The 576,716-nt window shown below is 42.1% G+C and overlaps 6 protein-coding genes and 2 non-coding genes across 9 annotated transcripts; 2 read left to right on the top strand and 6 right to left on the bottom strand.

Moving 5' to 3' along the window:
- Positions 1-26,827: 26,827 nt before the first annotated feature.
- On the bottom strand, positions 26,828-26,934 carry LOC123939471. The gene has a single exon (XR_006817854.1). It is a non-coding gene; the product is annotated as a U6 spliceosomal RNA (small nuclear RNA).
- Positions 26,935-33,579: 6,645 nt separating this feature from the next.
- On the bottom strand, positions 33,580-33,683 carry LOC123939561. The gene has a single exon (XR_006817926.1). It is a non-coding gene; the product is annotated as a small nucleolar RNA U13 (small nucleolar RNA).
- Positions 33,684-112,637: 78,954 nt separating this feature from the next.
- Positions 112,638-137,697, top strand: TARS1 (threonyl-tRNA synthetase 1). Its single transcript, XM_046000526.1, has 19 exons — positions 112,638-112,808; positions 117,381-117,461; positions 119,204-119,394; positions 122,660-122,783; positions 124,210-124,331; positions 124,817-124,934; positions 125,519-125,583; positions 125,673-125,751; positions 126,417-126,563; positions 127,674-127,772; positions 128,840-129,006; positions 129,932-130,094; positions 130,192-130,329; positions 131,003-131,080; positions 131,295-131,395; positions 131,489-131,593; positions 133,200-133,272; positions 136,076-136,190; positions 137,168-137,697. The coding sequence occupies exons 1-19, from the start codon at positions 112,752-112,754 to the stop codon at positions 137,314-137,316; spliced, it is 2,172 nt and encodes a 723-aa protein (XP_045856482.1). The 5' UTR covers positions 112,638-112,751; the 3' UTR covers positions 137,317-137,697.
- A 28,810-nt stretch (positions 137,698-166,507) lies between these two features.
- On the bottom strand, positions 166,508-469,180 carry ADAMTS12 (ADAM metallopeptidase with thrombospondin type 1 motif 12). Its single transcript, XM_046000900.1, has 24 exons — positions 468,764-469,180; positions 460,937-461,301; positions 359,348-359,498; positions 306,703-306,899; positions 305,905-305,988; positions 289,000-289,124; positions 283,918-284,067; positions 275,861-276,004; positions 275,138-275,282; positions 261,465-261,557; positions 259,876-260,021; positions 255,097-255,266; positions 245,367-245,500; positions 238,297-238,417; positions 228,622-228,866; positions 226,724-226,862; positions 221,019-221,145; positions 213,161-213,371; positions 203,448-204,572; positions 197,098-197,250; positions 188,649-188,825; positions 185,242-185,385; positions 178,495-178,648; positions 166,508-170,131 (listed from the first exon to the last, which is right to left on the bottom strand). Exons 1-24 carry the CDS (start codon positions 468,888-468,890, stop codon positions 169,953-169,955), a joined length of 4,806 nt encoding a protein of 1,601 aa, XP_045856856.1. The 5' UTR covers positions 468,891-469,180; the 3' UTR covers positions 166,508-169,952.
- Positions 469,181-487,915: 18,735 nt separating this feature from the next.
- On the top strand, positions 487,916-489,857 carry RXFP3 (relaxin family peptide receptor 3). Its single transcript, XM_046000552.1, has one exon. It carries the CDS (start codon positions 488,474-488,476, stop codon positions 489,848-489,850), a length of 1,377 nt encoding a protein of 458 aa, XP_045856508.1. The 5' UTR covers positions 487,916-488,473; the 3' UTR covers positions 489,851-489,857.
- Positions 489,858-492,758: 2,901 nt separating this feature from the next.
- Positions 492,759-526,263, bottom strand: SLC45A2 (solute carrier family 45 member 2). The gene is made up of 7 exons (XM_046000722.1): positions 525,879-526,263; positions 523,900-524,076; positions 505,007-505,332; positions 499,573-499,716; positions 498,787-498,910; positions 493,747-493,961; positions 492,759-493,328 (listed from the first exon to the last, which is right to left on the bottom strand). Exons 1-7 carry the CDS (start codon positions 526,261-526,263, stop codon positions 493,107-493,109), a joined length of 1,593 nt encoding a protein of 530 aa, XP_045856678.1. The 3' UTR covers positions 492,759-493,106.
- A 7,022-nt stretch (positions 526,264-533,285) lies between these two features.
- Positions 533,286-550,258, bottom strand: AMACR (alpha-methylacyl-CoA racemase). The gene is made up of 5 exons (XM_046000362.1): positions 549,919-550,258; positions 547,697-547,840; positions 546,204-546,364; positions 541,757-541,943; positions 533,286-533,745 (listed from the first exon to the last, which is right to left on the bottom strand). Exons 1-5 carry the CDS (start codon positions 550,163-550,165, stop codon positions 533,336-533,338), a joined length of 1,149 nt encoding a protein of 382 aa, XP_045856318.1. The 5' UTR covers positions 550,166-550,258; the 3' UTR covers positions 533,286-533,335.
- A 2,396-nt stretch (positions 550,259-552,654) lies between these two features.
- On the bottom strand, positions 552,655-576,460 carry C1QTNF3 (C1q and TNF related 3). Of its 2 annotated transcripts, none has more exons than XM_046000215.1 (6): positions 576,332-576,460; positions 570,093-570,204; positions 566,666-566,820; positions 563,184-563,313; positions 557,916-558,015; positions 552,655-554,489 (listed from the first exon to the last, which is right to left on the bottom strand). In XM_046000215.1, exons 1-6 carry the CDS (start codon positions 576,413-576,415, stop codon positions 554,330-554,332), a joined length of 741 nt encoding a protein of 246 aa, XP_045856171.1. In that variant the 5' UTR covers positions 576,416-576,460; the 3' UTR covers positions 552,655-554,329. The 2 variants fall into 2 exon arrangements, with proteins under 2 accessions (XP_045856171.1, XP_045856170.1); XM_046000214.1 differs by having other exon boundaries at positions 576,113-576,451.
- Positions 576,461-576,716: the final 256 nt, after the last annotated feature.

Below are 576,716 nucleotides of genomic sequence, written 5' to 3'. Positions count from 1 at the left end.
AATGTCTATAATAGCCAAACTATGGAAAGAACCTAGATGTCCATCAACAGATGAATGGATAAAGAAGATGTGGTATATATACACAATGGAATACTATGCAGCCATCGAAAGAAATGAAATCATGCCATTTGCGACGACGTGGATGGAACTGGAGCGTATCATGCTTAGTGAAATAAGTCAATCGGAGAAAGACAACTATCATATGATCTCCCTGATATGAGGACATGGAGAAGCAACATGGGGGGGTAGGGGGATAGGAGAAGAATAAATGAAACAAGATGGGATTGGGAGGGAGACAAACCATAAATGACTCTTAATCTCACAAAACAAACTGGGGGTTGTTGGGGGGAGGTGGGATTGGGAGAGGGGGAGGGGGCTATGGACATTGGGGAGGGTAAGTGCTATCGTGAGTGCTGTGAAGTGTGTAAACCTGGCGATTCACAGACCTGTACCCCTGGGGATAAAAATACATTATATGTTTATTAAAAAAAAAAAAATTTGGAAGGGGAGGCAAACCATAAGAGACTATGGACTCTGAAAAACAACCTGAGGGTTTTGAAGGGTCAGGGGTGGGAGGTTGGGGGAACAGGTGGTGGGTAATGGGGAGGGCACGTTTTGCATGGAGCACTGGGTGTTGTGCAAAAAGAATGAATACTGTTACGCTGAAAAAATAAATAAAATGGGGGAAAAATTAAAAAAAAAATTAAAAAAAAAGAAAGCAAACATTGCGATCATTTTATGTAGGCAGTGAAAGACATAATCTTTCTTATATTATATCTCCATATAGATGGAGATATAACATACAAGGAAACAGGCACAGAAAGGGCAACCAGTTTTACCTAGTCAGTAGGCTAATCACTAACAGAACTAGAATGAGACCACGGTTCTTTTGATTCCTAGACTTCAGCTCTTTCCACAGCCTCACTGCTAATGAAAGAGAGTTCCCTAGGCTTCAAAGCATGTCCCCTTTTAACAGGCACCTCTCTCAACATCAAATAAGTAATTGTATTACAAAATTATTCTCCTGTTCTTACACCTGTGGGAAAAATATCCACTGATCAACTCTCTGAGAACCTATGTCTATGAAGATCCCACAGAAAAGAAGCCAGTGTAACTAAAATGAATGAGCAGACAGATCTTGTTTTCCACTTGAAAATCCCTAGAACCAGGTTCTAAAACCACCAAAAAATTTGGCTGTTATATCAGTATTATAGAATTTCCCTCTTCTAACATTTGAGAAGGTTATCTGCACTGGAGTAGTAGCATTCCTTTCCGATTTTCTTCTAGTCACTCTAGCACTGCTGCCATCAAAACCCTGGTGGAAATGGAAAAAAAACCTCGTTTGTTGTAACTCCTGACATCCTCTCCCCAGTTCACTTCCATGGAGAAGCCACTCTCCCGGAACACAGCAATAGCTTTAACAAAGTTCTCCAACAAATAAACACCTGCACTCATACACATGTATCACTACTATTTTCCCTGAGGCCAAAGATATATATATATTTTTTGAATACTAGAGCAATATTTGTTTTTTTGTAACTATTCAAACAATATAGAATTATTTAAAAAATTATTTTCTAGGTCCCTTATCCAATCCCATTCTCTTGACAAAATCAGTGTTAATAGCTTGGTATACAGATTCTTTTTATGCTTAAGTATACATAAAACACACGTATTTATACTGTTTTCTTTCTTATGTACATGAAGTTATACTGATCATTTTACTCTGATACTTGCTTTTTTAAAAATTTGTCAACATATTCTGGGTATCCTTCCACGTGGATACATATAACTTTAACTCATTTATAATAACAGAGCAAAGTAAGTCCATAATAGAGCTTTAAAAATTTTTTATCTTGGGGGGCGCCTGGGTGGCTCAGTGGGTTAAAGCCTCTGCCTTCAGCTCAGGTTGTGGTCTCGGGATCCTGGGATCGAGCCCCGCATCGGACTGTCTGCGCTGCGGGGAGCCTGCTTCCTCCTCTCTCTCTGCCTGCCTCTCTGCCTACTTGTGATCTCTCTCTGTCGAATAAATAAATAAAATCTTTCAAAAAAAAATTTTTTTATCTTGGTAAAATACATATAACATAAAATTTACCATCTTATTTACTATAAAGGTCGGTGGTATGGAATACATTCATAATGTGCAACCATCACCACCATCTATCTCTATAACTCTTTCCATCTTGTAAAACTGACACTATACCCATTAAACAATAACTCCCCATTCCCTCCCATCCCCTGGCAACCACAATTCTACTTTCCATCTCTATGGTTTGGCTATATTAAATATGTCATATAAATGGAATCATACAGTATTTGTCTTTTTGTGGCTGGCCTATTTCATTTAGCATAACATCCTCAAGGTTAATCCAAATTATAGCCTGTGTCTGAATTTCCTTCCTTTTTTAAAGCTGACTTATATTCACTTCTATGCATATACCATGTTTTGTTTATTCATTCACCTACTGATGGACACTTGGGATACTTCTATTTTTTAGCTACTATGAATAGTGTTGCTTGAACATGGTTGTACAAATATCTTTGATATCCTGATTTCAATTATTTGGGGTATATATATCTAAAAGTGGAAAAGCTAGATCACATGGTAATTCCATACTGGTCTCTACAGCAGCTACACCATTTTATACTCCCACCAACAGTGCACAGGGCTCCAGTTTCTCCAATATCTTCACCAGCATTTGTTGTTCTGTGTTTTTGATAATAGACACTCTAATGGGTATGAGGTAGTATCCCATTATAGTTTTCACTTGCATGTCCCTAATGATTAGTGGTGTTGGGAATTTTTTCATGTATTTATTGGCTATTTGTATATATTCTTTGGAAAAATGTCCATTCAAGCCCTTTGCCCATTTTCAAATTAAGTTGTTTGTTTTGTTGCTGTTGAGTTTAAGGAATTTTCTATATACTATGGATATTAGTCACTTATCAGATACATGTTTTGCAAATATTTTCTCTCATTCTGAATAACGGTTTTTTACTCTATCTTTTGGTGTACAAAAATTTAAAATTTTCATGCAGTCCAATTTGTCTATCTTCCTTTTCTTTTATTGCTGTCGTTGGTGTCATAGCCAAGAAATCATTGCCAAGTTCAACAGCATGCAACTTTTACCCTATGCTTTCTTTTAAGTTTTATGGTTTTAGGTCTTACATTTGTTTTTAATCCATTGTGGGTTAATATTTGCGTATGTTAGATAAGTGTCCAACTTCATTGTTATGCATATGAATATCCAGTTTTCCCAGCACCATTTGTTGAGAAAATTATCCTTTCTCCCAATGAATAGTCTTGGCAGCCTTGTCAAAAATCATTTGATCATATAAATGAGGATTAATTTCTGGGTTCTCTGGTCTATTCCATTGGTCATATGTCTATCTTTATGCTAATACCACACTATTTTAATTACTGTAGGTTTGTAATAAGTTTGGAAGTTTGGAAGTCAGGAGTTCTCCTGCTTTGATTTTTGTTCTTTGTTTTTTGTTTTTTTTCAAGATTGTTTTGGTTACTTAGGGTCCCTTAAAATTCCATATGAATTTTAGGATGGTTTTGCTATTTCTGCAAAAAATGTCATTGGGATTTTTTTTTTTTATTTAAATTCAGTTAGCCAACATATGGTACATCATTAGTTGTTTTTTTTTTTTAATTTATTTGACAGAGAGAGATCACAAGTAGATAGAGAGGCAGGCAGAGAGAGAGAGAGAGAGAGAGAGAGGGAAGCAGGCTCCCTGCTGAGCAGAGAGCCCGGTACATCATTAGTTTTTGATATAATGTTCAATGATTAATTAGTTGCATATAACACCCAGTGCTCATCACATCATATCACATCACATACCCTCCTAAACTGCCCATCACCAAGTTACCCCATCCCCCCACCCACCTTGGAAAACAGTATGGGGGCTCCACAAGACATTAAAAATAGAGCCACCTTAAGACCCAGCAATTGCACTACTAGGTATTTACTCCAAATATACAGATTTGTTATTGGGATTTTGGTAGAGAGATTTCACTGACTCTGTAGATCACTTTGGGTGGTATTGACATTTTAACAATATGAAGTCTTCCAACTTATGGACATAAGATACACTTCCATTTATTATGTCTTTAATGTCTTTCAGCAATGTTTTGCAAATTTCATTACATAAGACTTACCTCTCCTTGGTTAACTCCTAAATATGTTTCTGTAATTTCCTTTTCAGATTATTATTAACATATAAAAGTGCAATTTATTATTATGTATTATATAATATAACTGTTTTTAACCATAATGTATTGAGAATTTATTGTTTCTAGTTTGTTTTTTTTCCTGGTGTTCTTTTTTGGGGAGGGGGGACTATCATAAAGAACATTGTTAGAGCAATGTCACAATAGCCAAACTATGGAAAGAACCAAGATGTCCATCAACAGATGAATGGATAAAGAAGATGTGGTATATATATACAATGGAATACTAAGCAGTCATCAAAAGAAATGAAATCTTGCCATTTGCAACGATGTGGATGAAACTAGAGGGTATTATGCTGAGTGAAGTAAGTCAATCAGAGAAAGACAATTATCATATCTTCCTGATAGGAGGAATTTGAGAGACAGGGTGGGAGGTTTGGGGGGTAGGGAAGGAAAAAAATGAAACAAGATGGGATAAAAAATGAAACAAGAGGGAGACAGACCATAAGAGACTCTTAATCTCACAAAACAAACTGAGGGTTGCTGGAGGGAGGGGGGATATGGAGAGGGTGAGTGGGTGGGTTATGGACGTTGGGGAGGATATGTGATGTGGTGAGTGCTGTGAAGTGTATAAGCCTGACGATTCACAGACCTGTATACCTCTGGGGAAAATAAAAATAATTAATAAAAAAAGAACAGTGCTAGAAATATTCCCTGTATTCATCTATTTTTGTGTTCTGTTGTTCTTATTTCTATAAAATAGATTTATGCAAAGTGATGTTTCAGTTACCAGTTTTATATAATGAACCACCCCAAAACTGCTCATGAATTTAAAATTTGGGTACGACTCAGCAGAATAATTCATGCATCTTCACCTGGGTTAGCTCAAACGGGTCCAAGGGATTCATTTCCAAACAGCCATTAGCTGGCAAGTTGTGGCTGAATGTTAGCTGGGGGGATAAGATGGGACCATTAATCAAAACTTTCAATTCCTTTCTACCTGGACTCTCTGGGGCAGCTTGGGCTTCCTCACAGCATGGTGACTGGTTGTAAGAACAATTTCCTAGAGACAGGAAACAGGAAATGCTAATCTCTTAAGGCTTGATTCTGGAAGCCGGCAGTGCCCTTCGACCATATTCTATTGGTCAATCAGTCACATAGCCTACATCCAGATTCAAGGGAAGGAAACATAAACCTCACCTCTCAAATGGGAGGACTAGCAAAATAATATGCAACCAACTTTAATTTACAAGAAAGATTGGTAAGAGAAACAATATAGACATTTTTAGTATGAATAAATACAGCTGGATTCTTTTCCAAAAGGTTTTATTCATGGATTTAGCAAATATTTGAGGGATATTACTTGGCAGGAACTATGCTAGATATGGAATAAAACAGTGATCAAAGCAGACAAAAAAACTTCGCTCTGATAGAGATGAATTTTAGTGGTAGATAGACAACAGTATGTGATGAGCACTGGGTGTTATAGGCAACTAATGAATTACTGAACACTACATTGAATTTAAATTTGAAAAGATTTGAAAAAACAGTGTCAGGTGGTGATAATGTCATGAAAAAAATAAACAGAGAAAGAAACTAGGGGGTATCTGAGAAGAGAGGCAAAATTTTAAATGGGTTCATCAAGGAAGGTTTCAATCTCAATTTTTTTTTTAAAGATGTTATGTATTTGACAGAGAGAGAGAGAGAGAGAGATCACGTACACAGAGAGAGGGGGGAAGCAGGCTCCCCACTGAGCAAGGTGCCCGATGCAGAGCTTGATCCCAGCTTCTGAGATCATGACCTGAGCCGAAGACAGAGGCTTAACCCACTGAGCCACCCAGGTGCCTCTCAATCTCAATTTAATAAAAAAACAGCACATGTAACAAGGGAGAACATGCCTGCAATGTTCATAGGACAGCAACAAAAGCCAGTGTGGTCAGAGAAGAGTGAGCATGAGGGAGAAATATAAAAGCTAAGAGGTAAATGTGGGTGAGTCAGATTGTGTTATAATAGTTCATCCTGCCTACTAGAGATGCTTATTGTATATATCCTACTAGCCCATATTTATTGGGCATTTCCATGTTCGCTCTCACAACCCGCCCCTCAAGATGAAGTAAAATATCAAAACATGTATACCCTCAATGAGAATTATTTATAGGAAATTAATCAACGAGTTTTCTATGAGGATGCTGAGAGAATAAGGTTCAACGCAGGCTACTTCAAAGAAGATAGCCTGAAATATGCTGCCCAAAAGTTTAGGTTTGAAATGTTAGTGACAGGGAGATGGAAGATGGGAAGGCAGCCCTGGACATGGTACATAAAAGTAGCAGATATCCTGGAGTAAGACATAGCAGAAAGTAGAGGACACAGAACTGAATAGGGATAACAGGCCCAAAAAAGACAAACCTCAACGGCTCCCAAAATTTTTATTAGGATCAACTTTAATGAAAACTTTAATTTTGAAAGTTGGAAGTGACTGTTCTAATTAGTTTTATAATTCTGCAATAATTATTTTCCAGAGGAAGTCTTCAGAACTCCCACATGCTTCCTTTACTCACAGTAAAAATCCTGTTCTTGCTATGTTTAAAAACGTCTTTGGGTTTTATACAGCAAATCCTTTTTTGCTAAAGTCTATAACTTAGAAAACATTTACTTTGGGAAAAAGTCTACAGTAAAACGTCTTGGGTCAAAAGCTTTTGTCTAGTATTCTTCTAAACAAAATCCAATGAAAGTATATTAGTGAGTTTCACAGTTTATCTGTGGCTTGCCATCAGGTTTCAGGGAAATGGCATTCACATCTTTTAACTGGTTTCAGGATAATTTCTCGTTTGGTAATGTTTCAACATCTAACACCTTCAGACCCCTGAAGTTGAAGTTAAAATGTTTTAAATAAAATAGCATTAATTCAACTCATCGAGAGATTTTTTAAAAGCCTTTTTCTCCTAAGACAGGAATATTAGTGGTCATTTCCCAACTTCTCTCTTTAGCATATTGCAAACTGCAGCTCATAAAAGACCTGCTGGTTAAACATCTTTAAATGGACTTTTCCATCAGGCCTCTATCAGGAACTTTGAAAATTTTTGTAAATGAAAAGCTTAAGGATTCTCACACCATCTTTATTGGTCAGAAAGAAGTAAAAGATGCATCATTGTTTCCTAAAGAGAGGACCACTTCCTAGGAATATTCTAGGCATTCATATAAGCAGAATTCACTCAACCAGACCTCCCAGGATCTTTCAATAAAATACTTTTCATTCCACGTAAGCTATAAATGTGAGCCCATAAGCTTTAAAGCTGGGAAACTATGTCTTTATAAGCCCCATTCCTCACCCAGCAAGCACATACACACATATTCACTCACATACTTTTCTAGCAGAGCATTCTATATTTTGTTGAAACTCAGTAATCACTGTTTTTGTCCTTTTTACGATCTTTTATTAATAATATAGTTAGAATAGAAGACATATCCATATCTGTATCTATGGATAGAAGAGTTTGATTATAGGACCTGTACAAGATTTGGCAAACCATGATCTAAAACTAAAGTAACACTAAATATAGCTGATTATAAAAACTGTATTTACATCTAAAAAATCAATTGCAAATGCACTTTCCAGTTCTGTATGTAAGGAGCTTGGAAACTGCCATTCCATCCTAACAATGAGTAATAAGCTGAACAAACTGAAAAATCAACAACTCTTCTTGGATCTACAAGAGAGAAGAGGACAGAGAGCAAACTATTGCCCCCAAGAAAATACAGGAAAATACAGGAAGCCATAGGTTTCTGGAATGAAAAAATAGTATCAGCGTGGGAAAACCTGAACTATAATTGATGAATTGCTGGGGGCTCAAAGCAGACAACTCAGAATTAAAAACTCCATATGACATTCTAGAAAAGGCAAAACTATAAAGACAATAAAAAGATCAGAGTTGTTGGGTGGTGGGATTAGGAAGAGGAGATGAATAGGCAGAGCACGGAGGGCAGTGGAAACACTGTGACAATATCATAATCATGGATGTATGTCATCATATATTTATGCAAATTCACGGAATGTACAACATCAAGAGTGAACCCTAATGTAAACCAGGGACTTCGGGTGATTATGATGTGTTAATGCTGGTTTATCTTTGGCAAAACATGTCCCATTCTTTCTTCCTTCATTCTGGCAACTGATGTTGCTAAGGTAAGACTATACAGGTGTAGAGGCAGGAGTATATGGGAAATCTTTGTACTTCCTTCTCAATTTTACTATAAACCTAAAAATGCCCTAAGAATTAGTCTTTAAAAAGAATCAACTGCAAATGTGGAGAAGAAAGACCTTGTTTAACATAGTTTTTATGAAATGTCTATGTAGGTTTTAGTTGATAATGGAGTTCCTGAATGAAACAATATGATGCAATTACCAAAATGGGAAATAAATTCTTAGGCTTCATTAATAAGAAAGAATAGTATCCTGATCCAAGGAAGTAATTTCCTCATTTTTCCCTGATCAGAACATATTTATAGCATTTTGTCAATATAATTTTTGTGCCACATAAAAAGGATGATGAAAACAATCACCTTGTAAGTTATAGAAACATATAGATCAGAGGTTCTCAAACTTTGCTGCACAATTACAATCCCTTGCTTAGCTTTTAAAATTCCTGACACTCAAGCTGCCCCCCACATCAATTAATCTCAAGGGGTAGGCTGTAGACAACAATGTTTTTCTAAAACTCCCCAGGTGATTCCAATGTAAAGTTTGAAAATCAGGACAGTAGATACAACTCTCTGCTATCCACCAACCATCTCCCTTCCTCCCTCCCACCTTCTCTTCCTTTAGTTTCTTTCTTTCCTTCTGTGTTTCTTTCTGTCTTTCTATATTTTTTCTTTCCTTCCTTTCCTTTCTTCTTTCTTCCAACCATCCCCCTCACCCCTTTCTTTCTTAAGACTCCCCAAAGTTTTTTCTGAATTACTTTAGTAACCTAAATAGGATCCTAGATTGTAGGTTTGCTTTAGTTAAGACCACTCTCCCTTCACCTATGCCAGGGTGATATGACTAAAAAACAGACATAATCAAGTTGCCTCCCTGTTTAAAATACTTCAATGGTTACTCACAGTACTTAGTATAAAGTTCAAACTCCATTAAGCACACAAGATTCTTTATGGTCTGGGCCCTGTCTATAAATCCTTCTCTAGTCTTCTCTCCCATCATTACACCACATGCTGTATTCATTCTTACCATATTTCATTTGAAAGTGTCACATTGTTTTTGTATCTCTATGCTTTTGCTATTGTTCAGCTCAAATATTTCTCTTCCTTCAAGTCCCAATTTAGATGACATTTTAAGAAAACAAAATGTCTTTGATGCATCTGCTATGTACTCTATAGCACTTAGTATATACTTTTATTTAGTGCTAATGATGCTAAAACATCTACATTATAGTCTAAACTTTTTGAGTTTAGTGTTTCTTATCTGCCTTTGTACCTTCAATAAGAAATACAATAATCAGCACAGAATAACTTAAAAACTTTTGTGAATTGAAGGAGTGAATGAATAATGATAACCCCCAAAACTGCATTGTATAAATTGACTATGGATGTTTGCTCTGTAAGAAAGTAATCTTTGTGAGACATGGTAACCAATTTTAAATGTGTAAAAGAAAGAGTTTTTCCACTTGGTTAGGGAAGACTGTCTAGAATAAATGAGTAGAAACTACAGAAAACATATTTCTACTCAATGTATAATTAGATCTCTTACAAATGGGATGGTTCACTTTCAATAAAATGTTTACATTCAGGGCTCGTGGGTGGCTCAGTTGGTTAAGCCTCTGACTCTTGGTTTTAGCTCAAGTCATGATCTCAGGGTCCTGAGATCGAGCCCCAGCAGAATGCTTGCACTCAGCATGGAGTGTGCTTGTCCCACTCCTTCCCTCTTTGCTCCCCACCTCTAAAATATATAAGTAAGTAAAAGAGTTGAAAAATAAAATGTTCACTTTCAATATAACTGTTAAAACAGAGTTTGAATGTATTTTTCACCAAATGGAAAAAAAAAGATATTCTAAGATTGCTTCCAAATCTAAGAATTTTTTTTATTTTAAAATAAGCATTTGATAAATAAACAATGAAACATTTTTTAGTCAGAGAAACTATTGTCCAAGATGAATGAAGTCCAAAGTAGAAAAAAACCTGGCCATTAAAAAAACATCCTTCAGGGGAGATGAACCATGAGAGACTTTGGACTCTGAAAAACAACCTGAGGGTTTTGAAGGGGCGGCGGGGTGGGAAGTTGGGGAACCAGGTGGTGGGTAATAGGGAGGGCACGTATTGCATGGAGCACTGGGTGTGGTGCAAAAACAATGAATACTGTTACGCTGAAAAAAAAAAAATCCTTCATTGTATACCTAGCATTAAGATAAGAGCACCAACATACTTAGAAAAAGTTGCACTGTTATTTCAAGCTGTTACTGAAGTTCCATAAATCTAGTAAAATTCTGACAGCAAGTGGATCAGAGAAAACAAATAACCACATTTGTATCAACCTCCTACCCTAAACCCTAAAAGCTTTATTCACTGACAATGGATAATTAAGAGAATAAAATAGAAATCAAATCATTTATATTCTAACTCTTTTACTGTCCAAGAATACGCATCTCTTCTAATGAAAGAAAATCCAATAAATTACATTTAGAAAGAGCAACTCAATCACCCAAGCAGCTCCTGGCTGCCACCAAAAAAGAAACTTGGGAAAGACAGATCAGAAATCACAGCAAAGACCTTGAATATTTAAAAACTCAAATAATTTCCATCTGGTTTTAAAATCATAATAAAATCTGCCCAAACATTGAATACATGGGGAAAAAAGATAAATCATATACAAGATTAGTAAACAAGAGATGTACAAAAAAGGAAACCCTTAGAAAATGTTGATGTAGATACTGAGAAACTGAAAAGTGGGGAGTACAGAGAGCATTTCTGCTAGGGAAAATTACACAATTCACTCTTTCTGACCTATAATGTCCTTCATTTCACATAAGAATTAATGAACTTTCCTAGCAAATCAAGAAAGAAAAATGCTTTACTTCACCATAAATATTTATATGTTAACACATAATCTAAACCCCATAACAAAATATTTTAAAACAGCCAGGCCCTAAAAGAAATCTGTATTTAGCTCCTCCCTAAAACTCAAAAAGGACATCTCAAATAAGCATATTATTAAAACATCCCCAAAGGACCAGAGAACATTTGTCAGAGGCCTCTAGATGAGCCTATATCTCTCCATATAGTGGCTTTACCTTGCGTTCACTTACATGGGCTTGTTATCAAGCTCTAGACGTTCTCTTCTGGGAAAGATTCTCCAACAGTCAAAACACCCCCACCTTCTTCTGAGTAGTATTCTTGCACATTCACCAAAAGTGCCTACAGTAAAGCCTAGTACATAGTCTGTTCTCAATAAAAGCTTGTAGAATGAATGAAAAAAATCAACTGAGATAAATGGATGTAATCAGGCCTCCAGTGCCCTTTCCTTTTATGCAAATTTAAAACTTTTAGATACAAATGCTTTAGAATTTAAATTAGTATCCTCTAGCATAGTACAACTGTTAATACCATCCCTAAAATACCTCCCTTAGCACATCTTTGAAAATTACCTTTTGAAATCATTCAAAACATAAATAATTCAAATACAGAAATTCTACTATGTCTTCAAAATCATTCCCAAAACTGGGGTGCCAGTGTGGCTCAGTCAGTTAAGCATCTGCCTTCCTCTCAGATCAGGATCCCAAGGTTCTGGGATCAGCTTTTCATTGGGCTCCTTGCTCAGCATGGAGCTTGCTTCCCCCTCTACCCACCTCCGCCCCATGCTTGCTCTCTCTCAAAAAAATAAAATCTTTAAAAAAATTATTCCCAAAATGGGTTACTCAGCCTCCTAAAATTTAAGACAATGCTAGTGAACCTGTAAAATCTGCACATGCCTATTTTTTCAAGTTATTTTTCCTCCTGTAGACATGATGAATTTTCGGTAATCTATCAAAACACTTTCCCCAGTCTGGGCTCGTCTTGAAATCAATGAGTACTTTTTATCTGGCCCTTCATTAAGGTTGTTGTCATGACCATAAATGTACTTTTCCTCTAGCCGAAAGAACTAACTTTTACATAGTGTAGAATATTTTTATTGTTAACAGATTTCCAAACTCAGTTCCTCTTACAGTTGAAGCATACCATTGGATAGAATGATTCTCTTTTATGTATACTGAGTTTCCCTCTCCTATCCCAATCACACATACACCTTAATAAACTTCCATCATAACCATGGCTACAAGGAAAGATGAGTAAGAGCACATGAAATTCTTTTTAGTCTTATGGTGTGTTTTTCATTATCTCCACATAGCTTTCTTTTAGGGCTTGGCTGTTTAAAATCTTTTGTTATAGGGTTTGGAGAGTGTCTTAAAATATAAATATTTGTGGTAAAGGAAAACAAAGTCATACAGTTTTTCATTCAAAGCTCTTCCCCGGACATTAGAAGCTTATTTATTGCAAAAAGAGTTCTCCTGTGAGGAAAAAAGCAGGGGCATGAGGTGTATCATTAAAATACCTAAGAACAGACAGCCCAGTTTATATTATATTCACAGCCACTAGCATTGCTGCTCAGGGACATCTAATTCCCCACGGGCAGTGTTCTAATGATCTTCCTATCTTACTTTTTTCAAAGCTCTATAAGCCCCCAAACTATAATAAGATCCCACATTAGTTGAGGATAAGACGGAAATTATGAGAACTGAACTACAACTGAACTCCAGGGCAACAGTCCCTTTACTCTATCCCTCTTTAAGACATTCTTTAACCATTGCCTGTGGCCACTGCCAAAGCTATTAAGTTAAACTTACACCATCCAGACAACCTTGTTCCCCAAGCAACCAGTCTGGACAATTGTGTCCTGTTCTGGCTCAGCAACCTCAGCTCCCAGCCTAACTTGCTAACCATTAAATTGTTCCTCTAATATCTCTTCAGGGGCCAAGTTCAGGCTGCAAACAATGTAAAGCCAGTCTACTGGAAAAAGTTGAATACAACAGAAGGTAAACTGACTCAAGGTAAAAAGAAGAAGAAGAAGAAGAGGAAGAGGAAACAAGGGCTACAAAAGACAGTGATTACATTCATGTCATTTTTGTATTTTTTTTCAGTCACTGTTCTCAAAATTGTAAAAAAAAAAAAAAAAAAAAGTATATTTTAAAAACCTTCCAGACCATGGTTTCCTTTATTTCATTTAGCTTTCTAGCTCCACACATTCAACGACTACAACATGGTTATGAAATGCAAGGTATGTATAATGTATAAATTATATATATACACCAAACCCATTTTAAGAGATCCAGAGGCAAACAACATACTAGTAGCATTGTACATGTATGTTAAGACAGAGAAATCTCTATGATGGAGTATGTAAATTAAGTAAATTATTGACTTATCCTAAAACCAAAGCTAAACATAAGTGTAATATGCTGGAAATATCAATATCAGAGTGTTTTTCCTCTTATCAAAAAGATACAGGTACAATCCTATCCAGCAATAGCAATGAAATTCAAATTAATCAAATTCAAAATTAAGAATAGAGAGAACTAAAAACCCCAGATACCTGACAGAAACGTCTAGATTATTAACTGAATTTCTCATCCTATTCTTACCTCTCATTCATCATTTTTTGCCCCTCATCATTGAACCCTCTTCGAAGAAATTATCCTACCTGACCATCCTGTGTTTGATTCCCAGTTTATGCTATAAACTTTTCAGATGTTTTCTCTTAAAGAAGAATTGTTTTGTGAATGTGTTTATCCAACACCCCGCATCTAAGTTCAAATTAATTTTGAAAAATTTATTTTAAAAGAACTTAAGTAAGATATTAATAATGAGGGAAAATTGATGAGGAATATATGAGAACTCACTGTATTATGTTTGTAACTTTTATGTAAGTCTAAAATTATTCCAAAATAAAAAGGATATTTATAAAGAGAGAGAGTGAAAGAGAGACTTTCTCAGCCACAAATGCTGGTCCACTTTCATCACGCTGCAACAGTGGTCGATTACTTTTATTTTCTTTAACTGTTTTTATATTGTTTTGACATCAAGGAATATCAATCTCATAAAAAGAATTATGAAACACTGCCTTTTCTTTGTTATTAAACAATCTGTAATAATATATTTATTACAAGCATGACTAATAATTTTCAAAATCCAATTAAGTATTATTATATAGTAATGTAAAGTATACACTATAGTAAATTGTGTTATGAGAGTATATTTAGTGGTCTTGACTAACCTGTCTAGACCCTCATCAAGACCAGGCAACAAGCACTGACAAATAATTTTATTGTACAAAAAAACTTTGTCTCCTAATAAAGAACAATAGAATTAATATTTCTACTACAAACCATTTGTCATTCCATCCAGACAGACAGTTATCCAAACTGCAAGCATGAGAAGCTGACAGAAGGTAGGTGCTTTTTCAGATATTAAGTTGATACCACACTAATTCTCCAGACCACAGTATCTCTCTAGTTTCTTTCCCTATTAAATACAAGGATTGGGTTAGATTATCTCTAAGGTCCCCATATGCAATAACATCCTATGGCAATGCCTGTGTACCCTGGACTCTCTCTGTCACAGTCCAAGTTTGTCAGGACTCTTGGCTTCACCTATCTCATGCTCTCAGAGCTAGAGGTCATCTTAAGCAATTTCTTTTAGGGCCAGGACAAATCATCTCAGTGATTGAGGAAAAGCAACGAGGTGAGTTGGGCCACTACATGGAAGAAAATTTTCTTAATGTTAGGGAATAGCAGTTTTTCCCACTAACTTATTTTAGCTTCTATTTGGGAAGAGGGTACTCAATACCTACTTACCCTTCAAATCTTAGCTACAGCATCATTTTTTTAAATGAAGTGTTCTCAGCCCTCCATGAGTAGGTTCAATCTCCTTTACATTAAAGTTGCCAGGGTTTGGTACCTCTCCTACATACTATTTATCAGTCACAGTCACAATTTCACATTCATTTGTGTGATTATTCAATCATGTCTTTCTCTCTCTACGCTCTAAATTCCATGAAAGCAAATATTGTGACTAACTTTTTTTTTTTTTTTTTAGATTTTATTTATTTATTTGACAGAGAGATCACAAGTAGGCAGAGAGGCAGGCAGAGAGAGAGGAGGAAGCAGGCTCACCTGCGGAGCAGAGAGCCCGATGCGGGGCTCGATCCCAGGACCCTGAGATCATGACCTGAGCCGAAGGCAGCGGCTTAATCCACTGAGCCACCCAGGTGCCCCTTGTGACTATCTTTTTTAAACTATCTTATTATCAATTATAATTAAATTTAAATCTTAAAATCTTCAGTCTTTAAAATAATGTTAACTATTTCTATATTAAAGAAAACTTTATGATTTTTCTCTCAAAGCAAACAAAAAGGCACAGCTAACAGTTATGGAGTAACACACATATATATCCTTATTGAAGCTTAGTGTAAAGAAACCTAGAGAATAATTACAAACTTGGTTGGGTTCAGATTGCAGTTCCACCATTTACTAGCAGTATCTATAGGTAAGTACCGAAAAGTTTAAGGCCTTAGTGCCAGATAGAACTGGTTTTAAATCCTGACTCTGAAAAATCAGTTGAGCGACTTTGAACAAATCACTCAACCTCTTTGAGCCCCAGATTTCTTCTCTATCAAGCGGGGCAAGTAAAAATGGTAACAGTCACAATCACAGCAGGAAAGGAAGGGAACATCCAAACTGGGTAAATAAGGAGAATTTAATGAAGGGATTATTTAATAAGGTGTGAGCAAGGGAAAGGATATGAATAAGTACTGGTGGAAAATCCCAAATCTACCAAAGCAGAGAGCCATAATTGCCTCAGCCCTCTTTCTTCCTTGGCCCCAGATTGGCTGGAAGAAGGAAAAAGTTATCTGACCCCAAAGAACTATGGGTAATGTTGTAGCTCTAGCAGAGGGCTCTCAAAAGAGTAACATAGCCACGGCCAACATGTGGTCTGGCAAATAAGGAGCAAGGAGGATAAAGACGACTTCCTCTCTCACCCACTGCTCTCTGATCTCTGACCTGTGTGTTCCATTGACAAAGGAATCTAGTTAATGAGGTACACAGAGGTAAGCCTCCCAGTACACAGAAGATGAAAAAGAGTGAAAAGGAAACGTTGAGGACAAAAGGAGAAGACCTAACACAAGTCCCTGCCAATACGTCACAAAATTAAAGAGCTAATGAAAAAAAGATTATATGCATGAAGGTGTCAAGTGCAATGCCAGCCACACAGAAAACACTCAGCTAATGTGAACTCCCATTCTACCGTAGTTTTGTTGGGCCTTCAGGTCACCAAAAATCAAATGAAGAAAGAGAACTCCATGGTTCCTTCAAACTCTAATTGCTGTATCTATGCTCCAACTCCTCTTACTTTTATAAAATAGAACCCTCATTTCAGGCAAGTTCTTCTTTGTGGCTAAACAGAAGTCTTTATTTGGCTCATTTGGCTCTTCAACAATATTTGAGAAACCATCCTGCCAAGGAGCCTTCCATACCTAACAGAAAGCTTTCCTTTAAAACCAAGAGTGAAAAATGAAGATTGTGGTAGATATATAGACAATTTGGCAAAGTTATCTTAGCTAAAAGAAATTACTCACAAAATTTTTTTCCCTATTTTCATCAAAGGCTGCTCCTCCCAAAGCAACATGCTTTTTGACTTTAATGCCTTGACAGAAGCTGAGTTAACACAATGACTGAACCAGATGACTCATCCTAATTGCATGGATATGTATCTAGAATAACATGATTGGATTTATCCTATTCAAGTAATCTGAGATCAGGAAATTAAGAGGGAAAGTAAGTCCAAATGTTCTTGGGTAGAATGCAGAGGAGAAAACACAAAGAGAAAAAGAGTACGTCTTATCCTGAGCTCTGATCAGGAGAGATTTTACCCCAGTAAAAAACAGTTTTTCCCTCCTCTGTATATTTGTACTTTGTTCTGTAACAGTTTTTAACTGTCTCTTGAGACAGGATGTTTTCTCTCACAGTTTACTACGTCAAGCAAGCACACCCCTTTGCAATTGCTGTTGCCTCTAGAAAAAGTTCTCTTCAACAACCCACCCTGTCACTCCCCAAAATACCCACAAATCCAGCTCCCTCAGTTTTTCACATCTCTGTTCAAACATCACCTTATCAGATAGGTTTTTCCTGACCATCTTATCCAGATAGCAGCTCTGTCCTATCACTTTCCCTCTGACCTTAATTTTTCTCCACATTACTCCTTGCCCCAATATATATTTTGTCTGTCTCAACCTATTTAACTTCCATGAAATCAGGGATGGTGTCTGTTTTGTTCCCAGGGCCTATAACTGTCCCAGTAGATAATGAATAATCAAAAAGTATTTGTTCTGGGCTGTACAAAGGCAAAGTATACCAAGGAAAAGAGATTCTGTACTTTTCACTGCAGTATACAAAATATGACTGTAAGATACATATATTGATTTGTAACACACACACACTCACACACACCAAAACCTGCACATACAAAATATGTATGGTTCTGTTTAAGGTTTACAACCTGGGTAGCTATACATATATTTACACTAAGTTGCCATTACTTAAGATTTATCAAGAGTTTCATTTTATCACAGACATCAGATCAAATTCTTTTGAACAGTGTCAGCTGTAGCAAAAATTCATCCTCTGAAAGTGAATTTTATTTTCTTACATAATCCAAATGACTCAAAGTAAGGAATGGCAAGTGAAGTTGATAAGCAGGCTGGGTGATACTAGTTGTGGACACTAAGGATTACTTTAGGACACTAAGGATTATATTAAACATTAAGGATGACTATATGAAATAGTAAGACCTTAATTTTTCAGAAGTTGGATCTGAAGAAAATTACCCCATAAAAGGAGCTACAGGCATTTCATACAGTGGCCATATCATCATAATCAGTGCATTGTCCTTCAGAGTAAACACGCTGAGGGAAAACTGCCACTTTAATGAAAATATTCTAACTTTAATTTCAAAAATGATCTCATTGTCCCCTCCCCCACAGATGAATCTCAGATTTTCTTCCCTAAAATTAAGTGGGAGTTTAAAATAAAGAGTTTCCATGAATTTCACCCCCCTGAACTCTTAGAAGACATATATTTTTTAAAGATTTTATTTATTTATTTGACAGAGATCACAAGTAGGCAGAGAGGCAGGCATAGAGAGAGAAAGGAGGAAGCAGGCTCCCTGCTGGGCAGAGAGCCTGATGTGAGGCTCAATCCCAGGACCCTGGAATCATGACCCAAGCCGAAGGCAGAGGCTTTAACCCACTGAGCCACCCAGGTGCCCCTTAGAAGACATATTTTAAAGCATATATCCTCACACTGTGTTTCAATTTATGGGACATTATTTTCCTTCTCCCTAGAAATCTAAAGCTGTGTCAGAGGACTCATGATTAGGTCCTGCAGTGAGAACTATCAGAGAAGACTAAGTCCAATAAAATGATCTCTAGTGTTTATAGATATTCACAGTTTATTCCAGAACTTATAAAATGAACCAAAAGAAATGGTTTCTGACCCTGTGAGGTTTCTGGGAAGTATTAGCACTTAGTACAAACCAAACTAAACTAGGACACGCCAGCTAGTCACAAATATAGACCATGTTGATCACAAAGCCTTGGGTAGCCCAAAAATTTGAAAAGCCCGTAAGTTAATGGTATCCAAAATTCTTGGCTTGGTTACTAAATACAGCATGAATATCCAACTAGTTTCTAGCTAATAGACCCATGAAATTAAGTGATCACTTGGTCTTTTTTTCCTAAAACTTACTATCAAACATAAACAATTTATGGTAGGTGCAGCCCCTAAAAACATCAGGAAATGCTTTTTAAAAATAGGCCTTTTGGATTTGTAGTAAGTCAAATGCTGCCCTTCCTTCAAAGATATTAGGCTTTAATCTCTGGACCCTGTAAATGCTACTTTATAAGGATAAACTGTCTTTATAAATGTAGGACGTTGAGATGTAGAGTTTATTCTGGATTATTCTGGTAGGCCCTAAATGCAATCACATATATCATTATAAGAGAGAGGAGACACATAGAAGAGAAGGAAACAATGTGACCACAGAGGCAGAGACTGAAATGATACAACCACAAGCCAAGGAATGTGAGCAGTCACAAAAAGTTAGAAGGGGCAAAAAAAGAATTTTCTCCCAGACCTCTGGAGGGAGTACAGCCCCCGCCAACACCTTAATTTCAGCCCAGTGAAACTAAATTTTGGACTTCTAGCCTCCAAAACTGCAAGAGAATACATCTTTGTTGTTTTAAGCCACCTACTCTGTGCTAATTTGTTACAAGAGCCTTAGGAAACAGTTTTATTGAGATATAATTCACATAGTATATAATTCATCCATAAAGTGTACAAGTCAATAGTCTTTAGCATATTCACAGAATTGTGCAACCATCATCACAATCAATTTTAGAACACTGTCATCACCTCAAAGAAGAAATCCCATATCCACGAGTCACTCACCATTTCTCCACAACAAACTGGGAATCAACAAGTTTTCTTGGATCTATGGGTGAATCACGATCACACAACAAACCACTGGCCCCAAATTCTGAGAGCTAGACAGGCAGATACAGAGAATCGTAACTTACCAGAGCAAGAACCCAGGAGCAGAAATGTCCATGGAAACCAGTACCAGGTAGAAAAATCTAGACTATACTTGATCCGTTGCTGGAAACTCAGTGTGGACAAACTTGAGAGCTAAAAATTCCTGGGAGAATTTTTAAGTCTTAACAGTTGTAAGAGAAGAGAGAGCTCCTTCACTTTGGTGAGTACGCTCCCCAGGAGCCCCATGAGGTTTTCACAGAGATGATTAAAGAAAAATCCCCTTGTGCTTCCATCAGGGGGAAAAGAAAAGTATTCATTTTGAAATAAGCCCAAGCACTCTGCTCTTCTTAACAAAATAATCTATTGCACTAGAGCCTACCAGACCTGGAGGAAGGGAAATACATAACTGCAGCCTCGTTTAGGCTTCCTGTTCCACCTAAGAGTATGTGTGTGTTTGTGGAGAAAGGGTAGTGGAGAGACATGAGAAGCACTTTTGAAGGTCACAGCTCAGGGGCACGGGCTCACTAAAAATCTAAGACATATCACAGATTACAGAATGCTTCCCCTCTCCCCATACCTTACCACCACATAAATAAGGCCTATATACTAAAGTTCCTTTTAACCCATGTATTATGTCCAGCTTTCAACAAAAAAATTACAAGGTACATTAAAAGGCAAAAACCACAGTTTAAAAAGACAGGGCAAAGCATCAGAACCACATTCAGATATACCAGGGACATTGGAATTATCACCAGAGTCTGGGAATTTAAGATGACTATGGTTACTATGCTAAGGAATCAAGAAAATGAGAAGACAAGCCACAGACCTGGAGAAGAAGACTGATATACAAAATGTATAAAGAACCTTTACCCTATAACCAAGTGGGATTTATCCCTCAGACACAAGGTTGGTTTACATATGCAAATCAACCAATGTGATATAGCACATTAGCAGACTGAAAAATAAAACCACGTGATCATTTCAAAAGAAGAAAGCATTTTTCTTCTAAAGAAAAAAGCATTTGACAAAATTCAACATTCATTCATGACAACAACATTTCTCAACAAAATAGGTATAAAAAGAAATTTTCTTAACACAATAAAGGCCATTTATGAAAAGCCCACAGCTAATTATAATCAGTAGGGGGGAAAAAATGAAAGCTCTTCCTCTAAGATCCAGTATAAGGCAAAGCTGGCCACTCTCACCACTTTCATGCAACATAGTACTGAAGTACTAGCAAGAGCAATCAGACAAGAAACAGAAATAAAGTCATCCAACTTAGAAAGGAAAAAGTTAAATTATCCGTTTGCAGATGACATAATCATGAAAGAAAAAAAAACCAATGAATTTTAATATATGTTAATGTGTTCAACCTCATGTCTAATCAGACAAATACAAATCAAAACCAAAATGAGGGTCCACTGTACTCCAAACCAATTAAGAAAATTTTAAAAGTCTGAAAACACCATGTGTTCGGTGAGGAAATGGAGTAAATGGAAACTCTCAAACTGTACTGCTGGGAATACAGATTGGTACAATTACTCTGGGAAAGCAAGTGGATGGACACCCTCCACTAAAACTGAATATATACATATCTGTGATCCCCAATTCTACCCGAGTACATTCCCTAGAGAAACTCTTGCATATCTGCATTAAAATAATACACAAGAACATTGGCAGCAGTCTGTCCTTAACAATCCAAAACTGGAAATTTGGAAACAACAAGGTGTCCATCAACAGTAGAATGAATAAATTTTAGTATATATCAACAATGCAATACTACACAGCAATAAAAATGAAATAAAAACCTTAACAAGATGATTGGCTATTAAGAACAAAATACTAGGGGTGCATGGGTGGCTCAGTGGGTGAAAGCCTCTGCCTTCGGTTCAGGTCGTGATCCCAGGGTCCTGGGATGGAGCCCTGCTTCAGGCTCTCTGCTTAGCAGGGAGCCTGCTTCCTCCTTTTTCTCTCTCTGCCTGCCTCTCTGCCTACTTGTGATCTCTGTCTGTCAAATAAATAAATAAAATCTTAAAAATAAAAAAAGAACAAAACACTAAGCAAAAGAACCAGAGATGACAATAAGATAAATAAAATATGACTCTATTTTCATGAAGTTTAAAAATGTGCAATACTAAAATTATTACTATTTTTTAGCAATGTACATCATTCGCACAAACTTTTCAGACTATTTGGTTTAAGCAGATACCAAAGATTTTTTATTTTTACATTTTACACACAAGGGAAAATGACAGCTAGAGACCTACTCAAATGTTTATTTTTTCTTTGTCTGTACATTTTGTAGAAAAAGGGAGTGATTAAGTAGTCATTCAGTCTAGACAGAAAAGAAAGTCTCATTAAAGGTGGTAGAATTTTGACTGACAGTCAAAAGAGAACCAAACTGATGGGCAATTAATTTCTGAAACAAACTTTAATCTCATTTAAGTTCATTAGAAAATGGTTCAGGGGCTCTATCAGGAACACTAACCTTTGCCAAGAAAGTTGTTGTAAATTATATCACACAGGAAGGTTCTATTCCAGACCAGAGTGGAAAAGTTTTCTTTTATAGTACATAACGTACAAAACTAAAAGAAAAGCAAGGAAATCATTGCCATAAATGCAAGACAGCATTCACCTCAAGCCAGAGCAAGAGAATGTTACTTGAGAAGAGACACATGGGACATCTAGAGCACTGTTGGCTGCAGTTACATGCATAACTATTCTTTTCTTTTCTCTTCTTTCCTTTTCTTTGTTCATTAAATTGTTTTTCATCTTACTGTTATTCATTAAACTGGAGTACTTTTCTTTTTTTTTTTTTTTTTTTTTTTTTTTTTTTTTTTTTTTTTCCCCTTTTTATTTATTTATTTCTTTTTCAGCGTAACAGTATTCATTCTTTTTGCACAACACCCAGTGCTCCATGCAAAACGTGCCCTCCCCATCACCCACCACCTGTTCCCCCAACCTCCCACCCCTGACCCTTCAAAGGCTATGGACATTGGGGAGGGGAGGCGAACCATAAGAGACTATGGACTCTGAAAAACAACCTGAGGGTTTTGGAGTACTTTTCTATAAAAGTATTCTATAACTCAATTTGAAAGAAGATAATAAAATAAAATGGTAGATGAAAATCTGAGACACGGAGTGATTAAGGGATTTGCATATTTCACACCCACATGAAATGTGTTACTCGAGTACCAAACCTTATATGATAGAGTCTTAGCATAAAACGGCCTTCTCTAGTCCTTCTAAAAAGCCTTCACATTCCTTCCATCCCACAGTGATTATTTCATCATCTGTTCTCACAGAACTCATTGTTTAAACATCTCATGGGCAATTAACTATGAAGTGTCTCACAACCATTCCTATACTGCTATTTAGCCTTTCATGTTGTATGCTGTGTCTTCTAGTTTATGACTTGGCACATAGTATCCTCTTGATATACATTTATTTATAAGAAGCAATACAGAGTCTAAGTGTGAATCCCACATCAGAACAGATCATGTTAAAGCATTGTTCCAGGATTTATCATCATCGTTTCTAAAACACTTTTCTTGAATCCAGCTCTGAGTGTTGGAAATGAAGTCTTATGCCCTTCTTCCATCAGTCAGAAAACACTCTTATCCCTTCTACAAACCCAAAAGAATGGTGGTCACTAGAAAGCATTTGTTATTCAATTATGCAGCATCTCCTCTAGGGATTCATTAAGGACTTCGGGGCTTAAAAATAGCAGAGCATGCATGGAGCACTGGATGTGATGCCAAAACAATGAACACTGTTATGCTGTAAATAAACAAATAAAAAAAAAATAGCAGAGCAGTTTCTATGGAGGCGGGGGAGATAGCAATACCTTGGAGTCTGATGTAGAGTGAGGAGTGAGGACACATTACTTTATTCACACTGTCCTTATGAGGGGTGAACTTAATTCAGATCATGAACTGCTTTCCTAATATGAATTTACTTTGCAGTTTCCATTGAAAGCACAAAGCTCAATCATTCTTTCAACAAATATTTAAGTATCTACTACATGCCGGTCACCAAGCCAAGACACAATGACACGACATCCTGAATGTTCTTTTTTCTCCTTGCCAAACATATTTCCATTTATTGATGGTCATTATCAAGGGAGAAACATATTTCATAAGTTAGCAAATAGTCCTTTTCTTTGTAACATGTTATTGAAAGCAAGGCATCAAAATATAATAGCTATAACATTTCAGGGTGAAGTGCCAGACCAAGATGCAAATTTTAAGAGCTGGTATTTTTAAAAAATGATTATGAAACTCTGGAATCCCTCACTTGCATTTAGGGCATTAAAAAATGAGGGAAGAACAGGACTTGGGGAGAAAGATTTCCTCAAAGCATACCCTGCCTCTTTTCCTCCATGTGGGAGAAGTACTAGCTCCTAAAACAAAATCTAATGACAGGGGCTTCAAGGATATTTATCCCTCAGAATTTCTTAAGATTTCTGTAATGAAAACACTGGGCATTTTATGAATCCATTTTTTTCCAAGGGGGACGTGAATTCTTCATCACGAATCTCCTTCTGTTAGAGAAGAACCCAGTGATCTGGTGTCTGACTGGAAATTCTAAAGAGCAAGAGATAGGTAGGCTTGCAGCATTGGCAAAGGGAAAGCAGCTGCTGCTTATTTACTGTGTTTCCTGGGGCAAAGATGGTGGAGGGATTCCCATGACCTAGATATGGGATATATACAAGTTAATAGTCAGCAGTGTAGGTCTGGACAAAAAGAGCTATCTAGAAGAAACTGAAAACAAGCAAGCCTTCAGATTCCCAAGTAGTTTATTAATTCATTTGTCTGCTTCTGCCCTTGCCCTGGTCAGTGCCTTTTACCACAGAAGTCAATGTTTCTGTTAAAACATAAGTCAGCTCATGTCACCTCTCTGCTCAAAATCATCTAATGGCTTCTATGTCACATGAAGTAGAAGCCCAAGAGCTCACTAGATCTCCCTCTACACAATCAGACTGCGTGGCCCACACCCTTATTTCCTCCCCTGTCCTCAGCTCTCTACAAAGTAGGCACACTGGCCTCTTCCTGTTCCTCACAGTCATCAGGTCCTCTGCACTTGCCAGGCCCTCTGCCTGGAATGTTTCCATGCCTGGGAGTCCTTACCTTTTTCACAAAGCCTTTCCTGAGACCCTCATTTAAAATTTCAACCCTTCCCCTAACACTATTTCCCTTTCCCTATTTTATTTTTAACTCTCATCACTGCCTAATTTCTATGCGTGTATGTGTGTTTATATCTTATGCATACATATTTTTATATATATATATATATACTATGCATGCAGATTATGTATGTCATGCATATAGTAGGCATAGATGTATAGGTACATATTTGTATATACAGGTATAATACATATATATATTATGTATATTTAAGAAATAATACTATAGTATAATTACATTTGTGTGCATTTGTATATAAAATTATGTCCCCCACTAGAATCACAATTTCCACAAAGGCAGGGATTTTGTTTGCTTTTTTTCATTGTTATGTACCACTGTTATATACCAGAGGGCTTAGAGCAGTGTCTGGCATAAAGCAGTTGCTTGATAAGTGTATGTTGACTGAATGAATGCATTTTAATGAAATTTGGGGGAATGAAAATATTGCTAGGTGGCTGTTCCAAGAGGAGGCCAAAAGGGAAAAAATCAGAATACCCTAGAGGAGGAAGTCACCAAACCACCTACAAATTTGCTGGAAGCAGTAGGTTTGGGCCTTTTGTTCCTTCCTTTTTCACAAGCCCAGTGCACAGATTTCAGTCAGCAACGGTTATGATCTGTGATTTCCCCCTCCTGGGCTGAATGAAAACTTAAACAAGCCAGGAAATGTTTGCACAGACATGAAAGCAAAAGGAAAAGATCTAGGGCATGAACCAAGTGGGACAGTTAAATATGATAACTATCAAGATTTCTAAGTAGGCTTAAGAAAATGTGTTTTTCTTTGACTCCAAAATTTTCTAAAACGGGTTCTGACCTTTAAAAATCCTGAGTCCATGGGGTGCCTGGGTGGCTCCGTCTGTTAAGCTTCTGCCTTCAGCTTAGGTCATTATCCTGGGGTCCTAGGATGGAGCCCTGCTCTGTGGGAAATCTCCTTCTCCCTCCCCCTCTACCCGTTGCTCTCCCTGCTTGTGTTCTCTCTTTCTCTCCTTCTCTCTCTCTTTCTCTGTCAAATAAATAAATAAAATCTTAAATAAATAAATAAGTAAATAAATATTTTAAAAAAGAAAATAAAAATCCTGAGTCCAGAATTCAAGTGTTAAAAAGAGGCAAAGTTACGGGCCGCAGAGGAGTGAAGAGCAGAAAGACCGCAGCATGAACATGGCCTTCTTACCTCCCCTTCAACATGACTTCTACAGTTTCTTTCCAGATAACCAAGAAAAACTCCAAGGTTTTAAGGGAAAAGGAACAGAGTATATTAAAATTAGCTGAACGATATATAAGCAATATCTCTTCAAATAAACTGCTTAACACATAAATGCTTATGTACACACATACACATTTGTACATGCTCACAAGCACACCGACAAGCATATTCTGAGGGCCCCTCATCCTAACAGGTCACAAGGAACCACAGCTTTAAACTTCTCAGGCTCTCCCAAATGTCAAGGCCCACTTCCCACAGGAGTTCATTCACTCTGCCATGTACCCCATTTCGATCCATTTCTGCACAGAGAGGACAGGAGCAAATTGAAGTTACAAATAAATATGCTGGAGGTTTACCCAAAGCAAGAGAAAGTCTTAACTACAGTACAACAGTAATGAGAGTAGTAGTAGCAGCAGTAATAGTAATAACAATAGTAAGAGGAGGAATAGTAGCAGTAACTATCCCTCTTGAGGATTAGTGCAGATAAATGGTTCTAATGCATGTTGTCCTATGAATCCTCACATTCCCTTAAAGTAGATTAAGGGACACACATTATTTATTTCATAAGAAACCACTGTCCAGTGTAATTTTAAATCTTGAGCTGTAACAATTTAGCAAGTCAGAGATATAAAGATAAAAAGAAATTTTTTTTTTTTTAAATATGGAACACTTCACGAATTTGCGTGTCATCCTTGCGCAGGGGCCATGCTAATCTTCTCTGTATCGTTCCAATTTTAGTATATGTGCTGCCGAAGCGAGCACAAAAAGAAATATTTTTAATGCAATTACAATTTCTTATTCCCTGCACATCAATGAGAGTAAGCTGTAAGAATATACAGGGACCTCACTGCAAATAGCAGTGAATTAGGAAAAAGGCTACAATGTCCCCCACACACATTTACCTACACAGTGCAGGCCATCAGTGCATAAATGAGTGAACAAATAAGTGAGTGGATGAACAAACAAACAAACAAAAAATTGCACTCCTCTTTGACTTCTTCGTTGTCTAAAAAACATAAAACTCTTTATTCTTCTTGAGTAATTTCTCTCGCTATATCTTTCTATCTCCATACACAGCAAACTCTCCAGTTTTTTCTGGATAGTAACCGATATTCCAGAGTCCTCTGATGGTCACAACTAGCCAGTCATCCCTTCCATTCTGTTCCAAGTGCCACTCTCCTCATTCAAATTCAAATCCATATCATAAAGCCATCCACTTTCGCCCAACACTCCAATCCATCTTCCAACTTGTCCCAGATGAAGCTGCCTTTTATGTCATCCCAACTCCTCAAATGGCCCTCCACTGCCTACACAAAGGACAGCCTTTCTACTCCGACATTCAAAACTTTCAACAGTCTGACACATACCCACATCTCCTCTTTTATCTCCTGCTACCTCTCAACATATACGTTAAATTCAGTCATTCTTGACAGTCCATAATTTTGCAAAGTCTACTACATTTTCCCTCTGTTCACATCTTTGTTCGTGCCATTCCTTGTATCCATAAATATCTCCACTCAGCTTCAGCTATGAAAACTCTGTCCATTGCTCAGATTCCAGTTCTAATTTTCTCCTTCAATACGTCATCTGTGACTGACTTAGTCACAGAGACCCTCTTATCAGATAGACCCTGTTATCCCTAAAGAAAGCTTCTGAGATCAAAAAAACACATTGATTTTGCATAACTACAGCGTCTATTATTATCCAGTTCAATGCTTCATTAATTGTGCTTCAAAGTCTCTCAAAATTTTTCAAAAAAACCCAAACCAAAACAAAACATGCCAAAAAATAAGTTTCTTGTCAGGTAGCTTTGTAAAAAACTTTATATACTCTTGCCTTGGAGACTCACAGTGAATATTAGCATATCAAAGGCTCTGAGAATCCTGCCTTGAAGAAATGTGATTAACTTGGTTTAACTCCGTAGTTCCCAAGTATATTTGAGGAGATTCTCCAGTTTTCATATATATCAATAAAGCTTTCTTAGAAAGCTAGTTTTCCATGGATCACACTCTAGGAAAACACTAATCTAATACTATCTAGTACAACTCCCTCAAAGCAAGGGATGTAAAAATTAGGCTCCAGAGAAGTGAAGTAACTGAATAAAGACCATGGGTTAGTTTGTGGAAGAGTCCGTACACCCCCAAGTCTCTTGCCTTCCAAACCAATGCTCTCTCACTATATCACTATTATCAAATTATATGATAGCATGAAATTGTAAGCTTGGAATTTTTATTTTATACTTCACTAAATGTCTTAGACATTGAAATCCTTTTAGCAATAATTTGCTTTGGGAGGAATAGATTATAGGCACAAAATAAAGCCATACTTTAGCCCAATGTAGAGTCTCTATATACACAGACACAAAGAAATTAATCAGGGAAGCTAATATCTGTATAGTGTCTAGGGATTAGAATTCATATTACCTAGCTGAATTTAGAGAAATCTAAAATTCTGGGATACCCTATGGACAAGGTGGTTAGGAAAGATAAGTCTAGGGTCATATTATACCAACAGGCATAAGCATAAAATAAATAAATAAGTAAATCCTTCCCAGGGTTTCCTATACAGATTTTTCCCTTATCACAAGCCTCTGAGTAAAAACAAAAACAAAAGAAAAGCATATTTTTGTATAACGAGATCTCAGCTGGACCTATCATTTGTGAAAAATACTACTGATTGCCTACTCAACACCTTCTCCTTCCATTTCTCCTTTCTGATTTGGTCAGAGAATGTGCAACCATCTATTCAAGAAAGGTGAGCTCTTCCCCCATTTCCAAAAGATAAACCATGATTTGTCTATGCCAATCTTGATTATTCTCACTGTATTTCCCAGTGGACTGAAAAGCGAGAATATTACCAATATGCAAGGAAAGTATATTGGGGTTTCTGGAGAAGATTTTTGCCCCCTAATAAGAGAGAGGTGTTGGATTAGGACCACTTTTCATACCATCCTGTATTCTTATAACGCAGAAGTAATGTCTGAACCATTGAAACCCATCTTGACACCATAACGAATAAGCCTAACAAAGGCTAATATGCTGAGGCTGGCAGAACAGAAGGTTCTCGGAAAAAAAAGGCACTCTCCTCTCACAGTAGTCTTTTTTCTTTCTTCTCTTTCCCTTCCAATCCTCCAGACCATGCTCTCCCTACCTTGCTTCTGTTTCTGCCTTCACTTCTAGAAATGGTTAGTTTTCCAAAAGTCCCCACTGTCACTTCAATGCAAATATTTAAACACTTATGATCACAAATTTGCTATATATACCTATCTACCACTTCTCCAACCTTCCAGACTGGAGTTCTTTCTCTTCTTCCCATATGTCAGCACCTTTTGGAAAGAATATTTTAATGAAAGCGACAAAGACAAATTTACAGTTTTACTGAAAGCCATCCTGCTTCCATAAGACTCCTTGATGACAGAGTATCCTATCTCTTCTTATCCACTGAACTGCTTTAGCAGGACATTGATTAGTGCTCATAACTACTTTTTCATTAAATTACAAAAAAGTAGGCCCAATTAATTTATCCCAAGAAAAAGAAAAAAGGTCAAGAACATTTGGTTAATGTAACATTTGACTGAATGAAAGGAACTGTCTAAATAAAATGAGAAATAAGTTCTATTGATGCAAGGGTATTTCAACAATGATTTCAGAACAGACATTTTTTTTTCTTTTTTTTTATTGTTATGTTCAGTTAGCCAACATGTCAATAATACAGTGACCGTAGTTACAACATCTCCTATTTTAGTTTAGTTTAGTGCATTGTGAGTTAAAGAGAGCCTATACCTATTACCTCAACTGAGCATTTTTCATGTGATATATCATTTTTAGGTATAACAAGTTTGTACAATAACATTGTTAACAATTTGAGAGGCAGCATATGATCAGAGTTTACTTACAAACACATATTTCAATTATAAGTTGATCTGAAGCTTTGAAGAAAAAAAAAAAAAGAAAGAAAATGAAAACAAAAAATAAATTCTCCAGAATGGAGTCCATTGCATTAGGTAGGCCACATCTGGGACACTTGTGTTTATTTCTGCATGCTGTATTGTAAAAGGGACACTGTCAAAACAATGTATCAGACAAAGGTAACCAAGATGACGTCTGGAAATTATCTTAAATGAAAAATGTGAGAACTGGAAATGTTCAGCTTATTAAAGAAATGATTTCAGGGATGACATCACAGACATCTTTAAACTCAAGGGCTATCAAGTGAAAAGGTGGCAAGAGTCTTTCCCTCATGGTTCTGATAGCAGAACTAGGGTCAATGAGCAGAAGTTAAAAAGGCTAAGTGATCAACATAAGAACATAGAGGATTTCCTAAAACCCCTCTCTTCCATTGTTCTCCAATCTTCCAAGTTATTCAACACAAAGAAGAAATCTTCTAAAATCCAAAGTTGTCTAGTAACTGTCAGCAAATTAGATACCTAAGGAGCTTCTGATGCCTTTCCTCAGGAATTCTATGAGAGGAGTTTTTATATTGGCAGGTGAGCCAGATAACTAATCTCTATAAACCCTTCCAACTTGAAGACTCAAGGATTCCACGTTTTGAGAGCAGCCCAGGAACCACTGATCAAGCTCCACTCAATTTATTTGTATAATAACCAACTTATCTTTCAAAATACGAGATAACTAAATATATAATTTGCAAAAGACATGGGTAAACAACTAAAATCTAACCCATAGTAATTGGTAATGAGCATCCCCAGAACCTAGAACAATACCAGGCACAGTAGGAGCTAAATAATATGTATGATTTAATGAATGATGTAACTATCTAAGTTAGATAATTCTGACAGGTTTCCAAACATTTTCACACAAGTTAGCTCTTTAAGCTTCAGCAACAACTCTATGAGGCAGACTAAGCAGGTGAGTATGTCATTTCATACACCTTATTTTGTTGCCCTCCCCCAAGAATGCTCTTCTATTAACATTATGCTTTTAGGTTTCATCAAAGATTATTAAAAGAAAATTCATCACAAGAACATCTTACATAAAATCACGATCAAAATATCACTGTCCATCATGCCCCTCATACAAGAAACATTATAAATTCCTCCTGCAAATAATGACAAAAAAATGTGCCTTGCCATACTGCCCTCCCTTCCTTCCTCCTTTCCTTTCTAAGTAAGATCATGGGGACTCTATAAACAAACAAGGTTCCTTTTTTCCTCAGAAACTGCCAGAAAGTTCAGTGAAACTTGTGGCTCTAACTTTGACATCCCAAACTCCTAACATAAATCTCTCCAACATTATAACACATCAGGTCTTAGAAACGTTTTTTTTGGTTTTAAAGCAATGGAATTTTTGGTCTGAAAAAAAATATTACTTGGAATCTTGAGACATAAAACAGATAAAAGTACAGCTGTTGAGAACAGAGCTCAGAGCCCTCCCAACAAAGCCTCCCTCAAAAATCCTCTACACACAGGTGGCCCTAGATGCCAATGATTATCATTTGAAAACTACTGCTCTACATATTTTCAATTATTTTAGCTGCCTTGTTTTGTGCATTTTTATTATAAACCACTTGAAAATATTTCAGTATTAGGCACATGAAAAGAGTGTGTATTTCTATATATGCTTACACATGAGACAATGGAAATGTCAGACATTAAAAATAGGTGGCCAATGAATGGAGTCAAGATCATAAACCAAAACTGACTTTAGATTCAAGCAATACCTAGGTTAAAATCTCAGCTTCTCCCTGTATAAGGGTAAGAGTTATTTAACTTGTTATGCTGGATAACAAGTTAATATCTTGGCTAAATTTACATACATATAAAAATCGGTTATAATAGCATCTATCTTACAACATTGCTTTGAAGATTAAATGAAATAAAGTTTGTAAATAACTCTACACAATACTTGACACATAACAGGTACTTACTATTATCTTCATTACTTTTTGACACTTACCCTTCTGGGCTGGTCAGTATGTTATGCCAGTAAGAAATTTTTTAAAAAAGGGGGAGTGTGGCATACACTAAGTCTGGAACCTGGAAACCACAGGAACAACATACAGCACTGGAAAGTAAGTGCAGGATAAGACTGACCAAGAGAAAGAATTATCCTGGTATTCATTAATAATGCTGAGGGAAAGGTAATAATTGTCAAACTTTGCTAACAAAAGAAACTAGGTCATCAAAAAAGGCAGAAAATGAGACCAACTTAAAGAAGTACTTGATTTTGTCACTAATCCAATCACCATCAAACCCAACAGATAAGGGAAAATTTTTACTTTCCTGAGCCTTGTCCCAGACACTTTACTTTCAAGGAAACACATTAAATTGCTTGTATGTGATGAATTACAACTTCAACAGAATCACTGGGGAAAACATTGAGGAGCATTTGTTGGCCCAGGGAAGCAAAACTGTCCTCCAGCTCCTCTGTCAGACCCCGCCAACAGGAAATCTTAAAGCAATGTTTTAGCTCTACCACTGACATATACCTATAAACTAATGTGATGTTTGGCATAGAAGGCTGTTTATTTGGGTGTGTAAAGGTTCTGGCTGTTAGCTTGGAGAGAAAAGTAATGACTCTACCTCCAGTTCAGAGACCATCCAAATACTTGTTTGACAGGGTGAACACCCACTACACACAAAAGTGGGGTTGAGTCAGACTTCTACAAAACTAAGTAGGTGAACTTGTCTCTGATACTTCCTTTCCACCTCTTCTGTCTGTGAGCCCCATCTCTTACCCTCCGCGGTCCCACTACTCAATCCAGGTATCTATCTGAACTCTTTTTGCCACGACTTTGCTATTGTCTATTTGTCACCTGACACCCTTTCCCCCTTTCCCTTATCCCTTCAAGCAGATTATAGCTGATAAGTGTTCCCAGGAACATTTAAATCTTATTGGTACTTTAGAATGTCATGCTGAAAGGTCTTCAGAATTTAAAGGAATCAAATACAACTGATAGGATTTGAGGTCCATGATGTGTCTGAGGGAAATCTTTATAGGCTCGTCCAAGTTAATCACCCCATTAGTGACCATCTACTACCCTTACATTCAAGGCTGACCTGGAAAGAAACAGTCATTTCCCTAGAGACACCTAGAAGAAGGAAATTATCATACATGTGTGTGTGTGTGTGTGTGTGTGTGTGTGTGTATAACATATATTATACTATATACTTATATATAGTAAATATGTATGTATGTGTAAATACACAGTATATTTAGATTAGTATATTATACATATATAGTGTTTATATTCCTATATGTCATAGTATATACTATATATACAGTACAATAGATAGCACATATTGATAGTATATATAGTATATACACATATAAAGTATATACCCTATATAAAATATATATAATATATATGATTGATAAATTAGAGTATAAATATATAAATTTCATGCACATCCAAGACTTATAAGTTTTTTTTTCTTTTTTTTCTTCATGTCAGACATATAATGTGCCAAGGTCATAGCAAGGTTTGAAGGAGGCACATGTCACACAAAAGTGTGAACACCTTCTCATGATGCTCATGAAGTACAAATGAATCCCATCCTTGTAAGTTTTTTTTTTAATATTTGGGAAATTTATTTTGTAGGTCACACAACCTTTACAAATGTTTCCATAATCATATTTTGGCTGGCTGCCGAGTCACTCTGCATCATTAATTAAGAATGTTTCTGTACTAACAGCTCATTTCCAACATGTGTAGTTAGGCAGCAGGGTGACCTCCAGAGAGCAGTTTCTTAAATTCCCATGAATACAGTTCATAAGGCTGAGTTGCCAGAAACAGCAAGTCACAGCTTCCTTGACTCCCACCCTTCACTTTATATTGAAGAGTACAGGATACCCCACAAGGCACATACAGCAGCCCAAGTACCCGAGGGATGATTGTAACATTGGCAACAAGTTCAAGTCATTTAAATCCAGCGAAGTAGATGCACTGGTATGGAAAGATGTGGGATGATATGGACAACTGAGAAGAATTACATAAAAAAAAAATCCAGAATATGAAGAGGAAACTAAACCAGACACTTAGAAGACGGGGAGGGGGGGGGGAAGGAGGATTTCAAATACTTCATGTATAACTATTATAACAATATGACAGAGGGTATTTTTTAAAACCCTTAAAGTGGAGACTTTCAGGCCAAAACATCTGTGGAACTGAAAAAAAAGAAAAAAAAAAAAGGCAGGGGTGGAGGGGGCTTATGATTGCCAGCATCTCCATTCTGCCTCCCTCCCTCTTCAGCACCAGCAATCAGCAATACATTAAAAAGGTGTTTAGACTTTCAGTAAATGTGACTGTTTTTTTTCTACTCTGCTAAAAGCCTGCTACATGGTGGAACAAAAAGCAAATGCTTTCCTCATATCCAGGTGTGGGTGGAACGCTTACATTATTTTAACACCCATCAAGGGATAGCTTCATCTCTCCTTGGAGACAGGGAAAGCAATCTCTGTGCACAAAAAGCTTTTTGCCCTTTCCCTCCAGAACGCAAAGGAATTTTACTCAAGACAAGAAAACCTCACCGTGAAAATTTAGTGCAAGCGGTCTATCTATTTACTGGACCAAAATGGGATGAAGAAACAGGAAAGCCTGGATTATCTTGGAACTGAGCTCTGTAGGATGGGAACAAACTGGGCGGAGCTGATCAGTTCAGAGTAAATGGGGCTACACTTAGTGTTCTGTTTTTCCATCCATCAAACTGACCGTAGGAATCGCTAAGGTAGAAATGATCACTCATTACTGAACTAGGAAAAGAAAGGCAGAGCTTGGGCCACATGCCAAAACCGAGGATCTGGTGTCTTTTAATTTAGTGTGGACTGCAGATGGCAAAGTGATTACTATTAAGTAGTTATATAATTGCTTACTTAGGGTTAAAGGTCACACCTCCACCTGTTACTCTGCCAGGAATAGAACTGCCAGAAAATGCCATTTCTTACAGAAAAGACAAGAGGGCCAGATGTAATTATCATTTTATCATGTAAATTCCATATTCAGATTTTACATTACGCAACTCTGTATTATGCTCCAAATCCACTAAATAACTGATAGTTTTTGAAGGACTTAAGTTTAATATAAAAGATCTATAACTAAATCTAAGCAACAGCTCTCAAGGGCTTTTGTAAACATTATAGTGAGTATTTCTAGTACACATGGTACAATTTACGGTTATGGCAATATTTTTACTGTTGTTCTGTGTCACGTGAAGTCAATCTGCATGGGATAAAAAGTAAGGAAGGAGTTATATTGGCTTGCTATAATTTAGTTCATTACTTCACTCTTAGAAGGGAAATTGGATATAAGGAGGCTCTTACCTGGAGATTTTCTGGGATAGGCAAAATTTATGGTAGTACTACATTTTCTGTGATTGCTCTGTGTTTGGTTTTTTGTGCTTTTTTTTGTTTTTGTTTTTGTTTTTGTTTTTTTTGAGACCAAAGAACATCTGGAAAAAATTTAACTTATGGGAGGAACAAAGGCCCACAAGGCATATGTGTGCCCTCTGGTCTAAGTGATTATTAGGATTCAGGCTTATTTCCAAGATGGAATGTCTAGAATTTGTTCTATTAGAGGCTATGGTTGCTCTTCTATATTGCATATTACATAGGCAGAACTTGAGCAGGACTCCTCCTACCTCAAGATTTTTGGGAGGAGGAAGAAAAAAGAAAATTACTAACCATCAGATCTGGAACAGCTTAATCATTCAAGAAATAAAGAGTACCCAAAGGGTGAAGAAAAAAGTTTGTTTGCTCTATCTATTCTCCAGTCAATAAGAAATAGATATTTTACTATCTATGTAGCCTAAAAAGGGAGAAGCCAAGATTATTACAGCTCATATTCTGAGACTAATTGAGATTTTATTAATTCTTTTTTTTAAAGATTTTATTTATTTATTTGACAGAGTGAGAGAGATCACAAGTAGGCAGAGAGGCAGGTAGAGGGAGAGGGGGAAGCAGGCTCCCTGCTGAGCAGAGAGCCGGACATGGGGCTCGATCCCAGGACCCTGAGACCATGACCTATGCCGAAGGCAGAGGCATAACCCACTGAGCCACCCAGATGCCCCAAGATTTTATTAATTCTAACCAGCCAACATAATATTGTGTTCCCCACATGAACTTGCTAAGGCAAGAAAACACTTAAACTTTCCTCAACAAACTCAGACCAAGACAATCTCTCTTTCTTCTTAACTTCTATAATATTGACCATACCTCAGTAGCCATTTGGCACATATAAAGGCCACCGTCTCTACCCCACTCCCCTGTACAAAGATAGCAGAAGACACATCAGTGAGACTGCCACCTCCAAGGTTTCAGAAAGGGAAAATAGAGCACATGTCTCCTCTACTTTTGAATGCCTGAGAATCTCGAGAGAAGTGTTACCAGCCTCAACCCCACTGGGATGCTGAGAGCACAGCAAAGTCTACTGTGCTATGTCTAATTTTCCTCTTTCTGACTCCATTCCTCTGTCAATTCAAAGGATCTTTTACCCAGGGTGGAAACAGGCTGAAAACCTATTTATTCTGTTGGCATCTCCTTCTTGAATAGTCTCTATCTTGCTGCATATGGAACCTTTTGAAGTTAGAAGCTATAAATTTGGCATGTGCTCTTTACAACACCACAGTAATAAGTGACCAAGCTGTAACTGCCAAATGGGGTATGACTGACAGCTAAACTAGGAGGATGAAAAAGAGCCCATTATTTAAACTCCACGTTCCATCATACCACAGATGATTGTATATTCATCGTCAACTGCAATGCCTTGAACACAGTAAATGCCAGTGAAAGGCCTGTGATTCATGATTGATGAAAATATTTTGACATACTTTATATTAAAGTTCATAGTAGAGAGCTGTGATACCAATCTTCCCCAATAAAACACTGCTAACATCAGAAGTGCATGGAAAGTTTCTACAGCAAGGGGAAACAGTCCTTTAAAGACTTGTATTTTATTTGAATGATGAATACATATCCCAGTTTGACTTTTATGATAACCAGAAATATCAGCCCAAAGTAGATATTCTACAGAGTAAGCTAGCTGAGATGTCCCTATATCCTATTTCCAAGATAAAATCTCCATGTAGCCATCCCTTATGCTGAAATAAGGCCTCCTAGGGTGTGAAAGGTGAATTGTCTCTCTATTAGTGCCATATCAAGATAAACAATATCTTGGTACCTTTAGCATATCAATTTCCAAAGCTCTAATCCCATATTCCTATTCCCCATAATCTAACAGAGACACTGAACCATATGTGTAACTATTTGATCAGCTCTTCGTATGGGCAGAAAAATATTCACCAGCCCCCAAAAGATACAAATCAGTCTATCCTTTATAAATAAAAAAATGATTGGAAACAACAGTGCTTTGATGGTTAGCCAAAGGAAAATACCTATCAAAGAGCAATCTATTTCTACAGAACCTGGGTCAACCTTCTAAGTCTAAATGCAGTTCAGCAATATAAAATTTCTTGTCTGCATCCATAGAAACTGGCATTCATCACTCACCAAAAGTCAATAGATAACATGTGGTAAATGGCTGAAAGAAACCAATGATTTCTTACCAGTTACATGGTAGACACTCAAAAATACTTTTTGTAAATGGACTGTTTTAGTTTTAGCTCTTTCTCCACGAAGTGATATATGCTATAGATGATTTTTTTTTCTTTTCAGTTAAATAAGACCCATGAACCAGAAAAATAAAGATGTCTGCAGAAAGAGAAAAAAAAATTTGCTGTTAATTTGCATACATTTTCAGATATAATCATATGCAGCATGGGCTAAGGCTCAGAATTTATATGAAGCATCCAAATTTATTATGCTTTATCATCTTGGGTGATTACTTTGTTCTAGCAGGACCCTTCTTGTGGCTACAGACAAGAAGAGAAAAAAAATATTAAATGCATAGCAATCTTCGTCATTTTTACCTTTAAATCTAAAAATATTCGTAATAAATGAAGGATTTTTATGGGCAAAATACCACCAATATTCTAACTAAATGACTTAGAGTGATAAACAGGGCACATTTCTTCATTTCCTAGATAGAAAAAATTTCTCTCACATATGCATTACTACTTTTCAGATGTATTAAGATGCTGTTGTAGTTAATAAAATAATAAAATATTCACTAAAAAGCTTTACTACAGTCATGGTAACTGTTTTCCACTATGGATTTTCTTAAATAACATAGAGTAAAAGTGAAACCAATATTATGCATGTGTTTATGCATGTGTCCAGCAGGGAAGGGAGTGACATGACATTTTGACATTCAAAAATGTTCCTTGGGGTGCCTGCCTGGCTCAGTCGGTAGAGCATATGACTCTTGATCTCAGGGTTGCAAGTTCAAGCTCCACACTGGGTATAGAGATTGCTTAAAAAATAAGATCTTTTTTTAAAAAAATGGTCCTTATACTCAAAGAGATTTCAAATCATTGCTATGTGATGTGTGGCTTAACTTCTTTGGGTACAACTTCTGTTGTGTACGATGACATCATAAGCAGCATCGGCTATCTGCAACATATTAACAACTAGTACATGAATAAGACAGCCAACAGAATATGAAAAGGTGGGGTGTCTGGTGGCTCAGTCAGTTAAGTGCGTCTGTCTGCCTTTGGCTCAGGTCATGATCCCAGAATCCTGGGATCAAGCCCCGCATTGGGCTCTCTGCTCAGCAGCAAATCTGCTTCTCCCTCACTCTCTCCCTTTGCCCCTGGTCCTGCTCTCTCTCTCTCTCTCTCAGACACTCTTTCTCTAACAAGTAAATAAAATCTTTCTCTAACAAGTAAATAAAATCTTTAAAAAAGATTTTTTCTTTAAAAAAGAAAAAAACAAATATGAAAAGGCCTCAACCTGAGCAAATATCAAAGCATACATTTACATTTAGAAGAGTGCTACCTGCTTTTCTTTTTAAATAGTCCACGAATTGTAAGATTCTAGAATAGACTAGTAAAGGACACTCTGACACAATCTCTTCCCCTGGAGACTCTAAGAGATTTAGTAAGAGAACAAATGAGAGGCTATGTTAGGTGGAGCACTGGGCAGTCATGCCTGGTGATTCTGAATGTGCTAGATGGTGTTTTAAAGTCACTTACCGCCAAAGGTCAGTAAAAAACACATTAGTCATCTCTTATTCTTTTTTTTTTTTAAGATTTTATTTATTTATTTGGGAGAGAGAGAGAGGATGAGAGAGAGAGAGCATGAGAGGAGAGAGGTCAGCGGGAGAAGCAGACTCCCTGCTGAGCAGGGAGCCCGATGTGGGACTCGATCCCACTCCAGGATCCGACTCCAGGATCACGACCTGAGCCGAAGGCAGTCCTTAACCAACAGAGCCACCCAGGTGCCCAGTCATCTCTTATTCTTAATGGACTATTAGTTTCATACTGAACTCAGAAAATTTATTAAACTATATGTAAATTTCAAGTAAAGACGTTAATGAGAAACTTTGATTTCTGGAAAAAAAAAAAAAAAGAGTGTTATATTCATTCAAATAGTTCCAGAATGGAGAAAACACTGGCAAAGCAATTTCAAGGGCTTTTTGCCACTGATTATTCAAACCAAGAAGAGCCATCAGGTAACTTCTGAAGAGAAGGTTTGATTTGATGAACTAAAATTTATTTCAGGGTCATGTCATTCTCATGGGAAAGAGTCTGTAGTAGTTAAAAAGCACTAACAAAACAAAATGAAAAATGGAATTTCCTTGTTCATATCTTGTATACATACAAGGTCTACAAATGTTGGCATATGGAAAAGGTATTAGACCCAAAAGAAAATGCTCCAGGTTTTCCTACTTGAATTCATGTCTTTCACTCCATCAATCCTTTCTCATTTACAAAAGCCCCAACAAAGCCCATCATGACAAGTGCAATAGTTACTGCTACTCTCTAAACTCAGTCTCTTACTCTCATTATGGTGAGGTTTGAGCCAGCCTTCTTTGGTTAGAGGCAGAAGCCATCATGTTAAAAAAGAGATTAGTACCCACTGGTTAATTTTCTTTCCTGTAGCAATTGGGAACTACCTTTTGCTATAAACTGGGCTTAATGGAAATAACACACTGCTATAATAAAGAGATTTAAATAAAACCCTTAAAACACTTATTAAAAGGACATAAAAAGTGAAACATGAGTCATTTCTCTAGCATTGTCTAGAGAAGAGGTTACCCACGCCAGCCAACAGAATGTTTGTTATCTTCTATCAGTATAACATCAAAGTAATGGTTAACAACAATATATTCTAAATTCTTTATTCTGAGCAAGAAAAAAATATTCAGAGAAGTTGGAAGAAATAAGCCTCCCTTATGGAGGCTAGCATGATATTCCTTTGCTTAGAGAGTCATAAGAGAATAAAAGTAATCGGACAATAATAGCTAACATTTATTAACATGTAACATTTATTAAGTGCTTACTCTGCTCCACGCACTATACTAAGTGAATGATTTCATTTAATTAATTAATTAATTAATTAATATGGCATGCATTATTTCATTTAAGTCTCACACTAATAATATCACGTTGGTACCACTATTATCCAAATTTTACAGATAAAAAACTGAGATTCATAGAGAACTTGCTCAAGTTCCTACTGCAAAGAAATAGCATAGCTCTGCTTCCTTCCAAATCCAGTGCATCTAAGCATTAACTCAAAACTATTTCTATAGGATTTGCCAGGCATGCCCGTACTTCTTGTCAATGGTATTACATAAACATAAAAAGCATTCTCAGGTCCAGAGACTATAAAATGCATAGCTAAACAGCATATGTAAAATGAGGCTGAGAAAAAAACTAAGTACATAATCAACAATCTTTCTTGGGTGTTGCTTATTCCTACACGATGATAAAAAAACACACAAGTTTTTTACAGTTCTTGGCCACATGTCTTTTATAGACAGACTCTTTCAGCTACAGTCTTCGACTTCATCACTTAACAGAGTGTCTGGCATGTTGAATGAGTGAATATTCATCCATCTGCTTGCACTGAATTCAAGCCCTGTCCTAAAGATAAACTTGAAAACTATCTGAATGGTATCACTGCATATTTCCATATAGTTTTAGTGGAACGCCAGTCACCAACAAATCAACCCTTGCACCATATTCCTTCTTTTCTAGATTTCTCATCTAATATACATTACAACATGATAGGGTTCAAATCTTGAAACAGGAAGAATAATCTTTTTTTCAACTATCCAGTCGCTCTCATAATGAAAACAGGAAAAACAAAGATGAGTTGCCTTTCCAACTTTTGTTTTCACATTTCTTTGATGTGAAGTTGAGACTTAATATTCTCGGCCACCCAGGAAGTGAATATCAAGTTTGCTACTGAACTACATACAGAGTGTTCTGTGGTTTTGTTGTGTCTATGACCGGGCCATGCTGTAGTTAAACTTCTGCTAAAGCAATGGTTTAGCTTTCTGGTTGCTTATCATAACCAAGGTTTATTATTTTTGGCCTTAGTTAAAAAGAAGGAAAGGGGCGCCTGGGTGGCTCAGTGGGTTAAGCCACTGCCTTCGGCTCAGGTCATGATCTCGGGGTCCTGGGATCGAGTCCCGCATTGGGCTCTCTGCTCAGCAGGGAGCCTGCTTCCCTCTCTCTCTCTCTGCCTGCCTCTCTACTTGTGATCTCTCTCTGTCAAATAAATAAATAAAATCTTTAAAAAATAAAAAGAAGGAAAAAAATCTGAGAGCATATAATCTGCGAAGGTTCATGTTATTTGAAGACTGGAGGTCAGGACACGAGAGTAACTTGATTATGAAAAATAAAGATTAAACAACTTTATTTATTTTTGCACATGTGAACCAAAAAAATAGGGAAAAGTGCAGAAAAACCATGCACTCATTACAAAATGCCTGTGCCTGTGACAATGAGCAGGACGGAGAGGGAGTGGGGGAAATACTAAAAGTGCATGTTGCTACTAAATGCAAATAGTGTTTATGACTCTAATCATAAGCCTTTAAAGAAAGTTGTTAGCACTGGGCACCAAGTCAGGGCCTGGTAGTAGAATAACTCTAACAGTTAATAAAAAATACAGCGAGAACAGGATATTAATTAATGCTCCTGAGAGTTACTATATTCACAAATGATCATTTCAGCACAGTAATTTTTGGCTACCTTTCAGGAATGAAAATACCACAAAACTAGTCTGAAACAAGAATAAGGGCAATATAGCACCTTACAGGTAACAGACAAACATGGAGTCCTTTCTTGGGAAAGTAGAGGGACCTTGAAAAAACAGATTTTTTTTTTAAAGATTTTATTTATTTGAGATAGAATGAGAATGAGTGAGAGATCACAAGCCAAGGGTGTGTGTGGGGGGGGGGGGGGGGGGAAAGGAGAGGTTAGAAGGAGAGGGAGAAGCAGGCTCTCCACTGAGTAGAGAGCCCGAGGCAGGACTTGATCCCAGGACCTTAGGATCATGACCTGAGCTGAAGGCAGACCCTTAATGGACTGAGTCCCAGGCGCCCCAAAACAGAGTTCCTAAGAGTGCCCAAAAGCAATGTGAAAATGGAAGAGGTAAAGGAAGAAAGAAGAGAAAAACAAAACAAAACAACACAACCCTTGTAGTTTTAGGCTGTCACATAATTACATAAACCAAATAGGCCTGAAAGAACAAAATGGATGAGAAAATTTTACTCATTCATAAATGAGAAAAATCATAAACTCTTTCCTGTCTTCTTAGAGTCTCTAAAGGTGAAAGAGAGGTCAAGACCACAATTTTTTACATTTCCTTGCAATGTATTCATTTCTGTGTGGATTTTGTCAGATATAATCCTAGGAACTCCTAAAATCCAGGGATATTTACTAAAATGGTAAAAATAGCAAATGTTTCTTATACCATTTAGGATAACAAAATACAGAAATGCTACTCTCTAATGTCTTTGAAAATTCAAAGGCGATCACCTGACAAGCATCACCTAAGCCCTAAAATGTACTGCCCAGTCAACAGAAGAGCACAAATTGAATTCCGCCTTCCACCCAACACTGGGCTGAGCACCATCACTAGGGAAGCAGCTAGAAGCATTCATTGTGGTCTCCATCCTCAAAGAGTTTACAACAGGTGGAAATATACAAATAATTCATGCAAAATAATTTGATATCCAAACAAGACAGTGAATAATTAAGTGCCAAAAGAAGAGGTACAGATTAAGGATTGTGAAATTCCAGAGGAAGCTGATTAAGGCCTGGGACTAGGGGAAATTTTGTTGAAATAAAGATAAAAATGATAGTTACAATTTATTAAATAAGCGTTTATTGGATGCCAGGCCCTAATCTGCACACATTTGTATCAACTCATTTAATCCTCACAACACTCACAAGGACAGTTATCCTATTCCCTACAGGAAGAAACTGAGATACCCAGAGGCTAAGTACTGATTGCATTATTACTCTCATCATAAATCATTTAAGTGAGTCTGTTTTGGAATCCCTTCTCTTCTACTCATCTCTTTGTCCAAGCTTGTACCAGTGTCACAATGCTGTAAGTATAATAACTTTGTTCAAGTTCATATGCCTAAAAAACCTCAAAACCAAAACCAGGATTCAGGAGAAGATAGCGCCTCTCTGAATCAATTTACTATTTGGAATTTGAGGGAAAGAAAAATCTGAAAAGTAAAGGAAAAAGAGAAGGCCTTATAAGCAGACACTGTTTCTTCCGAGAAATCTTAGGACTAATCTCCCCTGCCTCCTTTCACTTCTATACTTGTAACTTCACTTGTAATTTCTGACCAATTCCTTTCTATTTTGGCCATCTGAGGAATACAAAATTGTCTGTCAGTTTTACCACTCATTTTAGTTTTCAGAATTTTTCTTAACTGCTAATAAGCACAAAATCAGGCTTTAAAACAAAACAAAGCAAAAAAAATACAAAACCTTTACTATGTCCTCTCTCCTTTCTTTTTACTTAGACCCTGAGAGAGAAAGACCAAGATATTTTAAGATCCCCTGGAGTCCATAAAAAGAAGACTAATCCGGGGCATGTGGGTGGCTCAGTTGGTTGGGTCTCTGCCTTTGGCTCAGGTCATGATTCCAGGGTCCTGGGATCGAGCCCCACATCAGGTTCTCTGCTCTGCAGGGAGCCTGCTTCCTCCCCTCTCTCTCTGCCTGCTTGTGATCTCTCTCTCTCTCTGTCAAATAAATAAATAAAATATTTTTTAAAAAAAAAGGAGAAGACTAATCCACTTACACAAAAAGGGTCCTTAAAACTTTTCTAAGAGTACTAAACGTTTGGGATTGAGGTGTGATTGGTGGATAGGGTAGGAATGTGGCCACAGCACTGGGCCTAGTGGCATCTCCTCTGAGTTTCTCACGTTACCCTTTGCAGTCATAGTCCCTGTTGCTTGCAGCTGGGCTCTGAATTAGCATGGAGGTCAGCAGAAGAGCAAAGATCTGAGATGAAGAAAGATCCTAGGAAACAGAACTGGAGAGAAAAAAGGAGGGAAAACCCTCTTCCAATGTCCTAATTCAAAACTAGAAATTTGAAAAATGTACTTCAAATTATGAGAGAAATTATTTCAAATCTAGAATTCTATAACTGAATATAAGCCTAGGATATATTTCCTCACATATTTTTTTTTCAAAATTTTACTTTGTACATACTCTCTGGGGCTACTAGAGGATGTAATTCAGCAAAACCAAAGGGAAATCAGGAGAAAAAAAAAAAAAAGGAACACATGGGATCCAAGAAATAAGAGAATCAACACAGGAAGTCCTGGGAAGACAGTTGTGCAGCGGTGCTAGAGGGCAAGCAAATCTAGATTGGAACAGGTGGATCTAGGAGGAAAAGCTCAAGAAACACAGATTCTTAATCTCTTATTGAATTTCTAAGAGTTCACAAATAAATTTGGATGATAAATGAATACATATTGGGATGAATTCAAGACAAGTACATAGAAAAATAACCAAACCCCTCCCCTGCCTAAAAAAAAGTTTTGAAGGGTCAGGGGTGGGAGGTTGGGGGAACAGGTGGTGGGTGATGGGGAGGGCACGTTTTGCATGGAGCACTGGGTGTTGTGCAAAAAGAATGAATACTGTTACGCTGAAAAAAATAAATAAAAAAAAATAAAAATAAAAATTAAAAAAAAAAAAAATAAAAAAAAATAAATAAAAAAAAAAAAAAAAAAAAAGCATGCATTAACTCTGGAAGAAATAAAAAGTTGTAAAATGAAGGAAATAGACACACTATATGATTGACAGAGAGACATATGGTTACTTTTAGGTAGCTAAAGCTCTATGCCCAATGGGGGAGCTTAAACTTATGATCCCAAGATCAAGAGTCACATGCTGTACTGCCTGAGCCAGTCAGGCACCCCTTCCTTTCTAATTCTGATCCCTTTTTTCTCCTACTTGCCTAATTGCTATAGCTAGGATTTCCATGTAATTATCTTGACTAAGAGTGGGGAGAATGGGCACCTTTGTCTTCTTGATCTTAAAGGAAAATCATTCAACCTTTTCCCCATTGAGTATGTTAGCTGTGGATTTGTCATATATGGCCTTCTGTTATGTCAAGATGCAATTTGTTAAGAGTTTTTATCATGAATAGCTATTGAATATTATCAAATTCTTTCCCTGCATCTAAGATTTGAGATGATCATATGATTATTTTCTTTCATTCTATTAAGGTGATATATCATATTAATTAATTTGCATATGTTGAACCATCTTTGCATTCCAGGGATGAATCCCATTTGATCATGGTATATGATCCTTTTAAAGTGCTGCTGGACTTGGTTTGCTAGTATTTTACTGAGAATTTTTACAACTTATTTACCAGAAACATTGACTTGCAGTGTTCTTTTCTAATAGTGCATTCTTCTTATTTTCACTTCAGAACAATGCTGGCCTCATAAAATGAGTCTGAGACTGTTCTTTACATGGTTGGTAAAATTGACCAGTGAAGTCATCTGGTCCAAGGCTTTTCTTCATTGGGAGATTTTTAAGTACTGATTCAATCTCCTTACTAGTAATTGGTATCCTCAGATTTTCTATTTCTTCTTGATTCAGTCTTGGTGAGTTGTATCTTTCCAGAATCTTTCCATTTCTTCTAGGTTGTCCAGTTTGGGGGCATATACGTGTTCATAGTAGCCTCTTATGATCATGTGAATTTCTGTGGTATCAGTTGTAATGTCTCCTTTTTCATTTTTAATCTTGTTGAGTCCTTTTTTTTCCTTGGTTAGTCTACAGTTTTTGTTTCTTTTCAGAGAACCAACTCTTAGTTTGGTTAATTTTCTATTGTTTTTCTGTTCTCTGTTTCATTTATTTCTGCTCTATTTTTTTTTTCTTTTTAAGCAAGAGAGAGAGCAAGAGCAGGGCAGGAGGGATGTGCAAAGGGAAAGGGAAAGAGAGAATCTTAAGCAATCTCCACACTCAGTGCAGAGCCAAATGCAAGGCTTGATCTCATAACCCTGAGATCATGACCTGAGCCAAAATCAAAAGTCAGATGCTTAACCAACTGAACCACCTAGGCATCCCATAATTATTTTCTTTCTTCTGCTAACTTTGGACTCAGTTTTTCTTTTTCTAGTTCTTAAGATGTAGAGTTAGATTGGTTGTTTGTGATCTTCTTTGCTTCATAACATAAGCATTTATTGTCATGATCTTCCCTCTTACAACTGCTTTTGCTTCATCCCACAACTTCTATTATCAACTTCTATTATCATTTGTCTCATAAAAAAACTATTTTTATTTCCCCTTTAATTTATTCTTTGATCCACTGGTTGTTCAGCAGAGTGTTATATAATTTCCATGTGTTCATGAATTTTCCAGGTTTCATCTTATTATTGATTCCTGGTTTCATGCCACTGAAGTCAGTGTAAGATTTCAATCTTCTTTAATTTCCTAAGAATTTTCTGAGCTTAAAATATGGTAAATTCTAGAAAAAGTTCCATGTGCAGTTGAGGAGAATGTGTATTCTGACATTGTTGGATAGAATGTTCCCTATGTGCCTGTTAAGTCATCTCATCTATATATATATCATCACTATTTCATCTATAGAGTTGTTCAAATCCACTACTGATCTTCTGTCTGGATGATCAAGCCATTATTGACAATAGGGTATTAAAGTCTCCTGCTATGATTGTATTACTGTTTATTTCTCCTTTTATCTCTACTAGTTTTTGTTTTATATATTTATGTGTTCCAATGTTGGGTACCTAAATATTTACAATTGTTACATGTACTTAAGGTGCTGACCCCTTTATCATTATACAATCACCTTCCTTGTGTCTTTTTACCATTTTAACTTAAAGTCTATTTTTTAGCTTTTTGGTTTTTTGGGTTTGTTTGTTGGTTAGTTATCATTTACTTGAAATATCTTTTTTAATCCCTGCACTCTCAGTCTGTGTGTTTTTAAGGCTTAAGAGAGTCTCTTGAAAGCAGTATTATTGTTAGATCTTGTTTTTGTTTTTGTTTTTGTATCCATTCAGCTATTCAGTGTCTTTTAATTGGAGAATTTTATCTGTTTTTGTTTAAGCAGTTATTGGTAAGAACTTCCTATTACCATTTGTTCATTGTTCCTAGTTGTTTTGTAGATCCACTGTTCCTTGTTTTATCTTTATCTTCTTTTGTGTTTTGATGTCTTTTGGTATCAATATGCTTTGACTTTATCATGTTCTTTATGTAATTTGTGTAATTACTATAGGATTTTCTCTTGTGGTTACCAAGAGGCATATATAAAATATCTTAAACGTATAACACTCTATTTTAAACTGATAACTTAGCTTCAATAGAATTTGTAAACTTTACACTTTTACTTCTCACATTTGAGGTTTATGCTGTTATAATTTCCATATTTTTATATTGTCTAATAAAGATTATTATAGTTATGGTTATTTTTACTATATTCATTTTTTAACTTTTAAACTAGAGGTTGTAAGTGAATTATATACTACTATTACCATATTTCAGAATTTAACCATGACTATATATTTATCATTATCCATGAGATTTACACTACATTTTATGCTTTTATGATGTCAATTAGTGTTCTTTTTACTTCCACTCGAAAAACTCCCCTTGCATTTCTTGTAAGGCAGGTCTGGTAGTAATGAACTCTCTTAACTTTTGTTTGTTCAGGAAAGTCTTTGTCCCTTCTTCATTTCTTTCTTTTTTTTTTTTTAAGATTTTATTTATTTATTTGACAGAGAGATAGAGAGAGCACAAGCAGGCACAGCAGCAGGCAGAGGGAGAGGGAGAAGCAGGCTCTACACTGAGCAGGGAGCCCGATGGGGAGCTCAATCCCAGGACCTTGGGATCATGACCTGAGCTGAAGGCAGATGCTTAACCCAGCCACCCAGTTTCATTGGTTATAGAATTCTTGGTTGACAGTTATTCTTTCTTTCAGTATTTTGAAAATGTCATCTCATTCTCTTCTGGCCTAAAAAGTTTCTGTTGAGAAATTTGCTTATAATCTTAAGGTGGGGGGGGGAGGGTCCCAGTATATAATGTCTCTCTTCTCTTGATGCTCTTGAAATTCTTTGTCTTTGACTTTTGACAATTTAATTATAATGTGTCTTGGCATAGCCCTATTCATGTCCAACCTAGTTGGAGTCCTTTGGGCCTCATGGATCTAGATACCTATTTCTCTCCCCAGGTTCAGAAAGTTTTCAGCCATTATTACTTTAAATATACTTTATGCCACATTCTTTCTCTTCTCTTTCTGGAATTCCCATAATGTAAATATTGGATTGTTTTTTTGTTTGTTTTTCACTGTGTCTTTCTTATAATTGCTGTTGGCTTCCTTCACTCTTTTTCATTCTTTTTTCTTTTTACTCCTCTGGGTAATTTCCAATGTCCTATCCTCCAGGTCACTTATTCTTCTGCATGGTCAAGTCTACTTTTGAAACTCTCTATTGAATATAATTCTATTGTATTTCTCAACTCTAGGATTCTAGGGTTTTCTTGTTTTTGTTTTTGATGGCTACTATTTCCTTGTCAAACTTTTTTTATTCACGCATTGTTTTGCTAATTTCATTTTGTTGTCTGGCTGTACCTTCCTGTAGTTCACTGAACTTCCTAGAAGGTTCATTCTGAATTCCTTGTCTGACAGTTCATAGATCTTAATTTCTTTAGGGTCAGTTATTGCAGCTTTACTAGATCCTTTGGTGTGTCATATTTACATGATTTTTCATGATCCCTGATTCCTTACATTGTTCTCTACACATTTGAGTAGTCAGATGCTACTTTGGCAGAGACAGTTCCCAACCAGTCACCTCAGTTTGGGTTTCTGGTATGTTTACTAGTAATGTACTTAGACAGGTGAAGCCCACTATTACGGTCTACTGTTAAGTGAAGTAACTATTCAAGCTCTGAAGACAGGGATGTGAGGATATGCCATGGCCTGAGAACAGTTGAAAAAAAAAAAAACTGCTGGCTTGGATCCCTACCTACATGAGGCTATAGGATAAGTCCCACACTTGCCTGGATTCTCTGGTCAGAATTACTAGATTATAGAGACTGACTACTATATTCAGTAGTGGGTGGGGCTGTGAATTAACTTCCCTACCCTAGCAGGGCTTCAGGATGAGACCTGGAGCCTGATAACTTGTTGATGGGGATCTGAATCAAGCCAAATGTGCACTAAATTCCCTGCTCTGGTGAGACAACTGATTTTGGTCTATAGATGGGGGAAGCCATGGGCTGTGCTGTGTATTCAAGTGCCACTGCCTGTAGGGCTGCCACTCCCCATGTGCTGTGATTAGGTTCCCTGGTCAGATAAACAGGCTGTATTCTGTGATGAGTAGGGTTACAGATTTGATTCCCTGCCTGAGTGCAGTCAGAGTAGTAGTTCTACATCTGGTAAAATTCTTTATAATCTTATCTGAAACTGATCAAACACCAAGTTCCCTGACCGAACAGGGCCACTGGCTTTGTTCTGCAAACTACTGGCTTGCTTTCCCACCTCTTGGCTCAAGTGCTGCTGGGCCACACAACTTCCAGGAGTTGTCTCCAACTCTTCTAATGAGATGGGAACAAGAGATGCTCTTCACAGTAGTGGGTCTATGTCTCAGTTCCCTTGTCTGGGAGGTAGAGAAGCTGCTCCAGGCTACTCTCAATTTCCAGAATAGGTTCTGCCATTGGAAGTAGCTAGGAGCTACCCTCAGCCTTTGCTATGAATTAGTCCGCCTCATATGTGTAGCACAAGAACACTCCATGCCTGGTAGTGGTTTTGTTCTAGGGATGACCAGCTCTTCTTGCCCACCTCTCAGCTGGAGTCTCACTGGGCCATACTGTTTCCAGTAATTGTTGTCAGTCCTTCTGGTCAGATAGGGGCAGAAGACACTTTCCACAGTGGCTGGGGCTGTGATTCAGCTCCTTTCCTGGGCATGGGCAAACCAGGCTCTAGGATAGGCAAAACTCATTTGAGGATCAGACTCAGGTAGATTTGCACCCTGCTTGGTCACGGAGCGCCCCTGGGTGGATTCTGAAGATGAGCAAACCACTGCTTGGGATTAATACTTGGGCAATGCAGGAATGAAACTGGTCTGCCAAGATCCATGTGCTGATTGTTATAACTCACCCTCTTCCATCACACTCAGATTCCCAGTAACTGAGTCCTAAAGAGTCCCCTACACTCATCATGGTGGGAGATCAGAGTAAGGGCTCCTGTAAAGCAACACATAATGCTGAGAGATGGAATGGTGGTGCCCATGGGTTCTCTTTCCCCACCGAAGGAACCAGATGCTCAACAGAGACCTCTCTGCATGATGATGCACTGGCCTAGAGGAGGAGCAGTGCAGTCAACATGTAGCTATTTCTCTTACCTTTCTAAGGCAATCTGTTGCCACCTGTCATGGTCTCTGTGGTTCAGGGGGTGCTTCAGCCTCACCCCTATGTTCTAGGATTCTCTTAATGGCATCTTGTTTTTGAACAGTTACCAGTTGTTGTTCTTGTGAGGAGTGCAAAGTCAAGAACAACCTCTGTCACCATCTTGGTGACAGCACTCTGACCAAAACCCAAATGCATTTTTTTATCTTTATTTTTTAAAATTCTAGTATAATTAACATAGAGTGTTATATTAATTTCAGGTATACAATACAGTGATTCAACAATTCTATGCATTGCTCAGTGCTCATCACAGTAAGTGTACTCTTCATCCCCTTCATCAATTTCACCCATCTCCTACCACGCCCCCTGACAAGCACCACTTTGTACTCTATATTTAAGAGTATGTGTTTTTTCAATGAATTCTGTTATGCTGAAAAGAAATTTAAAAAAAGAGTATGTGTTTTTTTGTCTCTTTTTTTTCTTTGTTCATTTGTTTCTTAAATTCCACATCTGAGTCAAATCATATGGCATTTGTCTTTCTCTGACTGACTTATTTCACTTAGCATTATACCCTCTAGAGACACATCCATGTTGCTGCAAATAGCAAGGTTTCATTCTTCTTTGTGGATAAATAATACTCCAGTGAACACATATAGATAGATAGATATACCATATCTTCTTTATTCATTTATCTATGAATAGACACTTGGGTTGCTTCCATATCTATCTGGCTATTGCAAATAATGCTGCAATAAACACAGGGGTGCATATAACTTTACAAATTTGTGTTTTTGTTTTCTAGGGGTAAATAATAGTGGAATTATTGAATCATATGGTAATTCTATTTCTAATTGTTTGAGGAACTTCCATATTGTTTTGCTCCATAGCTTTCCCAGTTTGCATTCCCACTGACAGTGCATGAGGGTTCCTTTTTCTCCATATCCTCACTTGTTTATTCTAGTCATTCTGACAGATATAAGGTGATACCTCTTTGTGGTTTTGATTTGAATTTCCCTGATGATGAGTGATGTTGAGCATCTTCTCATATGCCTGTTGCCAATCTGTATGTCTTCTTTGGAAAAATGTCTGTTCATGTCTTCTATTTCTTTTTTCTTTTCTTTTTTTTTTTTTTGGTGTTGAGTTGTAAATGTTCTTTATATATTTTGGATATGAACCCCTTAGCAGACGTATCATTTGCAAATATCTTTTCCCATTCAGTGGACTTTTTGTTTCATTGATGGTTTTCTTCAGGGTACAAAAGGTTTTTATTTTGATGCAGTCCCAAAAGCAAAACCCAAACTTTTAAAACAAGCAACTTATTACAACTCTGAATATTTAGTCCCTCTAAAAAATTTCAAATAATGATATATTAAAAAAGAACAGATTAACACAGTAACAGATGACAATAGCAAGTAAAACTTTTGTAAAATTACTAACTAGAAATCAAACTGCCCATGTTATTTCTTAGTTTACACCAGTGATTCTTAATGTTTTATGGGATGTGAATTTATTAAGGAATCTAATGAACACTCTGAACTAACCTCTACCCTCAAGAAAATACACAAACTTTTACAGGAATTTTACAGAAAACAGTAACACTGAGTTGTGAGCAATATTAAAACAAACGAATTAAGATCTCGAAGTCTACCATTAATTTGATTAAGTTTGCAACTTAAAATGGAATGCCCCATGGGAACAATTTAATAAAATGGCACTTAGAAGCCCAAGACAGGACACAATATCAATAAGTTATGTGGGTAAAATATAGTATACATAATTTTTTTAAATAATAAAGAGCAATCCCTTCTAACTGGACTCAATTGGTAATTACCTGTTGGCGTCTACTATATATGCAACTGGAGTGGGCATATCAGGTATACAAAAAAGAATTGGTCATAATTCTTTAGATAGGGATTGCTGACTATCCCCCAATATCTTTTATTCTCTTCTACCTTAGGGAAGAGCCTTCAATTGTTGCCTGGCTTTAAGACAACCAGAATAAACAGTTTCCCAACCTCCTTTGAAGCCAGGTTCTAAGTTTTGGCCAGCTGGGTGTAAGTCCAAGTGAACTTCTCTACTTTTGAGAAATGTCCTTAAAGGGAAGGAGCTTTTCCCTTCCTTGACCTACCTCCTCCTGTTGCTACAATGTGGACATCATGGATAGGGCTTTTGCCTTCATCTTAGACTGCATCGTAACCTAAAATGGAAGACTCACTTGTCAGAGAAGCAAAATAGAAGGATCCCAGGCCTCTAACATCATGGAGAATCATGCCATACCCCCATTCAATTTATTCACAAGAGAGAAATAATTTTTTTTCTTGTTCAAGCAACTATTATTTTGGGTGTTTATCACTTGCACCCAAACCTAATCTTCCTTCAAAAAGCTTATAATGGTATTGAGTATAAAAATTAATCTATGTGAAACTATGTGAGTAAAGCAGTACAGCCAGGGTCAAATTAAAAAACAGTTGAACTCCACCTGGATCAAAGTTTTCAGTTAAAATGGGATGTATTTTCCCGTAAGACTAATTTAATAAAATAATGCTTAAGAGACTTAACATAGTTCACAAAAAGCAATAGCATAATGCGGTAAAAAACTGCTTAAATTTTTTAAACAGTAAAATAAATAAATAAGTAATATATTTGAGCTTATAGAATCTATGGAAGAGTATTCAAAGAGAAACAACACAAGACTTCCCAATAAACTACAATATTAAAACCGGGAGAAAAATATTGAAAGATTATAAAATAAATATAAAAATTCATCATTAATGCTGGTGCATTTGGAATCATGTAATAAGCTTTTAAAAATAGTGATTCCTGGAACCTACCCCAGACTAAATCAGAACCTGGGGGTTAGGGGTAAGGCCCAGTATCAACAGTTTACAAAACTCCTAGTAATTCTAATAGGCAGCCATAGCTGGAAACCACTGCCAGAGAAAATTAAAAGGCCTGTGACATATCTAAGTGGTACCTTCAAGGGCTTCAGCAAGTGATGCTATAATTTTTTTTTTTAAATTTTGTCCGAGGTTTTACTGAAAAATAACTTGCCTTTAGGTGTTTTGTTATTTTGAAATTGGGTTGGTTTTTTGTTTTGTTTTGTTTTTTTGACCCAGCTATTATCACACATCACCTCTTACTCAAAATTAAGTTCATTTGGGGTTATAAATGGACTAAACACTCTCTACTCTCAGTCTGAATATAACAATTTCTCAACAATTTCCTTAACCTAGTTCTATGGCTCCTAACTCTCTCAAGATTTCTATCTCCAACTCTTTCCATGTTTTTCTCTCTACAGACTTCATGTTCTCCCCTCCTTCCAACTCCAGAAAAGATACGTCCCCTCATTCCTTCCATTGTCCAGTCTCACGGGAAGGGCAAAGTCCATAAGTTTGGGGGTAGTCAGTGAACAGGTCAAAGCCAAAGATTGAGACCCAGAGAGCAGAACAGCATCATCAACCAGCATTAGTGAGAACACAGTGGGGGTCTCCAGATACAAAGAGAGTTTGCCTGCTAAGAAAGATACGGTTAAAAAATATTTCCGAGGCAATCAGAGAAATTCGAATACTGACTGGGTGTTAAATGATAAAAGGAATTATCATTAATCTGTTATTGATGACACTGTAATTATTGAAAAAAATCCTTATCAACTGGACATACTTAATGAACTATTTATATATGTATCACATAATATCGGGAGATTTGCTTCAAAATACCCTGGCTAAAATTAAACAGGAGTGAGGAAGATAGGTGAGACAAAACTGACAAATGCTGATAATTGTTCAAGTTGGATAACTGATACGTAGATCCCATTATACTATTGTGAATGCTTTTATGTTTGAAACATTTGAAATTTCCCCTAAAAAGAAAATTGGATTGAACACATGGTTCCAACTACAGCATTCACGGGAAAAATAATGAAAAAAAAAGACTATGTAGAAAATGTTAGAAACTGCTCTCTAGATTATCTGGCACAGAGAATGTGTCAATCAGAAAATTACAGGAGACAGAGATAAGTGAAAGATTTCATTGAGGAGGTGAAACTGGAACCAAAATTTAAGAAATCGTAATTGAACACAATTAAAAACAAGGTAAGTAGCCTTTTGATTTGGAGAGGGATTTTCTTTAAGATAAGAATGACACCAAACCCCAGATTGTGACGATGTAGGAGACCAAAATTAGTTATTTTTTTGTGGAAAAATATTAATAAAGGTATTAAAAGGGGCACCTGGGTGGCTCAGTCCATTAAGTGTCTGCCTTCGGCTTGGGTCATGATCTCAGGGTCCTAAAATCAAGTCTCAAGTTGGGCTCCTTGCTTGGCAGGGAGTCTGCCTCTCTCTGTCTCTCTCTCTCTCTCTCTCTCTCTCCCTCTCTCCCTCTCCCCCAGCTCATGTACTCTATTTCTCTCTCTCAAACAAATAAAATCTTTAAAAAAAAGGGGGGGGGGCATTAAAAATAATAATAAAACTAGTGGCAATTGAGTGCTTACCACTTGCCTGGCAGTATGCAAAGCACTTTATATAAGTTTCTCATTTAAACCTCATAGCAATCCTATGACATGTAGGCTATTTTTAGATCCAACCCCTGCTCTTTTAATATTTGAAGAAACTGAGCTCGGAGAAGTCACATGCTAGTAAAGGCAGAGCTGGGACTTTAATCCTGTTCTGCTTGAATCCAAATCCCAGGTCTTTAATCATCTTGTTATTCTATTCCCTCATGTCACTGTAAATTTCTATCTATATAAGGAAATATAAGGGACATTTGGGGCTATTAGTAATTCACTATTGTTGCCTGGAGTGTTTGAGTAACAATCTAATAAAGAAATGTGGAGAATTCCTCAGGGAAAGGGTTACAACAAGGCAAGTACACCATACAAGAACAGAAGTACCATACCTCTGCCAAGTGCTCCCCTAAGAGGGAAAAAAGAGAAAAGGGAATCATACATCTCTTATACATTCAGAAATGATAAAAAAACAAAAGGACCAGCTAGAGAAAAATTGAGACGTATATATGCCAGGGTCACATCCTGCTCTTGGAATTAATTTGTACCCTAATAGCAACCCATCTATTTTTCCAATTATAGGTTCCTAGATTGTTCTGTGCTCTCCTCCATGAAACATTTCTCTCAGGCAACAAACTCCTATCCAGATATACCTATTGGGATGGAATAGGATAGCTGTCTAGCTTCCCACAGATACTTATGTTTTAAGCCTCCAGCACCCCTCATGGCAATCAAAACAATATGGAGCAGGGGGAAAGCATGTGTACTGGAAAGCCAAGGAACTATTTATTTCCTGTTCCCTGAAATGTGCATAGTATGAATGACAGATTCCTCATGTTATGGTGTTCGGAACTGAGTACAATGAAAAACAGCACCCATCTTGGAGCTGGAGGACATGCGCTTATATTTCCCACTTCGGCTACTCAAGTATGGAGTATCTCTAGCAAGTCACTTCACTTCTCTTGGCTTCAGATTCCTTATTTGTAATGAGTGGGCTATAATAAAGAATTCTGTAACTTATTTCTCGTTGCAGAATCCTTTCATCAAAAAATATCTTTCAGGCAAACTAGCAATATACGACAGACAAAATGTGAAACTACTCTGAGTGAAGGTCAAGGGGACCCTTTCCCATGCCCCATTGAAATATATCATATTAAGGTGCTTTGCATTTTAAACATTCCATGATTATAAGTAAACTCCTTGTAGCTTGAGGAGAAAGCAGCATCCCTTTGAGCAGCTGCACCAGAGAATCCTCTGGCCCCCAGATGGCTGCCCTCCTTTATCAGTGAGCCTCTTCCTAAAGCAAATAAGCAAAGAAAAAAATCCCACAGAAACAGAGTCCGACGTGAGGACTCAGGGAGCCAAAAGAATGCTCAACTCCATCCAGGCAAACTAAAACACATTCCAAGGAAGAGATAAGGTTTATGAAAAGGAAACTAACACAATCACTTAAAAGAATTTCAACATTAAACCACTCAGGCCAGGCTGCCAGGCCACACGGAGGCTACAAAACTTCCAAGGTCAGCCCTAAAAAAAAAGACTTCACAGGGACCTATGCCTTGATTTTCCTCTTTTGTTTCTCACTGCCCTGGGGTCAACTTCTTTCAGGTCCCCATGTGTGGGAAGTGGCACTACATTGTACACAGCATACATTTCTTCTGGCACTGAGTCCTACAGGAACTAAGCATTTGGGGGGAAAGGATTCTAGGAAGAGTGACTACAGATTAATAAATCTGAACTTTTACACATATCAGAACAAAGTAGTCAACTCAATAGGGTCACCTGATGAAAAACACAACACCCTGTTTTTTAATTTTAAACAGATTTCAGATAAATATGAATTTCAGATAAATAACAAACTTTTTAATATAAGTATACCCCGAATATTGAATTCTTAAAATGAAAGTATTGTTATTTACCTAAAATTCAAATTTAACTCAGCATCCCATATTTTTATTTGCTAAATCTAGCAATCTTAACTCTCAAGATGAAAACATATTCCAGCTATATTTCCAATATCCAGATCATTTTTTTAAAAATCCTATTTGGAAATGGCCTTTACAAGATGAGGAACATTCCTTCCCCAACCTTCTATGGAATTAAAGCCTCAGCCTTGGAGAGTGGACTAAATTTCTGAAAACTACCAAATGTTATTCTCAATAGTGTGACTGAATGAGGAACAATCAACGAAGGGGACTCCACTTGGGGCCAAAACATGAGATGTGATCTTATGTTAATGAAACGTGTTGTCTTATGAAACCCACTATTCTTACTAAATCTCTAATGCCTATAGAATAAATTCTCAGTTTTGCAATATTGCATTCAAGGTATCCAGCCAAATCTACCTCTCCAGCTTCTGTCTTCACCCCACAGGGCCACACAGGCTACCTGTTAACGGATCTTACCATATTACTTCACATGTTATTGCCTTTATCAAGAAAGCCCTTTCTGGACCTACCTACCTGATTGACACAGGTCTTTCAAGACTCAGCCCAAATGTTACTTTTCCAAAGACACCTTAAATCCTTTCTGAAATATATGGAAGGAAGGATGAATGGGCAGATATATAGATGAACCAAGAAAACATCTTTACAAAATTTTCTTACCTCTATTCTCAACTCTCAAGCACAAGTTAAAAACATGGGCTTTGGAGTTAGGCAGACCTGAAATCAAATCCCAATTGTGTTATTTAGTAGATAGGTGATGGGGGGGCGGTTAACATCAATAAATTACAATCACCTTACCTGTAAAACTGGGATAATACACTTCATCCCACAAAGTGTTATGCAGATAATTAAATGAGTTAGAATAAGAAAAAGCACCTGACATGGTGTTTAGCTCAGAATAAACAATTTCTAAATTGTAGTTATTTTCTTATTAGTATTACTGCTTTCTTTGTGTTCTTTCATAGAGTTTTCTATCGTAGAACTCAAACCACTTTACTGCATTTAACAATTTCCATAGCTCCGGGACAAGGATCACTTCTTCTTTTTTTTTTTTTTTTTAAAGTATCAGCTCTGACCACACAGTTCCTAGGCATGTAAAAGAACACGAGAACAAAAAGGGAGGAATCTAATATTTATTGAATGTAACTATATACATATATATATGTGTATATATGTATATGTACAAGACACTGTGCAGGACATTGTCAACATACTACTTAACCTTGGTACAAGATTTACAGAGTAGATAAAGTTATATCTGTTTAGGAGATGAAGAAACTAAATCCAAAAATTCAAAGGTAGGTAATGACAGGAGCAGGATTTGCCTCCAAGCCTATCTGACAGAATGCCTGCCTGAGCATACAACCCACACCACAGAGATCATTAGTCTCTTGACTTTCCCATTTCCTTCTTCTCAAGGTTAGAATGAGTAAAGTTTGTGGAAATCAGTGGAAAGTTTTGCTTAGTGGAGGTAAACTACGGATTATGATAAGGAGCAGCGGGAAGCACAAAGGGAAAGATTTGTCAGGCATTTATAGTAAGACAAGGGGAAGGTTATCTTGTGCCAATTATCTCAATTTCTTTATTCTTCTTTCAAAACTGTTTCATATATGATTTAATAAGTCTTTAACTCATTATTTTTCAGTTATTATCTAAGAACATCAAATAGAAATAAATCATTCCACTTTAAAACAAATCAAACATTATAGATAACAAAGTCCTCTTTGCCCACCTCTCCAATCCTGGGCCCATCCCTACTTCCTCCAAGCTAAAAGATACTGGATTAGGTATGTTCTCGTTCAGACACTGACAAATGCATTTACATACAAAAATGTGTAGCCACATAAAATATATATTGTTTCAGATTTAATTAATGAATAAGTTATTTTCACGATCTACACAAACAAACTAAAACATAAAACCCTCGTTTACCCAACTCCTTACTCTATGTAGGCATTCTCTAACTCCAAAATGGGTCTTTCCATTATTTCAGATATTTCTGATAAAGAGATGAAGTTAATTTACTATTTAGTATTGGTATGGCCTACTCAAAACCAGATTCTAAGAGAGACATTATAAAAGAAGACCAAAATAAAGATTACTCACAGAATTAAGAACTGACCTTTTTTTTTTCTTTAAGGTTTTTTGTGGGGGGGAGTTGTTTTTTTGTTTTTGTTTTTGTTTTTTACAGAGAGACAGTGGTGAGGAGTTGGTGACGAGTAGAGAAAGGAAGGAGAGGGAATCTTAGGCAGGTTCCCCTCCCAGTGCAGAGCTCAATCCCACAATCCTGAGATCGTGACCTGAGATCATGGCCTAAGCCAAAATTAAGACCCGTTAACTTAACTGAGCCAAAATCAAGAGTCATCACTTAACTGACTAAGCCACCCAGGCACCCCTGACCACATTTTTAAAGAAGTGAAATTCAAGCCAAACTTTTGCAGAGTACTTAAAGTGTCTTTATGGATGGAGCCCTGTGGAACATAGTTCAAAAACACTTAACTTGATATTCTCTAGGCCTTTCCTAGGACTGTATTTCTATGATCAATAAAATGTGTGCATATCGAAGCTAGACTCTGAAGAGGAAGGACTTGGTTCTTTGGAGGCCTACTCCAAAGGGCAGAAATCGTAGACCCATGGGCCTCAGCCAGGTCGGAGCCAGTTGTGACCTTAAAGAGTCCCTCCCTGCAATGCAAACAGTCCCATGTTGTTTCCCCTTCCTGTACCCAAAAAGAAAAAAAAAAAGAAACATAGACATATCTTTAAGTGTCAATTTCCTTGTTGAGACCATATTATAACGGAAGGGTTTTGCTGAGAACTATAAATAGTAATTTCCTTCAGTAGTGATATACTCTCTATTTCTGGTAAGAGCAAGGAAATCCAAGCTTCTTCCTGGCAACACTATACGACTTACATAAGAAAGTGAGTTACAGAAGCAGGATGGTCATATATAAGGTAAGAGAGTGGGTGAGAGCCTGGGAAATGGAAGAAGCAGGGGTGATTTTACTTTATTCTCCTGAAACTCCATCACCCCATTTCTGCATATGAGGGAAAAGTAGAAAGGTATCTCCATGGTCTCCCCCACCTTCAGAAAAAAACCCACCTAAAGCTCCCCTCTGCAGGGCAGGAAAGATTTGAGATTAAAAGAGACTTAAAAGACATATAACCAAATAAAGTGAGTGGACCCTTTTTGGGCTGTAATTGGAAGAAAAAAAAATCAAGAAAGAAATGTTAAGGCAATCAGAGAAATCTGAACATGGACTTGGTATTAAATAACAAATATTCTGGAATTATTCTTCATTTTGTTAGGTGTGACAGGGCATTGCAGTCAAAATCTGTCCTTTTTGGGGGGCGCCTGGGTGGCTCAGTGGGTTAAAGCCTCTGCCTTCAGCTCAGGTCATGATCCCACGGTCCTGGGATCGAGCCTGCATCTCTGCTCAGCAGGGAGCCTGCTTCCTTCTCTGTCTCTGCCTGCCTCTCTGCCTACTTCTGATCTCTGTCTTCCAAATAAATAAATAAAATCTTTAAAACAAAAACCTGTCCTTTTTTTTAGATGCATCCTGGAGTATTTAAGGGTGAAGTGTCATGCTGTTTACTTGTGAGGGTATGTTTGAAATTTTTCTTGATAGTTTCAAAGAAGAGAGGTAAAGAGCGTGGCATAATACTTACGGTTGTTGAAATTAGGTGATGAGTTCATGGAGTTTCACTGAACTTCTTATTTTTGTATATGTTTGGAAACTTCCATATAAAAATTTTATTTTGAAACTTCTGAAATGTGACCCACTCCTTTACCTAACCACACACCCATTGGTCTTCATCTTCTCACCCATCCACTATATTGATTTATTACTCTAATGACTGGCAGCAGAGTTTAGTTGTTAAGTTGCAGGTTCTAGAATACACTGTCTAGATCCTTGCCTGGGTCCTAGCATTGCCTACTTGGCCTTATGAAAGCTCATTAACCTCTACATCACCTAATCTGTAAAATGGGAGATGATAAAATTTGCCTTTTGGGCTGTTATGAAGATAAATGTGTTAATAAATGTATTTAGAATAGTGGCTGGTATATAATAAGCACTCAATAAATCTTAGTCATTATCAAGTAACTTCTGAAAGTTAGGAAGGGACATGACAACATCATCTAGTCTAATTCTTTGTTTAATAAAAGAAAAACTTAGGGTCAAAGTGCTTTTAAAAAAGAAAAAAAAAAAAAAAACCACCAGCCTAAGGACACAAAGCTGGATAAAGGCAAAGCAGATTAGAATTCAGCTTTCCTAGAATCCAGGTCAATGTCCTTATAATTTACTTACTCTAATACATACTTAATATTGAACTGAATCAGGATTTGCCATGCTCTCTGCTTAGTATTAAGTAAAAGATTAGATCTTTTCTTTTAATTCATGTAACATCTAGTTGGAAAATAGTAATAATACTAGATTTTATACAGTGTCTTTCACTTTTTAAAGTGCTCCTAACAAGCTCAAGGGCAGGAAAACTAATCTCTAGTGACAGAAATCAGAATAGTGGTAGCTCTGGATGGGATAAAAAAGGGGCATTAGCGAACATCCTAGGGTAATAGAAATATCTGATATCCTGATTGGAGTTTTGGTTAACAGATACATAACATTTTTAAAGCTCATCAAATGGTACACTTAAGACATATGCATTTCACTCTATGTAAACAAATTTTACCATAAGTTCTAAAAAATCTCTCACATACTTGTATTTTCCCGTCTTCTCAGCACTGTTAACTACAGCAAATCGATATTTCTTGAAAGCTGAGAAATGTGGAATCTTAAAAGGGCATGTTTAAGGACATACAGCAAAGCTAAAGCTAGAAGAAGCTCTCAATTCCTGGCCTAATATGACTTCAAATCCAAAAAGGAACTCAGACAACAAAAGGTATAAGTATAAGTGGGAAAAGAGAGGAGAGGATGAAAGAATTGCTAGCCTTGTTTGGAAAAAATATGGAGAAGACAAGGATCAACACAGGACAGATTCATTAGGGAAGGCTCTATGGGTAAAGTGGGACTTATCTGAGTCTGTCACAAATGCTCTAGTGCCGTCTGCCCCTCTGTGTCACAATGTCTCGGGCTCTTTGAGAGCAGGAATCATACTGCATGCAGTGGACTCCAGGCATGGATACTAAACCTCAGCTTATTCTCTGGGTGCTCTAACTCTCCTTTTTCATCCCCCATCATAACTCCTTTCCAATGAACTCCCAGGACACTGTTCAATCCCCTCAAGATAAACAGTGAGCCAAGTGTCTTTACTTTTCCTAATGGCAAAGCCTTAAGACCCAGAGTAGTAGAACAAAGCCCCAGACATTCTGTGGGACACAGTGAGTGTTTCATGGTTAAAATATAAGTCCATTGTCCCTTATTCTTCCCTCCAGATTTTATCAACATGGAAAATAATGCCCTTCACGCAATGGCAAAGGAAAGTACAATGTAGACTTGAATCTGTTCTTCGGTGTTTATATGTGAGCCATTTGGCACCAAATAAGCAAACAGGGGTTCACTTAAGTGGGGGGAAAGTTGTCACTTTCACGCAAGGCATCTGAGCTAAGTGGTATGATGTAACTATTGTCTTAAAGTAGAACTACCCACTAAGCAGTTCTGTTCCTGCTGTCATTGGCTTCGATAGCCTGTGGTTTAACTGCACACAGCTGAAAGACTCAGGAGTTCACTGCTGTATACAGTCCTCATGATCTACAATGCATTAGCCTTTAGAACTGGAAGCTTCCTTAAAGATCCAAGGATGTCGGTGGGAGGTGGGGTGCAGAAGGGGCAAGGATGAGGAGTGGTCCAGTTACACAGAGCTGCCAGGTCTTGTGACCTGAAACTTCTTGTGGATTTTAACTTGCAAATGATTATTCCCTAGTCCTCTTAGTCTCTAATTACTCCATCCTTGGTGGCTTTGCTTGCCTAATGACAACAAGAGTTCTAAGGGACGAGATCAGGTATGTTTAGGGTGGTATGGCTGCTACCTTCTGCTGTCCTGCCAGGTTCTGAACAGATCAGAAGAACAGTTGAAGTCTTGAGAGTTGATGTAATACAGGGCCTGGGAATTCCACTTTTAGAACAGGTGGATGATTTTTGGGAGAAGAGGACAAATTGGAGGGAGAGGTACGTTTACAGGAGCACATGGGTGAAAAATACATAACTTACAGTGTGAAAGCTCACAAAATGTGAATTTTTGAGAATTTAATCTGCCAGAACTGAAGACCTATTTTCAAAGGTCTTTGGCTTAAACAAAAACAAACCCATAATAATGGCTGGTGGCCATTCGCCATCTTTATGTCTTATGAAGCAAGATATTTGAAGCAAGAACAAAAGAAAGAAAGCAACCTTTGGCTATCTTACTCTATTTGATGAGGAAAATCTGTTAGAAGATGTCTGTTTGGTTATTGTTTACTGAGCCTTAAACCACCAACTTTATATTTAGAACCTTATTTTTTTTAAGTACTAATTAGCTTGATTACAGGGCCATAAAGCTAGATTGGAAGTTCTATATTGTACTACAGTGATAAATGCAAGAGGAGAAATAAATAATATGTCAGAGAGATACTAGTTGTCATTGTTAATAACTTTAGGTAGCAGCTGATATATTATTTTTTTAAAAAGTCAATTTATGATTCTGGGAGTAGATCTGAATGTGAAGTTCTATCAACTATTTGAGCAACTGAATTCCCGTTTTACATACTGATGAATGTTTAACATTTTATTTTCATTTAATATAAATCTCATTTACCATATATAAGAATTGAGACTAAGAAATATTTTGGTTTTATCAATCAATGTTTTTGTATACTGGTCTTTTTAAGAATAATATTTTCATCAGCAAAAACATTTCTTAAACACTAATTCCCTTTCATATTAACCAATTTGTCAGTGAAGTCCAGCTCCTTTTAGTTACATTGGACATATTTAACTCCTGAAGTTTTATCTTCTTGTACATCAAATTATTCGTTGACTTTAAATGTATGACTATATATCACATATTTTAATAGTTGTTTAATAAGGGGCAATTCCCATGTGGGAAATAAATTATTCTTTTATATAAGTTAAAAAAAAAGTTCTGAGGGAGAGACTATCATGGTGCTAGGCCTAGCAGGTAATAAGTTCATATCTTTTTCATACCATTTCATGAGCACCTACCATGTGCCAGACACTGGAATTTTAACAATGACTCTATGTGATGAGTGCTATAATCCTCACTCTACAAACAAGAAAACCAAGCTACCAAAGTAGGTAGTTATGTCTAACTTTGACGTTATGTCTAACAAGCTACCAAAGTAGGTAGTTATGTCATAACTTTGACGTTATGTCTAACTATGAACCTGATGCACTTTTCATCTATCCACACTTAAGTCACTGAATTTTCCATGATAAGAAAACTTTGTAGCTTCAACTATTTATATAACTTTAACTTCAGTGATTCCTTTCTCTTATATTGAACTTTTCAAGCTATCCTTTAGTGCTGTCTTAGAAATTCCTCTAGACAAGCAAGAGATAGAATTATCCCAAGGACCAATGGCTAGATATTTTTCATTGGTTCTGCCAGATCCATTTTCCACTCAGCTAGCTTTATGCCCTGGGAAGTAGCCCTCATGCGCTACATCATTTAGTTTCCAACTCTCTGGCTTTCAGCTAGGTTTACCCACTAGGAGCACAAAATGGAGGTTAAGAGAGAGGACAGTGTTAGTGATAATGATATTTTCCTTTTAATTCTGACATCACTGGACACAATAGAGGTCCTTCAGGTTGGATGGGTTTATCTACCACAGTCACAGTTCCTATCCTGTGGCTTTCTTCTAGACCCACACCTATTCTCTTTGGAATGAAACTTCTCTCTTCACTTGTCCATTCAGTTTAGGGGTACCAACTTCACTGTTGCTAGCCCCAAGATGCTTCATCATCCCTTGTTACTTTCCCTTAAACTTATTTCACTTAGGGGCGCCCAAGTGGCTCAGTGGGTAAAGCCTCTGCCTTCGGCTCAGGTCATGATCTCAGGGTCCTGGGATTGAGCCCCACACCGGGCTCTCTGCTTAGCAGGGAGCCTGCTTCCCCCTTTCTCTCTTTGCCTGCCTCTCTGCCTACTTGTGATCTCTCTCTCTCAAATAAATAAAAATTAAAAAATAAAAGAAAAAAACCTATTTCATTTAAAATAAATAGTTCCTAAATGAAATTTTCCTTAATTGCTCCATTTGAGCATCTCATATATTTCTGCAAGTTTTCAAACTGATACAACTTGAGATCTAGAATCTTTGTAATGCTCTGGACCACCAAACAAATACAAGGTGACTTTTCATGCATACATTTATGCATTCATTCCACAAATATTTATTGAGCACCTATTGTGTCCCAGGCACTGGATTTACAATGGTAACAAATGTGGTCACTGCTCTTCTACCTAAAATATAGTAGATAGATTAAACAGATAATCACACACAAACTAGTAGAACACTATAATTGTGCCATGTACCATGGCCCAATGAGGGCTAATGAGAGGAGTCAATCTGGTAGGGAGATCAGTAAAGTCTTTCATAAAAAAGTAAAACGTAAGCAAAAGACAAATAGCTATTTATTGGGCATAGAATAAAAGAAAGATCATTCCAGGCAGAAGCTAATGACTGATAATAGCTGGTGTCACAGGAACAGAAAAAGCAGGAGATGTCTGAGAAAAGATAAAGATGAACGGGCTTTATAGGCCATATTGAAAAATTGTCTTTTTTTTTTAAAGATTTTATTTATTTATTTGACAAAAAGAGACAGCCAGAGAGGGAACACAAGCAGAGGGAGCAGCAGAGGGAGAGGGAGAAGCAGGCTTCCCGCAAAGCAGGGAGCCCCATGTGGAGCTCGATCCCAGGACCCTGGGATCATGACCTGAGCCGAAGGCACACGCTTAACGACTGAGCCATCCAGGTGCCCCGAAAAATTGCCTTTATCTTCTAGTTACCGTGTGAAGATCAGATTAGAAGGCTAGATTGAGCATAGACCAGGTAGACAAGGTGAGAAGTAATCTAAATGGTGGTGGGGAAAATGGAGAAAATAGATTAATTTTATATGTAGGTATACAGAGAGAGATTAAAAAATAGATTTGCTCTTCCCTGGGAGATTTTGTGCTTGGTTCCTCATATACATTAATATAACTGTCTTAGGGTAATGACTGCTCAACAAACGGAAAAATTCTACCTTTTCATTGTGGAATAGGAGTCAAGAAAGATTATTGTAGGTCTAAGAAAAAGGATGAAACTCAGTAATGCAGTTATATACACAGGATCAGGTCATAAAAACTGTTCTCATTTTGACTTCCTGTCTTGACCTCCAACAACTCTCACTCCTTAGAAATTCAGTAAGAAGGAGAGCCTGATTTCTAGAGAGAGCTGAAAAGTCCAAAGAGATGAAGCTACCATCTTGGCTCTCCCACTTACTGTGTTAACTACGCAAGTTAATTTCTCTGATCTTCACATTCCTCTTTTGTAAAATGAAAATGATAAATATTTTATAAGATTGTTATGAGGATTAAATTAGGTAATGTATGTGTACACATACGCTGTTCACTAATTCAAGTTACAGAAAATTGATTTTAAAAGGATTTAAAACAAATTTACCTAATGTATTGGAAAGTCTTAGGTATAACAGATTTCAAGGTTTATTAACTCAGCAGTATAATCAATTTCTTTCTTTCTCCTCTGTCATCCTGGATGTGTTGTTGACTCTTGCACTGGCTCCCCTCATGATATAAGTTAGAAGTATCATATTTAGGGGTGCCTGGATGGCACCTGCCTTCAAAGCATCTGCCTTCACCCTACTTATGCTCATTCTCTCTCTCTCTCTCTCCCTCTCTCTCAAATAAATAAATAAATAAAATCTTGGGGGGAAAAAAAAGAAGTATCCCATTTAAAGAGAAAGACATCTAAAATAGAAAGGAATATCTTTTTCACTATTCCCTACTTGAATGTGAAAAACATTAACCCAACAACAATAGACTTATAGAACTCAAAGTAAAATACACAAAGGCAGGAATATTCTTCTGTTTTGCTTACTGATGTATCCCCAACATTCAAAAGAGTGGTTAGGCATCGAAAAAACAATTTATTGTCTGAATTTACATGCTTAATTTTAATCTAACTACTAGTAAGTGAAGTGGGATTGCCATGTACTGGCACTTTTTCTGTAAAAAGAAAAATAAAAACAATTTTAGGTTTTTGGGGCTGCATAGAACCTCTATAGCATATTCTTCTTTTATTAACCCTATAAAAATATAAAAAATATTCTTAGCTCATAGGTCTTCCAAAAACAAACCAAGGAATGGATGGCCCACGGGCCATAGTTTGCTGCCCCTTGGTTTAATCATGTAGAGTGAAATGGAGGGACAGTCAAGCACCATGACTAGTAGAATATGTACAGCATTCAGCAGAATCCACCACATGTAAAAAGCACTCAATAAATATTAACTACCATTGTTTTTGATTATGTATTGTTTTCCTTGTTCTTGTTTTTCTAGTATAGCTAGACTCCAAAGACCTCTGTTCTGTGATAGACATGCCATAGGTTGTGGATTGCCTCTGACTCCGGACTGAACCGTGGGAGCCCGTGCACAGAAAAACATACCAAACAAAAAGAAGTAAAAGTAGAGAAAACAATAAGCTCAGGGTCAAAAACCAAGATTCACAAAATTAGCAGAGGATGTGAGAAGTATTGCGATGGAGAATATGAATTCTACTTTCAAATATTAGAAAACTCAACTCCTGAATTTCTTTACTGTCTCAGAATCCTGAATAGGCTAATAGGTAATCAGTCTCAACAAGGTGTAAACCTCTGTGCTATTTTCAGTACAACAGAATTATTTCTTCAGAGACCATTGCTATGACATTTTAAAAAACACTGACTTTGGGGTGCCTGGGTGGCTCAGTGGGTTAAAGGCTCTACCTTCGGCTCAGGTCATGATCTCAAGGTCCTGGGATCGAGCCCCGCATTGGGCTCTCTGCTCAGCAGGGAGCCTGCTTCCCTTCCTCTCTCTCTCTGCCTGCCTCTCTGCCTACTTGGGATCTCTGTCAAATAAATAAAATCTTTTAAAAAAAAAAGAAAAACAAGACTGACTTTGAGGTTTATAGTTGGTATGTCATCTTCATTGTTTTATACTATCTTAAGCAGCAGCCCACTGAATCTGGTGATTAATATCATTGGTGACATTAAAAATATTTAACAACCAATATAGCTTGGGACCAATCACAGCCCTGGAATGAGGTAGGTCCTTAATGCCCCCCTGCTGAGACCCATACTAATGTTTTTGTTACTAAATCATGAGGAGGTGGGTTGGAATCTTAAAGGAGGGGGTCAGTTAGAGTAGCTATTCATCAAACAGTACAGAAGGATCTCAATATTTTAATAAAGAGCGTGGCTATACTAGTGTGTACCAGATGATTTTGAGCTCTACATGCTTTTGCCAAACATAGGAGGGAAGGGAGAAGGAAATGGCTTTTCTATAAATCAGTAAATGGCAAAGCTTGGATTCAAAATTAGTCTTCAATAATCTACATCCTCTACTATTTTTTTTCTGTTTTCCACTTTCTTTACTTGTATGTTCTCTTTTACATCCTGTGGATTATCCTAGTTAATGACTCAGATCACAGAAAAGAACATCATATTTGGAGACAGAAGACTTAGGTTTGGGTCCTACTTCTGCTAATTATTAGTTGTGAGACCTTGGGCAATTCACCTGATCCTACAAGACTGAGTTTCTTCACTGGGGAAACCACAGTAATTATGTTTGCATTGCAAGCAGCTGAAGAAAAGCTTTATAAAATATTAAGTACTGTCCAGATGTCAGCCATTCACATTATGCACAAATTGGCAGTTTTCATCTTAAAAACCTGAATGTTGGAACTGGAATTCTTTTTCCAGATGAGAAAACTCAGACTTCTGAGAGATTAAATTACTTGCCCAAGGTCACACAACTAGTGATGATAGAGCCAGGAATGATTTCAAAGCTCTTGACTCCTAATTCATGCCTTTAGCTTTTGGCAGCCCCCAAACTCACATCACAGGCTGCCTACAAAGATGGAAATGTGAATGATCCAAACTTACAGTCAGAGCTATGTTGGCAGGCCTTTGTCATCAGCTCCTTCCAAGTCTGTAGGAAGAAGGCCTATTTCTGGCCCAGCATACATCTTCTATAATTCAGGGTGCTTCTAGCCAATTGCTAGGTCACTCCGGCAGCTGTGAGACTGGAATAGTAAAATTATGGTGTTAATGACAATATTTCTGCTACAGATATGCAAGCAAATCATAGCACTGATGGGGACAGTTGCCTACCCAAGAGGGTATGACTTTCAAGCCCTCATCTGCCACAGGCCAAGGGATCATGATTCGTAGTGTAACAACTGAGAAGGAAGAGTTATTCTTAGTTTAAGAAGATTTAGCCTAGGTTGCCTCAAAAAGATAACCCTCACCACAAACATAAACCAACACAAAGTCAAACAATATGCATATCCCCAACCCCAGAACTCTAGGCAAAGTGCGTAAAGCACCGTGGTTTTGTAAAACCTGGTTTTAGAGTCAGATAATTTGGGGATTCAGAAACCAACTCTTCCACTTACTACTAGGTCCAACAGTCATTTGTGCAGCCCCCCCCAAATTTCTTGCTCTGCCTTCCAGGCCTATGGTAGGGTTACACTTCCTAGCTTGCCTGTGACTAGGTGGAGTCATATAACCAATTTTGGCAAATACAGTGTGAGAAAAAGGGATGTATGTCACTTCTAGGCCAAGCTTTTATTGCTGGAGTGACACTCTCTAGAGAGTCTTTTCCTCTGGTCCAGCAATATTTGTGAGGGTTGCTGCTCTGTAGCCTGGATACCTAACAACAACGAGGAGGGCCCTTCCGCTGATTCACTGTGAACGCATGACACAAACAAAAAAATAAACCTTTGTGGGGCGCCTGGGTGGCTCAGTGGGTTAAAGCTTCTGTGTTAGGCTCAGGTCATGATCCCAAGGTCCTGGGATAGAGCCCTGCATCAGGCTCTCTGCTTGGCAGGGAAACTCCCCCCCCCACCCCCCCGTCTGCTTCTCTGCCTACTTGTGATATCTGTCTGTCAAATAAATAAATAAAATCTTTAAAAAAAATAAACCTCTGTGTTTCAAGTCACTAAGATGTGGAGGTTATTTACTACTGCAGCATAATCTAGCCTGTCCAAATTTCATACATTAGCTATATGATTTTTAGTAAGTTACTTAGCTTCTCTGAGTGTGAGTTTCTGATGTTTAATATAAGGATGCACACCTCTTTAGGATTGTGAAGGTTACCAATAGTTTATGTAAAGCACCTCGCAACTCCTAGCACATATTCGGTCCTCAAGAAATGTTATCTATTACTATTATAAAACAGTCAGGAGGGTGCCTGGGTGGCTCAGTCATGAAGTGTCTGCCTTCAGCTCAGGTCATGATCCCAGGGTCCCCCAGGGTCCTGGTGTTGCGTCCATGTCAAAGGAACGAGACTGATAAAAAGCGAAGGTCAAGCAAAGCTTTATTTCGCATCAAGGATCAAGAATCAAACCGATCAGCCAGGGCCATCTCTTACAAAGAGGCGACCCCTCTCTGCCTTACAGACTAGCTTTTAAGGGCAAAGGCCATGTGGTTGGGCCTGGCCACACACAGGTGGCCAATGAGATTGTAACACACAGAGAAAGCTGCACATTCATGCTAGGTCACACATAAGTAACCAACTGAATTACAATTTATCCTATAGTAGATATTTGAACCAGCCTATCACCTTGGTCAGAATTGGCACCCAAAGGGGGGGGGGGGCATTCACCTTGGTAGCTACGGAGACAGTATGTGCCCCCACTGATTGGATACCTCCACCTAGCCTGACCCACCCTTGTATTCGGGCTTTGTTACCTGGGACTGGTTTCCCGGACTTGCTCTTAAGTAAGTTCCCTGAGGAGGGGGTAGGGTCAGTTTAAGTTTTACTGCATAAACAACAAAATCACTGTTTAACCAGATGGAATCACTCTGGCTAAATAGGCCCTTACACTGGGATCAAGCCCTACATAGGGCTCCAGCCCTACATGGGGCTCCCTGATTAGCAGGAAGCCTGCTTCTCCCTCTCCCACTTCCCCTGCTTATGTTCCATCTCTAGCTGTTTCCCCTCCCTCTCTCTCTGTATCAAATAAATAAATCTTTAAAAATAAATAAATAAATAAATAAAACTGTCAGGGAGAAAAGCAGGTGGAAGCAGGATATCCTTAAGCAAACCCACAGCTATTTTTTTTTATTTGTCAGAGAGAGAGAGAGATAGTGAGAGTGCCAGCGAGAACTGGCAGATGGAGGCAGAGGGAGAAGCAGGCTCCCTGCTGAGCAAGGAGCCCAATGCAGGACTCGATCCCAGGACGCCAGGATCATGACCTGAGCTAAAGGCAGCTGCCTAACCAACTGAGCCACCCAGGCATCCCAAACCCACAGCTCTTAAACTCCACTTACCCAGTCACCTAGACATAGGGCTGCAGCAGGCAGGAGGGCCTGATTGAAGGAGGCCGCTGAATGCCTCCAGTCACTTGTTCATTCTTTCATTTTGTAAACATACAGTGAGTACCCACTATGTGACAGACACCATTTAGGCACTGGAAATATAAGACAAAGTCCCAGCATTCATGGTCTTTACCTACACCACCTAATGCATTTGAATGGCTGTTTTTCGGATTACCTAATTGTACCCTCAGAGGAAACAAAGAGCATAGAATTTGATCCTTTGCATTTTAGGGATTTTTAATTCCTGTAATTGTCTATCAGTTCTCCCTGCACTTTTGCAAACAGGCAAGGACACAGGTGTATATATAGTCACAGGTGCAGAAATTAAGGCTGGGAAAAATTATTTGGTTTTTATTAGCATCAGTGGCAGTGCCAGAAGTTAAGAAGTTGAATTAACCAAATATCGATTGGCTTTGGCTTTGGAGAGTGAGTTTGTATTCACACAGATGTCATCAGAATCACCGAGGGACCCTGGGCTGCTTCGGTTGGCAAACCCATCATTCATGGCCACCTATCTGACACCTTTTCCTAAGGAGTGTGTGAAGTTCTGAGGTGCTCTCACTTCTATGTGTTAGAAACACAGACGCTCTGTGTGAACTGAACCGTGAAGGTTCAGAAACGGGGCTTGCAGCATCTCTGAGTGAAAAAACGACGACTCCTCTCCAGCAACACTACCTCCAGCTCACCAATGGGGCTTGGCTGCCACCACTTCACGTCCCATGTCCCTGGAAGCCTGTGGGGACAGGAGCTGTTGCTCTAAAGCAATTCGTTGTCACTAACCCGGCCAGATCTCCAAGATGCCAAACCTTTCCCTCAAACAGCCGCCATCTTGTTCGTCCCACGCAGGTTCCAAACCACTTGCGTCCCGCCCAGCCCAGCAAACGCCTCTCTGCCTCTCAGTCATCCAGCTCCCCTCTATGGTACGTGCCCTCTACTACGCACAGGGTAATTTCCCCTTCCTCACTGCTCCCGGGCCCTCCCCAGCTACCCTTTGCTCTCACCTGTGAGGAGAGCACCAGCCTTAACCACCCCTCATCTTGCACGTTACCTATAATAGTAATCTTCAAACTTCTTAGATTATTCACTCCCAAAGGTTGAAACTTAGGTACCGAGTCACACATTTTTACTTCCGGCCTTTAACATTTCTCATCATAAATTTAAATAATTACAAAGGGTGACATTTCCAGTGCATTGTAACATTTAAAAACAAAATTATTGCATCTCTTTATAAATCTGTCCAGTGAAATCCAAATGCCACAATGATTTGTTACCCATCCATTCGAAAATAAGTAAATGAACACTATTTTAACATCTGTTTTACACTGTACCTTTTTTTTTTTTTTTTTTTAAATGAGAGCAAGGAGGTGGTGGTGGCAGGGGCCGGGTAGAGGAGAGAAGAGTAGAGGTAGAAAGAGAATCTTAGGCAACCTCCATGCCAGACTTGGGGCTGGAACCTCAGGACCCTGAGATCATGACCTGAACAGAAACCAAGGGTGGGTGCTTAACCCACTGAGCCACCCAGGTGCCCACACTGTTGCTTTTTTCATCATCAAAGAGAATGCCCTCATGGAATTTTTCAGAGAAATATATCTCTATGCTTTATTGATCATCCTGTCATAGTTCTCTACAACAAAAATACATATGTTACTCAAATGTGTATTTATGTTTTTAATTTCCTATATCCATAATTCTCTTATGTTTATAATTTCTTCTAGATTGAGTTAGCCATTAAAATTATTACTAGAACATGACTGTTCCAAAAAACACAAATATATTATAAAATTTGATAATTATTGAATAAAAAAGTAAAATTTTACTAGACATATATTTTTAATAATATATAAACATGATATATGTTACATAATATATAGTCTACATACGTACATTACAAAATATATGTTACGTATTTTACAAAATACCTCATAGGAAATGTAGAGCTGAAGTTGCAATAGGAAGGCCATCAGAGAAATGACAGTCTTTTACGAGGTGACAAGGTGCAGAAGGCAGTGGCAACCTCCTTGATTTCTTCTACAAAGACTCTTCATTACATATGGGAGAAAGTCCCAATTCCAGCCAGGGATTTGAAAACTCCCAAATGGAGCCTAAACTTCTCTTTCTAGATTTTTTTTTTTTATTGCACTTTTCTTTACTAAATGCTCTCCTTTTCTGCCAACACATGTTTTTCTCATTTCTGTTTTTTTGCTTAATATGAGAACCTCTCCCCAGACAATGCAGCATTCAGACTCAGTAAGATTCAGAAATGAAGGGAGGTATGCATTTCTTTTGTCAAGTGGTGGAAAGGTGATTGTAAAAGTTGCGAAAGAGAAATAGAATGACATCCAACTCAGGCTAATCAATTTTAGGAAAAAGTAAATGCAGAGTTTTAGGATTTAGAAACATATTCCCTAAATCTCTCTCAACCCACTCAACCCCTCCCAGGAGTTTCTATGCACCCTAAGGGTACAAGTAATCCACTTTGTTGACAGCTGATCTACATAGAATGCAGATATTTGGATTTCAAATGGCTCAACTGATAGGCATTTCCTGGATAACAAAGTACAAAAAAACAGGCATAAAAAGAGAAATAAGCCCTTATTGAGGTCAGACTTTTGAATCAGGCACTGGGCTAGGTGCTTTCACATACACTGATTTCAATCCTTGCTTTAACTCTGACAGAAAAATGGAACGTATACGAGCTTCTAACACAACACTGACATGCTTTTAATTTTTTATTTCAAATCAGATTTGGCTTAGCCCCACCTGAGATAACTAAAAATCAGCCACCACTTAATTTCCTCTTTCCTCTCCACAGCAATCTCTGATTTTCAAACAAAAGTTCTGGATGGTGATGGACTTGTTAGAAGAGAATGCCTAACACACAAAGAAATTTAATTCCCTTAGGAATTAGGCTGCACAAAACTGAATATAAGGCATGTGGAATGTGCCAGAGAAAGGGAAAATTACTTTTTGAACCTTCCATCTTTCTATAACATTGAAACCAAACAAGATGGCAGCTAACATCTGAGTAAAACTTCTAGTGGTTTAGTTACTATTATCCGCATTTTAGAGGTGAGGTGAGAAAACTGAAATTCAAGGAGTTTAAGCAATTTGCCTAAGGCAGGCAGCCAGCAAAGGCTATTGATTTAGAATGGCCTTGCTCCAGTGTGAACTATCCTACTAATTAGATATGGGAAAGTTTGCACCCCCCCTTCCTCTGCAGCTGTCACACAGGAGTTTGGAAGGCAAGACAGGCCTTCTTAGTGGGTCTGTGTGGATACAGAACACAGAAGTGGAACACCGGAAACTTGGGAAGGTTTACTGCACAAAGATAAGACATAAATGAGATGCTTATGTGCCAAGCACCCTCCACTTTTCTTGCATATTCCATGGACATCTGTGCTTTTGGTTGGCAGTAAAGTCACTTGATCCTACTGGGGTCACTCCACTGGAAAACTCAAAGCCAAGTGACAGTCCAGTCATTTCCTTTCTGATTCTGTCAGTGTTTATACCGTACAAACAACAAATGAACTACTACCAGGTACGCAGAGTCCCCACAGTCTGGCTCTGTGGTGTTCTTTGATCAGTCTCTCCTCCTCAAACCCCTAGTGAAAGATCTCTTGCTTTTCTACTCTTCACCTGAGCTTAGAGTGGATTCCTCAGACAATAATCCAGGTTAAATGTTGAGTTAATACTGATTGTCTTCTAATCAGCCCGCTCACCATGGTCAGAGGGAAATATTCTACAGCCACAGAATTCAATCAATTTTAAGACTTTCAATACATCATCCCTGAGAGAAAATCTCATCGGTGACTTCCTTGCTACTATTTCAATTCAAATGCATTTTTAAATTATATCTATATGTTTAATGCCATAAGGTATATAAAAATAAAATGCTTGCAATAAAGCTGGGGATCTAAAATGTTTAAGAGGAAGCAACTTCAGTTTCTTACTAGCAGGGATGGAGTTTTCACTGTAATCCTGTGTGTTGGCAGAAAAGGACAGCATTTGGTAAGGGAAATTGTAATTTTAAAAAATCTAGAAAGGGAAGTTTAGGCTCAGTCTGGGAGGTTTTCAAAGCCCTGGCCAAAGAGTTAGCCCTTTCTCCTATATGTACTGAAGAGTCTTTGTAGAAAGCAGAGAGGTTGCTCCTGCCTCTGTACCTTGTGAAAAACTGTCCTAACTCTGAGGACCTTCCTAGTACAACTTCAGCTCTACATTTCCAATGAGGCATTTGGTAAAATATATAACAAGAAAACTCTACTAAGACTAGGAGTCTGATTGGGGTGTGTGTGTATGTGTGTGTGTGTGTGTGTGTGTGTGTGTGTGTGCGTGTGTCTTTACCTGGGAAGGAAGCTTTGGACTTACTGAAAAAAAATCAGAAAATCCATATGCACAAACCACACTATCTGTAAAATACATAAATAATATCTCACACATACAAGTATGACTACTTTCAAAATATAGATATAAATACTGTTGGGATTGATAAAATATAAATTAATCTAAATACATGGACTAACTTTGGAATAACTGCTGTTATATACTTCCTCAGTCTGATACAGCTAATATTATGTAAGGTTTGGTGAGTGCTTTGTTATTAAAAAGGAGTCTTCATCCTCTGGAATCTTGCTAATCACTGTGCCAAGGAAAATTCTTCAACTGGAATCTGAAAAGTCATCATTACTCCAGAATATGAAAACACACATTGTAGGGAAACAAACTCCTTTGAGATTGTCAGAGCGAGAATCTTCACAAGAAGATGTAGCCAGACCTATCAGCTGCAAATCTTGTAGCCCAGAATTCATTGTCTACTTAAGGAAGGTATGTAATTGAGTAGTATTGTAATAGCATTATATGGTGACAGATGGCAGATGACAGATGGACTTGTAATAAGCATAACATAACATGTAGAGTTGTCAGATTACTATTATGTAAACTGAAGTTAACATTGTGTGTCAACTATGCTACAAAACAAAGAAAGAACAATTTGGCAACTATTGGATAATTATTTCACTTATTAATGGGAGACAGAGAAGTAAGAGGAGCATAAGCTCCATCACTATGGCAGGTTGATTGCATTAATAGCCCTGATTTTCCACCTGTCAGACCCTTAAATGTGTGGTCATGTTATTTGTTTTGCCCAACAGTATACTGAAGACCACTTAGATGTTTTTGCTTAATGCTCTTGCCCTCCAGTATGCCACGAGATGGACATGCCTAGGCTAGAATGCTGAAAGATGAGCAAGAAGTGGAACAAAGAAAACTCCAAGTCATCCCAGCCAAGGTCATTTTCAATTAACCAATGACCAGCCAAACCCCAGGCATGTGAGCAAGCCTAGCCATGATCAACAAAGCCACACAGCCAAACCAGAGCTGGCCATAAGAGTGAGACCAGCTAAAAGAAGCTAAATCCATATTAGATTAGTGGACCCCCACAGACTCCCATGCAAAACAAAGGTTTACTATTACATGTCATTGAAGCTTTGAGGTTGTTTACTATCCAGACTTATGGTGGTGATAGATAACTGAAACTATCACTTACCAGTTCTGTAATCTTCAGCTATAAAGTGAAGGTATAAAGGTACTTCAAGGATTGGCATGAGCATTAATTGAGGCAATATGCATGAAATTCATAATACTGTGTTTGGCATATAGCCTGTACTCTAAAAGTTTAGTGGTATATTGGGAACAAGAAAGTAAAAGTGAGAATGAATGAGAGAAGGGATGTGGGAAGAAATACTGAGTTCCTGCTACCCTCACCATCCTGACCTCAGGGGGTATTACTGGGTTTTGGCACAGATGGCATAACATTGCCAAGATCAATTTTAAGCATTTAAATAAACCTTTGCTGAAGTTCTCAGATCGCAAAAGGGAATTAGAGCAAAATGAAGCAAAATAATCTGTCTTCCAGAATATCTTCAGCTGTGTCTTCCAGAATATCTTCTTTGGGAGTACTGCCTGGTGTGCACACTCTGCCTCCAGATAGAAGTAAGAATCTTTCCTCACCACTCAGTAAAGTCCCTGAACCCATCTCTAAAGCCAGACTCATTGCGGCACCTGGGTGGCTCAGCTGGTTAAGCATCTGACCTTGGTCCAAGTCATGATCTTGGGGTCCTAGGATCAAGCCCCACATCAGGCTCCCCACTCAGCTGGAGTCTGTTTCTTCCTCTTCCTGTCCTTCTCTCCTTCTCTTGCTCATATTCCCTCTCTCTCTTTCTCTCTCTCTCAAATAAATAAATAAAATCTTTAAAAACAAACAACAAAACGTCTAGACTTAGAAGGAGGTAGACTTAAAAGAAGCAGATGTTTTCTCACTAAGAGTTGTCTCCCCAAAATTAGGAGAATCAGTGTCCTATCAGAAGCATGGTTCCTTCCACAGAGGATGTACTCAGAGACACCCCCCCCCCCATAGAGGGGATCCCATTACTTAGTCACGATAGAGTAGCCTTAACAAAAAAACCATGTCAGAACACAATACAATAGTTTATATACCTATCCAAGATGTGTGAACAGGCCAGGCACATTGGGGAGATGAGATCACAGTTAAAAGACAAAGCAATGCTCACAGAGCGTTTGTCCATTACATCTTCTACCTGCAATGGCAGGTCCCCTCTCTCCCTACTATCTTCAGTGTTCCAATTTCAGCTCATGCTTCAAAGCCATCACATCTGGCATCTTCTCTGAAGTTTTTTCTGATCGTCATCCCAGTTCAAACTCCTGTAGGCATTTGTCCACAGAGCATCACATAGAAGAGGGGGAAAATATAACTCTGACGTTCAGAATCCCAGCTATGCCACTCATCGGCAGTAGAATCTTGGGCAAGTTGTTTAATCTATCTAAGCCTCAGTCTCCTTATCTAAAAATATAGAATGTAATAGCACCTGCTTTGAATAATGATAAAGTACTTAGTACAGCCTGGCATATGGTAGGTGTTCAAGAAATGTTAGATATTATTATTGTTGTTGTTGAAATAATTATTTTGCAGTATGTGATGCTACTAGCAGAATAGTTGCCACATAGCAGTGAAATACTTTATTATTATTCATTAGTGATCACTTTATATTCTATATTTTGTACTTTTCCTTAAGAGATTCTTAATTCACACTAAGAACTTCTTTTGTAGTGAGTCGCTTACCCATCTGTCCCCCTAGTGAAATTCTAAGTTCTTGAAGATACATTGTTCCAAAACATCTTATCTGTGGAGGATGGAGAAATTTGAGGTATTCAGAGTTTCAGTGATATTTGCTCTCTGGTCAGGAATTGCTAACCTCCCTACTAATGAAAGAAATACTACCCTTGAGTGCAAGTCCAGCTGTGCTGCTCTTCAGGCAAACTGTAGGGGGGATGCGTGGTCTCTTTTGCCGTTAGCAACCAAGAAGAATTAAATTAATGTATCAGATCTCCAGCATTCCCTAGGCAGCCCAGACAGATAGACAGCCTGGAGAGGGACTGTATTTAAATTAAAATGGTGACTGGAAAAACAAGCTCTTTCTGTGGTGTTAACAAGTATGGCAAACCCCAGACAGCCTGGGTGCCTAGGTCCTGATCAAAATTTTTATTTAGGATTTCTTTTTTCCCAGTGAGTCATAATTGTCATGGTCCTAACACCTGTCACCAGAAAAAGGCAAAATCAGTGTAATCACCAAAGCAGTTGCCTCAGGAATACATTCTTTTAGCAATTTGGTTGGAAGAAGTTCAAGAATGCAAGTAATGAGTTGATTTCAAATGTGAAGTGACCAGAGTTGGCCTAAGTGCTGAGCTTTCTGAATTTAAGGGAGAAAGGAAAGGAGAGACAAGTTATTTTATTAGTAACAACAGCAGGAAATCAAGTTATTCAAGACTTGTCTAATAATGGGTAAAATAATCTGATACCAACATTTCTAGTCCAGAAACTATGAAAAAAATTATTGGATTCCCCAACTAAGCAATTAGTGCTGGGGCTGGCCAGATAAAAAGATGAGAATTGACAGCCAAAAGAATAATTATCTGGCATTACACCCAAATAATTTTAAAAATAAAATAAAACCAGATGAAAAAATGACAAAGAAGGGGAAGGGTCTTTAGATGGTAGGGTAAAGGTTACAGTAGACAGCAATATATGATAATATTATTTTCCTGTTGTCCATGTTACTAAATTCCTTAAAGGTCATATAGTCCATCTAGATGAAATGAAAACCATAAACCAATGTAGTCATCTTGCTCCTAAACCATCAACTTTGAAATTCCTATTGTTGATGGTCCAATTTCTTTGAAATCATTTTAGCAAATCAAACTATAATAAAATCTGACTCCAGTTTTGATGTTTAATTTTTAACAACTTTTAAGCCTTACCTCTCCCTCTTCCCCTTGTACCCCACAACTGAGCAAGCCATAGGCCCAGATATTTTTCCCCTTGGCACAAGAAGAATATTCAAGCCATGCAAATAATGTTCAGAGGTTAACAGTTATCCTGGCCGCACCCCCAAATCCCAAAGTCACTTGCCTCTCCTGCCACACAAGCTTGAGTATCTGCCCTATTCTCCCTCAGGAAGAAAAAGAAAGAAGAAAACTTAAAACTTAAATCGTTATTTAAATATAGCACAACTTGGGGGTGCCTGGGTGGCTCAGTGGGTCAAAGCCTCTGCCTTCAGCTCAGGTCATGATCCCAGGGTCCTGGGATCTAGCCCCACATTGGGCTTTCTGCTCAGCAGGGACCCCACTTCCCCCTCTCTCTCTGCCTGCCTCTCTGCCTACTTGTGATCTCTGTCTGTCAAATAAATAAATAAAATATTTAAAAATAATAATAATAAAATAAATAAATATAGCACAACTTGGGCCACCTGGGGGCTCAGTTGTTAAGCATCTGCCTTTGGCTCTGGTCATGATCCCAGGGTCCTGGGATAGAGCCCACATAGGGCTCCCTGCTCAGTGGGGAGCTTGCTTCTCCCTCATCCACTCTCCCTGCTGTATTCCCTCTCTCCCTGTCTTTCTCTGTCAAATAAATAAAATCTTTAAATAAATAAATAAATAAAACACAACTTAAAGGAAATCCTAAGAAATCTACCTAAGAGAAACCATAACTAATATGGTTATTATGGTGAATTTAGCAAGTCTGCAGTTTATATGATCAATATTTTAAAAATCAATTGTATTTCTAACAAGTAGCAACAATTGGAAATGGAAATTTTTAAAATTATTCTTTAGGATAACACTAAACCTAACATTTTTAGGTATAAACTTAATAAATATATGCATGACCTGTACACAGAAAACTATAAAACATAGCTAAAAAATATTAAAAGACACAAATAACACTCCATAGTGTATATGGACCACATCTTCCTTATCCATTCATTCGTTGAAGGGCATCTGGTTCTTTCCACAGTTTGGCAACCATGGCCATTCCTGCTATAAACATTGGCCCTTCTTTTCACTACATCTGTATCTTTGGGGTAAATACCCAGTAGTGCAATTGCACGGTCATAGGGAAGCTCTATTTTTAATTTCATAAAGATTCTCCAAACTGTTCTCCAAAGTGGCTGCAGCAACTTGCATTCCCACCAACAGTATAAGAGGCCCTTCAACGGAAGAATGGATAAAGAAGATGTGGTCCAGGGCGCCTGGGTGGCTCAGTGGGTTAAGCCGCTGCCTTCAGCTCAGGTCATGATCTCGGGGTCCTGGGATCGAGTCCCACATCGGGCTCTCTGCTCAGCGGAGAGCCTGCTTCCCTTCCTCTCTCTCTACCTGCCTCTCTTGTGATTTCTCTCTGTCAAATAAATAAATCTTTAAAAAAAAAAAAAAAGAAGAAGATGTGGTCCATATACACGATGGAGTATTATGCTTCCATCAGAAAGGATGAATACCCAACTTTTGTAGCAACATGGACGGGACTGGAAGAGATTATGCTAAGTGAAATAAGTCAAGCAGAGAGAGAGTCAAGTATCATATGGTTTCACTTATTTGTGGAGCATAACAAATAATATGGAGGGCATGGGGAGATGGAGAGGAGAAGGGAGTTGAGGGAAATTGGAAGGGGAGATGAACCATGAGAGACTATGGACTCTGAAAAACAACCTGAGGGTTTTGAAGGGGCGGGGGGTGGAAGGTTGGGGGAACCAGGTGGTAGGTAATAGGGAGGGAACGTATTGCATGGAGCACTGGGTGTGGTGCAAATACAATGAATTCTGTTACACTGAAAAGAAATTTAAAAAAAAAAGACACAAATAAATGGAGAGATATACTATGCTTATGGATCAGAATACTCAATATTGTTAAGATGTCAGTCTCTCCAAATTAATTTATAGATTCAATGAAATTCCAATCAAAAATCCAAGAAGATACCTTTTAGAAACTGACCAGCTGATCCACAAATGTATATAGAAATACAAAGGAACTAAAACAGCCAAAATAATTTTGAAAAAAAGAATAAAGTTAATTTTAGGATATACTACAATGCTACAGTAAGCAAGAAAGAATGGTATTGGCATGAAGTTAAATATACAGATCAAAGGAACAGAATTAAAATTCTACAAATAAACCCTCATATAGGTAGCCAATTGATTTTCAACAAATGTTCCAAGGCAATTCAGTAAGGGAAAGGAAATCATTTTAACAAATGATGCTGAAATAACTGAATACCCATATGCAAAAAGGAAAACTATGTTATCTGACTTGCAAAAATTAACTTGAAATGGATTGCAGAATCAAACATAGTTTTAACAAAAGCTAAAAACTATAAAATTTCCAAAAGAGATCAAGGAGAAAATCTTAGTAACCTCTGGTTAGGCAAAGTTTTTTAAGTTGGATACAAAAAGCATAAAATATTTAAAAATAGAAAGATTGGATTTCATTAAAATGAAAAACGTTTGCCCTTCCAAAGACACTGTTAAGAAAATGAAAAGGCAAGGCACCAACTATTATATGAGCAGATATTTGCAAAACATATATCTAATGAAAGTCTTTTACTCAAATTATATTTTTAAAAATGCGTACAACTCATTAGGAAGAAAACAAGAACAAAAGGAACAAAGATTTTGCACAGACACTTTACCAAAGGTGATATATGAATGGCAAAAAATTCTCAACATCATTAGTCATCAGGGATATGCAATTAAAATAATAATTGAGGGGTGCCTGGGTGGCTCAGTCAGTTAAGCATCTGACTCTTGATTTGCGATCAAGTTATGATCTCATGAGTCCTGAGTTTCAGCCCTGCAAGGACTGGCTCTGCACTCAACGGAGAAGGTCTGCTTGAAAGATTCTATCCCTTTGCCCCTCCCTGCCCACATTCTCTCTCTCTCTCTCTCTCTGAACTCTGTCTCTGCCTCTCTCTTTAAAATGAACAAATAAGTCTTTAAAAATATAAATAAAACCATAATTGACTATACTATTCATACTCTAGAATTCCTAAAATAAAAAAGACTGATAACCTAAGGGTTGGCAAGAAGGTAGGACAACTGAAAGGCTAACAAATTCTGATTTCTTATAATGTTAAGCATACAAGTAACCCAGCACTAAGATTTTAAATATTTACTCGAGAAAAGTGAAAACATATGCTTACATGAAGACTTGTGCTCATATATTCATAGCAGCTTTACTCATAAAATCTGAAAAGTGGGAGAAAATAATCAAATGATAAATGGAATACATATTTTGGGAGGTACTCATACAATAGAATATTAGTCAAAAAGAAAATGACTACCAATAAACACACAATATGAACGAATCTCTAAAGGATTATGCTAAGTAAAAGAAGTCAGACCAAAAAAAAAAAAGAAAGAAAAGGAAGGAAGGAAGAAAACTACATATTTGCATCCTGCATGACCTCATTTACATGAAATTCTAGAAAGGGCGGAAGTATAGTGAAAGAAAGCAAGTCAGTGCTTAATGGATCCAGGGAAATGGGGAGAGGCGATGGATTCCAAGTGACACAGGGAACCTTTTTGTGGTGATAGAAAGGTCTTAAATCATGGTTATGATGGTTGTTACACAACAGATTTGTCAGATTTCATCAAATTGTACATTTCATCACATGAATTCTATTCTAAAAATCTGTTCTAAGGAGGAGTCTTTGATATGTGGAAAAAGTAAGCTAAAGAGTATTTATTGCATTTTTTTAAACAATGAAATAGTGTCCAGCTGAGAATAATGTCCAATTGCAAGAAATTTAATAAAATAAATTATGGTATATCTACAAGATAGATTGCTATGAAATTATTTAAAGATGATGGTGTTGATGATATTTAATGATGCAGAAAGATATATGGGTACTTTTAGGTAGATAAAGTAGAATGCTTATAGTCCATTTTATTATCAATTTATGTGACTGTTTCATGTATATGTGAGCATGTGAATATGTATATATAATTACTTTTAGATCTCTATATATCGTTAGAAGGTTATGTACCATCATTTTAACTGGTGGTTTCATTTTACTTATCTTTATTTCCCAAGTATCTGATAATAAACATGCATTTCTCTTTAAGTAAGAGAAAAAACAAGTTCCTATTTTAAAAAATACATATCTGCTTTTAAGAGGCTTACAGCCTAGATAAAAAAAAAAAAGAAACATGTAAATACCAAAATACCCAATAGAATGAAATAAGTACTCATGGAAGGTGAGAGAGAATTGACTGGGTCAAGTATAGTTTCATACCCAAACTGGAACCACTATACTCTCCAACATCCAGACCATGACCATGTTATTTTATCTGAGACACTGAACCCACTTTCTTTACTCATGATCATTTTCCCTCAGAAGATCCATGATCCCTGACTGCCACTTTACCCCTCATCCCAGTGTATCAGACAAGTAAGTATATTGACACTTGAACTTCAGTTGTGGATTAAATTTAATTTTCCTTCCACAACCAGTCAAAAATATACCTGGATATAGGTCAAGGACAATCTCCTGAGGTCCTCTGGAAATTTCCTTGATAGAAGACAAAATGCTGAGGGGAAAGAACACCTCTAAAAGACATTATATCCTCAGTGCCTGAGACACAAAAGATGCTTAGCAATATTTGCTAATTGTTTACTGGATATACTGAGAATAAAAGCATTAGCTCAAGCTTGTTTTGGCTAGTTAGTGCCCTAACTTAATCTGGGAGGACTTCCTGAAAGAGCTGGAATTCTCTGGTTTAAAAGCAATGTCTGCACACTGCGTCCACCCTTGTTATTCTTATATTTGGAGTAATTCCAAGACAAAAATGTTTTCTGTCAGTCACTAGGATGCTTTCCATCTCACCAGTTGGGATATTTATACATTAAACCTACTTCCAATGTTTTCTAACAAACTTTTCTGGTAGTGCTGAGGAGGGCTGAGCAAGTCAAGCAATGAGTAGTTTGGTCTAAATTCGCCAACTCTTTCTCAATATTCTGGATTTACTAAAACCCCAAACATATTCCTATCTGGCAGTTTTGTATGTTACTTTTCAAACTCAGTGGATTTTCAACAAAACTGAATCCCTGTTGCAAATCTGTTTGTGTTCTATTCCATCCAAAGTCAACTTTGCCAGAACCGTCTAGTGTTTCTAGTTAGAAGCCTCCAAAATCTTGTGTCTAAGGAAAGGATAGCAGGGAATCCTAAATTACACTTGAACAAACTAAGAGTTTAAAATCCAAGCATGAATAGAGACTGTAGTATAATAAAATCCCAATTATAAATTTTAATTTATGGCATGAAAAAGTGAATATAGACCTAGGAGTAGGATATTGAGTCCAAAATCTGCCTTTATGGCCTGTTTGATTACGGCAGGTCACTTAAACTTTCTGAGAAACCTCAGTTTCCCCCTATATTGTCTAGGAGAGCTGGTTTCTTTTATTTGGGTCTCCAAGTTCCTTTCAGCTCTAGTATTCTATGATTTTATAATGTTCCCTTACAGATGCTCAGGGGAGGCAGTCATTTGGCAAGATGCTTCCCCAGGCCTTGCCTTGTGTCATTGTTTGTCAGTGTGTGCAACAACAATAAATAACCCATTGGTTGCAAGAAAAGTATGTGTTGGATCAAGCTGATATGTCTGCCCTCTGCCTTTTGAAGAGGACAGAGGCGGCTTTGATGTTGTCAGAATGGGGCCACATTTTGACCTCAAGACCCTTCAATTTGAAGTGGCCTCCATTGCCAAATACATGAAATGACCATTTACAATTAAAGAAGCATCCTGCCACAGTTTTTTATTTTTAAAAGAAAAACAAAATATAATCCCAAAGATTAAATCTCTTACCTGGAAAAAAAAAGAAAAAGGCTGGTTGGGGGGGACCTGGAACTTTCTCTTTATATACTGTTTCTGTTCAGTGGCAGGTAAGGGACAAGGTAAGTGATGTAGCCAGTCGGCATGCTAATAGGAAGTTAATCCAGATTTCTGGTTTATAATGAAGAAAACAGACATGAAGCAGATATGTGCAATCCCACATGGTACCCCAATGTCTTGAGGCCTTTCTCTGCTCAACTCTGGTCTCCAGATCAACCTCTTCCTTGGGCTGAGATTTTATAGTGGCCCATGGGATTGGTGATGTACAAAATGCAGCACAATTCCTGTCACATGAGAATTGTTACTTCTTTCCTCTTCCCCAGTTGTGCTGTACAGATATCCAAAGGCCTGCCTTCTTCCACATTCAGTCAGTTCTTTCAGAGTAGAATAACATTTTCTGGAATGTGTCCTTTGGAACTCTAATCCTGACAAATAAAGTGACACATGTATTAAGGGGTTTGAGATGTGCTGCACAATCTTCTCTTGAGGTTTACTTGGAATATCAAAAGCTCTAAGAATTTCCACACAAAAGAAATGGTGCTTTTGTTATTGGCCAGAAATGGCAGACTACCGAGCACTTTATTTCTCTATAGATTGTCCATCTTTCCGGATCCCAAATTTCCTCTCTGGCTTATCTGCAGCCTCCCCCCACCACTCCCAGCAGTTGCAAATAATCCTCTGAACTAGATCTTCATTTGCATCTGTCACATAAACTTTTTAATTTGTCTTTTATTTTATAGATGTACATAGACATCTCTTACCTCTCCTGATTGCCTGTACACTGCTAGAGAATAGAGTCTTCATTCTTCAATCTTTATCTACCATAGAAGATCTTGTACATGTGGTCAACCTGTACATACTTGGTTGGATGGATCAATCAATCTAGGAAATAGCAGCTTCTAGGTAGTTGCACCTTCAACTGGTAAATAACAATGGAATCTATGCAAGTTCTCAAATAGTCAAAAAGTACTATACTCAAAGTTAAAGTTGGAAAAATGAAAATATTAACACTAAAGTCATAAACACCAAATGTCTCTTCTTTCTTTCTCTCTTCACTAATTCAATTACAGAAAAACTGGATATCATCACTCTTGCATTTTCAGATCTGGAAATGTGCTTCATAGTCATAGAATTTAGGTACCATAAATTGATGTCAGCGGGAAATGTTGACTTCAGGGAATTCATTACAAAAAGATTATATTATTATTTGTGAATAGCATTATGTAGGCCTAATATTCAGAGAACTATGGTGTTAAAGGCTTTGATATCACATCTTACTTGTTAGAATGGTGATTGCTCTAGTTAATTTTACATTCTAATTATTTAAAAATTATCAAATAAGAGATCCACATAAATGATCAATAACAAATCAATTTTAATTTCATAAAATGTACCTAATATTAATACCAAACTGACAGAATTAGATAAATTTTTGGAGGATGAGTATTGATCTCTAGGGGACAAATATGAATAAGATATAATCTCTACCCTTAATAGGTGTGTCATATAGTAGGGTATCTCAGCCTTGGCACTAATAACATTTTGAACCATTAACATTAACATTTTGAATCATATTATAACCATTTTGAACATTTTGAACATTTTGAAAAAAGAATAATTCTTTTTATAAGAGGCTGTTGTATATGTTGTAGAATATGTAATGGCATCTTGTGCCTCTTCCCATTAAATGCCAGCAGTACTTCTCTAATTTTGAAAATCAAAAATGTCTGGTCATTGCTACATATATCTCCTAAGAGACAAAACTGCAGCAGGGGATAACTTTGCCATGCAGGAAGGCATACTTAAAGTTGTATAGGGTTTCAGAGTCACCTCTGACCACCAATTCTCATTTTACAATCCTATTAGATAAAGACAATGTAGAAAACCTTGGGCTAGAGACCACATCCAAAACACGGCAATATTTTAGTATATGTGCTGCCGAAGCAAGCACCAAAACACGGCAATAAATGTTTGATATTAGTTCCTCTATCTATAGAAGAATAGAATAAAAATTAAAATATTTGTACTTCTGGGGGTTTGAGTGCACCACTAATCATTCATTTATTGAGTTCTTTGCATATAGCAGCTGGCTAAGGATAATGAAGATAGAAGGGTCTGATATGGTTCTATGTGCAAGATCTATTGAACAACAGAAGTAATAGAAATTAAACAAATGGCATCATAGAGATGACCTACCTATTCCTCTGTTTTTTATATGAGAAAACTAAGATCCGGAAAAGTCAGGAAGGTGATATGACTTAAGAACACCTACTTAGTAAGTGCACTTGGGCTAAAACATAAATGTCCTGATTCCAAGTAAATAACTTGGACCAATAAGAAATATTAGCTAACTGCTAAATAATGTAAGACAAATTACAAATTTGGGAGATGATCAGAGTGAAAGGAAACTGAATAAGGGCTGGAATAGTCAGAGAAGGCAACAAAGAAGAGGAGGGACTCAAGGCAAGACTTGAAGTTCACAGGTGGCTTCAGGAAAGGGGTTGGGAGGGCTATGGTAGTTTTCCCATGGCTTTGGTACCAAGTTGGGAATGACATGAGAGGAGACAGAGAGGCAGGAAAGCATCTGATATGAGCCAGGAACTGAGTTCATGTAGGGAAAGAATAAAAATGAGATTTGGGATGGTTTTCAAAATCATTCTGAGAAATCCCAGATTACCTTCTTTTCTGGATATTGTCCCCACTTTTCTTCTTCAATCTTCAAGTGCAAAATAGCCTACTGGCTCTCAGAGGGTCTTGAGAGCAGCTTTGCTAGGGGTGAAAGCTATCCCCAAGTTTTCAGACATCCTTGAAGCTGCCAGCCCCCAACCCATCATCCTTATGACTCAATTTATGAATTCAAAAAATTCTCACACATCAAAGTGCTAGGAACAAAAACAATTCTTGTGTTTCTAAAACTGAAAATTTTCTTCACTTCTTTCCCTTTAGTATTTGATCTTGAATATTAAATGGACTTGATTCCTTATGTCCTGCACAAGCTAAATTTTCTGTGTATCAAGGGATGAGTCTGGCATCGGTGAATGGATTAAGTAAATCATAAGAAAAGTAAATTTGATTGTATGGTTCAAAAAACTGAATTAAATAAATAAAAAACCCAAAACATGAAAATTTCATTAAAACCTGGAAAAACTCCACTGACAAGGCTTCTTCAGGAAAGAGCTGATGGAAGTCAGCTCACTAATATTGTGAGCTTTTTTAGAAAAATTGCCTGGGAAAAAAAAGAAAGAGAGAAGCCATACTGCATCATATCAGTCTATTAGGAAGGGAGATGATCCAATGTGTGTGTGTATACATATGTCTGGAGAGAGAGAATGACATTGTGGGATGGAGGACTGGCCTTGAATCTAGATGGAAAAAACGAAGAAAAATGTAGATGTTTTAGCTGAAGTTAAAAAAAAAATGCAGAGAGGCAAGTACAACTCTAATACAATACTTAATACCACTATCACAAAGTGATAGCCAAGGTAAATAAGACAGTATTGTCTCTCAGGCATTTCTCAGGCAAAACACACCCCTAATGCATTGAGTTTATTTTGTCTACTGTTCAAGCCTTCTGAACAGATTTGCTGAGTACCAAATATGTAATTCCTTTTCTTTCTTATAATCAGACTTCACTTGTACAAAAATGTTTAGAGATGTAGGACACCAACCGGAGGAGACAGCATGGCGTCTATTTCAGATGTTAATCCTAACCGTATCTCTGAGTCCAGTGAAGAGGGGCTGCAGGTAGAAGACAAAGGAAATGTTTACAAAGGGACTCCATGAGACATGGAGACCTGATGTTTCAGGTGACAAAGTATGGCACAAAGCTGGAAGCGGGGCCTCTCCATACCTCTGTGTGACACAACTTTTCAGAACAGTGAGAACTTTAGGAAGAGCATGAGGAACTGCATGCTTAATGGGACGACACTTACTCAGAAAGAGTACCAGCAGCGGGGACTCTGTTGGGACATATCTCTCAGGGAAGCTTTTCATGCATTGAACACCTCAATAAAAGTTGATTGAACACATCTCTGTGCCAGGCATTCTTCTAGATTCTGAGGATTCCACTGTGAGCAAGAAGTAAGGCTAGAAAAAATGTAATAAAAAATAGGACGGCACAGGAGAAACTATTTACATGCTCTTTGGGGACACTACACAGACTCCCACAAATAACTGTGGTAAAGTGGAGCTAGATGGCTGTAGTTGGAGGCTGGACCTATGCAGATGAAGACAGAATATAGTTAAATTTTGGTTAATATTCTAACTGCAATCCCACGGATATATATGCACACTGTTGTATACATGTATGTATAAGGGTTGGAGGAAAATACCAAAATGGTAACAGTGCTTATTATGAGCAATAGAATTATGAATATTTTTATATAATTTCATATAATAGTTCATATTTTCAGATGTTAAAAGGTGAGTAGATACTATTATTCCAAACAGAAAAAAATTTGATTAGGGAGGAGGTGGCATTTCTTCATCACTACTTTGCTTTGGGTAGTATGATTTTCTAGGGGAAACTGATGGTGCTGTTTATTTAGAAGAAAGGTATTTCATGATAAACTTACCAAAACAATGGATTAAAATGAAATCTGTTTCTAAACAGCATTATAGAAAGAGGAGCTAATGAATTATCTGCTAATGGTTTGTAATTAAATGTCTAATCTTAATGCATCTTTTATTCATTCCAGCAAAGTAAATTTTACCAAAAATTTTTAAAAAAAGGTGGGTAATTATCTCTCTCTAGCAACAATAATAAAAATGAGCTCTGTAACTTCCTAGGAGATCAATTCTACATCAATAGGTAGATAATTAATTGAACTCTCCAGACAGTTCAAGAATTAAAATATCACATCTTTGCCCTGATGTCTCTATAAAGAGATGCAATGGTTTACATGTGTTCTACATCCTGTTTTCATAAATGTATACTTTCTACTTCATTTGTAAGGAGTTCTCCTTGAAACATTAGTCCTCAAAAGTTTAATGTTATGTCTAATGAAACCATGCACCTTAATGTTATACATGTTAATTGTTCCTCCTAGAGAGCTATAATTCAAGCTAGTATTTGACTCAGCTGGTATTCCTTTGTAGAAAAAAAAAAAGCAACAAGAAATTTTATCTAGTATCTCCCCTTCAGACTTAATTGCAATTAAAAAAATGGAAGATTAATTTTCCTAAAAACAATGTGTTTTATGACAACATGAGCAACATGACTTTGCCAGAGTTGGAGAAATGAGTAAGATACAGAGATACATAGCAAGCCTGGAAAGGGCAGGTTTGTTGGGGCATAAAAATGAGGGATCAGCATCAGGACCACAAAATGTGGCAATTCCTGGAAGTAAGAGACTCTGGAAAGATAGATGATGGCTTTGATATAGAGTGTTGTCACCAGATGGGTCACTTATTACTGCTTGATGATGATTTAGTGGCAACTATGCACCTTGCATCACTACTCCCACAAAATAAATTATAAACACTGACTTGGTTGAATGAGACTTTTAACAGAATTCATCTAAGACCTTCAAAGAATTTCCAGGGAGGTTTACTGTCCATAAAACATTCATAACTCCATTCAATCCAAACACCAAGGCAAGCTCATGGGGCTTCAGAAGCCAGAATGGCTCCATCATAAAGGATGGTTCAGGTATCCCAGCCAGGACACACACACATGTATGTATGTGTACTTTGTCCTGAAAGTCCAGACTTTAGGGTCTGTTTGTGCTCTTCTAGACCTCATTGGTTAAGAGGTAACCTTTGAAATGAAGAAGTTCACCCTGCTTAGGTCAGGTTCATTGGGAATCTTTGATGCATTACAGACCTTCTTTTAATTTCATGTTCCCTTCAGAGGAGATAAGATCTCCTAGGAAATCTAAAAGAAGAGTTGTGAAGGGCATCACAGATCACAGTCAATCTATAGAAAATCTTGACAGCTGGTTCTTTCTACCACACTGAAGTGTGGGAACTCTCCTGTCAATACTCTACTGTTTTCTTATTTAGTCTCGGCCTGCCCTGGGAGCCAGGCAGAGCCAGTTGGAAGACAGGAGACTGGGGTAGCTCTCCCCTGCCTGATGGAAATAAACCAAGTTGGATTCTCAATATACTTCTAAGCCTCGCCAAATGAGCTGTTCTGCCTGAGTAACAATCCAACAAACTTATTGTGAAAATGCATACACTTTTCCACATTACAAATGCCGTACAGCTAAAAATGCAAGCCCTTCAGTGATTGTCAAATCACACAAGAGGATGGCATTCATGTTGAATTATAATTCACCATCTCTATGGTACTTGCCAAGTCTTTCTCATTGCTTCCATTTTTTCTTCTCTTATGGAAGAAAAACAGATAAAATATGCTTTGAGTTTTTCCCACTTAAAAAGAAAAACACAGACCTAATAGTACATCTTAATCATTCTTCTCTTGCTTTCAAGGGAGAAAAACAAGTGGAAAAAGTATTAAATACATGAGTAGAGAAGGAGAATCCCTCCCCTTGAAGCTAAAATGTGGATGAAACAAGTATAGTCGCATATCAGAAAAAAAAAAAAAAGTTTTGACCCACATTACCAAGAAAAATTCCAAGAATCATTTGAAAAACATGTTTTGAGGTAAATTAATCTGACACTATTTTTTAAAAATTATTTTTATTTTTTTATTAACATAATCTGATGCAATTTTGTGGCACTCACCAGTTGGAGTTATTAAGATTTGGGTCATATTTCCTAGTCTACACTACAGGCATCTTATGGAGACTCTCTTAGGTAGGAAGGTAAGTCTGTCTAAAGAAAAGAGTAAGTAAGGATGAGGCAGGTGGACCTGATCCCAAAACTTAGCTCTGCCCTTTACTAGCTTTGTGTCCTTGGGCAAGTGAATTAACGTCTCTGAGTTTTGGCTTCTTCACTGATGATTTAATGCCAATAACAATACCTACCTCATTTGGTGTATTACTGTACATAAAGCAGTTAACACTTGCCTGGCACAGAAGTCTGCAAGCATCCTCAAACCAGGAGTTGGCAGACTATGGCCTGCAGGCCTCCAGTTTTTGTAGATGAAGTTTGATAGAACACAGCCACACCCATTCATTTACATAGTGTCAATGGCTGCTTTCTAGCTGTAAGGATAGAGCGGTTGAGATCATGTGGTTTGTAAGCCTATAATATTTGCTACCTGGCCCTTTTCAGAACAAAAGCTCCAATCCCCGCAAAACTATAAAAAAATATTATGATACCTTGCTTTTCTTTTCTTTCTTTCTTTCTTTTTTAATGTATAAAGAAACTGACTTTCAGAGAGGTATAGCAGCTTAGTGAAAATCACCCAGCAAGGTGGTTGCAAGACTTCTCATCCCCTTTCCTACCCCACACTCCTTACTGCGCTTGTAGAACCGCAAATGAAGTCGTTAGCATCAGGTCTCATAATACATCTGCTATTTTTTCAACTGATTGTCTTTCTAATTTAAAGTTAACTTACTGAAACCAACTATTATTATTTACGGCTTTGAATGTGATTAACAGTTGTGCCTAGCTTAGTTCACCCCAAGAACCCTACCCCAAAATAGTCTGGATACGAATTTGGCTCAGATATCCCCACTGTGCTTACTATCTGGGCTCAGTTGGCTTTGAAGTTAGTTAGAGCACAAAACATCCCCAGAGGGGAAGTGTGCCTGACTAGAGCCCTCATCTCTGAAACTAAGTTTTCAACAAAATCCCCAGGGTCATCCAAGTCATCACTGAGACAGTGGGTTAAAAACTGAGAAGTACAAATTGGCAGTTAAAAATTAAGGTTTTCTAAAAGTTGGGTATTCATCCTTTCTGATGGAGGCATAATATTCCATTGTATATATGGACCATATCTTCTTTATCCATTTGTCTGTTGAAGGGCATCTTGGTTCTTTCCACAGTTTTGCAACTGTGGCCATTGCTGCTCTGAACATTGGGGTACAGATGGCCCTTCTTTTCACTACATCTGTATTGTTGTGGTAAATACCCAGTAGTACAATTGCAGGGTCATAGGGATTTTTAATTTCTTAAGGAATCTCCACACTATTTTCCAAAGTGGCTGCACCAGCTTGCGTTCCCACCAATAGTTAAGAGGGTTCCCCTTTCTCCACAACCTCTCCAACACTGCTTGTTTCTGTCTTGTTGATTTTGGCCATTCTAACTGGTGTAAGGTGGTATCTCAGTGTGGACAGGACTGGAGGAGATTATGCTGAGTGAAATAAGTCAAGCAGAAAGAGTGAATTATCATATGGTTTCACTTACTTGTGGAGCATAAGGAATAATACGGAGGACATTGGGAGAAGGAGAGAAGTGAGTTGGGGCAAATTGGAGGGGGAGACAAACCATGAGAGACTGTGGACTCTGAGAAACAAACTGAGGGTTTTGGAGGGGAGGGGGGTGGGGGGTTGGGTGAGCCTGGTGGTGGGTATTAAGGAGGGCATATATTGCACGGAACACTGGGTATGGTGCATAAACAATGAATTTTGGAACACACGCACACACCTGAATTAAATTTAAAAAAAAAAATAGTTTTACAGAAAGATGGTTCAACTGAAAAAGAATTTTACTTCCATAACATCCTGGCTCACTTATTGATAAGTTAAAAAGAGACTTTTTAAAAAAAAAATAAAGATTTTATTTATTTATTTGACAGAGAGAGAGAGAGATCACAAGTAGGCAGAGAGGCAGGCAGAGAGAGGTGGGTGTCGGGGAAACAGGCTCCCTGCTGAGCAGAGAGCCCGATGTGGGGCTGGATCCCAGGACCATGAGCTGGAATCATGACCTGAGCTGAAGACAGAGGCTTAACCCACTGAGCCACCCAGGTGCCCCAAGAGATGTTTTTATATAGTGAATTTGATGTGCAGCTCTGTTCTGTTCACTTCTACCCCCAGAAGTTCCTTGCTATAAAATAAAAGTAGAATTTGAACTAAAATTTTAAAATGGGAAAAAATATGCAAGTGATGTGAGAGAAAAGGCAATTGAAGCAGAATTTCTGTGGATTCATCCCTAAGGTTGAAGAAAGACAGCATCAGAACCCACATGAATGGTTTCTCTGGGCCTTCATGTTGTCTGCCCTTCTACTGTGTGACCTTTACAGAATGACTTTGTTAAAAACAAGGCATTTTTTAAAAATAGAATTATTTTTCTCACCCAGTGTTGACTTGGTTATTTGCAGAGATAAAATGTCCTTCTGTGATCTCAAAGTGAACTTCTGAAGTCAAAGTCAAACAGAATGAGAGAACTGACTGAATTCAAAAATTGTGCTTTAGAATTTGGAGTTAATGAAAAATAGCAACTAGATTTGAGCAATTGGAGGGGTTTGCTGTTATTTAGATTCTTCAACATTTTATTCAATGTGAGGTAATTTATTTTCATCTTTCCTAAATGGCTCTGGGATTGAGATCAAGTCTCGGACGTGAGGCAGAATTTTACAGCCAAGTTGCAAAAGCCTGACAAAGTTTATTGTGGGAATGCTGATACAACCTTAACACAACAACAGGACTGGCACCACTATAATGTAATCAAAAGATTCAGGAAATAAATTCTTTGACAGTAAAAGACAAGAGGATGTGAAATTGTCACACTGAAATAGAGCACATTTCCTGGTTACTTACTGGATTCTGACATCATAACCATTTTGCATGACATGGGGTGACTTGAGAGAATATAGGAAATTCAGTCAGCACATGCTTGAGAGAAATGGATACATGTAATGGCCAACTTGTCTTGCCTCTTCATGGAAACAACTGGAATCTTCCTACAACAAGCAACTTTCATTTCTTAAAGTATAAATTCATTAAGAGAATTTTTTTTAAAAAGGAAGAAAAAGGGGCGCCTGGGTGGCTCAGTGGGTTAAGCCGCTACCTTCGGCTCAGGTCATGATCTCAGGGTCCTGGGATCGAGTCCCGCATCGGGCTCTCTGCTCAGCAGGGAGCCTGCTTCCCTCTCTCTCTCTCTGCCTGCCTCTCTATCTACTTGTGATCTCTCTCTGTCAAATAAATAAATAAAATATTAAAAAAATAAATAAAAAGGAAGAAAAATACTGAAGTCTGACCAAAGAAAGTAGGAAAAACAGCAGATCACCCCAGCTGTCCAACCCAGGGCAGATATAAACTAAATCAAATAGCTTAAATGTGAGTCCTGGTGTGGTATTCCTTCAGGATGGAATGGAACAGAGAAAAATGAAAATACAGGCGCTGGTCCCTTAGATTTACAAAACTCCATTCCAGTTGGAGGGCCATAGTTTTACATGCGTTCATGAACAGATGGGTCATGTCTCAGTATTGGTGCAGGGTGTCCCCATTTTCCTATCCCTGGCAGAATCTCTTGATCACTTTTTATGTTTTGAAAAGTAGATCAGACCTGCTACTTCACCACCAATAGAGAAGCTAACCCATGGCCTTCCTTTCTGTTCTTCTGTCTTTTTAAATTTTGAGTTCCTCGGCTTTTCTTGGGAGGGTGTATGCATTCACTTCTCCTTACTGTCATCATCTTGATAGCTTATAATTAATTATACAGCAGTTTCCACTTTCTATACTCTTTCAAACACCCCATAGCATCCCTCTGCAATAGTATTATTATTCCCAGTTTACTCAGGAAATGAAGCCAATATTAACAGACTCATTATTTATATACATGGTCCATTTCCATCCCCATCTTGAGAAAAGGGTTTATTGTGACTTCACATTTATAAGCATTATATAAATGACTTTCCCATATAAGCAAAACTTCTTCTTTTTGGACACCAAACTTCATTTTAACCATTTTGCAGGAAATCCTTCTCTAAAGGCTTAAAGGTCACAAAGGATAGGAAAAACTGTATAGCTACATGCAAAAGAATGAAACTACCACTTTCTTACCCCATACACAAAACTAACTCAAAATGGATTTAAGACCTAAATGTGAGATCTGAAACCATAAACTTGTAGAAGAAAACATAGGCAAATATCTTTGGCATTAGCCATAGCAACATTTTTCTAGATCTGTCTCCTCTGGCAAGGGAAACAAAAGCAAAAACAAACTATTAGAACTACACCAAAATAAAAGACCTCTTGCACAGCAAAGGAAACCATCAACAAAACGAAAAGACAACCTGTTGGATGGGAGAAGATATTTGCAAATGATACATCTGATAAGGGGTTAATATTCAAAGTATATAAAGAACTGAACACTAAAAAAAAAAAAAAACAAACAAAAAAACAAACCAAACAAAACCAAACCAAAACAAAACAAAAAACAAACACTTAAAAAAGGGCAGAGGACCTGAATAGATATTTTTCCAAAGAAGACATCCAGATGACTAGCAGATGCATGAAAAGATGCTCAACAGGGGCGCCTGGGTGGCTCAGTTGGTTAAGCATCAACCTTTGGCTCTGGTCATTATCCCAAGGTCCTGGGATGGAGCCCAGCAGTGCCACTAGGCTCCCTGCTCTGCAGGGAGTCTGCTTTTCCCTCTGCTCCTCCCCCACTCCAGCTCCTTCTCTCTCACTCTCTCTCTCAAATAAATAAATGAAATCTTAAAAAAAAAAAAAGACACTCAATTTCACTAGCCATCAGGGAAATACAAATCAAAATCACAATGAGATATCACCTTTACCTGCAGAATGCTAGGAAGAAAGAGAGAGAAAAGGAAGGAAGGAAGGAAGAAAGAAAGAAAAGGAAGGAAGGAAGAAAGGAAAGAAAGAAAGAAAGAAAGGGAAGGAAGAAAAGAAAGAAGGAATAAAGAAAGAAAGAATGAACGAACAATGTTGGCAAGGGTGTGGAGAAAAAAGAACCCTCATGTACTGTTGGTGGGACTATACATTGGTGCAGCCACTGTGGAAAACATTACAGACATTCCTCAAAAATTTAAACACAGAAGTATCATATGATCTAGTAATTCCTCTACTAGATATTTACTCCCCAAAAAACTAAAACATTAATTTGAAAAAAATATATGCAACCCTGTGTTTATTACATTATTTATAATAGCCAAGATATAGAAGCAACCCAAGTGTCCATCAGTGGACGGACGGATAAAGAAGATGTGGTTTATATATAAAATGGATTATTAGTCAGCCATAAAAAATGAGATCTTGCCATGTATGACAACATGGATGAACCTAGAGGGTGTTATGCTAAGGGAAATAAGTCAGAAGGGAAAGACAAGCACCATATGATTTCACTTACATGCAGAATTTTGAAAGTGAAACAAAGTAGAAACTGACCCATAAATGCAGAGAACAAACTGGTGGTTGCCAGAGGGGAGGAGGATGGGGGAATGGGCAACATAGGTGACGGAGAGTGGAAGATACAGATTTCCAGTTAGGGAGAGTGGAAGATACAGATTTCCAGTTAGGGAATGAATAAGTCACGGCAATGAAAGGTGCAGCATAGGGAATATAGTCAGTGGTACTGTAATAGCATTACATAGTGACAGATGGTAGCTACACTTACAGGGAGCATAGCATAGCGTATAGAGTCCTCGAATCACTATTTATACACCTGAATCTAATGTAACAGTGTGTCAACTATATTTCAATTCTTTAAAAAGAGCTCATATGTCACCAAGGATAGCAGTGTAATTTAGCCTTTTCTTGAAGACCCAAGGTTGTCATTATTCAGATCTTGTCATTTTATAATGATGTATAATACACTTTTGTGGGTTTTTTCTTGGAGTCTAACAATTTGTCCCTTTACAATCAGGCTATCTGCTGTGGCTTCTTATTTTAGTGGGCCTACCTCTTACAGTTCCATTTCTGTTTCAAATCCTCCAGAGTCTTCTAAGCCAAGAATTAGATGATTGTGTTTATTAAGAATTGCATGTTTAGGTAAGGTTCAAAGGATGATAGAGAAGTTAACATTAATGGGTTTGATGCAGAGACCTTAAAAAAAACTGTTTCACTTTTCAAAGAACGCCCTTTTCAACTTACTTTCCATTCAGGGCCATGTTAAGAAAGGAAAATCTGAGGTTGCTAAAGTCTAAACTTTAGATAAGCCAGAGGTTTGTGAATTTTGATTTCCATTTTCATTCACATCTACTCAATCTCTTACATTCTCCTATGAAGTATATGCAAGCAGTTCTCAAGGCAGAGGAGTAATCTCTGAATAATGTTACCTTTTTTGGTCCAGTGTTATTGGTATAACTTTAAATCACAGATATTTGAACAGTCTACCCAAGATCCCCAAATTACTCAGGAAGTAACTTGTTCAGGAAGAAAGCGGAACAAAAAAATATTATCAAAGTTGAGAACTGATGCAAAACATCATTTCCAAGCATTATTCAGTTTAGAGAGAGGAAAGTCCACTGGACTAGACGTCAAGAAATCTGGTTTTAATGCTAACTAGCTACATGAATTTAGCTAAGTCATTTTATCTATCTAATCCAAATAGTCTGATTTGTTTTTAACTAACGGACATGATTGAACAGATAATGATTCTTAAGGTCCCACTCAGCTCCTAGATATCCTGGCATTTAAAATATGGTCTGACTAGCACAAAATCTGTGAGAGGATGACATCTAGTGGCTTCTCAGTTTATATACATCCTAACAATATGAATGAAGTCACCAATTCCTACAATCGTATACATTAAAATATTTAGAATTTTAAAACACAGAGGAATTGAGACAATAATCTAATTCAATCCACTCCCTTTGCACTCATGAGAACTGAGAACCAAAGCAGTCATATCTTTGCCTAAGGACACACAGTTAGATGTTACCCAAAGTTTACTGAGTCTAAATCTGGTGTGTGTGGTTTTTACATTTTTATGTTCCCCACAAAAGCCAAAAAAAGGCAAGATATAATATCATAAAACACCAAGGAGGATTTTATTCTTTTGTGCAAGATCATTATCTGTTCATGGTTATCATATTGTTTTGTAATGTTTGTTTACATGTTTAACTAGCCCCATTAGTCATGAGGTTCATGAGGTTAGGGAACCTCAGGTCTCACTCATTTCTGCAGCCCCAGCACTCAGTCTCAAATCTATATATCTATTATCTTTCATCAATCTACCTATCTATCATTCAAGGTTTAAGAACATACTGTCAATATATCCTTTTTAAGGATTATTCACCACAATCAAGTGGGATTTATTCCAGGACTGCAGGGTTGGTTCAACATCCACAAATCAATCAATGTGATAGAACACATTAATAAAAGAAAGAACAAGAACCATATGATACTCTCAATAGATGCTGAAAAAGCATTTGACAAAGTGCAGCATCCCTTCCTGATCAAAACTCTTCGAAGTGTAGGGATAGAGGGTACATACCTCAATATTATCAAAGCCATCTATGAAAAACCCACCGCAAGTATCATTCTCAATGGAGAAAAACTGAAAGCTTTTCCGCTAAGGTCAGGAACACGGCAGGGATGTCCATTATCACCACTGCTATTCAACATAGTACTAGAAGTCCTAGCCTCAGCAATCAAACAACAAAAAGAAATTAAAGGCATCCAAATTGGCAAAGAAGAAGTCAAACTATCACTCTTCGCAGATGATATGATACTATATGTGGAGAACCCAAAAGACTCCACTCCAAAACTGCTAGAACTTGTCCAGGAATTCAGTAAAGTGTCAGGATATAAAATCAATGCACAGAAATCAGTTGCATTTCTGTACACCAACAATAAGACAGAAGAAGGAGAAATTAAGGAGTCAATCCAATTTACAAGTGCACCCAAAACTATAAGATACCTAGGAATAAACCTAACCAAGGAGGCTAAGAATCTATACGCAGAAAATTATAAAGTACTCATGAAAGAAATTGAGGAATACACAAAGAAATGGAAAAATGTTCCATGCTCCTGGATTGGAAGAATAAATATTGTGAAAATGTCTATGCTACCTAAAGCAATCTACACATTTAATGCAAACCCTATCAAAATACCATCCATTTTTTTTCAAAGAAATGGAACAAATAATCCTAAAGTTTATATGGAACCAGAAAAGACCTCGAATAGCCAAAGGAATATTGAAAAAGAAAGCCAAAGTTGGTGGCATCACAATTCCGGACTTCAAGCTCTATTACAAAGCTGTCATCATCAAGACAGCACGGTACTGGCACAAAAACAGACACATAGATCAATGGAACAGAATAGAGAGCCCAGAAATAGACCCTCAACTCTATGGTCAACTAATCTTCGACAAAGCAGGAAAGAATGTCCAATGGAAAAAAGACAGCCTCTTCAATAAATGGTGCTGGGAAAATTGGACAGCCACATGCAGAAAAAATGAAATTGGACCACTTCCTTACACCACACACGAAAATAGACTCCAAATGGATGAAGGACCTCAATGTGAGAAAGGAATCCATCAAAATCCTTGAGGAGAATGCAGGGAGCAACCTCTTCGACCTCAGCCTCAGCAATGTCTTCCTAGGAACATCGCCAAAGGCAAGGGAAGCAAGGGCAAAAATCAATTATTGGGATTTCATCAAGATCAAAAGCTTTTGCACAGCAAAGGAAACAGTTAACAAAACCAAAAGACAACTGACAGAATGGGAGAAGATATTTGCAAACAACATATCAGATAAAGGGATAGTATCCAAAATCTATAAGGAACTTAGCAAACTCAACACCCAAAGAACAAACAATCCAATCAAGAAATGGGCAGAGGACATGAACAGACATTTCTGCAAAGAAGACATCCAGATGGCCAACAGACACATGAAAATGTGCTCCACGTCACCCAGCATCAGGGAAATACAAATCAAAACCACAATGAGATATCACCTTACACCAGTCAGAATGGCTAAAATTAACAAGTCAGGAAATGACAGATGCTGGCGAGGATGCGGAGAAAGGGGAACCCTCCTCCACTGTTGGTGGGAATGCAAGCTGGTGCAACCACTCTGGAAAACAGCATGGAGGTTCCTCAAAATGTTCAAAATAGAACTACCCTATGACCCAGCAATTGCACTACTGGGTATTTACCCTAAAGATACAAACATAGTGATCCGAAGGGGCACGTGTACCCGAATGTTTATAGCAGCAATGTCTACAATAGCCAAACTATGGAAAGAACCTAGATGTCCATCAACAGATGAATGGATGAAGAAGATGTGGTATATATACACAATGGAATACTATGCAGCCATCAAAAGAAATGAAATCTTGCCATTTGCGACGACGTGGATGGAACTAGAGGGCATCATGCTTAGTGAAATAAGTCAATTGGAGAAAGACAACTATCATATGATCTCCCTGATATGAGGACATGGAGAAGCAACATGGGGGGTTAGTGTGATAGGAGAAGAATAAATGAAACAAGATGGGATTGGGAGGGAGACAAATCATAAATGACTCTTAATCTCACAAAACAAACTGGGGGTTGCGGGGGGGAGGTGGGGTTGGGAGAGGGGGAGGGGGTTATGGACATTGGGGAGCGTATGTGCTATTGTGAGTGCTGTGAAGTGTGTAAACCTGGCAATTCACAGACCTGTACCCCTGGGGATAAAAAATACATTATATGTTTATAAAAAAAAAATTGGAAGGGGAGGCGAACCATAAGAGACTATGGACTCTAAAAAACAACCTGAGGGTTTTGAAGGGTCAGGGGTGGGAGGTTGGGGGAACAGGTGGTGGGTAATAGGGAGGGCACGTTTTGCATGGAGCACTGGGTGTTGTGCAAAAACAATGAATACTGTTATGCTGAAAAAAAAAATTAAAAAAATTTTAAAAAAATCCTTTTTAAAATTCAGTGAGGTGTGTGCAATTTTATAAAATAAGATTATAACTGTGTATATTTAATGTAACTGTGTATTTTATGTGTAGCCAAAAATAAGACATATTTATTGAACAATTTTTTCCCAACTTTCTGTTGGAAAACTACCTATCTCCATTCTGCATCACTTGGGTGGGGCCGACCTAGTCTTTCTCAGTGCCAAAAGTTCATGATGAAGGGCAGGCCTGTCCCTGTTTGTCTTCCCCTTAGCCAAAGTGACCCATTTGGGGACTTTTCTGCTGAAGGCACTGGGAAAAATGCCACCTCTTTGTCTGGAATCTTGAGTAAAGATGATATAGACTTGGAATAGCCAGTGGGCATTCTTCCAGCCACATGGAAAAAACTCTTCTAAAAATGTAGCTAGCACATGAAGGAAAGAAGAGATAGAGACAGTGGCCTGGTAGTATCAAAGGCCCTGAATCTGGCCACTGATTTTCTTTTTGCTTAAACTCTCTTGAATGGATTTCTGTCCCTTGAAGACAAGCACTGATAATACTAAGATATATGACTTTATGAACAATTTTTTGAGGACAAGCCTTTCAAATCCAGTTCCCAACTCTTTCCATGAAAAACAAGGCAACAGGATTTACTCAGTGTGAAAATAGAAAGTCATATCCTAGATATGAAATATTAATTATCTCTTACTCTTCCTCTGAATACCTATAGAATGCATTATGATTCCATAATAGAATATTTACGGAGAGTCTCTATGTTGAGATATTTTATTTCTTTAAGCATATTGTGAACTCCCAAAATGTACAAATCCAGAATATCTTAGAACAAAGAAGCACTCAGTAAATATTTCTTAAAGAGTATATAAGGTCTAAATTGTGTATAGCTATTCAGTTATATGTAATACCCTCAGAAAACATTTTATGAGAATTATTTCAAATGAAGACAAAAGAAATTCTAATCTAATTAAATAAAATTTGCAATAAGGGAGAGTCTTATTATGTAATTTGCAGAATTGTCTCCTAAGTGGCTGGTTTCATGTGGCAGTGGCTGCTAGTTTCCCACTAAAATCTGTTCATCTCAACCATAACAGAAATTAAGCTCGATACACAACTATCTAGGTAGAGACTGTATTCCCCAGCCTGCCCAGCAGCTATGCAACTAAGACTGGACCAGTAGGATATGAACAGAAGTGATGATGTGCCACTTCTGGGTCTGGGCCTTAACAAATTTTGCTTGAGGAATTTCATTTTTTTTTTTCCTTTTCTTGGCGGGGGTGGGGGGTGGTACATTGCAATACAGAAGTCCCAGTAACTCAAGTGCAACCATGAAGATGAGAACAACACTCTAAGTTTGGAGTCAGTAAACTACAGGCCACAGTCCAGCCACCTGCTTTTCTGTAAATAAGATATTATTGGAACACAGCTAGCCCATTTGTTTACGTGGTGTCTATAGCTGCTTTTGCGCTACAGTGACAGTGCTGAGTAGTTAGCTGCAATAAAGACTATATTGGCCTGCAAGCCTACAGTATTTACTATGTGGCTCTTTCAGAAAAAGTTGCCATACATAAGCTAGGGAAAGCATGGATGTACTATCAAGGTCCTTTTGGTTCTGGGAAGGATGAACCAGCAGAACGCTCTACTTAACCCTCGAAGCTGAGAAGAACTCTGCTGACTATATTCCTCAAGCTAGCTCAGTGGCTCAGATTGCAATCCCAATATCAACCTTGCCAAGTCAGTTTTTGGGAGGATAATTAAGGATTGTCCAAAAATTCAATGGGAAGATGTAATAGTTAATTTTCTATATCAACTTGACTAGGCCACAGGGTGCCCAGATACTGGTAAAACATTTTTGGGGCTATGTCTGTGAGCATGTTTCTAGGTAAGATAAACATTTGAATGAGTAGACTGAGTAAAGCAGATTACATCTCCCCAATGTGGGTGGGTCTCATCTAATCAATTGAAGGCCTGAATAGAGCGAAAATGTTGAGTTATAGGGAACTCCTCTTGCCTGATTATTTGAGCTGGGACATCAGCCTTTTCCTGCCTTCCAACTCCAACTAAAAAATCAGCTCCTCTTGGATCTCAAGCCTGCTGGCTTTCAGAGTAGAAATTACAACAGTGCTCTCCTGGATTTCCAGCTTGCTATCTGCATATGTTGGGATTTCTCAGCCTCCATAATTACATGACCAATTCCTTATAATAAATCAATCTCTCAATCCCTCTCTTCTTCTCTACATACACACCACACACACACACACACACACACACACACACATTCTATTGGCTCTGTTTCTCTGGAGAACCCTAATAGAGAGGATATTTCAAATGCATATGTTAATCACCCATATATTCCTATGCAAAACAGGAACTGAAAATATATTTTTATTCATGATCACAAGTCATCATAACTGCATCAGTAGGTAATAAATGTTAAGGGAAAATATGGATATATGAAGATGGTGTGTGTGTGTGGTGTGTGTGTGTGTGCAGATTTGTTTGAAAGAAAAATGATCTGGTCATGTAATTTGGTTAGAAAACCAGGTGGTCCTTTCCCAACAAACACTCAAAGTCTATGATTTTCAAAAGGACCTCCAAGTTACTGCCCTAATACAACATTTTCCCTTTGGATCTGATAATGCCGAAAGATTGCACTGACGGGACTTCATCATTTTAGGCCAGTGTTCTCAGTTGGGTGTGATTTGCTCCCACAAGACACTTGGCAATGCCTGGAGCACTTTGGTTAGCACAACTAGAAGAAGGGTCTTACCAGCATCTTGTCTGTTGGTGCCAGGGATACAGCTCAGCATCCCACAATGCATAAGATAGCCCCCCGCCCAACAAAGGATTATTAGGCCCAAAATGTCAATATTGCTGAAGTTGAGAAAACCCTGCCTAAGGCAAAAGATTGTGCTTTTGCAGGGAGAGAAAATATCAAAGTCAAGCAGTCATTTATTTAGTGAAAATGAATTCAGAGCCTTTCCTGGAAACTGGTTTTCATAGAGAGAACTAAGTGTAGAAGAATGTGAGGTTCCTGAGTAACGTCAGGGAATGGCAGAGGTACCCCAGAAAGAAATGAGAGGGGAGAAACACCAAAGTTAGATCGCACAAATTTACAAATTTATTACTTACTTTGGAGGAAAGCATGCCCTTTGGAAATGGGACCAGAACCTCCAAAAAGCTATTCAAATGTGTTCTTAGGAGACAAGGGTCATATGGTAACTATGTTTGTTAAGCTCTTGTCCTGGGCGTTGAGAGACGGCAAGATTTAGATGGATCTGAAGGGTAAGTAGATGATCAAGTGAGCAAAAGCCAGGACACAGAAAAACAATATGTCTGTTTTCCTGGGGTACAACTATTTCACTGGAAGCTGTGAGGGCAGAGAAGAAAGATAAACTGAGAAGTAATTAGGATCCAAGCTGTGAGGATCTTTTAATAATAGGACAAAAACCATTGTTCTAGGCAATGAAAGACCATCATCATAAAGTTCTCTGCAGAGAAGAGATAGGACAACAGCAAGTATCAGTTGAGGGGGATTTTTTGGTATAGCTTCTAATGAACCTAGAATAATCCTGAGAGGGTAATTAGCCAGAACATTCATTTCCTCAAACAGAATTAACTTTTATAGATCTTTAGAGTTTGCAAAGTACTCTCATACATCTACTTTTATTTTGCTCTCCCAACAAGTTCCAGAATCATGTGTTAAACCCATTTTACAGCTGAAGAACATAAATATATCACCCAAGATCCAAACAGGAAACAGATGGCAAACCTGAATTAGAGTAATTTGATATTTATTTACAGTGGGTTATAAAGGGATACTGGGAACCTGAGGCCAGTAATATTAGAAATCTGTAACCACTCCTAGGCCAGGAGGAGCAAGGAAAGCCAGCTGTACTGGAACCTACAAGGAAATAGTGTTGTGTAGAAAGGATTGCCATGAGATGAACAGTGACCTTTGGCAGTGACACAACAGCAGACCAAAGCAACCTCCTCTCAAGGAAATGCCAAGGGAACAAATACCATGATTTTGTTCTCTGCCTTCCCATCTCCTTTTAAGGGTCCCATTGGCTGGAGTCAACTAGAAGGTAATGGTCCAGGAGTCTATTGATGCAGGCCATACCCCCATCAACATCTTCTCAAGTCTTTCCTCCCCATGAGAAGTTCATGTCCTTAATGTAAAAGACACATGAATCCCTTAAGACTGTGTATCATCGTCAATAATATTCCCTCATGATATCTAAAGTGTTAGCTCCCTCTGGTGTTCTTCATGTGAGATGGAAGGAAAAGCTGGGGGAGGGGAGAAAAGAAAGAGGTGACATAAAACATAACTGCTACAATCCATACTTCTTCCTGATCATGGGGACTAAGTTGGCAATAACAGTACCAGGACCAACTTTGCGGGTGTACATTCCATGTGGCTACCTGGAGCCCTAAACTTAGAACCAACCTGTACTTAGCCAATACTCTCCTGTTGATATACTGAAGTTCTTGATAATATTTGAACAAGGGGCCCCACATATTTATTTTGCCCTGGGTTCTGCAAATTATGTAGCCAATCCTGCAGAGCTTCCTTTTTCGGTTGTTTATGTTGTGACCAGGAGCTGATTTTTTTCAGTAGTTTTAGTTGGGTCTTTAACCGCAGCATGCCAGGCACCTGTCCTTACAAGCAGATTTTATGGGCCTCCAAGAATGGCTGTGTCAGTTTTTCCTTGCACTGAACACTGGGCTTGGGTATTCTGTTAGGTATTGTTAAAGCAAACAAACGAACAATATTTGTTCTTTCACAGTATTTTTCAGCCAAAGTGCAGAACGACAAAGTACAAAGGTGAATAATATGCAGGGGCTATGGAGTAGTCTTTTTTTTTCAAAGATTTTATTTATTTATTTGACAGACAGAGATCACAAGCAGGCAGAGAGGCAGAGAGAGAGGAAGGGAAGCAGGCTCCCTGTGGAGACAAGAGCCCAATACAGGGCTCGACCCTGGAATCATGACCTGAGCTGAAGGCAGAGGCTTTAACCCACTGAGCCACCCAGGTGCCCCTGGAGTAGTCTTATAATAGTACTTGTACTAGTACTAGTTTTAGTACAAGATTTAGGTATCCAGAGCTAGATCAACCGCCCTAAATCCATGCCTGTTTGCATGATTCTGGAACCATATTTAAAGGTAAAGGGAAAAGACTGAAGAGATTAACATTTTTTACTTTTGTGGTTTGTCCAGAGGTTTCACAAGCCACGTGGTCTTAAGTAGGTTCTTGAGAGTTAAGAAAATTAAAAAAAAATGGTAGGTGTTATTGGAAACAACAACAAAAGAACATGGGTCTTTATTATAAAGAGAATATGCTCTTCTGGGGGACTGAAATAGAGAAAAAAATTAAATTATTGTAAACCCAGCAGTGAAGAAAGTAATTAAATTTTTAAAAAGATAAAAGAAAGCAGGCTGATTATGCTGGAGGAAGACAGAGATTCCCTTAAAAAATTACTATGTTAGAAAGAAAAAAGGAGAAATGATATCTTTAAGAAAAAGATAAGTACATATAAAATGGAGTGACTTCTTCAAAAAGGTAATAGAAAGCAGAGGTATGTTCTGCATTATTAGATCAGAACAATAACTAGAGATCCACTGAAATCAGAGGATGGAGAGCAAGGTCTCTAAATGAACTAGAATAACTCACTCATAAGAAACCAGGATTCAAATATCACAGAGAATGCCCTCTTCAAGTCATAGATAGACTTTCTATTTTGGAACGACCTACCAAACGTTGACACTCTCATTTGAAGTGCCCTAAAGACATTGGATAGATTTGAAAGGGAAACCAGAAACTTTGGTGTAAAGTACTCAAAGAATTAGCAGTTGAGTTTCAAGTTGGCAGTTATTATACCTGTGTCCTGAGTAAACACCAACTTCTAAAATTGCATCAGCATTATCTTCTCTGCTAGTATTATACAGATGTAATTTGTATGGTATGAATGTGCATGACGACTGCTATCATTTCTAATGACATTCACAATTTGAATCATGTTTTTTAGATTAATTGTAAAGAAAAATCAGAAGAAAAAAAAAATCCACATCAGCAAGGACCACATATCTAATAGCTCCAAATTTTTTTTTAATATTTTATTTAACAGAGAGAGAGGTCACAAGTAGGCAGAGAGGCAGGCAGAGAGAGAGGGAGAAACAGACTCCTCACTGAGCAGAGAGCCCCATGTGGGGCTTGATCCCAGGACCCTGAGATCATGACCTGAGCTGAAGGCAGAGGCTTAAACCACTGAGCCACCCAGGCGCCCCTAATAGCTCCAAATATTTTACACTAAAACATAAACCAAGATATTTGGAAAGCATTACATCACTCCGAGTGTGATTGGCGGATAATTTTATCATACGATATATACCTTATAAGTGTAGTGTCACATTTCCTAAAGTGCATTCTTGAAACAACTATTTCTGTTAGATACTGTCGGAAGTTTCAGCATCCCTGACTCCCCTTCCAACAGAAAGCTCCCCCCAAACCTTTTAAAATGAAATAGTACTCAAATTGTTTATAGTGAAAATATTGCCCAATGAATCACAAACACATTTTGCCTTAGAGATATTACTCATAGCATCCGTCATGCTCAGCCTCCCCTCTAAAGGGGCCCACACTCCATAATGAGGAAATCATCTGATCCCCTGCAGCATGCTGGTTACACCATATGAGGAGCCCCTCAGCCCTGCTGAGTAGGCTAGGGGAGGCACCTGACCTGAAGGGACCACCAACCAATCCATAAGCTAGCTTGTGATCTATGATTACACAGCTTGGTAATTAGACAGCCGCCTTCATTCTCCTCTTTGGAAATTTGAACAATGACATCTAAAGTAAATTGGTCGGCTGGTAATAGGAGGAGAAGCAACAGACAAGAGTAACGGAGTCATGTTAATAGTGAAGTTCTAGAGTTCAAATCACACCTTCTTGTTACTATTAAGGACCTTGGATTTTGACTAACCATCGAGGTACAGTCCCTGCAGCCTCCCATGAGGCCTAATTGCTCAGTTTTCCCTGCAGTCCCTGTGGCCTGGCTACACAGATGAGATCCCTGTTTCCAATTCTACTTCATGTAGTTTTATTTATTTTTTTTTAAGATTTATTCATTTAAGAGAGAGAGAGCATGAGAGAGACCATGAGTTGGGGGGAGGAGTAGAGGGAGAGAGTCTTCAAGCAGACTCCCCACCCAGCATGGAGCTGGAAGCAGAGCTCCCTCTCACAACCCGTGAGTTCATGACCTGAGCCGAAACCGAGAGTCGGACACTCAACTGACTGAGCCACCCAGGCTGCTCCTACTTCATGTAGTTTTAGAATAAATTCCTCATTTGTCAAAAATCATCAAACTCTCTATTTCTTGCAACAAAAAGAGCACCCCTCCCCATCCTCCCTGTAATCAGATTCATACTTACCTGGCCATGTCCTAGCTGTGTATTTTTCTGAGATGTACTAATAATATCAAAGCAGAACTTTCCATGCATATCTTCCATTGCTGTATACTCTATTTCCTTTAAAAAAAAAAAAAGTTTTTACGTGAATAAACAAAATATTACCATAAAGCTGAATCTTCTCTGAATCATATTTTTTAAAAGTTGAGTATGTGTCGTTTTCTATTATTTGCAACATTATTTGTTGTAGAGTTCATAAATAATTGTTTCACTTCCCAAGGCAGAGCTGTTGAGTTACTGTCCTAATATGTATGTAAGTTAGAGGGCAACGATGTCAATCAACAGTTTTCTTGTGAGTAAATAGACAAAAGTAGAAAAACAGCTTGTTGTCCTCTGGATCTGGGATCTGTTGGAAGCTCTCATAATCTTTGCTTAACCCTAAATGCACATATGAAGGGGGGGGGGGGAATCTCTTCCTAACACTAGAGGGCACTGTGCCTTTAAAATATCTCCGTGAGAGGTTTCCGCACTAGCCGCTGATTTTGACAGCTTCTCCTGCATTATCAGAGCACACTGAAACTTCGTAAAAGATTTTTGCTTTTTCTTTTCTGCCATCCGTAGACCAAGACTGGTTCTGAGGTTGAATGAGAATAAGGGGTTAAGAGAAGCTGCTACAGGCCAAGTTGCATAGCAGTAAAAGGAGTCTGCGATTGTTAGTCTATACTGTTCGTGTAGAAAATTCAGTGATCTCAATCTTCTGGTCCTTGTTATCCTTATTAAAAAGTAGCATACTATTCATTACGTCTATACAATGAGCATAACTAAATTTTTTTTTACTTTGGGAAATAAGACTAGATCTTGTTAACTCTCATTATAATTCAAATATAAGTCAGATTGGTCTACCTAAGTCTATTAAAATTGTATAAATCTCCTGGAACTTCTTAAGGTGACCACCCGTCAAGGAGTACCAATAATCTACTCTTACTATAAGCCTTCGAGATATAGTAATTTAGGGAGTTTGGCATCTTTCTTTGACAATACAAATTAAGAAGTAATTTTTCAAATAAGGTTTATCTCAAAACTTATTAATGCCCTCAACAATTATTGAACAACTTTGTGCCAGGTTTACATCTGCTAGATGCTGGCAAAAGATACACACTTTGCGCTTTCCTCAAGTTTTCGAAGTAGGAGACAGTAATTTTTTAAATTGTGAAATTGATGTGACAGGTGCTACTCAGAGCTTCATGAAGCTATCTGCAGATGTAACAGGGAGACTTGGTCGCTCCACTAAGAGTGGTCAAAAAATGGCTCCCCTAACGAAATGACTCTTGAGATCTGACAAATAAGTAGGGGCTCAACAGGGGAAAAGTGTGTGTAGGGGCAGACAGAGATGAGAGGACAGGGAGAACAATCTTGGCACCTACAAAAACAAAACTGTGGGAGAACACATAAGGAAAATAGTTCCAGTTCAGTGTATGGTGAAGAGGCGAGAGAATTGGGCAATCAGGGGCCTTCAAAGTCGTAACTGTATTTATTCTAAGAGTAAATGAAAGCCACTTAAAAGAGTTTTGAGCAGAATGCTGCCGTGATCACATTTGTATTTGAAAGACTATCCTGGTGCCATGTGAAAAACGAAATGCCAGGTTAGAAAGCCGTTGTTCTTTGTGGAGGGATGACTCTGAAGGTGGCGCGTTGTCGAAGGCTGATGTTTAGAAAGTAAAATCCATACAACTCAGCGATGACGTAGATACACTGTGAATGTGCTCATTGCACTTCCGATTTCAAGTTAGTAATTGTTTTTGAATTGGCTGGTAAAATAAAAATAGGCCCATTCGATTCCATACACTGAGGCTTCTGCGTGAGAACCCTGGGGTCAGAGTGTTTATTTCCTTGTCAAAGTCTCATTGTATTTTCATGGCCCTTTGGAAAATCTCTCCGGCGCATTATAGATTAGCCGAAGCACGTATTAAGGGATGTCGGAGGAAAGGCGCTCTTCCCTGGATCATCAAAGCTTGGGTCTCGGGAAACCTGAACTGCTATTAGGAGAGCTCCATTCGCCGCTACAGAGGTCCCTGCGAAGGCCCCACAACTCGGCAGTCACTACAGGTCAGGCAGGGCAGAAGCCTTGGGAAACTCTGAGCTCTATCCCCGGATTCTTCAAAGCAACAGGGACTAAGGCTTGAACGCAGTCCCTCCCATTCGCTATGGTGGCCGGAAAGGTCCTTGACTAATGGGCAGAGTATGCGTGGAAGAAGGCGCAAACGGATTGAGGACTTCTAGGTTCAAGGAAGGGTTAAAACCTGTACCCGCGGATCCCTTTCCCAGACCGCCGCTCTCTGTTTCCCTACAGGGCTGTCACCCAACAAGCTTTTCCATTGGTTTAGAGACAGAAGGACCCGCCTTCCCCTGTTGTCGACTGGCTGCCTGTTCTTCCAACGGATTGGGAGGCGGGGTTTGGACGCTTTCCGATTGCATCAGCTGGTCCTTTCCGCGCCACGTGGCGCAAGCGCAGTGTTCCCGGGTCCCCAGCCCGCCTGTGACTGGTCTCCGCTCTCTTCTCTTCCAGAGCGTCACTTTTGTGTTCCGTCCTCCCTTCGTGGCTTCTGGATGTCGGAAGAGAAGGACAAGAGCCCTTCAGGGAAGATGGGAGGCGAGGAGAAGCCGGTGAGCGAACTGAGGGGGACCCGGAGGCAGGCTGGGGCTCTGCTTGGTGTCCACCGCGCCCAACCAGGCGGGAAGGAGGAAGCGGCCCGCGCCGTGTGGGTCGGAGGGACCCGAGAGGGACAGTGGAGCTCCTGGAGGAGTCAGAGCCTCTTTCGGGGAGAGATTGTCCATTTATAAAGTAGGGCGGGGCCTTGCATGTCATCTCTAGGTCCATCCTCTTTTTGCAGATGAAGAAACTGAGGTCCTGAGTGAGGGACTAGCTTAGAGCCAGACATCTAATTAGAAGCCGAAACAGAATTAGAATCTAGGACACGGGACTCCCAGAGTAATGCTTTTTACTCACTTTAGGCGGGAAGAACACTGCGGAACCTCATTTAATCCTAAAACCCCGCAGGAGTTCCCTTCACTTTAAGAAAAGGAAAACTGAGTCTCCGAGAACTGACCCAACTTACTCAGTTTGGGTGGTTTATAATAAGTGGTAGAGGCCGGGTGTCTTAGGCTACACACTTCCCTGCCTGGTGCTGTAGACAGTCCTTACCACATTCACACCTGCTGATCATTTCAGCCTTGCACTTTCACTTTGGTCTCATCTGCTCCTTAGGAACAACTCCCAGGTCACTTTCACACCACTAGAATGAGTTGTTTTGTTTTGTTTTGTTTTGTTTTGTTTTGTTTTGTTTTTTAAGTGATCAGCAAATGTCAGGTATTCATTCTGCCAGGCACTGCTGGAAGATGAAGGTAAGCAGGTGAAAAGGACCTAGTGCGTGATATCAAAGACTTCACAGCCTGGTGTGTGAGACAGGAAAAAAAATCATTGTGCAGTGTGATCAACTGTGTGGGATTACAGAAAGAGAGAGCACCTAACTCTGCTTGGGCACATCTCGTTTGACTTCACTTAGGAAGTATGAGTCTTAAGTTCACCAGGTAAACCAGGCATGGCAATGCTTCCCAGGTAAAGGTAGCAAGGGTAGTAAAAAGGGACACCCAGGAATTGTCGTTAAGTTGCTTGCAAGGGATCAGCCTGAAGAGGGAGCCACAGTTCTTAGAAGGATTTCAGGAGATAGACACTTGAAATTGTGTTCTACAGGTGAAAGTTTTTAAATAGGAAAATGATAAGTGTGGATTGTAGTTTTAATTAAAGATCATTCAGGCATTGGGATGAAAGGTGTGTTGGAAAGAGGTGAGGCCACAAGCAGGAGGCTGTTGCAGTAGTCCAAGTGAGAAGTGGTGATGTCACAAGCTAAAACAGCCACAGCCCTAACTCTCTGGAAGGATAAATCGCATAGAAGCAACACTTTTCTCATCAGTAGAATAAAGGTGTCCTCTAACTCGGGAATAGAATGGGGGAAATGCATATTTGCACATTCTAAACTGCATAAATGAAATTTAAGGTGATAAATGGTGCCTATCCATAGAGTTTTCTCCATTTATATTTTTCACTTAAAAATGGTATCTTTATTGTTTTGTAACTTGTTTACTTTTTTTACTTAATAGTCCGTAGTCGACAACTTTCCATATCCTCAGATATTATGTTATGCCATTCTTAATTGGAGGTGATGTAGAGCTAACAAATACATGATATCTCTGCAATACCTAGTACTTACTGAGTGCTCACTGTGGGTCTGGTACTATATTATGCATTACATGCATTAACTCAGCTTTTTCAATCCTTACAATAACTATGAATTAGGTTCTGTTATCCTCATTATACAGATGAGGAAACAGGCAAAGAACAAATAAATACCTTGCTCAAACCCAATATTCAGTAACCAATACGTATAGCTCTGGTGCTGTCTTACCTCCTGTCCCCTGCTTAGTAATGAGTCAGGGACAGATACTGAATCAAACTAGTGGACTTCAGGACATACCTAAAGACCTGTCCCAGTCCCTGGAGTTGAATTTGATTACACTACACTCTGTATAGGTACTTTTCCTTCAAATGCTAAATATCCCTGAGGAGGGTAATTCTGTAGCTTCCCTTCACAGTCCCAACTGTGTTCCAACTTTTGGATTGAAATTTTAGATTGCATGTACATAAATACATGAAGCGTAAACTCAGATTTTTTTTTCTGTTTTTGTTGGGAATAGAGAATAGTTGCCCAACATCTTCCTTATTGTTGTAGTAAAGATGGACTGGAGCTCAGGGTTCTAGAGTAACCTGTTTTAAAGTCCTGGCCCTACTACTTACTAGCTGTATACAAATAAGCAAAATACTTTATTCTCCTTGGGCCCTTATTCTCATTTGTAAAGAAAGAGGCATTTAGACCACAGAAAAACCTTTCTGTTAATTTTCTCCTTTCTTTTCCAGTACTCCTATTCATTTGCCAAATATCCATATGACTAAAACCAATAACATATAATCTGAAAAGTAGAAGTATCTCATTGTTTTTCCATTTTAAACCTGCACACACCTGCAGTTCGGTTTCATCCCTCTTACTAGAGATACTTGACTAGTTGCATTATTTCTACAGTAGAGCAAAGGCATATAGAGAATCTTATAACTTTATTGGTTAGTACTTATTGATTAGAATAGGCTTAAGTTATGTTCATTATTTATCTACTGACTATAAATGAATCTGAAAAGTTTGTGAAATCCGGAATCCCAGAGCAGGAAAAGGTTTAGCTCAGCTTGAAATTAGAATTCATATTTTTAAATTTAGTTTATTTTTTAAATTATACAAGTAATACATTTCAAAATGTCCAACTGTTAAGCGGGTAAATAAATAGTGGAATATTATTTGGCAATAAAAAAAGAATGAAGTACTGATGTGTGTAACATGAGTGATCTTGAAATCATGCTGAGTGAAAGAAATCAGCCAAAAAGACCATATATTATATGCTTCCATTTATATGAAGTGCCGGGAATAGGCAAATATATAGAAACAGTGGATTAGTGGTTGCCAGGGGCTGGGGAGAAGAGAAAATGGAGTGGCTGCTAATGGGGACAGTGTTTCCTTTTGGGGTGATGAAAATGTTTTAAAACTGAACTTGGTGATAGTTGAGTGAATACATTAAAAACCATTGAGTTGTATACTTTATATAGGTGAATTGTATGGTGTAGGAAAATATCTCAATAAAACTGTCAGGAAAAAAATCAAAGACCACAGACATAGAAAACTATAATAAAGCCCCCCCCCTTCTTATTCCCAGTTCTACCCTCAAAACTCCTTCGCTGCTGATGATCATTTTCCTCCTTAGAGTGGACCGCTGTCAGCACCTGGATGGGTATCTTTCCTGTGAAAGAGATGTGTGAACCTAGAATGTGGGAACCTAGAAAAATCATCTAGCTTTTCTGGATTTAATTGTATATGTAAAATAGGAATGATAATAATGTCAATCTCACAGGGTTGCTGAGAACTAGATGCAGATTGTTTGTGGGGAAACTTTGTACATTGTAAAGCTTTGTAGTACAATTTGCTTGAGGATGTTTCTGTCTGAGCAGTGAAGTAGGGTGTTCATTTCTGTGAAGATACTTTTCACTGTATCCTATAATGCATGTCAGGGTTTCTTGACCTTGTGGACTGGATAATTCTGTGTTTGGGGAGGCTGACCTGTGCATTGTGGGATGTTTAATAACATCCCTGGCCTCTTCCCACTGTATGCCAGTTGCTCCCCCCAGTTGTGACAGCCAGTGTCAACTGACAATGCCAGGTATCCGCTAGGGGGCAAAATTTCTTCTGGTTGACAACCACCAGTATAGACCAACGCTACACTGGTTGCCTTTTTACACAGGATTTACTGCTTTAAAACTTCTATGACTTCATGTACTTCTAATTATTCCTTATGGAAACCCCATAACCCCATAACCCAAGTGTTTGCTTCTATGTAAGCCCTCGTCTGTCTTAATTGACATGATTTCCTAAAACAATCTGTTTTAGTCAGCCTGGTTTTGTCATTCTCTCTCTCTCATTTTTTTCTCATTCTCTCTTTCAACATTTCCATCAGTTTATTTCCTCCATTCTCAAAATCCAGCCTGTTAAAATCTTCATCCATTAAAGTTAGTTGTCCTAACTTACTTAACATCTAATCATAATGCTGTGGCTGTGTTCTTTCCTCCTCTGGGAGTTTCTCACATGTGTGTACCTTAGTTTCCCTGGAGAGATTAAGTTTGCACATTGTAGGGATTGGGCTTTTCTTAGGGTTTAACAAAAACCTATGAGCACAGTCTCTCAGTAGTACTTGTAGAGTGGTTGGATATATATTAGATTCAGTTTTTTTTTTCCTGCAAATACTATTACTGAATAAATTGCATGCCTTTTTGTGACCATATACTGAGTATATGTCCAGGCAAACGTGAAGTGAGAATCACAGGACAAGCAAAATAAACGAAATTTGAGGACTTGACTATTATCAAGTAACTCCTTTCTACTTTATTAAGACGTGCTTATTGCAAGTTGTTAATTTGTCTTTGTCAATGGTGAAATTTTCTAGTCTTTTGAAATCACATTACTCACCCCCCCCCTTTTTTAAATACATGCTCAAATAATATCCTCAGAACTTTTCTGGGTGCAGCATGAATGGGTGTCAGATTAGAGTAGGGTATAAAATCTTATTTCTTCTTTGCTTATGTAGGTAGGTGCCGGGGAGGAGAAGCGAAAGGATGGAGGCAAGAAGAAGAACAAAGAAGGATCTGGAGATGGAGGTCGAGCAGAGGTGAGTGTTTCAGAGCCCTGTTGTCAAAGATTGACAGGTGGCAGGTCTCACACTTAATCTGTGTAAGATTGTAAATGGTTTACAAGGCAGTAGGTGGAAAACTCTGGGAAAAGAATTAGGAAAGGAAAGTCTGAGCGGGGGAAAAAATTCGCAGCTATTTATTATTGAAAAAGGAAAAGAATATTGAAGTAGGATTGAAAGATAATCTGTGGGATAAGATATAAAAATCAGAGAAAAAAAGCTGGAAAGAAGGGGATTTGGTAATTGCTCAGTTGCCAGCTTGGATGCCAGCTGTCTGATCATTTCATTCAATAAGATACTAAGAGGTAGAGACTTGATGTTTAAGTTTACACTGAATGCAACAGATGCCAAAGAGGGCCCAATTCCTTGACCCGTCACACTGTTTCCACGAGGACTTGCCACTAGGGTTTGGTTTTGAGGCCTCGCCATTGTAAAGAAAATGCTTACAGTTCCTCGAGCTCGCACTGAGTGTAGGTGGCATTTCAAAAGTCAGCCTAGAATCAACCTGGTTTCTGGGTATTCTGCTTATGAGGCAGTTAAGCTCGTCTTCCCACTTTATTTTTGAAGTTGAACTGCTGTGAACCATGTTTCAGTTTTCGCTTTAGTCATTGCATTTTATTAGAGACTCCTTAGAAAACTACCAGGATGTAGAAGCACAAAGGAGCAGGTGTTCTAGAAGTGTTCTGTAGGACAGTAAACCGGCTTTACAGAGCTGCTCTTACTAATGCCGCGTCGCTCAAGCTGAAGGGTCAGTTGGTAGGTGATCAAGAACTAAGTGTTGCTTGCAGCCCCACCCAACCATTTCTCTTAGGTTTTGTTCATTATAGTCCGCTGTAATGGGGGAAGTTGTTGGTTGTGAATTTTTAAATTTGCAAGTAAATAGAAAAATACGTATGTTTCCTCATCTGTTTTTCATGTTTTCAGTACAGTGGTACGTGTTAATTCCGTCACAGCTTGAGAATTAGCCTGCAAAGAGGGAACAAAAGGTGCAATTAAAGGACCCTTCTGAAGAGAATATATTGAGTACAAAATGTGGCCATATGTTCCTTAAATGATCTGTCTGGAAAAAAGTTCATAGTGAGCGGTCCAAGACCTTTCCTCCTCCTCTGTGCTCCCATCACTTATATACTTGTCTTACTTCCCTTCCAGGGGCAAGGTGCAAGTGTTATCCTTCTCTTTGAATTTGGAGAAAATTTTCCTTGAATGGGAGCCCTTAAGTCAAATAAATTTATAGTTGGTTAGTTAAGAATTGTAAGTGAACTTATAGTCTGACCAGCTACACAGACCGTTCCTTGAACAAGATTGAAACAAAATGGAAAAGCCATTTTATTTCTAGTACTATTTATAACTGTATGTGTCATTTAGATAGAAAAAACCTTCAGAGGACGTCTTAAAAGGAAAAAAATCACCTTATGCAAATAGCAAATGGTAATAATTGTCCATTTAAGATACTGACAGCCCACATGTCTATTGTTACTTATATTTTTTGTTTTTTAAAAAATTCTTATAGCAAAAATTATAAGAAAACAGCTTTTAATTCCTTTTCTTACCTTAATTTTAGGACAAGATTTAGCTGTGCTTCATGATTTGGGCAATCCATTTGCCATATTGCATTAGTAATCAGAATTTTTGTATTGTCAGTTTTTATTATTTCTTTCTTTTTTCTAAAGAGGAAAGCAAGTATTTACTAATCATTTATTTCCTCATTTCTTGTCTTGCAGTTAAATCCTTGGCCTGAATATATTAACACACGTCTTGAGATGTATAATAAACTAAAAGCAGAACACGATTCCATTCTGGCTGAGAAGGCAGAAAAAGATAGCAAGCCGATTAAAGTCATTCTGCCTGATGGTAAACAGGTCAATGCAGAATCCTGGAAAACTACACCATATCAAATTGCTTGTGGAATTAGGTAAAAGTTACACCTGTCTTGACCTTCTGTTGTTTGTAACTAAACTCTTTTTTTTTTATTATCTTGTTAAGTTTTATCTTCATAATATTTTTATGTTACTGTTTGTGTTCTTAATGTTTAATTTATATTATTTGGGATTTTAAAAAATCAAAATGCTGTGGAGCTCTATACTCAGGATTCAAAGTTAAGGGGCGCCTGGGTGGCTCAGTCTGTTAAGCATCTGCCTTCGGCTCAGGTCATGATCACAGGGTCCTGGGATCGAGCCCTGCGTCTGGTCGTCCTTCTCCCTCTGCCTACCACTCCCCCTGCTTGTGTGGACCTGTGCACTCTCTCTCTTTCTCTCTCCATCAAATAAATAAAATCTTTAAAAAAAAAAAAGATTCAAAATTAATTTTTGAGAGAGTCCACTTTGGTTCTTATGTTACAAAGGATTTTATATTATTAATTCTTCTACTTCGTAAATATCACAAAACCAAGTAGAGTGTTTCACCTATTTTGACTTAAATATCTGTTTTGAAGTTAAAAATGAAAGTAGAACATCTCACATGGGGCAGTTAAGAAGCTGCTATATGACACATGAAAACAATGTACTATTTTTATAAATCCAAAGGAACATGTCTGATCTTAAAACTTGGGTTGGGAAGAAATAACAGAATTAGATGCAAACTTTGTAGTACAGTTCAAGCTTTCTAACTCTGATATGATTGGGATGAATCGTTGTTTATAGGAAATGATACAGATGGGAAAGCATGAATTGATGCACCTGTCTCATACCAGGTGTGGGCAAACTGTGATCATAGCCTACTTTTGTACAGCCCAGGAGCAAGCATGGTTCTTAAATGGTTTGAAAAAGAACAAGAAAACTAAGATGTGAGAGATACCATGTGTGGCCCAGTCTGAATATTTAGCTCTTTACAGAAAAATCTCGCCAAATTCTTTCTTGAACATTCTAATTTAAGACACATAATATATATTTATTCACTATATCCTTCACCCTATGTATGTAATTACTTCTATTTTTATTAATTCATTATATGTTGATTTCAACCACCTGCCATCACCATGTAATTGTTAAAAATGGTTGATTATCATCAGTTTCATACTGTTGAACCTAAGGCCTAAAAGAAAAGAGAAAACAGAAAGAGGTTTGGGAACCAACCTAGCCAATTAGTGGTAAGTCCGTGATCATGATGCAGCTGGTGAGTGTAGAAGCAGTTGGCCTATGAGCCATGAGTCTTTATTGTGCTATGGACACTAGTTAGTACCTCTGTTAATTTGACCATTGCTTCTACCTAAAGTACTTCTATCTTACTCCAGAGGAAGTACGAAGAAAATTGTAATATTAAGTAGATTTCCATGTGAGATCATAAATAACTGGATAGACCTCTAAATATAAGTTCAGCCTTTCATTTTAGAGGTAACTAATAGCCTGAATTACACAGCTCTTCCTCCCTTGTTGAACATTGAGATTGTAGCTGTGTAATTCAGGCTCCTATTAGTCCAGGAACTTTTTCTCTACATTCTACAATGTTGTCCTCCAGATTACATTGTAATTTTATCAAGTAACCAATTAGAAAATATTTTTTTTTTGAGAGCTGCAATATTTTACATAAGGCGAACTGATCTGCAAATGAGGGTGCGTTATGACATTTTTACAAAAGTCCAGAATAAATTCTTGGCTGTTGTGTGCAAAATTGTAGCATGAGTAACAGACTGTTGAAATGTTTGGATAATCAGTTGTGGATACAAAAGGGAAGAAAAAAGAAGGCGTGCTCCATTTGCTTCAAAAGGTTTTTCTTTGAAGTTTTGTTTGTTTTAAATCTGAAAGTTTAAATACTTTATCCTTTCTTTGGAAAATTGAAAAAGATGATCTAATATGTTCTGTGCATATCTACATTTTCAAAATAACTGCTGTTTACATCTCAATGCACTATTTTGGGCCCTGAGATAAAAGCCATTTTCTCCCAAAGAATATAGAGACTGTTAGTCACCTTTTGGTCAATTCTTTAATCTTCTGAAAACTTTTACACCGATATGATAAAATGCATTTCTCTCTGCCAGATCTATGTATGTGTTATGAAATGTGTATATTGTTTTCATTTTACTGGCTTTGTGTGATCTCAGAAAGAAAGAAAACATTGGACGTAATCTGTGGGAAATTCAGTGAATTTGAAAATGGGATAGGAATTTATAGTTTGCTTTCTCAAGGGGGGAGGTTGGATGTACTTAGTTGTACTTATACAGAGTAAGGAGGGAACCATCCAGCCCTACAAGTCTTGCCAACTGAAGCTTTCAGGTGGTGGGTTTATTTAAGACTAACAATACAAAGGCTGCAAACTTCTCCTTCACAGTGTGGAGTGTTGTCTGCTTGTGTCTAAGCTATGACAGACTGCCACTTCTCTGGCTGCCCATTCAGACCTATCATCTGATTAATCTTACTCAATTCTCTAGCCACGCAGCTTCCTGAACTTTTCTTAACCCACATCTCCCTTGTCTAGAGTGCTGTCTCCTCTCCTTTTCTTCCTGTGCAGGCCCTGATTGTTCAGCCCCTCATTACTTTATTCTCAAAGCTTGTCACACTAATCTGACTTCTGCTGCATTCCAATCCTCAGAATTCCTGTGGGTCTTCCACTTGATGTGGTCTGATTGTGTGGTCTTAATTGCTTGGTGATAGTTTATATTGTATACCCTGTGCTGTGTGTGTGTAGATGACTTTTAAAATCCATATTATAAACAAGTTTTATTAAATAGTCCTGTATTTACCTATGTACTTGTTAGAAATCATACCATCTTAGGCATTTACAGAATTTATTCCACCTCACAGAAAAGAGCTATTACAGATTTCAAGCAGGAGAAAGAGGAGATGAGTTACTTAGTAGCCCCTCTTTTTCTTTTTTGGAGTCTAAATAGCTTAGTTTTGTGGAAAACTTTATTTGGAGAGATGAAAAGATTAATCAAACCGCTGAAAATTGTTTATCACAGTTGTGTCTGCTTAAATAAGAGGCATTAAATGTAAAATAATAGTGTTCTGGATTTTGGGGATCCTCTAGTTATACTTGGGTACAGTTTAGGAGTTTGTTATTTTTTTCCATTTTATTTCAGAAAGCTATAATACATATAAATAATATATGTAGTCTTAATACAGAATATATATAGTGCTTATTTTCCTGTTCTTATTCTCACATTAATTGTTTGACTACAGAAGATTCTTTTTTACATTCTTTTGTGTATATATATATATATGCTTGTGTGTATATTTTTTTAGTCAAGGCCTGGCTGACAACACTGTGATCGCTAAAGTGAATCAAGTTGTCTGGGACCTAGACCGTCCTCTCGAGGAAGATTGTACCTTGGAGCTTCTCAAATTTGAGGATGAGGAGGCTCAAGCAGTAAGTTTTTATTTAGTAGTCACTGAATTTCAAGATAAAGATTCACATTTCCAGTCTCTTCCTGCTCCCACTGTCAGTGGGTTTAGAGTTTACTGGTATTATCATATTTGAAATCTTCATTATATCTTTCATTTAGGAAAGCAGCAAAAAAGAGCATGCCTTGTGTATTTAAGAAGTGAACTTGAGGGATGCCTGGGTGGTTCAGTTGGTTAAGCCACTGCCTTCGGCTCAGGTCATGATTCTGGGGTCCTGGGATCGAGTCCTGCATCGGGCTCCTTGCTTGGCAGGATGCCTGCTTCCTCCTCTCTCTCTGCCTGCCTCTTTGCCTGCTTGTGTGTACTCTCTCTCTCTGACAAATAAATAAAATCTTTAAAAAAAAAGAAAAAAAGTGAACTTGAATAGATTTATTTTCATTACTGGATACTTCAGTGAGGAAAATGTTCTGGGATTTTTATTAAAAATTGGCAAAGCAAATAAAAATTCCTTTACCCTTAAGCAGTATGTATAGATTTACAAATAAAATTGAACACATCTTTAAACTACTGTCCCTATTGAATAATTAATTTCCATATTTTCCTCATCTTAAAATGCAAATCTGCTTGAAAGCACTATAAAAATCAGCCTGCACTTAATGGCAAGGTTTTCTTCTTATTTCTCCGGGATGGTATACCATATAAAGGAAAATAAAATATTTTGTTTTATTATGACAGTTTACTTAAATATGTGTTGTGGTTTTCAGATGTATTCTGCATTCCTTAAGTTTTTTATGAAAATTTAAAAAAATCATTTCAGTACCTTCCAAATCTTAAAAATATAGCTTTTGATATATTCTGACTCATCGGACCACCTTAAAAACCAAGTACAAATGACCCCTAAACAATATGAGTTTGAACTGTGCAGGTCTACTAATACACAGATTGTTTTTCTATAAATAAATGTAAGTATTGTTTGATAAAATAGATGTATTTTCCATATGTTTTGCTTAATAACTTTTTTTCTTCAGCTTACTTTATTGTAACAATATGGTATATAACATGTATATACCCTGCAAAATATGTGTCAGTTGACTATGTTATCACTAAGGCTTCGGGTCAGTAGTAGGATGCTAGTAGTTAGGTTTTTGGAAAGTTATGAGTTATACTAACGGTTTTTTTTTGTTTTTTAAGATTTTATTTATTTATTTGACAGAGAGAGATCACAAGTAGGCAGAGGCAGGCACAGAGAGAGGAGGAAGCAGGCTCCCTGCTAAGCAGAGAGCCTGATGTGGGGCTCAGTCCCAGGACCCTGGGATCATGACCTGAGCTGAAGGCAGAGGCTTTAACCCACTGAGCCACTGCCCCTATATATCTCTTTTTTAAGGCAGCCATATTAATTTACAGCATATATGCTCAAACTCAGACCATCCCATTTTTCTTCACGTTTTCAGGTATATTGGCATTCAAGCGCTCACATAATGGGTGAAGCCATGGAAAGAGTCTATGGCGGATGTTTATGTTATGGCCCACCAATAGAAAATGGGTTCTATTATGACATGTACCTTGAAGAAGGGTAAGTTATGTAACTGAATAAAAAATAAGTTTGGAATTACTCAGAGTCCATACATTATTTTTAAAGAGCTCTCAGTAAGGAAGGAATATTAATTAGCTTACTGCTTAATAGTCACCAAGTGTTTCCCCTACCAAAACTTGAAGTGTTGTAACTTATGAAGTACTCGTAACTTACAAGAGCTCTGTTGTAGATCAGTGGAGGTAGAGCTCTAAGGGATGTTGGGAAATAAAATGAGGCCATTCATAGCGGTGGTGGAGGGAGGGTTCATTAGTGAGAACAGTCTCCACGATGACCAAGGTAGAAGCCACTGAAAATATAAAATACAAAAATAATAATAATACCTAGTTTAAAATTCTAATATATGACGTAAGGGTCTATTTTTTTATATTAAAACTCTTCACGTTTTCTTAAAGAACTATTCCACCAAGGTCCTAGGTGAGTAGAATAGAGTGGAAAGAGATTAATTATACTTCCTCTTCCTTCAGGGGTGTGTCCAGCAATGATTTCTCTTCTTTGGAGACTTTATGTAAAAAAATCATTAAAGAAAAGCAAGCTTTTGAAAGGCTGGAAGTAAAGAAAGAAACTTTGCTGGAAATGTTTAAGGTAAACTGAGCTGTAACATATGGCCTCCACTTCTGTATTCGTCTGTAATGTTACTTGAAGTTGTCACACTGGGGTTTAGTGTATTAAGTTGAAGCATGTTCTTTAGAAAAACGTAAGTGTTTTTAAAACATGAAGTATCGACATATTTATTTTCCTGCTTCAATAAGATGTATTTTGAGTTATAGTTCAGCTGTAGTATTTAGAGATAAAAATGAAACAAGATGGGATTGGGAGGGAGACAAACCATAAATGACTCTTAATCTCACAAAACAAACTGGGGGTTGCTGGGGGGAGGTGGGATTGGGAGAGGGGGTGCGGGCTATGGACATTGGGGAGGGGAGGCGAACCATAAGAGACTATGGACTCTGAAAAACAACCTGAGGGTTTTGAAGGGTCAGGGGTGGGAGGTTGGGGGAACAGGTGGTGGGTGATGGGGAGGGCACGTTTTGCATGGAGCACTGGGTGTTGTGCAAAAAGAATGAATACTGTTACGCTGAAAAAAAAATAAATAAATAAAAAGGGAAAAAAAAAAAAAAAAAAAAATTAAAGGAGGGTTTTTAAACAAACAATTTTCCTATTTTTAGTACAATAAGTTCAAGTGCCGGATACTGAATGAAAAAGTGACTACTCCAACTACCACAGTCTATAGGTGAGAATGTCAAATGTCATTAAATGTAACTAAAAGGTATATATGTCTTTTTAAGTCCTTTTTAAAATTTCCTTTCTTTTTATCTCTAGGTGTGGCCCTTTAATAGACCTCTGTCGGGGTCCTCATGTCAGACATACTGGCAAAATTAAGACTTTGAAAATACACAAAGTAAGCAATGTAACTTTAGAGACGGTATAAATGTACTTTTCTAGTATAGGTTATGCGTTTCAACTTCTCTTGGTTTCTCTTTCTGCCTGTTTTTCTATTGCAAACTTAGGAATGGATTTTTTCCTCATCCTATTAATTGCTCAATGTCACTAGTCTTTTTTAACTGAAAGTCTGAAATGGTGACTGACTCATCATTCATCACCGGAGCACACGGGGATGGAGCTTTAGGGAATTCCCAAAACTCACACAGTCATGGTTCTAAGAGCTCTGAAACTCACTATTAGTATGTGCTTTTGCCCTTTGTGTGAAGTAATAATTACTTTATTTGTGCTTTTTAACCAAACTAGTCCTGCCGGTTTTTGCCAGTTCATAAATATTTTACGAGTGATTATTCAGTTGCACTTTGAATTATAAAACTAAACTGGGCCATTTCAAGATTTTTTGTTGTTGTTGGTTTACTTTGCATTTTTGCTTAATCATCTTGTGGCTTGCATCTCATGTTCATGGGGTTGTGCTTTGAGTGGGTAGTTGAGAGGGAGGTCTTTTTCTTATGACGACTGCTATGAATTTGACTCATAGACCAGTATAAGAAATAACATGTAGTTCAAAGTAAGTGAGATATTAACAAATTTGAATATTGTTTCATGGTTAATCTTTGTTTTCAGAATTCCTCCACATATTGGGAAGGCAAAGCAGATATGGAGACTCTCCAGAGAATTTATGGCATTTCATTCCCAGATCCTAAAATGTTGAAAGAATGGGAGAAGTTCCAAGAGGAAGCTAAAAACCGAGATCATAGGAAAATTGGGAGGGTATGTTAAAAAAGAATAATAGCGTTTCTAGACTGAATTTTCTTTATTTTTATTTGTAACTCAGTTGTATTAAGTACTAGGAATTTCCTCTTAAAAAGATGCTGTGGCTTTCTAGTAGTTATTCTGCTATATTCTGTATAATCCATAAATTACTTACTGATTATCTTATTATTATCTTACTGTTTACTGTCCACATTACCTTTCTATGATGTACTCAGTACCACCCAGAGACTCATTTTAACTACTACTTTGAGAACAAATACGGTGACCTAGTTCACAGTAAAAGAAGCATAGCAGTGTTTCATAGAGTTGAGAGAGAGATAACCTTGGACATTCCTGGTTTCACTGACTTAAAGACATGGAAACTGATTTCCCTTAAAATTAATCTACTTGTTGCCCAAGGTGACACAGTAAGTCACCAGGGGATACCGTTGTGTCATTTTCTTTATCCTTCTACCCCTTAAAGTTTTCTAAACTAGAAATTAGTTTTGATAAAAACATGACATTTCTAAAATTGTGTTCACTGTGTGCCATCTCCTACCCTGCTTTCTTGGTGGCCTGAAATAAGTTCCAGTGGTAAGGAAGTACCAACAATTGGTGGGGCCCCTCCCGGAGAATTCTGGGTATTTGTTGGGGGAGTGATCGGCAAGAAGGCTGGAGGTTATGCTGCTTTCACCAAAACCCAGAGTCAGGCAGCTTCATCAGCATCTTCCCATTGATTATCGCTATCATTTTCCTGGTCTCCTTCCTGCTGCTCTTACTCTGAAAAAGAAACAATATTCACATCCCAGAGCTTTGGAGAATTAAAACTATGAGAGCTCCCACTATGGATAATTGAAAAGAACTAAGACCCCTGCTCCAGGTCATTCTTGGGTAAACTTGACTGGATTCAGGAATGTAGCAGGCAGAGAATGTACTTCATGCTAAGTTGTAAATCAACTGCAATTCTATACTATTGAATTGCACCAGAAATGTTACGTTTTCTTTGATTCGGGAACGGCATACATTAGAATACGAGATATCATGGTCATATTCTGAACTCAGGAACACTGACGTTTATGTTGATGTTATGTGCATATAGAAACGTTCTTTTGCTTTTCTTTTACTTAGGACCAAGAACTGTATTTCTTTCATGAACTCAGCCCTGGAAGCTGCTTTTTCCTGCCGAAGGGAGCATACATTTATAATACACTTATTGAATTCATCAGGGTAAACCATATTCATTATTTCCTCCTATAAATTTGGAATATAAGTTGATGATATTAAATAAGGTCTGCTAAAAGGAAAAGATAATTTTCTATTTGAGAAGAAACATTTAAAAGAGTGAAAATGCAATTGTGAATTTTCACAAAATGTTTTAAAAATCCTTCCTCCTGGGGCACCTGAGTGGCTATCCATTAAGCGCCTGGACTCTTGATCTAAGCTCAGGTCTTAATCCTCAGGGTCATGAATTCGAGCCCCACATCGGGCACCTACTTAAAAAACAAAACAAAACAAAAACCCAAAATTCCTTCCTCCTAATACATGACTTTGTCCTTTTACATGGGTATGTACTCAATAGAGAAGCTGGTAAACCTCGTTACATTGCTTTTTTATTCTTTATAAAACACAAAGTCTTTCAGGCTTACTCAGTTTTGTAGGGAATAATACCACTGCCATCTGCATACTCACCACCTGATTCACCACAGGTGGGCAGTGGGCTATACTTGCTTCAGATTTTTTATTTAAGTAAGGTAATACATATAGCGTAAAGGAAAAAAGCTCCCTTTTAGGACCCCTTTTATTCATTTCCCTCCTTTACTAGAAGAAACTACTATTTAAAGTTAGCATATATTCATGTTATTTTATATCTACCCCATACATACGTACCCTAAATCATTTATATGTTCCTGGAGTTCAGATTTACATACATGAAGTCTCATCGTGTATCAGTCTCCATAATGCAAAAAATCATAATATTTTTAAAATCCTGCATATTTTCACTTGTTATTCTAGTCTTTAACTACCCACACTAGGCCCGTTCCTTATTGGTGGACACTGATGTGATTTCTCATATTACTGATTATACAGTAGTAGTGTTGTTTTGATAGGCCTTCTTATGTATGTGTGCAGGAGTTTCCTCTTTGGTATGTACCTCCAAGTGGAATTTCTGGATTATAATATGTGTGCTTCTTGAATTTCCCTAGATAGTATAAAATTGCTTTTTAAATTTTACTCCCACCACAAGTATGACGTTCTCTGTTCCCTGCATGTGTATCATGTGCGTTTTCTAACAGAGTGAATATAGGAAACGAGGATTCCAGGAGGTGGTCACCCCAAACATCTACAACAGCCGACTCTGGATGACGTCAGGCCACTGGCAGCACTACAGCGACAACATGTTCTCCTTTGAGGTGGAGAAGGAGCTGTTTGCCCTGAAACCCATGAACTGCCCCGGACACTGGTATTTCGCAGCTTTGAGTTTCTAGCAGAGATTTTCCTTTACTGCAGTTGGTCCTGGATTACTCTCCCTCCTTTGAAAAAATTTTGCTTAAAAATCAGAAGAATATTTAAATGCAGCATTATTGTGATATTAAAACATCTTTCATGCACAGATAGATCCTCAGATATGTAGATATCCAAGAACAGTTGTGGGGTGATAGCAGCGAACAGGCAGAGTATAAAACAGAGAGACTGAATGTGGGTGTAGCAAATTCTCTAGATGTTTGTTTGTTTGTTTGTTTTCTTTTTCTTAAACATGTTCTTTTCAAACCTTGTAAATGAATCGACGTCGTTGGGAGGTCTACCTTGCTTTGCAGTTATTTTACTTTCTATACTTGAAAGTTAGCTGAAGAGTGACTTCAGGGGAAGACTAGGGAGAGCTGTGGCTCTGGTCGCTCGGTGTCTGCAGCTCCCAGCGGCAAGGCCTCGGAGGTGACCGAGAGGACTGTCTGTAAGGGAACTGGGTTGTAAGTCAGGGAGCCAGCTAGGTTTGTTCTTAGTTTCCCCAGATTCTCTAAAGTTGCTGAAACACCTTCAGCCAGACAAGAACTGAAGCAGTTTTGAGAGTGACAAGAAAGCAGTCTTTAGTTTCCAGTATATTAAATGATTGGTATGGAGCTGAGATTTTTTTTTAAAATATGAGCATTAAAGGCAGTCCTCAAATTAATGGAACTATTGAGCACAAGGATTTAACTCCAGACCCATGGGAATCGGTTTTTATCTTCTCTTAATTGTGGATGGTTGTATTATAATGTATTTGCTCTTTTATTCATGCAAGTACGTACATTCTGGTATGAACTCCAGAATTTGAGAAATGTTGCTTGTAAGAAAAGCAGTTTTATGCTTGTGAAATTAAGTATCAGTGGGCTTCAATTTTTTTTCTTCAGCCTTATGTTTGATCATCGGCCGAGATCCTGGCGGGAGTTGCCCCTGCGGATAGCTGATTTTGGGGTACTTCATAGGAATGAGTTGTCAGGAGCGCTTACAGGACTTACACGGGTACGAAGATTCCAGCAAGATGATGCTCACATATTCTGTGCCATGGAGCAGGTATTATGAAATTCTGTGGGATTAAAATAATTGAAAGAATTGTGAATAAAGTCAAGGAAAGTTACCACTTATCTTTTTTTTTTTTTTTAATTTAAAGATTGAGGATGAAATAAAAGGTTGTTTGGATTTTCTACGTACGGTATATAGCGTATTTGGATTTTCTTTTAAATTGAACCTGTCTACCCGTCCAGAAAAATTCCTTGGAGATGTTGAAGTATGGAATCAAGCTGAGAAAGTAAGTTTTGTTTTTCAGCGTACTTGAATACTATTTGACGGAAATGAGCTTGTTTCAAGAAACCCAAGCCTCTTTAAATGGCTAAAAGCAAGAGAAAATTGAAATGGTTCCTAGGCTTGAGCAAGCTAGTTTTTTAATATATGATTTTAGATTATAAATGGTTGATATTTTTTCAGTCATCAAGCTGTAATTTACAGAAGGGGGAATTGGGGGAAGGTGGTCCAAACATAAAAATTCCAGTCATGAGAACAGCAGGTACCAGGGACATGATATGCATCATTATGCCTGTAGTGAACACTGCTGTGTGGTCCACAGGAAGGGTGGTCAGAGAGTAAATTCTGGGAGTTCTCGTCACAGGGAGATGTGTTCTTTTTTCTTCTCTTTTCTTTTTATTGTGGCTCTATGAGAAAATGGATGTTCACTGAATCTAACATGATAATCATTGTACACTAGATGTAAATTAAACTGTCGGGTTGCACTTCTTGAACCTATACAGTGATGTGTGTCGGTTACTTCTCAGAAAAGGGGTTTTGTATGTGAGTGTGGTTCGGTGGACAAAATTCTAACACAGGGCACAGGGACTCATGAAAGTAACTACTGTAGTTTTAGATCAGGCTGGAAGAAGGGAAGTTGCAGATGAACAAAATAAAAATCATTTTTTTTTTATCCTTAGCAACTTGAAAACAGTCTGAATGAATTTGGTGAGAAGTGGGAGCTAAATCCTGGAGATGGAGCTTTTTATGGTCCAAAGGTCAGTATGAAAGTATATTTGGGTAATGTGATTTTTATTTTGGGGCGAAGACCTACTTTAAGTTAAGAAAGAAAGAAAGAAAGAAAGCAAGCAAGCAAGCGAGAAAGCGAGAAAGAAAGCCGGCCAGTCCTGTTATAACTACTGAGTTCAGTAGTTATAACTTTCGGCTTTAATATAGACAGCAACTTAAAATAACCCAATATTTACTGTTTAGATTGATATACAGATTAAAGATGCGATTGGTCGGTACCACCAGTGTGCAACAATCCAGCTGGATTTTCAGTTGCCCATCAGATTTAATCTCACTTTTGTAAGGTGAGTTTCTGGTGTCCCCTCTGAGTATTCGTCTTTAGGGGAATATAAAGGGATATGTAAAGTAAAACAATTTTTTTTTTTTTCCCTATGTAGCCATGATGGTGATGATAAGAAAAGGCCAGTGATTGTCCATAGAGCCATCTTGGGGTCAGTGGAAAGAATGATTGCAATCCTCACTGAAAACTTTGGCGGCAAATGGTAATTTTCGTCATTGTTTTTGTCCAGACAATGTAAATTGACTAGAAGAAATGTCTGATGTACAGTTTAGTTATGCAGTAAAAAAGGAGAATGATCTGATTGGTCTCTTCTAATTAATGACAAGTGTTCACTAAAGAATCATAATTTAAACCATAATTTTTGCTTTAAGAATAATTATTAGTGATTTTATTTATTCAGTACTTGATTTGTTTGAATGTTATATAATACTTCCTAATTAGGAGTTATTATACACTAAGAAGCACATTTGTTATTTTGGGATTAGTATGGTTTTGAGGTTTTTGTCTGAGTAAACAAGAGTAGGTTTCGGGCTCACCTTTTTGAGTATTGCTGATCATAATAAGCAACTATTTGGACATCCTTTAGAAGCCAATGACTATTTTAATTGAAAGTACAGACTCCAAACTGATCAATACTTTTTGTCTTGTTTCTACAACATTATGCTTTTGCTGGCAGGAAATGAGCCTGTGAGTTCCATTTTATTTTTAAGCAGTTTTGTTTGGGCGCACAATTTGTCGAGGCAGTTGAAAGCCACACAAAGTTATAAAACACCCATTTTTTAGCGTCTGCGTATTGATTATATTGATGCAAAACTTGTAAAATGTAAATCTGTTTTATCTTACATGTTATAGTCATTTCAGTTTTATTTCTGATTTGGTTAGTTCAGTCTTTAAGGAGAGTTTGTCACACTTGTCGCTGACGTGAGATCATCTCTTTTTAGTTCTGTTTCACAAAACCGAATCGAATATAGGAAACATTCTCTCCATGGTTTCTAGAGAATAGGATGATCCTCAGCTGGTTGCACTGTCAAACCTGTGATAGGTGGGAAAAAGCCTGTTGTGATAGAATTTAGTGCCTTATCCCTGCTGTAATAAAACAACTGAAACTAGAGGAGTGATGAAGAGAAACACTAGACCTAATGTCTGCAGCACAGGGAGGATTTGACACCTGAAGTACTCTACAGGTAGAATTACAAATGCTCAGTTTTTTTAAAAAAAGTAAAAACATAGGAGAACATAGGGTGATCAGACTTGCAAGACTCCCGGATGTAAACAGGGCGCTACAGGTGACCGTCTGCCTTTCCAAAAAAAAAAAAAAAAAGATGTGAAAACACTCAAATACCATCACCAGTTATTATCAGTTACAATTTCCTGAATCCTGCAGCATGGATTTTGAATGACTGAAGGCACGGTCTGGTCCAAGTGCCCCGTGAAGAGTAGTTACTAAGAGAATGTTGAACAGTGACTTATTAAATGTATTCTTTGTTAGCCCTGCTGGCCCCTGGTGCATGATGTTCTGTTTCCCTGAGAGGCTGAAATATCAGGCATAGCCCCTGTTCTCGATGTGCTTTGCCATCTGCCTAGTAAATCAAACCTTAGTTACGGATTTTCTTGCTTTAAGGTTTCCTCTCTGCCCCTCAATCTCCTCCCTTTAGTCTTTATTGGATATAAGGGGCAGGGGGAGAGTGTTTTGAATGTGGCCCTTGTATATTTCAGGAAAAGATACTGACAAGTAAACTAAGAAATGTGCCGTCCTTGTTTAGGAAAGGGTCCCAATCCACATTAAATATTTTTCATTTCTTCTGAAGGCCCTTCTGGCTGTCTCCTCGTCAGGTAATGGTAGTTCCAGTGGGACCAACATGTGATGAATATGCCCAAAAGGTAATCCTTAAATACAGCTTTTCTTTCAATTTACTGTTTGTCACTTGGCTTTTTAAATCTCATTATGATTTCATATCCTTGGTAGATCAAGCCACTTGTGGTATAAAGAAATGTTACTATTTCTGAATAGATTACATTACCTCTTTTATACTTTTCCTGCATGTTTCATGATCAGAAGATGTAATTTGGATAGTGTTTTATATACTGTTGTATATTTAGTGTTTAGTATGAGGAAATAGTGAATGCTATATATTTCATATATGCAGTATATGTAATTTCAGATGCATAATGCAATTTAAGTCGCTCTTTGACTCAAAGAATAATTTTTCTTCATATTTGTAATGTATATTTCTTCAATTATTTGTAAATTTTTTCTAGGTTAATGGTGTGCCAGACCCATGTTTTGCCTTACCCACCAAAAAACTTACCTTACTGATAGATTTGTAAATGTCCATTCATCTTAAAGACTAGAACAGTTTTTTCTGTTATAGGGACAATTCCATACCAAGGCATTTCAAATCATTAGAAGTTGTGTTATAAAGAAGCATTTATAATTTTTTTTTTTTTTGTAATTGCAAGCTAAAGGTAATAAATTGACTGGTTAAAACAGATCTAAATATCAGAGAACAATATTGTAACCTCACAACCGTCATGTTTCTGCGTCATCAGAAAAAATTACACCCAGGTCTTAACTGTCTTTAAAAAATTCATGAACATTAGACCACCTGAAAAGCAAACAATTCAGACATACTATATTTCTGTTACTGCAACAATAGTTTTAGTTATAAACAATAAAAATCAGTTATGTCCAACAATAGTTTTAGCTATAGATGATAAAAATCAGTTATGTCCCATGGTTAATTGATTATACTTTCTCTTATTTGCATTATGAAAGCTCACATGATAGGAGAAAGGTCTATAATTAAATAACTCATTTCTCAATTGTTGACAATACTGACTTCTCCCACTCCATCAGTGGTGGGGTGGCATTTGGAATTGTGCAAGCGTGGGGTTTTTGGTTATGTTGAGTGGACAGGGTTGAGGGAGCACTACTACTGTTACTTACTGACGAGAAACCAGAGGTACTGAACAGCCTGTGACTATCATCCCACTTCCCCGAGTAGTACAGCTCATGTGCGTGTGAAGGCCCATGTTAAGAAACTAAAACACTGGTGTTTTATTCTTTAAAATAGCTTACAGTCAAAAATATAGTCCTGTCTCCTGGCACTCTTAATAAACTGTGTAAGGACCCTTCTGAAATTTGTGTACTTAACAAAAATCCCTATTAGTTAATGATCATGTAGAAATAACAGCCTAGTAATGAAGTAAAAATGGTTTATTCAAATCTTGTGTCCTGTTAGTGGTAATTGGTTATCAGGTAGATGGAAACTTTAATATAGTTTAATTTAATTTACAAATAGTAAATTGTTGAGTTTCTATAGAAAGGAAAAATACTGAAAACATTGTTTACTATTTAATGTACAAAAACTGAAGATGGTTAAGTGGAACTGGTATTTTTTATAGGAGAAATAAAGGGCATGAAATAATAATCTGTAATGTAAATTGCCAACTTTAGATTCCTGGAAGTTTTTTTCAGGAAATTCCAATTTGATCTTTGCCTCTGGTTCCTTAAGACGGAATCTTAAGAAGGTTTCTTTTTGGGGCGACTGGGTGGCTCAGTCAGTTAAGCATCTGACTCTTGATTTTGGCTCAGGGCATGATCTCTGGTTCATCAGATCGAGCCCCATGTCTAAGATTCTGTCTCTCCCTTTCCCTCTGTCCCACCAGCCCCCACCCCCACTTGCACACTCTCGTAAGGAAAAAAAAAAAAAAAAAAAACTTTCTTTTAATCAAAAAGGAAGTACCTGGGGTGCCTGGTTGGCTCAGTGGGTTAAGCCTCTGCCTTCAGCTCAGGTCATGGTCCTGGGATCAAACCCCACATCAGGCTCTCTTCTCAGCAGGGAGCCTGCTTCCCCCTCTCTCTTACCTGCTTCTTTGCCTACTTGCGATCTCTCTCTCTGTGTCAAATAAATAAAATCTTAAAAGAAAAAAAAAAAGGAAGTACCTGTTCAGAAAGAAAAAAAATACTTTTTAGTATTTCTCAAACTTGTTCTCTTTTATTTTACATAAATTATTCTTGTAGAGTTCTGTTTTTTTGTTTTTTTTTTTTCTTGTAGAGTTCTTTTTAGCTTAGGTCATATATACAAGGTTATTATTAAAGAAACAGTGTTAAAAGCAATTTATATGGTGGTTTGTATTCCACTTTCTAGAAACAAAAGAAGCTATTAAGATGATTTGGGCCTATTGTTTGTGCTGTCAACAATTTCTTTTAAAATGTTGCACACACCAAGTGACAGCAGTGACTGAATTCCTCTTCCCACCTTGCTGCCTGTTTGAGAGATTAGAGACACTACATTCTGTGTTAGACTGGATATCCATCATTATGTGTTAATATGGAGACTAATAAGCAATTTATTTCTTGGCAACCATTAAGTGAATTTATGTTTGCTAAGGGATTTTTTTTTCTTTTGTAAAGAGAGCTGATTAAAGTTAGCTGATTCCCTGAGTTCTGATTTTTATGGATTTTTCTAAAACAATTACCTCTCAAGAGCAAAATATATCATTTTAATTTTTGAAAATGTAGTCCTAAGTCACAAATTAATAATATATGCTTCAATGTATCTACTAGCACTCCTTTTTAAATATTTGCGTGACTTTCCAAATCATACGTTAAATAAAATCGTTCAAGATCAAAATATAATTCTTATTTTAAATCTGAAGAGTTCTGTATCTGTTTAAATAGGTACGGCAACAATTCCATGATGCTAAATTCATGGCGGACATTGATCTGGATCCAGGCTGTACGTTAAATAAGAAGATCAGAAACGCACAGTTAGCACAATATAACTTCATCCTAGGTAAGAAAGGAAACTTACCAAAGAAAACCTGCCAAACCTTAGGAAGACACTGAAATCTTGAGACTTAAGAGAATTGTGGTTGATAGTTTAATTCCCTCTAATCCAGATTCTTACACTATGAAGTTTTTTCATTTGGTATAACAAAAGGAAATTTTGGTGTAAAGAAGAATGCTCTTTAAAAGTTTGTATAAAAATCTTCTTTCCTTTATCTCCTGTTCCTTTATATGGTAAGTTTTTATTAAGTTGGCTGGATTAAGTGACTCAGTAACTACAGTGGTTTGAAGCGTTGTAAAGTGATCTGTTTTTTTAAATGAAAAAATTCTTAAATTGGTCGCCTAGCTATACATAGTCACCTAAACATTTTATTTTATTTTTTTCTTAAATAGATTTTATTTTTTAGAACACTTTAAGTTCATAGCAAAATTAAGCAGAAAGCACAAAGTTCCTTGTGTACCTCTTGCCCAAAACCGACACAGCCCACCTCACTGCCAACATCCTGCACTAAACTGTATACATCTTACAAAGTCCACGGTTCACATAGGTGCTCGCTGTTGGTTTTGTCCATTCTATGGCTTTAGCCAAATATATAATGACGTGTCCACCATTATGGTTTCGCTGTCCCCACCAGGTCCTCTGTGCTCCACATACAAAACACTCTCTTCCTAACCACAGATGACCACTGAGGGTTTTGTTGTTGTTGTTTTGTTTGTTTGTTTTACTAATTCCATGGTTTTGCCTTTTCCAGAACATCATATGTTTGGAATCATACAGTATGTAGCCTTTCTAGACTGGCTTCTTTCAGTGAATGATAGGCATTTAAGTAAAATTCCTGCATGTCTTTTCATGACTTGATAGCTCATTTGAACGTTTTAAAAAATCAAAAGCTACATGGTGGCTTTTAGGTCCTAGGATCATTTCTGTCCAAATGTTCGAGAAGAAGCCTTCCACCTAATAAAGCTTTATGTCTTTTGTTTTAGTTATCGGGGAAAAAGAGAAAGCCAGCAGCACCGTTAATATCCGCACAAGAGATAATAAGGTCCATGGAGAGCGCACGATTGCTGAGACCATCGAGCGGCTACAGCAGCTCAAGCAGTCCCGCAGCAAACAGGCAGAAGAAGAATTTTAATGAAGAACTTGACCCAGATTGGCTCGTGGGAAAGGATGAACAATGTTTCTGAAATACTAATTTTGTACTCTAGAAAACATCAATTTATACCGAATTTGGAGTAGTTCAGTGGAGTCTGCATGGGTGGCTGCAGGATCAACCTATTTTGTGTCCTAGACAGGTGTTAGATAACGTGTATTTGAAGGAGATAATTAAAAGATATTAAATGATTTTGTTAAATAAACACTGGAACCCTGGAAATAAAACATGAGGAATGCTTTAATATAATGTGGGACAATGTTTTTTATAAGTTTAATGAGGTTGGAAAACACAAATTTTCAGATTTGATTAAAGTAAAAGACCAGAATTGGATTATGTTGTAAAAATAAAAACTTAAATTCATGCAAGTTTCAATGCTCTGTCCTTCGCATATATATACACCCGCCTGGAACAAATTGTGTGATTCAGTGTTTATCTGTAATATTTTCTAATATGTCCGTTGGGAGGGAATGCTGTTCTCAGAGTGGGGGATGGGCTGGGTGCCTGCTTCTCGGACTTAGGAGATCTAAGTCCGACATCTTTTCAGATGTCAACAGTTAGAACAAACTATGGATCTAATACAGAGTAGGTTTGCACAAGGTTTTAAGGTGAAGATGAGTTTTTAAAGAAATAAAAGGGCTGGGAGACTGCTCTGCACCATAGTGTCTGGTTATACAAATTCCCTATCCTCTCATAAGGAATAATTTTTGAATTTTCTATCAGTAAGTGATGATTGGGAGAGCGCCACAAAATAAGGAGTTCCGTGTTTGAACATGTATTAATTCCTCTTTAATACAGTCCTCTGGAAAAGGCAACAGCATGTCAGTTCTCTAATAACCCCAAAAGTTGGTTTGACAGGGTCACTTCAAAATGAAGTCACTTTGCATAGATTAATCCTCACTTTATTAAAGGAGATAAGACCTCTAATCATAGGGGTTTTTTAAAGAACTTTATAATTAAGCCTTGCTAATAAACGTCTTAAGACTTAGCTTTTGACAGGTTTGTAATGAACTTCTTTATGTATCTTGAGAAAAACTAATTATATATTTGAAACAACTTTGGTTTCCTAATTCATGACACCAAAATTTTGGATTCATTTGAAAACCATGTATTTGATTTTTGTTTCTTTATAGTTCATAGTATCTTAATTTGAATTTTTCTTCAGTTTGAAAAAATTTGTATCATAGAATCATTTTAAATGGCTTCCATAACGGTCCAAAAACCAACTTCGGTTTAACTAGATTTCTTTTGGTACTTATTTCACACAAAGCAACAAATGGGTTATATAGTGGTTTCTTGAAATGTTTAGAGAAGCTTTATAAACTTCTCAGAACTTAAGATACAAAAGTAAAATAAACTCATAGGTTAGTAGGACTGAGAATCAAAGAATCCATTTGTAACTGACAACCTTAGTCTTAGTCCTCAGTCCTCTGTTCTAGTGGAAACATTAAGGCACAACTGTCTAAGAGCTCTTGGAACTGGGGGCTTATCCCATCAAAGCTCTTAAGTCTAGTTCTTCCATTGTGTTTTGGTTTGGGGTTTTTGGGGTTTTGTTTTTGTGCAGAGACGGTTCTATTCACTGTTTTATCCACCTGTTCTATTCTGGTATTTGACTTGAAGAATTGAAAGAGCTGAATTGCTCAACTTTGATCAGACATCTCGTCTAGAATTCTGTGGTCTCGGTCATCAAATATACAGGAATAATTTTAGAGCAGTACAGCACAGTTGCAACCACCGTGTGACTAAATCTGTAAAAACCCAATTCTGTGAAGTAAAATAGGTTCCAAAACCAAAATACATTGCAAAATGTGTAAAACAGGTGCACCCCAACCAAAAGCTGCGAAGACAGGAGTCCTGAGGCAGGTTGGGGAGGTGGAGGCAAGGGTAAAGGGTAAAGGACCGAGAGTGGGGGCTGAGTTCTTAGGAACCTTCTGCTGCCCCATGAGTCACCTGGCCTCACTTCACCTTTACTACAGCGAGGGACATAAAAGGCTTACCAAGAAACCAGCCTCTTATCCTTTTGACCCTCACCTATTCCCACTACCCCAGACAACCACTTTTAGTCATGATGGTGTATGCCCTGTTCATGTTTCTAAGGTCGGCAGCTCTCTAGGTTCATCCCTTTTAGAAACCCTCTACTGATTTCTGTTTCAAAAGATGAGGATTTTAGTTCATATCCCTTCATCTTCTCACTCCCTCCTTCCAATAGCTCATCTTTTTGTTAAATCCATATTAGTTGTTATTTTTTACTATGTTTATAAATGCTATTCTAATAAGCCAAAGAGTTTTCAATGATTATTTTCTAGTGCAATTTTCTTGTTTTATTGGCATTAATTACCTCTTTCAAAATATTTTTTTAAGATTTTATTTATTTATTTGACAGAGATCACAAGTAGGCAGAGAGGCAGGCAGAGAGAGGGGGGAAGGCAGGCTCCCCGCTGAGCAGAGAGCCCGATGCGGGGCTCGCTCCCAGGATCCCGAGATCATGATCTGAGCCGAAGGCAGAGGCTCAACCCACGGAGCCACCCAGGCGCCCCCAAAATATTTTCTTCGAATATCTGACTTGACCAGCTCTATTTTATTCCTTTCACTCCAGTTTTCCCAAAAGTCAAAATTTTTTCCACTTTCTTGAGATATTATTAACATATAGGTGAGTAATAATATAAAGGTGAGTTTAATAATGCAGTGATTCGACACACATGTATGTTGCAAAACGATTATCACAATAAGGTTAGTTAACACCTTCATCCCTTCACATAATTACGATCTAAAAGTCAAACTGGACAGATAATTCACTGGTTCCATTTATCTTGTGAAACAAACCCCCTCTAGCTTCTTGTCCCCTGATCCAGTGCAGACTCCCGGCAGTCCTCCTTGTGTCAGCCCCCACCTCTCTAGCATGTTTGGTCCTCTTCCTTGGATTCCGTATTTTCCTTTTTCTGGGCTACTTTCTATTGGCGGACAGGATTTCCAGTTGCTTTTCAAAGAAAGATGCATAAGGTTTTTGATTGAAAACAAATTTTTCTCTCAGAATTGAGAAGACCTTGTCCCATTTTCTTCCGTCATTGTATGCTTCTACAAGGAATCCGTTCTTATTCTCGTTCCTTTGTATGTCTCCTGTCATTTTCTCTGAAAGGTTTAGATTTTTTTATTTAGCCTTATTGTTCTGAAATTTCATGGTGATGCTGTAGGTCTTTTGACTTCCAGTATAGTGAGCAGCCTTTACATTCTGGAGAATTGTATCCTTCCGTTCTGAGAAATGCTTTTTGTGTTGCCTTTGATGGTTTTCGCTCCTATTTTCTGTTCTTTTTTTTTTTTTTCCAAAATATTTTATTTGACAGAGAGAGATCACAAGTAGGCAGAGAGGCAGGCAGACAGAGAGAGGAGGAAGCAGGCTCCCCGCGGAGCAGAGAGCCCGATGTGGGGCTCGATCCCAGGACCCTGAGATCATGACCGGAGCCGAAGGCAGAGGCTTTAACCCACTGAGCCACCCAGGCGCCCCCTATTTTCTGTTCTTAATGGAGCCTCTATTATTTAGGGGTTTGTTTGGTTTTAGTTTTCAAGAGCTCTTTCTTGTTCTTATGTTATTCCGTATCTTACAGCATTCTATTCTTTTTTTTTTTTCAAAGATTTTATTTATTTATTTGATAGACAGAGACTGCAACTAGTCAGAGAGGCAGGCAGGGAGAGATAGGAGGAAGCAGGCGCCCTGCTGAGCAGAAAGCCCGATGTGGGGCTCGATCCCAGGACCCTGGGACCACAACCCGAGCTGAAGACAGAGGCTTTAACCCACTGAGCCAACCAGGCGCCCCACAGCATCCTATTCTTTTTCCTTGAATTCAGTTTCTTTTCTTAGGGTATTTGTTAAAATTACATACAAGTTTTGTTTAGCACACTGTATTATTATCTCCACTTTCTTCTAAGTTTATATGTTAATATTCTGGTCTCTTGTCAAATTGTAAGTATACCTAACTGCCAGAGATTCTTGTTGAACAGTGAAGCACTAAAATATATATTAAAAGTGTGTGTGTGTGTGTGTGTGTGTGTGTTACAGAAGGTGGGTATAGGCTGGAGGACTCAAGGAGTTAATATCTGGTGGGCAAATTATTTTCTCATTCTGTTCTCTTCTTAGTGGAACTTCTATTATTTAAATGATCTACTTTCTTTTTTTTAAAGATTTTATTTATTTATTTATTTATTTATTTATTTATTTGACAGAGAGAGAGAGAGAGAGAGAGAGCAAGAGAGGGAACACAAACAGGGGGAGCGGGAGAGGGAGAAGCAGGCTTCCTGCAGAGCAGGGAGCCCGATGCGGGGCTCGATCCCAGGACCCTGGGATCATGACCTGAACTGAAGGCAGACACCCAACGACTGAGCAACCCCTAAATGATCTGCTTTCTAAGAGTTCTCCTTAACCTTACTTTCCCCATTCATTCTACTGATTTTTTTAAAAAAATATTTTAATTGTCACTTTTTAAACTGTCAAAGTTCTTCTTTGTTCTTATCCTGTTTTCTCACATTATAGCATCCCGTAGGGGACATTAAGTTTCTTTAGACAATTTTCTTCCAATCTTCCTAAGAGGTAAGCCTGTGGTTTTTTTGGTGTGGCATTTGGGAAGGGGGCTAGGGAAAGGAAGTCTAACAGCTAGTATGTAGACTTTCACTTACACTCCTAAGGCCAGAATAGTACCTCATCATAGCCCTCCCCTGACTCTGCTGTCCCTTCAGTCTCTCTGGTTCTCTAAAGAACAAATCCCACAGTCTTCTGGGAGGACAGGATGGAACAATCACCTGAGTTCACAAGTAAAGAGGCAGACAGGTATCTAACTGCTCTCTATTTAGTTTCAAATAATGCTTTTAAATTTAGTTGCCCTTTTCCCCTAGTACCTGATCCTCTAATTCATGAATCCTTCTTGGTTCTTCAAGGCAAATAGCCTTGCTACTCTTACCCTTTTCTAGTACTTAAACTTGACCTTCCTTTTCCCTGCTGCATCACTTTCCAGTGCCCCATTTACTTTCCATCTCTTCAGATGTTGTGGTTTTGGTTACAGATATCTCCTCCTAGGGCAGCCTGCTAATTCCTGTCCAACTTCTTACTTTCTGAACTCAGATCTTGTTGAGGAAGTCACTGTGCCTTCCTTAAGATGCTCAGCTTCCCAGAGGTTTGTTTTGCCCCTGGGAGTATTCATGACGTAGATCTGACCAATGAGATAAGAATGGTAGTCTTGGGTGGGAATTCTTGGAAAGCCTGTTAAAGAGGACACTTTTTTTTTTTTGGCCCTTCCACTACCCTTCTTGTAAATTCTTCTTCCTCTTTCTTCTTGGAAGGCAATTTGGCAGCAGTCATGCACCCACAAGGTGACCATGAGAATGAAAGCCACATGCTTATCACGAAGAATGGAATGATCGAAGGCCCTCAGCACAATGGTAATGTTGTGGATATGCTAAACCTGCCCAGACTGTCAAACTCTGGATTTCTTCTATTAGAGAAATAAACACACATTTGATTAAATACCTATGGTCACAATACTGGTTCAGGATAGCCAAAGCAAACCCCAAGTCATACACTTCCTTTCCTCAAAAATGGACATGTGTTTTGGTCTTTGTATCAAGGTCATTATTTGAACTAACAGCATTGGAAGTCCTTTGTCTGCTTTAGGATCTCACAAGAGTCTAGTCTTCCAGTTCCTTCTATTTTCCCCCCGCCCCAGGCCACCTTTTGCTTTTCTTCCTCAATAAGTCTTGACGTCATGGCTGATCTCTTGATTCCTTTTTCACTAACACTCTCAACTTTCAAGCTCAGTTTGCTCAGTTTGCCCCATTGAACAAATACTCAACCTTTGAACAAATACTCAACATTTCTCCATTCCTACAGCCAGTGACTGGGCACTGTTAGGAAAAAGTATAGAATTGTAAGAATTGGTGCCACTCCCAGTTCATGATCTTGAGCTCAGATCCACAATAATTTATTCTCATGAGCAGTTTCTTTATCCAGTCCCACAGTAACTATCACTACTTTCTTCAACTTTGCTACATCTCTCTCAACTTAAACCTATCTAAAAGCCTATGGAAATCATGTGACTTTATGTTTTCAAATGTCACTTCACACTTCATCTACCCCCTCACTCTCAGTAGACTACTGGCTCTCCTCCTACTTCACTGAATCTAGAAAACTCGATCAGGGCTTCCCTCCTTACCTCCAGTGAATGAGATCTTCTTCCTTCTTCTTTTAAGGCTAATTATTCTACTGGAGCTCTTGGTCCTGTGGGAGAAGGTGTGGTGTAGAGGCAAAGGTATGAGCTTTGTAGCTAGACATTTGGGTAATATCCGAACTCTGGTACTTACCAGTTAGGCAAGTTCATTTAATTTCTTTGAACCTCTTTTCTTATCTATAAAATGTAGATAATTGCCATTTCATGAAATTGTTGTAGTCAGTAAGTTTTTTATGTCATGTAAGAAAATAATATTGTTCTCATTTTCTCTAGTACTTTGCTACCATAGTTATTCCTGCTCTATCACCAACTTCTCCTCTAGTTGTCTTCTGCCTCTCAACCCCAACATACCATCTTTTCTGTTCTGCTGTATTGTGTTCTTGTCTATTCTGTCTTCAATTCCCTCCACACCATTGAAGGGGTGCTTGCCAGAGACCATAGATAGTCTGTGCTGCATTTGACCACTCTCTCTGGAGATATTCATGTGTTCGGGGGAGGGGGATATAACCCATTGGGATCCAACCATGGAACTGGGGCTTCAGTAGGCAGTGATCAATGAGAAGATCCTTGTCCTCTTAGCAGGAGAGGAAGAAATCATATACTTACAGTCCTGATGTATATTGTGAAGGAGGAAGCACTGGGACAATGGAACCACCCATCATCTGCAGAGGCATGGAAGGCAGATCAAGAATGAAGGGCTAAATTTGAAAGCAGGAGTGGGGAGAATGAGAGCAAGAGACTGATGCAAAAGCTATCAGGAAGTAAGTGACCAGGCTTGGGAGGAGGATGGCGAGAGAGAAGTAGTGGGAATAGGGGGTGGGATTCCGTGGAATTGACCATTTAGACCATTTAGAATGGTCTGCTTAAAGTGACTTTTATATAATGACTTTGAAACTATTATAAAGTCCTGTGCTTTCTCTAGGCTCTTAAAATATCAATCAGAGAGACTTAAGCAAGCCAATTTCTTCATGGCATGACTTCTCAAAGTGCATTAAAAATCTCCCCGTGATGCTGGAACTCCTTTTATCAAAGGCGAATCTCCCCAAGCCACTAGTGTAAGGAGTTCACTCTGGGAAATTCTCATTTAGGAATCTGTGGTCCTGAAAAAATGAGGCTATTTTAATTCCAGGCAGCAGAGGGCAACCTTGCCCTCCTTATCCAGATTGATACAGGCTTCAGATAAGGTTCAAGTAAAATCAGCTAAAATCGCCTTAGAGCTAGTTTGAACTTCAAGGGGGAGGTTCTTCTGTTTCTTCCATGGTTACCCCCAAATTCATCTCCATTATTGTGGAAAATCAGCCATGAGAACTGTTGGAATAAGCTGTCCACTGAGGTATCAGAACAAACTCAGATGGAGACATGTTTCTGAGTGGCTCATTTACTGGACAAGAGTACTGGAACCAAACAGCATCATTTGATTACCCTTACATCTTAAAGTGGGACCTTGCTCTGGTCATTCCCAGCTGCCCCTCATTATAACCATACAAGATTGTTTCACATTTGTATGTATTTATTATAAATTAAATGTAAGCTCATTTAGAAAAACTAGAAAACATGAATAAGGAATAAAAGTCTCATGATTTCACAGCATAGATAATTACCATTATACTTTCTTGTATATCCATCCACACTTACCCATCCACACTTAGACTTATAAATAGGATTATATGTTATCAGTTTAACTACCTGATTTTCATTTTTTATTTATATCCCAAACATCATTTTCATGTCTACAGGAGGATCAATAAATGACTCTAACTCATGAATTAATACAATTCCTACACTTGACCATTTAGCCTTCCAGACTTCTAAAATCATATACAGGAATTTTGAACCAACTTCTAATGCAATCTTCTGATTCATTTTTGTTGAGGTTAAAAAAAGCTTTCTCTTTTTTTCATTATTTCCTATTCATATGCTACATTAACTATGGTTATGTTTCTCTCCATACCTCTCTCCAAGTTCATACAGTAATGGACAACCACCTATGCACTTACATAGGTTTTTTTAATAAACAAAAAAATAGAATTATATGATGTACATCTCGCTTTTCTTGCCTAACAGTATAAAGTGGCAAAACTTTCAGGTCTGTTGGTAGAGATCCAATTTGTCCCTTTAAAAATCTGTAGACAATCCTATTGTTAGACATAATCACTTACCTAACAGAGGAAGACAACTTTGCCAACCTGAAGAATAAAAAATGCTAACTCATTACTCAGCGATTTCGTTTCTCCTAGTATTAGGATCTAAACTAAACCTTTGAATGAGAGATATATATGCACTACTTCCAATTTGAAGACAAGAGATGGCAGAACCATGACTATGCCTGGAGTTCGATGAAATGTAAAATGAATTTGCCGTCAGGCAGAGTCACAGTCATAGTGATACCCACTGTGTCTGTCCTAGCTGGCTGTGGCTCCGAAGTCTTACTTCTCATCCTGCCAGCTTTGCCTCGGGCATCCCCTTCCCCATGTCCTAACATGACCAGAAAGGGAGCAATGCAGGCAAAGAGGCCTAGCGGATTTCTCAACTGTGGCCAGAAAATACGAAATGACACAAAACTTTATGATACATAGAGTTACTATCATAATAAGTTATTGGAAGGAAATACCTTTTTCTACAGCATTATTCCTCAGAGAGGGACAGTAAAGCCCTTTTGCTAAGAGACCTTGTAGGAACATTTTAACATGTTCATTTTAGTTAGATCAAGGATGTCATGGGATCAGTAGCTGAGGATTAGATACATGGGAAAGGAACTGGTGAGGGAGAGATACAAGACTATAAGGGTTTTAGGGTTTGAGAAAGAATCCCCCTTTCTCCCTCTCCTGGCTGTGAAACCAGTTGAGAAAGAGAGAGAAGGAAAGAGAGGGAAGTTCTAACAGCTGGAGAGCCCATCATTACCTCTCTCACTGATAAACTGTTCAGAGTACACAGGCCCACGTCTGCCATAGGAGGAAATCCCTCCATCCAGTCCAGGCAAAGTTGCAAAACCCTTTTCTGATAAAGCAGAGCATTTTCTGGACGAGTGGGCTCACAGCAGGAGGAAGGGGGACAGGACCCCACAGGAGGCAGCTCTTCCTTCTACTCACCCACCAGCTAACGTGCCCTCTTGGTTGGGGAGTGGGAAATAAGGAGAGGTGAAGAGAGGAACCAGGGGATGGAGCCTAAATAGAAGGAGGGAATCAATATTCTATCAAGAGCTGTGGCTCAGACTCTTACTCAGAGATGCTCCAGCCACCAAGAATGCCCAGGTAGGTTACAAAATGTCCATGCGGGTGTTTAGGCTGTGAAGGTCAAAGCCTCAGACCATGTAAGTGAGACTCTAAATTTTTTTTTTCTGTCGCCACTACTTTCAACAATACCTGCTGTTTGGAAACCTACCTGTTCACCACTGACTGCATAGGCAGAGGCCCAAGGGCTTTGTTTATGCGATCTGGAATGAATAGCAACACACCAGCAATTCTCAGCAGCTGCTCATCCTTTTACAGAAGAAACAGGGCTTCTGTGCTAAAATCTCCATCTGGGGCTGTCCTGGGTGATGTGTAAGCTGAATGTGGGCAAGTGTGGCCGCTGGAGCCAGAGGCTGGGGATCTGGGTTCCAAACTCCAGACCCGCGTAACTAGAAGGGATCGCATCCCTCCTCCCCATGGCCTTCAGTTCCATTTCCCGCACAGAAGGAGGGGTTTGAATATGGTGGCAACCCTTTCCCCTTAACACGGATCCATTTTAAATATACGAAAGGAATCCTTGTTACTAATGATGCGTTTATGTTTGAAAAAAAAAAAAAAACTTGGGAAAGTGGATGTGATGACATTTCAGATAGAGAATAAATATTTGTCGAGGACAGGATGGACAATTACTGTTCTCCACCAGGACTCTCAGCAGGAAACAACGGAACCCTCGCCAGCTTGTTCAAGTATTCAAGGATACTACTAAGCCGTACACAAAGCCTGCTCTAAGGAGGGATTCTGACCTCACGTCTCTACGAGTGAGCGAGCGCTGCCTTATGGGCATCCCTCCCCATAATCCTCCTGCTCCTCTTTGCCAGCGCACTCTCATGGTGCCGCCTCCTTCCCCGTGAAAACTTTGCTCCTTGTGCTCTGGTTTCAAGGGAGGTTCATGGAGGGCTTCCACCATGAAGGGTGGAAACTGTGCCGTGGTCATAGGAACAGAATTTTGAAAGTATTGAGTGACCAAAAACATGACAAATGCACATGTCCACTGTTGCCAGTCCGCCCCACAGGCAGAAATCCTGAGGACAGAAATGTAATGCATCATGATGCATTCTATTTGCATGTGTGTCCACACGTCAGGGAACCAGAGAACCAGCCTATACTAACTTGCCAACAGAGTTCTTATAATAAATACTTTCTTAAAAAAAAAAATCAGTTCTGGCAAGTGGAAATCATTACTGTGTTCATGGCTCTGAAAAAGGACACATCACATTAAATCTGCTTTTGATGATTAATTCAGTCCGCAGCTAGATGGAAAGGTTGAATAAGCTGTCTTAAGGTGAAATTTTTTAACCCTTTAACACATTTCAAAATCACCCAGAGTCTTTGTTAAAACCCCAGGCCGATCCCTGAATGACTAAGTCAATATCTGAGGGGAAAGTCTGGAACATATCATTTAACAAGCTCCTTTGGCAATTTCTCCCATGTGCCAAAGCTTGAGAACCTCTGCTTTGTGAGGCAAATATAGAGACCTTCGGGGAATAGTAATTAATACATTTAAAGTTAATTAATTAATAGATGCAGCCAGGCATTGTTTATATTGTATGATTTCTTCTAGTGTTTGTTGACTTGGAGTAGAGTCTGCTACTTTTAGTCCACAAGTTCTGGAGTGAAAATGTCTTACTTTTGTCAGTGCATTTGAATTTTAAATGTCCAATGTTTCCTGGCAGTCATTAGTCCACATCTTCCTAAGTCCATGGTCACAGTTAGGGCACCACTGCTTCGTGAGGCCATTGAGTGGTCGTCTTTGATAGCAGAGCTAGTAATAGCCCTCCTTTCCACACACCCCCGCCCCAGACTGGGCTCTGAGGATTCCATCACGTTTCCCACTAGCTAAACTTTTGAAGCCAGTGTTCCCCAGACTGAGGGCACATCAGAAAAATCTAGAGGGTTTGTGCTCTGGGTCGGTCCCCAGGATGTGTGTGGGGTCTGCGCGTTGAGCCTCACCCCCATGGACATGGGTGCTGGAACCGCCCTTCTAACTGCTTGGAGGGCCCCAGCTCCCCAACTGTCTTTCTCCTTCTGCCATAATAACCAGGAGGATCGATGAATTGTGTAAGAAAGCTTCTAATGGGTGTTTCTCAAGCTCATGGAGAACACAGACAAATGGGGTGGGAAGGGGATCAGGGTGTTGCACTGAGCTATTCTAGAATCCTGGAGCTGTACTCCTGCATTGGCTGCACCTGCAACAACAGTGAAGTCCTATCTCCCAGCGCCTCGCTGGTCACCATCACTTCTCACCAGCTGGCGGTGTGTGCTGAGGGCAGCAAGACCAGAACCAGAGGTGTGAACACAAGTGAGGTGAAGAGGGGTCCGTGGAGGGTGGGCGGGGGGTGATGGGAGAAAATGAAATTAGTAAATCCATGGAAGAGGATGGGAGCTGGGTTTCTCACAGTCCAAGAAGGGAGAAAACTCACAGAAGTCCTATGATACTCACTTGGAATTGGAGATATCAGCATAGATTTATGATATTCAGTAGATAGAGCTAGGTATAAAAGTAAATATCGATATAAAAGTTTGTATACACACACACACACACACACACACACACACACACTCAGATACCACCTTAAAAAAGTGATCAAAATTAACATTACTAATGACCGGACGATTTGAAATTATGAGCCAGCTGATGGGATTCAGTGAGAACATAGCTTCGCTTCTGACATATTCCTGCCCAAAAGTCTAACCTGAGTCTCATCATGAAAACAGCAGACCAGCCTGAACTCGGGGACAGTCTATAAAACACCAGGCCTGTAATCTTCAAACCCGCCAAGGCTACAAGTCAAGGAAAGAAGGAGGCGCAGTTCTGGAGAGAAGGAGAATGCGATAACTAATGCAATGTGTCATTCTGGGTTTATCCTTTTTCTATAAAGGACATTATTGGAGCAACTGGTGAAACTTGAATGGTGTCAGAGGATTGGAGGCTGGTTAGGTATCTGGGTAGATGTCTTGACTTTGATGGTAGTTATGTGGTAGGAGAATGTCCTTATTTATAGGAAATACCCTGAAGTAGTCCGGGGTCATGGGGCAGTGGGTCAACAACTGATTCTCAGATGGGTTTAGGGGAAAAAGTTCTTTGTACTATTCCTGAAATGTTTCTGTAAGCTTAAAATTATTTCCAAAAACTCTATTAAAAGATTCATGTATTTCCTTAAAATTGTTTTTGGGATTTAAGAAGTTACTAACCTTGGCCCAACCAGGTGACTCAATTGGTTAAGTGTCTGACTCTTGCTTTCAGCTCAGATCTTGACTCTGGGTCCTTGGATCAAGCTCCACATCAGGCTCTGTACTCAGTGGCGAGTCGGCTTGGGATTCTCTTTCTTTCTCTCTCTCTCTCTCCCTCTCCCTCTGCCCCTCCCTCCCCCACTCTCTCTCTGTCTAAGGAAGGAAGGAAAGCAGGAAGGAATGAATCTTAACTGTGGATAACTTCTTTTAAAACTGTTCAGGTGGAGAATGAGTCGCTCAGTGGGTTAAGCATCTGCCTTGGACTCAGGTCATGATTCCAGGGTCCTGGGATGGAGTCCTGCATCGGGATCCTTGCTCAGCGGGGAGCCTGCTTCTTGTCTGCCTGCTGCTCCCCCTGCTTGTGCTCCCTCTCACTCCGACAAGTAAATACATGAAATCTTAAAAAATAAAACTGTTCAGGAATTAGTTGGGCTTTCTGAAATGCTTTTATTTTATAGCTATGACTGTTACACTTTTCTTTCCAATATACAGATATATAGCATATAATGCTAATCTGTGTTTGGCTTTTTGAAAAGGTTAAAAATATGACAATAAAAGAGATAGGAAATAAGATCTTTCGCTGAAGACAATGCTTGCGTTTCCTTTTACCTCCCATTAAGGTCTAGGCAGAGGGACGTGCTTCTGTCAGGAAAAACCTCATTAGTCCCAAGAAGCAGCCCTGCCCACCTGTCGCACTGTCTACCCTGCTTTCATAGGCACTTTCCTCGAAGGGTCATGTTCCGCAGCCTTTGAAATACACCTACATGCTCCGTGGTGGGTCACAGCACTTAACTTCCCTTGTCCTCATGTTTGGCTAATGGGCTGGGAAGCACGGTCTCATGCTTGCTCAGACGACGGAAGACACTTGCCGCTGTGTGCTGGGGCTCTGATCTCACCAGTGCTTGGAGGGAAAGAGTCGGAAGCGGATCACTGAGCACAGGAGTCCTAGGTCTCTTTGTTCATTCTCTGCTTTCCCCTGACATCCTTGTAGCAAGATAGAAATATTCAACTTCTGTCGTAACTCAGAAAGGCAGGGAAAAGGAGACTCTTTTCTCCTGAGCCCTCTTGTGTGCGATACTAGGTGAATATCAACTACAGCTTCACTCCAATCTAAGTGGGGCTCAATTTCTTTTTTTCTTTTAAGCTTATGTTTTTTAGTAATCTCTACACCCAATGTGGGGCTCAAACTCAGGACTCTTAGATCAATTGTCGTATGTTCTCTAACTGAGCCAGCCATAAACCTCTTCGATTTCTGGGAAGAGTGCTCAGTCCAGGGGGTGCCTAGGTGGCTCAGTCTGTTAAGCATCGACAATTGGCTCAGGTCAAGATCCTGGGGTCCTGGGATTGAGCCCCATGTCAGGTTTCCTGCTCAGAGGGGGACCTGTTTCTCCTTCTCCCTCTGCTCTCTCAAATAAATAATAAAATCCTAAAAAAAAAAAAAATGTTCAGTTCCTCAAATAGCATCTCTTCCTTTGTCTCTCTCCCTAAGATTATGTCTGATATTGAAGGATATAACTTACTTGTCCTGGTGGCTTTGGGGAGAAGTTGAGGTCCTACGGGGAACTCTAGAGCCTTGGATCTCGTTTCTGGATGTTTCTTTGCCACCAAGCTATTAGGTACCTCGCTGGTCCCCTGCACCAACATCTGGGTGGTATTAACTCGGGGTCAATACTATTCTTTGTGCTATGTGCCCAGAGGTGCTTTCTAGTCGATCTGATTTCACCTCAGTTACTGCTGGCTCCAACCAAGCTGAGATATCCATGGTCTCCAGCTTCTGCTTCTTGTCCTGCAGAACTTTCTGCCAGGCTCCCTTGTCCCAGTTAAGGCAATACCTGGGCAATTTTCCCCAGGCAGACCTCCAGGTCCTGAGCAGAGTGCCTCGGGTGGACCTGGCCCATGCACCTGGAACCCGGGGTAAATTGCCGAACCTCTCTCTGCCCGCAGTTCTTCATCTATAAAATGAAACCCATGAGAGCTAATGTTGAAATAGAACATCACTACTTGTTTTCACACTGCAACATGCCGGGTGATTTCTTCAGAGCTCCTGTGTTTCTCAAACCAGGGACTACTCTCTTCCTTTAATTTCCAGTTTGCCATAGATTAGTGTTTTGCAGAATAGATAAAAACAAATTAGTGGAAAGGACATAGGAAGAAAGAGAAAAAACTATAAAACTTGTGCATGCTGTTCATTGAAAGGCTATGTAAGATTAATGTGGAAAATTATTATTACACTAGTAACTTGTTATTTCACAATTACAACTTTGCAAGCAGTTACGAGTGAAATAACAAGCCCTTACACTAAGGTTCTTTATGCATACCTTGGATAAATAATGTACACATCCATATTTAAAGTGTGTAATGTAACAAATGAGGTTTCTTTTTCCTTTTTAAACCCACTGATCCAATGAGATTTGCTTGACAAGTTTCAAAACGACTTCCACTATACTTCATATTGATCTGGTTGAAGACCAGGAACAAGAAATCTGTGGACTGTATTGCCTCATAACATATACTCTGAGTCGCATTTTGTACATGTTTCTATAGGCATGAGCCGATTTAATTTTCACAATATCTCCATGAGGACATTTTCATTATTATTAGCCAACAAGTGAAAACAACTGATAAGTGTCAGAGTTTGGGGACCCAGGTTTTGAGACTCCGAGGCCATAGCATGCTGTGGAGGAAAGGAGAGATATGCCCAGGTTTTGCTCATCTTGGAGACCCCAGGTGGAGTGAGCTACTGATCAGCAGGCTGTGGAAGGGCATGGGATGGATTTAAGGTGAGCTGGGGTGGTCTGTGTCATGGAGGAATGGGTAAAATGGATAAAATGGCTAATATCAAATGATTTTAGTGAAAAATAAATAACAGGTATGGGTAAAACCAAAGAACCTATGGTGGGGTCCCAGCCCCTAGTCCTGGGGGTGAAGGGAGGGCTGAGACCAGAAGGGCCCCTGTTGCTCAGTGTTAGATGTGTATCAGAAGATAAAGACTAAAACATGCAAAGGATCACCATTTGTTCTGTGAACCAAGTGGCTGATATGGACAGTTGATTGCAGCTAGCAGAACAGTGTCGCTAACTAGCCACATGTTGAAAGTGATGCTTAACCCAGTTCTCTGCCCTGCTGCCTATACCATTTAGAAGCAAGGCTTGGCTCCTAATGAATATTTCGAGAATGTTCTAGAAAGTTGCCCTTTTACAGTAGCATTTTCATGGAAAGGGAATAAAATGTTCCTAACATTTTATCTTATTATTTTTTAAAATGATTTTTTAAAAGATTTTTTTAATTTATTTAAGAGAGAGAGTGAGAGAGAGCATGAAAGGGGAGACGGTCAGACTCCTCATGGAGCTGGGAGCCTGATGCAGGACTCCATCCCAGGACTCTGGGATCATAACCTGAGCCGAAGACAGTCGCTTAACCAACTGAGTCACCCAGGTGCCCCATTTTATCTTATTCTTGGGACTTAAAGAAGACCTTAAGGATTTGGGAACATCTTTTCTATGATAAATCAGATAAAGAGGTGAAAGGGTATATTTCCTGAATTGTCTTACCGTAAAGGAGTCTTGTTTAGAAATGGGTGATACTATACAAGTTGTTCCTGCCAAATGCAGGGAAGTGGAAAGAAACCAAGATGAGAGTAAGGTAGAGGAGTGTGTGTGTGTGTGTGTGTGTGTGCGCACGCACATGCCTGACTTTGGATGGCAGCTCTCTGACTTCCTCAGTGATGTCCTCTCTAATCCAGCAGGGCTGCAGAGAGAGACAGAGGTGACTGTGGGCTAGCAGTAAATAATGGCACTGTCTTAGCTAAAGTGGCCTCGCAGCGCATTAGGTGTAGACTTGCAGGTGAAGTTTGAGAATTGGGCTACAGGTGTCCATTGGAAGTACTGCATCTATAATTTCTCCTCCTCTGGTCCCTGGATGGGCCTTTCTCTAGGACCTAGCACAGCACCCAGGCCTGGAGCTCCTTTTGGTGGCTTTTTGTCCCCATCCCCAACTACAGAAAAAAAGAGAATACAAGAGTTTAGCCCAAAACACAGTGTGATCGCATTATTCATTTAAAATCCCCTTTGATGACCTCCTTCTATCCTTAGACTGAAGTAGAAACTCCTTCACAAGACGGCAAGGTCCTTTCTAACCATGATGGTAGGTGGAATAATGGCCCGGCAAAGCTGTCTGTGTCCTGTGTCCCAGAACCTGTGGGGAGGTTGGGCTCATGGCACAGGGGAACTCAGACTGCAGAGGACATCAAGGCTGCTCATCCACTGACACTAACACAGGGAGAGGATCCTCGATTACCTATGTGGGTCCACCAGGATCACAAGGGTCCCTGAGAGTCAAAGAAGGAGTCCAAAAAAGAACCAGAGGGACGCCATGTGAGAAGAACCTGACCGGCTGGTGCCGGCTATGAAGACAGGAAGGGAACATGAGCCAAGGATGCTGGAGGCCTGTCGGAGCTGGAAGAGGTGAGGAAGTAGGTTCCTCAACACCTCGATTGTAACCCCATGAGCCCGCAGTTGGACTTATGACATACATAAGTGTAAGATAAGAAATGTGTGACGTTTTAAGCCATCTAGTTGGTGGTTGTTTTTTGGAGGACTCAAGCTCAGCTTCCAAGCAGGAAAGCCAGCGGCATATTTCTCTTTTCTCTTTCTCCTTGTGTAGCTCGGGCTTCAGTTTCAGCTCCGTCGTGCATGGTTACACGAGAGAGACATCCTACAGCGTGTTCTTCCTAGTACCAGCTGGGAGAATTATCCTGAGAATTACTTGACAACGTAATTCAATTACGTAAAACGATTCTTTCCAGAAGATCTCTGTCATACGCAGCAGATGCTGTAGACAAGGGGCCATTGTCCCCACTTAGATGGACTCACTATACTGTACTGCCTTAGGAATGACACGCCCTGGGTGGACGTCCTGGGTTGAAATGCCTCATGTGGACTGTGGAACCAGGGACAAACCCAAGTATGTTTTTATGTTTTGTTTTTGCTTTCTTTTTTTTTTTTTTTTTACACTCCAGAGACACAGGCTGGGTTCCTCAGGCCAGAAGAGTCTGTGGGTCTGAGGCCGTGGAAGTGCAGGCTGAGGACCTGGCATCATAGCCCAGGCCCAAGGGCAGCAGACGGAGTGTGACTGTTCCTGCTGGAAGGTGGCAAGGCCAAAGCACCTAAGGCAAGTGTTAGGGCTCGTGGGCAGAGCAGGTCCCCCAGATAACTGGGCTCTCCCCTTCCCTCCACCTGGGAGACGTGGTTTGGGTGAGTGTTTAGAACTGCCTGCAGATTTTGAGCTGGAAATCTGAGGCACCGGGGAGGGGAATCCGCATGTCCTGAGCTCCTAGGGAGCTTGGGGAGGTCAGCATCTATAGTGGACTTGGGATCAGTCCTGGATCTGGACCAGTTTCTCAGGAGACAAGACTGGCTCAGGGGTGGTTTGTGTAGCTGCTCTGTCACAAGGGAAGAGGGCCGCGGGACACTGGATGGAAAGCCAGGCTGTGCTGAGGATGTAGCTTGTTCCATCATCTTTAAGTGTGAAGACATTTGGTATGTGGGCCTCCAGCTGGCCTCTCACTCCAGGCCCCACAGATGTGAGAGGCAAGGCTAAAGCAAACACCTGTCAGGGCTCAGAAGAGGCGGGGCGGGCACCAACATTGGCCTGGTGGAAAAACCTTGGACCGCGGTGGAGAAACCTGGCACAGGCTCTCTCTGCAGCCGGGACTGCAACAGGCTGGGTCTGGGGCAGAGAGGAGGAGGGTTCAGATATGGTGAGGACCGGGAGGAAGTACCCATCCGGTCCCCTCTGAGACGGCCCAGCACACTCTTTGTCTCCTGCCACGATGGGCGAATAGGGCAGGACGCTGTCTCTGCGGCTCAGTGTCTTGGTCACCCCACTCCTTGGCTGGGCACCTGGGTGCACTCCCGCTCATGCTGTTATGCTCTCCATCCCAGATGGGCAGTTTTTATGTCACAGGGCATGACCTCCCGTGTCTTCTCGCCTCTGCCTCCTTCCTCTCCTCCAGCCCCCTTTCGTTTGCTGCCTCCTCCTGCAAATTCCAACTTCTTGACCACACATCTCTCCAACGAATCCACGAACAAAAGAAAAGATGATTTTAACAAAAGCGATTAAATTCTTCCTCTATGTCAGGCACTGTGCTGGATACGGAAATTCTTAGAACCTACTGCCTCTGTCACTTGCTGAGTGAGATCAGGGAAAGCAGAGGTTCAGACATTACCGTGGGCAGTCAGCTAGCTACTCAGGCTGAGCCTCAAAAGGTAGCATTTTGCGGGGGAATGGCTCAATGCTAGTCTAAGTTCTGACTTGCAGCTTTGCAGCTTTGGAAACTGAATTTTATCTGAGGAATTGACTTATATCAGCCAAGCTCACAGGAAACTGATGTATAAACCAGAATGTCAATTTATCATATTACTTTATCAGTGGATGGTAATAGAAGTATAGGTTGGTGAATGACTTTCCTGTTTGCAAAGTGGTAGAAAAGCACTTGAAAACTTTGTTTGCCTCCTGTAGGCACTAAAGAGCAACTGACCACTTTTCCCGTATTTTCTCCTTAACAGATCAGTTGTGTCCATTGGGCCTCAGCCGGCTTTCTCAGGCTGGTGTAACTAGACAAGATTTACAATTTCAGCTCTTACTGCTTTCACTGGGGGTGGGGGGAATGACCACACACTATGTCGATGTTCCAGGAGCTCACACCAAAAGTTAGATACTGGTGAGCCTTTCCTCAATCAGAAGTGAACAAGTGAAAGTAGGACATCTCATACATCTTCTTTCAACCACTTTTTCCTTGAGACACTGGTGCCTGCTATTCCTTCTTTGCAAGGAAAGGTTAGCAGAAGCCAAGACAAATGAATACCGAGCAAATGCATAATAACAGATGATCCTTCGTCTTCATTCAGACACACATGTGTATGATTTTTATAGCACATGTTGCAAAATATGCATGGAATTGATTAATGTTCTGAAGCCCATTAAGTAAGTATAAGTTGATGGAGGCGTGGTTTGGCTAAATCACAGCTCAAATGTTGGAATGAAGTATTAATATCTCACGATATTGCTCTAAGAGGCATCACTGCCAGTGTCTTGTCTCCCTGGTCACCTCTGATGCTGCAAAGCCAGGGGCAGCTTCTACACGTGGTGGCTCCCATTCATCTGGTGATTTAACTAACAATGGGACAAAGTCATCATCAGTGCTGCTGTGCAACCTGTTCCCTATTCCATCCACCCTAAACTAATGGCCTGCTGGAGAGAATTTGTGTTTTGTTGTTGCCAGCCCCGTTTCTCTCCTGTTCTGGCCCTCTAAGGAATGTCCTGTCATTGGCACACCTGTTCCTGGGTTACAGGCTGCCAGTTGAACAGAGTGGTTAAGTAGACTCTGGCCTACAGAAGACAGACAAGTAGGGAAGGAGTGGGGCTTCCTGATAATTGTGGGAAGAATTAGGTTTGAGAAAATGAGCCTCTCTAAATGTGGGACAACTAGAAGGGAGAAGAAAAAATTTAGAGAAATACAACTGTAGGTTTTGAATTGCATTCCTTCATGTTCTTCAGGAGAGGCTAGCAAAGTCTGGAAATACTTGCCACTTACTTTTGGTTGTTAAGACTCTATTTCTTTCAGTGAGACACTGTCCTTAGATTGGGCTACTCAGATGAAATTTCTCCCTGTTGGCCATTTTTCCAAACTCTGATGGCTGGTTATTCTGATTCCCTATGAACTAACTATTCTCCTTTGTGGTGAGTTTTGGTTTATTCACTTTTACTGTATTTTGCTTCTGAATTTTTCTTTTTTCTTTTTTTTAAAGATTTTTTTATTATTTATTTATTTGAGAGAGATGGAGAGAGCAGGGGAAGGAGCAGAGGGAGAGAATCTCAAGCATTGAGCATAGAGAGTCTCACATGGGGCTCCATTCCAGGACCCTGAGATTATGACCTGAGTTGAAATCAGGAGTGAGACACTTAAGAGACTTAGCCACCAAGATGCCCCTAAATATTTTTTTTTTAAATGTTTGGGTTGGCACTCTGCTGGAAGGCAAACTCCTTTAGGGTGGAGACTTGTCTTAATACTTCTTTGAATTGACCCTAAATTAAAGCACAGTGTTCATTGTCCAATGGGCAGTCAATAAAATCCTTAGTGAATAAGTGAATGCTGTCATAATGCTAACAGTAGGTTTCTACTCTTTTACCTACACTGCTTTTCACGGCAGGAGGACCTCTCTGATTCGTCAAAGACCCTGGATAAGATCGTGCCAAACGAAACAGGGCCCAGAGTCTTATCTGCCAAGTGACCCACTGAGAAACCCCTGAAGTTCTTCCTTTACTTGGCTAGAGTGGATATTTTTTTCTACTTCCAACCTCAGAGGGCATGTACAATAGCTCAGCAAAGGCATCTTGGAGGAAGCTGGCTTTTGGTATTGTGTCATGAAAATGTATTAGGAATACTGTTGTACAGATGAATAATCAGCAGGATTTCAGCTTGGTGAGCATCTTGAAAAAAAAAAAATCCCTACAGTGGAGCCCACAGCTGTACCACCTTCACTTCTGATCTCCCTGCTACCGGTAATCTGGCATATAATTTTAATGGACAATTTAATTTTAATCTGACAACAATTTTAATTTAATTTTAATCTGACAACATATTTAATCCCTGGGTTGTTACTCCCTAAGTAAGAAGAAGAGCAGAAATGTTTGTCAGCTTGCAACTTCCTTCCTCATCTTCTGAAGTTCAGATACTCCTTCTGATGGATTCAGATGCGCGTGTGTTCAAACACACATGAAGGAGTGTTTTCTTCATGTTTTGCCCTTTGGTAGATCATAAGGGCAATTAAGGGCAATTGGCTTCCCAGCAATATGTAACTAATCCATTCCTCAATCCACAAGGGTCAAGGAGGGCTAATTGAATCTCACGCTTTATTAGTTTATTTGTTGTCTGAAATCAAAAACAGATGCAAAGACCATCAGCCCAACACCAACTGCCATTGTGTGCAGCCGTAGATTGAAGCTGGTTCCTTGAGGCTTCGCCCATTGGACTCCATTCACAATTACTTCCACCGAGTTGGAGAAAGGTGTTCCTGTTTATTAGCTGATGGGCGCCACCACCGTCTTCCACTCTAATTTCTCCTCACAAGGGGTTTGCTTTCCTGTTGAGACTCAGCCCTGATTCTAAGTGGGATATACCAGCTTTGCGTGTTGGCCGGGTAGGTTGGCGCAGCTTTTCTCTTCCTGAAGACAGCCACCAGGGGACAGCACACGCCTGACTAAGCCCAGGTTTGTGCCAGAGGAAGTCAAGGAAGACCATGGAAATGCAGGTCTGAGAAGAGGCCAACACTGGAAGAAGTCTGGGAGAGGGAGGCTATTAGGAGGCCAGGAGAACTCCCCTTGCCTGGAGATCGCTAGAATCAGTCTCCAGAGATGCAACGTGAAGAGGCTGTGTGGGAGTAGGGATGTGAGCTCCTTAGGCTGGCTGCCGGGATGTGGGAGACTGGAGGACACCCAAGGCTGGGCTTGCTGTCCCCAAATGCCTCCTCATTATGGCTGATAATGTTTCACTCCCTGGCTTCCAGAGAGTTGTTGTTCTCGTTCCTGTGTATATTGATTGTGTCTGTGTTTAATATTTCGGGTCTGGAGGCTATAAGTACGCCTCAGCACCCTCGTAGCCAGGCCTGGTCATGCCTGGCTTCCGGTGGCCTCAGTTTACTGCAGTGGGGCTTTGCATATGTCATCATCCTTCTATGTTTCATACATGCTGTTCTAACGTTTCTCCTGACAGACCAGGACCAGGCAAAGTGACCTAATTCTAAGGAAGCCTGATGAAGGGTGAAGCATTAAATTTGTGATCAGGAGACTCTCAAGGGGCTCAGAGATCAGGCAGAACATCTGGGGAACTAGAGGTCAGAATCCAGAGAGTGTCCTGAGAAACAGGCATGACTGACCAGTAGGAGGAAAGGTGTTGGACACTGAGCAACCCTTTCCCATCCCTGTGACTCTGAGCCATGACCCTGGGTTCTGTCCCAACCAAGGCCAGACTGTGAGAGCGGGGAGATCTTTGAGAAGAATTGATTAGGCATTGGAGGTTCAAATGGAAACTGTGGAACACACGATTTGACAAGGGTGTGGCACAGACAAAGCCATTGTCCACCATCTTTCTTTTCTACGGAAATGTCAGGTGCTGCCCTTGTGATCATATTTAGCTTTCATCTCCCAATATACACCCAATCTTGTTTGGGTTCTCCCAGAGCCTGAGACAAGGACTTGGATGAGAATAGCTTATTTGGGGGAGTGAGTTCAGGAAACAGAAGAAGGGGACTGGGAAGGAGAAAGTCAACCTCAGAGTGTGCTAAAGAGTTTGCTTCTATGGGCAACAATGCCAGCACCTCCTGCGAAGCATGCAGGATCCCCACATTCATGCACCTAAAGGATAGGGTCCTTTATCCACGATGTCTACCCCCATCGGTTGAGAGTTGCTCCCAGCAGTCTTAACCCCTCTACCTTTCAGAGCTGCCTGTATAGAGGAGTCGTGTGGCACGGGCATGAAGCAAGATGACTCTGGGCTCTCAAAGAACTGCAATGGGCCTTGGGATTGTGACCACAGGTGTCTGCTATGTCAGTCAAACCAGGCTAGGTTAAAGCACTGGTTCTCAAAGTGTGATGTCTAAGACTAGCTGCTGGAAACCTACTAGAAACACAAATTCTTGGTCCTGAGTCAGAAATTCTGGGCACAGAGCCCAGCAATATTTCACATAACCCTTTCTTGTCAACCCCCCCCATCCAGCCCCTTGAGGCCACTGCTGTTCTGATTTTTTCCACTACATATTGGTTTCGCCTCTTTTCAAATTTTATTTAAAAAAAGATTACATAGTCTTCGTTTGGGTAAACCTTCTTGTACTCAGCTTATGTTCTGAGGTTCTTGCATCTTGTTGCGTGTCTCTAGAGCTCATTCTTTTTTATTGCCAAGTAATAGTCCATGATACACATACATCGTAGTTGGCTTACTGTTCTTGCTGCTGATGGACACCGGAATGGTTTCCAGTGGTTTGACTATTTTGAATAAAGCTGTATCAGCACCTCAGACGGTAGCGTAGTTCTTGCAGGGTAATGATAATTAATTAACAACTGATAGCATAAATAATGATAAAGCGTGAAAAATTGATACCCTATGATGCTTTGCCCTAACTTTCACGATCATGGAATGCCATGACCTGTGGGGGCCATTCTAACCCAATGTTCTCTCAGACTTTAGCCTGCCTGGGGCACCTGGGTGGCTCAGTGGGTTAAAGCCTCTGCCTTTGGCTCAGGTCATGATCTCAGGGTCCTGGGATCAAGCCCCACATCAGGCTCTCTGCTCCGCGGGGAGCCTGCTTCCTCCTCTCTCTCTGCCTGCCTCTCTGCCTAGTTGTGATTTCTCTCTGTCAAATAAATAAAATATTTTAAAAAAAAAGACTTTAGCCTGCCCAGCACAGCCTTCTCACACCTCAGTACCTGACAGATTTCAGCACTGTACTCAGAGGCCATTTTAAGCAGTGAAATCACCAACAAAAAGCACTAAACTGTGAAAAACCTGGCACTAAGTAGACTGTGAGAAGAACACTCATGTACTGTATGAGAGCGGAAACAAGACGGCAGAGCATGGCCTTGGTCAACCTCAGCTGGGAGCACGTGCGCGGGTGACGCCAATTTTTGGCAGCTCCGCACGTATCAGGAGAGCACTTCTCCTGGTTCGGGAGTTATGAGTACATTTTAACAAACAGGCCAATTTGCAATGATGGAACCTGTGACTGGTGGCGTTCTGTTGCGTTCAGAACTTAGACTTGGTGCATGGCGTGGTTTCTGGTCAAAGCCCTAGTGGTTTGGTTCTTGCTGCAGTGACAGAAGTGGCCCATATCCTGCCCCCTTGAATGTAGGAAGGGACCTCACTGTTGTGAGCTCAACTCCAGTTTGTGCAGAAGGGACTGGTATTTTCATGGGAGAGGGAGTGAGAGGGGAGGGGGCTCGGGCTGAGTAAGGAAACAAAAAATGACTAAAATTGGATTCGAGGGTTGATCAGTGTCAGTGTGGTTAGGTCACCTGTGACGAGGTGGGGCTTCGATCCTCCCACGGAGACTGGGAAACGGGCGCCCTACACTTCCTGAGGATTATATTTCAAAGGAATGGCTCTCAGTCCTTGAGAAAGAGACTCCTGGGGTATAGGAGGTACAAATACATCTCCAAGGGATGGAGAGAGGATTTACAGTAAGTTTTTAATAAATACTCTAAGGAAAGGGAGGATGGGGGCCTACCCTCAGAGTTGGCTGGAACAAGTGCTAAATTTTTCCACACGGTTAAGCTTTTCCAGACAGAGACTCATCTGGGGTGGGGAGAGGGGGGAGAGCGGGCTGTCCCAGAGACAAGGCCTCACACTGCTAGAATCCAAGATAATATTTGGTCAAGTCTCTTAGTGCAGGGGTTTGGATGGAGTCATTCGTGCAAGTTTTTGCAGTGCTCAGCATCCTAGAGCAGAGACATATTATCCCTCTGTGTGCCTGAGTGCTGAGCCTCTGACCCATGCATGTGTGCGCACGATAAAGTGGTGGTTGTTGCACACCACCAAGTTCGGGGGACGTTTGGGATGCAGCAATAGTAACTGGAACGTTGCAGCTCCTCTCTTCTGCCAGGAGCGGCCCCGGCCTCCTGCCTCTCCCCCAGCGTAAACGAAGCAGCCGGATCCAGTGCCTTGGATGGATTGCTCAGTCCACCCTCAGAGCCGTGGTGTGAAGAACACTCAGCAGCCCGCTGCTATGGGCTGACCCGGAAAGAGCACCATTGTTTTACTTGGCATCCTGCCCATGTAGGGTGATGGGCTGAGGGGTGGAGTAGGAAAAGCTCATCAGCTGCCATCAAAGCTTCATTGACTGCCAGGAAAATTGGACTAGTAGGTAAAGAGCCTTGGTGGTGGTGGTGATGGGGATTGTAACTGTGTAGCAGGGGACAGATGGAGGGGCGATGTCCATGAGATTTTCATGGCGGCCAGAATGTAAGAAATCATCCTGTTACAGACTGTCGGAGCAGATTTGACTCAGAGAGCACTGGATCGGGCCTTTACCTTCCCACCAAAGAGCCCCAAGGCAGAAGAGAGGCCCAGGGGCTTGACTGAAGTACCCCCACACAGGAGGAATTGCCCTTGGAGTTTCCCATTTTATTTTAAGGATTTATACTTCATATGCTACAATATGTATTTTATTTTATAAAATGCTTCCCTGTTCCCAACTTTGCATCACATCGATAGTTCAGAAGCATCATGCTTTTCCTGCAGTTTAAACAGCCCTCAGACGCCCAGACTTGGGCCAACAGCCTCGTTCTACAGGAAGAGCTAGCCACGCGACCATTCCTTCCACTTTCTCAGGCATCCTCTCCATGTCGGGCATAGCATTAAGAACTGGGGGGATAATGATGAATAAGAAGTGATTCTTGCCACCGGGAGCTGATCACACATTGGAAGACAGAAATGCAAGGGAACGATTGCCCAAGACTTGCCCAAAGTCTACAACCTGGTGGTGGAACAAAGATTTACTGTTCGCTTCCCACCACATTGCCTCCCCTTCGAACACTGGGAAGACCCCAGAAAGAGCATGGCATCAGAGGTTAGTAAAGTGGAAACACTGGGCTCCTTAGTTTCAGCCTTTGGGTCCTGTGTGAGAGGGTAGTTCACAGGACACCCAAATATGTTCCCAAATACCATTCCTAAAAATGGCTTGAACACTTCAAGTGCCTATAATTAATTGTTGATTACTAGCTATAATGATTAGTTTAGCTCTCTGTGTTGTATCTGAATGGATCACCAAGTTCAGATTCCAGAATAATCTTTCACCTCTTAGTTGCTAAAAGACTTTCATGTGTCATCCCAGCTCCTTCACTTGGCATCCACACATTTTTATTGGACACATACTATGTGCTAGACAGTGAGCTAAGTTTCAGGAACCAAAATAACAAAAATATTCTCCTTCTCTTCAAATGGTTGCATCTGAAGGAGTAGCATGTTGGCAAAAGAATTGTTAAGTAGGTCCTTGGTAGTCTGAAATTAAGAATATAATTAATGATCGTGTAAGAGTTAGTTTTCACCTGGGTCTGTTCCTACATACCTTGTAAATTCCTGATAGTTTGGGAGCAATAGGAGAATCCCTCCTGCGGACTAATTCTCCTAATGACTTTCTCCCATACCTCAGTTTTCTTATTGGCATTTAGGCAGGAGACATTTCCCCCACCCCCATTGCCATCAGCTGGCTGACGCCTGATGCCCAGCTCCAGCCAGACTGTGCTGCTGCTTTGGGAATCCCTTGATATGACCTTGACCCCAGGCACCATAGACCATCATTGCAGAGGCTGCAGGCACCACCACTGTGGACCCCTTGTCTGGGCAACGACCCACAAAGCTGGAGATGGAGGTTTTCCAGTCTGTACCAGTAAAAGGATAGAGCCTGGCCTTGTCTAGGGAAGGCATGGGCAATGTTTGGTTGGAGAATGAACACAGTCACAGGACTACTCTCTCATTAACCTCTCTCTGGTCTTGTTTTTTTATTATGCCTGCCATGTCTTATCTTTGTGATCTTTAAAAAAAGTCATATCCTCACTTATGATTTATGGAAAAGGAACATCTTTAGATAATGCCTTCTCTGTTCCCCTCACCCCCACATCTCTTACCTTCATGCTACTCTTACCTCTCTTCCTTGGAAGAGGACTCAGTGTTGGTGGTACTGGGACATCATTTTGGTACTTTTGTGATACCCTTGTCCAGAGCTCTTCCCAGTGGAAGAGGGAATGCTGCCATTGGTGAACATTTAATGGCCATGGATACTTTTAATGGGTTAATGGGTTGACTAATGCATCTCTTCCTCTCTATCTCTCTGACCCCATCCTTCTTGAGCCTGAAATTTGGAGGTGTAGAGAAGAATAGAAAAATACTTTTCTATCTGCATCCAAAGCATGCTCTCCAGGCCAGCCTCAACTTTAGTAAAGTAACTTAGTAAACTTTAAAGCAATTTTTAAAGTAAACTTTAGTAAAGTAATTCACTAGTAATTTAGTAATACTTTAGTAATTCAGTAATACTTTAGTAAAGTATTTCGATATGACTTATGTCTGTTCAGTTTGTGTAGAATACTCAGTTGGAGGAGGAGGATTATTCCATATGTAATTTTTCTATTTTATTTGCTTTTGATTTATTGTCCCTGGCTCTAGGATTGGACACCTGAGCCCCCGGGGCTGATTCAAGACTCTTCTGGAGCGATGGTTACGACCGTTTCTCTCCTGCAACATTAAGATGCTTTTTCAAGTAGATGTGCTTTGAATCCTGATAAACATGTTTTCTTCTTCGGAGGTTTCCTGACCCACCTCATCAGTCCTTTCATGAGTTCTGAATTTTAGGGCAAGCTCAGTTTCACTCAACCCAGAAACGCTGCTACTCAGTCCAGGGTGATAATTGTTTAAGTGTAGTTTTTCAACTTCAAACTATTGACATTTTGAACCAGATAATTCTCTGTTGGGGGAGGGGCTGCCACATAGAATGTTTAGCAGCAATCTTGGCCTCTCCTCACTAGATTCCTATAGCACACTCTCCCCAACCTCCCACCCCGCAAGCTGTCAAAATTAAAATATTTCCAGACATTGTCCAATGTTTCCTAGGGATAAAAATTACCCTGATTAAGAGCTATTGTTCTAGAAAAAAAAAAACAACAACAGACAAATGAGGGAGCAGAGAAGTGTCTCGGGCTTTCTGGCAGGGTTAGTGTAGGTCTTGGGGGGTGGGCAGCACTCGAGCTGAGTTTTGTAGGATAGGAGTTACCTAGTCATCACAGAAATAAGAGTTTTTAAGGTACAAACAAGGACATGTTCATGGCCCTCTGTGAGGTCTTCTTGACCAAAAAATGACTCCTACCACTCCTGTGTATGCCTCTGAACATCCTAGGAACGGCCCGCAGCTGCTGGACTCTTGGCAGGCTCATTGTTACTTGTTCCAACTGAGTAAATTGCATGTCCTCATGTCCAAATTCGACCTTTGCTGACCATACTTGCTATGCTATGTACCATTTTGTGAAAAGGATTGGATTTCCAGAGCAAGATTCTCCAGAGGTGGGTTACTTTCTCTTAAATGGTAGGCCTACAGGTTGGATAGACTGAGGAAGTAGGTTCTGCTGGGAGCTGCAAGTCTGATTACACTGAACCTGGTGCTGAGAATTCTGTGCATCAGTTCAGATCATCTTATGATGGATCGTGTCTGTTGTATAATCATTCATGAGAAGAGACCTACATTCCATCTCACCTGGGATGTGACTCATCTGGGGACATAATGAGTTCGGGGTGGAAGAGGAAGGACTCTGCATGGAGTGTGGGAGGAAGAAATTGGCATCCTCCTCCTCCAGTTGCTGAATCCCAGGGTAACAATGGTGGGTGGTTGGAGTCTTACCACAGGAGTAAATGAATCACATGGAAACATCAATGAGTTTAGCCATTTATTAATGCCACTCGATGGCAGACTATGATTACAATCAGGTTTTAAGTACTGAGGTCCCCACCAAAGGACCCCCTAAAGTGGGCCTGGCAAAGCAGCACAGCACAGAGATGCAGGGAGAACAGATGGGTTGGGCCATACACATCATACAAGCACTTTGGAGGACAGTCAGAGGGAGAACTGAGCTCTGTCAATGATGTGGGGTTTTTTTTATATGACATAATTTAAAACACTACTACTAATAACAATATTTGAATTAGCCATACAACAAAACAGGAGTAGCATCAAACATGTTGGCTAAGTTATAGCACCAGGCAGTTCATGTCATGTGGTTTCTCCCCTGAAAGTGAATTGTTGTCACTGAGCACCAGATACTGTCCCCTGGTTTCATCTGAAAGTCAGAGGGAGAAGAGCTAAGACCTGCAGTCTCTGGAGTAGCAACGTGTAGCTCTCAGAGTTTGAAAGATTTAGGCCAATTGATTGGGAAATGATGGTCTGAAACAATATAAATCTCCCAAACTGGTTTCAGAAACTTGATGAAAGTTATCCAGAACATTCGCTAAACATCTGAAAGCACCAAATTGGATCACTTGCACCAAGAAAGTCATCATACAACAAGTCATTCCCATAAGGAGGCAACTGTAGTATCCACAGAATGATTTCCCGTTCTAGAAAAGTATTCATTAGTCCCTTGAAATAAATTAACCCACAACTTTTCAGAGAACAGCGAACTCTACCAGGTGAAAGGCAGTGTAAACCGACCTGGTCTCGAGAACCTTGCTGTATCGAAGCACCAGACCCTGGGGTGGCCTCTTGGGTTCATGGCAGATGGGTGTCCAGTGTGTTTTGCTACACCTCTCACTTGCTTGTTCAAGGCAGGAAGAAGAGAGGACGTGTGTTAAGTAAACCAATGATGTTGCTTTCGTGTTGTCCCCCCACGAGCACCAAAGAAATGGTAAAGACACTATCTAGGTTCTTGTCTTCAGAGTCTCCCCTCTCTGATTACAAGCATAGGGACCTGTCTGAACCCTGATGATCCAAAGCTGAGTGACTGTCAAGCAAATGACTGTATCAGATGACTCTAACAGCAAGGCTATTTCTAGCCTGGAGTCCAGAACGACGCAGGCCACACAACGATCCCACAGGGCAGCCTCCACACAGGAAGGGAATGTGTGGGATGCATGATGAGGGGCTAATTTCTTGTCTTTGACAAACTGGAAAAAGGCCGAGAATGGAGATTCTGGGCAGAACCTCCTCACACATCTATCGTTTTTACCACGTGGGTCATAAATAACATGGCCCATTTTGTGTATTGGGAAATATGGCCTAGTTGAGTTTGCTGAGAATCACTAGGGATCCGGGTTTGTTCCTGAGTTTTGAAAGGCTGGTCATATCCAGGTCTCTGATGACATGCATACACCTCTGATAGCTACAGTACCGGGTGAAATAACTCGGGCCCGGGGCTGACACTCAGTGCCCCCTGAAAGCCCATACTCCACTCTAGAAACAGTCTTTGCAAACTGCGTCATTAGAAAAAACCAGGTTCTTCCCCACCACTCACGTCACTAACCATTTAAGTCTCTCCTCTCTAAAACCGTCGTGTCACCAGAGAATGTCATCAGCCAGCCGTGTTTGCCTTTCAAGACAGAGAATACAAGAACCTCATCATTGGGAAATAAACTCCCTCACTTCAGGTAAACATGGCTGTTTCTGTCCTGTTTCTCTTTTCTCTTAAGTTCCATCCCAACGTCAGTATTTTGTTTTCCACAGGAGTTTACCAGAATAATACATATTAATGGCTTGAAAAAAAAATAAAAAGCACATCATATTAACAGTGTTAAGCTCCTAGTGTCCAAGCAATAGAACTGGCATTGGCCGGCAATACCGTTACATGTTTGACAGACGTGGATGGACTTGTCCACTTGTACATCGTCTGTGTGTTTCTATCAGTTCTGCTCCCTTCTAGATATTAGCACCGGTTTTCAATAGCACCATTCTGCTGGACGGATAGGTAATCCACGGGAGCCAGGGAACTCTGTGCTCCACAGGGAACAGTAAGTGCAGTCTACCTGTGCATGAGCCTCAGCTAAGCTGCTCGTGACCTGAAGGCCCCATCCCTGCCCCCCATCCTCGCTCTCTGGGTTCAGTTCCTGTAAATGCCTCCCTTTACAAACCAGGAAAGTTGCCTTGCATTTGAGACCACAGCTGCCTAATTAGTGGTGAGAATATCCAGAACAAGCATTTTCACTTTCATTTCACTTTTTTGGACTCTTCTGACTTGTCTGCTCCCCCCTAAAGGACAGACCTTCAAAAGTTAACTACTGGGCATACTGGGGTCCTATTTAACCTCGCTTGGAGCTATGTTTTTTTTTTGTTGTTGTTGTTTCTTCTCAAGGCTAGAAGTTTGTATTAAGTTATTGTACTTAATACAGTTTACCTGGTTCTCTGAAATATTTTGATGTTGAGCCCCATTTTCTGTCCTGGGGTAGGCAGGAGTGTCTTGCAACCATGGACTTGACTATGGCAGCTGTTGTGTGTGAACCCCCAGCAAGAGAAAGACAGTTGGACCTCTGAGTGGATGACTGAGGCAGGGAACATGCTGGAGAGGAAAAGTCAGATGGGAAGACTCCTCTTCCTCAAAGGAAAGGTATTTGCCAGGAAAGTGGTAAGTATAAAGGTCTGTGTTTCTTTTTTTACACTGGCAAGAAATTAATTTCTGTTCATTTCCTTTTTAAGAATTTCCATAGAAATTGTCCTTGAGTCAGACTGTCTTCCCTATAATTAAGCTAAATCCCTTACCTTTATTAAAGTCTATAGTTTCTGACCATTTCCTCTTTCCTCTTCTTCTCATGTCTCCACGCAAACATGGGAGTCTTAACAGCCCAGATGATGAGTCTACGGGGACTGAGTGACACAGCCAGCACCTTCTCTCCCTGCCCCAGTTGTGTCCTGACTAAAGAAAGTCGCCCTTCGCCTGGATGAATTAAAGGAATATTCCTGAAAGCTCTCCCATGACATATTAAACAGCAGCTTCCCCAAGTAGGGAGGAAAAAAAAGGAGGATTTCACCAAGGTAAATTAACAAGACTGTTTCCTGGATGCATGTGGTTCCATTTCCAGATACTCCTGAGGCAGTCTGGGAAAAATCTGGAGTCTTTGTTTTTACTTTTAAGGGGGGAGAAGACATCAGTCACTGATTTACCTAATTTGGCACCTTTCCCAAGAACCCGTCCCAGGAGATGCCTGAACCTCCTCGATATCTCCCCGGCCTATCAGGGAGTAGCAAGCACTGTCATCCCATGCCTTCTGCAAAGGCATTCTTTGGCGAATAAAACACAGTGGATTTTGTTTTGAACCAAAGGTGAACCCGAAAAACTTCAATGAAGTGGTCCCTGGGGCTAGAACGCGGGAGATTCAGTCAGCAGGCGGCTGTGGTCTGCGGTAGGGGGTGGCTTCCTTCTGGACTTAGAATGCTTTGGGGTTTTTGAGCGACTGTGGCTTTTTCGGCCTTCGGGTGTGGAGGACATGTGTCTGCGAACATGTGAGGCAGCACTGAGCCCTCACAGTGGGCATGGAACATTTCTTCATGGTTTTCAGTGTCTGGCAGAAACTGGTTGATAAGTTGTCCTTGGTACAAAGTAAATCTGTGGAAGGAGAGAAATATAAGAAAAACAACACACACAAAAAAACAAAGATTATCCTTTGTAAGTGAATGAGCACAACTTCTATGAATGGAAGATGTTACAGGTCTACCCAGAAAGGCTTCGTAGTAATTCATAGTAGTTGACAGCCACTGAATGGTGATTATGGAACAGACAAGGTACAAAGTGTTTGTGTTAAACTGAATTATCAGTCATAGGGCTTCACTCCTGTGCAATACAGCTCCATATATGTTCCCACCCTTGCCATGGCGGCCTGGTAGGGGGTGAATACTTCACGGCTTGACTTGGGCTTCAGTCCAATACTTGCTTTGGACAATGTGGTATCAGTAGAGATGATTCCTATGGGGCCTTGAGAGGTACAATGTGATGAACCTGCCCTGATGAGTTTCTGCTGTCCCCAGGAGAAGGACTTGGTTCATGCAGCTAGTGGACCACGGAGGATGGGAGACAATGGGAGCAAACCTAGACAGAACCTCCAGCTTGCAGCCAAGGCCAACCAAGGCCAAGCTAGGTTAGCTGAAACTTAGCTGACCCATAGATGTTGAGCTAACCACCCATGATTGTAGTTTTAAGGCCCTGGGTATAGAGGTGTTTGGCTCTACAGTATTTTCATGCGATTGTTGAATGCAATGTTTCACAAGCACTGCTTTCCACAATCTCCCCAGCAGGGCTATCAGGCCAACAGGAGTCTTTCCATTATTACAAACGAGGACAGTGAGCCCTACAGAAGTTAAGGTCCTGCACAATGTTCCCCAGCTGGTAAGGGGCACAGCCAGAGCTGAACAGAGACAATGCTGACTCTAGAGCTTATGATTTTATTAATCATATCAAAGCACCAGAGGATAACCCAGCTAGCTGACTAGCCAGCAGATTCTGAGCAGAGCTCCGCAGAGCAGAAGATACAGATGTATGAAATGTGATCACTGCCCTCCAGAAATGGACCATGTAGGTGAAAGAACAAAACATACGTAGATAATTCCCACAATAAGCATCCAGTGAGCTACCTAGAGTCTACTTCTTGTTCTACTCTGACAGGTCTAAGCAAATAAGTCCCTCATTGTTTTTGCTCCCCCTTTGGCCCTGATTTCTTTATCCGGGAGGTGGGGAATTTCTCAGGGACCATCAGCACACACATTCTGGGAGCAGTACTCAGACTGGACTGGTCCATGGACTCTTGAACTGTAAGAAACTCACTAAGGCCCCGAAGAGCAGATTTTCCTTCTCTAAAGTGAAATTATTTCAAAGTTTGCCTGAGTGCCTCTCCGAGCTCTGGTTGCCTTGCTTTTTCTTTTTTTACAGAAGAGATTTGAATAGTTGAATAGAAAAACCTTTTTCACAAATTGAAGTAATGTCCTCTTTATCCAAAAACCATGGAGGTATTTTTACCTCTTTATTTATTTATTTATTTTCACAGACAGGTCATGAAGGCCAAAAAAAAAAAAGCTTTTACTCTCCTCAGAGCTCATCATTCCCTTGACACCACCTTGTTTTTCTGTGAAGAAACAAAAACATATTTGATTAGCTGTCAGTATCCTATTTTGTTTGCAGGTTCGAACAGCAGTTGGGAATTGGTAACACACAGTGTTTGTAAAACCCCAAAGGTCTTCACTGCGGATTCTTTTCTTCTTCAGGCCTCTTCTTTAAGCCTACTATAAAATCCGGTCGCTCCTAAAATTCACAGGGAAGTTTCTTAGGTGCTCTGCTTTAGAAGGCATACGTGTTTCAGCCAAGGATTCCTACCGTGACTTCTGGGCCAGGTATTGTGTGGGTTGCTGTTCAGAATGAGGTGAAAATTCCTTTCTAGGCTGCTGGCTTTGGAGCAGGACCAGCATGGGTGCCTGGTGGCACAGACCTGCTCCAATTTCTTAACCAGCATCTCCTGGAGCCCTCGTGGTTGGTGGCTAGAAGAGAGCCAGGCGGCATAGCTCTCTGCCCCACGACTCCCCTGATGTGAGTACGGGAGTGCTTTGGGGCTACTTCAGGAGAGGAAGAAGACAGAGGCAGTGTGAAAGGTCAGCCTGCCTTCCATCTCTTCATGAAGCTTCTTTTCGCCATGCTGGCCCACATGGATCTCTGCTGTTTCAGCCTCCAAACTTGCATTATTATGTAATATTTGCTCAAACATGGTACTACATTCTATCTTGAACTGTTCTATAAATGGTGGTATGAGCCTTTTCTGCTAAGGCTCTAGTGTGATCTCTTGAGGGTGTCTACCATTCTAAAAAAGGCTTCCTAGAGGTTCCCAAAGTTCTTACCTGTTGTGGGCTGAACCGCATCCTCCAAAGTTTAAGTGTCCCCCAAAGTGGCAGTGGTGTATGTGAATGTGACCTTATGTGGAAATGTTTTTCTTTTTCTTTTTCTTTTTCTTTTTAATTTTATTTATTTGACAGAAAGAGAGAGAGTGAGAGAGGGAACACAAGCAGGGGGAGTGGGAGGGGGAGAAGCGGGCTTCCCACTGACCAAGAAGTCTGATGCAGGGCTCAATCCCAGGAACCTGGGATCATGATCTGAGCTGAAGGCAGATGCTTAACGACTGAGCCACCTAGGGGCCCCACGTGGAAACAGTTCTTTGAAGGTGTAATAATGATGTAAATTAAGATGAGGTCAGAATAGCGTGAGCCCTTAATCCTTAATAATAACTAGTGTCCTTATAAGAAGAGGAGGAGAGACGGGCACACACAGTGAAGAGAAAGCCACGGGAAGACCCTGACATCAGAGGGAAGCTGGCCCTGTGCGGACAGTGAGAGACTGAAGTGACCCAGCTACACGCCAAGGAAATCCAGGGACTGTCAGCAACGAAGAGAGGCTAAGACAGAGAGCATGGTCCTATCGAGACTTTGATTTCAAGCTTCTGGCCTCCAGAAGTGTGAGAACACATTTTTGTTGCTTTCAGCTCTGTAGCTCTTGGTAGCCGGGTAGGGTAGCCCCAAGACAGTAATGCGCCTTCTCCCCATGACAATAATTGTAACTGAAATACAAGAGATCATGCACTCACCCCACAGCAGGCCGCTTACTTCCTCTGTACTATTTCATTTGATCTACCTAGAAATGTACTTATAGGTATGGCTCTTCTTTTAAAAACTGAGGTTTCTCATAAGAGAATATGGAGTCTGAAAAACAACCTGAGGGTTTTGAAGGGGTGGGGGGGGTGGGAGGTTGGGGGAACCAGATGGTGGGTAATAGGGAGGGCACGTATTGCATGGAGCACTGGGTGTTGTGCAAAAACAATGAATACTGTTACGCTGAAAAAATAAATAAAAATTAAAAAACAAAAAAACAAAACAAAAAACAAAAACAAAAAAAACCTGAGGGTTCTGAAAAGTCTTAGTAACTGGCCCCATACTGCATAGCCGGTATGGAGCTGTGACCGGGATCCGAATGTTGCTTCAGGGAAGGTTCCCAGGGTGTCACCAAGGGAATGAAGCTCTTGTACTGGTGATGGGGGTGGGGTGGGGTGGGAAGGGGGCCACATGGACAGATCTTCCTTAAACACAGCCGCTTCCTTGGCTCCATACAGGCCCCCAGCTGTCAGGTTAGATGACACCCACGGGATAGACAGAGGCTCAACCATGCCTTGTGTTCTTGCCTGATCTTGTCTGAACCATGACAGAAGGAAGCCTGCTTTTCAATGGTCCTCAGAGTCCTGGGAGCATGCTGGGTCCTGGGGTTCTCCTGCTCGAGAGTGGGGCACTCGAAGGAATAACGGATGTGGTGGCCTAAATGGGGAGCCTGTGTTCCAGGCCCATGTTGAGCAGCTCATTTAGACAATGACGTGAGCCCAACATCATGGCATGGCTTGACTGCACAGTTCTCTTTCTTATTATAAAACAATGAAGGCTTGTTGTGTTCATCAGCACACTGGATCCCAGCCGAAGCCCAGACAATGCTTGTAATTAGGGGCAACTTGGAGAGGAGATCCCAATTTGGCTCTGCCGGTTCAACAGAAACCAAGCTTGGAAATTTAAAGGGACAGTTAAAAGCTTGTTTCTTTGTTGTCAGCTGTGTCTAGGCTGAAAGGATAATATTTTGCCCACAAAAGAAAGTTGAAAAACAATTTCAATATTGCTGACAAATACAGTTTCTGTAAGAGTTTGGGTTCCTTGAGGCCAGGAGCTATATTTTACTTATTTCTGTAGCCTCAGTTTTTAAGCACTCGTCTAGGACGTATCTTGTGATCCTTTATATTTGCTGAACTAATGAAAACATGAAATCCTATTCATCTGAAAGAATATTCCAGAGTAGAAAGTGTGCTGACTCAAATGCTCATTTGTACCGACTCGGGGTCTATGTACTGTCCTTTTTACTTTCCTTATTCTTTTTCTTGCCTTCTCTACCCCTCATTCCTTAAATTTAAAACAAAACAAAAAAACAACAACCAACCTAGGAATAGTGGTGTGTGTATCAGTTTTGCTTTTGTTTTTTAATCATTATGAATGTAATGCCTAGAATATACCTGATAGTCAGTAAATATTTCTGGATAAATTAAAAAATACCTTAACCTACTTAGGGTTTTACTATGTAGTCTCTACTATGGAAATGGTAGTTCTGATTTAAAATTTAAATTATTAACAACTTAGATGGCATCTGAAGGAAATAAAATGGCCTGGAGGAAAGCAAACTTTACATGGAATTCATATCTGATCTTGTAAGAGGGACACAGGGCATATGTTTATTATGCTGGCTGGCTGGCTGATAAGATTCTAGGCACTAAATGACTTATTTTCAAAGCATTTTAGAGGACACGGGGGTAAGGGTGGGTGGTGGGTTTTTAAAATCAAGGAATTTCTTGATGCTACTCTTCATGTTGTTTCTATATAAGTAAGCATGGCTCGGCCTTCAAGAGAAGCTCGTAATTAACTTTTGTTGCCCTGATAATTGTTGATGAGTGGAATTCATTGCTATTTATATCTGTTGCCAGCCAGCTTTTAGTCGTCATCTCAGTGTGAGATTTCAAGAGAAGTCATACCAAGTATGCATTTAACCTGGTTCTGATTATTGAAGATTGCACTGTCCAGCAATTAAACAGTTAAAGACCATCTACATAGGGTTCCTGGGGGCTCAGTTGGTTGGGTGACTGCCTTCCGCTCAGGCCGTGACCTTGGAGACCCAGGATCGAGTCCCTCATCAGGCTCCCTGCTCGGCAGGGAGTCTGCTTCTCCCTCTGACCCTCCCCCTTCTCATGCTCTTTCTCATTCTCTCAAATAAATAAATAAAATCTTTTTAAAAAAAGACCATCTACGTAGAATTTAAAAATAACAGCCCCTAACACTGGACGTGGTCAACGAGGACTATACTGTGGCTTCAATTATGTAAAAATCAACACGGATGGATTCTATAACCTTAACATTTTAAAAACATGGTACAATAGAAGATTATGAGATGACATGAAAGGAAGAGGGTCTCAAATTGGCCTTCTGGCTTCTCAAACTTTCATGTGCACAAATCACCTGGGAACCTTGTTTAAATGCAGATTCTGATTCAGCAGGTTTGCGGTGAGGCCTGAGATCCTGCACATCTAACAAGCTCCCAGGTGAGGCCAAGGCAGCCAGACCACAGGCCACATTTTGAGTAAGAATCTGGAAAACTAAAAATTAGTTAACACCTCTGAAAATGAGCCCTCGTAGCTTTTCTTAGAGTTTCAAGTAAGGTCCATGATAGTCATCCTCAAATGTTATTTGGTCAGAAAGTAACTGCACATGGCAATCACTTCTACAGCATTTTCTCCCTCAGTGTACTGCATTCAGAATTTCCAGCTCAAACCTTCCTCGGGGCCTCCCCATCTGTGTAGGAAACCAGTTACAGGGCACTCTTACCTAAATGATTCATGGGCCCATCAACAAACACATTCCAAACAGAATTCATTTCCTTTCTTCATTTTCAAACCCACTGTTGGGCACAGGATGCCCAGGGAATGGTAGCCTCCTCTATTCAGTGGCCCACGTTGGAAATATGGGCTCATCCTCCCTCTTATTCCCCCAGGAACACAGTCCTGCCACATCTCCCTGTCCATTAGCTCTTGAATCCACTTTCTTCTCTCCACCTGGACGTCTACCACCCCAGCTTATATCACATCTGTCTTTGGCATGGGGGACAGCCGCGTCTCTGGAGTGGTCTTCCTTGTCTACCTCCCAGTGGCAGCCAGCATGATGTTTTCATCTCCACACCCCTGTCTAGAATATTCCAGTTCCCCTTTGCCCCTTCTGCCCTGAAGATAAAGTCCAAACTCACTGGCATGCTTCCTAAGCTCCAGCTTTCTCCCCCAGCCTTACCTTTCCTAACGTCCCTTGACCGTCAGGGAGCTTGAGTTAGGTTTCTGCGCCATGACCTTGTATTCTTCCTGCAGAAACCGAAAGCCTCTCCAGAAACCTCCTGCCTGACCCGTCTACTCATCCTTCACTTCCTCCACAGGCCTTTCCTGCTCTCCCCAGTTTGCGGTCAATGCTCTTTCCAAGAACTCTTGTAACATCCTTACTTCCCTTCTCAGTGTCGCTGGGTTGCGGATTTGTTTCTTGTTTGACATTATTATGTTTACATGTCGTTGGTCAGGGTCCAGCAAATATGTGCTGAGGAAGAGCACAATTTGTCAACAAGCAACCTCTAGGGAAAATCTTCTCGGGTACGAGCTCTAATGGTGGTCTCTGTGGAATACCAGCCCCCTCAGTCCTTGGAAGGAGGTGAGGAATAGATTAACAGACTGCAGCCTTCACTACCTCTCATCCTGAAGAATCTTCAGAACACGACTACCACTGGGGACCACCAACATGCTGGTTTTCAAGAGTTTTTCTCTTAGCTGCTGGTGTCTAGGAGTCAGCTCTTGTATGAGGGGCAGAGTAAATTCAGCCTGACCCTCTAAATCCCCATCTCAGGACTACATCGATAAGAGGCATTCTCTACTTTGTAACGGATGCAACTATCAAAAAAATCCTCTCTCCCTACCTAAAAACCTTCTCTCTAGGTTTTTAATTTAATTAAAAAAACTTCACCTATCAGTGAAGCCCCAGACACCAACGGAATAGACATTAGAATTCATGCTTGGACCTATTCATAAATGGATAAGAAAACTGTTAGTCTATTGAAATGAAGTAAGGTGCCCGAGGGAGGTAATCGAACTGGTGTGTTGATGGAATTTTTTCTTTTCAAACCCACTCAATACCTGCTATTTAAAATCTTCACAATACCTCTAGAAGGCCTGTGTTATTATTCTCCTTAGAGCTAAAAGAAACAGGCTCAGAGCATTACATAACTTGCCAAGGTCACAGAGATAGAAAGGGGCTGCTCTGGGACCCACACCCATTGCTGTCTGATTCCAACACCGGATTCCTTCCACCCCCGAGAGAGCGAGGCCTGTGAAGAGAAGGTGACCTGGCCTGAGACTCTGGCTCTGCCATCAGCCCTCCCTGTGCTCAGGAACAGGCCTCTTAACCTTTCCAAGCTGGAGTTCAACACACTTAACACGACGAAGGTGACGACAGGTCATTCAACTTGGGAAGCTTTCTGAAAGTGGAGGTTGGGTGTAGCAGACAATACGGATGCTCCCCTGCTCAGGACTCCCTCCTCAGATTTGTTGGTCCACTTTCATGTGTCACCCCCACCCCCGCCCCCAGGGCCAGCATCCCTGTTCTTCAGCCACTAATACCCAGAGACCCTGGCTCTTTTGGAGGAGTGCCCGCAGTGTCTGCTGGAGCTCATTTGTCTCCCCACGTAGAGAGCTTTTAACCTGCAAATTCCCTTCCCCTGGGGTGGCCCTTGGCCCATGGCTGAAAAGTGTGGGAGCGTGAAAGTCTAGCTCTGGGACCTCAGGAGACAGGTCCGATGCACAACTTAACCCCCGAGCTTCCCCCAGGACCAGGCTGAAACAGCAGCCTGGCTGTGATTTCTCCCTCTTTTGTCCTGCTGCCCCTACTCCCCTCACGGTCTCCCTCGGGAGCATTTCCGAAATGGATCCCTTGCACCAAATTTGCACCTCAGAGCTGTTTCTGTGGTGCCTGAGTTAAGCCGGCGGCGCGGTATTGACAGAGAGGGCCGCTCGGCCCCTGATCGGTTTCCTGAGAAGGACAGGCACGTCTCTCAGACATTTCTGACAAAGCAGAAGAGATTCTCATCTGTGCAGGATGACATCAGTCTGAGTGCGCCGAGGCAGGAAAATATATGAGATAATCCCTCAAGGAGTTAGAGTCAAACCTCACCGAACTGATAGCTTGCTTTGAGTGGAGCTGGCTGGCCTCTTCAGCATGAAGATTCTGGCACAAAATATGGGGACTAAAACCATCCACAATGAATTCACACGGGACACCTTATTTATGAAAAGCTCTCTTCCCGCCCAGCAAAGTCATTCATTCACCCACCGTCACTCTTCTTGCAGGCCTCTTGGCTGCATTTTCGGAATTCTGGAGGTTTGGGTTCGTGATCACACAGGCATCGGTCTTCAGTCTTATTGTCCTCTGAGGAGACACAATGGACAGTCCTCTTCTGAAGGCCACCCCCACAGGAAGCGGTGCACTGAAAGACAGGGGTGCACGGAGAGTCACAAGTCTTCCCCACGATACAATGGTAACTCTAACGCCATTGTGCTCAAGCAGGGGAAAGTCTCCATGACCAGGAATCGTCTTGAAGGAGTCAGGGAATAAAGCACTAGTCATCTGGAGATGTGAATTGAGGAAGACTCTACACTACTGACTGTGGACTGAATTCGGTTAATTTACTATGGAGTTCCCTTAAGAATGTGGACAAAGGTGGAACAGTAGGAAAAAATAGAACAAAATTTCGTATCTAGGTCCTGGTGCCTCAGAAATCCAGCTTCTCTACACTCATTTTGATTTGGGACTGGGAATCAGACCTAAGGAAAGAGAAACGGGAGAGGAAAACCATGGAAGGATGGAGAGAGAACGTGGAATGGGCCCGGCTGGATCCTGTTTTAGCCTCAAGCCACACAGGCAAGATGGCACCGCAGTGTCGTGAAGCAGCTGCCCACAAGCCGAAGGGAGTTCTCTGGCCTGCAAAAGCAGCCTGTGATTCCTGGGGCTGGGGGAACCTTTGTCTGTACTTACCACATATACTCTTGAAAAAAAAAAAAGTCTTTTTATTGTGTATATCTGTAGAACATAAAATCCACTCTTTTAACCGTTTTTAAGTATAGCGTCCAGTGCCTTAAAAGTGCATTCTCACTGTTGTGCAGTCATCACCTCTATCCATCTCCAGAACTTTCTCATCTTTCCAAACTGAAACACTGTTCCCATTAAATAAGAACTCCTCCATCTCCCAGCCCCAGCCTTAGCGCTGGGCAACCACCATTCTAGTTTTTGTATCTATGAATTTGACCTTTTTAGATACCTCAACTAAGTGGGATCATATGATATTTGTTCTTTGGTCCTTGCTGATTTCAATTAGTGTAAAGTCTCCACGGTTCCTGTACATTATAGCAAGAGCCAGAAATTTTTTTTAAGGTGGAATGATATAGTCTGTTTATACCATGCTTTGTCCATTCATCTGTTGATGGATATTTGGGTTGCTTCCACATTTTGGTTATTGTGGACCCCAGATACTCTAATGATTACATCTATTTCATGTTTTATTACTTTTAGTCTTATTTTTCTTATATAATCAAAACCTCCCAGAGGGCAGAAACCAGTAAGAAACAACTACTGAGATGATCCTGAGGAAATAGAAGTGTGCAACAGAGGCCAGTGGGAAGAACAAGGGAAGTTAATTTGCCAGAAACTGACGAAGAGTCCTGGACCAGGATTCCAGAGATGGGCTTTTCCACTTACTTTACATTGTCCTGGATCATTCACTCAACTTCTCACTTTCTTTCTCTGTAAAATAACCCTGTTAGATAAAGCAAATGACTTCCTTTCCTGCTCTCTTCTCCTAAGGGTCTTGATGGAGACAGGATGGGCTGGTCCTGGGTGCTGAAGTGTGCTAGGCCCTCTTGGGGAGGACAGATGAAGGTGAAAGAACTAATTCCAAGCCAAGCACAAAAATAAGCAGATAGGTCACTGTCCATGCATTTATTACTCAATGAAAATGACTTGTGAGTAAAGAAGATCCATGAATTTACATTGTACTTAATTGGAGGATTAAGCAGGAAGCATGGTTGCTAATTTGGGTTTTGTTAATGGTAGTAATGTTGTGAGTTTGGGGTTTTAGAGAAAAGGTTTACCTCTCTCCAGGCTCAGCTCCGCTTCTTTGGAACCAGCAACAATAGGGAATCTTGGTAGAACTGAGCATCCCAAAATAGGGATGGGGCTAACACTGATTAGCTGAACTCCATGCTAGTCTCATTCAGTCCTGGATGCCTATCCAATCAGAGCCTATCCAAAAGAGAAGGGTTTCTTTTCAGCTTAAACTGGCCTATTTGGAAATGCTGATTCCCACAGTTCAGCAGGTGACCAGCAAAGATTCACCTGTGGGAAACTATAAAATTCTGATTCGCTACCAGAAGGATGGCATAGAGAACTATGAAGAGGAGGAACCACTAGATGTCTTAAAACTAATGCAAGCATCTGCACTGAATAATTTTCTTGTACTCACTATTAATACACGGTAGGCCCAGTTCTAAGTGCACAGGAGATATCCTTGACTTCAGTCATGGTAACAACCATGGAAAGTCAGATTTGTTTTCTGCTTCTGCTGGTGTAGAAACAGGTCCTCCTCTCTCCTGACTTTCCTTTGTCTTGTAGCATTTAATGGGCATGGAGACTCATGTCTTCCAAATCTGGAAATCTTCTTCGACTAATTCTTTCATTATCTCATTTCTATCCCATCTCTATTCTCCCTTTTTGGAATCTTATTTTGATATTGTATCTCCTGATATGATCCTCTACTTTTCTTATCTTTCATCATATTTTCTTTTTGTCTTTGTTCTCCTTTTCTTGAGAGATTTCTCCACATTATTTTCCCAATCTTTCTACTTACTTTTTTACTTTTGCTATTCTAAAAAATTTTAAGTTTTTCTTATATTCTTTGAATGCTCTTTTTTTTTTTTTTTTAGGTCAAGGTGAGTTTATTGTCCAAATAGCATAACCTAATGGCATCCAAAACCATTTGCAAATCCATCTTTAAGCTGATCAGAATAACAGGCCATTATTTTTAAAAATCACTTAACACTGAACAGGCAGGACCTCTTCAAAGGCAGCTGACTATACCATGTCACCATCATAACCAATAAAACATTTTCCATACTTCCTAATGCTCTTTTTATATAGCTGGTCTAGGGAGCTAGGTCATGGATGTCATCTCTTGTTTCTCTGAAGAGATACCGTTTTTTGGGGGGGGAGGAGTTTGATGTTTCTTTCAAGATCTCTGTTCATTGGGGTTTATTTTGATCTGTTTGTTATTTTGTCCTTGGTGTGATAGATTTTTTTCAATGTCCAGTAATCCTAGGCTATTGACTTACGATGAGGTACCTGTGAGCTGACTGGAAGTTTCATGTGTGGCAGCAGTTACTGAAAGATAGCTTTATATAAGGTGATTGGGAAGACATCTGTGTTGTGTGGGGGTTTTTTCACTCGAGGCTAACCCTGTCCCCTGCCTTTATGGAGCTCTATTGAGGAAAGGAGGGCAGTATGTACTGTGTATATTTTCACTTAACCAATGGTGAGAGAAACTCTTTTGTCCCCACCAACCGTGACTGATTCCAAGGTCTCTCTTGGTTTACTTCTCCAGTGAGAAGACCTCCATGCTATGGTCAGGAAAGATCTTAAAAGCCAGCTGTCTCTCTTTACAAACTTTCAACCAACTCTCATCCCCCAACCCTCAACCCCCTCCCACTTCCCCCTCACCGCTGCCTCAGAGGAAATCTCTGCTATGGATAGTTCTTGGCTTTCTCTAGCATGCTAAGTCAACTTTAAGTTTGGCTATTTGCTTCTAGCTTCCAAAATTTTATGGATTCTTTCTATGATATTGTGTCCTGTCCTCTCATCTTTGTGTATTTGTGGCACTTTTAATTTGTCATCTCTTGTATTTAATGCAGTTTGGGGAACAGAGGCAAATGTATAGGTTCAACCCATCTGCATGTGTTACTTGGGCTCTAACAATTTGCCTTTATTACTTATTAATAGGCGCTGGAGGTCAAGAGCAATCCCAAAGGCTGGCTTGGTAGGTGTTGGCCACCCTTCAAGTCCCCTTGTCTTTGACATGCACAACTGATGACTTTCTGACACACAGCTCTTCCAGGGACACTTTAACTCATGTCCACCTCCAAGAGGCAGTTACCTCTAACTCGCTCTAAAGAAATTTTGACTTCTGTTGTCAGAAAGTTTTACAACTCAGAAATATGGGTCTACTTCATTCTTTAAAGGGCTGAACTATAACAAATTAATAGACTGACCAGTTCTATCAGAGGATATTAAGTTATTCTTAGGAATTGCTATTACAAACACTATGGCAATGAACATCTTTATCATCATCTAGGATTACATTTGATGGTATATTTGTGGGCCAAATTGTTACAGATAGAACTGCTGGGTCAGTCTATGTATTTTAAGTTTTTCTCTGATTTTAATGCTTTTTGCTCTAACTCCAGAAGATGATTATAACTGAAAAAATGTGCTGGAAATTGAAGAACAACAACCATACAAAACCTCATTTTACAACCTAGATGCTACCTAAGTGCCAAAATGAGAAGCAGACTGCATTCTTATAGGCAAAGGTGGGTGTTTTTGACAATTTCATCTTCTCACTGAGCTCCCTAAGAGCAGGATATGCTTCACACATCATTACTGTAACATTTGCTGGGCTATCATTATCTTTCCTGCCAGAAAGAATATTGTTCAGCTTTCCTTTACAATGAACAATGAGGTACTAGAGCCTCAAGGAATTGACAGACTTACAAATGTCCATCTGTAGTTGTTAATCTGTGGAATTTTGTGTTCCTGAAGGGGGCCCAAATTTTTAACATGTTCATGACAGTTCATGTTACATCAATTATCTTCTAAGGATCACATGTGATTTGGTTAGTGATCTTTATATTGTTATCCATGGTTCCAGGGTATTTTTTTAAAAGATTTTATTTATTTGAGAGAGAGAGAGAGCGAGCGAGGGAGCGAGCATTACATGCTCGCTCGGTCTGAGGGAGAAGCAGACTCCCTGCTGAGGGGGGAGCCTGATGCAGGGCTCAATCCTGGGACTCTGGGATCATGACCTGAGCCAAAGACAGAGGCTTACCCACTGAGCCCTCCAGCCATCCCAGAGTATTTTTGAGGAACTTAATCCTGTAACACGCATTTATTCATTAAGTATTTTCTTCTCAGGTTCTGAAATCAATGACGGATGAAGAAATTTGGTTTTGGAGTAACTGAATTTCTAGCGAAAAGGGAAATGAAGTCATTTTCTGAGGGAGATACTGTGAGATGCCCAAATATAAAGTGATTAAATTACATTTACATGAAAAAAAATTACAATTGCACGTGACACCGGTGTCTCTTTCAGTCATTCATCAGGAATCAGCATTAGATGCCAGTAGAAATAGGGAATTCACAGAAAGTACTATGTGTGCTGGCTATCTAATGATGTGGCTGGCATAATTCTTCTTTGCCTCCTGGGCATTTTTTCAAGCTATGAAAATAACAAACAGTGCATTTAAAAAATTTTTTTGCAGGGTAAATGATTCATGTGCAATGTCCCTTTAGCAATAATGAATCATCTTGTTTTTCCTGGATTTGAGTGGGTGATATCCAGAGACCAGCACAACCTGAGGTGGATGTATCAGCAGAAGCCTTTTGCAAGACCACACGCCAGCATGTGAACTGGTCACGGGCATGCAGGAGCAACCACACCCCTCTGAACGATGCGGATCAATAAGGATATAGGAGCTGCAAAATATCCAAGGGCATTATGTGTGGCAAAAATCTACGCTGGCCTGTGTCAGAACAATCAAAATACACAAGAACAAGGCACTTTAAAAATATTAATCGTTGAGGAATCTGTATATCAGATCTTCTTGGCTCCCCCTGTCTCCCAGCTGTTGGCCTTTGATCCGTCCCCACTGAGGTGGTAACCAGCTTTGTGAAAGCACACCCCAACCCACTGGCCTGCACCTCCCATGTCCATGCTGTGTGCCTCTCACCTCCCGACTCTGGGCTTTTCTTGTTAAGACAGGAGACACAGTGGAGTCTTCCCATTGCCCACACGCGAATAACGCAGGACAACAGAGGATATTAGTCATCTGAGAGGACACTTTTTACGCACAATCCTAAGAGATAGGAGCCAATAAGTCATCTCCTCCCTTCTTGCCCCCAGAAAAACTACCCTAAGAGGCAGTAGATCATACAGGTTTTAGAAGACCTTCTTTTAAGAGCAACCAGTTGTCCCTGACCCCAAATAGCAGTCATTTAGGACAAGAGGTCAGTCTGGTAATGTACCACCTCATACTCAATTCCCTTTCTTTCCTGTCTCCTTCCTCTTTCCTATCACCTCCACTTCCTTGACATTGTATTTCCTAATAAAGTATCAGATTTGGCATTAAGACTCTATTTTCTAGAGAATCCAGGATATGACCCATCAGATTGGTGGCAGAAACTGTCTATGGTAGAATTTCTTTGTTTTCAGTGTTATGGATACAGTTATTTATATAACAACTAAACTTTGTGACAGCAATAAATCTTTTCCCCATTTGCAGTTTAATTTTTTGTTTGTCTCTCCATCCAACAGGCTGGCCATCTGGCAAGCTGATCTGTGGTTTGACAAGATCTGAAACTCACAAAATCAGGCTAAGCCTCAAGCTTCAGGGTGTATCCGCTCCTGATTGCTTCAGGACAAGCCCCAGGATCCAAGGTGTTGGGACCCAAAACCATCTTTCCTTAGGCTTTGTGCCTCTGGGATAATATTGGTATTTGATCTGTTGTCTTTTGACAGTATTTGAACTTTTCTCTTCTGAGTTCATGACACAAACATCAGCTAAGGATGAACTTCTAGCAGATTTAGAGGCATTAATGGCAGAAGAGTACCAGAACTAAAATGTACAGAAACCCTCTATAAACCAGTGGAGATGCTGAACATTGACAATGAATATATCTTACCTTTGAAATAAAAACAAAACAATGCTATTTTTTAAAAGACTAAAATAAATAGAAGGGAATGTAATTGACTCTTACCAGGTCCCAGTTCCCAGCGACCCAGTGACAACAAGGGTGGCTGTTGCAGGGGGCAGTAGGCGTGGGCCTTTTCTTCCAGTCACAGAGACCTCCCCGGCAAGTCACTGCTCTCTCCTGAACTCCGCCTCCACAGGACCTGGAACACTGATGTAGAACAGGGACAAACTTAAGTAAAAATCACAGAGTGACCTTTTCAGTGATAAGGGAAGAACTTTTTATTATCATTTTTGTTCTCTACAGTGCTAATAAGAATATTAGTGTCTATATTGGAATCTGTGTAGGTTCCTTACAATGACTATATAACAGTGATGAATCAAAAATTAAGGAGAAAGAAGGAAATTAATAAAGGACATTCTGAGGATATGAAGAGGAGAAAAAATAACCAGAAAATGCCACATAGTTCAATGTAACACAGAACTGAAGGTCACACAGAAGGAATTCTGGTTAAAAACTTAAATGAGTGGTCCTTCCAGAATGGACATTATATTATCTGCATTCTGCCTTCTGGAACAAGTATCTAGAAACCAAACTGTAAAATGTAGATGTCTTTATTATGATTAGCTCCAACAGTGCAAACAGGGAGCACACATTTGCAATACAGTTTTGTTCATCTCCTCTTGAAATGGGATTTAGTGCTCCTTTCCCACTACAAAATGCTTTAAAATTAAATTGGTCCATGGCTTTGACTAGGGGCCTGGATAGGTTTGCCCTGGGGTCTGATCCACCAACTGTCATGCTTGCAAAAGTAAATTTGAGAAGACAAGCTGGATTCCTAAAGGGAGAAAACTCCAAAATGTGTCAGATTTTTGCTCACTAATATAATTACATAAGTTCCATTGTCTCACTTTCCTAAGGCTTCTAGGAGGAAATTACATTATCCACCAAGAAGCTTTGAAAAATACTTTGAAAAATCTTTATGGTATGGTAACAACAACAGCAACCACAAAGCGATTTACGTCTGGCAACATCTTGCCCATTACGTTCAGGCACGAAGTGAGGGGTGGTGTTCTAGAAAACGGGATCATCATACGCAATCAATGCTTTCTGCTCAATAAAAGAACTGATCTATTACTTTCATGATAGTCCAACTTCGAGGGTCAACATGGTTTTTTCCCATTTATTCTGTAGGAGGAGAGAAGAGAAGGGATCCCCCATTTCAGATGGGGGAGATGGGGAGGGTTGGGGACCAAACCTTCCATGTGTTCTGGAAAGGAAGGTGGTAAACCATAAGTGTAGGATGCAGAGTTAGCATCAAAGCTTACAGAAGAATGTTCCCCCTCCCCAAAGCCACTTCCTGTCTACATGTCAAGCAGCCATGTTGCCTACTGAGGCTCTGAGTCAATACCTGTGATTTCCGGGGCAGCAGCCACCACTGTCCTTTCTTTCTCCTTATCGGCTCAGTTCTAGAATCTGTGCAGGTTCCTCACAACCTGCACATGTGCCTATACCGACATGTGTGCATATATTCAGAGCCATCTGGCCATGTCATGTCCCAAAAAAGGAGGTGAAGAAAGTATACACTGGGTCTTCTCCAAGTGTGGTCTCCGGACCAGCAACTGTAGCATCTTCCGGGTACTTGCTAGAAATGCAAAATTGAGGCCCCACCCCAGACCTCCAAATTGGACACTCTGGGGGTGGGGTCCAACCATCCGTGTGTTGACAAACCCTCCGGGTGATTCTGAAGTGTGCTAAAGTGTGAGAAGCTCTCCTGCAGAGACATCCCCATAGCAGAAAGGCTTCTTCCATGCTGGTCGTCTGGGCTGGCTGACATGTCCAAGGGGGCCCACAGTATTCTCAGGATGGTGGATATGGACATATGGACAAAGTGCATATGGACAAAGCAGCCTCATGGGCAGTCAAGGTAAAGCACGAGGGTGCCCAGAACTTCAAAAGCTCCAGAGGAACACTCAAAATGATTTTTGCATTTTCCATCTCCCTCACAGGGAAGTCTTCCAATTGTGTGGCTGGCTTGAAAGAGAGTACTGCTTCCGATAGGAGGGTGGCAGGAGCCCTTGAGGGAACAGCTCCTGACTGGGCTCCCAGGATACATCTTCTTGATAACCAGAGGGCAGATCTGATTGCTCATCTTTAAAAACCTGCAGATGCACTTCTCTCACAAGGCCCCTCTGCAAATCCCTGGACTCTGAAAGCTGTCACCAGGCTCATCATATGTGGAGAGCTTGGAGGTGCGGAGCATGAGAGGAGCAGGCATTTTATGTGCTCTAGAACTAAGCTGGTAAGGAGGAGAAAGAAGGGACAGTGGTGGCTGCTGCCCCAGAAATCACAGGTATTGGCCCAGAGCTTCAGGAATCAACATGGTTGCTTGACATGTAGACTGGAAGTGACTTTGGGGGGGGGGGGTGGCGCATTCTTCTGTAAGCTTTGATGCTAACTCTGTGTCTCACACTTGTGGTTCACCACTTTCCTTTCCAGAACCGTGGAAGGTTTGGTCTCCAATCCCACCCACCCCCCCATCTCCGGCAAATAGTCACTGATTCACTCCTTCTCCTCAGTTCACTCTTTGTTCAATGCTTACTGGGTGGATTTCTGTGGTAGAAAGAGCACAGGCACTGGAGTCTGCTTTATGCCAAAACGAATAACTCACCATTTATTTTCTAGTTGTGTGAACTCATGTAAGTTTCTTAATCTCCGAGTCTCAATTTCTTCACCTGTACCATGGAAGTAATAAAGCCTACCAATCAGGTCTCTGTGAGTGTTACACCATGTGTCACGGGCAAAAGGCCTAGCCCGTAGACATACTCCGAATATGCTGGGTTCCTTTTTTTCTCTTCTTCCTACCGCGCACGGATAAGGCTGGGAGGTGTCTGGAGCTGTCGCGGTGTTTGTCTACTGGCAAACAACATCATCATACTTTACAGAAGAGCAGTCACCTCACTTTCGTGTGCTGTAGTAGGACAAAGACCCAGTGGAACCTGGGCCCTCACAAAGCAGAGGGCACACACAGGCACAAACACACTTCCTTTTATTTGTGTGAACAGCGATCTGGGCATTGAACTGAGAGGTAGAACCCTAAAATACACTGTGTGGGAAGGAGCCATGACCCCCAGCTCAACTGCAGAGGCCTAGCAGAGGCATGAGAGGCTCTGCCCTCAGGGGCTTTCATCAGAGTGGTCTGTGAGCATCTCCCTGACATGGACCCCAGTTCTGCCCAGTATATCCACTGGGAGACTGGGTTGTGCTACAATGCTGAATTGTCAAGGCTGAAACCACACAACGTAGTCTTCGAGTTGACCTGTTCGGCCTCTGGTACGGACAGTGCTGGGCCACTGACTGGAGGCTGGTCATTGTCACAAGGCACATGCGGCCTCCCCTGACTTCTGGACTCGCAAGGTAACGCAGAGACTAATGCTGGCCGGGGCTAGGGATGATGTATGTGGAGGCCGTACCTGGTTCCAGGGCTCCACCTGCCACTCTTCGCAGGGCTCCACGTTGCAGCTCATGCTCAGTGGGGGACGAATGCCGGCCAGGAACTGGCAGTGAAACGGCCTCAGGCTGCGGCGGTCCAGGCTGTCCACACACTGAATCTCCCGGATCTGGAAGCCACCGCTGCAGTTTCTGGAGCACTGCATGGAGAGGGAGACAAGGGGGTTATGCGAGTCCCTGGTGTCAGGCTTCCATTCCCCTGAATTCCAGGGGGCTTCTGCAGAGAACCATGAAGTTCCAGGCTCCCAGGCATGAAGAAGTGGCAAGTCTAGCTCAAGTGACCTGCTTCCCTCACAGGTCTCGGAGAGGAAGTCACCCAAGCAGCTCCCAAATATGGGGCCATCCGTCTCAGAAAACACAGGCGGAGACATATAAGAACTGAGTGGCAAGTCCCGTTCTGTCATTCACTTGTCACGAGCTGTTGGGCAATTCTCACAAACATTCTGAGCCTCAGGCACCACACTTGGAAATTGGGATATAACTGTCTCTCCCAGGGCTGTGGTGAAGATCACGGACCCTGGGGTCGGGTGTCTACTGGCGCAGCGTCAGCCTCAGTGGGTGGCCCGTCCCTCTGGTGTGGAGTCATCCTGGGTGAATGAGGCTGCCCATGAGGGGACGACTCTGCCAAGCCATACCCACCTCTCCTCAGAATCCTGCCAAAAACCTGTTTGCTCCGTGACTCTGAAGGCAGGATGGGTCACCCTTGGTCACGTGAAGGGCTTGTATGAGGGAAATGACTGGAGTAACTGCCCAGTGGTTTGGCTCACAGGAGTGAGCTTGTCTCTACCGCCATCCTTCCTCCCACAGCCGACACCCCCTGCCTTCTTCACTGAGCGTCTGCTCAGCACAGGCTCACAGAAAGCCATCAGGAGGCCCTCCTCACTGCCCACCCCCCACAACAGGCCCACACTTTGCGTGGCAGCCCCTGTGGCCTGCTGTGTCTCAGGAAACAGCACGGTTCACCGGCACGCTGCTGACTCCTTAATGTCATGGTAACACTGACGCACTAGGGTCCCATCCCCTAAACCACAGCTGACACGGCCTCTTCAGAAGCAGACCTACTCCCTGACCTCTTGGATTCTGGAAGCTACTCCATCCTCCACCTGCACTATATTTGATCAGAACTCAAGTTTCCAAGACATGGTCTCGGGTGTCTTCAGAATATTAGTGTCTACTGATCCCTTCCATTCATCTTGCCCCTGTCTTCTGGTCTCTCGTAGTCCTGTCCTTGCCTGGCCTGTCCTGTCACCACCCACCACTCAGTTGGGGACCCGAGGTAGGAGGGATGGGAACAGACCCCTGTGCTCCTCAGAGCTTTTCCCCCAGACTCTCTGTGGGTTAAGAGTACCTCCCTGTGGTCCTCATGTCCCGAATGTTCCTCCCTCTACCCTTCACATTATCTGCTACTGCTCTTCCTTTTAGGCCTCAGTTGAAATGTCCTCTCCTCAGAGAGGCCTTCCTGGAAAGCCTTTATCCAAAGGAGACTCTCCCTATTCTTATGTCTCTCAGCTCCTTATCTGTTTCTATCACAAGAACTTGAAAAGTGGAACAATTTTTAATTCACTCTGTGTGTCCTTTTTCTTATACCCTCACTGCCATGAAATTGGAACCCTATTTGCTCTGGGTACCACTGCGTCCGAGCACCCGGCATGGGGCCAGGCATCGCAGGGATGGTCCACACAGGCTTGCTGAATGCATGCACGGATTTGGAGACATGGGTAAGCCAGGAGTTTCCCGGAGGCTAAAGAGACCTGTGATGCTGTGGGGATGAAAAGTGTCTTTACCCTTCCCGTCCTCCCAGCTATGATCTCATTAGCAGTCTTGGCTGAGAGAATGTACCAGCAAGAAAGTGTGCCCGTTGCTCTAGGTATGTTTGGCCCCTCTCTACATAATGAATAATTATGCTCTTCCTGGCTATGGTGAAATAATCCTAATTGCAGGGTGGGGGATGGTGAAAGAAAATTCCTCAAAACTTTCAGTATAGTTTTCCCTTCTGCCACCTGCACATTGTACCAAGTCATCTGACTTCAACCTTGGGCTGTCACATAGAAAGATGCTGGCTCATGTGACAAGGGACAGACTGATGCTCTAATGCTTCCATAAAATGAATGTTTAGCTTCTTAGAAATAATCAACACTTGCCAAATAATAACCCCCTACACACACACACAAAATAAATTAAATTAAATAAAATCTTTATTTTCTTGGGTGTCTGGGTGGCTCAGACAGTTAAACATCTGCTTTCAGCTCAGGTCATGATCCCGGGGTCCTGGGATTGAGTCTCCTGGGATCGAGTCTCCTGCTGAACAGGGAGAGCGTGCTTCTCCCTTTCCCTCTGCCCCTCCCCATCATTCATGAGCTTTCTCTCTTTCTCTCCTAAATAAATTAATATATTTTTTAAAAACCCCTCAGTTTCCTGCCATGTAATAAGTACACAAAGGAAAAGTAACTGCCAGTTTGAAATCAGCCACAGAACAAATGAGGAAACATGTTAATAATTTCCACACAAAGCAGCCCTTTGTTTGACAAAACAGATTTCTGGGAAATAACACATAGTAAAGCAACAGGGATCTTTATTAGGACAAGGGAATTTTATAAGAGTTAAGTATGAAGTGGGATTTTATTTTCCTTTTTTCATTTGCTGTTGCAACCTGTTATTCCAAAATTTAATTTTCAAATTAGCATTTCCCTTTTGTTATTCACAGTCAATGGGAAATGGACTTTATTAATATGCTGAAGTAAATAACAAGGGAAGACCCTCACGAAATCTATGACTTTAATTCTATTTTCAAAATGGCCTCTTGTTCAGTTAGCAAGAGAGAAGGGGCAGGATATTAAATCACTCCACTCCTAATGCTGTTTTGCCTTGTATGCTGAATGTCAATTATTATGTTCTTCTTGCCCTAGAGGAGGGTCATTTGGATTCATGGTTTCCTAACCTGGTGCCTGTGGACCAGACTGAGCAGAAGAGTCAGACTAATGAAAACAAAACCTGGCCGGTGCCCTCCTGGGATCAAATGGTCCCATTTTGGGGTGCCTGAGTGGCTCAGTGGGTTAAAGCCTCTGCCTTAGGCTCAGGTCATGATCCCAGGGTCCTGAGATCAGCCCCACATTGGGCTCTCTGCTCAGCAGGGAGCAGGGAGCCTGCTTCCTCCTCTCTCTGCCTGCCTCTCTGCCTACTTGTGATCTCTCTCTGTCAAATAAATAAATAAAATCTTAAAAAAAAATAGGTCTCATTTTCCGATTAGTACCTCAGCTCAACGGTGTGATCTGCAGACCAGATCAAGTTAGCATGAAAAATACCCTTAGCTTACAGGGGCCACTGGCAGAGACAGGATGAAATCACAATTCTCCCTTGTGTTGTTTTTGATGTGTGAAGTCATCACGATATTCATTCCATGCTGGACTCACAAAGAGTGCTCAGTCAGGAGCAGTGAGATGCTCGAGCATAGGGTTGGGAGGTCGGAAGACTGCGCTTGGTCGGAAGACTCAGGTGTGACCCTGACAGCAAGGAGCTAACTTAGTGTGGGTTAACCACTTCTCATCTCTCAGCCTCTGTTTCTCCACTGGTGTGGAAAGGAGGATAGACGAGATGATTAGACTATCCCAACATTCTGGAGTGGTGTGAAGTATGGGGTCACTGCATTTGTATTCTGTTCTGATTTCAGAATACCTACTTGTTTTCCAAGTTGAACTAAATACTAAATTGGGATACAAAAAAAAAAATTCATTCCTGTTCTTTTCCTTACGCTGAACAGTTTCATAAGACCCTTAAGATTAAATAGCTCATTCCAAAAATTCTAAGTGGAACAGCACCAAAATTCATCCTTCCTTCCATCTCTTCTCCCATGCCACCCCCACGTCCCTTCCAGTTATTGGGCATTTCTATGTTCCAGGCTCTATATTCCAATCCAACAGGAGGGGAGAGTTACATAAATGAGATGGAGGAATAAAGACTATATTTAATATAAATATCACATCATGAGTTGCTCATGATCTAGTGAGGGCACAATGGAGGAGGTGGGCAATTTCACCTGAAGAGGTCAGGAAAGGTCTAAAAAAAGGAGCCGAAGTTTGAGCTGAAGCATATAGGATAAGTAGGTTCTCACTCAACTGGCAAAAGAGGGAGACATTCAAGATGGAGAGAATGGCATGTACGGAGGCAGAGTGCGATGAAACAAGGCTCGCTTGGGAATGGCAAGCCAATCAGAATGCTAGGGCAAATAGTGGGGGTGGACAGAGAGATGGGCAGGGCCATACTGGAGAGCCCCATAGTGGTCTTGGGTGGTCCTGGGCTCATGCTTCCTCTGGTCCTAAATGTTTCTAACTTATTCTCATTCCTCTCTTTTTTAGGGATCCCTTAATCTAAAACCTTTGGCGGTGCCAAGAGAAGGTAACGGTTCAGACATATAACAAATTATATCAAGACTAAAATAAAGGTAGCGATTTTTAGTATATAATGATCTTCCTGCTACTCAGTTTTTGCTTTCTAGGAACAGAGAATCCCTTATATCATGCAAGTCTAAGTTTTGACTTTTGCACATTGGACTGTAATACACATTCCTGGGAACATGTTATATTTCAAAGTTGGGGATGGTCTGTATATAGCAAGAAAGGGGCTCTTTCCTACTAAATTCATTTCTAAAAATTCAGATCTAAAAAAAAATGTAGCAATGCCATTGATAATCTGTAAAATCCAATAAACACAAAGGCAAGGAGAGGAATGAGACAGGAATACTAGCGATATATACAAATACATTAGCAAATATTTGAAACCCACGGCCATAAGGAAAGGCTGCCACTTTCTCTCATTTTCCAGCAAAAGTCAAGGGCTGCAAAAATAAAATGGCAACACTGCCGAGGAGGGAAAACAGAACATTCCAAGAAAAAAATGTAAAAACATTTCTGATTCATTTCAGAAATAAACATGATCTGTTACAACTTAACTATGAAAAGGGAAGTGCTTGTTCTCAGAGAGCAAAGAAAGGGCCTGTCAAACCACCAGTTTACAAAACTTCAGAAGGGGCGGCCATCAAGATGTTCCACCAGGCGGTGAGTGGGGCTGTGGGTGATGCATCGCTTTGGAGTCAAACCCAATGGAAGCTTTTCAAACCCATTTTGTCACTTCCTAAATTTCCTGCATGACGACACTCCCTCTTTTTTCCTCCTACAAATTTTAATGCCCTGAAATTGGCATGCATCTTACAACTGATATACATATATATTGTGCAGTGTTCCCCTTCTTCCTGAAAAGCTGTCATTAAATAGATGACGTGTCCCTCTGTTGATGGTTTCTTAAAACCGGGAGTGTTTGGTAACAGCTGTGTGATCAAGCGTTAGTGATTTAAAAATATACCCCAAGCTTTCGCTTCTTTGGTGGGAATTATAAAGAAAGTCCTGTGCTGGATGAAAATGGACTTGATTATCTAAAGCTCTTGGGTAATACTGGGCACGTGATGGTGTCTGGAGAGTGCCAGGGCCCAGGGTAGGTCAAGTGCTCCAAAGCTCGTGGACACTTTGAGCACCTTGTCTGCTTCATCCAGGGGAGTCCAGCCAGTCCTTCTGTTGACAGAACTTTCTCCGCTGTCACCCGTCTACAAGCTTTCTGGCCCAAGTCCAGGAAGCCAGAGGTTAGGAAGCACCTAAGGGCCAGTCCTAACTTTCATCGGGAGCTCAAAGTTGGCCCAGGATTTCCCCTTCTGACATTTACAAAGCCGTTTCACGAACACCCTCTTTTCTGACCCTTGTAACAACTCTGTGAGGTAAGTGGAGGCAATAGCATCCACTTCGTTTCTCAGAGGAGAGAGAAGCACAGTTTCTAAGGTGAACGCACCAGTGTTACACGTTGGTCATGACAGAGAGGGGCTGCCAACCCACACGGTCTTGTCCACTGCCCAGCACTGCTTTCAGGATGCAATTCTGCACAACGGTCTTTCCATGCATGCCTCTGGGAGAAACCTGAGAAGCACGACCTGAAGTTTTCCTCAGACAGACTGATGCACGAAGGGGAAGCAAGCCATGCTGAAAGACCGCTTCTAGACACGTAAAGGCAGAACATAGACTTCTACTCCACTCTCACCCAGGGGAGCCCGTCCCCAGCAGCTGTACCGGGCTTCATCAGGGAGCCGCACGGTGCTGGAGACAGAAGTCAGTAAAACCACCACAACTCACACAGCCATCACGAAGCAACGGGGGGCTGCTGGTGCGTGACCCCGAGGCATCAGGGGCACAGTTCTATGAGAATTCAGTGTCTGTGGATGGGGGAGGGGGAGACTGGGGAGATAATACCAAAGATTCAAGGTAAAATTGGAATTCTTCCCTCTGAGAAAGCATCTGTGAAAAGGCAAACCATCAACAGGGCAGAATCTAAACCATCTGGACATTTAAAGGCAAAAAAAGGAGCTACGCTCCTACTCTAGGTTTTGGAGGTTTGCCTCTGAGAGAGTTTCAAAGTCCTAATAGAACAGTGAAATGAAGAAGCCCTTAAGTCTTTCCTGGAGCATGATTTGGACTTCAGACCTCCGTGTGAACTGGTTAATAATGTGGCAGTTAAGCAGGAATTACACTTACACTTACTCCTCAAAATTGAAGATAAAATCTAAATCAACATGCCTGGGAAAAATGGAAGTCAGGTGTGTAAGACCCATAATAACAGAAACATAGAAGTCAGGGCAATAGGCTGTAGTGGTTAAGCCACGTCTTTGACAAGGTTTATCTAGTATCCTGAGATCTCTCTCTCTAGTATCTGTTGAGTGGGAGGAATGGGGTAACTTGGAGGACCAATCCTGCATGTGGTAGCTATCACATTCTGGCAGCCTTGGTGATATTCAAGAGTCCCAGGAAAACACCAGAACCAGCCACACTGCAGGGGGGCGTACATAGCCCGGAAGCCCTCCCGGCCATGACAGGGCACACCCAGGGACAGACAGGGGAGGCATGCGCTGGCAGAGCAGGGCTTTCCTCAGGAGGTCTGACCCCAGAGAAGGGCTCTTGGATCTCTCATTCAGGGTTTTTCACGGGCTAGAATTCCTGGTACTTTTCACTGGAGTGCCTTTTTGAAAGTGTGAGCGATTTCACACATCTGTCCTTTCTTTGAGCCATGCAATTTCCAAGGGAAGGACTGTTCCCAGTAATAGCAAAGCAGGGTGTTAGGACTGCTCAACATCTGGCCAAGTCAGGGATATAAAATGTCTCTTGGGATTTTGCTGGATATGGAAGAGAATCTTTAGCAAAGCATTTGGTCTTCATTGGATCTTGAGTTTGTTATGAGTTGGAAGACAAAGAAGAAAGAACCAGCACGCCTTCTTGAAAGGAAAATAACATGAAAGCAGAAGAAAGGGAGGGTGGCAGGTATCAAAGGGATGTGTGGTAATCTTTGAAGGAGTAACCCTACTCTCCCTTTCTTCTCCAGAATCCGAGCCTTACTTTGCAAGAAGGGGCCTAAAGGAGGTAAATGATGCTGCACACTCCAGTCTTCCGGATAAGTCCTCCAGAACCAGAGATGTCCTGTGAGACATCTGGTGGTCCCGCTTGTCTGGGAACAGGAGCTCAATACTGGATGATGGCTCTAACATTTACAAGGCTCACCAGACTCTCCAGACTTCTGGGTAGCTCTTTCTTTCCCCTTCTGTGTCTCAGCTGTCAGGAGAAACTGGCTTCCCAGAGAGAAGATGGGGCTAGCATGGGGCGTGCTTGGCAAACAGAAGGTACGCGCCCAGCTCACACCTCCTCCCCTCCTTCTGCCGATCAGCTGTCAGCCCCACCACGGACAGGTGTCTCAGAGCCCGGGCATATCCCCCTGCGCCTGGCTCAGTCCCAGCCCAGGCTGGGTCTGGTTAGTTCCCCAAAGCACGAAGGCCAAAGAATCCCAAAGCCTGATGGTCTTTCACAAGGGACCCTACAGACAGCACAGCAAAATGAGTAACCACAGCCAGATCAGCAGGAACAGTAAAACCACTCTTCAAAAAGATCTGTATGGGAAATACACTTTGAAAGACCGATTCTTTCCTGATGTCTCAGCTTTCTTCTCCTTTGGGGTCTGGAGACGCAAGAGCACACTTGCTTTGTGAGCAGCTGCTAAAGCATGACATCATGATACCTGGGATGCTGTCTAGTTCTCATTAGAAGGCTACCTGTGAGTCATTGAGAAACAACGTGGCGTGTTGGACAAGCAATCCATGACACTAATTTAAGGTTTAATTCCAGTTTATCTGGGAAGGGTAAAGACAGGCAGGTGAAAACATGTGGGTTACTCAGAACTCTGTACGTGTTCGAAGACTGTTGTGCAACTTAAAGGGGGCCTGTGGGGATGCCCAGGATTTACTCCTTCAAGTCTTATCAGAGAAAAGGGCAGAAGGGAGGAGACACACACCTAGGCTGTCCCTTCCAGAACACCGCGGGGCCGGTTACTCACCTTGCTCCAGTTCCCCACTCTCCAGCTGGCACAGGGACGGAGGTGGCACCTCTTAGCGGGGTCGGGCTTTTGGATGGTGGCACAGTCAGAGTCCCTCCCGGTGCTGCATTCCACGCTCCTCCAGTAGGCCCCCAGCCCACAGCTGGTGGAGCACTGCAGCGGGGAGGGGGGCAGAGAGGACAGAGGCTGAGGGCCGCTTTCTCAGACATGATCCGCCACACCCTGCAGTCAGGAGTTCTGTCTTTAAGGCTCACCTAGGTGACGAACTTTTTACAAAAATACCGGTGCTGGGGGGCCCGGCCCAGACAAATGAATGTGAATCACCCTGGGTAGGGCCTAGGCATCAGTGCAAAAAGAAATGCCCCGGTGTGGGGGGTGCTGGGTGGCTCAGTTCATTAAATGTCCTCCTTCCGCTCAGGTCATGATCCCAGGACACTGGGATGGAGTCCTGTATTGGGCTTCCTGCTTGTCCGGGAGCCTGCTTCTCCCTCTGCCTGCCGCTACCCTTACTTGTGCTCGCTCCTTTCTCTATCAAATAAATAAATAAAATCCTAAAAATTAAAAAAAGAAAAGATAAGAAATGTGAGCCCAGGTGATTCTCATAAAACAGGCTGGATGAGAATCCCTGATCAGCACAGGAGAAGAAAAGCTGATTGGAGGGGAAATTTGCTTCTCTTTAAAACTCATCCCGGTGGGACTGTTGGGGGACTGTGGGCAGAATGCCCCCCACATATCACCTGGGGATGTCCATTCACAGCGGGTGTTCCATCCACCCAGCAGCCTGGTCGAACACCTCGGTGACCTTATGTCACTTCTCCTCTCCATGACAAACCCGTGGGTAGACGGGTATAGTCATGATGTCCAAAAAGCCCCATGAAGCTCGAAGAGCTGGCTTGACTGAGGAGTGAGCCTAGGGCTCCCCGCCTCCAAACTGCTGTACATGGTCTGTGAGAGCAGTTCCTCTCGGATGTCAGCATCCGCGCACATCACCTGGGCTCCTTGCTGAAGGCAGGCGCTGAGTCAGCAGGGCTGGGTGGAGCTGGAGATTCTGCGTCTCCAACCAGCTCCCAGGTGCTGCTGACGCCGCAGGTCCTCAGACCGGGCTTGGGGGGTCACAAAGCTGTTGCAGCTCGGTGCTTTTCACCACTTGCCCTCTGGTAGTGTATGTACAGCCTTTTCCTCACATGATGTTGTTATTTATTCATAATTCTTGAATACCTTAAGTTTAGCCTGGGGTCACCTTGAAAGCTACACCCCCCTCCCCAATTTCCTTTATTCTGTGTGCTTATTCTTCCGTACGGCTGATTTTTCTAGCATCCCTTCTCCCCTGTCCACTCTCAGAAGGGGGGGGCTCTCTGTACACATGTAAAACACAGCTCTGGGCTTATTTTTTTAAAAAAAGTGTAGAAGTTCCATTTAGGACATCTTTGAAAGCTCCTTTGGATGAGCTGTAAATAAAAACCAGCCTTACTTTTCTCTTGCTGCTATTTCATCCTCCATAAAATCTCGTGTGTCACATTGGGCAGACTCTCGTGTTGGACGCATGTGCGACAGGACATAGGCTCTACCACAGAATCACAGAGAGGGAAGAGGAGAACACAGCCTAGGGCATCATTTTTCCAACCGGCTCCTTTACGGATGTAAGGTCTCCTCCAGCTCTAAGTTCTTTAGGATTTGGTACACACCTAAGTCCCTAACATCTTTGTTGTGCTGCATCACGCAGGTGTGTGATAGAGTCTGGACCACTGTCATAGGATGATGACCCTGGTGGCCCACATGGGACACGCCATGCTCTCTCTCTGCAATGGGACTGGCAGCTCTTCTCATCAAGCAGTGGGGATATATCCCCCCGGCTCTTGAATCAAGGAAGCTCTTGTGACTTTCTTTGGCCAATAAAACCCACCGTATAACGTAGCAGTTCTCAAGAGGACATGTTAACTTCAGTTCTCTGTCTTGGACCTGTCTCTGCCATGAGAATGAAACCGGGCTAGCCTCCTGCGGGATGAGAGCTTGTGTGACACCAGCCTGCCTGCAGCCCACCCTCGGGTGAAGCTGAGATCCCTGAGCTCAGGCCTGATTATCAGAACCTCCCAGCTGACCCACAGGCTCATGAACCCAACTCTGGGGTTTTGTGGTGGTTTGTCACTTGGCATTATTGTAGTAATAGGCACTGATACAGCTCCATAACAGGCACCTTTCCTATAACTTCTCTCGCCTTCTGAGACGCGGGGTACAACGGGAGCTCTGCAGTTAGCCAGTCGTGTGATCTGCTGCAGTTTCCTAACCTCCTAGCCTGTAAAACTGGTGATAACATTAGGACCACAGACATTCATGCCCATGGTCAGGACCCTACAAGTGTTACCTATTAAACACAACACAGCTGCGAGGTCAAAGTTGTAAGTCCACTTTCTGGATATCTGGGGCCCAGAGATAGAAGCCACATTCAAGGCCACGTGACTGTTGTTAATTTCAAATATGACAGAGAGAAAAATACATCGGCCCAAACCCAGGAAAGGGCCTAGTGAGACGGAATTCCCAGGGTAGTGAAAACATGGTAAATCTCAAGTGATGTCTAGGATTCTTTGAACCATAATTGTGTGGCAAATAAATGCGTGTTGTCTCTGGGGCTCTGACTTTAGTCCTGCCCTTTTTTGATCCCAGGAGCAGACACTGAATTCCTTTATGACAGTTTCTACGGAGGCAGCCAACAACAGAGCAAAGGGAAAGCTGACGTGGGGAAAATCATGGAACACAGCAGAAGGGAGATGGGGCTCCATCAACGGTCACTTGTATTAGTTTCAAACTGGGAGTGGGGGATGAGACAAGAAAGGAGGACCATGAGGAGGCAAGGGACTTCACTTTGTCCTGGAAACCTCCATCCTTGTTACAGCTAGTGGGCGTGTGGCCACCGATGTCCTAGGTCGAGGAGCAGGTTTCGGGATGTTCAGAACTGGAACTAACAAGGAGGGCTGCATCAGAATCATGTGAAAACTGCCATGAATGGTTCTGGAAAATCGTTGTGTTGCATCGGCTTACACAACCGCACTGCTGACGAATAACTGACTGGCCCGGGAGATCTGACCAGACAACGGGGTGATTCAGTGGGATGTGATTTTCTGACCACAGAAGTGCCACACCACGCACACAGCAGAGTGGCTAGGTTTTCTGCTCTGTGAACAGATTCCAGAGCAAACACTGGCTGGGGGCTCCCTATGTGCCCCATATGCTCCCGAGTACCTTACACATAGTTAGTCCTCTTCCCCGCTAACGATCTTTGCGTTGGGCATTGTCACTCTCCTCGTTACACAGATGCGGAACCTGAGCATGGGAGGACATGGACAGTGAGTGACCAAGCCCGGATTCCAGCCCAGAAAGCCTGGGTTCAAGCTACATTCCTGTTGATAGTGTTAACTGGGTTTTTATAAGCATTCTTTAATTTTTGATATCACCATCTGAGGAACGTGTTGTCTACGGGGAGCGTGAACAGCCCTTCCATGCAGGGCAGAAAGTGGGAGGACATGGTGAGAAAAATTTCAGATCAAATGATAAGGAACTTTAGAAAGTACTGCCAATCTTAAGGATCAGGAGTGCCTTTTTGGGAAGAAGCAGCTCAAAGTTTGGTTCTGAAGAAAGGGGGGAGGGATTTACAAGGGTAGAGGAGGACGGGAAGGAAATTCAAGGCAGAGGAACTACAGAAACAGACTGAGCAGGCAGGAGACTTAGGGGGTAACTGAGCAGTTTTGATCTGCTGAAGCTGAAGACGGGGAGGCAGCGTGGGGGCAGGGAGGCTCAGAAAGCTGGATTATGTAATGCTGTAGAGACTGCTGGACTGTTGGAGTTGATCTATCAGAAGAACAAAGAGACAGGAAAGATCTGTGAGCAGGAGTTTGGAATGATTAGCAAATTCCTGCAGAAGACCGACTCGGCAGGCTTACGTCTCTTGTGATGATGTGTGGGACGTGCTGCCGAGGGGAGAGACCGGGCGTATGCAGACCAGCTAGGGCCCGGGAACAGTAACCAACGTTTGGGGCACTACTGGTATTCTGGATGGGACATTCCTTCCTTATAAGAGACCTCCCTGAATGTTGCAGGGTTTTACCATCTTTGGGTTTCAGATATTCACTGTGGGTAGTGGCCCCCTCCATGCATCACCGCAACAAACAGAAGCATCTCATCTTCTCCAAGTACTCTTGCCATTAGATTAGAAACACCTGGCCCGGAACTAACAGGAAATAAAGAGGAGATGATAGAGATGATGAGGTGACACCGACTTGGAAAACTGTCCGGGTTTTTATAGGGGTTGGGGAAGATGGATTCCAATGGGGTAATTGAGAGGCCATCCTAAAGAAATAGCTTCAGAAATGGACAGAATAGGGACACCTGGGTGGCTCAGTGGGTTAAGCCTCTGCCTTCTGCTCAGGTCATGGTCCCAGGGTACTAGCATCGAGTCTCACATCAGGCTTGTTGCTCAGCAGGGAGTCTGCTTCTCCCTCTGCCTGCCACTCCCCCTGCTTGTGTGCGTGCTCTCTCTAACAAATAAATAAAATCTTAAAAAAAAAAAAAGAAGTGGACAGAATAAAAAAGCCATAGGGAAAACCAAAGTTTTCATCCTGAGTCTTCATCCTCTCTGACAATTCTGTGTATTAAAATATTTTGTCGTGCCACCTGGGTGGCTCAGTTGTTAAGCATCTGCCTTTAGCTCAGCTCAGGTCCTGGGATCGAGCCCTGAATCAAGCTCTCTGGTTGGCGGGAAGCCTGCTTCTCCCTCCCCCCCCCCCCCCCCCACCGCTTGTCTTCACTCTCTTGCTATGTCTCTCTCTGTCAAATAAATAAATAAAATATTTTTAAAAAATTAAAAAAATTTGTCTCAAAAGATGTATAAAGGGGGCAGGCACCAAACCCTACCAGAAAGGGAATTTCTGCCAAATGTTGAACTCTGTTCTTGTAATATTCTTTCAGAGCTCTGGAAAACTGCAGTGTGGACCAATACCCTTTTTCTAGCCAAACTACCTGGAATTAACGGCTCTCAGTTACTTCATCACAGCTGCCAAATTTTTAGTGAGCTATGATGTATTCAGTAAGACAGTTTATTTCTGTCAAAGACAAATGATGACATTTGTGATAAGTCAAGTATAGCTTGATTTATTATAATGAAAACATATCAATTAAGTTCTGGCCTCCATGATTATCTGAGTTAATATACACTTTTATTTTGGTTTAGTTTACAGGTACACCTCACTTCACTCAGAAATAATGTATTTTTTACCAATGGAATAGAGTGGAGTTAGAAGGTTCATCTTCCAACTGACAGCTGTGTCCTTAGACAAGTCACTTTATTTTCTCTATTTGCAAATTGGCATAAATGAGACCTTACCTGCTCCTCAGGACTGTCAAAAGGAGAAAATATGAGCTAGATATGAAAGTGGTTTGGATATTAACATGCTTTACAAATTAAATGTACAGCGGTTATATTAGCAGCAAATACTTCATTTCTCTTTGGCCAGGGAGAGGAGCCATGAGTTGTGATAAAAATGCTGAGTAATTTGAACATGCGATTATTTTACCACAAAGTCCTCTTTTGAGTTGTCAAATTATTTTAACAAGCTCATAGCCTGTGCATTCAAAATTCAAATGGGAAAAAATGATTTTGATGTTTCAAAGGCCATTAATTAGTTCTAGAAATGGAAAAACAAGTATCCAGCCAAAATGCTGAAGCTTGAAAACAGGGGCCAAAATTCTGTCGTCATATTTATTTTCTTCTTCTTCCATATTCTAATTCTTTTAATGAGCCAAAATTATTTGGTTTTCATGCAAGCAAACAGACTAACAAGAAAAGAAATCCCTTGATAACACTGAACTAGAGAATGCTTTTAAGGAATTTTACCTTCGATTCCCACCCCAATTAGGATTACCTAACAGATCTGGAGTCCCAGCATCAGCTGAGTGAAATGTCACCTGAGGCCCTTTAAGGTGCTCCTCAGGTGTTTGCAGCTGGGGGCGTGTTGCTGGTGGCTTACAGAGGCACTGCCACAAAGTGGCTTCTGAAGTGTGGACCGAGTTCTCTGCTCTTACATGGCTAGCTTGCCCAGCCCTCCTGACTTAGTGCAGAGTTCTTTTCACTTTATCTCACTACATTCGTCCTCCCTCCCTGGAGAGTTTTTCTTCCCTCTCTCATTTTCGGAATTAGGGAGGAGAGAGGGAGAGAGGAAGGGCATGGATCCAATGGCTTCATGTTTCTTCTACATCGGGCTGTATCTTAAACAAGCCCATTGTGAAATCTGCGCCAGAATGCAACAGTCCTAGCTATTTCCCCACAGAGTTGGGCATGGGGTGAGAAAGGGAACTCCTACCTCACTCCAGTTTCCAGCAATCCAGTATGCTGGGCTCCCGCCTGTCGAGGGCTCCTTGTAGTTGGAAGCATTGAGCAAAAACCCCTCGGCAATCAGACTTGTTGCATCTTCCTTGGTCAGGACCGGTCCGGAACCCTGCGTTAGATTCACGCTGCCTGGAAGTTCTGGAGGGTTATGGCGGACTGAATGTTCCGATGGTGCTGGCTGGTGGTCTCCTCCCAGAGGGAATGGAGCATTTGATGGCTTTTCAGTGATCATCACCTCTGCACCAGGTGTACCATTTTTGAGAGTAGCAGGCCTGTGGCTGGGCAGCAGACCTTCCGTCACCGTGCTGAAGGGTGGCCACAAGGATGCCCCACCAAGATAAGGTGTTGGTGGAGGTCCAAGGGGGATTTCTGTACTTCTCACCACTGAAGCATCCTTTCCAGCTACTCTGATTTTGGTCCATGTTACAGAGTTGTTTTCGTTTTTGATCTCAGACTGTTCACTGTCTTCCCCTGAGCCACTATGTATCTCTATCCCTGGTTCTTTGGTCAAGGTATTGTAAAATGGCGTCACCTGCCACGTCACAGGCTTGCCGGAAGATGGCAAATCAGAACGACTCAGTGTTGTGGTGAAAAAGTCTCCCCCTGAGGTAGGACCAGGGTCTGAATTGGGAACATTCCCTTTGTTTGGCTGGCTACTCGAAGACCAGGAAGTGGGGATGGGCTGGGAAGTACTTCCGGTGGAAAGGACATAATGGGAACCCAGTTCAGTTTGGTGTGAACTATTCGGCCACCATTTGGCATCCATGTCTCCTTGTCCGGGGGCTGTGGTAGGACTGGGGCTGCTGACAGCCCCAGCACTGGTGCTCATAGACTTGGGCACCGTGGACGTGCTCAGCATTCTGGGACTGGATGGAGTTGGAGGGATGGGCTGCGGGGGGTCTGGCTCAGATGTTGGGAGATTTCGCCCACTGGGAATTGGGCTTTTGTGGGGTTTCAGAACTCTTCGGCTCGACGGGCACTGCTGGAGGCCACAAAGAGCTCGGCTGTTGGGCTTCCTGGTCACATCGCAAGGCTCGTCATGGTTCTTGGCACACGTGACACTGCGGATCCGCACTCCCCCGCCGCAGGAGACAGAACACTGGAAAAGAGAGAAGGCTGTCAGCTTCGTGGGAAACATGCACCGGTTCTCAGGCTCAGCTTTACAATGGGGAGAACAGCCCTGATGAAACAGAGCTGTGCGGCCTAACTTGTTTTCTTCCACTTTTACATTTGGTCTTTGAGCTCCTTTAGTTCTCCACGGAAGTATGTGTCTCCTGGAGACCAGGTGGGGCTCGGGACCAACCGTTTACTCTTCACAAACTAAACATACAAACGTGACAGAGTAAAACTGAAGTCCGCCTGGACTCCAAAGGTGGGACAGTGAATTCACAGGAAGTGCGATGATACGTGCGAGTCACCTGCTCTTTTTTTTTTTTTTTAATTGATTTATTTGAGAGAGAGAGAGCATGAGAGAAGAGAGGTCAGCAGAAGAAGCAGACTCCCTGCTGAGCAGGGAGACTGATGTGGGACTCGATCCTGGGACTCCAGGATCATGACCTGAGCTGAAGGCAGTTGCTTAACCAACTGAGCCACCCAGGCACCCCTCACCCACTCTTTTTAAGAGATGGTAAAATTATCTTTCCTTGGGTTGTGCTGCTGTTAAATTAACATAAACTGTTTACATATTTTCTGGAATCTATTAAAAAACCTTCCCCTTTTATTAAGAAAACACCCAATCTAACTAAGAGAGTCTCACCTAGGCACACAGGCTACATTTCCACTTGACTCGTCACGTGGAATCAGAGTAAGACAACCATCACACTCACACATGTACACAACATGTACACAGATCCAGGACCTATCCTGTGTAGGTAATTGAAGTAGAGAGAGAGCTTTTCAAAGAGTGACTCCCACAGCATGGTGCCAATGTGAGGGGCCACGGCTGGTACCCCCACCCCATGTCCCCTCCACGTTCTGTAGGGCACACCAAGACACGCAACTGGAGAAACTCTGGAGGAATCCTAACAGGATATCTTTCCTCAGGGCTCATGGTAAAGAATCTTTATTTCCTCAGTCAGTCTCAGCCGCCGCAAACCACACGTACTTGCTACATCACACTAAATTTCTAGGTGTTTGGAATAATCTCTACTTTCACCAGATAGTTCCGTGTTTGCCTTTTCTTTCCAATTTTAAGTCAGCCACCAAATATACTGCTCTTGAATATGAACCACCCAGGGGCCTTCACAGGCTGTTTCACATGTGTCTATCTTATATTCCCGACCACAAAGTGGTTTTTTTTAGAGCATGGGGACTGCATGATGCTTGGCAGATTTCAACAGGTTCACAGCCACGATGCTGTGAGATACTGATGACCACCCTGTGAGATTTTCAAGGCAGGAATTAGGATTCCACGTTCCACAGGAGAAGAACCTGAGACTCAGGGACTTGCTTAAAAGGCTGCCAGTCAGTGGCAGAGTAAGAATCAGATCTGTTTCAAAGCCTCCATGAAGTCTAGTGCAGCACACCGAACAGGTAGCCGTCCACTGATTTCATCTCTTGAATATAAACTCGATTTCTGAAAGCTACCCAGAGACAGGAACTGTTTCTTATTCAGAACTGAATTCCAGGTGAGTTCTTGGGACATATCAATCACTTACAACATGTTAAGTGACTATTTCCTCCAGGGGAAAAAAAATCAGGAATGGGAAAATTCTTCTGTGAGCTCAGGCACTTTTTAGCCTAAATTTCTTGCCTTCTCAAGTCCTATTTTCAGTTTCCTCTGTGTAGGAAAATAATATAGATATACGGAAATCCTCCTTTATTTTGTTCCAGTCAAGCATCTTTTCCCCCTGATGTCTGCTAGCTCTGCGCAATCAGCTCCTTTGAAAAGCAGGACATGCTTGTCAGCACAGGAGACCAGGCCGCTGAGAGCGTGCTCAGCTGCGGATTTGGGGCTCACCCCACTGCGGAGCCTGGCAAGGGCAGGCCGGGGCCAGTTACTTTCCTGGTTTACTACAGTATTTCTGCCTTCTTCTGTGCGAAGGTGCTTTAAAGCTCTGTCTGCTTCGACCTCCTCACTGCTTCTCCATTTGTCACATTCTAATCCAAACCCCTTAAGTTTTCAGATCTCCACCTTGGAAAATGATCTGGCCATTCGAACACCTTTCACGTGGCTCCGAACACATGTCTGTGCTTTCTGGGTTTTGAGAGCTGATCCTTGAGAGTGGCCCCAGCCGATGCCAATGGTCTGCAAGCGGCAGGTATACCCCCCTTTGGATATTTTCTTTCCAAGAAATGTCAGAGTAGACAGCTACATGGCGGGAAGCTGCTTTTTCTTTTCTTTCTCTTTATTCCTTTATTTTTTTTTCTTTTGGTTTGTCTTGACTTGAAATGCTTTTAATGTCCCCAGGGAAGCACAGAGACACACACCTGTCTGTGGGAAGCTAGGAGGTGAGCAGCTGCCTGAGTGAAGTACTTGTAGGCATGTATCTAGAAGATACTGTGGTTACCCACACATCCCACTGGTTTATTACTAGATTTTTTAAGATTTAGGTTTCCTAGGGTTAACAGATGGACAGATATATATTTTTTAGAATTCATAAATTACAAGTGTTAAATAACCGTATTTACTACTGTGTAAATTTGTTCAATGTAGAAGAATAAAACAGAGTACATAAAAGGTATCTAACTGGTTATTTAGTACACATACATTTTTTAAAACTGAAGATTATTCTAGAACAGAGACCCAAAGTGGCAGCCTCAGGACCAAATTTGACCCACAGACATGAATTCTTTGGCCTGTTCAATCTTTTTTGTCTCTTTCTTTCTTTCTTTCTTTTTTGTTTAAAATACGGTGGCCGGGAAAGGTGAAGGGGGAAGGAGAGAGAGAATCCCAAGTAGGCTCTACACCCAGCATGGAGCCTGATGTGGGACTCGACCTCATGACCCTGAGATCATGATCTAAGCCCAAATCAAGAGTTAGATGCTTCAGTGACTGAGCCATCCAGGTGTCCCAGTTTGCTCTCTCTTAAAACAAACAAGCAAACAGATGAAATACTAACACTGGATTAGTAGCCAACACCTAAAAATTAGCAGATTTCATATCAAAATTCCAGATTTTTAGCTTCTCTCAAAAAACCAGATGGTCTCCAACTACAGGCAGCTTTTCCAAATGGCAACTCACAACGTCCTTCATGGAGCCCGGGGTCTGGGAGCAGTTCTTACGTTCCTGGGCACACCTACCTTTGGTCCCCATCTGCTTTCCTCATCCACAGACCCAGAGGCTTCCAGGTAGCCCTGGGGATGCCACTCTTGAGCCCCGGGGCATATTGTGCCCAGGGGGACAGTGTTAACCGTCTATCAAGTATAGGGGCCTAAAAAGGAAGTTGCCTTTTCTCCTAGTCACATGGGAACACACAGCGCTGATTTGTACTCAGCCCCATGCTCCTTCCAAGACATCTTCCAGCTGTGATTATCTCCTTGGGAGCTGTCAAGCCCCTGGATGAGATAAACATTGGGTACACCGCCCCCTGCAGAGCTCATCTCTCATTTCAACTGGTGGTTTCGGGACTCTCAAAGCCAGTATCTGCTGTGATGACCTCGTGTCTTTACCTTATAATTTTGAACTGGGCAGTGGGCCAGCAGCTCATTAATCTGTTACTGTCCTTCCTGGGGGTCACCTGTGGGGAGCCAGCTGAGACAGAGGTCTGCTGCTAAATGAGTCAAGCCACCCCCTCCCCAAGGTGCCCTGTTGGGGAGGGGAGCTCACAAAGGGCTGGGAGCTGAGGTGCTAAGAGTTTATTCAAAAACACAGTCGGGGCTCATCACAGAGTTCCAGCTAAAAGGACGAGGAGAGAACTAGCTAGTGCTTTGGCATAAAGACATTTATTGTGCAGTCTCAGGGATTTATAAATGAATGATTGGATCTCATGCTAAAACCAGCTTTGAAAGAAAGCTGAAAAACATAGGTAGCTGTTATGGGTTGAACTGTGTTCCCCCCAAAAAGATATACTGGACTTCTAACCCCTGCCTAGCCCCTCCCCTATACCCCAGAATGGAGACTTATGTGGAGATGGTGCCTTTACAGAGGTAATCAAGTTAAAGTGAGGTCCCCAGGGGGTCCTAATCCAATATGACCACTGGGGAAATTCAGATGCAGAGACACATAAAGAGGGACAAAACCACTGAAGATGAAAACAGAGATCAGGGGCGCCTGGGTGGATCAGTGGGTTAAAGCCTCTGCCTTCGGCTCAGGTCATGATCCCGGGGTCCTGGGATCGAGCCCCACGTCTGGCTCTCTGCTCCTCGGAGAGCCTGCTTCCTCCTCTCTCTGTCTGCCTCCCTGCCTACCTATGATCTCTCTCTTTCTCTGTCAAATAAATAAATAAAATCTTAGAAAAAAAAAAAAAGAAAACAGAGATCAGGATGTCAACATCTACAGGCCAAGGGAACCAAAGGCCACCACAAGCTAGAAGGCATGGAACAGATTGTCCCTCACAGCCTCGAGAAGGAACCAACTCAGCCAGTACCTTGATCTTGGACTTCTCGCCTCCAGAGCTGTGAGACAATAAGTTTCTGTTGTTTAAACCACCCCATTTGTGGTTCTCTGTCATGACAGCCCCAGCAAACTAATATAGTACCTTAATTTAAAAAAATATCAGATAGGACAAAGAGAATCAGCATGGTTCCCAACTGGTTTTCTGTGAGTAGCTGAGTAAAAAGAGGTCGCCTCTGTGTGTTCTCCAGGAAACCTGGCAAAACACAGGCTGCTGACATCTGAGAAGAACTGAGATGTTGGCCCTTCCAGACATCCCTGCCACAAGAGGATGGGGTCGAGGCTCCAATATCAGGCATCCAATACCACAGAAGTGCCTTGGACCTTAACTCATACTGGGGAGTACCACAGGTGAGCGACTCAGAGACATCTCGTCGCCTTCCTGCTCTGTCCTCCTTCTGTCTGCAGGCGTATCTGTGAGTGGCCACCCAAGGGTATTAATACCTATGGGAGTATTTAATACGAAGTATCCAGTAAGTATCTGCCATTAATATGTAATTCAATATTGACATGATTTTGCGGTGTCCTTTATTTTTATACGTACATTTGCCTTTTTGTTACATGTATTTTTGTTACGTGGCCATTTGTAGACCCTGAACCCAAGTCTTATACTTCCGCTGCTCCATGTAGAAAATGGCCCTGAGCTTGAGGCAAGGGTCTAGATGAAAATGCAGAGTCAGAGACCAAATCTCTCTGGGTATCTGGGTGCCAGCGACCGAATAAGGCTTGCAAAATCAGGGTAGTGTAGAAGACAGAAACTTACTTGTCTTCTTGGCTTGAGAAAGAACTTACCGTTTAGCTAACACTCACTATTTGCAGACACCATGCAAAGAGCTTCTGTGGATTATCTTCAAGCCTCACATTAACCCTGTCTTTTTAAATGAGAAAAGGCTTGGGGCGTATGGTTAACACTAGCTCAGGCCCCACTATTTGGGATTGCCAGGGCTAGAAAATTACTCTCCCATTAAATCTATTAGCCTAACTACCAGGACTAACAGGGGAATTCATGATCAATATCAACCTTATGAGTTATCTTCAGTGTTAGATGAGATGAATGTGAAAAGCACTCAACAAATGCTAGATGATGTTGTTATTCCTACCTATCTACTCTGCTAGGAAATGAGTGCATCTACAGCTTACTATGTTCCAGGCACTGTTCTAGTAAGAAGTTTGGAGCTATTAACTCACTCCCCATAGCTTCTCTTAAGTCTAAGTTACTGCTGTTCGTCCTGTCTCGTGGATGGAGAAAACAAGCCACAGAAAACTAAAAGGAACCACAAAGAGATAAAGTCACACATCTAGTTAAGTGGCGGAGCCAGGATTTGAACCCAGGGACCTGTTCCCCGAAACTATGCATGCCTTTTACCCCCAGACAAGGCATGTCACTGAAGCAGTATACCTAATAAAAATGGGGGCCTCAGAAATTCTGATACTCTCTTTACAACAGATTGAGGCTCCTTCTTTACCCTCCAAGCCTAGAAAGTAGGCTGGGTGAAAACAGGGCAAGATTCTTGGTGAAACCTGAGATTGGGGGGTAGGAGAGAGGGAGGGGTTGGTCAGAGTGGCAGAAAGGCCTCCAGCTCTTGCTAAGTCCTAGCTCTTGCTGGGTCAGGGATGAGTGTGGAAACTGGCACAGCTGAGCTCACTATTCTTCTGTTGCTTGGCTTGGCAGAGGTGTCCTGGCAGGGAAGGGAAGTCAGCCCGGGGAGGAAGACTCTGCACGAGCCTCACAGTTCTTAGACCTTTTGGCCCAGTTACCTCCTCGCTTCTGACACCCAGGGTGACCCAGACAGCCCAGTGCAGACCAAATCATGAGGTATCACTTGGCGCTCTATACCCTACATCAGTTAATTAATCTCAAGATAAGATCTGGACCAAAAATACTATGATAGCAAGAAAACATCTCTGCATCATCTCTCTCAAAAATGTATCTGCGGGGTGCCTGGGTGGCTCAGTGGGTTAAAGCCTCTGCCTTCAGCTCAGGTCGTGATCTCAGGGATCTGGGATCGAGCCTCTCGCATCGGGCTCTCTGCTCAGCAGGGAGCCTGCTTCCTCCTCTCTCTGTGGCTGCCTCTCTGCCTGCTTGTGATCTCTGTCTGTCAAATAAATAAATAAAACCTTAAAAAAAGAAAAAAGAAAATGTATCTGGCCCTAGTTAGAATGCCAAAGACATTTCCTCATAGTCCAGGAAAGCTCATTAGAGGGCTCAGATGGACAGACATTAACGAGATAGCAGAGGGAAGAAAGGGAGACCCACTGGATGAATACTTCGACGTTGATTTAACTAAAAACACCTCTCACGACAGCATCCTGGGGCTCAGCCTTTCGGCTCAACTCCATCCAGTGGAAGTCAGAAACTGAACCCCATGTCTGCTCATGGTACACTACGCAACAGCCTGGATTTGGGACCACAGACCCAAGGACTTATCGCATCCTGCCAACCTTTTGGTCCCTTGTTCTCCAGTTAAGACATGTCACTTTGTTCCCCATACACATGAGCACAGTAAGAAGAACTTCTCAGCCAAGTATGTAATTGTAGTCCTTTAAAAAACACGAAGAATCTGGCCGTTAGTAAATTCTACTTGACAAGAATTATGGACCGCTTCAGAAGGAGCCCAGACATTCCTGGTAAACAGATGTAATGGCCGATATCTCATCCAGGCTGATTTTGACAACCCTGGAATTTACAGCAGTCCAGGTTGGCAGAATCCTAACAGGCCAGGCCAGCCATACGCTCTCACTGTCCCTTCCTAAGATCAGCCCCGTTGCTGATACGTGCACAGATTCATAGTACACTATTAGTTTGCAGGTATGTTTTCTTTGCATTTATTCGTCTTTCTCTTCTTCCTTTTTTTCTTTCGTTCCTTCGTTTTTTGGTCTCATCTGTCCCATTTGGCAGGGACTTCTTACAACACTTGCCATTTTCTTTTTCTTTTCACCTCGATGCCCAAGAGAGTATTCTGCAGCAGATTTAGAAGCTAAGTAAACCTAAACTGTGACTGTGAGCTAATGAAATAAAGTTCTGGAAATAAGGTCATCGCAGCGTCTGTATGCACATGGGTGTTTTCTGCTCTCAAATAGCTTCAGAAATCTCATCTTTGCTCATACGAACATTCAGATTCTTCTTCACAGAATACTTCAGAGTACCTTTATTAGTACAGAGAGTACTTCCTACATTCTCCTGAATCAAGTATTTTCTATTTATTTGATGGTGAGTCCTAAGAGGAGTTCCTGCAACATTCTGGTCAGCGACTGCATTATTACTGAAAGGGACAGGGCTTTCTGAGGGAGCTCAGCAGAAGTCAGCAACCACCCATAAAGTCTGGACTGTTAGTTTAAAAAATCATGTATTTTTTTCATTCCTGAGGTCACTGAACTGCAATGTGCCCAGGGAAACAGAGCAAGGCCCTGGAGACTCCAGGACCTTTGGAGAAAAAAGATCTCCACTTCTACTCCAGACTCTGGGAGCACCAGGCATGACAGGACCAGGTTCCATGGTGACCTAAAGAAAAATGAAGCCTGGGAGCTTTTCATGACTTTCTAGCCCACTGATTCCTAAGTGGACTTAGAGAATTTGATCAGATTAATTTTGGCAAAATGGAACAACACTGATTTGGATTTATGCGGCAAATCACAGTACGTGCTCTAAACCTCGGTCAGGTCTGGCCTTGCCCCATGCCGAACAGACAGACGATTTGAGGGGCTTCTTCAAGTCTGTGGTACACCGCCTATCCCTCTATAATTGGAGCAACACTCCTCCGGTTTTAACTATCACGGTTTTAGGGAAACAGAAATGTAAGTGTTTAACAAACTAGATCTTGGGGTAGGTGGGAGAGTCCCGATTTGCAACCAGTGGCTTAACAACGGGACTGCAAAAACCCTGACGATGTGCCAGTTAGCTGTTGCGAGCCTGTGCAAATGGGATCCAGCTCACCCCTGGCAGGTATCTGACTCCTGGACGAGAGAGAAGCAAATCCCATAAGAACAGAAAATAAACCAGATCAGATACAAGGCCCTGGGGAAATGCAGGGAACAGGCCAGAGGTGGCAGACACCGGCCACCGTGCAAGTTTTTCTAGAGCTGCTCTGGACTGGTTAATGAAGAGGCGGGGGGTGGGGGGTGATGACGCTCACCTCACTCCAGTTGCCTACTGTCCAATCTGACGGACACAAGATGTCTCTGTTGCAGGAAATGAGGGTCTTGGGCTTCAGGAGGTGCTGGCAGTCTTTAGCGGGGAGAGCCTGCTCATCAGAGCCCGTGGTCTGGACACACAGCACTGTCCGCTTCCTCTCTCCGTGGGGCCCACACGTGGCTGAGCACGCTTCCCACTCCCCGGCCCACCACCTGCAGACATACATGGACACCAAAGGCATTTACACACATTCAGTCCAGCCTCTGGACATAGGAAGCGGGAGCGGAAGTGCAGGTCACAGAGCTGGCAGGGTGGGGTAGGGGGTTCCTTGGAGACGCTCCAGCCAGCTAGAGGAGGAGATAGGGCCACAGCTTGCTCGTCCAATCACGGCTCAAGTCCAGCAGAGCCCTTGCAGGAGGAGATGCTACCTAAGAAGGCCTCCGAATGGGGGGGAAAATGCCCTCTCCTTTTACAGTCAAGAACACTGAGATCTCGTTTTCTATAGTACCACGTCAAGCACGTTTAAGCCTTACTTTCCTCATCTATTAAATGGGTACAACAATACAGAGTTTCTATGAGTGCTGCAGATGAAACAAAATACCAGACTTATACATTGTGCACAGTACAGAGCCTGACACATAATAGAACCTGATCACCTGTAATTTACATGTTGTTATTTTGACGGTTGTTATCGAGTAAAAGAATCTCATAGAATTTAGGTCGCCTGGCTCCTCACTGAATGTTTTTCTGTTCTGCTGCGAAGCCAGTACTGAAACAATCAGTGATTTTCAGTTACTCAGGAGACAGTCAGTCCGAGGCACTGCCTTCATTTTCCCCATCACCTTCAGTGTACCTACTACTAGTTTCACCGGTCCCTTTAATAAGAAAGCAGGAGAAAAAGAAGAAACAAAATAATTTCTTACTTGTCAGCTATTCTTGACCAGTCAAAATGCTGACATGGTTTGCTAAGTGAATATTCTGGATTCACTGTGGAAAAACAGGAAGGTGAGCTCTTTCTCTACCCCCTTATCCTGGACAGAACGTGTGGCTACCTAGAAAGTGGCAGGGAGCCCTCTCTGTTTCCCCTTCTCCACCACCGTGTAAATCTTCCCCAGCACAGAAGGGAGAACAAGTGTACTGATCCAGTGTGGTCTAGGTTCACTGCTGTTGCAACATACCGCCCACTTCTTTGGCTTTCTGTGTGGTAATAAAATGGAATGCTTCTGTTTCTCCTGGGACAGCAGTATAGCACAGAAGTCATTCATTCCTGAATTTGGGGAGGACTTCTGTCCTTGAGATAGTATGGAATTTTTTTTTTAAGATTTTATTTTATTTATTTGACAGACAGAGATCACAAGTAGACAGAGAGGCAGTCAGAGAGAGAGAGAGGAGGAAGCAGGCTCCCCGCCAAGCAGAGAGCCCGATGCAGGGCTCGATCCCAGGACCCTGGGATCATGACCTGAGCCGAAGGCAGAGGCTTTAACCCACTGAGCCACCCAGGCGCCCCGAGATAGTATGGAATTTTGAAGAAGACAAAAGTTTGTACTATGATTTACATTTAGTAAGTACTGGTTTCTCTGGGTAAAACTTGTTTTGAGTCACACACTTTAAATCTCAGGTTAAAAATATTTTTAAAAAAGCTACTCCTTGATTCTGTTGTATTATTTAATAAGTTATTTTTAAGTTATAAAGATTCTTATTTATTCTTTAGTGTTGAACATCGATAATGAAGTAATTAAGATGAGTTATTCATTTACTTAGTAAGTAATAATAACATATATGGTTACTCCCTGAGGCCCTGGTGTGTATCATCTGCCTATCTTGTGTGGGTAAAAAGCTGATTTTGGAACCACATGATGTGAAAGCAACAGAACGCCCACTTCGGTAATTATGAATCTAGTCACTTCACCCTACTGCTGACATGTCCGGGGGAAGCCAGACACGTTACTGAATATAACATGCCATTCTGGAAGTGTTTAATAAACTGAGTGGACCAAAAAAGTATAATTTATCGAATTACTTGCTATCAGGCTTCTAACTCTATCATCACAAAGTGATAATGAACCCCCTTATTTTCTTATTCTAGAATTCCCTCCGCAGTCTCCTGGGCTAGTTTAAGGTGAAAACAGCTACCCCCTCCCCCCACAATTTAAATATCTTTCAGCAAAGGTCTTCCAAGCCCAGGGCTCAGGAACTACTGTCAAGTTGTTTTCTGTCGTCCATCTCATTTTCTGAAGTCTGCCATAATGCCAGATTTCTAGGAGATGTATAACAGAATACTGTTTTTATATTTACAGGAGACATGACAGAAGGCTGTTGAAATTCCCTGAGGAACTGGGGAGAAGAACTCAGCAGGACAAAAGCCCAGCCCGTTCACTCACCCCAACAAGACAACCGCTCTGACTTAGTTAGCACAGAATTAGCAACAACCTTCCCGATCTGTTCTGGTTTTGCTATTGATCTTTATCTTACCAAAATGCTGACGACACTCCCCACACAACTGGGTAACTGATCTTGCACTGGTTTGCACTGTTCTTGGACCCCCTGTGGGAGTCAGTCTCAGTAGTCCAATGACAATGTACGAGTCCTGTGGGGGTACCTGGGTGGCTCAGTCGGTTAAGCAGTTGATTTCAGTTCAGGTCATGATCTAGAGGTCCTGGGATGGAACCCCGTGTCTGGCTCCCTGCTCAATGGGGAGTCTGCTTCTCTCTCTGCTATGGCCTCTCCCTGCCCCCCCACCCCCCATCCTGCTCTTTTTCTCAAATAAGTAAATAAAAATCTTAAAAAAAAAAAAAGTCCTATGGATTGCAGACTGTGGCTCTATCAACAGTTGTTACCATAACAACACAGTGGGAGGCTTTAAGAAGCAAAAAATGCTACCAGTTGACAATGATTTAAAAAGATTTGTTCAGGGCGCCTGGGTGGCTCCGTGGGTTGGGCCTCTGCCTTCGGCTCAGGTCATGATCTCAGGGTCCTGGGATCGAGTCCCGCATGGGGCTCTCTGCTCGGCAGGGAGCCTGCTACCTCCTCTCTCTCTCTGCCTACTTGTAATTTCTCTCTGTCAAATAAATAAATAAAATCCCTAAAAAAAAAATTAAAAAAAAAAAAAAGATTTGTTCAATTGCTTAGGCTTCCCTCTCCATAAGTTTAATCTTCAAATTGTTTGGAGGGAATTGCAGGAAATGCTTTTCAATATAAGAGCAGAAGTCGGGGGACAGAATGGACTGTCTTCGTCCCCTGACGCTCCACGATGTGGAATGGCAGAAACCGCAGCTGCGAAACTAACACTCAGCTTGACGAGAGCCTCTGGGCACCAGAAGGCACACCTGTGTTGGCCGGGGCTGTCCCTCGCCCACCTGCGGCCATGGCCACAGCGCTTCCTTTCTGACTGCCAGGTCTTCAGTTCTGACGGTGGGAGAGGCGGCTGAGTCAGGGGTACATGTGAGAATTTTGCTCGGAATCAATAAGCTGCATCCATCCCTCAGCTTAGGCAGGCTTCCCGGGGTAAATGTATCATTTGCTTTGTTCCTACAATGCTGCTTTTAGAACGAAGAGATGAAGACATGTCAACTAACTACAAAGCCCCGAGGAGGGCAAGGACCGCGGGGACAGTGGCCAGGAGGCAGGGCTTTGGATGAGGAATCCTCAGGCCTGGCTGCCGGTTCCTCCATGACAACAGCTTGTCTTGCTCAGGAATATGCATCTGATGCCTGCCTGGCTGCAAGCTTCCTCAGGAAGCGACCTAGGTGTGCCAGTCCATAAATTCCTTGGCCACGCCTTCCAGGAAGCCTCTATGCGATGGTTTTCCCAGCTCTGCAAAGTCTATCCCTGGGTGGGGGCCTCTCTGCTCTTCCTCCGAGTTAAGCTGTCTGCATTAGTTTCCTGGGACTGCCACAACAAATTACCATAAAACTGGGGGCTTAAAACAACAAAAATCTGGTTTCCTACAGTTCCAGAAGCCAAATCTGGTTTCTTATAGTCCTAAAGTCAGCAGGATAAAAACAAGTTGCTAGTGGGGTATGCTCCGCCCCCCCCTCAGTTTGTGGGGGTGCCAGTGGTCCTCAGCCAGGGAACCATCCCACCAGTGTCTAAGGCTAGTGTCTTCAAATCTATCTGTTCTCTCTTCATATCACCATGTGTGTGTGCACATGTGTATACGCACGTGTGTGTATGTGTGTGTGTGTGTGTGTGAAATTTCCCTCTGCCTCTTTCTTATAAGGACCCTTGCAATGACATTTGGGGCCCAAGTGGATAATTGCTGATGATAAACCCATTTCAAGACCCTTTAATTTAACAACACCTGCGAAGACCCTTCTTTGGAATGAGGTAACATTTGCAGGCTGAGGGGACCCAGAGGGAGACGTCCTTCCAGCTTGTCCCATGACCGCACTGAGGGTCAGCTTCAAGTCCGCAGAGCTCAGCGGCTATTATGTAAGAATTCCTTCATCAAGGGTCCTCTTCCGTGTCCATGGGCTTCCCCCTCAGCTCAGCTCCTCCCCAAGAGCCCTTCAGCCTCTGGACTCGTGCCCCAACCTCCTTCTCCCTCTCCCACTGGTGGTACCCCTTACTGTAAAGTTACCTCCAGCTAGAAATTCTTACAGCTGGAGTGTGGACACAGCTAAGTTAACCCCCTTATGGAAGGTGAATTCTGAAAAGAGTGAGGCCAAGTTTCAGCCACAGGGAAATAAGAAAATGTCAGCAACAGATTGATGTCTGTTCTAAAACCAGAGCTGATCTCAGAATCTGAGTGACTGTGTCGCTTTGACGTACATAGCCCACGTCCCTGGAGCTCTACCTTGGCCTCAGCAGGTTAGTGTCTGCATGGAGAACTTCCCACCACACCTGGCACAGAGCTTGCTTTGCTTCAGACAAAGCCTGGATGGGGAGAGGGACGTGCCTATCTCTGGGGGTATGTAACGGAGATGACGGACTTAGAGACGGACAGCCCTGGGTTCGAACCTCTGCTATCTACTAGTTGCATGGTACTAAGTGAGGTGAAGAAAATTTCTTTCTCTGTGAAAATGACATAATAATAGTTATTTTCCTGAGTAGTTGAGAACAATAAAGAGAAGATAGAAGGTATCTCTAAAACATCGTCAGAAGTGAAGGCAGTGCTGAAAAATCCCACTATTTCCACAGTGCCTTGGTGGCCCAGTCGGTACACGTCTGACTCACAATTTGGGCTCAGGTCATGATCTCAGAATCATGAGATCAAGCCCTGAATTGGGCTCTGGGCTGGGCCGGGAGCCTTCTTACGATTCTCTCTCTCCTTCTCCCTCTGCCTGCCCCTCTACTGCTCTCTCTTTAAAAGAAACAAAAACCAAAAACCCACTGTTTTTTTCTACTCTACTTTCACATTACTTCTGTTGCAACTACTGTGTGGGTTTTGCACACCAAGCAATTCTGACCCTCAGTGTCTGGGGTTAGTGCAGACCGGGCAGGTCAAGGGCTCAGCCTCATGACACTGCCTTCAACCCCCTCTCTTCACGTCCAGGCGGTCACCTGTGACCTGTGCTTCTCACCAGCTGGCTACGAATCAGGGGTTCCCACAATCCCTGCCAAGGGCTCAATAATTTGCTAGAGGGGCTCACGGAACTCAAGAAAAGTTTTACTTACTAGAAAACTGGTTTATTATAAAAGGATATAACTCAGGACCAGCCAGATGGAAGAGGCGCAGAGAGCAGAGTCCAGGGGAAAACTGGCAGAGCATCTAGACCTTCTTGGGGGCACAGTGCCCTCCCAGCACCCCCGTGGATCTGGCCAGCAGGATGCTGTCCATTCCCCTCCAGTTAGGGCTTGTTTATGTTTTCATTTTTTTTTTTTTTTTAATGGAGGCTTCACTGCACAGGCATGTTGGATGAAATCATTGGCCATTAGTGATTAACTCAACCTCCAGCCCCTTGGCCATCCCCGGAGGTGGGGGGCGGGGATCCGCCAAGTTCAAACCCTCTGGTCACAGGTTCCCCAGGCGGCCAGCTCCCACCCTGAGGCTGCGGGGGTGGGGGGTGGGGGATGGGGACAGCTACCCCCCCCCCCCCCCCCCCCCCCCGCACTTGGTTTGCATATAACAAGATACAGCCCTTGGGTGGTTCCAAAGGTTTTAAGAGTTCAGTGAGGAACCAGGGAAGGAGATGGAATATCCAGCCTTTACTGACTCATGGAGTCTCAGCGCTCAGTAAATTGTAACGGTTACATGCCTGTAATCACCACGGTGCCTCTCGTGGGAAATAACAGAGGCTTAATAAATATTTGCTGGCAACACTCAGGCCGAGGGAGACTATGTAATGTGATGAAAATGAGAACCTGAACGCCAGGGACAAAATTAGAGTCCGGAAAGAAACAGCTGTGGTGTTAAGAGGGTATCTGACCCGTCTGAGAGAGGGGTCCGGAAAAGGGAGGCAAGAATCCCAAGCGCGCAAGAGGAATTACTGGTAGAGGGTCCTTAACCTTGAGGGAGACGAAGTGTGAGGCAGCTCGCGAGCCCTGCAGAGCAGCGGGCTAGCGATGAGCCCCAACAAACGGAGCTCCTTCCTGGCTCACCCTTTCTGGAGGAAGGTACAGGAGGAGGGTGCAGCAGCTACAGACAAAGCCTAGTGCAGGCAGGAGCTGCAGCCAGGGGGAGGGGACCATGGTGAGGTGAGGCAGGGCAGGTCTAGCTCCCACCTCCCAGCCCACTCTTTCCCCTCCAGGAACCCCGGAGCTGGACCAAGAATCAACCTTCTGGCTCCGGCCGCTCGGTGCCACTTCTCTGCCCCCACCAGAGAGCAGCACGGCCTGCCCTCACTGACTTGCCTGGGCTCTTCTTTTTACCAGATTCTTCCAGATTTATCCAGATTCATTCCTTCTCCCTCCCCCCCGCCCCTCTGTCTTTCTCTCTCCCTCCTGCTCCTCCTGATTCTTGGTTTGTTTGTTTTCTTCCTCTGTCTTTAACACAAGTCCCTGATAATATTCCAGCCACCCTCCAGGATCCCGGATCTAGAACCAATATGGCGAGCACAGCTCTAGAGTGCACAGCTCTAGAATGCTGGGTCTCCACCAAGGGTGCTTCTGTCCTCTATGAGACACTTGGCAATGTCGGAACATATCACTGGTAGTGGCAACCCGGAGGAAGTTGGGGGAGGGGGCTTGTTACTAACATCTAAGCAGATACAGGCCAGGGGTGCAGTTGAGCGCCCTCCCACACACAGGACAGTCGCCCCAACCAAGACTTACCGGCTCCAGATGTCCACAGTGCTGACACCGGGAAAGCCTGGCCAGGAAGGCCACTCTTGCAGGCTGCCTTCCGTGCAGACAGGCATGTGATCTGAAGGGGGACGCCGCCGCGGCCCCGCATGGTGCTCTTGGGAAGCTACACTGTTAGCTCAAGAACTTTTGGGGGACCCACATAGTATTCTCTTCAACAACACTCTGAGACTTAATCTTAACCAAATAAGCAGACACAGAGCACACCAGCTTTGTAAGGAATCTTGCTCGATGGGGAGAAAATGTCCTCACTCACAGCTTGCCTAGGGCTCCAACAGCAAAGCCACAGGAACCTGAAGAGTTTTCCTATACTTATTCTAACCACAGAGCCTCACAAGCCTTTACTATTAAATCAGATATCATGCTTTGTTTTTTGGTTTTTGTTTTGTTTTGTTTTTTTTTAGAGAGAGAGGGAAAGCACAAGCGGGGCAGGACAGAGGGAGAAAGAGAATCTTAAGCAAGCTCCATACCCACTGCAGAGCTGGACTTGGGGCTCGATCTCACGACCCTGACATCATGACCTGAGCCAGGTGCTCAACCAACTGAGCCACCCAGATGCCCCAATCAGACTTCATTCTAGGCAGACACACAGAGTCCTAATTCTTCTCAGCACTTACCTGGGTGGACAATCCTTTTCATAGCACTTCTTCTGTCTCCCATTGGGCTGGGTTTCTGGGTCACAAAATGTAGCTTTCACCATCCCATGGCCCTTCTTTATGCAATGGGCAGTCTGCCGGCGAACACCTGGGGGTCGGGCAGAAGGGTTCACACATATTAAATCCTGAGCCCACATGCTTAGTGTCAAGTGAAGTCCCCTGGTCATGTCAAGTGATCATGCTTATGGCTGATGGGAAAGCTGTCTGCAAGGTGTCTGGTTTTTAAAGTGTGCATGCGGAATGGGGTCTCTAACCCACCCACATGGCAGCTGGCCATGTGGAGGTCGTGCTTGAGAAGGACTATAGATAATATAGGTAGATTGATACATAATCTAATGTATAGATTATGACCTAGCTGTGGAGAACAAGACAAGTGCATATATGCCAAATAAAAAACAAAGTGAGATTTAAATAATGAAAACAGATATTATGGTGTTAGAACTCGATTGCTCCTACTGTAATAAAGGAACGGAGAAGGTAAGGAGCTTCTTTTGGAGAGACGGGCAACCTTTCAACTACTCAGGCTTTCTCAACTGATAAGACTGTGTTATGCTTCTTTCATCATATAAATAAAACGCTGTCAACAGCTGGATGCAACATATAAAAGGAACTCTCATGACACACGGAAGGAGTCTCTGGAAAGACACGAGCACCTGTAGAGACGTTTAGACAATGTGAGCGGAATACAGGCTGACGTGGTTGAAGCCAGAGACGCTAGTGTGCACCCGCCACGGTAGAGCAGAGAAGAGAGAGACTTAGATACTTAATTACATGAAAACTTCGGGTAGTCTGGCAAATTCTTAATGTCAAAACCTAAAATGAAAATGTCAGGTGACTCTCAGAGGTTGGAAACGCCACCCCAAAAGGCTTGTTTCTGCCCATGAGTAGCGAAGATAAGTGTCCTTGTTCAATGCTCCTGACTCCAGAAGTAGCAGAAGGGAACAATTTATTACGTAAAATCCCTCTTGCTACGTTAACAGTATCCCCATGGGACAGTATGCTGGATGAGCAGTGAGCTGAACAGCGGACTGGCCGGGCAGATACCGCGTTACATACAGAGGGCAAAGTTAATCGTGGTGTGTCAGTTTCTCCTTGGAATTAATGGTGTTTATCACTGTATATTACTCGTAATTTATCTGATAAATACTATGTATTTATGTATATGATAAACTAGATAAACCTCATTCCACAGCATATGCTTAAATCCATCTCAATAAATATCTCTATTATTTTTATGACTCCTGAATATTAAAAAAATCTTGCAGATACTGTTAGAGAGCAATATCTTCACTGGGTTGACCCTACCTGACAATTATAGCAGATGAAGCCAGATGGGCTAGTACCGAAATGAATGCTATTTTAAAATCATCAAGGAAGTATCAGACTCTGATTTTCCAAAGAAGTGAACTGTCTTCTCAGCATCACTATATGGTCACACATCAGGGTCAGAGTGGAATGTGTGTTCCTATTTGTGATTCTCATGCCTTTTTTTTTTTTTTTTAAGATTTTATTTATTTATTTGATAGACAGAATATGAGACAGTACGAGCGGGGGGAGCTGCAGAGGGAGAGGGAGAAGCTGACTTCCCACTAAGCAGGGAGCCTGATGCAGGGCTCCATCCCAGGACCCTGGGAACATGACCTGAGCCAAAGGCAGCGGCTTAACCGACTGAGCCACCCAGGTGCACTGTGATTCTCATGCTTTTCAGGGATATGCTCACCTATCTGAAATGTACATGGTTATTTTGAGCTTCCATGATATTGAGGAAAGGTGGTCATTATACCATTACAAATATGTTTATAACTGCAAAACAGTGGAACATTTAAATAACTGCATATTTGCACAATGGGACATTTTGCAGCTATTCAAGCGAATGTACTAGAACCACTTTCATTAGTGTGGATTTAATCTCAAAACACAGTACTGAGTAAAACCTGCAAGACAACGACTGATAATAGAGTATGACACTATTTATAGAAAGTGTAAATGCCTGAGAAACAATATTTTTTTAATGTATATGGCTGTTCACGCGTATAATACAAGTATTTAACAACATGCATGAAAATAATATGTACTGGTTTCATGACCCTAGTTAGCTCTGGGAGAAGAGGAAAGGGAGTGGAGTCAGGAAAGTTGGTCTTCACGTATATCTGTGCAATTTCTTTTCTTTAAACAGGAAAATTGAAATAAGCATGAGTAATGGTAAGAGCCGAGAAAGCTGAGTGGCTGGTAAGCAGGAGTTTGTTGTTACGACTCCATTTTCCCAGGACATTTGTCATGCTTTCCAGCGACAAAGTGTAAAGCTAAAATAATACAGTAACAATACAAACAAAACAAAACAAAACAAAGTGATTGCTACTACTCGTTTGTAACTCTTTTGCTAGGGGAATCAATATGGTAGTAAGTTTCTTCATATTACCACAATATTTACACTCTTTGAACCTAGACATTTCAATGACAGATTAACACTAATGAAATCATTCTTTACAGGGAATTGGCTAAAGACATTTTGCTTTGTCTTCCCAGGGAAATATAAAAATGACCCATAAAAATGACAGCTGTGAAGACCAAGTAGTGCTTGGAAAGGTTACCCACATCACGACGTTCAGTGAAGGTGAGTGTGTACAAATGTAAATACATCCACGTGCACACAACTAGAAACGTCCATGACTAGAAAAAAGGATACTGAAAGGCAACAAAGCAAAGCACAAAAAGGCATGTGTCAAGGGGGTGACTTTTTCTACTTTCAATTTTCCAGTAAAGTATTTAACGTACTTTAAAGACGTAGAAAGTTTTCATTCAAAGGAAATAAAACATCATTGACTGATTTAGTGCTTCACGCAGTCTTCCGTCTCTAAATTTAGCAACGTGTGTCCTGGGAGAATGTTAGCCTTTCGCCCTCTGTGTCTGACAGCATGAGAGAAGAAATGCTGTCTTTCTTCTCCATCACAGTAAGAGAGCTCACCGTCACTCAAATGGGCAGTGGGACTGACACTGGGGTGAGTGCATGGACACTGACGACTCCCTGATAATTTCCGTTAAGGTTTACCAACAAGGATGACATTCGTCCAAGCAGGCCAAGAGTCCGGCTGGGTCAACACTAAATGCCTGATTCACACCTCGTCAGGACATCAGGACATTTCGTCTCCTAGCTAAGAGCAGCCAGCTTTCCGGTGACCGCACACATCAGCCATTTGTGTTGCATTCCTATGCTCTGAAATGCTGTGTGTGTAATGCAAAGAATTCATTGCATGGAACATATGGGGGGATGTTCTCCTGGTTTGTGGAGGGAACCCTGCCCAATCTGGACTGGCTGAGTTTTCAAACCTCCTTGGTGTTCCAGCACAAATGATTTAGCCTACGTCTAACCCTATGCTTTGTGGAAAGAAGAAATAAATGGGAATGAGATCTGGAAAAGCATCGGTGACCACAGTCCTCACACCCTCATCTTCCTTGCAACTGCTCCTCAGAGAACTAGTTTTCGCCAACTGATCTTCTGCTTAAATTCCTTGAGCTCCTGGGCTAGCCCAGCCCTCACCATGCAGTGGGGTGGGACATCTGGAAAGAAATGCTCGCAGCAGCCCTGGGGTAACATCACCGACACCAACCCCGCCAGTGACACCGACCCCACGACCGGCTGCTGCCACACATCCCACCTTGGGCCTAATAGATTTCCAGAGGTTTCGGATTTTTGAAACATCACACATTTTGAAATGAACATGATCCCCTGGATTTCTAAAGGCGAACCCTTGGTTTCTGTACTAAAGCAAGGAGAGAAAGAAGCTGGTGATACAAGTGTTGTTTATTAGGTTGATGGTGGTGTCACTCAGTGTCTGTTGCTGGACCTCTTTCCAGGACTGCTTCCTGGGGTAGGGAGAGAGCAGGGGAATGAGGGGTACAGAGACGCAGGATGTGAGTGGGAAGCCCATGGGGGAGTAGACTGGGTTCTTCTGAACTATTCACTCCTTCACTTTCACTCCCATGGCTCCATTGCTGACTTGGGCCCTTCACCCTGGTGGGGCCCTACTTTCTAGACTGTAGTGACAGACTCGAGTCAGGAAGTTCCAGAACAGACTGGGACACGATCCAAAAGGAGAGACCGAGGCAGAGGCCTTCTCACCTGGTACTACAATTAAAGCCCCTCAAATGAGTAAAGAGCCCCACATACCTGACAGGCCTGGACCCTGCCCTCCCAGGCCTCAGAGAACTGCATCTAGCCTGCAGCAGAGAGAGCCGCACGGATGTCCCTGCGCTTGTCCACAGTTCCTGCCTTCTCTCTGCAGTTCCTGTAGCCAGAGGACTAAGGCCAACCAACAAAAGATGAGCAGAAATCATCTGTGTCACCACCAGGCCAAAGCCCTTAATAAGAGCCAGTCTGGGACATATGGGTGGCTCAGTTGGTTAAACATCCACCTTCGGCCCAGGTCATGATCCTGGGGTCCTAGGATCGAGTCCCGCATCGGGCCCCTACTCAGCGGGGAGCCTGCTTCTCCCTCTCCCTCTGCCCTTCTTCCTGCTCATGCTCTCTTTCTCTCTTTCTCTCTCAAATAGATAAATACAATCTTTAAAAAAAAAGAAAAAGAGCCAGTCTGCTTCTTCCAATTCTTTCTTCTCCTGCAGGGCATACTGGGAGCCACTCCTTTCAGATGTCTTAGCTCCGAGATGAAGCTGGGCCACCCAACCTGCACTAGACTTAGAATAGGTTAGAAATAAATCCACATTGTGTTGAATTCCTGAGATTTTGATTTCTTTGTTCCGGCAGCAGAAATCAGTCCATCCTGGGCTCCTGGTTGGCTCACTTGATTAAGTGTCTGACTCTTGATTCCGTTCAGGTTGTAACCTCAGGGTGGTGAGATCAAGCCCCACCTTGTCTGTGCTCAGTGGGGATCCTGCTTAAGATTCTCTCTTTCCCTTTGCCTGCCCCCCACCCGCCTCTCATAAGTAAATAGATCTTTAAAAAACACAAAAACAAAAACAAAAAGAACTTATTCCATCCTGACATACTTAACAGCAAGGAATCTCTCCAATGCTTAATTTTACAAGAAAGCTACTCTCCTCATAGATACAAATACTTGGTAAACTGGAGGCAGAAAAAAGAGCAGTGGGTGGGAATCAGGAGAGCTTCTTACGGTTCGGTTCGGGTTTGGCCATGTTTACAGAACGCCTCTGGGTGGGGTGCTTGACTTTTGCAGAAATCAGGTCCTCAACCAGGCTTTTCAATCTTTCTGTTTTGCTTTTTAGAGCACATGTAATCCTGTGTTGTATACTTGAAAGTTGCTAAGACAGCAGATCGTGAATTTCCTCACCACACACAAAAAAGGTAACTATGTGCGATGGTGGGCGTGGGACCTTATCATGGTAAACGTTTCATAATATACACGTGCACCAAATCGTCCAGTGGTAAACCTTAAACTGACACGGTATCAGTGTTGCTTACAGCTCAATAAAGCTGAAAACAAGACAAAATAAGACACATAACGCTTTTTTCAAACACATGAAGGATGGTATAAAGGGAAAACTGCCTCTGTCTTTAGACCATGACCAGCATATTTGCTCCCATGGAGGCCCCTGGGCCATGTTTGTGGAAGCCTACAGACCTCTGGGCACCCCTGGATGGTCTTTTGTGAAAAGGACAAGGACTTCCAGATACAGCAGCTGTCACCCACCTGTCCCACACGTCACGCTGCACTCGGTCCAGCGGCCGTACTGCCAAAAGTACACCAGTTTTCCCACGTCGTTGTCAAGGCCATCTTTCCGGATTGTGTACTCATACTTGATGCCGGGATTAGTCACCTGGAACAGAAGCTGAAAGGCAAAAGGGGGTGACATTCCTCTCATGACTTGATACTACAAAACGCAGTTTAGTGACAACACCACAGAACGCCCATCCTCTTAAAGTAGTGACGAAGGCATGCATCGGAGCAAATGCCGATACATGAACATATCACCACCCCCCCCACACCCATCGACACATCTCTCGGTATCTGTATCAGTCTACGTCCATGTCTACATCTACCTATACTTCATCTCCACTCGATTATTTCTTGGATGAATTCCCAGGGAGGTTTGCTCTTACAGAAACTGCTCTGAGGGAATGGGGTGGCGTCTTTTCCAACAACAGACTGGTGGGTCAACTTGCACCCTTGTGAACTTACTAACTTGGTGATTACATGTAAGTTAGTTAATCGCTTTGTGCCTTAGTTTCCCCATTAACAAAGTGAGGATGATAAGAGCATGACTGAAAGGGGTGTTGTGAGAGTTAAATAAGTAAATAAATATATAGTGATTCGCTATGAATAGACTAGCGCCTGGCATGGAGCTAGCATTCTATAAACACTGACGCTTATTATTGTTGTTGCTATTGTCTTATGACACTCTTCTCCAGCTCTCAGGCTGGTTAGTTCCTTTAAAGCTTATAGTTCTGAGGGGTAAAAATGGTCATGGGCTTTAGCCAAGTCATACCACTCTTGGGGTCTTCCTTTATTTCCCTCTCCCGTAGGCAATCAACTTATCACATGTTTATTTATTTCTTTTTAAAGCTTCTATTTATTTACTTATTTTAGAGAGAGAAAGAGAATGAGCAAGCATCCGAGCCAGGCAAGGAGCAGAAGGAGAGGGAAAGAATCCCAGGCAGACTCCACGCTAAGCACAGAGCCCGATGTGGGACCCATCTCACGTCTCTGAGATCACAACCTGAACAGAAGCCAAGAGTCAGACACACAACTGACTGAGCCACCCAGGTGCTCCTTACCATACGTTTAAAATGGCTTCATCTTAAACTTAAAGGTAATGGACTGGATGCTCCTTGGGATCAGGATTCCTGCACAGAAATCTTTGCCACATCGGTGGGTAAGATGTCTGGTTTCTAGACATTTATGACTCATAGCTGTCAAGCCTTCATCTCTGGCTATTGTGAGTGCTCTGATCTCTGCCTCTGGAATCATCTCCCTCTTACTTCTGAAGATGGTTAGATCTGACTCTCTCTTGGACCACTGGTCATCCCCAACCAGCCTTGTCTCTCCTGCTATAATGATTTCACTCTTTCTCTATAGCTTCTTGCCAACATGAAAGATGAATCACCCATGCCTTTAAGGTGCATGTATTACCTTATGACCCCATTCTCCTCCAAGAGCTTCACAAAGTCAAACCTCCTGCCTACGAACAACCACAGGATAACATATGCAAAACCATGTTAGTCCATCACCACTGCCAGAAAGCTACCTGGAAACTCATGCCAGGTGGACATAAACTGAGAGCACCTTTTTCACACCTGAGAAACAATCACCCTCCAATGCACAGCCTATTTCAATCATACTGGAAGCTGAACTCCAAACTCCCAACTGATGACTTTTGGGGCCCCAGCACTTCATTTTCAGGGTTTCAGCAATTTCTAGGCAATAAAGGATTAACAGCACAAAGTAATGTCTTGCTTTCCTCCCTGCTCCTTGTTAAAGGAGGTTTTATAGGTTCTTAATTAGTGTCTCATAGAAAACACCTTGGAAAAGAAAATCAGAAAGACCCTAATTAATATACCTATCAGCAGTTGCCTTTGCTTCCACATTACCTGGATCCACACTGACTCATTGGTAGGACCCGTGGCCATCAGCTTCTCTAGGTCTCCTTTCCTGTCGTATTGGAACGTGGTCCCCGCCAGCTTGTAGTTCCCATTCCACTGGATAATGAACCCTCCATTGAGGTAATATTTTTGGGGGTCTTCACTCCTGATGGCCAAAAAGTTTCCAGCTCCCTCAAGTTCCATGACCCGTATGTCCCTTGCTCCTTTTGGAATCAGTCCGATGTCAACATAACCTAAGGAGAGAAGACACAGTAATGAAAGCGGCACACTGGCTTAGCTGAACACTACCTATTTCTGGCCCATCATTCATCCCCATTGTTGAGCGCGCTTGCATTCCTCCTGGGTGGTCAACATGGGGAATTTTAAAGAGCTTGGGCAGGAGCCGAATTCTCAGGAGCTCTGTGACTCAGTGTGCACACAGTTTTGAGAGAAGAGGTGAAATAAAGGCAGACTTGACTCTAAAAGGTTTGGGGTTGATCCAGAATTGACTTTTCTGTGATTTTAAGTTGATAGTTCAAAAATATACAGCCTAACTAGCTTCCCATTAGCATTTCTACTTCCCCATTTGTTGCTGCTATCAGATGAATTTTCTTGAACCCTGTATTGGATATGCCCTTCTGCTCATGCGTCCCCACTGCCTGCAAATTAAAGATAGACTCTTAGAAATAATCTAATCATAGCTTAAATTCATTAAGAGAATCCCTGAGGGAATCTTGGATGATCTGCCACCTGGCACTCTTGAATATAGCTCCTGATGAAAAACTCTGCTCTGATCACAGCTTTTTGTATTGCTGGACAATTCTATTCATTAAACAGGTTTTTTCTTATTTTTTATGTTTTGCTGAAATATGAACTTACATTCTACTTTCCTGATAAAGCACAGAGGGTGTCCATTTAAAGATGATGATCAAGTCAAGCTATTGTCCTACCCTCATTTACTGGATATCATGGCAGGAGACATACTGGGGACAAAAGGAATGAACACATAATGTTTTCCTCCCTTTGGCAGACTCGGTGCTAAACACTTCATGCATTTATCCTATTTGTGCTTCCTAAGAACCATCACATCATCAGTGCGATAGAATGGAAAAAAACACGGACTTTGGGGATGGCATGTGAACATGCCAGGGCAAGGGGGTCAGAACACGTGAGTCCCAGTTTTTGCATCACCTTCAGTGAGCTCTGTGGTGTTCACTGACTTACTTAACTTCTTTGAATGTCCTCTGCATCATGAATGGGCTCCAGCGAGATGTTTGACATGCCTCATAACTCCGATATTTCATTATTTTTCTTTTCTAAGCGGAACGTTCTTTGTTCTTTTAACCTTTCCATATAAGTGTTGGCTTTAAGACCCTGATCATCCTGGTCATTTTGCACTGGAGAGACACTAGGTTTTCGAGCCACGAGTAAACCTTTGTCTCTGTCACCTGGAAGTAACTCGACTGTTTCCTCTCCGTCAGACACTACAGTAATGGAGGGTGCTGGGAGCTCAGATCCTAGGGCTGGCCGGCAGGTACGACTGTCTCAGAAGCTCAGGCCACATCCTCTGCTCTATTTCTCAAACTGGCAGCTCCCATCCAGCAAATACTTGTAGTATTTGATTAAATTCCATCTGGTCCTCGCAATACTTGCCTGAGACAGCTGATTAAAACCACAAATTTTCTAATAATTTTTTTTATTTATTTGAGAGAGAGAGAGAGAGAATGTGAGCAGGGAGGGGCAGAGGGAGAGGGAGAGAGAATCTGAAGCAGATTCTGAGCTGAGCGTGGAGCCCGATGCAAGGCTCAATCTCACAACCCTGAGATCATGACCTGAGCTCAAACCAAGAGTTGGATGCTCAACAAACTGTGCCATCCAAGTGCCCTAAAACTACAAATTTATAATGAGTTCAGGGAAACTATTTATCACATGTCAGGAGGCTAATCCAATTTTCTGAAATGCTTTGGAGTGTTGCGCCCTGCAGCCGCTTTCTGACTTGGGATGTCCCCTGCCTTCTCGTAGCAGAACTCATGCAAGAAGATCGACTGGCATCACCTTTGTTTACAAACAGCAAATCACCCCCCTCCAAAAAGAGATGAGAACTAAATGGAAAAAAAATCCAAAAGACTTTTGTTTTTTATCTTTCACTTAAGAGAGGAAATCCAAAATGAGAAATGTTTATCATGAGAAATGTTTATCAAATTCTCCCAAATTTGAAGTGGAGGTACCTCAGATTAGATTAAAGATTTCAGTGAATCTAAGTGCTGCTTCTCAACAGTTTACACACAGAAGATGTAAGCTGAGGCAGATTTAGCTGTGACCAAAAGTAATGCACATTTGTAATACGTATTTGTAAAAGAGTATCTAGGGGAAAGCAAAAAGATAAAACTATAGCAATTTGGAGTTAAAAAGAACCACGATGTACCACAAGACTCCTTTGCCCATAATAAGAAATCCCACACTTGAGAAGAGTATAAAATGAAAAATAAAAATTTCAATTTTCCTTCCTTCTATTGTATGTTCCAAAGACAATTACAGTTAATAGTTTATTGGCTTCTCTTCTAAAATTTTTGCTTGCATACACAAAGCACATATACACAAAATTTTTTAAACCAGTGGGATTGTGTTACGTGAACTATTCCAAGGTACTGCTTTTTGGATTTAATATACCTTACATATCTTTCCATATTTTTTGAGCATTTCAACAACTGCAAAAATAACATAAACCCATTTATTTAACCAATCTGCTATTAGTGGCCATTTAATTGGAAACGAATGGCCACAAAGTTTTTTGCTCACTAAATGAGAAAACTGAGTTCCCAAGAGAGGAAGTTACCTATGCTATATCACATACCTAGGTGGAAAGTACGTATACATATATCCAAGGTTTGCTAACCAATTCTTAAAATAGCATTTTTAATAAAAAATGTGGTTGGTAGAAAGAGATTTTAAAAATCCCCCTGAGTATCTTACCCTCAACGGTCTTCTTTATAGAAATGAGAATCCTATTAAAAAGTAAGGGTAGAAAGCTGGGGTACCTGGGTGGCTCATTGGGTTAAGCCTCTGCCTTTGGCTCAGTTCATGGTCTCAGGGTCCTGGGGTCAAGCCCCACATCAGGCTCTCTCCTCAGTGGCGAGCCTGCTTCCTCCCTCTCTCTGCCTGCCTCTCTGCCTACTTATGATCTCTCTCTCTCTCTGTCAAATAAATGAATAAAATCTTAAAAAGATAAAAGTAAGGGTAGAAAGTTACTGAGACATTTATTCTGCGTCAAAAGAAGGCGTTTCAGGGTTAGTAAGATTATATCCAATGTGTTAAGAATGGTGAATTTTTCATTCAGAAAATCACTTCTCTCCCACCTTCCCTAGTAAACATTAGTCATTTGCACCAGTATGGGGGCAATACTGGGAAAACTGGGGGAAGTAGGAAAATGTTAATCTTGACCTCAAACAAGGTGTCTGGGCCCTTGGAGACTCATGTGGAGAAAACATCCCATCACTGAGTCCTGAGTTCCTTGAGTTGAAAGAACAGTCAGGGCCTCCAGGGCTGGGGCAGAAGACTGGCCTCCCTTCAGAATTATCGTAAGAGCTGCAATAGATTATTGGGGCTAAAGTGCATCTTATCCAGCTGTCCTTTGTAATTCACAAAAAAGGATTTACCCAATAGCATATTTGGTTTCCAGTCACTTCTAATAAAAATGTGTTCACAAAGAGGTCATACTATTAACCCCTGACATCTTTTTAAAGCTCATCTTTTTAAAAAATATTGATACTGTCAGTTCGCAGTGAACAAAACAATCCTCACTGCAGGCCCAAATCTCATAGTTTAATGCGAGGAGGCTCCCGGGAAAGGCCAGTCTCGTCTCTCCCCTGATGCTTGTCTTGACAGCAAAGACACATTAATGTCAAGTTCAGGTACGACCCTGCATTTGACCCCCTCCCAAATTAGAGTGAGGAAGAACTATGTACACATAAATGTGCATGGCAGATCTTTTGAGAAGTCCAAGTGCCTTGTCCTCGATTGCGAGTTGTAGCTTCAATTATTTCAAAAAGCAAGTTGTAGGGGCACCAGAACCTTGGCACACACAATGAGCAACCACACCCTCCTGCTAGAGACTGAAGGAAAGGAAACGTAGGAGAGGGAATAGATGTTGAGAGGTGCTTCCTGACCCTAAATGCTTCTGGGACAGAGGATGGCAGCCCTGAGGTCTCTTGATAGGAAAACTGTCCAGTAGAGTGCCCATGCCTCCCCTTCCCTTCCCATTCCTTCCAGCCTAGGCTTTCCTAGAAAACCTGATCTAAGACCATTTCCATGTGAGGTGATATGCTGGTTTCAAGGAAGCCACATCCCCTCTTCTTGTGATGCATTACCTTCTGCCTCAGACTTCTTCTGAAATGTTTTCTTGAGATTTTCATCCGGTCTCTGTGGACTCATCTCCTAGCCCTCGGCTTCCCTGTCCCAGGCAGTTGTGTATGTTGTTGGCAAACCAGTCATCTATGACTCTGACCTCCTCGTGTCATTCACCCACCTAAAATCACAGAGTGGGCCTTGTTCTCTCTTAAGCCAACAGCAAACCTGAAACTGGTGTCAATTCCTAACTCTAGGTGAACCAAATCTAGCCAAGAAGATCAGGGGCAGAGACTAAGAAGCTACAGTTGGAAGAACGAAGGATGTAAACACACAGGGTTGGGAAGTGGGTGGGTATCTGGGTGGTCAGGTTCGAGCAGAATCCCAGGCAGTTACTTTTCTCACTACATTCCAGGAATATCCTAAAGATGTGGATACTGGCAGCAGCACATTCTGCTTATGGTTGAATAAAGAATGTAGGAATCAAGGCCGGCAGTTTGGGCAGTGAGTTAAATGATACAATCACCTGTATCAGGGTTCCAGGGTACTCAGAGAATGGGAGCCCTTGTTCCCAGCAACAGAGGAAAGTAGCCAGTGTGAGCAAGACCAGGACCTGGTTTAGTGATCACTGGGTCTGGCATTAGGCAAGTCTGAAGACACCAAGCAAGGTCAGAGGAGTCCAGAGTAGTAGTTTTAAGAAGTTGGTGAATTAGTTCAAGAGGCTAAAAACTGTCAGGTTTTAACATTTAAGACCAGGATAGGTGAGTCATACAGAATCAAGGAAATTAGGCAATAGGGGTGGGGGGGGGGGGGAACAAGGCTGAGGAACTGGACAACAATGGGTCAGTGTTCTAGGTCAAAAAGAATGGGCTCCAAGAGTTTGGGATGAAGGTCAAGGTATGGGTAACAAGCCCAGGGTGCCCTTAAAAGAACACAGCTTAATGCTCTACCAACTTCCTTCTGAACCAGGCTCTTCATTTAAATTCTGCCTAAGGGTCACATGGCAGAATGGGGCCCAGGCCTGTTACCTTACCTGGTTGGAGTAAGGCAGGGAAGGCAGTGGAGGGAGTCCTTGTCTTATTCGTCATTCTATCCTCCATGCCAAGCACACAATAGGTACTCCATGTTTCTCAAATAATAGAGTGAATGGCTAAATGAATGAGTGATGATATCTGTATGTAGTTCACTGTATTTTGGACCTAAGTTCTTTAATTCCAGACACTTCTCCTCATGGTAACCATGGCACTATCCCAAGATGGCAATTCTTTTTTCTTTCTCCAAGAGAGGAAATGGAAGCTATCCTGGAGGGTCTACAAGAAAGTGGGCCTTATGTTCCCCACGTGTGACACTAACTGAAAGGGGCGATGCTGTCATGTGGCGCCCAGCACTGAGTCTACTGAATGAGGTCCTCTTCACAGGGTAGACATGGACTGAGTAGTTGGGATAGCCCAAGGAGGCCAATGGATAAAGACAGCTCTGGAAGACTCTGCCCAACCTCGACTTTTAGATATCAACAAACAAATGATCAGCCTTAGGGCTAAGGGTAGGAGGAAGATACAAAATATAAGACAGGGTTGAAAGGGGTCTCAGAAATGGAGGTCCAAAAGGGTGACTTTCCCATGGCCAGTGCTAATCTGGATCAGCACCTGGTCTCTTATCTCGCAGCCTATTTTAATTCCACATCATCCATCATCCTCTCTGTTTCTTAGGAGCACTCACAAAAAAACAAAACAAACAAACAAAAAAAACCAGAACAGCAACAACAACATAGGGCCAAGAAAAATGGTCGTGACTAGTATTTCATACTTCTATCATCAAAGGCAGGAGCAGTCAGAGAGAAGGAGAAGCTGGGTCTGACCACTACGTGCATCTCTAATGCGGACTTACCACCTACACTCTTGTCTTCAACCACTCTGTTAAAAGAAACCACAAGCCCAAGTCAACGGAAGGAAGGAGAACCCAAGCAGACACACGCAAGGTTTAAAAGAGTTTCGGATTCTTCTAGGTGACTGACTACATGACTACATGTTCCCATTATTTCCTAGTCACAGAGATGATCTTGCCTCAAGTGTTAATTGTATCTGTTGCCCAAGTTCATTGTTTTTCTGGTGTTGTCTGATGGTTGCCAACTTTCAGGCTTTCTCTCAAGGTCATGGCCGTGATAACAAGCCTCTGGAGATCTGACGCCTAAATACTGGGATAACGAAGCCATCTCTAACCAAGCCCCCACGTAACTGACTGCAAAACCATATTTGCTCTGGAAGAATCCTCTGTCAGGGCTCACCACATGTCACAGATTCCCAAAGGCAAATGTGGTGCCCTGACCAGGGAGACAAAGTGACAGTGTAAGCCCCCAAAGCCAATCACCACCACCCACCAAAGAAACCACGGCTCTTCTTTTTTATTTTATTTTTTTAAGAAACCACAGTTCTGGGTGGAGACACAAGGAAAAAAGAATACTTCAGAATGTGTGTAAGAAGGGGAAAACTAAGCTTTATGTCTTTGGGCTACAATCAGCAAGTGACCAAACGCAGTATTATAACATTGGGTTTATATTACGTGTACCACTTCATGTTAAAAAAATAAAAACAAAAAAACCCCAGAATTACAACACAACAGCAGCAGGACAACACAGAGGAAAAATATCCAATATCCCATCAACATAGCTGTCACAGATAATGACTGGTCTCCTTTTATTGTCAAAGGGATATGGAATCAAACTTAAGAAAACCTTTTTTCATTTGAAATATATGAGCGCTTAACTGAATACCTCCTACAGATAGAAATCATGTTTGCTGACTTGGGGTGGGGCAGGGTGGAGACAAAACCTAAAGGACAACTCAGCCCTCAGTTTATAACTGCACTAGAGAGAAAGAACACAATGTAAGGAGAAGGAAGGTCACGTGTAAATACACACAGAAAACAACTAACTACGCCTTGGGTGTCTTCAGAAAGAGGATGTTAAGTCCCCTCTTTTGACTTTGGCCTTTGAGTTAATCAATCTGCCCAGAGCCATCTCACTCCATTTCCTGGAGTTTTGCATTACTTTTGGGTTTCATTCTCACTGTGTAGTGGTGGCAGCCAGGGTCTTTGTTTTTTGGGGTTTTGTTTCGTTTTGTTTTGTTTTGTTTTGTTTTTCAACCAGGGTCTGTGTAATGTACCTGGCTTCATCAGGCACGCAGCAAAGGTGGGATCTGCCCAGGGGGTGAAAGGAACACAGACGGCCCCGCTGGGGGTTAACGGAGTCCAGAGTGAGATCTGGCTGGATTTCTCACGGTGCTGCGGGCAGCATGGCCAGAGAGGTTTGAGGCTCTCTCAGGACACGCACAGTCTGAAGCTGACACTCCTCCCTGGTACAAAGGCCCATCAGAAGCTCTCTGGGAAGCAAATGGGAGAAGGAGAACTGAAAACCAAAGGCATGAGGGAGCCCAGTGCTCGGCATGTGGATGGAAGCACAAGGTCTTTAAGGCAGCGGCGGGGGTCGGAGGGAGGCTCAAGATGCTTCTGGGCTTTCCCTCCCAAGAAACCAGAGTAGAGTCAAGAATCCAGAACTAAAGCCCAGTTTCCTAAGGGCTTAGTTAATTAAAAGGTTAAGTGAAGAAGATTCAAGAATGAAAATGCTTTTCAAAGGAGTTACCATAATGTTAGGAGCATAGGGTATCTGAGGTCAGAGATGAACCTTCCCCCATTAACAAATACAATGGAGATCAAATGTAGAAATGTGATTTTAAGGATGACTTTATAATCCAAGTAAATGAGATCACATTTAAATAACAAAATATTTACATATCAACTTTATAAATAAGATGGAATAAATATTAGCTATCATAGGATGCTTGAGGAAATACTGGGTTATCATTTACATTCCAAGTAAGTAACTCAAAGGGATACGTTTCATGCATACTAAGCGATCGAACAGATAGACAAAAATACAATCCTTCAGTGATAATTAAGCATTTCACTTTGCAGTTTAACCTTATCAATTCAATTGTCAAAGATCAAAAAACAGCGACAAAATTAAACAAATTCAGGTCATCCACTGTGACGTGTCCCAGGGACAAACAGGGCATCTAATCAATGAACATGATACTCGAGGACATACTTAGTAGCTTTGTCCTGGCAGTGAGCATGTCTAAAAGAGAGGCACTGCTTTGTCAGGACCCAGGAAAAGGGAGACTCACTGTATCTGGGAGCCCCCGTCACTCCCGCCCTGGGTAACAGTCCAGTGTAGATGGGGCTCCTCTCCTCGGGCCCTACCTGGGGAGTGCACAGTGGACTCCCTACTCCCAGCACCTGCATTCCTTTAGAATACGGAGAATTAACAACCTAACCACCCTTCCCCGAAGCAGCCTCAAGCAGTGACTGGCAGGAGCTGGCATATCTGGTCTCGGCTCCTTCACCCCTTGGGTGGGAAAATTCCAATGTACGATGTCTACACTAGCTCCTGTACGATGGTCACTAGCTTCATGATGCATTCTTCCTTGGCTCTCCTCCTTCCCCATTTCACTTCTTGGATGTCCTACTGGTACTTTCCAGGATCCCCCAACCCGCAAATAAACTCCTGGTTCCTGAATTCTTGTCTTAGGGTATTTCTCAGGGAGCCTACATTGTGATACTCTGAGTTGTCTTCATCATCTCTGGGCCTCACTTGTCTTCCTCCCAAGACCCGTCTGGCTACCAGTCACTGCTGATGCCAAGGGACCAGCAGTTTTACCTGAAGACAAATATGTAGGAGTCACAGCAGATTCAGGATTGTTAGTAGCCAAGAGTTGCACAAGAAGAAACCTTGCAGAAGGTCATCATGGGAAAGGAAGAGCAGAGCGTGGGTAGGAGGGGACGTCAGGTGGCAGTTGCTAGCTGGGGCACCATAGGGAGGCAGGGGTTGGGACGCCCTTATCGGGAGAGATGGGGAAGCAGAATGAGCCAAGACCCCTTGCCTTGCCTCTCCTTTGTCCCTGAAGGTGCACCCTGAGCCTTCTGCCTTGAAGCCCACCACCAGCATTCTGCCCTCTCCTTAGAGCCCACCCTGTGTCGGTGCCCTTTGTGGCCAGCTTTTGATCTCTGTGTCCCCCAGTTCGAGGTCCATGCCTATGCCACTGGCTTTCAGGCCTGGATGACACTCATTCCCTTTCCCAGGGACAGCCCCCATGCAGTGGGAGACTTCCTGTAAGTGCTGAGAGATCAGCTCTGTCCCTAAAACTGTCCAGGAGCCCTTATCCCCTTGTTGTGAAGGGTACATCCCTGCGGAGTTCTTCGAAAGTTACAATCTGCTTTAAAACACAACCATCCGTTTTGCCCTCCCTTCTCAGGCCCCTGCCACACCAAATATTTGTTTGTTACCAGATCCTTCTTTCTGTTTAAACATCTTCTTCACAGTCTGGCAGGCAGAGCCGTCCCCGAGGCACACACCGCAGCGATCCTCTGTGGCGTTGGAGCCGATCTCATAGTCACAGCCGACCATCTGTGGGGAAGAGAGGCTGCAGGTGACTGATACGGACGGGGGACACCACACCTCCTTTCTCCTTTTCCCCTTCACTCTTGATGAGATCGGGGCTGGGGACAGATACAGGGACAAATGGTTCCTGTCCCCGGGGGCAGCCAGAGGAGGAAACACAGCGTCCACTGACGGTAAAGGAGCCACCTGGTTAGAGGGGAAAGATGCACACACTGAGTGGGTTTCCCATTTCTCCTGAGTCCCAGGCAGAACTGAACACAGTTCCAAACAGTTAACATGGAGAATGTCTTGGAATCAGAGTTGCTGGAAAAGTAAATCCCCTTCTGATGTGCAAACCTCCTGTCCCCAGTGAGTTCCCAAGGATGATTCGAGTTCCTCTGCCTGTTATACAGTGGTGGTTCAATCCCTCTACAGGCCTCATTGGGGTGCTCTCTGCTTCCTGTCTGAGTACAGCCAGCGACTCGGCAGCCACCAAGGAGTGGGCTCAATGCTGAGACTCCTTCATCCCCATGAGGGATGACATCTCTGACCTGCGGACCATCATCAGGTGATTTGGAGCCCCCTAAGTCCCCTAAGCACTTCACATGTAGCTGAACCCCAACCACTGTGAGCGTTCTCTTAGGAGCGGAGACTGACTTCACCCTGCTCTGAACCTGATCCCCTCCCAGGGCTCTGCCCATCGGCCCTTCTCCGTCACCTTCTTTCCCTCGCCATGAACCCTTCTCCTTAGCCTAGGAGTGGAGACTGACTTCACCCTGCTCTGGACCTGATCCCGTCCCAGGGTTCTGCCCATCGGCCCTTCTCCATCACCTTCTTTCCGTCACCATGAGCCCTTCTCCTTAGCCAAATCTTTCCCACCTGAAAATCCCCAGGCTGGAAAAGGGGGGTAGTTAAACTGGGGGTGTTCAGTAGCATCAGATACCAAAAAATCATGACACATAGAAAGTCATGAAACACATAAGCCTCCGCTGGAGGTCTTGGTTGCTTGCTTTCTGGCAACAGAGAGAGGGAAACTGGACCAAATCCTACTAGTCAGACCTCTCCTTGCAAAGAATTGTGCCTAGGCAGTTTTTTTTTTTTTTTTTTTACTCCTTCAAACATAATTCCCTTCCTTGTTTTATTTTTTATATTTCTAAGTTGTGTTTTCATTCCAGGAGAATTTCAGGTGTACACCATAGTGACTGGGCTCCTCCACAGGGCAGCCAGTTCCCATCACATTTCCTTTCTTGTTTCAGCGCCAATCCCAATCGGCTGAAAGGAACAACAGTTCGGAAGAACAGTTTGGATTTTTAAATACGCCCTCGCTTCACCAGCCGAACAGAGAATTAATGGCCAGTGACAGGAAATACCTCCATTCCTCAAACGAACTCTCTCTTCAGCTCCGAGGATTGTGTTATGTGACCCAGTTGGGAAAAAATAAAGTGCTAAGAGATCAAAAAAATTACTCATGCTAATCACAAGAAAGAGAAACTGTCGGGATGTGTACTCAGTGGTCACGAGGAAAACGTCAGCTCTTCACAAGCGCCGTGTTTTCAGCAGGTTGGAGCATACGCTGATGAGCTGATCTGTACAGATCGTACCCCCGGAGACCTTCATTCCTTTACGGACTTGGGATGAGCCAGGAAATCAACCCTGAGACACAGGAACATGAAAGTGTCTTTTCAAATCTCTCCAAAAGAGGCTAGATACAAATGCGAAGAATAACATTAAGAGAGCCAGGAGATCAAACATGCTGGGCTCATCTCTCTTCTTCAGCAGCATCTGCCCACGTACTTGGGGCTGGAGGTGGGGGGTGGGGGAGGGAGACCCCACAGAGAACGTCCCACAGTGTAGTCAAGGGGTTCTTGTAGAGACTTCACTCCAACTGCTTCTCCCGTGAGCGGCACCCAGCCCAAGCAACACTGAGTTCAGCGTCTACCACGAGGCCTGGGAAGACATGAGCCAGTCATCCTTGCGGCACATAAAACATAAGGGCTCCCAGGAGAAAACGAATAGACATCACTCAGATTTTTGCATCCTGTGCTCTGGCAAGGGGCCCATGACAGTATCATCTTTCCACCTTCAGCAGAGTCAGAGGTGGCTCTCCTGCTGCCACTGAATGTGGACAGTGACTCCAGCCAGGATCTCCTATGATGGGACTCCTCACGTGCCCGACCACCACTCCAGTGAGCAACGTCAAAAAAAATTAACTTTCCCATTATATAATTTCTTTCTTTAACAAACAGCTATATTGGGGCACCTCAGTTGGTTAAGTTGGTTAAGCATCTGCCTTTGGCCCAGGCTGTGATCCCGGGGGTCCTGGGGTCAAACCCAGGTCCAGCTCTCTGCTCCGCAGGGGAACCTGCTTCTCCTTCTCTGTCTGCCTCCTGCTCCCCCTGCTTGTGCTTTCTCTCTCTGTGTCAAATAAATAAATAAAATCTTTAAAAAAGAATAACTAAGGAACTCCTGTGAGTCCCAGTTTCATCTTTAAAAAAAAATAAATCAAAATGAAAATTAAAAAATAAAAAGCAGCTTGATTGAGGCATAGCAGATATAGAAAATACGGTACCAATTTAATGTAAACAACCTGACGAGTCTGGATTCACACAAGTAACTGTGAAACCAGCACTCCGGTCATGGTTACAGGCATATCCGCCCCCAAATGTTCTCTTGTGACTCTTTCTGTGTGTGTGTGTGTGTGCTAAGAACTTCGAATGGGGGATCTGTGCTCCCAACCAATGTCTAGGAGCACAACACAGCGTGTTAACCATTGGCACCACAGCCACGGGGATGCATAGGCCTTTGCATCTTGCCTGGCTGAAACTTTGTACCCGCTGAACAATGACTCTCTGGGGTTCCCTCCCCTCAGCCCTTAGCAATCCCTGCTTTATTCTTAGCTTTTATGAATATGACTATTCTAGATTCTCCAGCAAATAGAATCCTGTGAAGTTCATTCTTCTCTGAGGGGCTTGTTCACTTAGCGTAACGTCCTCCAGGCTTAACCCTATTGTCACAAATGGCAGGATTTCCCTTTTCTCAAAAGCTGGAATGGAACAAAATTCTGTAGTATGGATACAACACGGTACAGACCACATTTTCTTTGTCCATTCATCTGCTGATGGACATTTGGGTTGTTTGCATTTCTTGGCTGTTGCAAATAATGCTGCAATGAACGTGGGAGAACAGATATTTCTTCATTATCCTGATTTCAATTCTTTTGGATACACACCCAGAAATCCCATGTCTGGGTCATCTGGTAGGTTCTATCTTTAATTTTTTTGTGGGAACCTCCGTATTGTTTTCTATAATGGCTGCACGATTGTGCATTCCCACCAACAGTGAGCAGGGTTGCCCTTTCTCCACATCTTCAGCAACACCTATCTTTTGGTTTTCTGAAGACAGCCATCCCAACAGGTGTGAGCGGTATCTTATTGTGGGTTTGATTACTATTTCTGTGATGTTTAATACTGTTAAATACCTTTCCACAAACCATTTCTATGCCTTCTCTGGAGAAATACCTATTCAAGTCCTCCACTTGTTCTTTTAACCGGGTTATTTGTTTTCCTGCTCTTGAGTTGTTGGAGTTTCTTACACATTCTAGATATTAGCCTCTTGTCATGTATTTGGTTTTCAAATATTTTCTTTCATTCTGTAGATTGCCTTTTTACTCTGATGGTTATGGCCTCTCTGTCAGAAGCGTATCATCCATTCTTAAGCCTGTCACTTGGACTGAAGCGCACACTCTCCTGAGTATTAGAGAATTCAGGTTCTAGGCTTTCATCCAGGCCCCCTGGCTCTGTTAGTGAACGCATACTACATATTCTTAGCAATTCTCATCTTTTTCCTATGAGTTAACACTGTTTTACTTTGTAAATTCTCAAAGGACTGAGAAGAACTAAAACACCAACTAAAACACCAACTAAAACGCCAAGACCCACTCCACCTGAAATGCTGTCCCCGCTCCTCACAGCCCCTCGGTAGAGGTCGACAAGGGAAGTCTGCCTGGTTCTGAGATGAGGCCCGGTCTTAGCCGGTGAAACTCCAAGTGCAATGATGGGGCAGAGTTATGCTCACCTGAAAAGAACAGGTGAATGATACTACCATTTGATAAAAAGGGACAGTAGCAATAATGCTGTCCTTGCTGTAACTTTGGGAGTTAGGATCTGGCATTCTGGAGGGAGATGTGCCCCAGACAAACTGATAAGGGGATGTTCAGCAAATCACCAAAATGGCCAAAACGGCCCGGAGAGAGCAAAGCAGGTTCGGGACAGATTCTGAGAGAAACCAGCGAGGGGCACACTTAGGACAGAGAGCAAGACTACCAGGCAAGTTGGAGGACTCCGCGGGGATTCACAAAGTTGAATTTCTATTCTAAGATGTATACAGTAGGTTGAACATAAGAGCAAAAAAGGGTTGATCGGGTCCAGGATCCTGGGCTGAGAGGTGGACAGAAGGCTAAGAGAAGTCTGGGGACAGCCGGTATGACAAACCAGGGCATCTGGGCTGCTCAGGAAGAAGGTGAAGCCAGAGCCGTGAGGACTGGGAGAAAAGGGGAGACAGAAGAACCTGAAATCAAGAGCTGGTTTTCAGGAGAAAGGACTGGGGGGGCAGGCGTGGGACTACCTGCCCACAGGTTTGCAAGCTTACACCATGTCATGTTTGTGATTAAAAACAGGAGATAGCCTGAAAAGTCCAAGTTTAAATCCATATCTTTGATAAACAGGCTTAAGAGTTTAGTACAACTCTTTAAAAAAAATGGGAGAAGGGCATCAATAGACAGTCACCTCCTAGAACAAATTCCGTTCTGATCAAGGTCTGGTGGCTCTCCTGACAACGGAATCTGCACATCTAACAGGCCAAAATGATGGCAAATATCATCATTTCAAAATGGACTGTTGAGTATATGAATAAAAGAAAATTCAACGAATGTTTATGTGAAGGTGAGCAAACATATTTTCATATAAAGAAGGTGAATTAGATACATTTTTTTTTCTTACGATGTATCTTTGTATTTCAGTATCTATCAATGCCCTTTGAAAAAACTGTAGTAAATGAGTAAGACAACTAACAGGGCAGAAAGTAACCACAGCCTGGATCCTTGGAAGGTAAATTGAATTTAGGCTATTAAGGCAAATTTGACTTGATGTAATGTTGAAGCTTAAAAACTTGCTCAGTGTGGTAAAGAGAGAAAGTGGGTAATTAAAGCTTCTAAGAAGTCCCAACTCGTTTCCAAAAAGAGGAAGTCAAGCTGAGAGACTGCAGCTTCTTCTAGTCAGCTCATTTAATTGGCTTCAAGAGAGGCACCCAAGATCCCTTAGGTTTTGTTCAAAACACAGTGTTCTCTGTCATCTGCTAAAGATACCATCGCTGTGCTTGCGAAGGTGTTCAGGTCTAACAGATCATTTTAGCATCACATTCATTTCGCAGTGATTAAGGTCCTCAGTCCTAGCTGCATATGGCAATTACCTGGAAAGTCTTCACAATGTCAGTGCCCAGGCCCCAAATCCCAGAGGTTCTGAATCAACAGGTTTGAGATAGAATCTGGACATCACTAGTTTTTAAAAGCTCTTTGGGTGATTCTAATAGTCATCCAGGCCTGAGAACCTATTGTTTTGGATAGTGATGCTGTTGTTTTGGCCTGACTTAGCTAGATAAACCTCTTCCCACTCTGGAGAACAGATCTAACTTAAATACATATTAATTACTTTTGGCTCTTTATAGCTACAGTGCTAATTGGTAAGGAGTCTGAACGAGAATTTCATCTGAGTTCTTAGAAATGTAGAGTGTGATTAGGACTAGATTTTAACTCACTCATTCCCGGGAATTGTCACGTTGCCTCCTATATTTTGGTTGCTACTGGAATAAGTCAACAGGCAACTTCAAGGTGATAAATGTATCTTTTCAGGGTGCTGAACCCTTATGGGCAGGAAGGAGCCTTCTTCCATGGCAACAATTTAATCCAGTGGAAAAAAAATTATAGTAAACATTTGTTGAAGGAACTAAAATTCATTAAAAACTTATTGTGTGCCAAGGACTCTGTTATGTTAGGGGCTTAACAAACACGTCTTTATTTAACCTATTTGAGACTAACTAGGAAGATACATTAACATCCCAATTTTAAGAAAAAGAAACTGAGTCTCAGCAAAATGTCTTGAGTTATACGGTTGGTTCACAATGGCATCAAGTTCACATTCTAGAGCTTGAGACCTAACCACTGTACTTTCCTAAGGGCTAATTAGAACTTTCTACATAATTTTCCTTCATTGATTAAAAACACATTTTCTTTAAACTGACATTTATGCCTGGGTGTTGGATCACAAAACTTGTTCATCAAGTCCTTGTAAACTAAACTGTGAGCACCAGAGAAGAATTCTTCAATGGGATGTATGCATAAAAGGACTGACAAATCAGGTCTCTCTCATTTCCAAAAAGGCAGAGTTGATTAATGGAGTCAGTGTGGGAAAGTTAAACAGAAATTGGAAGACCTGGCTGAAAAGTTCCTGTCATGTCATCTGTCTTCTTACGGTAGATCATGCTGGTAATCAACGGAGAATTACATGTAAAAATGCTTTGCACAAAACACTATGCAAACTACCATTAATTTCAGCTTTTTCTCAAGTTTAAGTACTCTGCTGGCAAGTAACCAATGAATAATTTAATACCACAAAAATAATCAGGGTCATCTCTTCCTACTAATTCTTCCTTTAAGTTGCTGCTTCTCAGTTTGACTAGTTCTATGCCTAAATTGATATCACAGAGCACATCAGTAAGTCAAGAAAGATCACAGCAGGAGTGAAAGCTTTCAATTCCAAACTGTTGACTCTGATCAACACTGTCAAGCCCAGTCCCACAGATCACATATTAAAAAAAGGACCACGTGTCAAAGTCACAAAAGAAAGCTTAGAACATCTGACTTCCTGAATTAATAAAGACCATGATTTAATGAAGTTGTAGATGAAGGAAACATACCCAATACCTTACATATGCCATTAATACAGACATTTCTGCTGTTGCCACCTTCAAAGCAAGGGGTACCATCAATGACAGCATCCAGCATTTTCTCGGAAAACTGGCCATCTATGGGTCGGCAGTAGAGCTCACAAGGATGTGCTGGAGTGAAAAAGAGACAAATCCTTGCAAATTAGCTTTTTTAGCTCAGCACCCTTCCTACAGAATTCTTTCATACCCACTACCCCCCCGAGTTGCTTATCTGGAGATCCACATCTTTTACTCTCTCATGATACATGTTGAAATGTAGGCTTTTTCTCTTTTTCCAGTTAAAGGGTTTTACAACGAATTAAATTGGGAAGATTGCTTTAAAATGCTATGCTCTTTGTTATAAACAATGCAACCTTTCCATCAAACATGGAACTGTGCTTGTAAAATGAAGGTGCGGAGCCTCTGGGGCTAACCTAGAAAAGAAGTAAAAGTAACCAGTGCTGCCAGACTCCAGACAAGCCTGGCGCCTGCCCGCCATTTGCTGCAAAGTAAGCAGACCTCTAGGGAAGAGGTAGGCCCCTCCCACAGGGCCAGCTCTCTACAGCAACCACCACCACCAAGATCACCATCCCGCCTCCAACTAGTATTTTCCTTTATTCTCCTCAAGTTCAGCAAGTCCTTGGACACAAATTAACAAACACAGAGAAACAGAAAGCCCGATTTTTTGCTGAAGCGTTGAAGCTGAAGCCAACGAGCTTACCGTAATGGTCTATCCCACCATGCTATCTCCTACAATGAATACATTCTAGGGTTCAATTTTCTATTCCTTTGTGAATGAGGACAGAGTGATTTCCAGCACAGGAACTTTTCTAAAGATGCACTTAATAAAATAAGTACCTATATGTAAGTAATTAGAGTACCAGAAAAGATAGATAACTTTGAAAACATAAATTGCCTTAAAAATTTTAACAGGTAAGGGCACCTGAGTGGCTCAGTGGGTTAAAGCCTCTGCCTTCAGCTCAGGTCATGATCTCAGGGTCCTGGGATCGAGCCCCGCATCAGGCTCTCTGCTCAGTGAGGAGTCTGCTTTTCTCTCCCTCTCTGCCTACTTGTGATCTCTCTCTGTCAAATGAATAAATAAAATCTTTAAAAAAATTTTAATAGATAATACATGTATATGGTAAGAAGAATTCAAATAATAATTTCCTTATAAATGTTATATCTAGTTTTTTTTAATTGAAAAAGTTGAGAGGGGTGCCTGGGTGGCTCAGGGGGTTAAAGCCTCTGCCTTCAGCCCAGGTCATGATCTCAGAGTCTTGGATCCAGCCCAGCATCAGGCTCTCTGCTCAGCAGGAAGCCTGCTTTCTCCCCTCTCTCTCTCTGTCTGCCTCTCTGCCTACTTGTGATCTCTGTCTGTCAAATAAATAAATAAATAAATAAATCTTAAAAAAACAAAAACAAAACCAAAACTTGAGAATGTCTTCTTCAGAAAGGTCCTTCTTGGGAGGAATCTCGTTTGGATCTGTTTTTGGGATTGAACTTGAGTTTCTGGCGGATGTGACCAGCTGAGGGTTCAATGAAACCAGCCATTGGCCATGTGCCAAGGACCCACCTGTGTGGATGCTGATACAAATACCCAGCTAACACAAAGCCTAGGTATGGCTCCTCAAGAGTGCGATGATCCATTTGGTAAAGAAATAAAAGCATAAACACAAATATAACTAAGAGCAGAAGCTCTAGACAAACTTGAGACAGAAGTCAAGAACACTTTTTAAAGCTCAAAGAAGAGGGGCGCTTGTGTGGCTCAGCAGGTTAAAGCCTCTGCCTTCGGCTCAGGTCATGATCCCAGGGTCCTGGGATTGAGCCCCACATCAGGCTCTCTGCTCAGCAGGGAGCTTGCTTCCTCCTCTCTCTCTGCCTGCCTCTCTGCCTACTTGAAATCTCTGTCTGTCAAATAAATAAAATAAAAAATCTTAAAAAAAAAACTCAAAGGAGAAAGATAAAAACAAAGAAAGATTACTAACTTACGTTTATTATTAATATTATTAATATTAATATTATTTTTATCCATAAAGAGCAATGGATAAGTTGTCTGAGAAAATGACAAAATCAAAATGAGTTGGAGAGATCACAAGCACCAATGGAAAAGGGCCACCAGGTGGGGGGGGGGGGGACAGGGACAAAGCAAGACCTGGGATGACTGTAAACCTTTATTCCTGGCAGTGTGATTAGCCCTGTCGCTGCCTGAACTGGAGCAGAAGTACTTAAGATGGAGATCGAATGTGGAGCACTCAGCATGGGGTCTGGTCTACAGTAAGTGCCTGACACACTGCAGTCACGATCATGGTTTGCATCTCTTTACCATGAACTCTGGATGAATTCTAAAGGTCTTGCAGTTGCTCCACCTTGCCATGCTTCTACCAGACACCTATCGTGTAATGCTGATTGATTCAGTTCTCCTTCCCACCCAGACAAATCCTTCCTGAAACAGCCTCCTCTCCTTCGGATTTTTTTTTTAAGATTTTATTTACTTATTTGACAGACAGAGATCACAAGTAGGCAGAGAGGCAGGCAGAGAGAGAGGGGGAAGCAGGCTCCTTGCTTTTTTCCACGGTGCTTCAGGTACGTCTTTGGGTTGGCCTAGGACATAGGCCTCTGTAGAAGGAGACAGGAGTAGCAACAGATGCTCTGAGTTCTCCACTGTCATCGTAGTATCATCAGAGTCTGTCCCAGCCCCTTGGATTCCATAACATCCACCGAGTTGAGTATTATCACTGTCTCAGATTTTCTTTTTCTCTACCTTTCAAGAGCTTTCAAACCCATTTATAATTCAGCTAAGGGAAGACTTTCAGGCTCATTTACTGGTGAACTCTCAGCCTCACTCTGATTAATCCTCTCAAAGGAAGCGTAAGTAACTAAATGAACCTAATGAATCAAAGGCTGCATTTTCAGTTCTGGTGAAACAGGATGGCTCAAGAGTTTCAGATAATGATTTTCAGAAGTGGTCATTAGAAGCCAAAGATAAAACTTGGTAAGAAGGATAAAAGTATTTCTTAGGTCAAGGAAAACTTTTGATGCATTTCACATTTTGTAAGTAGATTGCTAGTAGAGTTTCACCATTTAAATAAAAATCCAGTTTCTACATTCCATTTTTAGGCAGGATTCCCCCGGTATGAGCCCCAAAGCTGCTGGCCAGGGTGTCACACTTGGTTGAATGCTCTACGTCACTGTCTTGAAGCTCTTAATTTTTTTTTTTTTTTTTTGAAAGAGAGTAAGTAGGAGCAGGGAGTAGAGGGACTGGGAGAGAGAGAATCCCAAGATGGCTCCATGTCCAGTGCTGAGCCCAACATGGGGCTGGATCTCCAATCCTGAGATCTTAAAATGAGCCAAAATCAAGAGTCGGACACCTAACCTACTGAGCTATCCAGGCAGTCCTTGAGGGTCTTAATTTTATATTTGAACTTATGTTTTTTTTTCTTTTTTTTTTTAAATATTTTATTTATTTGACAGAGAGAAATCACAACCAGGCAGAGAGGCAGGCAGAGAGAGAGGAGGAGGCAGGCTCCCCGTGGAGCAGAGAGCCTGATGCGGGGCTCGATCTCAGGACCCTGAGATCATGACCTGAGCCGAAGGCAGAGGCCCTAACCCACTGAGCCACCGAGGCACCCCTGAACTTGTGTTTTCTAAGTAGGTTTCATAGGACAATGAAGAGCCTGCATGAGCAGAAGACATGGGTGATATGCACGTCTGCTGTTTCTTGCCAGATTTTAAGAAATACTAAACCTTAAGCAAAAGACACGACTTAAGATGTTTTATTCTTGTAACAAGTAATATTTAATGTAACAAAGAAACTCAGTTTAATAACAAGGCTCAGATCAGCTTGAAGGAAAAAACATATAAAGTTCTTACCAAAAACTCAAACAAAAATCAAATAATTGCTAAGACTCTGTAACTTTGGCTGGTCTGAACTGGTATATTCTTTTACTTTCTGATATGGCAATATTATAAACCCCAAATATATCAAAATATATACTAGTTAAACAGAAGAAGGCATTAAAATTAATATATTCTACAATAACTGTGGAGCTATAAAAACAAGAACAGAGGTAGTTTTGACCAATAAATTAAACTTATTTCATTGATGTTTTAGGTGAGGCTAAATGTAGTAATATTTTCCATTTGTTATATATTTTTATATTCTGTCTTTTGATGAATATGTTTAAGAAATATGATACTACCTTTGGAATTACAACTTAAATTATTTAAGAACAATTTTGTCATAATGTTTACATGTTTAGAAAAACCTGGTTTTGAAGGATTCAAGACAGATCAGTTTAACAAAGCTAGCATTTGTCATAATGCCAGCTGTTGGAACTCTTCTCTCCGAACCAGAGTTCCTTGGCCATGAGACCATCTGTTCCTAAAAATAGGAACATCATCTTAGGTAAAATTCAAAACGCAATGCATGGTTGTTAAGGACAGAGCCTTATCTTAGTCTGTATTACTGGTTAACATTTAGGCTGCAGTCAGGCCTGGGCTAATTCCTCCTGGCTCTACGCTATAGTCTGTGTTTGGGCAAGCCACTTAAATTCTCTTCATCTAAGAGCATGTCCAGAAAAACTGGGACAAACCCCTACATTTCCTCCTATTATTTTCTTGTGGAGAGAAAATCAGGAAAACACATATAACATGCTGGGTGGAGGGTCTGGCCCAGAGCAAAACCTGACCTAAGTCTAATACGAGCTCTTCCCATTATCAGTTGGGAATTAGTTTCACTGCAAGTAGCAGAAATTGTTGTTTTCTTGTCTGAAACAGACAGGACTTCGTCTTCGCCCCGAAGACAGGAGATTCACAGGCAGGATTTTAAAGCCATCCTCCCTCAAGTCTTCCTGCTCAGCCACTCGACGTGGGGCGTCCACTTTCTGGCTGCACTATGACTGCTCACCCGCCCGGCGGCAGGAGGGGGAAGGGTGAATGGCAGGAAGGTGAGGGGTGAGGACAGCTCCGTTAATGCCCATTACAAACCCTTGCAGAAGCGCCTGCATAGCTCAGTCGGTGAAGCATCTGACTCTTGATTTTGGCTCAGTGATGATCTCAGGGTCCTGAGATGGAGCCCCAGTCAGGCTCTGTGTGTGCACTGGGCATGGAGTCTGCTTAAGATTCTCTCTCTCCCTCTGTGCCCCCCCACCCCCCCAGGACAAAACCAAAACCAAAACCCCTCCCAAGCCTTACCCTGGGGGGGCCTCCATCTTTACCTCTTTGGTCAGAATTGGGTCTCCCAGGAATATGAGTTTGTGAGTCTTTTCATCTTCTTTTATTGTAGAGGCAAGTGAGGGCAAAGAGGGTTGGGACTGGCTTTGGGGTATCTGCCAACATCATCCAGACTATTCGATCAATTCCTCTCTTAAAGCCATAGATTCCTAATCTGTCCATTGAGAGCCTTTAGCCAGAAGATCTCCTAAGCTGCTCCCCATGCTTACATTCTCTTTAAAGGCTGTTTCTATCAAAACCCCAAGTATTATTGCAATAAACTCCATGTACACCTCCCAGGCCAGGTGTGGGGCTGAGCCCTCCAGCTCGTGGGACCCTCAATTGTCACCCTGGCTTAAGAGAGCTTCCTTACCCAAGGACTCTCACTCCTTCCCTAGGCAGGCCGCACCCAGTGACCAGTCCAACTGGGGCATAAAGGACTGGCTCTCTCACCTCAGCCCGGCCACTCTGAAAGTCTCTGCCAGGTGCAGAGCTCCCCATGGGGAGGGGTACGGCCTTTGCTGTGCGTGCCCTACAGCCCAGCTTCCCCCCTGCATACTCGCTCTGCCTTCCCCCTCCTTCTCCCCCACAGCTGCTGAACTTCCTGTCTGCTAGTGCTGGTTTCTGAGTCCGTTTCCTGGGGAACCCTAACTGCAACGATTCCTGAAAGATGTTCCTGAAAGTTCCTATTCCAGGAGGAGCAGATGGGGTCTGACTTCACATCAGAACCCTCCACCTTTGCTGGAAGCCTCACTGGCATCAAGCATTACTAGGGCTTAAATATCTGGAAGCAACAACTTAAAAACTAGCCTAAATAAATTTGGGCTAAATTGGGCATTCTGAGAAAGATGAAAATCTAAAAAGAAAGAAGGTTTCTAGGAAAGCAACAATACTGATAGCAGGCTCTGGTCATTTCCTAATAGAAGATGTAGGATAGATACACATTTCTATTAACACAGGGTAGTAAAGTCCCTGAGAATCTGTATAAATTCATTTAAATATATATCTATCATCTATCTATCAGCTTCTTAGTCAGACTTATGCTTTAATTCCAGCTCTATTGTAACCTTGAATAAGTTATTTTCACCTCTGAAACAAAGCTTCTTTATCTCCAAGGCCGGGGAGGGGGTAAATGAGAAAACATAGAGTGAAACATAGAGTCACATGCTTATATAAATACTGGTCAGAAAATGCAGCTGATCAGGGCAGCTCTTCACATTGGTGCCTACATGAAAGTGATCAAGGGGAGCGTGGATAGTTTTTTTGTCAGGAGTGCTGGAAAAGAAAATGTCTATCTTGGAAAGGAAGTTGATCTAGATTGATCTAGTGGTTTTCAAATCTTTTAGGCAGAATAATTACTTTTCTTTTTTCAAACAAGAACTTGCAACTAACGTAAAGTCAGGATTTTATGAAGCAAAATTTTGTAAGGTCAAGGATATAGTGGTTAAAAATAAGTCAGTGGGATCTAAAGAAATCTTTAAGATGAACAGAACATTTTGAAATCAAGCTTATGGATGGCAATTACAGACTTACATTGGCTGCAGCATCTAATTACTTCCTTTGAGTTTTTTGTTGCACAGTATTGAAAAATCTCAAATCACAGGCAAACAGTTGCAAATAACAGTTTAGAGCAACACAGCCTGCAATCTCAGGATATTTCCCAATTAAATTGTGTTGATGGGAGACTTTCATTCTAAGGTCTGCAAAAAGCCAAATTAATTTGACTATGTAAGTTAGTGCACTGGTGGTCTTTGGTATATTAAAGCTTGAAACATAATATTTTTGAGTGTAAGCATTGTTCTTCATAGCACTTTGATTTTTTGACTTATTATGTTCAGTTAGCCAGCATAGAGTACATCATTAGTTTTGATGTAGTGTCCAATGATTCATTAGTTGCGTGTAATACCAGTGCTCAGCACATCAAGTGCACTTTTAAAGACTAGTTTAAAACTTTTTTGAAAAATGAAATTAGGGGCGCCTGGATGGTTCAGTGGGTTAAGCCTGTGCCTTCGGCTCAGGTCATGATCTCAGGGTCCTGGGATCGAGCCCCGCATCGGGCTCTCTGCTCAGCAGGAAACCTGCTTCCCCTTGTCTCTCTGCCTACTTGTGATCTCTGTTTGTCAAATAAATAAATAAAATCTTTTAAAAAATGAAATCAGAATCAAGCATTTTTGGAAGCCCTGGGGTTCCATGGAAAACTATAAAATTTGATGGAGTTTCTATGCTTATTCCAAATTGCTTGAATTTTTGATTCTTCTTCTGTCATTAGCTAGTTAGCCCATCTGCCCAAAGTCATTCACCAAGACACTTATCACTGCCACGTGGGTTGAAAACCCTGCTGTGCATTTACTTTATCCTCTGGTGACTTCTGATGGTGAGGCTGGGAGGGTAAAGTGCTCAATGCCTGGCACAGAATAAATGCTCCATGCATGGCGCTGACAAGAATGACCTACTTCTGGTCACCAGCGGTGCCCATCAACTAAGCAAATAACAACTCTGTAGGGTAGAATTTAATGAGGGAAATAAATCAGTGTGTTGGGTCAAGGCGGTAGCTACCTGGATTAGCAGCTAAGTCGCTGTGCTTCAGGAATGGTCCCAAAGCCTGCAGGACACCACCAGGATGGTGGAGGGAGGCTTCGAGCCTGGGGGGATAGTGAGTTCAGCAGACGGCCCTCAGCTGAATCCCCCCTATGGTTTACACAGCATTAGTATCAGTGACAGATGCAAAATGATCCCTCCAAAGTGAGTGAAATTTATGTCCACTTTTATGACTTGTTTCTTTGGTACCTATTGCTCTGCTATGCGATACGCAGGCATATGACAGATGCTCTGTAAATAAATGAAAAGCCAAGGCAAATCACATCTTCTTAGTTTAAGTCCAGCTACTGGAGCTGTCCAGTACTGAACTCCAGTAGAGTTCAGCTCAAACCCCACCCTGCATCAGGCAAGAAGTGGACCCCAAACGAAGCCCCTGTCCCAACCCTGGGCCAGCTATGCTATTTTAGTTCTGGAAGGTGCTCATTTGGGGTCTATGGTACTACTGTCCCAAAGAGCTCCAACAAAATAGAGAATGTTCAAAATATAAATAGATATTCTAATTGGATGTACCTTTCATCATTAGTTGTGTGTGTGTGTTTGTATGTGTGTGTGAGAGCTCCTGTGCACACATGTGCATGTGTGCGTGTACGTGTGTGTGTGTCCACATGACTATATACATGAGTTCTGCTATATTCAAGTGCCTGGATAAGGAAGCTGAAAAGTTGAATTAATAACCAAAGACTCACACCTGTAGAGCAAGAATGATGCACAATGGTATGGGGGCAAGGAACAAACGTGGCCCATGACAACCAAACGCCATCAGGGTATTATAGAGACCCCAAAATGACAAAGCACTATTGAGTCTTTCTTTCAAAAGCAATTGCTATATCATTTTTTAAATAGTCCAAATACGTAATTTTCACTCACATGATTCCTCTTGTGTTCTATCACACTGAAATTACAGAAACTTAAAAAAATCATGAAAATTTTTGCTTATTCTTTACTCCCTTAACTCAAATCTCCTTAGTTCAGGAAAATTTTCCCTTTTTCATTCTCTACTTGAATAATAACACATTGCACAGATATTTTTGGATGCTAATCTGTACCTAATGGTTAATGAGTCTTCTTCAGTTTCAGGAAGGAAGATGTAACTGGTACTTACACAGGGGAAGCATTGTCAAAGTCCTGGTTCATTCTGCAGCTTGGCTGTGTTCCCATCCCCTGAGAAGCATCCTTTAGATGCTTGATTTTACTTTTTATACTTCATATATATATATATATATATATATATATATATGTGTGTGTGTGTGTGTATGTGTGTGTGTATGTGTAATACACATACACATACACACACACTTCTTATGTCCTGTACATACAAAATATTGATTTCTGGCCCAGAACTGGCTCACATTTATTTCTGATGAAGGCATTCCTACCATCCTGGTTTTCTTGTGTTTTTCTCCTGTCAGCTGGAATGACTGATTCTATTTTGAATGCTTTCCCTTTTCCTTCTTCCAGTAGAAAGACCTCTCATGCTTAACAATCATCAACACTTCTTAGCAGTATTCTGTGAAATGACTCCAAACCTACAACGACCTTCTCTGAATTTCTGCCAAAATTATAATCAGTTCACACACTCATCAAGGAGCACTTTCATCAGCAATCTAGTACCGCACTCCTGCTTGCCCCACTGATGGCTTAGGGGCACCTCCCAGGTTCTTAAGTGAGCCGCCATGTTTGTTTGATAAGTGTCTCTTTTATTTCCCACAGAACCCAGCACCGGATGGATATATTCAGCCTTCGACATGCACTGATCAACCTAACCAGGCCAGCATTTCCACTTTTTAAATATAACACTCCTTCTGGTGCAATTCTCTCTCTGTGGAACTTTGCAGGGCATCCCAGATGCCCTGACGTGGAAACGCTCTCTTGTCCTGGCTGTGGCTTGACATTTGGCATGTACTGTCACAGCTCCTTACCTGGATTAAAAACTGGAAACCAGTGGTAGAGCTCATTCTTGTAGGGAACAGTGTCAAACTCACTGCACTGCATCTGTCGGAAGGTGGGCACGTCTGGGCGACAGGGGTGGACGTTGCACAAACGATAGCGTTTCCTCTCCCCGGTGCAGTACTTCCCGCCAAACTTGGGTCTATGTAGGAAACACACAAGCTGTTCGTTTGTTTCCTTGGAGGCTACCATTTTTCCTTCAACATCCCTTGGCATCTGGTCATGTCTGGTCTTGGCCAAACCATGCCCTTCTCTACTCTCAAAAGTCACCTTTTACCTAAATTCTTCCAATTTCATACATTTTTTGGTTGTTGTTTTTGCCCAGGACCATTCAGTTCCAAGTCTGTAGTTGCCTAATTTGAAACAGTGGGTATATCCTTTCTAATGTATATCCCCCCGGCCTCTCAAACTCAAAATATACACTGAGAAGGGATGCATCCTTCTCCCTCCAAAATCAGTTCCTCTAATTCCTGTTTAGCAAGTTAAAAGTGGTCAGATTGCAGAAGCCTCCAACCCCTGCCTTCCTTTGACCCCACCGTCCATCAGCTGCCCAATCATCAGTCATGTCTTTGTGTTTTGTTTTCTCTTCTTTGTTCCCACAATCACGGAACTAGTCTAATCCTTATCTCTCTTCCTGTCTCTCCTCTGCCCATCTTTGCCCTCATTCAATCTACTATACACATTTGGTTAATTTTTATGACTACTTTAATTACTTTATTTTCTTGTTTAAAAACCTTTCGTGGCACCCAGTGACCACAGAACCAAGTCCAGCCTCTTTAGTTTAACATTCAAGGCCCTCAGGATCCTGACTTAATTCATCCTAACAACCACTTCCCACCCTTCCCTTCATTTCCATACTTTTCCAGTGACACAAGTTGACTTATTTACTATTTCTCTTCCATGCCCCTGGATAGACCTCCCCCGTCTTAAATCTCTGTCTACCTGCTACCAAAGCTTTCAGGACCGAATAATGCTATACCTATATCATAAACTCTTCCTGGATTTCTGCCAGAAGTAAACTCTTTCTCCTTTCACTGATGCCTGATTGTACCTACTGTATGCATTTACTCTACTTATCACTCCAAAACACTTCACTGATGATCCAATCCAAGCTCTATGTCATCTGTAATCTCTAAGTCATATTTTGAGTACAGAAGGCTCTTAATAAACATCCAGTGAAAAGACAAGTTAATCTTATTTTAGAATAATCTTTCTCCACCCTTTTTTTTTTCCTTTGCAATACACACAAGGGCAATAACAACCTTCCCATGAGGATCAATTATTCACTCAAAAAGGGCAGAAGAAATATAGCAGAACTGTTTTCACAGAAGACGAGGAATTCTCTGTCCTTTAAGAAAGCTCCAGGCAGGGCACCTAGGTGGTTCAGTTGGTTAAGTGACTATTCAACTCAGGTCATGATCCTGGAGTCCCAGGATCAAGTCCCACATCGGGGTCCCTGATTAATGGGAAGTCTGCTTCTCCCTCTGACCCTCCCCCTTCTCATGCTCTCTCACTCTTTCTGCCGCAAATAAATAAATAAAATCTTTCTAAAAATTAAAAAAAAGAGAAAGTTCCAGGCAATCTATGTATGTCTTCTTGTCCCCACCTCACTGTGTCTGAAATTGGAAATTGTGTCTGCTTTTGCAGTGCAGCAGAATGGGGTCAAATAGCTTGGGGTTTGAACTCTGCTTTACTTCATATTATTAATTAGATGATTTTGAACAAGTTATCTTATTTCTCGACCACAATTTTTATTTTCATTTGTGAAATGAGCATAATATTTCTTATCTCACAAGATGGGAGGACTCAATGAGACAATGCACATAAAGATTTAGTAGAGTAGCTAATACAGGGTAAGAGCTCAGTAAATAACATCATTGTTGGATTATTGTAAGTAGTAATCAACAAGTATTTATACAATGTGTTCAACATCATTTCTAGGGAGGACAGAGTCCAAAAAAAGGTCAACCCATGCCCTGTGTCTCCTAGAAGCTTATAATCTTGAGGAGGAAATAAAATTGTCTATGTAATAAATAGAAGAAAATTTAAGAGCAATTATGTATCCCTGACTGTAAGTACAGTGAAAGTTTGAAAAAGGGAGCAAACAGTGGAAGTCAGGCTGATTGCAAAGAACTCACAGAAGAGCTCTCCTGGAGAACAGCCTTAGAGGACTGATGGAAGTGGCTTCTCGGTGCTAAGACAGAAAGCATGCTTTGATGAAGTCACATTTTAAAGGCACGGGAAAGTAGGACATCTTCCCAAAGTGTCCAACTGATAGTTGGAGAGCCAAGATTTAAGCCCTTATCTGCTTTAGTCCATAGCCAGAGTCCTCATCCACTGTTACACTGCCTGACCATGTGGTTTAGGGGGACAGAGACTTCAAACCTTGGCATTCTTGTTCATTTCTAGAGAGTTGTTTTTTTTTTAAGATTATTTATTTATTTATTTATTTGACAGAGAGAGATCACAAGTAAATAGAGAGGCAGGCAGAGAGAAAGGGAAGCAGGCCCCTGCTGAGCAGAGAGATGCGGGACTCGATCCCAGGACCCTGAGATCATGACCTGAGCTGAAGGCAATGGCTTAACCCACTGAGCCACCCAGGCGCCCCAGTCTTGTTCATTTCTGGTTGCAGTTGTATTCTCATGAGGTCTGCTGTACTTTGCTCTCTTTGAGCGCCCATGAGATTTCCTGTATCTCCCTCCCCACGTTTCATAATGTGGCTTGTGTAGCCTTCTGTTCCTTGAACAAAAAAGAGCTTTGACCAAACGAGTTCACCTTCACTGACTCCATGTAGAAGGTAGTAAGAATTGTCCATGATATCTGAGGTTAGGTCTGTTTCCCATTCATAATGACAGAGTGACACAATGACTTGGCTCCTCTCTAATCCACTTCCATCCAACAAAAATCTCTGAAAGTCTTTTACAAGCTCTGCTGGCTTCTCACTAGACACCTGACCAACATCAAGAGCAGAGTCTCAGTGTCAGTTGACCACGCACTGGCCTGAATCCATAACCTGAGTCACACAACTGAATCTGAGGCTATGTTTCCATTGTCATTGTTCTCAACAAACTTAAGCAAACCAGCTACTGAGCTCAGACAGGATCACTCACCTGAGGAAACTATGACACACTGTGGTCTCTAAGATGGGCGTTAGAACCATTTTTTCCATGAGGCCAAGTTAGATATTCATCCTACAGTTCCTCAAAAAGATGTCCCTTTCTGACCACCACAGATACTGACCACCTTCCCGAGAGGCTGTTGACAGTAGCGGCAGAATACACAACACAGAGCAAATCGCCTACATTTCCTGATCTCTAAAATGGAAATCATATTTCTTATCACATTGAAATAACTCACAAAACGAAGATTTTCTGCAAAAATAAGAAATCCCTGGCTTCTAATTTTTGAAGCCACTGAAATCTTGTATTTAAACAAGAGCAACTTTTATCAAAGAGTAAAATTTAAAAACAGTTTCATCCAAATTCCTCAAAGGTATGCTTTTATGGATGGTAAATGAGAAAAAAGATCATAAAAACTACTGTAACACCTACCATTTATTGACAATTTAATGTAGTAGGTTTTGTGTTCAACTCTTTATATATATTAACTTTATCCTTAGGAGAAATTTATTATATATCTTTATTAAATATACACAGTGTATGTATACATACACATATAGAGAGAGAGTAACATATTTACTAATAAAAAGGAAAAGTGACATTTGGAACTGAGATACTGAGGAGATTGTAATCACAGTCGTCATTTGCCTTTTAAAAAAAAGGAACTCTTACTCCTCAGTGCAGATTAATGAAAATCTAGGCCAAAGGACCTTAACATATTTTCTACTTCCCAGAGGCATCACATATACACTTCTTAAAAATTTCCCAAGTATACCAGGCAATAATGAAGTTAAGAATATCATATATATTTGGGGGGGCACCTGGGTGGCTCAGTCAGTTAAGCATCTGCCTTCAGCTCAGATCGTGGTCCCAGGGTCCTTGGATCAAGCCCCACATCAGGCTCTCTACTCCATAGGGAGTCTGCCGCTCCCTCTCCATCTATCTCCCTCTCTCTCAAATAAATACATCAAATCTTTTTTTAAAATGTCATATATATTTGGAAAACAAAAGAATTTAAATTAATTCACATGATAGTATCATTATGCAAATTTAAAATAATGAAAAACTTTAGCACCTTAATTAAAAAATTGAAAATTACTTTGTGTAATAACTTCTCTGGAACCTTTAATATGGTTAATATTAAAGCTTAAGGTTCATAAAATCTTTATCTGAAATTTTCAAAATAATTATGCTCAAAAATGTACTATTTATTAGTTAGCTTAAGGGAAGAATATTATTTTCATAAGATTAAACATTCATTATGATTGAAAGAAAGCTACAGTCTTATTAGCAAAATTGAGTATAAGTAATCTTTCACCGACAGAGTGATATTATCTAGAAGGATTTCCCTGCATAGTCTCCTAAGACCTTTCACATGGATTACACTCTTGAAAATTTACTTATTTCTCCAAATGATGGAATGAGCATACTTATCCAAGTTCTAGTAACCATCCAGTACCACACCAACGTTAAACAAAACAGAACCACATTTTGAAGAATCTTCTGGTTCTCTTTAGTCTTTAGGAACCCACTGAACTTCTCCTAGGAGGATTAGGCTCACTGGCATCATGTTAGCCAAGACTGGTCTCCAGCACTCATGGAAGAAAGGGAAATAGTTTTGGCCAGACTTACTCAGGATTGTTGCAGAGCCTCTCTGCACTCTGGGCCCCAGCCCCACAGGTCCTGGAGCAGTGAGACCAGGGTGACCAGCGGCCCCAGCCACCAGGGATGCTCTCTGGTTTCTTCCCCACTGTGATGCACTTGCCAGCCATACACCACTGGAGAGAGGTAAGAGGCAGGAGACACATATATCATGAAGGTTCCCATAGCAAGCTGAGCCAAGAACCCTAGAAATCTAAACCCAATTCTCCCCGAGCAAGCAGGCTTCTGATGGTCACACAGCATATGGAGAACAAAGAAGGGCTTACAAAAGATGCCCCCCAAATTCTTGGGTTTTTGAATGGGACAATGTTAGGAACCAAAGGGAACCTTCTGCTGCCTTGTTGCAGTCAGCCAATTGGGGAATGTTCCTCTAAGTGTGGTTGGCAGATGGCATGGCAAAAGGTAAATCCACACACCACTTCCTTCATGGGAAAGTCCTGCTTTGACACGCATGTCAGCAAAGTCTGCTTAGCAACACAGTTGTTTTATAATGTCATTGATTTACTTTTGGCTGCAAGCTCCTCACTTTGTTGCAGACCATAAACAAACATTTTGCACTGACACTGAGATAACACTTCCCCGTAGCCTTACTAGGTATCTAATGTCTGCAGCAGACACTGCATCCTCTTGCAGAAAGTCCACCCATGGCCAAAAAACACTAGTAGAAGTTCTAATAATGAGAACAATTTTTGCTTCCCTGTAACTCTATCCATTGTTTCTAGTTCTAGCTGTGGCTCAGGAAAAAAAAAAAAAAAAAAAAAAGCTGTCTTCTCTCTTCAAGGCAATCCTTCCACAGCTGTCAGCTTAGGAAGGTGAACATACGAAAAAGAAAAGAAAATGCAACTTGGTTGTTTGAGGGTTTGGGCACGCTTTCTCTGCCGGTGTCCTTTTCCTCATTATTTCTGGTCACTGTGCATTGTGACCAAGTTCTAAAATCTCGGTGATGGACCATGCCACTCTCAAGCTGCATAAAGAGCCCAGGAAATGTCTGAATCTTAGGCTCACAACAAACACAGCTGGTCTAGCTGAGCAGCACACGTGACCCTGCTCTCAAGTGGTCTGTAGGAATTCCATCATCTGAATTCTTGGAGGTCTGGCTTTCCTCCTCAGTTAAATGGGCAGAATGTCAAGAAATGTAGTCATATCAGATGATGAGAATGAAGATAACAAGTGGCTCAAGTCCAGCATCTTTGGAAGGCAGAAGCCACTGGCTTGCCTTTTCAGTTTTTAATGGCGGGGTTGGGGGAAGAAGGCAAAATGAAGGGTGATAGTAAGCTCAGCAGATGTTATCGACCGTAAATTATGCAGACATTCATCCAGCAAAGTTGGGATGGATGTTTTGCAAGTGAGGTGTGGAACTGGGCCACGGCCTTCTCTCCTTCACAGTTTCCAGGAAAGGCTCAAAAGGCATCATGGAAATAGAATCCTTTTCCCTGGCTAGTCTAACTGTGTGACCTCCATTCACCCAGACTGCTGTTCTTCAGGGCCCTCTCCCCATTCCTCCCAAGAACCCTGTGCCCACCGCCCTCCCACCTTCCTTCCTCAGCCTGACACATCACCTTTTTCTCACCACACCATGTCCCATCTGCGGCAGCATCCAGCTTAGAGCGACAGAAGCCTTTCACTGAGCACCACAGGGTCTGACAGACATTCTGGAAAAGAAACATGAAACTCTACTCTTCGGGATTTTCAAAATTTGTACAAAAGCATTTCTACAGTGATGGTGAAAGACACACTTGGTCACCCACAGACTCACAATAATGCTGTCATTATTAGTGAGCAAGAGTGATAAAAAGTGATCATTAGTGGGGCACCTGGGGGGCTCAGTCAGTAAAGTGTCTGCCTTAGGCTCAGGTCATGATCCTAGGGTGCTAGGATCGAGGCCCATGTTGGGCTCCCTGTTCCATGGGGAGCCTGGTTCTCCCTCTCCCTCTGACCCTCTTCCACATTTGTGCTCTCTCTTTCTGTCAAGTAAGTAAATAAAATCTTTTTTAAAAAGTGATCATTGGGGGGACGAGTCAAGATGGCGGAGAAGCAGCAGGCTGAGACTACATCAGGTAGCAGGAGATCAGCTCGATATCTTATCTAAACATTGCAAACACCTACAAATCCAACGGGAGATCGAAGAGAAGAAGAACAGCAATTCTAGAAACAGGAAATCAACCACTTTCAGAAAGGTAGGACTGGTGGAGAAGTGAATCCATAATGACAGGAAGATAGACCACAGGGGAGAGGCCGGCTCCCGGCGGAGCAACAGAGCACAAAATCAGGACTTTTAAAAGTCTGTTCTACTGAGGGACATTGCTCCAGAGGCTAAACCGTGGTGACGCTCATGCAGGGTCAGCGTGGCCCCAGGTCCCACAGGATCACAGAAGGATCGGGGGTGTCTGAGTGTCGCAGAGCTCGCAGGTATTAGAATGGAGAAGCCGACTACAGAGACAGAGCCGAGAACTGAACTCTCAGCTTGGGGTTACCTTGAACCAGTCGCAGCCTCGGTGAGCTCGGAGCACGGCTGTAGGCTAGGGACATGGGAGTGATTGCGTGCTGTTCTCTGGGGGCGCACTGAGGAGTGGGGCCCCGGGCTTTCGGCTCCGCTGGGCCGGAGACTGGGAGGCCACCATTTTCATTCCTGTCCAACAGAACTCTACGGAAAGCGTTCAGGGAACAAAAGCTCCCAAAAGTGAACCCGAGCGGATTACTTAGTCCAGCCCATGGTAAGAACGGTGCAATTCTGCCTCGGGCAAAGACACTTGAAAGTCACTACAACAGGCCCCTCCCCCAGAAGATCAACAAAATATCCAGCCAGGACGAAGTTCGTCTATCAAGGAAAGCTGGTTCAATACCTAAGACAGCAGCGGAATTCCAGAGGAGGAGAAAGCAAAGCATGGAACTCATGGCTTTCTCCCCATGATTCTTTAGTTTTGCGGTTAATTCAATTTTTTTTTCAATTTTTTTCTTTCTTTTTTTTCTTCTACTAAATTTTTAAAAAACTTTTACCCTTTTCTTTTTTAGCGTTTTTTGACTAGTTTATCTAAAATATATATTTTTTCTTTCTTTTTGATATTTTTTCTTTGTTTGTTAATAAATTTTTTTCTTTTTTTTTCTGAACCTCTTTTTATCCCCTTTCTCCCCCCCCAAAATTTGGGGTCTCTTCTGATTTGGTTACAGCACATTTTTCTGGGGTCTTTGCCACCCTTTTAGCATTTTATTTGATCCTTAATATCCTCTTATCTGGACAAAATGACAAGGCAGAAAAAATCACCACAAACAAAAGAATAAGAGGCAGTACCAAAGGATAAGGACCTAATCAACACAGACATTGGTAATATGTCAGATCTAGAGTTCAGAATGATGATTCTCAAGGTTCTAGCAGGGCTCGAAAAAGGCATGGAAGATATTAGAGAAACCCTCTCTGGAGATATAAAAGCCCTTTCTGGAGAAATTAAAGAACTAAAATCTAACCAAGTTCAAATCAAAAAAGCTATTAATGAGGTGCAATCAAAAATGGAGGCTCTCATTGCTAGGATAAATGAGGCAGAAGAAAGAATTAGTGATATAGAAGACCAAATGACAGAGAATAAAGAAGCTGAGCAAAAGAGGGACAAACAGCTACTGGATCATGAGGGGAGAATTCGAGAGATAAGTGACGCCATAAGACGAAACAACATTAGAATAATTGGGATTCCAGAAGAAGAAGAAAGAGAGAGGGGAGCAGAAGGTCTATTGGAGAGAATTATTGGAGAGAATTTCCCTAATATGGCAAAGGGAACAAGCATCAAAATCCAGGAGGTGCAGAGAACCCCTCTCAAAATCAACAAGAATAAGCCCACACCCCGTCACCTAATAGTAAAATTTACAAGTCTTAGCGACAAAGAGAAAATCCTGAAAGCAGCCTGGGAAAAGAAGTCTGTAACATACAATGGTAAAAATATTAGATTGGCAGCAGACTTATCCACAGAGACCTGGCAGGCCAGAAAGAGCTGGCATGATATATTCAGAGCACTAAATGAGAAAAACATACAGCCAAGAATACTATATCCAGCTAGGCTATCATGGAAAATAGAAGGAGAGATAAAAAGCTTCCAGGACAAACAAAAACTGAAAGAATTTGCAAACACCAAACCAGCTTTACAGGAAATATTGAAAGGGGTCCTCTAAACAAAGAGAGAGCCTAAAAGTAGTAGATTGGAATGGTATAGAACAATATACAGTAACAGTCACCTTACAGGCAATAGAATGGTACTAAATTCATATCTCTCAATAGTTACCCTGAATGTTAATGGGCTAAATGTCCCAATCAAAAGACACATGGTATCAGAATGGATAAAAAAAAACAAAACCCATCTATATGTTGCCTGCAAGAACTCATTTTAGACGCGAAAACACCTCCAGATTTAAAGTGAGGGGGTGGAAAACAATTTACCATGCTAATGGGCATCAGAAGAAAGCTGGAGTGGCAATCCTTATATCAGATCAATTAGATTTTAAGCCAAAGACTATAATAAGAGATGAGGAAGGACACTATATCCTACTCAAAGGGTCTGTCCAACAAGAAGATCTAACAATTTTAAATATCTATGCCCCTAACGTGGGAGCAGCCAACTATATCAACCAATTAATAACAAAATCAAAGAAACACATCAACAATAATACAATAATAGTAGGGGACTTTAACACTCCCCTCACTGAAATGGACAGATCATCCAAGCCAAAGATCAACAAGGAAATAAAGGCCTTAAATGACACACTGGACTTGATGGACATCACAGATATATTCAGAATGTTTCATCCCAAAGCAACAGAATACACATTCTTCTCTAGTGCACATGGAACATTCTCCAGAATAGATCACATCCTGGGTCACAAATCAGGTCTCAACCGGTATCAAAAGATTAGGATTATTCCCTGTATATTTTCAGACCACAATGCTCTGAAGCTATTACTCAATCACAAGAGGAAAGCTGGAAAGAACCCAAATACATGGAGACTAAACAGCATCCTTCTAAAGAATGAATGGGTCAACCAGTAAATTAAAGAAGAATTGAAAAAAATCATGGAAACAAATGATAATGAAAACACAATGGTTCAAAATCTGTGGGACACAGCAAAGGCAGTCCTGAGAGGAAAATATACAGTGGTACAAGCCTTTCTCAAGAAACAAGAAAGGTCTCAAGTACACAACCTAACCCTACACGTAAAGGAGCTGGAGAAAGAACAAGAAAGAAACCCTAAACCCAGCAGGAGAAGAGAAATCATAAAGATCAGAGCAGAAATCAATGAAATAGAAACCAAAAAAACAATAGAACAAATCAATGAAACTAGGAGCTGGTTCTTTGAAAGAATCAATAAGATTGATAAACCCCTGGCCAGACTTATCAAAAAGAAAAGAGAAAGGACCCAAATAAATAAAATCATGAATGAAAGAGGAGAGATCACAACTAACACCAAAGAAATATAGACAATTATAAGAACATACGATGAGCAACTCTATGCCAACAAATTTGACAATCTGGAAGAAATGGATGCATTCCTAGAGACATATAAACTACCACAAGTGAACCAGGAAGAAATAGAAAACCTGAACAGACCCATAACCAGAAAGGAGATTGAAATAGTCATCAAAAATCTCCAAACAAACAAAAGCCCAGGGCCAGATGGCTTCCCAGGGGAATTCTACCAAACATTTAAAGAAGAACTACTTCCTACTCTCCTGAAACTGTTCCAAAAAATAGAAATGGAAGGAAAACTTCCAAACTCATTTTATGAGGCCAGCATCACCTTGATCCCAAAACCAGACAAGGATCCCACCAAAAAAGAGAACTACAAACCAATATCCTTGTTGAACACAGATGCCAAAATTCTCACCAAAATACTAGCCAATAGAATTCAACAGTACATTAAAAGGATTATTCACCACGACCAAGTGGGATTTATTCCAGGGCTGCAGGGTTGGTTCAACATCCACAAATCAATCAATGTGATAGAACACATTAATAAAAGAAAGAACAAGAACCCTATGATACTCTCAATAGATGCTGAAAAAAGCATTTGACAAAGTACAGCATCCCTTCCTGATCAAAACTCTTCAAAGTGTAGGGATAGAGGGCACATACCTCTATATTATCAAAGCCATCTATGAAAAACCCACCGCAAGTATCATTCTCAATGGAGAAAAACTGAAAGCTTTTCCATTAAGGTCAGGAACACAGCAGGGATGTCCATTATCACCACTGCTATTCAACATAGTACTAGAAGTCCTAGCCTCAGCAATCAGACAACAAAAAGAAATTAAAGGCATCCAAATCGGCAAAGAAGAAGTCAAATTATCACTCTTCGCAGATGATCTGATACTATATGTGGAAAACCCAAAAGACTCCACTCCAAAACTGCTAGAACTTGTACAGGAATTCAGTAAAGTGTCAGGATATAAAATCAATGCACAGAAATCAGTTGCATTTCTCTACACCAACAACAAGACAGAAGAAAGAGAAATTAAGGAGTCAATCCCATTTACAATTGCACCCAAACCTATAAGATACCTAGGAATAAACCTAACCAAAGAGGCTAAGAATCTATATGCAGAAAACTATAAAGTACTCATGAAAGAAATTGAGGAAGACACAAAGAAATGGAAAAATGTTCCATGCTCCTGGATTGGAAGAATAAATATTGTGAAAATGTCTATGCTACCTAAAGCAATCTACACATTTAATGAAATCCTATCAAAATACCATCCATTTTTTTCAAAGAAATGGAACAAATAATCCTAAAATTTATATGGAACCAGAAAAGACCTCGAATAGCCAAAGGAATATTGAAAAAGAAAGCCAAAATTGGTAGCATCACAATTCCGGACATCAAGCTCTATTACAAAGCAGTCATCATCAAGACAGCATGGTACTGGCACAAAAACAGGCACATAGATCAGTGGAACAGAATAGAAAGCCCAGAAATAGACCCTCAACTCTATGGTCAACTAATCTTTGACAAAGCAGGAAAGAATGTCCAATGGAAAAAAGACAGCCTCTTCAATAAATGGTGCTGGGAAAATTGGACAGCCACATGCAGAAAAATGAAATTGGACCACTTCCTTACACCACACATGAAAATAGACTCCAAATGGATGAAGGACCTCAATGTGAGAAAGGAATCCATCAAAATCCTTGAGGATAATGCAGGCAGCAACCTCTTCGACCTCAGCCGCAGCAACATCTTCCTAGGAACATCGGCAAAAAGCAACGGAAGCAAGGGCAAAAATGAACTATTGGGATTTCGTCAAGATCAAAAGCTTTTGCACAGCAAAGGAAACAGTTAGCAAAACCAAAAGAAAACTGACAGAATGGGAGAAGATATTTGCAAACGACATATCAGATAAAGGGCTAGTATCCAAAATCTATAAGGAACTTAGTAAACTCAACACCCAAAGAACAAACAATCCATTTAAGAAACGAGCAGAGGATATGAACAGACATTTCGGCAAAGAAGATATCCAGATGGCCAACAGACACATGAAAAAGTGCTCCACATCACTCGGCATCAGCGAAATACAAATCAAAACCACAATGAGATAACACGTCACACCAGTCAGAATGGCTAAAATTAACAAGTCAGGAAATGACAGATGCTGGCGAGGATGCGGAGAAAGGGGAACCCTCCTACACTGTTGGTGGGAATGCAAGCTGGTGCAACCACTCTGGACAACAGCATGGAGGTTCCTCAAATTTTGAAAATAGAACTACCCTATGACCCAGCAATTGCACTACTGGGTATTTACCCTAAAGATACAAACGTAGTGATCTGACGGGGCACGTGCACCTGAATGTTTATAGCAGCAATGTCTACAATAGCCAAACTATGGAAAGAACCTAGATGTCCAACAACAGATGAATGGATAAAGAAGATGTGGTATATATACACAATGGAATACTATGCAGCCACCAAAACAAAATGAAATCTTGCCATTTGTGCCAACGTGGATGGAACTAGAGGGTATCATGCTTAGTGAAATAAGTCAATCGGAGAAAGACAACTATCATATGATCTCCCTGATATGAGGACATGGAGATGCAACATGGGGGCTTAGGGGGATAGGAGAAGAATAAATGAAACAAGATGGGATTGGGAGGGAGACAAACCATAAGTGACTCTTAATCGCACAAAACAAACTGGGGGTTGCTGGGGGGAGGTGGGGTTCGGAGAGGAGAAGGGGGGTTATGGACATTGGGAAGGGTATGTGCTATGGAGAGTGCTGTGAAGTGTGTAAACCTGGCGATTCACAGACCTGTACCCCTGGGGATAAAAATACATTATATGTTTATAAAAAATAAATTTTAAAAAAAGTGATCATTCAAGAACTCTCGATTCAAACTTAATTTAGGCTTTGTCATCATTCCTACACAGTGGTATGATCTACTAAGCAATAAGAAAACAGGAGATAAAACACATTTCCTAGCAGTTGAGGCCAGTTTCTAAATGGGTGACATAGTGTCACTGACCTCAGGCAGAGTAACTGGGGACAGTAGCTATCAAAGGCCAATACAAACCATGCACGAAGGACTCTGATTACAAACAGTTGGGTGGTTATAACTTGAGCCTGTTCACTGAAGGAAATGGAAACTATTGCACTTAGCCAGCCTAAGCTTATTTACTTATGACCCAGAGTAGCCCCCTTGCTTTATATGCCAGGGAGTGAAATGGGTTTTCCCTATTGGTTCTCCTCTCACAGTAAGAACAAGGGAAGGTTGACAAGAGTCTTACAGATCATCAGAAATGGCTCCACTGCTCCCATCCACCTTTTAATCTTTCTTCTATCCACCCATCATTCACCATTCCTTCTATTTAACTATGTTCTAGATTCAATGCTTTCTAAAATAAAATTTCATATTTTTACACAGTTTGGAAAATTCTCAGTCTTGATCTCTCTAAATTTTGCCTCTCTCTGATTACCACTATTCTCTCCTTCCCAGAGCTCTTTTTTTTTTTTTTTAAATATTTTATTTATTTGACAGAGAGAAATCACAACTAGGCAGAGAGGCAGGCAGAGAGAGAGGAGGAAGCAAGCTCCCTGCGGAGCAGAGAGCCCGACGCGGGGCTCGATCCCAGGACCCTGGGATCATGACCCGAGCCGAAGGCAGAGGCTTTAACCCACTGAGCCACCCAGGTGCCCCCTTCCCAGACCTCTTAACTGTTGGCGATGAGCCTTGCCATTCCGTCCTTCACATCTCAACTTCACTTTTATATTTTCTAACTCTAATTTTTCTTGTATATAAAAGTTCAAAAAGTCTAGATTTCTGTCAGGAAAAGACCAGCGTCTTCATCATACGACTCTGAGAAATACTCAAGTGAAATGGGAAGTAATTTTCTCAGTTCTAAATTCCAGCTGACTGCTTTTCTCTTCAACAGTGTCAAGTCTGCTGTTTAACCCAAACACTGAATTTAAAATCAATGACCATATTTTTCATTTCTAGAGGCTGTAACTGTATTTCATTTCTACCTTACAAATATCTTCTGGTGTATTTTTCTTTTTTCTCAAATGTAACCCTTCTTTCATGTATTCATTTTATTATCCTTACCTGAAATATTCACTTATCCAAAGTCACTGAAGGTTTATTATCTTTTTTCACTTAGCTGTAGATTGTTTTAAATTTTGAATTAGAAGGTAAATGATGAATTTACCTAATCAAAAGCTTTATCTGTTAGAGATTTTTGTGTATCTTAGCTGAGCATTGGTTTTTCCAAGACAGGTTTTTAATCTTTCTTTCTACCAGGCATCCCATTGCTTTACCAGTCAGAAATATGCTTATTTGAAATTATTTTGGCATAGAGTTTCTCTGTTTCAGGATTTCTTTTCCTTTAGTGCCTGCAGTTCTTGGTCACACCACTTCAAACAATGAAAAGGCAGACCAGACGAAGAGTGGTGGGCAGCAAAGCCGTATATTGGGGATAAACGCTCCCAAAGAGGGAGGGGACCCAAGAGGGTTGCCATTTTGGCATTTAAATCTAGAGGTTTTTATAAGGTTGTTGGTGGGCTGTCTTCATCTGATTAACCCTCCATGTACCTGTCATCAAATCAGGTTTTTTTGGTTTTTTTTTTTTTTTTTAGATTTTATTTATTTATTTATTTGACTTTTTTTTAGATTTTATTTATTTATTTATTTGACAGAGAGAGAGATCACAAGGAGGCAGAGAGAGAGGCAGAGAGAGAGGAGGAAGCAGGCTCACCCGCGGAGCAGAGAGCCCGATGCGGGGCTCGATCCCAGGACCCTGAGATCATGACCTGAGCCGAAGGCAGCGGCTTAATCCACTGAGCCACCCAGGTGCCCCTCTAATCAGGTTTTTGTCCACATGCTCATCTACCTCTCAGGGAGCTGTTTACGTGGGAAGGGGTAGAGGACTCCTTTCAGGGTGGTGGAGAATAACAGGATAGAGTCTTTTTCCTTTTAATAGTAGTTTCCTCTGGGGCATGGAGGTGGGCCTTGTGGGCCTGCCTGCCTTTCTTCTGACTTACCTCCATTACAACCATATGAGAGTAAAAATTTGAACTCAAAATCAGTATTGACTGTGGTCAAGTATTTTCTAGGGAGAAAGTTATCCACCAGCACCCTTCCACCTCAAAACCCAAGCTGAGGTAAAAGATGCTTCTCTGCCATGTATCTTTGTTGCCAATGTGTTCTTCTAGCCACCACGACCCTCACTGAACCACAGCTCCTCAAGTCCCCTGGCTGTGTGTAAGGGTCTCACTTACAACTCCCTGTCTTGCTTCAGGAGTGCATGTGATCATCTGTTGCCACTGGATATTAAATTAAAATCAAGGCCCTCTGGTTTTCTCCCCATCGACCTCAATGTGCTTATCACTCCCTTCTTTAGTTTCTCCCCCCCTGAGGATTTTTTTTTAAACCTTTCTTATAAGTTCATTATGCATTTATAAAGAATGATGTAGGTTTTTTGAGTTGTAAACTCTTTCAAGATAAGAAAAGGTTTTAACAAAGAAAGTTAATATTATATTCTCCAGTAGTTTAAGTTTTGGGGTTTTTTCCATTACTGAAAAGGATTAGGTTATCTTGGCTGCAATATACAGGAATCTGAAGTCTTCATTCATTTATCTCAAGTCTTCCTTCCATTATCTATTTATCTATGGGCCAGGCCCTGCTCAATGTTGGGAATAAAAGTTCCTTCAGAGAGCTCACATAAAGTAGGGGAGGGGAAAGACGAGTAGAAAGCAACTCTCGTCTCATAAAGTCTTTGTCCTGGAGCACCTGGGTGGCTCATAGGGTTAAGCTTCTGCCTTCTGCTCAGGTCATGATCTCAGGGTCCTGGGATCAAGCCCACATCAGGCTCTCTGCTCAGTGGGGAGCCTGCTTACCCCTCTCTCTCTGCCTGCCTGCTTGTGATCTGTCACTCTCTCTGTGTCAAATAAATAAATAAAATCTTTTAAAAAAATAAAGTCTTTGTCCAAGAAAACACAAGATAGAATATGAAATGATGTCCAAGCTGAGCTCTAAAGGAGGAACAGGAAGGATGGTGCAGAGGAACCAGAGCCCTGGAGGTGGTGGGGGACCTCCAGCACTTTTAGGGTTTGAGGCTATTCAGTATACAGATAAGCACAGAACATGAACCAGTAACTGACCAGAGAGAGCCAGGGTGGTGTGTTTGCAGTAAACCGCAGGATTCCCTGGAAAATCCTTACCTTTGTACACACCTAAAATTGTGGATAAAAATATATTAAATGCATTCCTGAGTTGGCAAGAAAGTAAGAGAAATCATCCGAAGCTAAAAATGTTGCAAAAATTTTGGAGATCTAAACGTACAAACCTGGTCACTTAGAATTTTGTTTTAACAGACACCTGAGTACTGGAGACCATGACCTGGGCCTGCATTGCCTGGGAAGTTGGACTGGTGACCTCACAAAAACCGTAATCCCAAAAGACTAGCCCTTGTGTGAAAGGGTGAACTAGCCTTGTGTGAACCCGGAGACACAGCTGGGACATGTGTCTGTTTTGATTTTAACTCTAAAAGTCATAGCAAATGTTACCCCTGAGAGTTTGTACCCATATTGGCCCTCACACAACACTTGTAGTAAAACAACATCCAACCAATAATTTATTTTAACTGAGTCCAAATTCTCTCTGGAAGAATTTGCCAGCCATCTAAGCCTTAAAGAATAACCTGATAGGAAGTTTCACGACAAAGCACTCACAATTAAAAACAAAAATCAAGACAAGGAAATAATCTCTAATAAGAGAGACCTAGGAAAAATTCCAAATTGGAGAAATAGTTCCACATATACTTTGGACACTGGAATTATACAACATAAATTATAAATGTCTCAAATATGATTTAAAAATAAAAGATCCGGGGCGCCTGGGTGGCTCAGTGGATTAAGCCGCTGCCTTCGGCTCAGGTCATGATCTCAGGGTCCTGGGATCGAGCCCCGCATCAGGCTCTCTGCTCCACGGGGAGCCTGCTTCCTCCTCTCTCTCTGCCTGCCTCTCTGCCTACTTGTGATCTCTCTCTGTCAAATAAATAAATAAAATCTTTAAAAAAAAAAAAATAAAAAAAAAAAAATAAAAGATCCTTTTGAATGAGAAACTAGAAATATACATCAGAGAAAATTTAGAAAAATAGACTGTCGTAAGTAAAAAAAAAATACTGTAAATGAGGTTAAAAAGTCAACAGATGGCTTACACAGAGGAGTAGATGTATCTAAAGAGAGACCTAGTGAGTCAAAAGATAAATTACACAAAATGCAGAAATATAAAGGGACAAAAAATATGAAGGCAAGGTCCCAAGATATGGAAGATTAGTGATAAAGACCACATAGATGTGATTAGAATTCTGGGTTACAAACTGAGGATTTCAGAAAGCATTGGGGTGGGGGGATGGGTGAGCCTGGTGATGGGTATTAAGGAGGGCACATATTGCATGGAGCACTAGGTGTTGTACGCAAACAGTGAATCATGGAACCCTACATCAAAGACTAATGATGAACTGTATGGTGACTAATGTAACAATAAGAAAGAAAAGAATTAAAAAAAGAAAAGAAAGAATAGGAAGAAAAGAAAAGAATGGAAGGAAGAAAGGGAAAGAAAGAATGAATTCTGGATTACAGAATGGAGGATTAAAACAATATTTTAAGAGATCAGGCTGACAACAAGAGATGGAATGAATCCTGAGGCCTCTTTTAAGCCATTTTAGAGAATTTAAACTTCATCATCAGGAATAGGGAGACTGAAATAATTTCAGAGAGGAACAAAATCCAATTTCCAGTTATAAAGGTCACTTTGGCTGCATTTTGGGAGACAGTTCAGAGTTGAGAGAAGCAGTCAAATTCCAGGAAAGGGGAGCAGTGGGAGAATGCAGGCAGTCACCTGGATGAGTTAGTTTTTTATATATATATATATATTTTATTTACTTGACAGAGAGAAATCACAACTAGGCAGAGAGGCAGGCAGAGAGAGAGGAGGAAGCAGGCTCCCTGCGGAGCAGAGAGCCCGACGCGGGGCTCGATCCCAGGACCCTGGGATCATGACCTGAGCCAAAGGCAGAGGCTTTAACCCACTGAGCCACCCAGGTGCCCCTGGATGAGTTAGATTTTAAAGGTATTCAGGAGGTAGAATTGGCATAACTTGGGAACCAATGAGGGGTGAGGGGTTTTTGCATCAACTTTACCTTCTCTATTAAGTCTTGCTCACTGTGTTTATGTACAACTACTTCCTCCTCGAAAGGTCTTTCTACATGTCTTTTTTAAAAAATTTAATTTAATTTTTTCAGTATTCCAGGATTCACTGTTTATGCACCACACCCAGCGCTCCATGCAATACGGGCCCTCCTTAATACCCACCACCAGGCTCACCCAACCCCCTCACCCCTCTCCTCTCCAAAACTCTCAGTTTGTTTCTCAGAGTCCACAGTCTCTCAGGGTCTGTCTCCCGCTCCGATTTCCCCCAACGCACTTTCCCTTTCCTTCTTCTGATGTCTGCCGTGTTATTCCTTATGCTCCACAAGTAAGTGAAACCACATGATAATTGACTCTCTCTGCTTGACTTATTTCACTCAGCCTAATCTTTCTGTGTATTTATCTCACTATATTGAAATTATTCAGTCTGCCTCCTCCACAAGACCACAAGCTCCTCAAAGTCAGAGAACTTATCCTATTAATTTTTGAGGGGTTCTCTTTTTCATCTCACTCAGTACCCAGCACCGAATCAGGGAGGAGTTCAAGCCTTGCTTCACCCATATCCGTGTGTTAACACTGGCACCTTCACTCTGAAAGGGACACATTCAGAGGATTCCCCAGATTCGGATCACAAAGGAATGCCACACAAAGGAGTTGGAATTTTATCCTGTGGTCAGTGGACCCTAAGAGCAGAGCAGAGCTGTGGTTAGATCTGCATTGTTTTGAAATAAACTAGCAACAATTTGAATGGGGAGGTGATTAGGTAGGAGGTAATTACAATTGCCAGGAAAGAAAATGGAAGACTGAATCAAGGCAGTAACAGTGGGAATGAAGATGATAGGGCAGAACCACCAAACTCTTTAGGAGGCTAAATGTTAGGACTTGACTTAACATTTGGATATTGAGGGGTGCCTGGGTGGCTCAGTCGGTTAGGCATCGGACTCTTGATTTCTGCTTGGACTGTGATCTCGGGGTGGTGGAATTGAGCCCCACATTGGGCTCCATGCTCAGCATAGAGTCTGCTTCTCCCTCCCTCTCTACTCTTCCCCCCCCACCCACACCGGCCACGTGCTCACTCTCTCTCTCTCTCTCTCTCTCAATCTCAAATAATAAATAGAAAAAATCTTTAAAAAACACACATTTGGATATTAAAAATTAAGGAGGAGAATGAATTGGGATGAATCTTATTCCTACCTTGGGATCTGGGGGTTCTCTACAACCAGATGGGAAATTCAGGAAAAGGAGCGACTCTAGGTTACTATGGAGTCTTCAGGTGTGAATTACTGTGATTCCTGAAAATCACGATAAAATGTTTTTCACCAGCACCCACCTGCAAAGGTTTGCTGTCTCCAAAGAATACCAAGGAGGCAGGGTCTAGGAATGTAAATGACCCTGACTTCACATGTACTGCCTTACAAACATCTTACCATGAATAGGTTTCCATTTCTGTGTCGGGCTCTTTGGACTACCAGCTATTTCCCTGGCCCTTTCTTTAGCATGCTGGATATCTCAAGCCAGCGCCCACCCGCCAGAGGCACCAAGATACCCAACACTTACTTCTACTTCCTGGCAGAAGGTGGCATTGGGGCCATACTGCAGCTGGCATTGATGATGAACATCATAGATCACTCCAGGGGCAATGACCTTGGACTTCAAGCCTTTCTTTTGGGGAATGTCATCAAGACAAAACCCCCAGCCCCGGCTGAAAACAAGTTATCAGAAAGGACAACAGTTGCTTAGGATTTCCTTCCTCTTTAGTCTTTTTTTCAACAGAAACTTCTATCCCTGTGATTTACCCTTTGTCCTTCAAGACAACTTTATTTCCACAAGGCACAGAACCCTCCAGGCCCAAGAAGGGAATGGCCTAACAGGAAATCAAAGCATAGCCCACACTATTACTTCAGCCGTGAGCCAGGAAAATACAAGCGGGAGAGCAAAATAAAATCATCAAAGGGGTTTCAGTGACCACTCGTAACATATGCCAGCTGTTCCTGCCAGTGAGGGGGACTTACACACTCAGATCATGAAGTGCCCCTCCTCCCCCTACCACAAGCAGGGCATGCAGGGGGATGGGACATTCACTGGGCTGTGCCTGGAAGACAGGACGCACTTATAACTCAGGGGCAGAAAGCAGAAGCAAAATGCCCCCTTTCTGATGCCACCCTGATGCAATGATCTGAGAGAGGAACAGAGACTGTTCCAGGCCTCGGGTGAAACTCCAAGGGACTTCCGGTTTAAAGAGCACTAGGTCAGGCTGCCCTGAAACATGCCACCACTTACTCCAGGAAGCGGGTGATGTACTCCTTGCTGCACCTGGACCAGGTCAGTGGGCTGGGATTGTACTGGAGCTGGCGGGACATGAGGTACGGGTGCCTGCCCACAGGCTCGCAGTCATTCTCTTTCCCGTCATGCTGGATGCCGAAGCTGCAAGAAGGCACAAGGTGCAGGAGTATTAAGGAGGTGAATATGAAACAGGGCGACAACCCCGGTCCCTCCACCAAGAGTCATCTTGTACCGAATGCACCTGTTTACAAAGTGGGACTCTACCTGGACAGGGACAGCTGACTTTGAACTAAAAGGCATGGGAGATGCTTTCAGCCTCTGCAACCACATGGGAACCACGTGGCTAATTCAAAAACCCATGTTTGGCTAAGAGCTCCCAGTTCGGCTTTCCAGGAGTCTGGAGTCAGGAGGGCAAATCCTGCCTCAAGTGGTCTTCCTCTTGCTTTAGCAGCTGAAGCACAAAACACCCAAACCTTCCTTCTCCCCTTTTCATTTTCCTGTACAGAAGGGCACGAAAAGGAGAGCCTAGGAGAGACTTTGTCTGAGGCCACAAGCTTTGAGTGACTGATTTTCTTGAGTATTGTCACGGGAGTCCTTCAGGATGGGAGACGTTAGAGAGGCCTCCCAGGTGGGGTCGGAGCAGGTCATCTGGAAGGTGCCAGCTTTCCACTTCATGATCTGGGAGTTCCTCCCCTGGAAAACGCAGAGGTCATCACAGCGTTGGGGTCAGATCTGAATGGAAGAGTCTGAAAACTACTTAGCAAGGGCCTGGCATGGAATCAGGGCTCGGGACTCATGGAAGTCCTTTACTGCTGCCTTGATCCTTGTCTAACTTCTTCTCAAACATTGCACAGCTCGTGAGAGGTAAAACAAAGTCTTTCGCAGCGTGTGCTGCTCCTTCAGTGTCCTTACCCACGTCCTGCTCCTCTGCTCCCAGGCCTCCCCCTGCCACGGCTGAGCAGGTACAGCAACCCTGAACGTCCCGACAGAGCTCCTCGGCCACGCGAAGGGGCGCCAGGGAAGGAAGTGGACTCAGAGTCTGTTTATAAGCTGAGTCCTCAGGATTGCCCCCAAGACACCTGCAGAGGCCTCCCCACGAACTCTCTTCACTGGTGCACTTGCAACCCAGCAAGGTTGGCTCAAATTTCCAAATCTGAACAGAAGGGAAGGGTGACCTCTGACTCCGCTAGTGAAATTCAACCCCCCTGTCAGGCAAGCTCACGTGCGACTTTAATACAATCTCCCGATCCACGTTAGCAACTCTTACAGAGAACGGTCTTGGGGGGATTTAGAGGTTTCTTGTATTTTGCTTAATGTGTTATGATGTTACCGACTTCCTTATGGACTCTGATCACATTCCACATAAATACAAAATTCACAGAGGAATCAGGGAATGACTCTCCAGAACTCTTCTCACTCAGCCACAAATGTGATTCAGTGAAAGCTTTCATTGCAAGCGGGCCTTCCCTACGCTCCCTCAAATCCATTCTTACCCCGCTCATGAAGTAGGCCACAAGCTCACCTGCCCAATAATGAGTAAAACACCAAACTGTAAGCATGGTTTGAAAATATGCACGTATAGTGGTTTTTCTAGCATCGGATAGTCTAATTCCAGAACCACACAGCTGTACCCTATACACGGGTTGGATTCAAACCTACATTCAAAACGTTTCAGTTCCCTTAAAGCTCTTTTTGTTCTACCGAAAGGTTTTATTTCCTTTTTTTAGGATTAATTTATTTGAGTGAAAGCATACACACATGCAGAGGGGAGGCAGAGAGAGAGAGGGAGAGGAAGAATCTCAAGCAGACTCCCCACTGAGCACAGAGCCCAATCTCACCACCCTGAGATCAAGACCTGAGCCAAAATCCAAGAGTCAGAAGCTTAACCAACTGAGCTATCCAGGGGCCCCTGTACTACCTCAAGTTTTTAATTCACTAAAGGATTTCTCCCTCCAGCTTTGTCACCTCTCTGTACCCCCATGTTATGAGAGAAAAGCAGTGCCACTAACAAGTGTTCCTCTGGACTGTGTCTACTATGTCTGGATGTGTGGGGCACCCCTGTCACATGAGCACAGCGGGCCAGTGATAAATCAAGGCCAAGGAAAGCACATGGGGTCATAGGATGTTTCTAGGAAGCTCTTTTCCAGCAGATGGGATGGACGCTGAAGAGCAGCTGGGAGTATGGAGTCCTCCAGAGTCTCTGACAACTTGCTGGGTTGTTGGATTCACCTGCTTCACCCTGTGTTTGGCTTTCAATTCCTGTTAGACGAATTTGCTGAATTACAGATGTGAAATACTAAGTTCATTGGCTGCGTTTCAGGGTATCATTTGATGGGCTGTTCCTTGCCTTTTATTATTCATTTTTTTAATCTGAGTATAAGGGACACAATGTTATACTGGTTTCAGGTGTACAACTTAGTGATTGACAAGTTTATACATTAGGTTCAGTTCATTGTAAGTTTAGCTACTATCTGTCCAGGTACATTGTTATTATAACATCCTTGACTGTATTCCTTATGTTTTAACTTTTATTCCTGTGTCTTGTGATTCATTTTATGGTGCAGAGGACAAAAACCATGATAAGCATGATTATGTGCTTTCCAAGCTGATTGGGGAAATACCAATTTCCTGTATGTAACACGCAAAGGTCTCTAATAAAATCCAGAAGCAGGAGAGAAATACTGGGTGAATACTGGCTTTTAAGTGTTCATTCATATCGTGATTTTTTTTTTTATTACTTAAAAGGATGGTAGGTCTCAGATAACTTTTTAAATTTCCTTCTGGAATGCTACCTTCATTTTTGGTAACATACCTATAGAGCCTAAGGAAGATAGTAAGAGACCTCAGGTATAAGTGACTGATATAATCCGGGGTCCTCATATACAGATTTTCAAAAAGTTTTCTCTCAAAAGGGAAATTATTCACATAAGGCCACAGCACAAGTTAGTTAATTTTACTTTCTATTTTGCATCACACATAATCGGTAATGAAACAAAGCATGTTTCCAAGAAACAATGGGGTATCTATGTCATTAAACTATAATGAGTGTCTTTGGGGATACTGGTTTATCACAGTTTTCATTTTTCTTTTTGAGCTGCCACAGGCCATTTCATTGAACTTTCCAGTTTCTCAGTTTGGTCCACAGGTAATTAGAACTATATAGCTAAAGAAAGAACTAAATACCTCAGAAGTATCATTGACCAGAAGCAAAAGCTTTTTAGGAAGCTCTTACAGTCTTCTCTGGTTTGGTTTTGTGTTTTACTAAAGCATTCTTTTTCCATCATTCAAACTCAAGCTTATGTGTTCTATACTTTACCAGTGACCCTAAACATTTTTTTGCCAGTTAAAAGACAGCGTTTTAATGCAAATCAAAAGCACTGTGAGAGATCACCTCAGTCTGGTCAGAATGGCTAAAATCCAACCAACCAAACAAACAAGAAATAACAAGTGTTGGTGAGAATGTAGGGAAAAAGGAAGCCTCGTGCAACGTTGGTGGAATGTAAATCAGTACAGCCACTGTGGAAAACAGTATGGTGGTTCTTTAAAAACAGAAATACCACATGATCCAGTAATTCCACTACTGGGTATTTACCCAAAGGAAATGAAAACACTAATTCAAAAAGATATATGTCCCCCATGTTTGCTGGAACATTATTTACCATAGCCAAGATATGGAAGCAACCTAAGTGTCCATCTATAGACGAATGGATGAAGAAGACATGGTGTGTGTATACATATGAGGGACTGTTACTCAGGTATAAAAAAGAATGAGATCTTAACATCTGCAACAACATGGATGGACCTAGAGAACATTATGCTAAATGAAATAAGTCAGACACATACTGTGTATTTCACTTATATGTGGGATCTAAAAAAGCAAATGAATAAACAAACAAAAAGCAGAATCAGACGTGTAAAAACAGAGAACAAACTGGTGGTTGCCAGAAGAGAAGGGGTTGGGGGATGGGCAAAATGGGCAAAGGAGAGTGGCAGATACAGGCTTCCAGTTACGGAACGAGTAAGTTGTGGGAATAAACAGTACAACATAGGGAATACAGCCAATGATAGTGTAGTAGGGTTGTGTGGTGACAGATACACTACATTTGTGTAGAGCAGAGCAAAACGTATAGAGAAGCTGAATCACTACATACCTGGATCACTATATACCTGAATCACTATATACACAGTATACCTGGAAAATGTAACATTGTGTGTCAACTATACTCAAATAAAAAAATTTTAATTAAAAAATAAATGACATTGTTTTATTTAGGTCATCTATACATGGCCCAATGTCTTTTTTTGTAATTAAACTTTTCATTTTGAGATAATTGTAAGTTTAGCTGCAGTTTTAAGAAACAGAAATGAAGAGGTCCTCTGTACCCATCCCGCACTTTCTCCCCAATGATAAAACACTGTAAAACCATAATCCAGTAACACAACGAGGTATTGATGTTGATACCGTCAAGACACAGAACACTGGTCACCACAAGGATCTCTACTGTTGCACTTACAGCCACACTCTCTTCCTTCCCACCCCGGTTCTGTCCTAAAGCCCTAGCAGCCACTAAAACCTTCTCTATTGCCATAATTTTGACATGTCAGTCATACATTACACAGTATGTGACTGTGGGGATTGGCTTTCTTTCATGGAGTGTAACTCTTTGAAGATTCATCAGGTCACTACATGTATCACTGGTTCCTTTCTTTTAGGGCATCTTTTCCAGTTTAGTAACCATTCACTCTGTTGGGTCAACACCACCATTGGATGGTTTCCAGTTTTGGGCTATTAAGATTAAGCTTCTATAAACATTCATGTACAGTTTTTTGTGCGACTGTAGGTCTTCATTTCTCCAGGATAAATGCTCAAGAATACTGGATCATATGGTAGTCTACTGTTTAAAACACTGACAACCTGTTCTCCATAGTGCCCAAACCATCTTACTTTCTAACCATGCATGAACGATCCAGTTCCTCTGCGACCTTTGCCAGCATTTGGTGTTACCGCTCTATTTTTAGTCATTCTGATTGGTGTGTAGTGATATCTCATCGTGGTCTTAATTTGCATTTCCCTGATAGCTAATGATGTTGAATATACTTTCTAGTGCTTATTTGCCATATATCCTTTTTGGTGAAATTTGGTAAAATGGTCTTTTGCCCATTTTCTAATTAATATTTGTCTTATTACTAGTGAGTTTTGATAGCTGCTTATGTATTTTAGATGCTAGTCCTACTGATATATGGTGTATTTTTTTCCTAGGACTGCCATAAAAATTACTGTAAGCTCGGGGGCTTAAAATAACAGGAACTTCTTCTCTCACAGTCATGGAGGATAGAAGTCTGAAATCAAGAGGTCAGCAGTACTATGAACACTTCAAAGGCTCCATGGGAGAATCTGTGCTTGCCCCTTCCAGCTCCTGCTCAGTGCAGTCTTGCTTGACTTCTGGGAGCAAGACTCAAACTTCTGCCTCTGTCTGTGCATGGTCATCTCTTTGATCTCTTTCTGTCCAAGTCCCCCTTTCCAGTTACTGGGTTTAGGGCCCAGCCTGAATCTAGGCTGATTACATCTCAAATTATTAATCAATAACATCTGCAAAGACCCTATTTCTAAAACAGGTTATATTTTGAAGTTCCAAGTAGCCCTGGATTAGTGAAGAACACAGTTCAAGCCACTACATAGGGTTCCCAAGTATTTTCTCTTAGGCTTGGGTTGTCTTTTCATTCTCTTAAAAGAGTCAAAAAATTTTTAATTTTGAAGAGTCCAATTTTTAATGTTTCCATTTATGGAATGCATGTTTGACGTCAAGTTTAGAAACTCTTTGCCTAGCCCTGGATACTGAAAATTTTCTCCTCTTTATGTCCTGAAAGTTTTTTAGTTGTACCTTTTACATTTAAGTTTGTGTTCTACTTCAAGATAATTTTTGCAGATGGTGTGATACTTAAGTAGAGGTTCTTTTTATATTTTTTAAAATTTTGCCTATGGATGTCCAATTGCTTCAGGACCCTTTCTTGAACAGGCTACCTTTCCTCCATTGAACTGCTTTTATACCTTTGTCAAGAAATCAGTTATATTTGTTTTGCACTATTTTTGCCTTCTCTGGTTGATTCCATTGATGTCTGTGTCTCTTCCTCCACCAAACCACAAATCTTGGTTACTAAAGTTGTAGAATAATTTTTGATATCTTGTAGACTGATTCCTCCCATTTTGTTTTTCTTTTTCAAACTGTTTTGAAAACTTATTATAGTTTCTTTGCCTTTCCACATACATTTTAGAATAATTATCTGTATTTGAAAAAAATCTTGCTGCAGTTTTGGTAGACATATCATTAAACCTATATATTTATTTCAGGAGAATTCCATCTTTACCAGGTTGAGTTTTCCAATTCATGAACAGAGTAAACATCTACAACTCTCTTTCCAAGAATTCAGGGAAATAGTGCTCCAGTAATGTTACTAAGAGGTTTTCACACTTATTGGAGAATTTCTAAAATCTGAAAGGATCATACTTGCCGTTGGCTTTATGGCCTTGGCTTTGTAGTCTTCCTCATAAAAGTCATAGGTCCATGTCCAGATAATCATGCCAATGACTGTGTCAAAAACTGGAGCAAATCTGATTTTGTAGAACCTGCTTAGCTTATTTCTGAAGGCTTTTATACAGCCAGATTAAGCTGAACATATAAGAAATCCATTCTTTGAACAGAAGTAATGAGCATTCTAGAGCACATTTTATCAAGCAAGTCTTCTCAATTTTTCTTTACCTTGAGTATACCATTCTGGGAAGACCTTGAGCAGTCATTTCTCAGTTTGACCTCGTTATATTCATTAGCATTACTTAGCCAGCAGATGCTACTGACACCAAAGACTTGACTGGAGGCTGCAGGGAATATATCCCTTCACGTATCAGGACGGAGTATGTCTATATGTTTGCACATGAGAATAGCTTTCATTTTGCCAAGTTTTATTATCAGCATGCCAACAACTACAGCCTAGTCTTTTCAACATCTAGCCTTCTGTCTCCAATCATTAATTACCTGTATAAGCAAGTCACTTAACCTCTCTGTCTTTAAATTTCTGATGACTAAGGATGCTAAAAATATCACATTTATCTCCCAGGGCTTTTTGGTAATAACCTAAAAAATGACAATACCTAAGAAATTGCCTTGTTCAACCTACTCACTTCACAGATGAGGGAGCAGGTGAGGAAAGGTGATGGGAATTATCTAAGGTGGTAATATTGGCTGATGGAAAGCCATAGTAAACACTCACTTTTCCCAACTCCCAAGGCGATACTCTAGTTTTGTCCTGCAGGTGAAAGTATTTTGAAAACTTCTCGTATTACATGAGAAAAATGATGAGAAAGCCCAGATCAGAGGCCAGGCCTGGAATATCCAAAATTCTCATTCTCTCCACTCAAAACATTCTGCAATCTGTGTTCTGTGAATTCATCTAATCAAATTCACACATTATTGAGACAAATGTACATCCTGTTCATCGAAGTTTGCTTGATGGTCTTTTCCACTTTATGGCAGTTTTAAATCTCTGTTTTATTCAATGTGTTCCTTTAATGCATATGAGTAAAATGGGGTTAACAACAGTAGCTGTTTCATAAGGTTCTTGAGAGGATTCAATAACATAACACAAACTGTATGACATAAAGTAAAGGTGAAAAATGTTAAGTTTGTGACTTTTTAGTGATATTAATATTATTACTATTTCCCAAGAACTAAACAGGGATTGTTGTTTCTGAATTAAACAAGTGAGTTAAAGCTTTTGTCCTTGTCTGTGCTCCACCCATTCTAATTCAGAGAACTGTAGTAGCCTCTTTGGTTCTGTGATGTAGACAGGCACAAGTGGTCAGGGAATAAAAGACACAGAAATCTTTGAAGCACATGATGATCTCCACTTTACAGGTGAGGAAGCAAAAGTTTGGGAGAGTGAGTCTCAAGACACAGCACAACCCGACTCCTGATGACCCATTTAAGGGGCTTTCCCTTCTCTCTACCGACATGGTGCATGAACATGGCAAGGAGATCTCTGTTTCCTTGGCCCTTTACCTGTGTCCAAGTTCATGGGCAATTGTGAAAGCCAGAGGGAGTCCAGAGTCTTCATTGATGTTACAACTCCTGTGAGGCTGGCACATTCCGGACAGGTGGGACAGACCCAAGGTCTCACAGGGGCGATTGACACCAGCACAGATGTCTTTTCTGAAAGCAGAGAACAGAGATGCATAAGCTCCCAAAGCTTATGCATCTGAAAAACCCTTCTGGAAAAAATCTGGGTATTAACTCACATTCAGTGTGGTCTGGGAAGCATGATTAAAATTGTTTTTAAAAGTCCATACGAACTTCTTTCAAGATATGTCTCCAAAGGCAAAGGAAACAAAAGCGAAAATGAACTTTTGGGACTTCATCAAGATCAAAAGCTTCTGCACAGCAAAGGAAACAGTCAACAAAACAAAAAGTCAACCCACGGAATGGGAGAAGATATTTGCAAATGACAGTACAGACAAAAGGTTGATATCCAGGATCTACAAAGAACTCCTCAAACTCAACACACACAAAACAGATAATCATATCAAAAAATGGGCAGAAGATATGAACAGACACTTCTCCAATGAGGACATACAAATGGCTATCAGACACATGAAAAAAATGCTCATCATCACTAGCCATCAGGGAGATTCAAATTAAAACCTCATTGAGATATCACCTTACACCAGTCAGAATGGCCAAAATTAGCAAGTCAGGAAACAACGTGTGTTGGAGAGGTTGTGGAGAAAGGGGAACCCTCTCACACTGTTGGTGGGAATGCAAGTTAGTGCAGCCACTCTGGAGAACAGTGTGGAGATTCCTCAAGAAATTAAAAATAGAGCTTCCCTATGACCCTGCAATTGCACTGCTGGGTGTTTACCCCAAAGATACAGATGTAGTGAAAAGAAGAGCCATCTGTACCCCAATGTTTATAGCAGCAATGGCCACGGTCGCCAAACTGTGGAAAGAACCAAGATGCCCTTCAACGGATGAATGGATAAGGAAGATGTGGTCCATATACACGATGGAGTATTATGCCTCCATCAGAAAGGATGAATACCCAACTTTTGTAGCAACATGGACGGGACTGGAAGAGATTATGCTGAGCGAAATAAGTCAAGCAGAGAGAGTCAAGTATCATATGGTTTCACTTATTTGTGGAGCATAACAAAGAACATGGAGGACACGGGGAGATGGAGAGGAGAAGGGAGTTGTGGGAAATTGGAAGGGGAGATGAACCATGAGAGATTATGCACTCTGAAAAACAACCTGAGGGTTTTGAAGGGGTGGGGGGTGGGAGGTTGGGGAACCAGATGGAGGGTAATAGAGAGGGCACATATTGCATGGAGCACTGGGTGTGGTGCAAAAACAATGAGTACTGTTACGCTGAAAACAAATAAATAAATTGAAAATAAACACACACACACACACACACACAAAGTCCATACGAATATAGCGGGGCAATTCTGCATTCACAAGATTACTCTGATTTCACTTCTTAATTACTAAATCTCATTAACACCTAAAAAATGTAGGAAAATATGACGAATGTTTTATTTTGAGTTGCTTCTGCCCTTAATCCCAAGAGGCAAAATTACATTGTTTGGACCAAAAGTGAAGGATTTGATGGAAATTTTAAGATTATTTGAGCTTGTCTATAATGGAAGGACAATCAACAGTGGCTAAAGATTTTCAAATATGAAACCCCTTGTGGTCTTTCTGAAATCTGTGCTCAAAATTCCCCTGAAAACTTCTGCTTATTCACAAAAAAAGGCAATTGGTCTCATCAATCCATCTGGAGCTCAAATCAGTTGTCTCTGCTGCCCCACTATCCTAACAACATGGCATATGGGAAGAAATGCCCAAACAAAAATTCCCCTGATCGCAAAAAAATACTGGTTATAGTCTTTAAATGTAAAAATGTGCTCCCATATGTTTGTGCGCATTATTTCAGTCACTGACAAGAGTTAACTAGTCTTTTGGTTTTCTTCAATTCAAGAAGAGCTCTTTGCCGAGAATAATTAGCACAAATGCTAACAAGGCTCTGAACTTCAGTTAGTTACAGATCTTCAACTCACTGGGCTAGTGTGGGTACCATTTCTGGCAACAAATGGTCTGGGGTTTTTTTTGTTTCCAATGGGTCATGGAAAAGATGGAGACTCTGAAAACTCCTGTGAGTCCTCAGTTCCCCAGGAGACAACAGCTGGGACAATGGGATAGGACAGAGACAGCTCCCATCTCAGGGCATGCCAGCAGATCTGATCTCCACTCTTGTAGCAATAGTTGTTGGGTGGTTTTGTGTTGGAGAGCTAGATTGAATCACAGAGCCCAATCATTCTAACTAATTGCTGGGTCTGTGGGAGGATCAAGAAAGCATGTTCCGCCCGTACAGCAAGATGTATAGTCACTATTTCACTCTTTTCAAAAAGTCTAGGCCTGCGTGGAGTTGCTGGGAAAAGATGATTGGAGTCTCTTGAGAACTCCCTGGCTTTCTCATTGTGGTAAAACAGGAGTTAGGTCCATTAAATAATTGTTCACTGCATGCCTACTAAGTATCTAGCACTAAAGAGGAAACGAGGGGGTAATAAAAGAAATGTAGGAATAGGAGTCTTCTAGGCCAGGAGCTTATGTTCCCCAAAGCACATAAGCTCCACCTCCCCACATACTGGAAGTAGTATAAGAGAAAAGATGGCTTGGCATGCATCTTTTGGTATACTAGTCCCACTTCATGAGGTATGTTCAAGCCAAAGTATGTTCAAGCAAATGTACCTTCTCCTCAATGCAACTCTATAGAGAACCCCGTTGAAGTGGATCTCAGCCCGATTCTCTGGAGGCAAGTCTCGCACCTCCCTCCCTGGTGCTGCCTGTTTCTTCAGAACAGAGGTTCCCAGAAGGGGGTACTTTGGCTCCCCACCCACTCCTAGAGGACATTACACAGTGTTTGGAGACAGTTTTGGTTGCCACACTCAGAAGCGGGTGCTACTGGCATCTCATGGACAGGGGCCAGAGAGGATGTCAAATACACTTCCATGTGCGGGATAGCCCTTCACAACAAAGAATCAGCCAACCCAAAATGTCAGTGATGCCAAGAGTGAGGAATCCTGTTTTTGAATCTGAAACACTCTCCACTGTTTAGGAGCTGGTGAAGTTCAACATACATTGAAACCAGGCCTTTGTTCCAAAGAAGAAACATGATCATAGTAAGAGAAAAATGGTCATAATAAAGAGAGCAGATCCTTCATATCCTTATGGGTAATAGTTTAACTATTAGGGTACAACTGCCTGGATTCATGTCCCAGCTGTACCTGTTAAACAGCAATGAGATTTGGGGAAAGTGACATAACCAAACCTCAGTTTCCCCCTCTGTAAATGGGAATGGCTAATAGGAGTCAATGACCAGGGATGCTGTGGAGATTAAATGGAATGCTGATTATTCTAAGAGATCTAGAACAGTGCTACATCAAACACTCCACAAATGCCAATCAACCTCAACTCACCTGTTTATGCAAAAAGGAGAAAAGAAATCATTTCTGCTTTGAGGGCAAGAAAAGAGGTGGAGCTGAGCCAGCTTCCAATGGTGGTCCAAGATCCAGGATTCTTCTCTACAGAGAGGTCCAGCTTGGACTGAAGTCTTTCCATGGCTTCTCATCCAGGTCCTCAGTGTTTTCTGCCTGCTTGCTGGCTCCCCGGGGCCCCTGTGCTTCCTTCCCGACTCACATTAACTTACCTCCCAGGGGACTGACTGATGTCACAGGTCCCAATATGAACCTAATGTAATAGGTTTATGTCACAGACTTCCTCTGGAAATTGTTTGCATTCAACCAATGCTTTGATACTTTCATTCAAAAAGCGCTTCTGATGGTTGGAGTGAAGGCTGCTTATCAACCTCTGCAGGTGTCCCATGCACTGGGAGAGATGACAGGCCCAAGTGTTCAGGGGCAGCCTGTCCGCCCCAGGGAGAACATATACAAGGGTCTTCCCGTGCATGAGGTTCTTGGTGGCTGAAAGGCCAGGCCAAGCACCCTCCTTCATGACACATGCCTGGATTTCTTGGTGTCTCTCAATCTGCATAGGGGGGCCCCCTATGAGAACTTACCTCCCCCATGAATGGAAGACCTCCGTAGGTCTAGATTAAAATAGTGTCTACTACACAGCAGGTATTCAACAAATATTTATTGAATCAATGAGCACACATAGCATCCAATAGCCTAGGTTGATCAGAAAAGCTTATTTTTTTTTAAAGATTTTATTTTTATTTATTTATTTGACAGCGCGCGCGCGCACGCGAGAGAGAGAGAGAGAGAGATCACAAGTAGGCAGAGAGGCAGGCAGAGAGAGAGAGAGAGGGAAGCAGGCTCCCTGCCGAGCAGAGAGCCCGATGCGGGACTCGATCCCAGGACCCTGAGATCATGACCTGAGCTGAAGGCAGCGGCTCAACCCACTGAGCCACCCAGGCGCCCGATCAGAAAAGCTTATTAACCTTTCACAGCTAGGAATGCTAGAAGGCTGATGGTTCTTCTTCGCACAGAGTGTCTATGTATAATCAGAACAAAATACTATCTTCATGGGGGCAAAAGGAGATGAGTGAAGGCAAACAGTTCTGCCTATTCTAGGCGAGGGGGACCTGCTGCTTATATTCTGTTTTCAGCATCAGTCAGGGGTGGGTTACCAGGAGGACTGGTTTCTGTAGAGATAGCTGCATATTTCTAAACTAGAGGGAAAGTTTTTAAAAATAAAACAAAGGATCGGAAACCCCATGCTGAAGACTTCCAGGAGTCTTTAATGAAGATCTGCAAACAATCTTCCTGATTGCTTACGGAGCTGCATGAAAAAGCCAATTTTAAAGATGAAATCATCTTTGGGATAGGAAAAAGGCCTGCATTTTGCCAGCAGATGTAGTTTATTAACAAGGAGAGTTTCCTGCACATGTTTACCAACTGCCCCTCACTGGTATGGGTCTTAGGAGTCATATGGATCATAGGACTGCCTTTAAAAATGACAGAGCAGCCAAGAGTAGGAGGCACACATAAGTTTGAAAATCAGGTAACTCCCCCCCCCAGACCCCCTGCTTTGCAGACCCCAGCCTCCGTGTAGTCCCCGGGGTACCTGGTGAGGAGGACAGCCACATCATGATGGGCAGGGTTGAGATCACTCTTCGGATTGATGCTCTTCTGCCACTTACAGAAGCTGGACAGTGTCTTCTCCGCATGGTGGACGATTTTCAATCCTTGCTGGAGAAAGAAGAGGAAGAAATGGGCACAGCTGAGTTTCCTATGCTCAGGGGTCATCACACAAGTCCTCAGAAGCAGCCAAGTGGGCCAAGCTCTGGGTGGGCACCTCAGACATCTTTTTGGCAGTTTGGCAGAGGCCAACTTCCTCCCTGCTCTCAACACCATCACCCTTATGACTTCTATTCAAAGAACCTGAAGGACAGAAGTACGGGACAGAAGTTACACTGGAACAAGTAGCCCTTGAAGAAAACTTAAAAATACATTGGCCAAGACCAAGAGCTGTGTGACGTTCCATCTCTGGCAGCTCTCTGCTTCCTAAGCCAGTACAATTCCAAAAAGGCATTTTTATATCTAATATGAAAAAAAAAATCAACAATAACTTTCTTCCTTGCATGAGAACTACAAGGTTGGGTTGCACTCAATATTTGCTTGCCCATGGTTTCCATTTTGGTCTCACGTCCATGGGTGAAGGGCAGAGGGTAACATAATCTCTCCAGGCTTCTGACCAGTTAGGATCACTGGCTGTCTGACAATGACCAGGATGCAGGAGGGGATGCCCTCAGCCTGAAACTCCCAGGGTTCCCAAGTTACCCACTTGGCCAAAGTTATTACTGGGGATGGGAGGAGAGGACTTGTTCCAAATTAACTGGATGAACACTTGTCAAAAGGAGGGGGAAGGATAATCAGCTCTAGGGGGACTCCAGCTCCATTTGAATTTCTAAAGGAGACATTCCTTTCGCTTGCCCCATTTCTCTGGGGTCTCTGTATGGAGCTGTCCTTCATACAAGATGGATTCTACCTGGAGAATGATGACCTCCATTGGCCTACTCTGAGTCTATCACTCTGGCTTCGGCCCAAGGAGTTCAGGACAATCTCTACATGAAACCATGAACCCGCTTCGGTACCGTTCTGTATTCTGCTAAGGCCCACACCCCAAACAAGACCTGAGAGGCTGCAGTTGCCTGTTAAAGGTACCTGAAGTTCCCAGGTATGCTAACAAACCACCACAAAAACACAGAAAGGTGGCTCGCCTTCACTCATGAAAACTCATGAGCTGCCAAGCATTCTGAATTTTTTTTTTAAATTTATTTATTTGACAGAGAGAGACCACAAGCAGGCGGAGAGGGAGGCGGGAGGGGGGGGAAGCTGGCTCCCCACTGAGCAGAGAGCCCGATGTGGGGCTCGATCCCAGGACCCTGGGATCATGACCTGAGCCAAAGGCAGAGGCTTAACCCACTGAGCCACCCAGGTGCCCCAGCATTCTGAATTTAAAAGAAGAAACAGACTTCACTATTTACTGATCCTCACTATTTCATCGTCCAGCAGAACGCTAGATGGTGAAGGAGGAGGCAGGGTTGTGGGGGACTAGCTGGACACAGGGGTCAGCCTCCCACTCATCTTGTCAAGCCCTAGTTAGAGCAGCAGCCCTGCCAGAGCCCATGGCCCCCACCCGCCATCAGGAACCAGCAAGGGCCGTAAAGCCAGAATGGAAGGAAAGAGAAGTAAATAAAAAGGCATGGAGGAAGGAAGGGGAAGGCAAGCAATATTTCCCCATCATTTACTATGTGTCAGATACTTTCACATATCTTCTTTCATTTATCTAATTGCATCTTCTGGGCATTTTTTCTCAAGAGAGCATTGTTAGCTTCATTTTATAATAAGAAGGAATTAAACCTCAAGAGAAGTAAGAAGCTAGCTGAAGGTGAATCGGGCCAGACACGGAATCAAAGACTCCAAGAACAAGGGCTTCCGGGTGAAGCGCGCCTCCCGCGGGTAGCCAGCCTCATGAGGGTAGCCAGCCTCGTGAGGAGCCCGCCTCAGGTACAGGCCCTTCACACCCGAGGCCCGAGCATTAAACAAAGCGTCAACTGTGATTCAGTTGCTTTGAGGCCTGTTTTCAATCCTGTATTTCTTCTTTTGTTTGGTTGTGGGCTTTTGTTGTTTTCAGTGTGTGAGCGAGGAGGTCTCTGAGAGAATACTCGTGAATTAAAAAATAATACCATCTAAAATTATTCCAAAGAAAAAGAAATCCTTAGGCATAAGTCTAGCAGAACCGGCATAGCTCTGGATCAGGAAAATGACCAAATACTGTTGAAAGACAGGAGCCTCAATCCCAGCTCCACACCTTACACAAATACTGACTCAGAACGGATCAGACTTAAGTGTAAGATGTAAAACTTGGAAGTTTTAGCAAAAAAAAAAGAAAGAAAAAATCACAGGAGAAAACCTTGGGGACCCGGGACTAGGCAAAGGGTTCACAGACTTCACAGTAAGGACACAAACCATACAAGGGAAACTGAAAGACTGGACCGCATTCAAAAGTAAAAACTGTTCCCCTGAGAAAAACCTTCAAAGACAATGAAAAGATGACTCCAGAGTGGAGGGAAATCTTTGTAAGACAAAGGACTCAGACCCAGAATACATAAAGATCTCCCAAAACTCAACAATTGAAACTATGAAAAAACAAGCAAACACGAGGTTTCATCTCACTGAGGAGGACGGACAGAGGACAAATAAGCACGTGAAGACAGTTTCAACATCCTTTGCCATCAGAGAACTCCAAGTTAAGACCTCCAGGGCCCATCACTACAGACCTATCAGAACAAAGGCAATGAAAGACAATGGCAGCACCTGAAGAGTGGGGAGGACAGGTGTGCTAAAGCTGGTCACCAGGAACACTACTGGTGAGGACAGAAAAGGGTACAGCCTCTGTAGACAGCAGCTTGACAGTTTCTTTAAAATATGGAACAGGGGAGCACCTGGGTGGCTCAGTCAGTTAGGCATCTGCCTTTGGCTCGGATCATGATCTTGGGGTCCTGGGATGGATCCCCACCATCGGGCTGCCTGTTCAGTGGGGAGTCTGCTTCTCCCTCTCCCTCTGCCAACTCTTTTGCTCGTACTCTCTCCCTCTTTCTTAAATAAATAAATAAAATCTTTTTAAAAACAAAATAAGGGGCGCCTGGGTGGCTCAGTGGGTTAAAGCCTCTGCCTTCGGCTCAGGTCATGATCCCAGGGTCCTGGGATCGAGCCCCGAATCGGTTTCTCTGCTCAGCAGGGAGCCTGCTTCCTCCTCTCTCTCTGCCTGCCTCTCTGCCTACTTGAAATCTCTGTCTGTCATTGAAAAACAAAAACAAAACTGGCGGCATCACGTTACCCGATTTCAAGCTTTACTACAAAGCTGTGATCACCAAGACAGCGTGGTACTGGCATAAAAACAGACACATAGACCAGTGGAACAGAGTGGAGAGCCCAGATATGGACCCTCAACTCTATGGTCAAATAATCTTCGACAAAACAGGAAAAAATATTCAATGGAAAAAAGACAGTCTCTTCAATAAATGGTGCTGGGAAAACTGGACAGCGATATGTAGAAGAATGAAACTCGACCATTCTCTTACACCGTACACAAAGATAAACTCGAAATGGATAAAAGACCTCAACGTGAGACAGGAATCTATCAGAATCCTAGAGGAGAACGTAGGCAGTAACCTCTTCGATATCAGCCACAGCAACTTTTTTCAAGATATGTCTCCAAAGGCCAAGGAAACAAAAGCAAAAATGAACTTTTGGGACTTCCTCAAGATCAAAAGCTTCTGCACAGCAAAGGAAACAGTCAACAAAACAAAGAGGCAACCCACGGAATGGGAGAAGATATTTGCAAATGACAGTACAGACAAAAGGTTGATATCCAGGATCTATAAAGAACTTCTCAAACTCAACACACACAAAACAGATAATCATATCAAAAAATGGGCAGAAGATATGAACAGACACTTCTCCAACGAAGACATACAAATGGCTATCAGACACATGAAAAAATGTTCATCATCACTAGCCATCAGGGAGATTCAAATTAAAACCACATTGAGATACCACCTGACACCAGTTAGAATGGCCAAAATTAGCAAGACAGGAAACAACGTGTGTTGGAGAGGATGTGGAGAAAGAGGAACCCTCTTACACTGTTGGTGGGAATGCAAGTTAGTGCAGCCACTTTGGAGAACAGTGTGGAGATTCCTGAAGAAATTAAGAATAGAGCTTCCCTATGACCCTGCAATTGCACTGCTGGGTATTTACCCCAAAGATACAGATGTAGTGAAAAGAAGGGCCATTTGTACCCCAATGTTTATTGCAGCAATGGCTACGGTCGCCGAACTGTGGAAAGAACCAAGATGCCCTTCAACGGATGAATGGATAAGGAAGATGTGGTCCATATACACAATGGAGTATTATGCCTCCATCAGAAAGGACGAATACCCAACTTTTGTAGCAACATGGACGGGACTGGAAGAAATTATGCTGAGCGAAATAAGTCAAGCAGAGAGAGTCAAGTATCATATGGTCTCACTTATTTGTGGAGCATAACAAATAACATGGAGGACATGGGGAGATGGAGAGGAGAGGGAGTTGAGGGAAACTGGAAGGGGAGATGAACCATGAGAGACTATGGACTCTGAAAAACAACTAGAGGGTTATGAAGGGGCGGCGGGGGAGTGGGAGGGTTGGGAGGTTGAGGGACCAGGTGGTGGGTAATGAGGAGGGCACGTACTGCATGGAGCACTGGGTGTGATGCCAAAACAATGAACACTGTTATGCTGTAAATAAACAAATAAAAAAAAAAATCTAAAAAAAAAATAAATAAATAAATAAATAAATAAATAAATATTTACAAAAAAAAAACAAAAAACAAAATAAAATGCTTGAAGACATACAATTTGGATGTACCTTGAGGGAATTAGGCTGAATGGAACAATCCAATCTCAAGAGTTTATACATACTCTATGATTCCATTTGTATAACATTCTTGAAATGACACAATTATAGACACAGAGAACAGACTAGGGCTTTCCAGGGGTTAGGCTGGTAGGCAGAAGGGAGGTACAAAAGGGTAGCATGAGGGGACTTGATGATGAAAGCATTCTACATTGTGGCAATAGTCACATAAATCTGCATGTGTTAAAACTGCATAGAATGAAATGTACACACACACACACACACACACACACACACACACACAATCAGCACTGGTAAAACTAATGAAATCTGAATAAGGTAAGGGTTTGTACAAATATTAACTTATCGGTTACAATATTATACTCCAGTTAAACCAGATGTTAGCACCGGGAGAAGATGCGGGAGGGACATAAGGGAATTCCCTGAACTATTTCTTCTAATTGCATGTAAATCTATAATTATTTCAAAACAGAAATATTTTTTAAACATCTTAAAAATAACTGATCTGAATTAAGGCTTAACGGTTGCAATAGAAAATCTTACAAAGCACTTTTCAGTATGATTCTATGTGGGTTACTTACTACTTAATTTTACATGACATCCCATAGTTTTGAATCAAAGGGAAACTTCCAATGAGTGACAGTGGGTAGGAAGAGCCCACACACTCACACACCCATACACCCCACACACTCACACACCCGTACACCCCACACACTCACACACCCGTACACCCCACACACTCACACGCCCTTACACCCCACACACTCACGCGCCCGTACACCCCACACACTCACGCGCCCGTACACCCCACACACTCACGCGCCCGTACACCCCACACACTCACGCGCCCGTACACCCCACACACTCACATACCCGTACACCCCACACACTCACACACCCACATGAAAGTGTCAGTTAAGTTCCCTAAGTAGCCATAAATACACAGAAGCAGAAGAATCCCATCTTAGAACGTTCTCCTTTGACACACAAAGGAGAAACCCTGGTGGGGCACACAGCTCAAGATGGGATACCATCAGATCAGAAAAGCTCAATTTTTGCTCCAATTTTGGCAGGACTCACCATTTTGTAAGACTTAGATACCAATCCGTGAATGTTCGTTTAAAGAAAAGGGAATGTTTACGAACTTCCACTCTCCCCAGTACCTGAGCCAAATTCAGTGTCCGCAAGGACACCTCTCCTTCATCCTGAGGAAAGCAGAGTCCTTTTCCAGATGTTGCAGCAGGAACACTGCCTCCAATTTTCCCGTCATTACTAAGAGCCCATTTCCCTGAAGGGCCTTAGGTTTTATGCATCCAATATTCTCACTTTGACAGTGAGGAAATCCAGGCCAGAGAGGGGCACCACCTTAGCCAAGCCGCACAGCAGGGGTTGGCAGAGTTGGGCTTTCATTCCAGGTTTGCAGCTATGAGTCCAGGACGAGTGGCTTCCAAACTGTTGAAAACTTCTCTAATTATTGCTTGAATAACTGGAATGATTTATCAGTTAGCCAATGGATGACTCTGGCTTTTTTCTATTCCCCGAGGTCACACTCCCACCCCGGGGAGGAGACAGACGCAGAAAGAAACCCTCCGCTTCTGAGACCCCCAGCTCCGCATCCTCCTCCTGCTCTCTGACCGCTTCTCAGGCCCCTCTGTGGGCTCTTCTTCTGCCTTCCTTGCACTCACGGCTTAGTTCACTCTCAATCACAGTCAGATTGCGGGAGATCATCTGTATGCCCCTGACTCTCCAATCTAGATCTCACCCCAAACCTCTCTTAGAGGGCAAACTCATGCACTCAAATCTCTTGATGGGCACCTTCTAGATGGCACCAGAGGACCCCCCAAACTCAGCATCCCCAGAGTCCTCCCCCCACAATATTCACCTGCTCTTCTTCCTGCTTCCTCTCAGCTGAAGCACCACAAGCTTAGCAGCCTCATTCTAGAAACCCCAAAGTCCTCCTGTTGGTCTTCTCTCCCTCTGCATCCAGCGTCCCCATCTGTCCCCGTGTGCTGCTAAGTCCACCTCGCCTCCTTTTTTACACCCAGCTGCCCGAGCTGACACTCTCATCATTTCATGCCTGAGTTTTTGCTTGCATCATCTCATAACTCTTCTCCTTTCTTCCTTGTTCTTAAATCCACCCTTCAGGCTGGTGCCAGGCCGATCTGGTCAAAATCAAAGTCTGCCCACATTATGACCCAGGACTCAAGACCCCTCGGAGTGTGACCTCCAGGAGGCCCTCCCTTCATCTGCAGCCTCACAGCGTCTGTTCCGGCAACATTTAAACAGCTGATATCCCCCACCACGCCATGCCATATACCATGCTCTTTCTACCTTTCTTCTTCTTCTTTTTTAAATATATATATATTTTTTTATTTTAGAGAGAGAGTGGGGAGAAGAGAAGAAGGGGAGGAAGAGAGGAAGGGAGAGAATCTCGAGCATACTCTGCTGCACACGGAGCCTGATGCAGGGCTCCATCTAATGACCCTGAGATCCTAAGCTGAGCCGAACCCAAGAGTCAAACCCTTAATCGACGAGCCACCGGCTACTCCTTTCCCTTGCTTTCTTCAAGCCGTTCCTCTACCTAGAATGCCTTTCTCCCCTCTCTTACCCCTTCAACCTACTCAACATCGGTCCTTTGAGACTCAATCTGAGCATTTCCAGGAAGCCTTCCCTGACCTCATTCTGGATTAGGTTTGTACCCGTTTATCTCGTGCTCCGCTGGCAGCACTTGCTGCCTGGGGTTAGAATGATCAGACTATGTGCCTGTTTTCCTCCTCAGCTCTTTCGGCACAAGGACTGAGGCTTATTTCCCTACTCGCCTCAGCCCTGCACAAGCCTGACACACAGCAGGTGTACACCCCACCCCGGGGCCGCACACCACCCCGGCCAGGAATGGAGAAAAAGTGAAGAGGACGCCCACCATGCTGGACAAAAGTGCAGCACCCGTGGGGACAAGGCTTTGTGGTGAGTCAGTGAAGAGGCAAGATCTCCTGCAGCTTAGGGAGGCGGAAGGTAAGGGGTCAGAAGTGTAAGAACAGAGCAACAAACATCTGTCATAATAATCCCGGTGCCTGTGGTAGGAACTGCTGGGAGGCAGGTCCACGTGGCTCTCCCGCGTTTCTCAGCAAAGACACCGACAGCTTTTGTCTCTTTCCAAGGATGTTGTGTAGAAACAGACTTAGAGTACTGAGTCAGTGTTCCCCTCCAGGGGAGAGGACAGATTTCTTTGCTGTCCAGGGGGGAAAAAAGGATAATGGTTCCCTCTGGGGCACAAGCTGACAGATGTGCCCCCAGGTGCCTCTGATGGGCTGATGTTTCCTTGGGTTGGGACTCCTCAGCTGTGATCAAGCCCACTGTGTACCCAGCATCCACCTGGGCTGCCCCTGTCTCCACAGCAAGAGGACAGGAGGGGCAGTTGCAGACACGAAGCTCGAGCTTGTATTGTGTTGTGTTGTGTTGTGCTATGCTGTGCTGCGCTGTGCTGCGTAGTGTTGTGAGGAGGAAAGTCCTCTATCCCTACCTGGAAGGCTCACGTCATCTCCCAGCATCATATCCACAGAAGCATGACCGGATGGCTGGTGAGCCTCGCTCTAATCTAAGACCCTTTATAACTCTTGACAGCAATAAAGACAAGAAGGGAGAACAGAAACCCATCAGTCAGGAGAACTAGGCTGAGGTTGAACTGTCTCCACACACAGGCCGGGTCTGCAAGGTTGTCGAGATAAGCGAGCAGGGGGACCACTGGCAGAGGGAGGGAAGGAAAGGAGAAGGAGCGGAAACGTGGATGGCAGCCATGGGGAGGATTCTTCCCCCATTCCATCACGCCTACAAGAGCAATTCTGGAACAACCTGGGGGTTAGTCACTGAAGAGAGGAATGAAATGTTAGGGTCTGAAGGCTCCCCTCAAAATCTTGCTGGCTTCCTCCCTAATGCTTTTGTCATTTTTTTGCTTTTTTTTTTTTTTACAAAGCAAGTGCACAATGAACTAAGTCGCTGATCGTTTGTGGCTGGGTACCTCGCCCCTATGTAGAACTTCCACCCACAATATGTGGCATTTAACACATTTTCAGTGACAAGGTCATCAGGATACCTTAATACTTTTCTACTAAATGTCATGATTCTGCTGGCAGGCTTTAAGTGAGTACAATTTCCCTCTGCCCCTTTGGCCTCTTAATCTCCAAGTCTCATAAAAGCTAAGTCCAGGAAACACTTACCCTTTTAGTTTCTTGAATGCCCTTGAACACAGAAGCCTCAAGAGGCACTAATGAGCTCTGCCTCAATACCACATGCCCTGAGCATGCCCCTGTTACAAAAGAAGTGTAGGGGGGATCATGCTGGCTCACCGAATGTGGGGAGACTTGGACTACACGTGTTTCGTGAAGCTCCCACATAGTTATTTGAGCTTATCAAGACAAACCCCCAACCACACTGATTTTGCCCCTGAAAAATAGCTTTCCCTTTTTGTTCTTTCACGGTTGGGTTTTTTTTTTTTTCTCGTCTCATTTTCTTAAGTGAGTCCAATTCACTCCCACTTCCCCTTCCCTATTCATTTGGGTACATGACATCGAAGGACGAAGGGACAGCAAGAATACCTCAAGGAAATCAGCAACATCTCACAGAAACGGCCCCAAATGCGAGAGAAGAAATGATTTTGCAAAATGTGGCTTTTACTATAAATTGTTCTCTCTGGGTAAGCTCCTTTTATAATGAAAAAAAAAAATCTTGTATCAATTTCCTTCGGAATTGTCAGTAGCAGGTTGGGATTCAATACATAAGCTGATTATTCTCTGTCAGCCAGTCTTAGGTTCCTCAGAAATAAAAGAGATGGTGCAGAGAAGGGAAAATAGTACAATGCTTTACATGAAAACTAAGGAATGGCTCCTCTATCAGTGGAAAGGATTCTTTTTTTTTCTTTAAAGATTTTATTTACTCACTTGAGAGAGAGCGTGTGAGCGCACAAGCAGTGGGAAGATGCAGAGGGAGAGGCAGAAGCAGGCTTCCTGCTAAGCAGAGAGCCCGATGCAGAGCTCAATCACAGGACGCTGGGATCATGACCTGAGCCAAAATGCTTAACCGACTGAGCCACCCGGGTCAGGTGCCCTATCAGAGGGAAAGATTCTTGATTTTAAAAAGTGATAAGTGAGTTGAGGCAAATGGGAAGGGGGAGACAAACCATGAGAGACTGTGGACTCTGAGAAACAAACTGAGGGTTTTGGAGGGGAGAGGACAGGGGGGTTGGGTGAGCCTGGTGGTGGGTATTAAGAAGGGCATGTATTTTTGTTATATTATTTATGTAGTGCATAAACAATGACTCTTGGAGCACTAAAAAAATAAAATAAAATGAAAAAAAATAAGGATGAAGAAAAAAAAATAAAGATGCAGAAACTGGGAAAAAAAAAAAGTGATGAGTATACAAATTCTCTGCCAGTATTTTCACACTGATCCTGAAAGAGCCACAATTACATAGGTCATTAGAGATCTAAAAATCCTGAAGGAGGTGGCAGGGGAAATCACCACCCTGAGTTCCTAAAACTAACAGATTTTTTAACTCCAGAGTCTTACAAAAGGGAACCCAACATTAAATCACTGTGAGACCAAGAGTGAAATTCATTCTCTGTGAAAACAGTCACCATCTTCCTGCCTATCAGCCCACCAGCTGCTAATCAAGCCAGGCTGCTGCCCTCAGGCCCTGTCCCAGATGGCATATCTGGCCTCGTCCCAACTCACTCCCATCCCTGTTTTCTCTCTAGCCTGTTCTTTTTTTTTTCCCCTTTTAATATTTTATTTATTTATTTGACAGATAGAGACCACAAGTAGGCAGAGGCAGGCAGAGAGAGAGAGAGGAGGAAGCAGGCTCTCTGCTGCGCAGAGAGCCCGATGTGGGGCTCCATCCCAGGACCCTGGGATCATGACCCGAGCTGAAGGCAGAGTCTTTAACCCACTGAGCCACCCAGGCGCCCCTCTCTAGCCTGTTCTTAAAAGAAGTCTCCAACTTCGGATCCTAATCTTGTCCTTCCAATTTTCTGTGTTCCTCCAGCAATTCTGCACCATTCTGTGACATAAGCGTACCAGCAACAAGTTTACGGGGTTGTGGTGGGACCTCAGAGGTGATGATGGGAGTAATGTTTACCCACTGGTTTCTGGGAGCCAGATACTACGCTCACTAATGCGGGAATTCACATGTCTGTTTCTCACAGCAACCCTAGGAAGTAGATATGATCCTCCCCATTTTACAAAATGAAGAAATGGAGGTTATATAAAATACCAAAGCTCCTACAGCTCGAAAGGGGAGGGACTAATGATAAATCGGAAACTCTCCCTGATGTCAACTGCTCACAGGAACTGGAAGAAGGGGAGTAATCCTATCCTTAACCTCTGGCCCAAAAGGGGAACAGGGATGCTATTGAATGAATTGATCTAAAGCGCAAAGGGCTTGAGGCCAAGTCTGTGTCCAAGTATTTGAGGGAGAATGAAAAGTTCAAAGGATAGGATTAGGGTCCTAACAGGAAAACGAGCACTTGATTCGGGGATGGAGGGAGGCAGGACAGGAATGAGAGTACACTGCCTCCTACCTAAAGCTACTCTTTGATTTCAAAGCCAACGATATCTCAGTATGCCTGACAGGTCTTTCCAGCACATGGTTTTGGGTACCTCAGTTTCCCCTGGTCTGAAATATGACCACCTAGTCTTTGAGGAAGTCTCTAGGATGCTCCAAATTGAGTATTATGTCGGATTATCCTGGCTTATTCTCAAAGCACGATGACAATCCAGAGTGGTTTTTCCATAGCTGTGACTGACAAACAAAAACTGTACTTTATTAACTAGAAATTCTCTTGAAGACCCACCATAGGAAATGAAGTCCAAAATGATGTCGGCTGTCAGATGTGATTAGAATAAGAACGACAGGAGTTGTAGGAAGGCATTATGGAGGAGGCCTGCCTCAGCATTGCCCACCTCATATCACTTTCCACGGAGCCCTAGAACCATCTCTCTAGTGCCTTTCTCTCCATATTATCCCTCAGTTTGGAACCACCCAGAGGCTCCCCTAGAATGAGAGCCACATCCCTTTATATGGGCTCTATCCCTTTACAAGGCTCGTCACGACTGTGGCCACGGCTGACCCTCATCTTCGCCCTCTGACTGCTGATTTCACATATTCACTTTCCCTTATGTGTTATGTACCCATAGGATTAGGTGGTGAGCACCACCAAACCCAGCCTCGGCCTTCAGCCCTACATACTAATGAAGGGAGGCTATCAAACCAACAGATGTGAAATTACAAGTGTGATATGTGCTATGGAGGAGAATTTCACAATCATATAATTGTGAAATTATATGATAGAATCTTGCTGGGCAGGAAGGTCAAGGAAGGCTTCCCCAGTGAACTGACCCTGGAGCTGCTATCTGAAGGATTAAGGTGTCAACTCAGCGAAGACATTCCAGGCAACAAGACCATGGCAGGAGACACTATGAGGAGAAGACGACTGTTCTATCCCAAAGGCAAGAGGGGCAAGGTAAGGATGAGAGAGGGAATTAGAAAAGCACTAATTCTTTTAGTGCTTTTCTAAAAGCACTTTAATCCAGGGGTGGGGTTGGAGAATGGGTGCCAGGAAGGGGGAGTATGACTGGATTACCATTTGGTTGTGATGAGAAAATGAGATTGAAAGGAATCCAAGTAGACCAAAGGAAACACAACTGTAGCCCAAGAAAGAGAGGACTCCATCTTGAATCTAAGTGATAGAAATGCAGATGGTCAGACAAAATTGGCAATACCTATTGATGGACTGGATACGAGGGGTGGGAGAGGGAGGTGTCATGGATGTTTCTGGATCTCTGGCTTCCACAACTGGATCAGTGATTATACCAGCAGAAAGACCCAATGTGCAACAAGACCAGGTGTGCATGGAGCGGGGCAGACTGGGACCCACAATCTTCTCTCCTGTCTCCTGCATAGTCCACTGTCTCCTCTGTGCCCAGCCAGATGTACTCAGCCCCCCTTTTGGAGGTTCATTATGAGTGATGTGTACAGTGATGTGTCCTCACGTGTAGGATTCTAGTTTACATGCTCAAAAGGCACCACCACACAGGTCACTCTACCTGTAATGTTCTTCCTCACAAGTTAATTCTTTCTCATCCTCTAAAACCCACCTTAGCCTTCCCTAGACTGGGTGTTCTTTTATTTTTTTTTTTTATACTCATGACAACTCAGTTTGAAATTTTCTATTTTGTGTTTTGGGCATCAGAGTTGAAGCATCTCAAAATCAGGAAATGAGACTTATACTTGTATTTGTATCCTCAGAGGCCAACATAGTGTTTGACATACATTAATATACTACAATTCTTTTTTGAATTACAGATGGAGAAAAACGGTGTATGAAGCAATGATGTCACTTCTTCAGAGTGACCTTCTGGATGAGTGCAAAGTGAGACTAGCACTCAGGTCCCCTTGCTCAAAGGAGGAGTCCCTCCCAATACCTCACACTGTACTTTCTGCCTCTGGCTGCTACCCTGATGTCAGTTAGGGCTGGAATCACAGTTGCTCATTGTGGTTGGGACTGCTCATTAGTCAAAGATGTGAAGAATAGCTTGAGTCAATCAAGAAAATGAGAACTGCAAATTGTAGCTCTTTGATGAGACAGCAATTCTCTTGTCCAGTTATGGACCTTGAATCACACAGAGATTCTATGTGAGCCTGGATGAGGAAGATATTTGGCAAGTAAAAGGAAGGCAGTCATGGTTTTCGTTTTTTTAGCAAATCATTTTGTGCCTCTGCTCTTGCAAAATGAGAACAGGAAGAAGAAAAAAATATTACTGTGAGGGAGTCAGAGAGGTAGCTGCCAATCAAGTTCTTTCAAGGGATTCTGTTGAGGTTGCTTCTAGGCAACCAACCTGAACAATGGAAACATACCTTAGGTAGAAGAGCCCACAGTGACACCCTCCCCCACCAAATAGAGACAGGCCCATTAGATGACCCATAAGCCCCAGCTGAGCAATAAGTAACTGAACACAGATGCAGTTACCAAAATAGGAAAATTTCTTATGTTTCCATTCCTCCTCAGCGTCCTCCTTAACTACAGCCCCCCACACTGTCTCGTGGCAGACAGTCTCTCCCTTGCTGTCCTTCCTGCTGCTCCTTGACAGAGGATTCTGTAAACTTCCATCTTTTTCATCTTTTTCGTTCTATCTCAAGTGAATTCTTCCACTGCCCACGCTGCTAGCCTCCATCCAACTGGGTCGTCCAACATTTGGTGGCCCCCCATCTGATCAGGAGACTTCTACAGTCTCCAAGTGGCATTGTTCCCTGGGGAGGGAGAGATGTGGAGTTCTCAGGGGCCCGACCATGGAAGGCGCACTTTGACATCTGACTAACATTACCACAGGGACTGCAGAGGGGAAAGGTTTTTCCTTGGCTTTTTTTTTTTTTGTCTGAAAACCCTAAAACTTCTACACATTGTGCAGTGAAGCATGCATATAGGAGCGACTGTTACACAATAGTGGGTATTTGTCTTCCAAAGTATCAAAGGATAACTTTTACAAAGCTAAAAAATGTAATTCTCATTAAAAAATTTACAGTGAACATGTTAGGGATGTATTTAACTGATTAATAAGAAGACAGACAAGATGTCCAAGCTGGTTTAAAGGCAGATACAGGAAGGTGATGCCACTTTAGCTGGTGAAACTATAAAGAAAAAATGCTGGAATCAGATTGCTAAATTAGATACAAAATTAGTCAAGAGGCCAATAAAACTGCAACCTTCAGAGTTATCGTCTCTGTTAGACACGAATTATTTTTACCTCTTCTAGACAAAAATCATTTGTACCCTGTCAGTTTTTTGCATGCTCATACCTAACTTTATTGTGTCTAGGATCTACTCAATAGCGCATAATAATCAGGGAAAACTGTATTCCCATAGGGTCAGATAGGTCATGTTAGACATTGAAAAGACACATAGCTTTTGTCTGGCTTGGTTTCTAAGTCTTAGAAAAATTTTCATAACAAAAGGTTGACAGGAAGGAAAATAATACACCCGTCAGTATTCCAAGATACCCAAGGTATGCCTTCAGTGATTCAAGAAGTGGTGGGTAGAAAGGGAGAGAAAAAGGAAAATGGATCCAGATTCTGGATATTATTGTTTTTCAGTCTTCTGAGGATGAAGGGCCAGAAAACAGTAAATCCTGCCTGGAGCCTTCTGACCTCAGGTTTCTTGAGGAGGGAGACTTGAATGAGGCCATTCTTCACGTGTTTCACTGCTGGGTAAGGTCAGTAGATTGCAAAGGCATTTCACCAGGTTGGAGGGTTCATGCCTTCATTGAATGTCACTTCATTCATTCATGTCCCAGGCACTGTATTAGGTGCTGGGATACAGCCAAGAATAAAGAAGGAATTTACATTGCGATGGTGGCTAAGATAGCCAAGAGAAGAGTAAACAAATACACAGAAGAGCAATGAACTGTGCGAGAAGTACAAATAAAGGAAGAAAACTTTATTCTGTGATGGAGAACAGCAAGTGGGGTTGGCTTTGAGTCAGATGGTCACTGAGACTTCTCTGGAGAAGCAGCATTTGAACAGAGGTCTGACAGATGCCAAAGAACAGGCCAGCCATCAGCAGAGCCAAAGGACGGGTGTTTTGGGCATTGGGAACCATAAGTGCCTAAGCCATGAGGCTGAAGAGGGTCATGTATGTTCCAGAACCTACCTGACATCCAGGGAGTTCAAGGTGGGAAACAAGGTAGAGAGTGACAAAAGGAAAGACCAGGAAGGGTGATGGAGGCATGATCATGAAAGTCTCAGCAGGGCATGGTAGAAATTTTTGATTTTGTTCTAAAAACAACAGAAAGCTGTTTAACAGTTTTGTGCAGTGAAGCAACTCAATTTTCATTTGAGATTATCAGTCTGACTGCTACATAGAGAAAGGATTATGGAGGGCAAGTCTTAAGACAGGAAGACCATTTGGGAGTTCCCTTCAGTAAGATTACGATAAGGCCTAAAGCAACGTAAGGACCATAGAGATCATGGACAGTGGGTGGTCTCCAGATGTATCTTTTTTTTTTTTTTTTTAAGATTTTATTTATTTATTTGACAGAGAGAAATCACAAGTAGACAGAGAGGCAGGCAGAGAGAGAGAGAGGGAAGCAGGCTCGCTGCTGAGCAGAGAGCCCGATGCGGGACTCGATCCCAGGACCCTGAGATCATGACCTGAGCCGAAGGCAGTGGCTTAACCCACTGAGCCACCCAGGCGCCCCTCCAGATGTATCTTTAAGGTAGCATTGCAGACCCTGCCGTTGAATGTGGAAGATAAGGAAAGGAGGATTGGAGAATGACTCCTAGGCCTGTACGTGGTTACCGAGGTGGGTAAGAGGGAGGGTTGGAGCTTGGGTGGTGGCAGAATTGAGATGATCTGGACAGGCAGCAATCAAGAATGCCATCGTGGGCTTACTGAGTTTGCAAGTTTGGGTGGTCTCTGACATATCCAGGGTGACATGGCAAGGAAGCAACAGGATGGGAGTCTGGAGTGAAAGTAAGGAAGAGGTCTGGGTTTGAGGTAACAACCGAGTCTCACCATGTAGAAGACATGTGAGTCTCTGAGAACAGATGCCATTTCCCAGGGTAATCCTGGAGAGACAGAGAGACAAGATAGCCCAGAGCGGAGGGGTATATATTAATATGCAAGAGGCAAATAAACAGGATAAAGGGCTCAACATGTCCATGTCCCTCTTAACTTTTACTGAAACCACATAACCATTTCATGATTTAGTCTTATTCATTGTGGACATTCTAAGTCACTGCTGTAAATCTGATTTGTGTGTTACTAGACGAAATGACTGCCAGGTGAGTCCAATGATGTCTATCTCAGAAATGTTCTCCATCTCCCACTTGACAGCACAAAATTCCCAAGAAAATAATAGAGAAATATCACTGTCCTTCTCAATGGGCTTCTAAACAGCTTCTTGGTGTCCCCTTTTTTGTCCATCAAGAGCTGTCCTGAAAAAGGAGGTAGGAAGTGTAAGGATACAGGTCAGAAGAGTGGAGAGAAACTTCCCTTACCTCTTCTTCTTCAAGTAGAATGAGCCGAACCACAACAATGTGAATGGCATTGCCGATGCTTGGGTTATGGAACAACCCAGTGACCTAGAGTCAGAAATGGAAAACCATTAGCTCACATGAATAGATAACCGATAAATGCCAGAGAAGGGGGAAAACAGCATTGTGATACACTTCAAATAAGGTCGTCTTACAGGTCAGGAATTCTGGGGGAAGTACGATGAAGAGTGAGAGATATCCTTGGCCCCATCCACATTATGATACAGAAAGGCAACCTTTCTAAGGTGACAGACTGGCTGTCTCCTTTCTTCTCTTTGACCCTTTCCCTGACCCAGGTTCTTTCTCTCTTTTATTATCAGTTCTGGGGGAAAATACCTTTCCCCATCTTGACAGGACTAATACTCTCTCTGGGAAGGCAGAAACATCAAGAATGCAAAAGGGAAGTCTGGAATCAGGGGTCATTAACTTTACTCCAATTCTAACTACCTTGAGGAAATCACATTCTAGTTCTTTGCCTCAGTTTACTTATCTATACACTCACATAAATTGGTGAGATAAATTCATACTAAAAGGACTGAGTCACCTGAGAAATACCTACCAGAAAATGGGTGATAAATTCCAAATTTCCCTAGGATACACTTTTTTAAGAGACAGACAAATTGGTCCTGAATTTCCATCCTTCCTCACTTAGGCAGGGAATAGGTTCAGATATATATGGAAAGAACAGAACAGGTCTCTCTTATTTTTGGAGGGTGACACCTGTCTCCCGGCTGTGTCTCCCTACCCCACAGTCTGACTTACCATGTTCATGATGGTGAGGATGTAGGACTCGACGCTGTCGCTCCCATGATACTCAATCATCTTCGTGTCAGCCACGACCAGCGTCTCCACCCAGCGCTCTTTGCTGATGGACCGCCGAGACAGGCTTCTCCTGGGCCAGTGGCTCCTCTCCCACTCCTCTCGCTGTCGCTCCAGCTTCTGGGAGGTGGCAAGACCGTCTAAACATTAAACAGGAGACAGTGGGCTAACACTGTGTATCCCACCTATTTTTAAAGATGCAAGGCTGTAAGTTTAATTTATGTTTAACAATGTAGGAACGCAGTGTTCTCATATACATGTCTGAAATGGAGGAAGGGACTGAGGTGAATGATTAGGACCAAGATAATGGAAATCTGTACCTTATAGAGAGGTTCAAAGTACTTCTTTGAAATAATTATTACCTATTTCATTAAACAGGTCCCTCACTATCAAAAAGGTGTTATAATAAAAATTGGAACTTTTTCTTCTCCTCCTCCTTTAAATTATTCAGTGCCTACTATGCGCAAAGCAGTACGAGGTTTTAAAACACTAAGTTGTTTATCCTCACAAGCATTTGAAGGATATACTTCTATCTCTGTTTTGCACATGGGAAAATTTATGTTCAAGATGCCTGGTTCAATAATTTCCCCAGAGTCACAGCCCACAAGGTCCAGAAGATCCAAGGTTTTCTGTGCCCTAAAACCATGCATTTTTCATATACTTTACATTGTAGTCTCCCACCGAGGAAACGTGCATATAAGTGGAGAATGTGTAAGCTGGAGAAGCAGCTGTATGTCCTTCAAGAAGGCAAAAGGTAGTGTGGATACACGGGTCTGCTCTGTAACCCTTTCCACTTCCTCACTTTCACTGTCTGCATGAGATCAGGGCACATGGAGGAGTAATTACAAAAAAAAAAAAAAAAAAGAAGAAGAAGAAAGAAAGAAAGAGAGAGGGACATAATCATAAGATCCTCTTAGACCAAGGGATCCTTATCATCTGAAGAAGCTCCAGCAGTCATTTAATCTGACTTCCTTCCTGAGCCAGAAATCCTCAAAAGCTGTATTTCCTAAGTGATGTGGCCTGGAACATTAGACGTTAATGAGAGCTCTGAAGTTATAAGTCCCAAGATCAAGAGAGCTTGGGGAGAGTGTACTGAATTCCCTGCTTACACTGCAGTATAGCTAGTTATTTATAAGCTGGCAGAATTCTAGATTCAACATGAAAATGTAACTGTGAAGGAATAAACTCTTTCTGAACACCTTCAGAAATGGAGAACTCACCACTGAGGACCTAGAGGCTGTGTAAGACGCCTTTCATGATGCCTTGGGTGAAGGGTGAAAGCCCTCAGTTATTCACCATGTCCTTACTTAAGCTAAGGAAAGGCTGTCATTGGAGTCCTACCAACATCTCAGCTTGCTGGGACTCATTATTCTGCTTGGTTGATTATTAAATTTTTGGGTTTTTTCGTCGTCTTTTGCCCCTAGCTGCCTCTTCCACACTGGTCTTCATTGGGAGAAATGCATCAGCACATTTCTATCAGAGGATGAGGAAGGGAAAGAAAGCGTGTTCTATTTATAACTGCTGAGTGACACAGATGACTGAGACACAGATCCAGGTCTCCCTTGTAAAGAAAGCCTTCCCCCTCAGGGGGATGCAGTCCAGACCAGCAGGATGACCCAGGCTGAAGATCAAATGAAACACAGAGCTTTGAGCTAAGAGAACCTAAGTGGCAAATCCATTTATTTGCTACATTTGAGAATAGTTAAAATCTTGCTTTGGTTCATGACAATGATAATATCATCGTGACCTCTACTAGAAGAAAGCAAATTGCAATCTCTTGTTTTGGCACTTGTCACAAGAGCAAAGCGGTCCATGATTGTAGCAGATATAATGTCCCCTGGGATTATAATGCATGTTTCCTGAGTTCTCCCTGCTTTGAATTACTTTGTCAAGTGTGTGATATCCAAGAGGGCTAAGGAAAAATGCTGAATTTAGTGCTTTCAGTGACTTTAGACTATTTAGGAAACAGATTCTTATAACACAGGGAAACTCTATACTCTGCAACATTTCCTATTTTACAAAAAACATTTTTGTAAGTTGAACACACTATAAATATATATATAAATATAGTAGGGCTGTAACTCAACACTCAGCATTCAGTCTGGTGTCTTCGGACATGCAGTAGGTGTCTGCTGAATGAGTATATGGATTTCTTCACTTAATATCTGTTTGTGGGGCTGGAGGGTCACATAGGGCATTAAATAAAACAAAGAAAATTATTCAAATTCTAGTGAGTCTAATCTAATCTTCACCATTCATTCATCCCAACTTCTATATTTTTCTCAACATATTTATCCACCTCTAACACCTAATCCCCAAACCAGAATGTCAACAACAATTGTGCACGCATCGAAATCCGGCAAGTTTTGTTTGCTGAAGGAAACGTTCTTCTGGAGGAAGGTGCTTTCTTGCCTCCAACAGATGAGGGAAGCCACAAAATAATAAGGCCTTCCCATTTCAGCTCTCAGATTTCTCAGAAGTTCATAACAGAAAATGGAATTTGGGGTAATTTTTTTCTTTTATCTGCTTTATTGTGTTTTCTATGTTATTTTTATAGTTGGAAAAATAAACTTTAAAAAATGTGATGAAGGTCTTCTACTTTTATTTTTTCACAATTCATAATTTAACAGCAGCAATTTTCTTAGTCTTTTCACCAGTTCCCTCCTTAATATTCGTCCTTTCAACCAAGTAGACAAACGTTATTCTCCCCAACCATCTATAATGCTTCCCTAGCAACAGCAATCACACAGTAAATGACATAATTATTAAAAGAGATCTGACACAATGCATCTATTCATTTATTTTCTGGCTCTCGAAAGGAAGACAAAGAGACCAGGAAGGGTGAAGATAGAAAATTATGGAGGAAAAAAAGGAATTTCTCCTTCTATGTAAGCAGCCAGCCAGTCTTCTATGAAGGTATGTGGTGGCAAAGAGCTTTCAAAATAGGAACCAGCATTTCCCTTACAGAACTAGAGATGCATGAAGGACAAAGGGAGACACTGAACTCAGCCAGAGAGACACACCTCCTGGGATACTGGAAAGAATATTATGATCCGGGGAAGCCCAGGACAATTCCTGGCTCACCAGCCACACGTGGTACTAGTGCACCTGAAATATGCTGTACGTGTCAAGTATACCCTGCGTTTCTTTTTCTTTTTTATTTAAATAAAAAAGCTAAAGTTAACCTCCCCTCCCCAATGTCCATAGCCTGCTCCCCCTCTCCCAATCCCACCTCCCCCCAGCAACCCCCAGTTTGTTTTGTGAGATTAAGAGTCATTTATGGTTTGTCTCCCTCCCAATCCCATCTTGTTTCATTTATTCTTCTCCTATCCCCCTACCCCCCCATGTTGCTTCTCCATGTCCTCATATCAGGGAGATCATATGATAGTTGTCTTTCTCCGATTGACTTATTTCACTAAGCATGATACGCTCTAGTTCCATCCACGTCGTCGCAAATGGCAAGATTTCATTTCTTTTGATGGCTGCATAGTATTCCATTGTGTATATATACCACATCTTCTTTATCCATTCATCTGTTGATGGACATCTAGGTTCTTTCCATAGTCTGGCTATTGTAGACATTGCTGCTATAAACATTCGGGTACACGTGCCCCTTCGGATCACTATGTTTGTATCTTTAGGGTCCTATTTTTTGTATTAAAAAAAGGAAGTGTATATATGCCCAATACAATGATTGGTACATAATAGGCACTCAATAAATGTTGACTGGCTAAGGTCCAAACCAAAAACAAAAGGCCAGATGTGTGTATATCAAATTTTAATGATGAATAGCTACAGACAGAGGGTGTTAGGTGATTTTTTATCTTCTTCTCTGTATATTTCTGTGAAGTATGAAAAAAATTTCAATAAATGGGTGTTATTTTCATAATCAGAAAACAAAACAAAACAAAACAAAACAAAAAGCTAAAGTTAGCTAACATACAGTGTATTATTAGTTTCAAAGGTAGAATTTAGGGATTCATCAGTTGCATACAACACCCAGTGCCCTCCTTAATGCCTGTCACCCAGTTCCCCATCTCCCCACCTACCACCCCTCCAGCAACCCTCAGTTTGTTCCCTAGAGTTAAGGGTCTCTTATCGTTTTCCTCCTTCTCTGATTTTATATTTTATTTTTCCTTCCCTTCCCCTATGTTCATCAACTTTGTTTCGTAAATTCCACATATGAGTGAAATCATATGGTATATGTCTTTCTCTGACTTATTTCACTTAGCATAATACTATCTAGTTCCATGCATGTCGTTGCAAATGGCAAGACTTCATTCTTTTTGATGAGTGAGTTATATATATATATATATACCACTTCTTTTTTTCCATTCATCTGTTGATGGACATCTGGGCTCTTTCCATATTTGACTACTATGGACATTGCTGCTTTAAACATTGAGCTGCACGTGCCCCTTTGGATCACTATTTTTATATCTTTTGGATAAATACCCAGTAGTGTGATTGCTGGGTCGTAGGGTAGCTCTATTTTTTTTTATTCATTTATTTGTTTATTTACAGCATAACAGTGTTCATTGTTTTGGCATCACACCCAGTGCTCCATGCAGTACCTGCCCTCCCTATTACCTACCACCTGGTTCCTCAACCTCCCACCCCCCCCGCCCCTTCAAAACCCTCTGGTTGTTTTTCAGAGTCCATAGTCTCTCATGGTTCATATCCCCTTCCAGTTTCCCTCAACTCCCTCTCCTCTCCATCTCCCCATGTCCTCTATGTTATTTTTTATGCTCCACAAATAAGTGAGACCATATGATACTTGACTCTCTCTGCTTGACTTATTTCGCTCAGCATAATCTCTTCCAGTCCCGTCCATGTTGCTTCAAAAGTTGGGTATTCATCCTTTCTGATGGAGGCATAATACTCCATTGTGTATATGTACCACATCTTCCTTATCCATTCATCCGTTGAAGGGCATCTTGGTTCTTTCCACAGTTTGGCGACCGTAGCCATTGCTGCAATAAACATTGGGGTACAGATGGCCCTTCTTTTCACTACATCTGTATCTTTGGGGTAAATACCCAGCAGTGCAATTGCAGGGTCATAGGGAAGCTCTATTCTTAATTTCTTCAGGAGTCTCCACACTGTTCTCCAAAGTGGCTGCACTAACTTGCATTCCCACCAACAGTGGAAGAGGGTTCCCCTTTCTCCACATCCTCTCCAACACACGTTGTTTCCTGTCTTGCTAATTTTGGCCATTTTAACTGGTGTCAGGTGGTATCTCAATGTGGTTTTAATTTGAATCTCCCTGATGGCTAGTGATGATGAACATTTTTTCATGTGTCTGATAGCCATTCGTATGTCTTCGTTGGAGAAGTGTCTGTTCATATCTTCTGCCCATTTTTCGATATGATTATCTGTTTTGTGTGTGTTGAGTTTGAGGAGTTCTTTATAGATCCTGGATATCAACCTTTTGTCTTTACTGTCATTTGCAAATATCTTCTCCCATTCCGTGGGTTGCCTTTTTGTTTTGTTGACTGTTTCCATTGCTGTGCAGAAACTTTTGATCTTGATGAAGTCCCCAAAGTTCATTTTTGCTTTTGTTTCCTTGGCCTTTGGAGACATATCTTGAAAGAAGTTGCTGTGGCTGATATCGAAGAGGTTACTGCCTATGTTCTCCTCTATTTGCAAATCAATCAATGTGATAGAACAAATCAATAAGAGAAGAGAGAAGAACCACATGGTCCTCTCAATTGATGCAGAAAAAGCATTTGACAAAATCCAGCATCCGTTCCTGATGAAAACGCTTCAAAGTATAGGGATAGAGGGAACATTCCTGAACTTCATAAAATCTATCTATGAAAGACCCACAGCAAATATCATCCTCAATGGGAAAAAGCTTGCAGCCTTCCCGTTGAGATCAGGAACATGACAAGGATGCCCACTCTCACCACTCTTGCTCAACATAGTATTAGAAGTTCTAGCAACAGCAGTCAGACAACAAAGAGAAATAAAAGGTATCCAAATTGGCAAGGAAGAAGTCAAACTCTCTCTCTTCGCAGATGACATGATTCTTTATATGGAAAACCCCAAAGACTCCACCCCCAAACTACTAGAACTCATACAGCAATTCAGTAACGTGGCAGGATACAAAGTCAATGTACAGAAATCAGTGGCTTTCTTATACACTAACAATGAAAATACAGAAAGGGAAATTAGAGAATCGATTCCATTTACTATAGCACCAAGAACCATAAGATACCTGGGTATAAACCTAACCAAAGACGTAAAGGACCTGTACTCGAGGAACTACAGAACGTTCACTCATGAAAGAAATTGAAGAAGACACAAAAAGATGGAAGACCGTTCCATGCTCTTGGATTGGAAGAATAAACATTGTTAAAATGTCTATACTGCCTAGAGCAATCTATACTTTTAATGCCATTCCGATCAAAATTCCACCAGTATTTTTCAAAGAGCTGGAGCAAATAATCCTAAAATTTGTATGGAATCAGAAGAGACCCCGAATTGCTAAGGAAATGTTGAAAAACAAAAACAAAACTGGCGGCATCACGTTACCCGATTTCAAGCTTTACTACAAAGCTGTGATCACCAAGACAGCGTGGTACTGGCATAAAAACAGACACATAGACCAGTGGAATAGAGTGGAGAGCCCAGATATGGACCCTCAACTCTATGGTGAAATAATCTTCGACAAAACAGGAAAAAATATTCAATGGAAAAAAGACAGTCTCTTCAATAAATGGTGCTGGGAAAACTGGACAGCGATATGTAGAAGAATGAAACTTGACCATTCTCTTACACTGTACACAAAGATAAACTCGAAATGGATAAAAGACCTCAACGTGAGACAGGAATCTATCAGAATCCTAGAGGAGAACATAGGCAGGGTAGCTCTATTTTTAACTTTTTGAGGAACCTCCATGCTGTTTTCCAGAGGGGTTGCTCCAGTTTGCATTTCCACCAACAGTATAAGAGGGATCCCCTTTCTCTACATCTTCTCCAACACCTGTTGTTTCTTGTGTTGCTCATTTTAGCCATTCTGACTGGTGTGAGGTGGTATCTCACTGTAGTTTTGATTCAACACACTCTAGATTTCAAAGAATTAGTATGGAAAAAACATAAAGTATCAACATTAACAATTTACATTGATTATGTGTTGAAATAAATATTCTGGTATCTTGGGTTAAGAAAATTATTAAAATTAACTTTACCTGTTTCTTTTCTTCTTATTATTATTCTTGGCTGCTACAAAATTGAGAATTACATGTGTTGTACATTGGATTTTTAGTGCACGGAATTGGTTTAGAGCTCCAGACACTTGGTTATTAATCCAGGGTCTCCTAATTATTTGTCTAAAGTCTGCCTCACAGAATTGCTGTAAGGAAGAAGTACCTTGATGTGGGGGGAGCACCAAGCACATACCCGCCACAGGCCAGAGTGGTAACAAGTGTTATTTTGTTTTCCTTCATCCTATTTGCAACTAGACATGATGCTTATTAGTAGGTGAAAACCTTAGTTCCTCTTGTTTTCAGTTATGCTTATATAATTTCATGACTGGGGAGAGCCATGATTTTAAGCAGCCTGGCTGCCTCTCCCTGCCCTCACCTTATAAAATATCTTGGCTCCTCACACACTAGAGGAAAATGACAAGGAAGCGTCATTCAGAAGCAAGTAATTTTACCTATTATTTTTTCCATTTTTTTTAAAGGAGAGAGAGAGAGAGAGATGAGATACTACTGACACTTAGATTTATTCTAAAAAATGACTTCCTGGGGCACCTGGGTGGCACAATCAGCTCACGTGGCGATCTCTAGGTTCGTGAGATCAAGCCCCACATCAGGCTCTGAACTCAGCACAGTCTGTTTGAGTTTCTTGCTCTCCCTCTCTCGCTCACTCTTCCTCTGCGCCCCTCCCCACTCGTGCTCGCTTCCTCTTTAAAATAAATAAGTAAATCTTTCAAAAGAAATAAAAAGTGACTTCTCATCCTTCAACAGATGAGCAGATAAACAAAATGCGGTGATACACCCACGTAGGATGGAATGTTATTCAGCAACCTGACACCTGCTACATCATTGAAACTTGAGGACATTATGCTAAGCTGAATAACCAGGCACCAAGGGACAAAGACTGTATGATTACTTGTACCTGAGGCACCTGGAGTAGTCAGATTCGTACAGACAGATAACAGGATGGCAGTTGCCAAGGGCTGCCCGGCGACAGGGGGCAGGGCGGGGGTAGGGTATGATGAGTTATTGCTTGACTGGCCAAGAGTTTGTTTAGAAAGACGGAAACAGTTCTGGAGATAGACAAGGAGGGCTGGGGCCACACAACAAAGAGAATGCACGTGAGGCCACTGAAATGCACCCACTGATAATGAAAATGGTAAGTTTCATTTTATATCAATTTTACCACAATTAAAAAAAATTTTAAACGGGTAACTTTCATGGTAGATGGTAGATGTTGAAGCAAACACAGATCCACTCAACATCTCACACTTTCTGTCACCACGTCAGCCAGTCCCAGAGTGACCTTTAGGTCCCTAAGGAGACTTACTCACCAATCACTGTTTCACAGTCACTGAAGTGTGCTTATTCAGGCATTAACATTTCAACAAGCAGAGCTGTCAAAGTAAGACATTTCTAAGTAAACTCACATTTTAGTTGGCCAGAAATCCCATTCTCCAGCACATTACATGCAGTGAAACGCAGTTTGGCAGTAACATAGGTTAAAAGTTTTCCTTGAACCTTTCCAGGACTCTTGACTGCAGCTAGGCTGTTCCTGCCCCTTGTGACTCTGTCCCCCTGTCCTAGGGCTACCATCATCTATCAATGCAAGATAAGCAGGTCTTGGCTGAACCTTTAAGCCTCTGCCCACTTCTGACCTCTTGAGGCTGTTTTCTAGGCAGTTCTTTCTGGTTTGATACTGTCAACCTGACGTATGTCTTCTGTAGATCCTCTTGCTTTGTTGGACTATCTTTCAAGCATATGATTTTCCCTTTCTAATCCTCCACCTAACTCCTTGTTTGCCCAGGAAGGTGACTCTGTTGTGCATCTACCAAATGTAACTCCTCTCTCAGATGTTGCTTTGGGCCTCCCAGCTTTACAAAGAGAAACTCTAGAATTTTCTCTTCTCAAAGATGGGGGAATAAATTCAATATGTATACAGATATTCCTTGACATGCAATGGGGTAATGTCCCAATAAACCCACTGTAAGTTGCAAATATCCTTTAGTCAAAAATATATTTGCTATACCTAGCCTACTAAACATCATGGCGTAGCCTAACCTACCTTAAACATGCTCAGAGCACTTATGCAAACCTACAGTTGGGCCAAATCATCTAATACAAAGTCTATTCTAGGATAAGTCATTGACTTGCTCATGTAATTTTACTGAGTAATGCACTGAAGGGGAAGAACAGCATAGTTGTATGGGGACAGAAGGTTGTAGGTGTATCCCTTGTTTCCCTCATGATGGTCAGGCTGACTAGGACCTTTGCCTCCCTAATGTCCCCCATATTGAAGCAAAGAGAGACTGAGGCAGAGAATCTTAGCCCAGGAAAAGAGCAAAACTCAAAATCTGAAGTATGGTTTCTAGTGAATGCACACTGTGTTCACACTATTCATAAAGTAAAAAAAACTGTAAGTTGAACCATGGTAAGTCAGGAATGGTGCATACTTAACTGTGATATTTCATCAGGCATAAGATAGCGTGCATGTATTCTAAACCTGTCAGGCCTCCACTAGCCTCTCTGGAGAAAGACAAAATAGAAACTATAGTTCTTGAGCTCAAGATGTTCTCTCACTTACTGGAGAAGGAAAAAACCATCAGCCAGAAACAGAGAATCATATAAACAATAAATGATTAAAAGCCACTCCGAGTACAGATAAGCCTTTGGAGGGAAAAAGAGACCAGGGAAAGCTGGACTCGATAGGCAGCTGTTTTTCCAGTCCCCGGACAGGCCCTGAAATTACAGAAATGAATAAAATAAACTTTACTTCCACTGAGGTGCTCTCTGGTGAGGAGATGGAACAGACTTCCTTCTGGAAAGAGTAGGTAGATTTTCAGGGTGGGTAGATGGAGGAGAGAGGAGAGCAAACGGGGTGGATCAGGATGAACAAAGGTACAGAGACAAGGGAGGTTTTCAAAAATTCACAATGGCCTGGAAAATTCCAAACTGCCTAATCTTAAACTATTTTTTAATTTAATTTTATTTTTTAAAGATTTTTATTTATTTATTCAACATACAGAGATGACAAGTAGACAGAGAGGCAGGCAGAGAGAGGGGGAAGCAGGCTCCCCACTGTGCAGAGAGCCCAATGTGGGGCTCAATCCCAGGACCCTGAGATCATGACCTGAGCCGAAGGCAGAGGCTTAACCCACTAAGCCACCCCTCTTAAACTATTTTAATTTGCCAAGTGATTAAGGGACATTAGCTCTCCTTCGTGGTATGTTTTGCTTATTAAAATGAGGTTGTATTTCTAAAGCAACACACACTGGGATGGCGGGGTGAACTCAGAGAGCCTGCAAAAATGTTACAGACAGAAGCAAAATGTTAATTTTGCTGCAAAGACTCCACAAAGTGAAACTTTCCCATGTCTGCAGCTGAGTGGTAAATCACCATGGTTCCCAGCATATGACTATGAAAACTGAGTGATGCCAACCAGGTAAGCTTAAAGAATTTCAGAGGAATGAGTGAAACTTGTTCTTCCCAATAAGAACATGTACCTTACACCATCATAGTTGCCTCTCTTGACAACCTAGCAGTAAGACAGCCGCTACTACTAACTCTGTTTTCCAGATACACCAATTTCATTTTAAAAAGCCTTAAATTAGGAGGCATAAACACACAGATCAAGGGAGCAGAATAGAGAATCCAAAGGTAGACCCACATGAAGATACCTAAGTGACTTTCGGCAAAGGTGCAAAGCAATTCAATGGAGGAGACGCTGGAAAAATCAGACATCCATAGGCAAAACAAATGAAAAACCTTGACCTAAGCCTTCCTTCTTATATAAAAATTACTTCAAAATGCATGAACATAATAAAAAAATATGAGTGCATGGATTTAATCATAAAATATAAAACTATAAAAATTATTTTCAAAAATGGGAGGAAATCTTTGAGATCTAGGATAAGCAAAGTATTCTTAGATCATCCATATGGGACAAAACTGATGAATTAAACCTCATCAAAATTAAAACTTGTCTTCTGGAAAAGCCAATGCGAAGTACAGAGCTTCACTTTAGGGTGACAAAAATGTTCCAAAGTTGACTATGGTGATGGTCAAACCACTCTGTGCATATATGAAAAGCCAACAAATTGTACACTTTAAATGGGTCAATTATATGTATTTGAATTATGTATCAACAAAACTGTCTTTAAAAAAAAAACCCATGTGAAGAGGATGGGAAAACAAGCTGCAGACTGGAAAGAAATATATGCAAACACATATCTAACAAAAGTCTAGTATTAAGAATATATACAGAGGAAGCAAGTGCAAAAATGAACTATTGGGATTTCGTCAAGATCAAAAGCTTTTGCACAGCAAAGGAAACAGTTAACAAAACCAAAAGACAACTGACAGAATGGGAGAAGATATTTGCAAATGACATATCAGATAAAGGGCTAGTATCCAAAATCTATAAAGAGCTTAGCAAACTCAACACCCAAAGAACAAATAATCCAATCAAGAAATGGGCAGAGGGCATGAACAGACATTTCTACAAAGAAGACATCCAGATGGCCAACAGACACATGAAAAAGTGCTCCACATCGCTCAGCATCAGAGAAATACAAATCAAAACCACAATGAGATACCACCTCACACCAGTCAGAATGGCTAAAATTAACAAGTCAGGAAATGACAGATGCTGGCGAGGATGTTGAGAAAGGGGAACCCTCCTCCACTGTTGGTGGGAATGCAAGCTGGTGCAACCACTCTGGAAAACAGCATGGAGGTTCCTCAAAAAGTTGAAAATAGAGCTACCTTATGACCCAGCTATTTCACTCCTGGGCATTTACCCTAAAGATACAAACGTAGTGATCTCACGGGGCACGTGCACCTGAATGTTTATAGCAGCAATGTCCACAATAGCCAAACTATGGAAAGAGCCTAGCTGTCCATCAACAGATGAATGGATAAAGAAGATGTGATATATATATATATACACACACACACACACACAAATATGTATACACACACACACACACACACACACACACACACACACAATGGAATACTATGCAGCCATCAAAAGAAATGAAATCTTGCCATTTGCAATGACATGGATGGAACTAGAGGGTATTATGCTTAGCAAAATAAGTCAATCAGAGAAAGACAACTATCATATGATCTCCCTGATATGAGGAAGTGGAGACGGGGAGTTTGGGGGGTAGGAAAATAATAAATGAAACAAGATGGGATCAGGAGGGAGACAGGTGGTGGGGTTATGGACATTGGGGAGGGTATGTGCTATGGTGAGTGCTATGAAGTGTGTAAACCTGGCGATTCACAGACCTGTACCCCTGGGGCTAATAATACATTATATGTTCATAAAAAAATTAAAAAATAAAAAAAAGAATATATACAGAATTCTCAAAGCTCAATGGTAACCAAAAAAATCAAATTAAAAAGGAGCAAAAGAAACAAACATTTCACAGAGGAAGATATATAGATGTCAAAAAATCACATGAAAAGATGTCCAACACCACTTATTAGGGAAATGAAAATTAATGAGCTATAACTACAAGGAGATATCACTACATATCTATCAAGAATGCTAAACTTAAAAATAGTGACAGTATCATTATTGTGATATTGGATATGGAGCAAATGGATCACTTATCCACAGCTGGTAAGAGTGTAAAATGGTACAGCCATGCAGTAGAACTACCCAGGCCATTATCGCATGACCCAGCAACTGTACTCTTGGGCAATTACCCTAGAGAAATGAGAACTTACATTCACCTAAAAACCAGTAGACAATGTTTAGGGCAACTTTCTTTCTAATAACCAATAACTAGACACAGTCCAGCCGTCCTTTCGTAGGTGAATGGTTAAGCCAATTACCTTGCATACATATCATAGAACACTACAGGGCACTAAAAGAGGCAAACAATTGAAATACACAACAAAGTAGAGGGATGTCTGGGGAATGCTGCGGAGTGAAAACAGCAAGTCCCAGAAGGCTATATGCTGTATCCTTCCATATACAGGACATTTCAAAATGAAAACAATTTTAGAAAATGTTACAACAGCTTGGTGGTTGCCCAAGGTTAAGAATGAAGAATGGGGAGCATCAGGCAAAGAGCAACATGAGGGATTCTCATGGGGAAGGAACTATTCAGTATCCCAGCTATGTCAGCAGATGCATGAAACCACACATGTAGCAAAACTGTGTCGTTTCACAATGCACCCCAATCCATACACACGAGTACAAGGAAGTTGGGGAAATCTAAGTAAGATCACTGGGTAATGTCCGTGTCAAAGGCCTGCTTGTGATATCGTACTACTGTTTGGTAAGATGTTACCATTGGGATAAAGTGGGTGGAGGGTAGGTAGGATCTCTTTCTATTGTATCTTACATCTGTATGTGAATCTACAATTATTTCATCAAAATAAAAGAAATTCTTTGTCTGAGCTCACACAGCAGTAGCAAAAGCAAAAACTAAACTTAAATCTCCCAATTCTTAATCCTAGTCCATGACTCACTACCACTTCCTCTTGCTGGAGGTAGGGTAGGGAAAGGGAAATTGTCCATAGCAATAACAACATGCATGATATAATTCCAGGAATGGAGATTAGAGAGGTATGCATAAGTAAATACAAACAAGTAAGACAAAATAAATCAGATATAGTGAGCCTATAAAAAGGTCCAGCTGGGCTGTCACTTGCTAGGGGAATTTCTCCAGATTTTGCTTCCCAACATCCAACCACCCTTAGAACCTTCATCCTCCTCTGGTTTCCTCGAGAGGCAAGACCACTTCTCTCTTCCGAAATCTGTTCTTCCTTCCTTCCTTACTAGCTGGGCCCCTGGCTGCCTGGTTACTCCTTTTGTTAAGTGTGACCCAGGGAGCTGCGCCCACATGCATTATGGACCATACATGCCAGTGTCTACTTCTCTCCTTTGAGTTTCCCTTAAAACTCAAAAGGGAGTGGCAACCATCCCACCTGTCCCAGCACAGTCCCTGGGAGCAGGTCTGTGTCAAGAAGTTATTTGAATATGGACGTCTAGCATTACTGAGGCGCTCTCCTCATATTTTGTCTGTTCAAAATATAAAGTAAGATTAAACAAAATTAAAGAGTGTATCCTGGCCATAGCAAAAGGTGCTTTGAGACTACCATATAAAGTGGGAGCAAATGCACAGACTTGGCCTTCCAATAACCATACTCACAGCTGGCAATCAGGACAGGACTTCTGTCTTGCAGGTCCTTTATCAACTGGAGACTTAATTTCTGGGGATAAAATTTGAAGATACACACTACCCAACCACAGGCACAACACCTTTCCCATAGTCTGTCTGAAGCCATTTGAAACGAAATGGAAAACCTCCCAAAGCCACAAAACCCCAAACGTCTCTGTCATTTTTCTTTTTCGGATTCCCTGTCACTGTCAACTTAAAGCATAGTGACAACCACCAACAGCAAGCTTTAAAGGATTTTTGTAGTTCATGCACCGGATCCAATGGATTTTCTGGGTATACACAGATGGCTAAGAACAGATTAAAGTCTCCCATAACCTATTCCACAGAAGAAGTGTTATTAATGCTACACTAAATGACACTGTTCACAGAAATGTAACAAGCACAAAGTTCCATCTGAGACACACGTAGGACTTCATTCTCCAGCACTGATATCAATAATTTATATAAAGTAGCTTCCAACACCGGTCCTAGAGATAGCCCAGCTTCCCTACAGGATATTCTCTTTTGCTACAGTATTATATGGCCTTGATAGTGATGGAGTCTGTGAAGACCTATACGTGCCTTCTCAATCATCAAAGAAATCCTTGTTCCATATGAGCTCCCCTATTGAATACTTTCATCATCTTCTGTGATTTTAAGTGCTGAGGACACAGGGGGACACTGGTGAGAATGTAAGTCAAACAGAGGGTGACATTTGCCTGAACCCTTCAGCGGCTAATGGTTCTGGACAAAAGAGAGCTTCGAGTGAACTCGCCCAATACAAAAACTGTTCTGGAAGTGCCAAGTGGCAAATGGCGCTAAGTCTATTTTTCACCTCAGTCCCCCCAAACCTTCCTAGGTAAGAGCTGTTTTCTTTTATGAACCAACTATACTTTTCTACTGAAATCAGAGTTTCCCTAGGACCTTCTCATAGTACTCCTGAGATCTGGAGAAGTAGAGGGTTTTGGTGTTGAGTCACTACAACCAATAAGCTGAAATCTCTAGGTTTTCAATGATGTTGGCAAAGAACTTGAGTTTTCCATCTGTAAAAACCAACAACACCATCTACTTCAGGGTTGTGTCCTCCACAGACCTTGGAATATAATAGTTAGGAAAGACGTAAATGGGAACTCTCTCCCTGAATCCATGAACTTCCCTCCTTCTGACACCACCTCATCTCTATTTTCTCCTGTCTCCCTAATTCTCCAGCCCATGCCCGCGTGGAGCCCTTCCTTCTCAGAACTCCGTCCCCACCAGCCTCACTGATTCTCGAATGCGTCCTGCTCTTTAGGGCTTCCACATTCGGATGCTGTTTATTCTGCCTGTCACTTTTTCCTTCCTCCTTCATCTCCCTGTCTCCCAGTCCTCCTTCAGATTTCAGCCCAAAAGTCCCTTCCTCATGGGCCTTTACCCAACTTCCTACCTAGAACAAATCTCCCACAGACGCAGGGCTCTCGCCCCACGACTTACTCCCCCTTCAAGTACTGATCACACTTGTAATTCCAGATTTGAGTGTTTATACATTAACGGCAATCTCCACCACTAGACTAGAAGTGCTTTGAAGGTAGAAACCACATTTAAAGGTAGGGACTCTATCCCCAGCTCAGGACCCAGACAATGTCCTTCACATCCAAATCCCAGCCCAGGGAGTACCTCACTTGCCTTACTCAGATTATTGCCTGAACCGTCCCCCACTTCTAGACTCACGCCACCTTCCCCATCCAAATTAACATGGAACTTTCCAAGGCACATTATTACTGATTCCCGCCAGGGGTGACAACTATTGGTAACCTGGCCCCATTGTTAGATATCGTACAATTTGTACAGCCGACTTGCTGTTTGTGCTTCTTTCCAATTATTATTTTGAAACACATGTGACATACTTTGGATCAGTCACACAAGTGGCTCAGGAAATTCTCAATTAAAGCCCTTGCAGAGTTGCAGCTGGGATGGCCAGGCCTCAGGGCCCTGGGGTCCAGGCTACACAAACAGAGTCTGGAGCCCTTCCAAACACACTGCATGGCCCAAACACCACAGCCCCTCACCGCTCTCGGAGAGAACGGAGTAGGTCAACAGACACACAAGGGAACACTGCGCTACAGAGGCGAAATGCCAAACACCGCAGGTGACGATCATGACGGCCTCCCCCCGTGCCGGGCCACTCTCCTCGCTGACCGTGTCTATAGGGTGACAACTGCAGTGCTAATTATCTTTGAAACCCGGGTATGATTACTACTCCCTACAGAGAACAGAACAGAATGGAGCCTGGAGAGATGGACGGCCCCGAGCACACAGGCAGAGCAGACGTCTGTATCTTAACCTTCCTCCTGAGGTCAGAATGACGTTTAGGTGCAGGATCTCAAGGCCAAATCAGCACTGCCTCCTAGGAGCTCCGAACTGACTGTGACTTACTTCCCTCAGCCTTAGTTTCCTCATCTAGAGATGGAACACACCGGAATTGATCTAATGGAATTATTACGAGCATTAAATGAGCTGATGCAAAAAATACCTCTAATAGTAGCAGACACACTGTAACAAATTTAATAAATGTTAACTATTACTGTTAAAAATTAATTTGATTAAAAAAAAGCTGGCTGCAAAAATCTAGTCATCGTCGGTTAATAGCAAAGGTAGCCTTGGGGCTTTGGACGATAAGAGCAGGTCTCAACGTATCACTCAGATGCATGTACAAAGCCAGAGTTAAGCTGTCCAGTGCTCTTCAAAGGTAAGCCTCAAATACAGACAAAGGTGATGGGGGCCAGAAAAGAACTGCATGCAGAAGGAAAAGCAGGTTGCGAAAATGAAGTCACGGAACACCCATCTTTGGAGTAGTCTGCCTCTTGCCGGTGTGGGATGAGTCTGCAGCTCAAAGGGGCATGGATTCAGCGGAGCATGAAGGTGAGTGAAATTTGCCATGGGTCTTAGGGGTGCCAGAGGTGAGGAAAAGGGTCTGTGAGGCTTAACAAGGTAAAGGACAGACAGAGAGCCAAGTCCAAGATCAGTGAAGCAGACACGCTATGACTACTCATGTAATAAACCATCAAAGACAAACTAGTTTGGCCTCTCGACTGAAACCCCATTCTTCTTGAGCCTACTGGGAGCTCCTCTTGTTCAGAGAGATGTTTCCAAATGAGATAAGCTCACTGGGGCTTTGGCTCCCTCAACCCAACATCTGGTCTGGGGACTGTGGAGTCGACTGTGGACCACTGGCTGGATCGTGGCCTGGACTCAATGGCAGTTCAGGTCACAGCAGAACACAGGCGTCTGGCTAGACTTCATGTAGCTTGGCCTCATTTTAAAATAAATTTGGAACTTAGTAGAGATCCCCATCTTGATTTTGAACAAATACCAGTCAAATACCCTAAATTCCACACTAGATTTGTACATGGGGAAGGTCTGTAATCTGGGGACTTAAAGTCCTGAATTGATGTTTCTGAAACTAAGGAGATGCTTCCCACGCAGATCTTAGAGTTTGATTCATAGCATAAAACGCAACAAAGGGAAAAGTCAGTATTATCAAAAGGGCCAATCAGGGAGCTGCACTTAGCACACATTGTCTTATCAAGATGTAGATGGCTGTGTTTGTCAGCTCATTGCTGAGAAGCTGAGTTCTAGGGAAGCCAGCAGAAGCCCGCAACATACAAAATAATGTCCTTATTAGTTCTTACAAGAGCTTTTCGAAAGCACGGATTTAAAGCCAGAACATCTTTTTCTGATTCATCCTAAAGCACTTTTGATCTTCAAAACTACGAAAGGGCATCGCAAACTGGAGGCTGAGAATAGACCCAGAACGGGTCTTTACTTCATATATACACACCCTGCTTGATTTCACAAAGGGGTTAACATGGCTCCTGAAGGTAGACACTCTCTTTAGTTATTGCCCGGTTAACTTAAGTCAGACAATAGCCAAAAAAAAAAAAAAAAGAATAAGAGGGAAAGGTAAAATGAGTGAAAAATAATGAGACTAATTAACAAACTGGTTATTATCTTTTATCTTTTTGGCTTTCATTGGTCTACAAACTTAGCTACAGTTCCAGCTGTTGCTAAAAAAAAAAGAGAAACGTGATTAGTTGTTCAAGTCGGACAAATGCTGATATGACAAAAATCCACTGGTCAAGAGAAGCAAAACTAATTATGAGACCTGAACAACAATGACAACAACAAAGTTAAGGCCTAGTTTGGTCTGGTTACTATCACTCAGAGTGAAAGCCTGAAAGATCTACCTTGACATTGATCTCCTTTACCAGGTGGCAGTGTGGTTGACTTGGTTGGACACCTGTCCTCAAGACAGAGACCAGATTGTGGGCTTGATTGTGATACTACTTATTTGTACCTGAATGTCTGATAAAGTAATAGTCCATAGCTACTTCTGGGAAAAGGACCTTTATAAAATGTAGCTATCTATTCTAGTCTCAGAGTCTGTTGACTTGTGAGGTTTTGGTATTTGTTTTTGTTTTTGTTTTTGTTTTTTACTCCAGACCACAGCGGGTCTGATATGTATCTTTGTCTATATCTGCATTTGGGACCCAGCTGTGGAGCTGAAGCCACAAGCTACTGGCATGTGTATATAAAAGGGAGAAGTGGTAGGTTGTGTTATTTGTGTTTAAGAACTTTGCTCATGTCTGAAGGGGCTCATCTGTAACAGATGGTTCTTAAATATGACCTCCCAGTTTTCACTCTGAAATAGAAATTAATAACTTCAGTTAAAAGTTAAATGAGTATTTGAGATACACCCGGAATAACAGTGCCCAACAAATGTGAGTATAAAAATGTGTGGGTGGCTGGGAGGGTACAAAATCATCAGATGTGTTTTTCTTTATCAATGAAAAAAGAAAGTAACTCAGTGTCACAGTGAAACACCTGACTAAACTAGATTGGGGGAGACTGGCAAATGCCAAAACCTGGGTGGGAACAGGATATAGAGGGTTCGATGAAAAGGGAGCTTTATGTGCCTTTGTTTATAAAACCTACAAACTGAAGACTGCAAAGAAGAACCCTGTTACAAATGTTGACAGAGCTGGCTCAATTTTCATTAAAAAAATGCTCACGTATTTTTTGCTATCAAATATGACATTGATCCAAAATTAGAGTGTGGTTTTCTTTCCATTAAAATGACACATTGGCCCTGGAGTATTCAGTCTGTTTTTCCAAGGGGAATTCTTTATCTTCTGCGTCATTTGTCCAGATAACAGATTTTGCTTCTCCCCAGAATACTTTCTGTGTTGGGGGCTGACTCTGTAGGCACTTGATTTTAAAAAACAAAGAACAGAGGGCTGAAAGGCCTGAAGTTCCTTAGGTCGTTCTTGACATACTTATTGCTGAATATTGGATTACTGTTCTGGTAAACAGGTTATGAGGGAAAGCCCTTCACCACTGCTTGGCAGTTAGGCTTCTGTTTGAATAAGAACTTGCTCTCCTCTGACATCTTTCTCATGGTGCCCTTTCAAATTAAGACCCTAAATTCGGGAAGAAAGAATGAAAGGAAGGAAGGAAGGAAGGAAGGAAGGAAGAAAGATGTTCTTGACAAAGTGTTTCTAAGAGTCAAATCATCTTTGGCACTTGTTACATGACAAAAATGCCAACAACCCACTTTTTACCTTGACACCAATGCCATAACGGTCTTGTGGCAAGACAGTTGTTCGCAGAGCTTTGTTAAAAATCTGTCTTTCCCTTTTGCGGAGGTATAATAGAACACATTGATTCCTGAACTCCGACCACACCTGGAGTGTCACACCTGAGTTAAATCTCATTTCATCCAGTAGGACAAGCTCACTATTAAGCAACAAAGGCTGGGTTTCATATGTAGAACTAACACCTACAAAACCATCCTTGGAGGGGCACCTGGGTGGCTCAGTCCGTTAGGCCTCTGCCTTCAGCTCAGGTCATGATCTCAGGGTCCTGGGATCGAGCCTCACATCGGGCCCCATGCTCAGTGGGGAGTCTGCTTCTCCCTCTCTGCTCTCTCTCTCTCTCAAATAAATAAAATTTAAAAACACCACCATCAGAAACTGGCATGTGTCTGTTCTGTGGCATATTGGGTCCCAGGCTCATGGGCAGTAAGGAGGCTCAGCACTTTCAGCAGCCTGTGAGCTTTAGTGGACTGGGGGTGGAGTGGGGGTGGGCAGGGGAGGGGCAAGAAGAGAAGATGTCACATGCAGTTGCAGGCACTGGGGATACAATCTGGATGGAGGTGAAGTTCTTCATTTTGTTTCTCTAGCTTTGGAATAAATAAGCTTCTGAGGAGAATTAAAAGAAACACATGGGGTGGTGATCTCCAGAATAATAGAGGTTAACTGAGATGCAATACTAGATTTTTTACTAAGTTTCCTATTTTTCAATGCCACTGATTTCTCTGGCTTCTGCAGCTGCTTCGCTCCTCATGGTTGTATGCGTGCTGGCTGAACTGGTGGGGGTGTAGTGGGGGGAGGGGGTGTGCTTGTGGTATGTATGCAGCTTCTCTGTAAACGAAGACCGCACAGGACAAAACCACGATGAGACCAGCTTTCTCTTGTGATCAAAGACAATCTTAGGAGACTGTATAAGACCACACAGAGGACTAGTAAGAAAAAATATCCAAATCTTGGAAGAAAAGTAAGACGATAATGGGCGATGGTTGTTATCACGCAGGAAGTTGTCTAATGAGCCCACCCAAGGTTCATCGGACTCTCCAGGTTCAAGGATGTGACTTTCTTTGACTTAGTATTTACTACTGATAAGGACCCAGGCATTTACAACTCTGTAAAGATAGATGTTAATTTGCAGAAAACTTACAAACTACAAATGCTTTTTGCCCAGTAGATAAGCTAACCCGGAGGTTATGGTTTTATTGGCCTATGGAGGAAATGAACAAGTTGTTTATCTAAATCAGGAATTTGATTGCAATTTCTTCTTTATTGAAGTGTGCTTTTTGTTTTCCCTTTACTGGCTGCTTATAGGTTAGTTTTCCATGTTCTATGAATCGGCTTTGTCACCTGCTGGTCCTCTCATTCCTGTGCAATTAAAACTTGGCACACACTCACCAGAATTTGGATCAGAACTATGTTTTATTCATTGAAAATTATATTTTGATATGAACCAAGGAACACAATTTAGCCACAAATAAAATAAACGTAAAATAACTTGAGTAATTTACTAGCCAGGATGAATCATGACAGTGACCATTAACCTCTTAAACTGCATCCCTCCGAAATTACCCCCAAAACTTCCTCCTCCAACCCAAGCCCAAGGGTTTCAGATTCTCTCCTCCACTTCTGCTGTCCTCCTAACTCTCCAGTATAAATGCCTCACCAACACTAGTCTAGCAAAACTAAGCCCTTTTCAGAAGATAGTCACTGAGCTTGCCCAACAGGATCCTTATTTTTCTGGTTTAGGAAGGGGAAAATCTAGGGGCATGCACATAATTCATGGCTTCTCTCTCCTTGCTGAAGCCTTGTCAGATGAGCCACGAAGAGAAAGAAAGAACATTCATGTTTTGCCAGCCGCAGCGTCCATCAAATAGGTGAAAAACTGAGGCTCGCGCAGGCAATCTTTTTAAACAGATAAAATAAAATTTGCACCCCTCCCTTGCTACTTTCTTTTAGTACCATTTTGCCTATTTTTTCAGACAGAAAAGCCCAGTTGTATCAAGTAAACTGCGTTGCTGTGCATCCAAAGTTTGGCGGGTCTGACTCAGAGGGACTCTTCATCCTCTTGTCCAATGGAATAGTTAAGTGAGTTGAAGAAAGCGAAACAATGAACTAATAATGGTCCCAAGCTAATAACAATAGTCCTGCACGAGATCCTATCCGAAGTGCTTTGCATATGTAAAGTAGTCTACACAAACCCCACCCCCCACATAGGTAAATACAACTATTACCCCCATTTAGAGATGACCTAAGTCCCTTACCAGACATCGTAGAGACAATAAGGGGCAGAGCAGGGATTCAAACACAGGCAGTTTGGCTCTTAACCCCCACAATGTCTCATGAACACCCTCTTCCCTCATGGGGCAGCTTGGACCAAGGGAAAGACCATGGTCACTGTGAAGAGTGTAATGGTCCCAATCTTGATATCATCATCATTATATAGGCATCCCTCAACTTACCTAATTTATCTATGTAGTAAGTTATTACGAAATCAAAATTGTACATAAGCCCAAATCCACGAATGGGAGTTTAACAATTCTCGCAGTCCACTTGGGTGTTCATTCTTAGGTAGGAAGGTAGATGGGCTGAGCCGGTGGATGAAGGAGGTGAGTAGGTAAGTAAGCTGTGAAAATAGGCAAAATAGGAGCCATAAAGAAGAGATAGATGGATGCTGTGGAAATGCAAAGGAGGGTGGTAAAAGGAAGCTCTCAAGGGAAGCCAAGGGGAATTTGTTTTTGTGACAGGTTTTAGGGGAGGTGATGAGAAAAACATACACTCTCATATAGTCTGGACCGAGTGAAAAGTGAGGTGACCCTTCTGGACCATGATTTGGCGGTATCTCTAACATGCTTAAGTATACTTACTCTCTGACCTAGCAAGTCTAGAAATCTAGCTACCAAATAGTTGCATATGTGATTCGCTCACTCTTCTGACCAGGGAGTGAGAAGTCCGGCGGCGCAGCTGTGTGAGGAGAATAGGGTAACTACAGAGGCTTCACAGCACTATCATCTTCTGGGTCTGAAGCGGGTCCCTCATGCAAAGCAACATCTAAAAGCCCTTTGTGCCAAACATCCTACCCACAGGACAAATGCTCCTTAATACCCAGCCACTGGCTTTGGTCACCCTTACTTGCTGGAATTAAGTTAATTTATAAGTAATGGGCACCATGAAAAGCAGATATTTTATTAGTTCTCTCGAAAGCAGAGAAGTTACTATGTAAGATGAAGGCTAGTTTTTTGTTTGTTTTTTTTTGTCTTTTGCCCAAAACCCAGTAAGAAGGAAAAAAAAATCCTGTTAAACAATTATAGAAAAATAGACGTTAAAGAGAAATATTGGGTAGGGGGCACGAAAAGTCAAACACTCGTTTATATCTCATTTAACTTTAAAAATGTCACTTACTGGTGTTTTATATGGTTTTATCCCCCCCCAAAATCTGTCTAATTTTATCCATCTGTATCCACAACCTCAAATCCAAAATCTTTATTAAAAATGTCTGCCAAACATTCCACAAGAAAATGCACTGCCTGTAAAAACATCCAAACAAATACGCACAGTAGAAGTTATCCAGAGACTTCTAAAATCGTGAGGGACTCTTATGCAATTGGATGGTGGGATTAAAATGAATTTTTTGGTGATAATGAAAGAGATTTCTGGTACCAATGTATCAAGCTTCTTAAACAGGCTCTTAATGCTCTCCTCATTCCCCAAAATATGATTGCCAATTCCAGAAAGTAGTTTTCTCTTCCAACTCCAGACTAAGTATTTTTCCTAGATTCAGGAATAGGCATTCCCGGTCCTCCCATCCTTCCTGTCATAAACAGGTCACGGAGATTTAGTCTTTTGACAGCAATCATGAATAAAAAGATATTCGGCAGGATCGTCAACAGTCTAAGGAAAACCAGAACCAAGGATCTGATCTGTGTTTCTATCACGAGGGACTTGATGACTGAAGGAAACATGTCATCAGCCAGACCTCGAGCAGCTGAGGTGAGCAGGAACAATCCCAGCCCTACTTTGAAAAGAAGGCTGCACCTGCCTGTTTGAAGGAACATGTTCCCTGTTGAATGTGCTTAGTCCGTGTGCAGGCTGTCATCCTAGCCTAGAATCTAGGGAGACGAAAGCTGAGTGGAGAGTAAATGGAACCCCCATCACCAAACTGGCACAACCCATTTGGTGAAACTGTAGGATCAATGAAAGCTGACGTAGGCATACTGTACAACCTGGCAATGCCAATGTGTGTGTATCACACACACACACACACACACACACACACACACACACACACTCCACCCCAAATGTGCACCACAGCATTCACCTGATGGGCTTCTCTACAGCATTGAATTATCTCCAACCACAGGATATTTTATGGATGAATCTCACCAGTGTGATGTGATGGGAGAAAAGCCCGGTACAAAGGAGTGTATACTGAGTTATTGCATTTTACAAAGTACCAAATGGGCAAAATGGATCTATTCTGGTAGAAATCAGGGGAGAGCAAAGGCACAGGAAGGCTTCTAGAGGGCTGGTCAAGTTCTGGTCTTGATCTGGATGTTAGTTATGTGGGTGTGTTCAGTTTGTGAAAACGATAAACTGTGCATTTATATTTGATAACCTTTTTAAGTTAAGTAGATGTTTTTTTAAAAACAAAACAAAACAATACCAGATCCAGTCCGTCAGTTGGAATAGTGCTCAGATCAGGAGGTGGGGTGGATCAGGAAGAGATCCTTGTCTTTTCCTTTCCAAACAGTTCTGGCATGGCTGGAGCAAAGGGTTCAAGACCTCCCAGAACAGAAGGGGTTCGTTTTCTCCAAATCTGGCTTTGCACCTGCAAAATGCTAAGTGTTGGTAATTTAAAAGGCTTTGCAGGCTTGAAGACTGGTAGTGACAAAAAAGTGGCCAGGACAGAGGTGCTGCTGAGACAGCAAACACTCAACCCAGCCATTCCTCAACGCCAGAGTAAATATTTTAATTCCGCATCCTGAGCTGGATTTATCTCAGCAATCCTGGGTCTATCGCCGCCTCCCCCTTCACCACCTGCATGTCCCTTTGTTTGTTTTCAAGCAGAAAGCTTTGGCTGAGGGAGAAGCTCAGCAGCTCGGCCTGTCACCCCTGGACACTAGATTGCCCCTCCTGCAACGGTCCTCTCAGCCTCCAACGGCCTGGGCCCGGGGCTGTGGTCTCTGCTCACAGCGATCTGAGGCGGAGATTTCTCTACATAAACAAGCTGCAGGATCAGTGTGTAAAGACTTCTTTTCATTCTGATGGCAGAGTGACAAGATTTCCCCCTCATCTGGGCTTCAGTAAAACTTTCCCCCTCATAACTGGCGATAAAAGGACTCCGTGGGTCAGAGTATTGCCCAGGCAAGAGTGTAGCTCAGCCAACGTGGAACTGGGAAATATGTTTTTATATTTCAACCTAAGGATATGGCCCACCATAATCATTTACTATCGAATGCAGCAAAACAGCGTATAGACCTCTCACCAGACAAAGAATAAAACCAGTGTGTAGGGGTGCCTGGGTGGCTCAGTGGGTTAAAGCCTCTGCCTTCGGCCCATGGTCCTGGGATCTAGCCCTGCATTAGGCTCTCTGCTCAGCAGGGAGCCTGCTTCCCTTCCTCTCTCTCTGGCTGCCTCTCTGCCTACCTGTGATCTCTGTCTGTCAAATAAATAAACAAAATCTTTAAAAACAAAAACAAACAAACAAACAAAAAAAAAAACCAGTGTCACCACCGACCCTGTATTGTGTTGTGTGTTTACTAATAAAAATGATGACAGTTAGGAGTTACACTATTCATAGGGCGCCTGGGTGGATCAGTGGGTTAATAAGCCTCTGCCTTCGGCTCAGGTCATGATCTCAGGATCCTGGAATCGAGCCCCACATCAGGCTCTCTGTTCAGCGGGGAGCCTGCTTCCCCCTCTCTCTCTGCCTGCCTCTCTGCCAGCTTGTGATCTCTGCCTGTCAAATAAATAAATAAAATCTTCAAAAAAAAAAAAAAAGACAGCAGTTACACTATTCTTATAACTGTTCCAAGGGCTCTAGACATATTGTCAAATTGTAATGCTCAGAAACACCAGGTGTGATAGAAATCACTGCTCTCCCCACTGCACAGATGAAGAATGAGCTAGGTGAAGGGATTAAGTACTCTGTGTAAAGGCTCGGAGTTCGGTAGGTGGGCCACTGGGTTTAAACCTAAGCAACCTCACTGTGTCCCCTAAGACAAACTGGATTTTCTTGGCTTTTTCTCTTAGACCAAGTATCAAAATACACTTGATTCCTTTCTGTGCATTTTAGCTACTGCAGGTAGGAGGACTGGCTAGAAGGATGGGGAGAGTCTAGAGAGACAACTACTCTACTAACTGGCCAGAGGGGTCGAGAGGAATTTGCTGGGAGTGATCTGGAAGCAAGTGAGTCAAGGGCAGGTGATGAAGGCATCACTAGGTCAGAACCGTAGTCCGGGGAGTGACGAGCAAGGTGTGACAGAAGCAGAATAGCAAACTGGCCTCCCCCGAGGCAGGGCATCCGAGAGAGCAGAGGACAAGTGCCCAAAACACAGCAGAAGCGAGAGGAGAAGGCGAGCAGATCATGAGCGCATGAGACAAGTCCGAGGGAGCAGTGCCAAGGAGGACACTCCCACAGCCACGGATGGCTCAGCCTCTCTGATCATGCACACTTGGGTCATCTAAGTCCCTGCCCTTTCCTTACCCCGACTCAGCATGTGCGGACGGCCCCTCCCCTTACCCCTGTCATCTGTCATCAGAATCTCAAGTTTGTACGTAGGCTTTGGAAGACAAACTCCACTCATCCCTATAGTCACCGTCTGTAAACTACTCTCAGATCCTCCCTTTTGCGTCAAAGGAAGAGACACAATCCCATCTGTGTCTGGTTGCTGATATGTGATCTGTGCTTTTCATCTTATTTTCAAACGAAGATCTTACCGGTCTTCCTTTCAACGTCCCACACCTAAACTCCTTGCGCCCCTGTTCATGCCTCTCTGCCTCCACAGTGCACAAAGCTGTCCCACCTCCCAGCCATCTGGCTTTGGCCCCTTCATCTGACCCACCTCTCTGTCCCTAATGGGAGAGGAGAGTCATGAGAGCGCTAATCTTAAATCAGATCTGGACTCAAGTGCTGTCCATAGCAACCTACGTGACAGTGGCCAAGCGGCTCCTCCTCACTGCTCTTGAATTTTCTCCTCTGGAACCTGGGGGATAAAAACAGCACAAGATGGAGCATGTGTGGTCCCCCAAATCCTGGGTGAGGTAGAGGGAGTCAGTGCTCACTGAGCATTCTGTGTGCTCCCCTACACTTCCCAGACTCCCTTGCAGTCAGGTTGGGCCACGGCCTGTGCACAGTCCCCACTGAGGAAACATGGGGTGTCAGCTGCTGGCCAGGGTCAGGGTGCCTGACTCGCCACTCTCTCTTCCTCCGCAGCACCCTCGAGACCCCGTTCTCTGGGTGGTAATGATGGAAGACGCGGGAAAGCTGCCCAACCCCTGTGGGTATCCTTTATGATCGTCCCAGGGGCATGGCAAACGGTGACAATGGAGTGAGCTGTGTGTCCTTGACCCTGACCCTCTTCTCCGCTATGAACCAGTGTGACTGAGGCCAACTGCATCACCTCGCTGGGCCTCAGTATTCTTTTCTAAATGGAGATTTTTAAAATATAGTTCTGGATTTTTAACCACTCTCAAAACATAAAGCCCTTTCTTTCAATGGAATCTGAGGTAGAGAGCCAAAGTGGAAAATGAGAAAATGTGGAGATGCCCTAAGTTGACTGAGAGGTGAGGGGAAGGGTGAGCACCCCACACAGTCACCAGCTCCCCATGGTCCCTGGGATCTGAGGCCAGTATAATTCCCTTTGTTTCTTTATGCTAAATGATGCTGGAAACACACATACTTTTTTGTTCTTATTGAAACAGTTTGGAGATCAAGCAAGAATATACGAGCTGCATGTTCTGGAAACCTGACGTTCCTTTTCTCTGGAGTGTAAAGAATCTCAACAGCCTAGGTATGAACCAGCAGCTCGTGCATCAGGGTCCAGTTCGTGACGCTCGCCCTGCTGAGCCCATCCCTCCAAAGCTGTCATGTCGTAAGCCCTCCCAATCCCAACCACTTCCTCCCTTACAGGACCTTTGACATCCCCCCACCCCAGGCCTGAAAACCCCAACAATGTCCCGCCCTGACTTCCCCATGGAGGGACCCCGCCAGGCCCTCCCTACTGCGGTATGTCTAACCAAACCAGCTAAGAGAGGGAGGTATTTCTGGGGGTCTTTGAGGGCCAGACAATTGGCACCCCTGAAATGGCCCTCCCTGTGGTTCGGCAGAAACACCAGCTTTTATAAACCACTGAGTTAAATGATCTCAAAAGCCCCCCAGCTTTAGCACGCTGCTTCAGGCTCCAATCCTGATCTCCTCCCAGGGTGCCCTCCAGGCTTGTCTGGCTCTCCAGACATAGTTTCTCTTCAGCGGATTCTGTGAGACCAAACATTAAGGGAAGGCATCTGGCACAAGAGTCAGCCCTTCTCTCCCTGCCTTATCAACTCGTCTAGACCTAAAAAGCGAGATTTTGTATTACCGTTCTTACAATATCAAATTCCCTTGCCATCCCAGAGCTCAAAACTCTCCAATATATTTAAAACTCTTGTCCGTACAGACTTGCCAAATTAGAGGAGGCCGGGGGTCTGAGGAGAAGCATCTGAAGTAGATCGCATGGACCAAAACACGGAGTCAGCGGCCGGGCACCCTTCAAGCCCAAGGAAACAGGCACAGGATGTCAAGGGTGCCTGACCTTGCCAGCTAGGCCAATGAGGAGGCCCCCCACCTTGTGAAGTTCAAGTCACAGCTATGACCCAGCTTGAAGATGCCTTGGGGATGTCCCTTCTCACAGTGCACTCCCAGGACCAGCAACAGCAGTATCCCCAGGGCTCTTGTTAGAAATGCAAATTCTTGGGCTCCACTCAAGCCCTACTGAATCAGAAACTCAAGAGAGCCACCCAGAAATCTGTGTTTTCACAACAAGGGATTCTGCTGTGCACTCAGATTCAAGAACCACTGCTGTCTCAGAAAATATATCCCTAACTCTTTTGTTTATACCCGAGAAAGCAAAATAGAGGCCCAGAGAGGCTGATTCACTTGGCCCAGGTCACACAGCTCATGAGTGCCAGGGCCAGGCCGTGGAGCCAGGTCTCCTGTGTCCTGCTCTAGGTCACTTACTACCTGGCCTAAGCAACAAACCCAGATGTCTCAGTGTCCATGGTGGTCACTGAAAAGGTCTGTAAGGGGCTCAAGGCAGCAATTTGGTCAGAAGAAGGAGTGTCTGGGGGAGTAACGTGGAAGCTCCTTTACCAGGCAGGTACACTGATCTCTCCCCCACCATATGCTTGTGTGAGGAGGTCTGGGCAGAGGGCTGCAGATGTGGGCTCCTGAAACAGTTCAGTGGCTGAGCTCCAAGTCTCTGGTCAGGTGATCTCTGAGCTATCACCAATATGTCTTCAGTTCGGTGCTAAAAATAATCCTTACGCTTTTTTGGTGCTCTCCACTTCCTACTCTGGAGCCACAAGAATTCACCCTTTGGAAGGGTCCAGAAATCTGCTTATCGAGACGGTACTTCCTTGACTTCATCCTCACCAGCAGCTCTTTGGCTCTTCCTGGCTCCAGGGGAAGCTCCTGGTTCTAATCCAGTCACACTCTCTCCCCACCCCACATCCTAGCTCCCAAAGAGTCTTCTCTCTTCTCTCACCTCCCCTGGAGAGATGTGTTCTTGCCTCACCAGCTGGAGGAAAAGGGCTGTGAAATGGGAAGTCAGACAGCTGGGCTGGCAACCATGAATCAAGGTTTCCCTGGTCCTATAAATCCAGGTCATAGTCAGGTCCAGCCTGGAGGTCTGGCTGGGGTGACAGGTACATGTAGTTGTCCCCGCATTTCTGAAAGATTTCTCAGTTAACCCCAGAGCAGGTTTTCAGGTTTGCATGACTGATTTCTCTCCTCAGGCATTTTGCAGATTTGCAGCCATGTCTCTGGAGGAGAAAGTTAAGAGAAGTTTTCCAACATGGCTTTGAAGAGAGCGCAAAACCAAAGCAGACCAAACATTATTAGCTTTACAGATGGTCCTGAGGCCTGTTTCCTGGGCATTTCCATTTTGCAGATTTTCCAAGGCCTTGGATTGTTATAGAAACTTCAGTGACAGTTTAGGATATATTCAAGAGGGCCCCTGACTCTCTCCAAGCTCGTTCCCTTATCTTCTCTCTGGCCACACAAACCTCCTTTCAATTCTTCAGACAAGCCAAGCTATCTGTGCTCAAGGCCCTCGTGAATTTTGTTCCCAGAACACGTTTCCCTGGATGTTGAGTGGCTGGCCCCTTCTCCTTCCCTTCTCCCTAAGAGTCTCCTGACCCTCCTATCATTCCCTTGGTCCTCTATTGCCTTATGCTGCCAATTCCATTTCTGGTATCTACTGGTTTGCATTTATTTTTATTTTTAATATTCATCTGTTTCTTTATCAGTCTTCCTGTGAAATGGACTCCCTGATGCCCTGCTGCCTTTTGTGTTCACAATCTACCCTCAGCATCTAGAACGCAGGCGCTCCATCAGACATATCTACAGATTCGGTGAAAGCACAAAGACTGGATCCCTTCATATTTTCTAAAGAAAGCAGCAAATAAATTTAGCAGAAATTGGCTCAAACACCTGGTGTATCATGAAATGCTCAGGTCTTGGACATCCCATCCCCCTCCCGGAGCAGCCCTAAGACCCGACCTCTTCCCCCAGGAGGAGGCCCCATCTCTTTGTATGCCGCCAGAGTCCCTGGGACCAGAGGAAATTACTCCACTTGGGATGTTTACTGAAATAATACATTTCAGCTGAAAATCCACATGCTAGCGAGAAGAGAGAGGGAGGAGCAGAGCCAAAGAACTGACGATGAAAAGGCCCCAAGGAGGACAGCCTGGGAGCAGAGCCAGCTTCCCTGGGCACTGCCTGCTTGGGATGGGACACTCCCACCCCAGGCCCTCAGTGACACAACCAGCCATGGGCTGCCAGGTAGACAGAGTGCGTCTCCGGTGCCCACGCCCTCCAATCCTTCCCTCTTCTCTCCCCAAAGCTGTGACCATTAGACTCACAGCCCTCTGTCTGGTGGCCCTCACAGTTTCTCAGTGCGCAGTTGGATCACTGCATTGGTGGGAACGGCCATCCCTGGACCCTCTCTGATAAAGCCATTTGCTCTTTAAGGCTGACTTCTCCTCACTGAGGGTAGGGCAGTGTCCTTGCTAACAAGGGTTCTCCCCATCACAGGCTCTTCCACAAACCCCAGGTCGGGAAAGGCCACCTACCCATGGAGATCTCAGACGGCCTGCAGTGGAGGAAGGGCCAGTTAGAACAGGGATCAAGAGAAAGCATTTCTGGGATCAAATGACTATCCAGGAATATCAGGTACAGCGGAACAAGTCATTTAACCTTTTGGTTGGGATGATGTCATTTATAAAGTATCCCATTACAAAGTAACACACATCGTGTGTGTATGTGTGCGCGTACATGTGTATACATGGACATGCGCATGTGTGTGCACATATATGTATGGGTGCATAGGAACACTGAAGCCCATGAAATATGACCCATCAGCCCTAGGTGTTGAAGGGTATACTGATAGTTCATATCTTTATACCCAGATGAAGTTTCCAAATGTTATATTATGCATACATAACTTACACAATCTGGAAAGCAGTTTAAGAGGAAAATAAGCTCGAGCCCACTGGGTACATTAGTAGTTAAAAGATCCAATGGGATAATGCTCGAAAGTACTCCGAACAATCAGAGACGTTGCACAAATGAACATCTGGGATTTTGACAACTGCCAGGTCAGGCAGATTCTGCTTGTTAGCCAGTGGCAGAGTCTCCCCAAATTTCCCTCCGAATGAAAAGAAGAGATGCGGGCACTGGTGAGATCCTTAACACCTGGTTTCATGCAGCAGAGCAAAAGGGATGTGTGTGTGTGTGTGTGTGTGTGTGTGTGTGTGTGTGTGTGTTTTATAAATCGCTAGTACAGAATGTGTAGCTTTTCAAATAGTACTTACTAAATATCCAACAGTTTAAAATACGTAATAATGAAGAGGGTCCTATGCAAAAAGTTCAATTCTGTAACTTGAAGCAGAAGTCAGAAAGTAGAAGGCTCTTCTCCTGCACCTTGGTGCTCATAACCATGTCCTTCACCGTCCACCCTGAGTTAGGAGGAAGGCCCTCCTAGCACAGGGCCAATCGGAATCTTTTTGCATGAAATGGGATTATACACAGTTTATGCCAAGAGTTGCAAAAATAGTATTATCCGTGACATTCTGTAAGTATTAATATTGCACAAGGCCACAAGATGGCGATAGTATGCTGGTAAAGTCTGTTGGGGTGTGTGTGTGTGTGTGTGTGTGTGTGTGTGTGTGTGTGTGTGTGTGTGTGTGTGTGTGTGTGTCTGTCAGGGTCTGGTAAGAGTTAATCCTTTTTGGATGGGGTGGGTGGGCAGAAGGGTGGGAGGGAGGAATGACCACAGAATCCCTTTCCTCCAGTTGCTCCCCTGTGCCTCCTGATCTTGTACTTGCTCCTAAAGTACAACTTGAATGCACATTTTTATTTCTCGTATAAAATTTTGATTATCTTAATCTCTAAGGGGCAGGATTAAAAATCTATAATCTTATTATTTTTCAGTAAGAGGAAAGTACACGAAAAGCAGTCCGTGGTCTCCCAGAGGCCAATTCCCACCACTGATCTGCAGGAAGCCAAGTGTCAAAAGACAGAGAGATCCCTCTTCTACCTCATTCCACAGCAGGTTTGTTTCTTCGTGAGCCTCCGCTTTATACAGTGTTTTCCACTGTGGTACGATATTGTTAGGTCCATCAATGCATTTCAACAAATTCCTAACTGTGGCCATGAAAGACAGGCAATTCTTTGCGTGGCCTTTTCGCTTGGCTCACTTAGGATAGCCTAATTACTTTGCTGAGGCTCTTCGGCAATGGTGGCCCTGCTTCAGCTGAGGTTGTGGAAGGGCAGAGCACAACAGTAAGTGGCGAAGGATCCGGCAGATCTGGACACGAATCCCAGTGGGGCTCCACCCACATTTGCCACTTGGATGAGTTCCCACTCTTGCTTTCTCACTCCTTGCTTTGCTTTGCTTTCTCACTCCTAAACAGGAACTTTAAAAATGTCCTCAGCGTCACTATGAGAATGAGACACATGATATTGGCAGAGTATTTCACTCAACATTGTACATATAATAAATGGCAACTTATCTTTAATCACTTACTATGAATTACAGATTCATTTCCCCTCTGCCTGTGATCTCTCTTTCCCCTACAGCACAGTGCGTACCGAAGACAACAGGCACGCGTACCGGACTGCTGCCATCTGGTCACGCGTTCCTAAGCTTCACTCGGAAGCCCTGGTGATAGGGAAAAGGTGTTTGGTCACAGCAGAGGCTGTCCAGGGGAAAGATGCCAGAAGTCTGCAGATGGCTTCTGATTCTGACCTAGAAATGGTAAGACTGTATCTTTTTAGATTGTGTGTGACAAGAAATTACTCCAAGTACACCATATTTATAGGACACCTAGGATTTTACAACTACCCACCCTTACTGTCTGTATCAAAGAGTGTGCTCTTTAGTAGAGATGTCAAAAAGGTAATATCGTATGTTCCAACTCTAACCGGCTGGTAGTGGCTCAAGGGGCAGCTGCATTGAAAAATCCTCCCCAGGCCGGATCCTGGCCGAGCCAGCTATGGTGCTGTGATAGATTAGTGATGTCTGCCCAAACACCTGGAGTCAGAAGCAGCAACGCACACACATGCCAACCACTCACCATCTCCCCGCTCATTTGCAATCCAATTGTAAGCCATGAAGGAGGTACCAGAAAAAAAAAAGGTGAATATTTATCTGATACTTAGGATGGGAAAGAACTTTGTAAGCATCAAAAGAATGAAAGAAATCACAAAGAATACCAAACATTTTAACAAAGGCGTAAAATATCTGAGGATCAAAAAATATTCAAAATAAAAAGAGCAGGAAAAATATTCTTCACAAATAAGACAAAGGTATTATATACTTATTTATGAGACTCTCTTATAAATTATTGGGGAAAATACTAATGATCCAGTAGAAAAATGACACATGATATCTCACAGAGAGAAATTTCTTAAGGAAGAATTTTACCTAACCGTAAGCCAGCTGAAGTCTTCAGTAAGAGATACTCTCAGGTGATTACTACGAGCCCTGGCACATCGGATCATTAGCTGGTCTCAGGGGAACCGGCAATCGGTGTGGAACAGATGAGCATCAGCCCGTGAAAGGGGACTTTGGCATCCCTGCTCCCCTACATTCCCAATCATGCTTTACAGGATCATGCTTCATGCAAGTCCAGGCGGCTTTATGGTTGGTCAGAAGAACCACTGTGAGCTGGAGTTTCCTGAGAATCATCATGGAGGCCATCGCCTACACCATCATCCCACACCGCAGCCAAGAAGTCTCATCAGTGAGACACAGCGGCTTCCAGGCTCCACAACAGAGGCCAGTACTCACTGAGCCCTTCATCCTTTCCGACTCACACAGAAATGCAACCAAGTAAGGACCATGTGCATTTTACAGATGAAAACAAGGAGGCTCAGCGAGGTCACAGAGCTGCTCCCTCACAAGATTCACCCCTAGATCCATGTGACATCGAAGCCTGGATTCTCCAGCCACCACCATCAACACACACACGCACACACACACACGCAGCTCTTAGCATCAGGATGCCTCTGGAAGATGGCCGAGCACTCAGGGCCTGGCCCTGAGCAGTGGCTAAGCCGTCAGAGGGAGCAGAGAGGCTCCAGTCCCTGCCTTTCTCTCCTCTACCCCAAAACCAAGGGATGTGCTTCCTGATGTTCCTGCTGCCAACTGGAGACCGACGCCCTCGGCCTCTCCCATGGATAGCCATTTCTGTCACTCCTGGTGCTCCCCTTCGGCAAAGAGGGACTCCTCAGGTTCTGCCTGAGCTGTTCAAAGCGCCCCTGGCTCAGAGGGGAGAACACAGCCCTGTGGAGCCCATCCTCAGGCCTCCTAGCAGAGGTGAGGCACAGAGCCCTGCAGGAAACAGCAACATCTGCGAGAACCCTCAGCTGCCAGAAGAACAGTTTGAGACACAATCACCACCGATCTCTGAGTAACAATTACAAACTTTAAAAAATTAAAATGACAGCAGCTTACGGGTCTCACACGTTCAATTTCATGTCCTAAAACACGTGCAGCTTTTCCCATTCCTTACAATAACCCCATGCCCTGAGAGTGGTTTTTATGAGCCCAATTTCCTGGTAGTGATTCACGAATAAATGATGTGTGCTCATGTTCAGGGTTAGTGAGGGATTGGGATGCTTGTTGTTTCGAAGGTTGAAAATCCCCAGAGGCCTGCTGGGAAGGGCACTGGTGCCAAAAGCCAAAATCAGGGAAAACAGGCAGGCAGGGCACTGCCTTGGGAAAAAGACCAGCAGAGCAGCTGGTCAGAGCTGCAAAGATGCCCCAGGGTCTGGCTGGAAGGGGACTCACGGTCCACCCTGACAGGGTTTGTAGGCTTTGGCCCCTAATGTCTAGACCAGCATGTCTGATTTCCACCAGGGCACAGCTGCTACAAGGTACCCTGATGATTCCTGCTAAATTCTCAGGTCTCTGGTGGGTTCTCTTTGTTTTTAACTGACCTGAGACCTAATAAAATGGGTTTTAATAACGATAATAAATTTGAAATAACAACTGACATACATTAAGCATTTAATATGTTGTATGTGTTTTAGCTTTTTTAATCCCCCCCCCCCCCCAAACCCTTACTGATGAAAAACCCCAGGCACAGAGAGTTAAGTAATTTGCCCCAGGTCTTCTTTTTGTAATGGATAAATGACAAACTCGTAATGAAGGGCCACACTAACAGTCTAGATTAGTGGTTCCCAAAGCTGTAGCCTGGATCATAATCTTCCAGAGGGCTAGTTCAGACTCACATGCTGGGCCCCACTCCCAGAGTTTCTGAGGATTTGAATTTCTAGCAAGTTCCCAGGTGATGTTGATGCTGCTGGTCCGGGAACCACACTTTCAGAACCAGTGGTCTAGACAGGGGGTCAGCAAATCTGATGAAAGGGCCACAGCAGCAAATAGTTTATGTTTTGTGGATCAAGAGCCAAAATCAACGTTATTATATAGGTGCTTATATAACCATTGTAAATGTAACCATAAAAATATAAAATCCATTCTTAGCTCTCAGGCCCTAATAAAACAGATGGCAGACAAATATGTTGTGTGGTCAAGACTCTAATTTCTGGTCTTGGTCCCCCTTCCCCCCACCTCACATGATTTTCCTGTTTCTCTTGAGGTCCCAGCTGCCCAATGGCCAAGTCAGAAAAGTACACCTTGACTTCTTTCAAGACATGTCTCCAAAGGTAAAGGAAAAAAAGCAAAAATGAACTTTTTGGGATTTCATCAAGATCAAAAGCTTCTACACGGCAAAGGAAACAGTCCACAAAACAAAGAGGCAACCCACAGAATGGAGAAGATATTCGCAAATGACAATACAGACAAAGAGCTGATATCCGGGATCCATAAAGAACTCCTCAAACTCAACACTCAAAAAACAGATAATCACATCAAAAAATGGGCAGAAGACATGAACAGACACTTCTCCAAAGAAGACATACAAATGGCTAACAGACACATGAAAAAATGTTCATCATCATTAGCCATCAGGGAGATTCAAATCAAAACCACATTGAGATACCACCTTACACCAGTTAAAATGGCAAAAATTAACAAGACAGTAAACAACAAATGTTGGAGAGGATGTGAAGAAAGGGTAACCCTTTTATACTCTTACTGTTGGTGGGAATGCAAGTTGGTGCAGCCACGTTGGAAAACAGTGTGGAGATTCCTCAATAAATTAAAAATAGAGCTACCCTATGACCCTGCAATTGCACTACTGGATATTTAACCCCAAAGATACAAATGTAGTGAAAAGAAGGGCCATCTGTACCCCAATGGCCACAATCACCAAACTGTAGAAAGAGCCAAGATGCCCTTCAACAGACGAATGGATAAAGAAGATTTGGTCCATATATACAATGAGTATTATGCCTCCATCAGAAAGGATGAATATCCAACTTTCTATCAACATGGGCGGGACTGGAGGAGATTATGCTGAGTGAAATAAGTCAAGAAGAGAGAGTCAATTACCATATGGTTTCACTTACTTGTGGACCATAAGGAATAACACAGAGGACATGGGGAGATGGAAAGAAGTGAGTTGGGGGAAATTGGAGGGGAAGACAAACCATGAGAGACTGTGGACACTGAGAAACAAACTGAGGGTTTTGGAGGAGAGGAGGGTGGGAGGTTGGATCAGCCTGGTGGTCGATATTATGGAGGGCATGTATTGCATGGAGTACTGGCTGTGGTGCATAAACAATGAATCCTGGAACACTGAAAAAATTAAATTAAATTAAAAAAAAAAGAAAGAAAAGTGCACCTCAGCTTCAGCTGTTGAGTGTTTGACCAACGTCCAGCACAGGGCAGAGAACAGCAGTGACCGTGGGAGCAACATCATTAAGGGGAAAACTTCCTCTGCAGCTGGCCCCAAGCCTCAGACACTCATGGGCATTCTGGTCACCATGGATTTGGAATGTCCCATGTGGATGTCTGGAAGCTGATCATTTGTTTGATTTTTCCAGGGACAGATGGCATTGAAAATTCTCTAATTAGGGTCATTTTCTTTGGGATAGAGGATTCTCATAGCTTTTCGAAAACAGTGCAATGATAAGAAAGACATCCACATTAGTGTCATCGGCTTTAAAAGTACATAATTCTTTGCATATTTTAGATAACCCCAAAGTGAAAGATCTGGTCCTAAGATTATTCTGTATTTATAAGGAGTTATTGGTCAGAGGGTTTCATGTTCTGAATTATGTTCAGGGGTTTCCAATTTTTCAAGCATCCACTTTTGTCCCCAGTGATTTAAAAACAGGGCAAGAAACCACAGGCCTTCTGCAGAGACCAACCTCTCCATTTGCCCCCAGGTTGTTCACAAAATGAGTGGTGTGCTGGAGATACTCCAGTCACAATGATCGACCACTGTCAGGATTTCAATGATGACCCTGAGTCCACGCACTCCCACAGCTCTCGGAGATGCACAGGAATTCCCTGACTCATTCCAGTTATAGAAGACATGACTCAGACTCTACGCTGGGTCTGCTGGGAATAGCAAGGTAAGCATTACTGCTTCTCATGGCATGCCTGCAGAGTTCGGCAAAATGCATAAATCCAGATTTCAAGGTCTCCAGCAGGGTCTAAATAGGCTGGCGGCATGTTCCCCATAGTGCAGTCCATATGAAGGTTTAAATGTGTTTTCACTGTGACAGCATCCTACACCGCGCTCCACGGCACAGAACTAAAAAGCTGACACCACACCCTGCTGCCAGTGTGTGCCCCTCTACTTCCTGAAAAAAAAATAACAAACAAACAAACAAACAAAAACACCCAAGACGGAGGCAACAACAGAGGATAGTATTAGTCACTGCATTCAAGCACCCACACTCTCTTTGTGATTAGTGAGAACCCAGCAGAGCTGGTTCTCAGTGTTTCACAATCTATCACACATGGACTCCTGATGCTGGGAAGTAGGGAGTTGCGGCGGAAAGCTCCCTGGAGTATCAGAGGAAAGGGCCTCTCCAGGACAGTTCCACAAGGTGGTGACTGCAAAATCCTGTCCATTCCTCTTCCCCAAGAGTCCGTGATCCCTTATTCAAAATCCTTGGGTTCAAAATGTTGCCATTATAAACATAATCTGGAAAACAAAATGGTAGTTAGTTGGGGAGAGATAGAAAAGAATAGCTGTTTAATGGGTGTAGAGTTTCCGTTTTACAAGATGAAGCATTCCAGATACTGGTTGCAGAGCACTGTGAGTATAAGTAACACTACTGGACCGTACACTCGGAAAAGGCCAAGATGGTAAATTTTATTTTATTTTGCTGCAATTAAAAAAATAATAACTTGGGTCACACACTCTGTATGAGTGGAACAATCCTATAGGGTCTAGGGGAGCACCCCGAAACAAAACACTTGGACTCTTCCACAACAAACTGTACAACTAGTCTCACTAAGATTAATGCAAATTATAAGCAGCCTCATACCAATGTGGGTTGCATTGTGCCACCAAAGGAAGTCGCCTTTCCCCTGGGACAGCCATGACTGTTCTCACAAGCCTGATTCATGTCATCCTCTGAGCCAGAATCATGAGCAGGAAAAACCACTGTTCTGTCCCCAGAGACTGTCCTTCGATTTTTTTTTCGTTACTGAAGTACAGAATATCCCCAATCAGTTGGCTTTTGTTGCCCCTTCCCCTCGACACTAATAGTTTGCCTTCAACTGGGACTATTCCCCAGAAACAGAAGGTGTGCAAATGAAAGTGTCTGATTCTCTCAGCCGGGTACATCTGCGTATTCCCCGGGGAAACAGCCCCATTGGGATCTGAAGCCTGACAGGACTGGCCAGATTAAAGGCCTTGGGCTCTCCTCCTCTCGGGTGTCTGAGGTCGGCTGCTCTGTCCTCTGGTGAGAAGCGGCTCTTAGCTGCTAATACTCTATGGATCTGTCTTCGTACCAGACCCGCACCCAATGCTGCCAGTCTCCCGCACACCGACCGCAGAGCCCTGGGGTAGCCACTGTGAGTCAGGTGTCCCGTCAGGGCGCTGGCTGGCAGGGGGAGGACAGAGCCATCTGCAGGAACTCGGCGCTCATGGATGCCCCCAGGAGAAAGCTCTGGTGTCCTGGAGGCGCTGGTGGAAAGGGCTGACTTGGGCTAAAGTTCTCCTGAGGGGATGGAAGAGGGGTCTTCCTAGAACACAGGCCCTCCTTCCCCTCCTGTGGAAACTCAGCGGCAGGATTCCCTCAGAAGCGCAGGGCCGCAGTGCTGGGACTGGCTCTATTCTTAGCACAGGCTCTCAGCAAGGGGAAGCGTTCTTCTGCGGGCGTGGACGCTCCCTCAGCTAAATTAAACAAAGAACTCCTCTGTTGACTAGGAGAATGCACTGGAATTTCAGCTTAGTCTATTTAATGGGAATGGAAAGATCTTTCATAAAATCCTGAGTCATCGCAGCTGAGCAAGCTGTCTGCCTCCTGGAGCCAATGGTGTGCAACATGTGTGTTTAAACACACACCTACACACCACCCACCCACCCACATGTACATACATGTACACATACCACACACACACACACACCACACATAAACACACAGCTATACCACACACACACCATACATGCAAACACATGTGTACAGACTACACACCCCACACGTAAACACACACCTACACCATGCATACACCCACAAGTAAACACATGTGTACATACTACACACACACCACACGTAAACACACACCTACATCATACATGCACCCACATGTAAACACATGTACACATACCATACATATACCACACATAAACACACACCTACACCACACACACACCATACATGTAAACACATGTATACACACTACACAAATACACAGCATACATACATACACACCTACACCACACAAGTAAACACATGTATACACATACACACACACACACACACAAACACACACACACACCCCTCAGGTTAAATTTAGCTAAAACATGAAGTCCTGAACCTAGAATAACGATCCCACTGTTTCTGACATCACTTAAATATATGTGGAGTCTTTTTAATCAACCATCACATTTCAAGACAAGTGTGTATGTGAGTGTGTGTGTGTGTGTGTGTGTGAGAGAGAGAAAGAGAGAGAGAGAGACATGGAAGCTGGATAAGTAGACCCTCTAATCTTACTACATCACATTCTCCCCTCTCTCCAAGACGTTAAGGACCTTGGGCCCCAATTCAGCTTCTGGACTGCCCCTTCCTCATGCTGACACACCAGACGCATCCACTAAATCAGGGCCTTCAGCTTCAGAGCCCCAGACACAGCAGCCCCCATGTGCCTCCCTCTGCAGAAGCCTGTGCTCCGAAGCTTTAGGCATGGCAGGTTGGGATGGGGCAAGTGTGTAAAGAAGGCAGAAGGCCCAGAAGGAGAGTGGCCCTTAGCAGCCCTGCCCTGCAGACACTGGAGAAATGGGTCACTCTCACCAGTGTGAGACCCCAGTGTATACAAACCCACTTGAAGGATTGTTTAAAAATGTTTTTTTATTATTTTTTCCTTCTTTTTAAAATTATTTTTTAAATTAACATATAATGTATTATTTGTTTCAGGGGTACAGGTCTGTGATTCATCAGTCTTACACAACACACAGTTCTCACCACAACACATACACAGTGTGTGTGTGTGTGTGTGTGTGTGTGTGTGTGTGCATGCCACATCTTCTTTATCTATTCACTGTTGATGGACATTTAGGCTCTTTCCATAGTTTAGCAATTATGGACCTTGCTGCTATGAACATTGGGGTGCAGATGCCCTTTCAGATCACTACATTTGTATTTTTACAGTAAATATCCAGGAGCACAACTGCTAAGCCGTAGGGTAGCTCTATTTTCAACCTTTTGAGGAAACTCCATACTCTTTTCCAGAGTGACTGCACCAGCTTGCATTCCCACAAACAATGTCGGAGGTTCCCCTTTCTCCACATCCTCTCCAACACCTGTAATTTCCTGACTTGTGAATTTTAGTCATTCTGACTGGTGTGAGGTGGCATCTCATTGAGGTTTTGATTTGTATTTCCCTGATGATGAGTGACGTGGAGCACTTTTTCATGTGTCTGTTGGCCATCTGGATGTCTTCTTTGCAGAAATGTCTGTTCATATCTTCTGCCCATTTCTTGATTGGATTATTTGTTCTTTGGGTGTTGAGTTTGATAAGTTCTTTATAGATTTTGGATACTAGCCCTTTATCTGATATACCATTTGCAAATATCTTTTCCCACTATATTGGTTGTCTTTTGGTTTCATTGACTATTTCCTTTGCTGTACAAATTCTGATCTTGATGAAGTCCCCAAAATGAATGAAGTTCATTTTTGCTCTTGCTTCTCTTGCCTTTGGCAATGTTTCTAGGAAGAATATGCTAAGACTGAGGTAAAAGAAGTTGCTGCCTGTGTTCTCCTCAAGGATTTTGATGGATTCCTGTCTCACATTGAGGTCTTTCATCCATTTTGAGTCTCTTTTTGTGTGTGGTATAAGGAAATGGCCCAGTTTTCATTCTTCTGCATATGGCTGTCCAATTTTCCCCACACCATTTGTTGAAGAGGCTGTCTTTTTTCCATTCAACATTCTTTCCTGCTTCATCAAAGATTAGTTGACCATAGCGTTGAGGGTCCAATTCTGGGCTCTCTGTTCTGTTCTACTGTTTTTGTGCCAGGACCATACTGTCTTGATGATTACAGCTCTGTAACAGAGCTCGAGGTCCAGAATTGTGATGCTGCCAACTTTAGTTTTCTTTTTCAACATTCCTCTGGCTATTTGGGGTATTTTCTTGTTCTGTACAAATTTTAGGATTATTTGTTCCATTTCTTTGAAAAAAATGGATGGTATTTTGATAGGGATTGCATTAAACATGTAGATTGCTTTAGGTAGCATAGACATTTTCTTCCAATCCATGAGTATGGAACATTTTTCCATTTCTTTGTGTCTTCCTCAATTTCTTTCATGAGTACTTTATAGTTTTCTGAGTACAGATTCTTTGGCTCTTTGGTTAGGTTTATTCCTATGTATCTTATGGTTTTGGGTGCAATTGTAAATGGGATTGACTCCTTAATTTCTCTTTCTTCTGTCTTGCTGTTGGTATATAGAAATGCAACTGATTTCTGTGCATTGATTTGATATCCTGACACTTTACTGAATTCCTGTGTGAGTTTTAGCAGTTTTACGATGGAGTCTTTTGAGTTTTCCATATAAAGTATCATATCCTCTGCAGCAATCTTGGGCATATCATTAATATGTGTCAGATTCACTTTAATTTTTTGCCAGCAAAGCAACTATAAACCCAGGGCCATGATTTGCATAGTGCAACACAAAAAGAAAATGTAGGGCCCTGGGCAGGGGCAGAGAAGTCAGTCTTTTCTTTATAGCCCGTGACCTCAAGCTACCCGGGGAGATTACCCCATGGGATTACAAACACCACATCAGGAGAAGTTCAGTACCTGAATGGGAAGTGGATAAGCGGTGCCTTTCTGGTCATCTACCAAATGCCAGTTTAGGATGGAGAGGAATACTGCCATGCCTAATCCCAAGACACTGTAGGACACTCACTCTTGAACCTCCTCCTGTGCATGCACAGACTCCCCCGGGGTGGAAGACAGCCATGGAAGCAGGCCTCCCCACACTGGTGTGCCCCGGTCACTGCCCAGACAGGCTTGCGTGGCACAGGAGTCAGAGTAGAAAGTAAAGCTGGCCGAGAACCGATCCTGGGAAGGCAGAGAGGTGGCCAGAGGCAAGAACATGTGGGGCCTGAAGCTCCAGGCACAGCACATGCTCCATTGTCTGATTAGCCTTCACTTGCAAAGCGCAAAAGATAAAGATAAAATCATTCAGAATTTCAAGATGGCTACCACAGAGTGCCGCTCTTCTGAGCATGGCCCTGTGTGGCCACACCAGTCACACACCTTAAAGCCAGTCCTGACTACACTTTATTGTTGTGTGTACAGTCTTCTGTTCTTCATGCAGCATAACCAACTCCTCACAGCTTGAAAGAACTAGAGGATCACCATGCAGGTAAGCTAACATGTCATTGCTCTATTAATCTGCTAGGGCCACCAGAACAAAGTACCACGGGCTGAGTGGCTTAAACAGCAGAAATTTATTTCCTCATAATCCTGAAGGCTAGAAGTTCAAGATCAGGGTGTTAGCAACCTGCTTTCTTTCTGAGGACTCTCTTCTTGGCTTGAAGATGGCCATCCTCCCCCTATGTCTTCACACGGTCTTGGCTGTGTGTATCTGTGTCCAAATACCTTCTTCTTCTAAGGACACCATATTGAATTAGGCCCCACCTTAATGACCATATTTTAAATCAGTTACCTCTTTAAAGATCCGATATCCAAATGTAGTTACATTCTGAGATACCAAGACTTAGAACTTCAACAATGGAATTGTCCCTAATAGACACCATTCCTCAAATGCTGATGTTCCACAGGAGTGATCTCAGGGAAAATGGCTCCTTAAGAATTTATACCCAGTCTATGGCTTCTCTCAGACAGAACTTCTTTAACCCTCCTGATCATACTGGGCTCCTCTTCTATACACTCTTATGGCATTTGTCACAATGCTCATGTGTACTATTTTTACAATTTTTGTTAAATTCTCCTCCTACAAACTTGTAAGTCCATGAGGGCAGGGTTCAACCTGCCATGTTCAGAGCTGTGTCACTTAGTATCTAGCCCATGGAAAACAGCAAATTAATATATCCTGAAGGGAGAAAGGTCAACCAATGACACACACACTCATGTAAATTAAATTCTGGAACTTTCTAAGCTTCGGCTTATTGGCCCAGAAAATACCCTAGGGATCCACTTTTCTGCCTTTGGAGGAGAGGATTTGAAGCTTAAAATGCACTCATAATTTCCTCAAATATTTAATTTCAAATCTAACAAGTAAACTTCCTTCCCCATAGAGAAAATTTCATGGTTATTTATGAGACTTCCAGCTGCTACACAGAAATGGGACTATGTGGGGGTGGGAATGTTTGTTTTCCCAAACACTGACATTAATCAAGCTGTGGGACAAATACATAGTTAACATTAGCTGCTTCCCAGGGAACACATTTGCCTTCCTTCAGTGACTCAGAGCACTCTTGGTATGCTTGGACCCCCAGCCCTGGTGAGGTTAAATGTCCACTCACACCTGCAGGACCCTTTTGGAAGTACACATCATTCACTCATTCAGTGGACAAACGGTTATCAACAAACTATGAGGATCAGACACTGGGCTCAATATTTAGGATACAAGTATCCTTGGTACAAAGATGAGTCTAGTGGTGGAAATGGACTACAAGTTCAACAGGATTATCATGAATGAAGCTACGATTCATTCATTTACTCATTCGCTCAACATTTACTAGGTGCTTACTATGGCAGGCTCTGTGCGGGCAGTGGGGATACATCAGAGAACAAAAGTGAGAAAGTGTGTGCCTTCGGGGTGCCTACATTCTAGTTGGGGGAAGACAGACAATAACGAATACATAGGTGAGTGACATCAGGTGATAGCACATGCTCTGAAAAGAGAGAAAGCAGGATAAAGAGTTTACATGGTGATGGCAAGACTCCTATGTTAGATGGTGATCAGAACGTCTTCTCTGACTGTGTGAATCTGAGCAGTGACCTGAGCAGTGGGAGAGAATAAGCTACGAAGAAATGGCGGGGGCAAGGGACAGAGGGTGTGTGTTCCAGTGGAGGGAACAGTAAATGCATAAGCCCTGAGGTGAGCCCATCTGAAGGAACATCTACGGGGCAGGGAAGGAGAGGGAGGTGGGGAGGCAGGAAGGTAGAAGACTCCAGGGACCACATCAAAATGCAGGGTGACCTCAGGAAAGGGACTCATCAGTCCTCCTAGGGCCAACTATGTAGGGGGAGAAGACTCACAAGGAAGCAGCTATTTTTTTCTTTTAATTATTTCTTTTCAGTGTAACAGAATTCATTGTTTATGCACCACACCCCGTGCTCCATGCAATACGTAGAAGCAGCTTTTGAAACAAGACTGAAAGGATACCCGAAATCTGCCTCCTGGAGCAGCTGAGAATTGTCCTCCCAACTCTCCACAGGAAGCTGAAAATCGGTGTGTCACAGGTTCAGAGGTCTGCACTTGGGATGCTAGTGACCATCTTAAAAAGCACTTGCTCTTCTGTGCCTCTCCCTGGAGAGCAGCCCTCTCCTGCCTGCCTTAGGCTCCCACGCCTCTGTGTCTCTATATTCCCGCCTCAGTCACTGATTTGTTCGCCCGTACATCCCCAGTTCCTAGAACAGTACGTGGTGCAGGGGAGGAGCTTGCTGAGGGAATAAACGTCACTTGCTTTCTCTTACCCATCCACCCTCTCTTTTTCTAAAATCAAAACCTGAAGTAGTCACTTTTAGCTACAACCTTGGGCCAAGAGTCCCAGCCACGGCCACATTTTTGTCTTATGCAAACTTCTCTTCAATGCACAGGCATCAGCGTGCCTACTAAATTTCTTCAGGCAAGTCTGGGTATTCTCAGAGGTTAAACGTGTTCCATATAGCTAAATGCAAGTTTGTAATAAACTGCCAAACGCATCAGAGATGGTCCAGAAACTCAGTACTTCCAAGTTCAGCATTTCTGATTCCTACCCTGGTTGGGAACTCTGTCAGATCTTGGAGACAAGCTTGTGCATGAGCAGACATGCCCCGTGAATCTTACAGTGTGGAGAAGGACACAGAGAGATATTCTTCATATGACAGAGCCTGACGTAGGGGAAGGAGCTAGTGTTAAGAGTCAGAGGAGAGACATCTAGTACAGATTGAACCAAGAAGGTTTTCTAAAGGAAGCCATGTGTAAGTCCTAAAAACAAAAACAAAAAAATAAAAACATAAAATAGAAGTAACTTAGTTACTTCTGGGGAAAACAAGTTTCAGGCAGAAGGAACCTAAACACAAGGGCTAGAGGCGAGGAAAAGCAAGGCTTTTTTGAGGAATAAAAACAGTTCAGAAAGGCAAATGCTATGTTTGGAATGATAAGCTCCAAATAGATGGATACGATATGTTCGGAAAGTGGGAGCCTATGGCCCTGAAACGATGATGGTACAAGGCAAAGAACTGTCAAGTAGTGAGGAAATGCAAGGCGGGGAGTCCGTGGTGAGGCCCGGCTCATGAAGAAAGGCTTCTGACTGGATCCAGGAGTCTCTCAGAGCTACTGAGCTACTCCAGCACAGAGACAACTGGTGCTTTGAGTTCCTATGGTCTTGGTCTTGGATTTTACTAAGCAAACAAAAGAAACGGGTTGCCAATTTCTCTTTCCACACATTTACCCATTATGTATTTCCCCAATTCTCCCCAACAGTCCTCTCAACCCTCTCATGGGTAAAACCTTAAACCGCTTCACCCATCTTCCCACCAGTTCTGAAAGCCGATATCAAAACCAATAGGCCATCTCACTAAGACAAAAAAAGGACAGAGTAACAATTAAAATACTAACCACCTCACAGCAAAGTCAGGTATGGGTCACTGTGGAGTGGCTATAATCATAAGGCAATCAGGGAATCCGGAATTTCAAGACAAGTCTCAGGTAGGCTCTACTCAGAAAGTTTGCTGTTGGGGCACCTGGTGGCTCAGTGGGTTAAGCGTCTGCCTTCAGCTCAGCTCATGATCTCGGAGTCCTGGGATCAAGCCCCGTGTCAGGCTCTCTGCTCAGGAGGGATCCTGCTTCCCCCTCCCCTCTCTCTCTGCCCATCTGTCTGCCACCTTGTGATCTCTCTTTGTCAGATAAATAAATAAAATCTTAAAAAAAAAAAAAAAGAAAGTTAGTTTGCTGTTACTGTTAGCCCAAACAAACAAACAAACAAACAACTTGTGTGCTTTAGAACCAGTATGGAGTCTGGCAGTGATTTAGAATTAACTAACTGGATTTCCATAAAATCAGAACCATTCACCTGCACATACTACACTGATTAGTGATCTGATATGCTAATTATTCTAATGAGCTATTGTTAATGTTATAACATTTAAAACATTTGTTAGTATTTGGTAATGTCTGTGCATGCCATTTAAAAGGCAACTCACAGATTTCCAAATGACTTCCGTAAGAAATCTTACTCAAGACTGATTTCTTGCAATATGGTGGACTAGATACTCTGAAAAACTATCCCCGTGTTAAGCCCCGAATAAGCATCAAAAAGGGGAAGAAATCTTCGGAGTCCAAAAATAGAAAAAAGAAAAACAAATATAAGTAAGCAGAAACTTGGTGAGAAAAGCAAAAGATGGACTGTGATGATCTTTTCTAGGTGTTCCCTTAGCTAGGCTGCTGTCCCCAGTACTCCATCAAACACTGATCTGGGTGTTGCTGTGAAAAGGTGTCTCACAGACGTAAATCAAAGTCCTTTATCTGTTGACTTTAGTAAAGCCAAAGTAAAGAGAATTAGTCAATAATCTGTAGGCCTGATTTAATCAACTAAAAGACCCTAAGAATAGAGTTGGGACTTCCTAGGAAAACTCTGCCTTGGACAGCTGCTTTAGCCCAGGCCTGACACCTGTAGCCTGCCTTTCCTGATGGCCTGCCCTGGATTTGGGGTTTGTTAACCAGTCCCTACTACTGTGGTAACCGATTTCTTGCAATAAATTTCCTCATATAGATCTCCTACTGGTTCTGCTTCTCTAGCTGAACTCTGATTGATACACACAGCTAGTTGTAGACGTGGGATATCTGCTGCTCGCTTTTGCTCTGGAGGAAAAAAAGACAAGTTGAAACGTCAGATCAGAGACTAAGTGAAAAAGTGAACCAGAAAACAAAGAAACAAGTAAGCAAACTAAAGCTGGTTCTCTGGGCTTCCACTCTAGGTAGAACTATTCATGGAGACTCTACAGCCACAAGCCGTAGATCTGGGGCTCAACTTCCTAACAAAGAGGTTGAAGTTCAACATTAAGCATAGAGCAGTAGCACGTCACGTCCACTAGAATGGCCAAATTTCAAAGTGAGGACAGCAAGTATTGGACAGAATATGGAACAATGGGAACTCTCACTCACCACACTTGAACATCAACTTTGGAAAACAAGGTGCATCATCCAGTCAAGCCAGATGTATATATCCTAGGAGATATGCATTCCACTACTTGGTATATACGTGGGATAACCCTATGGACTTGAATCCTAAGGAACATTTTTAAGAACAGTCTTTACAACATAATATATAATAGCTACAAACTGGAAGCAGTACAGATCTACTCACAGGAGGTTGGACAAGTGGAAGATTCACATAATGGTATACAGTTACAGCAGTGAAAATGAATGAATTAATAGCTACATGTCCTTGGGCAAACATAAGGCAGAGTGACAAAAAGCCCAATACATGCCTTAAGATTTCATCTCCCTTCATGGTCTTACCATATACTGATAAAATCTGGACCAGATCCCTACTTACCCATGTCCTATATCCAGGCTGTCAGCTCTGAAGACAAAGAATTATATCATATTCACATATGAACCCACAAAACCTAGGAAAGCAACAGCCATAAAGAATATACCCAATAGGGCGCCTGGGTGGCTCAGTGGGTTAAGCCGCTGCCTTCGGCTCAGGTAATGATCCCAGGGTCCTGGGATTGAGTCCTGCATTGGGCTCTCTGCTCAGCGGGGAGCCTGCTTCTACCCTGCTCCCTCTCTCTCTGCCTGCCTCTCTGCCTACTTGTGATCTCTGTCTGTCAAATAAATAAATAAAATCTTAAAAAAAAAAGAATATACCCAATAGATAATTGCTGAATGAATAAATTTTGAACTCAAAAATGCATGTCAGGAACCAGATCCCATGTTCCTAGCCTAGAGTCCTAGTGTACGAAATCCCAAACTTTGATCTTACCTCCCTAGACCCCTTTCTGCCATAGACAACCCTGGAGCCAGTTAGCATCTGATCTGACTGTTGTTAATTCCCCCTCCCTAACTTCCTAAAACCATAGTTCCCCTTGATACTTCCATCTAATAGCCACTCAAATCCCAGTCTATGTTCTTGACAAAAAAACTTGAGAAAGAGGAAATTGTCAGTGTCAACAAAATGAACTTCTCAAGAGTTTAATCAAATGAACTTTCAGACCATAATGATAAGGGACCCACTGTGAAACTCCTGGACACCTTTCTATATGGGAGATCAACGTAAGTAAAGGGACATATTTTAGAGGAAAGTAATTGACACATTTTCCTTCCTGAACAACTAGAGCTTTTTTAAAGGACATCTTTTTTCAATACCAAAGGTGTTCCTGCTTTAAACATAACAAAGACAGAACATTTTATACAAGTAAATAGGATCTTTCTTGATGTAATCACAGTAATTCAACTTTGAAACACCAACTGACCTAAGTATAAAGTGTACCTTAATGCTGGCTAATGACATGGCCACTGTTAGTTAATTCCATCATTTCTGCAGGGTAACGTGGTCTAAGAACAACGCAATTACCTTGTTTAGCAAGACCAAGTCCATTTCAAGATACCAAGATTTGTAAAATCTGAAGGTCATGTATATTTTAAGAATATTTGCAAGCACATTAGATTATTCTTGAATCTCTAGCTATCATTTAGGCATTAAATCATGCTTATTGTCTGTGGAATAGAGATAGTCACAACAATGGACACTTGTCAACTTCTAGAAAATGCACACTTCTTTTTTCTTTCTATCAATGTTATATAGACAAGAGGTTAGTATACTCTAGTCTCATCTATTTGGCTGTGAATCACTCTCTGTTTCATTCTGGTGATTTACTAAACTTCTCCTTTGCATATTACACTATGATACATACTGTTTGGGAAGGGAATTCCTACTTTAATGGGGCTTTCAAGACAGCTGATAAAATAAGATTTATATATTCAAAGAAGTATATATTTTATATATATATATAAATATATATATATTTATATATTCAAATATATATATAAATAAATATATATATATATATATAAGTATATATTTATATATTCAAAGATAACCATGAGGGAGTAGAAAGCCCAAGGTATAATAGAACCTTGACATCTAAGCTTGGCCATATTCTGAACACCTTCATGGTTTTGAAAGTTCACTCCCTTCTCTGAGTCACACTTGCTTCTTTGGTGAAAAAAAATGGGCTACATTATGGCACTCTTAAGTGTCCTTCCAACAGAGCTATCTATTCAATTCTGATATTGTGAAGTTTTAAGCAAGTTTAAGACAGAATCTTTTAGAAGGCATGGTGGAGAAATTCACAATGCAAAGATTGTTCCAAATGGGATTAATCAGGAAAGGTTCCAAAATAATGGTAAGTCTCAGGGTTGGTGGAGAATGAATAAGGAAAAGGTATGAGAAGCACTAAGGCTGATGTATGGTGTGTGACCTAACGGGGACATGACATTTTTAAACCCTACTCCATTCCTACCCATTCCTTTTGCCTTTATGATGAAATATATGCCATTCTCAGTGCATTATTAATCAAGTCTACCTCAAAGAGAAAATGTTCAAGTTGAGTACATGAGGAATAGCCTAACTCATTCCATAACACAACCGTGGCTAGGGAAGTAATTCTCTGGCCAAGTTCACTCACTGCTCTAGTAACTTGCTCTGCCATACTGATGACCCAGTAATCTCAAACAGAGTGAATCACACAAAGTGTGATCCCATCATCCAATGTGCAACAGGAATTGGGAAATTCTTCAAGTGATTAGATCAGAACCCTAAAATTTCACATAAAGACTAAGTTATCTAGATTGGTAACTTAATCAATCAGACCATCCAGAAGAATAATCTCTTCCCTTCTCTTAGCTTTTGCTATAAGGAGAATTAGACAGTCTGTTATCTAATTCAGGATGAAATTGGAATAGCTTCCTAAAGTTAAGGAATGTAACCAGCTGTCCATTTTTGTGTACAGGAAACATTACAGACTCAAACTTTCTTCTTGTTTACATACTCTGCTAAGATCACAGAAGAAACTCCCAGGAAAGTTACCATCTATCCCAGGGTCTGGCGAAGTCTATAAAGAAAATACTTGTACCCTTGTCCTCTCCTCCTGCTTGCAAAATTCTGAGTCCTCTCAAGTCTTTATTAGAATCCGTCTAGATTAGCAAATCTATTTTCCCACTGAGGTCCACGTACCCAAATCCTTAAGACATATAAATAATATTATGGATTCCTTTTGTTAACTGTTTCCTAGCCCATTATTTTTTTTTCTCTGAAGAAAGGAGAAACTATATTATATTTAAGAAAATGTCTCAATTTCCAGTGGCCCTTTATGCATAGATTATTATCGTGTACGAATCAGAGAGAATATGGGAATTGCAAGGAAACAACTTGGGTCGATTCGCCTCTGAAAACTACCTGAAACTATTTGGTACAAGGCAGAGAGGACCAGTTCGAATCGCTCTTGAGCCGAGGGGCAGGGAACATGTCAATGAACTACAAACAAAAGGCAGCCAAAAGATGCTTTGCTGAATTCATCATCTGAAAAAGTGTTGATATTTCTTTCAGTTTCTCTTCACACATCAGCATCAGCATCATCACACATTGAAATCTGACTTCCATGTGCGGTTACGACAAGCAGTTTGGTGATAGTCCACACTAAAGTATTGTAACTTTGCTAATAGTGAAACTCATTTTCTTTAGTTTGGACTACTGTCCTCTAAGGAATTCAAAGAGTTTAAAAAACAAGTAATTCGTCATGATGAGTATCATGTGAATATCATCAATTAATGTGACAAAGACACGGATGATGCCTTTTCCCCTTCCCATTAAGAACATGAAGACAGTGGCACGTAGACAAGTGAAATTATTCCTACAAGGGCACATACTCTGTGGCAACAGAACGGAGGAGGAGAAAACAGATGTGAGTAAGAGCAGGTCATGTTGTAGCAGAACAATAATGGACCAAAACAGACTGTGCAACGCGGTGAGGAGATTCAAGTCACAATACCCTTTAATCCACAGGTTGGTTCCTCCTTCTCTGGAGGTCTCTGCTTCGGCTTCTTGTAAATGATGTGTGGGTGGTACTCTCCTTCAGCCAGTGGTTGCTTTTTGACAGGCTCAATGAAGAAGTCTCCATGGGGTAGATGGAAAAACCCAGTCTGTAAATATACATAATACAAAGGTCTACTTGAATCCATTCCGTATCCATGCAGAGAAAATTAGTAAAGTGCAAAAGTACCTAGATTATGGTAATCCCTTAAAACCCATAATACCAGTGCTTTCAAAATCTGCCATCTTATCTCACAGAAAAGCTACACATAAATAAGTTAACGAGATGTCTTCGTAGTCATAGTTATTCAGTGTTTGGGGGTCATGGGTTCCACTGAGACTCTAATGAAAAAAGGGTACCTATACTCATATATCCAGAACATGGCATGCAATGATACAAGTTCATTGCCCTGCCCTTAAAACCCACTGCTGTGAATCTTAAATTAATAACCAATGCTTCCCAGTTGCCCTCTTATGGAGTTGATACCTATAAGCCATATTCCATGGACAACTTTTGGGAACATTTACCTGTATGGGGGTAGTCCAGCTACACGTTCACCCAACTGCCTGAAGTGTTTTTGCCACAATGCTCTCATGGAAACAAAGAAACAAAGAAATCTGGGACTAGGTTTCCAGGAGTCCACAGTGCGATGTCCTCTCTCAGTTTCCAGGGGGCATTCTCATTCACAGATATGGGAATCGGTGATGGGCTAGAAAAAGCCCATTGATGAATCACTCTTTCTGGAGGTCAAGTCTAGAAGTGCTATTGCTACAACTCTCTTTTTTCTTCAAGAAAATTTCTTAGGGCCCATTTGAGATGTTTAGAGAACTCCTTTGCCAATGAGCTCCTTGGCGGGACTTAAGGCTCAGGATCTGAATTCTGTATTAACAAAAAAAAAGAACTAGCCCTAGAAGACCTGTGATCGGGAGCTCAGACAATGGACTTCAACAGGATTCAATCCCAGCTCTTCCAGTTATGAGCAATGTGACCTTGGGCAAGTGAAAAATGGTGGTAATCAAGGCTTTTTATGAAAACCAAATAAGTTAATAATATATGCGAAGCTCTTAGAAAAGGCTCATAGTCTTAACTACCATTAGTCTCTTTCCAGACTTTGTCATTTCGTTGTATTAGAGTCAAGATAGCCGTTCAGTGAATAATACATTTGCAAAAGCAAATCTGGAAACACCGGGGGCTCATGGAAAATGTGAAGGCTTCCAAGTTCAAGGCCCCTCACCACACCTCAGCAAGCCAGGGCTTCCCTCCTCTGCAGATTGAGTCCGAAGACTAGGTGAGCAGCCCCCACACTCAAAAGGCAAGAGGGGCTCCATGAAAGGAGGCTGCTCTCTCTGGACAGTCCCTGACTCAGATGTCTTTCCAAAATGTTTGCTTCATCGGACCAGTAACATAACCAGATCTTAACATAAATCTCACAACTGACTTCCTGTTTTGATTACTGATGTTGAAATACCTTTAATAACACAGGAACGGGGAGAAAAAAAGGGGGGCACACTTACTGGCGGTTGTAAGAACAGCTGTGTGACTTGGAGGAGGTCACCCAACCTCTCAGAGGAGTGATGCCTACTACTTCCCAGGGCTGCTAGAGGAATCAAAGGAACTAAGGCTTATAAAAGTGCCATGCAAAGTACTTAACAAACATAGGGTGGTAATGTTTTCTCCAAGGAATCCCATGGGACACGAAGAGCTGACGAGGTCCAGACTGTAATCAAATAGCTGCTGGGATTTTGTTCCATTTCTCCTCTGAGACAAAGAGCAGGGACATGAGGAGAATGTAAGCCTGTTGCTGAAAAAGCTCGTTTGTTCTACAGAAACAAGGAGAGCTCAAAGACTCCTCAGGGAGGCCTGGTGCGAGGTCCCTTGTGCAACTGCTGTCAAGCCAATACGGATGTCCCTAAAGAAAAAACATTCTGGGGCGCCTGGGGTGGCTCAGTGGGTTAAGTTTCTGCCTTCGGCTCAGGTCATGATCTCAGGGTCCTGGGATCAAGCCCCGCATCGGGCTCTCTGCTTAGCAGGGAGCATGCTTCCCTTCCTCTCTCTCTGCCTGCCTCTCTGCCTGCTTGTGATTTCTGTCTGTCAAATAAATAAATAAAATCTTAAAAAAAAAAAAGAAAAAACATTCTCCGACAAGAATTTATTGGCATTTCTTTCACCTCAAATTTTGGACCCAGGTAGTACAGAAGAAACAGACGGGGCTCTGGCTGAGAACATAATAACTATTTATGGGCAACATGAATGAGAATGCCTCAAAGCCAAACAAGCATTTTCCTAAAGGCTTACTTTCATCTGCATTCCTCCACGAGGCCAGCCTGGCACCTGGAAATCACCTAAATATTCAGTCTAAATATTTCTCAGAACCTGGACAGTGACACCTTGGGGTGCCTGCTGACTCACCAGCTGGAGGGGAAGCAGGACACCCGCTCACACGCATGGACCCCATGTGGGTGCCACACAGAAGGAGAGGGGATGAAGAGACAGCCACTCTTCTGGAGGAGAGTGAGGGGAGATTTCCTGGAAGAGCTCTGCACCTCTTCTCTCCCCCAACATAGAGACACAGAGCTTTCGACAGTGAGTATCCAGGTGGCCGTGGTTTATTGGTCTTTTCTCACCTAACCAGAGCCAGGTCATGCTGGAAGAACTCGTCTATGGTTTGCTTTCCAAATGGACTGGCTCTCAGCTTTCCTGATGCAAACTGCCCCTGAGAATCACCACCTCCTATTACCAGGTCTGGAAGAGGCACTCTTCATTCCAATCTTCTCTATAACCTCCTTACCTTTCTGACATCTTTGAAGAATAGGGAATGGACTTAAAAACAAAACAAAACAAAACAAAAAAAAAAGTATCCAATTCACCAGGGGCTTGTACTCTGTTCCTAGAAGAGCCAGGGCAGAACGAACCCCAGGCAGAAGCTCTGAGGAAGGCAAATCTGCCCTTTCTCTCCATAGTGTGTGTATGTCAAATAATGCTTCCTATAAAAAATTAAAGATGGACTTCAAGTTAATATATTAATGTTAGAAATCAGAATAATGGTTACCTCTGTGTGTGGGGGAATGGTATCGACTGGGAGGGGAATGGGGAACTTCTCTCCCATCTACTCTCCCATCTACTGTTTCTCTCCCATCTACTCCTTTCCGTCAGACTCCAGTACTCCCAGCACACTGCTGACTCCCTTTCAGGAAGAAACTCCTGTCCTTATTTTAACTAAGTTATAAATATCTGTGAATGCTTCCTGAGGCCATCTTCGAAGAACTGTTTTATTTTTTAAAAAGATTTTTTTTTTATTTGACAGAGAGAGAGAGAGAGAGCGCGCGTGCGCACAAGTAGGCAGAGCAGCAGGCAGAGAAAGAGGGAGAAGCTGAGCAGGGAGCCCCGATGCTGCACTCAATCCCAGAACTCTGGGATCATGACCTGAACTGAAGGCAGCTGCTTAACAGACTGAGCCAGCCAGGTGCCCGAAGAATTGTTTTAAATAAACTCTATTTTAAAGATTCATAAGCATACAAAAGGAGATACAAATCATAACTGTAAAGTCCCATAATCTTCCATAGGTGAACATCTAAATAGAGAAACAGAACATTCGCAGCAGCTGAGAAGTTCCCCATTCCCCTCCCAGTCGATACCATCCCCCCACACACAGAGGTAACCATTATTCTGATTTCTAACACTAATATATTAACTTGAAGTCCATCTTTAATTTTTTATAGGAAGCATTATTTGACATACACACACAAAATGTCCACTAGTTCATTTCAAGTGTTAGGGATGCTCAGAAAAGATTTTAAGGCAGGTGGATTTCTTTTCTTTTTTTTTTTTTAAGATTTTATTTATTTATTTGACAGACAGAGATGGCAAGTAGGCAGAGAGGCAGGCAGAGAGAGAGGAAGGGAAGCAGCCTCCCTGCGAGCAAAGAGCCCGATGTGGGGCTCAATCCCAGGACCCTGAGATCATGACCTGAGCCCAAGGCAAAGACTTAATGCACTGAGCCACCCAGGGGCCCCAACGGGTGGATTTCTTAAAGTCCATTAAGTCAGACTCTTCAGATTGCTTTCTACTTATCAGACAAGCCCAACTGGGTAAGCATGAGACAAAGAGCTGAGCCACCTTGGTGTGAGGCAGTGACATTGAACCTCTACTGTTCTTTGCTAAGAAAAGTGGGGGAAGGACTTTTACAGACTCTTCAGAACCAACTTATTTTCCCCAGTCTCGGATTGAGAATAGTCGCCTACAACCTCTTCTCCACCTCCCATCAAAGTCATCTTGATGTAACTGACATTATACTCCCATCAGTGTGATGATTTGGGGACCAGTGGGAAATTGGCAGTGTCTAATAAGGAACCTGTGAATAGTGAAGAGGCCACATAGCCTAGAGACCCTGAAGAGTCATCCAACCTATGCTGACATGCCTTCCAGTTTTACAAGTAACACCTAGCAGACTGAAGGGTAGCCACAATAGTACTGGAAAAGGCATAAGAAAGAATTACTAAATCAGTTCCAACACTCAGGGCCCTGGGTTATGCAGCTCAAGGGGCTGCTGTTCACATAAGAAAAAAATCTGTGAGTGGCACCCCCTGGAGTTGTACAATGGAACAGTGCTGCCAAAACTCATCAACCTGTCCTGGAAAGAAATTCCTTTTCATTTGAAAATTTCCGAAGTTACCAGGTCAACTTTTCCTTCCCATAATGACAAAGACAACATGAGCAACATATTGGTTTGGGATAGAGATACCCAAGATACTCAATCATAGTACATGAATCACTGGAAAAGATGCTACCTGTTGCTCATTACAATACACAGGAAAGAGGGTAAAATACACCCCCACAATCATCCTTATTGATTGTCAATCTGTATCTATCACTTGGCCAGACCTATGCTAAGAACTCTAAGAGGGGTATATCAGCCTCAAGGTTTATAATGCAGCCAGGAAGACATGATTTGATATACAGAACCCCTGAGCAATGTATGTATCTGGGCAGGGGGAGGGAGTGGAGGGCACCTCCCTAAGTGCTACAGATCCCAGTGCTATGGTTCAGGGAAGATGAAGACCAGTGAGGGTGAGTGCTTCTGGAAGGTAGACACAGAAGACTATGCTTCTTTCTTCTCCAAAACACTTGGCACAGTCCTAAAGCCAGGCCAGCCTCCCAGAATCAACTTTTTCTGCTGGTCTGTAGCAGGCAGAGCATTTTATCATTTAATATGTAACCAGGACCCTAAACCAGGACCAGAGATTAAGACATGATAGAAGCCTCAGAATATAGATGGAAGACCACTAGAAAGATCCCCCCAGGAATACCACACCCTCTGATGTGATCCCAGGAGCTCCTTGACTGGCCCACAGGAAGCCAATGGGGAGAGTGATGGGTAATCCCATAGATTCCTGAAGATTTTCCGTATTAGTCTTAGTGCTAGTAATTCATGGGGTGTGAGGAGGTAAAGCTCAAGCCAAGAAGACATCCTCCGGGTCTCCACCCAGTAGTTAACCGTATGTAGGGCAGATATTGTAACAGTACAGACCTGGTCTCTATCTCCTAGACCAGTGCTACCCAGTAAAACTTCCTGTGATGATGGAGACGTTTTACATCTGCACCATCCAATTTCATAGCCATGAGCCACATGTTGTTACTGAGCATTTAAGATGTGGCTAATGTAACAGCAGAACTGAAGTTTTAATTTCACTTAATTTTATTTTTAAAATTTTTTTAGTATAATCGAGAGGTGTACAACATAGTGAGTCAAGAAGTCTATACATTATGCTATGCTTACTATGAGTATGGTCACCATCTAAGCCTATTACAATATCCGTGACTATATTCCCTAGGCTGTGCCTTTTATTCCCGTGACTTATTCACTTCACAACTGGAAGCATGTATCTCCTGCTCCCCTTCATCATTATTCCCATTCCCCCAGCCCCAGCCCCTCTGGCAATCATCAGTTCTGCCCTCTGTATTCAAAGGTCTGATCTGCTTTTTATTTGTCTTATTGTTTTATTCATTTGTTTTGTTGTCAGTTTCTACATATGAGTGAAATCATATGGCATTTCTCTTTCTCTGTCCAACTTATTTCACTTAACATCATATCCTCTAGGTCCATCCATGTTGTCACAAATGGCAAGATCTCATCCTTTTTTATAGCTGAGTAATATTCTCTGTGTGTGTGAGTGTGTGTGCATGCACGCATGCACACACATTATTTATCCATTCATCTATCAATAGACATTTAGGTGCTTACATATCTTAGCTCCCATTAATAATGCTGTAATAAACAGAGGAGTGCATCTATCTTTTTTTAATTTGTGTTTTCATTCTTTTGGGTAAATACCCAATAGGAGAATTATAGAGAATATATACAGAATCATAGGACAAAGCTGGAAGTAACACAATTCCAGATTTCAAGACATGTTACAAAGATGGATTAATCAAAACAGTATGGTACTGGCACACAAACAGACACCTAAATCAATGGAATAGAATAGAAAACCCAGAAACAAACTCTTGCTCATATGGTCAATCAATCTATGACAAAGGAGGCAAGAATACACAATGGGGAAAGACAGTCTCTTCAATAAATGGTGTTGGGAAAACTGGGAGGCTACATGCAAAAGAATGAAACTGGACCACTTCCTGATACCACACACAAAAATAAACTCAAAATGGATTAAAGACCTAAATGTGATACCTGAAACCATGAAAATCCTAGAAGAGAACACAAGCAGTAATTTCTTTGACATCAGCTGTAGCAACATTTTTCTAGCTATGTCTCCTCAGACAAGGAAAAGAGAAGGAAAAGTAAACCATTGGAACTACATAAAAATAAAAAGCTTCTGCTTGGTGAAGCAAACCATCAACAAAACAAAAAGGCCTTAGGTTCAGGTCAGGACCTCCAGGTCCTGGGATCGAGTACCACATTGGGCTCCTTGTTCAGCCAGGAGTCTGCTTCTCTCTCTGCCCCTCCCCCTGCTTGTGCTCTATCTCTCTCTCTGACAAATAAATAAATAAAATCTTAAAAAATAAAAAATGACCTTAAAAAATGATATACCCAATAAGGGTTTAGTATCCAAAATATATAAAGAACTTCTACAGCTCAACGCTAAAAAAAATATGATTATAAAATGTGGAGAGGACCTGAATACACATTTTTCCAAAGACATACAGATGGCAGCAACAGACACACAAGAAGATGCTCAACATGACTCATCATCAGGGAAATGCAAATCAAAACCACAATGAGGTAATATTATCTTAAACCCATCAGAATAGCTACTATCAAAAAGATAAGAAATAGTAAGTGTCTGTGGAGAGGTGGAGAAAAAGGAATCCTCGTGCACTGTTGGTGGGAATGAAAACTGGTGCAGCCACGCTACAAAACAGTATAGAGGTTCCTCAAAAAAATTAAAAATAGAAATACCCTATTATCCAATTTCATTTAACTTTAATTATTATCCTGAATTAAAAGAGCCACAGGTGCTCAATGGCTACACTGGACCGTGTATTTCTAGAGACCGGCTAACGACAGAAGGAGAGCCATAGCACAGGCATCATACAGTGACAAGAACTGTAATCAAGGGAAAATTGAAGACCTGCCTTAAAAGAAAAGCAAACTGCAAAAGTGGTATTTCACTGTAACAGTCTGTTTTTTAAGATCAAGTCAACCAGGAGCCAGCTTGGAAACACCAGTTTACTGATACAGACTTTAGAGAAATTAGAGAGATACGTAGCTATACAAAATCCAACATTTGCCAGAATTAAAATGAAGCATTTGGCAGGACAAGGGCTATGTGAGGGCGCTGCCATTGCCCTGAGACCAAAATGGAAGGGCCGGAATTGTGACTGTATAGAATGGGAAGCCAGGTTCCACTTCTAGAAGGTGTTGTCCTCCTGAGAGCCCTGAAATGTCAACCTACATGTCCTCATACCCCTGCCATGCTCTTCAGAGAAGCCTACCACAACCCTTACATACACGAGACCACAACCCACTCTCTGGCTGGCAGATCAGAGTCTAAATAGTAGGAAAACAAATTTCTTCACTAAAAACAAAAACAAAAACAGAAAAGCCCTGATGGAATGAATTCCAAAAAATATATAAGCTCAAAAAGTTATGAGAAGGTTTACTAGAAATAGTTTGAGCTGTGTGATCTTGGTCAAATGAGTCAATACAGTGAGTCAGTTTCTCACCTGTAAAATGGGGCATCACCTATCTTAATTTGCAGGGTAGTAACTCTCAGAGCCATTGTAGGTAAAATGCCTAGCAGAAGGCTTTACCGCATTTCTTGGCACTTAATAAATGCACAGTAGCTCACGTGATCAGAGCATCACCCACTGTGAACGCAATACAAAGGGTGGTGATGAAATTTAAGTCTCCCAAGTCCATCTGCTTGGTTCATCTTTTAGCTACCAGTCACTTAACTTCTCTAGGCCTCAATTTCTTCACCTGAAAAATACAAATAGTGATTGTAACTTGCTACCTAACTTACTAAAAGTTGTCATGTGTATTAAATGAGCCAGCGTGATGCACGTTGGTGAACATTGGCACCTAATAAGTGTGTCATAAGGGTTTGCTATCAGCTATTGTGATCCTCTGAGGAAACATTTCCTCCCGATGCCTGATGTGATGGTGAACTTCATGGGCCACCCTGACTGGCCATGGAATGCCCTGATTCAATATGACTTTTGTGTGTCTGTGAGGGTGTCTCCATATGACCTTAGCATTTGAAGTCAGTGGGACTCAGTAAAAGAGAACGCCCTCCCTAGTGTGGACATCCTCCAACCCCTGGAGAGTCAGATCTGGGATTTATACACAGACTGGGATCTGTATCCCATCAGCTCCCCTGCTTCTCAGGCCTTCAGACTCAGATTCAACCATGCTTCGCCTGGTTCTCCAGCGTGCAGATGGCAGATCATGGGCGTTCTCAGCTTCCATAAATGTGCCAGCCATTTCCTGACAATAAACCTCCTGTATGTACATATATGCCCCACTAATTAGGGGAGAATCAGTGATGACCGGGTGTACACTGAGTGGTCTGGAAAAATTTGAGCGGAGACAGAATTAACTGATTTCTCTTTCTTCCTTTAATAGTCTGAGAGCTCTAAGTGATGGTGGAGGCCTTCTAATCAAACCTCCACACATCACAGGCATCTCCTCAGCCTGGAGGGCCCATTTTCTAGGCTTCTCTCAGGCAGAATTGAGCTTAACTCCCCAGCTGGGATTTCCTCAAATGAATAAAGGCTGAAATCATCAATAAACTTAATTTCAAGTCGCTAGGTCAACCATGAATGCCAAGTCCTGGCCTCCTTGTCCCCTGAAAACAGAATCAGCAGCACAGTCTTTCTGCCTCTAATGGGAAAAGCCAGACTTTGGCGACAAGGCTGAGTTACCAGTCAATTCCAGCACTAACAAGCACCGTAGCTTTGCACAAGTAATTCGGTCTCTCTGGGCCTGTTTCCTCATCTGTAGCATGGTGATGACAGCATGTTCTTTGCTGAGGAGCTCTGGTAAGAACTGAATAGGGCAATACATAAAATTACTGCAGACAGAGCCGGGCCTTCAGTAAATGTTTCCATCCCTTATGGATTTTCTCAAGGTGATGGTATTTGGGCTCTTCTCTATAATTAAATCATTTCTTCACCTTACAGCATGGCAAGCATCGTTGTTTATCTCTGAAAGTACTCAGGTTTTGGTTAACCATCGAGCTGATCTCCTACTACCTGACGTCATCTCAGCCTACTACTCCTCCGCCATCTTGACTCCTCCTCTCTGAAAGGACTCAGGTTTGGGTTCCAAAAGAAAACTTTCTGCTCACGTAAGGGTAGAAAAGCTGTCTCTCAATTCATTGTTCTCACCAGATAACACATGGAACTAAGTATTCCATTCTAATTCCCAAGAGCTGTTCACATAGATTCACTGACTTTTGTTCTTATTAGGGAAGAAAGACTAAGTCCCTGACAGTAGAACAGCCACTCGGCCCACTAAAGTGGATCTTTAGAAATAAGAACACAATGACCAAAGAGAATGAGGCATCGTATGGTCCGCTTATTTCTAATTTTAATGTGCAAAGGAATCATGGAAAGCTTACTAAAAAGGCATGTGCCCACGAGCCTTGCCCAAAGATTCTTGTCAGTACATCTATTGTGTACCTAGGAATCTGCATTTTAGCAAGTACTCTGGGGTTTTTGATACAGATAATCCACGCGTCCTACTTTGGAAAACATGACACTATTCCTTTAGATGGTGCTTGGTTATTTCTATCTTCTTCTACCATCAACATTAAAGATATGGGGAGTTACTAGCAATGACCCCAATTAAACACTTAGTTCATCTCCACCAAAAAAAGTTTCAGCTATAACAACTGTTGACTACAGCTTATGGAGAAAGTTTCCCTGAATCTCAGGTTCACAGAGAATGCCCATAACATCTTAACAGATCAGGGCAATACAAGATGCAAAAAAAGTTTAAAACATTCTAGGAAGTAGATTCTCTAATTGAGTAAATGTTCTGGGTTTGAAATGTGGAATCATTTGACATTAAGAAGATGGGACATCTGGGATGCTGGGGAGGGTATGTGCTATGGTGAGTGCTGTGAATTGTGTAAGACCGATGAATCACAGACCTGTACCCCTGAAGCAAATAATACATTATATGTTAATTAAAATAAAAGAAGATACGGCATCTAAAAGAGCTAACTTGACACAAATGCTGAGGAACCCCCCCAAACCTATTATTCCTGAAAATTAAAAAAGGAATTTCATTACTTCTCAAATCATGCATTCCTAGATAAGCTAATAAAATCAAGGAGCGTCAGCTAAGAGATACTGTAGCAACCAAAAACTCATCAGAACTTCTCTCTCCCACAGTCTTCAGGGACAGGGAGGGAGCCTCCTGGATGACAGTGTCTTACCAAATGGTCTTTCCAGTCCAGAGCAAAAGGAGGAATTTTCAGAGACTTAAGGTCATTTCTGACTACTCTTCTCAATAATCTTCTATCAGAAAAATATTGTTCCTCAGATTTTCTCTACGGCTTTGCAGCTTTTCTCTATGGGGGAACAGCTCCACGTAGCAAGCCATGTTTGTCATCACCAGAAAACTGGAAGTCCAACTAAGAAGAAGGGGGTAACTGGCAGCACATTGGAAGCCCAGGAAACATGTTATTAGGGAGAACAATGGGAGAGAAGCAGCTCTGCAAAAGTGAAAGCACTTTTTCCCATGGGGAGCAGAAAACCATTATGGTGGATTGAGCCAAGATAAGCACAATTTTTTCATGATGCCCCAGCAGGTCATCATTCTCAGTCCAGAAACCATCCTCCACTGTAAGGACACAAAGCCCTCACTGGGCTGTGGAGAATATGGCCCTGGCTCTGCTTCTCCCAGCACAATGGGCAACAATTCCTGGTTGGGAGTGCTCCCGCATGGGCAGGAAAGAGCACAGCAGCCAGCCAAGACTGTTGCTATGGCTGCCAAAGTGATTCTGGCCTGAAACACAACATTCCAGGGATTTTTACCAGTGATTTCTGGCCAAAGGTGAATGTCTTCTCTAGTGGCCTAATGATGGGAGAAGGCAAACCATAAGGAAATTTGATAGATGTCAGCTTCACTAAGTGCCACAGCAGAAAAAGGGTAAAAAAAAAAAAAAAAACCAAAAACTAAAAGGATAAGTAAAAGGAAGCCTAGTATGAGATATTAAAGACATGAATGTGAACACTGATACTTATAACCTCATTACATCTCTAGAATGAAAAGATTAAAAAAAAAAAAAAAGATGTGCCTTCCCAAGGGCTCTTTCTTTAAAAAAATAAGTCTATACTCACCGTCTCTACTTTCCAAACTCCCCTGAAGTCGCAACTATCGCAGAACAAATGTTAGTTATTTGTAATCCCCCGGCTGTCCCGTAAGAACAGGCCTAGGTAACTAGAATTTTTGGCCAAGAACAAACAAAATCTTCCTCAGCAGAACAGGCTTTCCTATCCTTGAAGATAACATTGAAGTGGTAAGGGGAAGGGAAAGAGCAGCTCACAGAGAGCCCTGAATGACTCTGTTTAAGAAAGAAGGAAGAAGGGGCGCCTGGGTGGCTCAGTGGGTTAAGCCACTGCCTTCGGCTCAGGTCATGATCTCGGGGTCCTGGGATCGAGTCCCGCATCAGGCTCTCTGCTCAGCAGGGAGCCTGCTTCCCTCTCTCTCTCTGCCTGCCTCTCTATCTACTTGTGATCTCTCTCTGTCAAATAAATAAATAAAATCTTTAAAAAAAAAAAAAAGAAAGAAAGAAAGAAGAAGTTGAGAGTCCCAGAGATAAGCCAGGTATAGACAAAGCAGCCTCTGGAAATGCAGAGGCCAGAAGGGAAAGGATCCATAGAGGAACTGAGACACACTAGCCAGCAGCCAAAGTGAAATCTTTGCAAAAAGAAAGTGCAGATTTTTATTTGAAACATGATAGGAAATCACAGTATAAACTCCTTTACCATTTCACCTGTGAAATTCTCAGTAACATAAATAGTTTCTCTATTACTTTGATGGGACTAGAAGGGCTGTATTCCCCTCCAAAGATGGCCCGTGCAGAAAAAGAGAGGAGAGTCACTGAGTCCATACATAGAGGGAACCTCTTTTTCTCTATTAGCAGAGGTGAGAATGCCTGCTTATGGCAAGTAGGAAGGACAGCTGGGAAACCGCTCTCAGGTTTGGGAGAAGACACCATCGCTTTACGGAGCCCAGCTGAATGCTCAGCTGACAACTGGCCACTGAAAACCCAGTCAAAGGAAAATGACAAATCAGGCAAGGGCAGGAGAGGTTGTGGTCAGAGAAGGGAATATTAACATTTAAGCATTCAGATGTGATGAAGTTAAAGATCTTTAAATGGGGAGATTGTTGACCCAATAAAATGATAAGGGTCCTTACAAGAGGGAAGCGAGAGGGTCAGAGTGAGTAGCAGGAGATGGGGTGATTGAAGCAGAGACTGGAGGGAGGGGCCACAGGCCAAGGAGCAGAGGAGCTTTTAGAAACTGAACATGGCAAGAGAACAGATTGTTCCATGAAGTCTCCAGAAGGAACGTAGCCCTAATGATGCTCAATTTTTGATCTCAGACCTCCAGAACTATAAGAAAAATATCTGTGTTGTTTTAAGCTACTCTGATTGTGATCATTTCTTACAGCAGTCCCAGGAATCTCATATACCTGGGGAGTGGTCACCAAAGTTAACCCAGTCACAGAAGTCTAGGGAAGGGAAATGATGAAGGTTAAGTGTCCATGAGGTTAAGGTGTTGGCCTTGACACAATAGAAAACACATTTCACATCAAGACTCCAGTACATAACCAAACCAATGTTTCAGCAAGTAACACTTCCCTCCTTTCCTATGTCGAAGGCATTCTGATATATTCCATTCTGTTAACCAATTTTGTTTAGTTTAAATTCTGGTTCCAACACAGGAAGTCAATTTCACATCCATGTAATGGATTACAACCTGCAGATTCAAAACATTGATATGGTGCTTGGACTTTATTGCTTGATCTGGACCTGAGTTCTTACCTCAGTCTATGCTCTCTTCCTGCATGACCCTGGTCAAATTGTTAATTGAGTCGTCTCAGGCTCTCCGTATGAGCAATGGGGAGTGCCTACTTGATAAAGGCATTATGACGAATAAAGGAACTGTCATCAAGAAACACCTATCACGGTGGCTGGCACACAGTATTAATTCAGAAATAATAATGGCTTTCTCTAATATCAGGGAACCTTATCATCATAAGACCCTTCAAGGGTTCAATTTTGCAGATGATGGTGGGACTATATCCTCAACTCCATGCATCCACACCTCAAGTGCCCTTCTACCAACACATGACAATTTCTCAAGGTATCCACTGTTGCTAAACTATTTTAGTCATTAGAAATCCCTTCCCTCTGTGGAGTTAAAAATCTTCCTCCCTATCACTTCCACTCATTGTCTTAGTTCTGTCTTTGGAGTTATACCGGAATACATCTAGTATCTTTGGCACACAATATTTACTTACGTATAGTGGACAACATTTATGAGGCACCATTAAGACTTCTCTTCAGGATAAATATTTCCATTTCCTTCAACCCTTTTTTATTTCCTATTAGCTCAGCCACCGGCACTCTGGTTAATCTCCCTGGAACCACACTACAGCTCATCCATATTTCTCTTAAAATGACACCAGAATTGAGTGCTGGGAGTCTAGCACTCCAATGCCATCAACCTCAGAGAAATAAAATAGTGGGGAAAGTATAGTTTTTTCCTCCACAAGAATCAAATCCTGCAGGGAGCAAATCAGTAAGGCAAAAATCTGGTCTAATAAGGACTTACTTCTTGTACTAGGGCTTAATAAAAAGATCTCTTTTCCTCATGGTATTTCATGGGGTCCAGGCAATGAGCTCTAGGATTGAGAAAAATACATCGAGACAACACTGAAGGCAGAATGTCTCAGGGACCACTGAGGTTTAACGATTGTTTTTTTCTTAAACAGGCCCTGAACTGGCCAGACATCTCCTACATTAGAGTCTGAATTCCCCGCCATTTGGACCATTCCCTCAGCATCCTAATGGAAACCGCCCCTTAACAGTTTATGGCTGTGCTGTTCGGGGTATGAACACACACACCAAACTCTGCAAACAGTCTCAATCTCTACAAAATGAGACAGTACCTGCCTCGGTATCACATTTCAGAGGAGAAGTTGATTTCCGAGTACATATGAATGATGTTTCTTTTCCCAATGTTTAATTTCAAAAAATATCTGAAGTACAGAGAATTTAAGGAATAGTATAACACCCATATGTCACCAACCTAGATTTGACAAATATTAGTATATTTCCACCTCTGAAATGGACATGCTGCCCTATTTGAAGATAATCTGCAGACACTGTGGGAGTCCCGCATTAAATACTTCAGCATGCTTGTCCCAAGAAACAGACATTCTGGGCACCTGGGTGACTCAGTGGGTTAAGCCTCTGCCTTTGGCTCAAGTCATGATCTCAGGGTCCTGGGATCGAGTCCCGCATTGGGCTATCTGCTCTGCAGGGAGACTGCTTCCTCCTCTCTCTCTCTCTGCCTGTCTGCCTACTTGTGATCTCTCTCTGTCAAATAAATAAATAAAATCTGTAAAAGAAAGAAAGAAAGAAAGAAAGAAACAGACATTCTCATAGATAACCTCAGTTCTATTACCTCACCTGAGAAAATTAGTAATAATTCCACAACACAACCTAATTTTCATTCCATGTTCAAATTTCCTGTATTTTCCCCAAAATCTCTTGTAGAGTTATTATTTTTTCATAACCAGAATCTAATCATGTTTAATACAATGCATTTGGTTGTTACATAATAAATTGATTTTTAAAAATTAATTCATATTACCTCAAGCACATAGCTTAACTAAGTGGAATATTTCTTAAAAGCCTGTTATGAAAAGCAATCATCTTTTGTACTATCTCACCAAATTCTCAGAAGTAATGACTTTTGGCTTTTTTAACCCTATTCTTCTGGAAGCTATCTCCATATTTCTAAATAACACGCTGGATTTTTTGTTTGTTTTAATCAGGTTTAGACCTCATCTGAAGTACGTGCTAAATATTCCTGAACACTGTAATAAGTGGGATCCTGTTTTCCTATAAGGAACATCTGAACCAAATGAATTATAGCTAAAACTCACAGTATGCTATAAACCAGTATTTTATGTTTTTATATATTTATATATTTTTATGTTACATATATATTTATATATCTATGTAAGTATTTTATGGATATTTGACTTGCCAAGATACTAGTTTCTACCATATTTAAATGATGAAGTCAAACCATACTGTGCTAGCTTTATCATTTTTGGTACTTGAACAAGCAATATGGAATTATTGGACAGAATACATTTATCTTTGCTTTATAGGGTTTATGGTTTAATATTACTAATCTAATTTAAAAAGTTTTTAATGTCTGTACCTTTTATTTTATAGCATACTGTGAGTTTTAGTTATAATTTATTTGGTTCAAATGTTCCTTATAGGAAAACAAGATCCCACTTATTACAGTGTTCAAGAATATTTACCAGCATGATAAACTATCCAAATTGGAGGTTTGGGTTTTTATAAAGGTTTATTTATTTGAGAGAGAGAAAGTGGGGGGTCAGGGGTGGGAGGGAGAGAGAATCTTCAAGCAGACTTCCCAGTGAGCAGGGAGTCCAACTCAGGACTTGATCTCATGACCCTGAGATCATGACTGAGTCAAAATCAAGTATCAGACACTCAACCAACTGAGCCACCTAAGTGTCCCCACCCTAAATGTTGTATACTAATATGCGCACTCTTAAAAGGAGACAACTAGAAAACAAAATAATATATATGTGGTAGGCAAAATAAGGCGCCCCAAAGATAGCCATGTCCTAATTCCCAGAAATTGTGAAAAAGTGAGATAACATGGCAAAGAGAAATAAAGAATGCCAACAGAATTAAGGTTGTTAATCAGAGATAGATGATTTGCCTGGATCATTGGGGGGAAGGGTGATGTCATCCACAGGATTCTTATAAATGGAAGATAGAACTAGTGAGACCTAGAGAGGTGGCAGTGTGAAAAAGACTTGGCCCAACGTTGCTGGGTTTGACAATGGAAAAATAAGAATGTAAGCCTGTAAGCCATGAAAGGGACTTCTAGAAGCTAGAAAAAGCAAGGGAAGAGTTTATCCTCAAGTCTGCAGAAGGAAGGCAGCCCTGCTGACACCTTTCTATTGGCTCACTAAGACCATATCCAACCACCACCTCCAGAACTGTGAGATAATAAATCTGTGTTGTTTGAAACCGTACAACTTTTGGTAATTTGTTAACGCAGCAAAAGAAAATTCACACACAATGCTTACATACGTCGAGTGCAGAAGGTGAGATGGTCGCAGCTAGAATTGGAGTGCTAGCTCTAAATAAAAGAAGATGACCTAAATTCAGATAAAAGCTAGTATCCAGTCCTGGGGTTGACGGAAAGGGTGAATTTTGTTCCCTGGAAATTGTAGCTACTTGGTTCAGACTAAAGAGTTTGAAAGGACTTAAAAAAGAGGTCACTGTGTTCACAGTTTAAATCAGTTATAGTGGTAGAAACTCATCTCAGCCCCGGGAGATTCTGCCAGATCAACACAAAGAAAATGTCAATGTCTTAGGGTTGAAATATAGTGCTCTTCCCAGTGAGAAGAAAAATTAGAAACAGAAGGCACTGAGATATGTAGTTGTCTTTCTGGATGTCTTGACATAGGATCTGGGACTCTGAGGTGCAAGGCACAGAGTAAAATGGAATCACATAAGGCAATCAGGAGAGGGGGAGTCTTACCCCGGGATGTGACCTTAAACTTTATGCAGTCACTGAATCTCTTGGACCTAAGGCTGTTCAGATGAAGAATGAAAATTATAATACTTGCCCTGTCTTCTTCCCATAGTGAAAGGCAAATAAAACTATATACACAAATCTTCAAATAATACATGCACACATCCCTCTATCATTTTCAGCTGAAAAATCCCAATGACTTATTTCGCTGCAAATCATAATTCTGCTTCGCGGATAGTTTTCTTTCAAATTAACTCATGCCTGGGATGGTAGATGGCTGTTTTCTTTTAACAATGTGACAGTCCATCAGAAAACGTCTCATCCGTGGAAAGCATGAGTTCATGGTTTTAAACACATTTTCATTCCAAAGGTTCCAAAGAGACCTTCCCAGAACAGTCTGTGTGACCTCAACAGCATTAAGGAGGAAATGGTCTTATGCACTGGGACGAAACTGTTTCCAATAATGAACTGAGTATAAGAAAATCTGAAATCTGTAGGGAACAAGAGATCCCATTCGGATCAAGTTTCAACCTTTCTGGAGTCCCCTGGGAAACTGCAGGGACATTGCTGAATCCTTTCTCATTATTTGTAACTTGTACACTGTTGTACGTGGTTGGGGGAAGGGGAGTCTTTGACTGTTTCTGACTCAGCTTCTCCCAGGACATATGGGGAACTCCAAATAATCCAGCTCTCACTGATTTTATTTTCCCAGCTTTATCTGGGATTTTGGAGGAGCAATATAAAAATATTTTAAAAAGTGTTTCTCAAATCTGACTGAAATACATTCAGAAAAACTCAGGCATCTAAGCAAAGAGTCCACTTTGAATCACTGAAATCGTGGCATTTTTTTTTCAGGGTCCCTGCCTTCTTATCCCCTTCCTCCAGACACACGTATATTTCTCATGTCATCTTCTAGAAAGTACTTCCTGACCATGCAAACAAAAATATAAATAGTGCCCACCCTAACCCTCCCCATCCACCTTCATCCTTTATTTTTCTTTATAGCACTTATTTCATACTATATATTGGCATTTATTTACCAGGGTAATCTCGTCTAGTATCACTCTCCACACTGCTGTGTTAGTTCCATGAGGGGAAGAGCTTTTGTCTATTTTATTCAATGCTGTATCACCACCATTACCTAGCATCTGGCCCAGCACCTTGTAGGTGCTCAACGTGTCTCTGTTCAGTGACAAATGTTGAATAACGGATGCTTAAAATCCATAATTAGATCGTTATTCCTTTGGCTTTAAGTGAATAAAGAATTTGTTCCCTGAAATTAATTAAAATAACTTTTGAAGAAGTACCCTAAAAAGTTTTCAATCTGTCTGAATGAGCTGGTCTCAGTCCTTGGGAAGAGATCCTGATAAATCACAGGAAACCAAGATCAGAGCCTCAGCGATTAAATGGAGAAGTATTTTCCAAGACACTGAGTACCATTCTGCATGATATTTTCCTCTTTTTTACTTTCTTGTATATCCTAAACCTCCTAAAGTAATTAGTTTTTATTACTAAAATTTTAAACTAAAGAATGAATATCCATCCAGCAAAAAGAGGTACAGAGAAGGTTTCTAGTTTCCCACTACGCATATAAGGAGCTAGGTAGTCACCATTCCAACCTAACAAGCAAAAACCTCAATAGACTGAAAAGTCAACTCTTCTTAGATGCATAAAAGAGAGGAGAACACAGGGCAAACTGCTACTCCTAGGACTGGGGAGATAGACTGGTGACTACAAGAGCAGCAACTTACCAGAACAGACTCACTAGAGGAAACCGCCATGGAAGCGAGAACTAGGAAAACCTGAACTGTAATTTTCACACAGTCCTGGAGGCTCAGCATAGATACAACTCTGAGAATTAACACTAAGGTAACTCATCTATAAGGGGCCCCTACAAAATGGTGAAACTTGACCAAATCCACACAATAAACATCAGGAAAAAAAATCCCATTGTTCTTCTGGCAGGAGGAGAGCAGAAGGAGCCATTGTGAAATATTCCAGAACACTATGTTCTTCACAAAGCCTGCCTTCAGAAGAAACCATTTAACCAGAGCCTAACTTGCTCGTGTATTATCAGAGTCTGACTCACCTTAGGGAAAGGAAATACCCAACTTTAAATAGTTCTAGCCTTCTACATAGGAAAAAGGAAATACTCAACTCCAGTCCACTCAAGCCCATCTTGTCCCATCTAAAGAGGAGGAAAAAAACTGAGAATCACCTCTGAAGTTCACAGCCCAGAAACGAGACTCACTAAAACACTGAGACCTAATCCTAGGACTACAGAACACTTCCCCTTCCCCTAAACCTCACCACCACATTACAAAAAGTCTATTTATAGCAGTTTCTTTTATCTGGTATGCCACCTCTCAAGAAAAATTATCCCCCAAAATGGCAACTATGTGAGAAGAGGGATGTTAATTAGCTTGACTATAGTAATCATTTCACTATGTATATTAAAACAGCATGTATAAACATATAGAACTTTTCTTTAAAAAATGACAAAGCATATCAAAAGGCAAAAAATACAATTTGAAGAGACAGAGCAAGCATTAGAACCAGACATGGCAGGGATGTTGAAATTATCAGACCAGAAATTTAGAACAAATATGATTAATATGCTAAGAGCTCTATTAGATAATGTAGACGGCATGCAACAACATATGGGAAATGTAAGCTGAGAGTTGGAAACCCTAAAAAGAACCAAAAAATATGCTAGAGATCAAAACCACTATAACAGCAAGAAAGAATGCCTTTGATGGGCTTATTAGCAGATTGGTCAGACCTGAGAAAAGAATCTTTGAGCTTGAGAATATATCAATAGAAACCTCTAAAACTGAAAATCAAAGGCTGAAAAAAAAAAAGAGGAAGAAGAACAGATAATTCAAGAACTGTCAGGGCAACCATAAAAGGTGTAACTTACCCATAATGGAAGTACCAGAAGGAAAAGAAAGAAAGGAAAGAAGAAATACTTGAAATAAAAAATGACTGAGAATTTCCCCCCAAATTAATGCCAGAAACCAAACCACAGACTCAGGGAGCTCAGATAACACCATGTAGGATAAATGCCAAAAATACTATACTTCCACATACCAGAGAAAACAAATAACTTGATAAAAATATCTATAAAAACCATACAACTAACATCATACTTAATAATGAAAAACTTGAAACTTTCCCACTAAGATCAAGTACAAGGCAAGTATGTATGTCCCATCTTACCACTGCTTTTCAACATTGTACAGGAAGTTCCAACTAATGCAAAAAGGCAAAAAAAAAAAGTTAAAGAAAGATAGCAAGGGAGGGAGGAAGAAGTAAAAGGTACACAGACTGAGAAGGAAGATAAAATTGTCTTCGTTTACAGAGGACATTGTGTGTACATAGAAAATACAAAAGAGGGATGCGTAAGTGGCTAAGCCTGTTAAGCATCTGCCTTCAGCTCAGGTCATGATCCCAGGGTCCTGGGATCAAGTCCTGAATCAGGCTCCTCCTTGCCAAATAAGAAGCCTGCTCTCCCTCTGTCTGCCACACCCTCTGCTTGTGTACTCTCACCCTCTCTCTGATAGATAAATAAATAAAATCTTGGGGGGAAAAAAAGAAAATACAAAAAAATCAACAAAAAAACTCCTGGAACTAATACAGTTTATAGCAAAGTTGTAGGATACAGGTTAATATACAAAAGTCAATCACTTTCTTACATACCAGCAGTGAACAACTGAAATTTGAAATTAAAAACACAATACCATTTGTATTAGCACCCCCAAAATGAAATATTTAGGTATAAATCAAAAGAAAAATATGTAAAAATCTATATGGGAAAAATTATAAAACTCGGATGAAGGAAATCAAAGAACTAAATAATTGAAGAGATGGTCCATGTTCATAGATAGGAAGACTCACTATTGTCAAGATGTCTGTTCTTCCAAACTTGACCTATATATTCAATGCAATCCCAATCAAAATCCCAGCAAATTATTTTGTGGATATCAATAAATCAGTTCCATACTTTATAAGGAGAGGCAAAAAACAAACAAACAAAAAGAATAATCAATATAATAATGGAAAAGAACAAAGTTGGAGGACTGACATTACCCAACTTCAAGATTTATTATAAAACTGATTTGCTAAATCAGTAAAACATCTGGCTTTTGCTCAGGTCATGATCCCAGGGTCCTGGGATCAAGCCCCATGACAGGCTCCCTGCTCAGCAATGAGTCTGCTCCTCTCCCTACTTGGGCACTCTTTCTTTTTCTCCTTCACTTGCTCTCTCACAAATAAAATCTTTTTTTTTTTAAAGATTTTTTTTTTAATTTTATTTATTTGACAGCGAGAGAGATCACAGGTAGGCAGAGAGGCAGGCAGAGAGAGAGGAGGAAGCAGGCTCCCTGCGGAGCAGAGAGCCTGATGCGGGGCTCGATCCCAGGACCCTGAGATCATGACCTGAGCCGAAGGCAGCGGCTTAATCCACTGAGCCACCCAGGCGCCCCACAAATAAAATCTTTTTAAAAAATAAAATAAAATATTTTTTAAAAAGCTATAGTAATTAAGACAATACAGTATTGGCAAAAGAATGAACAGTTTAACAGAACAATATAGAGAGCCCAGAAATAAACTCACATAAGTACAGTCAACTGATTCTTGACAAAAGAGCAAAGGTAATACAACAGAGCAAAGACAGTCTTTCCAACAAATAGTAATGGAACAACTGGCATCCAATGCAAAAAAAAAAAAAAAAAAAAAAAAAGAATTAATCGAGATACAGACATTACACACTTCACAAAATTTAACTCAAAATGCATCACTGACCTATATATGAAACACAAAACTATAAAATTCCTAGAAGATAACATGGGAGAAAACCTAGATCACCTTGGGTATGACCATGACTTTAAAAATATAACACAAAGGCATGATCCAGGAAATAAACAATTGATTATTTGGACTTCATTAAAATTAAAAATTTATGTTCTGCAAAAGAAAACATCAAGAAAATGAGAAGACAAGCCACTGACTGAAGAAAATATTCACAGGAGATATATCTGATAAAGGACTGTTGCTCAAAATATAACAAGAACTCTTAAATTCAACAATAAGAAAACAAACAATCTGATTAAAAATGGGCCAAAGACACAAAAACAGACACATAGATCCGTGGAACAGAATAGAGAGCCCAGAAATCGACCCTTAACTCTATGGTCAACTAATCTTCGACAAAGGAGGAAAGAATGTCCAATGGAAAAAAGACAGCCTCTTCAATAAATGGTGCTGGGAAAATTGGACAGCCACATGCAGAAAAATGAAATTGGACCACTTCCTTACACCACACACGAAAATAGACTCCAAATGGATGAAGGACCTCAATCTGAGAAAGGAATCCATCAAAATCCTTGAGGAGAATGCAGGCAGCAACCTCTTCGACCTCAGCCACAGCAACATCTTCCTAGGAACAACGGCAAAGGCAAGAGAAGCAAGGGCAAAAATGAACTATTGGGATTTCATCAAGATCAAAAGCTTTTGCACAGCAAAGGAAACAGTTAACAAAACCAAAAGACAACTGACAGAATGGGAGAAGATATTTGCAAACGACATATCAGATAAAGGGCTAGTATCCAAAATCTATAAGGAACTTAGCAAACTCAACACCCAAAGAACAAACAATCCAATCAAGAAATGGGCAGAGGACATGAAGAGACATTTCTGCAAAGAAGACATCCAGATGGCCAACAGACACATGAAAAAGTGCTCCACGTCACTCGGCATCAGGGAAATACAAATCAAAACCACAATGAGATATCACCTCACACCAGTCAGAATGGCTAAAATTAACAAGTCAGAAAATGACAGATGCTGGCGAGGATGTGGAGAAAGGGGAACCCTCCTCCACTGTTGGTGGGAATGCAAGCTGGTGCAACCACTCTGGAAAACAGCATGGAGGTTCCTCAAAATGTTGAAAATAGAACTACCCTATGACCCAGCAATTGCACTACTGGGTATTTACCCTAAAGATACAAACATAGTGATCCGAAGGGGCACGTGTACCCGAATGTTTATAGCAGCAATGTCTACAATAGCCAAACTATGGAAAGAACCTAGATGTCCATCAACAGATGAATGGATACGGAAGATGTGGTATATATACACAATGGAATACTATGCAGCCATCAAAAGAAATGAAATCTTGCCATTTGTGCCAACGTGGATGGAACTAGAGCGTATCATGCTTAGTGAAATAAGTCAATCGGAGAAAGACAACTATCATATGATCTCCCTGAGATGAGGACGTGGAGAAGCAACATGGGGGGTTAGGGGGATAGGAGAAGAATAAATGAAACAAGATGGGATTGGGAGGGAGACAAACCATAAATGACTCTTAATCTCACAAAACAAACTGGGGGTTGCTGGGGGGAGGTGGGATTGGGAGAGGGGGAGGGGGCTATGGACATTGGGGAGGGTATGTGCTATCGTGAGTGCTGTGAAGTGTGTAAACCTGGCGATTCACAGACCTGTACCCCTGGGGATAAAAATACATTATATGTTTATTAAAAAAAAAATTTGGAAGGGGAGGCGAACCACAAGAGACTATGGACTCTGAAAAACAACCTGAGGGTTTTGAAGGGTCAGGGGTGGGAGGTTGGGGGAACAGGTGGTGGGTAATGGGGAGGGCACGTTTTGCATGGAGCACTGGGTGTTGTGCAAAAACAATGAATACTGTTACGCTGAAAAAATAAATAAAATGGAAAAAAAATAGAAAAAAAAAATGGGCCAAAGACTTTAACACACATCTCACCAAAAAAGATGCACAGATGACAAATAAAAATATGAAAAGATGCACTACATCACATGTCATTAGGGAAATGCATATTAAAAGAACAAAAAGTTACCACTGTACACCTATCGGAATGGTCCAAGTCTAGAACACTGCCAGCATCAAATGTTGCTGAGAATGTGGAGCAACAGGAACTCCCACTCACTACTGGTGGGAATGCAAAATGGTAAAGCCACTTTGAAAGGCAGTTTGGTGGTTTCTTACAAAACTAGCCACTAAGTGGCTTCATTACTAAGTGAAGGAAGCCAATCTGAAAAGGCTGCATACTATATGATTCCAATGATCTGGCTTTCTGGAAAAGCAAAACTATGCAGACAGCAATAAAATCAATGGATCCCAGAGACTGGTGGTGGGAAAGGGTCAAAAAAGCGGAGCACAGGGGGTTTTAGAGCAGTGAAAATACTGTGTATAATAAAATACTAACAGATACATGTCATCATACATTTGTCTGAACCCTCTTGGTTCAAGACCAAGAGTGAACCTTAACGTCACAATGGACTTTGAGTGACTGTGATGTGTTAATACTGGCTCATCAGTTGTAATAAACATACCACTCTAGCAGGGACTGTCAATAAGGGGGAGAGGCTGTGTACACGTCGGTGCAGGGAACATATGGGAAATCTCTATACTTTCTCTTAATTTTGCTGTGAACCCAAAACTTCCCTTAAAAGGTAAAATCTTAAAAAATAAAGTTTGTTTAATAATATAAAGTTTCAAAAAAATAATATAGAGTTTCAATTTTTGCGAGATGGAGTTCTGCGACTAAATCCATAATGTGAATATATTTAATTCCACAGAACTGTACATGTAGAGATGATTAAAACAGTAAACTTCATATTATGTGTTTTTTACCACAATATAAACAAAAACCGCAAAAAAAAGAGAAAAAATACACATGTCCATAAAATGATAACACTGTCAAGGAAAATTATGGTGCCAACTAGACCCTCTGGGGTTCCTTTCAATAAGTAAATTCTATGTAATTTTAAGTTTAGATTCTTGGCAGCCTTTCCCTTGCACGGAACTGGTATAATCCACCTACACCAGAGATGGCAAAAAAACACGCTTCACAATGCTGTCACCCGCCTCACCTACATGGCCCTGTAGTGTGCTCAGCAGACACTACTATTCCTTTCTACACACGCTCATCTTCTACCCATCACAGATCCTCTCAACAAGCTCTCCAGGCATCCTTGACCCATTAATAAAACTTGACATTGTGAAATGAGACTTATTTGCCATTGTGACCTAGATATAACTCTTCATAAGATGTACTATTACTCATTAAGGAAATACATGGGATATCAGGACATTGGACAAAAATCATGGCAGAATTAAAAATATACGTATTTCAGGAAAAGAGATGGAGACAGGTCCCATTTGTGACCGCATGCATACATCGTAAAGTAAATATGTGAATGGAAATTGAGAAACTTTTTCTCCGGGATTCTTGGGAAGAACCCAAGAATGGGTTCACCATGCTTCACCCCCTGTGCACAATGAGAGTTCTGTCTTAAAGACAGGTCTGCTTTACTCTTCAGAGCTGAGCTAGTGTGCACTAGATAAATTCGATTTATGTGAGCTCCTACTATTTGAAGTCCATTAAGCACCACCACATGTGATGTACATATGAATAAGGCTTCTATTTTGCCTTCTAGATACAGGCATGAACAAGTAATACCAAAGCAAGAGATACCACACCGTGGATGTATAAAGAAAAAGAAATTAATTCCATCTGGGAAAGTTTCACAATGGGAATGTTTGCGATCTGAGCTTTCCAGGAGTAGTACTTTATAGTTTGGGAGTAGAATCTTTTAGACAGCTGAAAAGACTCTGCACAAAAGTCAGACAAGAAAGGTATAAGGGATAGCCAGGATCCCAGAAAATGTGAGCTGTCATTGATTGAAGCTTCTGCTCCAATTCTTTGTCCTTTTAAGAAGAGCATTTCTTGCTCATCTCTTTGTTCAATCATGTTTCAGCCTCCAGGGCCTGTCTCTTCTTGAATTGAGGCTCAACACAGTCACTCTTTGGCCAGCTTCTTAATAATCCATCTACTCGATGCTAAGAAAAGGTCATGTTCTTGACCTTTGCATCTACTCCAGGTATATATTTGTATCAACTACAGAGCCTACATCATGGCTTGTCACAGCTACACCATTGTGGCCATCAGTGTGATAAACTAGGGTCTGTTTTTCTAAGTGAATTCTTAGTAACTGGACTCACAATTCCCCCAAATCCCTGTAGTAGCATGAACCTAACTACATGCATAGAACTGTGAAGAATAAAGATCCTATCTATGTCTTCTTGGTCTACCCTATACCTTGTATCCTGTTTAACCCCAAGCAGGTCCTGAAAATGGTGAATGCCTTCTTTCCAGGAACCTAGCACAGAACCACACACACAGAGCTACTTTAAAAAAATAGCTTTTTTAGGATATTGATGATTATTGATTTTTTTAAGAAGCATATAACCTTTAATCCTTTATGCTGAAGGGGACCAAAGGGGCTGAGCTGGCCCTGCATCCAGAGAAACACTGTGAAGAAGCCGCTGACCATCAAGCACTGGCCCAGGAAAGCAGCTAGCTGGGTCTCCTCTGCATCCACCATATTGGATTTTTCACTTCGCCCCAACCAGGCTGGAGATCACCACTTTCATTCACCCAATCAAGAAGCATGTGTTAGGTGCTTCCTCTGTACCAGCCTCTCCTTCAAAGCCCTGAAAATACAACAGTGAACAAACTAGAAGCTCCAGCCCTTGGGGAGCTCACACTCCAGGGAGGAAACTCAGAGAACTAAACAAGCAATGAAAACCTTTTTGTAATAAAAGTCCTAATAAGGGGGCGCCTGGGTGGCTCAGTGGGTTAAAGCCTCTGCCTTTCGCTCAGGTCATGATCCCAGGGTCCTGGGATCGAGCCCCGCATCGAGCTCTCTGCTTGGCAGGGAGCCTGCTTCCTCCTCTCTCTCTCTCTCTGCCTGCCTCTCTCCCTACTTGTGATCTCTATCTGTCAAATAAATAAATAAAATCTGTAAAAAAAAAAAAAAAGTCCTAATAAGGAAAGTGTAGGATTCTGTAAGAACACACAAGAACCTAGGAGTTCCAGGAAAGACTCCCCAGAGGAAATGACATTTAAGTTAATTTGGCACCAAATAACATGTTTTGGGGTTGCTTGTATGGAGATGAACTGGGCTTGTTTTTTTCTAAGCATGGTGGTACACACTGTAAGAAATTATCAAAAACTTTGAAATAAGGCAAAAGGATGGCAGCATTTCCCTTTGATGTCATACCAGCACACTATCAGGCCCACTAAAAGGCTGTCTAATTCTCCAGAGGAATGTGCTCTTATTTGAGTAACAATTTACTATTTTTTCTTTTAAGATTTTGGTTTTGTTTGTTTGTTTGTTTGTTTTTTAAGTAATCCTTTCACCCAATATGTGACTCAAACTCACGACCTTGAGATCAAGACTCACATGCTCCACCAACTGAGCCAGCCCAGTGTCCGGAGGTGCTCTTTACCTTCGATGAGAGTCCAGACTCTGTGACGTTAGGGTTAACTTGTACAAGATTGAGAAGTTGAGAATGATGTTGCCCAGTAGAAATGCAAAGGGTTACCATCCAGGAGAGAATCTAAGCCTGACAGTTAGTTTGTATGGCCCTAAACCACAGGAACCCATTCTGCATGGGACCTGGCCTTCTTATCCCAGCACGCTCACTTCCTGTGACTTGTGTTCTGCTTTCACCAGCGTTACTAGGCTCCTGGCTCCTCCTAATGAATTAAACTTTTGTGTGTGTGTGTGTGTGTGTGTGTGTGTGTGTGTGTGTATGAAAATCATGTTTTTAACTCTTTGAAAGTCATCAAGGAGAGAACAGAGAGGAATTCTGTAAAAATACAGATTCTAAGTCTCCAGGTCAGCTGAATCAGAATCTCTGGGGGACAGGGTCTGAGAATCTACCTCTTTTCCCAGCTCCCCATGTGATGGATGCTGAGAAGTCAGTGTGATGGTGTTTGGGAACCACTGGAGGAAAAGCACCCAGGATGTCCCCATGCCCAGAGAAGTCATCCTTGGCACAAGCCTAAATCCCATCAACAGAACCTCTCCTCTCTATCTCAGGGCTTTGAGCCCCTGAAGATATAAACCCTTAAAGATGAATAATTAAATCTTTCATTAGCCATTTGTACTTTGGGGTTGTGGAGGGACAGGGCAGCAAATGGAGGAATATGAGAGAATAGGATTTCTAAGGTGGATAAAGAGCCCAAAGAGAAAAAGGAATAAAAGCTCCAAGTGGGAGGGGCACCTAGGAAGCTCAGTGGGTTTAAAGCCTCTGCCTTCAGCTCAGGTCACGATACCAGGGTCATGGGATCTCTGCTCAGCGCGGAGCCTATTTCCTCCTCCTCTCTCTCTGTCTGCCTCTCAGCCTACTTGTGATCTCTGTCTGTCAAATAAATAAAATCTTTTTTTTAAAAAAGGTCCTACCCATCCATATGTTGTCTACAAGAGACCCATTTTGAACCTAAGGATACACCCAGACTGAAAGTGAAGGCATGGAGAAGCATCTTTCATGCCAATGGGCCTCAAAAGAAGGCCAGGGTAGCGATTCTCACATCAGATAAATTAGATTTTAAACTAAAGACTGTAGTCAGAGATACAGAAGGACACTACATAATTCTTAAAGGGACTATCCACCAAGATGATCTAACAATTGCAAATATCTACGCCCCCAATATGGAAGCAGCCAATTACATAAGAAAACTATTAATCAAGATAAAGAGTCATATTGATATGAATACATTAATAGTAGGAGATCTTAATATGCCTCTCTCAGAAATAGACAGATCATCGAAGCAGAAAATTAATAAAGAAATAAGAGCATTGAATGTAACATTGGACCAGATGGACCTCATAGACATATACAGAACATTCCACCCTAAAACAACAGAATACTCATTCTTCTCAAGTGCATATGGAACCTTCTCCAGAACAGACCACATACTGGGTCACAAAGCAGGACTCAACCGATACCAAAAGACTGACATTATTCCCTGCATATTCTCAGATCACAATGCTTTGAAACTGGAGCTCAATCACAAGGAAAAGTTCAGAAGGAACTCAAACACCTGGAAGCTAAAGACCACCTTGCTTAAGAATGGTTGGATCAACCAGGAGATCAAAGATGAACTTAAACAATTCATGGAAACCAATGAGAATGAAGACACTTCGGTCCAAAACCTATGGGATACAGCAAAGGCGGTTCTAAGGGGGAAATACATAGCCATCCAAGCCTCCCTCAAAAAAATTGAAAAATCCAGAATACACCAGCTGTCTCTACACGTTAAAGAACTGGAGAATCAACAACAAATCAAACCAACTCCACACGCAAGAAGGGAAATAATCAAGATTAGAGCAGAAATCAATGAGGTAGAAACCAGAGATACAGTAGAACGTATCGATGAAACTAGAAGCTGTTTTTTTGAAAGAATCAATAAGATCGATAACCATTGGCCACACTAATCCAAAAGAAAAGAGAGAAAGCCCAAATTAATAAAATTATGAATGAAAAGGGATAGATCACAACTAACACCAAGGAAATAGAAACAATCATCAGAAATTATTACCAACAGTTATATGCCAAGAAGCTAAGCAACCTAGATGAAATGGATGCATTCCTGGAAAACTATAAACTCCCAAAATTGAACCAGGAAGAAATTGACAACCTGAATAGACCGATATCTAGTAAGGAGATTGAAGCAGTGATCAAAAATCTCCCAAAAAACAAGAGTCCAGGACCTGAAAGATTCCCTGGGGAATTCTACCAAACTTTCAAAGAAGAAATAACACCAATTTTCCTGAAGTTGTTCCAAAAAATTGAAGCAGAAGGAAAACTTCCAGACTCTTTTTATGAAGCCAGCATTACCCTGATCCCCAAACCAGGCAAAGACCCTGCCAAAAAAGAGAATTTCAGACCAATATCACTGATGAATATGGATGCAAAGATTCTCAACAAGATCCTAGCAAACAGGATCCAGCAGCACATTAAAAAGATTATCCACCATGACCAGGTGGGATTCATCCCTGGGTTGCAAGGTTGGTTCAACATTCGCAAATCACTCAATGTGATAGAACATCAATAAGAGAAGAGAGAAGAACCACATGGTCCTCTCAATTGATGCAGAAAAAGCATTTGACAAAATCCAGCATCCGTTCCTGATGAAAACGCTTCAAAGTATAGGGATAGAGGGAACATTCCTGAACTTCATAAAATCTATCTATGAAAGACCCACAGCAAATATCATCCTCAATGGGAAAAAGCTTGCAGCCTTCCCGTTGAGATCAGGAACATGACAAGGATGCCCACTCTCACCACTCTTGCTCAACATAGTATTAGAAGTCCTAGCAATGGCAATCAGACAACAAAGAGAAATAAAAGGTATCCAAATTGGCAAGGAAGAAGTCAAACTCTCTCTCTTCGCAGATGACATGATTCTTTATATGGAAAACCCCAAAGACTCCACCCCCAAACTACTAGAACTCATACAGCAATTCAGTAACGTGGCAGGATACAAAGTCAATGTACAGAAATCAGTGGCTTTCTTATACACTAACAATGAAAATACAGAAAGGGAAATTAGAGAATCGATTCCATTTACTATAGCACCAAGAACCATAAGATACCTGGGAATAAACCTAACCAAAGAGGTAAAGGACCTGTACTCGAGGAACTACAGAACACTCATGAAAGTAATTGAAGAAGACACAAAAAGATAGAAGACCGTTCCATACTCTTGGATCGGAAGAATAAACATTGTTAAAATGTCTCTACTGCCTAGAGAAATCTATACCTTTAATGCCATTCTGATCAAAATTCCACCAGTATCTTTCAAAGAGCTGGAGCAAATAATCCTAAAATTTGTATGGAATCAAGAGGAGACCCCGAATTGCTAAGGAAATGTTGAAAAACAAAAACAAAACTGGCGGCATCACGTTACCCAATTTCAAGCTTTACTACAAAGCTGTGATCACCAAGACAGTGTGGTACTGGCATAAAAACAGACACATAGACCAGTGGAACAGAGTGGAGAGCCTAGATATGGACCCTCAACTCTATGGTCAAATAATCTTCGACAAAACAGGAAAAAATATACAATGGAAAAAAGACAGTCTCTTCAATAAATGGTGCTGGGAAAACTGGACAGTTATATGTAGAAGAATGAAACTCGACTATTCTCTTACACCATACACAAAGATAAACTCGAAATGGATAAAAGACCTCAATGTGAGACAGGAATCCATCAGAATCCTAGAGGAGAACATAGGCAGTAACCTCTTCAATATCAGCCACAGAAACTTCTTTCAAGATATGTCTCCAAAAGCAAAGGAAACAAAAGCGAAAATGAACTTTTGGGGCTTCATCAAGATCAAAAGCTTCTGCACAGCAAAGGAAACAGTCAACAAAACAAAAAGGCAACCCAAGGAATGGGAGAAGATATTTGCAAATGACAGTAAAGACAAAAGGTTGATATCCAGGATCTATAAAGAACTCCTCACACTCAACACACACAAAACGGATAATCATATCAAAAAATGGGCAGAAGATATGAACAGACACTTCTCCAATGAAGACATACAAATGGCTATCAGACACATGAAAAAATGTTCATCATCACTAGCCATCAGGGAGATTCAAATTAAAACCACATTGAGATATCACCTTACACCAATTGGAATGGCCAAAATTAGCAAGACAGGAAACAACATGTGTTGGAGAGAATGTGGAGAAAGGGGAACGCTCTTACAGTGTTGGTGGGAATGCAAGTTGGTGCAGCCACTTTGGAGAACAGTGTGGAGATTCCTCAAGAAATTAAAAATAGAGCTTCCCTATGATCCTGCAATTGCACTGCTGGGTGTTTACCCCAAAGATACAGATGTAGTGAAAGGAAGAGCCATCTGTACCCCAATGTTTATTGCAGCAATGGCCACGGTCACCAAACTGTGGAAAGAACCAAGATGCCCTTCAACGGACGAATGGATAAGGAAAATGTGGTCCATATACATGATGGAGTATTATGCCTCCATCAGAAAGGATGAATACCCAACTTTTGTAGCAACATGGACGGGACTGGAAGAGATTATGCTGAGTGAAATAAGTCAAGCAAAGAGAGTCAAGTATCATATGGTCTCACTTATTTGTGGAGCATAACAAATAACATGGAGGACATGGGGAGATGGAGAGGAGAGGGAGTTGAGGGAAACTGGAAGGGGAGATGAACCATGAGAGACTATGGACTCTGAAAAACAACCAGAGGGTTTTGAAGGGGCGGGGGTGGGAGGTTGGGGAACCAGGTGGTGGGTAATAGGGAGGGCACGTATTGCATGGAGCACTGGGTGTGGTGCAAAAACAATGAATACTGTTACGCAGAAAATAAATTAGAAAAAAATAAATAAAATCTTTAAAAATAAAAAAAAAAAGGTCCTACTGGCATGGGGTGGAGAGCTCGTGAGCACCAACAGGGACAACAGCATCATTACCATCACTATTGGGTTTACAGTCCTGGACAGAACATGACCACTTTTGAAAATAACAAATTTGAGGGGCACCTGTGTGGCTCAGGTGGGTTAAGCCTCTCGCCTTAGGCTTGGGTCATGGTCTCAGGGTCCTGGGATCGAGTCCCGCATCGGTCTCTCTGCTCAGTTGGGAGCCTGCTTCCCCTTCTCTCTCTCTCTCTCTGCCTGTTTCTCTGCCTATTTGTGGTCTCTGTCAAATAAATAAAAGCTTTAAAAATAATAACAACAATAATAATAATAAATAATAAATTTGAAAGTATATACTCCTGGCTGCCAAACATATGCAATTTTCTTTCTAGAAAAAGATACACCAAAAGGTTTAAGCAGATGTCGCAAATTAAATCCATGCGGAAGAGTAAAATTTAAGTACCTGCCCCATGGAGGCCAAAATGGAGCCTCATTGCAATTAAAAATTAAATCTGCCCTGAGCTTTCCAGTCAGCCAGTTATGAAGGAGATCAGATCTCTTATGTGATTCTCGTTCCCCGAAAGGACATTTGAAGTAACAAAAGGTTCCTTCTGACACTAGAAATCAGACGCACTCATGCTGGGTACAGGGAGATGCTTAAGAAGTATGGGTTCAATGATAGGCTTACAGACAAAAACCACAAGGAACTGTCACGTGGCCACTTTCTTTCTTTCCGCTCTCAATAAAAACTCAGGGTGTCTCATTAAGGTGAGGTTTTGACAGGAATTGGAAAAGCTGAGAGCAGAATAAGCTAAGGTGATTCACATAGATTGACGAGAAAAGAAAAAGACTGGAGAGTTTCCTATGTAAAGATCTTCTATAAAAGCATCTGAATTTTCATTTCTACTACCAAATATGAATTCTTCATTAGTATTCAGTACGTCATCCAGTTAATGGTGCACTCAAAATGTTTTCTAGGTACGCCTGGGTGGCTCAATCAGTTAAGTGTCTGCTTTTGGCTCAGATCATCATCTCAGGGTCCTGGGATCGAGCCCCATATCAGGCTCCATGCTCAGCAGGGAATCTGTTGTCCCCCTGCTCTCTGCCCCTGCTCATGCTCGCTCTCTCACTCTCGCTCTCTCTCAAATAAATAAATACATAATCTTTAAAAATTGTTTTCTAAAACTGCATTGCTTCAAAAGGTGAAGAGATAACTTCATCCCACTGGGTCAGACACCCTTTGCTGCTCAGCTGACTTCTGTGTTCTTGTAGCTCTCTCCTGAGCTGAGTCTAATAAACGTGGACGTGGTCTTTCCCCTTCCCATTGCCAGCAGCGTTTCAGGAGCTACTGGAAGTCACGCAACAGGAGTAACGTCAGAGAATCTCAATGGCAGGACAGCAGAAGTTTCCAGGTAAAACTCTGAAGTTTCCAGGTAAAAACTGACAAACACCCTCTTCCTTTTTCTTCTTTTTTACTTTCCCCAAGAATACTGTGGTGGCTGGTACAGAATACGCCCTGAGATAATCCATGAAGAACATCAAATGTTTTCTGGGCTCACGTCAACAACGCAGCAGTGGACACAGACGTTTAGCCTCTCAGACTTTATGCTCTGAGATTACAAGATGGACAGTCTTGATTCATACATGCAACAGATAAAATTCTTTTAAAACCTGAATTAGTAGTTAAAAATTTCCCACAAAGGAAAGTTTAGACTCAGTGTCGTCACTGGTAAATTCTATCAAGTATTTAAGGAAGAAATAATACCAGTCCTATGCAAACTCTTTCAGAAAGCAGAATAGAAGGTAAAAGCTCCCAACCTTTTCTGAGGCCAGTATTACGAGGGCATTAAAGTTCACAAACAAATCAAGAAGAATAGAATAATTACAAGTCGATTTTTTAAATACATGGGCAATATTTATATCTTGAAATCTATAAAACATCACTGAGATTACTTTAAAAATTTCTAAATAGTTGAAGAGACATACCATGTTCAAGGACTGAAGACAGTTTTGAGAAATTCTCCCCAGAATGACCTATGGATTCAACACAATCCCTATCAGATGCTTTTTTTTTTTCTTTTTGGTAGAAAATAATCAGATGATCCTAAAATTTATATTGAAATGAAAAGTACCTAGAATAGCCAAAGTAACTTTTATAAAGAAGAACAAGTTTGGAAATTCACTACCTAATTTCAAAGCTCACTGTAAAGCTACCATAATCAAGACAGCGTGGTGCTGGTATAAGGAAAGAAAAATACATCAATGGAAGAGAACGGAGAGCTCAGAAATTAATCCTTACTCTTTTTTTTTTAAGATTTTATTTATTTATTTGACAGACAGAGATCACAAGTAGGCAGAGAGGCAGGCAGAGAGAGAGGAGGAAGCAGGCTCCCTGCTCAGCAGGGAGCCTGATGCGGGGCTCGATCCCAGGACCCTGAGATCATGACCTGAGCCGAAGGCAGAGGCTTTAACCCACTGAGCCACCCAGGCGCCCCAATCCTTACTCTTTTTTTAAGATTTTATTTATTTATTCGACAGAGAGAGATCACAAGTAGGCAGAGAGGCAGGCAGAGAGAGAGAGAGGAGGAAGCAGGCTCCCCTCCAAGGAGAAAGCCCGATGAGGGGCTCGATCCCAGCACTCTGGGATCATGACCTGAGCTGAAGGCAGAGGCCTTAACCTCTGAGCCACCCAGGCACCCCTTAACCCTTATTCTTAAGTCAATTAATTTTTCATGAATTAGCTAAGGCAGTTTAATGGGGACAGGACAGGGAAAATGGGAAAAGACATAGAGGTGAGACAAGTGGATATCCACATGGAAAAGAATGAAGATGGTATTACCTCTCACTATACACCAAAAAATTAACTCAAAATGGATCATAAGCCTAAATGCAAAGACTAAAACTATATGAGTAGAAAATCATTATGACCTTGGATAAGGCAAAAAAAATAATTATTATATACGATACCAAAAGCACACCACCTGAGAGAAAAAAATTAGTAAATTGAACTTCAACAAAACTAAATTTTTTTCTCCTCAAAAGATCTTTTAGAAAAAGAAATGACACAGAGAGGGAGAAAATATTTGCAGAACATGTATCTGATAAAAGACCTGTATTCAGTACATTCTTACAGCTCAGTAAAAAGACAACCCAATTAGAAATGGGCAAAATATTTAAATGAACACTTAAATATAAAGATACAACTTGGAGTCCCTACTTGGTGTGGTCACTTAAGCATCTGACCTTGGTTTCAGTTCAGGTCATGATCTCAAGACTGAGCCCCAAGTCAGGCTCCATGCTCAGCACAGAGACCACTAAGCTTTCTCTGCTCACTCCCTCTCTCTCAAATAAATAAATAAATCTTTAAAAAAAACAACAACACGATATGACTTGCCCCTAAGGTTACAAAAAGATGTTCGACACTACTAATTATTAGGGGAATGCAAATTAAAATCCTAATTATATATCATTACATATCCATTTGAAGAATGGTTATGATCTAAAAGACTGGCAATGCCAAGTGTTGGCTAAGATTTGGAGAAACCGTGGCTCTCATGTATTGCTGGTGGGAATGTAAAATAGCGTACTTAGTTTGGAAACAAGATGTTTCAAAATGGTGTGGCAGTTTTTCAAAAGACTAAACATATACTCTTCATATAACCAAGCAATTCCACTTCCAGGTGTCTACCCAAGAGACATGCGAGCATGCAGTCACACAGGACTCAGAGGCAGTATTCACAGCAGCCTCAATTAAAGTAGCCGAAAGCTGGACACAGTCCAAATATGCACCGGCTGGTGAATGGATAACTAAAGTCTATCAATACAACAGACACTGTTCGGCAATAAAAAGAATGAGTCACGTATATAGACAACAACAGGGATGAACCCCAAAGGTGTTACGCTAAGTGAAAGATGCCAGACACAAAAGACTACATCCTGCACGATTCCATTACATGAAATTTCTTTAAAATGCAAAGCTCAAGAGGCAGAGAATGATGTCGCCTGGGGCTGGGCTAGGGATGGGAACTGCCTGTAAATAGGCATGAGTGAACTTTTTGGGGGTGACAGAAATATTCTAAAAATGTATTGTGGTGATGAGTCCACAATTGCTGTTTACTCAAAAATCTCTGCACTGTACAATTAACAGTGGGTGAAATGTGATAACATGCAGCTGTTAGCTTGGTAAAGCTATTGAAAAATATTTCCTAAAAAAAAAAAAAGTCCATTCTTCTGGGTTCATGGTTCTCCAGTGAGGATGGGTGATGGGGAAGGGGAGCAAGACAGGAGGCAGCATAGTACCCCCAACGAAGGTTTTTTTAAACACGCGCATTTTTTTCTCTGTGCAGTGTAATACCAGACATCAAAGAATATCGTCATCCATTATGGGGAGACTTACACAGTTTGCAAATGACTCTGATGATTCCAGGTGATTCTGATACACATTAGCCAGCACACACATACTTCTGAGAGTCTCCTCTTGATCAGACTAGGTCCCAGGAGTCCATGTTTTCAATAAGCAAAACGGCTGATTCTTGTGATGAGACAAGTTTAAGACACACCGCCCATGGTCTCCAATACCAGAAACCTTCAGTCTGGTGGCAGGGCACAGTGGGATCAACAGAACTCTGGGAAGACCCATTTCCTGACCCTCTTTCAATCATATCTATGCCGTTCACCTCCAGTGCTAGATCTGAGAACAGCAAGCACCTGCCCGATCCTAATGAATTAAACCAACAACTACAATTCCTAATCCCTCCACCTTTGTGGGGATTCCAGTTCACTGAAAGTGATCCCTCTGAGATCAGTACCAAAAAGGCCAACAATTTCATTATGATTATGACCTAATCACATCCATTACACATTAGCCATGAAATAATTTGCTAAATTTATGCCTTGGTGTGGTCCTCTATGGATGAAACGTGCTTTAGGCATTTCCAATTCGGTGATCATAAGATTATACTTCCCCTTTTATTTTTTTTAAGTATTTTATTTATTTGACAGAGAGAAATCACAGCTAGGCAGAGAGGCAGGCAGAGAGAGAGGAGGAAGCAGGCTCCCTGCGGAGCAGAGAGACTGATGCGGGGCTCGATCCCAGGACCCTGGGATCATGACCCGAGCCGAAGGCCAAGGCTTTAACCCAATGAACCATCCAGGTGCCCCTTATACTTCCCCTTTTAAAAGTTATGTCTTAAAAAAAATTAAAAAATAAAAAAATAAAAAAAAAGTTATGTCTTTTTCTTTGAAATTTCTTGTCATTCCTTAGTCAGGTGGAGTCTTCCATCCTTGAAAGAACATAGGAAACATTTAAAAATTACCATTTGCAGTCACCTATTACTGTTTTATTTTGCTGACTGTCAAGTTTACAAAAAAAAATCAGGTGGCTACAGATAAAGTCTAAAAGTTCCTATTTTTTTTTATAGGTTCAGATGTAGTTTATTTATCTCCTCTGTATTTACCTAACCAAACTACACCTATGTTGACACAATGATTCACAGAGAAAAATAAGAACCCATATTTAAGCATAAAGATCAACAACAAAAAAATACCACCCAGAAAAATACCGTTATTGAGTGAGATCATGAGTTAACCAGAAAGACGTATAAATGAATTGCCAACCTAATGGCTCAGGTGCCAGAGGATACTAATTGGAGCCAAACCTCTGGTCCATCTTTGAGTTCTTGTATTTGACAAAGTGAACACAAAAAGAGGGGGCAGAGTGAGAGAGGGGAGGAGAGGATCAGACACTTACAATTACACTCCGTGCCAGAACACATGCCTAAAATTTCCTATTTTTTAGAAAAAGGACAGATTTATAGGGAGGGAACACGGGGTATTCAATAAAATTAAGATGACCATCTATGGAAGTGTCCCCAGCAGCTGTATGCATTTCAGCAAGGTTTCTAAACCTATCTAGCCAATTACCTGAAACTCCTACCATCGCTAGCATTTGTGGACAAAACATGAAGCATTCCCATAAAGGTTCATTCATAGCAAGAACATGTTTCTTAGGAGAGAAACTATGGGTACCTGAGTGACCCACTATTTGAGAGGGTACAGCAGTGACATCTGTCATCAGAACCAGCCCAAAGTCTCAAAGAATTGAATGGCATCAAATCCACAGGCTCCCCTGGGCTGTGACCCATCTTTCGGGAGGCCTGTCTCCTGGTTTCCATGCAAGCTGTCCATAATCTCGACCCTTCCACATCCCTGTCCTTGGGGGACCCTCAGACACGACTGCTCCTAGGAATCATTACTGCATCATTGTGTGGGGTACAGAAGAGTCTCCCCTACATAAAAGAGAGTGACTTTTCTCCCGGATATTTAAAGGCATGGGGAAAGCAGGGCAGGAAAAAGAGCTCTTTTCTCCTGACTCTTCTCAGGAATTAAACAGACACTGAATGCCTACCACGTGCAAGGGAGTGTTTCCGTACCAAACAGCTGAAGATGAATATAACACAGGTCCTGCCACCAAGGACCTTCCAGCCTCACTCAACGAGAGGGGAAAAGTGATGCTGAGTCACCCTGAATTGAGATGATCTCATAAGGATGCCAAGTAATTCCAGAACCGATGGGCACCCCGTCCCTGCCTTGATCACCAGCTAATGGTTGTGGAGCAAACCCAGAACTCCGCACTGCAGTCTGTTCTGGAAAAGATGCCTGCTCACGAGTGGCTCTCCCTGCCACAGTGACTCCTACCACTTAAGAGAATTAACGGACCTCGTAATAATGTGCATCCGGCCGAAACAAACAAGCAGCTCTGGGAAAGGTCTGGAGATCTTTCTCTGTCTCTCTCTCTCTCAAGCCAATAAATAAGTACACATCCAAGGTAATAAATGTTATGAATTATTTGACAATTGATTTGACAATGACTCACTGAAATGGTATGAAAATGTACCCACAAGGGAGGAAGAGGGTGGGAAAGAGGGGAAGGAAGGGAGGGAGGAAGGGAGGGAAGGGAAGAAGGGAAAGCAAGGGGAGGAAAGGCAGGCAGGCAGGAAGAGGAGGACTATAAAATACAGCCAGTAGAGGTGCACACAAAACGCAAACATCCTTCTCTACTTGACAGTTCATGGGGTTTCATTCCCCAAGGCATCCAGATGATTTGGGGGGAGGGAAGAATGAGGCACGATTCAGAGAAAAACCCGAAGCAGGTGCACCAGGCAGCTATTCTGAATTTCTCCATTTGTGAGGGGATCCTTACACTATAGCCTTGAAGGAAGGGAAGGGCTATTTAAGAGAAGCAAGTGGTGCTCTCACCATAAGCAAACCAAAACAAGAAAGCCCCCGTTAACATCTGCAGAACTCTTCACAATTTCCAAAGCACCTCTGCACACATCCTCCTCCGTTCTCCCAGGAACCCTGGGAGAGAAACAGGACAGGTGTCACCCCTGTCCCACCTACAGATGCATTAACCCAGTTTCCTCCAAATCCTCTGTTTCCACAGCGTTCTGCATGACATCCTTCACTACTGAGAGCCTGGAAAGTCCTGTATCTCAAAGAGTGAAATCCCAGCTCACTGAAAATGTGATTCAGGGCCCAGAAATCTCTCTCTCTCTCTAACACACACACGTGCGCGTGCACGCACACACACACACACACACACACACTTAGGATCACACGGATCCTATAAACAGAAGCATGGTTTTGCTCTGTAAGTAAACAATCAGGGTCTATGGGAACGTGGGGGTATAAAAGGTTGTGGACATTGTGTGAGTTCCCTCCAGGACAGAAAGGCCACACATGCTGAGCAAGGGGACAGCCTGACAGTGTCGGTGTCTTGGGCACAGGGCCTCAGATCCCCAGAGAACCAGATACTGCCCCACTGTGGACGTGGGGAAATGTGGACACAGACACATCTGTTAACCCAACAGCAGCTGACACGGCCCACACACTCTGTCCCTCAGGCTGAGGCCAGGCCATATCCTGAGGGGAGTGAGGGACAGAACAGCCTCTGTCACTCATGCCCCTGTCTGCCAACCAGCCCACTCTCACCATCTCGCCTTTATTCCATCAGAAAAAGCCACAGAAGGTTTCCGTGGCTGCCCCCACTGGCCTCTCACACAGGAAAGAAGAAACTAATAATAGGGTCCACTGAGGAGGGAGACTGCTGGTGGCCAAGGGCAGAATATCAGCCGCGTTCCCAGTGGGTCTGAAAAGAAATGGTGAGCATGTTAGTAATCAGACTCCTGACATCCTGTCACTGGCATTTCAGAACTATGGTTTGTTTTTCCTTTATTTTGAAATTACTTCGTGTTCCTCAGCAAAGGGAACAATTAACCAAACCAAAAGACAACCAATATAATGGCATATTTGCAAATGACATATCTGATAAAGGGCTAGTATCCAAAATCTACGAAGAACTTATCAAACTCAACACCCAAAGAACAAATAACCCAATCAAAAATGGGCAGAGGACATGAACAGACATTTTAGCAAGAATCACATCTAAATGGCCAGCAGACACATGAAACAGTGCTCCACATCATTCATCATCAGGGAAATACAAATCAAGACCACAATGAGATACCACTTCACACCAGTCAGAATGGCTAAAATTAACAAGTCAGGAAATGACAGATGCTGGCGAGGATGCGGAGAAAGGGGAACCCTCCTACACTGTTGGTGGGAATGCAAGCTGGTGCAGCCACTGTGGAAAACAGCTTAGAGGTTCCTCAAAAAGTTGAAAATAGAGCTACGCTACAACCTGGCAATTGCATTACTGGGTAATTTACCCAAAAGATACAAATACAGTGATCCAAAGGGGCATCCATACCTCAATGTTTAGAGCAGCAATGTCCACAATAGCCAAACTATGGAAAGAACCTAGATGTCCATCAACAGATGAATGCATAAAGAAGATGTCGTGTATATATACATACATATATGTATGTATACACACACACACACACACACACACAGTGGAACACTATGCAGACATCAAAAAACTGAAATCTTGCCATTTGCAAGGACGTGGATGGAACTAGAGGGCATTACACTAAGCCAATAAGTTAATCAGAGAAAGAAAATTATCATATGATCTCATGGGTATGTGGAATTTAAGAAACAAGGCAGAAGATCATAGGGGAAGGGAGGGAAAAATGAAACAAAATGAAACCAGAGAGGGAGAAAAACCATAAGTGACTCTTAATCATAGGAAACAAACAGGGTTACTGGATTGAAAGGGGTAGGGGGATGGGGTAACTAAGTGATGGACACTGGGGAGGGTATGTGTTGTAATGAGCACCAGGCCTTATACAAGACTGATGAATCACACACCTGTACCCTAAAACGAATGATACATTATATGTTAATTAATTGAATTTAAAAATTAAATGGGAAAAAAATGAAATTATTTGGTGTTCCTGAGGAAGTGACTAATTCTGGGGCAAGTGCATTCTCCTGTGGTGCTCCCCACCTGGCTCTCAGTGCAGGAACACTAGGCTGCCTGTGCAGCCTCCTCCCTCTGACTAGCCACCTCGGGTAGCCTCGTGCCTCCTCTCCAGCTCCCAGTAGGTCCGTGCTGGTTGCTGTAGTATTTTCAAGCAAATCTCAGCACCACATCATTTCACACCAAAACGTACACTATGAATCTTCTAAAACTGTGGCCATTTTCAAGAATAAGTATTATGCCTTTATCACACCTAACAAGGGTAAAAAAATAATCCCTCGATTTTTGACAAAATTGCCATTTTCTCAAAGAAAGTCTCTTTGTAGTTCATGTGTACAAATATGGCATGGAGAAGTTCCACACTCGGCATCTCACTTTGCCTCTCACTTATGTTTTATTCTGGAACAAGCCCACCACCTTTCCCCCCTGCCATTGGCGGGTGCAGAAACCAGGTCTGTTTTCCTGGAAAATGTCCCACATTCTGAATCTGTTTGCTTCCCTGCGGCTTTCTTTATCCCTGCTCTCTGTAAACTGGTAAACTAGAAGCTTGATTTGATTCAGGTGTGTGGCATGCCTGTGTATGCGTATGTATGTCCAAGTGTGTATATGTACAAACATATGTATACACATGGATCTGGATAAAATCAAATTTCTAGCTCCATATACAGAATATAAATATACACACACACACACACACACACACACCTATGGATAAGCGGTAGATATCAGCTACCTCTCTATATATACGCATACGTTCATATGAAAGAATTATTCCTAGAAAGAGGAATACTTCATAGGTTGGGCTATGTTCTTTCTTTAAGGATTTTGTTTATTTATCTGAGAGAGAGAGAGATTGTGCACAAGTGGAGCGAGGTGCAGAGGGAGATGAGCAGGGAACCGGATTTGGGACTCGATCCCAGGACCTTGGGATCATGACTGATCTGAGCAGGAGGCAGATGCTTCACCGATGAAACCACCCAGGTGCCCCATAGGTTGTGCTGTGTTCTTCCTGCTGCATCATACCTGAGGGAGGCCTGACATCTGGCTCTGCTTCACGTAGCGATACTAACATTTATTAGAGGGTTACCTGGTGATTGCGATCCCTCCACTGTAAAGTGTGGGGTCAGCCTCTCAGAAGGAAAGCAAGCCACGCCCAGATTGGAAAGCATTTCAGGAGACGGAGGCCAGTGGCTCTGGCTTAAGCTCTGTCCCTGATGTCCTGCCCCACATGCTCATAGCATCTCATGCGCATGGCAGAACGGCTGACACAGGGCCTCTGGCTTCCTGCAAAAATTAGCTTTCTACAAGCTACTGGGTTGAAATAACCCACAGGAGTGATCAGGAGTTTTAAAATCTTAAACTACACAAAGAAAGGGGTCTGGTCAGCATAGACCACCAAAAAGTTTGGGATCCAAAAGCTAATCCTGATGTTCACAACTCAGCTTATTATTATATATATGATATTTTCAAACTGGGCCCTTTTCTAAAATGAATCTCAAAGTCTGGTACTCTTAGCAAGATAATACCAATAATAATAACTTATTGCATGATCCTGGGATCTACTACAGAAGGAGCGAATACAAGCTTGACCTCTAAGACTGGTGGAGAAAAAAAACACCTACAAAAACTGACCAAGAGCAATTATGGAGTGCTACATTATTCAACGTCAATAATGTTCATATGCAATGATATCAGCAATGTAGGTCTCTTGGGGCAGGATGGGTAGGGATGAAACCCAGAAGGAGCCTTGAAGGAAGGACAGAATTTTAAAAGTGTGAAAGGAGAATAGGAAACAAAAGGAACAATTGGACTGAAAGCCCAGAGAAAGAAATGGCAGAGAAGAAAAAATATTTGGGGTGGGATTGAAGGAGAAGGGACAGTCACAGGAGTGGAAGATTCGTGTGGGAAAAGGCTACTATGTAATCAGCCTTAGTTGGCTTCAATAAACTCAATACTCATAGTCAGAGGGAAAAGTCGACCCTTCAGGGTTCAAAAGCCAACCCACAGATTGAATCTCATTTATCTCACATCATCATTTCCCTTAAAGGTCAAAACTAGACAGTGGGCAGAATGGGCAAAGCAGGTTAAAAGGTACAAACTTCCAGTAAGTCATGGGGCGGTAACATCCAGCATGGAGACTACAGTTAGTAACAACATACTGTATATCTGAAAGTTGCGAAAAGAAATGATCTGAAAAGTCCTCATCACAAGAAAAATAATTTTGTAACTATGCACGGTGACAGATATTAAGTAGACTTATTGTGATCAGTACACAATAACATACACAATAACATACAAATCTCCAATCATTATGTTGTACACCTGAAGTTAATATAATATTAGCTGGTGATTATGCCTCAATAAAAATAAGTATGTAAACAAATACATAATTAAATGTCAAAATTATATGATTTCAAATCAGCACTTTTGACTACTGATGGCCAGACATTCCTTCAAGGCAGTTTCCTTCTTTCCAACTGTAACAGGATCAGATCAGGTCAGAAACTGACCAAGACCAATTATGGAGTGCTACATTATTCCACATCAATAATGTTCATATGCAATGAGATCAGCAATGTAGGTCTCTTGGGGCAGGATGGGAAACCCAGAAGGAGCCTTGAAGGAAGGACAGAATTTTAAAAGTGGGAAAGGAGAATAAATAAATAAATAAAATCTTAAAAAAAAAGAGCCCTTCAGCCCAAATGTGGAGAGCTCTAAAATTTCCCCCCACTGATCGAGGTGAAGGCTGAAGAGAATGAAGGAACCCAGAATTTTAGGCCTACTGCCTCAATAACAATGTAATGTTGGAGTTTGCAGAGGAACAACAACAACCAAGCCCAGTAAAAACACTTAGAAACTTCACTTGGAGAACCTCACTCTAAACTAGAGTCCCGCTCATACCTCTGTTAGGACAAACAGAACCTTTTTGGGCACATGGAGAACCTCCAGGATTCACAGCTTATTCTCCGTGGCTGGTGCAAGAGAAAAACATACAAGTGCCCAAAGGCGTAGGAAAAATGACGTCGCCTACAGCATTACTGGTAACAACTAAGTGACCCATCAGTGAGGACATCAACGGGACAACAGACTATGGTGCATTCAGGGCATACGCTACATGCTAGTTGCACAAGACATTCCAGTATGGCAAGGCGGCCACGTCCGTCTCACTCATTTCTGCACCCAGCACACGGCCTGGCAGAGAGCACTCACTGGATTCATGAAAAAGTGAATGGAATGCACACACTACTGCACCAACTTTAGAAGAAACAAGACTTTAATAGACATGGAAAGATGTCAAGGTATATTGCTCCATGAAAAGCACCAAATTCTTGAGCGCTAGGGCTCCATTTTTATATTAGTGGTGCATATACATTTCTTTATTGTTCATCTTAAAATTATGTATGTTCACGTAGATACGTAGTATTTATATGCACCTGTAGGGCCTATAATGGTGTTGCTCACTGCTATCCAGTACTCCTCTCTTTCCAGGCACATAGAAAGCTGAATTTCCTGGCCCTCTTGGTGCTCAGGGGGGTCACAGGTCTAGTTACGGACAAGGAGCTGTGAGTATAAGTGACATATGCCACTTGCAGGCCACAACATTATACACCAGCATGTGCCTCAGAGCACTCTTCCCTCTCCCAAGTTTTCTTGAAAGTATTTGTTGAGATCAAGCTTCTGGCAACTTGGATTCTGGGAGGACTATGATGAGAAGCTCCCCTAGTCAATATCATATAATATGGGATTGAGAAATAAACTTCTGTTGTGTTCCCCTGGGTTTGGGGTTGTTTGTTAGCCCAGCATAATCTAACCTATTTCTGACAGCTACAAAGCACACACACAGGCTGTACATGCGGTCTACAAATATGTGTATTTACGAATACATACACACAAATATCGGCATGTGTAAGAAATCTGTAAAAAAAACAATTAGATAAGTTGGGATGAAAGTGGAATTAAGGAGGGGCTTTCAGTGTGTATTTTATGTAATTCTCTATTTTAAAAATTGTTTTACACTAAACATGACTGCTTTTGTAATTAGTAATTCTGACGGCTACCTGCTCTTGACCTGTCCATGAGTAAGGCTAAATCAGCCAAAAGGAGACCTCAAGCTGTAAATCTCGTTCAGTTTCTGAGGCCTTCATGCCTCCTGGCATCAGGTGGTGTATGATCCCTTGGAATCATTCAACTGGGTGGGTTAAAAGGGAAGGACACTCTCTCATTGAACCAATCTAGGCAAACGTGAGATATGAGAAGTCTGTCTTTCCTCTGCTTAGCTGTCTATTCTGTACCCTTCCTCTTCTCTGTTCTCTCTTTTCTTACCAGTCTATCATCCCTATTTCTAAGGTACCCAAATATACTAGGCTTCTCCTCCAGCCCCCTCAAAGTCGCCATCAGCATCTTGCTCTATGCTGCCAATTCTCAATCTTGGCTGTACTTGGGAGGCACCTGGGGGGGCCTTAAAACCTCCCAGCATCCAAGCCACATCTCAACCAGATGAACCCAAATTCCTGGTGGCGAGACAGAGAAGTACTGGTAGTTTCCATTGCTTCCCAAGGGCTTGTAACATGCAATCAACATTGCAAGGTTACCAAGGCTTAGAGAAGGGAGCTGATAGGGAACCACTACTCCAAACTGGTAACAGCATGAGCAGTTGTGACCCCTCCATGTAGGAAGTAAACGTGTCTGAACAGAGATCAAGTCCTTAAGTCAAAAGACTGAAGCTCAACGGGATAACACAAAAGAGAACCCCGCGCCCCACCCCAACTCCAAAGCCTCCAGAAATCAAAGTTTGTCTCTTATCTCTCCTGAAAAATAGAGAAGGGGAAAATGGGAAGAACTTCAAGAGCAACTGTTATTTTATAATACTTATCTGACCATAAAGAAGCATCCAGTGAGCCAAACTTTGCCTGCTACAAACTGGAATCCTTTTTATTTTACATCGTTAAGCCAGTCAATTCCAACTTGGTGACTGCTAATCACCAGCTAATCACTGCTAATATCACGAGCGTTACTTGCCATTCCAATACTGTGACAAAGCTGTGGCAAAAAGGGCAAGTTCAAAAGCCAACCCACAGATTGAATCTCATTTATCTCACATCATCATTTCCCTTAAAAGGTCAAAACCAGAGAGTTGGCGGAATGGGCAAAGCAGGTTAAAAGGTACAAACTTCCAGTTATAAAACAAATAAGTCATGGGGCGGTAACATCCAGCATGGAGACTACAGTTAGTAACAACATACTGTATATCTGAAAGTTGCTAAAAGAAATGATCTGAAAAGTCCTCATCACGAGAAAAACAATTTTGTAACTACGCATGGTGACAGATATTAAGTAGACTTATTGTGGTGATCAGTACACAATAACATACACAATAACATACAAATCTCCAATCATTATGTTGTACACCTGAAGCTAATATAATGTTAGCTGTCGATCATGCCGCAATAAAAATAAATATGTAAACAAACAAATAAATAAACATCAAAATTATACGATTTCAAGTCAGTACTTTTTGACTACTGATGGCCAGAAATTTCTTCAAGGCAGGTTCCTTCTTTCCAACTGTAACAGGATCAGATTGGGTCCAAAATGAAGGACAAAACATTCACAGAAGGCAGGTTGAAAAAAGCTGAGAAGACTTCTGTAAAGGTACCTCTAAATTCAAGCAAGAGAAGGTAATATCCTGCCAATAAGAGTGTAAACAAGCAATCTTTAGCTAATATGACATCAGTAACTTTAAATACTCAGCTTTCCACAATCCCAGTACTTGTTGTTAGACAGGGAGAACCTAGCCTGCACTTCTATACTCTAATGATTGTCAGTGGTCTGTGATCTTCCTGGCCACACCTGTTGAGGAAGACTCCTGCCCTATAAAACTCAAGGCAAAGACATTCATGTTGTAATCTATTTAAATGCTAGCTCCTGGAAATTCACACACCTGTTAGGTGTAGCCCCTAATGCCTCACACCTGTTAGAAAAGACTATTATTAAAAAGACAAGAGATAACAAGTTTTGCAGGGGATATGGAGAAAATGGAACCCTTGTGCACTTTTAGTAGGAATGTAAGTTGGTGCAGCCACTATGGAAAACAGCATGGAGGGTCCTTAAGACACAAAACACAGAAATACCATAAGATCCAGAAATCCCTTATCTGGTTATAATCCAGAAAGTCATTACCTCAAGGACATATCTGCACCTCTATGTTCCTTGAAGAATTATTCACAATTGTCAAAGTATAAGATGATATACGTGTCCACTGATGGACAAATGTAACATAAAATGTAGACACATATACATAAATACATATATACACACACACACACACACAAAACACACACACACACACACACACTCATACCCACACATACAATGGAATATCAGTCAGCCTTTAAAAAAGAAGGAAATCTTGGGGCACCTGGGTGGCTCAGTGGGCTAAGCCTCTGCCTTCAGCTCAGGTCATGATCTCAGGTTCCTGGGATCGAGTCCCGCATCGGGCTCTCTGCTCGGCAGGGAGCCTAGCTTCCTCCTCTCTCTCTCTCTGCTTGCCTGTCTGCCTACTTGTGATCTCTCTCTGTCAAATAAATAAAATTTAAAAAAAAAAAAAAAGAGAGAGAGAGAGAAGGAAATCTTGACATTTGCAATGTCATAGATGAACCTGAGAGGCATTATGGTACATGAAATAAGCCAGACCCCACCCTACTCCCACCCCCTAAAATACTGCATGGTATCAATTAAATGAGCAATCTAAAAATAAAGTTACACAGTAGAAAAGTGGTTGTCAGGGGCTGGGAGGTAACCACTTTTCTACTGTTTAACCTTTCTACCAAACACAGAACCAAACCACTATCTCCCAGCAAAGCTCAGCTGAGCTAAGCAGAGAACTGGATTCTAACCACAGGCAGGTAGCATCTGTCACACAAAAGGACACCACCCACAGGGTCACCATGGGGGTGGTGTTCATCATCAAAGATGCCTCTGCTCCCACTGATGCTATGGTAACGGCACCAAGCAAACCCCAGCTCTGATGGCCACCTTGGTCCCTGTTCTCCGCATCTTTTCCTATTACTTGTCTTAAATGTTCTCACTGAGTGCTCTTCTTCAAGTTCAGAGAAGATTTCAGGCAACTTCTTCTGGTGGCATGTGAATAAATATATCATCCCGGAGTATCTTACAGAAAACAATCTAGTCTTTTAAGATACCAAATCTCTAAATCCTTCTCTGTTCTTTTCTGTCTAAACCAAAAACTGTCCCCTAATATCCATTATTTTTGTCCAGAGTCTGTGGTAGATTAGCTTGTTTGAACATATTCTCTACCTCCCCACCCAAGACTGTCTGCTCCCTGACTTTGGGCCTGTCCACATGACATCTTTTAGTGAAAAGTATGTTAGCAAACTTGGTACAACTGAATGTGGGAACCAAGTTTGCCCAGTGGCACTCACCGTCCTCATCTCTGTCACAGCTCTGGGAAGAGCTTTCACTAACACCTGCCCACCTCAGAAGGACTGTTCCTGGAGCAGACCTGAGCTCAAACCTGTAAGACGAGCCAAAGCCGGCCCACTCCAAGCTGGCCTGTAGATGTACGGACAAGATGAAATGACTGCTGAGACTTCACTTTCCTCCTCAGACTAAGAGATCCTGGAAAAATGACAGCACTCTAGAAACCGTTTCAAGAAAATGTAGCTCCTAAGTGAAAAGAAGAATGCTTTGTCCAAAAGGCAGAATCAGCCCAAGGCAGCTGAGTGGGGAGATGAAGCATCAGAACTGCTTGGAACCTGCAGATGACCCCCATCAGACCTGCTCATCTCCCCAGCCTAGGAGTGGGTGTGGGAGAGGGCCAGATACTGAACTCCAGGGAGTCATACAAAATATGGGCTAGAGAATACAGAAATATTTGGAAGCCAATGGGAACTGGCATAGCCAAGATGAGGTCCCCATTCATTACATGTACTTTTTTCCCACAAACACACAAATAGTGTCTGACGAGTGCCACTGTAGTCACAAGAGCAGTGTGATAAAGGCTTCAATTTCTTTTAAATATTTTATTTATTTATTTGACAGAGAGAGACACACAGTGAGAGAGGGAGCACAAGCATGAGGAGTGAGAGAGGGAGAAGCAGGCTTCCCACCAAGCAGGGAGCCCTATGTGGGGCTCGATCTCAGGACCCTGGGATCCTGACCTGAGCCAAAGGCAGATGCTTAATGACTGAGCCACCCAGGCGCCCCTGAAAACTGTAATTTACTGTAAAATAGTAGTCTAGTCAGTATGGTATTACACATACACTAGTTAAAGTTTAAATTCTAAGACTGGCCAGACTGTGCCTGATGCACAGCCCAGAGGTAGTCATCCAGCATTCAAATAAAAAGAGGCATGCTTCTCAAGTGGCTCCCCCAAATCCTACCATTTGTGTCAACATCAACAGTCTGCAACTTGCTACTTAGCACAGTTTATATAAAAACACACTAACAAAAGCCGTGTTTTGTTAATTACCATCATGAGTATCAAAAATGTGTTCTCACTGGAGAAACTGAAGATGTTCAAGGTATATAAACTGATGAGACAGCGGAGAACACCCTCCATTCCTATATGAACAAAGTATGAGAATCCAACAAGGCTAGAAACCTGTACAGGGCATCCCAGCCTGAACCCTCTGTCAGAGCCACATCTAACCACTGACTGCACAGCACAGGAGAGTAGCTACGTCTGAGGTGGAGTTCAAGTTTCAGCGATTAGGAAACAACCACCCAAGAGATCCTAACTGTAGTCAAGTTTCAGAATCAGGTATCTAGAAAGAGGATATAATTTAATATTTACCATTAAGAATTAGCTACATATGGGGGCACCTAGGTGGCTCAGTGGATTAAGCCTCTGTCTTGGGCTCAGGTCATGGTCTCAGGGTCCTGGGATCGAGCCCCACATCAGGCTCTCTGCTCAGCAGGGAGCCTGCCTCCCCCTCTCTCTCTGCCTGCTGTTCTGCCTACTTGTGATCTATCTCTCTCTGTCAAATAAATAAATAAAATATTTAAAAGAATTTTTAAATTAATTAATTTATTTTTTCAGCGTAACAGTATTCATTGTTTTTGCACAACACCCAGTGCTCCATGCAATATGTGCCCTCCCTATTACCCACCACCTGGTTCCCCCAACCTCCCACCCCCACCCCTTCAAAACCCTCAGGTTGTTTTTCAGAACTTTATGAATAGTCTCTTATGGTTCGCCTCCCCTTCCAATTTCCCTCAACTTCCTTCTCCTCTCCATCTCCCAATGTCCTCCATGTCATTTGTTATGCTCCTGGGGATAAAAGATTTTTTTAAAAAGAATGCTGGTAAAAAAAGAAAAAGGAATTAGCCATATATGATTAGAACCAAAAAGAACTTTAGAGAGCCTTCGGTTTGAAGGCACAACAGCTAGGACTTCTAGTACTATGTTGAATAGCAGTGGTGACAGTGGACAGCCCTGCCATGTTCCTGACCTTAGGGGAGAAGCTCTCTGTTTTTCCCCATTGAGAATGTATCTGCTGTGGGTTCTTCATAGATGGCTTTTATGACATTGAGGTATGTTCCCTCTATCCCTACACTGTAAAGAGTTTTGATCAACAAAGGATGCTGTACTTTGTCAAATGCTTTTTCAGCATCTATTGAGAGTATCATATGGTTCTTGTTCTTTCTTTTATTAATGTACTGTATCACATTGATTGATTTGTGGATATTGAACCAACCTTGCAGCCTAGGGTTAAATCCTACCTGGTCGAGGTGAATAATCCTTTTAATGTACTGTTGGATTCTATTGGCTAGTATTTTGGTAAGAATTTTTACAGCCATGTTCATCAGGGATATTGGTCTAGAATTCTCCTTTTTGGTGGGGTCTTTGTCTGGCTTTGGGATCAAGGCAATGCTAGCCTCATAAAATGTGTTTGTAAGTTTTCCTTCCATTTCTATTTTTTGGAACAGTTTTAGGAGAATAGGTATTAATTATTCTTTAAATGTTCGGTAGAATTCCCCTGGGAAGCTATCTGGCCCTGGGCTCTTGTTTGTTGGGAGATTTTTGATGACTGCTTCAATCTCCTCACTGGTTATGGGTCTGTTCAGGTTTTCTATTTCTTCCTGGTTCAGTTTTGGTAGTTTATGTGTCTCTAGGAATGCATCCATTTCTTCCAGATTATAAAATTTTCTGGTATATAGTTGCTTATAATATGTTCTTATAATTGTTTGTATTTCTTTGGTGTTGGTTGTTATCTCTCCTCTTTCATTCATGAGTTTATTAATTTTGGTCCTTTCTCTTTTCTCTTCAATAAGTCTGGCCAGGGGTTTATCAATCTTATTTATTCTTTCAAAGAACCAGCTCCTAGTTTTGTTGATCTGTTCTACTGTTCTTTCGGTTTCTAACCCATTGATTTCTGCCATTTGCAAAGTGGATGGAACTAGAGGGTATTATGCTAAGTGAAATAAGTCGATCAGAGAAAGACAATTATTGTATGATCTCATTGATATGAGGAGATTGAAAAACAAGACAAAGGATCATGGGAAAGGGAGGGAAAAATGAAACAAGATGAAACCAGAGAGGGAGACAAACCATAAGAGACTCTTAATCTCAGGAAACAAACTGAGGGTCACTGGAGGGGAGGGAGTGGGAAGGATGGGGTGGCTGGGTGATGGACATTGGGGAGGGTATGCGTTACGGTGAGTGGTGTGAATTGTGTAAGGCTGGTGAATCACAGACTTATACCCCTGAAACAAATAATACATTATATGTTAATTAAAAAATAATATAATTTTTAAAAAATAAAGCACAGCAGCAAATTTATCAAGGAGAAAATAATAGAAAATATCCAGGTGCACTGCACATACAAAGGGCAAGCATCATTCTGATAAACATTCATTTCCTTGCATAGATGCCTATGAATGAATGGGGTCGAGAGAAATGTACCTCTTGTGGGTCAGCTTCAAAACAGTCTGAAAACCAGTGACCTAAATAAACTCCTTTCACAGATGACAAAATTGAGGATCAGAGAGATTCAAAGTCTCCTTGAAAGTCACACACAGACATACACACACACACACGCGCGCGCGCTCAAATTCCAGACTAAAACCTAGAGTTCCTAACGACTTGCAGAGCACAGGTGACCTTCTGTCTCCTGTGCGTGCTGGTTCCCCCACTCAGTACACTGTTGTAAACTCCCCAAAAACAAGGATTCTGGCTTCCACTCTTTAGGTTTACCAACATTTGCAGCTTTGACAATATTGTAGGCCTAGCACTGAGGGAGTATGCAAGAAATGGAAGACAGTTCAGTCCTTAAGAAGATGAAATTTAACTGGGAAGCTCAGGCTGGAGGCACCAAAGAGCATGATATACCAGAAAATGCTAAACTGTGGGTTGCTAAGAGGGCTTGGAGCAGCACAAGGTCCTCACCTCACAAAAAGCTCCTCCTGAAAGCCCTCCCCAAGCATCCTTCATTTTCATCTCTAGAGAACACTACCAGAGAAAGAGAAAACACTCATCTGGCAGCAGAAAAAAATGTTTTAAAATAGGTTTGTAAAAATAAAAATCCACTCATGAATTCCATGTCCCTTAAATAGGATTGGTGTGGTGGGTTCCTCTTAAGACAATCATCGCCCTAAAAATTCCAAGTGCCTGTAACATTGAGCATGTTTTAATCAGGCAGTAAGTGCTACTTCTCATTTTCCCTTCAGCTTGCAGGATGATGAAAACCAAATGTTCCAATCACAGTACATTCACTAGAAAACTTTTTTTGGCTCATTACGTCCTCTGGTCCCCACATAGGCTATTTATCTTTTATGTTTATGCTGTGGGTCTTACTAAGTTGTGACCTATCTCAAATCTATTTAGAAGGAAAGCTGAAGAATGAGAGCGGGTTCTCATGTGAATCCCACAGCGTGTCTGAGAGCCCGGAAAGGTCTGCAGGCACCAGCAACACAAGGAGCATAACCTCATCATCCAGAAAATTTGCCCTGAAATAGGGCTCTGGTCACTAAAGGATCTGCCTTCCTCCAGCTCCACTTTTGGCCTCTGGACACAGAGTAAAGCCAGGACTGTCCTTACTTGACTCCACAACAGCCCCTAGGGACAGCGGGGGCGAGTTATCTCTTAGCCAGGCCCTGTCATTTTGATGTCCATACACCCAACACCCATGTCTTGCTTCATAAGTAAATTAAGTCCTGGTCACTCCCTCTGTTCTCTGGCCCACCTCTTCCCTGGGTTCTCTCCAGGGCCTCCTCTGCCATTTAGTTACAGCTGTTTGCCCCCAGGGGTGACCGGGGATGGCAAAAAGAACAGTGGTCTTGAAAGCAGCTCTGGATCTTGGCCCCGCCTCTTCCTAGCCCCTGACCTTGTTCTCCCAGACCTGGTTGCCTCATCTGTGAAAACAACAAAAGGCTAGGGACTAACTGTTCTGTCAACTCCTAGGGTAAAACCCAACTCAAACATGGGATAAAAACACTCGCAATCAGGACCACCAAAACTAGAGCTTCCCAAACTTTAAGCTACTTCAGGATTCCTCAGGGAGTTTGTGGAGAGGGGGGAAGACAAATGACGTGCATAATAAATAAGGAAAATATATAGTTTGTTAAAAGTAGTAAGTACAATGGTGAAATTCAAATCAGGGCAGGAGAGTGCAAGTGAAGGGTTATTTTAGTTTTAGTTTTGGGAGGGGGTTTAAATTTTTTATTTAAATTCAATTTAATTAACATATAATTATGTATTATTAGTTTCAGAGGTAGAGTTCAGTGATTCATTGGTTTCATGTAATACCCAGTGCTCATCACATCACGTGCCCTCCTTAATGTCCATCACCCAGCTACCCTATGCCCCCACCTCCCCTCCAGCAACCCTCAGTTTTTTCCTACAGTTAAGAGTCTCTTAGGGTTTGCCTCCTCTCTGTTTTCCTCTTATTTATTTTATTTTTTAAGATTTTATTTATTTATTTGACAGAGAGAGAGAGATCACAAGTAGGCAGAGAGGCAGGCAGAGAGAGGAAGAAGCAAGCTCCCTGCTGAGCAGAGAGTTTGATCCCAAGACCCTGAGATCATGACCTGAGCCAAAGGGAGAGGCTTAACCACTGAGCCACCAGGTGCCCCTCTTATTTTATTTTTCAGAAGAGCGATTTAAGGGTGATTTTATTTATTTTTCAGAAGGGTGATTTTAAATAGGGAAGTCAGAGTAAGTTTTGTTGAGAAGGTGACGTCTGAGAAAAGACTTAAAAGAGGTAATGACCACGGAGCTGAGATAGGTGGGGGAGGAGTGATCAAGAAGGGCAAAGACCCTATGGGGAGGGCGGTATGTGGAGGCTGTGTCCAAGGAACAGCAAGGAGACCAGAGTGGCTGGAGGTGAAAGGAAGCAAGAAAATCAGAGAAGAGTTGAGATCCTATTGCTCCAGATGCTGTAAGCTGCATTAAGGCCCTTGGCTTTGACTCTGAGTTAGGAGAAGGGCTGAGAACAGTCTGTACTAGGGTGGTGGTGGAAGCGGACTAGTTAGGAGGCTTTGGCAATAACCTGGGGAGCACACAAGGTGTCCTGGATCAGGACGATTCCAGAGGAGGAAGAGAAGGGTGGGTGGAAGCCAGACGTATGCTGAAGGCTCTCCCACCAGATAGGTGTGACCCACCAATCTGGCAGGTGAAAGGAAGAGTGAAGTCAGAGACAACTCAAAGGGCAGGGAGGCCACCAGGTCAGATGGGAAGACCATGAGTCATGTGGGTTTGGGGAGCAGGTGAGAAGTTCCAGTTTCGACAAGTTAGTTTCTCTGGCTCACAGAAACCTGCAGAAAGATGCACGCATCTTAACTTCGGACACAAGGAACACACCTAAGTAATCATGACCAGGATCAAGAGATGGATTATTTTTGCCAACAAGGTCTTCTTCATGTCCCCCCTAGTCACCACTCATCCCAAAGATAACTTATTCTGACATCCATCACCACAGACTGGTTTTCCCTGCTTTCAAACTCCATATAAATGGCATCACACAGTATGAACTCTTGTGCCTATTTTTCTCCTTTGATATTAACTGATAAGAAGCATCTACACGTAAAGCATAACAAGGTCTCATGTCGTTTTCACTGCCATATGTTATTCCATCGTTTGAATATACTACGATTCATACAACCACTCACTGTTGATGGATATTAGCTTTGTTTCATCGATGATATAATTTGCCATTACATAGCAGAATCAATTACTTTTGGAGGCTTGCATTTCTAGTTGTGGCCTCAGGGTCCTGGGGAGATTAACACAGAGGTAAGGGAAGTTTTGGGGGGGCTCATGGGAACAAGCTTATGTGGGACATCAATGTTGGAAGATCTTGCACAATGAGGGATTCAGAGAAAATGGAGGAGACAGGAAGGGCTGATCCTGAAAGGTAGGAAAGATAAGATTTACCTAGATCCATAAATGTTTCTAGGACAAGTCCCAATTCTAATCTCCTCTGAGTATCCTTAAAGGATTCATCTAAATCGTTATGATATTACCAAGGACCCCTCTTTCTTCTCTTTCCTTTTACAGTCACTATGGACCAGTCAGTACTCATCACTTTATAGACCAACAGGACATCAAGAGACAAGCAGCCAGGACCCTCTCAAAGATACTCCTGAACTCAGTCTGCAGAGTCCTCAGCATGTTGTCATCCCATAAGTAATAAGTAGTGTGATAGTCTAGAAAGACCATGAGCACCCCGGACGGAGTTCCGGTCTGGTTCTACCACTTGTCACTTTGAGCAAGTCAATGGACCTTCCTGGGTTTCAATACCCTTGAGTGAAAAGCAGACTGGGAATTGCCTCTAGGGTCCACTCCCGTCTTCTGACTCTGTTTCCCTCATCTTCAGGATTGCATCATTCCACATTCCTCCAGGGACCTGTTATCTAACATACCCAATCAAAACAAAAACAAAAAACAAAAACAAACAGACTATGAAACCCTTACATGCTCAGTGCAGTGCTAAGACACAATAAAGCAATGTGGATGACAGGCAAGTGGGAGGATTCTAACAAGAACACAAACCCAGCAGAAATGCTAGGCTGGGGGGAAATCCAGGGAGCACTTTGGGTGAAGTTAAGGAAATGGAGAGCAGAAGAGGAATGAGTGAGTAGGATTCTTCTGGATCCAATTTACCTTAGCTGCCTCCTTGTACATCTCTGCCTCAGCTACCTATACCGCTAGGGGCCTCTGTCAATACCAAAACCTTCCCACACAGAACATTCTCTAATGCCTAAGTCTTTCAGACATGAGATGGTGTTTCTGAGCAACATAAACCTATTTTTCCTAAGTGTCTGTGTGGTTTTCAGTACTTCCTTCTCATGGTTCTGAGTCAAAAATGAGAAACAAACAGCCACTAAGTCGACAAGCTGATCACAGTATGTGCTGTGTTAGCCAACTCAAGCTGTGCTCTTTAAAAATGCTCGATTTCTACAGAAAACAGCTGCTTGGAGGACAAAAGGAAGGATACAATTCTGCCATTTCAAAAAGGCGATGGGATCATAAATTCATGCAGCCACAATGAAAAACAGCACAGAGTTTGCAAAAATTAAAAATAGAACTACCATATGATCCAGCAACTCCGTATCTGGGTATTTATCCAAAGGAAACAAACCCACTATCTCAAAGAGATATCTGTACCCCCATATTCATTGTGGCATTATTTGTAACAGTCAAGATATGGGAACAACCTAAGTGTCCACTGATGGACGAATGGATAAAGAAGTTGTGGCATGTGCAGAACAGAATATTATCCAGCCATAAAAAGGAGGGAAATCTGTCATTTGTGAGAACATGGATGGACTTCGAGGGAATTACACTGAATAAAATAAATTAACAGAAGAAGACAAATACTGTATAATCTCACTTAGAGATGGAATATTTTTTTAAAAAACAAATCACAGATCCAGAGACCAGACTGGTGGTTACCCGAGTGGAGGTGTAGAGAGTGGGCAAAAAGAGTGAAGATGGTCAGAAGGTACAAACATTAAAGAGAAAAAGAAAAAAAGAAGGAAGGAAGGAAAGAAAGGGAGGGAGGAAGGAAGGAAAAGAAAGAAGGGAGGGAGGAAGGAAGCTTGTCACAATGCCAGTTTGAAATATGTGGAACTCAGGAGGGAAGCCAGACTACAAAGCACAATGTTAAATAAACAAGTAAAAAACAAAACAAAACAAAAAAACCTAATCTGAAACCTGTAAGTAACAACCAGTTCACGTCTTACAGGAGGCACTAACTTGAGCTTCTCTGGAAACTGCCCTGCACCAGAATCAGAAGAATCAGGTTTGGTTATTCATTCATTCATACCTGCGAGCTATCATTTTGTCCGGAAAGGTTGATGACCCCGCAGGGTGGTGACTGCCCCTCACCCAGCCCAGTCCCTCTCTCTAAGCCCTGAGTACTCATGCTAGAGCTCCTTGCTTTTCCCACTGCACATCCTAATAGGAGTTCCTCCACTTTTTCTGATGGAATACAGCCAACTTTACAAAAACAAAAATTTAGGGGGTGCATGGATGGCTCACTCAGTTAAGCATCTGCCTTGGGCTCAGGTCATGATCTCAGAGTCCTGGGATGGAGCTCTGAATCAGGCTCTCTGCTCAGTGGGGAGTTGCTCTTCCCTCTCTCTCTCCCTTTGTGATCTCCCTCTCTCTCTAATAACTAAATAAAAAAATGTTTAAAATTTAACAAACCTCCACACACTAATCACCCACTTCCAACAATTACTGATTTGTGGACAATCATGTCCCAGATTACTCCGTGGGAAACCAGACATCAGTCAAGTTCATCAATAAATATTTTAGTATACATCTCCAAAAATACAGATTCTTTTAAAAAAAATATGCTATTACCACACCTAAATAAATGAACCATAATTCTTTAATTTTATCAAAATATCCCATGTTTGAATATCCCTCATTGTCTCATTAACTTTTTAAATGTGACTCTTTTCTCCTCCCTTTTTTTTAAATTTAACATGACGTCATGAAAATCATTCCATGGTATGATACATATTTTTAAAAAGCTATTTAATATAATAAAGCATGAGATTTTCCCATGTGCAAAGAAAGCTGCATTAGCCAGATAAGGATTTACTTGTCCATAAATGCTTCTCTAAGAGTCCTAAAGGGGTCCTCCACTAGGCAGCAAGGGCTCATCCCACGATGGGGTCATCAATGATGTCATTCCTACCCTTGACCTAGATAGGAAGGGCAGAAGGGCAGAAAAGAGAAAGGAAGACCAGAGAGAGAAGCTCTCAAGACTCATATAAAGCTAAAAGTTGACCCCTTGGAAAGGGGAAAAGGAGCATTCACCATTCTCTGGCTGCCATCTTGTACTTGTGATTATCTAACAGGAATTTCACAAATCCTTTCTGTTGATAGGCTACACACGCAGGGCCCTCAAGATGTTGTTCGCATAGTCAGATGATATTTATGTAGGCATCTCTGGCACTGACTGTGACCTTGGGGAGATCATTGAATTTTTCCAGGTCTCAGCTGTATCACTGGTAAATTTCAAGACTAAGTTTTATACTCAAATGTTCCTTTAAACTCTAACATTATTTCCTTTTTTAAAAAAATTGATATAAAGTAACTGAAATCATCAGAATTATGATATTTAGAGCAAAAAAAGTATCAGGGCTTCACTCTTTACAGAGGGCAGTTCAGTCTTTGAACTCAAGAGCAGATTTTTTTTTAAGATTTTATTTATTTATTTGACACAGAGAGAGAGAGAGAAAGAGAGGGAACACAAGCAGGGGGAGCAGGAGATGGAGAAGCATACTCCCCGCTGAGCAGGGAGCCCAATACAGGATTCGATCCCAAGACCCTGGGATCATGACCTGAGCCGAAGGCAGACACTTAATGACTGAGCCACCCAGGTGCCTGGATCAAGAGCCGATTTAAATTAAGCACAGAGCAGACTGCTAAAAACAGTCCAGTTGTTGTCACGTTGGAATACTGAAGGAACCCCATGAATTTTTCACTTCTAAGAAAGACGTGTGGCATGTCCGGTATCTCTTTGAGAAGAATTTACACAAAGCTGTAAAAATAGGGTTGCTAGTTAGTTAAGCCTCTGACTTTGGCTCAGTTCATGATCTCAGCATCCTGGGATGAGCCCCATGTCAAGCCTTAAGTCAATCCCATGTCAAGCCCCACATCGGGCTCCACGCACAGCAGGAAGTCTGCTTCTCCCTAGCCCTTTGCCCCTCCCCTGATAGTGCTCATTCTCTCTTTCTCTCTCGCTCTCAAATAAATTAATAAAATATTTTTTTTAAAGTATGTTTGGTAGATCACACATGGCATCTGCACAAGATGTTAAGATAAATGCAAAACAGTTCATGGGCTAAGGACATGGTTCTGCAGGCAGTAGAACTGAGGCCAGTTTCAGCTGAGACAGGAAATCTGTTTGATTATGGGGTTGGGCTTTTTATTACTAAAGGATAACTTGTTATTGCTAAAGTATAAAAAGAGTTTGGAAAATAGAGGTTAGGAAAATATTACCAGGTGATTAGTAACACCAGTAACAGCTACTGATGACATTCTCATAGCTTTACTAATATCTGTAATCTTTATTTTTTATAGTAGGTTTTTTAAAAGATTTTATTTATTTGACAGAGAGATACAGAGAGAGAACACAAATAGGCAGAGTGGCAGGGAGAGGGAGAAGCAGGCTCCCTGATGAGCAAGGAGCCTGATGTGGGGCTTGATCCCAGGACCCCAGGATCATGACCTGAGCTGAAGGCAGATGCCCAGCTGACTGAACCACCCAGGTACCCCAGTAATATCTATAATCTTTATAACTTAAAACTGTGACTCATGTTCTTTTCACATTTAACAATACTATGAATTCTCTTCTTTACCACCAAATAATCTTCCAAAATATCGAGAATGGCTACACAATTTTTCATTATATGAAGATATTCCGATTGAACATTTCCAGATCATTGGGTGGGCATTTGGTTTGTTTCCAATTTATGTTTTTCATTATTATGGCCAATGCTTCTGTAAACATCCTGGTAGTTGAATGCTGGAAAGCATACTGGAAATAAAATTCTAGAAATGGAATCTTTAGGTCATACATCATGCAAATTTTTGTTTTGATCTGTATCAACACACTGCCCTCTGAACATACTTGTGCCCTAATCCATTCCAACCAGCAGATCATGAGTGTGCCCCCGCCCTTACCACAGTCAGTACTTGCTAACTCTCATGTAATTAAAAGCTGAGAGGCAACAAATGTATTTTTCTGAGCATTAAAAAGAAAGAAAGAAAGGAAGGAAGGAAGGAAGGAAGGAAGGAAGGAAGGAAGGAAGGAAGGAAGACTCATTCCTGTGGCTCAGCTACTCTAAGCCATATTTTTTTCAAATCCATCGAAGTTCTCCCTTCCTTTCCCTAGCTCTGAACTTGTTCTGCAGACCCGTATTACCCACCTTCACTCCTTCAATCTCTTCACTGAAGAGTTTTCAATAAAATAATGGATCTCCGCCAAGCAAGTCATCAATGACTAAATGCCGGCTCTTCAGTCGAAATTGCTGAATTTTAGATTTGCTACAACTGTTTACTTTCTGTCTAGACTGAAATAGTAAAACTTATTATTCCAAGTGTATCTGATCAAGATTTAGGAGCCCTCAAGTCATGTCCCATTTTGTTTCTACAAATTTTTCTTTATGACACTGCTTACAAAGAAAAACTATTATATTTTTTCATCTCCTATCCCCTCTCTATTCTTGGAATCTCTACTATTTATCATCACTGTATATTCCACTTCCACAATTATAGACCTACCATTTCCATCCTTCACAGCATGTCTTAAACCTTGATTACTTTGATTTTAATGCCTGGAAAGTGAAAAGCCACATGAAGCTCGGTATGGTCTCTGAGCCCGCTCTCCAAGTGGCAAAGCTCTTCCTGGAGGCATCCAACTGCCTGTGTGAACAGCCAGAACACAGACGCACTAGGAGCCATATATGAACACTAGCTTTGGTTGTGTGATCACACTTACTCTTTCTCTGGGCCTCAGTTTCCCTTATCTGAAAATGAGGGGATTGGGTTACATTCTCTAGGAGAGTAATACGAAGCCCTCCTTCAGAATGCCCATAACATTTGTTGTCCTGTCTATTCTACCACTTCCTTATATTCGATCTCCCCAGGTAGCAAGCACAGATGCCTTCAGGGGCCAAACTGGTAACAGAAGTGGGTGAAGCAAGCCAGTTTTTATTTTTTTAAAAAGATTTTATTTATTTATTTGACAGACAGAGATCACAAGTAGGCAGAGAGGCAGGCAGAGAGAGAGAGGAGGAGGCAGGCTGTCCACAGAGCAGAGAGCCCGATACGGGGCTCAATTCCAGAACCCTGGGATCATGACCTGAGTCGATGGCAAAGGCTTTAACCCACTGAGCCACCCAGGAGCCCAGCCAGTTTTTATTCTTTTGAAATTGGCACATGTTTTTCTCTCAGACACACAGATAGCCTTCACTTTAAAGGGTTATCCTTTCTCCCGTTTTCCCGATACATTTAACACCATGGATTTATCTTTTGTTTCTCTCTTTTATATAGTTATTCACGGGTAAAACAGTATCATTCAACAATGAGAAAACAAAGGTACAAAAACAATGATAATGGATGACAGCCCCATGGCAGCCTTGTGTCAATGAGATGCTGGGAGCGGTGGGGGTTGCCATGAACTTGATAGGACCCACCAATCCTGGTGGGAGGAAGACTTGGCCCACAGTGACTCTGGCCCCACTGGCATGCAGGTCTATCGTTGTAAGATCTGATTTTTGAGGAACAGGATCTTCAAATTTTTAGGTAAAAACTCCTGACATTTTAGCTGCCAGCTCCAGTTTATGTATATATATCAGAAGCTGAATAAACTATGTCTGTGTACAGTCAGTGTGGGATCTACCCTGTTGAAAAAAAAATGAGACACAACCATCTGATGAGACAAAGGTCTCATTTTGGAATCAAAAAGTAAGGGTGAATGGGGGAAGAAAGGGAGAAGCATGAAGGAAAGCAACCTCCAGCGTTTGAAATTATTAAAGATTCCAGAGGATATCCTGGTCATGAGCCACTTTACCCAGCGAAGAGGGTCCTTCCTTCTCAATACTAACAGATAATAATAACAAGAACTAAGATAAACTGAGAACATTCCAGATTCTGTGCTAGGGCCTCATAGAGTTCAAGGCATCAAAAACTAAAGATCTCACATCTCCAAGTGTCTCCCGCAGGACTCAAACCCAAGACTATGCTCTTAACCTCTATGCTCTACGTTATGAAGCCACTGGCTTGAGGAACTGTGAAGAAAATGAAAAGAGAAAGAAAGAGAAAGAAAGGAAGGAAGGAAGGAAGGAAGGAAGGAAGGAAGGAAGGAAGAAAGAAAGAAAGAAAGAAAGAAAGAAAGAAAGAAAGAAAGAAAGAAAGGAAATGAACTGCGCGCTTACAGCAGCCTCCCCTCAAAGGGCTATGAGTCTCAAGTGCCCTGAAGAAGTCTCTCTTCTACTACACAAGACCATCTGTCAGTTCATTTTAGCAGAGAAAGCTGCCTCCACGTTTACATTTTGGCAAGCTTCAATGGGGCAATTTAGTCAATATAAAAATTTAAAAATGAACAATAATAATATAAACATGCCTGAAAACGTCAATTCTCCCACTCTAAGTCACTCAGTCTTTATCCAGAGCAGGGGGAGAGCAGGAAAGGGCCCTGCTTTTTGCCCAAGAATAGGAGCTGGTCAGCTAGCGTCTGTAAAATTCAACAAGGAAGCCACTAGACCAAGGCAGGCCAAATGCCCTAGCAGCCTCCATGACTAAACCAAAGTCTAAGCCTCTACATGCCTCACGGTTACAAAATCGAAACCTCAGGACAACCAAACAAACAGCCAACTAGGCTGTAAGCTGTAGCCTATCAAATATTTTATTTGCTTCCACACCTTTCCCTGGTTCCTGTTGGCCAGACACTCCTAAACCCTTCTGGTTTGGCACTGCTTGATTCCAATCAACTTTTGCTCAAATAAACTCTTCCAAATTTTAATATGCCTCAGAGTACCTTTTCACACCCTGAAGAATGGCTGTCCAGGGGCAGGCCATCAATTTGGGAGTACAAATTAGGAAGAAAGGCCCTGGAATGGGATTTGTGGCTGACAAATTTGTGGCTGAACCTGTCTAGCTATTCACCAATGCCATTTCTTCTTTCTGGGCACACAAGACCACCTTGCTTCCCAGCATCCCTTGCTCCATAAAGTTATGCAGTCATGGTTAGGATGGCACCTCATGGCCCCAAAAACCTCCTAGGAGAACCACAGCTCACACCTTGATCGCTTTAAGCAGCAGTAGGGGAGTGAGGGGCTCCAACACTATAGAACCACAGGATGAAGGAGTCTGGATTCCTGAGTCACCCCTGGAAGGGGAGCCATTTCTTGGAGCAGAGCCATCCAGAAGAGATGCTGACCCAGACTGGACTATGATGCGAATGAGAAACAAAACTTCTCGTGTTTGGCCACTAAGCTTTGGGAGTTATGTGTTAAAACAGCTAGCAAGCATATCCTAATAGGGTTCCCAGAAAAACTAGAGTCCTTTCCTCTATGCTTAACCAAGGGTCCAGTTTGCACAACCAATTCTGTCCTTCAAATAGTCGAAGAGCTTACTATTAAGGAAATTCCCAGAGATCACCCCACAAAACCTACTGAAAATCTCCTTAGCTCTGTGAAAAGTCAAGTCATCTAACTGCAACTCTGGAGAAGACCTCTTGGCTCAATGTGAGAACAGAGATCCTGAAAACAAACAAACAAACAAACAAAGAAAAAAACCAGCTGATTGTCAGCAGTCTAGTGATACCCATGGATGCATCTCTTCAGGGAGAGAAACTGAACTGGACAAACCATTTCACTGGACAGGAGTCTTAGCCTGTGGTCAAACTTTCAGCTGACAGAAAAACACAGCAGTGAAGTGGCAGAAGCTGCCGCCAAGAGAAAAATCTCTACACCCAAGATTCGTGTTTCAAATACCACACAAAACCAAAGGGAGTACTTTGCTTTTTTGAAGCACCCAAATCTCTTCACTCCAGAGTAGTATGAAATTATCTGACCAATATGTAGGGCTTGAAGATTTTCATGTAATCAGAATGGCTGTTGTTTTTCTAAAGAAAGATCAGATGATTTCCAATGGATAATTCTAAAATGTACAGGTTCTGTTAAGCAAATTGTGACTGAGGTAGAAGCAATAATTGATTAAATGAAAGTTCTCTGGAAATGGGAACGAAAGCTAGACCTAAATGCAAGCTGTTCTTCCCTGGGAGTCCCTCCTTGACCCTTCCCAGGAGAAACCACAGGCAGTATTCTGTCCCACAGGTCCTATATCACATAACCCGAAGAGTGAGTCCAAACTATCATCAGGCCTAGAGGGTGTGGCGGAGCTGGATCATCTCTGTAAATTGGATTTAGAAACCACACAGGAACATATCCTTCCCTTGCCACAGCTGAACGAGTTAGACAAATCATTCGACTCACTTCTTGAACTGCAGGTGGCGGATGGCAGAGCGGGGTGCAGGGGTGGGGGGGTTGTAAAAAAAGAAAGCTCTCTCTTAGAAAGAAGGTGAAATACATGGTATTTTCACCTGTATATTCCTAGATTATTTGTTGGTGATAAGAGTTAGAGACATTTCTATGGGAAGTCAAGAGACAAATTGGTTTTTCTACCTCCTCTCTTCTAAAAGTTTACATTCAATTTATATCTCTTGATAAGATCCATTATAGTGCATTTGGGGGGAAAAAAAAGTTTTTCTCCCAGAGGCATGGATCTGAAACTTTTTCTTTTAAAGGTCATCTACTCAGTGGGAACAGAAGATTTACAGCTCACCTAAGTCATCTATTTTCATCAAATTCTAATGAAAAAAAAAATAGTGGGTACAGTACTAGCAAATCTCTGGAAGATTACCAGCAAAGGTTAGAGCAATAGGATGCAGGTAATTCAGTTTACATCTCAATATATAATCCCTAGACATGTGCATATATGCAGGTATATGATTTATAGTCTGTTTGAAAAGCTACGTCAACTACAGAGAACTGATGGTCACTGGAAGGCAGGTGGGTGGGGGATGGGTGAAACAGGTGATGGGGGTGAAGGAGAGCACTTGTTATGACGACCAGAGGTGATGTACAGAAGTGCTGAATGACTACACTGTATATCTGAAACTAATATTACACTAACTCATATTAACTAAATTACCTAAACTAATATTAACTGAAATTTAAATAAAAACTTAAAAAAATATTTTTTTGACCGAAATGGGTACCATTACACAGTATTTGGTAAACCTAAGTGACAAATTAAATTAAGAGTAGTAAGTATAATTTGTAACTAAAAACCAAGAATAATAACAAATAAAAACACAGCTAAATACCACCCTGATGGTAGACCAGTAAGAAGCTTCTGGCCAAAACCCGCACAGTGGCAGCCACCCACATGTTTGGATGGCAGTGGGCCCTCTGCTAGGCATTACCGGGCAACTGGGCTTGCTAGTAAAATACCAAATTAGAGCCCATAATAAGCTCCAGTAATGCACTGATCTTAGTTTATGAATAATAACATGTGAAAATCCTTAACAACTCACATAACTGATTGCCGTTAAATAGCTCTTAGTCATCCCGGAAATTAAGGTCTATGGAAAGGGGCACCCATCATTCTCCTGGTAAAGACCTGGCCCCTTTCTCAACCCTCCGGGAGGCCCTAAAATCCACACACGTCCTTCTGCGTGACTGCTGGCAATATCAACACTGAGCCACTGTTCTGTGTCCAGGGCTTTGCATTCTGTTACTTACAAAAATTAATTTGTGAATTCTTAGGAGCTATGAAACAACAGAGATCAGTTAAAAGTGAAAACTGGATTCTGGCACCAGGCCCTCAGAACACTTGGTTTCAAAGAAAAGTCACGCAGACATATAAACATAACACAGTTTTGAAAAAGACCTGCATTGATTGAAGCCATGGTGCGAGGCCTGGAAAAATACTACATCACACATATATAGCTATGTAGATGTTCCTCAAAACCTGGGGAAATTAACTGGAAACAGGAAGTCCAAAGTCTGAATGCTAGAAGGCTTTTTCTTTGATTCTCACATGCATTTTTTATTCTCCTCTACTATTCTAGAAAGGCACAAAAGTAATTAGCAGCAATAGCTGTTAGGTATCCAAACCCCCCGATACCTGTCCTAGAATAAATGAAGATAAACAGATAGATCTCCAAAGCCACTCTGGCTGAATAAAATCTTATCTCCACCTCATGTTTTTTCTCTATGCATTTCCAAAGGGACAACTCTGCAGAAAAAGAGATGGACAGTTATTAAGCTTGCTTGATAACTCTTGAGAGCAGACTCCAAGGGAAACCTTGACATCTCCGGCACCATCTTTCCTCTGCATGGTCAGAAGGCTGCACTTCTGATACCAAGGCGATCAAGCAGAGGATAATGCAGACCAAGGCTGGGGGGCAGTATAATGCCAGAAAAAGAGTCCTAAGCTAAAAGGACCCAGAGAATGTAACCGAAAATCGATTCTTCAAAGCCATTAATGAACAACATCAACCCGATCTTGGGGGAATGTGCTCACTATCCTTGACAGGCTGTTAGAAACAGATGAGGTAGCCTGACCAAGTTCCTCACAGGAATATGGTGGTGTTGTGGGGTATGGAACAGTGACTTCAGCTCAACAAGCCTAAGGTGACTTTCTGCATAGCAAGAATGCATGCGACTCATTACATTCATGGCAAGATTGGGTTCCCATGGTGTCCTCTAGGATATGTTTATTCCCAGGTCAAATCAAGACTGAAGACGAGGAGGATGTCTTTGCAGGCTAGGAACGCTAACTGAAGAAACTATGAACAAATAAACGTGAAACCCTTTCCTAGAGATCAGGGACTGTGACAGGGAAAATATCTGATTCCGTCCGTGCGGTGGGCACACTTCCAAGAAGGTCCCAGTCCCTGCTGTCAACACAGCTTCTCCAAGTTACTCAATGGAACACTGCTCTAGGTGCTGCTGTGAAGGGATTTCACTGACACAGTTAAGATCCCAAGTCAACTGGTCTTAAAACAGAGATTATCATAGTGGCCGTGATGTAATCACACAAGCCCTTGAAAAGCAGGGTTTTCTCTGTCTCCTCACTGGGAAAGAAATTAGAGGTTGGAAACATGAGAGAATTTGTTGTGTCACTGCTGACTTGAAGATGGGGGGTGGGGCATGTAGCAAGGAATGCAGGTAGCTCCTAGAAGCTGGCAGTCTCCCTGGAAGCTTTCTTAGAATGAGCAAGAAAATGGACTTCAGTCCTAAAACCACAAAGAACTCAGCTTAGAGACAGACTTTTCCCCAGAGCCTCCAGACAAGAACTCAGGCAACCTATCACTTTGATTTCAGTCACACACTACCCTCGGCAGAGAACCCAGCCACGCTGTGGCAGATTTCTCACCTGCAGAACTGTGAGCTAATAAACCAGTGTTGTTGAAAGGCACTAAGTATGGTGGTAATCTGATTTAGTGATAGAAAACAAGTATCTCAGCACGTTTCCTTTCTCATTCCCCTTTACCCATAAAAAATACCTGCTGTTTGTAACCTTGAGTTTGTATAGGTCCTGGAAAATATATATTCTTGTTTTGTGTATGTACTTTGGTTTACATCAATGGCATTGTGCCATACCTGCCATGCTGTTTGGGTGTTTTGGTGTTTGTTTTTTGGGTTTTTCTACTTTTGGGGGTTTTTTATTCAGGTCTACCTTGTCAAGATCTATCCATTTGCCGTGGGTATATCTAGGATTCCCTTCTAATTGCTGTAACATATGCCATAATATGTATCCACTATATTTTTATTAATGCATTTTTCTAAGTTGGTCTTCAATTCCCTGCTACCAAAACCTGTGCTGTGATAAGCATCTCTCACAGAAATTTCCTCAGGATCCTAAGAATCCCTTTAGAGTGTACACCCACCAATAGGATGGATAGGTCACAGAATATGTTAATATTTACTTTAACCATATGCTATCAGATCTTTCTCTCAAACTGGTCAGAACAAGCTCCTCCCCTAGCAGTTCACAGGATCCTGTTTTCTAGCTCTTCCAAGATACATTACTTACTTCCTAATCTTTGTCAGTCTCCTGAGTATAAAGTGTTATCTAGCTATTTCAATTTGCATTTGACTCAATGACTCTGAGTGTTGCTTCATGTAAGTATTAGCCACTTGGATTTCCCCATCTGTGAACTGCCTGCTCCTATACTTTGCCAATTTTTCTACTATGTTTCCCACCTTCTCCTAGATTTGATTTGATTCTAGACATTGACCTCTAGACAGTCCTCACATCTTTTGGATACCAGACTCTTCCAGTATCTTCCAATGTGATATTTTTTTAGTGAATCAGAAATCCTTAATTTTGCATAACCACATTCATCACTGCTTGCTTTGTAATTTATACTTTATTGGAAACTTCTCACTCACTAACATATTATCCAGTACTGTCTTCACTTGGTTTCATATTTTTACCTTTCCCATTTCAGTCCTTAATCCACCGAGGGTCCAGATTTGTATGATGATGTAGTTTTACTCTTCTCCATATTGTAAGCCAGTTTTCCTTACACCATCTGCTCAACAATCCACCCTGTGTAGAAGTAACTTGAGAAATATGGATGTGTGTTGGGCTGGGAAGCCAAAGTGATCCCACCATTCTCTGCAGGAGGGCGAGATGTAGTCACTGAAGACGTTGGTGACAGGAAGAGGTAAGGGGAAAGATCTGTCTCAGTAGATACTGTTCTGAACAGCCTCTTTGGCCCAGGTGTTTTAATTTCCAATCTTTGATTTATCTGCTTTCTTTGAAAACCAGAGTTCCTTTCCACTTGGGAGGGTGGCAGAGAAAAGGTCATGCTGGCATACATGTGAGCCCTGGGGACATCAGCAGTTGGCATTAACCACACTGAACTGGATGTGTTCTAGTCCAACACATGCTCATCCTACCTTAAAATCTTTTTCATCTCAAAACTGATAGGGCCCAATGAGATAAACAAATGCTACAGTTTGTTAGGCCAATGACGGGAGAAGAACCCATGACAAAGACCATGCTCATAAGCTGTGCCTCCCCAAGCTGGCACCCCCTGAGCACAGCATGAGGGAGGACTCTGGGTCCTGCTGCAGGACTTGGTCTCAGACATGTGGAACTTGACACACCGTTAGCAAGACCTTCCCTACGTAGCAACTTCAATTATATACTTTAAATTCCCTGCTTATTTTAACGCTTGGAGGGAAGTTTTCCATTCCTCTTCTCTTCTTATTCAGCCAGGACCTTCCCTCCCCACCTTTCCAAAGCAGTACAAAACTAACTTTCCGCTATACTCACTCCCCTCTGCTTCTCCTTTGGTCTCAAAGTTCAAAAGTGATTTCCCAGGAACTGCATGGATGGAGAATCTGACCTTGGCCTCCAGAATGCCCCTGCCTTCCTTAACCCCCATGGGTCTTAATAATTAATTCCTCCTGGGGCCTCTCTGTTTCCTTGAACTCACTCCCTGGAAACAATTCCACTACACAGCTGTGAGCAGTCCATGAAACTAAGCAACTATGATAAGTACAAAGCCTCCCTTAAGAAGGGCCCTTTCCAGTACCGCTCTAATGTCAACCAACTTTCCTCAGTTCTCAAAGAATTCAGCCTCCCTTTCCTGAGGAATCCATCTGGCACCAGAGATGGAAAGTCCCTACACCCACAGGCAGGGTGTTAGAATATGGAGTCCCCAAGCTCCTCAGCGGCAGGCAGAAATCCTTCCGCAGGACCTTCTCGGTCAGCCTGTACCTCTGACTCAAAATGTTAATGTGTCCTGAACCCTGATGTACAAAGCAAGGTAGGTAAAACTTCCCAGAATGGAAAGAGGCTTGGGTCACTGAGTATGAATCAAAATCAGGAAGAAGATAAGGCAGCCATTCCTGGCCAGCCCATGGGACTGGGGTTCTGATGGATCAGAGGAGAGAGAGGACGGAGTGGAAACAAGTCTGGGGTGAAGATCAAGGACCTATGAGCAAGGCAGACTGGAGTGAAATGGCCCAACCAAGGCTCCCGAGAGCCACAGTTGTGGCTCTGACTCCCTAGGAGGGCCGAAGGCAGGAGTGACTCAAAGGAATAGGTGGCCAGGGGGCCAGGGCAACTGGAGCGACATGAGAAATGTGACCTGTGGCACAATCTGGCCTGAGGCCAACACAACTACATGATTATATTCATTTAAAAAAGAGATGATAATCAGCAAATGGTCCGCCCACTAAGAAACCAGCTGGATAACAAAGAACAAAATAAAAGTCTGGGGGCATGGAGGGGCCTAACAACTGTAAAGCCACCTGTTAAAGAATTCTACCTTTTCTTCAGCTTCTTCAAAAAAAGCTCATACTATAACTGTTGGCAGTTGGTGATTTGATGCCTCTGATTCCTGGTTTCATTCCATTTTTGAAATGATTTCCATTGTGTTCTTGCTACAGACTCTTACCTTATGAAGTACATACACACACATACACACAGCTCAGGACACACCCATTAGCACAGTGCGAAAAACCTAACTGCAGTAATAGGGAAAAATAAATAATACTATGTTAGAGTCACTCTGTTAGCACACAACATCCACGAACTCATTGAATCCCATAAAGTAGCAACTATTTATATCCCCATAGATTGGGTCCTATAGTAACTGAATATCTTCTCCAAGATCATACAAGGAGACAGAGCTGGGATTCCAATTCGTGCACCCGGGCTCCAGAACCCATCACTAAAACCACTCCGCCACCCCCACCTCCTAAATGATGGGGACGTATCTGCCCAACAAAAATAAACAGTGACCTTTAGTTGAGTTTTCCTGTGAATGAGTTGAGCTAATTCCTGTGAATTAGCCCCAAAAGCAGTACAGCAGCTAAAGACAAATATTTTGCTTTCACGCTGCCCTTTAAGTAACAAATCACAAGAGGCACATGGTCAGCTCCAACCAAAGGGCCCCAGTTCCATCGTCTGGTTGATCCTCAGCCTGGGTGACCTCTCACTCCTCGAATCACATGGGAGATCGCACTCCAAAGCCAAGAGCTTGGCCTCCATCCCATTTACCGTGCTGCTTAATCAGTAACAGAATGGCATCTGCAAATGAAGCTGACCCCATCATTATCTCCTTTTTATTCTGGACACTCATCACAATTACTACCCAACCTGCTTCCCCAGGAAACAAACTATATTGCCATGGCAAATGATTAGCTCCCCAAGAGTAAAAGTCCAGGTGGCAGAGAGTGATGAAAGCCCTGCCCCACAGCCAACGCCACTGTAGGAGCCAGAAGTAGCAGGTCATCTCAAGCATCTCCCAACACCCAGTGTGAGTCCCACCAGAAATGAAAAGAACAAGGGGTGCTCCCCATTAAGAGACAGGGATTTATAGGACCCCTGGGGTTAGCTGGTACTAAGCACTGTTCCTTTCCTCCAGACAAATGTCTGGAGCCCTTTCCAAGGGCTTCAGATTCATAGTTCAGGTGATCACCAAGACCTTCATTTGGGACTTTTGCTGAAATTATCTAGAAAGGTCCAAATAGAAGATGGGGGAACTGTATCTGCAATTTGCTTTCTAAAGGAAAAATCCTGGATTCTGTGGGTTGAAGACCTTAAATAGTAAGTGAGATCTTTTATTCGTTTCTGAGATGTGTGCTCCTGACTCATTGTGGAGCGTTATCAAAATCTAGAAACTTGCCATGCCTCAGTTTCCTCATCTGCACTATTTGACAGGTTCCTACCTGACCATGAGCTTTGCAAAGCCAGTGACCTGCTAATGAACATATGGTGAAGGAAGAAGAAAAACCCTTTGGCCTGGGCATTGTACATCTATTTAAAATCACACTACAAAAGCCAAAATAATCAGTGTAGTTGGAATTTTCTCAAACACAAAATAGAAACCTTTCAGGTTTAAACTGAATTCCACTCAACTTCTGTCCAGACAACTGTGTTATACACTAAAACCCCTGCACCACACCTAATGTGTCCAATTTCCACCACTCTTATAACACAGGCTCAGACTGAAAGTTTCCACTCAGCACTGGAGGGTGGTAGTGTTTTCCCTTGGTATGTTTTGATTAGGAGACAATGATACATTTGAAATGATGGTTTACAAAAGAGCTGGATTTCACCTTCTTTAAATATAACCCATACTTTGCCTCCCTTTATATCAACATAAATAGAAGGCTCACTCCTTCTAACTCTCACACATGCTCCAGAGACAACCACGGGAGGCAGAGACCAGACAGAAAACCTGGCCTGACATCAAAAATTTAAGGGAATGGGGCGCCTGGGTGCTCAGTAGGTTAAGCCTCTGTCTTCAGCTCAGGTCATGATCTCAGGGTCCTGGGATCAAGCCCCGCATCAAGCTCTCTGCTCAGCGGGGAGCCTGCTTCCCCCCCTCTCTCTGCCTGCCTGCTTGTGATCTCTCTCTCTTTGTCAAATAGATAAATAAAATCTTTAAGAAAAATTTAAGGGAAGTAGAAACTTCCAGTTATAAAATAAAATACAGAAGTCCTATGTACAGCTTTGGATAACTATAGTTAATCATACTACATTGGATATTTGAAAGTTGCTAAGAGACTAGATCTTAAAAGTTCTCATCACAAAAAGAAAAAAGAAATATTTGTATCTATATGTTGTAATGGATGTTAACGAGATTTATTGTGGTGATCATTTTCCAATATATACAAATAAATCATTATGCTGTACACCTGAAACTAATGGAATGTTATATGTAAACTATACCTCCATTTTTTAAAAAGTGAAAGGAAAAAGGTCACTTGATCTTTCTCAATCTTTTGGACAACCTTTTCTTCTTCCTTTTTTAAAAATTCAGTCACTAGCATCCTCTTATTGTTTTTTCCTAATAATTTTTTTCATTTTATTTTTTCTCATCATAAGTGCACTCTTTAATCCCCCTCACCTATTCACCCCTCCCCCTTCCACCTCCCCTCTGTAACCATCAGTTTGTTCTCTAAAGTTGAGTCTGTTCCTTGGTGTGTGTGTGTGTGTGTGTCTCTCTCTCTCTTTTTCCTTTGCTCATTTGTTTTGTTTCCTAAATTCCACAAATGAATGAAATCATATGGTTTTTGTCTATCTCTGACTTATTTCTCTTAGCACAATACTGCTTAGCTCCATCTATATCATTGTAAATAGCATGATTTCATTCTTTTTTTTTCCATTTTATTTATTTTTTCAGCGTAACAGTATTCATTCTTTTTGCACAACACCCAGTGCTCCATGCAAAACGTGCCCTCCCCATTACCCACCACCTGTTCCCCCAACCTCCCACCCCTGACCCTTCAAAACCCTCAGGTTGCCCCAACCTCCCACCCCTGACCCTTCAAAACCCTCAGGTTGTTTTTCAGAGTCCATAGTCTCTTATGGTTCGCCTCCCCTCCCCAATGTCCATAGCCCCCTCCCCCTCTCCCAATCCCACCTCCCCCCAGCAATCCCCAGTTTGTTTTGTGAGATTAAGAGTCATTTATGGTTTGTCTCCCTCCCAATCCCATCTTGTTTCATTTATTCTTCTCCTATCCCCCTACCCCCCCATGTTGCTTCTCCATGTCCTCATATCAGGGAGATCACATGTACCCAAATGTTTATAGCAGCAATGTCTACAATAGCCAGACTATGGAAAGAAACTAGATGTCCATCAACAGATGAATGGATAAAGAAGATGTGGTATATATACACAATGGAATACTATGCAGCCATCAAAAGAAATGAAATTTTGCCATTTGCGACGACGTGGATGGAACTAGAGCGTATCATGCTTAGTGAAATAAGTCAATCGGAGATTTCATTCTTTTTGATGGTTGAGTAATATTCCATTGTAGATCTATACCACATCTTCTATACCCATTCATCAGTTGACAGACACCGGGGCCGCTTCCACAGTCTGGCTCTTGTACATAGAGCCCTCTTATCAGCTTATTCCAGGAACACACTGACTTCTCTCTAATCCTAGATCTTTTAGAAGTCCAATAGCTATGAATAAAAGTAAAAGATGTAAGTCACTGCCCCGATAATTTTATAAAAGCACACGGAAGTTAGCATGAGATGATGAAGGTGAACAACTAGAGGGGGTGTGATGGGGAGAAGAGAAAATAAAACTTCTGTTCACAGAAACTTTGTTCCCTTAAGTTCCAAGTGCGCCTCAGGCCGCACAGCACCACTTGCATTTTTACTCGAAGGCTGCTACACAAATTGGCTTCACTGGGCTTCAGCTCAACACAAGTGGTGGGATAAGGGCTGAATTTCATTTTTATCTTGGTAATTTTTAGGAGTGTTTCAAATGTTCTATAATAAATGTGTTGCTTTTATATTTAGAAAAAATAATAAAGGTTATTTTTAAAACAAGTTCTTAGCATTCTTAAGAAATACAGAAAGGCCTTCCTGCAATGCTACATACTTCACAACGAGCTAAGTGCCAGGTATGTGTCAGCGAATGACTTACTCCTCACTCAGGAACCCCTGACTGTCTATGAACTTTTGGCGTACATTCCAGGGACCAGGGCCTTGCCCTTGTCCATAAAACCACACTGGAGGAGTCAGAAGGGCCAAGCCCATCTTCCAAAGTCAGATTAACCCCTGTTAACCAGCCCCTCACACACACAGATTTCATCCAAGTTCCCTGGGCAGACAGGAATTTAGGACAGATGTCACCCACGCTCTGGAGGATTAGGACACTGTGTTCTGACCTTGCATACACACAGGCTGCTTTGGCCAAGAATGCTTCTTTCAAATGCTTGCTTGAAAATATATATTTAGGTCACAAGTCAAAGGCTTGTGATACTCACTAATCACAGGAAGACTGGTGATTCCAACTCCCCTGACATCCTTGGGAGCAGTTCAGTCCCAAGTGGCACCCGGGAGGAAGTGGGGGCAAGAAAAAAGTAGAGAAAATCACCTACCCTATGACAACACCTGGCAGAGAACTAGCAGTGGAAGCAAAGATTAGGCACTGTCTCCTCAGAACTCCCGTCACCCGTGAGAGGGGCTGTGTACTTTTCATGTACTCTCCCTCTAATTCTCAGCACAACCTCTGAAGTCCATCCTGTTTCTCACAAATGAGGAAGCTAAGACTCAGAGAAGTTACTTGGCCAAGGTTGCACACTGAGTATGTGGCGAAGCCAGGACTGAGCCCAGGCCCATCTCCGGAGCCCCCATTCCCAAGCACTCAGCTCCATTACCTCCACAAAGGCAGGACAATGGCTTACTGTATTCCCAGTGGGGTCCCCTGGCAGGATTCACTGAATAAGGAAAGAAGACCAGCCTGCCCCCCAAATTAGCTTCATTATAAGAGAATCGCCATTGACTAATAAGGCGTAGTCAAGCATTATCCTCAGTCCTTACGCTAACTTTGCAAATCGGAACTACAATCCCCATTTTAGAGTTGTGGTAACAGGGCCTTAAAGCCATGAGACATGTGCAGTCTTCTCAGGACTGGAAAATACAGAGCAGGAGAAGAATTCCCCCACCCCGCACCTGCAAAGCGTTTATAATCAAATTGAGGGTGTCATCCATGCATGATGTATCTAGCTCAGTGGTTTATGCAGAGACCAAATGAGACATGCATGCCGCAGCTCAGTACAATGATAAACGTTCCTGGTTTTATGTTTTCTGGAGGTCTACACCCTCAGTGCAGTACATTTTCCCAAAGCATTCACCCAGATGGGAAAGCTGAAGGAATGTGAGCGCTGAATCCTGAAACCGTGCAGCCATGCCGGCTGTGGTCTGGTCGGGTCAGGGGAGAAGAGTGTACACAAACCACAAGGAGACTCTTCCAGCTAGAGGAGCAGGTGGAGACAGTTTGAAATGGCTTCAAAGCAGCCCTACAAATCATCCCTCCCCTAAACCCTGACATTCTCAATGGGTAACTTGCTCCCTGTGTTCGTGCCAGCCTTCTCCAAAAATCTTCCTTCAACATGCAAACACCCAGATAGAGTGGCATGTTACATTTCTGGGAGGAGAGGACAGTCAGCTGGACAACCTAGGAGGCTAGACAACTCTGCTTGACAATCTTCATTTCACAGTCACTAGATATTAAGGACATAACGTACAGTAAGAGTGAACGAGACGAAGGATCTTCTGCTGTTGGGTGAACTTTCATTCTAGGGGAGGCCACATGGGTTTAAGGCAAAGAAGAAGCACAAATTAAAGCACTGCGGGGGGAAGGGGGATGGGGATGGGGACACAGAATGGAAAATGATAAAGTGGGACAGACACTGACTTGGAGAGCTCAGCCGACTCTCAGAGGACGTCATAAGTAAGCAAAGATCCCAAGAACCAGAAGGAACCAGATGCCAGTAACGAATGTTCTAGCCAAAGACAGCAGCACTTGCACAGGTGGGAAAGAGCTCAAGGCATCCAAAAGTATCAAAAGGAGGTGAGGGTACCTGAGTATTGAGGACCAGCAGATGCACTGGGGAGAGAGAGGTCATGTCCCGCCCCTACAGCAGTCTAGGTTTTAGCCTATGAACAATAGGTAACCACTGGATGGGCTTAAGTGTGTCAGACAAGACCCAACTTATGTTCTTAAAAGGTGACTCGAGCTGTTCTGTGTAGAATGAATCATAAAGCAGTAAGAAAAACAGCAATGAGAGCACATAAGAGGTGGGGGGCTTGGACTAGACTAGCAGAGTGGATATGGAGGAAAGAGAAGGACTTGAACTACACTTTGGAGACAGAATCAGCAGGACTATGGATGGACCTAGATGTGCCAGTAGGCAGGAGGAGGGGGGAACACATGTCCCCAGCGTTAGGACAAATATATATTGTAAGAAACTCATCCTGAAAGCTCTGCTCACTACATCCACATGAACAAAAAAAATCTTCCAATGATGGACCAATGGGTACACTAGGAAATTCTTGAAAAGCATCCACTTGTAAGAATCTGACCCTGTAGGGCAGGGAGTGCCTTTGTTTCCAGCTGAATGGAATGCCTGGGCTTGGGCAGAGCTCTTCCTATGACCTCCCACCACCTCAGCATCTGCCGTGGCTTTCCCGCTTGGTACTTCTTGGAGGATAGGATTATTCTGTAAAAGAAAGTTTAAAAGAATGTGCAGAACAGGATAATAATGCAACCAAGGAGACAGGCCAATGGTAGTGAATATCTGGATTCAATAACAGCCTCACTCAGTCAACACTTCCTACAATCAGAACACTGCTAAGAATTAATTATTGAAAGAAACCTCACTTGTAAATTTTTACCAGGGAAACAGATTTCCTACGGAGAAGGGCCTGCCTTTCAGAAAACTTACTTTTAAGAAATTTAGAAGTTGTGGAGTTCCTGAGTGGCTCAATCAATTCAACATCCAACTCTGGATCTCAGCTCAGGTCTTGATCCCAGGGTTGTGAGCTCAAGCCCCATGTTGGGCTTCACACTGGACATAGAATGTATTTAAGAAAAATATAAAAGTTGTATATAATATGAATACATTATGAAAACTAGAACTTACTAAGAACATTAAGATGTCACAATAAAATTAGATCAGCATGTGTGGTTAGGCTTAACATCTCTCCCATTTTTTTTTTAAGTAAGGACTATCTTAAGGAATACATTGCATTGTAATTACCCTCCATAACATCGCCACAGAAAGGCTTACATAGAAATTCTCAATGCCTCATGTGGACTTATGTGGGTGTCTAGACTTCCAGGATGAGCAAAGACCATACAAATTTAGAAATATGAAGCAACAAGGTCATCTTTCGAGAATGTAAAGAACCAAACATGTTCCATCACAAGAACCACATCAATTACAGTTTCTTAGATCCCAACAGCTGAACTCGTTGCAGTCAAAGTATAAAAAAGAAAAAATTAAAAATAGAAAATGACAGTATTAGAGGAAAGATGAGAAAAGATAAGGGAAGCTAGAGGCAGACAAAGAGAATCATTGGACATAAAAGTACTAGAGAAACAGAAGTAACAGGGGTGAGGGGAGACCCAGAAAGAACCAGTGTGGGAAAGATGAAGAGGGAGAAAGGGATTAGGGAGGGGATGAAGAGACAGTGCGTAGGAGGGGGAAAAAAAAAAAAACAGAGGGAAGAGCTCACCACAGGATAAGGTTGGTCATTTCCTAAAACAAAATGTGCTTTGAGACTAGACAATTGACTAAAACACTTGGAAATCATAGCATGGTCATCGTAACTTCCTCTTCTGACTAAAAAACAACTGGTCTCAGAATGTCCCAGCTCTGAAATTAATCTGAGATGCTATTTCAGCTCTCAGTTCAACCTCCCTGGATGGCAGGTTCCTCATCATTTACCAGATACAGAACCGTGAGCAACTCATTTAACTTCCCTGTGCCTCAGTTTCTTCTTCTGAAGAGTGGACATCACAACAGGACCACCTCATAGAACTGGGTTGAAGGTTAAATAAAATCCAAAAGTAAAACACCTAATATTATGCCTGGCACACACCTGAAAGCTCAATGTAGTAATAGCCACGGCATAGCACCAATGGTAGGCTCCCTTCCCAAGGCCCCAAGAGCGCAACAGGCTAACTTTAGCCTTGTTCTTCCATCACTTGATGGAAATGGCCACCCAGCCACTGGTAGAAGCGGCCACCAAGGCCAACCAGCAAGGGTAGGAAAGATCTTCAGCCTGCAGACTTGGCCTCTGCTCAGCTTCTTATCTAGCCAGGTTGTCAGCCTCAGGCTCCCAGCTACGAAGGTCCATGGTCTAATGCAGAGGTTCATGAGCCTAGAACCTTCCAGGTCTGCTAAGCTGAGCTGCCTCCATGACCAGTCCCGTGGTATTCACCTGGTCTTTGTGGCTAACCTTCAGCACCATCTCTTGGTTCGTACACTAGCCCTGGATTTTCACCCTGAACTCGGGACTACCCAGCCAGGGGATGCTACTCACAGCCCTTAGCAGTTCTGGCCAGGGTTCCAAGACTCCAGACCCTGCTAGAATTGCCTTCACCTCTCGTTCCCTTTTCTCACACTTCTCTGCCTCTCCGCCCACTTCACGTCCATCCTTGTATCTGCAAAAGGGATCTAGCCCCACAGCCGGGCTGGGTTGTAAGCCCTTATTCTGAAAACCACCTGCCGGCTCCTGGACATCCTGGTACCCAAGCTTGGCCCCATGAGCACGCAGCAGTACAGGGCCTACAAGAAGCAGCAGTGGCCAGCCTCGCTGGCACCATGCTGGCCTCCATCCCAACCTGCAGCCGGGCACACACACCCACGGGAGGCATGTCCACAGGCTGAAGCGGAACACACAGAGGCTTTAACGCTTTCCAAAGCTGCCCACCCACAATCCCCTCACCTACTAGCCCAAGCAGTTCACTGCCCAGGAGATCCTAGTGAAGGAGATGTGGTGGGCAGTGCCCATGGCTGGGGACAGCCCCAAGGCGGACACATGTTTCCCGGGGGTGGAGGATCCGCTGGGGAGAAAGGGGTGCAGCCACCCACTTGGCACAGCCAGGAATAGCAGCTGGCGGCATGTTAGAGAGCATGGCCCTAGAGAGACAGCCTGAGGGATTTCTTCCTCCAAAGGGTCTTCAGGAAAGCAGCAGCCCCAAGTGCAGAGAACGTGGCCACCGGGGCAGACCAGGCAGAGCAGCACAGGGGGCTGCAGTGGGCAGATGCGACATCCGGTTTGCCTTCCAGGAAGGAGTCTCCAACACGGTGCTGCGCGGCTTGTGCATCAGGGACGTGTGCTAGCCCGAGCTCCAGATCCACGCCAGATGCCCCCAACCATGCAACAGGTGGTGGAACAACACCTGATGCTCCAGAACCACGCCCAATGCTCTGGAGCCACAGCAGACGCTCCCAAACCAGACCTGACACTCCGGAACCAGGCCTGATGCTCCAGAACCACAGCAGATGCTCCCAAACAAGGGCTGCAGCTCCAGAACCATGCCTGCCACTAGGGAACCACGCCTGACGCTCTGGAGCCACAGCAGATGCTCCTGAACCAGGCCTGACACTCCGGAACCAGGCCTGATGCTCCAGAACCACGCCTGCCACTCGGGAACCATGCTTGATGCTCTGGGGCCACAGCAGACGCCCAGAACCAGGCCTGCCAGTTCAGAACCACATCTGATGCTCCATAACCACAGCAGATGCTCCCGAACCAGGCCTTCCACTCCGGAACCACTCCAGACACTCGGAACCACACCTGACGCTCCAGAACCATGCCTGATGCTCCAGAACCACTCTAGACACTCCAGAATCACGCCTGACGCTCCCGAACTACACCAAAAGCTCCCAAACCACACCTGCCGCTCCAGAACCACACCAGATGCTCCAGAACCACGCCTGCCACTCGGGAACCACACTTGATGCTCCGGGGCCACAGCAGACGCCCAGAACCAGGCCTGCCAGTTCAGAACCACATCTGATGCTCCATAACCACAGCAGATGCTCCCAAACCAGGCCTTCCACTCCGGAACCACGCCAGACACTCCAGAACCACTCCAGACACTCGGAACCACACCTAACGTTCCAGAACCATGCCTGATGCTCCAGAACCACTCTAGACATTCCGGAATCACGCCTGACGCTCCCGAACTACACCTAAAGCTCCCGAACCACACCTGCCGCTCCAGAACCACGCCAGATGCCCCAGATTCACCCCAGATGGCCCGGAGTCCACGTGCAGATACACACATCCCCATCAATGCCGGTCACCGCAGAACCATGCCAGAAGCCCTCATCCACACTGGATGCCCCTGATCCACGCAGATACCCGAGATCTAACCTGGACACCCCAGGACCACTCCAGACCCCCCCCATCCACATCAGACACCCTGGAGCCACCCCAGAAGCCCTTGAACCACGACGGACACTCTGGGATCCATGCCACTCCACACCCTAGATTCGTGGAGTACTCTAAGGGGTTCAGGCCCGAGGCTCGGGATCCACATGGGACACCCCTGATCCACATCAGAACCCCACACCTGCGCACACCCCGGGGCTTCCACTGGATGCCGTGGCCTTGCTTTCTCTCTGCTAGAAGCTGTACAGAAGTGCAGAAACCCTCGAAAAGTCTTCATGAAAGCCACACCTTTCCAAAAACTTCCTATCAGTGACAGTCTTCTTACTGTGCCCTGGGTCTTCAACATTCTTATTTCCTCAGGGTCCTTGTTTGAACGACTCTCCTCTTTCTGTAGGATTAAACTCTGGTTCCCCATGGCTCCTCTCAAGTCGCTCCCAACTTCGAAAAAGAAAAAGTCAGTCCATACCTAATCTTGTGTTTCTCCTTATTCATTGACCTGTAACTATCTTCCCTTCAAAAAGAACAGACCACATTTTGAACTTCATTTCCTTCTCTGTCCTCTTCCATGTAATAGGTTATGGTTTCTTCCCACCCCACACCACTGTTCATCATGATTGCCAGGATATGGCAGACTCTGACACCTGTTTTCCTCTTACACTGCCCCCTTTCTGACTCCATGATCTCAAACCCCTACATACCTGAATGCATGGTATTAACAATACCCATGCATCAGATAAGACTGTCTTCTCTCCTTAACTATGTCTCAGCACTGCCTTCTCAGTCTCCAGAACACAAAGATTATGATTTTACGTTGCTGGGACACCTACATATGTAAATCCAACAGGTAACTGGAAATGTTCATCTATGACTTACGAGAGAGAAAATACTTGGTAATCCTATGTACAAAAGTGAAATGTGTTCTCCTGGTGCCTTTTCAATCATGCCTCTGCTCCTTTTGCTGACTCATATTTTTCTTTCCAATGCTTATATAAATTTAAAAGGTGCTTTACTTAGAAATGGATTTCAAATTATACAGCCGAATCAATGGTAAAACAGCATGGAGTTGGGGGCTGATTTCTCTGTAAATAAACTTACGGAGTTGTGCCTGTCCACAAAGGGAGAGTTAACAAAAGTGTAAGTCAGTCTCTTAAAAGCTTTTTAGAGCAAAAGGATTTCAAAACAGAAGTCATCCGCACAGACCTTTTTACACTGAAACTAGCATAAAGTTGACTTAATTTCTACAATGTTCCATAAAGAACTATTGAGAATACTCCACAGGCAGCTGGAAAAACACAGGGAACTAGGAAGCAGCCATGCTGCCAAGGACTGGGGCAGCCTCTCCAGCTAAGCCCTCTGATGGTTAGGGCAGAGGCCCTGCAGGTTAACTCAGACAAGGACAGAAGACTCCAGGACACCAGCAAAGTGGGCATTACGTCCAGACCTAGCGTAGCAGTTGGGAACACAAAGGTCAGAAGCAAAAGCAAGGACAGCTGCCAAAGGCAGAGCCAGACATAGTGGGCACAGAGGAACTACCAAGGCTGGGCTGAGAATCTGTCATCAGCCCGGGTGGAATCACAGAACACCTGAACTGGAAGGGCATTTGGTGATTCCCCCAGACACACGTGGTCAAATTATGAATGAGGTGTCCTTCCCTCTCCCTACTCTCTTCTCTTCTTCAACAATTCGGGTCTAAAGCGCTTAAGTAGTCAGGAGGCAGAAGGCATCTGTTTGGGGTCCAGGGGTCACTGAGGTGGACCAGAGCAGCACAACAGCGCCTGAGTAGAGTAAAAAGATCTCTGCAGAGGGGGGGTGTGGGATGCAAGGGAACAAACCTCAGAACACAAACAAGGCAAAAGCAACACTGGGTTTCCATGCTAGTTTCTGAGCCCTCACAACCCCACAGGGCAACAGCCTAGCTAGAGAATCAGAGCCCGTGGCCCGGCCTAAGGGGCAGACTCTAAGCGAGATGAAGAGAGCAATCACGTGAGGCTTCTGTGGAGAACAGGAAGCCCGTTTGAGGTGAGGAGGGCATCCACGCAAGAGAGGAGCAGCAGCAGGGGGGTATGGGGAACAGACCAGGGGTGTGATCCAATGAGAAAATACGCAAAAAATAACAGGAGCCTGTGGTCGTTGTCAGAGAAGTTATTTTGACAAATTTGTTAAGAGAGAAAACTAGAATGAATCCTGTGGTATTGATCTGGATTAAAGGTATTGGTATAAATTCATGACTTCCCACACAGGTACAGAGACTAATAACTGTAGGTGGACTTGTGTGTCTTGATTATGTGGGTGCGCATGTCTACGCGTTCCTCCAAGAGAGCCTGGAGCGGTAACACCCAGTAACGATGAGCACATCTAGTGCCCAGATCTCTGCTTAAATACCACTCTTCTGGCGGGGAAGTGGTCATCGCAGAGGGAAAGTTCCCTGAAGAAGTGACTGATTCGGGGTGCCTGGGTGGCTCAGTCAGTTAAACATCTGCCTTCGGCTCAGGTCGTGATCTCAGGGTCCTGGGATTGAGCCCCACATCCGCTCTCTGCTCAGCAGGGAGCCTGCCTCCTCCTCTCTCTCTCTGCCTGCTTCTCTGTCTAATTATGATCTCTTTCTCTCTGCCAAATAAATAAATAAATAAATAAGAAGTGACTGATTCTAGGGCTGGGAAGATAAAAGGTGAACTTAGAACATCCTACTGTACTGAAAACAACAGAATGCTCAATGATGAGACAAATCAGAAGGACACAGAAACCAGATGGAAGGGTCCCCACTGTCCAAACTGAGGTCACTGAGCGTCGCAATAAATAATGGCACATCACACTAAATGATAATGTATTAATATGGATATATGACTATAAATAAGGGAATGAGTAAATTGAAAACCTGTGAGACAGAGAATGCTCACTGACCACAGCACCTTCTTGCCATTCCGCCAAGAGGCTCTTTGCCCTTCTTGCTCCAGGGCCCAGACGCATGTTCCAGAAATGCTCTCTTCCAGCCTTTTCTCTTGTTTGTCCTTCAAGCTCAGATCAAAAATTATCTTCTCAAAAATGCCTCCCAGAGCCCAGACATCACTGGGTCCTTCTTTTATAGGGTCCTATAGCATTTACAGTGCTTGCCAACACCCCAGTTCTATGTCTGCGGTTAGCTGTCTAAGAGCTCATTCGGACAGTGCAGCACAATGACTGCGTCTAATGTTGTGGACGCTTAGTACTGGCAGCAGTCAGGTGCTGGGATTTCTCTTCCTGTGTAAACTCTTGCTGGGGAATATTACCATGGTGGACATTAACGAAACACACGGAGGACCTATGGGGACTTATTCATTGCACCTAGCTGTCAAAACCAACTCCCTGAATGAAGGAAGTCATGGGAGGCCTTGGAGTGCAGATCTTCTGGCTCTGTGCTCAGAGATTCTTCCTATCATGCCACCAGGCTCCACCTCTGGTCCGGGAATTCCAGGTGACAGTCATAATTTCTGTTCTCCACACAGACACTAAAAATTTTAAAGTCTACACTATAAATTTCCTTCCAATTTAAGACTGAATAATTAATTAGAAAGAAGAGATTATTACATATCCTCCATCTATATTATCATATGTAATAATGATCTATTATCTAGATTATTAATGATCTATATTATTCAGCCTCAGAAAGGAAAATACAAATGGCCAACAGGTCTATGAAAAGATATTCAACATCAGTAGTCTGATATTCAACAAATATAGTATAAGTCCATTTCTTTGAGGTCCCTAGAGTAGTCACATTTATGGAGACATAAAGTAAAATGGGGGTTGCCAGGAGCTGAGGGGAAGACTCAGATGGGGAGTTGTAGTTTAATGGGTATGGGATTTGGGAAGCTGAGAAAGTTCTGGGGATGGCTCGAGGTAAATGTTGTGCAAGAATGCAAATGTACTTCATGCCTTTGAACTTCAGACATTAAAGTGGTTAGTTTCTGTTATGCGTATTTTACTATACACAAAAATAGTCTAGAATAATACCTCTTAAAGGCTAGGCAGAGCAGTTCTGAGAAGTCCCTGGGAGACAGAGGTAGGTGACAGTCACAAGCTGCATCATAAGTCTTTTTGTATTTTTTAAATGTTGCAGCTCATGAATGTATTACCTGCTTAAAAAAAAAAAAAAAAAAAACATTATAACTGGAGAGGAAAATCTGGAGTCCTCTCCTGGGGTGATTTGTACTCTAGATTATTTTTCTTCCTCTGGATCAGTAATAAAAGGTGAAGATGGGCAGAAAGAGTAAAAACTTTAAATGCCCGGGGCGCCTGGGTGGCTCAGTGGGTTAAAGCCTCTGCCTTCGGCTCGGGTCATGATCCCAGGGCTGTGGGATCGAGCCCCATATCGGGCTCTCTGCTCCACAGGGAGCCTGCTTCCTCTTCTCTCTCTGCCTGCCTCTCTGCCTAGTTGTGATTTCTCTCTGTCAAATAAATAAAATATTAAAAAAAAACAACTTTAAATGTCCAAGCTTAAGGCAGAAAAATGTGTTTGAGGAAAAAGAAGTAATTGAAAATGTTAACTTTCTTGTCCAAAAGACTAAATGATGAATAATAAAGTATATGTTAATTCCAGGGCACTGCAAATAAATGGGAATAAATAATTTGAATTTGAATAAATAAGTTGAATTAAATAAATGGGAATAAATACTTGAAAATTAGAAAAGCCATTTTCTAGAGGACTGAATCTTCTAGTTACTCTGCGATTGTAACAGTAACATGAAAAATAATAGTATCAATAATAGTAATGGCTACAGTTTCTCAAACCTGTGTTCTGTGAAAGACAGTGTTACGTAATCAATATTTCATTTACTCCTCACAGGCAACCAATAAAAAAGGTGCTATTAGATTAGCCACATATTACAATCTCAAAGATCATTTGCCCAGATTTACAGAGCTAAAGACCAAAATCTATCTAACTCAAGAGTCTGCCAGGCTCTAAACACTAGATGCCTCTCATTGAAGTGACCTTAGGAAATCTCCAGGGAAAATTATCACTGGAAAGCTCTCACATCAGCATCTTCCTCCTGCCAGCCATCCAATTCCACGGCGCAGAAAATGTCAGTACCCACCCCTGGCACCCCTCAGCCTAGAACACAATTTCTCACATTTTTGACTTAAATTTTTCAGATTCGGTTTTCAAGGAGAGGTTTTTAGCTGCCCATGAATCATCACCTTCCTTTCACAGACCAGAAATCTGGGACCACAGGTGTGAAGGGACGTGCGTTAGCACTTCTGCGAGCCAGGAGCATCAGACACAAAGCACAGGTCCCTCAACTCCAGGTCCGATGTTTTTGATTAATAAAAGCCTAAGTCTCAGGGGACTGGCCTAGCAATTAGAGTAAAAAGAAGAAAAGCCTGCTAACCAAACTTGCATCTCTCTATTAAAACAGTTTAATGTAAATAGAATTAACTAATGAAAGAGCAAATCCTTTCCAGAGAAAGGATGTAAAGCATTTATCACTGGATCTCAAAATCCTTTTCTGGTCATTTGCCATGGCTATTGCCATCACAACCTTCCAGAGAAAAAAGAAAACTCACCCCAAAGGGAAACTGGATGGTTGTCCCTCAGTCATCATCCAAGCTCAGATGTACCCTCCGGTCCAATGCAATTTCAAATGAATGAGGGTCAAGGATGTTTTTACACACTTAACTATAACTGTAATTGTAACTATAACTAACTGTACAAACTAACTTAACTATAACTGTAACTGTGATTTCAGCCATTTCTCCTGCAACATAACTTTAGATAAAAACCTCTTTCTGTGGACTTATTCTGCATTAGGTAGTGCCCTCCTCTCACACCTAACACACACACACACACACACACACACACCTCAGAGTCTGCTTCTCTACTTCCAATAAACTCCATCTTCTCCAGAAGCTCTGCTAGAACAGCCTATTTCCATTGTTCTTTCTCTATCAAGCTACACAGAGATTGGAAAGGAGATAAGAAAATTTTTTTAAGTTTATGTATTTATTTATTTTTAAGTACCACTACACCTAACGTGGGACTCAAACTCACGACCTCAAGATCAAGAGTTGCATGGTCTTCCAACTAAGCCAGTCAGGTGACCCAAGATTAAAAATATAATTGGGGCCCCTGGGTATCTCAGTCGATTAAGCATCTGACTCTCCATTTTGGCTCAGGTCATGATCTCAGGGTCATGATCTCTGGATCCTGAGATCCAGGCCCACATCGGGCTTCATGCTGGGCACGGAGCCTATTTAAGACTTTCTCTCTCCCTCTGTACAACCCCCCTCTGGCTCACTCTAGTGTGCGTTTTTGCTATCTCTCAAAAAAAAAGAAAGAAATGTAATTTAATAACAGACATAAATGAGGTATAACTTAATGTAATTAATTTAATTAATATATACTATTATATATAACTGATGTAAATTACTTGAAAATTTTATAAGTAATATATAACATATAATATAAAACATATATTATAAAATATGCAACATATAAAGTTATATAAGTTAAATATACCTGTTTTGGAAGTTAAAACTTATATAAGTTAAATAAGCTTCTATTTAGCTAATTGCTCAACTTCATGTGTTCCTGTTACAGGTCTGCTAAAAAAAAACAAAAGATAGTAAAAATACCTAAAACACAGCAAGAGTAGGAAAAAGGAAAGAAAGCCAAAGAGAAATCCCAGAAAACCCACAACTTGCGGGGGAGGGGGAGGATCAGTCATCAGAGATAAGTTGGGAATGTTGAAGAATCAGAAAGAGAAAAATTCAGTTGCAAACTTAAAAAAAAGAAAGAATAAAACAAAAAACAAAAACTAAAACTTGCACGAAGAAAGGAAGCCTGCTTGGAAGAAAGATGTGATATCTGATGACCCAGTCAGACTCTGGAAGCTGTGCATTTTTACAGTGTGTGACTCATTCCTTAAAGCCAAAGCAGAATCAAGTGAGGAAAAAATTGCCAGAGAAAAACATATCAGCAGGGTGGCTACGGTGCCGGGAGGGTGGCTCGGTGACGAGGGAAATCAGTAACACCAAATCGGACCATTTAGTGTGAAATCATATCATTCTGACAAATCTTTCTCAGAATAACTTATTGCTCTCCCAGCCAATTTCACTGCTGAAACCTGATGGAATGTGTAAGTGGAAATGAGGCTGAATTAGAGACAATGGGTCTGGTATGAAAGTCATTCTGTGTAGTGTATTATATTGTACTGTATTGTATTTTGAGAGAGGGAGAGAAAATCCCAAGCAGGCTCCACACCCACTGTGGAGCCCAAAGTAGGGCTCGATCTCACGACCCTGAGATCATGACCCGAGCCAAAATTAAGAGTGGGACGCTTAACTGACTAAGCCACAGAGGCCCACCCAAATCACTGTTAAAATGAATGCCTGAAATATCTCAAGGAGAGAAATAAGCAAATCCAACAACATACACCATTAGGAAATCTCAGAAGATCTTTTTTTTTTTTTAGAATTTTTGTTTAGAGGAAGATTTTCAGTGTTTGACCATCTTAAAAGCAAACAACTGAGTATAGTCAATGAAGAAGGCAGACAGGACAACCGACAAATGGTTTATAGGGCCCATCTTCCCTCAAACCCTCACGTATTTAGTCAAGGATACAGAACTTCATGGACGTAAGCAGAAGCTGTGTCCCCCGTCCCTGTTGTCTATGGGGTGCACTGTCATAAGTAGCCCTCTCTGTAAGACCATCCTCCCAGAACTGAGGGGAAAGCCTCATTCTTGCTTTGCCATTGCCCCCCCCTTTTTAAAATTTATTTATTTATTTTCAGCATAACTGTATTCATTGTTTTTGCACCACACCCAGTGCTCCATGCAATACGTGCCCTCCCTATTACCCACCACCTGGTTCCCCAACCTCCCATCCCCTGCCCCTTCAAAACCCTCTGGTTGTTTTTCAGAGTCCATAGTCTCTCATGATTCATCTCCCCTTCCAATTTCCCTCAACTCCCTTCTCCTCTCCATCTCCCCATGTCCTTCCAATTTCCCTCAACTCCCTTCTCCTCTCCATCTCCCCATGTCCTCCATGTTCTTTGTTATGCTCCACAAATAAGTGAGACCATATGATACTTGACTCTCTCTGCTTGACTTATTTCACTCAGCATAATCTCTTCCAGTCCCATCCATGTTGCTACAAAAGTTGGGTATTCATCCTTTCTGATGGAGGCATAATACTCCATCATGTATATGGACTGCCATTGTCCTTTTATTCCTAGACTTTCCTGAACATCCTGGAAAACTCCACACTTACAATCTCTTAAGGGAGTATTTATAAACATCAAGGTTTCCTCATTGTTGACCCAAACTTAGCATCAGCAAGGCTCCATTCCCTTGGGAGCGGGAATGGAAGTCTCAAGAGTATCAGTTGTTAGGGTCTCTCCTACACTTTGGAAGGCCAGGAAAGCCTATCTATTCTCAACAGCTTAGATGAAGACCCCAAAACAAAAGATAATTGTTTAGCATACTCATCGAGGAAGAGATTGAAGAACTTGAGAACAATGGGAAGTTGTCCTGGTAAAAGCTCTCCATGCCAGGGCCAAGGGTTCTAACATAATGAAATGCCATGGAGGACAGAAGAGAAGCAAAGGATGACAGAGAGCACCCCTGGCCAGCATAGCCCTTCTTATTTGGCTCCCAAGTTCTCATGTATCTTTTCAGTCTTTTTTTTTTTTTTGAATCACTTTATCTAAGATTCCTCTTCCAACCTTCTATCCATCAACATCCACTAGGACAGCAGCATCCCCCCTACTGCTTCTAAGCTTCGTGAGACATTCAGGCCAACAATTTGCCACAAGGTTGCAGTATGTAGAAAGGCAAACTCAACCAGAATTAGTGTCTCTAGGTGCGATGAACTGATGCCTGTCAAATGGTAATACACATACAAATTACCCGAGGATCTTGTTAAAATATAGGCTCTGATTCAGGAAATCATGGTAGGACCTGAGAATCTGCATTAGTAATAAGCTCCCAAGTGATGTTCATACCAGTGGTCCAAGGGCCACACATTTCACATCAAGGACCCAATCCACTCAAATAACAGACCCCAAAAGGCAAAGGGTCTCAACTAAGATCACACAGAGCTAAGATTGAGCCCAGTTCCTCCAACTCCCAAATCCAGTGGAATTGCTCTGTATGAAAAATATGCCAAGTCTCCACAGACCTGGTTCCATGTCCCTCTGACATAGGTTGTCTGATCAAAAAAAAAAATTAATCAGTTAGGTCACACTGAAAGATCATCTCCAACAACCAAGCGAAACATTTTTTTCAGTTACAAAACCTAAAACCCAGGCCTCCTGTTTTCTCACTTTTCAAAGCTCTTATTAATATCTGTTAGTCAAAGGAGACATTTGTGAAAGGAACTAGAGCTTTCTGAAAGCTAATATTTAAGCTCCCTGGACCTATGATTCACACTCCATCAAAAAAGAAGAGGAATGTTCATACAGGAACATCAAGTGGGACACTCTGGACATTTTGTCTTCAGTCTCTGTAATGAAAACAGAAATGAGATTCAAAATAAAGTCTTCAGAGAAGACAGACACAGGAGGAGGGAGTAACATCTCTAGCTGAATTTGTGTGAACCCATAAGCCAAGTAATTAACCAGTAACAACAGAGCACCTGGCCTCTCAGCTCCCGTGATGAAGGTCATTCCTCCTCCTGACCTGTGCTTGGTCCACAGAGAAGGCCCTTAACTCAAGACCCAGCAAAAGAAAGAAAATAATGCTGCTTCTTGAAATACAGGTTCTTCAGTTCTCTCTCTCACTTCCTGTCCGTTATGCTGGGAACTCACAAGATGAACTGAAAAGGAAGCAGAAAGACGAAAAAGAAGGGGGGCGGGGGGAAACTCATGTTCTGAACCTCTAACACAAAGCACTGATGGTGAGGAGAGGACTCTCTCCCGCCAGCCAGAGGCCCTGTTCCAAAGTCTCACGTCAGAGTAAGCATGGGTCTGACCCAACAACCCCCAAAGGTCAGGGGTCACGGGGAATTCCTCAGCCTGGGAGCAGGGTCAGGGGATACACAGAGCATTTCTTTCCATCCCTCCTGGCGAGGAAAAACAAACCCTGACCCAGAGGCGTCCCACAACTCAAACAACTGTTTTCTGCAAACAAGCCACAGAGTTGCAGATCAGGAAGCAAGGCAAGAAGCCATGCTGGGCAAGTTTTCCCACACAGCTCTGCCAGTGCATTTCATTCCTTGGCTCCATCGCCCCTTCAGCCAGAGCTCAAGAACAAGAGGGCAGAAATGGCTACATTCTTTGATCGTATGGAAAAAGAACACGCAGACCTTTCCATCTGGGCCAAGAACTGAACTACACTGAGGGACTAAGTGTACACTGAGGCGCCCCTCTGTCAATGGAGGCGCCATCATTGAGCTTAGAGGTTTACATGTCACTCATGTCACTGACAGCATTTGCACAGCGAAACACAGAGAACAACTTAATTCTTGCATTTATGGAAACTAGAACCTAACGAGGTTTCCAGAGTTACAATGCTGTAACAGCATGTGGTAGCAAAAACTGAGGTCTTGGTAGTGAGAGGCTGGAAGACCACCCCAAGGCTTCATAGTGGCCCACATCCTAGGATTAAATCTCTTTTTTGAGCATGCCTTCTATTTGTTCTGGTGACATAAATCAAAATTCTCTTCACCTCAGTGTAAAGCTGACTAAACAAGGAAACAGGGATGCCTTCAAACATGGGTATTGGGTGGAAATGTGTTTCTCTGACATGTCAGTGGGATCTGAGCATTTATGTAACTGTCTCTTCTTGAGAAAGCTTCCTCCCTCGTTCTAGCCCAAGCAATTGTTCACTGGAGATCCGAAGGCAAGAACCCAATAGTCTCGGGAAATAGACCCAGACTTGTTCTTCACCTTGAATTGAAGAAGAGGTTGGGAAAAAGTTTTGGTCAAGGCTTTCGGGGGATCAATGGAAAAGGATCCCCTGGGGCATCTGGGTGGCTCAGTCAGTTAAGCGGGGTCTGCCTTTGACTCAGGTCATGATCCCAGGGCCCTGGGATGGAGCCCTGCATCGGGCTCCCTATTCAGTGGGAAACCTGATTCTCCCCTTCACTCTGCCTGCCACTCCCTTGCTTGTGTGCTCTCTCTCTCTGTGTGTCAAATGAATAAATAAAATCTACAGAAAAAACAAATGCTCTTAATGCCCATAAACAGCCCAACTCTCCATACTGCTATATGAAACTGAGCACCTCCGGCTTTGAGAAACATGCTGACAATGGGAGACTGTGTCCTCATGTGACTGTCACCGGGGGGCCACAGAGCCAGCCCAAATCCTGTGGGTAAGGGGCTCCGGGATTATTCTAATAGCACACATTTGGGCAAATTGCAAGAAGGTGTGCAAGAGAGACAGATGAAATTATAAAGGTGTCCCTTTCAGACAGATGGATTTTAAAAGGCACCTAAGTTGACAAACAGCAAAAAGATCCTCCACTTTGGGCAAAGGGATTATAAAAACCTTCTTTTCCTCCTGAAGCTAGGATTTGGTTCCATTAGCAGCGCAAGAGCTGGATTTCAGCCCTCACTGGTCCCTGTGATGGGGTACTTTTGCGGGGTTGGCAAAGCACAAACCGCCCTGGGGGGCCCAGCCGCTTTCAGTTGGGGATTCCCCTAAAGCGAATAGTTATTCCTTACAAGAAACACCTGGAAAGAAGAAGTGGAAACAAAGATGGGCCTGAGTCTGCGGTGGAGATATTCTCCTCCTTTCTCAGAGGCCCAGGACTCAGAAGACAATTATGCTTCTGTGCACCCCTCAGCAGGGGGATTAACAGTGGGTCGACACTTGCTACAGATCAAAAGCCCAGCACCTGGTTAGAGACCCTCTTGGAGCTCAGCCTAGACCCAGCACAGCCAAGGCGAAGAGAAGTTTCAGGTCATTATTTATATTGTCCTTCCTTCCTTTTAATGCAAACTTTCTAAAAGAGTCTTACTGAAACTTACACTCTGAACAAGAAGGCCTGATCCAAGCCCAGAAGAGAATAGCAGAGTTGACAGCAGTGTCCCCTTCCCAAACTCATCATGATGGTGGCAGTCCCAGCATTCTTAGATGATGAACCCAGGAGGGCCACAGAGCAGAGCGACATCACACCGCCATCATGAGGAGCCAGTGCCCTGGGAACCCACCGGAAGTGACTCAGGGACCATTTCAGCAGACTGTATTCTGGAAGTCAATAGATGGCTTTCCAGCCCTTGGTTGGGTCATTGAGGAACCATAATCTCATTGTGAAGCCACAGCCAGGGAGGGTCTGCAGAAACGTGGGGCAAGAGAAGGCTAACGGCTGAAATAAATAAGTCCATCCCCTCAACCACCATTTACTGAAGGTTTACTACGGAACATGGCTAAACACGCGTGAACAAGACAGGGTGAGGGAAAGAAGAGTTAGGCAAAAAGGAGAAGAAAATATCAGGTATTGGGGCGCCTGGGTGGCTCAGTGGGTTGAGCCGCTGCCTTCGGCTCAGGTCATGATCTCAGGGTCCTGGGATCGAGTCCCGCATTGGGCTCTCTGCTCAGCAGCAAGCCTGCTTCCCTCTCTCTCTCTCTCTGCCTGCCTCTCTGTCTGCTTGTGATCTCTCTCTGTCAAGTAAATAAATAAAAAATCTTTAAAAAAAAAAAAAAGAAAATATCAGGTATTGTCGGTTCTTTTTTAAAATAAAACAGGCAATGTGATGGAACTCTGGAGGCGTCTCTGTACACTGAATGGCCAGGGAAGATCATGAGCGGGGATCTGAGAGACAAGAAGGGGTATCTACGTGGAAATCGGAGGGAAGAGCATTCTAGACAGAGTGAACGTGAACGCAAAGGCAATGAGGCCGGAGTCTGCTTGATACATATGAAGAACAGAGAGAAGGTCAGTGTGACTGCAGAACTAGGCAGGAGGCCAAGGGGATGGGGCAGGAGGGCAGTGTGGTAGGCCGGGAGCAGGTCAGAGGGAGCCTGGCAGCCAGGACAAGACATTCGGATTTTATCCTGCTGTGGTGGGAAATAAGCAGAGGTTTTAAGCAGCAGAGTACACACCGCTCTATAAATGTGTTCAAAAGTCCAGTGTACCGCTGTGAGAAATGATTTGCAGGGAGTTAACACTGGAAGTGGGGGACTACTTGGGAGGTCAACGCTGTGGTCCAGGAGAGACAAGATGGTGACTAGAACTAGGAGAGAGTTTCTCAGCCTCGAAACGATTGATATTTTATACCACATAATCCTTTGCCGCAGAGGGCTGTTCTGTGCACTGTAGAAAGTTTCCAACATCTCTCACTAGAATCTAGAAGCAATCGCCCCCTTCCCAGGTGTGACAACCAAAAATATCTCTAGACATCCCCAAATGTCCCCTATAGGGCAAAACCACTCCTTCTGAGAACGAGCGGGCTAGGGTGTTAGCTGTGGAAGTGACACGAGTAGTAGATTCTGCACACACTGGGATGGGAGAGCTGACAGGATTTGACAGGAATAAATACAGAGTGTGAGAGAAGTAGATGAGTCAATGATAATGCCATGAGTTTTGGCCGGGGTAACTAGAAGAACAGAGTTGACATGGACAGCGATAGGGAAGATGGCAGGAGGAGGAAATAGAGAGTATTGCTTGGGGATGTCTGGGTGGCTCAGTCAGTTAAGTGTCCGCCTTCAACTCAGGTCAGGATCTCAGGGTCCTGGGATGGAGCCCTGGGATAGGCTCCCACCTCAGTAGGGAGTCTGCTTCTCCCTCTCCCTCTGCCTGCCACTTTGCCTGCTTGTGCTCCTTCTCTCCCTCCCTCTGTCAAATAAATAAATCAAATCCTAAGGAAAAAAAAAGAATATTTCTTTGGACGTGTCAAATTTAAGATTCCTATTGGGCATACATATAAGATGGCCAAGAGCTGGAGTTAAAAGGAAATATCAGAGTTAGAAACATAAATTTAGTAGTTTTTCACATAAGTATACAGAGATAGAGGCAGATGATACGATGACAGACAGATGAGTGATAGATAGATAGACACAAAAGGCAAACAGGTAACTGTACAAATAGATGATTAGGTAAATGATAGATAATAATGATAGATGATGAATGAACAGATGGACGGACAGGCTGACAGAGAAGTTGATAGCATTTGGGGCTGGTCAGGATCACCTAATAAGAGGGTCAAGTGAGAGAAGAGGGAGCCACAGACCAAGCCCCGGGACACTCTATTAATTAAAAGATACCGAAAGGAGCAAAGGAGGTTGAGACGGAACTTTCAGAGTGGTGGGTAGGAGTAAAACCATAATAATGTGGTGTCACTTAAGCCAAGAGAAGAGAAAAAAAATACTTAAAAATGGGAATTGTGTCACATGGTGCTGAAACACAAGTAAAAGGAAACCAGAAAGGCACCGACGGAAACATGACATTCTCTGTTGACTTGACAAGAGCAGTTTTAATGAGGTGTCCCAACACTGTCAGTGTTGGGACAAGAGTCAACAAGAGACCTGGATACTTTGCTCAAGTATTTGAAGCTGTTATCTACAGCAGTGTGAGATAAGCGGGGCTGACTAATAGGATTATCCATTTTTTTTTCAGGCAGGAATATTTTGCAAGGGGCCTATGAGGGTTAAGGCAGTCATGGAAATGAAGGTTCTTGCCACAGCTTTTGAGACAAGCTGCACACTTAAAAACTTATCAAAAGGGAAAAGGGCACTGGAATTCTTCAGACTGAAAAGAAATCATAAATCATAATAACGAGTCATAGAAACTTGGGTTCCATCAGAGCAGACTCTCCTCCAAATCTGCTCTGAATCCATGCACTAAGTCTCGCCGGGAATAAAATGCCATCATCCCACCAGCTGCAATCTTTGAGCAGCAGGGGAGACAGTGAGACTCCACGCAGAAGAAATTACTATCATTCTACCAAACTAACTTAGAATCAGAAAACTCTCCAAAATAGAATACGTCAAGAATAAATATGAGTGAACAAACCAAGGGAACAAATTTACAAAAAAGTTTTCACTAATTTTTCCCCAAATAAATTCTCTGATCCAGAAAAGTGAATTAGAAAGAAAAAAAATACAAGGCAATTACTGATTCCACTTAACAGCCTCATTCTCTAATCGCACTAACTACCTGACAGGTGGTATGGGCCTGCGGGTTGGTAAGGACAGCCCACTTAAGGGCTGGGAGGTTTCCTGGTGAGAAAGGCCATCAGAGTGAGATTTAGAAGGGAGGGCCCAAGGAGCTGCAAAATTCTCACGTTGGGAAGGAAGGACAACCTAGCATTTTGGACTTTTTTCAGTCCCACCAGTCAACCTGGATAAGTTTCATGAAAAGAATTGGAAGAGACCTACTGTGTTCATGGATTGAACTAAACATAACACGTGTTAATTCCCCAAATCTATATATAGGTTTAATGTAATTCCTACCGATCTCGGCAAATTTTTGTGGTCCGATTATTCTAAAATGTAGAGGGAAAGGCAAAGGAACAAGAATTACTAAAGTAGTTTTGAAAAAATGTAACATGGTAGGAATCAGTCTACTTGATTTCCAGACTAATTACAGGGCTACTACAGCAATAAAGATTCTACTGGTGGAATAGAACATAAAACTCAGAAATAGACTCACAAAAATAAGCCTCAGAAAGCCTTCCCAAATGCCACCTCTGTCCGATTGCTCTGTCCTTAGGTTTGGGGGGTGGGGGGCTTAAAAGTGAATATATCCTAAGCTCAAATCCTGTGGATTTGAGTATAGGGTCATGTTTGGGTGAAAGGAAAATAAATATCACAGAAGTCAAATTCCCAGATAAGTGATCAAGAGAAATCAGACCCAAGTCCAATCACTGTCCTTTTGATGAGGGGCAATGGGCCCTAATCGCAAATGAACTTGGAGCTGGCCAGCTTATATGCTCACAGAAAGGAAAAGAGAGTCATTTGGATTTTAGTGCCTATTTTATAACTGTCCATTAACTGCTCAGTTCTGGGTGAAGGGCTCCAAGGCAATGTAAGTGGACTGGCTCTTCTGGCAAAAAATCATTCAGCAATTTGAATCTAAAATTTTCCATCATCTTGGCTACCACATTAGTCCATTAGTTCATATTTGCTTCTTTGTGCCCCTGTACTCAGTATGAATCTGGAATCTGAATCTGAAAACACCCAGATGGTTGTCTTCATGGCTCCCTGGGGCCATGTGAAATTGAAACGGTCCCAATATTCTGTTCCCAAGCCTGGAATAATGCTAAACAGTGTGCAACCTCCCTTACAAAGCACAGGGTGAAAAGAGGTGCCAACTGAGAGCAGCGGTTCTCAACCCTGGCTGCACACTAGCATTACTGGGGAGAGCTGGTACTGTAGAGTCATATTAGCTAATACTGTTAATTAATACCCGCTCACGCCAATCCATTGGCTGGCAACAGTGACTGCGTGTTAGAGTTTCCCAGGGAGCTTTAAAGAATTACAGATGTCTGAGCTCCCCTCTCAGACCCATCAAATCAGAACATTGGGGAGGACAGGTGGGCAATGGGTACTTTTGAAAAGCCCCCCAGCATCATTTACTGAAGAGACTGGCTTTTTTCCTCTGTATATTTTTTCCTGTTTTGTCGAACAGTATTTGACCATAGAGTTGCCGGTCCATATCTGGGCTCTCTACTCAGTTCCACTGATCTGTGTGTCTGTTTTTGTACCAGTACCATGCTGTCTTGGTGATCACAGCTTTGTAGTAAAGCTTGAAATCAGGCAACGTGATGCCCCCAGCATTGTTTCTCTTTTTCAACATTTCCTTGGCGATTCTGGGTCTCTTCTGGTTCCATACGGATTTTAGGATTGTTTGTTCCAGCACTTTGAAAAATGCTGTTGGTATTTTGATCGGGATGGTGTTGAAAGTACAGATTGCTCTGGGCAGCATACACAATTTAACAATCTTTATTCCTCCGATCCATGAGCATGAAATGTTTTTCCATCTTTTTGTGTCTTCTTCAATTTCTTTCATGAGTATTCTGTAGTTCCTTGAGTATAGATCCTTTACCTCTTTGGTTAGGTTTATTCCAAGGTATCTTACGGGTTTGGGTGTTATTGTAAATGGAATCGATTCTTTAATTTCCCTTTCTACAGTTTTATTGTTAGTGTATAAGAAAGCAACTGATTTCTGTGCATTGATTTTGTCTCCTGCCACATTACTGAATTGCTATATGAGTGCTAGTAATTTGGTGGTGGAGTCTTTTGGGTTTTCCGTATAAAGTATCATGTCATCTGTGAAGAGAGAGAGTTTGACTTCTTCTTTGCTAATTTGAATACCTTTTATTTCTTTTTGTTGTCCGATTGCTTCAACAAAGCAGGAAAAATATATTCAGTGGAAAAAAGACAGTTTCTTCAATAAATGGTGCTGGGAAAATGGGACAGTTAAATACAGAAGAATGAAACTCAACCGTTCTCTTACACCATACACAAAGATAAACTCAAAATGGATGAAAGACCTCAATGTGAGACAGAAATCCATCAAAATCCTAGAGGAGAGCATAGGCTATAACCTCCTAAACATCGGCCATAGCAACTTCTTTCAAGACACGTCTCCAAAGGATACAAAAGCAAAATTGAACTTTTGGGACTTCATCAAGATCAAAAGCACAGCAAAGGAAACAGTCAACAAAATAAAGAGGCAACCCACGGAATGGGAGAAGATATTTGCAAATGACACTATAGACAAAGGGCTGATATTCAAGATCTAAAAAGACCTCCTCTAACTCAACACACACAAAACAGATAATCATGTCAAACAATGGGCAGAAGATATGAACAGACACTTCTCCAATGAAGACATACAAATGACTAACAGACACATGAAAAAATGTTCATCGTTACTAGCCATCAGAGAGATTCAAATCAAAACCACATTGAGATACCACCTGACACCAGTTAGAATGGCAAAGATTAAAAAGAAAGGAAAGAGCAAATGTTGGAGAGAAGATAGAGAAAGGGGAACACTCTTAAACTCTTGGTGGGAGTGCAAGTTGCAGCCACTTGGAAAACAGTGTGGAGATTCCTCAAAAAAATAAAAAATAGAGCTACCCTATGACCCTGCAATTGCACTACTGGGTATTTACCCCAAAGACACGGATGTAGTGAACAGACGGGCCACATGCACCCCAGTGTTCATAGCAGCAATGTCCACAATAGCCAAACTGTGAAAAGTGCCGAGATGCCCTTCAACAGGTGAATGGATAAAGAAGATGTGGTCCATATATACAATGGAATATTACTCAGTCATCAGAAAGGATGAATACCCAACTTTTGCATCAACATGGACGGGACTGGAGAGATTATGCTGAGTGAAATAAGTCAAGCAGAGAAAGTCAATTATCATATGGTTTCACTTACTTGTGAAACATAAGGAACAGCATGGAGAACATTAAGAGAAAGAAGGGAAAAATGAAGAGGGGGAATCACAGGGAGACAAACCATGAGACTGTGGACTCCAAGAAACAAACTGAGGATTTTGGAGAGGAGGGGGATAGGAGGATGGGTTAGTCCGGTGATGGGTATTAAGAAGGACACACCTTGCATGCTGCACTGGGTGTTATACATAAACAATGAATCCTAGAACACTTCATCAAAAACTAATGACGTACCATATGGTGACTAACATAACATAATAAAAAGTTTAAAAAATTTTTTTAAAAAGCTCCCCGTGGATCTTAATGTTCAAACAGTGTTATGAATGACTATTGTAGTCCGGTGCCTGTTAGACTTCAGTGAGCCTCAGAATCTCCTGGAGGACTCATTAAAACAAAGGTTTCAAATAGGCAGATAGCAGAGATAGAAAGTAGATTCATGGTTCCCCAAAACTAGGGAAGATGAGGGGATCAGAGTGCAACTGGTAGAAAGACTCAGGCTCAAATGAACTGTGCAGTAAAGTTATTCAACATCTCCAAGCTTCATCATCTACTCAATATAACCAAGATGGGGGACTGGAGAGCAGAAGAGAAGAACTTATAGAAACCACCTCATACACCACATATATCAGTACCTGGCATGTTGGAAACATAAAAAAATGATAATAGCAGCCAACACCCATTGGGTGCATATTGTTTATAAGCAGTCTTCTAAGGTGTTTATATATATTAATTCATTTAATTCCCACAATATTCTATAGGGATCAGCAAATTTTTTTTCTATAAAAGCCAGATAGCAATTCTGCTGCCTCATGGACCATACAGTCCTGATCCCAACTCCTCATCTGCTGTTGTAGTCTGAAAGCAACCTTAGACAATGTAAACATGTGGGCTTATCTGGGTTCCAGTAAAACTTTATTTATAAAAACAAGAGGTGTACAGATTTGGTCTGCGGACCATAAGCCAAGCCCTGGTATATGAGATGGGTGCTGTCACTATCTCCATCTCATAGATAAGAAAATGAAGGCTTGAAGGGATAAACTGACAGCCTAAGCTTCTGTATGAAGTCTGATGACGAGGTCCACACAGTCAACTATAGACCACAACAGCTGCTGACAACACCATCGTTACCAGTGAGCCTCTCACTCAGTCCAAATCCAGGTTTTCCAAATTCAAAAGGGGTCGGACAGCCAGTCAGGCACAACACCCTCAGAGACACCTCAGAGGCTGAAGACCCGGCTCCAACCCTCCCCTGCTCCCATGTGGTCCTTGGTTGAAGTTCTCCCTACTCTGAGTCCTCAGCGCCCTTCCTCTCCATACCTCCCAGATTGGTCAACTTTTTCTTTTATGCATTTCTTCCCCAACCCATTTGGCAGCCAGGACCACGCACATCACAAGTGCTCAGTTTGCATGCACTGAAGTTGTGTGTGAACCCATGGGTACTGGATGTATAAGCCAAGAGGACAGGGGCCTGGGGGCAGAGAAGGGAGGGAGGGACCCAGGCACTCACCAGTCCCTGGCAGGCACTGAGGGCTGCGGTCCCAATCCTGGCACCCTGTTGCAGCACTGTGCCCCTGAGATGGCAGGGGGGTGCTGAGGAAGCCACCATCTTCACGTGGGAAAGGTTCCCGTACCTCCTCTCCAAGATATAGTTTTTGGAAAGAAATTCCTGATTGACCGACAAGTTAAAGAACAGGTCCTTCTCCTCGTGTGTAATTCTGTAGTACACCCGGTCCTCTGAGCCATCCACGTCTCTCTTCCTCCTGCTGTTGCCGGTGACAGGATGGTGCAAGCCATAGGATAGAAAGTGCCCCCTGGCATCTACTCGGACGGGGGCCACCACGTGGTATTCGGGCAGGGCCTTGAGAAAATGCTCTGGAAGAAGAGAAAACAAAGAATGAGACGGCGAGCACTCTCCGCGGAGTCTACAGCAAGGTCAACGCTCTGCCGTTTGGAACTTAAAGTGTTGAGGGCAAAATACCACCATTGGCCTGAAGTCCGCAGGTCCCATCTACCACACAAACACTATCAACAGTAAATTCCCTGAACAACTCAAATCCACTCGGGGCCCCTCCTTGAGGACATGTGGCAGTCTGAGCCGACACCCAGGCACAACTCTGGATTGCAGATGTTTTCCCAGAGTCAAATTAAGATGAATTCATTCATGAGGCGTCCTGTTAGCAAAGGGGCAAGGTCAGCGTAAGGAATGTTTCAAGCCTCGAGTTCTTGAATACAAATCACAGAGCTCCGTTGTTTATTTGAAGGAGCTTAAACGCCTCAGGAACTTCCCATTAACTTGGGTCCAAGGAAAAATAAAAACAGCTAACTGGTCGGTTGTATACACGCCGACAAACTTCACACCAGTCACGGCGTTCGCGTTCCGTGCCGCGAAACGGGTCCTGAAAGAAACAAATTCGGATTTTCTTTCTGTGTCTACAAAGTACACAAAATAAAATGGTAAGATGAAAACTACCACTTTAAAAACGCAAGACAGGAACCCTTGTCCCTTCCACACGCGAGAACATACACGCCTTTTGGCTTGCTCATGCTTAAATTCCCGCCCCTTCCTCCTCAGCCTGATGTTTGAGAACAAGGAATCTAACAGGAGCGAATCATCACTCGGGATTACAGGCTACTTAAGGCAAACCGTGAGCCACTTAGTAAAATAACCAACTTTTGCATTAAAGGGGGAAAGAAAAGAAAAGAAAAGGAGCCAGAGAAGAAGCAAGAGAGAGAGGAGAAAACAAGTGCCACCTGCCGCCTCCCAGCTATAGTCCGCCTTCCAGCTTATGCTGTTTTGCCTTACTTCCCGCTACCCTGTCTGTTGCACTCTCTGACAGCCCATCTATTCTCGCTTAGATTTGAAAGTCCCAACTCCAATCCCCTTTCTTTTTTTTTTTTTTTTTAAGATTTTATTTATTTATTCGACAGAGAGAGAGATCACAAGTAGGCAGAGAGGCAGGCAGAGAGAGAGGAGGAAGCAGGCTCCCTGCAGAGCAGAGAGCCCGATGCGGGGCTCTATCCCAGGACCCTGAGATCATGACCTGAGCCGAAGGCAGCGGCTTAATCCACTGAGCCACCCAGGTGCCCCCCCTTTCTTTCTCCTAACGTTCCTGGCCGAAGTTCTCTTAGGTCCTTACATTCGGTACATCCCAAAATACCTCATTTTACCATGCTTTTTGCGAATGAGACTTTGTTCCCGAAGCCTCTGGGGGCCAGAATCTTGCACGTCACAGGTGCCTGGCTCATAATGTGTCATTCAATCAGTGAGCACATTTGTTGTTGGTTAATTAAAAGAACCAGACTTAATGGGGGTACATTTATAAAACAGCCTCTTTTCCCAGACAACTGCCTTCCAACACACTTCGTGAAATCGTTCGTTTCTGCCTTAGATGAAATTTGGGGCCGAGCACAGAGTTTTCACTCTTAGGTACTAATAAACAGTCTCAGTTTTTTAAGCGTAAAAAAAATCCAGAACTATTGCTTCTGATTGCAGCAGTTCGGAGCAAGAGATCACACAGCAACATGGATAAATCTATAGAAACAATGTTGAGTGAAAAAGAAGAAACAATACAAGTTAATACAGAGCCGCTGACATCAATGGAAAATACATGCACACCAAACAATAATACAAAGTCAGCCAGGACATATGCAAATGAAAAATACATATGGAACCCATTAAAATGATTTTCCATGAGGAGGAATGGGTGTAGGGACAAAAGTGCAGAGAAAAAAAATAAAAGAAAAGGGTTTTGCCCGCATCAGTGACACTAACTTGCCATGAACTAGGAGTCAAATGGACTCAGTCTCCATACTGCCCACTGTCCAAGGAATATCTGTATATATTTAGTATCAGAGTTTCACCGGCCTTCCAAATTCAGAGCTCAGGAGAGGAAAGGGGAGGATGGGTCAGAACAGGGTGGATACAATTGGCTTCCCTGGTATTCTTCTCAGGTTACTCTTTTATTCTGCTACTCACAGTGATGTCTCTGGCTTCTCCAGGGTGAGCAGTGGATGGAAGTTACCGGCAGAAAAGCCTTACTCAAGTGGCTAGCCATCACCTTGCAGTAGGCCCAGCTGTGCGTGGTCACTGCCCAGATGCTCTCAGGGAACGCTCCTCTGTGCCTTACAGGGCCTGTCTCTGTAGTTGCATCTCAAAGAATTAAACACAATTTTTGAAAGTATAAAATGAAAGTTAAAGCTTGCCTAAGCCCCAGCACCTACTCCTCAAAGAACGAGAAAGCAAACAAATGTAGACCTCTTGACCCAGTTGCTAATCTAATGGGTTTGGAAGAGAACCAGCGTAAGTTGACCCTCACAATAATACGACGATAACAACCACAGTCACCACTTAACGAGAACTTGCTAGGAGCCAGGGACCATCAGTCCTTTCTCGCTCGGTCCTCGAAACCTGTGCCACAGATCAGGGAATTCCCATTTCATAGATAAAGACACCGAGCCTAAGAGAGGACCCAGAGCTAATAGGCAGCATCCCTTATACTGAAATCCCATGCTTCCTATTTCAAAACGATGTTCCTAGCCACTGCCCTTCACGTACAGAAGCAGCTGCACCTGGCAGAGAGTGTAACAGATCAGAAGCTACACCACTGCCCTAGGGAGATAATCTGACAAGAAGAGGGTGGCTTAACTTCTTTAAGAGGCTTTTGCTCAGCAATAAAGAGAGATAACAATGGCCTGTTTAGCAGGTAGAGTAACAAGAGGTTAGGACTGGTTTTGCCTCTTAATTTGATTGCAAACGAAGCAGCAAGCCGTGTCAGCCCATAGGTGTGGACAGAAATAGGAGGCCACAGGAGGAGCGCCTGGGTGGCTCAGTGGGTTAAGCCGCTGCCTTCGGCTCAGGTCATGGTCTCAGGGTCCTGGGATCAAGCCCCGCATTGGGCTCTCTGCTCCACGGGGAGCCTGCTTCCCCCTCTCTGTCTGCTGCTCTACTTGTGATCTCTCTCTCTCTGTGTGTCAAATAAATAAATAAAATATTAAAAAAAAAAAAAAAGAAATAGGAGGCCACAGGAGTCTGACTTACACTGGTAGTCCACCTGCTGTTTCCTTATCTATACAAAGGCGTCACAATACGAGTTTCTACCTCCCAGGGTAGCTGTGAGAATCCGGTGTATTTATACATGTAACAGAGGTCCAACAGTGCTTGACAGAGAGCGCTCAGTGGCTATGACTGGTATTAAAGACAGAAACTTGGCCATCAAGGATCACTGCACCATAAAGAGATAAAACCTCCAAGCAGAGACAGGGGAGAAGCCCACGCTCACCTTGGCTTCCTCTCAGTGCATATTTAGTTTGGAAGATGAGGTAGCTGTAACCTTAGCCAACAGAAAGCTGAGCTCAGAGGGGATATGACAGGAATGGAGAAAGTACAAATCAGGAAAATAATTGTTACCATTTCTGTGGTCAAGCCCAGCATTTAGAGTATACTAACCTGGTCTTGTCTAATCCATACTGTTCTCTGGGACAGATATTATTAACCATGTCCCTCAGCTTAGCCCTCATTCCCATCCCGGTAAAAAGACAACGAAGAGGGGTGAGGATTCATTCTGGGGTGATCTGACCCCGGAGGCCACCCTTCTAACAGCTGCCCTTGCGGCTTCTCAAGGCTATACTGCTGAGAACCAGACATCAAGATGGCACGTCAACAAGGCTGTGGGTGGGGGGAACTGAAGCACACTGTAATCCCATCACAGTCTGCAGCTTTATGGAAATACATTATCAGCCCTGAATACCTTGATTTGCCTTCTTTAAAATTAGCCTCCAAACCCTCAATCACAAGCATTGATGATACCTCATGGGAAACTTTGAGTGAAGCCTGTTGGCACAAGTGCTTTTTTTTTTCTTAAGATTTTATTTATTTGTTTGACAGACAGAGATCACAAGCAGGCAGAGAGGCAGGCAGAAAGAGAGGAGGGGGGAAGCAGGCTCCCAGCTGAGCAGAGAGCTCGATTCGGGTCTCAACCCCAGGACCCTGAGATCATGACCCAAGCCGAAGGCAGAGGCTCTAACACACTGAGCCACCCAGGTGCCCCGGCACAAGTGCTTTTGAAAATTCACAACACCAGGTGATCTTTTACCCTCTGCTTAGGAAGAAAGGAGAGAGGTGAGAGAATATTTACCTGCCAGATTTTATAGTTTAGGTTAAATCTGTATTTAACTCTTGAGATGGTGTATTTCTCTCTTAGAGAGCAGTAAATTTCTAAGACTCTTCACTAAAAAGGGCAATGAAATTCTCTAAGAGTCAGAAGTTCATTTTCAGAATTCTCCTCCATGGGATATTGCAACTTTTCAAATACATTTTTATTGTAGAAAACTACACGTGTCAGGATGTGGAGGATCGTAGTGGTCCCCCACGCCGTACCACAGGCTCCAGGATTTCGGATTGGCCCACCAACCCTACGACCACTAACCTCCAGACCATCATTGCTTAGGATAATGGACGCAAATAAAATACCAAAACTGTGAAGTGTCTCCTTACATAAAGAAAATAAATGAGATCATTTCCATCCTCTTTTTTTTTCCCCCAAATACATGATTAGACCATTTGTCTTAAAGCACACCCGAAACTTCTGTCTGGAAACACTCCCTCTGTTCTTGCAGAAACCGGTGCAGCTGAAAGCATATCTCTACCCTGGGATGAGATGCCGGCACTGTTGATTTCCGAGTCGCCGGGTGCACCGAGATCATGGAAGCAGCCGGTGATTTGCAGACAGTACAATGAACAAGGAACCCCAGGGGCTACCATGGCTGTGGCAGAAAGGCAGTATGTTTTGCACAAGACTGATGTTTCCCATTGTTCTGATACTTGATTGGGAACCAAGAAAGCTTGTGGAAGTCCCTGCATGTTTGGGTATCACAGGCGAGCGATGTGGAACGAATACTGGCAAGAGTGTCAAATCTGCCTTTTGTGGTCCCAGAAAAGATTGAATGTACCTCTGTGTTCTTCCCGGGCTAAAAGCCTGTCTCTGCCCTCTGCCCCATAGAACTCGAAAGAATGCTAAGGATTATCTAGGATCAGAATGTTTCCAACCACGGGACCCGGTGCACTCCCCTCCAGCCCTCGGCTGAAGTAGCACTTCCTAGGTGCTCCCTGAATTGACGCTGGCTGCGGACTCACTACCAAGGCCCCTACTCCACCTCCGGAAAAATAAGGATGGCGCAGATATCTGAAGTCTTTTGCGAATTTAAACATACAGCATTTGGGTGCAATTCAAAAATGTCAGAGTAGAAATGGAAATCTAGGGACATTGGTTCTTTGTGAAATGATGGGCTGGCCATTTGGGGCAAAATTCAGGTCATCTTAGTCCCAAGAAGCCCTAGAATTTTCTCGTCCCTTCTCTCCATCTCTCTGTCTCTCTCGGTTGTTCTCTCTCTCCACTCGTTCTAAACGAAGCCTGCTCAAAAATTTCTCTGTTGCACCAAAGGTGGATTACTTGTAAACCCATTGGTACGTTTATTAAGAACAAATATTGTGGAGACAAGACTTTTAGGAATGGAAATTCTTTTTAAAACCTAAATCGCTGGGCATCGCTGATAAACTCAAGCACTCTACAGCTATTTGTCAATATCAAATAATTTCAGCACGTAACCCCAGCGGTGACCAAGCAAAAGAACCATCTCTCACCTTCCAGAGAGGAGAGAGCAAGGCCCAGGGGAGTCTGCTCCACACTACGCTGAATTCGCTTACAAAGATGTAGGGCAAGGAGACCTGAAATGCAACCAGCCCACCAGAATATGTGTCTTTGAACCAGGTCATCTCCAAATGTCCTGGGAAGTGCTCACAGGCTCTGTCTGTGCTGCCAGAAGAGAGACTTTTCACAAAGGGGCTGTTTTTCAAAGAAAAACAAACACTGCTATTTTAAACTTGGGGGTGGAAGATGGTATCTGGAACGTTTACACAAGCAAGTGTTGGCTGGCTGACATCTAACCCGGGTGCTCAGCTCCAGCTTCCAAGGAAAGCAAAAGGGACTTGCTCCTGATGGCTCTTGAAGTCACAGTAGATGAGCTCTCAGCAGTGTTGAAACTTTGCAACATAGGCAGAACCCTGTGTAGAAAGCCTCAACAAAGACAGGCTCATGATCTCTGCCACCCAAGTGGTCTTGGGGATTAAGAGGGTCAGAATACTAGGCAAGCTTTTCAAGGCTTGAGCACAGTCAGCAAAACACTGGACTTAATGTCTACTAAAGCAGTGCTGTGGGTGTGTGGGTGTGTCTGTGCATTTGTGTATCTGTGTGTCTGTGTGTCTGTGTGTGTGTGTGTGTGTTGTCCCTACCTTATTATTGCTAAGAGGCCAGCCTCTAGAGCCAGGCTACCTGGGTTCAAAACCTCACTCTGCCATAAACTGGGCCCATGAACTCATCATGCTTCCCCAGCTTTAAAACAGAGACAGTAACAACGGTCCCTGCACCCCAGAAGGCTTTGGACTGTGGTTGCTGAGCTGACACAGGCAGAGTGCCTCAGCAGTCTTGGTGCATGGAACTTTCTCCAGCCACGTGGGCCATTGCTGCAGCTCTGTCTTCTCCCAGAAGTACAAGAAACTCCCCACAAAACACAGGAGTGTCTCTCTGACCCTCCCAAGTCCAATAAAAAGGCAGAGGCAGCCGTGCCCTCTGCTCCAGGTGTTAGGTTTAAAGGGCAAGTTGTCCTCACACCCCCTCCAGTGTTTTCAACAGGACTGTATGTTTCATGATGTTCACAAGGAGATGCAGCCAGCTGCCATCAGAAGGCAGGACGGGGAAAGGTAAGCCCCTACAGTGCTCAATTTCCCCCCAAAAGAACTGTTATTTTTAAAACAAAGCCCTAAATCTTTCCAGGAAACCAAAACACAGCCAAACTCACTCAGCAGGGGGCCAGAATCACATTTCCCCTTCCCTGTCCAGAGCTGAAACTAACTAGAAACAACCCCAGTGGCCAGTTGGAAACTAAAAAAAAAAAAAAAAAAAAAAAAAAAGAAGAAGAAGAAGAATCATTTTCTGTGTTCAGAACTTGAAAAATAGAGGATTGAAACAGTGCAGCATTCAAAGAGGAGACGGGGGGGGGGGGGGGGGGGGGGGGGGGGGGGCGGCTACCAGTTACCTCTTGGGTCTTTTCTGCCTCAGCATTAGTGTGTAAGAGACTAGCCTTTCCATAAGAATTAAGGAATCATCACTTTCAACACTGAATTCTGAGACACCCTATGGTACTGAGCTCCCAGCCCAGATTTCCTTAAGACTCAGCCAAACGGTTTTGCAGAGTTCAGCCAGTGGGGGAGGGGGAGCAACCAACTTTCCACGCGTCTCCCCACCATGGTTTTTAAAGGAAATAAAGAAAAGCCACTAACCTTGCCTTCTGTCCCGGAAGTGCACAGGGCCTGGCTCAGGTTGGCTCCCATAGGAAAGGGCCCCAAAGTTAAGGAGGTAAGCTACAACGGAGAGGTTTGCAAGGCAGCTCCTCTGGGCACATGGCATGATTCAGTTGTTGGGGAGAAGAAAAGTCAACAAAGTTTAGCTCTCAGCTCAAGAAATCAAGTCCTCTCCTGAGGCCGAGCAGAAAGATGCAGAGGTGCATGGTCCAGGAGTGGGACGGAGCGGCTGCAAAGCTGCCCGCGATCTCCCTTTGCTTTCTTAAGCAGAAAGGGGTTAGTTACCTTTATTCCCCTTCCCTCCTGAAAGGGGAATGATTCAACTGGCAGCGCCTGCTTTCCGCGGGGTGTGGAACGGGTCAGAGCGGGAGGGGGCAGCCCACCCAAGATCCCCACCCCTCTGCCTTCCGGGCCGCCCGGCCTCACAGCCAGCTCCGCGCATCTTCCTCCGGCCTCCCACCCCCACGCTCCTCCGGCCCCGCCCAGAGCTCTGCCGAGCCGGCCAAATAGGGGAGACCCGGGAGAGCCACCCTGGGCGGGACTGCGGAAAGAGAGGCCCCCAGGCCAGCCCTCCCTGGCCAAAATACAGGCCTAAAGTGCTGAGCGCAGAGGTGGGGCACGGGGGACCCCACTCCTCCACGCCCCGGCTCAGTGCTGCCCCCTTGGTTGCCTTTCTCCTCCCAGTTCGGAACTTTTACTAACATTTCTCTAAGGAGACCCCTGTCTTCTCTGGGACTCTCTTCCAAGGCGAGATAGGATTTGCATTTTAAAAAGGAATGGCAGTTTCTCTCTTGGCCAAGTCCTGCAGAGGGAAATGGCCTGAGCTAGTCTTCTGGTTCAACCCTGAACAAGTCTCTTCGTGGCCACCAAGAGGTAATGAGACCAAATGATTATGAGACACGCTGGGTCTGGAGGTCCCCCTGGTGCCTTTCTACTTCTATTACCCCACCTTTCCTAGCCCACCCCACTCGCCCACAAGCAAACCAAGGCAGTGGAGGATGTAAGCTCAAGAACACGCGAAGGTATTTCTCCAATTCGCCTGCCCAGGCTGCTCGTGGAGGGGGCAACCACGGGGCTGGAGCTTTACATTACTGAGAGAATGCTGCAAACTGGGAGCTTTGCCAAGCATCCTGAGAATTGACTGGATAATCCAGCCAAGATTTCACACCTCTGGGCTGAAACAGGCTTCCTTACTCCACTAAGGAAGAATTTGGCCCCATACAGGTCCTCCATGCCTTCCAGCCAAGGAGACGTGCAAGAAGGCCACTGATTCAACCCTGTGCAGGCCTGGGCAGCCCCAGTAAAGCAGTGATCCAAGGGCAAGGTGGTCCTCGCAGACTTGGGGTGGGTAGGAATTCTTCAGCCTGGATACATAGGTGCCACCGTATTTCCAGGGGTATGAATTAGTTTCCTATTATAGGCATTAGACTTCCCATAAAGTTGGCGACTTAAAACAACATAGATTTAGTATCATACAGCTTTGGAGGTCACAAGTCTGAGATGGGTCTACCTGGACTAAAATCCAGGTGTGAACAAAACTGCATTCCTTTCTGGAGGCTGTAGGGAAGCGTTGTTTTCCTGCTTTTTTCATCTTCTAAGGGGTTACCCACACTCCTCAGTCCCTTGCCCTCAGCCCCTGGTTTCAAAGTCAGCAATGGCCAGTGAGTCTCCTATATGGCATCATCGTGACACTATCTCTTTTCCCTCTCTTTTCCGTTTATAAGGAAAAATGTGATGACATTGGGCGCACTCAGATCATCCAGAATAATCTCTTGATCTTACGATTAGCCCATTAGCCCATTAGCAACCTTAACTCCGTCTGCAAATGTTAACCTCCCTGCCCTGTAACATAACATGTTATGTCATCATGGGCCAGTCATAAAAGTGCTCTGAGCCTCTTCTCCTGTGACATAAATATCAAGTAGGAAGAGCATAAGTTAAGTGCAAAAGAAATTCAGAGATGACAGGCATGTCTGGTGAAATGGCATGATGCTCTAGCAGAAGTGTAATTGCAGGGGCATTGAAGAACCACTTTGAACCAGATCTCCTTTTGTTTCTTTTCCTTTCTTTCTCTTCTCCTTCCCTCAGTCCCCCCTCCTCCACTTCCTACTCTTCTTCCTCTTCATTTTATCCTTTTAGTAGCAAGCAGGGACTCATCTGAAGGGCTGGCTCACTCCTGGCTTCCATGTCCTGGAGAAGAGCTCTGTCTCTCAGCCCCAAAACTCTGGGAACTTCTGAGTCCCAATAATGTCAGTGAGGACCCATGGAACATTCTAGACTCACAGTTTCTTACCTCTTCAACTCTGATGGCTTTCCCATTACTTCCTCTTCCTTCCTACTCTTCAAGACCATGACCAGAAGCACCTGTCATCCAGAGTAATCCAGCCTGAAATACTGAAACTCTAAAATTGCACCAAAATCCCAGCCCTTTCAACCCTTTGTACCCAATACCTTGGGTCCTCAGCCTAGTAAGGACTGCCTATCTTCTGATCTCTCCATTGTTGGTTGTCTCATAATCTACAAGCATCTCTCTGACTTTACCTCCTTTTCTGCCCAGCCATATCCTATGATTCCTCTTCTTCAATAATCTCTCACCAGTGCCTTCAACAAGGCTTCCTCATCAAGCTCTAACCTTGTTTTACCCTAACTGCTGATTTTCTCTGCTTTTTATCTCCAAGTGCTGTCGAAAAGAGTCACCTAACTGTACCTACTGGTGCGACAATTAATTCATGTCTTCAAGTTCAGTAAGTTTTCAACATGACTCAGCACAAATACACATCCTGCTACTATTCCAACACCAAGTTCTTCCTACTTTTCCCAGAATTTACAAAATCCCTCCAACGCCTGGTATTTCCTTAGAGTAGAGAGAAGAGTTCATCTTACTCAACTTTCCTCTGATCACTGGGAAAAAGTAACAAATGTTCTTGGTGACAATGGTTGGTAGTGATTAAAAAAAAAATGCCAACTTCCTTTCCTGATATACCCACTACAGAGCAGAGCTGTGAATCACTGCAGAGACTCCAAAATATCTCTGAAGTAGCAGATGCAAATATACTACCGCTGAAGGAAGACTATAAAAACATGTAAAATACAGCTATTGAGTAATAGCTAAGAACAGAAAAAAACTATTTCACACTAATTATGTACAGAGCACTGTGCTGAACACTGTGTCCGCATTACTTTATTTAATCTTCATAAAAACCTATTAGGTAGGTACTATTATTATCCTGGGTCGATAGATGGGGAAGCACTGAAAGAGTCTACTTACTTGCCCGGGATCCCATCCCTATGAAGTGGGAAACTGGGATGAAGTAATGAGTTTCAGAAGAAGGAAAAGAATTAGCCAAGCCACTAAGCAGAATCAAATACACATATGCCTTACTTAAGGCATAATTTAACACTTGGTGGAGATACTATGGAATTAGAAATTGGAGAAGCCTAATAATGAGAAGTTGGTAGCCGACTGAGTGCCCAGGCACGGCGGTCTCTGAGCAGTCATGCCAGCAGCTGCATGTGCTGTCATTATCAATTTGGTCCTGGGTTATTCCTGAACCATGTGGCACCAATCCCCCTCTGTTGTTCTGCCTTAAACATTAAGTCTCAATTTAAGAATCGTGTGCCCATTGTTCCCAAGGAGAGGAGGAGATCAGGGATGGAATAGATTAGGGAAATCTTGAGCACTACTGCGTTAGCAAAAAAAGAATACTTCATGTAATCATTCAACAAATATTTACTGACTGCCTTCTGTGTTCAGGCATTGGGGATATAGCAACAAATAAAATAATCAGAGACTCTTTCCTTGTGTTTGCATATGCCATGGCTTGACCCAGGGGGAAAGAGAATAAACAAGTAAATATATAATATATTAGACAGTGGTAAGAGCAGTGGAGATAATAAAAAGGCTAAGGAGGACTGGAAGTGATCAACAGGGGAGGGTTCCTGTTTTATATAAGAGGGTCAAGAATGGCCCCACCAAGAAGATTTTAAGGAAGGCACTAAGAATCTGAACGAAATCGGTATCTGGAAGAACATTACGGGCCAAGGAGACAGTAATAGGAAAGACCGTCAACTGGGAACTGCCCTTATAAAAGGAATATGCTTAGAGAGCTCAAGAGGAAGCCAAGTGTTTGTTGTGACTATAGTGTGAGAGCAAACAGAGCAGTGATGGACAGGGGAAGGGAAGGTCATGAAGGCCCTTAGAGACCACAAGGAAGACTTTGGATTTTTATCTTGAGCACATTAAGAAGCCATTGGGTGGGGTGGGGTGGGGGGGCGTGGGGCGGTTGAGTACAGGAGTGGCAAGAATTGACTTAGGATTTACAAGATGCCTTGGGCTGCCATAGAAGGGAAAGGAGGAGCACAAAGAGCGGTTAAGAGGCCACGGAACTGACTCAGGAATGAGACAATGATGGATCACATCAGGTGGTAGCAAAAGACATGGAGGAAGTTGGGCAGACTCTGGGTATGTTTTGAAGGCAAAACAACAAGACTCCCTAATTAACTGGATGTGTGAGAAAAAAGAACTCGAGATGGATTTCAAGGTTTAGAGTTGCCCATAACCAAGATGTGGAAGATGGCAGGTGGACTAGAAATGGTGGAAGTGGAGAAAATCAAAAGTTCACTTGGAGACATGTCGGGATGTCTCTTAGAGATCTGAAAGGAAGTGTCAATAGGCCGTTGGATGTTCAAGACTGGAGTTCAGAAGAGGTTCGGATTGGGGTTATGCACTTAGAAGTCAGTGGGGGGGGGGGCATCTGGGTGGCTCAGTGGGTTAAGTCTCTGCCTTCGGCTCAGGTCATGATCCCAGGATCCTGGGATCGAGCCCCGCATCGGGCTCTCTGCTCAGCTGGGAGCCTGCTTATTCCCTCCTCTCTCTCTGTGATCTCTGTCAAATAAATAAATTTAAAAAAAGAAAAAGAAGAAGAAGTCAGCGTGGGTATTTGGATGATATTAACAGCCTTGAAATGGAAGGAGAACACCTACTGTGTGAACATATCGGGGAAGAAAAAAAGACATGAGGCTTGTACTCTGGGTGCTATGGACTAAATATCTGTGTCTCCCCTTGCCCCTACCTCTACCCACAAACAAAACTCCTATGTTGAAATCCTAAACCCCAGTGTGATGTCATGGAAAGGCGGGATCTTTGAGAGGTGATTAGGTCATGGGAGTAGAAGCCTCATGAATGGGGTCCGTGCCCTTATAAAAGACAGCTGAGAGAGCTCCCTCGCCCTTTCCACCGTGTGAGGACACAGCAAGCAGACGGCCGTCTGTGAACCAGGATGCAGGCTCTCACCAGACTGACTCTGCTAGTGCCTTGATCTGGGACTTAGCCCCCACAATCATGAGGAATGAATTTCTGCAGTTTATAAGCCACCCAGTCTTTGACATCTTTATTATATCAGCCCAGACAGGCTAAGGCACTGGGAGTGCTCCACTACTTAGAGTTCCAGGAAATAAAGAGAAATCAGCACAGGAAATAAAAGAAAACCAAGTGGAAAGCATTTCAAGGAGGACTTAGTCACTAGCTCACACTGGAATAAGGACAGGAGAAAAGTCCAGGCTTTAGTCTCTGCTGCCCAGAAGAAAAAAAAAAAATGGAGAAGAAAGGTTGAGTTTGATTGGTTAAGAAACAATAACTCCATCCACTAGTACAAACAGCTTCAATCAATGTCCTTGGAATCTGACCAATCAGAAATTCTCTCATGGAAAGCAGTGTCAGGAAGGTATGAAAGTACCGAAGAAGGTGCACAATCCTAGTTTACTCCACCTTTAATGTTCTTTTAACCTACTGAGCTCAAAAAGAGCCTATGAGTAGCCCGGGCTGCCATTCTCCTCCTCAAAGGAGAGTTCCTGCCCTGGCCCCAGAGGGTCACTCCCCTGTTACTCATTGCTGCTTTCCGTGAGCCTCCTGGGGTCATTGAAAGCAGATCAGCTCTGCTTCCAAGAAACTTGGAAACGAGTCAATGAGATTAGTTCTGGTGGCAATAAAGATATACCATAATAGTACCCCCACTTTTTTGCCTTATTGACATGCAATAAACTGCATATGTTTAAAGTATACAATTTTCTGGGTTTGCACATACATGCAGACGCCATGGATACAGTAAGCTTTGACATATATATGTGTATGTGCACGTGTGTGTGCTAATGTGCATGAGTCAAACCAGAAATTTCCTCCTGCTCCTTTGCAGTCCCCTCCTCCTGCCCCTCGTTGAATGACCCCACAACCACAGGTAGCCACTCCTCTGCCGACACGGGCATTCATTAGCCATTTCTTGAATTTCACGTAAAGGGGACTCATACGGTATAAACTGACTTTTTTCTACCTTCTTTCACTCAGCATCCTTATTTGGGTATTTGTGTCCCAATCCTCTGCTCCTTTTTATTTCTGCACAGTGTTCCACTGTAGGGATCTACCACTGTGGGCCTGTTCATTCATCTTGTCACTGATTTATCTGCTGGACATGAAAGACTGACGGAGCGAAAACTTGGTCAGCTACACCTAGCTTAATCAGGCAGACGCATGCCTGTTACTAATTCCTGTTAAAGATATTGCCTTGAGGGCACCTGGGTGGCTCAGTTGTTAAGCGTCTGACTTCGGCTCAGGTCGTGATCCCGGGGTCTTGGGACTGAGCCCTGCATTGGGCTCCCTGCTCAGCAGGAAGCCTGTTTCTCCCTCTCCCACTCCCCCTGCTTTGTTCCCTCTCTTGCTGTGTCTCTCTCTGTCAAATAAATAAATGAAATCTAAAACAAAACAAAACAAAAAAAGATATTTCCTTGAAACTTATGAAACAAGGCCCCAAAGTCTTCCAACAATCTCATTTCAATGGACAGTATATGTTTCTCCTCAGGATAAAGTGACTTGAAAAGATGCAGATGAAAATCATGACAAACGGGCTTTGAAGTTAACCCTGGATTAAGATAAAGCTTCTCTTGACGGTTTTGTAGAGTTTCAGCATAGACGGCCCTCTCTACCGCCACGAGATGGGTATCTGCAGCCCTTTGATCTTCAGAGCACAGAAAGCCCAGCTCTGTGCTCTCGGACCCTTTCATGGGGCCCAGGGGACAGCTGGCTGAGACCTAGATGCCTCTGGGAACACCTTTCTCTACTACGGCCACACTCTCCAGATGGCGCCCCCCAGGATCGCCTCCTTGGCAACAAGAAGGATTGTTCTGTTGCTTCACAGCCTGTCTGAGTGTGGCAGATAGCACTGGCCTGCACTGTTAGTTGACTGTTTGCTGTCCTGGGAAATCTGCCACCCGCACAGCCTCCAGGACCAAAGGGCTCTATCCATCCAGCCACCGTTCCCTGCAGTAAAGCAGTGGCTGCCATCCGATGAACACGTCCTGATTCCTCTTCCCAAGGTGAGAGCACTGGTATGTGTGTGGCTATCCTGCTGGAGTCCTTGAAACCCAGTGTGAGAAGATGGGAGTACACAGGATATGTTTATTGAATACAGGGGCTAGTATGTAAGGTAGAGAGAAGTCTGTGAAAGACTCATAGAATGGACGTCGTCCAGCAATGAATTAGAGAGCAGGCAGAATTTCACACAGTGAGACTCGAGTTAATGAATCTCACGACTCCTTACCATTGAGTCTCCCCTTGATTATAAACTATACGTACAAGGAATATGTTTATTTTTTTTATTTTTTTTCCATTTTATTTATTTTTTCAGCGTAACAGTATTCATTCTTTTTGCACAACACCCAGTGCTCCATGCAAAACGTGCCCTCCCCATTACCCACCACCTGTTCCCCCAACCTCCCACCCCTGACCCTTCAAAACCCTCAGGTTGTTTTTCAGAGTCCATAGTCTCTTATGGTTCGCCTCCTCTCCCCAATGTCCATAGCCCGCTCCCCCTCTCCCAATCCCACCTCCCCCCAGCAACCCCCAGTTTGTTTTGTGAGATTAAGAGTCATTTATGGTTTGTCTCCCTCCCAATCCCATCTTGTTTCATTTATTCTTCTCCTATCCCCCTACCCCCCCCATGTTGCTTCTCCATGTCCTCATATCAGGGAGATCATATGATAGTTGTCTTTCTCCGTTTGACTTATTTCACTAAGCATGATACGCTCTAGTTCCATCCACGTCGTCGCAAATGGCAAGATTTCATTTCTTTTGATGGCTGCATAGTATTCCATTGTGTATATATACCACATCTTCTTTATCCATTCATCTGTTGATGGACATCTAGGTTCTTTCCATAGTCTGGCTATTGTAGACATTGCTGCTATAAACATTCGGGTACACGTGCCCCTTCGGATCACTGCATTTGTATCTTTAGGGTAAATACCCAGTAGTGCAATTGCTGGGTCATAGGGTAGTTCTATTTTCAACATTTTGAGGAACCTCCATGCTGTTTTCCAGAGTGGTTGGACCAGCTTGCATTCCCACCAACAGTGGAGGAGGGTTCCCCTTTCTCCACATCCTCGCCAGCATCTCTCATTTCCTGACTTGTTAATTTTAGCCATTCTGACTGGTGTGAGGTGATATCTCATTGTGGTTTTGATTTGTATTTCCCTGATGCCGAGTGACGTGGAGCACTTTTTCATGTGTCTGTTGGCCATCTGGATGTCTTCTTTGCAGAAATGTCTGTTCATGTCCTCTGCCCATTTCTTGATTGGATTGTTTGTTCTTTGGGTGTTGAGTTTGCTAAGTTCCTTATAGATTTTGGATACTAGCCCTTTATCTGATATGTCGTTTGCAAATATCTTCTCCCATTCTGTCAGCTGTCTTTTGGTTTTGTTAACTGTTTCCTTTGCTGTGCAAAAGCTTTTGATCTTGATGAAATCCCAATAGTTCATTTTTGCCCTTGCTTCCCTTGCCTTTGCCGTTGTTCCTAGGAAGATGTTGCTGCGGCTGAGGTCGAAGAGGTTGCTGCCTGCATTCTCCTCAAGGATTTTGATGGATTCCTTTCTCACATTGAGGTCCTTCATCCATTTGGAGTCTATTTTCGTGTGTGGTGTAAGGAAGTGGTCCAATTTCATTTTTCTGCATGTGGCCGTCCAATTTTCCCAGCACCATTTATTGAAGAGGCTGTCTTTTTTCCATTGGACATTCTTTCCTGCTTTGTCGAAGAGGAGTTGGCCATAGAGTTGAGGGTCGATTTCTGGGCTCTCTATTCTGTTCCACTGATCTATGTGTCTGTTTTTGTACCAGTACCATGCTGTCTTGATGATGACAGCTTTGTAATAGAGCTTGAAGTCCGGAATTGTGATGCCACCAACTTTGGCTTTGTTCTTCAATATTCCTTTGGCTATTCGAGGTCTTTTCTGGTTCCATATAAATTTTAGGATTATTTGTTCCATTTCTTTGAAAAAAATGGATGGTATTTTGATAGGGATTGCATTAAATGTGTAGATTGCTTTAGGTAGCATAGACATTTTCACAATATTTATTCTTCCAATCCAGGAGCATGGAACATTTTTCCATTTTTTTGTGTCTTCCTCAATTTCTTTCATGAGTACTTTATAATTTTCTGTGTATAGATTCTTAGTCTCTTTGGTTAGGTTTATTCCTAGGTATCTTATAGTTTTGGGTACAATTGTGAATGGGATTGACTCCTTAATTTCTCTTTCTTCAGTCTTGTTGTTGGTGTACAGAAATGCAACTGATTTCTGTGCATTGATTTTATATCCTGACACTTTACTGAATTCCTGTACAAGTACTAGCAGTTTTGGAGTGGAGTCTTTTGGGTTTTCCACATATAGTATCATATCATCTGTGAAGAGTGATAGTTTGACTTCTTCTTTACCAATTTGGATGCCTTTAATTTCTTTTTGTTGTCTGATTGCTGAGGCTAGGACTTCTAATACTATGTTGAATAGCAGTGGTGATAATGGACATCCCTGCCGTGTTCCTGACCTTAATGGAAAAGCTTTCAGTTTTTCTCCATTGAGAATGATATTTGCGGTGGGTTTTTCATAGATGGCTTTGATAGTATTGAGGTATGTGCCCTCTATCCCTACACTTTGAAGAGTTTTGATCAGGAAGGGATGCTGTACTTTGTCAAATGCTTTTTCAGCATCTATTGAGAGTATCATATGGTTCTTGTTCTTTCTTTTATTAATGTGTTCTATCACATTGATTGATTTGCGGATGTTGAACAAACCCCGCAGCCCTGGAATAAATCCCACTTGATCGTGGTGAATAATCCTTTTAATGTACTGTTGAATCCTATTGGCTAGTATTTTGGCGAGAATTTTTGCGTCTGTGTTCATCAAGGATATTGGTCTGTAGTTCTCTTTTTTGGTGGGATCCTTGTCTGGTTTTGGGATCAAGGTGATGCTGGCCTCATAGAATGAGTTTGGAAGTTTTCCTTCCATTTCTATTTTTTGGAACAGTTTCAGGAGAATAGGAATGAGTTCTTCTTTAAATGTTTGGTAGAATTCCCCTGGGAAGCCATCTGGCCCTGGGCTTTTGTTTGTTTGGAGATTTTTGATGACTGTTTCAATCTCCTTACTGGTTATGGGCCTGTTCAGGTTTTCTATTTCTTCCTGGTTCAGTTGTGGTAGTTTATATGTCTCTAGGAATGCATCCATTTCTTCCAGATTGTCCAATTTGTTGGCGTAGAGTTGCTCATAGTATGTTCTTATAATTGTCTGTATTTCTTTGGTGTTAGTTGTGATCTCTCCTCTTTCATTCATGATTTTATTGATTTGGGTCCTTTCTCTTTTCTTTTTGATGAGTCTGGCCAGGGGTTTATCAATCCTATTGATTCTTTCAAAGAACCAGCTCCTAGTTTCATTGATTTTTTCTATTGTTTTTTTGGTTTCTATTTCATTGATTTCTGCTCTGATCTTTATGATTTCTCTTCTCCTGCTGGGTTTAGGGTTTCTTTCTTGTTCTTTCTCCAGCTCCTTTATGCGTAGGGTTAGGTTGTGTACTTGAGACCTTTCTTGTTTCTTGAGAAAGGCTTGTACCGCTATATATTTTCCTCTCAGGACTGCCTTTGCTGTGTCCCACAGATTTTGAACTGTTGTGTTTTCATTATCATTTGTTTCCATGAATTTTTTCAATTCTTCTTTAATTTCCTGGTTAGCCCATTCATTCTTTAGAAGGATGCTGTTTAGTCTCCATGTATTTGGGTTCTTTCCAGCTTTCGTCTTGTGATTGAGTTCTAGCATCAGAGCATTGTGGTCTGAAAATATGCAGGGAATAATCCTAATCTTTTGATACCGGTTGAGACCTGATTTGTGACCCAGGATGTGATCTATTCTGGAGAAGGTTCCATGTGCACTAGAGAAGAATGTGTATTCTGTTGCTTTGGGATGAAATGTTCTGAATAGATCTGTGATGTCCATCTGGTCCAGTGTGTCATTTAAGGCCTTTATTTCCTTGTTGATCTTTTGCTTGGATGATCTGTCCATTTCAGTGAGGGGAGTGTTAAAGTCCCCTACTATTATTGTATTATTATTGATGTGTTTCTTTGATTTTGTTATTAATTGGTTGATATAGTTGGCTGCTCCCACGTTAGGGGCATAGATATTTAAGATTGTTAGATCTTCTTGTTGGACAGACCCTTTGAGTAGGATATAGTGTCCTTCCTCATCTCTTATTATAGTCTTTGGCTTAAAATCTAATTGATCTGATATAAGGATTGCCACCCCAGCTTTCTTCTGATGCCCATTAGCATGGTAAATTGTTTTCCACCCCCTCACTTTCAATCTGGAGGTGTCTTCGCGTCTAAAATGAGTTTCTTGTAGGCAACATACTGATGGGTTTTGTTTTTTTATCCATTCTGATACCCTGTGTCTTTTGATTGGGGCATTTAGCCCATTAACATTCAGGGTAACTATTGAGAGATATGAATTTAGTGCCATTAGTAGCCTGTAAGGTGACTGTTACTGTATATTGTCTCTGTACCTTTCTGATCTACTACTTTTAGGCTCTCTCTTTGCTTAGAGGACCCCTTTCAATATTTCCTGGAGACCTGGTTTGGTGTTTGCAAATTCTTTCAGTTTTTGTTTGTCCTGGAAGCTTTTTATCTCTCCTTCTATTTTCAATGATAGCCTAGCTGGATAGAGTATTCTTGGCTGCATGTTTTTCTCGTTGAGTGCTCTGAATATATCATGCCAGCTCTTCCTGGCCTGCCAGGTCTCTGTGGATAAGTCTGCTGCCAATCTAATATTTTTACCATTGTATGTTACAGACTTCTTTTCTCGGGCTGCTTTCAGGATTTTCTCTTTGTCACTAAGACTTGTCAATTTTACTATTAGGTGATGGGGTGTGGACCTATTCTTGTTGACTTTGAGGGGGGTTCTCTGCATCTCCTGGATTTTGATGCTTGTTCCCTTTGCCATATTAGGGAAATTCTCTCCAATGATTCTCTCCAATAGACCTTCTGCTCCCCTCTCTGTTTCTTCTTCTTCTGGAATCCCAATTATTCTAATGTTGTTTCGTCTTATGGTGTCACTTATCTCTCGAATTCTCCCCTCATGGTCCAGTAGCTGTTTGTCCCTCTTTTGCTCGGCTTCCTTATTCTCTGTCATTTGGTCTTCTATATCACTAATTCTTTCTTCTGCCTCATTTATCCTAGCAGTGAGAGCCTCCATTTTTGATTGCACCTCATTAATAGCTTTTTTGATTTCAACTTGGTTAGATTTTAGTTCTTTAATTTCTCCAGAAAGGGCTTTAATATCTCCAGAGAGGGTTTCTCTAGTATCTTCCATGCCTTTTTCGAGCCCGGCTAGAATGTTCAGAATCGTCATTCTGAACTCTTGATCTGACATAGTACCAATGTCTGTGTTGATTAGGTCCCTAGCCTTCGGTACTGTCTCTTGTTCTTTTGTTTGTGGTGATTTTTTCCGCCTTGTCATTTTGTCCAGATAAGAGGATATGAAGGAGCAAATAAACTACTAATAGGGTGGCAAAGACCCCGGAAAAATGCGCTGTAACCAAATCAGAAGAGACCCCAAATTGTGGGGGGGAGAAAGGGGATAAAAAACAGGTTCTGAAAAAAAAAGAAAAAAAAAAAAAAGAAAAGAAAAAAATTTAAAAAATAAAACAAATAAAAAAATATAAAAAAGAAAGAAAAAATATATATATTTAGATGAACTAGTCAAAAAACGTTAAAAAAGAAAAGGGTAAAAGTTTTTTAAAAAATTAGCAGAAGAAGAAAAAAGAAAAAAGAAAAAAAATTGAAAAAAGAAAAAAAAATTGAAAAAAGAAAAAAAAATTGAAGTAGCCGCAAGACTAAAGAATCATGGGGAGAAAGCCATGAGTTCCGTGCTTTGCTTTCTCCTCCTCTGGAATTGCTCTGCTGTCTTAGGAATTGAATCTGCTTTCTCCTTGATAGATGAACTTCGTCCTGGCTGGATATTTTGTTGATCTTCTGGGGGAGGGGCCTGTTGTAGTGACTCTCAAGTGTCTTTGCCCGAGGCGGGATTGCACCGCCCTTACCGGCGGCCGGACTAAGTAATCGGCTCGGGTTCGCTTTTGGGAGCTTCTGTTCCCTGAACGCTTTCCGTAGAGTTCCGGAGGACGGGAATGAAAATGGCGGCCTCCCAGTCTCCGGCCTGGAGGAGCCGAGAGCCTGGGGCCCCACTCCTCAGTGCGCCCCCAGAGGACAGCACCCAATCACTCCCGTATCCCCAGCCTCTAGCCGCGCTCCGAGCTCACCCAGCCCGCGACCAGTTCAAGGTAACCCCGAGCTGAGAGTTCAGTCCTCGGCTCTGTCTTTGCAGCCGGTTTCTCCGTTCTAATACCTGCAAGCTCTCCGACACTCTGACACCCCCGATCCTTCTGTGACCTTGCAGGGCCTGGGGCCACGCTGGCCCCGCGTGGGCTTCACCCCGGTTTAGCCCCTGGAGCAATGTCCCTCAGTGGAACAGACTTTTAAAAGTCCTGATTTTGTGCTCCGTTGCTCCGCCGCTTGCCGGGAGCCGGCCCCTCCCCCCGCGGTCTATCTTCCCGTCGTTTTAGATTCACTTCTCCGCCAGTCCTACCTTTCAGAAAGTGGTTGATTTTCTGTTTCTAGAGTTGCTGTTCTTCTTCTCTTCGCTCTCCCGTTGGATTTGTAGGTGTTTGCAATGTTTAGATAAGGTATCTAGCTGATCTCCTGTTACCTGATGTAGTCTCAGGCTGCTACTTCTCCGCCATCTTGACTCCCACCGGAATATGTTTATTTATTACCACATTTCCCTCAAAGGTAAAAATGATAAACAAATATTTGATCCAAGGGTGGGTGGCTGGGAGACTGAGTGGGGAATGTTCTGGAAAGGACGTGCTTTGAGACCCATGGACATGCCTCTCCATTAAAGAGTTGGTTTCCTCTTCTAACTCCCACCTGGAGTCGGGAAACAGATTCTGGCTTTAATATTTAGACTATTCATTTCTCTCTTTTTCCCCAGAAATAAATATTGTCCTTTGTGTTTATGCTGAAAGCCCCCTGAGTAACCGCATCTTGGGCTGCTCTGGTCTTCTCTTGAGACCTCCTCCACCCACTCTCTCTGAGTCAGCAGCTAGAAGTTAATCCCTGGCATAGCAGGGGCTGTCCGCATACTCTGCTCTTATCTTCAATATTCCCATGTTGCTTCTTTGGAATTAAAGTGTCTTGTCTTCCTCTAGGATTTTGAGTTGGAAGCTTAGATCATTGAGGTATAACTTCTTTTCTTTTTAAAAAGATACACTTGTAGCTATAAATTTCCCTCTAAGCACTGTTTTGATTGCATCTCAAAATTTGATGCCATGTTTTAATATGATTTACTTCAAAAATATTCTATATTTTATAAAATTTTACATTTTAGTTCTTTAATCAGGGTTATTTAAAATGTGTGGCTTCATTTGAAACATTCGAGGACTTGCAGTAATCATCCTTTTGTTGAATCTAGTTTAAGTCCACTCTGGTCAAAATACACATGTTCTGTATGATTTCAGTCCTTTGAAATTCGTTGAAACTTGATTCAGTCCCATGAAGTAGCCTATCTTGGTGAATGTTTTATGTGTATTTGAAGAAACTGGGTATTTTCTGGATGTGGAGAATAGAGTGTAGAACTTACCCTTAGGATGTGCCTCTTTGTGGGTCTGAACTGAAAGCCTAGACTGTTTACTTAGTCCCCTCCACTTTACTAGACTTGAACGTCAGTCTTTATTGTCCCAGCACCGCATAGCTCTGGAGATAACTACTCAGTTAAGTGGGCCTTCAACTCCTGTTTCCTGCTGGGTGTTGTGACAACCTGTCCTACGGTGGTGGTCAGCTTTCAAGATGATCCCAGTGATGTCTGCCTCCTAGTCATCATACTCCTGTATAACGCCCCTCTCCATGAGTGCGGGCTGGACTTATTTTTTTTTAAGATTTTATTTATTTATTTATTTGACAGGGAGAAGGAGCACAAGGGGAGGGAGTGGGAGAGGGAGAAGCAGGCTCCCCACTGAGTAGGGAGCCCAATACTTCCAGAACCTGGGGATTATGAGGTTGGTACTACTGTCATCCCAGATCTGATTTCTAGCCTTTAATTCCCAGAGCTGCATATCCAGCTGTTACTTGCCACTTCTACATGGTTGCTGATTTCCTTCAGATTTCTCGGTCTTAGTCAAAGACATTACTATTCATATAACTGTTTGAACCAAAAACCCAAGAGTAATTCTTTATCTCTCATTTGTCTCTTTATTTCTCATTTGTCATTACTGGGATGACAGTAGTACCAGAGATGACTGTGATGTAGTTACCAACCAAGGAATCAACATAGACCCACCAGAAGTTAGGAGAGAGGAGTGGGATGTTTTCTCCCTCAGAGTCTCCAAGGAGCCCCCTCTGCCAACACCTTGATTTCTGACTTCTAATCTTGAGGCTTTTGAGATAATATATTTCTGTCGTTTTAAACCACCGGTTTTGCTGTTATTTGTTACAGCAACCCTAGAAAAATAATACGGTGTCCAAATAAATGTGAAATATGAGTAGTTATCGTGGTTTCTATTATTATCATTCACGTTGTGCCCCTTGTTGTTTTCATTGTTATATATTCAAACACCTAACACATTGCTTTGCATATTGGGAACTCAATTCATAATTATGGTAAAATAAAAATCTGTGATATCTGCAGACTGAGAAGAAGTAATGCACAGTGAGGGGTAACTACACATATTCCAAAAGAATGTTGAAATAATAGGTTTTATCTGAAAACCCACTTTGCTTTATAGAATCCCAGAATTAAGATTCTATATCTCCTCTCTAACCTGACTCCTGTAATTTCTTGTCTCCTCATTTAGATCGAGCTTGAGTTCTTCCATTTTGCTACAGTCTACCCAGAACAAACAATCCATGTGATAACAGGTTCCCCCATACTCACACCCTAACTTTTACTTACCTGTTTGTTATATTTTACATTATTTGGATTATGATCTTATAGAACTAAATGATATTTGACCACAACTAATATGTTTTTCTCCTTGAATTTTTTAGATGATGTTTGAGAATAGCATGGCTCATGCTTTTAAGTAAATGGTCTGAAATATCTTTAGTTCATTTGGAAAATTTCATTGCATATTTGAAAGTGGATTTTTGCTTCCATAACAAAGGCTTAATTAAGTAATACTACAAATTCCTGAACATGATCTCTGGTTCATTTTCAGAGAGCAGATTTGAAAATGAAGAACATTCTAGGCTCAGAAGCATCTGACAGCATTCTAGGCGAGTAGCACTGGGGAACAGCCACTCCCGAGGGCTCAGCCGGAGTAGTGCTGGCTACTATTCAAGGCCTGGTGTACCTCGAGGGCACATGCCCCCCCAAGTCCCACAATGAAGAAAATGTCATGGTTGGGCCCAAACGTGATTTTAGGAAAACTTGCCAAGACCTCCTTCTCTTCCTTTGCTTCCAGTCCTAGTGTGTGATAAAGTTTGGGGAACTTAATTTTTTTTTTACATGGAAAATTAGAAAAGAAATAAAAGTCCAGATGTTCCCAAACTTGGGAAAAAATTAGTATCATCTGGAAGAAGGCTTTTAAAATGTAGAGTCTTGGGCCCTTTTCAAATCCACTGAGAATCAGAGTCTCTGGTTCAGCGTGGGGCTGGGGGGAAAGTTGTAATTTATATTTTTAGCAAGTTGCCTACCTGACTCTGATGTCACCTGCTTAGTACCGAGCATCAGAATATTTGAAACTATAATTCCTTCCACTTACAGATGTGAAAACCAAGGCAAAGGGCTGTCAGGGTATGCCCTAATCTTCCTTGTTTTTCAACAGCACCTTGGAAAAAAAAATTTTTTTTTACCTTTTTTTAAAGAAAGGAGAGATAAATATTTGATGGAGAAGGAACTGGTAAAACATGAAGTCAAAAGCGAGCTTGAAGGTGAGACTAGTAAAAAATACAGAGATAAGAGGTGTCCCCAAAGGCACCCTGTGGACTGGGAGCAATAGTCCCAACAGAGCTGAGCTTCTCTAGATTAGAAGTTTAAAAGGTGGTTAGGTTTTAGTTCATTCTTCACTAAAGTCCTGACGCCCTCTAGCGGACAAGTGGAAAAGTCCAGAGTCTGTAGTGAAGCGTGTTCTGGGCTTGAAACTGGGTTCTCGCTTTGGAATCCAGCCAGACTGTTTCGGTTTCCCTTCATACGCTTTGGGTACCACATTTCTTTTTTAACTAGTAGCTTAATCTCCCCTCTGCTTTAAAGTCTCATCCTCTCGATATCTGTAAGTAAAGTTGTGGATTCTGCAGAGAGAGGAGAGCCATGCTTAAGATTTTTTTAATCTCAGTTTTGTGGGGGATAGTGAGGAAAACATTTCAAATTTCTTAAATTTACCCTTAAAAGTGCAATTTAGGGGGGCGCCTGGGTGGCTCAGTGGGTTAAAGCCTCTGCCTTTGACTCAGGTCATGATCCCGGAGTCCTGGGATCAAGCCCCGCATTGGGCTCTCTGCTCCGCGGGGAGCCTGCTTCCTCCTCTCTCTCTGCCTAGTTGTGATTTCTCTCTGTCAAATAAATAAAATGTTTTTTAAAAAGTGCAATTTAGGGGCACCTGGGTGGCTCAGTGGGTTAAGCCTCTGCCTTCAGCTCAGGTCATGATCTCAGGATCCTGGGATCAAGTCCTGCATCGGGCTCTCTGCTCTGCAGGGAGCCTGCTTCCTCCTCTCTCTCTCTCTCTCTCTCTCTCTCTGCCTGCCTCTCGGCCTACTTGTGGTCTCTGTCTGTCAAATAAATAAAGAAAATATTTTTTTAAAAAAGTGCAATTTACACTAGAGCAGTTGAACTGGCATTTAAACAAACTGCAATCTGAGAAGTCATTCAAATGGTTTACACCGGTTCCCCTTGTCCAAAGTAACTTAGAAGATTCCTTAGAATTTACTTCCATTGGTCTGAAAAACACCTGCTAAACAGTTCTGATCGTAACAGTTGTCAAAGTAAGGGGCTGGTAGTCCAAAAATAGCCTTATGGAATCCTCTATTCCAATTCATCAAGGTAAAGAAAGTCATGTGGATAAACAGTTTGTGGAAGAGCTTTGGGCTGAGAGCTAGATGGGTGGTACCTGGTGTCTATGAAGTAGCTCACCAATGATATATTCTCGCTTAGCCTCAGTTCTAAGAATATACCAAAGGCAGAGGGCAGCAATTGAACCCAGAGTTTTGCTATAGGAGGATGCTTTGAAAACCCTGACAGCCACAGGCACCAAGTAGAAGGAGAAGTGGAGCTTGTGTTTTTGTGTATCCGGTTAAAGCCCATCATCTGACTTAAGGTCTCGGCTTGAAAAGAGGTTACTCATTGCTTTCGAAAATAGAAATGGGCAACAGACCGTGAAGTTTTAGAAACCCCTTTCATCGATCGAATGGGATCATTTCAAAGATAAAGCGGGAGTAATGAAGAAAGAAAACATATCTAATACCTGTTTACGTTTGGGAATAAGAAAGAAAAAGGGATCACAAATCAAAGCCGACTTTCTCCAGCAACATGGGAAAATAAAGGGTTACAACCATCTCCTGAAACTTTGAAGTGGAAAGGGGGAATCAGCTGGTGTGCTCTGCCCGCTACCCACCTCTTCCTCCTCCCCGAGGCGGGCGTGGCGAAGTTCAGCACCTCGGAAAGCGCCCCCCTCCTGCCCGCGCGGGGGTTACGCATGCTCCATGGGAGCCCGCAGCCCGGGCTTTGCGGTGCGAATATAACTCGGGTGGCCGCCGCTGACAACTCACTGGGAGCTGACAACAGTGGAGAGATGAAGGCGAGAGGCAGCGAGGTCGACATCGAAAGACCTCCAGAGGGTCAGAGGAAGGTAGACGGAACTCTCCTATCTCTCTCTTCCCTCTCAAGGGACAGAAACCTCGTCCAAGCAGCAGCAGAGAAACCGACAAAGGTTTGAAAGAGAAGGAGGGAGCCCCCTGTAGCGGTCCTGAGCGGCAGGGTAGGTATAAGCTAGTGCCCAAAAAAGGCAGGGGGGGGGGCGTCTGGATCGTACAGCAAGGACCAGAGACTCTGACCTTGGCCAGAGAACCCTGGGATGCCCACCGCTCGCCTCAGGAGCAACGCTGCACAACTCCGGCCCCCAAGGCTGTGTACCCCGCGCGGAGAAAGCCTTTGGCACCCAGTTCCCGGGGACTACCTACAGATGCGGCTTTGAAAGCTCCCACGCACGCCCTGCGCCCTCGCCAGGACAGAACCCCCAGAGAGTTGGACTCGCTTTGGTCTTCACTTCTTCCCTCCGCCCTCCCCGAACATGACCTAGAGGACCTGCGCTTGGAGGCAGTCGCCGCAGCCACGACAGTCACCATGAATAAGGCTGGCGGAGACGAGCTCTCAGAACTCTTCGGTCTGATCCCGTACCTTCTACAGGCGGCCAACACCAGCGGCAACGCGTCGTCGCTGCAGCTCCAGGACTTGTGGTGGGAGCTGGGGCTGGAGTTGCCTGACGGCGCGGCGCCGGGGCATCCCCCAGGCACCGGCGGGGAAGAAAGTGCGGACACCGAGTCCCGGGTGCGGATCCTCATCAGCGCGGTGTACTGGGTGGTTTGCGCGTTGGGGCTGACTGGCAACCTGCTGGTGCTCTACCTGATGAAGAGTAAGCAGGGATGGCGCAAGTCCTCCATCAACCTCTTTGTCACCAACCTGGCGCTGACAGACTTTCAGTTCGTACTCACCCTGCCCTTCTGGGCGGTGGAAAACGCTCTCGACTTCAAATGGCCCTTCGGCAAGGCCATGTGTAAGATCGTATCCATAGTGACGTCCATGAACATGTACGCCAGCGTCTTCTTCCTCACCTCCATGAGCGTGGCGCGCTACCACTCGGTGGCGTCCGCTCTTAAGAGCCACCGGACCCGAGGGCATGGCCGGGGCGAATGCTGCGGCCAAGGCCTGGGGGACAGCTGCTGCTTCTCAGCCAAAGCACTGTGCGTATTGATCTGGGCCTCCGCCGTGCTGGCCTCGTTGCCCAACGCGATCTTCTCCACCACCATCAAGGTAATGGGCGAGGAGCTGTGCCTGGTGCGCTTCCCAGACAAGTTGCTGGGCGGAGACAGACAGTTCTGGCTGGGCCTCTACCACTTGCAGAAGGTGCTGCTAGGCTTCGTGCTTCCGTTGTGTATCACCAGCCTGTGCTATCTTCTGCTGGTGCGCTTCATCTCCGACCGCCGTGTGGCTGGGACCGAGGGAGGAGCTTCAGCGGCCCAGGGCGGCCTGGCTGCAGCCAGCGCCCGGAGACGGTCGAAGGTCACCAAATCGGTAACCATCGTGGTCCTATCCTTCTTCCTGTGTTGGTTGCCCAACCAGGCTCTCACCACCTGGAGCATCCTCATCAAGTTCAACGCCGTGCCCTTCAGCCAAGAGTATTTCCTGTGCCAGGTATACGCGTTCCCGGTGAGCGTGTGCCTGGCTCACTCCAACAGCTGTCTCAACCCCATCCTCTACTGCCTGGTGCGCCGCGAGTTCCGCAAAGCGCTCAAGAGTCTACTGTGGCGCATCGCGTCCCCTTCTTTGACCAGCATGCGCCCTTTCACGGCCACCACCAAGCCAGAGCCCGAGGAGCAGGGGCTGCAGGCCCTGGCACCTCTCCACCGGACAGCGGAGCCTGACCTGGTCTACTACCCGCCTGGCGTGGTGGTCTACAGCGGGGGGCGCTACGACCTGCTGCCCAGCAGCTCCGCCTACTGACTCAAGGGCAGGGGACGCAGTCACTGCAAAGTGGCCTTCCCCGAATGGGGAAAGAGGAAAGCGGATTAGGCGATGCTGGGGGCCCATCGGATGAGAGGTAGGAGGGACCAGGACAGGGAAAGGCCCTAAGGAAAAGCCTGTGAAATGGCGGGGGAGGGGAGGCCGTCTGCGGAGAGGGAAGGCTTCAAACCAGGTGGAGAGAGGACGCTGGCAAAGGGGCCGAGGTCAGACTCACAGGAACAAGCCGCCAGCCTGCGTCCCCTTCTCCCCACACAGACTTCTTCCTCCCCTTAAACTCTCAACACTGGACAGGGTGAGGGCGCTCAGAAGCGGAGAAAGGAATCAGGAATGTAGAGAAAATGGGGCACAAGGAAGTGGGGGCTCAGCCAGAGATGCGCCGACAACTGAGCGCATTTACTCCAGCGACTTTTATGGAGCTCTTGAAGGGGTCTTCAAAGTGCATCCAACCGGAGAGCCGCCCACAAAACCTTTCCTTTGCGTCTCGAGCGCGAGACCGCCACAGCGCCATCTGACTCGCAGCGTGGTTGCGCAGGGGACCTAGTTTGGGAATAAGAAACTTTTTCGGAGTCGCAAGAAAGTACTAACAATCCCGATCCGCCCTCCAGAGAAAAGCACAACGCGAGGAGTACCTCCCATGGAGCCGTTGTACAGTTCATCATCCCGGACAGAGCCGGTGGGTGCGCAGGAGCCGGACCGCGACTCTGTGCTTAGGTGTCACCCGAGGCAAAATACTTGTCTCCAACACGCGCTAGAGATTCGCGGGGGAGTGGCGTCACTGCGGGAGGAAGCCGGTGTAGAGAGGTGAGAGGGGCTGAATAGAGACTTCATCGGGCCAAGGCCTCTCTATAGGAAAAGGGGAGCTGACTTGCTCACTTGGTGACCGAGCAGGAAGTGAGTGCGCCAGGCGCCGGCTGCCGGGACATCCCGGGAGGGCGGAGCGGGTCCCCTGGAAACACAGCGCGCTCCAGTCCGCGTGGTGCAGGCGAGCGTGCCCTGGAGCAGCTTGACAAGGTCTGAGTAGACAGGCCTGGGAATGGGGACTTTTCTGCAGCACTCCCCTCCCCGCCCCCACTCTTCGTGAATCCGGACGTCGGTTTGATAGAGGCTGGGGACCAACCAGTAGAGGGATGGCTCCGCCAGGGTTTTTGTAGGCTTAGACAGAAAACTAAGATTATGACTTCCGTCTACCACAAAGACAAACAAACAAACAAACAAAACTAGGAAATGGCCACATTTATTTTATTTTTTTTTTTGAGTGCCACTTGGGTGCCAAGCCCTGTACTGGCTGCTGAGATGACATATACAAGCTAGACACATTAATGATTTTGACATCTAGAAGGAGACACAAGTCATGTCCACAAGGCAACTAAGTCACTGAATGAAGAGTTAATGTCATAACAATGGCTACAAGAAAGTGCGTCCATGGGGATGGAAAGCTTAGCTCTGCTGGGGGTTCAGAGACTTCCTCACCAAAACAATACTTGAGATGTACCTAGAAATATGGGTACAATTTAGATGGGCAGGAATGGCGATTTAGACAGGCAGCAGGGACATAGGACATTTGAAACTGAAGGAAAGCAATGATTTAAGGTTGGAGATTGGCCTGTCAGCTGCATGGGGGGGAGGGAGCAGAAAATGAAGCAGTTTGGCTTCCTTTTCTTCTACAGAATTTCCTGGGATTTCTGTTCAGAATTTAGATGTCCCTGTATTTGTTTTGTTTGTCTGAGAATAGAACATTTTTGTCCCAGACAGAACATGTCATTGGTATCCTCAGAACAAATACTTGAGTTCCCAAAGGTGGTTAAAGACTTTTAAAATTCATTTCTATCCTCTCATTCAAACCTTAGTGGAGTTGAGTTAAAAGAGCAGAGTGTTTATTTGAATATTTGAGTGAGTGTGCATGCATATGTAAAAGGGGGATGGGGTGGACAGATGCCCCAGGGTGGGTGCTCTGGCTCCTTTCTTCATGCCAGTAGCCCATCCAGTGCTCTAGCTGAAAAGAGCTTGATTCATAATAAAGACCATGCCCTGTGGTTGGCCAGAGATGACAACTTTTAACTTCCTGGGGTCCAGGTAAGAGGGTCCTCTGCTGCAGTTCACTCTCCTACCTCACCCACTCATTGATTTCAAAATATTCAATCACCAGAACAGTCTTTGGAGAAATGATCAGGAAATAAACATTAAAGTCTGCAAATAATTCCATTTTAAAACCTTACACAGGTCAAAGACAGGTGGGTAAAGCAAGAGGGGTAGCTTGGTTATAAATGTAGGGTACCAAGTCACATGGGGTCCTCTGAGCATTTGCTCATCATCATCCCACACTTACGGGGAAGGGAGCAGGGACTGATTGTCCCTGATCATTCCTCTAACACAGTCATGACCTTGCAGCTCTAGGATGGTTAATGTGAAGGAGACGGAGGAGGGAAGACTGGAAGACAGACTGGTTTTGAGGGTTGATTATCTTGTGTAATTTATTGAATACTGTATTGAAAGTGAAAAAAACAACGTAGCTCTATGGGGACAGAATGGTTGTCAATGTACCAGTTGTTCACCTTTGTGATGGTGAGGTTGACTGGGAGCTGTGGCTGCCACTGCCTGGCATTGAGAGAGGGTCATAAGGCATATCACCTAGGAAAGATCAAAATTCAAAATTTGAAGTATGGGTTTCTACTGAATGCGCGTTGCTGTCCAACTATCATAAAGTAAAAAAAAAAAAAAAAATTTTGTTAAGTCCAACTATTGTTAAGTCAGGGACTATCTGTCTGTATGAGCAAATTAAATGAGTAAATTAATATCATAAAATAAATCCTCAGCAATATTTTGAGTATTGGTGAATTAACGAAAAATAAGACCCTCTGACAAAATACAGACCTCTAATTAGAAAAAACACAACACATGATAGAATAAACCCAACTGTCATTTGTAGAACTAGTCCACTTCTCAAGTTTGGTCAAGGCCAGAAATACCCTGAGATGGAGGCGCTCTCTCCCACACTCAGCCTTTGCCCCAGTGAATGGAGGCCGATCCCAGTCTTTCCTAAGATGAATAATGCCTGAAATCTGGAAACTGTTGTGCAGAGAGCTGGCAGAATGTGAGGTGTGGGCAGACCACTGATGCTGAAGTCATAACACAGGGCATCCAATGGGCAGACCCCAAAACTGCAGAGCCAAAGAAAGAGATTGATTTCCTGCCATAGACTTCCCTGTGTCTGAGGGTAGGGACAATGTTTATTGACCTAGTCCATGTATCTAACAAAGAGAGCCACAAAAGAGCAGCCAATCAGCGACACTGCAGAGGCCGTGATGACCACGATGACGCTCCCAGCCTTGTTGACCAAGAAGCCCAGGCCACCTCCGACCAGGATCTGAGCCAGCTGCACCATGCAGGTGAGGACAGCGCAATCCAGGCCCTGCCCTCTCCCATCACTGTCCAGGCTCCATCCTGGGGTTTGCTGTCTCTGCAAGGGAAATGCAGGAACACACTTACTCTTTGGGAACAGTCCTTCAGGGCAGCCACTGGGATGGGGGGCCCAGAAATATTGCAGCTGCAGGGGACATTGGGGCAGTTGTCAGAATCCCCAGGTTCCCCTTTCCTCTTCTCTGTGTGATGGTGGGGTGGTTTCTCAGCATTCCTGAGCCCCCTTTTCCTAATCAGATAACAGAGGGTAATGGTACCTGTTCTGCTGCTCTCCCGGGGCACAGGGCTTCCAAGTAAGGAGTAGGGTGTGGGCTGGGAAGTTGGTGATGCTTTGGCCAGACCATCATTACATTTGGCTGGGCATTGCAGAGTTGCAGTTTCAAGACCCTTATTCTCCAGCTTGGCCCTCCACTTTCCTCCCACATTTCCCCCCCTTCTGGTGAGGTTCAATGACATACCTTCTCGTCCTGCTCCTCACGGTGGTACTTGGCAATGAGGCTGAAGGGCACAGTGTTCAGAGTGCTGGACATCACACCAAACAAGGTACACATTGTCAGGGTGGAGTAGACGTTTGGGAAAAGTCCGATCAATCCTGTCCCCAGGCCAAATAGCAAATACCCCAGGAAGTAAAGACCCTTTAACCCGATGTAGGATCCCAAAGGTCTCTGAAGGTCTGTGGGGAGAAGAAAGAAAGAAATTACAGTGAGCAGTGCCTCATAATATTTTGTAATTTCAGACAATCTTTTCTTTTCAAATTCACTTTTTTTCTAAGGAGCTTTCCTTTGATACTGAATATGGAACAAAAGAACCTCCTTATCTGTGCTTAAAGACAGCTGGCTTTTGGAATCAGTTTTAAATCCTGTGCACACAGAGGGCTGGAAATTGCCTCCCGAGGTTGATTTTCTTTTTCCACAAGTAAGGACCAGGCAGCTGAATAGCGCCAGGATGCAAAGAGGTGGTGGGAAAGGCCACCTTGGCTATGGGACTGTGGGTGTGACGGGGGTGCAAGATGTGGGAGGAGAGTGGGCCCTTCTGATTCAGAGTCTGGCCTAACAGGACACAAACAACAATCCAGGCCTATCTTGGCCCCATCGCCCAAAGTCAGGGTGGAGGAAACTGAAACCACCAGATTTTAAGAATGATGCAAGTTATCTGGTTCCTCCCCCCCACCCCCAGCCCTGCATTTGAATGTCATCTGCCTGCCTAAGAAGGAAGCCAAAGAATGCTCTCAATCTATGGACAGGCAGGTTGCCTGACTTGCCAACACTTCCCCATTGGTGAGGGGCCCTCTCTGTACCCAGCACCACCCCATTGTAGGCGCCCTCCCCATCAGTCCATTCCTTGCACTTGTCAAAACCTCAACTTCCTCATCCAAAAGAAACCTAAAATGACAAACAAACAAACAAATGGGACTAGTAAAACCCTTCTCCAAAGCTTGTGACATCACTGAGACAAGTACCCAGCACAGAGACCATTAATGGTTAATGATTAATGGTGGGTATTGTTATTTCAACAAATACAGGCAAGCAAGATAGTTATCTCTTAAGGAGGTTCCCCTCCCAGCAAGTAAATTTGGCTTGCTCCTAAAAGTACTGTAGTAGAGCTCATTCCTAAAAATTGAAAATTTTTTGCTTTGAAATGTTTCATTCTGTGTTCCACCATGGTAGGAAAATTCCCTAAAAATCCTCCAGTCTTTCTGTTTTAAGTAGCTGTTTCTCATCCATAGGCTCCCTGTCTTTCTCCTGGCCATTCTACTGGAACATGTGAACCCAGGGGATGAATGACAAAGACCTGAAATGTGTCTATTCAAGAATGAAATTCTCCCTATCTAACCAAATAACTGTTGGACTCGCATCACAGAGACAGGAAACCTAATCTGTATTACACTTGATTCAATTATGAAACTAAACACTGTTTCAGATCATCCCATGGAAGTCAGAGCTTGACAAGTGAGCACCATTGCTTCCTCTACTCAGTGCGTCTCAGCCCTAGGGGGCTGTTGTCAAGGTGGAGAGAAAAAGCCATCTAGAGCTGGGTCAGTTTCTGTTTGCTTAATGATTATATTTATACAAAAAATGTAATCTAGGTGTCTCAGGACCTAAAAAACATCATCAGTATTCAGTGGGGAAAGGCTCTCATCCAGTATGTAGGCCAGCCAAGAGGAGGGCAAAGAAGCATAAAGAGCTATTGGGAAATACAAGCAACTTCAGAACAAAGACTGGAAGCCAAGCAAAGAATCTTTTATCCATGAGCAGAAATCAGTCAGTGCAAGGGTAAAGCTAACTTGCCCCCCGCCCCGGGTCTAATACCAAGTCATGGTATGTCCTCACGCTGTGTCTCTCGTTACAACTAGAGGCAAATGACGGATTTAAGCACCGGCTATGAGTAGGAGTGTTGGACATGAAAAATTGGCTACATTTCACAACTTAATACTGCAATTTTCATGGATCTAAGTATGCTCACTATGCAAAAGGAACTTGAAAATACCATCCCTCACCCTCCACCCCAGCAGCCAGATTGCCCTGCCAAACTCCATCTGGATAGAAATTCTAGATCCGCATCTGACGTTATATGATGAGTCCAAGATAGCGGGTGCGCTCTGGAACTGAAGGACATGATTGATTTTGCTCAGGGTGGGCTGGAGCGCGGGGGGGGAGAGAACTTGGAAAATTTAACAGACAAGGTCCACTGGACCTGAGTCTAAAAGCACAATTAGCAGTTGTCTAGATGTGGAATTAGAGAGAGCATCTGGAGAAGGAGAAACCAAAGCAGTAAGAAATACACAGAGCTGAAAAAGTCTGTGTAGTGAGTCCTCAGGGGCAGTGAGTCTGAACGGGGAGTGAGAGGTCAAAGCATGAATGGGACCCAAACTGAAAATCTTGGAACACTAGCTTCAGGACTTCGACTTTGTCTTATGGTCACAGAGAGCCCCTGAAGATCCTTAAGGGCTGGCTGGTAATTTATAAATAAAATTTTAGTTCTAATTCAAGTGAAAGGGATCCCATAGATTGATACATTAATATAACTTTGGGAAACTATTAAAATAATAATTTATTGTACACAGGGCTTTTAACTCAAAAGGGCCTAAAAATAACATGCATTTTAATCTTCAAATGCCATGCAATTCATACAGGAACTAAGACTAGACTAATGGAATGTCTCTAGTAGGGATTCTTTGAGAAAAAAAGTATTGACACAGGGCCACATGGTTGCTCAGTAGGTTAAGCCTCTGCCTTTGGCTCAGGTCATGATCTCAGGGTCCTGGAATCGAGCCCCGCTTCAGGCTCTCTGCTCGGCAGGGAGCCTGCTTTCCCTTCTCTCTGTCTGCCTGCCTCTACCTACTTGTGCTCTGTCTGTCATATAATTAAATAAAATCTTTAAAAAAAAGTATTGACACAAAACTGAAATGCATATTACTTGTGGAAAAGTGGGCTCCTCTTACAAGAACAAGGGCGGTAGTAAATAGTCTCCCCACGTCTTGAAAGCACAAAGGGACTGAGAGGAATGATGAGACCCTTTTAGTCTATTACTCTCTGATTCTGTTTTAAGTACTTGAAATCCTCCTCCTGCGATTTTCTTCATTCATGCCCTCTGGGAGTGGGAGGTAAGGAGTGGGGAGGGGAAATATAAGAAATATAAGTTTTAAGCCACTATTATTTGGTTATCATAAATTTTAAAATAATAAAGTTTACTGTTTCATGATTACTGGGCTCATGAATGCCTTACATGTTTTTCCCAATTGTGCTATATTTTGAGGAGATTTTTTTTTAAAGATTTTATTTATTTATTTGACAGACAGACAGAGATCACAAGTAGGCAGAGAGGCAGGCAGAGAGAGAGGGGGAAGCAGGCTCCCTGCTGAGCAGAGAGCCAGATGCGGGGCTTGATCCCAGGACCCTGGGATCATGACCTGAGCTGAAAGCAGAGGCTTTAACCCACTGAGCCACCCAGGTGCCCCTTGAGGAGATTTTTTGACCCTGAAGCAGGTTTTCTGCTGTGCTGTGGCTAGTTGGAAATTAGACAAGAGGACACTACAAGCATTCCCTTTCTTGCCCGCACCCAAGAAGCACACTTCAATGGCAGAATGAGTGCCCCTGAGAATGGTAACAGGGACCATCCTCCAATACTTCCCCCTCTCCTACATGGGCCATACCCTGCTGTCCCTTGGGCCTGCCCAAAGCTTAGAGCTCTGAGTTGGGGGCCAGCTATCTCCCCACAATCTAGGAGGAGTTTCCATTATTATTAGAAGCCCAATTTCCATCCTAAAGGGAGGAGCTGATTACATTTTATAGGCTAGATTATTTCACTTAATTCAATGCGTACAGATCTTGGAGATGTCCATATACATTGGCAGGCACCAAATGAGACTAGAGTTATAGTACATTAGTTTGGGATTGTTTAAAACCAATCACAGGGGTGCCTGGGTGGCTCAGTCTGTTGAGCGACTGACTCTTAATTTCAGCTCCAGTCATCTGAGGGGTCTTGGAGTTGAGCCCTGCATCAGGCTCTGTGCTCAGCTTGGAGTCTGCTTATCCCTCTTCCTCTGCTCCTTTCCCAATGCTATCTCTCTCTCAAATAAATTAGATAAATAGAATCTTTTTAAAAACCACAATAAATGAATAAAACCAATCACAGGAATCTCTTTGTTTGCAGTGTCTTTAAAAATGAAATGTGGCTAAGTGGGGGTTAATGGACTCGATCCCCATGGAAAGCTGGTACTGGTAAAGAAAGTTGTCATCCTCAATCCTGGAACAGTGTTCCTGTGACATACCTTCCTCCCCCCTGAGCTAAGGTCATTTTGCATGTCAGTTCTGTCACCTAGCATATTAACTATCCCTCCTATGTTCTGTCATCTACAGATCTAATAAGCTATATTTGTGTATATGTGAAGCTCCATCAGTGACCTTACTCCAATAGAACACAGACCTGATGCTAATCAATCCTCAGTGCTGGGACTCTATCTAGCCCTGTGCATCTCATAGTTCACCATCTGGTTTCCAAGATTTCCTTTTATTTTCCAGGGAACTTTGATCAAGAACCCATGAACTCCAAGGAAAAAGTAATCAATGAGTAAAGTAACATAGAATTCAGTATGGAAAAAGAATACGTCTCGTGGTCCTTTCTAAGGGAAGAGTTTTTCCTGATCTCCTTATAATTATCAAGAATCTGGTATTTTATTTTATTATTTTATTTTATTTCATAGTATTATTTATTTGAAAGAGAGAGAGAAAGCATGAGTGGGAGGGGCAGAGGGAGAAGGAGAGAAAATCCCAAGCAGACCCCACACTGAAGGAGGAGACTGACATGAGGTTCGATCTCACAACCCTAAGATTACGACCTGAGCCACACCAAGGGTCAGATGCCTAAATGCCTATGCCACCCAGGGAACCCAAGGATCTCGTATTTTAAAGAGCAGAAAATATATATAAAAATATAAAATCCAAAATTCTGCTAGACCAGAGCCCTCTGGAAGATACTTTCAGGAGGAAGAGACTTACAAGAATAAAACGAGGAAAACACGGCATTGATGCACAAGCCCCAACATCCAACCTCGACCCCTCTTTCATAGACGAGAAACTCTGTGGAGTTGTGTGCGCTGTAGGGGTCCCCATGGTACACAATCTGAAAGAGAGATTTGGGAACGTTGAGATACAAATGCACTGTGGTAGGGACTCCCTTTTGTGCTCCTTCTCCATCCCTGTACAGCTTCCCAGGACACAGAGCTCACTCTCCCACAATCGTATCACCCCTCTCATCCTCTTACACTTCTACTCAAGGAACTTCAGGAAGTCCTAATGCCATCAACTCTAAGCAGCATTTCCCCGGATCATTAAGACCCTTTCTTCTCCCTAACACCTGGCTCCTGCCTGACTTAGGCAATCCTGACACCCTTCTTCCAGTTCAGCCAGCAGGCTTCTGACTGATCTCCACACGTGCCATTCCTATTCCTGCTTAGAATGTTTTCTTCCTCTTCTCTGTCTAGCTCCTATTCACCTTTCAAGGCCTGGATCATACTGAACCTTCTTTGTTGAGCCTGCCAAGAAGCTGCAGTTCACACTGATTCTTCCCTGTCTGCTGTATTTGATCAAGTACTGGTCCCATAGAGATGTCTTGGGTGCAGTAAATTGTCTCCAGTTCCTGTCTGTAAGACAGTTCTTTGAAGGTACTCTTTCTTATACTCTCACTGTGCCCATCCTAGGGGTGAACCCAGAAGAAACTCGACAAGTACTGAACAAGGGAGTGATGTGCAAGTCAATGAGTCTTTGCACAAACATGTTTATTACCTGGCCCATGAAATCTGTGAAGAAGAGCATGTTAGACAGGAAGGCGGTCCATCCAATGAAGTGGCTGATGCAAAGGCAGCGGTAGTGGGGAGGCATGTTCACCAGCGCCCTCAGCAGTGACTTCATGGTCATCGCTTTCCTAGACTGGAATAAAACATGAAACTGGTGTGAACTTCAGGGCAGACGTGCAGCCAGCTGTGTGAGCCAGAGCACACAGTCATGTTTCTCATCTGTCAGTCGATTACCCCCACAGAATCACACTTTCTGGGCACAGCACCAAGGTTTCCATGGAGAGGTCTTATAGGAAGTGTTCTGTTAAGTATGTGTGGATACTGAGCAGTTTCAGGCCCTGAATAAAGCTTTGGAGACTTAAGGGTAAAGGGACTGCAAATGGAACTTGTCTTGGGCCAAGGTGGAACAAATATCTAACATCCTGTCTTTGAATGACAAAACCACTACATAAGGACAGAGCTCACAGATCCAAGCTAGCCTTTGGATGATTATAATTCCAGATTTCCTGAGTCTGAAAGTGTGTTAGACTGAATTCTAAGATGGCCCCATGAACTCTGTCCGCTGGTGTTATGTTATGTTACATGGAAGAGGGATTTTGCAGATATAATTGAGGTTACTAATTTCTTGACTTTGAGTTAATTAAAAGGGAGATTATCTGGGTACTCTAACCGGATCACATGAGTCCTTTAAAAAGCAGAGAATTTTCTGTAGGTGGGAGCAAAAGAGGAAGTTAGAGAATTTCAAAGCACAAGAGTTACTGGCTTTAAAGGTGGAAGAGACCCAATGGAAGGACCCTATGGAAGGGACCTTAGAGTAAACTCCAGGAGATGAGAGTGACTCCTGGCCATCAGCCAGCAAAAAAACCAAGCCCCTCAGTCCTACAACCACAAGGAGCTGGGTTCTACCTGAATGAGCTCAGAAGCCGATTCTTCCCCAGTTGAGCCTCCAGATGAGAATGCACTTCCATCAACAACTTGATTTCAGCTTGTGACACCCTAAGCAGAGAACCCGGTGGAGTTTAATCTACAAAAAATCTACAATTTTTTGTAGATTAAATATGCTTTTAATCTGCTGGAGTTTAATCTACAAAAAATCTACAATTTTTTGTAGATTAAATATGCTTTTAATCTGCTTGAGGTGATTTTCTAGGTCATTTGCTAGGTAGCAACAGAAAACTAATACAGAGAGCCAAGCAGCTCCCTGCTCTTGCTCAGGTCCCTCTTTCCAGTTTATTTTTTTCTGGATCCTGCCATGAGCCAGCACATGTAAATGAGCCCTTTATGGAGTCAGAGGCGAAGACAATATAGAATACACACACACACACACATATACACACACAATGAATACACATATCCACATTCTTTAATTTAGACTTAAATTGTGTTGAAACCAGAGGCTACACTGTTTTTTTTTGTTTGTTTGTTTGTTTTGCATCAGAAACCTTGAGAAAATGAGAAATGTTGAACTATTGACACAACTGTTTTGAAATACAAAGAATAAAAGAGCTTTTAGCATCTTGTTTTATAACAGAAGAAAGAAACGTTGGGAATATTAAGACACTGAGACTATAATCATCAATCATGGTGGGGGATTAGGTCTTTCTTGTCAGATCTTTATTTATTATGAGTCTTGACATAATGAAATTGAGTCCTGGTTAGTTTATTTATAAGGTAGTCTCCTGGGAATTTCTATTTTAACTATAACAACATATTGTTTTATAACTCTTAACTTTATGTAACAATACCTTTCCCTTCAATTTTTTTTTAAGATTTTATTTATTTATTTGACAGACAGAGATCACAAGTAGGCAGAGAGGCAACCAGAGAGAGAGGAGGGGAAGCAGGCTCCCCGCTGAGCAGAGAGCCTGATGTGGGGCTCGATCCCAGGACCCTGGGACCATGACCTGGGCCGAAGGCAGAGGCTTTAACCCACTGAGCCACCCAGGTGCCCCTCTTCAATATTTATTGTGGAAAAATACATTTACTTATTATAGATTTGTTATGTAAATTGATTTTTTAATTTGTCAAATTTTTAGTATTTAACCTATTGGCATAGTCTGCCTATAGGTTAAATAAATAAATGATCTTACACAGTCATTCCCACTCATATCCATGGGGAATACCTTGCAAGACCCCCACTGGGGTATCAAACCCTAGATAGACTATGTTTTTCATATGTACACATACTAACAATAAGGTTTAATTTATAAATTAGACACAGTCAGAGATTAACAACGATAACTAATAGCAAAACAGAACAATTATGACAATATACTATAATAAAAGTTGTGAGTGTGGTCTCTCCCTCCTAAAATACATCATTGTGTTGTACCAACTGTTCTTCTTCATCTTCTTCCTGTGATGACGTGAGATGATAGAAGACTTCTATGGAATGAGATGAAATGAGGTGGATGACATACCATTAGGCTACTATTGACCTTTTTTTAAAAAGATTTCATTTATTTATTTGACAGGCAGAGAGAGAGATCAACAGTAGGCAGAGCGGCAGATAGAGAGAGGGGGGGAAGCAGGCTCCCCATTGAGCAGAGAGCCCGAAGCGGGGCTTGATCCCATGACCCTGAGATTATGACCTGAGCCAAAGGCAGAGGCTTAACCCACTGAGCCACCCAGGCGTCCCCACTATTGACCTTCTGATGATAAATCAAAAGGGTCATCTCCTTCCAAATGGCAGTTGACCACAGGTAACCGAAATGTGGAAAGTGAAACTTTAGATAACTGGAGACAACTGTACCTAGTCAGTATTTGAAAAGCACAGACATTCCTTTGGAATTAGGAAAAATAACTTTTTGCATGTAAAATATAGTAACTGTCAAAATAAATGCTGACTGAAAAAGAAACTCAATGCAGGATTATTACTTTTTATTCGACCATAGGAAGAAGCTAAGGATAGAGAACAAAAAACAGGGGTTCATGGCTGGTGCAGTTGGTAAAGCACACAACTCTTGTTCTCAGGGTTATAGGTTTAAGCCTCGTGCTGGGTGTAAAGAAATAAAATCTTTAAACAGCAATAGCCTGAGTTTCATGCCTTTCCTTCTTTTCATTCCAAAAATGCAAAAATTCTAAAAAGTGAATGTGGCCAGCAAGTATTCATCCTCTTTCCAAATACTAATTTATGCTTCTGCCTTAGACGTAATTTTCATCCTACTTTCATTGTTAATCTAACTTCCCCTTTTATCAAAAAACAAATATGAGCTTTCAAATTGTGTCTAGTGTTTCAAACCCTTTGGGTATTTCCACTCAGAAGGAACATTCAGCAGGCATTTTATTCTGGGACTCATCAGTTCCCTTAGAGAAGCCCTCTCCATGGCCCAGGGCCCTTGGGAGTTGCTCTACTGCATGTATCGTGCACCTTTGTCAACTGGAGGCTGAGTGGTGGTAGATTTATATGTGAAAAATGCACAGAGCCGAGAGCGGGGAGGAGAACTTCATGAGAGTGCACTCAGAAGGAGACCGCTGAAAGGTTGAAGTAAGCAATAATGAAATGCGGAGGAACTGCAGATGAATTTTATGGGATCCAGTTTGAATACTGAAAGAATTCAGGCTTCCTCTTGCCATTGAAAAAAAATTAGTCCCAGTTCTCCAACTGCACCGCCACCCTCATTTTGGAAAGTGTTATATTCCACCTTGCAAAGTAAGTAATGGTATAAATGGCTTATTATGCCCTCTGTTAGGGCTGTAAGTCTTTCAGCATAGGGAGCAGAGATTAGTCAATTTTATGATCCCTAAATACCAAGTAATGCCCTATATATATTTGGTACCCGAAGTAGTGTGTTGACTAAATAATGACTATAATATGTTTTTATAGTCGTATAAAGCTTAAAAAACACCTTTACATGCTTTATCTTAGTTGAACAACCCAATATTCCTGGAAAATAGGCCAACCCATCAAGAGAAGTTGAACTCACAGAGACTCACTGAGCTTGTATGAAAGTTCTGTTGGAGCACAGATTAAGTCTATTCCCTGTTGGTGTGTGAGGAGCTCAGCGTTCTGACAGGCTCATAATAGGCGCTTGTAGCTAACACCTTGCTATGTGGTAGGAACCACTCTAAGTAAGTTTTGCATGACTTAAACCATAGAATCAGCACAAAATATTTGTAGGTAAATAGAATGACTTTCTCATTTTACAGAAATGTAAATGCTCAAGGTCATGCATTCCAGAAGTGGTAGAGGCAGGATTTGAACACCTATGCTCTTTATTTTTAAAATTTTTTTTTTTCTTAGAGAGTGCCTGCAAGCATGGGGGTAGGGGCAGAGGGAGAGGGAGAGAGAGACTCTTAAGCAGGCACCATGCTCAGAGCAGAGCCTGATGCCAATGAGGGGCTTGATCTCACCAACCTGAGATCATGACCTAAGCCCAAATCAAGAATTGGACACTTAACTGCCTGGGCCACCGAGGTGCCCCATACACTCTTAATCTTTAGGCTCTTTACAGCAAATGCCTGGTAGTTGTTGAATGAATAACACAGGCCAGTCAGCTAGAGGAATCAAGATTTAAACCTAGGTCTTCTACAACCTCTTTGCCAGTGAGGGCATCCTTTGTGCTTATATAGCTGACGTAGTGCCATTAAACTCAGCTTGAAGGAGGAAGCAACTGTACATCAGTGTTGTCCAACAGAACTTTCTACAATGATGGAAATGTTCTATATCTGCACTGTCTTGGACTGTAGTTCCTAGCCCCAAGGGGTTCTTAAGCATTTGAAATGTGGCTAACACAACTAAGGACCTGACATTTTAATTTATTCCATTTTAATTAATTTAAACTTAAGTAGCCGTATGGGACAAGAAGCCAATGTATTGGTCAGCATAGTTCTAGCCTCTTCTCTCTGACACTTCCCCTTAATCTAGTTCCATTTCTCTGTAATTTAGTAGAGTTTTTTTAAAATTTTTAAACTGATTAATTCACTGACCAGTTCACTGAAAATGGCCTAAAAGAAATATTTAATCAACTCATGAATTACAAATTCAACATGCCCAACCCAGTTACCAACCCAGGGATGCATTCATTTGGAGGGACAAATTTATAGTCCCAACCTAAGAAATCAAGCTATTTCCTGAGGCCTAAAGATGGTTTTCTCTTATGGTCTGACATTTTGGAACTGGCTTCATCATCTTCCCTACTTTGATGCACTGAAAAGAGTCAGAGGAAGACCAGAGGAAAATGAACACATTTTTAAAGTTTTAATTCAAAGGGATAAGAGCTATAGGGGATTGGAGGATTCGGTTAGATTTCACATTAAACTTTTCACATCAAATAAGCAAACAAAACAAAGAATGGTTAAAAAAGAAGAAGAAGAAGAGGAGGAGGAGGAGGAGGAGGAGGAAGAATTGTAGGAGGAGAAGAAGGAGGAGTAAGAACAAGGATATTTTCCCTGAGTAAAGAAAAAAAGAATTTGCCTCTTACCTGTCCAGCAGAATTTTTATTTTTTCCTCCCTGCAATGCCAGTTCTGGGTTTACAGAACCATTTTTGACTTTCTCAATAGACCCATACTGGTACATTTTGTCTGATGACAATGCAAAATCCTGGGGGGCTTGCTGTGGGGATATGTCCTGTGTAACATCTTTAAGTGGGGCTTCAGGGATACTGCAGAGATGAATAATAAAACACAGAGTGAGCACCAAGGCGGAGAAGAAGAACATGACCTGGAATTCTGTGCCCAGTGCTCTTCCTATCTCCAGATGAGCCCAGTCGATGCCACCCAAAAGGTAACCCAGGGCACCTCCAAAACCTAGAAAGCAAGAAAAACTGTGTTAGCATAGTTAGCAAACCATCTTCTCTTTTCATGGTATCCAGAGACCCCCCGCCCTTCCGTGGGAAAGCTCTCTGAGGACAGCAGAGGCACCTGGTTATGACAGAGTTAACACATCAGGAGGCCAAGATATCTGCAACCACAAAACTTGGGTTCAAGCTTAGTTCTGGCATGTGCTTGTTGTGCCCTTGGCCTTCCTCACTCAAAACGTGGGGTTAGTAATGATAGAAGAGCCACACTTGGTTGTGATTCAGAGGGCTGTTCTGGGACTTGTGCCGCAGGATCTTCATCAGACAATGACTCTCTTTATCTCATCTTGGAGATGCCCAGGGTGTCAGAGATCATGGGCTGAGCTGAGCAATCAACCAATAAAGATGTACTAAATTCCCAGAACTATTTGAGGGTCTATCTAAATCAGGATTGATTGGAAAATGGACTAGTACCAGACACAAATATTGCCACCATCAGAAATCCTGTGGCCTTTCTAAACTGCACACTCTAAACTGCTTCGGAACTAAAAGTCCTGCCCTTAAAGAGCTTTAGGGAAAACCGACCTCTGACTGCAGTAAAATTATTTGTATTGGCATTTATCTGTTAATAAGCTTCTTAGCGTGGCGCAGGTTTGCCAAGATCAAACATCTTTGGACTCTGCCTTCTTTCCTCTATTTGAAGCTAAAGGTACTTTTTTTTCCCAGTGGATAGCCACAGAATAAATAACAAAAGGCAAAATATGAATTTTAAAAATCGTATTGTCTTCTCGCAGGACGGGATGCTGATTAGAACTCTTTCCATTGCTCTTTTTACCTGCTTTTGCTAAAGACAGTGTGATTTAAGGAACAGTGAGGAAGGACTTCCCCAAATCAATCCTGCCCTCTAATGGTCTAATATTTGAAATCCTATTAGTAGTGATTCCTTCTTTCTGGACTTTGAAACACAAGAGCCCCTGACCCGGGCAAGACACTGTATTACCCAACGACAAAGGAGTTAAGTCCTCTTCAGATGGTGGCAGGTGTCAGTGGTTCTGAAAAACTCAAGGTGGGGGGCACATCTGGGGATGGGAGGGTGCCGGGGGAAGTAAGGAGATGGATGCCAGACACACTGCCTACCTGTGCCACAAACTTATGTAGGGCCGATCACCCTGTCAACCTTTCCATGTCAACCACCCCTCATGCCTTCCCAAACACAGACAGCCACCTGGACAGAAAAACTTTGTTTTTGTTTTTGTTTTTCTTGTGCCAGTGAAGTCTCAATTTTATTTCCCAGATAAAGACAGTACCCTCACAAGCCAGGGAATCAAGGAAGAAAAGGGAACTTAAGGGCTTCTCTAACTCTAACCCTAAACATCCAACATAAACCCTGACCCCGGGAACACAAATGTCAATGTCAAATACCATGACTCCTAATTTATCTCGAATGGTGGAAGAATGGGCGATTGTGGTCACGTGACATTCTGGTTAGTTGCAATTTACTGCAGAGGATATTTACAGGCGACCAACTATTTTTTTTTTATTTCTTTTCAGCATAACAGTATTCATTGTTTTTGCACCATACCCAATGCTCCATGCAATACGTGCCCTCCCTATTACCCACCACCTGGTTCCCCAACCTCCCACCGCCCCCCCCCCCCCGCCCATTCAAAACCCTCCGGTTGTTTTTCAGAGTCCATAGTCTCTCATGGTTCATCTCCCCTTCCAATTTCCCTCAACTCCCTTCTCCTCTGCATCTCCCAATGTCCTCCATGTTCTTTGTTATGCTCCACAAATAAGTGAAACCATATGATACTTGACTCTCTCTGCTTGACTTATTTCGCTCAGTATAATCTCTTCCAGTCCCGTCCATGTTGCTACAAAAGTTGGGTATTCATCCTTTCTGATGGAGGCATAATACTCCATCGTGTATATGCACCACATCTTCCTTATCCATTCATCCGTTGAAGGGCATCTTGGTTCTTTCCACAGTTTGGTGACCATAACCATTGCTGCTATAAACATTGGGATACAGATGGCTCTTCCTTTCACTACATCTGTATCTTTGGGGTAAACACCCAGCAGTGCAATTGCAGGGCCATAGGGAAGCTCTATTTTTAATTTCTTGAGGAATCTCCACACTGTTCTCCAGAGTGGCTGCACCAACTTGCATTCCCACCAACAGTGTAAGAGGGTTCCCCTTTCTCCACATCCTCTCCAACACACGTTGTTTCCTGTCTTGCTAATTTTGGCCATTCTAACTGGTGTCAGGTGGTATCTCAATGTGGTTTTAATTTGAATCTCCCTGATGGCTAGTGATGATGAGCATTTTTTCATGTGTCTGATAGTCATTTGTATGTCTTCATTGGAGAAGTGTCTGTTCATATCTTCTGCCCATTTTTTGATATGATTATCTGTTTTGTGTGTGTTGAGTTTGAGGAGTTCTTTATAGATCCTGGATATCAACCCTTTGTCTATACTGTCATTTGCAAATATCTTCTCCCATTCCGTGGGTTGACAGGCGACCAACTATTTAATTGTTAACCAATGAATTTCAAAAATAAAGCATCGTTGTCGTGCCCTGAGTGCCAAGGCATTTTAAGACAGAACTATGGGAGACGGTGGCAGACTGGGTGCAATGAGGTCAAAAATACATGTCTTCTGCCAACAGAAATATATGGTCTAACTATGGATGATGGTCATATCATAAACAGATAAGACACATGTGGGGACCTGACCTGAATGGTGGGTCCCAGGCTGTGGGAGGAAGGAGAGGCCACTGAGCCAGCCACACCTGGCTGTGATTTGGAGGACCTCTCTGGGACTTGTGGTGCCTCAGAATCATTATCAGACAATGACTCTTTATCTCATAGTGGAGACGTCCAGGGTGTCAGAGGTACTGGGCTGAGCCAAGCAATCAACCAATTAAGATGTACTAAATTCCCAGCACTATTTGAGGGTCTATCTAAATCAGGATTTCCCAATTTCCGCACCCCAGACATTGGGGGCTGAAGGATTCTTGGTTGTGAAGGGCTGTTCTGTGCACTATAGGGTGGTCTGCAGCATCTCTGGGCTCTCCCCACCAGATGCCAGTAACAACTCCTCCACCAGCCTGATAACCAAAAATGCATCTAGACATTGCCTAATGTCCTGTGGGGGGACAAAATGGCCCCTGGTTGAAAACCCCTGACCTAAAGTAATCCAGTGAAAACTTACACATTCTTTTTTTTTTTAAACTGTTCATCATTCATTACCAGATCAATGGTTGTCAAAATGTCATTTAGTTCTCCTGTCACTTATGCCTCTTCCCTTCTCAGCTACCATCCCACCAAGTAAGGGAAATGTAGAGTAAAAGACCCCTGCCCATTTAGAAATACTTATATGTGAGATGAATCCTCCACTGTGCAATAGAATGGTGGCTTTATTTTATGGATGTAAATATACAGGCATAAATCTAATGATGAATTCATGTTCAGTACTGACTAGAAGGATCTAGTCCTACAACTGGAAGGTTTCCTAGTCTATTTTGATGTCTGCTGGCTTAGCGTACTTCACTAAATATTGTTGAGCACTAAATAGATGTGAAGGACTCTCCGAGCTTCTGCGCATGCAGATGTAGAAGAGACACAGCACCCATTTCATTCCTCCCCAGAAGGCAGTTCAAAGTGAAAGAAGCAGGTAAGTAAGCAGCTACTTTATTTATTTTTTTAAAGATTGTATTCATTTATTTGACAGAGAGAGAGATCACAAGTAGACAGAGAGGCAGGCAGAGAGAGAGGGGAAAGCAGGCTCCCGCTGAGCAGAAAGAGCCTGATGTGGGGCTCGATCTCAGGACACTGAAATCATTATCTGAGCCAAGGGCAGAGGCTTAACCCACTGAGCCACCCAGGGGCCCCTAAACAGCTACTTAAGAAAAAACAAACTGGGGGCCTGAGTGGCTTAGTGGGTTAAGCCTCTGCCTTCGGCTCAGGTCATGATTCCAGGGTCCTGGGATCAAGCCCCACATTGGGGTCTCTGCTCAGCGGGGAGCCTGTTTCCCCCACTCTTTCTGCCTGCTTCTCTTCCTACTTGTGATCTTTCTCTCTGTTAAATAAATAAATGAAATCTTTAAAGAAAAAAAACTGTAATAAATGATGCTAGAGGGGCACCTGGGTGGCTCAATTGGTTATGTGTCTGCCTTTGGCTCAGGTCATGATCTCAGGATCCTGGGAGTGAGCCCCACATTGGGCTCCATGCTCAGTGGAGAATCTGTTTCTCCCTCTCCCTCTGCCCCTCCCCCTGCTCCTGTTCTCTCTCTATCTCAAATAAATAAAGAAAATCTTAAAAGAAATCAAAGAAAATGATGCTAGAACTGTGACCTGGGTACTCAGAGTATAGAGGAGTTCTGAAGAGTTTGTTTCTGGCACCTAGTTAATAGTACCAAGATGATGTTGATTATTAATAATTATTATAGGATTCCTCTTGATTAGCAATGAAGTTCGTAAGAGTTCAGTATATCAAAGATATTAGAGGTAGAAGGCTGTTCCGAACTCGTCTGGTTGAATTTGATCTGAAAGCCAATGGTTTACAGTGGCTAAGTAACAGGGGACAGCATGGGAAGAAGGGATTTGGAATTTTCCCTGATTTCAATCCCCTCCTGCCCCACCGTGTTCTTCTGGGGGTGGTGAAACTCCCTCACATGAGTTTTGTGACTGCTAACATGACAATGCACGTACCTCGTCGGCACAGATGGTGGCGGAACCAGGGCCCAAACCGAGGGCCCTCTAGACTTGTTCCAGAAACCCTGACTCCAAAGCCTTCCCCAGAAGTGGGAGAGGACTATTGCATCAGGGGGACAATCTGCCCAGTGATTAGAATCCAGGGATCTTTCTGGGGGCTGAGCCAGGCCTACCACTGACCAAGCAGGGCAAGTGGGAAGTATAGTGGAAGGAAAATGTATCCCAAACCTGGAAAGAGTAACAACGGTAAGTGCCTGATTTAAAAAATATGTCAGTCTAGAGCAGTGCTTCTTAAACCTTAATGTGTGCATGGATCATATGGACATCTTGTTAAAATGCAGCATGCCTTGGTCTGTTTGGGTTTATGTAACAAGAATGCCATAAGCCGGGTGGCTTCTAAACAACAAAGAGTTATTTCTCCCAGGTGTGTTGGCTGGGTATGACAACTGTGGTGTCAGCAGACGAGGTATCTGGTGAGGCGCGCTAATCCCACTCAGGAGGCCTCGTGACCTAACCGCCTGCTACAGGCTCCACCTCCTGACCCCATCACATTGCGGGTTAGGGGGTTCACATATACATTTTGAGGGCAAACACTGAATCTATAGCACAGGTTCTGGTTTTAAAGATTCAGAGTATGGTCTTTCCAAGCTCCCCAGGGTTGCCAGTGTGGCCAGTCTAAACATCACTCTGCGTAGGCGGGTAAGCGAGAAGTTCCTTCCTTCCTTCCTTCTTCCTTTCTTTTTCTTTCTTTCTTTCTTTCTTTCTTTCTTTCTTTCTTTCTTTCTTTCTTTCTTCTTTCTTTCTTTTTTTAGTTTTTATTTATTTATTTGTGAGAGAGAGAGAGCACAAAGCAGGGGGAGCAGCAGGAAGAAAAGAAGTAGGCTCCCCGCTGAGCAGAGAGCCTGATGCGGGGCTCCATCCCAGGACCCTGAGACCATGACCTGAGCTGAAGGCAGGCGCTTAACGACTGAGCCACCCAGGCACCCCCAGGGAGCAGGTTCTAATCAACCCTGCTCCACCCTTACCTGACGTTCTCAGGGAACGGGACTTTGTCGTCAGAGGATATTTGACCAACAGTGCAAAACTGACCAAGTACAATGATGGGCAGTTGTGTAAAATTGAGATTAATTTGCAGACATTATTAGGGTTCTACGATTTGATTATGGTTTTGTAGCCTGATAGAGGAATTATCCCAAAAAACATGACAGGGGAGTTATAGTTTTACTGCCCTCTAGAAAGTTAACCAGATTTATATCTAACCTAACACTTTTTCTTTGGCTAATCACACACACACACACACACACACACACACACACACACACAGAGACACAACCTGCAGGAACGTGGGGAAACCATTCTTTATGTCTTCCCTGTCAGTTCCCTCGATAATTTGTTGAGCAAAATTCAGACACCTGCTTCCAGTAATTTAGAGAATTTCGGATCCTCTCTTTTCTTAGGGAGGGGGAAAAAACAAAACAGGCAAAACTGTTTCATTTGTTCCAAAGCTATTGTAGGATGTAGCTAAATGTTACAACAAAATGTGTCCTGAAGGAAGAGTGGGCCATTGGGGTAATTACTCAGTAGGCACCATATTAAAACTGGATAGAAACACCCTCAGATATGACAAAGGCCAGCAGAGGGCTGTAGGGATTCACTGAAAGCTTTCCTTTCTGCTGCCTCTGCTTAAGCTAAGGATTTTATCTTCAAAGACAGTCTCCAAGACAAAGCCAAGTCAGCTGCAACAAAGGCCAATACCAACTCCCACATCGGCATCCAGACAGCATTTCTCTCTCTGCCAGCGTCAGTCTCACTGGGGCCTCTGGGATTAATCACCAGGATATTGGCCAAACCCAAACCGTAAGCTGGAACATCTAGAGGACATCAGCCAATGTCCGATGAGGAGCCTTTACAGTGGTCCAGCTGGCTCCTTCGCAGAACCAGGCCACGCTGTCAGAAGCAGACCATAACCAGCCTCAGAAGAATGAACGGCTTGACGGACAGATGTTACATTTCATAATTAACAATACGACTTGAACAAGGGTCATCCTGGAAGAAGTCCAAGCATATGGAAACAGGGTTCTTTCTCTTTAGCTCGCAACTATACTAGGTAAAATGGGCATCTGGGGAGTTTCCGGACCAAGGAATCTAAACAATTTGTCTGTATTGATCTCTGCGTCTACAACGTACCTGGAATTTCCCTTCTGCTTCAGACGTGTGGCTTAACAATCCATGATCTGATGGCAAAATAGCTCGAGTCAAGAGAGCTAATGGTGTTCTGCTGGCTACTTCACCTCAACAAGAGATCTGACTAAAAATCTCCCAAATTCCTATGGAGTTCATGAGACAGTGATTCTGACTCTATTCTATGTGCTAAGAAAATAACAACGGAAGTATTCAATTCGGTATATGGTTCCTAGCTTCCCCCAACATATACACACCCATCCTGGAGAGTTAACAAATAGGTATTAGCTACTGTGTGTGTGTGTGTGTGTGTCCTTGGGCCCAGTTATCAATAGAAATTGATGGAGCATCCACTCTCCAAGGACCATGGGAGGCCCTGGGGACACAGCAATGATTAAGACAGACATGACCTGTCCTCTTGGAGGCTGAGAGTAAAGGAAAATCAACCAAGAAGACATATGTACTCTGGTCAAAGACAGGAAACATGAGTAATTGGATATTTCTTCAGCTTTACAAGGCAACTTTTCTCCCAAAACATGGGGAGATAATATATTTAAAGTGTTGGCCATTGTTTTCATTGCCCCACCCCTCCCTGTGGTATTTCCTTATGTCCTTGTCCCTCTGGGCTCTTCCTTTACATTCAAGCTGAGCCAAGATTCATCATTGTTATAGGGGAAGGACATGAAAGTAGAAAGCAGAGAAACAAGACTGTGTCTTCTTGCTTTGGAGTTTCAAAAGCCCTTAGGCTCCAAAAGCACAGAAGGAAGATTTGTTGGAAAATGTGTCAAATAAATAAATAAAATCTCTAAAAAAAAAATGTGATCCAAGAGCAAGGTATTGTTGATGGGTGCATGTGTACCGGTGAATCCCTCAGGCAGTGGTGGTTTTGCCTCCTGCTCTTAGGGCCTAACTGGTACTGGGGGTGGGGAGGGGGGAACAGAACCACCCCCAAGTGGCTTGGGGGGGATCCCCAAAGAGAAGGGACCAATGCCTCATTTCCTAGGCAGACTCCAGGAAGACAATAAGACCTCGAGGAAGAAATGGCTTGGTGTGGTTAAGGATAGATGAGCTGATGGTGTGTGTCAGGCTCTCTTCTAATTACTTGACATCTGTTGACTCACACAATCCTCACAACAACACTTTGAAGAGGGTACTACGGTAGACTGCTGTTATTACTGGCAGTTGTGTCCTCAAAAGTCACCCCAAGCACTGAATTAGTAAGTAGCAAACAACTGTTCTGAGAGGATATACGGGGCTAAGTCACTGCGAACATTTTCATCAACTCATCAACACCGTGCTTTTATGTGTGCTTCATGTTGAAGATATTTAATAGATAATGTTGCTTCATAGCATTGAGCCCATGAGCAACAGCGCTATAAGTCATGTCCGAACAAAACTTAACCCCCATATCTTCATCACACTGTTCTGGTGCTTCTGAGCCCCAGACAGCCCTTCAATGCTGCATTTGGGACCATTTAAAACCCTGAAATCACACACACACACAAAAGACAAATATTCAAATGATTTGGCACTAAATACACCACGAAAAGGACATTTATTTACAATATGAAAGCCAAACAGGAAGTCAGAAACCAGACAGGAAGTCAGAGGTCACCTTGACCAACCTCAGCAGGGAATGGCTCAAACTGCCCCTCTTCATCCCCGCACTTGTTCACACAGGACGGCGAATGAGCTACCTGCTTTGCTTTGGATGTGACACAGAAGTTTTGTTGAGTGAATTTGCAAATACAAACCCATGAATAATCGATCAACTCGATGTTCTCTCTGTCTTACAGATGCAGAAAGCAAGAAGCACAGAGCCCTTTGCAGCTCAGGGAGTTCCCCTCACCTTGGTGTGGGGAGGGAAGAGCAGAATGGCAGGGAGGGAGCCCAGAAGCCTGCGGTTCTACAGGGGCCTCACAGAGGAGAATAAGACATAACTAACTCATTTGTGACCCTTTCACCTTGAGCACGGAAATGCGGTGGGACAGTAGACATCTCAGTAAATGCCAGCTCAAGCAGAAGACCCCAAAACTCAGGAACTCACTGCCCCAAACCCTTGCACTCTAAATCCCCAGAACTTAGAAGCCACCTTGGAGAAAGCGATGGGAGAAGATACTTTTTTTTATTTTTTAAAGATTTTATTATTTTATGTATTTATTTGAGAGAGAGGGAGAGAGAGAAGCAAACTTCCCACTGAGCAAGGACCCTGACTTGGGACTTGATCCCAAGTGATTATGACCTGATCCGAAGGCAGACACTAAACTGACTGAGCCATCCAGGCGCCCTGGGAGAACATTCTAAACTGAGACTAAATTTTCACCATCCTGGGGCAATGAGGCTCAACACAGGAGCGATTAAGTTAATTTAATTTTTGGGGTCTGGGATTCACATCCATTTCAGACATAAAGATTTACCCCACGCTTTGCATTACTGAGCATTAGCTATGCTGTAGGAAAAAAAAAATGCAGTAAGGCAATGCTGAAATCTTGTTGTTCTCCATCATTAATGTCATTAAAGACATAAATGCAGAGAACTGGAGTAGGGTATTTGCCAGTGGACAAATGCACTGAATTTGCTATTTGCGTTCCTGTCGAAAGTTGCTAACATGTGCTAGTATGTCTAATGCAATAATGGTTCCCATGAAAGTATTCACCTTAATTATCCCAAAGGCAATTTTCTCAAGTTGAACATAGGCATTAACTATTGCTACCCTAGTTCAGATAAGATTCCTGAAACTTCTCATCCCCTGACATGGCACAAAAACCTGACTCTTGTTTCTTTTCTTAAGGATTAGAAATGACTGCAAGGTCAGGTAATTAGTTGGCCTGGTTCTGGAGCCATTTGTGATTACCTTGAGCTTTCTTTAACTCTGCAGAATTAACATTTGAGCTCTGGGTTACAACAGCTCAGTTCACTGTAAGGTTAATCGCTGAGCACTTTGCGAAAAGCTTTAACTCTTCTAGTGGTGACTGAGTAGCACGAAGCAGCTAGGCTAAGAGAGAAAAGGCTCAGGACTGGAAGTTACATACTGGCTTGCACAGTATGTGCAAGTATGTGCACAGTATGTGCACAAGGACAGCCCTTGTGCAATTCAGCAGGTCCCCTCAGCACCCCAGCCCTCCTCCAACAGCTGCTGCAGGGACCGGTTGTAAGCCAGCTTTGGCCACCTTGGCTCAGGTGCATCTGGACAGCGCCTTACCTGAGGGAACCCACACTCAGGCTGGGGTCAGCACTCACACAAGTGAGATTAACATCCATGGGACCACCCTTGGCTAGTGGAGATGGGAGCCAATGGATTAATCCCCCTTCTTGATCCCTCAAATAGAAAGTTCTGAGACGAACTTCATTAGGCTCCCCAGAGAGTCCTGGAGAGATGGAGGACGGTCACCTAGAGCAAAGGCCAACTCTACAGTGCTTCTTGTGTTGGTTGGTCTGCTCTGCTCCACCCTTCCCTCACCCCTACACTCTGAAATCCTTTCCCGAATAAACTATGCATACAATCTTTCTCTGGAGCTCAGGTTTTAGGGGAATCTGGACAAAAGTATGAACCATGTCTTTGGTTGGCTGGCTCTCTGGTTGGTTAGTTGGTTGATATGTTGGTGGGGTTTTGCCCCTAGTCCAGCCTACTGCTACCCAGCTGTGTGACCCTGGGCTCATCACTTTACCTCTCAGTAACAACAGCTTCCTCAGAGGTACAGTGAGGATGCTAAAATAGAATATTTGTCCCACCAATACTTCTTGAGCACATTCTAGGACTATTCTAAGTCCCAGTGCTAAAGCAACAAATAGGAAAGATAATGTTCCTGCCCTCAGGAAGCTTATATGTTGCTTGGAGAGGCAGAAAATAAGCAACATACAAATAAATAAAATAGATAATGATTTTAAACACCTCACAGAGGAGGGGCTATGTGACCCGAGGGTCACAAAGCAAGGACCCGAACCAGGGTGATTTGGTATCTGTGGGAAGAGCTTTCAAGCAGGGGACGAAGCCAAGGAGACATCCTTTAACCAGCCTTGGAGATCCTTGGAGAGGTGCACTGCTTGCGTTTGAACAGAATTTGGAGACAAAGCAATTTGGAGACATGAATTGCTTTGTTTTAAGTCACCCATGTTGCCCACAAAACTGGCATTCCTGTGTCCTTGCCTTGTGCTCTGGCCACATCCTTTCTGAGCTAAGTGACTGAGGAGACGTGAAAGTTCACCAGGGATGGAAACTTCAAAGGGAACCCAGCTCACAAGAGAAACCACTCAGGTGACAGTTACTCATGAAGGAGACAGCGCTCAGACTCTAACACGAAATGCAGCAGCTTTTCCACCCGCGTGCAAGGTTCACTCACAGGAGCCCGTGCCTAAACTTCATTTTTAAGACCCTTTCCTTCGCCTTTAATTAACTCTAATCAGATCATTTGTAACCTGAGCATTTATATGCATACTTTGGGATATTAAAAAAACCAGAAAAGTTGAAAGAGGTTGTACTCCACAAGTTCCTTGGACATGGGGCAAGTTCCTCTCTGAGTTACCACAAATAAAACTTTGATGGGTTTTATAAGCCCAGTGGGAACAGCGGAAATGAACTAAATATAGACATTTGGTGTTTGATCCTTTTAAATGATCTCTCGCTCTGGGCATTTGACAGTATATTTATTAACATTGTGGGGGCGCCTGAGTGGCTCAGTTGGTTAAGCTTCTGCCTTGGGCTCTGGTCATGATCTCAGGATCCTGGGATTGGGCTCTCTGCTTAGCCGGGAGTCTGTTTCCTCCTTCTTCGTCTGCCCCTCCCCCTGCTTGTCCTCTCTTGCTCTATCAAATAAATTCTTAAAACAAAACAAATCAAAATAAAACATTGTGCAAGCATCCCTGTGAGGAAACAAGAGTTCAGAAATACTTCAGTTAAGAAGAGGGTTCGAGGGAAAAAAAAAAAAAAAAGAAGAGGGTTCGAGGGGCACCTGGGTGGCTCAGTGGGTTAAAGCCTCTGCCTTCGGCTCAGGTCATGATCCCAGGGTCCTGGGATCGAGCCCCACATCGGGCTCTCTGCTCCACAGGGAGCCTGCTTCCTCCTCTTTCTCTGCCTGCCTCTCTGCCTAGTTGTGATTTCTGTCAAATAAATAAAATATTAAAAAAAATTAAAAAAAAGAAAAAAAAAAGAAGAGGGTTCGATATCAGCCACAGCAACTTCTTTCAAGATATGTCTCCAAAGGCAAAGGAAACAAAAGCAAAAATGAACTTTTGGGACTTCATCAAGATCAAAAGCTTCTGCACAGCAAAGGAAATAGTCAACAAAACAAAAAGGCAACCCACGGAATGGGAGAAGATATTTGCAAATGACAGTACAGACAAAGGGTTGATATCCAGGATCTATAAAGAACTCCTCAAACTCAACACACACAAAATAGATAATCATATCAAAAAATGGGCAGAAGATATGAACAGACACTTCTCCAGTGAAGACATACAAATGACTATCAGACACATGAAAAAATGCTCATCATCACTAGCCATCAGGGAGATTCAAATTAAAACCACATTGAGATACCACCTGACACCAGTTAGAATGGCCAAAATTAGCAAGACAGGAAACAACGTGTGTTGGAGAGGATGTGGAGAAAGGGGAACCCTCTTACACTGTTGGTGGGAATGCAAGTTGGTGCAGCCACTCTCTCTGGAGAACAGTGTGGAGATTCCTCAAGAAATTAAAAATAGAGCTTCCCTATGATCCTGCAATTGCACTGCTGGGTGTTTACCCCAAAGATACAGATGTAGTGAAAAGAAGAGCCATCTGTACCCCAATGTTTATAGCAGCAATGGCCACGGTCACCAAACTGTGGAAAGAACCAAGATGCCCTTCAGCGGATGAATGGATAAGGAAGATGTGGTGCATATACACGATGGAGTATTATGCCTCCATCAGAAAGGATGAATACCCAACTTTTGTAGCAACATGGACGGGACTGGAAGAGATTATACTGAGCGAAATAAGTCAAGCAGAGAAAGTCAAGTATCATATGGTCTCACTCCCAATCCAGGGAACTTACTTAAAAACAAGTCCCAGAAACCAGTCCCAGGTAACAAAGCCCAAATACAAGGGTGGGTCAGGCCAGGCGGAGGTATTCAATCAGTGGGGGTGCATACTGTCTCCCTAGCTACCAAGGAGTATGGGCCCTGCGCTTTGGGTGCCTGTTGGGCACCAATTCTGACCAAGGTGATAGGCTAGTTCAAATATCTACTATAGGGTAAACTGTAATGCAGTTGGTCACTTATGTGTGCCCTAGCAGGACTGCGCAGCTTTCTCTGTGTTACAATCTCATCGGCCACCTATGCGTGGCCAGGCCCAACCACATGGCCTTTGCCCTTAAAAGTTATTCTGTAAAGAAGAGAGAGGTCACCCTCTCTGTAAGGAGCTGCCCCAACGGGTCTGTTTGACGGCCGGTTTGATTCTTGATGCTTGGCGCGAAATAAAGCTTTGCTTGACTTGATGCTTCGCTTTGTATCAGTCTCGCTCCTTTGACCATGGACCCATTATTGGGGGACCCAAGAAAAGCACAAGCTGACACCCTGGAACAGCCCCCCCCCACCTTCTCCCACCCCAACCCCCACCATGGGAGTTTTGTGATATTCCTCCAGGAACCTCCCAACTGTCTTCATGTTAATGCCTTCCTAGAGGGGAAAAGGACCTGAATTGACGATGGCAAAGGCCTCAGGTATCCTGTGGGTCCTCTTTAGCATATGGAAGTTCTTTTGGAAACTTTGGAAACCCTAGCCCCAAATCCCAAGTATATAACCAACCACCCCTCACATCCCAGGTACAGCAGCTCTTTCTGTCCATGGGTTCTGTCCTCCCCTCCTGCTTGACTAAAACCACCATTTTGTATCAAAGACATCTCAAGAATTCTTTCTTGGTTGTCAACTCTGGACTTCACCCCACCAAAGCTCATCTACATTCCCACACTACAACAGGCTCTGACCCCGAATGTGCCTTTATCATAAATGCTTGAGTTACACAGAATGCTATAGACATCTCTTTGTCAAGTTCATATAAATGAATTGAGGTCTGGCCTATAATATGCATGAATATGATAATGCATTGCTGGTTATTTTGCACTCCATTTTTCAATGTGGTCTTCCATTCAGAGCAGGGACACTATGGTGGGGTCACACATGTTTAACTGGACAGAGTTCAACGATTAACACTTTGAAAAGAAGGGGGGACAGAGAGAAAGAGTAACATTTTAAATAATACAAGTGACCCTATCTTCTGTCCCATTCATTGAGCCCATGTTCAGAGTAAATATTAAAGAGGAGATGTTTCTGCAGATATTTTTATATCTACCCATCACTATGCAGGCCTGTGCCCACAAAACAAGGCACACTGTATTTTATGTGTGATCTAAGAGATATTTAAGAATAATATAGACTCTATGCTTATCAATAATCCTGCCTAAGTGATAAGCTTTTAGAATCTAAGCTTTAAACAAGATGAGAATTCACTGTACTGTTTTAGAAGGGGAAGATGTTTTATTTTTTTCTAATAGGAGAAAAAAACAAAAGAAAAACTTGCTTTGAACTATCCAAACACCCTCAGGGGTCCCCCTTATAACCAGAGACAGTTGGCTGGAATTCAGAGTTCAGTATTAGTCAGAGACAAAATAAGGTACTAAATGAGCATACCTGATTGGTCCAATTTGCCATCAACTTGATGGAAAACTGCAGGAAATATAAGCTGAGGTATGAAACCAAGAGTCTCCTTTTATGCAACTAACATTTCTAAGTACCTGCTGTCAACAAGGCAATGGGTTAGATGCTGTGCAGAAGTAAACCCTCATGTTTTTATAAATAATGTAGTTTACAAAATCTTGTAAAAGAGAAAGATAAATATACACTGAATTAGAATATACGGGAGATTGTGAACAGTCCTAAACTAAACTTGATCAGGTAACATTGTGAACTGGAGTATCATTTTAAAATACAATTACCTCTCAATTATTCACTAATAGACTGGGCTTTGAAAGTTCTTTCTTGTAAGTCTTGGCCTTTAATTGTTCTCTTTAAGCTAACACTCCATTGTGTTTGTAGTCTATGGGATAGCTGCTGGCTTTGACCCATTCCATAATAATTACCCCTTCCTCCTGGCTAACAGAACTAAAATTTGGTTTAGGGATTTGCTTCTTCCACCCTCCTCCAAAGCCTCACTTTTCCAACCTCCCAGGCCTCTGGGTGCTCATGTGGCCTAATTCTGCCCAATGAGAAACAAGCAGAAGTCTGTGGGAGTTGCTTTCTTTCTTTTTTCTTTCTTTCTTTCTTTCATTTTTTTTTTGTTCGTTTGTTTTAGATTTTTTAAATTTATTTATTTGACAGGCAGAGATCACAAGTAGGCAGAGAGGCAGGCAGAGAGAGAGGGGGAAGCAGGCTCCCTGCTGAGCAGAGAGCCCAATGTGGGGTTCGATCCCAGGACCTTGAGACCATGACAAGAGCCGAAGGCAGAGGCTTAACCCACTGAGCCACCCAGGCGCCCCACTTTCTTTAAAAGAGACGTATGTCGAGGGGTGCCTGGGTGACTCAATTGGTTAAGGCACTGCCTTCAGCTCAGGTCATGGTCCCAGCATCCTGGGCTCAGATCCCAGGAGTCCCACATCGGGCTCCTTGCTCAGTAGGGAGCCTGCTTCTCTCTCTGACAAATAAATGAATAAAATCTTAAAAGAGAGAGAGAGAGACATGTTGAAGCCCCAATGTGATTACATTTGGAAATTAGGCCTTTAAGGAGGTAATTAAGGTTAAATGAGATCATAAGGTTGGGGCCATAACCCAGAGGACTATGGGATTATTTGTTTGTTTGTTTTAAGATTGTATTTATTTATTTGAGAGAGAGAAAGAGCACACAAGTGGGGGCAGAGGGAGAGGGAGAAGCGGACTCCCCACGGAGCAGGCAGCCTGACACAGGGCTCAATCCCAGAACCCCAGGATCATGACCTGAGCCAAAGGCAGATGCTTAATCAACTGAGCCACCCAGGCGCCCCAGGGCCGGCGTCTTTATAAGTGGAGGAAGAGTGACCAGGAACGTGTGTACCAAGGAAAGGCCATGTGAGGTCAGAGATGGCCCGGTAAAGACCAAGAAGGGCAGTCTCACCAGAAACCAAGCCTGCAGTCACCTTGATCTTGCACTTCCAGCCTTCAAAGGTGTGAGAACATAATTTCTGTTGTTTAAGCACCTAGACTGTGGTGTTCTGTTCTGGCAGCCTGAGCAGATGTCACAGACCCCAAGGGCAGTGAAGTTTAGGGTATGTGTGAGAGGAACTGTAGCCTCTGCCATCTTTTCCTGCTGGACTTACCCACCTTGCCCATACCTCTGTGGGTTTTTGTTTTTTTTTTAAGATTTTATTTATTTATTTGACAAAGAGAGAAATCACAAGTAGGCAGAGAGGCAGGCAGAGAGAGAGGAGTAAGCAGGCTCCCTGCAGTGCAAAGAGCCCGATGCGAGGCTCGATCCCAGGACCCTGAGATCATGACCCGAGCCAAAGGCAGTGGCTTAATCCACTGAGCCACCCAGGCGCCCCCATACCTCTGTGTTCATCTACTTGATAAACTTCTGCTTTGATCACTTATGGGTAGAGTCCCTGACCAAGTTTTTTGCCTGCAATTTAGAAGAAAGGGGATCTTCTCCCCAGGGAGTGGGTGGAAGGTTTCCAAGCAACTTTGATTTCCAAAAGGAGAAAGAGGGAAGGGAATTTTGAAGTTCGAACAGAAAAGGGCAGGCTCTTTCGGTTTTTTCCATTAGTATTTATTTTGAGCACATATGATATGCCAGGCTGGGCTGTGCTGAAGGGTAAGGGATGCAGTGAGTAAAACAGACCTCTGCCTCTGCCCCAAGGAATATGCTGGAAATTGTTCAGAGCACAGAAAATGTGGAGGGAGTGATGGGAAGTAAAGCTTGAAGAGTAGGATGGGAACATTAGGGGGAGTCTTGAACCCTGTCTAGGAATTTGTTCTTTATCCAGTAGGCAAATGGGGAGCCACTGCAGGTGGGAGAATGGGAAGTGGCTTTGTCATAGTTGTCTTTAAGGAATATGAATCTGAAAGCTGTGCGTTGATTCCAACGAAATAGGAAGAGATTAGAGACTGGAGAGACAGTTAAGGGAAAAGTACTAAAGCTCAGATAAGATGTAAGTGAAAGTCTGAACCAAGGTAATATGAAAATTATGCCATGTTTTCTGAGACCACCATACACTAATATCAACAGAAAACCTTAAGATATTTTCTCAGACTCATTGAAATATTACCATGTGTTAGTCTTCCATATTCAATCTTCTAATATTAGGGGCAAAAAAGGAGAGACTGGCCAGGACTAACACTGACATGAGCTGGGGAAAGGGTAGCCACATTGCCCAAAGTATTTTAGAGCAAAAAACCTCTCAATATGTCAGGTCCAAAAGCCAAAAAATCCCCTGATGTCGATGGGATGATGAAGGAGCATGGGATTTAAGTCAGAAGAATGCGGCTCAGATCTCTATTCTGAGACCCTCTAGCTGCAGACACGGTGGTCAGGGGCCACCGACAGATGGGCTGGACTCCTGCTCCTCCATCTTCCCTAAGGCAAGGAAGAACCACTGTCTTGGCTGGGCAGCCCCCTTCTTCCAAAGGTCACCATTCCAGTGTTGACACAAATGACCCAGTATTGACCCAACAGCTGCCATGTACAGGCACTGCTCTTGGCTGTGGAAACATAAACTGAGCCAAACTCAAGATCCTGCTTCTCATGGGACCTACCTGACCATGAATGGAGATAGAACATATCAAAACATAAAATAAGTATATTGGCTGGGCCATAAAGACAACAAATAAGGTGGACTGATAGAGCACCCCCCTCAGCTAGATATGAAAACCCTCCCAGGCCAGGATCACCCTGTAGTCTAATGTGTAAACCTCCTCCCCAGGGTCCTAGCATAGTCCCGACGGGTGCTCTATAAATGCATATTGAACATTGCTAGCCTTGTTCTAAATGAATGACCAACAGCAATCAAAGGAGGCTGACAACAGCCCCAAGAACTAGAGAGAGCCCCTCACTGTCCTTCTGGCATGGCCTTTCTCAAACCAGGAGGTTGAGGAAATGCCAACTCCTTATATAATTAAGAAATCTCTACCACATGTGGATTTCTTTTTCTTCTTCTTTTCTTTTTAATTTGCTTGGTTTGTTTCTATTTTTAGTTTTAAATTGTGGTTCTTAGCACACTTGCCACAGAATCATCCAGGATAGTCATTTAAAATGCAGACTTCTGAACCCCATCTCAAACCCATTGAATCAAAATAACTGGAGGAGAGGCCAGGAAGCTGCATTTTTAACAAGCCCCTAAGTAATGCTGCTGCTACATTACTGATTAAAAAAAAAAAAAGAAAGAAAAAGAAAAAGTAAAGTGCACAAGGGCCCCTTTTCATTGCAGTTGAAAATGTCTCCACAAATGGTTCTTCAGAAAGCTCTTCTGTAAACTTCCTTTGCAAAACCTCCAGAGCCCAGTCACAAGCTGATTTGTTCAGAGAAACGTACTGAAAGACAGAGCCCGCGTGATGGGAACATTCCATCAACAGATCCATTCATTCAAAAACTGACGTGTAGAGACACTAAATGGCTTCCGTGGAAGTGCCTCCCTGTCTGGGGAGCTTACGGGGAGACTTTCTGGAATATTCCCTACCTGTGAAGAGGGCATGGTAGTGGAGGCCTCTCTCCTTATCCTCCTGGGAGCAGACATCAAATAAGTAGGCTTTAATGGGCCCATCAATGAAGTCAGCAGCAAAATCAAAGACAACTACACCTATCATGGTGATGGTTATGGCCCAAATCCGCTTCCTTCTTGGATCAGCAATCAAAGCTAAAAAGGAAATAAATATACATCACCTAAATCCTGCTTTGGAATGATTTGCATTTTTATTTCCACCAAAATGTCCTGTCATTAAATTTTCTCCCTTTGCTTTCATTTTGCTTTGCTTTTCTAAATAAAAATGGCTTTGTTATGTTTTTCAGGTTATAAAATTATACACGTGAATGCCAGAAAAGGTAGATCTATAGAGACAGGAAGTAGATTGAAGGGTTATTTAGGCCTGGTGGGGAGGAGGGAATTGGGGGGGTGGCTGCTAATAGCTACTAGTTTTCTTTTCGGGGTCATAAAATACGGTGGAATTAGATAGTGGTGATGGTTAGACTACCTTGGGATATATTAAAAGGCACTGAGTTGTATGAATTTTATAACATATCTCATTTTAAAAAGTTGTTTAAAAAATTATACATGCTTATTGTAAACCATTCCAATAATGTAGAGAAGCTGGGGGAAATGGTTCATCCCAGCCCCCACCAATAGTCATCCTTCAGATCTCCCTTTATGTACTTACACACATACAGAAAAAGGTATATTCCTGTGCCCTAAAGCAGTGCCTCTCACACTGCATCCTTAATCATCTCTTGGACAGCTTGGACAGATTATTGGGCTCTGTCTCTCGTGATTCTTCATGATTCTCCCTGAGTCTCTAGTAGAACTGAGTTGGGGCTGGGCATCTGCATCTCTACAGCCCCCGGGGACACTGATGCCCCAGGTCTGAGGACCATCTCGGAGGAGCACTGACTAATGGGATCAGGCTGGACACGCTCATCTATAACCAACTCTCCTCACATCTTTGCATTTCAGTTAATGGAGAACAGCTCCACAGTTTTGAACAGCTGAATGATTCTCTCTCTGTGGACATGCCAGAATTCTCTCACCCAATCTCCTATTGCCTTCAGTGTCACTTAGGAATAATGTGTAACATATGCACATTTTTTAAGATTACGGTATAACGATAAGTAAAAAATAAGCCTATACTCCACTTTTTACTTCTGAAATCATTCAGTAGTCCCCCCTAGAAGCAACTATTCTTATCAGGGTTTTTTGTGAATATTTTGCAGAAACAACCTACATTTGTGTGCCGATGCCCTCTTTTAAATATGTGCAAATGATAGCTGATTATCCTGCTTCATTATCAAATCCATTCTGCTAGCCTGAGAGTTAATGGTCCTGAAATGTGTGCTATTTTTAAGTTCGACAATTCTTTTTTCAATGCAAGTTTTTATGTACTATCCCCAGTTACTGATTAATTGGTGGCTGATTAATGTCAAGAAAAAGTGTTCACCATCAGGTTTGTTTTTGTCCAGAATTTGCAGTGCAAAAATGTCTCCTGGAGCTGATGGGCTGATGCTCTGCCCCATTGAAAGACTCTCCATAAAGCTATGAACAGAATTAGCTCTTACTTGGACGTATAGGTAATTTATAAGTATTCATGGAGTCATTTGGCAGATGATTAATTTCACAAAATACTAACTAAAGCACAACCTCAAAGAACACTGCGATTAATAAACATGTAAAAATATTTCATTTGAGAAAAGAGATAAAAAATGATTCCTATTTTTAAATCAACAACATTTTTAAAACAACAGCAATGCATCCTGATGTCTCTAAAAGTAAGATCTCCCCAAGCCATGGAATTTGGGCCATTTCAAGGTGGAAGTTCTTTGTAACCTAGGAGAGAATCAGTTCTAATCAATTTCTAAGGAAGCGTCCCATAAAGAAATCGGCCTTCTCCTCCCCTTGAGTTGCATAATGGGCCCCTTGCCCCTGCCGGCCCACCGGTGCGGTGCACTGACCTGTTACCACGGCGTCCCCATTGAGGTACAGAGCCATGCCCAAGAGCATCATGACGCCCAGGGTGAGGATGTAAGGTCTCCGACGGCCCCAGCTGGCCTGGCAGTGGTCACTGGCTAATCCCACCACGGGCTGCAGCAGGAAGCCCAGGACGGGGCTGAGCAGCCACACCAGACTGTACAAACTCTTGGGCAGCCCCACGCTGAGCAGGACTGGGGTCACGTAGGCCGCCTCCACCGCGTAGCAGAACTCCCGGCCCAGCATGGCCATGCTATGCATGATGAGGTTGCTTGTGGGTCTCCTGGGTGGCTCCACGGGGTCAAAGGGTTCATCCTTGGCTAGGGACTCACGGGTCTGAATGCCAAGCTGCCCCATGTTGCCACCCATGGCCACAGGGTGAGGAACCTGCCTGCAAGCCCAGCACCTTCTGTGTGGCCCCCAGGTTTCTGGCCCAGGCTGGGTTTGACATGGAGCCCGGCCGAGCGGCCAACAGAGATGGTCGAGCTGGGGGAGGGGCTCAAATTCTTTCATGCCTCTAAGATCACAAGTTATGATGAGAGGGAAGGGGGTGGGGTCAGGCAAGCATGAAGGAGATTAGCTGCTGTGAGCCCGCTGGCTCCTTAGAATGCTTGTCTAAAGGAATCTTTCTTTGTACTGTTCTCTTTCTCCCTCTCTGTCTCTGTCTCACATACACATATACGTATCTTCTATTACACACAATCACATACACAGCTTTGAGATGATGGAGCTGTATGATGCAGGTGTCAAGTCAAAATAGGAATGCATCACTATCGTCTTCTAAACTTTTTCTAGATACAAATATTGTGTTTTCCTGAATACAAGTTTCTACACATGTACCTCAAGGTTAATTAGACTTAAAACCGTGGGAACTCGTGTCCTTTCTCCAGTCTCTAGCTGTCTCATAGCACTGTGACATTTCCCTTCATTGCACTTAACACAATTATAATTAGTTCTGTGTTTATTCTATTTCTCCTATGTTAGTCTATGATCCCTTTAAGAGCAGTGATCAGGTTTATTTTGGTCATTATGGTATCCCCAAGCATCTCACATGATCTCTGATACCTAGTAGGTCCTCAGTAAGTATTTGCTAAAGCGATTATTGAGTGAACAAAGTGTATACACTACATTTTGTAGTATCATTCAACTGCCTGTTTGCTCAGGTCCATTCTGAGCTCCTCCTCACATGCTCTATATCATTAGAGACCACATTTCCCAGGCTCCCCTGCTCTCTGGCTTCTAGGTAGATTGAGCCAATGGAAGGCATTGGTGGGAAGACTGGGAGCAGGAGGGAAATCATGTTATTTTCCTCCTTCTCTTTCTTCTTCCTGAATTCTCCATGGCAGTGGGTGCATCTCCACAGTGGGTCCAACTTCCCAAAGGCAATCTTGCCTCCTTAGTCCTGGTCACTACCTTTCCCATCATCCCCTGCAGACATAGGAGTGGCCCTAGCTTCCCTGTTGTGGCTCACATCTGGATTGCCTGTCTGTCCCTGGCTTCTCAGCTCTTTCATCATCAGTGGCATTCTCTATATTACATCTTCTGACTGACTGACTGATTGATTGATATTTCACCCATCCCCCACCTATCCCCTTCTGGCAACCACCAATTTGTTCTCTGTATTTAAGGGTCTGTTTTTTGGTCTCCTTTTTTCTTTGCTTTGTTTCTTAAATTCCATATATGAGTGAAATCATGGCATTTGTTTTTCTCTGATTTTTTCACTTAATCTTATACCCTTTAGGTCCATCCATGTGGTCAGATATGTTAAGAGTTCATCTTTTTCTTATGAGCAATAGTCCATTGTATATATATACCACATCTTCTTATCCATTCCTTATCAGTGGACAGTTGGATTGCTTCCTTATCTTGGCTATTATAAATGTTGCTACAAGAATCATAGGGATGCCTGTATCATTTCAAATTAGTGTTTTTGTTTTCTTTGGGCAAATATCCAGTAGTGGAATTAACTGGATCATAAGGTAATTTTATTTTTCATTTTTTGAGGAACCTCCATACTGTTTTCCCCAGTGGCTACATCAGCTTGCATTCCCAGCAAAAGTGCAGGAGGATTCCTTTTTCTCCACATACTTGTCAATACTTGTTTTTTCTTCTGTTTTTTATTTTAGTCATTCTGACAGCCATAAAGTGATTATCTCATTGTGGTTTTGATTTGTATTTCCCTGATGATTAGTGATGTTAAGGATTTTTCATGTGTCTGTTGGCTCTGTATGTCTTCTTTGGAAAAATGTCTATTCAGGTCCTCTGCCCATTTTTAATTGAATTATTATTGTTGTTATTATTATTATTATTATTGTGTGTGTTGAATTGTATAAATTCTTTACTTATTTTGGGTATTAACCCCTTATCAGATATGTCATTTGCAAATATCTTCTTCCATTCAATTGGTTGTCCTTTTGTTCTGTTGGTGGTTTCCTTTGTTGTTGAAAAGCTTTTTATTTTGTTGTAGTTCCAATAGTTTAATTTTGCTTTTGTTTTCCTTGCCAGAGGAGACATATCTAGAAAAACGTTTCTACAGCCGATGCCAAAGAAATTACTACCTATGTTTTCTCCTAGGAATTTTATGGTTTTAGCTTTCACACGTAGGTCTTTAATCCATTTTGAGTTTATTTTTGTTTATGGTTTAAGAATAAATTTCCTCTGTTTTAAAGACTCTGAGTGGGTCATATTTTCTTTGCTGGACCATGAGTTCAAGTGAAAAGTCTCTGGGGCAAGAGGAACACAATCTTAAGGGGAGGACCCTAAAATGGTTCAAGACCAAGACTCAGAGTCAGAATATTAAAATTTAAATTCTGGTTCTGCCTCTTCTTAGCAGTATCTTCTTGGGCAAATCACTTAAACTGGCAGTTCCCAAACTGTGTGCCAAGATGCCCCAGGACACCACACTAAACTCAAAGGGGTGCCTCAGGATATTTAAAATTTCGAAGATAGTAAACAGAGTGAAACTCAACATCTGTCAGACACCACTTCAACTATCGATGAAATAGTTCACACTTTCAACATAAGATTGCACTCTAATTCTTTCAAAGAAGCCAACAGTATATGAAGACAAATGTGGAACAGAAAATGGGGGTAGTAGTGTCCAGTCTGATTTTGAGGCATGAGAAGCTGTACAATGTCCAACACATATATGAGCCATAAGTGTGTTAAAAATGAAATAAAAATAAAAATGCTTTGGGGGCACCTGGGTGGCTCAGTGGGTTAAGCCGCTGCCTTCGGCTCAGGTCATGATCTCAGGGTCCTGGGATCAAGTCCCACATCGGGCTCTCTGCTCAGCGGAGAGCCTGCTTCCCTTCCTCTCTCTCTGCCTGCCTCTCTGTGATTTCTCTCTGTCAAATAAATAAAATCTTAAAAAAAAATAAATAAATAAAAATGCTTTCTCTCAATTTATGTGTATTATTTTTTCAAACAGCAAATTAGCTGTTAGGGCATAAATACTGAAGTTGTTGGGACCTAATTATTTATAAATTGAATGGTTAGATATTTCTTTTGACCTAGGGCAACCATGAAAAAATTATTCAGGCCCAAAGGGAGACGTGAACAAAGAAGGTTTAAGACCATCTGAGCCTTGCATTCTCATCTGTACAATGAAGAAATTTGCCCCCACCTGCCCCTGTGATTGTTGAAGAGAGACTGGGATACTATATGTAATGAATGTTTTGGCCTGTCTACCCAATATCCCTTCTCCACTCTTTCCATCCTGATGGGACCTGGATTAGATTTCAGAATCCACCCCTTCCACACACACTCACGTGCTTCCAGCTAGCTGAGTCCAGGGGACATCCAGGAGTAGGCTGGTTTTATCTAAGGACAACCCTACCTTCTCTGATAAAGACTGGTGTAGGACTGACCATCAAAAGAGACACAAGACAAGATTTTCTAATGGTTTCTGAGACCATCTCTTCTTCTGGATATCCTTGTGTATGGTATGAGATCCAGTACTTGTTACCAGGCTGAGGAGGTTGGCAAGTTGGCAGAGCCAAAAGAATGTAGGGAAGTAGGGTCTGGGTGACCAGATTCAGGCAACTCTAAAATCCTTCTGGATTCGAGGTATGTGAGCCAAAACATTTCATATTTTGGATATTGTCACTGCCAGCTGAAGGCAACTGATGTGACATAGGGAAGAGTATTTTGCAAATTATAAAGTGAAATGTAATTGTAACTGAAGTCAAGAATGTGCTTGGCGGGGGTGGGGGTGGGGGGGGGGGGTTGAGGAACCAGGTGGTGGGTAATAGGGAGGGCACGTACTGCATGGAGCACTGGGTGTGGCGCAAAAACAATGAACACTGTTACGCTGAAAATAAACAAACAAACAAAAAAAAGAATGTGCTTGGAGGAGTGACGTGAATACAAAGAGGTCTGGATGCAGCCAGTCATCTTGTTCCATGGGATTTATTTATCACCATACAGTTTGTATCACTTCCTACATTGTAGGATCAAGAGAGAAGTGCAAATCAGTGTATATCAAACTATACATTCAAGAATAAAATTTCTATGTACTCAAGAATATAATCTGTCCTTCATTAGAATTTGCCATCTTCAATTTCCTGCTTCTCCTCCATCCTTCTTATAGCTTCCTACGTTCTTCTCATCTGCCCCTTTGCCTATTCCTAAGTCTATACTTTGTCAAAAGATCAACAAAAGAGAAAGTGTAGCATTTTCTGCACAAGGTCTTAGACTCTTCAGAAGCAAAATATGGGTCACTAACAAAAGCTATTATTGGGTGCCTGGGTGGCTCAGTTGGTTAAGCAGCTACCTTCAGCTCAGGTCATGATTCTGGAGTCCTGCATTGGGCTCCCTGCTCAGCAGGGAGTCTGCTTCTCTCTCTGATCCTCCCCCTCTCTCATACTCTCTCTCATTCTCTCTCTCTCTCAAATAAATAAAATCTTTTAAAAAAACTATTATTAACTTTACTTATATACATGTATTTTTTAAAAGTTTATACTCTACAAAAAACAATTTTTCATTCAAACATTTGATATGAAGTCAATTAATCACAGAAATCAGTATTTTGAGCTAACCCATCTGTTTATTTACAGATTTATGCCAACTAGCTTTTATTCTTCCCCTTATCAGCCCTTCAGCAGATATTTTTTGAGCACCTATTATGATAGTAACAAAGGGGAAAAGACTTGGTTCATATCCATTAGGACAGTGCCACTCAAAGTGTGGGCTTTGAACCAGCAGTATGATAATCAGCTGGAAGCTTGGCAAAATTGCAGATTCATGGGTCTGGCCCTAGACATAGTGTATGAGAATCTCTAGGGGTGGGCCTAGAAATCCGTATTTTAACAGTATCTCCAGATGATTATTCTGTGTGCTAAAGCAACTACTTTAGCAGCTTATGACTCGTGAAGAGTTATGTAAACTACATTAAAAGCAATGAATATCTTTGGAGAAATATACAAAGTGCAACGGAAACATAGAAAGGGGCCCTAAGAACAGAATTAAAAATTACTAAGCACCTAGGATGTTCCAGGCACATCATAGGCCTTGTCCTAGACACCAGAGTGATTGAGTGATATTTGAACCCAAGACCTTTCTGACTCCAAATTTCACAACCACTGTATGAAACTGCCCTAGGGCTGAGAAACACAGGAAGTTTCACAAAGGCTGTGTTTCAGCCAAGTCTCAGTTTGCTAAATCAGCAATGTGGAGCAAAAGGGACTAGGAGTATTGTTAGTGCTGCTTAACGCTACAGAATATGGAAAGGAATGGAAGCAAGAGAGAGCGCCTTATAATTAGGAACTTAAGGCAGTGCCTTGTAAAGTGCTGGGGAGCAGGGAGTGTGGGTGTGACTAGACAGCTAGGGAGAAGTCTTGTTATAAATAAAGAATATATATATAAATGCATTTATATTTTGTTATACAAGAAAAAGAGAGGACCACTGAGGAATTTCGCAGGACTGAAGACCAGTTTGGTAGGATAAAGATTACCAGTAGAGTAAACATGATACAAAAAAAATGAAGGCAGTCATACTGGAGGTCAGAAGTCAGGTAGGCAAGCTGAGCAGTAAGCCAGGGCAGAGATAACAGGGGCCTGAATGAAGGCACAAAGGGTGTTGGGCAGAAAGGACTGGTCCAGAGCTATGAAGATGGAACTGACAGCACTTCACTATTGAGATGTACTTCTTTATTAAAAATTTACGAAGTTTCCACTATGGGCTAGGCACTGTTCTTGGAACTGGGGATTTAGCAGTGACCAAAACCCACAAAGTCCTTCATAAAGCTTTCATTCTAATGTGCCTTGGTAAAGAGGCAGTTGGTTAAGAGGGCTGGGGCTATTCAGTATAATGTCATTAATGATATATGATGTGAAGGAAAACAAAATGGGCGAGGAGAGAGTGAATGATGAAGTGGCTGTCATTCTAGGGAGGGGTCAGGAAAGGGTGCTCCTTAAGGTGACCATTTGGGCAGGGGGTCTGAAGGTGAACTGAGGGATAAGTCATGGGTCTACTGGGGCAGAGGCGGACATGATGGGAATGGAGGCTGGAGACTGGTAAGAGGAGGAAGAGTCTAGAAGGACTTCCAAATGGATGGTAATTTACTAAGAGACATGGGTGGGTGATGCTAAGAGGCAGCCACACAGAGGAGCCAGACTCTCAGTATGGTGGTCTAGATGGAGAGTGGGGATTATATGAAAGAAATCTCAAGAACATTTTCTAAAATTCCAATTCAAAGAGACTGGCTGAATGATTTTCTTATCACATAAAGAGGATCAGACTTTTCTATCTAAATACTTCATTTTGGTAAATAGTAGAGACAAAGTTATTTCAATGAGCCACAAAATGGTTTTTAAGAGCTATTTAAAAGACTTTCTTAAAAGCTTTTCACAAACTTAAAAGCATAAGTAAACTTTAGGGGAGAAAAGGCTTTATTTAATAAAAAGCATTATATTTATTCATTTAAGGTACATTGTTTACATTTTATTTTTTTTAAAGATTTTATTTGAGAAAAAGCAAGAGAGAATGAGCCGAGAGAGAGCGAGTGAGTGAGCAAGTATGAGCTCGTGCGTGTAGGCATGTGTGCGCATAGAGAGGGGAAGAAGCAGGCTCCCTGTTGAGCAGAGAGCCTGATGTGGGTGAGGCTTGACCCCAGGATCATGACCTGAGCCAAAGGCAGACGCTTAACTGACTGAGCCACCCAGGTACACAATTAACATTTTAATATTAAAAATATAATCTATCAAATTGAAAGGCAGAAAAACTGTCACCATTTAATAGTGGTAAACTGAAAACATTCCTAAATCAAAAGCTATGATGTTCACCATTTTCAGAAATCAATCAGTAATCAGTAGTCAGTCTTGTTTCTTGATTAGAACAGTTGATCCACTGTTCCTTCATGTTTCCATACTTAGGATTTTATGTATTATTCTATATTGAACATGTAATATTCAAATTCATTTGAGCTAGGAGGCCTGGAACTTAGAGATTAGCTCTTGGCTTATTACTTTCAATAATTTTATCTAAGGTAAGCTGATTGATCTCTTCCTGGCTGAACCCAAATTCTCGAAGTATCTCTTCAGTATGTTCTCCTACAAAAGGATCCCTTCTGGACGAAGGGATAGCTGGGGTGTCTGACAGCAGCGGTGCAGGGCGGGGACTCACACCCTGCTCCCCATCAGTGAGAAACGAGCCCCGTTCTTTGTTATGATCGTGGTGGGCAGCCTCTTCAAACGTCAGAACTGGGGTCACACATGCATCTGTGCCATCGAAGATCTGACACCACTCTGCCTTTGTCTTCTTTGCAAATACATCTGCAAATCTCTTCTTCATTTCTGGCCAATCTCTCATGCTCATCTGATGAGGAAGGTCATCAGACTTTAGCCCAAGTCCTGAGATAAAAACACAATTTCTTACATTATTATGCTTTGGGTGGAGTTCTTATAATCAGTGAAAAATGCATTTTGACCTTACCATACTGTCCCTAACAGGATGTTCTGTAAGTTTCTCAGCTGGGTCAAGGGAAGAAATTCAAATTCAACTTGAAGTTGGAGACAATGGCTAGAGGTAAGCGGCTAGTAGGACTCCAAAGAGACTTCCCACAGCCAAGATTTTATTATTTATACTTCATCAGAAGTAGTCTATTTGTAAAGGTCTAGTTTCCAGAAATTGGTTTTTTACCCTGAATAAGTTTTTAATAAGAAATTTCCTCATGATGTTATTATCTGTCATACTGAATTCAAATAACCCCACATTTCATATAGTATACCCAAACCCTATGAAAGATAAAATTTAAACAACTTTACACATGATAATCCCACTTTTTAAGAAACCTAAAGATAAATGATTAAATTCAAAATTGCAATTTTTTTTCTTCCATTTTATTTATTTTTTCAGCGTAACAGTATTCATTCTTTTTGCACAACACCCAGTGCTCCATGCAAAACGTGCCCTCCACATTACCCACCACCTGTTCCCCCAACCTCCCACCCCTGACCCTTCAAAACCCTCAGGTTGTTTTTCAGAGTTCATAGTCTCTTATGGTTCGCCTCCCCTTCCAAATTTTTTTTTTTTTTCAAAATTGCAATTTTATATGTAATATTCACCTCTCTTTATTTTGGTCCAATAAAAGAACTGTAGTAGGATAGTGACGTTTGACTCATTAAGCTGTTAGAACACTGCTGTGAACTAGAAACAAAGGATTTGTAAGGTAACCAAAGACACATGCAACAAACTGTTCCTACAGCAAACATGACAAAGTGATCACCCAGCCAGATCATGAGTGGGGCACATAGACTTGTGTGTCAGGCACGAAGGAGACCTTGAAGGGCACATCAATACACTGTACAGAGAAGATGAAAGCATCCAGCTCAGGATTTAACAGAAAGGATGGCTTCTGGGCCTGTGACCTGATCTGTGCCACCTTTATAGAAAGATGCACCTGAACTCCAAGGCTGATCAAATTATACCCAAAGGCCCCTTTACTAGGATTTGGTGTAAATGTCATTTTTACTCCCTCATGGAAGAGGGTTTTTAAATGTAGATGGTGAGAGTGAAATAATAATGAAAGGCCCTCCTTCTTATGCATGTTATTTTGTGTAAGTTTAGCCAAGTTAATCTAATACTTGTCACTTTTATCATCCTCCCCTTCCCTATCATGTAGAAGAACAATGACTAACTGTAAACTGCTTTGAAGAGGAAAATCCCTCAAGAGGTAAGAAGACATGGATACTGCAGGCCATTCTTAGGGTTCTGAGGTATAAAAGGAAATAAGGAGAACTCATATAGTTCTGGACAGCTGTGAAAAGTCACCTGTGGGATATACAAATAAATTTTTCTCTGTAGTCACTTGTCCCACTCAAATACCAGCAAAAATATGGAACCATAACTGCAGGTTTATCACTGTAATCTACCAAAAAAAAAAAAAAAAAGTTCCTAAGGATGTCTTTTACTTAGCTTTCTTTTTCCTGACTGTCCCAAACTCTGAGATTGAAAAACAAATGAAATGACCAGTTAGCCAAGAATAGTGATATAGAGCATAGCTATTGCTAGAAACATATCTGCATGCTTTTTAAACAAGTTTGTTTAATCAGAATGTGATAAGAATCCTAACCCTAAATAAAATTGGATCCAATATGTTCTCTCAGTAACAGACATTATATTTGAGATCAATGGTCTCAAAGGTTATAGTCTGTACACTAGAAAAACACTAGAAATCAAAAGACCTCGGCTCCTCCCCCAACTCTGACACCCCAGCTCTTCCACTGTCTTCTCATTCTCATTCTTTCTCAGCCCCCAGTTTCCCATCCTGCCCATGAACCTGATCAAGGCCCTAGGATTAGCCACCAATGATTCAGGATAGGTTGTCTGCTGTGCTCTTGATATTCCTAATCTAATACCATTCCACCACATAAGTACAATTGTAGGCTGCAGCTAGTTTTTATAGCATAACCCGTATTAAATTTCTCATATTTTAAGCAAAATGTTTCAAGGACTGGTCTGTAGATTCAGACACTATTTAAAACTTGGAACAACTGTTTTAATTTCCAAAAGGCTACCTTACATATATGTGTACACATATACACATATACATAACCACAGGCAATTATACAAAATACTTACCACTTTAAGTAAATGTCATACACTTTACTTCTCTATGGCACAATATTTGGCAAATATTAAGTAGTCAAAAATCCATGTTGTGATTGCGCAATGTTTTATGAGATTAATGTTTATTAATAAAAAACAAACATGATGTGTTATAATACAAAACTGCAGAATAATGTAAATGAACTTGAATTAAGAAGTGGTTACATTTGGGGGTGCCTAGGTGGCTCAGTGGGTTGAAGCCTCTGTCTTCAGCTCAGGTCATGGTCTCAGGGTCCTGGGATCGAGCTCTCTGCTCAGCAGGGAGCCTGTTTCCCTTCCTCTCTCTCTGCCTGACTCTCTGCCTACTTGTGATCTCTGTCTGTCACATGAATAAATTTAAAAATCTAAAAAAAACCAACAAAAAAGTGACATTAAAAAAAAAAGAAGTGGTTATATTTGGGGTGCCTGGGTGGCTCAGTGGGTTAAAGCCTCTGCCTTCGGCTCAGGTCATGATCCCAGGGTCTTGGGATCGAGCCCCGCATAGGGCTCTCTGCTCAGCAGGGAGCCTGCTTCCTCCTCTCTCTCTCTGCCTGCTTCTCTGCCTACTTGTGATCTCTGTCTGTCAAATAAATAAACAAAATCTTCAAAAAAAAAAGGTCGTTACGTTTTAGCACAGGTACACCATAGACTATCATAGGGCTGCTACATAGAGCATGAGGCAAATTTTTTGTATTGACAAGAAAGGATATCTTTAATATATTGTTGAATAAAACAAGATAGCTACTAACTAAAAATTTACATAATTATATACTGTATATAAATATAATTTATAAATAAATAAAAAAATTGTGTTGATAAGCACACAGAAAAAGTTCATGAAAGCCACATCCCAAACTTTTCCAAAGTGGAAGAACAGGGGAGAATCTTTACTTCTTAATTGACCAATTCTGTACCACACTTTTTTCTAAAACATGCATTATTTTGAATTATTTTTCATTTTTTAAAAAATTGTCACAGCATAAAATTTGTAGTAATTCTGCTTTAGGTTTCTGAGGAACTGCCATACAGCTTTCCACAGCAGCTGCACAATTTTCTATTCCCATCACTAAGGCATAGGCCTGCAGTTTCTCCCACAACCTTGACAATACTTCTTGTTGTCTGCTTTCCTTTTAATAATATTTTGAAATTTAAAAATTTTTAAAAATTCTTTATTGCTTATTTTTTTTTTAATTTTTTTTTTTTTTGTCAGAGAGAGATCACAAGTAGGCAGAAAGGCAGGCAGAGAGAGAGAGGGGGAAGCAGGCTCCCTGCTGAGCAGAGAGCCCGATGTGGGACTCGATCCCAAGACCCTGAGATCATGACCTGGGCCGAAGGCAGCGGCTTAACCCACTGAGCCACCCAGGCGCCCCTCTTTATTGCTTATTGATTACACTACAAGAGTCTTGTTATCCCAAAAAATCGTAAAATTTGGAGTTTTCAGATTTCTTTGCCCCAGAAAGACAGGGTCCTACTATAGTAGAATTTGTACCTTCCCAAAACCTTATGTACTTATGTTCAGATACTGAGGAGTTCAACTGAAGTATGGTCTTGAAGATCTCAAATATAAGGTAAAATAAATGAGGTATATAGTTAATACTACCTAAAAAAAATCATAGATGTGGCCATTTGTCCAGTTAGACCTGAGAGAGAAGTAATATATATGTGATTGGTAAAAGTACTATTTTTGTAAATAAATACTGTAAAAGAAAGAAAATGCTGAGGTATTTTTGCATGGTCTGTGTAGATTAGCCAAAGCTGATTTAACATGCTAAGTCAGCCTGAACCAGAAACCACCTATCAACTAAGGATCCCTAGTGAACTCTGCAGGGAGAGAGGAGGTTAAAGATACCATAAAAGGCTGTGGATGCAAATAGAAGAGGCTATAAAAAAAAAATCAGAAAAAAAAAAAAAAATCAGGGTGGTTACAGAGTTTAGATTTAGAAAATCTAGAACGTGGTCAGAAGACGAAGGGCTGGAACAATTAGCCTGCTAGAAAAACATCTTATTTCATTTTCAGTATTTCCAGAAAAATTCATTCATTGTGGTGGAGTGTGCATGTTGGAAATGATCATGCCAAACACATATGTTTTAAGATAACAACAAGATACACCAAGGAGAGAAGTTAACTTCTGGAATGGCAGAGTCAGAACCTTCAAAAAACTGTTCTTGCATAAAAGCAGCAAGAACCTTCGCCTAAATGATCAGAATGTCCCTTTTCGTAACTCTGGAAATTAAAAGTTTACAATAATCCAAAGAGCATTTATTCAAGAAAAACAACTGCATCTCAGTAAGATCAGTGAGACTTGTGGTATATAACTTGCACAAATTTCATCCCTCTCTCTCCAGCTCAGGGGTAGCCATCAAAACCAACAGGCTTCCAACCACACTGCTGTATTAACTAACAGTCATGGTAAGAAGCAATTGAGTTGAGAGCTTCCCCAAAATCCCATCCCCAGGGAACTGCTATTTGTCTAGCAGCTCCCTGAAAGGCTCCATTCTCAGGGATTGTCTTCAATTGATCTGACTTAGAGCTCACAATGCCCTATTCCTAGAACATTTTTGACACATGTCAAAAAAATCAGAGGCAGCTGTTTAATATCATAGCTATCTGAGGTGGTATTCCCTGTTGGGACTAAAAAGAAGCTGACAAACTTAAACAAAAGTGGGGAATAGGATATACATGAGGGGCTTTGAGATGTTCCAACACATTCCTGAGAATTTAGAAAGCACATGTGTAAGGCTGTGAGCATGCCCAGGAAAGATCTGAGAAGGTCCTAGTGTTTCACCTCTGGCGACCCTGAGTCCCCATATAAGCAAAACGCGAAGGCACAGAGCACTTCAGAAAAAGATGGGAAATTAACTGGTTCAAAGCATTTAAGGATATCTCTATCCAATCATTACCTGATCACCAAGCTAACTGAACAGGCTTCAGTAGCTTCATGTACCAAAGAATACAGATTTAGTCCAGGAAAGTCATTAAATAAACAAATAGTGGAAACGACAAACCCAGGACTGGGGAGAGGGGAAGGGAAGGTGAGACCTAATGTCCACAGTTGCCACATTACGTTACTTAAAATATCAAGTTACAACTAAATTTGTGAAGCATCCAAAGAAGAAAGAAAACATGACACATACACATGACAAAAAGCAGTGAAAGAAACTGTTCCCAAAAAAGCCAAATATTGGATTTACTGGAAAAGACTTTAAATCAGCTAGCTTGACAGCTCAGTACCATGCTGTCTTGGTGATCACAGCTTTGTAGTAAAGCTTGAAATCAGGTAACATGATACTGCCAGCTTTGTTTTTCTTTTTCAACATTTCCTTAGTGATTCGGGGTCTCTTCTGGTTCCATACAAATTTTAGGATTGTGTGTTCCAGCACATTGAAAAATGCCGTTGGAATTTTGATCAGGATGGCATGGAAAGTATAGACCACTCTGGGCAGTACAGACATTTTAACAATGTTTATTCTTCCAATCCAGGAGCATGGAATGCTTTTCCATCTTTTTGTGTCTTCTTCAATTTCTTTCACGAGTGTTCTGTAGTTCCTCGAGTACAGATCCTTTACTTCTTTGGTTAGGTTTATTCCAAGGTATCTTATGGTTCTTGGTGCTAAGGTAAATGGAATCTGTTCTCTAATTTCCCTTTCTATATTTTCACTGTTAGTGTCTAAGAAAGCAACTGATCTGTACATTGATTTTGTATCCTGTCACATTACTGAATTGCTGTATGAGTTCTAGTAGTTTGGAAGTGGAGTCTTTTGGGTTTTCCGAATAAAGTATCATGTCATCTGTGAAGAAAGAGAGTTTGACTTCTTCTTTGCCAATCTGAATACCTTTTAATTCTTTTTGTTGTCCGATGTTGTTGATAGGACTTTCAGTACTATGTTAAACAACAATGGTGAGAGTGGGCATCCTTGTCATGTTCCTGATCTCAATGGGAAGGCTGTCAGTTTTTCCCCATTGAGAATGATATTCATTTAATTTTTAATTTTTCATTAACATATAATGTATTATTAGTCCCAGGGGTACAGGTCTGTGAATCGCCAGGTTTACACACTTCACAGCACTCACCATAGCACATACCCTCCACAATGTCCATAACCCAACCACGCTTTCCCTACCCCCTCGTGTGGGTTTTGCATAGATAGATTTTATGAAGTTGAGGAATGTTCCCTCTATCCCTATACTCTGAAGAGTTTTATACAGGAAAGGATGCTGTATTTTGTCAAGTGCTTTTTCTGCATCAATTGAGAGGACCATGTGGTTCTTCTCTCTTCTCTTATGATTTGTTCTATCAAATCAATCAACATTGATTGATTTGCGAATGTTGAACCACTCTTGTATCCCAGGGATAAATCCCACCTGGTCATGGTGGATAATCTTTTTAAGGTGCTGTTGGATCCTATTAGCTAGGATCTTATTGAGATTCTTGGCATCTCAAGATTCTCTTATTGAGAATCTTGGCATCCATATTCAGCAGGGATTTTGGTCTGAAATTCTCCTTTTTGATAGGGTCTTTGCCTGGTTTGGGGATCAAGGTAATTCTGGCTTCACAGAAAGAGTCTGGAAGTTTTCCTTCTGTTTCTATTTTTTGAAAGAGCGTTAGGAGAATAGGTATTATTCTACTGTGTATTTACCCCAAAGATACAGATATAGTGAAAAGAAGGGCCATCTGTATCCCAATATTCATAGCAGCAATGGCCATAATCACCAAACTGTGAAAAGAGCCAAGATGCCCTTCAACAGACAAATGGATGAAGAAGATATGGTCCATATATATAGTGGAATATTATGCAGCCATCAGAAAGGATGAATACCCAACTTTAGGAGAAGGAAAGGAAAAGTGAATTGGGGTAAATCGGAAAGGGAGACAAAGCATGAGAGACTGTGGACTCTGAGAAACAAGCTGAGGGTTTTCGAGGGGAGGAGTGTGGGGGGATGGTGAGCCTGGTGGTGGGTATTAAGGAGGGCACGTACTGCATGGAGCACTGGGTGTGGCACACAAAAAAATGAATAATGGAACACCAAAAAAATAAATTAAAAAATAAATAAATAAATAAATATGTTCAAATCACTGAAGGAAACCATGTCTGAAAAATTAAAAGAAAGTTTGAGAATAATGTCTAATCAAAGAGAATATCAATAAAGAGGCAGAAATTATTGAAAAATCAACCAAATAGAAATTGGTTAAGCATCTGCCTTCAGCTCAGGTCATGATCCCAGGGTCCAGGGATCGAGTCCCGTATCTGGCTCACTACTAGCGGGGGAGCCTGCTTCTCCCTCTACCCCTCCCCACTGCTCGTGATCGATCTCTCTCTCTCTCTCTCTCTCTCTGACAAATAAATAAATAAAATCTTGGGGGAAAAAAAGGAAATTGTGGAATTGAAGAGTACAATAAAATACGAACTTCATGAGAGGGCCTCAACAACAGACATGAACTAGCAGGAGAGAGAATCAGTGAGCTCAAAGAGACATGAACCGCTTATACAGTCTGAGGAGCAGAAAGAAAAAAGAAAAGAAAAACAGAACTTCGGAGACCTGTAGGACACCATCAGGAAGAGCAGCACATGGAGAAACTGGAGTTTCTTCCACACATGCCTCTGCCCTTGTTTCCTGAACTTTCCTCACAGCCTGGCCTCGAACACCAGTGTTCACTCCTGCCTCAAACAAAGAAACCGAGACGGCCTCCTGTCCTCAAGCCAGAGGGAGATGACGACAACTCAAAAGGCTCCACATTAGAGGGGCGATGGGGGAGGCACATGACAGTTACTTACCTTTGATCAGCAGCTTGTAGAACTGGGGCTCTATTGCCCCAACAGCCATGAACCCCCCATCTGCCGTCTTGTAAGTTGTGTAGAAAGGTGCTCCACCATCTAGTAAGTTCTGTCCTCGAGGCTGTTCCCACAGTCCTGTTTGTTGAGATTTCCACAGAAAAGAACTCAGGTATGCAGCTCCTTCCACCTTTGAAGAAGAAACAGGATACAATATGAATCTAATACTTAAACTATAAAAGCATGATTAATTTCCACTTAGATTTTTTTAAACATTGGTATAAAAATGTTTCTTAGTAATTAATAAAACTTCTTCAATATTTCATGAAAGTGTGTTAGAATAAGTTTATGATACAGGGTTTCTCCACTATTCAGGTCAGAAGATATTTTTCAGAAAAGACTTAGAAGGAACTACTTTTGTTCTCCCCTTCAAATAAAACTGCCAAATGTTGACAATTTTTTATGTCAAGGGAGGGCACATGGAAGTTCATTATATATTCTCCCTTTAATTATATATGTTTAAAACTATCAGGATAAAAAGTTAAAAATAAAGCAAAGAGGTTTTTAAAATATCTATTTTTTGATCTCAGTACCTATAAACACATATATGTAGATATACGAAGAATATCATATTATAAAGGTAAATCATATTACAATTAAATTTAGCTTATTTTAGTTTGACTCCAACCCCAACAAAACTATATTTGAACATTTAATATATTTTAATTTTAACAATCACTAGAAAGTTACAAAATAAACACAACAATATGAGTGGCAGATATATGGGTTCTTGGAGTCCAGACAACTAGTTGAGGAATGCCCATTTCCCACTGAGTCCTGAAGTAACAGTAACAGATTCATATTCTCAGGTGTAATTGTTACAGGCTGGATGCATGGGGCTATCCAAAGAAAACTACTTCCCTATCCTTATGACCTTGTGATCCTAATGATTCTAGGCCCCCAGTGAGGCAGCCATCAAAGCATCCTTGTCTCAAAGAGTTGGAATGGAGTGGGCCTATGGAATTTCTAACAGTTACTAGCTGTGAAACAAATGCGAACCATATCTCTGGATATATCCCGATTTTCCTTTTTAACTTGAAATCTCATGCACACCTCAATTTATGGCTCTGACATCTGACGTACCAAATAGTGTATTTTGTATACGTGGCCTAAAGAGGTGCGTCTTTGGAAACAGGGTTACAAAGATTTTAGAGAGTCCCCCTATCTATATATACACATGTACATGTATATATACACACACACACATAGAATGAGACACCACATATAATGACACATACGCATACACACATGAATATACATCCACGTAAAATCTCACCGGGTCACCCACGCCAGAAACAGAGGAGTCAGGATACCTACAGGGCTCAGTTGGTTAAGCGGCCAACTCCTGATTTCAGCTCGGTCATGATCTCAGGGTCCTGGGATGGAACCCTCCATAGGGCTTCCTCTCAGTGGATTATCTCTCCCTCTCCCTCTGCCCCTCCTCTAACTCAAATGCACACACATACACATTCTCTAAATAAATAAATCTCAAAAAGAAAAAAAAAAAAAAAGAAACGGGGGAGTCAGCCTTGACTCCTCCCTCTCCCCTTACTGCTAATGCATCATCAAATCCTGGCAATTTTACATCTCAGAGATAAATAGCCCTTAAAGCCAGACCCATTCTATCACCAACAACTTTAGTGCTCCCACTTCTCTCTCAGCAACCACCCAAGAACTGTCTCTCTGCCCCCAGTCTTGTCTTCCTCATCCATCTCCATTCTCCCTCCAAAGACCTGTCCAAATGCAAACCTGTAGGGGTGCTAGACTGGGCTCCTTCCAAGGCGCTGTGAGAACTTGGACAAGGACAAGTTTCCATGCTTCGGTTTCCTCCTCTTTAAAATAATGTATTCCAAAGGTATCCAAATTGGCAACGAAGAAGTCAAACTCTCTCTCTTTGCAGATGACATGATTCTTTATATGGAAAATCCAAAAGACTCCACCCCCAAACTACCAGAACTCATACAGCAATTCAGTAACGTGGCAGGATACAAAGTCAATGTACAGAAAAGGGAAATTAGAGAATCGATTCTATTTACTATAGCACCAGGAAACATAAGATACCTGGGAATAAACCTAACCAAAGAAGTAAAGGATCTGTACTCGAGGAACTACAGAACACTCATGAAAGAAATTGAAGAAGACACAAAAAGATGGAAGACCATTCCATGCTCTTGGATAGGAAGAATAAACATTGTTAAAATGTCTATACTGCCTAGAGCAATCTATACTTTTAATGCCATTCCGATCAAAACTCCACTGGTATTTTTCAAAGAGCTGGCGCAAAGAATCCTAAAATTTGTATGGAATCAGAAGAGACCCTGAATTGCTAAGGAAATGTTGAAAAACAAAAACAAAACTGGCGGCATCACATTACTTGATTTCAAGCTTTACTACAAAGCTGTGATCACCAAGACAGCGTGGTACTGGCATAAAAACAGACACATAGACCAGTGGAACAGAGTAGAAAGCCCAGATATGGACCCTCAACTCTATGGTCAAATAATCTTCGACAAAACAGGAAAAAATATACAGTGGAAAAAAGATAGTCTCTTCAATAAATGGTGCCGGGAAAACTGGACAGCTATATGTAGAAGAATGAAACTCGACCATTCTCTTACACCGTACACAAAGATAAACTCGAAATGGATAAAAGACCTCAACGTGAGACAGGAATCCATCAGAATCCTAGAGGAGAACATAGGCAATAACCTCTTCGATATCAGCCACAGCAACTTCTTTCAAGATATGTCTCCAAAAGCAAAGGAAACAAAAGCGAAAATGAACTTTTGGGACTTCATCAAGATCAAAAGCTTCTGCACAGCAAAGGAAACAGTCAACAAAACAAAAAGGCAACCCACGGAATGGGAGAAGATATTTGCAAATGACAGTACAGACAAAAGGTTGATATCCAGGATCTATAAAGAACTCCTCAAACTCAACACACACAAAATAGATAATCATATCAAAAAATGGGCAGAAGATATGAACAGACACTTCTCCAATGAAGGCATACAAATGGCTATCAGACACACGAAAAAATGCTCATCATCACTAGCCATCAGGGAGATTCAAATTAAAACCACATTGAGATACCACCTGACACTAGTTAGAATGGCCAAAATTAGCAAGACAGGAAACAACGTGTGTTGGAGAGGATGTGGAGAAAGGGGAACCCTCTTACACTGTTGGTGGGAATGCAAGTTGGTGCAGCCACTTTGGAGAACAGTGTGGAGATTCCTCAAGAAATTAAAAATAGAGCTTCCCTATGACCCTGCAATTGCACTGCTGGGCATTTACCCCAAAGATACAGATGTAGTGAAAAGAAGAGCCATCTGTACCCCAATGTTTATAGCAGCAATGGCCACGGTCACCAAACTGTGGAAAGAACCAAGATGCCCTTCAATGGATGAATGGATAAGGAAGATGTGGTCCATATACACGATGGAGTATTATGCCTCCATCAGAAAGGATGAATACCCAACTTTTGTAGCAACATGGACGGGACTGGAAGAGATTATGCTGAGTGAAATAAGTCAAGCAGAGAGAGTCAAGTATCATATGGTTTCACTTATTTGTGGAGCATAACAAAGAACATGGAGGACACAGGGAGATGGAGAGGAGAAGGGAGTTGAGGGAAACTGGAAGGGGAGATGAACCATGAGAGACTATGGACTCTGAAAAAACCTGAGGGTTCTGAAGGGGTGGGGGGTGGGAGGTTGAGGAACCAGGTGGTGGGTAATAGGGAGGGCACGTATTGCATAGAGCACTGGATGTGGTGCAAAAACAATGAATACTGTTACGCTGAAAAGAAATTTTAAAAAAAGAAAAGAAAAGAAATAAAATAATGTATTCCAAGCGAAACTGCTGATTTGAGGATGAGGAGAAACTGCACTGGGGAAGTGCTCTGCATAACACAAGGCCCGTGCTCAAGGCGGGGCAGTGAAAAAATGCAAAGACTCATAATGTCGGAGTCTCTCCCCAAAAAACGTAGAAGGAAGGTCTAGACTGGCCCATTTTACTTTCGCACCCTTAAGAATCTTCTCTATCTGCTAAGGGAGCCTTCCGGAGCCCAGTTTCAAATGAAGATTGCTTGAAAAATGCATATGAAGCACAGGAAATAGCATGGGGAAAACTGCTGAAGCCAGCAGAGGAATCAGATGAGCCATGAAAAGTTCAGAGAATTGATTCCACAAACAGATAATCAATGATGACATCCTGACACATGTAAAGGATACGAAGCTATTTTCAAGACAAGGATGTTCTTGGTAATATGGGTTCCAACTTTAAATCCCACCTCTCTCTTGTCCTATTCAGAAAAGAATCTGAGGCAGCTGCCCATCAGACTTAGGAACAACTGGGAGGTTCATCACTTCCCCTAATTAACACTTACCATGCTTACGTCAATGACCTGACCTTTGCCAGAGTGTGTGCGTTCAAATAGAGCCAACAGGATGCCCAGCGTGCAGATGAGGCCACCACCACCGAAGTCAGCCAATAGATTCAGTGGGGGAAATGGATTCTCACCACTTCTGCCAATTTTTGACAGGACACCTACATCATTTAAAAATATATATATATATCAGGGAACAGTACCTATAAATTTAATGTCTCTTTTAAATAAATACATGAACACCTTAAGAGTAATAACCAGTCTCTGGGGCGCCTGGGTGGCTCAGTGGGTTAAGCAACTGCCTTCGGCTCAGGTCATGATCTCAGGGTCCTGGGATCGAGTCCCCCATCGGGCTCTCTGTTCAGCAGGGAGTCTGCTTCCCTCTCTCTCTCTCTCTGCCTGCCTATCTACTTGTGATCTCTCTCTGTCAAATAAGTAAATAAAATATTTTAAAAAAAAGAGTAATAACCAGTCTCTCTAGCTGCTGACACAGTGAATACTAGAACATAATGCTTTTCCAAATCTAAACTCATTCAGCATATCTATAAACAGGCTTTCCTCCCCAACAAGGCTCCTTGTTTTGTTTTTCACTTTTTTTTTTTTCTCTAAAACTTTATTCCAACTAATGTTTTCAGAATTTCATTACTCAGTTTTTACTCACTGAGTTTCAGGGAAAAAATTATTATCATTATTACTGTTACCAATTTCGTTCATCAATTATACAACAGGATAATCCACTGTCATTCTTATTAGAGACACAAGAAAATAAACACAAGAAAAATAAAAGTGACTACATTTTAAAATAGCTGGAAAAAACAATTCTATCCTCACTCTTTTCCTCAACCTTTCAATTTGTTCTCACAGGATATTCAAGACTCAAAACTCAAATCACACACTTTCTTAGGATTTTAGGATTAGGTCATTCTAAGACTCAATCTCATAGGTAAAAATTCTAAAAAAGTGATAATACAACCTGAAAACTACAGGTATTCAGTAAAGTCTAAAATAGTGACTCAGGCAATGATTCTCAATGAAGTTGTAAGGAAAGGGGAGTCAGGATTAAACAATATTAGCATTTTCAAACTATAGGACCATCAGGTCTCTTTACTTCCTGGTAGGGGCTTGACTGAGAATTGATTATACAAATGCGGTAAGTAAATGTTACTAGCAAGAGTTTATTATTCCTCAAATGTGTGAAGACAAGGAGAAAGGGGTTGAGAATAACTATTCCAGGACAAACCAACCTCTCCTTTTTAATTTTAACTAGGTTCCATGGGCAAAGTGGGGCTTGAACTCACAACCCTGAGATTAAGAGTTGCATGTTCCAATGACAGAGCCGGCCAAACCCACCCTTTCTGAGTGACCACAGTTCCCTTATTGATTTTCATTAATATTTAAATCTGCACCTTTGAAAATTCTTCATAATTAGTATAACTGTCTATCTTGACTGGGACCAAAATAAAAAGTACAGAGAAATTATTTTCTCAACGTACCTGACAAAGCCAAAAAGTTGATGTCATGGCCTGCTACTCTAGAGAATCTTCCAGACTGGCCAAATCCACTCAATCTGGCATAGATAAGCTTTGGATTTTCCTTCTGCAGAACCTCTGGGCCTAGCTGGAGTTTCTCCATGACACCTTAAGAGGAAAGTAACAGTGATTTTTTTTTAAAAAAAGAGGATGAAACTGAGCATATAATCCCATCACTGTGGCAAACAAGAAACGGCACTCTTCCAAATCATACTAATAACATTTGTTGTGTTTCCAATAATTAAAAAAGAGTGAGGCCACCATTTCTGGAATGTATGAGTCTGCCCCAGAATACTTTGTCCTTCCAGCCCTTCCTTCTTTCCGTTCAGACATATCCAAGTTCCTTCAATCTCCACAGTATGCCTTTCATTCCTTGAGTCAGTGCCTTTATAACTCCCCAAATCCTCTCCTTGGTCATTTATTAGACATGGTCTGTTCTCTTGGAATAGTTACCCTGGAGCTTTATTTGGTCAAAAATACACTTTCGAAAACGGTTATTCCTTTCAGGATCTTTTTTTTCTGTATCTTTGTCATTGCCCACCACCTTCTACCTCATGCTGTGCCTATGTGTGTAGATATTCCATCACCTTTGGTATCAGCTTAGAATCCTCTGGTAGGATTCATGCCTGATACGTTTCCTCGGGCCTCTACATACAGTACCTAGCACAGGCACCTTCACAAAAGGCTCAGCAAATATCCATGGAAAGATTTGCTAAAATAGCCTCTAAGAGTTCTTATAAGTACCATATTTGCACAGAATTCAGATAACTGGCACTTCAAATCTCCTGGGACTAAAGATAATAAAGATTATACAATAATTTTATGGTCTTTGTCTTCCTAAAGCTATGTAAAGTACCAAAAAACAAAAAAACTCTAGTCCTCTGCTTAAATAAACACCAGCCGCAATTCTCTCACCCAGCAGCTATGCCTGTATTCAGGGCTTGATTTTCCCCCTAATTCCAAGACCCTGGAATCAACCATATTGAGCCTCCACCTTTAAACAGGGCATTATTAAGTTGTGATACAATCCTAATTATTAAATTATTATAATCCTCCAATCTGCTGTGAGGATAAATGAGTGAACACCTTTAATATGTCTGGTGCCCCACAGGCATTCAATTCATTCACCAAACATTTTCTGACTTCCTGCTATACACCAGGCAAAGCTTTGGTTTAGTACTTGAGCAAGTTTACCCCAGCAGCTATGTGAGAATGGATCCAAGTGGTGCTAGACCCAGACATCGGCTTTGAAAAGGCTGTTCCAACAGTGTGAAGGAAGCTACAGCAAGTATGGAAAGCCAGAGGGAGAGCAAGAAGGAAGGATGTCTGGATTCCTGATAACTGCAAGCAAATGAAGTGAGTATTTGGAGTCACGGATGGCGTGCAGGCTTCTGATTGAGGCAACTGGGTGGCTTACTGGTTTCATTTACTAGATAAACAATATAGAACGAGGAGATGTTATTTTAGGAGGTAAGATAATGGGCTTGTTTGGGGATTTGTGGAAGTTGCTATGCCTGGGAGACAGCCAGCTAAGATGTGCAGAGCTTGTGTAGTCCAGCGGTCTGTGGCTCTCAAAGAAGGGGGAGGCAGTTATAGATTTGGTCATCATCTGCTTATAAAAGGGGAAAACAGTCTCGGAATAAGGTGGCTCTAGGGGTCAGTGTGTAAACTAAATTGATCTAAAGCCGGAACTTGGGAACGGGAATGCCAGGATTTATTTAACAGTGTTAGCCTGGGTCAGAGGATGGCTTTTAGAGGGTACCCAAACCCCCAAACTGTAGAAAAACGACTATGTACCTATCTGCAGTTTTCCAGGTGGGGAATCTCTGGCTTTCGTTAGATTCTCATAGAATTCGTGACCCTCAAATAATAAAGAAAGGCAAATGCAGAGAGGCGATTAGAAAAACGAGGAATTTGGGAAGGAGCCGGGAATGGGTATAAGGAGACCAGGGCAACGGCGGTATCTAGGATTCCAAGTACGGACGATCATCTCAAGGGGCGAATGGTCAACAATAGCAAACGCGACAGAAAAATCTAGAAAGACGCTGACAGGGACGGGTCCGAGTAGGAACAGGGAAGCGGTGTAGCGGGCGCAGCCTCAAACGGCCCGGCCCGGCTCCTCCCTTCGGCGGGGACCTTCCCGCGTTTGGTCCCCCAGCGGCGCTGCGGAGGCGCCCGGGGCTCACCGTGGCGGAAGGGCTCCAGCACCACATCGGTCCGGGCGCACAGACGCCGCAGCACAGCCGCCCCCTGCGGCCGCTTCAGGTCCACCGCCAGGGAGCGCTTGCCCCGGGCCAAGAAGCTCAAGTCCTTGCGGGCACCCAGCCGGTCCACACGCACCACCTGCGCCCCGAAGTCCGCCAGGACCATACCGCAGTACGGGCCCGGGGCCAGGCCGGCAAGCTCTAGCACCGAGATGCCGTGCAGCGCCATGGCTCCCGCGTCTCCAAATGCAGAAGTGTCCGAACCCACTTATAGCCCTGACCGCCGGAGACGCTTGTCCTCCCGGGGGTCCCTCCCTCTTGCGCTTGCGCGGGGCCCTCCTGGAGTCTGCGCAGTGGGCGGATTCCGGCCCCGCCTCCTGGCCTAGTCCAAAGGGTGCTTTCCCTTTGCCTTGGCTCCTTGCCTTTGAGGCGTTGCCTGCCACCTGACTGAGATACGATTTTTTTTTTTTTTTTTTGCCTCCCTTTCTGCCTAGACTCTGTTAAACTGAGGCTTGTTTAATTTATATATATATATATATATATATATATATATATATATGTATATATATATATATATATATATATGTATATATATTTTTTGGGGGGGGAATAGAATATCTGTACTAATTAAGCAGCACCACAAAGGAAGTGGTTAGGAGCATTCTACCAACAGGAGCTGGAGAGAGGCTTTAATAGAGAAAAGCAAGTAAATGATTGATGAGCAATAGATTAAGGTCTACTTGGCTGTTTGTGATGGGTTGTCCTTAGGTTTTTTTGAGGCCTTTACAGGGTTAGATTCTGGTTTGTTCAGTTGGCTGCCAGCACACTGGAACCACAGCCGTCTAACGGCCTCCTTGTTTTATTAATACAATACCTCTTTGTCCCTCTCTAGTCCGTGTTCCTGTCTCTGTTCAGACATAAGCTTCCTTACCCCCTTCTTTGTTTTATTTTTTTATTTTAAAAAACTGAAAGGGACTGAGGGATGGCCTTGTGAGGACATAGCAGAAGGTGGCTATCTGCCAACAAAGGAAAAGGGCTTCAGACGAAACCAAATTTGCAGATACCTTGATTTTGTGCCTTTAGCCTCTAGAACTGAAAGAAAATGGCTTTCTGTTGTTTAAGCTGCCCAGCCTGTAGTACCTTATTATGGAAGCCTGAGCAGGCTAATACAACTATTAAGAGGGTTGGGGGCGGGGAGACTTAGGATATTTTGTTATAGCCCTAGCAAAATAATGTACCCTCTGACCCGTGACTACAGTTTATCTAATGAGTTTTTCAGGTACCTAACAGACTTCCTTTTACATCCCAGGCAGTTACTTAGCTCTGGAATCTTACTTCTTAGGTTTGGGGTTTATTTAGCATAAGGAAAGGACTATCTGTCCAATGCATCAAATAGATGAGTCATTCATCTATTTACCCAAGGTAAATAGGTACAAAAGGTGCAACTGACAAGGAGAGTCACCTGCCTTTTTCTTTATCCCTCAAGTCATCCACGTACTAAAGGGAGTAAATAGATCACAAGCCAGCTGCTTTTTAACATCTTCCATAGCTAAAGTCTCCTTTACCCTTCCCTCCTACCCAAATTACATTTCTTTGCTGCCGCTCACTCCACCAATCAAAACACATGCACTCCCGTGATTTTGATACATGGTCCACAGTCTATTATATCTATTGATGCTGTAACTATACTATTTATATACTGTATTTTGTATACATATATCATATTCTGTAGTTTTAATTTACATAAATGATGTTACATTGCGATCACTCTTCTGAACTTGCTTTTGTACTCCATCTTATCCTAACTTGTCTCCCCATTTCTACCCCTTTCCCTTAGATCAGTCAGATTCTTGGCTTTAATCAAATAGCTTACATAATTGCCTGATGCTACTGAATTTAGGCCACTGGAGTCCCCCGAGGTCAAAGCATGAAAGTCTGGTTGGGATATAGATCTCCACAGTTTCCACTGGCCTCTGTCCTGCTGAGAGATTTATACCAGCCTGATTCTGGGTCAAAAGAATAGAGATACTTACTTTAAGGGTCTCCCACTGATGATTAAGATGGGGCCATTAAATTATAATAATGACTCTGGTGGATTGAAACATATTCAATATATGAAAAATCATAAGTTAATAATAATGCTTTTTAAGAGATCTTATTAATCACTAAAGATTTCTAGGACACTAACTCATTATTCTAATAATTGATCAATAAAAGTGAAAAAAAGATTAAGCATCTATCTTGTCTTTCATATAAACAGTACTTCAGAATAACTAAAGAGCTAGTGAAATGCTAGTAAAATGTCACGATTTTCACACAGTGAAGGAAACCATCAACAAACCAAAAAGGCAGCCTACTGAAGGGGAAGAGATGTTTGAAAATGATATATCCAATAAGGGGTTAATATCCAAAACATATGAAGAACTTACACAACTGAACACCAAAAATAACCAAATAATCCAACTAAAAATGGGCAGAGAGGGACACCTGGGTGGCTCAGTTGGTTGAACATCTGACTCTTGGTTTTGGCTCAGGTCATGATCTCATGAATCATGGGATCAAGCCCCATGTCAAGCCTTGAGTTGGGCCCGGGGCTCAGTGTGGAGTCCGGTTGAAACTCACTGTGGTGACTTATAATGTATGACTATTCAACTTTATTAAGAACATTATAAAACAATACATTTAACAAAAGTATGTTTATTTCCATACAATGCTTTTACATTTTTCTCATCTCAGTTTTATCTAAAGCTAAGCCAATGTCTTCTTCTAAGGTACTTTATTAATAATGTATGTTCCTTAAACATGGAATCCCTTTGGACAACATGCAACATTCAATTGTCTATTGGCAATACACTTTTACAAGGTATTTATGATGTTTGGAAATAGTAAACCTCAACACCCATGACCACACAGCCCCAGAAGCGATGGGAGACATATACAAAATCACAAAAACATTACCAACCAGTCAAGCACATTTTGGTTAATATCCATTCACTTAAAATAGCATTGTTTGTGTTGGTCAGGAAGAGTTTAAAAATATTTATAGATCAAAAGAACGGGTCAAAGACAGAACTGAACATGGAGCACACCAAGTTAGCTAATAGGGCAACCCTAATTAATTTCTTCTGCTTCTAGCTGTAGGGGGTAATCAATACAATTAAACCCATAGTTTAAAAGCCTTTGTGGAAATTGAAATTGTAACAGAAAATTAAATAAGGGCTAATTGCTTTCTAAGGGAATTCATTAAATGATATGTTTCAGATAGGTATCTCTCTAGTGCATTTTAAATATGATTCGACATCAGGATAAACACATACTCCAATGATGCCTTCTTTGCTTAAAATAAACAAATTTTGGGTACTGCTTCCTGAACTTGTCCCTTTTGGGGGAAGGACAGGCAAAAGTAAAGGAGCCCAGCTCCATTGTGATATGATCAAAAAAGCCATATCAATTTTTATCTTTAAAAACGTTAAGAGATTTTATTTTATGTCTTCTAAATAGAATGCCCTTATATTTTGTATCCATTAGTTTGTATATAACTGAGTTTACAGCTCCTCAAATGACATGTCAGTAAAGTTTATTGGGGTAATTTCTAAATTGAGAGAGAATAAGAGAATAAGGAAATAAGGACATTGTGTATACTATGTATATGGACATAAGCTCACCTCAGCTGGTTCTCCAGGCCAGGGTCAACAAAGATCTATTGTAACACAAGAAACCCGATGGGAAAAAGCCAATATGATAAATCATATCTGATAAACCCAATTTTGGATCATAAGAAAATTCTATATCCAAAAACATAAGCCATTACAAGTCAAGATTTAATTACAACAGTATTCTTATTTTTAAAAAAGGAGCCCATTATTTATAGGCATTGTGAATACTTTCCTTATCTAAAAGCTATCTGGAATTACTAAAATTATCTATATTTATTCATAAATATTGACCCATTGGATCAAAGTGTTACTTCCCAGTCTAGGCTTCACAAATGTTTCTGGTAACTTGCTCCTCGCGAGTGCCCTTTTTTCTGCCCGGCCCCACCCTAGTCACTGCACCCTTGTCTCTGAAATGTTATAAAGAATGATGAACCCCAAACCTCAGGAATTCCTGGAAGTTGATATTAAATTAAAAACAGAGCAGCCAAATTCTTTACAAAGGACTTCTTTGATGGAAACAATTATTTCCAACCTGTATCAAGAAGGAATTCTTCTTTAGGTGCATGGGGAAGAGTAAACATGCCAAGTATATTAGTCAAGGTCACTTGAGAAGACCGTTTTGTGGATTCTTCTTCTGAGCTCCTGAGTAGAACCCTTAACCCTAATATCCCTCAGATCACAACAATACCAGCTCAGCCATAAGTCTTCCCAAAAGTAGAGCTGGTCTATTCATATATTCACTTGGTTTCAAAGAGGAGGAAGCCTGCAAAGGTAGAGAAGCGCTGGTGGTCCCCATGAAGAGCGCCATTTCCCATTCTCAGCCAAACCTCATCCCCTTTAGCCAGCTTCAGTACTGCATGGTTGCTGGATGTATCTGACTTCCCCTTTGTTTCATAGCTGTAAAGAAAAACAGGCACCAACTACTTAGCCTTTGCAATGGAAAATCACCTCTTTACCAAAATATGTCCTCCCCTTCTTCTCCAGACTCTCATGCACTTAGAGTTCTAGGATTAAGTTCTCCAAATGGCATGTGAGCAGACATGTACAACTTCTAGAATTGGACAACACAAGTCTCCCAAACCCCTCTTCTTGCTTCTTCCTCATTATGACCATGTGGAATGATAATGACGATGACCAGAATGACCTGGAAGCCAAGTGTTGTAGCCTGAGTTCTTGAAAACTGTGTAGTTGGAAGCTCTCTCTCACTTGTCTCAACCTGGAACAACCACTCTGGACTGTCCCATGAGAAGAAAAGGGATTTCCATTACATTTAAGCCATTGGGCTAATGTTATAGCAATTTAGTCTACCCTAACTTCTTTGGGATTTCGTACTAAAGCAGGGTTCTGCTATAACCCAAACTAAAACATGTTGCATTGGCTCAGGATCAGGCAGAAAGTACTGAGGAGACAAAGATTGTGGACTTGAAAGCTGGAGATCCATGTTGTGCTGTGGCAAAACATTTAGGAAAACATCTGATAACATAGAAAGCAGACCTTATGTCCACCAAGCCTATACCCTAAACAAGGAAGTGACTGGAAAAGCCAAAATACTGCTTTTAGTAATATGTTTCTGCAAAAGATGAGTTCAGACAAAAACTGGTATGCCTGAAGGACAGGAAGAAGAAAGGGAGGATCTAGAAAGTTGAGGTCTAACAGGGTTGGAAAAGTCAACCGGAGACATCAGAGATAAAGTTGATGTTGTCTTATTATGACTTCTCATCCAATCTAATAGACATGGCCTATGACATAACCTGATGGATTACAAATATTGCCTTTCTACCTAAATCTATTGTTTTAGAAGATCTTGTGGTAACCACCACTAGTTAAGACAGAAGGGAATGAAGACAAGGAATCAAGGAAAGAACAGGCTGAAAAACTATATGTCAAGAAAAGAATGTTGGATGTGGTTTGCTAACACATGTTACTGACTGGCAGCAAATGGAACAAAAGCCTGATAAATTTCTGAGTAAATGGTATTACCCAGAAATCCAAACCTGGCTCACAAGGGACTTGAGGTCTTTGACTAAATACTCTTAGCCTTCTAATTTGCACCAGCAGGAAGTGGACAGTGAAAGACCCCAGGGAACACCTACTCACCTTTTGGACGGAGACAAACAAGGAAGGTCCTCCAGAGGACAGAATCAGGGGCCAAAGAGAAAAACAGCTGAGAGGCTGACTTGATAAAAAGGATTGCTCATTCCTAAGACTTGGGTCTTTGAGCTGGATGAATGAACTGCAGTTTAGGCAGTCTTCCATGGGGGTGGATATGGGGAGATTTGTCTTCTAAATGTAGGAAGAAGAATTCAACAGATACTTGGTAGCCAGAGGAGCAGAGAAGCCTGGCTGTTCACGACTCCATCTCCCTTCTTCCAGAGGAGCAGCTGTACATTCCTAGCTGCCCCTGCATAGGCTGAGGGGAGTTAGGGCTGGACAACAATGTAACTGTTGTCCTGAGTAGAACCCTTCACCCTAATATCCCTCAGATCACAATAATACCAGCTCAGTCATAAGTCTGACTTCCCAAAAGTAAAGCTGGTCTGTTCATATATTCACTTGGTTTCAAAGAGGAGGAATAGAATAGAATGTGAATAGAATGTGAGATGATCCATAAACATGTTCACAAGCCTGTTGCTCTTTGCGCCTTCTGACTATGGCAATGACAATGACCAGGGAGAATTTGCAAGTCATTTTTACAGGTGGCAGAACTGCTTTCACCGGTCTGCATCTCTCAAAACCCATAAGGAGCACCTCCCTCCCAACCCTACATCCCCCCAATCCCTCCTCCACCCTCTCGTCCCTGTCCTTCCCCATCCTGGAGCTGGTCAAGCAACATAGAGCTCTGCAGTGTTTGAGCTGCCATATTGAGTCTTTTTTTTATTTTTTAAGGATTTTATTTATTGATTTATGAGAGAGCACAGGCAGTGGGGAGAGGCAGAGGGAGAGGGAGAAGCAGACTCCCCAGCAAGCAGAGAGCCCAGTGCAGCGCTCCATCCCAGGACCCTGGGATCATGATCTGAGCCAAAGGCAGCCGCCACTTAATCTACTGAGCCACCCAGGTGCCCTTGAGTCTCTTTTTTGCAGCAATTCCACCTACTTATCTTTTTCTCTTTTGGTTTTTCAAATATATCCCCCCACTAGGGGCCAGACTCCAGAAGAAATGGCAATCCTCCCAAGTCATCAAAAGATAAGATAGCAGCCACAGAATTGTTCGTAAATAACTCACCACCCATTTAGTTATGGGAAAGATTTTGGCTCTCTGCCTCTTTTGCACATCTTACGCTTATATCAGAACAAGTTGTAATATTTCTTTTTCAGATAATTTTTTAAAGATTTATTTATTTATTTATTTATTTATTTATTTATTGGGGGGGCACACACCTGCACACACATGAGAGCTACTTGAGGGAGGGGCTGAGAGAATCCTCTAAGCAGACTCCCCGAGAGCAGGGAGCCCCATGTAGGGCTTGATCTCACCACCCATGAAATCATGACCTGAGCCAAAACCAAGAGTTGGTCACTCAACCAACTGAGCCATTCAAGCACCCTAAAATATTTTTATTTTTTTAGAAGAAGCTCTAGGGCCAGGTTGATAGGATAAATATCAGAGCAGCAGAACAGCCTAAAGACCAGGGCTTATTCCCAATTTTCTACCTGCCAGCTGAGGAAGATAATAGAGAAGATCATCAATAGGGGTAAACTCTGGCAAAGGGGGTGGGAGAGTAAGAAAATAGAAGAAAAGCCTGAGAAAGAAGAAAAGAATTTATAAGTTAAGAAAAGAACACAAATAGGGGCACCTGGGTGGCTCACTTTGTTAGGCATCTACCTTTAACTCAGGTCATAATCTCAGGGTCCTGGGATCGAACCCTGCATTGGGCTCTCTGCTCAGCAGGGAGCCTACAGCCTGCTGCTCCCCCTGCTTGTTTTCTCTCTTGCTCTCTCTCAAATAAATAAAATCTTTATGAACAGAAAGACTCCCTCTCCCTTCCCCTCTGCCTTTCCCCTCCTGCTCTCACAAGCACATGTGCGCTCGCACTCTCTCTCTCAAATAAATAAATAAAATGTTTTAAAAAAATACAAATGATTAATTATGAGAAGTATTGCTAGTAATCAGCTCAAGGCCTTTCATCAACCTGCTTATTCTCAAGTCCATCAGATTTATTTCTTCCCAAATAGTAATTATAATCTGGCCACATATTGGTATATGGGAGCTCTCAGTGATGACAAGTCAGGCACTCCTGATTCTTCTACGCTCTGTGGCATTTGCCATCCTTTGAGCAAGCAACGGCGGCATGGTTGACCCTTGTGATAGAGAAGACCACCCACCTGTACATGCTGAACACCGTATTGCCATTGTGCATGAGATACACATACACTTCTTCAACATCCTCGTGCTTCATCATGCTGAAGGTGAAGAAATACACACCTGAAAAAGACAGGTATTTATCCACATTTATATTAACATATTGTACATTGAGGACTGGGAGATATACTGTATGACTTCACATTTTTTGGTTTATATCCTATACAGCATGTAGGCACTTCCTGGCCTTTATTTGTGGGACTGTTCCTTTATCTGCTCTCACCTCCTACTTTAAATTAAATAAATTTCTCAGTATGCGTACCGTGTATCCCTAATAAGCACTTACGGTGAGGTACACACTATTCCTAGGTATCAGTTAACTACCACTAGGACTTTTTGGACAAGGTACAGAGCCCTGCATGGATGAAGCCGTGGCCTCCTTGGCCTAACAAAACGGGACACGTGTATAGCATTATAGTGGATGGGTATACTCAGCCCAGAGATGTTAGCCAGAGGTAAGAAGTATTTTAGCAGATAAATGTTGATCAGTTCTGAACAAATAGTTTTAGAAACTTATCGTGTTATTCATTGTTAGTAGAGGAAATGATGTACCATAAAGAGAAAGACTCCACGATGACTCAGCAGCATGACCTTGCTACTAAAAATAAGGATCCTTCTCATTTGTAAAGGATCAATGTATTTTAAAAGATATGAGTTTTCTTGTAAGACTCTACGCCACCCAACAGAAAGGAACTTAATAGGAACTGATACACTTTAAAAGATTAGAATGAATCCAAAACCACAGAGATGAGCAAAAGGGAAAATCTTCCCAACTCCAAATGAGGTGGGAATCGAGAGTGCATTTTGGAAAGATGAATGAATATACATCATCAAGCTCTTACGGATTTTCTATGCTACATTTTCAAATTAGTGACCTTGTCTTAGTGCATTTGAGTTTGCGGCAATGTCTTTCTTGCAGTTCTAGAGGCCGAAGTCCAAGAGCAGATTGTCAGCACAGTCTGGTGAGAGGCTTCCTCCAGGTCACAGACTTCTGATTGTATCCTCATGTGGCAGAAGGGATTAGGGGACTCAGGGGGGCCTCCTTCATGAGAACACCAAATCCCCTTCATGAGAATTCTGTGATCATGAGGTTATCACCCCCCAAAGGACATACCTCCTAATACCATTAACTTGGGTCTTGGGTTTTCAATGTATGAATTTTAGAGGGACTCATTCAGACCATAGCAGCAGGCCTTGTAAGGGGAAAACCCAGAAATGTCTTTTAAAAAATGATAGCATGACACAGTTCTATGCTCTTTTTCAAAAGTGCAGTCAAGTAAGATAGACGCTGCGAAGGTACCATGTTGACACCTGCTTCTGAGTCAAGTTGAACGAAGTGAAGAAGTGTGATCATGCTTCATTCAGTGCCAGGCTTGCATACTCAATATCCTGGGAATGAAGGAACTGGTGTAAAAATCAGTCGTATCCATTCATAAGGCTGGAGATTAGTTCACAGATGAAAAGTAAAGGCAGATCGAAATTACAGGACTCTAAGAAAGTAGTTTACGTGTGTTTAGATTTTTACATTTTACAAAATGTATTAGACACACACATACATAGACAGGTGTGACAATTTTCAATGCCTCAGGAAGATAAAGCTGGAATGAAATGACAGGAAAAGATATTAGTTTTCTTGAAACAATGACGGCTACTATACAAAGTAGATTGCAGAAGCATGTTCGAGCTGACTAAGAGACCAGATGGGGAAAAAATAAAATGTCTACATGTGGAAATATAAAAGTGAATATGTATCATAGCCACCTATGGCTTTCTTCTGCAAGGGAAGCTACTGGAAACAGAGGTAACACACTTCTGCTATAGTTTTCAGGTCTTTGTGTTGCTGTAATTGCAGTAATTCTCTGTCTCATCCTTCCCAAAGTTGAAAAGCAGAAAATGCTCAATTTGTTATCTATTGGATGAGGGTTAAAGGGGGAGACAAATGATGGTTGTTACCAAGTGATGATCCAAGAGAGTTCTAAACAACTCCTAAATCTTTGAGCTTCGATTATAAAGCCCTTGAAAACAATGGAACCATTGGGCTTCTCTAGATGCTTACGTAAACTGCAGCCCAGAGGTGTGTAACAAAATAATTACAGGAAAATTGTCAACCTTCAGAGGGAAAGTCACATAAGAAGGTTTAAAACTGTTTGAAGTGTAAAAAAACAAAAAAACAAAAAAAAAAAAAAACAAAAAAAAAAACCAAACAAACAAACTGTTTGAAGTGTGATGAAAGATCACTTGGATCACTTCATATATCCGGTTACTTCTGACTTTAGCTGGGTGGAAACCTCAAGGCATTAAAAGCACTTGTGTCAAATTTAACATGACGACTGCATCCATCAGAATTTTCCTCTTCTCCTTCTGGATACCATATAGGGAAATAAGGACATTGAACCCAAACACCAGATAAAATCCATTTTTCAGAAGATTAGGAGACAGAAAAGTCAATAAACTTAAAATACTTCTCTGTCAAATGCAACAGACAGCAGACAGAGAGTCTTGGGGAAGTAACATGGGGGCTGGGCAGGGAGTTTTGAGGAGGCCAAGCTGTGGCTGGTCTCACAGTACTGGAAAAAAGACACTCCCTGATGAAGAAAGGCCACATGCTGAAAAGAAGCTCTTATGAGGGGGGCTGAGATGAAGTCCAAGTGATATTTTGGGGGAAGGTTGCTAGATAAAGTACAAAAAATGAGGTGAGTGGTCCTAAAATGGCAGATTTCCAAAACTACCAGCAAAAACAGGGCTCCTTTTAAAAGGCAAGAGAAGTATAAGTGCCAGGCTTGTCTCAGAAGTCTTCCCAGACCCGGTGCAGTCTGGGGAGGGAGGCAAAGGAAGTGTGGCCACACAGAGAAAACACACAGAAGGGCCACACTTGAAGGACCAGGGTGAGTCTCCTGGTAGCTGGAGAGGGAACCATGGAGGTACAGGCCAGAAGTATGCTGAAGTCCTCCCTGTCGTCCCTCCTCCATCCCAAGAAACTACTATTTGTGGCTGGTCTAAGGAAATCCAACTCTTTCAACCACCAGTCAGTTTTAGAAAGTAGAAAAGAAGAGCAGAAACTACCCATAGAGGAAGAAGACTCACCAAGAAGAAATGTTGTCAGGTAGTAGAGGAAAACTGTAACTAAATCTGAATTTAGACATCCTGAGTTTAAAATATGTTAATAAAGCAAATCCCTCTATGAAAGAACACGGTTAAACAGAAAGCAGGAACTCCTGGCAGAAATGTTCAGATAAGAGAAGGAACTAAAAACTGGTACTAATGAGTAAGGTAAGAGATTGAAAAAGTAAAGAAAGCATCACAGAAATTAGACAGAAGAAATTGGAAGAAGCAAAAAGGAAAATTCATCCTCAGCATACGTAATTAAGGACATGCAGAATGTTGATAGAGAAAGCAAACAATGTGAAATGAAAATTTAAAAAAAAAAAAACAAGAAATTCGAGAAAATAATAGATACAGAAGACTAACAAAGAAAACTTAAACACAAACCCAATAAAACATATTTTGAGCCCTTCCCAAGTTAACCAGTAGTGTCCTAAGGTGCAGGGGGAGTGGGTGGAGGGTGCTTGTGAGTGGTCAACCCCAAAGGGGAGGAGTGTTTTATCATGGACAGGGTTTAGAATTGCTGCACTATGATGACAATAAAAATCTAGTGATCTTGGGGCGCCTGGGTGGCTCAGTGGATTAAGCCGCTGCCTTCAGCTCAGGTCATGATCTCAGGGTCCTGAGATCAAGCCCCGCATCGGGCTCTCTGCTCCACAGGGAGCCTGCTTCCTCCTCTCTCTCTGCCTGCCTCTCTGCCTACTTGTGATCTCTCTCTGTCAAATAAATAAAATAAAATCTAAAAAAAAAAAATCTAGTGATCTTTTCATTGGTCTTATTATAGTTCAAAAATACCCCATAAACAGTATGCCAGCTTATTGCCCGATTTCCTAACACAAGTCACACTGTTCTTAGTGCCATCCCACCGTAGCACAGCAAGGAGAAGGAAAAAACCATGTTTAAATATATATTTAAAAATATAATTAAAAGAAACTTTTCAGGGCAAAAAGAAGGCTTACAGCCACATAGCCAAAGGACAGCTGTAGGCACTGAATGATGACTCCCAAATCGGTCCAAGACCTAAAATTCCAAGGAGCTGCAAATGGTACCTTAGAAGGCAAAATAAAGGACTTTGCAGGTCTGATTAAATTCAGGATCTTGAGATAGGGAGATTATTCTGGATTATGTAGGTGGGCCCAAAGTAATCCCACTCTCTTTGAGAGCCACGGAGGTCAGAATCTGCCAGGAGGTAACGTGACCATTGAAGTAGAGACTGACATGACTTGGCTGACGGGGAGGGAATGTCAACAGCCTCTCAAAGTTGCAGGAGGCACACTCCTCGAGCTTCCAGAGGAACTCTGGAAGCATTGTCTAGACCTTGACTTCAACCCAGTCAGTCTGATTTTGGACTTCTGACTTCCAGAATTATAAGAGAATAACTGTGTGTCATTTTAAGTCCCTCCATTTATGGGAATTTATTACAGCAGCAATAGGAAATGAATACAAAAGTGCTCGAGAAATTTTGAAAATTAAAAAAAAAAACAACAAAAAAAAACCCCCAAAACTATTCAAAACATCAGGTCCTCTTCGGGCAAGAGGAAGACACTATTGTGACACATTTAAACATTATGATCAGAGGAGTTTTAAAGTCAGAGGTAACTATGTCCTCTTAGGGATTATTTGCTTCAGTTCAAATCAGAGTTAAAAATCTTAGTAACCACTATTATCATTTTTAAAAGTGTATTCATCTTGGGCACCTGGGTGGCTCAGTCAGTTAAGTGTCTGCCTTCAGCTCATGTCATGATTCCAGGGTACTGGGATTGAGCCCGGGGTAGGCTCCCCGGTCAGCGGAGAGTCTGCTTCTCCCTCTCCTCCCCGCTCTTGCTCTCTCTCTCTCTCTCTCATAGATAAATAAATAAAATATTTTTTAAAAGATAAAAGTGTATTCATCTTTTTGAATTCTAATTCATTTACTTTGAAATCCAACAGAAATCTATATATGAGGTGATTGTTTTAACCGGAATCAGAAAGAATTCTCAACTCTCTTAGTGTCTTCCTTTCTTTGTGTCCTCTTCCTTCATCATTTACCTTCCTCCCTCACTCTCCCACCTTTTTCCTACCTTCCTTCAGTCCTTCCTTTTAGATTGCTAGTTGATTAATTCGGTCATTCATTTGTTTTTACATCTCACCTGATACTGGGGCCCCAAATCTACCAGTCATGACATCGAAGAAATTTCCGATGTTGGTCTCCACGCTGCTGAAGATGATCCCGCTATTCTGGTTGCTGAAGTGGGTCGCCAGAGAAGCCATGAATGCAATCTAAGGAAAGTTAATTAACAGAAAATTTATCTTAAAGAAATGAGGTTTTTACAAAAGTACATTTAGTTCAACTTTATTTGTAACAGCTAGATTGGAAATAAACAGAAAAAGAATTAAATCATGGTAATTTTTAACATTTTTTATGCTATGAAGCCATTAAAATGATAGTAATAATATATCAGCAGTTCTGACCTTGTGTTTCAAGGAGCATTAGACTTCAAAAGGTCTTTTGAAATATTAAAATACTATTATGGGAAAAATATGGATGAAATCTACTTACAACTATTAAATGTACATTAGCATATTAAAGGATCTGAGAAGGCCTGCAGCAAAATAACCTTTTAATTTTGTTCACTCTGTATAATTTTTTTCTCCAAAGAACTGTGATATTATGATGTATGATAAATATACATTTAATCTTTGTCCCAGTCTTTAGCACAGAGTGCCCAAAACTATTGAAATATCTTAACTGTTCAGAGAGATCAAGGGGTCTTATGTTATGTTAATGAGGCAACTTTTGGAAAGTCCTTAGGTAACCTAAAGATGGGGGCTATTTGCCATTGGAGCCAACCATGTGATTAGAGATGAGTGATCAGTCCCACCCTACATCCAGGAAGGGTAGAGGGGCCTGAGGTTGAATTCAATTATCAATGGCCTGTGATTTAATCAATCCTGCCTATACAATGAAGCCTCCATAAAAACTTAAAAGGAAGGGGTTCAGAGAGCATCTAGGTTGGTGAACATGGGAAGTGCTAGAGAGTGGTACTTGGTCCCTGAGAGGGTGTGACACCTCTGCACCCTTTTCCCCAAACCTTGCCCTATGCATCTTTTCCATCTGGTTGTTCCTGAATTACACCCTTTTACAACAAACCAGGGATTGAATAAGTAACATGTTTCTCTGAGCTCCTGCTAGCAAATTACTTGAACTCCAGGAGGGTTCATAGCCTCCTCTTCATAGCTGGAATGTCAGAAGCACAGGTGACAATCCAGACTTAGACTCTGAAGTTGGGGGTGGCTGTCTTGTAGGGTTGAGCCTTTAACCTTAGAATCTGAGGCCTTTTCCAGGTAGGTAGTGTCAGAATTGAGCTGAATTGTAAGGACACCTAGCTGATATGGGACCATTGCTTGGTGGTGTAGGAAAAACCTTCACACTGGAATTGTACCACTGTTAGACAATCACATTTGAAAATAAATGCCAGTCCCCCATCCACATGAGTCATTGTAACTGAGTGTGAGTTAAATCAATAAATTCTTTAGTTTGCTGGGATTACCTGTCTTCAATGAATGGTAGTTTAAAGGAGGGGTTTAGAGGAGAGGGTGAGAGAGGGAATAATTGGAAGTTTGGAAGACTCGGGGGAAAGCCGACTGAGGAAAATCAACATGGGAAGGATTTGGACAGTGAGAAAGACAGCATGAAGGCTGTGGATGCAGAAGAAAGGGGAAAGAAAGGGATGATACCAGAGGAGGGATTTTGAAAATGGAAATAAAGGGTCCTGGATTCACCCTTCTTTATAGGCTGCCTGAGGCCAGTCATCCCTCCCCTGTAATGCCTCCTTTAAAACATGTGAATGTAGGGGACCCCTGGATGGCTCAGTCGGTGAAGCATCTGCCTTCAGCTTGGGTCATGATCCCGGGGTCCTGGGATCCAGCCCCTCATCGGGCTCCCTGCTCAGTGGGGAGTCTGCTTCTCCTTCTCTCAGCCCATGCTCTCTCTCTCTGTCTCTCTCAAACAAATAAAATCTTACAAATAAATAAAATGATTTTTTCAAAAACTGTGTGAATGCACTTCTGCCAAATTATTACATTGTGTTTGTCGGGTAAAATAATTGATGGAACAATTTAATCATTGCCCAGGGTGCGCTCCATCAGACTGGCTACTCCAGGGTCCCCTGGGCCTTGTACAACCATCGCAGTTTAGAGTTAGAGTTTCTAGCTTTGGGAATGTTTATCACCCTTCTCATCAGACACCTTTAACCTGGCCAGGTGACATCTGTCTTCTTTTCTTTGTAAATTGTTGCTGGCCCATCGATGCCGGGTTGCTACGATTATTAAACAACATTCATTTACAAGTGGCAAAACCTCAAAAGCAGTTAGAGAAACACAAAAGACCTCTTAGGTTATAACTTTAAAAAATCAAGGCCCAGAAAAATGATGGAATTTATGCAAGGTCAAACAACCACCGGATACGCCCCAATAAAAGGCAAAGTTCTCCCCCAGTCGCTCTTTCAGATAAGCGTCTGTATTCTGGTTCTTGAAAGGTATCCCCTGCTGTGGTACATTCTCTCAATTACACACAGCCCCCAGCTGCCAATGGTTCGACTCAATACTTCAACTTTAGATGCTGCCATAGCAATCCACATGCAGTAGAAACCACACTTCAGATTTTAAATTTGGATCTTTTCCTGGGCTATCAATATGCAATAGACCCTCTCTTGTGATGCTGGGCAGGGGCCCTGAGCCACAGCTCCCCGTCAGCCACAGGATCAAGAGGGTCAACAAGGGACGTTACACTTAACAACCATTATGCTAATATAAATGCTAGCTTTCAATGGCGATAGGCATTTCTTGGAAAAATCAATTTTTAAAAATATCAGCCAGAAAATAAAGAGATAACCAAGACTTAGTAATTTTCTTGGTGACCTAACCTTACATTTTCCAGTTTTAGATGTTATTGGCAACAAGAATTTTGAACATCACTTAAAGGAGAAATAAACAGTAGACAAATGAGTATGTAAGCTTAGGCTAAAATATTCAATTATAGCCTCATAAATAGATTCAAAACACGTCAAACTGAAATAAATATAGTCTGGTCTAATCTAAACTAGGATGGATGACTCAAAAATAAAACATCTCTAGTGATAAAGAAGACACTGAGAAAATTTTAAATGAAAACGGTGCCACAAAATCTTGATTAATAGAGAATGATACTTATATATTTATATCCATATATGTGATTTAAATCGGTAAATGTAACAAAATGAATACATCAAATATTAGAGGTAGACACATGCCATTTATACGTTTGAGTTGCCAGAAACCTTTTTATTTAACATCTCTTCTGATAGGGAAAATGGAACATTAGCCGATACCCAGGGCTGCTGTGTATTTGGTCTAAGAAGGGAGTTGAATTTCAACTTCTTAAGAACGATTTCAAAATGTTCTTTGAACAACAGTGTGGGCCATCTGTGAACATCCTGCAGTGGGAGTGAGCCAAGCCAGCCTCGGGCATGCGGCCATGCGGGCCAGGAGTCATCAGTGAGAATGTGAAGTGGTGCGAGGGCCTTCTGCCTCCTGCACTGCGAGGGTCCAGGCAGTTTAGAAGTCCAATGGAGATCTGCCCGAGGTGACTTACCTGCAGTTCTGGAGGAATCCCCGGGTAGCCCTTTTCTCCCTTGGGGCCATGCTGCCCTCTCTCACCTCGTGGCCCAAGGTCACCTTTGTCTCCTTTCTCACCTTTGGCCCCTTCATGGCCAGTGGCTCCATTATTGCCATTGTTCCCGTGGTTTCCTTAAATTACAAGCAGATGGCATCACTGGGGAAAGCCCTCATCACTCACACTGACCACTTACTGTTATACAAATAAAGACCCTTTCTTCAAAAATGCTCACCTTCAATTGCAAAAGAAGACCACTTGAAACAGTCCTGAACACAGCCAAGGGGGCAGCACCAAATGAGCTCTCTTACAGGGGACACTGAAGACAGCCTTAGCTATTCGAGTCTCCAAAGCCGGTTTTTCCCATAGAGCAAGAGTTGGATGAAAAATTTTGAGGATTGGGGCAGTTCAGTCATTGAGCATCTGCCTTGGGCTCGGGTCCTGATCCCAGGGTCAGCATTGGGCTCCCTGCTCAGTGGGAAGCCTGCTTCTCCCTCTCCTACTCCCCCTGCTTGTGTTCCCTCTCTCACTGTCTCTCTCTCTGTCAAATAAATGAATAAAATCTTAAAAAAGAAAAGAAAAGAGAAAAATTGGGGGAGCTGATGATCAGAGTATTATTTATAATAGCAGAGATTAGAAACAAACAATACTGGAAGAGCTCAATTTAAAAAAAAAAAGGCACATCCCAGTAAATAATGTTATATATACCATCCCCCCAAAAAAAGCTAAAGAAAAATATTTACTAATATTTAATATTGTTCACAACACTTTTAGATGAAAAAGTTATGAATCAGTAGAAGCAGTGCGATAATATGTGTAAACAGTATTTATATACTATGTGTAAGGGCCTATTTAGCCAGAGCGATTCCATCTGGTTAAACAGTGATTTTGTTGTTTATGCAGTAAAACTTAAACTGACCCTGCCCCCCCACACACACCCAGGGGAACTTACTTAAAAGCAAGTCCTGGAAACCAGTAGAATATATTCCACCAGTCCCTGATAACAGAGCCTGATTGCAGGGATGAGTCAGGCCAGGTGGAAACATCCAATCAGTGGAGCATGCATACTGTCTCCCTAGCTACCAAGGAGTGTGGGCCCCACCTTTTGGGCGCCAATTCTGACCAAGGTGATAGGCTAGTTCAAATAGCTACTATGGGGTGAATTGTAATTCAATTGGTCACCCATGTGTGACCTAGCATGACTGTGCAGCTTTCTCTGTGTGTTGCAATCTCATTGGCCACCTGCGTGTGGCCAGGCTCAATCACATGGCCTTTGCTCTATAAAAGTTAGTCTGTGAGGCTGGGAGGGGTCGCCCTCTCTGTAAGAGGCGGCCCCAAATGGTCGGTTTGATTCTTGATGCTTGGCTCAAAATAAAGCTTTGCTTGACTTTGGCTTTGTATCATTCTCGCTCCTTTGATCACAGACCTATCATTGGGGGACCTTTCACTATGTAAAAATATTTCCAGTGTTTTTTTTTTTTTTCCCAAATGGATGAAACATGAGTGGCTTTTGTGTTATGCTATGTACTTTTTTGTCTCTTTGAATTTTTCTATAAAGGATGGGCACCACTTTTATCATGGAGGGAGATGTAAAATCATTGATACAAATTGTAACAATTTTGAAAGCAAGGCTTGGATAATGATTTCAACTCTTCACTCTGCCACTAAGAGACAGTTTCTACAGCTCTTCCTTTTTTTTATATTTGCTGAATTTCACACTCCTTCGCTGTTAAGACAAATGTGTTTTGTTTTGTTTTTTAAAGATTTCATTCATTCATTTGACAGACAGAGACCACAAGTAGACAGAGAGGCAGGCAGAGAGAGGAAGGGAAGCAGGCTCCCCACTGAGCAGAGAAGCCCGACTTGGGGCTCGATCCCAGGACCCTGAGATCATGACCTGAGCTGAAGGCAGAGGCTTTAACGCACTGAGACACCCAGGCGCCCCCACTTCGCTGTTTATTTTGTATGTCACCTTTGGTCAGGTATTATACCAGCCTTGCCAACCCTCCAGGTAAATGAACTTGGACTGTATTTGCAAGTTAATGGGCCAAAAAAAAAAAAAAAGCTATTTTGTTTTGGGAACATTTAGCCAAGGCCAGCTTGTTCTGTACTCTCAAGAGAGTTTAGCCTCAGAAGATATTAAGAGGATGAATATTCTCTACCCCAGTCACTGCACCTGTGGGCAGATGCCTTTGATGTTAAAGGACATGGACTCTGAGACAGTAATCAGTTTAAAGTCTAACAGAATATTTTCTCATTTTAAATTTGGTTTCATATAAGAAGCTACTCAAAATTATATTAAAAAATGAAAACGTGGGGAACCTGGGTGGCTCAGCCAGTTAAGCATCTGCCTTCGGCTCAAGTCATGATCTCGGGGTCCTGGGATTGAAGTCTGCATCTGTCTCCCTGCTCAGCAGGGAGTCTGCTTCTCCATCTCCCCCCTGTTCTCTCTCAAGATCTCTTTCTTTCTCAAATAAATAAATAAAATATTTTTTAAAAATTAAAACTCATATGATAAATGTTAACGTCCATGAAGGTGAGAGAGGAGAAAGCGGACTTCTGTCAGACCCCGAAAAGAAGTCCTGCCCCCAGGAACTGACAATTAACCCTCAGACGGATTTGGGAAGAGGAAGACAATTAACCCTCAGACGGATTTGGGAGTCCTAAGACAGAGAGGATCTAGGTTACCCTTTCCTTGGCTGACCCCAGACATTAGCCAGTTTTCAGGACTTCCCGTGCCTGGGGCACACTCAGTGAGGTAGGGTGGCTCAGTGGAGCCCCGACAGCATTTCCCATGCCGCCACGTGGTGCGGGAGCCCAAAAATATTCCCGTGAGCCCAAGAGAGGCATGAAAGTCAACCAAGAGATAGCTGAACACAGACAGACCCTGAGATTAAGGGAAGAAAAACATAGAATCAGACAGAAGGCTGTGTGGTTCAGTGAACGGCACTATGGAGATGGCAATAGCCAGCCCAATAAGCGCTCCTCTCCTCCCCACCTTCACTTCCTAAGTTCCCCGAAAGTTAGACAGAATGTGTTGCATGAAGCACGTTGTGGAAGAAATGCCAGACAAGAGTATGTCCAATAAGAGTCCATAATTCTGTACTCCATGCTGGTTAAGACCCCCTCCCCACTGCCACCCGTGAGTCGGGTGCCCCAAGATGTCTAACATCTGTGGGATCCTGCAAGTGGGATAAATACTAAATACCATTGAGTTTCTGGTACATTGTTGCACCTAACTGGCTCTGTAAACCTAGTCCCCTCCCGAACTCCCTTTTGGATTTTCCACACACACCCTTTGGATCACATACAAGTGAAACCAAATGATTTCGATTCGCCCTGGCTCCGGTTTTGGCACAGGACCCTGTTAGACTGGCAACAAACAGAGCGTCTCTCTCATCCTTACCTGGGATGCCAGGGGGTCCGGGGGGCCCCGGGGGGCCTTGGTAGCCTCGGAAACTGTATTCTCCATGGCAACACTTGCTGCAATCTGGGGGCAGCCCTCCGGTTTGTGGAGACTTTAAAAAGATATAGAGAGAAGCTTCAGAGAATGGTACTGGGGAGTCATTAGGACTTGTGAACTTCCCTTGGTCTTGGCTTTTGGGCAAGTTTAACACCAGACAACCTAGGACAGCGTCAGAAAAGCTGGTATGGACTTGACTGGCGTGCTAGCTAAAGAGAGCAGATGACCAAAAGTACCAGGAAGCCAGAAGGTCAAAAGAAGGGCATGTTCTTTGGAAGGAGTGTGGTGCTGGCAGGAGATGGGCAGTATTTCTGGAAAGTACTGTCTTGAGGCTACTGGTAATGACCAAGAAGAAAACCTCTTCAGAGGTGGACTTGGGGGTGGCCAGCTCTCTCTTTCCCAGCCTCCCCTGTCGCTCCTTTGAGTAGGTGACCCTCAAACAGTAAGAATGATCAACTTCCAAGAGAGTTAAGAATTTCTGTATTCAGGATATGGGGATAAGACTTCTTAGAAATTTTGAGTCAAAATGCCACCCTTTCAGTCCAAGCACACTTCAATTGCCTTAGGACATGGAGGAAACAAAGTAGTCTTTAGCCCAGTAAATTAGTATTAATTATCTACACCTTGAAACAACTTTAACTCCCCCTTGAGAAATATTTAACCTCAGGTTCTGTTTCATATTTCAGTTCAAAATTTTAAATGATTATCACATCTTTCAAACCAATATTCAGCGAGTACTTAATGGGTACTAAGTATACTCAAATACGACACTGAATGGACTTGCCTATCTATTTAAAGAAAAATTTCTTTTTTTAAAGAAAAGATGTATTTTATTTATTTATTTATTTATTTATTTGACAGAGAGAGAGAGAGAGAAACAGTGAGAGAGGGAACACAAGCAGGGGGAGTGGGAGAGGGAGAAGCAGGTTTCCCACCGAGCAGGGAGCCTGATACAGAGCTCAGTCCCAGGACCCTGGGATTGACCTGAGCAGAAGGCAGATGCTTAACGACTGAACCACCCGTGCACCCCTAATGAAAAATTTCTAAAATGTGTGCTTACCATCGAGGAACTACAGATCCAGTGTAAGAGCTAGATTCGCTGATAAAATTTAGAGTGGCACCAAATTTGTAGCTCGCCTTTTGATTATATCATATAAAATACTAATGGAAATTTTCCTAGACTTGAGTTATAATTCAATGGTCTTTTGAAAACAACATATTGTTTCTAAAGGATTCTAAAGAAAGAGAAGGAGAAAAAGGTTGGAGGGATGGGGACAGGATAAGGAGAAAGGAAGGAGGAATCTGAAATTCAGGTTTTCTCTATCATTAGAAATCCAAGCAGAAAAGTGGGTCAAGTCTTTCCCACTGCTGCACATTTAGACTTCACTTTGTTGTTGTTGTTTTTTAATTAAAAATGGGCTTGGGTGTTTTCCTCATTCCCTCATTCTTTTTCCCTATAGGCCTCCACCAAGCTCTTCAGAGAAAATGCGGAGTGTCTGTAGTCCCAGCATTCTCTTGCAACAGCTCAGGGCCAGATCTCAAGTGATCTGGGGACACAGTGTGGAGCTAACACATGCCTAGTCCTCTGCCCACCAGACCCCTCACTGGACAGATGTGGGAGTCTGTAAAAACCTTTGGTAAAACTGGTGGAGGAATAGAAAAATCAGCCTAAGCAAGTGGTTGGAGACAAGTGACTTCAGACACTTGGAAAGTCAGACACCACAGCACCGCCCCACCTTCCAATCCAAGGATGCAATCTGAGAAGTATTTCATAGTTTCCTGGTGTGATTTTGCTAATGTGAAATACAGTTTTTTAAGTTCAAAGAAATCCAAGATTCTGCCAATAATGGGCTTTCGGGGAGAAAGAGGGAAAATTCCGAATCGGGAGACATTAAAGAATAGAATTGAGTTCTCGGGACGATAAGAATTTTAGGAACGTGTCTGTCCTGGAACCAGAGCTCCCATCTCAGTTCTGTGTGACTTTAGTGATGTCACTCCCCACTGCCCCCAGGCATCATTTTTCTTGTCCACTAAATTAGGGCACTAGGTAAAACGGTCAGGAAATTTCTTGCCAGCTTGAAGAGCAAGCAAAGATACTAAGGTCTTTTCTAAATCCTTAAATAGTGGTTTAGAAAGATTTCATTTGTGAAGTCTAGTGTCTGAGTATGAAAAGTTTAGCTCCAGGAAAGGGGGCTCCTTGGTACCAGAGCTAACTAGCACTGGGGTGGGTGTCCAAGGTACTTGGGAACACTTAGAAAGCAGAGACCTTCCACCCCAGCAGGGAGAATCTTCTTATTCCTACTAGCTGGTCATGTTCTGAGAACCGGCCTACAACATTTCACATATTCCTCTGGTCCTTCACAACACAGTCAAATGGAATAATGCTTGTGAGCCTCTGGAGGGACCCTTAAAACAAGTGGGACAGGATACATTAATTCAGAGCTTGTCATCACACGCTGGAGAGTCACCACATAGACCCTCTTAAGTTTATCAACCCTTATATCATAATCAGGTCAAATTTGAAAGCCAAAGACAGGAGAATGAGCAGTGTGGAAGGAGGGAGGAGTCTCTAGGACAAGTTCCATCTATTTTGTGGATGGAGGCCATGGGGCAGTTACCAAGGTTTGAAGTCTGCTCTTAGCAAGTGACTGCTCAGAAAGAGGGCCCACAGCTCCTTCTTTAACTGAAGACAGAGGGAAGACAAAGGAGAGGGGAAATGGGAAGAAGGGGAGGAGGGAATCCAGGAGGTGGAGGAGGAGGACCAGAGATTAAAAAGGATGAAACTGCCTGGAAAAGAGAGCCCAGGTCTGCTCAACCTCCATCTCTGCACACTCTACCCACCATGAACCCCATGGCCAGACTCCTCTTTCTAGAACACACACCAGCTCACCTCACTACGCTGTTGTGAACAAACACAACTTTGGCTGGCAAATAAGGTCTGAGCACCATAACCAGCCAATAGAATCTTCCAGGCGGGCCCTGAGATAATCCTGTGTCTTCCTCCCACAGCCCAGGGCCTCCAACTGCACCTACTCCTCCCGGGCTCTCTTGTCTCTTTGCTGTCCCACATATTTTTAAATTTTATTTCTTGTGTGGTTAACCATCCTTTTTGGGTCACCTTTGAGGTTCAAAGCAGGGACCACCAGCACTCTGGCTCTGTCTCCCCAACTGCCTTTTGTGCAGAGATTTTGTTGATCACGTGGTGTTCAATTGTCCATTCATCTGTCCCTACGAGAGCCCTCCAGAGCTGTCTGGAGATAGGCTTGGGCTTATTTATCCCCAGTATAAAGTTTGACACGTAGTAGAAGCACAGAAAATCATAGGTGAAACAATAAATGAGAAAAAAAGAAGAATTAAAAGAAGAGAGGTGGGGAACGCAAGGAAAAAGGGAACACAGGAACATCCGAAATGAAGTGAGTTTCCATACCCATTGGCTGATGAGTCGTACTGAAGATATCCAGAATATCAATGATTCTAAATCTTCTCAGTATCTGCTGAAGGGGGTTTTTTGAAAATACTTCAGGAGCCCAGGAGGGTTTGAAAGCCTCCCCTCGCACCCGGACCCCCCACAGCCACTTCAAGAAAAGAAAGCCGGAAATGACTTCTTGCCCCCTCATCTGACAGCCAGCACGCCGGCTGCCTACGCCTGGAAGGTGGGGTGAAGGAGAAATGTAATTTGGATTCCAGTGGCCTCCTCAGTGTTAGTTGCCAAGAAATAACAAATGACAGCCTACATCTGCCTTCTGCGTGTCTGAGAGCTCATACTGCAAAGGCCAGGGAGGGCCCAGCAGAGATCCTATCCACTGAAATGGAAAGTCCAGGTCAGAGCTTGGACCGAAACGAAAATATCTTCACTAAGAAAATACAGAGTAGCATGAGTCACCCTCCAGCCAAAAGATTATCAGATGAGGGGTGCCTGGCAGGCGCAGTGGAGCATGTGACTCCTCATCTTGGGGATGTGAGTTCAAGCCCCACAGTGGGTGTAGAGATTACTTTAAAAATAATAATAATAATAAAGTGTGTGGGGGGTTGCTGGGAAGTGGGCTTGGTTAAGTGTCCGACTCTTGGTTTCAGTTCAGGGTATGACCTCAGAGTTGGGAGATCGAGCTCCGTTCCATTCCACACTCAGCACCAGAGTCTACTTTAGACTCCCTCCCCCCTCTGCCCCTGCACACTCTCTCTGTCTCTCTCTAAAATAAATAAATCTTTAAAAAAAAAAAAAAGAATGTCAGATGAAAGGATCATCTCTAAAAGTGACCTTTGAAAAATAAGTATTTGGAGCTTATTTCTTCTGTTGCTCCTTAAAGAAACAACTTTTTCTTTTTTTTTTTTTTAAGATTTATTTAATTTTATTTATTCGAGACAGAGAGAAAGAGAGCATGAGAGGGGAGAGGTCAGAGGGAGAAGCAGGGAGCTTGATGTGGGACTCGATCCTGGGACTCCAGGATCATGACCTGAACCGAAGGCAGTTGCTTAACCAACTGAGCCACCCAGGTGCCCCCTTTTTTCTTTTTTTTTTTTAAGCTTTTACTTATTTAGGGGTGCCTGGGTGGCTCAGTCCTTAACTGTCTGCCTTTGGCTCAGGTCATGATCCAAGGATCTGGGATGGCGCCCCACATTGGGCTCCCTGCTCAGCGGGAAACCTACTTCTCCCTCTCGAACTCCCCCTGCTTGTGTTCTCTCTCTCTTTCTGTGTCCCCCTCTCTCTGTGTCAAATAAATACATAAAGTTTTTTTAAAAAATTTCTGTATTTATTTGACAGAGAGAGAGAGAAAAGAGAGCGTGCTTGAGCACAAGCAGGGGGAGTGGCAGGCAGAGGGAGAGGGAGAGGCAGGCTCTGGCTGAGCAGAGAGTTCTATGTGACAATGTGGGGCTCCATCCCAGAACCCTGGGGATCATGACCTGAGCCCAAGGCAGATGCTGAAACCACTGAGCCGCCCAGGTGCCCTAAGAAACAATTTTTTCTTGACACAGGCTCACAGAACAATCTGGACAAATCCCAGCTCAGCCCCAGATCTCCAGCTGATCCTGTGTGGGGTTTCAGTCTGATCCTGCTGCTAGTCCCAACCCAAACTTTTCAGTCTGTGAGAGAACAGGCTTAGATTTCACCTGCATGAAGCTTTCCAGGGCCTACTGAATGCAAAAACCCAACAGATTCTTGTAAAACCTCTTTGTTCAATGCTCCCATAATTCAAAGTAACTCTTCTTCCCACCCTCCTCTGATTTCAGCATGCCAGATGCCTAAGAAGGTAAGTCAAAATCCGTTTTGTCTGGTTCTTAATCTTTTAAATTAAATTGAGTCTCACCAATTTGCAAATCACTACGCTGAAACCTGATCTCACTCTAATCATCCCAGGAAAGAGTTAAAGATGTTTCCTTGAGGGCTGAGTTCACACCCAAGGAAATAAATCAGGTCCTCTGTGATTATCAGGCTTTAAATCACACAGTGAAGTTTTGCTTTTCACACACATGCAGTCTTTTTGGTTCTAACTGTAAGGTTCAGAGGCTGAGCGTAGAGGCTTGGTAACCTAGATTACTATAAATCCAATAAACAAGGCTGGCAAGAAATGTCACAAAGGGCAGCTTCTTCCTGCTGGGAAGGATTAAGAAAATCAAACTCTTAGATCTGCAAATGATTAGACCCATCTATCTGCATGGGTCAGCACTGTTTCCACACCAAGAGAGCAAGAAAAAAATCAAGTCATAGCACAGCAGGGAGCTGGCTGCTCTGCTCTCCTCTCCCCTGGGGGACACTGTCCCCCACATCCTCTGCTGATTTTCTAACACAGACCGGTACGGCCCCCCACCGCACCCCCCCAAGACCCCCAGAGCAGCCCAGAAAGACCCCCACAAGCAGCACAGCCAACTTCTCGAAAGCATTGGTCCTATGAATCACAGCTGAAAAAAGAACAACAAAACTCGTTAGGCTTTCACAGTAATCCTTAGAAGAGAATTCCGAGTACCTGGCCCCAGAATGGGGTGATCTGGGCTAGGTCATCTACCTCGGGGTGCGGTAGCCCATCTGGTCTCAGGGATTTTAGGTCTGTAGAAGTGTTATTATCCACAGTCCCCGTTTTAGGATGGCTCCGCTCTCTCACTTTCTCCCTCCTGGAGCCGCTACGGCCAGTCTGCTGGTGGCTTTGCACTATTCTCGCCACTACTTTATTAGGTCTTCCGCTCACCTCCATGTACTCATCTTGACAGAGGCAAAATGGGAGGAAAAGCAAAGCCAGCAGGTGCCAGGAGACGAGCTGCCTCCCGAGCATGATTCTCAACAGAGCCCCAGAGCCTCCTGGAGACGACGGCGGGGCGTCTCGGTAAATGCCAGGGCTGGAGATGCGAGCCGCAGCCGGCTGGGCGGTTTTATACTTTGGTGTGTAATAAATAAGGCTGCAGGCATGCCAGAGGGGAAGCAGCCCTCCTCCCCGGGGCAGGACAGCCCCCATTCATCACTTTCCCACCCAGCAGGCGGCTGGGTTGGTGTGCGCAGCTTGCAGTTGGTGGGGTTCGTAAATGTCACACCTTGGCACGTTTGTGTTCAAGTGTGAAGGAAACATACACAACCAA

Source organism: Meles meles, chromosome 3 (genome assembly GCF_922984935.1).
Source record: "Meles meles chromosome 3, mMelMel3.1 paternal haplotype, whole genome shotgun sequence".
Taxonomy (NCBI): Eukaryota; Metazoa; Chordata; class Mammalia; order Carnivora; family Mustelidae; genus Meles; species Meles meles.
The sequence above is the reverse complement of the archived record's forward strand: the minus strand, read 5'-3'. Positions and strand labels throughout refer to the sequence as shown.

Excerpts from the sequence above, each read along its gene's own strand:
- TARS1 (XM_046000526.1), top strand. The coding sequence starts at position 112,752 with ATGTCGGAAGAGAAGGACAAGAGCCCTTCAGGGAAGATGGGAGGCGAG. Across the intron at positions 112,809-117,380 it reads TGGGAGGCGAGGAGAAGCCG|GTAGGTGCCGGGGAGGAGAA; the intron begins GTGAGCGAACTG and ends TTGCTTATGTAG. Across the intron at positions 129,007-129,931 it reads ATGAACTGCCCCGGACACTG|CCTTATGTTTGATCATCGGC; the intron begins GTATTTCGCAGC and ends TTTTTTCTTCAG.
- ADAMTS12 (XM_046000900.1), bottom strand. The coding sequence starts at position 468,890 with ATGCCATGTGCCCAGAGGAGCTGCCTTGCAAACCTCTCCGTTGTAGCT. Across the intron at positions 238,418-245,366 it reads GTATTAATGGCATATGTAAG|ATGGTCGGCTGTGACTATGA; the intron begins GTATTGGGTATG and ends TCTTCCCCACAG. Across the intron at positions 204,573-213,160 it reads CAGTAGGCAACTGGAGTGAG|TGTTCTGTCTCCTGCGGCGG; the intron begins GTGAGCGTCATC and ends TCTCTTTTCCAG.
- AMACR (XM_046000362.1), bottom strand. The coding sequence starts at position 550,165 with ATGGCGCTGCACGGCATCTCGGTGCTAGAGCTTGCCGGCCTGGCCCCG. Across the intron at positions 546,365-547,696 it reads CAACTTTTTGGCTTTGTCAG|GTGTCCTGTCAAAAATTGGC; the intron begins GTACGTTGAGAA and ends TAAATGATGTAG. Across the intron at positions 541,944-546,203 it reads AGGTCATTGACGTAAGCATG|GTGGAAGGAGCTGCATACCT; the intron begins GTAAGTGTTAAT and ends TCTTCTTCAAAG.
- SLC45A2 (XM_046000722.1), bottom strand. The coding sequence starts at position 526,263 with ATGGGTGGCAACATGGGGCAGCTTGGCATTCAGACCCGTGAGTCCCTA. Across the intron at positions 499,717-505,006 it reads ATAAAAATTCTGCTGGACAG|TCTAGGAAAGCGATGACCAT; the intron begins GTAAGAGGCAAA and ends GTTTTATTCCAG. Across the intron at positions 498,911-499,572 it reads TCACAGATTTCATGGGCCAG|ATTGTGTACCATGGGGACCC; the intron begins GTAATAAACATG and ends TCTCTCTTTCAG.
- C1QTNF3 (XM_046000214.1), bottom strand. The coding sequence starts at position 576,415 with ATGCTCGGGAGGCAGCTCGTCTCCTGGCACCTGCTGGCTTTGCTTTTC. Across the intron at positions 566,821-570,092 it reads CGGACCCCCTGGCATCCCAG|GAAACCACGGGAACAATGGC; the intron begins GTAAGGATGAGA and ends TTGTAATTTAAG. Across the intron at positions 554,490-557,915 it reads ACGGTGTTCAGCATGTACAG|CTATGAAACAAAGGGGAAGT; the intron begins GTGGGTGGTCTT and ends TTTTCTTTACAG.
- RXFP3 (XM_046000552.1), top strand. The coding sequence starts at position 488,474 with ATGAATAAGGCTGGCGGAGACGAGCTCTCAGAACTCTTCGGTCTGATC.